At 39.5% G+C, this 576,716-nt stretch overlaps 7 protein-coding genes, 2 long non-coding RNA genes and 2 pseudogenes across 17 annotated transcripts; 3 read left to right on the plus strand and 8 right to left on the minus strand.

Annotated features, from left to right (window-relative positions):
- Window positions 1-1,279: 1,279 nt before the first annotated feature.
- Window positions 1,280-352,179, plus strand: TPK1 (thiamin pyrophosphokinase 1). 4 transcript variants are annotated; one of them, XM_033432268.2, is made up of 10 exons: window positions 1,280-1,396; window positions 1,783-1,841; window positions 57,899-57,970; window positions 127,220-127,289; window positions 170,283-170,355; window positions 187,925-188,020; window positions 207,335-207,481; window positions 250,759-250,870; window positions 269,427-269,525; window positions 351,012-352,179. In XM_033432268.2, the coding sequence occupies exons 2-10, from the start codon at window positions 1,799-1,801 to the stop codon at window positions 351,137-351,139; spliced, it is 840 nt and encodes a 279-aa protein (XP_033288159.1). In that variant the 5' UTR covers window positions 1,280-1,396; window positions 1,783-1,798; the 3' UTR covers window positions 351,140-352,179. The 4 variants fall into 4 exon arrangements, with proteins under 4 accessions (XP_033288159.1, XP_049570687.1, XP_049570689.1 ...); XM_049714730.1 differs by lacking the exon at window positions 1,280-1,396 and adding an exon at window positions 1,426-1,563; XM_049714732.1 differs by lacking the exons at window positions 1,280-1,396; window positions 269,427-269,525; window positions 351,012-352,179 and adding an exon at window positions 330,607-337,950 and having other exon boundaries at window positions 1,455-1,841.
- Window positions 352,180-390,303: 38,124 nt separating this feature from the next.
- Window positions 390,304-391,519, plus strand: LOC125965373 (uncharacterized). Of its 2 annotated transcripts, none has more exons than XR_007479155.1 (2): window positions 390,304-390,483; window positions 390,887-391,519. It is a non-coding gene; the product is annotated as an uncharacterized LOC125965373 (long non-coding RNA). The 2 variants fall into 2 exon arrangements; XR_007479156.1 differs by having other exon boundaries at window positions 390,304-390,479.
- A 23-nt stretch (window positions 391,520-391,542) lies between these two features.
- LOC125965370 (translation initiation factor IF-2-like) lies at window positions 391,543-394,980 on the minus strand. Its single transcript, XM_049714729.1, has 2 exons — window positions 393,771-394,980; window positions 391,543-393,457 (listed from the first exon to the last, which is right to left on the minus strand). Exon 1 carries the CDS (start codon window positions 394,707-394,709, stop codon window positions 393,855-393,857), a length of 855 nt encoding a protein of 284 aa, XP_049570686.1. The 5' UTR covers window positions 394,710-394,980; the 3' UTR covers window positions 391,543-393,457; window positions 393,771-393,854.
- Window positions 394,762-400,721, plus strand: NOBOX (NOBOX oogenesis homeobox). Its single transcript, XM_049714998.1, has 8 exons — window positions 394,762-394,766; window positions 395,314-395,963; window positions 396,385-396,491; window positions 396,815-396,994; window positions 397,050-397,281; window positions 397,464-397,695; window positions 398,237-398,541; window positions 399,236-400,721. The coding sequence occupies exons 1-8, from the start codon at window positions 394,762-394,764 to the stop codon at window positions 399,535-399,537; spliced, it is 2,013 nt and encodes a 670-aa protein (XP_049570955.1). The 3' UTR covers window positions 399,538-400,721.
- Window positions 400,722-413,616: 12,895 nt separating this feature from the next.
- Window positions 413,617-439,622, minus strand: ARHGEF5 (Rho guanine nucleotide exchange factor 5). Of its 5 annotated transcripts, none has more exons than XM_033432272.2 (16): window positions 439,452-439,622; window positions 431,604-432,444; window positions 429,339-431,201; window positions 428,697-428,748; window positions 428,219-428,283; window positions 427,754-428,007; window positions 422,798-422,958; window positions 422,119-422,271; window positions 421,688-421,817; window positions 421,300-421,374; window positions 420,792-420,881; window positions 419,488-419,645; window positions 418,715-418,876; window positions 416,957-417,027; window positions 415,060-415,164; window positions 413,617-414,343 (listed from the first exon to the last, which is right to left on the minus strand). In XM_033432272.2, exons 1-16 carry the CDS (start codon window positions 439,491-439,493, stop codon window positions 414,186-414,188), a joined length of 4,380 nt encoding a protein of 1,459 aa, XP_033288163.1. In that variant the 5' UTR covers window positions 439,494-439,622; the 3' UTR covers window positions 413,617-414,185. The 5 variants fall into 5 exon arrangements, 4 of the variants coding, with proteins under 4 accessions (XP_033288163.1, XP_033288160.1, XP_033288161.1 ...); XR_004484504.2 differs by adding an exon at window positions 414,497-414,656 and having other exon boundaries at window positions 414,207-414,343; window positions 429,339-432,444; window positions 439,452-439,621; XM_033432269.2 differs by having other exon boundaries at window positions 429,339-432,444; window positions 439,452-439,620.
- Window positions 439,623-455,925: 16,303 nt separating this feature from the next.
- Window positions 455,926-456,812, minus strand: LOC101282080 (olfactory receptor 2A1/2A42-like). Its single transcript, XM_004272237.2, is given in 2 exon segments — window positions 455,926-456,647; window positions 456,650-456,812. Coding segments are annotated over 2 exon segments (885 nt in total).
- A 5,405-nt stretch (window positions 456,813-462,217) lies between these two features.
- Window positions 462,218-463,140, minus strand: LOC101269798 (olfactory receptor 13). The gene is given in 2 exon segments (XM_012533907.1): window positions 462,218-462,975; window positions 462,978-463,140. Coding segments are annotated over 2 exon segments (921 nt in total).
- Window positions 463,141-474,240: 11,100 nt separating this feature from the next.
- LOC101282325 (olfactory receptor 2A2-like) lies at window positions 474,241-475,039 on the minus strand (annotated as a pseudogene).
- A 9,029-nt stretch (window positions 475,040-484,068) lies between these two features.
- Window positions 484,069-484,863, minus strand: LOC101282574 (olfactory receptor 2A2-like). Its single transcript, XM_033432556.1, is given in 3 exon segments — window positions 484,069-484,504; window positions 484,506-484,686; window positions 484,689-484,863. Coding segments are annotated over 3 exon segments (792 nt in total).
- A 27,554-nt stretch (window positions 484,864-512,417) lies between these two features.
- Window positions 512,418-513,364, minus strand: LOC101282822 (olfactory receptor 2A2-like; annotated as a pseudogene).
- A 33,180-nt stretch (window positions 513,365-546,544) lies between these two features.
- LOC125965375 (uncharacterized) lies at window positions 546,545-565,983 on the minus strand. The gene is made up of 3 exons (XR_007479165.1): window positions 564,201-565,983; window positions 555,343-555,502; window positions 546,545-546,682 (listed from the first exon to the last, which is right to left on the minus strand). It is a non-coding gene; the product is annotated as an uncharacterized LOC125965375 (long non-coding RNA).
- Window positions 565,984-576,716: the final 10,733 nt, after the last annotated feature.

Here is a 576,716-nt window from a genome sequence, read left to right on the forward strand (position 1 = left end):
GGTTGCATCACTCCTGGAACATTGTGTCCAGTGTCCAAGATAAACACAGACGGGTATTAGTTGAAGCGTTGAAAATAGGTTTTGTTTAGTAACTACTGACAGTCGAGAAAGAGCTGAGTTCTATTCCTATTTGTGGAGAGGCGACTGGAACGTTTTAAAGGGAGGATGAGAGACGGGCAAGAGTGGGAGCTCAATAGAGTTAGAGAAGTGAAAATTGCAAAGCGTCGGTCAGTATAAAGGCGACTAGACCAGCTTCGTTTGCTAACTGGCAGCTGCGGAAGTGAGGCGTCTATCCTCCCACAGAGACTGGGAGACAGAGGCCCTACCCTTCCTGAAGACTGCCTCTGCAGGGAATGGCTCTCGGGTCTTTGAGAGAGATGCTTCTGAATCTTAAGAAACATATTCACAATTTCAAGCCCTTTGGGAGGTCAGGGGCCTGCCATCAGCTGTTGGCTAGAACTTTCTCAGCTAGGCATTTTAATGGTTGTGTCCTAGGGATCCGCCTTATAGAAACCGTGATAGAGTTGGTCACGTCTCTTAGCGCAGGGGTTTGCACGAGTTGTCACGTGCTGACAGTTGCACGGTTCTCAACAGCTGTCAGAATCACAGTTTCTGAGCAACATTAAATACAGAGGATGGGAACCACGATGGTGGAGTCTAAAAATCAGGTCCTATAAGAACTTCGAAAGAACAAGAGTTTAGCCTGGAAAAGGTAAAGCCTAGGGAGTCTAAGTCTAGAGATCTGGTTTGCAGAGTCTTGGAAAAGGCTGCGTGGCCACAGAATGAACTCTTGAAGTTGGGAGTGTTGGAGCGAGCGGAGCTGCAAGTAAGCAGCGTAAAGTTCCTGCCAACGAAAACATTCTGTGATTGTTGCAACCAAGTGAAGACTTTAACGAAGGCGTGCTCCTTAAGTACACAAGCTGCAAGCGAGAGATCAAAAAGAATGAGGACCGAGAAAACGGGCTCTGGATAACTTGGGACGTTTGCTTGGCTCTGATGCCAAGCTGACGAAGGGTGACGGGGAAATTAACGCTTGGTTTGGAGCAAATAGCGGCCTCCGTGCCAAAGTTCAGTGACGAGCGCTCGGCAGAAACACCAGCGATGGCTTCAGGTACGAGCTAGCCTAGAAGAGAGCGCGGCACGGGAAGAAGGCAGCGGCCAGGTGAGCGGATAGTACGGCGCCCTCACCTGCGTGGACACGCGGTTCAGGCGGGGCAAGCGGCTTGCACGCGCCTCCGGCTCCCGGAAGGAGGCGGGGCCACCTCAAGCGCCGTTCACTTAAATCTGCGAGCGGGGATCGCGCGTCTCCCAGGTTCCTCAGCCGAGCGCCGAGCGGTCGATCGCCCTCGCTCCCGCACTCTGCGCTCCGCTCGCTGGTGGCTCCACCCGCCATTATGTAAGTGCGACAACACTCCAGCGCGCCGTCTTCGTTCCCGGCGTGCGGGCTACAGGCCGGGGCGGGGAGGAGGTGGCCGCCCCTCGCCGCTCTGGCTTTCTTGGCTCCCCCGGTCCCGGATGGTGACGGCGGCGCGGGGAGACGCTGGACGGGGCGGCCCTGTCGAGGCACGTGTGGCGCCCGCATGCTTTGCCCTGCGCGCCCTGGAACCCTTTGGGGCTCGAGTCTCCCGCGTCCCCGCGCGCCCTGCCTGCCGTGCCCGGGCCCGCACGCCAGGAGCGCGGCTCGCTCCGTGCTCCGCCCCGGAGACCAGATGTACTGACGTTTTCGCGCGCTGTTTAATTAGCTAGAAGTTCTAATGTGGCGTTTTTATGTTTTTAATGCAGAGACCAGTAATCCGTTATGGAGCATGCTATTACCCCGTTGGAACCCCTGCTTCCCACTGGTACTGTATTTCTTAACACGTTTTACACTGACATTGATGTGCGCACCCCCAGATCCCTGATGAGGTTAAGAGGGCTGGACTCCAGACCCAGAATGGTTTCCAATCTGCCTCAGATGTCCTCCATTTAGGCATATTACTCAACCTCTCTTGTGCCTCAGTTTCCTTATCTGAAAAAAACGAGGATAGTTTTTAGTCCTTGCGGTGTAGAGTTGTGAGGGCTAAAAGATGATGTATTTTATGCCCTTCACCTGGAGAAGACGACGCCCTACTTGTAATGTGAGCTCTTAGGCTCTTAACAGTCTGAACTTATCTCTAACAGTAGAACATTAGACGCCAAAGGGGTAAAGGTCAGTCTTTATTGCCTTTATTATTGCCTGCCGGTTTGTAATCCATGGAAAATGCCAGAGGTTACCCAATAAAAAATGCTTTAAAGATATAATACTCAAGAATTTTTATTATTTCTAAGTGTAAAGGCATTGTAATTCACCTGGAAATAGATGGAAGAATGAGTTCTTTGAAGCTAATTGTCGCATTCATTATCGAGTGTAGTAACTGACTTGTGTGCTAATTGCGTGATAAACATTTTTTATTTACCAGTTTTTATTGTGTTTCTGTTGTGTAGAACTTCTAGTTTATCAGTTCATCAATTTAAATAGAATGCATAGCTTTTTCATGTTTAAAGTTTTCTCTAAACCCATGAATTCACGAATATTTTTGGGAGGGGGTGGGATATTGAATTTGATCTGAACTCGTCAGCTTTCCCACATCCTGGGAGTATTTATGGTAAAACAATCAAAGGATAATAACAGTAGGGAACACTGACTCCTTCCTCTCCAGTCATTTGCTGTGCTAAGTTGTTTATATATACTTCATATTTTATTTTACACGTAAAGGAAACAGGTAGTAATGGAGCTAGAATCTGAACCCAGATAGGTTTACATTGACTTGGTTAAGAGGTTGGGTGTTTAATCATAACTAAACGGCTTCTCCTAAGTTAAGAAAATCACTGGCAAACATAAATGTTTTGCAAATGAAATTTCATAGTTCTGTTATCCAACAGCAGCGGCACTAATAGCATTTCCAAGAGAGAACATTGGATTCAGGTGGCCTGTTGACGTTAAGATTTGTTACTAAATCTAAGTGCTTTAGGTTTAGTTAGAAAGGAGGATTTCTAGTGTTTTCTAGGTTTAATGAGATATGTCATATAGATAGTGCTGCATAGTAAAGGTTGGAGTGAGGCAACAGGGTCTCTGGGTTTAAATCTTAGCTTTGCTGGTTGTATTTCAGTTTCTTCATCTATAAAATAGGAATCTTTCGCAGCGTTACTGTGAGTATAAATGAGTTGTAAAACACGTAAAGCGCTTGGCTTCAAGCTATTAGATTCAGCAGTAAGGCTAACATGGTTGGATCTCTGGGTCAGTGCTGAGATAGAAAAGATCTGGAGCAATAGAAAAGTAGGAAATAGTAGGAAACACAGGCAGTTCTGCTCCCTCTGTGTTCTATCAAAGGCTTAGGAAGGAGGCCTAGACTCGTCAAGTTAGACATGTGTAAGCTCCTCACTGGGACAGGGCATGTAGGGGAACTGTCAAGAGCCGTGATATCCTCTATGAAGCACAGATCTACCAGGCAGAATCCCGAGCTCCTTTGCGGAGATCTTTGGGATTTAGTGGTTCTCCTAGTTTCCTCCTGTTCCTAAGGGTAAAAGTTTATACAGATTCCTATCTCTTCTCAAACACTGGACTAGAAGCACGGGCTCCCTAGAAGTTTACTTCGACTCTAGATAAATGAGGGATGTTTAAAAACAGAAAAGTGTATGATGAGGGGCCCTTGCAACGCCTGGCCTCTTATAGTAATTCGGTAAGTATTCGAGGTTAACTTTACATTGAGAGGGATTCCCTTCATCAAACAGACACTTAATACTTTACAGCAGAGAGGTAGTTTTTGTATTGATAACTTCTGTGGATTTAATTTTTAGGCATGATGTACCTGTGATGTGTACCCAGGTTTAGTATAGCAGGCATCCTGACAAACTGATTCTCTTCAGATGAACTAATTGCTAGGTGGACCAAAATGCACATCTCTGGAATGGTCATTAGCTCAGGGAAATATATATTTTTAATCTTTGTTTTTTGTAACTGAAGTAAATGGTTATTATTTAAAGAAAAACGACTAACCTAGAATGTGAAATTTTCCTGTAATCCCTCTTCTGGAAATAACCATTATTAAGGTGGCATTTTTTTAAAATATATTTTAAAAATTTATTTGGCTGCATCGGATCTTTGTTGCGGCATGCGGGATCTTTCGTTGAGGCGTGGGGGGCTTCTCTCTAGTTGTGGCGGGCGGGCTGCAGAGCGCACGGGCTCAGTAGTTGTGGCACAGGGGCTGTAGAGCATGTGGGCTTAGTTGCCCCGCGGCATGTAGGATGGATCCCAGTTCCCCCACCAGGGATCAGACCTGCGTCCCTTGCACTGGAAGGCAGGTTCTTAACGACTGAACCACCAGGGAAGTCCCAAGGTGGAATGTTATGAATATTTATTTTTGTACATATAACCCAGTATATTATTATTCTTGTTTTAAATAAAATGGATTTATATTATAAATTGTTTTGTAAATTACTCTTGGAGCAGTGGGTGAAAACGTATCAATATTCTTCTATTACAAAGATTATTATAGATTCTGTGTGCTCTTTGTTCATTTTTCAAAAATAGAAGTATTTCTGTATGTTAAACAATGCAAGTGAGTAAATATTACAAATCTTATTCAATGATTATTTAACAATTCATGTATTGGGCAGTATCCAATGTAGCAGACAGAAAGGAGCTTGGAGGAGCTGTACAAAATGAAAGACTTTGTAGGCAGAAGGGGGCAGGAACAAGGAAGTTATACTAGCAAAAGGTAGATTGGTTCTAGCAAGGTCACTTTCCTTTAGGGGATGGTAAGGGTCTGTCAGGCAGATTCCTTCACTAGTGCTGATAGGGTGATTCCTGATTGGCTGGTTTAAGATTCCATTTTGGGGAGAGCTGAAGCTGTACATAATTGGGTTAAGTATTAAGTCTGGGTTTGGGGATGTGGCATACATGACTCCATTTTGGGCCCGTTGTCTTGTTTTTAGCACTGCAGGGAAAAATCTCCATAGCAGAGATTGTCATTTTAAATCTCTAAATTGTGTTTTTCTAAATTTGTGTGTGTGTGTGTGTGTGTGACCTGTTTTATGCCCTTTCCTGCAGCTTTGTTCACTTACTACTTTATGATGGTCCATATGTGTAGATATCCCAACTTTTTTTTTTTTTTAATGGGCAGTATAGACACAAAGGAGCTAGGCTTTCTTAATAGACATTTAGGTTATTTCTAGTTTTTCTTATTATAATCTAGAATGCATATCTTTGATTATATTATTTTTGCATATTTATGTGAGTTTATCAGTAGGATAAATTTCCAGAAATGGAATTACTGGATCTGAGGATATGTTTGCATTTCTGTTGTCTAGAGGAACTGACAAGTAGCTAGTGGATGTCCTTTGATACTAGGTGCTGTGGAGGATACAGAAGTGATCCCTTCTATCCAGGAGCTTATGGTCTTGTTGGAATCAAGAACAAAACAAGACAGATTCTAGTTAGATGTTAAATTATGTCTGATAGGACCCACATAGGAACCGTGGGGACTGGGGAGAAGATGAGGGCAGGCTGGAGTAGGCAGAGAAATGATGGGATGGACAGGTGTCAAGTGGACATCCAGAAAAGCACTGGATTTAAATTGTGAGAGGCCTGGGGGGAAGCACAGAGCACTGCAGGCACTAGGCCTTCCTTGAGTGAGAGCTCAGTGCTGCATCTGTGGCCATGAACTAATTCAGTTCATCTGGTGGCGAGTGAGGAAGAAATAAGGTTGGAGAGAACAGGTGGAGGTTTTGGAAGAATGGTTGAGCAGTGAGGGTATAACCACAGTGTGGAGGATAGATTTATTGCAAGGTAGGAGACAGAAAACTTTGGAAAGTTTGTGTCCTTCTGCCTTTGGAACATTTTATACAAAGCAGCCTTTTGTATACCTTAAAACTCAATTAAATTGTGTCATCCATGTCATGGTTCAGCATTGCTAATCATATACAGGTTAAAGTCCTTATCCTGACCTTAAAGGCCCTTCGTGATCAGACTCTTTTTTTTTCGGTACACCGGCCTCTCACCATTGTGGCCTCTCCCCTTGCGGAGCACAGGCTCCGGAAGCGCAGGCTCAGCAGCCATGGCTCACGGGCCCAGCCGCTCCACGGCATGTGGGATCTTCCCAGACCAGGGCACGAGCTCGTGTCCCCTGCATCGGCAGGCGGACTCTCAATCACTGCGCCACCAGGGAAGCCCGTGATCTGACTCTTAACCACTATTCCAGAATACTTTATCACCTCTCTGTGTCCAAGCCAAGCTGAACTCCCCACTGTTTACTTATGTGAACATTTATTGGAGCTTCAATACTTTCGCCTTAGCTCATGCTACGTTTATCACCTCGAATGTTCATTTTCAATCCTTAGTATTGTTATTCTAAAATTTTAGCCATTCCGGTGAGTGTAGAGGAATCTGTGGTTTTAATTTGCATTTCCCTTATGGCAGAATGCTGACCTTGTCACTTGTTTATTGGTTGTTTGTACATCTTTGGGAAATGTTTGTCTCTTGCCATTTTTCTTTTCTTTTTCTTTTTTTTAAGTATAGTTGATTTTTAATGTTTCAGGCATACAGAGTGATTCAGTTATACATATATCTGTAGCTATATCTATGTATCTATTCTTTTCCAGATTCTTTTCCAGTATAGGTTATTACAAGGTATTGAATATAGTTCCCTGTGCTATACAATAGGTCCTTGGTGTTTATCTGTTTTATGTATAGTAGTGTGTATCTATTAATCCCAAATCCCTAATTTATCCCTTCCCTCTATTTCCCCTTTGGGAACCATAAATTTGTTTTCTGTGTCTGTGGGTCTGTTTCTGTTTCGTAAATAAGTTCCTTTGTATCATTTTTTTAGATTCTGCATAAGTGATACCATATGATATTTGCGTTTGTCTGACTTCACTTAGTATGATAATCTCTAGGTCCATCCATGTTGTTGCAAATGGCATTATTCCATTTTTTTATGGCTGAGTAATATTCCGTTGTTAATATATGCCCCATCTTTTTTATCCATTCATCTATCAGTGGACATTAGGTTTCTAACGTGTCTTGGCTATTATAAGTAGTGCTGGTGTGAACGTTGGGGTGCACATATCTTTTTGAATTAGAGTTTTCATCTTTTCCAGATGTGTGGCCAGGAGTGGGATTGCTGGATCATATGGTAGCTCTATTTTTAGTTTTTTAAGGAACCTCCATACTGTACTCCATTGTGGCTGCACCAGTATACATTATCATTAACAGTGTAGGAGGGTTCCCTTTTCTCTACACCCTCTCCAGCATTTATTATTTATAGACTTTTTGATGATGGTTATTCTTGACATTTTTCTATTGGGTTGTCTGTGATTTTTTTAAAGAATTTAATTTGTAGGAGTTTCTTTTTCTTAATTGAGATATAATTGATATATAATGTTGTATTACTTCTGCTTTGATACATGTATATATTGCAAAATGATTACCAAGTAGGAGTTTCTTTATTTTTTCTGGATACATAGTTCTTTGTCTTGATTTTCTCATCAATAAAATAGAATGACAATTTCCAAGGAGAGTTATGAAGATTAAAGAGTATCTGTAAAGCATTTAACACTGATACATAGTAAGAATGCAGACATTTTAGTTATTTTGCTCGTTGACTTCTTAACGTTTTATCTAAAGGTTTTTTTAAATTGGTGAAGAGTAATGTTTAACTGGTAAGCACATACTATTGCTATTTTAAACTCTGTAAGTATAGATGCATTTTCAAAATATTCTTAAAAATCTGGATTTTCTTTTTGCTTTAGTGTCTGTGATCATTTCAGTTTTTATCATCAAGCTTTATATTTAGAACTCCATATGTTTGAAAGTAAAGTATTTTAAATACTTCATAGCTAAAATAAAAGTGAAGAGTAAAAGCATCCTTAGAACCATTATTTTACATGTGCTTATTTCACAAACCTATGATATAGAGCAAATAATTAGAGGTTTTAATTTCTGGCTTACTAAAAGTACTGATATTTAAACATTTTTGTAAACTTTCACAACATAGTACATATGCATTATAAAAATTTAGGAGATATGGACAAACAAAAATGAAATAAAAATGCTGTATTTCAGCCTCTCAGAGATTACCACTGTTATCTCCATGTTTGTGAACATTTAGTGTGTGTATATTCATATTTATATCCCTCCAGATACTTTCTGTGTATAAATACAGTTAGGTATTTTTAAAGCAAAATGAGAACATACTGTGAGTTGCTTTATTCTGTTCATAACTCTACTTTTCCATGTCAAATGTCAGTGTCTAATACCCAACCATATTTAAATTTTCTCATTTTCAAAACAACTTTTCCAGGTGCTTGTTCCAAACTAGGACTACCTGTGCATTTGGTTCAGTCTTTTTAAATCCAGCACAGTTGTCCCTCACATTTTTAAATCCCCCTTAACATTGAGTATTGACATCTATTTATTTTTATTTTTGGCTGCGTTGGGTCTTCGTTGCTGCGCACGGGGGTTACTCTTCGTTACAGTTTGCAGGCTTCTCATTGTGGTGGCTCCTCTTGTTGCGGAGCACGGGCTCTAGGCGCGTGGGCTTCAGTAGTTGTGGCTCGCGGGCTCAAGAGCACAGGCTCAGTAGTTGGCCCACGCGCTTAGTTGCTCCGCGGCATATGGAATCTTCCCAGACCAGGGCTCGAACCCGTGTCCCCTGCATTGGCAGGCGGATTCTTAACCACTGCACCACCAGGGAAGTCCCAAGTATTGGCATCTTAAATAAAGTGTTTATATCCCTCTTAAGCTGATATGATGGAATAAAAAAATACAGCAGTTTGTTATGAATCATCATTCACTTAGAAGTATATATAATAAACTGTAACCGAAAAGTTCCATTTTATTTTCCCCACGTAATTTCATCATAAATTTGTGCTAGAAAGCCTTTTATCTATCACTCTCCATTTCTTTGCAAAAAGATTATATACATTTAAATTTTGAAAGGATTCCTGTGACCATAATGCTCTTGGGAGTTATTTCTTCCAAACTGAATTACCATTGTTGAGGTTTATTATGAATCAAATTACCATTTGAAGTATTATGAGCACACACTTGATCAAGTCAGCATAATTATATTACACATTTTTGTAACAACTAACATTTACATGACACTGTGTGCTGGGCATAGTTTTAATGCTTCAACAGGGTAAAACCTATAGAAAAGTTCTGGACCTAGAAGTCCGGGTTTGAGTTTTAGGCATCCTCTTCGCTAGTTATGTGGCCTTGGGCATGACACTCAATTTCTTAGAGCCTTAGTTTCTTTATGGAAAGTAGGAATATATACAAACGTGAATTCCTTGGTCAAATTTAAACTAGTATAAAAAGCAAGTTTAAGTAGAGTCTATGCATATGTAAAATATTTTGTATTAGATCAACTTTATTATATTGATTATTACATTTTGAAATCCATTCATTTTTCTAATTCTCAAAGGAGATAGCTATTTATTTAGTAATGTGTTCACTTAGGGCTACCAAAACTATTTTTTCCTGGATTCTGTATTTTTCTTCCACGCTTGTTGAATTTATTATTTCTAGATGCACGAAATTATTTATAGTGGTCATAGTTTTTTGATGCCTCATGGTTAAGTGGAAATGAATCTGGGAATATCTCAGATTCATTCATATACTAGTATTCATATACTAGTATAGTATTACTGCCATCTCTTGTATTTCTGGAACTTAATTTCCATGGAAAATGCCTAAGTTTGTAAAAGGAGTATAAAACCTGAAGATGGATATTAGCGTTCCCCACTTTACTAGAAGCTAATTTGGGAATCCCTGGGTAACCTGTATCTAGAGTTTTGGCTCCTTTGTGATATAAATGTGTACTGGCTCCTTTGTGATATAAATGTGTACTGGCCACCTGCATCAGTAGTTCTGTGCATTTTGCAGCAACAGATCTCTCAAGAGCCCTTGGTGAGGACATTCATTGGTACCAAACATAGTCCTAAACTGTTAACTCCCTTCTGTAATCTCTATTTAGCAAATCCTTATAAGAATGACATAAGGGTAGATCTGAGTTATTTGCATTTGCCTTTATTTTTAAATTACAGATGAAAAATTCTTCAATATATAGTAGCAAGATGCCTCTTGGTCACATATCCCAACTAATTAAGCGTTCTTGTTAGACATTCTGGTTTGTTCTCTTCTTTAGATCTGGGCTATCTAATATCTGTGGCTGTTGAGCATTTGAAGTATGGCTAGTGTGACTGAAGCACTGAGTTTGTAATTTAAGTGTGAAAAGCAAAACCGCATCAGTTATTAGAAAAATTTTAACTGTTTGGAACAGTGTATTAGTTTACTGGGGCTGCCGTAACAAAGTGCCATTGATTGGCTGGATTAGACAAGTTTATCTTCTCACAATTCTCGGGCTGGAAGTCCAAGACTAAGGTGTTGGCAGGGTTGGTTTCTCCTGAGGCCTCTCCTTGGATTGCAGATGGCTGCCTTCTCTCTGTGTCCTCACATGTTGCCCCTTGGTCTGTGGGTCATCTGTGTTCTAATCTGTTTTTATAAGGGTACCAGTCCTATTGGATTAGTCCCACTCACAGGACTTCATTTTACCTTAATTACCCCTTTAAAGGCCCTATCTCCAAATACAGTCACTTTCTGAGGTGCAGGAGGTTAGGACTTCAGCACAGGAATTTATGCGGGACACAATTCAGCCCAAAAGAAATAGTGTACGTCAGTTTACTTTTTCAGCTGTAAACTTTTCAACTTTAAAAAAGATTGACTCGGTCCACATTTCAGAATTCTCATGATTACCAAGTAAAGGGAGGTTTTAATATCACTCCATTGAATATAGCTGGTGGATGAATTAAAAAGTCAATGTCAGGCTCTTACTTAGTTGCTGTTTTGTACTTCTATACAAAATTTTCTCTATTCATTCAACACTTCCTGAGTATCTAAATTTCATATGTACTTTAAAATTTTCTAGTGGCCTCTTTAAAAAGGTAAAACAGGTGAACTTTATCTTTAATGTCTAAAATGATATAATTTCAACATGTAATGAGAAATAAACGATTGTTAATGCCGTAGTTGACTTTTTTTGTACTAAATCTTCAAACTCCATGTTTAGTTTACACTTCTAGCACGTCTCAAATCAGATGCTAAATTTTCATTAGAGATACTTTAGTTTGATAATTTGTCAAATACTTTGTTTTTATTCTATCAGCAAGGGTGAGCTCACAGACTCATACTTTTGGGATAAACTTGATACACAGGGAATAAAATGTTTCTTTTCCACAGAAAGCCTTTGGAGACAGGTGTTGGAGCTAGGAGTGCAACCTGGGTTTTCTGACTGTTTTTCCTAGTATCAACATGGCTTTTTTGTTGTTTAAATTAAAGTGCTGTGCCTGCTTTGAAACTTGGAAAACTGGCAGGTGTTTTTGTTTGTTTGTTTTTAAAGAAATTTTCATCCCTTTGTGGATGGCACATAGCCCTCAGGCTAAAGCTTCTGCTTAAGGATTGTGATGTCTTTGCTCTCCAGGGATAGCTAAGAAATCGAAGAGGCAAACTAGTGGATTTTCCAGTTTCAAGGGTTAATCCTCTTTACTCATCTGCCCAATTAGAAATCTAGCCCAGGTAGTCTTCAAGTCTCTTGCGTGTTAAGGGGAAATTGGCTGCTTTGACTCTTAATGCTTTTCCTTGTGTATAACTCATAATTGTTGGACTCCTTTCTTTTTATTCTCTTCAATTTATTTCTCACTTACTAAGACTTTGCTGTCATAACTACACTTTGTGTGTTTGTAGTTTAACTTTTCCATGTATTTTACTTGATTTTCATACTTGCCTTAATTTTTGTTGTTCTTTTAATTTGTTTCATTATATTTGATGACAAAAATGTTTGGTTCATCCTCATTCTTAATGGCCAAATTGTTTCTTTTGCCGTAAGTACACTCTCATTAACTTTATAAGCCATCCTTTCCACGTGATCTAGAGAATCAGTTTCCTTTGTTTTGGTGGTATTAAGTCTCTGCAGCATCCTCCGAGCACACCTTTTCCATATTAGCGTTGTAATAGCTATATGCTTTCCGAAACAAAAGCTTCTAAAGTGAGTTTAAAAATCTTAATTTAAAAAAAAAAAGTCTTGTAAATTGGTCCTTTGTAGCATTATCAGAAATAATACTGTTCTTTCAGACAAAACAATTGAAAATATCAAGTGAGGAGCTGTGGAGGCAGCTGTAATATTCGCAGTGCTAGAATGTCATGGCTTGGTCACACCAAAAAGGAAAAAAATCTTCTGTGGTTTTTGATACATTAACACCAGATGTCTTTGGAGGTTCTCTAGGAAAATGAGGTGTGTTTGTGCATTAACTTCTCATTCAAATGAATTGTATTCTCTTTTTTTCTTGGTTAAATCCATCAGAAAGAGTTATTCTTTGTAGGTGGAAAACAGATGCTCAAACAAATGGATTTCATTCTGAGGGTATTTCTGTATCTTTATCACACCATTGCCTTTGAAGGTGTTCATTTATCACTGTGGAATAGTTTCTTTTGTTTTTATGACTTTACAGAATTGAAGCTTTTGATTTACTCTTAGGCCATGTGTAAATTGTATAAATTGGGCTTCTGGCCCAGTTGCCGCTGTTTACGTTGAGGCAACTTTATGTTTCTGTTTCAAAGTAGGAAAACTACTCTTGCAGTTTATTCTTAATGTGAGTAAAAGTGCTGTGAATACTGAATCCTGTGTGGAGAGACGACTTTAGAAATCCTTAGTGTTCTGGGGCAAGTGTGTCTTTGGTAGCGCCCCTCTGAGATGGCTCTCCGACTTTTTTGCTTGAACATGTTCAGGTAGTTCTGACTTTTTGAGAAATTACATACTGTTGTTGGTCAACTGATTGTTTAAAATGTGTACTTAAGCTGAAATTGACCTTTGGTTCTTTTATTTTTCAACTGAAATCATACAGAAGACTTTGACTTACTTTCTACTTAATTGCCTTCAAATACTGACAGACCTTAACCAGATTTTTCTTCCTTTTTTCTCTTTTTCCAGGCTAAATATTGTAGTCATGTATTCAGTAGTTATTGGAGTGATTGCCGTGTACCAGGAACCATTCTAGGCAGTGGAAGACATAGCAGCAATTTTCCTTACATTTCTTATTTCTCAGTTCCACTATCCCAGTATAGGCATCAGTAATCTACTCCTGAAAAATGAGATGTTCTTCTCAAGAACACTTACTGAGAGCCTGTTTTCCATTTTTTTTAAAAAAAGACTTTATTTTTTTAGGGTAGTTTCAGGTTTACAACAAAATTGAGAGGAAGGTGTATAGAGTTCTCATAGACCCCCTACACATGCATAGATAGCCTCCCCCATTGTCAACATCCTCCACCAGAGTGGTACATTTATTACAGATGATGAACCGACAGTGATAGATCAAAATCACCAAAGTCCATAGTTTACTGTAGGGTTCACTCTTGGTGTTGTACATTCGATGGGTTTGGACAAATGTATAATGAAATATATCTATCCTTATAGAATCATAACAGAGCATTTTCACTGCCCTAAAATCCTTTGTGCTCTGCATATTTATTCCCCCCCACATTGATTTTTTTTATTTTTTTCCATAATTTTGCCTTTTCCAGACTGTCGTGTAGTTAGAATCGTACAGTATGTAGTTTTTTCATGTTGGCTTCTTTTACCTATTAATATGCATTTAAGGTTCCTCCATGTCTTCTCATGGCTTGACAGCTCATTTCTCCTTAGCGCTGAATAATATTCCATGATCTGGATGTACCACAGTTTACCCATTCACCTACTGAAAGACTTCTTGGTTGCTTCTGAGTTTTGACAGTTATGAATAAAGTTGTGGTAAACATCCACGTGCAGTTTTTGTGAGGACATAAGTTTTCAACACCTTTGGATAAAAACCGAGGAAGGTGATTGCTGAATCATAGGGTAAGATAAAGTTGAGTTTTGTAAGAAACCACCCAACTATCTTCCAAAGGGGCTGTACGTTTTACTGTCCCACCAGCAATGAATGAGAGTTCCTGTTGCTCCACTTCCTCACCAGCATTTGGTGTTGTCAGTGTTCTAGGTTTTGGCCATTCTCATAGGTGTGTAGTTGTGTCTGTGATATTGTTTTAACATGTGTTTCCCTGATGACGATCCATGTGGAGCTTGTCTTCACGTGCTTATTTGGCACATGTATAACTTGTTTTGGTGAGGCCTTTGTTAAGGTCTTTGGCTCATTTTTTAATTGAGTTGTTTTCTTATTGTTGAGTTTTAAATGTTTCTTTGTATATTTTGAAGAAAAGTCCTTTATCAGATCTATCTTTTGAAAATATTTACTACCAGGCTGTGGCTTGTCTTCTCATTCTCTTGACATTGTCCCTTGCAGAGCAGAAGTTTTTTTTTTTGTTTTTTTTTTTTTTTTTTTTTTTGCGGTACACGGGCCTCTCACTGTTGCGGCCTCTCCCGTTGCGGAGCACAGGCTCCGGACGCGCAGGCTCAGCGGCCATGGCTCACGGGCCTAGCCGCTCCGCGGCATGTGGGATCTTCCCGGACCAGGGCACGAACCCGTGTCCCCTGCATGGGCAGGCGGACTCTCAACCACTGCGCCACCAGGGAAGCCCAAGAGTAGAAGTTTTTAATGTTAAGGAAGACCAGTTTATTAATTTTTTCTTTCATGGATTGTGCTTTTAGTTGTTGTACCTAAGAAGGCATCACCATATGCATAGTCATCTAGGTTTACTTCTTATGTCTTAGTAATTTTGAAGTTTTGTATTTTACATTTGGGTCTTTGATCCATTTTCATTTGATTTCTGTGAAGGCTGTAAGGTCTGTGTCTACATTCATATTTTTGTATGTGTATGTCCAGTTGTTCCAGAACCATTTGTTGAAGAGACTGTCTTTGCTCCATTGTATTGCCTTTATTCCTTTGATAAAGATCAGTTGTATTTATGAGGGTCTATTTCTGGGCTCTTTATTATTTTCCTTTGATATATTTGTCTGTTATTTATGATACCACACTGGGAAAGCTTTGAGTTTCTCACCATTAAGTGTGATGTTTGCTGTAGGTATTTTGGAGATAGTCTTTATTAAGTTGGGAACATTCCCCTCTATCCCTAGTTTACTGAGAGGTTTTATCATGAATGGGCGTTGGATTTTCCAGATGTTTTTTCTGTATGTAGTGAAATGATGTTATTTTTCATTTTTAGTCTGCTGATGTGATGGATTACATTAATTGATTTTTGAATCAGTCTTGCATACCTGAAATAAATTCCACTTGGTTGTGGTGTATAATTCTCTCCATACATTTTTTGGATTCAATTTGCTAATATATTCTTGAGGATTTTTGTGTGTATGATCACGAGAGATCTGTAGTTTTATTGTAATATCTTTGTCTGTTTTTAGCATTAGGGTAATGGGGGCCTCATAGAATGAGTTAGGAAGTATTCCTTCTGCTTCTATCCTATGAAAGAGATTGTATAGAATTTGTATGATTTTTCTCCTTAAATATATCGTAGAATTCACCAGTGAACCCATCTGGGTCTCATGTTTTCTGTTTTGCAAGGTTATTATTGATTCAATTTCTTTAATAGATGTAGACCTCTTCAGATCATTTATTTCTTCTTGTGTGAGTGTTGGCAGACTTTCAAGGAATACGTCCATTTCATCTAGATTATCAAAAATTTGTGGGCATAGAGTTCATTTTTAGTGCTTTCTTTTAATATCTTTTTAATTTCCCTGGGATCTGGAGGGATGACCTCTCTTCCATTTCTGCGTTTTCCATTATTTTAAACTGTAGCATTTGCAGAATATTGAGAATCCTGATCAGAAAGGTTTTGATAAATCATCAGAGGAGAGAATAGTGCTTTAGGATTCCAAGAAAACCCCAGGAGAATGGAGCTTTTCATACCCTTCTTTACATTTATGAATTTCCTTGTATGAGACCTTGCTACTTAGATTGAAGTCCCTATCCTAGCACTATTGGTATTACCTGGGACTTGTAAGAAATGCCAAATCTCAGGCCCCACTTTGGACTGACACAATAAGAATCTGCATTTTAACAAGACCCCTACATGAGTCTTATGCTCCTTAAAGTTTGAGAAGCACTGACCTGAGAAACATATCAGATTCCTTTTTAACATAATTAAAACAATCTCCATCACATTTAAGGATAATATTTATCGTTATTCAAACTTGCTTTAAGCTAATAGCATACGGTGGTTTTCTTCAGCGCTTTATTGTTGTCTGTGGAAATACCTCGTGTGATCATGCATTCAGGATGTGGCAGAGACTGGCTCCCCTTGGTGTGACGCTGCGATTTCTTTCTCTGCATCAGTAGTAACTGTGGTGCATGACCCCTCTGTTGGCAGTTTGTGCTTTTCAAAATATATGCAAATGATTCTGATGGTCTGTCAATGTAGTTGGGATATAACTTGAGGCTTTTCTCTGACATAATTTTGTTTTGATGTTGCTAATACTTGTAATTATTTTTTCATCTCCACAGAGGAAACATATACGTATTTCAGGCTGTATAATAATTTCATTGAGCCAACCTTTTAGTGCCTACTATACATGTGGCATCATGCTAAATCCATGCAACTGAAATACGTGATCCAGGCCTTTATGGAGATTATAGCCTAATAGGGCAAATAGATGAGAAAATCGGAAGTTAGAGTGCAGTGTGATAAGAGACATCATAGAGGAAATCCTGTGTATTAAGTGGATTGCAAAGAAAGGATTTGAGACAGGGTTTCTGGAAAGAATATTTAAGCTGGGAAATCTACTTAAGTTATTCCACATGTTTTACTTTTGTAATTAATGCTGTGAGATAGATTATATCGTGGTCCACATTATATGTTGAAGGAAAATTTCTGAGAGTGGAATTACGGAATCAAAGATCTGAGTCCCTACAGTTTCTAGTACATGTTACCAAATGGCTTTCCAGAAAAGTTGTACCATTATGTGTCCAATAGCCACATAACAGACTGTCCTGTGTAGTACGTCCTTGCTGGCAATGCATACTCTGCAATTCTTGATGAAAATACTCCTGGATTGTAGCTGCCCTTGCTCCCCTCTCATCTCCTATGATTTTTGCTTTACTTCTGTTACTACCTTCTGTAATCTGAGTTGGGAAAACTTGTTCAAGACTTGAAAAAGAGCAAAAGAGATTACCTGGTGTCTTTTCAGTGGAATACTGGGCTTGTCTTTGTGGACCCTCCAGTGACTATATTTGGGGTGTATACTTTTTACTCATTTTCTTTTGTCTGAGCTGTTAGGCAACTCCGTCGGGGTAGAAGTTGTGACTGATAGTTGTGCGAATGATTCTTATCCATCATAATGCATAGTTTTTATCCAGTAGTTACAGTTGATTTAAACTCTGAAAAAGAGAGAGCCCCTGTTATTTTATTCCCCTGTAGCAGAGATTTCTAAACTTTCTTTCTGTTCATGGCACTCTTAATGTATCAGTAATTTTTTCACGGTGCCACTAGGCCAAAGGAAATGCCTAATGGTTCCTTTTTGTTAAGCAGTTAAGTACAAAGAACTAAGTAATGTTTGTTCACTGTTTCTGTTCACTGAGGCACCCTGAGTGCTTTGGTGCTTATTTCTCGAATCCTTCTTATAATGGAGTCACCATTTTTGCATCTATTAGCGAATTCATTTTAGTAATGTTGTGTCTATTCAAAATTGAACTGTTACTGTCGTTAATGAGTTGCATAATATCTTTGGCATTGTTCATTTTATATTTGCATGAAAGTCATTTTTTTTTTTTTTTTTTTTTGCGGTACGCGGGCCTCTCACTGCTGTGGCCTCTCCCGTCGCAGAGCACAGGCTCCGGACGCGCAGGCTCAGGGGGCCGTGGCTCACAGGCCCAGCCGCTCCACGGCATGTGGGATCTTCCCGGACCGGGGCATGAACCCGTGTCCCCCGCATCGGCAGGCGAACTCTCAACCACTGAGCCACCAGGGAAGCCCCGAAAGTCATATTTTTAAACTTTGGAAAATTACACTCTAGCACCAGTTATGTTCTTATCTCGTCATTAATTTAAAAGGTGAATAAGTAGATAATTTTAAATTTCTTTGAACTCAGTTTCCTGATGTGTAAATGATGTATCACAGGCTGTGAGCTTTAAAAGTAAAAATGCATCTGGAAAACAGCATAGAGCCTGGCAGGAAAAGGGACAAAGTGGGCGGGACACACATGCCCCAGACTACACAACGCACAGTGCAGTGTAGTGGTTACCTAGTGTTTATTGGGGACAAATGTACAAGCAGAGAAATAGAGCACGTGTGATTCCCCAGGCTCCCATCCTGCAGAGAGGTGCTTAGGCTGGCACCTGTGGCCTGGGATGTGTCTTGGAGGTCGCTCCAGGAGAGGAACTTCACCCCATAATGTCCCACATCTTTGCTGGAACCTCTAGGTGACTCTCTCACAGTAGGAACTTCTGGTTGGTGCACGTGGGAGCCTTGGCTCCTTGGCAGCTCAGCTGAGCCTGTTCTTTGATTATGTCTGACCTGCTGAGCTTGCTCTTTGAAAAGATCCAGAAATGGGGGAAGGGAGGGAGGCAAATGAACCTCCAGGGCCATCCAGATTTGTATTTGTATAAGATGAAATAGATATAATGGTCAAAAACTTTACATTTAGGCAACAATTAAATAATTTTATGCATTTTAATTTCTTTATGCTTGATCTCCATGCGCTAAATATTACCTTTTAACTATAGAAGTGACTTTTTTTCTGAAGCAGTGTTGCACTCAATTCTGAAAATGTTTTGCCCCCAAGTTCAAAATTTTTTAATTTATAAATTTTATAAAACTTAAATTTTAATTCTGAAATTTGCAAGTAGGATAGGATGCATTTGGGATTGATGAGGTATGCAAGGAATGGTGGGTAAAGAAGCTGGTATGTTTGTGATAGACTTGAAAGGCTAGGAACGTTGACACAGGAATATCAGGAATAGAGCTAGCCTGGGGAGAAATGAGATGATGATGGGAATTTATAGGCGTCTAGTGCCAATGGCTTTTATAGTTTTCAAAACCAGATAAGTTTTGAAGCCTGGTGGAAACTTTATACAGTTTTTGTTCAAAACTATACAATAGTTTACCTCTTTAATCTCTGCTGTCTCTTTCTTGATTCAAATTACTATTATCATAGGAACAGTTGGTTTTTCAAAGTTCTCTATTGCCTATTATCAACTCACCTACCTGAATTAGTGTTGCCTGTTTCAGTGGATATGTTGCCATGTGCCTGCAGTAATTCTTGTTAATTAAAAAAAAAAAAAAAAAAATCTTGGGACTTCTCTGGTGGCGCAGTGGTTAAGAATCTGCCTGCCAATGCAGGGGACATGGGTTCAAGCCCTGGTCTGGGAAGATCCCACATGCTGCGGAGCAACTAAGCCCGTGCACCACAACTACTGAGCCTGCGCTCTAGAGCCCGCGAGCCACAACTGCTGAGCCCACACGCTGCAACTTCTGAAGCTGGCGCGCCTACAGCCCGTGCTCCACAACGAGAAGCCACTGCACTGAGAAGCCCGCGCACTGCAACGAAGAGTAGCACCTGCTCGCCGCAACTAGAGAAAGCCTGTGCGCAGCAGCAGAGACCCAATGCAGCCCCCCCTCCTCAAAAAGAAAAAGATCTAATGTTAAGGGACCCCTTCACATGTGCTGCTTCATGCTAATGCCATTCATAGAAACTAATGGTTCAGCTGAAGTGTGAATTGGTCTGTGATATTAGAAAACTGAAAGGATTATGCATACTGTAGTATGGTATACTTGAAATACATCATAAATTCACCCTCTCTATGACTGTTAGGAGCCGAGTTATTGTTTCCACTTCCCAGGTAAGAACAATACTTGAGATAAAGTCTGACATTACACTTTTGCCCTTCAACTGTTTGAAGTGTAAATGGCTTATGTTTAGTCAGTCTTCTTGTTAAGAAATCTAATCATTTTTATGGGCTCTGATGAGAGCTGGAGTTGCTGATGGCAGCTATTGACAGACACAGAAGAACTACTCAGGTGAGACAAGGACACTTTAAGGATGGTTGAGTTCTGTGAGGAATTTTCTGTTCGCTTGTGCCACACCATTTGGGCCATGTGTGAGCTGCGTCAACTATACTTACTCCTTTTTATCTCTTTGTGTCTGCATCAATCAGTCACTTAACCAAGCAGTCAGTCACTTAACCAAGTTCAGAGTCCAATATGTAAGGTCTTTTTTTTTTAACATCTTTTTTGGAGTATAATTGCTTTACAATGTAGTGTTAGTTTCTGCTGTACAACAAAATGAATCAGCTATACGTATACATATATCCCCATATCTCCTCCCTCTTGCGTCTCCCTCCCACCCTCCCATCCTACCCCTCTAGGTGGTCACAAAGCACCGAGCTGATCTCCCTGTGCTATGCGGCTGCTTCCCACTAGCTATCTGTTTTACACTTGGTAGTGTATATATGTCCATGCCACTCTCTCACTTCGTCCCAGCTTACCCTACCCCCTCCCCGTGTCCTCAGCGCCATTCTCTACATCTGCGTCTTTATTCCTGTCCTGGCCCTAAGTTCCTCAAAACCTTTTATTTTTTTTTTAGATTCCATATATATGTGTTAGCATACGGTATTTGTTTTTCTTTTGACTTACTTCACTCTGTATGACAGACTCTAGGTCCACCTTACTACAAATAACTCAGTTTCGTTTCCTTTTATGGCTGAGTAATATTCCATTGTATATACGTGCCACATCTTCTTTACCCATTCATCTGTCGATGGACACTTAGGTTGCTTCCATGTCCTGGCTATTGTAAATAGAGCTGTGATGAACATTGTGGTACATGACTCTTTTTGAATTATGGTTTTCTCAGGGTATATGCCCAGTAGTGGGATTGCTGGGTCATATGGTAGTTCTATTTTTAGATTTTTAAGGAACCTCCATACTGTTCTGCATAGTGGCTGTATCAATTTACATTCCCAGCAACAGTGCAAGAGGGTTCACTTTTCTCTGTACCCTCTCCAGCATTTATCGTTTGTAGATTTTTTGATGATAGCCGTTCTGACCGGTGTGAGTGGAATACCTCACTGTAGTTTTGATTTGCATTTCTCTAATCATTAGTGATGCTGAGCATCCTTTCATGTGATTGGGCTTTTGTTGTTGTCATTATTGAGTTGTATGAGTTGTCTGTATGTTTTAGAAATTAAGCCCTTGTCAATCGCAATGTTTGTAAATATTTTCTCCCAGTCCGTAGATTATCTTTTTGTTTATGGTTTCCTTGGCTGTGCAAAAGCTTATAAGTTTGATTAGGTCCCGCTGGTTTACAAAATGACTTATTACAGATTATTCTGTCCTTTTCTCCTTCCTCTTTTTGTGCTCTGAGCCTTGAATTTTTTTTTTTGTTAAACTTTCCCCCTCTTTTTTCTTTAAAACCACCTTCCAGTCTGCTCATTAAAAAAAAAAAATTATTTTAGTTTTGGCTGCATTGGGTCTTCATCGTTGCTTGCAGGCTTTTTTTAGTTGCGGCGAGCAGGGGCTACTCTTCGATGCAGTGCGTGGGCTTCTCATTACGGTGGCTTTTCTTGTTGCGGAGCACGGGTTCTAGGAGCACGGGCTTCAGCAGTTGTGGCTCTCGGGCCCTAGAGCATAGGCTCAGTAGTTGTGGCACATAGGCTTAGTTGCTCCGCGGCATGTGGTATCTTCCTGGACCAGGGCTCGAACCCGTGTCTCCAACATTGGCATGTGGATTCTTAACCACTGCGCCACCAGGGAAGCCCTTCCAGTCTGCTCTTGATCTTCAAAGGAGTTTGGGAAATAAAGGGAAGTAAAGGAGTCCTCAAAATAGATTTTTGAAGCAGACTGAAGATAAATACATATTACAGGTGCTCAAAGTCTCTTATGCTATAAATCGTCCCTTTGTCTAAACAACCATCTGCTCTACTTTAGCTCTGCCTCATCACAGAGTCTTCTATGGATAGACAGGTTTCTTTTTATATACAATTCTGTTAATAAATGACTTATTCCAATATGTTGACTCTATTTTTGACAAAACTTAGTATTTGAAAACATAGAAACCTAATCCAAAACTAATTCCTGCAAAACAATCAATACAGGCTTCCATGGTAGTTTTGTGCTAAATGGTTTATTCTGCCGTAGAATTACATAAGAGTGAGGGCTGTGGATCCTGAGCATGTTGTAAGTTATTGGATGTAGTGATTGTGAATTTTTAATCGGTTTTTGCCCTCTTGTGCTAGTCGAGAATAAGATACTTGGCTTGGTTCCATTAAAAAACTAAAGTTAATAGTGAAGGATCCTAGGAGAGTGTCAGATTTAACTTTGCAAAAGAAATATTGTGTTGATCGGCTCTAATAAACAATAACTTTCTATAGACAGCTGTACCCAAAGTATTTTTTTTTTGTACTTTTAAACTCAGAATATATTTTCTTATGGAAATGAAATTACAGTGTTGGTTAAGTTCTTAGACTAGCCCATAAAAGCCCATTTAATGCATAATGAAGTAGAATTACAGTACTTCTGGTAATGGGATATTGTTCCTAAGTTCCGAAATTCTGGCAGGAAGGATGAGATCAGGACTCCAGAAGTGGCAGTGGAAGCAGGTTTGATGGCACTGGAGGAGACAACCCTCAGCTGGGAAGTACGGCATTGGAAGTGGTGGTTTGTACATATGTGGGCCCTAAATCCTCTTGATGCGTCAATATTGCCTGTGTTGTGTTCCAACTCATTTTTCTTCTTTGGACCTCTTTTTTTAAATTTTTTATTATGATTTTTGCTTTAAAGTTCTACTTGCCCAGTAAGTCATAGGGTGCATTATAATATTTTAGTTTTATTCCCTTCACATAGTCATTGTGCATGAGCAATTGTAACTTTCAATTGTGAAAGCTCATTATATTGTGAAACTGAAATCTGAGTGTTCTTCAGGACGCTTGGAATATATTGACAGGTTTTTCTTTGAAAATTACTTTAATTTCTTTTATCTTTGTTCAGGATCTTAACTTAAGCTTTTAAGATAAGAACTAATTTCATGAAGAGCTGTTCTTCTTTCCCATAATGTGAGAATCCCACATAGTGATAGCAGGCTAAAATTCATTGATAGTTGAAAAGTAATTCTTCTCCATTTTTCATGGCAACACTGTCATACTAGTGGTAGAATGATGCAAATAATCATTGTGGGCTGTAACTATTAGTATCCTAGACGTGTAATTTCAGGTGTATTCAGTCTTTTTGCAAGCTTGAAATCTAGGCAGTTGATCCGATAGTTTGCACATGCCAAGGTTTTAAAGTTTATTATATTTTTATTGGAAGTTCCCATGTAAAGTTTCTAAGGGGTGACTGAATCAGCTGAGTTACTCCAAAATTAAAGGTGTCATGGTTTTCTGTCTCTGGCGGTTTTCTGCTCTCCAGAAGAAAGGTGGAATGGCATATCTTCTAAAGCTGTAAGCGTCAAATTCCCTTTTCCTTTTTTCCCTAAACTTTCCTCTGTTTAAGGGTAACTTGTTAAAGCTGTGGTTAACCCTTGAGTACAAGATTTCTTTGCTCTAAAGAGAAAAACTGATCTTGAGATAGGAATGCTATAAAGGAAGCTTTGGTTTAGTTTAATAGTGATCAGATGGCTACAGTTCTATTCTGGTTAACTCTGAACTGTAATTTTTGGTAGGCTCTGGAGGGTGTAACATTAGTTTCAGGGTGAAATGGTCCTCTAAATTTAGACTTGACCTTTCTTTTCTTTAGATTTTGCCGTGCAGATTTTTATCCTTGTAGGAGGAGCACTTCTCTGTTGGTGATCTCCACTTCTACAGTTCTCCTGATTCTTCATGAGCTGTTCAAGCATTGTTTTCATGGCCTCTTCTTGGGAGAAATTGTGTTGTACTGAATTGGTGGTTGGATTAGATGATGTTCCCTTTCACCCCAGGAGCACGTGGTCCTGGCCTGCCTTTTCAGAGTGCACTGCATTGTCTATGGTCACAGGTAGCTGTTGGGGATTCTGGAGAGCTTGATTGTGGGTGGTGAAGAAATCAGTTTTGTTTCCTCTCATGAGCACACAATGGGGATGAGAAATATGGTAAAGTATATTGTAGAGAATGGATGTTAACTAAGAAGTTCAGACTTGAATTCAGTAGGCTTCTGCTCTGACTGAATAGCAGGAAGTAGCTAACATGTTGAAGAAAGTATTTTTTAGTGGAAAAAAAAAGTAGTGGGCTTTCTATTTAATGTAATTACAGATACAGAAGACTATCTGGGCATTTATGACTGAGCCTTTGAATAAGCCTCAAAGAACAGTAAGAGAATATGAAAAGTGCCAACATCTTTGAAATACATTACTGAAAAAATGCCATCACAGTCTCTGAAATTGTATGCAGAGATAATGTCATTAAAGGAGAAGGCTTCATAGAAGTCGCATGTAGGGCAGGAGTTTTTCAGTAACTTCAGGATTCAAAATAAAGTCTTTTTTATAATGTGAAACTTGATGATAATATACAGGCAAGAGTAAGTACAGATCCTTTGCTACTGCAGGGTACATACAGAGGAATGAGTATAATTTGCTATGAAAATATTTTTATTTGGATCTCCAGTGATATTTACATATATTTGGGTGGCATCCATTTAAGTTTAGTTACGCAGTTAACTAAGGCACACAGAAATGAAACAAATTGCAGGAGGATAAATTATTTTAATAGCATGTCATAATCACAAGAGTAAACACTAGCTTACCGTTTCTCTTTTATAATCAGAGTTTTCATTACTATAAGATGTCACTTTAAAAAGAACCTTGCATAAATGTAATTGTTTATTAACAAACAAATCCAGAAGCATGAACTCACTCTACTTGTTGAGGAAATAGAATCTGTGTAGTTATCCATTTCTTGAATTTTATGATAATAAATTGTGATTAGTGACATTTAGTGTATACAGATGTATGTTTTGGGGATTACTTTGGACATATTTGCTTTATATTAAGTTAAAATGGAATAATCTTATTCTTTTAAAAAATTTGAAATCATTTCATTTTATTATTGAAAAATGAACTTTTTAAGTATTTTCCCTAAAATTTTATTAGAGATAATTGTGATTTTATGTTGCATTAAGTTATGTTAAAACTTGCATAATGCTGATTGGTACAGGTTGGAGGTAAAAATGTAAATTGAATTTTGCAATTGAAGGGCAGCAGAATACATGACCCCAAAATATGACACTTGGGCATGTAGATTATTTTGAGTTGAAGGCAGTCAAGACCCAGAAGACTCGAGAAAAAAACTTTACCTCTCCCTTAACTACCTAAAAGAATTTAGATGAGGATTGTGGCTCAGAGAGAGCTGTTACCAGAAATAACTGTATCTGCATGAACTATCTGTATAGCAGGGCAAACATCTAATTACCAAACATCTGTTCTTACTGTCCTATGAATTGCCTTCCTCCCCTTTGAAGCCCCCGGCCCTTATCCCATTCCTTAGCTCAGGATGGCATATTAAAGCCTCAGCTTCCCTACTTGCCCTTGGATCTCATACTCTTATGGGATCCCATACATATGTAATTAAATTTGTTTTTCTCAAGTTAATCTGTTCTACATCAGCTTAATTACTAAACCAGCCAAAAGAAGCTATAAGGGTAGAGGAAAAATTTTTCCTCCCAAGCACACAATCAGAAAGATTGGTATAGCTACGTGTTTTTCCCTCCTTTACTTAGACACACATGATGACCTGTAAAAATGTGGAAAACGAAAAATACATTTAAGAAAACTTGCAATTAAGGGAGAATAACTTTTTTGAGAATAACTTTTTTTTAACACTCGGTATTGTTTAGTACTTTTATAATAAATGTTGTGAAATTAACACATTTATCCCTCTATCTGTGAGAGAATGGTTACAGGACTGACTTCTCACGGATACCAAAATCAGTGGATGCTCCAGTCCCTTATATACAATGATGTAGTGTTTGCATATAACCTATACGCATCCACCTATATACTTCAGATCATCCCTACATTACTTATAATACTTAATACAATGTGAATTTTCTGTAAATAGTTCAAATTCAATATAAAGAGTCGTTGGTGTGTGGCAAATTCAAGTTTGTTTTTTGGAACTTTCTGGAATTTTTTTTCCAAATATTTTCAGTCTGCGGTTGGTGGAATCCACAAATGCAAATCCCACAGATATGGAGAGCCAACTATTCCAGCCAGGCGTATTTTAAAGAGGGAGGATATTTGTGGATGTGTCCAAAGCTGTGAGCAAGTAATTTGATACCATTCTTGGAAGATAAGAAGTGATGAAGTTAAGGCTACATAGTTGCAGGTAGCTTTAGTACTGGCAGCAGGAAATGAGCTGTTTCTGAAAACAGCATGCAATGTAATTCAAAGTAGCCATCTAATTGATCAGCAAGAACAAACTGCTCCTGTTGTAAAGTATATCAGTTACTCTAGGTACCCATTATGGCCTGCTCAACCTAGTGATGTTTGCTCAGAACTAGGGAAAGTTTGCCTATCTTTTTAAGACCTCTTACATTTCTTTTAAGTGTTCTTTAATTAATTTTGAATTTGTATCCACTTACTATTGAAAAAACCTTTTTACTGATGTATAATAACCAGAATAGTATTTAGCCTGATCTGTTTTCACATTTTGAATGCACCGTGTAGTCAGCACCTGAGTCACCTGGCTGTTTCTTTTAGAGTATGTTGACTCTGGAGACCTTACCTATGACAGCATTCATTGAAGATTAGACCCCTCAGAGACTTTTTAGTATTTCTACACTAGCTAATATATTTACCAAAATATTAAAAATTATTTAATTTTCTGAAGGTACTTGGTAAAAATCTTAGTGGAGCCTTAAAAGGAATCTTAGTGTAGGAATCTTAGTGTAGACTTAAAACAAAATGATAATGATTTTTTTTCTAGGGATACTGGAATGTTGATAAAATTATCTGTACCTGTTTCTGCTTCTTCCCATGCTCCGTGTAGTGTTCAGTTTGAACAAACACTTAAAAAAAAAAAACAACAAACCAGCTCTTAATTTGTGCCAGGTACTGTGCTAATCTGGAGGGTTACAATAATGAGCAGGCATCTAGGTCTTCCTGATCCAGGAGAGAGAAGTAAAGTAACAAATCAGCATGAAAATTGCTCTAATAGGTACTGGAGTATTTGCAGAAGGGTGGGATGGCAGTATGGCTGTCTGCCCCAAAGCAGAATTGGTGCCCTTATCAAGGTTATGAGTCGCGCTGGCGTAGAGTTGCAACCGTAAACGGAACAACGAAGTACGCTCGAAAACAGTTGTAAGATATTCAGACTTTGAGTCCTAGCTTGAATGTTTTTGAAAGATGGAGCTATTATTTGAAGGTCTGACTAATCTTTATAGAAAATTTTTATCTGACTGTCCTTTTGTCCTGTCTTTTTCTACCTGTAAGCCTCCATGTTTACTTTATTTCAACAACAGAGGAATAAGGGCTATTTTGAAGAGATAGTAAGATGAAGATGAGACATTATAACATGAACTATAGTGTATAGAGTCTCTGCCAGTATCAACCTTCACCATCCACTTCAGTCACAGGTAGATATGAAATTCAACAACTAGTTTCGAACACTGACAATGGGCCAGGTGCTATGCTGTGTACCAGATAATTTAGGTTAAGACATAGTCCCTGCTTTCAGAAGTGTATGGTCAAATTGGGCATCTGAAGTAGAATAACCATAGTACTACTGTCATAATGCAGTATGCAGCTGCTCTGATTCAAGTATGTAGCAGTTGGCATCAAGATACATAAACATAAAATGGCATGCCAATTAAATGGCTGGTATCTTGGATACAGTGATCATTAATACACATTTTTCATGTTGGGAGGACAGGTGCTGTATAACTTTATAGTGAAACTTCTTTCAACTAGTGGAGAGAGAACCCTGACCGACAATGTTGAGCTTACATTAAAGGGGGCAATCAGTTTGTTCCCGATAAGGAACTAATGGTGGGAACAAACATGTAATGAAAGTTTTTCTTTTTGGCCACCGTGTGTGTGTGTGTGTGTGTGTGTGCGCGCGCGTGTGTGTGTGTGTTTTAAGATTAATAACCAAGCTGTTTATAAGCAGCCAGCCTAAAATTGTGTCCTTGGCCTTGGTTTAAACAAATTGCCTGACTGGAGTTGCTAGGGTTCACTCAACAGTTGAGTACTGAATGCCTACTCTATACCAGACCTTGGCCCTACGTTGGTACTTGTGGAATCTCTGTTTAGCTGGAGGAAAAGAAACGGTTACAATACAGATATATAGTAATACATTTGAAGGTGGTAAATGTGATGGGAAACAGAGGGGTTAGAAGGGTTGGCAGTGTGAGTGGCAGGGGAGGCGGGGGTGGAGCAGAGTCAGGAGGGAGCGCAGTCCGCAAGGCCGCCCTCGTGTCTCACACCAGTTGTGAGTTCAGGGGTCCTCAAGACTGCACGCTGCTTCAGTAATCTGCTAGAAGGACAGATAGAACTCATGGAAGTTGTAATGCTCCTGGGTACGGTTTATTACAGGGAAAGGATACGGATGAAAAGAAAGCAGCCAGTGAAGTGGCGCATAGGGCAGCGCCAGGAAAGTTCCAAATGCAGAGTTGTTCTCTCCTTGTGGACTTGTAGACAGCCCTCAGCATCTTTGTGTGATGTTCTTGGCAGCCTCGTGTGGCAGTAGCATTGAGTATTGCCAACCAGGGAAGCTCACCCACACCTTGGTGTCCAGAGTTGGGACTCTTCACGTAGGCGTGGTTGACTGACCATGTGGCTGATGTCAGCCTCTTGCCCCTCCAGAGGTGAAGCTGACCCAAAGCCCCCACCCTAAATCAGCAAGGTCCCCAGGCAAACAGAGACCCTCTTCCCAGGCTCTATAATCCAAGGGTTTAGAGGTTATCTCCCGGAAGCTGAGGGCGAGGGCAGATTAAATCCCCTCGTACAGAGGTGGTTATGTTAGGCCAATGAGCAACTTGAAGGAGGTGAGGGGGTAAGTCATGAAGATGTTCATGTATAGGCAGAGCAGTAGCCAGTGATGAATGCCGGTGGTGGGAGTTACGCCTGCCCTTTTCAAGGAACAGCAGAGCAAGGGGCGGCTGGAGCAGAATGGGGAAGGAGGTGTGATAGTTGAAGTGATGAGTACGGGGGCTGGGTTGATTTTGGCTTTTCTCTGAGTGAAATGGGATTTGAGCAGAAGATTGACATGATCTGATTTAATCGTAAACCAGATCTGCTTTGTCCATAATGGATTTAGGAGGTTAAAGGCAGAGGAACAACTGAGGAGGATGTTGCAATAGTCTAGGGTGAAAGGTTACAGTGGGTAGAAACAGTGTAGTGGGGAGATGTGGTAGGATCCTGGGTGTTTTTTGAGAGCAGCGTTAAATAGATTTGCTGATGGATTGATTGGGGGTGGGAAAGGAAGAGAACAGGTCAGAGGTGACTCAGGTTTTTTGCCTGAGCAACTGGAAAGATGGAGTTGCCATTAAGCAGTACTTTTGGTGAGAAGATCAGGACTTTTGTACCTGTTAACTTTGAGATGTTCATTATATATACCTATGGATATACAGCTTTGGAGTTACGAGAGTTTAGGGCTGGAGACACACATTCGAAATGGGCAGCCGGTAATAAAAGTATGAGACTGGATGAGGTCATCAAAGGAGTGAATGCAGATAGAGGGGGCAAGCAGACCAAGGGCCGAGCCCGGGGCTACTCTGACTTCAGGAGACTGGGTAGAAGAGGACGAACCAGCAAAAGAGAATGTGAAGGGCTCGCAGTGAGGCAGGAGGAAAACTATGGGAACGTCATGTTTTGGATGCAGGTGAAGTGCTTCCTGGGAGGAAGGAGTGATCAACTGAATGAATTCCTGCTCACAGGTTATGGGGCTAAGGACTGAAAATGGACCATAGATTTAGCAAAGCAGAGTCATTGCTGACTGTGATGTGAGCATTTTCATTGGGTGGGATTGTGGTGGGTTTAAAGCGTGGGATGTTAGGGATTGAGAAAAAAAGGAGAATAGAGTTCTCAAGGTGTTTTTTTTTTCTTTTTTTGACATTTCTCTGACATTTCTTTAACATAGAACAGAGAAACGGGGAGGTAGGCTGAGGAAGAATTGGTGTGTGTGTGTGTGTGTGTGTGTGTGTGTGTGTGTGTGTGAGATAAAGCATGGAGAGTTAATAGCATTATGTATGCTGATACGAATGTTCCAGCAGAAAGGGAAATAATTATGTAGGAGAGAAGAGGGAAGAAACAGAAATGATGGGGTTGAGTGATGGAATCTAGTACAAGAGGGGATGGGATCTAGGGCACAGGCGGAGGGGGTTAGGTCTTAGGAGCATAAACAGTGATTTATGTACGAAGAAGAGTGGTGCATATGTCTAGAGATGCTAGAAGTGAGTGGATGTGTTCGTGTGAATTTGTGGAAGTTTTCTGCCTGACTCAGCGTTAACCACTGAAGTAGGGTGTAAAGTTACAAGGCGAGACTGAGAACGGGGAAGGAGGTTTGAGGGCAGAGAAGTGGAGTAGTCTAAAAGAGGGTGGGAGAATGTAGACCTTATGCGGACCTGTGTCCCACTTAATTAGCATTTGGCTGTCTCTCTGTCCCTGAGAAGCACATGAGTGACTTTTTAATTTTTTTTGTTTTATTTGGTTTGATGTTGGTTACTTCCGTCAGCCTCCAAATAATTTAATCTTCATGTATAATTCAAATATATTTAAAATGTCCCCGAGCTCTGTAGCTTTGCTGTTATAAAAACTGGAAAAAAGGTCTTTCAGTCAGTGTCCTCCCAAGTATTCAGTCCAGAAATGTACAGAATTTATATAGTGCTTTTCTGGAGAGTGGGGAACTCTGGGGACACCGCGAGTTCTGTGATTTTGGCCAATGGAACTAACTTTCTGAGTTTTTCATCTTAAAAACAGGGAATGGAAAGAGCACTAACCCATAGTGTCCTGTGTGTTTTAAACAAAACACTTAGAACAGTAAGGGCTCAGCTAATGCCAGTTATAAATAACCATTATCCACACCTGCCTTCTACCTACTGCAGCAGAATGAGCTGTTTAAAATTTCCCAGGTAGAATTAGGTAGACTTCTTTGGGTCTGATTTATTCCTGTAGGTCCCTTCCGTTTATCTGCAATATGTAAAAATGCAAAACTCAAATTGAAGTTGAGTTTTTTCTGTGTGATAAGGCTCGCCCACACGCAGCCTGCTGTGACAGTAACCAGCACTTTTCTTCTGATTCTGAGTTGACTGCTAGCCTCTTCCTAGCTGTGCTTGAGAGGGTCACGTGACAGAGACTTGGCTGCTTCTTCCTGGGTGTGCAATCCGTTGAGCTAAACACCAAGAACTGGCTGAACAAAGTAGAATTGAAGCATGAATATGATTCTCTGCATCATGATTAAAATACCTTGTGAAATGTCTCTTGTTTTTGAGATGAGGCCAAAAAAATCTTACAATCTCTATATATTACCTTAAACTGGAAACCTCTTCTAAACTGATTTATTAGTTTTTAAAAACTCACAGAATTTATAGGCATTCTGAGGAAATATGACATATTCAGAAGTACCAGAAGATTAAAATTACAGGGTGCACAAAATGCTCTGTTTTACTGAGAGTAGGAGAGATCTACTTGTTAAAATGAGACTTTTTTTTTTTTTTTTTTTTGTAAAATATTTGGTTGTAATTGAGTTTCAGTGAACCACGGGGCCATGACGTGGGAGCTAGTGGAAATCTTTTATGAAAGCAGTGGAGCCATGGGACATTGGGCCTGGTTCTTAGCTATTTTAGTTAAGAAGCATTTATTGATCGTATGCTGAATGCAGAGCTCTGTACTGGGAAGCTAGGAAGGAAACAAAGGCAAGGTTTCTTCTTTTCAGGTGTGGAGTAGAGATGGTATAAAATTTTAGATTAATTTAGTCTATCCTCCCCCTTTTTAAATCCATGATACCAGAACACTCAAATTTAGCTTCTCATTCTATGGTGATTATTAAATGATGCTATGAATTTTCAGTGGACAGGTAGGATTGGAGAAGAGACTTCGTACCTACATGGAACTGGTAATAGAATGACTTTCCGTGCTTTACCAGAGTTTAACCAATTGATCAGTTTCACAGTAGTTACCACATAATTACATTTTCTCAAGTAACAGAACCATTTAATCAATTTAGGAATTTTATTTTCTGAGGGAAGATGTAGCCAACTCAGGGAATTCCATTTACCACCAAGCAGGCCTCAATTTCTGAGCTTTTCTGAAACCAGTATTTATATACATGCCATGTTGGTTACATAGAATTTCTTGGACACTATTCTTAAAATAATATTTAGCCATCCTTTTTACAACTGCCTTTTAAAGACTATAATTCCATTCTCGACAAGAATCTAAAATTTTGTTTTGTATTTATTTGTAAGTGAATTTTATTGCTATAAGAAAATTGGTGAGTACTTGAATCAAGATAATGTATACTTGCAAAGTGAATATAATCTTCTGAAAAATTTGCTTTAAAGTGGTATCTTGAATATTGTCTCATCATTTTAATATGAAAAATGTTAAAAAATTTTAGGGGGTAGCATTTTAATACTTCATGGAAATTAATAATAAATGAATAAAATAAAATATCTGATTTAATGATTACTAGGAATATTGAGTCAAAGTTAAACTGGAGTAGAATAGCAGTGTTATAACGTGTAACTGCTTCTTGGATAGTCCTAGCTAACTAGAAAAAGTTAACTCTTAGAAAGGCAGTATCAAGTTTTAGGTAAGAATTTTGATTTCTATGTGAAGTTTTCTTTTTCTTTTTTTTTTTGAGTGTCAAATATATTCTCTTTTGTTTAAATGAGAAGAGAGTATTTTCTCTCTATTTGTACTTTTTTGAGGATAAAGGACATGCTAGTGTCTAACTTGTGCACTTTGAGCTCTGGTGGAGGCCTGGTGATGAGTATTTTAGCAAGCAGACCCACCACAGCCATTGCCTGGACGTTCAGATTATTTGGAAGTTCCCGAAGTACTTGCCATTCAATTGATCAGTTAATAGTATTTGAGTACTTACTGTTGGTCCTAAACCCTGGTAGACATTGTAAGGGTTACAGAAATGTCACCAGTATTGGCATGTATTTCTCTAATACTATTTTTCTTCAGGGATGGTGCCAAGTTGACAAAGGATATCCTGAAATGAGTAATGTTAACAAACTAGTTGTAAGGTCTGATAGCATTAGCCATCTTTTGGTTAATATTTTCCTTGTTAATATATTTTTCTAATTTTATACTTTCTGACTCTCTTGTCTGAAATCCTTAATATTTTAATATCTCTCTTGTAAGCAGCATATAGTTTAGCTGGGTTTTAATTTTATATCCAGTCTGACAATCCGTCTTTGAACTAGAAATTTCATTTTGTTTCTTGACTGTGATTACTGATTAAATTTGTAGTTTTTTTTTTAGAAGATGTTGGGGGTAGGAGTTTATTAATTAATTCATTTTTGCTGTGTTGGTTCTTCGTTTCTGTGCGAGGGCTTTCTCTCGTTGTGGCAAGCGGAGGCCACTCTTCGTCGCGGTGCGCGGGCCTCTCACTATCGCGGCCTCTCTTGTTGCGGAGCACAGGCTCCAGACGCGCAGGCTCAGTAGTTGTGGCTCACAGGCCTAGTTGCTCCGCAGCATGTGGGATTCTCCCAGAGCAGGGCTCGAACCCGTGTCCCCTGCATTAGCAGGCAGATTCTCAACCACTGCGCCACTAGGGAAGCCCCTGTAGTTTTTTTTTTTTAAGTATGAAAGTTTTTGTGTAGATGTGTGATTTTATAATTTTTAATTTTGTCATAAGTAGAGATTTACAGGATTTTGCTAGGAAGTATTCAGGGAGGTCCCATGTACTCCTCACCCATTTTGCCCTAATGGTAGCATCTGCATTAATATAGTACATGTTAAAACAATAACAAAACTAGGAAATTGACAGTACTCTTCATGGAGCTTATTCATATTTCACCAGTTTTACATGCATTTGTGTGTGTGTGTGTGCGCGCGCGCGCACGTGTGCGAGCATGTGTGTTTGTACAGTTTATCCCATGTGTACGCTTGTTTAACCACCACCAGATTCAAGCTGCAGCCTGTTCCATCACCACAGGCCCCCTCACACCACCCCTTCATAGCCTCACCTACTCCTCTCCCTCCCACTCCACCCCTAATTCCTGACATCTACTCGTTTGTTCTCTATCTCTATAATTTTATTTCAATAATTTTATATAAACTGAACCATCCAGTGTGAAACCTTTTGAGATTGTCTTTTTTCACTCAGCATAATTCCTTTGAGGTCCATTCAAGTTGCTGAATGTACTGATAGTTCATTCCTTTTCATTACAGAATACTGTTGCGTGGTAGAAATGTCCCATTTTTTGTTTAGCCATTTCTCCCGTGAAGGACATTTGGGTTGTTTCCAGTTTTTGGTTATTGCAATTAAAGCTGCTGTAAACTTCCGTGTACTGGCTTTTGTGAGAACATAAGGCTTCATTTCTCTAAGATAAGTGCCCAGGAGTGCAGTTGCTGGATTATATGGTAGTTGCATGTTTAGTTTTTTTAAAGAAACTGCCACACTCTTCCAGAGTATCTGGACTTACCAGCAATGTGGGGAGTGATCTATTTTCTCTGCACCCTCCCAGACGTTTGGTATTGTCACTTTTTAAATTCTAGATCTTCTGATAGGTGTGTGATGATAAGTCACGATGATTTTAATTTGCATCCCCAGTCGCTGATGGTGAATTCCTGTGCTTATTTGCTGGCCGTGTAGCCTCTGGTGAAATGTCCGTTCATGTTTTTTGCCCATTTTCTAATTGGATGATTTTTGTATTCAATTTTGAGAGTTCTTTCTGTATTTTAGATACAAGTCCTTTGTGAGGTATATGGGTTTCAAATATTTCTCCTCATTATAGCTTGTCTTCTTCTCTTAGCACAGGGTCATTTGCAGAGCAAAAGCTCTTAATTTTGACAAGGTCCAATTTACCAGTTTTTCCTGTTATGTATCATACTTTTGGTATCAAGGGTGACTTTCTTTTTTAAAAACCTCTTATTCTTTCTTCTTTAGGTATTTTATTGTAATTCTGCCTTCCTCTTTACTCTTTGATAAGCTGTATACCCTGTGTATATTCTTTTTGTCCTGATCTTAAAATTTCGAACATGTATGTTTGACTCAGAGTATAGTTAATAATTAGGACTTCCCTGGTGGCGCAGTGGTTGAGAGTCTGTGCCCCGGTCTGGGAAGATCCCACATGCCGCGGAGTGGCTGGGCCCGTGAGCCATGGCCACTGAGCCTGCGTGTCCAGAGCCTGTGCTCCGCAACAGGAGAGGCCACAACAGTGAGAGGCCCGTGTACTGCAAAAAAAAAAAAAAAAAAAAAAAAAGTTAATAATTATATTTACCTTCCTCCTAAGCAGATTCTAGGATCTAAGAATATTTTAACTATACTATCCCTTCTTTACTCTTAGGCTGCTGTTGGTTGCAATTTAGTTAACCTTTTTAAAGCTACAAATTCTACATAGTATAATTATTTTATAAACACTTGTGAGAGAGTTTGTATATTTGAAAACCTCTTTGATCACTGTTATGCACGACATTCGCTTTATTCATTTTGAGTGTTGAGGTATGCATACTTTACAGTATTCCACGGCCATCATTTGGCTTCCAGTGTTGCTGCTGAGAGGCAGTTGTCAGTCTGATTGTCACTCCTTACCACAGTGTCTTTCTTTTTTTTGCGGTACGCGGGCCTCTCACTGTTGTGGCCTCTCCCGTTGAGGAGCACAGGCTCTGGACGCGCAGGCTCAGCAGCCATGGCTCACGGGTCCAGCCACTCCGTGGCATGTGGGATCTTCCCGGACCGGGGCATGAACCCACATCCCCTGCATCGGCAGGGGGACTCTCAACCACTGCGCCACCAGGGAAGCCCTACAGTGTCTTTCTTTTTTGGAAAAAAATAAAATCTAACAAAAGTAGCAGGTAAGGAGAAAAAAAAAAAGTCTAATGTTTATCTTGCCATCCTCGGACAGACTAAGCATCAGGGTAAACAAATAAGTGATATGAGGAAGTTTCTCTTTACAGAAATATTCCAGGTAATAAAGAGTAATGGTAGAATTAGAATCTTAGCTCCTAATGAGCAGTGCTAGAATTCAAGAGCAGCAACAGAATTAGAGCTTCAACTCCTGACAAAATAATGGAGGTAGGCTGTGATCATAACAAAAGGAAAGATGTATTGGTCCATTCAGGCTGGTATAACAAAATACCACAGACTGGGTGGCTGACAAACAACAGAAATGTATTTCTCATGGTGCTGGAGGCTGAGAAGTCCAAGATCAAGGTGCCAGCACGATCACCTTCCTGGTTCATAGCTGGTGCCGTCTTGCTGTGTCCTCATGTTATGGAAGGGGCGAAGGAGCTCTGTGGGGTCTCTTTTATAAGGTCACAATTCCCACTCTATCCTCATGACCTGATTTCTTCCCAAAGGACCCACCCGTTAATACCCTCACTTTTAGGGGAGGCCATCTAAGGGGAAGTGAAATGGAAGGGAAATCTGGATTAAAAGGGATTTTAGACACATATGTGTGGACCGTGTTTGAATTTTCATTTGAATGAACCAAGTATAAAAAGATTTTCCTTTTTCGTACAAGAGGAAATTTGAACACATGGAGTAATTGATATCAAGCAATCATTTAAAAATTTTTTGGATGTGATGATATTGTGGTGGTGTCTTTTAAAAAAAGAACTTATCTTTTAGTTAAGTTAGTTAAGCATGTGGAATTATTTATGGGTGAAATGATACGATGTGTAAGATTTACTTTAACAATGTTGTTTTTGTTGCCTTTGTGTTAAATAGAATTCTCAAAGGATGTGAACCTCACTTTTTCTTGGAGTAGACATAGAGAATGGACGTGTGGACACGGGGAAGGGAAGGGTGCGATGAATTGGGAGATTAGGTTTGACATAAATACACTACCATGTGTAAAAGAGATAGCTAGTGGGAACCTGCTGTATAGCACAGGGAGCTCCGCTCTGTGCTATGTGATGGCCTAGCTGGGTGGGATGGTGGGGGACGGGGGGAGGGAGGGAGGTTCAAGAGGGAGGGTGTGTGTGTATGCATATGGCTGATTCACTTCGCTGTGGGGGCAGAAATTAACACAGCATTGTAAAGCAATTAGACTCCAATGAAAAAAATAGAAGTAAAAATAGGCAAAATGTCTGAACAGACTCCTCATCAAAGGAGATACACAGATGGCAAGTAAGCATATGAAGGCTGCTCTGCATCATATGTCATCGGGGAAATGTAAATTAGAACAACAATTAGATATCACTACACACCTATCAGAATGGCAAGAATCCAAAGCACAGACACCACCAAATGGTGGCAAGGATGTGGAACAACAGGAACTCATTCACTGCCGGTGGGAATGCAAAATGGTGCAGCCACTTTGGAAGATGATTTTGGCAGTTTCTTTCAAAACTAAACGTGCTCTTCCCGTATGATTCAGCAATTGCACTCCTGGGTATTTACCCAAAGGAGTTGAAAACTTATATCCACACAAAAATCTGCACAGGCATGTTAATAGCTTTATTCAAAATTGTGGGCTTCCCTGGTGGCGCAGTGGTTGAGAGTCCGCCTGCTGATGCAGGGGACACGGGTTCGTGCCCCGGTCCAGGAAGATCCCACATGCCGCGGAGCGGCTGGGCCCGTGAGCCATGGCCACTGAGCCTGCGCTCCGCAACGGGAGAGGCCACAACAGTGAGAGGCCCGCGTACCGCAAAAAAAAAAAAAAGAAAGCAAAATTGTCAAAACTAGGAAGGAACCAAGTTGCCCTTCAATAGGTGAATGGATAAAGTGTGGTACATGCAAACAATGGAATATTATTCAGCAATGAAAAGAAATAAACTTGCAAGCTACAAAAAACGTGGAGGAAATTTGAGTGCATACGGCTAAGTGAAAGAAGCCAATCAGAAAAGGCCACATCCTGTATGATTCCAACTACATGGCATTCTGGAAAAGGCGAAACTATGGAGACAATAAAAAGATCAGTGGTTGCCAAGAATTCAGGGGAATGGGGAGCGGGATGAATAGGTGGACACTTTCAGGACAATGAAACTATTCTGTATGACAAGGTAAAGGTGGTACAAGACATTATACATTTATCAAAACCCATAGAACTATAAAACAAAGGGTGAAGCCTAACAAATTATAGACTTTCATTATTAATAATGAATCAATATTGGTTCATCAGTTAAAACAAATGAACTATACTAATGCAAGACATCAGTAATAGGGGAAATTGTAAAGAGGGGTCAAGAAGAGGGCATATATGGAAACTCTTGGTACTTTCTACATTTTTTCTGTAAACCTAAAACTGCTCTAAAAAAATGAAGGTAGTCAAAAGCAACAAATTTCCAGTTATAAGATAAATAAGTACTAGGGATGTAATGTACAACATGATAAATATAATTAACAGCTGTATGTTACATATGAAAGTTGTTGAGAGTAAATCCTAAGAGTTCTCATCACAAGGAAGAACATTTTTTTTCTATTTCTTTAATTTTGTGTCTATATGAGATGAGGAATGTTTAGTAAACTTGTGGTAAGCATTTCATGACGTATATATGTCAGATCATTATGCTATACACCTTAAATGTATACAGTACTGTGTCAATTATATCTCAGTAAAGCTGGAAGAAAAAAATCTAAAAAAAAAAATTATTACTATCCAATAGCCACCTACGTCAGCTGTGTGCAGAAGTTATCGATCATGAACTATGATCTGTCTTTAAAGTAATATAATTTTGTTTCTTGTTCTTGGGTTTTGTTTATAATGAACTGTTAGAAATTTATGATGAAGATAACTGGCATTTACTGAGACATATTCCATGGCTACACTCATATGCACGTATTTTGACTTGGTAGTTTATGATGTGAACAAAAGTGTCTTGTGCTTTATGGGATAGTTAATATTGTCTTATGGAAGGAAACAAAATCAGCTATCATTTTCAGGAGTCTCGTTGGCATAGACGTATGTTTTCTACCCATAAGCCTGAATGTGTATTCTTCTGACATATTTACTGTTTCTATAAACCATGGTATTCTTAAACATTTCAGAAATGTGACTTCTATAATATTTATCCTCTGCTGATATATTATTTATAGCATAAACTAGAGTTGTAAGTTCTTAGAAACATTCAGATTGTAGTTGTTTAACTACAGATTCCCAAGAGACAGTATTTTAGATGCCAATCAGTGCTTTTATTAATTCCTAGAATTTTTTTTTTTTTTTTTTTTTTTGCGGTACACGGGCCTCTCACTGTTGTGGCCTCTCCCGTTGCGGAGCACAGGCTCCGGATGCGCAGGCTCAGCGGCCATGGCTCACGAACCCAGCCGCTTCGCGGCATGTGGGATCTTCCCGGACTGGGAAACGAACCTGCGTCCCCTGCATCGGCAGGCGGACTCTCAACCACTGTGCCACCAGGGAAGCCCCTTCCTAGAATTTTTTGAAATTAGTCTTTCGTAGTCTATTTTCTAGTGTTCTTCAGCCCTGTATGATTTTACTCTCATTCATTTCATAGCTAAAAGAAAAATATTGGAAATTTGTAAAGTTCAAATGGCATGATATAGGTAATAAAATTGAGCAGCTACAAGTATTGATGATGCTTGTGGGGGAAGGGCTGAGCAGAGGAGGGTAGGATACATTCTTAAGTTTATTAACACTTAACTTTTTAGAAGTTTTATAAATGGTTATATGCAACTGATTCTTGTGCCTACAGCAATGGTAATTTACTTTTTCTTTTTTTAAAATATTTATTGCTTTATTTATTTATTTGGTTGCCCTGGGTCTTAGTTGTGGCTCACTGGCTCCTTAGTTGCAGCAGGCAGGCTCCTTAGTTGCGGCACACATGTGGGATCTAGTTCTCTGACCAGGGATCGAACCCAGGGCCCTTGCATTGGGAGCTCCGAGTCTTATCCACTGCGTGCCACCAGGGAAGTCCCAGTAATTAACTTCTTTTGATGCCGTAAATATCAAAAACTGTGTACAACCTTAGACTTTACGGCACTTGCAAGCTAACAAGTCAGCAGCCACAGTTTGGTGTATACTGGTAAAAACCTGAGACTTTGGGTCAGAGATGAAGGACAATTTATTACTCACAGCAGTAGCCAGAGTGCCAGTTTCCTGGACCTCGTTGCCTAGTGGATGATGGGAAGAGGGTCAGATGACAGCTTTTATGCTGTGGGTTTTAATACAGGGAGGAACCCAGAGCTTATGAATATCCAATTTTTTTATAATGGGAAGTAAATGCTATGGAAGGAGATATTATCTTTATTTTGCCGGACAGTAAGGAAGCCTGTACTATGCTCTAGAGGAAACACTGTCTCTGTCTTCCAAACTGTCTTGAGAAGACAGTGTGGAGCAAAAATAGTCGATACATCCCTCGCAGGACATATAGAATCATGAGAGGCCCACAGAGAATGACCTTTTGGCAATATCTGTTCTTGATGAATTTGCACAAGAATACCTCACTCCGTTGGCCACTTGGGTTAATCAGAACGACAGACACTCTGACCAGATCTGTTCAATTTACCTCATACAAAATTTAACCAAGGGCATTACCAGTCATATTCCAAGGCAGCAGGATGAGGCCAACCTGAGCTAGACCACTCACTAGTAATAGTCCCAGGGTCAATAAAAATATAGTAAGGTTCATCAAGGCCATATTGGCCAGAGGGTGGCTTGAGTTTCGCCTACTGAACAGAGACACATGTCCATTTCAGCTTCTGCGTAGTTGGTGCTGAGACTGAACAGCTGCAGCAGTTCGGTGGATATGGGGATTTAGCTTAGCGGAGAGCTGCGTGAGCAGTGCCTTTGCTTCAGGTGGCAGAATGGGGGATAAAGTTTACCCTGGAGGAATAGCTGCCACTTTTCATGAAGAGCTGAGATGTACAGTTTCTAGCCGGTCCTTGAATGTTCAATTTCTATTCTTATAGGAGGGTACTGGGCCCTTCCTACCTTGATAGTCATTGGATCCGAGTTGATCCATCCCTCAGTGGAAATATCAGGCCAGAGAGTCACAAGGTCAGGCACTTAGTTTCAGCAAGACCCCAGTGGCAAGCTGAAAGCTGCTTTTTAGAAGGGAGGCAGTGGGTGACCATGGCACAGAGGTGATGAGTCTAAAACCCCAGGATAGGTCTCTGGTTGGAGGCTGCCGCCCTTTGCTTGATGCTCTAATTGATAGAATCATCAGTCACAGAGGTTATTAGGGTTGAGAGCATGCCACAGCTTGCTGGATGGTTTTCAACAGAGCCTTTTTGTTTGGGCTCAAAGGATACTGGTTTGTAGATTAGCTGATATTAAGCACCACATAGAATGCTCAAGTGTGGCACCTACAGTTTTCAGAACCCAAAGGGTCCAATAAGGTATTGGGCCCCCTTTTGGTGGTAGGGGACCGAAGATCTCCTTGACTGCCAGAGGGACTGATCGTGAATCTGCCTACGTAACGCCAAGAAATTTAACTGGTGAAGGCTCTCAGATATCGTGAGGGTTTACAGGCCGCCTTTGCAGGCAGAGGTATGATAACACCACAGTCAGGACTGGGAGAGTGAGGCTTCTGACTTGGTCACTAACGGGATCTCTTCTATAGTGAAAACTTTGGATGTCAGAGTAAATCCTAACCACCGCTCCCCGGTGGCAAATAGCCTGAGGAGTTGAGGTTCCCCAGGGTGTGCTTGGCGGCCTTGCATATGGGTGTGAGTTGGTCTAGGGGCACAGGGGCCTGTGGAATAGAAAAGAAGGTGCTGGTCTCAGTCCATGGAGAGCTCAGTTAGAGTCTCAGTGGCTGGAAGCATAGGGAGCAACACCTGGATTCAGGCTGCGGTGACCACTCTCGCCTCCAGCTCCGGTTTGCCTTTTCCACTGGCCACATGTGGCAGTTGGTTGTTGAGATCTTGCTTCTCTTCCTGCCCCGGCTGCCTTTGAGTCCTTAACGGAAGGCTGTGATTAGCCTTCTCCTGGGACTCTGTTGTTTCAGCTGGACCACGGCAGGGAGAATAGACAGAGAGCAATTTACATGTTTGACTAGCACTTCTTTACCTGTTGCTTTTTCTCATCTGGATGAATCACCTCCGGCACTTGTGGGACAGGGAAGTACAAGCATTTTGCACAAAATTCCTACTTTATGTTCAGATGTAGAAGCGACAGCAGTACACGGAAGAGCCCCCTGCAAGGTCTTAGCTTCAGAGGGAGACAGACATTCTGTCTTTCAAGTCTCTTGACTGTACAAGGATCCTTGAAAGGATCATCCAGAACAGAGGCAGTCAGTGCTTCGCTCACAAGATGGACAGAAATGCAAGCCCCTCCTGGAGAACTGTCTCCAGCAGTAAGTGGCACGGATGCCGCTCACTCTCTACTGTGCTTGTGGTTTGGAGTCGTTCTCTCCGTCCTGTTTTATTGTCAATATGATCGTGTCTATTTTATGTCTTCTCAAATTTGCCAGAGTTTTGATGGACTGATGTTATTCTTTAACTTTTTATGTATCAGGGTTGTTACTTCAAAGTGATCCTGAAAAAGGCCAGTTTCCTGAGCTTGTCTGACTGATACGCATTCAAATTTCCCTCCCCTTTGGCTTTCAGGAGCCCTGTCTTCTGGCTTCTTTTTCACTCACTGTGCCTTCTTGGTCTTCGCTAACTCCTTTCAACATCTCTCAGTGCAATTCTACAATATTCAGTAGAGGCTTTATGTCTATTCATTTGCAAAGAGGATTGAACATTTATTATATGGCAGTCACCTTCTAGGCCCTGAGGCTACAGCGACAAATAAAACGGGTAAGACTCCCTCCAGCCATGGATCTTCATACTCTGAGAGACACGTGCTGAGTATTGCATGTTATTTAATCCTCCCAACTGCTCCATCATCCCCCCTCCTCACTTGAGCTCTGACATCCCATGGTGGGTGGCCCTCTTCACCTTTGGCTCTGATGCCGCAACACCCTTTGCCCCCGAAAAGATACTCACATGTGCACACTTGCCAGGATCTGGCTCATCTGAATTATTCATGAAGAGGAAGAGAGTAATAAGTGTATATATTTTTAAAGAGTACCTTATCTCACTTCCTTAATTTGTTTGTCCACTTTGTATACTGTATGTAGCATTTTTTAAGGAACACCATCCACAGTGTTCCTTAGAAATCAGTGACTCAGTAACCTCTGGAGTCCACAACCAAGTAGACACTGTGAATGGAAGTTACAGCTAGGTAGTTGTTCTTAGTGTAAAGTATTTTATTCCCCCTCTATTAATTAAAACAACTACCATATTTAGTGAGATCTTTATATTTTCTTCAAGCCAAAGTGTGATCATCTTCTAGAAATTTTGCTTTGTGCTTGTGATTCTGGGGCATGCCACAATTATTGCAAGAGGTGACAAATCCACTTGAATACCAAACGTTGCCTGTAAACTGAATGGTTGTACATGCACGCCCTTGAGATAAAGTCATTTAAATGTACAGTGCTTGGCATTTTTTTGTTATATGACTACTCCCAGTGAAAAGATAGTAAAAATATACATTTTTTAATATTCAAAAGGAGTTCTAAGAAATGAGTAAAATTATTCACCCCAGAGAAGGGAACTGGTTGGTAGGGGACTGGAAAGAATGACTGTTTCACTGTATATCCTATTGTATCTCTTAATATTAATTCCTAGTGCATTAACTACCTACCCAAAAAATGAAATTGGAAAAAGTCCTTAGGATTTTGATGAATTGGAAACAGTTCTAGGTTACTTCCAAGAGCCTTTGCAACTCTTAGATCTATTGTTGATTATTCATGTCCAAAGGAAAGGAAAACACACACACTATTATTATAGAGAGTGGAACTTGTCATAGAATTCGGTATAATCATGCTAAGAAATTGACTACATTTCAAACCTTACACTGTTCTTGGAAGATCTTGAGTATATATTTACAGGATATGTTTAAATATCATGCTTTTAAAAATTTATTCCAGATTTTTGCAAGTCTGGTCCCACAAAACACATAGCAAACAGAAAATGTTTACTTAACAAACAAAAGAAAACGATCTTTTTATATGAACTAGTGAAAGAAACTGGCCCTAGATTCTTGAGTTTACAGATATTTTATGGATTCACATTGTAAATCTGTCTTCAAAGAACAAAATTAAATTCTCTTGGTTCTAATATCTTTACCAAAAATAATAATGAGCACTATAGGTGTTCAATATCGAATGCCAACTGCTTAATGAATTTTGGACAAAGAGGTGAGTGGAATGTAAAAGCAGATCAAGCCTCACAGTTGGCTGACTGTGAACAAAATAACTTAGATAATTGAGTATATATTTGCTTTCAAAAAAGATACTAGAAACCTGTTACCAGATTCTCAGGAAAAAACAAACAAACTGCATCTTCATTTCTGCTTAAGGAGTTTATTTTTTAAAATAATATCTTCCCCAAAGAGGAGAGATCTTGAGTTGTATTTTCTCTTAATTTTATTACATTAATTGTTAATATATTTCCTTATGCCTCTTTTCTCTCGTATTCCTACTTCTTTTTTTTTTATTAGTTATCTATTTTATACATATCAGTGTATATATGTAAATCCGATTTCCCAATTCATCCCACCCCTTCTTCCCCCCTTGGTGTCCATACGTTTGTTCTCTATCTCTCTTTCTGTTTCTGCCTTGCAAACCGGTTCATCTGTACCATTTTTCTAGATTCCACATATATGCGTTAATATATGATATTTGTTTTTCTGTTTCTGACTTAGTTCACTCTGTGTGACAGTCTCTAGGTCCATCCACATCTCTACAAATGACCCAATTTCATTCCTTTCTATGGCCGAGTAATATTCCATTGTATATATGTACCACATCTTCTTTATCCATTCATCTGTTGATGGGCATTTATGTTGCTTCCATGACCTGGCTGTTGTAAATAGTGCTGCAGTGAACATTGGGGTGCATGTGTCTTTTTGAATTATGGTTTTCTCTGGGTATATGCCCAGTAGTGGGATTGCTGGATCATGTGGTAATTCTATTTTTAGTTTTTTAAGGAACCTCCACACTGTTCTCCATAGTGGCTGTATCAATTTACATTCCCACCAACAGTGCAAGAGGGTTCCATTTTCTCCACACCCTCTCCAGCATTTGTTGTTTGTAGATTTTCTGATGATGCCCATTCTAACCTCTAGTGTGAGGTGATACCTCATTGTAGTTTTGATTTGCATTTCTCTAATAATTAGTGATGTTGAGCAGCTTTTCGTGTGCCTCTTGGCCATCTGTATGTCTTCTTTGGTCGTATTTCCTACTTCTTTGTCATTTTGCCTTTTACTTTAGGAGGTTTCCTTAATAAATCTGTTACATCTATAATGACATTTGCAAAGAATATTTTGTTGTTTATTGGTTGTATTGAATTTGTTTAACTTGTCTGTCTCCTCTCTCTTTCCTCATTACTTTTTTCCTTCCTCCCTTCCTTGCTTTGGTTATCCTCATAATATCCTCAAATCTCTGAGGGTGTATCTATTAGAGAAGCTCTCATTTTCATCCCTGCATATCATCTTGAGGTGGTTGTTCTGTAATTCATTGATTTTTTTTTCTTTAATATTCTTATCCTTAAGTATCTTTGAACTTTTAAAAAGATACATTTAGTAAAGAAAGACTTCCTGGGTTGGTTTAGGCTGGTGTAGATTTCCTTTGTGGTTATATGGGCTATTTTATCCATACAGATTCTTCCTTAAAGGACATCTTCTCAAAGGCAGGCCTCATGACTGGAAATGGATACATTGTAGAGGACAGGTGAATTTTTATTGCCAGTGGTGGAGTTTTTGAGATGGTCCCTATTAAATCTGAGCCCTGAGTGGGGCTCAAGGGTGTAAGAATTTACTCTCTTCTCTACTTCTTTCAAATAAATAGTTTTAAATTTAAATGAATCAATTTTATAATTAATTTTATTGAGATATAATTTTAAATTCAAGACAGTTGGTGGTAGTGATACGTTGAGAAATGGATGGATGTTATTTAACTCTTTAGATTAAGACTAATTTTGGTGAAAAATTTTAAGTTTAGGATAGATTTGGCCCTGAGGCCACACATGCCAGTCTTATTAGGCTTGTTCTTACCTTTTTATTTTACTTATTTCTCTCACTCAACCTTATGTTGATCATCTGTCTCCTGCTAGACTTTGAGATGTCTGAGGGCAGGTATAAGGTTTCTATCTCAGGTGCCTTTGTGCCAAGCTCATAAAAATGCCAAGCACAGTAAAAGACGTGTTGTATAAATAGATAGATGAGAAAACTGAGGCCCAGAAACTGATTTTTAGGAAGCTTACAGATACATGAAAGGCGTTTATTATTTGTTGAGAGCTGCAGATAAAGGTGTCTTCCAGACTTTATGGAGCCCAGGTTCATTAATTATGGCAGAAATGGAACCCAAGTCCAATATTTTATCTGTGGCTACTTCACCTTGCTCTACAAAGGAGAATTAATGAGAAAGTGTAGGAGGGTTGTAATAGGTCACTCTATTACATTTTGGGGTTAGACTCAGTTCTTTTGTCTCAGTGAGACTTTCCCATTTGGTAGTCAGAGATAAAGATTAGGTCTGTGATTTCTTTTATGTTGCTTCATGGTTCCTAATATACATGTTTATCAACTCCTATGTTTCCCTCCATCTCTCCCTGGTCTGCCCTTCTTTCCCTGGTCTGCCCCAAAAGAAATAATATATTTAACCTGGGGATGAGCCTACACACAGTTTTTCTTTCTGTTCCATAATCAATATGTCTGTTTTGCCATTAAGCCTAATTACTGCATCTTACTCTCTCTGCCATAGATATTACCCCCAATTTTTCAGACTTATTTGAGCTTCTGTTATATGTAGCTTTATCAAGATCTTTTATAGCTATTCTTCAATTTTTCAGTCATAATTACCTCATTAAAATTTCTGACCACAAACTTTTGTGTTTTCTCGTGCTTGATTCATTGTCTACTACTCTTTTTGCCTCTCTCTCTATAAAAATTATACAGAAAAAGGAGGAAGTCCTTGCATGTATAACCATGCCCACTATAAAAGTGTTTCATTTTCACTTTCTCCCTCTTATCTAATAGGTGTTAAAGAAAAAAAAATTCCAGCTATTAAAGAAAAATAATCATTCAGTAACACTTGTTAAAGCACAGTAAGGAAGGCTTGATTCAAGGGGGGAGGGATCGTGGTAGTAGGTGTAGGACCACTTCAGTGGGGTCCTGCAGTGGGAGAGAGATTGAACTCAATGGGCAAGTGGGAATTTACGGCCAAGGAGCAGGGTCAGTGGATGGAGAATTCTTAAGAGGAAACATCAGAGGATGAGGGGGGGGATTCTGGCCAAGCCAACCTGACAGGATTCTTGCAGAAGGCAGGCCAGGGTGACCAGACATTACCAGGGGGATGGTGGAGGAAGAGGAAACCCATCAGATATTGCGCAGGGCAGGTGGCAGTGGGCGGGCGGAGGGTACTTAGCAGGACTCATGCTAAAATTGGACAATGCCGAGATAGACAAAGAGTTAGCTGTAGTTGAAAAATAGTTCAGGATAGCCTCCGTAGAGTTTGGTCAACAAGATAATCTTTGTCTCAGGTGGTGTGCATTTGCATCTGGAGACCATTTTTATTTTCTTGCTTGTTTGGATAACTTCAAGTTCTTGTAGGTCTGTTTTGGTTCAAAGCAACATATATATATATATACACACACATATATATATATATGTGTATATATATGTGTGTGTGTATATATATATATATGTGTGTGTATATATATATGTGTATATATATACATATATATGTGTGTATATACACACACACACATATAAACACATGTATGTAACATATATAAACATACATAGTAGTTCTTTTGTATTTGAAGAAAATCAAGGTTGATCTTGAGCTTTATATTAGCTGATGTGTTCTGTTCATTGCTGATTTCAGATACAATGTGCCTTGAGATTAATTGGCCATGTAGTAGTATAGAATAGTATATAAATTAACTATAATATGAAAATCCACGGTAATCATAGTAACTACTGCTATCTACGGTGAGTGTCTACTCAAGTAGTCTATGAAAGTAAAATTATTTTTTTGTTTTCGTGGAAACCTTTCTGCATTTGTTGGGCCCCTATGCACTAAGTCATATCTATGTGTGAAGTAACTTGTATCTCCCATGCATTCTTTGCATTTTCTTTATTTAAAAAAATTTAAATATGCAGTCTCTCATGAAATATTATACCCAGAGGTTTAGGAATGACCCATTTTTCCAGTTTATTTGGTACTTTATTTTTTTAAAGTAATTTAATATTTATTTATTTAATTTTTGGCTGCGTTGGGTCTTTGCTGCTGCGTGCAGGCTTTCTCCAGTTGCAGCGAGCGGGGGCCACTCCTCGCTGCAGTACACGGACTTCTCATTGCGGTGGCTTCTTCTGTTGCAGAGCACGGGCTCTAGAGGTTGCGGCCTTCAGTAGTTGTGGCTCACGGGCTGTAGAGCGCAGGCTCAGTAGTTGTGGTGCACAGGCTTAGTTGTTCAGCGGCATGTGGGATCTTCCCGGACCAGGGCTCGAACTCGTGTCCCCTGCACTGGCAGGTGGCTTCTTAACCAGTGCGCCCAGGGAAGTCCCAGTACTTTATTTTTTTAAAAATGGTTTAAAACATCTCTTTTTGTTGAAAATTTTGTTTTAGATACTATTTTAGATTACTTTTTTTTAAAAAAGGAAGCCATCTACATACACAGAATTTCGAAGCAAACCAATAGTTATTCTGTGTATTTTTGGTTTATATTTATTGAGCTGGTACTTTGCACTCCATCTTGTCTAAGGCTCTTTGAAAGAAGCTTAAGACCCTCTGTTCTTGAGAAGCTTTCACTCTTGCACGCCCTCTAGCTTTTCTCTCTTTTTCCATGGGTTTTTAGAGACTGACTTTTCTGTCACATTATATAACCTTCCTTAAATTGGGATAACACTCACAATCACTGTCAGCCAGATGGCCATTCATGACTTAGGTGTATCATTCTTCGGGTCATTATGATAAAGTCTGGCTTAGATTAGATGAAATATCACTTAAAAAATCAAAATAGTATACTCATTTTATATAATTTGGGAAACAATTTTAAAAGGTTGATAGAAGGAAAAGTACTGACATAAAGAAGAAGCTTTGCTTATATTGGTAATCAGGAAAATTTAAGACCCTGAGACAACAGGACTTTTAAATGCCGAAGTCTCCACCAAAATTGCCCTTTTTCCTTGAGATTCCTTTAATTGTCCCATCTGTTTTCTGCTTCTTCGAAGGTTCATAAGGCAGCCTGTGATTCTGCTGGAAACTCCGTGGCCGTTGATAGGTTACTGAGAGTCTCCCACTTAGCCTTTTCTGAGTTTTTTCTAAATCAAACTCCTGGTCTCAAACTTCTTGGGTTTTGCAAGAAGTATAGTACAAGGCAGGAAATCTACAAAGGTATGGAAGGGGCAGCCTAGAGGCTAAGCCCAGAGGCTTGGGTGTGAGAGTCTGGCTTTGTTCTGCCATTTAGTCCGTCTCTTTGCTTCTCAAGCCTTAGTTTTCCAAATGGAAAAAGTAATATAGGATTTTTTGGCCATAATTTGTAGCTGTCTGGGAGGAAGAAATTTCCCTCTATCCTTCTAGGTTCTCCTGGCTGGTCTAAGAATTAAATTGACATGAGACAGAGTAACAAAAGTTTAATAGAGAAGAAAAATCAAACAAGTTTAATAACGTGTACATGGGAGAGATCTAGGAGAACTCACCAAAATGGCTGAAACTCTCATCTCAAATACCATCCTCAACTAAAGACAAAAAAAGGAAATTGTTGAGAGTGGAGAGTAGGTTGTGAGAGGTTATCAGGAAAAGCACAGTAAATACAGGGAATGTTGTTATTGTAGATTTAGGTCATTGCCGGCTCCATTTCCATCAGTTGGAGTTTTTTCTCTTCCTGGTGCCTCTAGGAAGACACCCTTACAAATGGAGATTTTTCCTTATAAATGTCAGTGTTTCTTCTGAAGGGTTAAGAACTACTTGGTTTTCAGAGGTTTTTCCCTGTGTGCTGTTCCTGAGAAAATGACCAGCTTAAAATAATTCGTATGCCAGAGACCTATGTTGGGATGGCAGACTATTTCCCTGCATAGGGGTTAAATGAAATAGTGCATATACGATACTTTGATTTGTAACTTGTGTGTTTTTTTATCCTTGTATTCAGTGACCATGTATGGAGCATCTGCTCTGTGCCAGGCACCAACAGTGAATAAGACAAAACTGAGTGTCCTCTTTGAGCTTTTTTCCTAGTGGGGGAGGATCTAAGTACTCAGTACATAATAAGCATTCGGCAACTGTTACCTCATTGTATAAGAAGTTACTGTATAACACAGTTTAACAGTAGAGCTTGCCGTATGATAAAATCATGGCACCTTATTATTCTCTTTGGGCTGACAGTACTTGGGGAAAGGAGAGTTCTAATTACCTCCTGACACATCCCTACAACGGCTCCTGCTTCATCAGGGCTCAAACGAAGGAACTGCCAAGAGTTTCAGATGACAGCTTGCTGTGCCGGCACTTATATTCAGATGCTAATGGAATAAATTCTTTGGCTTTTATACTTGGGAGCAGATTGTATCTGTCTTCTTTAGATTTCATTCATAATCTTATTCACAAGTTCCTTTTAGCTTGTTAGAGAGGTCTGTAATTTTAGGATCATGCGTTGATGAACAAAAATAATGTTAAGAACTATTTCATTTTAACTTCAGTGTGTCAAGTCTGTAGAAGACATTCACAGTCTTACAGCTATCTGGAACCCCTTGACATCGCTCTAAGCAATAACGCCGATAATAGCATATCATTAAAAAACCAACAACAACAATTATTTGAGTCTTCAGAATCTCCAGCTGAAATTATCGGGGAAGGGAAAATGGTGATCATTATAACTTAAAATGGCCTAAACTATATTTTACTTTGGGGCTGCCATTTCTCTCTCTCTAGGTTTTTCTCCTGCCATTATCCCTGTTAAAAGATAAACGGAGGCACATTAAAATTTGCAAGAGTTTATTTGAGCAGACATTTATTTGCATCAGGCAGCCCCTGATTAGTAGTTAGTGATTGGCTGTTCTTAAATTTCATTTTCTTGGGTGACGGTATATTTATAGTTGACTCTGGCTTAGGTTTGCATTTGCTTACACAGGCTAAGAAGGCATTAGAGCCATCCCAGTCTCATGACCTCCTTGTTTAACACCTCTTTTCCCCATTCACAGCGTTGGCTACTTTTTTGTGTGTTTGACCCCTTTTGGCATTTGGTATTTTCTCTGCCTGGAATGCCCTACCTCTTCTGCCCAGGGCATTCATACTCACCTTCATGACAGCTGGAGTGCATCTTCTGTGACACCCTTGTCCCCCTGGGGGATTTTTGTTTCCCTTCCTGTGGGATTTCACTGTTTTAGCACATTGGGTTTGGTTTGTTTAATCTGTTGTTCTTCGAACTATTTTGGGACTTATTGTCCTCATTGGCCACAAAACATGAGTAGCCTTCTTAATATCATCAGCTCTTTCATGGCATCACAGGGAAATAATGGCTTTTAAATATAAACATTCGTTTCTGTTAGAAACGCAGAGAACAGTATGATCATTCTCTGTTAATACCCTAGTGTCTTTTATCCTGGCGTCTTAATTCCATAAACTTCAACTGATTTATTTATAAACTTCATACAACTCACAAATATTCATGATGTTGGTGTAAAATAATAGGAAGGGTAGCTTAAATACAGGTTTTAATTGCAACCATGAATTGTAAGATGCACCATTTTTAAAGATGCCATTAAAAAGGGGGAAAAATGGCAAACTCTGACACAGTGCGAGGATACCACTGATTCTAAAATACATTTTGAATGCATCCTAAACTGCATTTTAGAAATGCTAAAATGTACAAAAATGTTCATTCTTAAATCGGTGAAATGCGGTCACGTTATAGCTTGTAAAAAGATTTAAGAACTCCATTGAGGAACAAAATGTAAAATTGGTTTCCATTTGGTTTCCTTTCCTTCATTTGCCTTTTGGTAGATGTGTGTATCTACCAAAATCGTTAATGAGCAGGGAAGTCATCAAATGCCAGATGGCTGGAAGATGGAGGACTGATTGTTCAGAGGATCTGGGCACCCATCAGATTACCTAATCTGCTTTCATAACATTAGACATAACCTACAAATAAACAAAGTAAGAGAATTGCGAGTAGAGAGTTGATTCGTCATGCATGTTCATAGAAGTTTTGAATAAGTTCTCATCATGTTTGAAAAACTTTGAATTACAAGACATTTTATGAGAAACACTGCAAGTTGCCCTGCAAAAGGATTTGGAGCTAAAACTAACATTGGATGCATATTGAGAAATGAGTTCTTTTGCTTCAGAATCTCACGTGATTGCTCGGTACAAAGGTTAGTTGTAAGAGCATGAAGATTAGTTGCATTTGACTTGATTCAGCGAATATGTCAGGATTCGTCATGTGCTGGGTGGAGATAAGGAAACCCTGGTAATGGTTTGGTTATTATCCAGGCTTCTGCCAGCTTTTTACATGCTGTACTTTGGCAACTTGTTGATTGTCTTGTATTAATATTGAAGTCATAGAAGACTATGGGTGTGGCACCAACTCTCCTCCTTTGAGCTAATGTGTAGTGGGATGGGCAGTGGACTCGATGAGAGGTCTAAGTCTAGCCTCACCTCAACTTCTGGCAACAATGAACTGTTTAAATCTTAACTATCTCACTGGGCCTTGTGTTCTTTGGATGTTGACTTCTTTTTGATGATGAGGTTAGAAATAATGGTATTCACCCTTTTTCCCTTCATGGTCTCGGTCTCTTACTTTTATAATGCCATCGAAATAGAATTCAGTTTGTAGCTGGTTTAGAACTGGACCATATACTCCATTAAGTGAGGGGCACGAATATTGAGCCTGCCCTGGTTGGTTCTTTACAGTAGGAAAAAAAAAAAAAAAAAGTTCCAAGTTTGTGTTTCTGTTCATACAGGGTATGGTGACATTAGAAGCAATTTTGTAAGACACAAAGTCTTACAGATTAATTGGGAAGAAATAGACTCACAGACAGAAAACAAACAGTGGTTACCAAAGGGGAAAGCTGGGTGGGAGAGGGATAAATTAAGCATTTGGGAACATACACACACTACTATGTATACAACAGGTAACCAATAAGGACCTACTATATAGCAGGGAACTATATTCTATAACTTGTTACAACCTATAATGGAAAAGAATCTCAGAAAGAAATATAGATAGATAGATACATAATCTGAAGCACTTTGCTGTACACCTGAAACTAACACAACATTTTAAATCAACTATACTTCAATAAAAATTTAAAAAATAAATTGATAAAAGGTTAATTGGGAAGAAATTTGGAACGCGGTAAAATTATGACGGTTAGGTTTGTGTACAAGTGTGTATGGTTAGTTGTAGGGTACCTATTTTAGTGATACAGGAAATGGCACAGTGAGTGGTTTTTAAAGTTTATGTTAGAAAGAGTTATGTCATGACTTCTTTGTGCCAAGACCTAGGTTAAATTTTGAAGAGAAAAGGGATGAGTAAATTATTTTTTCTACTTGCCTAAAGTGTATCTGCTGTTGTTGAGTAAGAAGCATATAACAATTATTAGCAGAAGCAATTAAATATTATGGTTTTTAGGTGAGAATGATTAATGGGGGGGAAAGGGAGAGAGGTTGGAAAAAAGAAAGTAAAATATTTTCTCTAAGTTGTGAAAGATAAAGTCCTTTCCAGGGGCAAAAAACTGTGTTTGTTGAGTATTTATTTACTTTGTGTCAGGCACCATACTCAGCTATGTGTTATATCTCCCTGAATCTTCCATACTTGGTGGGCTCAGAGTTGTTAAATCAGTTACTCAGATATCACAAACCACACAGCCAAATAAGTGGGCTTATTAGAATTCTCTAAAGCCCAGCCTACTAGGGATTAGTAATCATGAGGGTTTTGAATGTAAAATAAATGCCAAACTGACTTCACCTAGTTATAATTTCAGAGTAGTCTAGACTAAAAAAGGAAAGAGTATCAGATCCTAGTACCTAAATATCTCTATGTGTAGAAATAGATTAACATAAATGTTATGTATAGAGATTGATTATTGATAGCATCATTAGTAAATCATAAATGTGCTATAAATTTTCAAATGGCTTCATTCTTTGCAAATGTGCTTTCACAGATAATACCTTAATGAAAGTATGAGTTTAGAGGAGCAGTAAGTTGGATAATAATGCTTTACCCCTTCATCAGATTGTTCTTTGAGCCACAAAAATACTGAGTTCACATATCAAAGAATCAGTGACAGAGAGTAGTTTGCTTGTTCACTTACATACACATACAATACAGTCAAATGCCTCCTCTAGCACTGGAGATCTTGCCAAAGATTAAAGGACCATTGGTTTATCCAAATTATTAGCTCCTTGCCATTAACATTATATTGAGCACTTATCGTGTGCCAGGCTGTGAATCTCTTATCCCTGTTGAATGGATGAATGAGTTAAAGTCTTCCTGTGTTTTGATGCTTGCTTGCTCTTTGTCTTCTCCAGTTCCTCTCTAGATCATCTTTACCATAACCCAGCCTGGACCATGGTCATTGCGTTAATTAAAACTCAGTTTCTCTCTACAGAATAGTGAAACCCCAAATACTATTGGCTTAAATAAAATAAGAGTTTAGTTTTCTCTCATATAAAAGAAATCTGGAGCCAGGATTTGAAGTGCTGGGATGGAGGCTTCATGGAAGCATCAGGGACCCAGGGACCCAGGCTCTTTCAGGCTGTTGCCCTTGTTCTTGGGATCCCAAGTGACTGCTAGACTTTCATTCATTCATCAGTCTTGCTCCAGATGGCAGGATGGAGGAAGAAAAGCAGAAGGAAAGGCCCCCTCCACTTTATGGAGCCCCCATAGAAGTAACATATAAGGCTCTTCTGTGTATCTTCTTGGCCAGAACTTAGTCTTATGACTACATTTTGCTGCAAAGGAGTCTGAGAGTTGGTTTTTCACCATTTTGGTAAAAACCAAAACCAAAAAACCCCTCAGGTTTCTGTTGTTAAAGAATGAATATTGTGAGACAATCACTGGTCTCTGCCAGGGTCATTCACTCTAACGCTGCCTGAAGATGCCTCCTTGCTTCCCTTTACCTCTTGACAAGCGATTTTGCCACTTCTCAAACCAGCTGTCATCACCGTCTAACTTGTTTACACCGATTCCTACTTCTACTCCCAGAGGAGTCTAGATTAGAAAAGGAAAGAACGTCAGATCCTAGTACCTAAATATCTTTATATATATAATTTGTCATGCTGTAGTTGCCAACCCAGAGTATTAGAAGTTATATGACTGGTTTAAACCATCTCTGATTTAACACAATATTTATTGTGTCTTTAAAGGTTTCCTGTGTTATTGTTAAGCCAGAGATCTAAGGTTTAGATTCAATATGAATAAACTAGCAGGCCTGCCCTAAAAAAAAAACAAAAAAATAGAATTGGTGGGAAAAGTCCTGAATTATAGGCAGATCTGATGTCCTATGCCTGTTAGTTAACCCCAAATGAATTCCTGTTTTTAAACCTGTGGACTGTCAGTTCCTGTAGTCCGTTTCTTACAGCAGTCATTTTAAATGTTCCATTTGACTTCCAGATCTTCATTTTGTTTCTTGTTTACTTTCTTATAAATAAATTGACCGTACTCTGCCTCTACCTCAATTTGGTATGTCTCTGTGATAGGTCATCCTGTGCCTGAATCTCAACACCTGTTTTTATCAATAGTATGTAAGCCGTAGGGCAGGGGGGTGGGGGGAGGGAGTGTTAATTCCTGAACAAGACTACTCTGTGCTCTATAAATACCTGTTAGGGCTTCCCTGGTGGCGCACTGGTTGAGAGTCCGCCTGCCGATGCACGGGACACAGGTTCGTGCCCCGGTCCGGGAAGATCCCACATGCCGTGGAGCGGCTGGGCACGTGAGCCATGGCCGCTGAGCTTGCGCGTCCGGAGCCTGTGCTCCGCAGCGGGAGAGGCCACAGCAGTGAGAGGCCCGCGTACCACAAAAAAACAAAACAAAACAAAAAAACCTGTTAAATGAATAAATAGATCATTTCCCTTCTCTCTCTTACTTCCCTCCTCCTAATTCGAATATAATATTTTCTGTATTTAAAATACCTTCTCTGGGCTTTGCTGCCTTTTTCCCCCATTTCTCACAGTTCAGTTTTTATTTTTTAGGAAGAGGCATCTCTCAGTTTTCTAACTCCTTGTTCTCGTTACTATCTTGAGGCTGCCTCCGTGAATTTTTAGACTTTTCTTTGAGATTTTCCCACCCTCTTTGGCCTTTTCTCATTGTCTAGTCTCTGTGGCATCTCCTCGGCATGCTGTGTTATCGACGGCACATTCTTGGAATTACCTGCTTAGTTCTTTTACCTTTCTGGCTTTTTCTGCTGTATTTCCTTTGTTGACGTCCTTCTGTTCTGTAACGGTGAGCAAAACATGACAATTTTGTGTTCGTAATTTGTTCTTTTCTCTCTCTGCTCTTTCTTTGTAGTATCTCAGCTTGTGTCTGTGTTTGACCTTTAGCTATCACCTCTGTGTGGATGATCCCCCGATATACATAAATTGCCTTTACTACTCATTTCTCTATCACTCTAAATACTTCGTGGTGCCTCAATTGAAATTCCTCCGTCATCCTAAACAGCATGTCTAAAATCTGGGATGTTAGTATTCATGTCTTAGGTGCACGTCATTAGGGTGTTGCTTCCTAAACTTTCCATGGTAACAGTCCTACTGGAAAAGGATAGCAGCTTCCTGTGTGTTGTTTTCCTTGTCTGGAATGCCCTTTGCTTTATTCTGTCCAGCTACTTCTTTTTAAGATCAAGTTCAAAAATCTGCATATCACAAAGATTTCTAGGATGACACCAGACCTTACTGACTTTCTAGGCTTTGAACTTCTGCCACATTCATTTATCTGTTACCCAGCATTCCTCATATCCTTCCTTGTGTTGTACTGTATTGTGGAATAAATCGTCTTTATTATAAATGTCTTCTCTCACAGATACCCTGTAATCTATTCCTCTTTGCACTCCTGGTGACTGGTATATAATCGGCACTTAATGACGTTTGCTGTGGGTGATGCCACCCCCTTTTCATTTCCTTATCTTGTTCCATTTCTAACACTGAGATTGCTTTAAAAAAAAAGTTAATTTTTCTTATCACCAAACATTTCTTTCCATAAATGAAATGGAGTGCTTGGACTGAGCTGAATGACAGATTTTCAACAGCCTGATTGCGTTCTGCTTTGCACTATTTACAGTACATTATAAAAGGCTTGAAATGATTGTTGGAGAAGTAACTTTTTTCCATCTTTCTTAGTCTTTTGAGTGTCATCTAAAAACTTGGAATAAAAGAGTCATGAAAAGAACTAGTAGGATTTTGTGGAAACAAAGTTTTACATTGGAGAGTTCAAGATAACTCGGGGTGGAGGGAGAGAATGAAAGTGAAGGAGAGAATATGAATGAGGATGAAAATGCATGTGAAAGTACACACCCATTAGACCTACGCTACTTGGCAAACAACGTCAAGATGATAGCAGACCAGCCAGGTAGAAGGGTACTTGAATCAAAGTGTTACATATATCAAAAGGATAAGGATTCATATCAAGGGCATTTTTGCTGCACACCCTGTACAAAAAGAAGCGTACCCAATTGTCTTCATGATAAACTATTTTTATGATAAATTCCTCAGCAATATAGTAATGTGATGGACATATTGAATAAAGTAGATCCAATTAACCTATGGTATCTTTTAAAATTCAGGTGTAAGAAATTAGCTGTGATTAAAATTTAGCTCTGTGTAGACTGCAAATCTGGTCTCAGAGAGTATGATTCCAGACTCATATGAGGGGAATGAAAGACTTGGTTCACTTGTTTACGTTATTTTGCTTTTTTTCCCCATAGGGAGTTTGAAATACTGCCTTGTGATTCTGAATCAGCCTTTGGACAAATGTTTTCGTCATCTTTGGTGCAAAGGTAACCTTAATTAGCATTTATGTTTCTTTGCTTTCTTACTCTACTTGGGACTGATGTGACTGTTAGATATCCCAGAACCCAACTGGAATACCAAAAAGTGGAATTTAAAATAAGGTGATTTAATTATTGAATTATCAGAAGAATCCATTTTTGCTTCTCTGTTAACCTGTTTATACATGTGGTTTCCACAGCGTGGACCTCCAAGGACAGAATTACAATATAACATCACTCTATTGCAGTTCGTAACTACCGTATGTTTATCCTGAGTACTCAATAAGTATTTGTTCCAGTGTAAATATTTTTGGCACCAGTGACAGCAAAAAGCATCCACAAGCCTCCCTCATTCTGGCATTCAATAATTAGGTATCTGCAGGGTGACTGGATTTGCAACATTAAAACAGAAGACATGTTGCCAATATATTAGAATCTCTAGGGATTCTGAAAAATATAGTTAAAAATGGAATAGTTTCACAAAATTAAACTCCTGTGAGGTTTCATGTCAAAAATAGGTTCTATTGGGCTTCCCTGGTGGCGCAGTGGTTGAGAGTCTGCCTGCCGATGCAGGGGACGTGGGTTCGTGCCCCGGTCCGGCAGGATCCCACATGCCGCGGAGCGGCTGGGCCCGTGGAGCCATGGCCGCTGAGCCTGCACGTCCGGAGCCTGTGCTCCACAACGGGAAAGGCCACAACAGTGAGAGGCCCGCATACCGCAAAAAAAACCAAAAAAACAAAACAAAAAATAGGTTCTATTAACTCTTTTATATTATTCTTTGATTTTTATGGAATGAACTCAAAGTGATGTTAAATAGCATTTGCTGTTTTGAACCTCTGCTCTTCTTTAATGAAATCTTGAGATTTTTTTTCAAAGTGATCCTTCTGCTATGTTATCAATGTAAGTTTTGGGTCAGATGATAGGCAGAAGAACTTGATTTGTGATATACTGAAGCATATTCCTGATACTGTCTCATCAGCCCAGAATTCTTTAGTTATTCTCATCATTAAGGTTGTGTGTCTTAGAGTGCAAATGTATTATGTTAATAAGCTCACATCTGGACAAAGGTAGTTGTGATACTAGAGAGAATAAATCATTATACATGATTTTGTGAAAAGAATTTTTCTTATCCAGTAGGATCGTGATGAAAACTCTTGGTATTCTAAACTTAGCCATCTTTAAGTTAGGTAATGTAAACTTTGACATTATAGTTGTACTAACATTGCCCTCACAGACAATTGCTTAAGTATTATCTTTCATAGCACTTACTACTCATTTACTTGTAATTAGGTAGTTATTTGGGTACCATAGTCCAAAAGGTCTTTTTTGTCACTTTATCTCTATTACCTAGTGCTGTGTCTGGCGCATAATTGCTTAGTAATTACAAGGAATAAAAGAATTTAATATGGTTGATATTGCTATTAAATACCAGAGCAAACTGCTTAGGCACATCTTTTCTACCTGAACTTATTACATCAGGTTTTATAATCATTTTAGGAGAGTGTGTGAGCAACTGTGTTTTACTGCAAACATTAGAAATAGACAAAATATTCATTGATAGGAACTGTTGGAAACCTTGGATAATGAAAACCACATCTTAAGGCTTATATTTTGGGGAGTTAATGGTCCTATTTTGCACGTAGTGTGAAATGATGTAGATTTTTGAGCTGATTGAAGTTCTTCATCTCATTAGTTTTTCTGCAGTGAATTTGATCTGAAAAAGTCTCAGGCCTGACATTCACCCGCTAATCATTTGATTTGCATAAAAAAATGAACACTTGGTTAGTATGTATCAATATACATGAAGAGAAGTAAAGGTATCTAAAGTGTCTTGTGTACTGAAATGGTTAGATAATTCTCATTTCCCAAATAACTTTCCTTTAGGTTATTGAAATGTTAAATTCTTTCATATATGCCTCTAGGATAATTCTTGGCATTTTGGAGCCATGAACCATTTTAAAAATCAGATCTGTTAACAAAGACTAAGGAATAGGTTTTTTGTGAGTCTCATAACAGAGGCTGTGGGTTTATGTTTGTGCTGCTGCTCTTCCAAGTAAAGGCAATGAAACAGGGAAACTCTGAGCTTGAGTTGTTGCTTTTCACAACAGAGAGAGCCCCAGAAAAAAGCAGCAGCATGGGTTTGGGAGGGAAGTCAGCATTGTGGTTTGGGATTTCATTTCAGCAAGTAAGTCATGGCTGGGGGCTGCCGTGCTGTTGCTGTTGAGCTCATATGTACAACATTTTCTGTAACTTCTGTGGATGTGAAGATTTGGCAGGAGCAGAAATTAAGGGGTGGAAGCTGGACTGCTAGACTAAAACACAGAAAAATTTGAAGGCTGATACACAATATAAGTCTCTTATATAAAATCTATATTTTACCTTTAACCTATAGGCCAAGGGCTTCTGTTGAGTGGGTATTTCCTGAGATTCGTTTCAGGGGAAAGACTACTCTGAAGGTTTTAATTTCTTCCTGCAATGTTTAAGTGGCATGTTATAAAGTCTACTTAAAATGACTAAAGGAGGGATTCAAGGGAGATTAAGATTATAAAAGTTTTTGAGTGTGTTTTCCCTTTAGTGCATCGTGAAGTTTTAATGATTTTCTTGGTCACAAGCCTTGGAATAATAGCCCTACGTGTCTAGTGTTTTGTACTCTGGGTTTAATCTGGGGACATAAAGTAAGTATTTGGTAGGTAGGTAGATAAAACAACAGAAGTATAGTTAGTGAGTATAGATAAAATGACAGAAAAATAGATAGTATCTCACTAACTTTCTGTAGCGATCAGAGATTATTGGCCTTTGTGACTATTGGCCTCAGATTTCTTAACCTCTTTTTTTTGTGGAGGGGGGGAGGAAAGGGCACAGTCATGAACTGTCTATAAAAGACTGAAATGTACACCCTTTTTAGCAATATGCAGTGAGTCATAAAAGAAAGCGTATTTCTTTAAATTGTGTAATTCCACTTCTAGGAATTCATCCTGAGTGGAGGGTGGGGGGAAACAACCAAAGACGTAACCAAAGGTTTACAAGCAAGAAAGTCAACATTGTTAATGATGGGAGAAAACTGGAAATAACCTAAATATCCAGCAGAAAGGGTGTGACAAAATACAGCATGGAATATCCATCATAAGGAATCTTAACACAAACCTCCAAAACTGCATTTCTGAAATTGGTTGTGTTTTTTTATCAATTAATTAATTAATTAATTTTTAAAATTTAATTTTTTTTATACAGCAGGTTCTTATTAGTCATCCATTTTATACACATCAGTGTATATGTGTCAATCCCAATCTCCCAGTTCATCACACCACCACCCCCACACCCTCTGCTTTCCCCTCTTGGTGTCCATACTTTTGTTCTCTACATCTGTGTCTCAACTTCTGCCCCACAAACTGGTTCATCTGTACCATTTTTCTAGGTTCCACATATATGTGTTAATATACGATATTTGTTTTTCTCTTTCTGACTTACTTCACTCTGTATGACAGTCTCTAGATGCATCCATGTCTCTACAAATGACCCAATTTCATTCCTTTTTATGGCTGAGTAATATTCCATTGTATGCATGTACCACATCTTCTTTATCCATTCACCTGTCGATGGGCATTTAGGTTGCTTCCATGTCCTGGCTATTGTAAATAGTGCTGCAGTGAACATTGGGGTGCATGCGTGTTTTTGAATTATGGTTTTCTCTGGGTATATGCCCAGTAGTGGGAGGGCTGTGTCATATGGTAATTCTATTTTTAGTTTTCTAAGGAACCTCCATACTGTTCTCCATAGTGGCTGTATCAATTTAATTCCCACCAACAGTGTAAGAGGTTCCCCTTTTCTCCATACCCTCTCCAGCATTTGTTGTTTATAGATTTTCTGATGATACCCATTCTAACTGGTGTGAGGTGATACCTCATTGTAGTTTTGATTCGATTTCTCTAATAATTTGTGATGTTGAGCAGCTTTTCATGTGCTTCTTGGCCATCTGTATGTCTTCTTTGGAGAAATGTCTATTTAGACCTTCTGCCAGTTTTTGGATTAGGTTGTTTGTGTTTTTAATACTGAGCTGCAAGAGCTGTTTATATATTTTGGAGATTAATCCTTTGTCAGATGATTCGTGTGCAAATATTTTCTCCCATTCTGAGGATTGTCTTTTCGTCTTGTTTATGGTTTCCTTTACTGTGCAAAAGCTTTTAAGTTTCATTAGGTCCCATTTGTTTATTTTTGTTTTTATTTCCATTACTCTAGGAGGTGGATCAAAAAAGATCTTGCTGTGATTTATGTCAAAGAGTGTTCTTCCTATGTTTTTCTCTAAGAGTTGTATAGTGTCCGGTCTTACATTTAGGTCTCAAATCCATTTTGAGTTTATTTTTGTGTTAGGGAGTGTTCTAATTTCATTCTTTTACATGTAGCTGTCCAGTTTTCCCATCACCACTTATTGAAGAGACTGTCTTTTCTCCATTGTATATCCTTGCCTCCTTTGTTGTTGATCATAGGTGCGAGGGTTTATCTCTGGGCTTTTTATTTTATTCCGTTGCTCTATATTTCTGTTTTTGTGCCAGTACCATATTATCTTGATTACTGTAGCTTTGTAGTATAGTCTGAAGTCAGGGATCCTGATTCTTCCAGCTCGATTTCTTTTCCTCAAGACTGCTATGGCTGTTCGGGGTCTTTTGTGTTTCCATACAAATTGTGAAATTTTTTGTTCTAGTTCCATAAAAGATGCCATTGGTAATTTGATAAGGATTGCATTGAGTCTGTAGATTGCTTTGGGTAGTATAGTCATTTTCACAATATTGATTCTTCCAATCCAAGAACATGGTATATCTCTCCATCTGTTGGTATTATCTTTAATTTCTTTCATTAGTGTCTTATAGTTTTCTACATACAGGTCTTTTGTCTCCCTAGGTAGGTTTATTCCTAGGTATTTTATTCTTTTTGTTGCAATAGTAAATGGGAGTGTTTCCTTAATTGCTCTTTCAGATTTTTCATCCTTAGTGTATAGGAATGCAAGAGATTCTGTGCATTAATTTTGCATCCTGCAACTTTACCAAATTCATTGATTAGCTCTAGTAGTTTTCTGGTGGCATCTTTAGGATTCTCTATGTATAGTATCATGTCATCTGCAAACAGTGACAGTTTTACTTCTTCTTTTCCCATTTGTATTCCTTTTATTTCTTTTTCTTCTCTGATTGCTGTGGCTAAAACTTCCAAAACTATGTTGAATAATAGTGGTGAGAGTGGACATCCTTGTCTTGTTCCTGATCTTAGAGGAAATGCTTTCTGTTTTTCACCATTGAGAATGATGTTTGCTGTGGGTTGTCATATATTGCCTTTATTATGTTGAGGTAGGTTCCCTCTATGCCCACTTTCTGGAGAGTTTTTATCATAAATCGGTGTTGAATTTGTCAAAAGCTTTTTCTGCATCTATTGAGATGATCATATGGTTTTTATTCTTGAATTTGTTACTACGGGGTATCACATTGATTGATTTGTGTATATTGAAGAATCCTTGAATCACTGGGATAAATCCCACTTGACCATGGTGTATGATCCTGTTAATGTGTTGTTGGATTCTGTTTACTAGTATTTTGTTGAGGATTTTTGCATCTCTATTCATCACTGATATTGGTCTGTAATTTTCTTTTTTTTGTAGTATCTTTGTCTGGTTTTGGTATCAGGGTGATGGTGGCCTCATAGAATGAGTTTGGGAGTTTTCCTTCCTCTGCAGTTTTTTCGAGGAGTTTGAGAAGGATGGATGTTAACTGTTCTCTAAGTGTTTGATAGAATTTACCGGTGAAGCCACCTGGTCCTGGACTTTTGTTTGTTGGAAGATTTTTAACCACAGTTTCAATTTCATTACTTGTGATGGTCTGTTCATATTTTCTATTTCTTCCTGGTTCAGTCTTGGAAGGTTATACCTTTCTAAGAATTTGTCCATTTCTTCCAGGTTGTCCATTTTATTGGCATAGAGTTGCTAGTATTCTCTTAGGATGCTTTGTATTTCTGTGGTGTCTGTTGTAACTTCTCCTTTTTCATTTCTAATTTTATTGATTTGAGTCCTGTCCCTCTTTTTCTTGATGAGTCTGGCTAATGGTCTATCAATTTTGTTTATCTTCTCAAGGAACCAGCTTTTAGTTTTATTGATCTTTGCTGTTTTCTTCTTGGTTTCTATTTCATTTATTTCTCCTCTGATCTTTATGATTTCTTTCCTTCTGCTAACTTTGGGTTTTGTTTGTTCTTTTTTCTCTTGTTGCTTTAGGTGTAAGGTTAGATTGTTTATTTGAGATTTTTCTTGTTTCTTGAGGTAGGCTTGTATAGCTATAACCTTCCCTCTTAGTACTGCTTTTGCTGCATCCCATAGGTTTTGTTTTTGTTTTTTGTTTGTTTGTTTGTTTTGCGGTACACGGGCCTCTCACTGTTGTGGCCTCTCCCGTTTGCGGAGCACAGGCTCTGGGCGCGCAGGCTCAGCGGCCATGGGTCACGGGCCCAGCCGTTCCGCGGCATGTGGGATCTTCCCGGACTGGGGCACGAACCCATGTCCCCTGCATCGGCAGGCGGACTCTCAACCACTGCGCCACCAGGGAAGCCCCATCCCATAGGTTTTGGATCGTCATGTTTTCATTGTCATTTGTCTCTAGGTATTTTTTGATTTCCTCTTTGATTTCTTCAGTGATCTCTTGGTTATTTCGTAACGTAATGTTTAGCCTCCATGTGTTGGTGTTTTATGTTTTTTTCCCTGTAATTCATTTCTAATCTCTTAGTGTTGTGGTCAGAAAAGATGCTTGATTATGATTTCAGTTTTCTTAAATTTACTGAGGCTTGATTTGTGACCCATGATGTGATCTATCCTGGAGAATGTTCTGTGCGCACTTGAGAATAAAGCATAATGTGCTGTTTTTAGATGGAATGTCCTATAAATATCAATTAAATCTATCTGGTCTATTGTGTCGTTTAAAGCTTGTGTGTTGTTATTAATTTTCAGTTTGGATGATCTGTCCATTGGTGTAAGTGAGGTTTTAAAGTCCCCCACTATTGTTGTGTTACTGTCGATTTCCTCTTTTATAGCTGTTAGCAGTTGCCTTATGTATTGAGGTGCTCCTGTGTCGGGTGCATATATATTTATAGTTGTTATATCTTCTTCTTGGGTTGATTCGTTGATCATTATGTAGTGTCCTTCCTTGTCTCTTGTAACAATCTTTATTTTAATGTCTATTTTATCTATTTTATCTGATATGAGAATTGCTACTCCAGCTTTCTTTTGATTTCCATTTGTATGGAATATCTTTTTCCATCCCCTCACTTTCAGTCTGTATGTGTCTGAAGTGGGTCTCTTGTAGACAGCATATGTATGGGTCCTGTTGTTGTATCCATTCAGCAAGCCTGTGTCTTTTTTTTTTTTTTTTTTTTTTTTTTTTTTTTGCAGTACGGGGTCCTCTCACTGTTGTGGCCTCTCTCGATTATCAGATTATGTCAGTGTCAGGTGTTTATCTATGGTCTCACACCTTTTTCCCCTAATAAGGAATTACTTTCCTTCACTTGATTTCTTTCTTTTATTTCCCTGGTAACCAATCTTAAGACCATATCAAGGTATGGGCAACATACTCTGTTCATTTTGGATGAAGCTTAAGTCATGAAATATTTGACCAATCTGGTAGGTCTTACAGTTTAAAGGGAGGTACCTGTGGCATTTCATGAATTGAAATATAAGCAAGCTCTTTGATTTGATAATATCATTGTTTCCCTTTCTGTTCTGTTTGTGACTGATACCTGTTGTGGCCTTTCTGTGCCAGACATTGGGCTTGAAGCTGGAGACAGAACTGTGGGCTGTGGGTTGTGGTTGGAATGGAGAGCTTGCGGGGGGGGGGGGGGGGGGGGGGCGGTGTGTGGTGGTGGTGGGGGGTGGGTAGGGGGAGGGGGGGTGGGGGTGGGAGAGACACAGGTGCAACCTGTTCTTGAAGGCGGCATCTTCATCAAGAGCCACAAGGCCTCAGATGGAACATGATCTATCCCTGCTTCTCAACAGCTGTGAAATTATTGTAGCATTTGATTTAATTGCATCTACTTTGCTCAGTCTGTATGCTTTTCTGTCTTTAAACAAAAACACCTTAGCTGAGTAAAGCATTTGTTAACAAAATCGTGACTTACTCTGCTAATTATACTGATACTGTGCTAGTGATTAGTATTGCCATCAGATTTGTTTTAAGGTGAAGTGGAAATCTGCTATAAAGCACTTTGTTGTACTGACCCTTTCCTTCATAAATTATGCACCCCAGGACTCTGTATGCCTCTTTTCCCCTGATTATTTGAAGTTTAAGGTCAAACCAAAGTTAAGAAATTTATATTAAGTTTTCCTCTTCCTTTGCTCTTCTACTATACCATTTCTCTATTCTGTGGGACTTTCTTACCTCACTTCTGGTGTCCGTTTTGTTTATTCTCATTGAAATAAGAGAAATTGGATACTTGTCCTTTTTATGTATAGATTGGTTGAATTGGTTGGTAGCTTTAATAAACTTGGTATCAGTAGCTATTTTATTCCTATTGTATGTATTTGTATCCATTATCCCTGTTAGAGGAATTTCAAGGGAAACATACTTTTTGATAATCACCTTGAAATTTTCAAAATCATCATAAGGTTATTCCTAAAGCTGACTCTGAAAGGGCTAGTCCTAGTCTATCTTTTTTTTTTTAAGAGTGTGTTTCTAATATAGTTTTTATCTATGGCCTCATCTTCCATAACTACCCCATCCTATGTATTTAGTGATGGATATAATAGAACTGCCGCCTTATTTTGTGCCTGAAATAGATTTTTACTTATTCATCTTACAAACTTCAACTCATCCTTAAATGTCCAACTCAAATGCCACCTCTTACGTACAAAGCCTTCCTTAGCGTGCCCAGGTAGAGATTTTCTCCCTAGTATTTGTACTTTGTTTCTTTTACTTATATCACCTGATCGCTCCTTGAGAATGAGCTTCTTGGGCTTCCTTGGTGGCGCAGTGGTTGAGAGTCCGCCTGCCAGTGCAGGGGATACGGGTTCGTGCCCCAGTCCGGGAAGATCCCACATGCCGCGGAGCGGCTGGGCCCGTGAGCCATGGCCGCTGAGCCTGCGCGTCCGGAGCCTGTGCTCCGCAACAGGAGAGGCCACAGCGGTGAGAGGCCCGCATACCGCAAAAAAAAGAGAATAAGCTTCTTGAAGAAGGATAGAGAGTGTTTAGCTGATGGTGTTTTCCTCCTGGTTCCTGTGACACTAGCCTGGGGGCAGCTATTGTAGGTCATCCTAGCATTGCTGAAGGTCAGTGTCTGTCTTTGGTGTTTTCTAGATACTGGAAGTCCTCTTGCCCAGGTTTGAACCAGTTAGCGGGCAACAGATGGGTGCAGGTGCACGCTCTCCCTCCCCCTCCCCAGATTCCTCTTTGGTTTTCAGCCTAGGTTGGGTCCCTTTTCAACTTCATCTAAATTGGAGCTCTCTCAATCATTTTTTTCCCTCTGCTTTAAGACTCCCAGATGCTTACTTTGTATTTTCTAGTATAACCAATCAGAACTGCTATTTTCATTAATCTCATCTTCTTTCCTCATAGCTCATGTGCAAGAATGTATTCCTTTTTTGCCTTTTTGGTTTTATGTCTTTGACAGTTGAAGTGCTAACAAATGTGTCATTGGAATATATCCCCTTTGTCCATTAAGGTATTATGGTAAGGTATATCTTTTATTATAGAGAAGAATATTATGCAATTAAGCAATACCCTTATCTTCTGACATTAGTTTCTAAAGAGATTTATCATATATTTTTACTGTAATGCTTATAATGCTCCTTTCTTTAAAATAATTTCTTTGTAAGAACAGTAGGTTAACCTTATTTTTGAGAATATAAATGCTTCAGTTTTTCAATGGATTTTAATCTTTAATTATAGAATATGTGTGCATTGTAAAAATTTAAAACATCACTTTTTATAATGAAAAAGTGTCAGTCCCCATTAACTATTTAATATTCCCTTCACTATTTATTTTATGCTTGCAATTTTTTCTTTTTCATTATTGCCCATGAAATGATTTTTATATGTATTTTTAACCATCTATTAGGGTAACAGATGAAATGCTATGACTGCATAGGAAAATGACCCAAAACTAGTGATTGCCGGGCCATGTGACCCTGTGTCCTTTATGGCAGTTAGTGTAGACATTTGGACTGCTTGTTTTACTCTGTTTTTTTCCTGCTCTTTAGATCTGTGTCCTAACTGGTATGTCGGTTTTTAATGTAACTAGAAAATGGCTTCAAGTCAGTATGACTACTTACATTTATGCGTATATATATTTTTAACTCATTCATTTATTTACTTACATTTGCTCCACGTTTAATTTACACACACACACTTGCTGACGTTAAGCCCAATGAAGTGAGCCTGACGTGTGGTTAGTTAGAAGAGTATAAGCACATTATTAATAGTTATCCTTGCTAGGGAGGCTGAGTAGTACCTTTGTAGTGAGGTATCCTTACTGAAATAAAGTAAAAGTGAAAAAAAACAAAGAAAAGAAATAAGAACAAAACACAAACCCGAAGAATTCTATCTCTGCACGAAGCTGATAGTGGAATACTACACAAACCTAGATAAAAGTAAAGCATCACCTTTGGGTTAACTGTCCAGAAGGGAATTCAGCACTTTGCCTTTCGTAAAGTGATGGTGTTCAGCTCTTTAGAAGGTGTCCTGTCATTCTCCCAATCAAAGTATTCGGGTCTTAGGTGGCCTTCCCTGAAATGCAGATGTTGTCATGTTCAACAGTGATTCCCAGAAATTTGTTATGGAGACATAAAGGCGCTCCATGATGGCTTTTCTCCATTTTTGTTATATAGAGCTTATTCAGCTGGTTTGAAGGACTTCTGAGAGAGCAGGCTTTGAGAAGCAATCAGAGAAACATGCTGTGACTTACCTCCATTTCCCCCACGCTGTGTAGTGTATTTTACCCTTAAGAATCTGCAAACATTTATTTTTACCCCACCCTGCTTTAAAGTTTGATGTCTAAAGACCGTTATGTGTTAGATAAATATTAGTGTTCCTATGTGTGTTAATTTTTTGTCCCACCTTGCTTAGTGACTTCTCCTTTGTAATAGGTTGTTTGAAGGCAAGCTGCATCTGAAAGTTTATTTATTTTTAAGAACATGCTATTTAATTGAATATAGATGAGTTAAAGAACATTTCCACTGGTTAATATTTGTGTACGATTAAAAATAACTCGAAATTTTTTGTAGTGGTAGTCTTTGGGGGAAGCTGAGCCTCTCTGAGCCTTTAGTTTCACAGTAATAGCTGCTTGGAGTCTTTCGAAAGAAGTTGCCATTGGGAAGCAGAAAAGAGTAAGGGTGTGATATCCTCTTCACTACTTCACTGGGAGACAGACGTTTGGCTGAGAGAAACTCTGATCTACATTCTTTCTGTGTCTAGAGTTTACTGGCAATGTTTGGAACAAACTGAAAGGAATACCATAGGGGGAAACCATAGGGCAAAACACTTGTTTAAGCTAGTAGGAAAGGAACTGTAGGGGGAGGAAATATTCTAATTTTGAACGTATTCAATAGAACTGAACAGTGTGAACTGTTAGATACATATAATGGCAGAATCTCTATGAAAGTGAAATAGTGATACCTTCTAGTAAGGCTTCCTTGTTATCTAAATAGTTATCATGAATTTAGCTTTTAAGGATTTGCTGGTTATGACTACCTGGATAGGTAGAATATCATGTGCATTTTTGTCATTTAAATGCATCCAAGCAAAGATCCAGCTGATACTTTAGGTGGGAAAATGCTAGGCTTTAGGGTATCCAAATTTTAGTTAGGATGATCTGGGAGGCACCTGTTCTAGTGATGAGTAGATTAGTCATTAGACTTAAGAATCCTGTAACCTTGAGGCTTATCACAGTTTACTGAACTACCAAATTGACACTATTTATGTCATTTTCTGTTCTTAGTGTTTCACAGAACTTATGCTTTGAGCACATTTAAGTGAACATTAAGCCAAAGATCTGATGAGCAATTTGCATACTTGGTTCAGGTCCATTAAGCACAACAGTTATGTACAAGCTGTAGTCCCTGTAAATAAGGCTGGCAGAAAAGATCTATCCCATTCATACGAAAACATTTGGGAACTACCAAAAGTTATTTAAATAGATGACAGTTTCATGTATTAGTGGCACAGAACAAAGCACATTTTGTCTGATGCGAGGCTAGAGACATAATCTACTACTCTCATCCCCAAGATGATGGCCCATTTCTACTGAATTAAATCTTTCATCATTCTGGGTAGTATAATATAAATGTTATATTAAGGACCTCAGTGTTACTTTATTTCTTAGGATTCACTCTTAGACCATTGTGTTGGTGGTGTTTTGTTTCAGTAACTACAATATCACAGGGCATTTAGGGAATTGATACCAAAACTTCAAGTACTTTATATTTGAAATGCATTTTATAAATATCCTGCTATACATCCTAATTTCATGGTGCTTTGTATGAACTGTTGTACTTGATATTTAAAAAAGAAAAGTCATTATAAAATATCAAGTTTCACAGCATAGCACTTTCTAATATGTTTACTGAGAGGCAAAAAGATTCCATGATTTTCTTTTTTAATCCATATTTTTTCACATTGTCAATGTCAAGCAATGTACAAGGCCCATAATATCAGTGAGAAAGACACAAGCCCTGTTATTATTGTGCCTACAATCTAGTGTTTGATGTATCCAGTCTCACTGTATACATCATAATATTCTTGGCAAACTAAAATGTATTATCATTATGGACTGAACTGTCTCCACCCCTCCATCATATGTTGCAGCTCCAACCCCTAATGTGACAGTATTTGGAGATAATATCTTTAAAGAGGTAATTAAAGTTAAATGAGGTCTTTGGGTAGGGTCAATAGAGGACTAGTGTCCTTATAAGAAAAGGAAGAGTTACCAGGGCTGGAGCTCACAGAGAACGGGTCACATGAGGACGCAGTGAGAAGGGCACCATCTGTAAGCCAAGGAGAGGGCTCAGGAGAAACCAACCCTGCTGATACCTTGTTCTTGGACTTCTAGTCTACATAACTGTGGGAAAATAAATTTCTGTTAAGTCACCCTAACTGTGGTATATGCTTTGAAAGTCCTAGCACACTGATACAATTATATATAAGGCTTCTTGGCAAGTTGAGAATTGTTCAACTCTCTTCTCTTCAGAAGATGATTGATCTCAAACGTCCTTCTTCTTTACAAGTCTGGTGCCAGGTATTCTCTAGGCAGTCTTGCTCTTACCTTAGTATGTTGTAGCTCTAATCAATTGTTGGTAGTAGCATTGAACTTCCCTTGGTCCCCCTTTGTTTACAGAAGACATTTCACTGACTTCAGAGAAACAGTGGAAACACCCTACATACTAGATATTAACTTGATGAGCATAATCAGAATTTGAAAAATCAGTTTTGGACACCTTAAACAGATACAGGAAAAGGTATGACCAAATAGATTAAAGCGCAAATTTCAATAACTCAATTGTCTATGATTATCTTGGACACTGATTTATTGCCCTTTATACAGATGAGAAGAATTTGCTTTTCTTGTAAAACATCAATTAGAGAGATGCATTGCATTGCTTTGGGACCATTCTCAACTTCATTCCGGATGTTCTGTAGGTCATTTCACATAACAGGCAATCTTAAATGGAAATCTTCCCTCTTCCCTCATAGGATGTGTCCTGTTTGCAGCACCTTGGCCTGCTCTTGGCACTAGACTTGTTCACTCACCGGTAAATAACAAATCCCACCCCTGATTCTCAATGAAACTGTCCTTACTAGGTAAGATCACCTAGGGATTGGAGGCTCTTTTAGATGAGGGGGCAGTAGCTTTGAAACAAGATATAAATGTGTTTCTAAAGAAAGAAAGGTTGTTTTTGTGCATACTGTTTTGTTTGTTTTTACACTTTTGTGTTTCTAACTTGGCAACAGACATACAGTTCTTCAAAATATTTAAGATAAGTTCCTTTCTTTTGAATATCTACATCAGAAAAATACCTTACCTTTTTTTCCCCTCAACATCTGTCATGTTAATACAAATATATATATATGTGTAAACACTTCGGTGGTTTTTATGAAGTGAGTGGACTCATTGAATTAACTTTATTGGATAAAATATTCACCAGACTATCCAAGGGTGGGGAATGAAGTGGGTTAGTGAAATCAGCCAAGATAGACTCACAAAACCAAATATCTTTTAGAAGTTACCAGCCTCTCTCCCTCCCTCCCTCCCTCCCTCCCTCCCTCCCTCCCTCCCTCCCTCCCTCCCTTCCTCCCTTCCTCCCTTCCTTCCTTCCTTCCTTCCCAACTTAAATAGTGAAAAGGGGAAAAATACCAATGATGGTTGTTATTTCCTCCCCAATAAGTCATAAGTGAATGACTGTAAGAATTTAGCATTATGAGATATTTTATTTAAAATTCTTTCATCGTGTAGTTGGAATTTATCTTTCCTATATGTAAGTGGTCAATGTGTGAAACACATTCCAAAGTAATAGAAGTTAATGGAAAATAATATAATCTTCCAGAATATTTGTTTTTGAAATTATAATTCTGCCCTTAAGGTAAAATTGTTCTGTAATTTTATTTTGAAGATCAAAGTGCCAAAAAATGGAACCTCCCCTCCTGTGTTCCATTACTACCTTTAAGAACACTGTTATTTTGACTTTCTCAGTAACGTGATATGTCTTTGGGATTTTTTGGGCGTTCAAAAGAGGAGATGGTAGAGGATAGATAATGTGCAGTGCATTTTTTCAATTGTCAGCAAGTTTTGGTTATGTTAAAAATAGATTGGTAATGCTGTGTTTAGAATGTACTTATCATTACCAGACTGTATCATTCACTAGCTAAATATTTATTCAATGTATAATTTATCACTAGTTACAAATCCAAGCCAGTCCTTTTGTTTTATGCTTATTTTATACATCTTATTTATAGTGATGCATTTTATAATTTCAGTCCTTTTTCTGGGGTTTCACTGGCAGTTTAATCATGATTCACAGCATTGTGCATCCTTTATATTCAATAGCATATAGAACATTGCAGGAATAACAAAAGGGGCATTATCTTTGTACTGGCTGGAAATAGGCTGGGTTTTTCATCTTAGAGGAAAAAAGCTAAATATAAGCCGAAATTTGGAGGAGTACAGATGTAAATGTACATAGAAAGCAAGTTTAGGGATCTTGAGAAATATAAATATGCCAGCCTAAGCCACTATACATTTATTTAACACAGTAGACTTAATTGCATATGGCTTATCCATGTCCATATGCTTAAGTTCACCAGATTCTCTTTTGCTTTGATTATGTAGGCAGAACTATTAGTTTGCTTTTTCTTTACTTTTTCATTTTTTTAATCTCAATTATTACTGAATCAAAGATGTCCTTGAGAAAATATATTTTAATTCAGAACATTCAGTAGGCCTCTAAGGACTATCTTCCAAAACTCTTTCTGGCTGAATAAAATACCATCTCGCATTGTTGGAAATGAGATAGGGGTATCGTCATAGTTTTGCAAATAGAACAGTGTTTCTAGATTTTATGGGACATTTTTAGCAGAGGCCTCAGTAATAACTTCCGTTCCATTTGTGCCTTTTTATAACTTCTTACATAACAAAGCAAAAAATATGTTAATGTTAGCAATTAGTCTAACACGGGTATTTTTTTCTAATGATAATGGAATTGTAAGCGTGCTTTAATAAACTCTTAATATTTTCTTGGAGAGGTGAATTATTATTCTTCTCACAGTATAAACACAGATCGAGATAGGTCTCTTTCTGGCTTTTAAAGAAGCAGCAGTCCTCTCCACAGGAGAAAGATAAATAGAAAGCAAATGTAAACTTTTTTTTTCTTTTGTAAATAGAAAGTAATATTTCCATACTTAACAACATTAAAAGCTGTGTATGCATTACTCTACATATGTTTAGTTAAATGTGGTGTAGAAATGGTTTGGAGGTTTTACTTGTAGGAAATGATTTTTATATCCTGTCTGTGACATCAGTTAACTTTCCATAAGCATGCAACCATGAACTGTTGTAGCTAAGTAGAATCCTGAGGCCTTTCACATCTCTTTCGTTCATTCAGTTTAACCAAAAATTGAGGGTGAGATATGAACTTTTAAGTTTTATTCTTTATTACACACAATTGGCATTCAAGTTTCTGGAAGGAAGATTGAGCAATGCAGTCCCTTACTCCTTGTTTAAAAAAAAAACAAAACACTTGTAGGTATAGTGAGTTTTGATTAACTGTATATCTCAGCAAACTGGACAATTTTTCTGCTAGACTTACTTTTAGAAGTTACAAACCATAAATGTCAAACTTCCAATCAGTATGAAAACAACTTGGTAAAGATTCCATCCATCCTCTTATATTTATTCCATCTCTGCACTGTGAAACTAATGAGACTTCTTATTTTGAGTGCTGACCTTGGTACTTGGAGATCTTTTGCCATTGAAGTGGGTTTCAGTTGTATTTACTGTATGGTGCTCATTATGTCAGGAACATTCACTAATTATTTTATATGATGATTTTTAATCTTTGTTAAGCACTTGTTGGAACAAACTGGAAGTGGATATTTCTATTGCATTTCAACTTTAGAATCAATGTAGAATTTACTTTTGCCTACCAGTGAGCATTTTGTTTCCCTTTTTAACAATTTTATGTCATCATGCTATTGTTGGTGGTGTCTTTCTTATTTTTGAACACTGAACTGATAATAATTTCACCTGCCTTTTATGTTCAGTTTGGAATCAAAATTAAAAGACAATTTATTGTGGTACATGGATAGTGTCACTTCAGTAAATTTAAGTGGTGTCTTTTACTTCTAGTAAAAATTGTTAGTAGTTAATTGAACTTTTTCTTTCAGTTTTATGGATGATACCATCATAGTTCTGAAACTTATTTTAAGGCAAACTGTTAGTAAATATGTCAACAAAATAAACGAGGAAAAATTAGAGATAAATAACAAGTTATTTACAATCATGGAATGAAAAAATTGTAAAATTGAGTGAGCTTAGAAATATATGTAGAAGAATATTTATTTCTGAACTTTTTGTTATTACCTGTACTCTATTTTCTTTCTTGTGTGTATCCAGGGAGCCCTAAGATGACATCTGATTGATGTTTGGTTCATAAAACTAGGAGGTTATTATACTTGATTGATTAATTGGGTGCTGTCCTTATCTTTAGTTCATTTGACCTTTCCAAATAGCATATTTTCAGCTTTGGTATCATAAATAAAAGTGAGAGGAAACATTTCTCCAAAACAAGCTAATAGATATTTACCACTTACTTTCATCTTCTTATAATATGGTAGAGGTATGTTTTTGTTTTTCATTAACTTATGAAATTCTGATCCACTTCTTCAAATTTGCATGATTCTTATCCATTTTTATTTACTACCCTTGTTATTTGGAATGATTAAGATCATACTTTGGCACCTTGGATGATATAATAGAGGATGATGGCACTTTTAATTTTTTAAACTATTGGAAACTTTCTTAAAGTAATAACTGTTAATACTACTGAAGGAAGTTAAAGAGTTGGAAAATATATTTTTACCCATGAATATTTAGAAAATAAGTCTGTAGATAACCAGTATGGTGAAGGGAAAAATACAAGTATTTCTCAGTATGCCAAAACAACAACAAAAGCAAAAAATCCTACATCTGGATGGGTTAGAGAACATTTTCCAATGTCAAAAATTCTTTTATTTCTTCTTTTATTTTCTTAGGGAAATGGCATCTTTCCTGAACAGATTTTATAAGGCTGAATGAACTACTGTTCCTTTGAGGTTTGGGAGATAAGCATTATATAGTAGCAAATAAAGCGAGAGGACCTTTCATGGGATTTAAATTCATTAGCATAGCAGGGACAGCAATCATAAGAAAGAATTGGGTTTTCGTTTTTAAATGAATTAATTTTTAAAATTTAAGTATAGTTGATTTAAACTGTTTTGTTAGTTTCAGGTGTACAGCAAAGTGATTCAGTTATACATACTATATATCTATTTTTCAGATTCTTTTCCATTATAGGTTATTACAAAATATTGTATAGATTTCCCTGTGCTATACAGTAGGTCCTTGTTGGTTATTTAGTTTATACATAGTAGTGTATATACATTAATCAAGAATCAGGTTTTAAGTGGACACTTTCATGTCAGAGATGGAAACTGTTTCTTCCTTCAGTTTTTTTCTGCTTCACCTCCTTCCCTACCTATAGTCAGTGTATAAAGCAGGACTTTTTAGCTGTGTGTTACCTTCTCCCCATCCACTCCCCAAATTTGCTTTATAACTGCTTGCAGAACAGCTGTAGATGATTTTAATTAAGCAGCATGGACGTTTTTCATGGGGGACTACATTTAATAGAACTGTTTGAGCTGTTAACATTCAATAGTGGATCGTCTTTGGCTTCTACCTCTCTTGTCAGTGCTTGGTCGGCACCTTGCACTGTGTTGAATAGAATCTCTGTTACCCGCCCCTCTGCCTGTCTGCTTGCCTTCCTTTCTATCAGCCTGCCAGTCTGTGCCAATTTGTTTACCGTTACTTCATGCCCTACGTTTCCCATTTGAGGAAAATTAGTCTGATGTCAGCTGGCTGTTTCACCTGACCTCCCCATTTTTTGGTAGGCACATAAACCTACTCAGTTTTTAGTTTTTTAGACTTCCAAGATATCCACAGAACATTATTATGTTGCCTTCTGAGTCCTTGATAACATGAGAGTTCTGCATATTCTATGCCAAGGAAAATTATCCTTAGAGAGTACACAATATTTCAAAGAATTTAAAAAGTAGAAAGCACATGAAGTCTTCATTTTGTAATACTTTGTATTTCTGGTTACCTTCCATGCAATGAAAGTGGTTAAGTTAATATTATTTGTGTTGGTAAAGTTGTCACAGAACTGTTGCTTTTTACGTTGAAACAGCTTATTCCAAATACTATTTGGACAGTTCATATATGTTGCTTCCAGGTGGCAGTAGTATGTCATGTCTGTGTAGCATGAACAGTATCTTTCCTAATCTAGTAAAACTTCCACAGTATAAGTCATGTTTTCCATATGTTAATATCCAGCATCTTAGTAAAAATTACACTTAGCGTTAAAGAGTGAGTTCAAAGCTGATATTTTTCAGGAGATACTTAACAAAAATAGTAAAACATTTTGTTTTAAAGGACCCTACCAAGAACTGAAAAGACAGTCCACAGAATGGGAGGAAGTATTTGCCAATCATATATCTGATAAGAGACTTGTATATAGAATATATAAAGAACTCTTACAACTCAATAAGAAGATATATGACCCAATTAAAACATGTGCAAAGGATCTGAGTAGACACTTTTCCAATGAAGGTAGACAAATGGCCAACATGTACATGAAAAGATGCTTTACATCATTAACCATTAGGGAAATGCAAATCAAAATACAGTGAGGTACCACTTTATACTCACCAAGATGGCTGGAATCAAAAAGGTAAAGTGTTAACGAGGATGTGGAGAAATCAGAGCTCTCATATGCTGTTGGTGGGAATGTAAGATGGTGCGGTGACTTTAGAAGACAGTTGGTCGCTTCATTAAATGGTTAAATATGGAGTTACCATTTGACCCAACAGTTCCACTCGTAGGTATATTCCCAAGAGAAATGAAAACGTAATGTCCACACAAAACTTGTGTTATGAATGTTCATAGCACCGTTACACATAATAGCCAAAAGGTAGAAATGGTCCTGAAGTTCATTAACAGATGAATGGATAAACAAAGGGCTGTATGTCCATACAAGAGAAACTTGTTCAGGTCATAAAAAGGAATAAAATACGGAAACATTCTACAACATGGATGAACCTTAAAAACATCTGTCTAAATGAGAGAATCAAGACACAGAAGATCACATAGTTATATGGTTCCATTCATATCAGATGTCTGGAACAGGTAAATCTACAGAACTAGAATATATTAGTGGATGAGGGATGGGGAGTTAGGGGAGAATTACTAAAGATATGGGGTTTCTTTTTAGAGTGATGAAAATATTCTAAAATTGATTGTGGTCATGGCTGAACAATTCTCTGAATGTTCTAAAACCATTGAATTCTTTAAATGTGTTAATTTTATGGTATGGAAATTATCTCTGTAAGCTGTTACAAAAATAATAGACATTGGGCTTCCCTGGTGGCATGGTGGTTGAGAGTCCGCCTGCCGACGCAGGGGACACGGGTTTGTGCCCTGGTCCGGGAAGATCCCACATACCACAGAGCGGCTGGGCCCGTGAGCCATGGCTGCTGAGCCTGTGCGTCCGGAGCCTGTGCTCCGCAACGGGAGAGGCCGCAACAGTGAGAGGCCCGTGTACAGCAAAAAAAAAAATAGACATTAAGGTACATTTAGTGTCTTCTAATCTTTATTATCCTAATAAATTTTAATATTTGTCTTGATTAGTATGTTTACTTTCCTTATGAGCTTTCATTAATACCAAAATTTGCCTGATACTCTGTCCTAAACTTTACATATATTCATGTAGTTTAGGCCAGTGGTTCTCAAATTGAGCCTGTGCCAGAAGACCCGGAGGACCTCACCCTTAGCATTTTGGATTCAGCAGGTCTGGAGCAGGGCTCAAGAATTTGCCTTTCTAACAGTTTTTAACAAGAATGCCTCTGGTCTGGTTTGAGAATTAGTGCTTTAGGTCTTAAAACATCATGTTTTTTTAGCACATTTATTAGCTCCTGAGCTAATGGCCTTGGTAGATGTAAATTTTAGCTCTGCGTGATCTCCCAGTCTGCTCTTCTCATATCGCATCTCTCTTTTATCAGCGAGAACATAGCCTTTTAGTATTATATTTGGTTTCCTTTTGTGACCATGTCTCTCCTCTTTTCTGCATAATGGGCTGGATGTTTGAGTGAAAGATTGTTTTTACCATCCAACTTTTTTTTTTTTTAATTTTTTTAAACATCTTTATTGGAGCATAATTGCTTTACAATGGTATGTTAGTTTCAGCTTCACAACAAAATGAATCAGTTATATATATACATATGTTCCCATATCTCTTCCTGCTTGCGTCACCCTCCCTCCCACCCTCCCTATCCCACCCCTCCAGGCGGTCACAAAGCACCGAGCTGATCTCCCTGTGCTATGCGGCTGCTTCCCACTAGCTATCTACCTTACGTTTGGTAGTGTATACATGTCCATGCCTCTTTATTGCTTTGTCACCGTTTACCCTTCCCCCTCCCCATAGCCTCAAGTCCATTCTCTAGTAAGTCTGTGTCTTTATTCCTGTTTCACCCCTAGGTTTTTCATGACATTTTTTTTTCTTAAATTCCATATATATGTGTTAGCATACAGTATTTGTCTCTCTCTTTCTGACTTACTTCACTCTGTATGACAGACTCTAGGTCTATCCACCTCATTACAAATAACTCAATTTCGTCTCTTTTTATGGCTGAGTAATATTCCATTGTATATATGTGCCACATCTTCTTTATCCATTCATCTGATGATGGACACTTAGGTTGTTTCCATCTCTGGGCTATTGTAAATAGAGCTGCAATGAACATTTTGGTACATGACTCTTTTTGAATTACGGTTTTCTCAGGGTATATGCCCAGTAGTGGGATTGCTGGGTCATATGGTAGTTCTATTTGTAGCTTTTTAAGGAACCTCCATACTGTTCTCCACAGTGGCTGTATCAATTTACATTCCCACCAACAGTGTAAGAGGGTTCCCTTTTCTCCACACCCTCTCCAGCATTTATTGTTTCTAGATTTTTTGATGATGGCCATTCTGACTGGTGTGAGATGATATCTCATTGTAGTTTTGATTTGAATTTCTCTAATGATTAATGATGTTGAGCATTCTTTCATGTGTTTGTTGGCACTCTGTATATCTTCTTTGGAGAAATGTCTATTTAGGTCTTCTGGCCATTTTTGGATTGGGTTGTTTGTTCTTTTGTTATTAAGCTGCATGAGCTGCTTATAAATTTTGGAGATTAATCCTTTGTCAGTTGCTTCATTTGCAAATATTTTCTCCCATTCTGAGGGTTGTCTTTTGGTCTTCTTTATGGTTTCCTTTGCTGCGCAAAAGCTTTTAAGTTTCATTAGGTCCCATTTGTTTACTTTTGTTTTTATTTCCATTTCTCTAGGAGGTGGGTCAAAAAGGATCTTGCTGTGATTTATGTCATAGAGTGTTCTGCCTATGTTTTCCTCTAAGAGTTTGATAGTTTCTGGCCTTATATTTAGGTCTTTAATCCATTTTGAGCTTATTTTTGTGTATGGTGTTAGGGAGTGATCTAATCTCATACTTTTACATGTAGCTGTCCAGTTTTCCCAGCACCACTTATTGAATAGGCTGTCCTTTCTCCACTGTACATGTCTGCCTCCTTTGTCAAAGATAAGGTGACCATATGTGCATGGGTTTATCTCTGGGCTTTCTATCCTGTTCCATTGATCTATATTTCTGTTTTTGTGCCAGTACCATACTGTCTTGATTACTGTAGCTTTGTAGTATAGTCTGAAGTCAGGAAGCCTGATTCCTCCAGCTCCATTTTTCGTTCTCAAGATTGCTTTGGCTATTCGGGGTCTTTTGTGTTTCCATACAAATTGTGAGATTTTTTGTTCTAGTTCTGTGAAAAATGCCAGTGGTAGTTTCATAGGGATTGCATTGAATCTGTAGATTGCTTTGGGTAGTAGAGTCATTTTCACAATGTTGATTCTTCCAATCCAAGAACATGGTATATCTCTCCATCTATTTGTATCATTTTTAATTTCTTTCATCAGTGTCTTATAATTTTCTGCATACAGGTCTTTTGTCTCCTTAGGTAGGTTGATTCCTAGGTATTTTATTCTTTTTGTTGCAATGGTAAATGGGAGTGTTTTCTTGATTTCACTTTCAGATTTTTCATCCTTAGTGTATAGGAATGCCAGAGATTTCTGTGCATTAATTTTGTATCCTGCTACTTTACCAAATTCATTGATTAGCTCTAATAGTTTTCTGGTAGCATCTTTAGGATTCTGTATGTATAGTATCATGTCATCTGCAAACAGTGACAGCTTTACTTCTTCTTTTCCGATTTGGATTCCTTTTATTTCCTTTTCTTCTCTGATTGCTGTGGCTAAAACTTCCAAAACTATGTTGAATAAGAGTGGTGAGAGTGGGCAACCTTGTCTTGTTCCTGTTCTTAGTGGAAATGCTTTCAGTTTTTCACCATTGAGGACGATGTTGGCTGTGGGTTTGTCATATATGGCCTTTATTATGTTGAGGAAAGTTCCCTCTATGCCTACTTTCTGCAGGGTTTTTATCATAAATGGGTGTTGAATTTTGTCAAAAGCTTTCTCTGCATCTATTGAGATGATCATATGGTTTTTCTCCTTCAATTTGTTAATATGGTGTATCACGTTGATTGATTTGCGTATATTGAAGAATCCTTGCATTCCTGGAATAAACCCCACTTGATCATGGTGTATGATCCGTTTAATGTGCTGTTGGATTCTGTTTGCTAGTATTTTGTTGAGGATCTTTGCATCTATGTTCATCAGTGATATTGGCCTGTAGTTTTCTTTCTTTGTGACATCCTTGTCTGGTTTTGGTATCAGGGTGATGGTGGCCTCGTAGAATGAGTTGGGGAGTGTTCCTCCCTCTGCTATATTTTGGAAGAGTCTGAGAAGGATAGGTGATAGCTCTTCTCTAAATGTTTGATAGAATTCGCCTGTGAAGCCATCTGGTCCTCGGCTTTTGCTTGTTGGAAGATTTTTAATCACAGTTTCAATTTCAGTGCTTGTGGTTGGTCTGTTCATATTTTCTATTTCTTCCTGATTCAGTCTTGGCAAGTTGTGCCTTTCTAAGAATTTGTCCATTTCTTCCAGGTTGTCCATTTTATTGGCATAGAGTTGCTTGTAGTAATCTCTCATGATCTTTTGTATTTCTGCAGTGTCAGTTGTTACTTCTCCTTTTTCATTTCTAATTCTATTGATTTGAGTCTTCTCCCTTTTTTTCTTGATGAGTCTGGCTAATGGTTTATCAATTTTGTTTATCCTTTCAAAGAACCAGCTTTTAGTTTTATTGATCTTTGCTATTGTTTCCTTCATTTCTTTTTCATTTATTTCTGATCTGATTTTTATGATTTCTTTCCTCCTGCTAACTTTGGGGTTTTTTTGTTCTTCTTTCTCTAATTGCTTTAGGTGCAAGGTTAGGTTGTTTATTCGAGATGTTTCCTGTTTCTTAAGGTAAGATTGTATTGCTATAAACTTCCCTCTTAGAACTGCTTTTGCTGCATCCCATAGATTTTGAGTCGTCGTGTCTCCATTGTCATTTGTTTCTAGGTATTTTTTGATTTCCCCTTTGATTTCTTCAGTGATCACTTCGTTATTAAGTAGTGTATTGTTTAGCCTCCATGTGTTTGTATTTTTTACAGATCTTCTCCTGTGATTGATATCGAGTCTCATAGCGTTGTGGTCGGAAAAGATACTTGATACAATTTCAATTTTCTTAAATTTACCAAGGCTTGATTTGTGACCCAAGATATGATCTATCCTGGAGAATGTTCCATGAGCACTTGAGAAAAATGTGTATTCTGTTGTTTTTGGATGGAGTGTCCTATAAATATCAATTAACTCCATCTCATTTAATGTATCATTTAAAGCTTGTGTTTCCTTATTTATTTTCATTTTGGATGATCTGTCCATTGGTGAAAGTGGGGTGTTAAAGTCCCCTACTATGAATGTGTTACTGTCAATTTCCCCTTTTATGGTTGTCAGTATTTGCCTTATGTATTGAGGTGCACCTATGTTGGGTGCATAAATATTTACAATTGTTATATCTTCTTCTTGGATCGATCCCTTGATCATTATGTAGTGTCCTTCTTTGTCTCTTCTAATAGTCTTTGTTTTAAAGTCTATTTTGTCTGATATGAGAATTGCTACTCCAGCTTTCTTTTGGTTTCCATTTGCATGAAATACCTTTTTCCATCCCCTTACTTTCAGTCTGTATGTGTCTCTAGGTCTGAAGTGGGTCTCTTGTAGACAGCGAATATATGGGTCTTGTTTTTGTATCCATTCAGCCAATCTGTGTCTTTTGGTGGGAGCATTTAGTCCATTTACATTTAAGGTAATTATCGATATGTGTGTTCCCATTCCCATTTTCTTAATTGTTTTGGGTTTGTTATTGTAGGTCTTTTCCTTCTTTTGTGTTTCTTGCCTAGAGAAGTTCCTTTAGCAGTTGTTGTAGAGCTGGTTTGGTGGTGCTGAACTCTCTCAGCTTTTGCTTGTCTGTAAATGTTTTAATTTCTCCATCAAATCTGAATGAGATCCTTGCTGGGTAGAGTAATCTTGGTTGCAGGTTTTTCTCCTTCAACACTTTCAATATGTCCTGCCACTCCCTTCTGGCTTGCAGAGTTTCTGCTGAAAGATCAGCTGTTAACCTTATGGGGATTCCTTTGTGTGTTATTTGTTGTTTTTCCCTTGCTGCTTTTAATATGTTTTCTTTGTATTTAATTTTTGACAGTTTGATTAATATGTGTCTTGGCGTATTTCTCCTTGGATTTATCCTGTATGGGACTCTCTGTGCTTCCTGGACTTGATTAACTATTTCCTTTCCCATATTAGGGAAGTTTTCAACTATAATCTCTTCAAATATTTTCTCAGTCCCTTTCTTTTTCTCTTCTTCTTCTGGAACCCCTATAATTCGAATGTTGGTACGTTTAATGTTGTCCCAGAGGTCTCTGAGACTGTCCTCAGTTCTTTTCATTCTTTTTTCTTTATTCTGCTCTGCAGTAGTTATTTCCACTATTTTATCTTCCAGGTCACTTACCGTTCTTCTGCCTCAGTTATTCTGCTATTGATCCCATCTAGAGTACTTTTAATTTCATTTATTGTGTTGTTCATCGTTGCTTGTTTCATCTTTAGTTCTTCTAGGTCCTTGTTAACTGATTCTTGCATTTTGTCCATTCTATTGTCCATTCTATCTCCAAGATTTTGGATCAACCTTACTATCATTATTCTGAATTCTTTTTCAGGTAGACTGCCTATTTCCTCTTCATTTGTTAGGTCTGATGGGTTTTTATCTTGCTCCTTCATCTGCTGTGTGTTTTTCTGTCTTTTCATTTTGCTTATCTTACTGTGTTTGGGGTCTCCTTTTTTGCAGGCTGAAGGTTCGTAGTTCCTGTTGTTTTTTGTGTCTGTCCCCAGTGGCTAAGGTTGGTTCAGTGGGTTGTGTAGGCTTCCTGGTGGAGGGTACTAGTGCCTGTGTTCTGGTGGATGAGGCTAGATCTTGTCTTTCTGGTGGGCAGGTCCACGTCTGGTGGTGTGTTTTGGGGTGTCTGTAGACTTATTATGATTTTGGGCAGCCTCTCTGCTAATGGGTGGGGTTGTGTTCCTGTCTTGCTAGTTGTTTGGCATAGGATGTCCAGCACTGTAGCTTGCTGGTCGTTGAGTGAAGCTGGGTGCTGGCGTTGAGATGGAGATCTCTCGGAGATTTTTGCTGTTTGATATTATGTGCAGCTGGGAGGTCTCTTGTGGATCAGTGTCCTGAAGTTGGCTCTCCCACCTCAGAGGCACAGCACTGACTCCTGGCTGCAGCACCAAGCGCCTTTCATCCACAGGGCTCCTTAATTTGGGATGATTCGTTGTCTATTCAGGTATTCCACAGATGCAGGGTATATCAAGTTGATTGTGGAGCTTTAATCCGCTGCTCCTGAGGCTGCTGGGAGAGATTTCCCTTTCTCTTCTTTGTTCTCACAGTTCCCAGGGGCTCAGCTTTGGATTTAGCCCCACCTGTGCGTGTAGGTCGCCGGAGGGCGTCTGTTCTTTGCTCAGACAGGACGGGGTTAAAGGAGCCGCTGATTCGGAGGCTCTGGCTCACTCAGGCCCGGGGGTAGGGAGGGTCACGGAGTGTGGGGCGGGCCTGCAGCGGCAGATTGCAGCCTGAGGCGCGCCTGTGCGTTCTCCCGGGGGAGTTGTCCCTGGATCCCAGGACCCTGGCAGTGGCGGGCTGCACAGGCTCCCCGGAAGGGCGTGTGGCTAGTGACCTGTGTTCGCACACAGGCCTCCCAGTGGCGGCAGCAGCGGCCCTAGCGTCTCATGTCTGTCTCTGGGCTCCGCACTCTTAGCCGCGGCTCGCGCCCGTCCCTGGAGCTCTCTCAAGCAGCGTTCTTAATCCCCTCTCCTCGTGCACCAGGAAACAAAGAGGGACGTAAAAGTCTCTTGCCTCTTCGGCAGTTCCAGACTTCTCCCCGGACTCTCTCCCGGCCAGCCGCGGTGCACTAACGCCCTGCAGGCTGTGTTCACACCGCCAACCTCAGTCCTCTCCCGGCGCTCCGACAAAAGCCGGAGCCTCAGCTCCCAGTCCCGCCCGCCCCGGCGGGCGAGCAGACAAGCCTCTCGGCTGGCGAGTTCCGGTCGGCCCGATCCTCTGCGCTGGAATCTGTCCGCTTTGCCCTCCGCACCCCTGTTGCTGTGCTCTCCTCCGCGGCTCCCAAGCTCCCCCACTCCGCCTCCCGAAGTCTCCACCCGCGAAGGGGCTTCCTAGTGTGTGGACACTTTTCCTCCTTCACAGCTCTCTCCCGCTGGTGCAGGACCCGTCCCTGTCCTTTTGTCTCTGTTTAGTTTTTTCTTTTGCCCTACCCAGGTACGTGGGGGGTTTCTTGCCTTTTGGGAGGTCTGAGGTCTTCTGCCAGCGTTCAGTAGATGCTCTGTCCCATCCAACTTTTTGATCTTGGTTTTCTTTAACACTTGTAGCTACGATTTTCTTTGCACATGTACCTCAGAAAGTTCAGAAACTTTGTTAATGCTACACAAAACAAAATATTTTGAACAGAAAAAAAATAAAGCTGATTTCTTTATGAAGCGATATACTTAAGAAGCGAGACACAAATGTCAGTTATCATTTTTTGCTGTACTTCATTGTTCTGAGTACTTATTTTACTTCCCAAGGAGTGACTTTAATTTGTTTTAATTAGAACACTCTTGTCTGAAATATTTTTACTAGGTAAGCTTTAGGTGGAAGAGTGTGACAAGCATTCATTATTAGCATTAAAGTCTTAATGAAGGAAACTGCTTTCTGAGGATATTAATTTTCTTGATTTAAAGCAAGCAAACAAAACATTTTCTGAAAGGGAAATCTCCTCAGGATTCTGTCACCATAAAGTCCTTAAGCCTCTTGTCCCATGTTGGGAATTAGTGATGGTTCAACATTCTTATCAAACTAATAAGTGAGATGGGGGTCTGGCAGATGGCTGGGATTACAGAGACGACAGACAAGACCCTTTCCTGGAAGGGCTTTACAATCTGGTGTAGTATGTGTCGTCAATCAGTGAGGATTTACTTAGCATCTGAGATTTACCAGTATTGTGTACAGTGCCCGAAGGGGATCTGAGAGGCGTACAGGGAAGGCCCTGCCCTTGAGACGTTTTTATCCTGTATTGAGATGAGACCCCACACAAGAAGTAACCACCTTTGTGCACGTGGTGTATCATGCGGTGGTGGCTGTGCATGCCATCGGAATTCAGAAAGGGACTTTGGGATTGAGCTGGAGATCGCTGTGGATGCACACACACACCAGGAGTTCACTGAAAACTGCTGCAGGCAACAACGCCATCTCTGATAATAAATTGCGAGGAGATCAAAAGTGATGTTTCAAAAAAGAAAAAAGAAAACAGCTAGGACATAGAATTCTTTATTTTATGAGCTGATGTGGAAGGGAGCAGCTGTTGTCTGTCAAACTGAGGAGTCCTGATGAATGCTGGCCCGGTTAGTGCCCTTCTCTTGCCTCCTGTATTGTTAGAGAACATTTTATACCAGGCTTTGGCTGGCACCACAGTTTGGGGAACCTTCTGGAAGAGCAGAGAATCCTAGAAGCCGAAAAACAGGCAGCTGTTTAGAATGTTTTACAATGTTGGAATAGGTAATGCACGAGGGTTAAGAATTCCACCTTATGAACAAAGGTAGAAATAGAATGAAAAAATTATATATATAATATGCTGAAAATATAGTAATATAGAGAATATTAGAAGCAACTTAATACCTTGGGCTTATCTGCTACATCTCAGTGTTAGAATATTCTCAGGTTATAATGACCTCCGAAAACTCTGTTTCTAATATCTGTTCTGAGTCAAAGAATTGCATTGTCTCTCCTTTATATAATGGTAACAGTAACATGAGGAATGCTATGTACCACAGGTGGGCATTATCTGCTAAAACTCTTTGAATTTAACATAAAAATTCCTTTTGCATTATAGGTGTTCCATGTATGCATATTGAATTGAAGTTAATTTATTTTTGATTATTTTATTTCAGTGAAATTAATCTTGCTTGGGCCTTGTGACTTCTAATTCATGAAAACATGCTCCCTTGATTTAGCCAGATTTTTAAGTTGAGCCAATATGTTTGCTAAAGTGAATTAGTTAGGAATTTATAAATACGATGGATTTGTACATAATATATATTTGTATTTTTTTACCTTATTCCAAAAATGATTTAATAAGGAAACTTGAATCAACTTAAATTTAACCAACTTTCCAACTCTGCTGATGAAAGTGTGTAAAATGTTTTTCTTATTCATAAATGACTGTGTAATAATATTGGACTCTTAAATTGTGTGTGGAAATGTTTCCAAATGTATAAACGACTTAAATGTAAAAAATAAAAAACAATAAAAATCTTTAAAGACAATCAATTACAGTATATGTTAATGTAGAATTAAGGAAAGTCCATTTCAACTAGGATTGGAAACCCAGAGGTTTAAAAAGTAGGCATGTTTGATTATATAAAAAATCAGTAAATTTTCTGTAGCAGAAAATATTAAACAGTGTTAAAAGAAAAACAACAATGGATTTGGGAAAAAACAACAGATTAGGAATAATAAGTATAAACACATGATAGATAAAAGGTTTTATCTATAAGAAGTCTTATATATAGATAAAAAGAGCCAAATTAACCAAAAAAAAAATTTACTGAGAATGAAAATAGGCACTTTAGAGAAGAACTAATTCAAATAAACCTCAAACATATGAAAAGATGCCCAAATTGATGGTAGTTGGGAAAAGAATGTTAACATCATGAGATACCATTTTATACCTATTAGAGTAACAGCTACTGCTGTTGGAGACATAGGAAACGGGATATTGTTAGCAGAGATGGAACTATTTTATCTTTTTCTTGGAAAGTAACCTGGCAACTTCTATTGGCATAGAAAAATACGTGTCTCTTCAATTCTGCAATTCCAACTACTGTGACTATCCCATAGAAATATGAACTACATATGTGAAAAATATGTATATATACACGATGACACGTATTTATGGACATTTATTGCAGCATTCCTAATAGAGGCGGAAAACTGGAAAACAAAGTAAGTGCCTATCCATAGTTGAATAGTATATATTATGGTATACCTGTGTCATAGAATATTATGCCATTTGAAAAAAAGACCTAGAGCTTTGCTCATTGCCTTGGAAATTCAATGAGGTATTATTGAGGGAGAAGAAAAACAAGATGCAGAAAAGTTCCAATTATATTATCCTATTTTTATAAATCAAAGTAAAAAAAAAGTCCATATATGCATATTTGAGTGTGTATGTGAAACTTGATGTCTGTATATAAACATGGAGAAGCATGGTCCTAGTATGTTTCTTGGAGAGTGGTTAGGGGAAGGGTATCCAGTGATATTTATGAGCATAGAGAAAAGAGAAGGAGACAGCAAGCAAAAAATGAAAGTATAAAAGTAGCGTAAATAAAAGCATTTATGATATGAACAGATTTCTATGTGTAAGTTTTGAAACATTTATATAAATTGTATACATGTATTCAAAAATAAAATTTTTAAAAGTTGAGAACAATATGAAAAGGAGAGCTGATATGTGTGGAAAGGAATTGAACATAGACATCTCCTTGGGCTAGAAGTTGTGGGCAGAACCGCAGTGATGGATTGAAAAATACCTATTTGACAACTATAAAAAGCTTTTCTCAAGTATTTTTCCCCTTTTGATGAGTAAAATCCTTTTATATTGCAACTCTGTATCTCCAATTTATTTAGAAAAAAATAATGCATTCAAAGATGGTTAGTATAGAAATTATTCAATTATTAATTCAATGAAGAAATAGGTAATGATAATACCTGTGTGTGATATAAATTAGGTTCTGGAGATAATGGAACACTATATGAGCTAAGGTATGTTATTTGGCTGAGGGGGTCACAGAAGGCTTCCAGGAGGAAGCAGAGGATGTGTTCTAAACAGTACGGTAGCGAGAAAGGAAGTACAGATGTGAGAAGGAGTGTGGGTTTCTATGTTAAGTGCAATGGAGCAAAAGAATCAACTAAGCAATAGATTATAAATGAAAATTAATTGCCACCTTTTATTGGCTCTAAGACTCCATCGATTGTAAGATGCATTATTATTTTATGTATCACTAAGAAAGAAAGACATGCTTATTATACTGTTTATTGCACAAACATTTCTACCTCATGGTTTCTCTGGGTCAGGAATTCAAGAATAATTTAGCCTAGGTGGTTCTGGCTTAGGATTTCTTACGATTACCCTGAAGATACTGTCCAGTCATCTGAAGGCTTTTCTGGGGCTGGAGAACCCACTTTCAAGATGACCCACTCACATTGCTGTAGCAGAATCCTTCATGCTTCATGGAGATGCTTGAGTGTCTTAACAGCGTGGCAGTTACCTGTCCCCAGAGTGGGTGATCCATGAGAGCAGGTGAGGGGATTCTGTCATGATTTTATGACGTAGTTTCAGAAGTCACGTACTATTACTTATATAATGGTCCTTAGAAGTGAGTCACTAGATCAAGCCCACTTTCGAGGGGAGGGCAATTAGATTTTGTCTCTTGAAGCATCAAAGGAGGAGCATCAGGAAATTTGTGGGTATAACTGAAACCACATCTGTAAAGGGAGCTATAAGTGAAAAAATGGTTACAGTTATTTTGTAGAGCTTAACATTTATTTTCTTTTTCTTCTGAATCACTTTGCAGAGAGTTGTTGATGTTCACGTTTTTTTGACAAACACTGTCTTCTGTGCCATTAGGAACACTGCTGATGAAGCATTTTTTAAAAGAGTGACACACTAATGTCTCCCAGGTTTCTTTTAAGCTGCTGTCATCAGAAATGCAAGTTTTAATGCTAGTGTTTTCTTGATCATACCAGAATGTGTCAACAAAAAGTATTCTGTGAACTATCTGGATTCCTTTTTCTTCCTCACATGGTTTTCAAATGGCTTATTGATTGAGAGTCAAAGGACTCTCCTGTGGTCCGGATATGTCACCAGGGGTAACAAACCAAGTTTGTGCACCCGTAGATAGTGTCACGATTTTTACTGGGCCAAGTATTGATTTCACTGATTTTTAAACATACCCTAATATCAGAATGTTAAAATATTGAAAAGTGAGCTTGTTTTTACTGAGTGATGTGGAGAGCTGTTCTTTTGTTGGCTCAGCACTCCTTTTTTGCTACAGTTCTCTCTCTCTCTCTTTTTTTTGTTTTTTGGCAGTGAGACCTCACGTCTTTTGAGGAATCCCCTCACTCTAACCATTTAGTTCTAGGGGAAGCTGCCAGTCTTCATACTGAAGCCAAATCTGGTTTCCGTACCCCAATACCGATTTTAATCTCGGAGACAGAGTTTTGGGTGCAGTAGAAGAGCTTTATTGCTTTGCCAGGCAAAGGGGGCCACAGCAGGCTAATGCCCTCAAAACTGTGTGTCCTGATCTGGAGGGGTTTGTGAGGAGTTTTGTAGTGATGGTTCAAAGACGGCGTGCCTAGCTCGTGGACATTCTTCTGATCCGTTGGTGGTGAGGTAATTGGGAGTCAGCATCATCAACCTTCTGGTTCCAACTAGTCTACTTGTGGGCATCACACAGTTAACTCCTCCCATCTGGAGGGGGTTTCAGTATCTGCAAAACAGCTCAAAGATATTGTTCTGTTTAGCCCTGGAGGGGGAACCAGGACCCTGCCCCAAGGCCGCACTATTGTTTCTTGACTGTTCCTCCCTTGTCTCCACATCCCCTCCCTTCCCTAATTAGCAACTGCTTGAACCTGCCCATTGGAACACAGGGAAGGTCATGGGGGCTGAATGAAGCCTATTTTCTGTAATCAGGAAATAGGGACACAGAAAGGCTTTTGTGCCCAGGAGCCCCACAGTGTCCAGCTCCATTTCAGTATCCCAGCCATTGGCTGCAGCAAGCTGCATCCAGATGAACAGTCCATTGGCCACTGTGGTTGGATCAAGGATGGACCCATGACTTGGCGGGTCAGTGTAAGGTCGGATCTTAACAAACGGCACCACGAAACGGGAAAGCTTCAAGTGAGCTTTATTAGGGAGCGCTCCCGGGCGAGGTTCACTGGTCCGAGAGAAAGGGGGCCAGAGAAGTCGCACCCGGGAGAAGGTTGGGCAAGATTTTATAGGGGAAGAGGGGAAAGGGGTGTGGTGAATCTGGGAGGGCGCAGGGTATTCCTTATTTGGTGGTCTTTTCGGGTATCCTGGGGAACCATTAGTCCTGCCCCTCGAAAGGCGGGAAGGCTGGGCCGGGTTCAAAGTCCCCAGGTCAGTTCCTGGAACTGGGTGGTCTGGAATGTCTCCAGGGCAGTTTCTGGAACTGGGTGGTCTGGAGAATTTCGGTCTGATGCAACCTGTGAATCTGATTGCGTTCCCCTGCCTCGGGCCAGTTGGCCTCACAGTCAGTAGTTTTGTAGTGTATTTTCAAACTGGTGCTAGTCAGGCCAACTGCCTCACTGCCATTGTCCCCAGTTAGGAAAGATGGCAGAGATTTCAGTTTTCCTTCCAGCTATATGTTCTGACTTGGGATTTCAGGAGACAGGACCTGCAGCAGAAGCCACGAAACTAGTAATGGTTTTTGCAACTAAATCTGCCTGTTTTGCTTAAGGTAGTTCAAGTTGGGATTGGCCTGACCCATTAAAGATTTGTGAAATGTAATTTCGTTATCTGTGTTTAGTGTCCTGGCTTTATGGTAAAACATAGAAATCATGTCACCCATAAAGGCTGTTGTGATTTTTGTTTCTGACTTTGTAACCAATCCTGTTTTTTTTATTAGCTTTTGAGTTCTGTAACTTAAGATCCTTTTACTACTTAGGTTTTTAAGAATGTTACCTTTGTTGTTGGGGAAGAAATATCCTTTTATCAGTAATAGAGTGTTTAGATCCACCAGTTTTTAGATCTAGTTTTTGATGTATGGCTAATAAGAAGGGTAGAAAAACATAAAATTGTTAGATATCTGAAATTTACTTTCAAGACAATAGTTGAGACTTCAAGGATTGCTTACTGGTTGGTCACATGGTTTACATTTGATTTTGACCAAACTTATTTGACTGAGCAGAAGTATCATTTTGGAATAAGGAAAATTGAAGTTGTAGCAATCCCAGAAATGAGAAATGCTGAACACTGCAGTTCACAGCCAGGACATTTGGGACACCAGGCTTCAAGCCACTACTGATGACTGCCCAGGAGAGTAAATAGTCCTGTCAGATGTGAGTTTTGTTTTGTTTTGTTTTGTTTTTGCGGTACGCGGGCCTCTCACTGTTGTGGCCTCTCCCGTTGCGGAGCACAGGCTCCGGACGCGCAGGCTCAGCGGCCATGGATCACGGGCCCAGCCGCTCCGTGGCATGTGGGATCTTCCCGGACCGGGGCACGAACCCGTGTCCCCTGCATCGGCAGGCGGACTCTCAACCACTGCGCCACCAGGGAAGCCCTAGATATGAGTTTTAATAGTAATATTTATATACTGTTTATGCAGAATTTGTCTAACACTAAAAACTAGCCAGTACTAAGAAATTGCCTTTTATTTCTTCTTCTACGATTTCTTTCATCAGCATTTTTACTATACAGGATCCTTTACATGTATTTTTCAGTTTATATGTAAGTGTTTTGATGTCCTTGAAGTGATTGTAAGTTATGCTGTGTTTTAAATTTTGGTTTAATACTGACATTTCATTGTCAGTATATAGAAAGGTGATTGATTTTTGTGTGGGGATGAACACATCCTAATTTGAAAAGTGACACTATGTGTTCCCATAGGAAATAATGAAGCACACAAAAGACTTCTAATTTAGGCAAAATTTTCAAATATTTTTGATATTTTATTGATATTTTATATAATTGTCAACCACATCATAGGCATCATTTTAAATATAACTTTATTTTTGGAGGAAATATTAGAAAGAAAATATTTACCCAGAGAAATAATTTTCTAAGGAGATGAGTGATTCATGATATATGATTTTAGAATACATGGATAATATAATGTATGCAGAAGCAATAATTTAAGTTTAATTTTTCTGTTTGCTATTTTTTAGACTAAATTTGTTTTGATTGTATGCTTCCTTTGAAAAGTCAGCTTGATCATCCTTGCCTCTAAAATCACTCCTTCTAAATAGACACTTAGATTAAGCATAAAGATTTTAGACATCTTGTATGACATTTAAAATGAATTTCCACATGTTGATTTGCTCACTCATCTATTTAAAAATACAAATTAGTTAAATTCAGTACTCAGCACAGGCAGATTCTTGTCTGAAGCCTTGCAATGGATTTATGTGTTATTTTCTCAGGAACCCACATCTTGCTAGTAACTTTGTTACTCTCTGATAAGGCCTGCCTTTCTTAAGTTAATGTTGCCTTTGCTGCCTTCACACAATATTCACTACCTCTCTTTACTGGTTGCAGAGTTAGGACCACCATAAATACAGCAAGCATGAAGAGAAGGAAGAGACAGACAGGACAGACAATTTATTTTCATGCATTTTTGGTTACCATTTAAATCACAATTCTCAGAGGAAAGTGGAGTTTAATGGTCATCCTTAAGTTTAGGGGGAAAAATGTGCATTTTTACTCTTAACATGTTGTGTTTTACGGCTGTATCGCATTTGGTTCAAAATAATGGTGATTCAGTAATGACATTTTATTATTCAAGCTTGATGAATAGGATTGGGAAGGGGTTGTTAATTTTATCCTTCCGTTTCACTATAACGAACAGTTCGACAGAAGTGGGAGACACTGACGGATGATATGAAGAGTTTGTGTTTAATGTTTTTTAATGAAGTGCTCGACTTAAAATAGAAATACGTCTAGCCTAATTCAGACCCTGGCAGTGGGAAGGCTTGCTCCTGCTGGGGTGTTTGTTGGTTGCAGCTCTGTCCAATTTCATCTCAAATGCATGTTTTGAGGATTAGAATGCAAATACATAGGTTGATCTGTTACAATGTAGATAAATAAATAATGGGGATTTTTGCTAATCCCTCCTTTGCTATTCCTTAGGCTTATTTTTTCTGCTCATGGTGGGTAAGTCGATAACTACTTTTGGATTATAAAGACATTTTAATATGATGTATTTTAGCTAGTTTGGATGGAATAAATCCATGGCTGCCTTATTTTGTTTAATTCATGAACTGATATCACTGTAGGCAACACCACTATGTGGACAGGAAGGTAATTTTTAATATATATCCATTGGAAATGGAATCAATCCAAAATAAATAAACAAAAGTCCATTATGCTTACCATTTTGGTATTTGCTAAGCAGTTTTCTTATATCGCCTGTGTAAGAAGATAGAGGAAATAAGAAAAAAAGGTTCAAGATGAAGTGTTCTATAAATTTAGCATAACATAATTTGGATTTTCAGTTATGTGAGGTTTGAACCAGTGTTCTTCAGTTAAAGCTTTTGAGTAACTTTTTTGTAGATACAATTATGGTTCTGACCATTTGTCCTTTGACAGCTTGAATAAAACATTTGGCAGTTGGAATGGCATGCCAGTGGGGCTTGTCTTTTGGCCAAGATAGGACAGAATGAAACAGGCTTGGTTGCTTCAAGACTAAGGGTACAGTCTATGGGTAGTTTGGACAGGTGGTCCGTGGATTTGCATGTTAACAGTGAATGTTCTTAATGTATGATTTTTAATCATTTGAACAAAAATTTTATTCTGAAACCACGAAATTTTATGACATTCCTTTTAAGTGTTACAATAAAGAATATTTAGTTACCATTGCCTTACTCTAAGTGGGATTTCTAGACACAGCACTGGTGTGTAGCTTGGTATAAATTTGAGTTTATGACTGAAAAAAATATAATTAAGAAGCAGCAAAAAAAGTTAAAAAAGAAGTTGAATGAGTGACAGTTTTTATGAGATCTTTCAGGCATTTAGAGAATAGCATAACATCCTCACTGATAATCTAATGAGTGAATGAATGTGTGTGTGTGTGTGTGTGTGTGTGTGTGTTTCTCCCAGTTGTCTACAACTGAGTCCCTATATTTTCTTATTTTATAAATAGAAATAAAAACTACCTTATTGGATTACTGTGAGGATAAAATGAGATAATGTCTAAACCTGGAAGGTTGTAAATACTTGGTAAATGGAAGCCGTTGTTAGAACTGTTATTCTTAAGAACAGTGTAGAGTTTTTACTCGTCTAGCATCTTCGGAGTCTCATGAGTGTAGTGTATCTGTGATCCAAGTAATGATGTTTACCATGGCTTATCCTCCTTGTTCTGTTTAAGGACTATAATTAGGTTATTTCTTTAACTGGATTCATTACTCCCATTTGTTTTTCTTTAAGAACAAAACCAAAAAACCCCCACCAAAAACCGCAAATGAAAAACAAAAGGCAGCTCACCTTATCAGCCCTAATATTTCTATCAAGATTGCAGATGCAATTTAAGGATTTGGACAAAATAGAAAAAAAGAAAAAAGGGCACCTAGAGGAAAGGATAATGTAATAATAATGTCTGTAATTATATCATCCAAAAATATCCCCTGATAACTCCTTGGAGTATTTCTTGTTAATCGTGTGTGTGTGTGTGTGTGTGTGTGTGTGTGTGTGTGTGTGTGTGTGAGATTATATTTACTAAAATAGTGTTTATGCTGCAGATATAGTTGGGTTCCCTTTAAAAATATTTTGCAATTATTTTTTCATTTCACAACATACTCTTTGAAAATTGTTTTATTGATGTATCATAATTAGTTTAACCAGTCCTCTGTTGCTCTGTTCCACAGTATAAGTGGGAAGTAGTACTTTTTTTTTTTTGGTCTCTAAAAGAAGCACTGCTTTAAAAGAGTTGCTGACCAGCTTCTGCTTGTCTGTATTTTTCCCTTCGCACTGATTTTCTTTTTTCTGTTACTGTGCTAAACTAATCCATAAAAAAAATTTTTTTTTGAAAAGAAGGTTTAATAATAGCTTCTGGCTCTAAATGTAGTCTACAGATATTGAAAGGTGATAGATCCTAATCTCTTTAAGGACAAAAATGGGGCATTCTGATAAATTTTGAATCTCAAAGATATTTTTAATAATAGCTCCACGAATAGATAAGCAGCCCTAATCATTTAGTGTGCAGACCATCCCATAACACATGTGCCTTGAAAAACTTAGGCAATACACTTCAAAAAGTTTGAAGTTTAAATATTCATTTAAAAAATATTTAGCTCAATGTCTGCCGTGTACCAACCAATTATCCTTTTCTATTCTGGGGATACACTGGCAGATGAGACATGATTTCTGCTGTCATGTAGCCTACAGTTTGTTGGGGGTGGTGTGACAAAGACAAATTATGCAGAAGTAAACAAAAGAACTGAAGGAAAATATCTGGTAGTGGTCAAATCAAAGCAAATAAAAAGGTGAGGTGGTCAGAAAGTACCTCTTTGAAGAAATCACATTTGAGTTGCAATCTAATCATGTAAAACTCTGGTGGAAAAGTATTTCTGGCTGAGGGAACAGCAGGTGTAAAGGCCCTGAGGAGGGAGTAAGATTGGTGTGTGTGAGAAATACAAGGAAGCCTGTTTGTGGCTGGAGGATAGTGAGTGATGAGGATATGCAATTTTTCTTTAAAGTTACAAAAAAAGTATTCTTTGACAGTTATTTACTCACAAAAGCTTAAATAGGATTTTTTAAATTGAAGTATAATTAACATATAACATATTTTTTTTCAGGTGTGTAACACAATGATTCAATATTTGTATATATTGCAAAACGATCACCAGGAAAGTCCAGTTAACATTTGTTGCCATACATTGTTACAGATTTTTTTTTCTTGGGATGAGAACGTTCAAGGTCCACTGTCTTAGCTACTTAAAATATGTAATGCAGTATTATTAATTTTTTAACATCTTTATTGGAGTATAATTGCTTTATAATGGTGTGTTAGTTTCTGCTTTATAACAAAGTGAATCAGCTATACATATACATATATCCTAATAACTCCTCCCTCTTGCATCTCCCTCCCACCCTCCCTATCCCACCCCTCTAGGAGGACACAAAGCACCAAGCTGACCTCCCTGTGCAATGTGGCTGCTTCCCACTAGCTGTCTATTTTATATTTGGTAGTGTATATATGTCAGTGCCACTCTCTCACCTCGTCCCAGCTTACCCTTCCCCCTCCCCACGTCCTCAAGTCCATTCTCTAGTAGGTCTGCATCTTTATTCCCATCTTGCCCCTAGGTTCTTCTGACCATTTTTTTCTTTTTTTTAGATTCCATATATATGTGTTAGCATACGGTATTTGTTTTTCACTTTCTGACTTACTTCACTCTGTATTGCAGACTCTAGGTCCATCCACCTTACCACAAATAACTCAATTTCGTTTCTTTTTATGGCTGAGTAATATTTCATTGTATATATGTGCCACATATTCTTTATCCATTCATCTGTCGATGGACACTTAGGTTGCTTCCATGTCCTGGCTATTGTAAATAGAGCTGCAATGAACATTGTGGTACATGACTCTTTTTGAATTATGCTTTTCTCAGGGTATATGCCCAGTAGTGGGATTGCTGGGTCATATGGTAGTTCTATTTTTAGTTTTATAAGGAACCTCCATACTGTTCTCCATAGTGGCTGTATCAATTTACATTCCCACTAACAGTGCAAGAGGGTTCCCTTTTGTCCACACCCTCTCCAGCATTTACTGTTTGTAGATTTTTTGATGATGGCCATTCTGCCTGGTGTGAGATGATACCTCATTGCAGTTTTGATTTGCATTTCTCTAATGATTAATGATGTTGAGCATTCTTTCATGTGTTTTTGGCAATATGTATATCTTCTTTGGAGAAATGTCTATTTAGGTCTTCTGCCCATTTGTGGATTGGGTTGTTTGTTTTTTTGATATTGAGCTGCATGAGCTGCTTATAAATTTTGGAGATTAATCCTTTGTCAGTTGCTTCATTTGCAAATATTTTCTCCCATTCTGAGGGTTGTCTTTTTGTCTTGTTTATGGCTTCCTTTGCTGTGCAAAAGCTTTTAAGTTTCATTAGGTCCCATTTGTTTATTTTTGGTTTTATTTCCATTTTTCTAGGAGGTGGATCAAAAAGGATCTTGCTGTGATTTATGTCATGGAGTGCTCTGCCTGTGTTTTCCACTAAGAGTTTGATAGTGTCTGGCCTTACTTTTAGGTCTTTAATCCATGTTGAGTTTATTTTGTGTATGGTGTTAGGGAGTGTTCTCATTTCATTCTTTTACATGTAGCTGTCCAGTTTTCCCAGCACCACTTATTGAAGAGGCTGTCTTTTCTCCATTGTATATTCTTGCCTCCTTTATCAAAGATAAGGTGACCATATGTGCGTGGGTTTATCTCTGGGATTTCTATCCTGTTCCATTGATCTATATTTCTGTTTTTGTGCCAGTACCATACTGTCTTGATTACTGTAGCTTTGTAGTGTAGTTTGAAGTCTGGGAGCCTGATTCCTCCAGCTCCGTTTTTCTTTCTCAAGATTGCTTTGGATATTCAGGGTCTTTTGTGTTGCCATACAAATTGTGAAATTTTTTGTTCTAGTTCTGTGAAAAATGCCAGTGGTAGTTTGATAGGGATTGCACTGAATTTGTAGATTGCTTTGGGTAGTATAGGCATTTTCATAATGTTGATTCTTCCAATCCAGGAACATGGTCTATATCTCCATCTGTTTGTATCATCTTTAATTTCTTTCATCAGTGTCTTATAGTTTTCTGCATACAGGTCTTTTGTCTCCTTAGGTAGGTTTATTCCTCAGTATTTTATTCTTTTTGTTGCAATGGTGAATGGGAGTGTTTCCTTAATTTCTCTTTCAGCTTTTTCATCCTTAGTGTATAGGAATGCAAGAGATTTCTGTGCATTAATTTTGTATCCTGCTACTTTAGCAAATTCATTGATTAGCTCTAGTAGTTTTCTGGTAGCATCTTTAGGATTCTCTATGAATAGTATCATGTCATCTGCAAACAGTGACAGGTTTACTTCTTCTTTTCCAATTTGGATTCCTTTTATTTCTCTTTCTTCTCTGATTGCTGTGGCTAAAACTTCCAAAACTATGTTGAATAATAGTGGTGAGAGTGGGCAACCTTGTCTTGTTCCTGATCTTAGTGGAAATGGTTTCAGTTTTTCACTATTGAGGATGACGTTGGCTGCGGGTTTGTCAAATATGGCCTTTATTATGTTGAGAAAAGTTCCCTCTATGCCTACTTTCTGGAGGGTTTTTATCATAAATGGATGTTGAATTTTGTCAAAAGTTTTTTCTGCATCTATTGAGAGGATCATGTGGTTTTTATTCTTCAGTTTGTTAATATGCTGTATCACATTGATTGATTTGTGTATATTGAAGAATCCTTGCATTCCTGTGATAAACCCCACTTGATCATGGTGTATGTTCCTTTTAATGTGCTGTTGTATTCTGTTTGCTAGTATTTTGTTGAGGATTTTTGCATCTATGTTCATCAGTGATATTGGCCTGTAGTTTTCTTTCTTTGTGACATCTTTGTCTGGTTTTGGTATCAGGGTGATGGTGGCCTCGTAGAATGAGTTTGGGAGTGTTCGTCCCTCTGCTATATTTTGGAAGAGTTTGAGAAGGATGGGTGTTAGCTCTTCTCTAAATGTTTGATACAATTTGCCTGTGAAGACATCTGGTCCTGGGCTTTTGTTTGTTGGAAGATTTTTTTCACAGTTTCAGTTTCAGTGCTTGTGATTGGTCTGTTCATATCTTCTAGTTTTTCCTGGTTCAGTTGTGCTTTTCTAAGAATTTGTCTATTTCTTCCAGGTTGTCGATTTTATTGGCATACAGTTGCTTGTAGTAATCTCTCATGATCCTTTGTATTTCTGCAGTGTCAGTTGTTACTTCTCCTTTTTCATTTCTAATTCTATTGATTTGAGTCTTCTCCCTTTTTTTTTGATGAGTCTGGCTATTGGTTTATCAATTTTGTTTATTTTCTCAAAGAACGAGCTTTTCATTTTATTGATCTTTGCTATTGTTTCCTTCATTTCTTTTTCATTTATTTCTGATCTGATCTTTATTATTTCTTTTCTTCTGCTAACTTTGGGGATTTTTTGTTCTTTGTCTGATTGCTTTAGGTGTAAGGTTAAGTTGTTTATTTGAGATGTTTCTTGTTTCTTAAGGTAGGATTGTATTGCTATAAACTTCCCTCTTAGAACTGCTTTTGCTGTATCTCATAGGTTTTGGATTGTCGTGTTTTCATTGTCATTTGTTTCTAGGTATTTTTTGATTTCCTCTTTGATTTCTTCGGTGATCTCTTGGTTATTAAGTAGTGTATTGTTTAGTCTTCTTGTGTTTGTATTTTTTACAGATTTTTTCCTGTAATTGATGTCTAGTCTCAGCATTGTGGTCAGAAAAGATACTTGATGTAATGCACTATTATTAACTCTAGTCACCATGCTGTACATTGCATCCCATGACTTATTTTATTAGTTGAAATTTGTACCTTTTGACTCCTCTCACCCATTTCCTGTCCAAGCAGTCCTTTATATTCATGAGCTTAGCTTTTTGTTTGTGTTTTAGATTCCACATAATAAGTGAGATCACAGTGTATTTGTCTTTCTCTAACTTACTTCACTTAGTATTATGCCCTTGAGGTCCATCCTTGTTGTCACAAATGGCAAGATTTCGTTCTATTTTTTATGGCTGAGCCATATCCCGTTGTGTATATACACCACATTGTCCTTTTTCCAGTCACCCATCAGTGGATATGTAGGTTGTTAAATGGGATTTTTGGAATTTTCAGAGCAACTTTATGTGTACACAGTTACCTACTTTCATGATCAGAAACACTAAATCTGAGATGTGCTGACTTAAAAAAAAAAAAATTGCACCACTTGAGAGTTGCAAGTTGTTTTATTTGGAGCAAAATGAGGACTCTAGCCCAGGAGACAGCATTTCAGATAGCTCTGAGAAACTGCTCCAAAGAGGTGTGGGGGAAGGTCAGTATATATGATTTTGGCGAAGGGGGAGTACATGCAATCAAGCACATATTTTTTGCAGAAGGTCTTGTGAGGGTTACCGCTAGTCACGAGGAGCAGACGTCACCATGAAGGAATTCAGTGCTTTTCTAGATATGACGAGATGCAGGAATTGGGCTTGTAAAATCAGCTTCTGAAAATATCTGACTTATCTGAAGACCTGTTTTGCGTGTTTTTCCCTGAGCATGGAGTGCCTCGTTCTTGATCTCCAGCCTGAACTCCTTTCAGGGGGTGTTGAAGGTCAGCTGCAGTGGCACCTGATCTAATCCTTGTAGAGGGAGATGGCAAGTGCCCATGCAGTGGCAGTTTGTAGTTGACAGGTGTTACTCTTTTTAGAACCCATTTTAGCTTTGCTGCCTGACTGCTTTCACTGAGTAAGGCCAAGAAGGATTGTATATCCAAAATTCCAGACTTGCCATTACTTACCAAGAAAATAATTGGGAAGAACCCACATTTGCATTTGTGTGTATGAAGGCAGTAGCAATTCAAATGTTTCATGATGGGGACTTCCCTGATGGCACAGTGGTTAAGAATCCGCCTGTCCCAATGCAGGGGACACAGTTTCGAGCCCTGGTCCGGGAAGATCCCACATGCCATGGAGCAACTAAGCCTGTGTGCCACTACTACTGAGCCTGTGCGCCTAGAGCCCATGCTCTGCAACAAGAGAAGCTACCGCAATGAGATGCCTGCGCACCGCAACAAAGAGTAGCCCCTGCTCGCTGCAGCTAGAGAAAGCCGTGCACAGCAATGAAGACCCAATCAGCCAAAAATTAAATAAGCAAATAAATAAATTTATAAAAAAAAAAGTTTCATGATGATGATGGGGAGGCAGTGGTAGCAACTAACATGTTTTTTTAGTGTTTAAATGCCAGGCACTCTCTTGCAGTCTTTTCATAGATTGATTCATTTAACTCTCATCCTGGGAAGCAGATGGTCTTATTATCCCCATTTAACAGATGAGGAAATTGAGACACAAAGAGATTGAAAGATTTGCTCAAGGTCACGTAGCAAGTTACACTCAAGGTCACACACTAGTGGTAGAGCTGGGATTCAACCCCTGATTTATACATATCTTCTGCAAATAAAACATTTTAATAAGTCATTGATTAATTTCCTTGTGTCATATGAAAAGTTAATGATTAAAAAGTATGACAGAACCTAGTGGTTTAAATTTTTTTGGGAAAATATTCTCCTTCAATACTCTGAGTCCTTAAAACCTGTTGTAAGGTATTTTAAAAAGTTTACTGGGAAAAAAGTGAGCCTGTAAATGTTGGTGTAGTTATATTGTTCTTTTTAATGTGATACAACATTTTTCAGGCTTTAGAATCTTTGGATCTTATAATGTTTGTTTTCAGCAGGGGCTACATCTCTAAGAGCTTAAACATACCTGTTATGCATCCCCAAACAATTCTATGAAAGCAGATGCATTAGGGATCTGTTGCATTTCCGATTATCTCAAGGTCTCAATTAACCATTTACACTTTATTAAGAACAATTGGCTGAATCTGAACTACAGCTTAAGGTTGAGAATTAATACTTAGTACTCATGGACTCAATTACATGTTATATTTTTATCAGGTGCAATGACAAAAGATAAAATGTTTATATCAATTAATATTTAGAGGTATAGCTATAGTTACCCAACGTGTAAGCTTTCTTAAATGTATTTGACCCAAAGTACTATACAGTACGTCTAGTGCTTTGACGTAACACTAGTTCACAGTCTTAGTATGAACACAGTATGAACTTAGTATGAACGGCATGAATGCTAGTTCATACTGTGCATGACTCTTACTGATATTAATCTATGAATATTAAAAACTTAGCGTTTGAGTAACTTTCTGTTTTTAAACCTGATTTCAACTGAAGTACAGTTCTGTGTAGAAGGGCAGTGTAGACGAGGTGGGGTTTTTGTTTTTTTTAGGGTTTTTGTTTTTTTTAATATATATTATTTGCAGTTATGTTTAGTGATGGCTATAATGTGTTAGACTTGCCTTTTATTCAAAATTATTTACAAATTACATTGTCAGATTTTATGATTATTTCCTTTAGGAGGGAGCTCTCTGAATGATTAGATTCATGTGAATAGATAAGTGATGAGGCTTTGTTTTTAAGTGCATAGAATAGTTTAATGAGCCCCCATGTACACATCATCCATCTTCAACAGTTCTTAATTCACAGCCAGTGTTGCTTCATCTGTACTCTTCCCTGCCTGATTATTGTAAAGCAAAAGCCAGATCTCATGTCGTTTTCATCCATAAGAAAGGAAATTATTTAAAAAATCTATTTGTAGTCTGTTTTATGTGGTTGTACTTAATATCAGTATAATATACTTAGGCTCCTTCTATTGAAAAATGCTGGAGGGCCTCATTTGGCATGCATGAATTAAGCCAGATGCCTAGGAGAGATGTGAATTTTTATTTGTTAGATGTTGTGATCAAATGTGCCACCAATCTTTCATTCTGCTTTTCCTAGACAGAAACATTGAATCATCTCTGATGCTTCCTCTTCTTCCTTCTCCCCTTCCTGTTATGTCTTCACACTCTATTGATGTTTGTCATTCTTTAAGTGTCTTTTCAATTCACTTTTAACTGTGTGTCCACTACTGCCATCTAACTTCACTGATCATTACACGTCTCTTAGGCTATTTTCTCTGATTGCATTTTCTTTTCCATCGCAGTTCATCTTTCGGACTGCCCCTCCTAACTTTAACCATATTCCTTTGTAGTATCTATAGTGTTTATTCCTTCCCACTTAAATTCTTTTTTCTGATGTGTACTTTCTTCTGTAAGATGATCCTGTCATAAACTCACCTTTTTTAAATCTACAGACATAAACCTTTTAGGCTGCTCTCCTGAGTACCCTTCATGTGTGCTGGGCCGTGCTCATCCTTGCCATTCTGCTTTGATGTACATTCTTTACTCGGCTTATAAATCTGTCCTCTCTCTCCTTTGATCTATAATCTGCCTTTCCATCAAAGGTCAGCTTATTTAGTTGCTCTTGTGTCAAGTCCCTCTTGATGACTCCAGGCCTATACTGATCTTTCCCATTTCAAAAATTTACATGTGTGACTAGTTGGTCCTATGAAATGGGTCTTTGGTTGTACTTTTTTCTCTTATTATTCCAGTTTTCTTATGGATTTGTGTTTTTAAACTGGATAGATATCTTCCAGGGACAGGGAGTTTTCAAAACAATATTGGACACATAGTGTGTACTTCACATGTATCTGCTCATTAAAGCTCTTGAATATGACGTATACCTGGACTGTTTTAACTGACCATTTGGGTTTTATTATAATACACATTCCTTTGTCTCTTTTTTTCCCCTTTGTCTTTTTTGAGGACTGTTTTCCTTCTCCCTGTTTATTTGCTTCTAATCATTGAGCCAGTCGATAGACCTTTAGCTTATTAAAGCAGAACCAAGAGGGAGAGGCAGTTAGCATCCTCTTATCACCGTTGTCATGGTCTCCATGCCTGTTCCCCTGAAGGATGGGCCAGCATTCCTTGAGGGTTCTCAGTACTTAGTGGTATTCCTCACCCTCCATCTCCTACTTTTCCAGGAAGCAGGAAAGGAGAAGATTCTGAGATTAATTAAACTTCTTTAAAAATACTTTTTAAAGTAGCAGACTTTCTGAATGAGCAAAAAAGCTTTAGATTTTCTTCCACCAGAAAATGAGTCATTTGTAAGAGGAAGGGAAAGGAGAGGAAATGAAAAGTAAGGAAAGCTGTATAGAGAACTAGGTAAAAGAAAAACAGATATGTTATCCAGTTCCATCTCATGCCGCTTGCGGCACAACAGGTCACTATATCAGGAGATGAGCTGTTGGGTAAGGAGTAGTGACTTTATTCGGAATGTTTGAAGTTGGAAGGCAGTTGCTTACAATGTAGTTACTTAGGCATTGTACTATATCAAAAATTCCTTGTATTTGTGAAGAAGGTATTTATTCTTGGAAGAATTCATGGAACAATTCCGTGGTTTTTTTGCAAAGTCACATCCAGTTTGTTTTACTTTTCCTTTTAATTTAGGCATATGAGTGATTATGTTAAAATCTAGTTTAAAAGACCTTTTTAAATAAGTAAAACAGATTCTTAGTGAAAATAAAGCATTGTGTCATAGTTCAATTAGTAGAGGTTTTTTCGTTTTTGTTTTGTTTCTTTCCTGGTGGTGTTTATAACATTGCCGTTTCTTTCTGTTAATGGTATCTTGGGTCTAATTGAACTATATTGTGTATTGGAGCTTAGTGAAATTTAATTGACCCTGTGAAGGATATTAATACACGGGCGGCAAAGCATACTGGATATGGCACCAGATGACGTGGGATTTGAATCCCAGTTCGGCAATATCTTAACTGTGTTGCCTAGAGCAAAGTCAGTTTCGTGAGCCTTGAGCGTTTGCTGCTAAAAATGATTTTAGGTCTGATTTAGTAGTTCTTAAGTAGAAATGAACATTATACTCATTTGTTCATCACCACATCTTGTGATCCTTTTTATATTCATATTAGGTTATAAAGATTTTTTTGTCTTTCTCCAATAATCAGTTCATTTTACTCTAAGTGTGCCCTGCCCCATCATCCCTCCTTTTGATTTAAGGACTGAAAATTTTCCAGCTCTTAGGTTTTTGTTTTTTCTATTTTATAATAAATTAATATTTTTATTGGATTATGATCGTAGAGTGTTATTTGTCCTATTTTTCCTATTTGGAATTTTCATGGCATTTTCTTTGTGGCTTGGATATTTATTGTGATTTTTCTATGGACAGTGGAAAAGATCTATTTTCTGATTACAGTGTTTGATATACTTTACTTATTTGTACCTTAGTAATTATTTATTTTTCCATGCCCTTTATTTTCTTGGATTGAGAAAGGAGAATAGATTCTTCCACTATTGATACATAACCACCCCTGCTTTCTTTTTCTTTTCACTTACAAAGTATGCCTTTGCCCGTTTTCAATCTTTTAAAGTTACTTTGTTTCAGGTGTATTATTTACACCAGACAGTTGGGTAATTTATTAGAGATGGAGAAGGGAAACAGTATGATATATGGTGTCAGACAAGATTTTAAGGAAAATCTGATGCATTAGCTAAGGCTTGGTGGCAGGAAAGAAGAACCTTCGTGTGTGAGGTGGAAGAGAAGCAGGCAGGGAGGTGGCCCAGTGGGGAGTGGCTGGGGTGCTTCAGGCAGAAGGATCAGCAAAGGCTTTGATGTGACATGCAGCTGGTCATAGTGTTTCTGTGTATTTTCTGTAACCTGAGGTTTTTCCCAGAGTATTTATTTAGTTAGTTAGTTATTTTTTGGCTGCATTGGGTCTACATTGCTGCACGTGGGCTTTCTCTAGTTAAGGTGAGCGGGGGGCTACTCTTCGTTGCGGTGCGCTGGCTTCTCATTGCGGTGGCTTCTCTTGTTGCAGAGCACGGGCTCTAGGCACGCGGACTTCAGTAGTGGCACGTGGGCTCAGTAGTTGTGGCTTGCGGACTCTGGAGCACAGGCTCAGTAGTTGTGGTGCACGCGCTTAGTTGCTCCACAGCACATGGAATCTTCCCAGACCAGGGCTTTCCCCTGCATTGGCAGGTGGACTCTTAACCACTGCACCACCAGGGAAGTCCCTCCTAGAGTATTTTTTTCAAAAAGCTCTATGAGAATGAAATTTCATGGGTCTTAAAATGTTTAAAGGTAGATATTTGTTCAGGAGCTTGGGATGAACATGCACATACTATATGACAGATAACCAACAAGGACCTACTGTATAGCACAGGGAACTCTATCCAATACTCTGTGATAACCTATATGAGAAAAGAATCTCAAAAAGAATGAATATATGTATAACTGAATCACTTTGCTGTACACCTGAAACTAACACAACATTGAAAATCAACTATACTCCAGTAAAATTAAAATGTTTTTTTTAAAGAAGGGTAGTTGTTTCCTTTAAACTTAAACAGCAGTTTGACTGGATGTACTTCTATTTACTAGGGACCTTGTAGGGATCAAGTATATTGAATGTTTCTGTAGAGAAGTCTGAGGCTAGCTTGATTCCCACCCCCTTACCCCAAAAGAATACTTCTGGGCTTTTATCTTTAAGTACCAGAGATTTCCATTAGACTTGACTCAGTATCACCATCCTATATTGTTTTTCCCCGGCATGTATGTACCCTCTCAGTCTACAGGTTTGCATCTTCCTCTAGTTTGGAAAATTTGTCTTTAATGTGTCCTTTATACTTCTTGGGAAAGCAGTTACACATGTGAAATTAAAAAAACAAAAAAGCCCTTTCCATTTCTCTTTTTCTTTCAGTCTTTTCTAATTCATTGTTAATTTCTGTTTCTTTTTGCTCATGTCTCCATCTTATCTTGTACGTTCATTCTGCTTCAAACAACTTCCTACTTAGATTTAATTTTTGATGTTCTCTTCAGTCTTGTACTTTATCTTGTTCTGTGATCTTGTCATGTCTTCTAGAGCTCTGTATCACTTCTTTGAATGTTTTAACTTTTTCCTTAAGTTCTTTGAGTTATAGTGATGTTTCCCGTTATGATTTTCGTTTGCTTGGTGGCAACATTTTTCTGGTGACTTTGCCTCATCTGTCTTTCCAGTTACTTCCTATCCCTCTCTTCTTCCTTCCTTCCTTCCTCTCTTTCCCTCTGTCTCCTGTAACTTCTTGGTCTATTCTAGGTCCTGTGCTAGTTCCTTTTTATTAATCTTTGAATGAATCTAGCCCTCCCTCAGTTCCCAACCCCTGATTTGAAACTGGTTTATGTGGGGGCTGGGAGAGCAGGGGTAGCAGGAATTTTTTCTTGTTCACAGGAAAGTGCTTCATGATACAGGGTTGTATAGTGGAGAGTGTTTAACCTTTATGTGTTGCTGCCAGTACAGTAGAAGCTAGGAGACTGTTCACAGTTCAGTCTTGTCTACCTTCTCTACTTTGTCTCAGCAACAGAGTGTTTCCTTCGCTGACTTTGTATCTGAACCTCTGGCCACAGACCTCCTCTCAGCACCTTCCTAGACCCCTACTTGAGTTTCATTGCCTTTGGCAGCTTTTGCACGCATTGGGATTGGGTGATAGATTTTGTCTAGTCTTATCTGAGATGGAGTTTCCATTTCTTTTATTCTGTTATTTGGGGAGGGGAAAGGACAGAGACTTCTCCACTCTGCTGTCTTAAAACAAGGTCATAGTTTTTTCTTTAAATCTTCCAGTAAAGCTGTTCTAGCTGACAAGAGCCTTCTTCAGAGTAATAGTTAGGATTCGGCTGCTTGACTCTTTCCATTTGTCCTTTCGTTGCTCGGTGATTTTGCTTCTGATTGTTAGTTGTTTTCCTTGCGGACTGGATCTCACTGTCTGTGGCTGGGTTTCCCAGATGGGTTAGCTGTGAACAAGGGGGGCATCACTGTGCTGTGAGGGTTGTTTGTTTGGAGGGCACAGCATGGTGTATTTATTAAAAATATTATAGGGATCAATATTTCCATCTCAGTTCATTCCTCCCGGCTATATTGTACTTCTTTGTGCATTTATGAAGTTGCATATCTTATGAATTATTAAAACAAGCTTGAATACATCTTTTAAAAAGAATGGGGGTAACTTTTATTTGCCTGTCGTCCCATCCGGAAGCACTGGTTTCCTTTTATTATTGAACTCTTCTTAGTGTTGCTTTTCACGTTCCAAGGATCAAAGACGTAGGGGAGAAGAAAAGTTCATGGTTCTGTACTTTGATGGGGAAAGGGGATAGTTATTTTAGTTTCTGTCATCAAGTACCAACAGTTATTTTCGAATGCACTGCAGCCCAAGAAAAGGAAACAAAACAAAAGACTACCTGCCAATGGATGAAAAAATAACAGCACGCACTGCCATGCAGTGCTTATAATTGTTTCAAATTTACAAATACAACAATGAAACACATTTTGCATAATGAAATATTTATTTTTATCCTTCATGCTTGCAAGCTGCTCTTGATTCATCCTGTTTGCAAACTGCAGCAGCAACATTTCTTTAACATGAGCCAAATGCAGTTTCCAGCTGTTGACATTAATTCTTTCTTAGGTCCTGTTACAAACTGTCATCCAACAGCGAATCTCACTGTTTTTCTTGTTGCTCTTATATTTCCATTGACTTTTTTCTTGTTCTTATTTTCACTCATGAATAAAAGTGTTTTTCAGTGATCCTTGGTGTTTGAGATAGAGTAGAATTAATAAAAGGAATTCTTGTCTTGGTATAACTTACTGTATCGTTCACCAGGTAGTTGATCAAAATTCTAATTTTGCATCCCTTTCATTGCATAATTAAAAAAATTAAAAGTCACCTATAGGCTCCAGAATAAAGAAAAGCTATACTACTATATATTTTAAAAATTGCTGTAGGGCTCCCCTGGTGGCACAGTGGTTAAGAATCTGCCTGCCAATGCAGGGGACGCGGGTTCGAGCCCTGGTCCGGGAAGATCTCATATGCCGCAGAGCAACTAAGCCCATGCGCCACAACTACTGAGCCTGCGCTCTAGAGCCTGCGAGCCGCAACTACTGAAGCCCACGGGCCTAGAGCCCATGCTCTGCTACAAGAGAAGCCACTGCAGTGAGACACCCTTGCACCCCAATGAAGAGTAGACCCCGCTCGCCGCAACTAGAGAAAGCCTGTGCAGCAACGAAGACCCGACGCAGCCAAACATAAAATAAATAAATTTTAAAATTGCTGTACCATGAAAATCTTATTTCTCTCATGTAGATTTGAGTCAAGACCTGTGCAAAAGCAATTGTGCAAAACAAAACAAAACCCCCAAGGTTGTAAAATACTCTTCAGCTCCTTCCTTTGGGGATAACAGGTTCATACACGCAGCAGGTAAGGTAGATTTTGTTCTCGGTGCCATATTCCCTTATCATGGATGTTATTTACACAACTGCTTATTGTTGAGATTTGGTGATTCTTCTGATAGTATAAAAACAGGTAGTAGGCATCATGGGGTAAATAATTGGTTAAAAAAATTTTTTTGCTGTATGTTAGAAGTTTTGTTTCAGTTGTCTAAAATTGCTTCCTTTGGGAAGAAATAATCCAAAAAGTTGATTATTGTTTTTATTTTAGATCAAAAAGTCTGATTTTGTCTAGAGTTATAAGGAGGTAATGTGAGTAACCTAGTCTAGTTTCAGCTCATCTAGGTAGTTTTTTCTGCTCTCTCACCTCTGGGCTTCTGTCTGAAATGATTTCATACCCTTCCCCTTTTTCCACATAGAGGACTCATACTTTGTAAATAGTAATAAAACATTACTTTTTTTTAATTATTTGTGCTCTCATTTCCTGTGGTTTGCTCTCTTTTGTGCCCCAAGTGGAATTGGCCTTGTCCTCTCTGCCTGCTCCCATAGAGCTTTGCATTTACCCCAACTTAGGAATCGTTTCACTGTATTACTGTATTTACCTCTCATGCCTTATTGCCCAATGCTAGAAAATATAAATTAATGGGAGCCACAAATGTAAATTTAAATCTTCTTATAGGCACATTAAAGAAGTAAAAAGAAACAGGAAAAGTTCATCATAATACCGTCTTACTTAACCCAGTGTATTCAGAGTATTATCATTTCAACATATAACCAATGTAAAAATTGTTAATGATAAATTTTATATTCTTTTTTTACGAAGTCTTCAAAATTCAGTGTTTCTTATACTGACAGCACATCTCAGTTGAGACTAGCTGCATTTCAGATGCTCAGTTCCACAGGTGGCCAGTTGCTGCCATATTGTATAGTGTAGTTCTAGACTGTGGTGTCCTTGAGAGTTGGAACCATGTGTGATTTTTGCTGTATTTCTGGCTACCTTTGGTGCTCATTCAGTCTGTGCTTACGAATGAATGAATGAATGAATGAGTGAATAAAATATACTGGAGGGTTATTGTGTAGATTAATGTCGGAGCCCTAATAACATCAGTGCCTCCTGTCAAGAGAACTAAGGCACATTGACTAAAAAGAGGACCCAGAGTCTGGAAGGATCCTGCATTCCAGTCTATGGTAGGACAGCTGGGGGTGGGCTTTGAAGAGATAAGTTGCCAGGGATTTCTTGCAGGAGACAGTGAGAGAGGAAAATAAGACAGTGGCCAGTCTCCATCCGTGGTGTGCTTTGCAGCTGCTATTCCGTGATCCAGAGCACTTGACAGCACCTTTCAGTTCTACTCGTAGGCTAAGCTGCTCCTACCACAGTGTTGTAATCAAGTCCTGTGTGCAGCTTCAGTTTGCTGCTTAAACAGTAGATTGATATGTTGTATCAGTTGTATAAATTGATAGTGTGGCTAGCAATTCGTTACAATGTAGTGAATCACTAATGTCCATATTCTGTGACCCAGCGCTTATCCATTTAGGTATATACGGCTGAGAAATGTTTCATATGTGCGCAAGGAGGCATCTACATGATACTTGTGACATTTTAAAAAATTAAAACCATGCAAACCGCCTACCTGTCTAATCATAGGAGATCAAACAAATATTTTTGACACACTCATTAACTCTGTACAGGAATTAAATGAATCCAGTGAACTAGATTTGTATTTCCAAATGGAAAGCGGTCAGAAATATAATGTTGAGTGAGAAAAGCAAGTTTCGGAACGCCTATTGTTTCAAAATTAAAAATAACATATCACACAATATACACAATGTTATATATTTCTCATTGATGCATATGCATGCTATATAAGTTAAAAAAAAAAAAACCCAACCCCAAAAACTCTAAAGATAAATCCTATGTCCAGAATTGTGTGCCCCACTAGTAAGGGGCCTGGGTACAGGTTGGGTCTTCAGAGAGAAATCTAGGGAATATAAACTTCTATAGTTTTTTTTTTTTTTTTTGGTAACACAAAGTGCTGAATTATAACAATTGGCAATTCTAGATGTAGGTCACAGAGGTGTTATCTTATTCTTTGTTCTTTGATGTATTTTAAATTGTTCTCAATTTCTTTCTTATGCATTCAAGGGATCTCTGGTTCTATATTCAATTTTTTTGAAAGTAAAAATCTAGGATTAAATATGCCAGGGATATTTTTCTTTATTGCTACATACTTCATATGAATTATTTCAATCCTTTGCTGAAAAAAGGATGCACAGGTGGAGAAATATCCTTTTGATGTATACAAGTACAAAAAAGCATTTTATAACTTTGTTCTACATTTCAGGCTAGAATTTTAATCCAGATCCCTACAGGGAAATACCTAATAAACTCAGTGCCCCACTGGACCTTTTGTACCCTTGTGAGTTAAGATAAAAATGTATTTTTAAAATCTAGAATAGCCTAAGCCTTTCAAAGATGTGTCAGCTGTGGTGTATTTCCATTCAGGTCAACAATCACTTACGGAATTCCTGTTTGTGGCTTGAGGCTTGGGGGTAACTAGGAGATTGTGAGTAATACTTAAGGGGAAGGAGGAAATGACTGCTTTAGACTTTTCAGGATACGGAAGCAGCTGGGAAATGTCCAGTTGAATAAATAAACATTCACTGTCATAGGGAGAAAGAACAATCGATGTTTTTTAAATTAAGTTATTAATTTATTGACTCTCAGCTCCAAATCCGTGCTTTACCATCTGCTCTGTGATACTGAAGCTGAGCCTTTTAAGCATTTCTCCTTTGTAGTGAGTGTGATGTTAAGCTGTGTCAACAGAGGGCATGGGAGAGACATTTCTGGATGAAGGGGCTTCTCTTCCTCATTCCAGCATCTTCCCAGACCCTTGCAGGTGGCTTCATAGGGAATCCCAAGGCCAGCACCTCCCTGTGAATGGTGTCCCCTCCTCCACACTTCAGAAGGATTTCCCACCATCGAGGTCTTTCCAGTGTTGTCTGCTTCCTAGATCTGGTCTTGCTCTATTCTTTACCTCACCACCTCCACCCGCTGTTACTCCAACCCCTGTTATTAATTTTCTCACATTCAAATTACTTTCACATATTACTTTCTCTGTTTGAATTACTGCATGGTATCTCCTGATGGGAGCCTGATGGATACAGAAGGCAAACTGTGTTTCCTCCAGTATGCTAAGATCAATACAAATGACTTTGATATTTAAAAGATCTCTTAGGATCTCTTCAACCCTGTTCTTCATTTTCTTTTAGTAAGACATGAAGCTAGTTCTGTGAATGGGTCACTAGACGTGAACATCTCTGTGGCTCTTACCGGGTATTTTACTGCGTTGGAAAAGTGTGTGCATTATTGTTCCTGAGGAAGTTGATGTTTGAGGTTCTTACACTTTAAGCTCATGTTGTTTCATTGTTTATACGTCACTTTGCTTTATTGGGTCAACTCATATGCACAGTGGAGGATTTCTGGTGTAACAAAAATAATGTGCACTCTGTTACCAAGTGAATCCAGGTTCTAATTCTGACTTCACTGTTACAAAAATTCTAGTTCTAACTCCATAACACACAAGTGAAAAATCTTATTTTCTAAATTAAGGTTCACACTCTGAAGCCCACAAGAAAATTTATGTAACTTGGGGCAAATAACTATGTGACTTTGAGCTCATTTCCTTGTCTGTAAATAGGAAATAAAATGCAAGCCTTTGAGTTGTTGTAAGGTTAATTATGTGGTAGTAAAACACCAACAGCAGTGTGTAAATGATCCCATTTGTCTGCGTCCTTGCCAGTATTTGATATAAAATCACCATATTTTATTTCAGCCATTTTGATAAGGATGTAGTGTTATCTTGTGGTTTTGAGTTTCTCTGATAACTAATGATGTTTAATACTTTTTCTTGTGCTTATTTGTCATCTCTATAGCCTGTTTTCCTTTTAAAAACTTCCTGAAAATAACATTTCTTGTAATTTTCTTACAAGTTTCTGGGGGAAAACAAAAACAGGAAAAAAAAATGACCTGTTTCAGGTTTTTCTTTTGGTATTTGCCATAGCAGTTGCATCTGAGCTTTCAAATCTGGGTTTCTTTGCCAGAAGTTATTTCACATATTCAGAGTTACCCCAGGTCCTTTCTAATATTTTGGTTTCATGTTTCCTTTGATTTAGGAATAACCAAAACAAACAAACAAACAAGGAAACCCAAACTCAAGCCCAAACAATAAAGCTGCTCTGAACAACACTTACTAACATCACATCTATCCTATAAACTGTATTTCGTGTTTTAAGTTTTCATTAAACTTTTTTGATAATGCCTTTAATTTTTCTCTACCATTAGTATAAAATATTTCCACTATACAGAGACCCCTGGAGGCAAATCCAATGTGGAGAAAAGTGAGAGAAGAGCTATTGAATCTTTACGTGTCTCATTGTAAGGAGAATGGCAGGCCCATAGGGTTGTAATATAAATGGGACAGTAAAATGTGAAGGATGATAGAGGGCCAAGAATAGCAAGAAATATTTTATGGAATGTGGCCAAGCATTGGACAAAACTACAGTAGAGGGAATAGTAAACAGTTGTAAACAGTACCAGTGTTTGTCAGTTGCTCAAGACAGGAAACAGGGTCATCTCTGATTCCTTTTGCACCATCCTCCACATCCAAGTCTCTCAGCCGATCCAGTCACTTTCAACTCCCAATATATGTTGAAGTACATCCAAGTTTCTCTGCCTTAGGTGCTGCAACTCTAGGCTAAGCCACCTTCTCCCCTGGTCACTGCAGTTCTCCTAACTAATGTCATTAATTACACTCTTGTCTCCCTCTAATCTGTTCTCAATGTAAAAGGAAGAAAGTTTTTTAACACAGAGGTCAGAGTAGAACCCTCTGAAACTTAAAACCCGTCATGGCTTCATTTTATACTTGAGCTCGGTTCTGTACCATGGCCTGCTTAATATGGTTCTTGACTGCCTCTCAGTTTTATCTCTTAAAGCTATGCGCTTATCTAACTAAACTGCAAAGCAACTGGCTTTCTTTTAATTATTTTAAAAAAAAAAAGCTTTTTCATGCCCTGATAAGTCATGTTTTAAAGAGTAAGGTTAATTCACCTCTAAGAATGTCCCCAGATAAAACTTACAAACTAAGAAATGTGGTAGTAAGGCATTTATTCATCCCCTGGAAGCTCTTTAAGTGTGCTTTGTTCCACCTGGTTATAACTCTTGGCCTAAAGAAGCCCTAGTATGAATTGTTGGGTAATTATCTCTTGCTTTTAACAGGAATCTAGTGATTATTCTTCTTTTCATCTGTTTCTAGAAATATTATCTCTAATTCCTCTCCCCTTATTCTTACTAATAGCTGTCAAACAGTCCTCCCCCAAAACTATTTTTTTTCCTAACCAGGAAGAAGAATTAGCTTGACTCTGCTAAGTTAGAAAAGGAGTGTAGTTAATTATAAAATTATAATATGTGAAATTCTTACATTAGTTGGTAGTAAAAATATGTAATTTTTTCTGTTTCTAGTTTTTCTGTATTAAGCCCCAATTGCTGAAATTATCCTATCATTACTATTTAGATTTAATGATTATTGTTTAAAAGAATAGGTTTGTTTGCTAGAAACTCTCAGTAAATTGCGTTAAAATATTTTGTCAAAGGTACTTGGAAAGGTACAGATATGAGCCGATTAGGTATTTTTTTCTTCTATCTCTACAAAATAAGATAAATGTATCACTTGTGTAACAAATATCTGATTTAACACATTTTCACTATTGATAGATGCAAAAATAAATCTCTCTATTGAAATATGTCTTGCCTATAAGTTCTGAGATCTGATACCACTGATCCATAAAAAAAAAAAAAGGAGGGCTACCCTGGTGGCGCAGTGGTTGAGAGTCCGCCTGCCGATGCAGGGGACACGGGTTCGTGCCTCGGTCCGGGAAGATCCCACATGCCGCGGAGCGGCTGGGCCCGTAAGCCATGGCCGCTGAGCCTGCGCGTCCGGGGCCTGTGCTCCGCAACGGGAGAGGCCACAGCAGTGAGAGGCCCGCGGACTGCAAAAAAAAAAAAAAAAAAAAGGAGAGGTGAAGGAATTCTGGTGCTGAATGAGCAGGCAGAGGAGGTCAGTTGGTTCCATGGCTTCTGCCTTCCATTACGTAACACATTTGCATCAACAAAGTGAGTTTTGTTTAAAAGCTCTTACTTTTGCCAAGCGAACCAGCCACCGTCATTGCTCTTTTCTTCTATTCCAGCTCTTCTTGGTAGTTCTGGGCATTTAATTATTTTTGCTCATTCATAGACATCTGCCACATCTCATTTTGTCACTGCCGCTTTACCAGTGTTTTTACATTATGAAATGAATTGAGCTAATAATAGAAGTTGTCATTTTTCATGTTCCTTGTCTATGGTGGTATCTTTAATGCTGTTTTCTCATCTGTCCTGGGAGATGATGTGAGCTATCAGCACACAGTCGGAAAGACCTGACTTTGACTGTTGTCACTAGTGGCAATAATTTAGTTATAGGGTCTCAAAACGAGTAGGAGGCACAAATAGATAGGGTGTGGGATCATGCTGGAAGATTCCGTGGACTATCATAGATATTAATACATGTACAGATGGTAGGAGAGATCTTATTGAGAATTCAAAAAGTCTAAGAGGATAAGATGGTAGGTTTGCATCTGGGATAGATTGGAAGGCTATTTATTTATACACATTTGTTGGAGTATAATTGCTTCACAATGCTGTGTTAGGTTCTGTTGTACAACAGAATGAAGCAGCCATATGCATACATATGTCCCCATATCTCCTCCCTCTTGTGTCTCCCTGCCACCCTCCCTATCCCACCCCTCTAGGTGGTCACAAAGCACCGAGCTGATGTCCCTGTGCTCTGCAGCTGCTTCCCACAAGCTATCTATTTTACATTTGGTAGTGTATATATGTCAATACTCCTCTCACTTTGCCCTAGCGTGCCCTTCCCCCCGACCTCCGTGTCCTCAAGTCCATTCTCTATGCCTGCATCTTTATTCCTGCCCTACCACTAGGTTCGTCAATACCATTTTTTTTAGATTCCATATATATGTGTTAGCATACGGTATTTGGTTTTCTCTTTCTGACTTACTTCACTCTGTACAACAGACTCTAGGTCCATCCACCTCACTACAAATAACTCAATTTTGTTCCTTCTAAGGCTGAGTAATATTCCGTTGTATCTATGTATATAAGAGGACACATCTTCTTTAACCATTCATCTGTCAATGGACATTTAGGTTGCTTCCGTGTCCTGGCTATTGCAAATAGTGCTGCAGGTGAGCATTGTGGTACATGTCTCTTTTTGAATTACGGTTTTCTCCGGGTATATGCCCAGTAGTGGGATTGCTGGGTCATATGGTAGTTCTGTTTTTAGTTTTTTAAGGAACCTCCGTACTGTTCTCCATAGTGGCTGTATCAATTTACATTCCCACCAACAGTGCAGGAGGGTTCCCTTTTGTCCAGACCCTCTCCAGCATTTATTGTTTGTAGATTTTTTGATGGTGGCCATTCTGACCGGTGTGAGGTGATACCTCATTCCAGTTTTGATTTGCATTTCTGTAATGATTAGTGATGTTGAGCATCTTTTCACGCACCTCTTGGCCATCTGTATGTCCCCTTTGGTGAAATGTCGATTTAGGTCTTCCGCCCATTTTTTGATTGGGTTGTTTGTTTATTTTTTATATTGAGCTACATGAGCTGTTTGTATATTTTGGAGATTAATCCTTTGTCCGTTGATTTGTTTGCAAATATTTTCTCCCATACTGAGGGTTGTCTTTTCGTCTTATTTGATTTCCTTTGCTTTGCAAAATCTTTGAAGTTTAATTAGGTCCCATTTGTTTATTTTTGTTTTAATTTTCATTACTCTAGGAGGTGGGTCAAAATAGATCTTGCTGTGATTTATGTCAAAGAGTGTTTTTCCTATGTTTTCCTCTACGTTTTATAGTGTCTGGTCTTACATTTAGGTCTTTAATCCATTTGGAGTTTATTTTTGTGTATGCTGTTAGGTAGTGGTCTATGGAAGACAATTTAGCTGGGACATAAGTTGCTTTGTTAATTCACCTGACATTGGTAGCTAGGTGGAATGTAGTTTCTGGGTGATAATCTTGCTTTTAAATTGGAATTTTCGAGAATAGCGATGAGCAATCTGCCTTACAGCTGGATATGGTGGGACTCTGGGCAGCCTGCCGAGGTGTAAGTGGTCCTCTGGTTTGGGCATTGGGAGTGATTTTTGCTGAGTAGGGGATATTTGCCATTGTCTGTGGATATCTTTGGTTGTCACATCTCAGGTATGACTGGCATCTAGTGGGTAAGACCAAGGACACTGCTGAACATCCTACAGTGTACTGGATGACCCCTTACAGCAAAGGCCCAGATTGTGAATAGTAGCAAGGTTGAGCAACCCTGTATTTATAACCAACACCAACAAAGGTCTGTTATATGTTTCCTTATTCCCTGTGGATTGAGTAGGCATATTTGCCATCTTGTCCCTAAAGAATGGCCAGTCTTTAGTAGAAATTTAATGATTGAGAATGCACTCAGCCCTAATTATTCCTAACAACTCACATTAGGACAGACTTGCATATGCTATAGCTTAATTCACAAGACCCTGTTTTTCTGCGCTGCTTCCCTCTTGGCAGTTTTTACACATGATGAGCTTTACTCATCTTTAAGAAAATTTTCCCCGTGCCATTTTAGGATAGACAGGCAGTTTGATGTTTGGTTGTTTTTAAGATTTCTTAGTAATGAGGTATTTAGTGTCACTAAGTGTTAAGGTGGTACCTGATTGTAGACTTCATGAAGAGCATCAAAGATGACTAAATGTCACACTTTATCTCCATAGCACATAACTAGGAGAGGAGGAGGTGGAAGGTGGTAGAGAGAAGGGGTAATAGAATTTACACAGCAGCATATACCTAAAGGTAATAAAAATTTTTCGTTGCATGGCGTGAACTAGCCCATTGGGGCTAGCACGGCACTGTGCATGTAGATGCTCAATATAAATACCATTTGCTTTTTATTTGAAATGAGGATAATTCTGTGTTACTGACTTAACTAAAATTTAAAGAGTATTCCACTCACGGTTTGTGGGATGTTACAAATAATGTGAGCTCTCTTAATAATTGCACATAAGTATACTGTAAATTAAACCTTTCGTCTAAAACTCTGAAAGAGTTATCTAAACAGCAATTAATTATGCATCTTGGTACTCCTGTGAGCAAAGTAAATTGTTGCTCTCTCTTTCAGAGAGCACTTATTTCCACGAAAGGCTTTGAATGAAAGTTTTTCCCCATGAAATAACATCCCCATAGAGAAAGCATGCTAATCCGTCTGTTAACCATGTCCACGGACTGACTAATTTGGATCATAATCAAGGCTTTGCAGGTGAGAGTGTATACGCATAATAAGCCAACTACCTACAAAAATATATACCTCCTTTTAAGGCCTTGATGCAGTATAGACTTGAGACATAATAAGGTCGTATTCTCCAACCAAGAGGAAGATTCTGTGTCTCTGAAGTAGAAATTAATATTTGGATTAGTTAAGGCTCCTTCAGTTTCAAATGACAGAGAACCCAACTCAAACTGGCCTGAGCCAAAGAAGGGCACTTGTTAGCGCTTGTATAGGGTTGGCCAAAAAGTTCGTTCGGGTTTTTCATAACATCTTATGAAAAACCGGAACGAACTTTTTGGCCAACCCAATAATTAAAAAGGCTATTGCTAGGACTATGGGGACTCAAACAGTACTCTTGTCTCCTAGTTTTACCTTCCTGTATTGGCTCCATGCTCTGGGCTGTTACGATAGCCCATCATAGATCCAAGCTTACAGTCTCTCAGGTGGCAGGACAGCAGAAAAGGGAACCTGGGAAAGTCTCCCTAGGTTTCATTACCTTTGATTGGATCACATCTCTGTCTCTGAATCAGTGCCCTGAGGCAGGAGATGTAACAGCATGAACTGAGCCATGTGCCAAATCTGAATTTGGGTGTAGATTTAACGCCACTTATGGGCTGCGAGTGCAAGAGCGGTGTTCCCTTGAAGAAAATTAGTTACGCAAAAAATGAAGCTTTGTCCTAACCCTGTCCTCTTCGGCAGGAGTACCACTGTAACCATTTCTTGTGCTTAAAATTGTGTAAATGTAAAAATCAATATCTTTATTACTGTATATATAGTTAATAGTATCTTAGATGTATTTTTCCCTTGTTTTTATCGTTGACCAATATATTTAACACTCCCCACGCGTGAAGGTCTCCAAGGAAGATCCTGTAACTTCTCTTTTAAATCACAGAAATATCCTAAACAGACATTCTGTTTTTTATGAAGAATTTAAGAAATACTAAAAGTGAACACCTAAATGTGTTTAAGGATAATAGTTCATTAAAGGAAACCTTCCATGAGTCCTTATATAAAATATATTTCTTATTAGGCTTCATGATATGGTTGAAGTTTTAACATGGCAGAGAATACTTACAGGTCAATGTTTTTAAGCAAGGGATATTTCTGGAAGAATTAATTGATTTAGACCTTCTTGGCTGCCGTAAGTATAAAATATGAAGTACGGCTTTATATTAGCATTGTCCCTAGTGATGAAAATTGGTTAAAAACACTTATCTTCACTGAAAAATGGGTTAAAGACTTAAATGTAAGACCTGAAAGTGTAAAACTCCTAGAAGGAAACATAGGGGAAAAGCTTCTGGACACTGGTCTTGGCAATGATCGCATAGACCTGATGTCAAAAACTAAAAGCAAAATTAGATAAATAGGGCCATATCAAACTAAAAAGCTTCTGGACAGCAGAGGAAATGAGCAGGAGTGAAAAGGCAATCTACAGAATGGGGGAAAATATTTGCAAGCCTTATATATAATAGGGGATTAATTTCCCAAAATGTAAGTATCTCCGACAACTCAGTATCCAGAAAAAAAATCAAATAACCCAATTAAAAATTGGATAAGGAACTGAATAGACATTTCTTCAAAGAAGACCTGCAAATGGCCAACAGGTATATGAAAAGATGCTCAACGTTACTAATCATTAGGGAAATGCAAATCAAAACCATAATGAGATACCTCTTCAAACCTCTTAGTTTGGCTATTATCAAAAAAAAAAAAAAAGACAGCAGGTATTCGTGAGGAGGTGGAGAAACTCAAACCTTACTTTGCTGTTGGTAGGAATGCAAAACAGTGCAGCTGCTATGAGAAAGAGAATAAAAAGTTAAAATAGAGTTACCATATGACCCAGCAATCCCACTTCTGGCTGTTTATTCAAAAGAATTGAAGTTAGATGCTTAAAGATATAGCTGCACTTCCATGTTCACTGCAGCACTGTTCAAGATAACCAAGATCTGGAAATAACCTAAATGTCCATTGATGGATGAATGGAAACAGAGAATACATAGATAATGGAATATACAGATAATGGAATATTATTCAGTCTTAAAAAGGAAGGAAATCTAGCAATATGCAACAACATGTGAGAAACTGAAGGACATTATACAATATGAAAGAAGCCAGTCCCAGAAAAACAGATTACTTCATGATTCCCCTTATATGTGAAATTTAAAACAGTTAAACTCAGGGAAGCAGAGGATAGAACAGTGGTGGCCATGGGCTCGGGGCAGGGGCAGATGGGGAGTTACTGTTCAACAGAAGTCAAGTTTCAGTTACACAAGATGATTAAGTTCTAGAGATCTGCTGTACAATGTTGTGCCTGTAGTTAATGATACTGTATTATTCACTTAAATTTTAACAGGGTAGATCTCATGTTACGTGTTCTTACTGCAATAAAAATAAAACAAAAGACAAACCACTTAACCTCTGTAATGCCTGATAGTGAACTTTCTGATATCCGAGTAGTTGTGTCTGCCCTCACATGTTTAATAAGTGATTATCACTTCTTAATAAAGAATGTGATGTGTACTTGTTGGTAGACTATTTCTGAGGCTAGTCCAGAAGGTAACCCCCTGCCTTTTTTTTTCCAGCCATACTAGCTCATGTGGGTAGAAGAATAGAAGTTGGGAATTATGTGGTTTACTGTTGTTTCTAAAGCAGGGAGAGAATCCTGGCTTAAAGCAGTAATAGCGATAGACTAGATTGATTTGAGGTACACAAAGACTGATTATATCTTTGGAGTACTAGGGAAGAAGGACCTGTGTTAGGAGTAAACAGGATCTGGCTAACTGGAGGTGTTTAGCTGTCCAGGAATTCTGTAAGACATCTTCTACATAAGATTCTGGATCTTTGCTTTCCTCCAGATTAATGTAGGCACCTTCAACTCAATCCTGACCAAGTCTGTCAAAATATTTGATTTCTTCTCCTAATAATGGGATTGGATCTGAAATTATGCTTGTTACCTTATGTGTATTTTCCTTTTTAGGTATTATTACTGGTTTTAAAATTGTAATTGCAATATAATTCATATTTCTTGTAAAAATATTTTTAGCAGCACAGTGTTTAATGTAAGAGTGAAAAAGTATCTTCCATGATCCCATGCCTATTCCTTATGAATAATCAAGGTTAAAGAGTTCATTGTGTGCAACACAGAAGTGGTCTTGGATTAGCAAACTAAGAAGACATGATAGGCTTTACGCAACACTAAGTCTACTTAGCTTTAAGGAAGAGTTTCAAGACAGGTAATAAATAATGATTGTTAACAAAAATAGTGAACGCCTAGTTACTTCCCAGGAGTGACTTTCAAACATTCTGGTGACTCCTAGTTTGGTATGCTTCTGACCAGGAAGACATTGATTCTTGGCTCTCTTGAGCTGTTGTGCCTTGCTGTTTTTATGAGCTTCCTCAGGGTGTAGGTCTAGTGTCCTTTCTCCAGTGTGGGTGCATCTTATTAATGCTGATCACTGATTACTTGGATAAGCATTCTTGACATAGTAACCTTGGTACAATTCTTAGTTTTATTGAATTAGGCATATTTCTATATATTCTCTGAGTTGTTGTTGCAAGGAAGATTTGACCTAAAGTTTTAAGTAACATATCTTATAAGAGATAACATATAAATACATATAAGAGCTACTTTTTTTTTAATGGTTCCTTACAAGGGCCTTGATATATTTTACCAATATTTAAGTGATGACCATTCAAGTTTGCTAACAGCTTTTTCAGGATTACATATGATATCACAGTGACTATCCTTGTACATACGCCCTTGTGAATTTGGGCAAGTTTTATAGAGGCTACCTAGCATTTCTGGATCAAAGGACATACACATTGAAATTTTTATAAATCTGCCAAACTGTCTCTCAAAATTATAATTTTATCAACTGCATGTAAGAGAATATTCCCCATGCTACTTCCTTCTGATTTTATCTTTGTTGTCTCTCTCCAGTTCCTGAAAAATTTTGTGAGCTTGGTAAAATATATATGATACTCTATTTTGCATTGGAATCAGCACACTTGGGATTAGATCAGTCACAGTACTATAAGTGGCTGATCCAGACTGGAACCAAAATCCTTTATGTCTAGTGTTCTTTCAGTTGACTGACACTGAAAAATGTTTCTTTGATTTTACTTTATTTTTTCTTACATCTTAATACTTGGAACCAATATCATAGTCTACTTTTCAGAAAGTAGACTTTTCAACAGAAATCAATGAACTAACCAATTAACCTCTGATTGTGAGTGGAGCTCTTCATTATTTGTCAGTAACAGTAACTTATGCCAGGTTAAAAAAAATTAGTTTCAGATGTATTTAGTATGCTTATTGGTAGTACCAATATATAAAGTTGATGTAGAGATTTTAATGTATTTTAGTCTTCAGCTGTTTATCAGCCTGATGCATAGTAAATAACTATTCAAGCATTGAAACTGTAGTATTTGATAAATCAGCAAAAATTTTGCTGTATGAGCCAATGACATTTTTACATTAAAGATAACTCATGCAGTGACTTCTTTGCATTAAAGCGTGGGACAATTTAAATGATGATGGAGTGAACATATTTTTGAGGCTGATTCGTGATTTATCAAAAATATCTTATTTGAGAGTGTCCTCTACTACTGATTTTTTTAGTTGGTCACTTTCATTAATAGTCATTTGTTTACTCAGCTTTCAAATTGCTACCAATGAATTCATGCCAACATTATGTAATACATGCTTGAAATTTTGTTTTCCAAATGCAATTTTATTTAAGTACATGGAAAATATTTCATTAATAAGATTTAAAAGTGGTAGAGTATATCTTTTTTGTTCAGCTTTATTGACAACAAAACAAAATAGTTTTAGGGACAGACTGGAGCTTGTGTTTTCTTTCAGATGGATTGCACCACAATCCCAGCTTCTAGGTAATAAAAGAGTGGTCCACAGATTTCATCACGGTTATTTTAACTCTTTTATTCATTTAAAACGGGAATAGATGTGGACAAATTTACTTCCTAAAACTTAGGTATTTCTCTTTTATTAAAACTGCTCTAAAAATACCAGTTTAAGTCTGGGTGTGAGAAATAACAGGCAGGCGAAAACAATTTTGGATTATCAAAGTAACACTGATTTTAGCTGAACTAGAGTTAATAATACACAGTTTTACAGATTTGTCCACTGAAATTGTCTCCTGTCCCAGTCCTCCCATCATGTTTCATTGCTTCTGTCATAGCCCTCATCAATGTCTACAGTGCAACGTATATATGTGCTTCTCTTTCTCCTTTTTCCACAATAGTGTGAGTCTGGAGAACTAGTTCTTTCTGTTATTCATCTTTCTATTCTGTTTAGGGCCTGCCACGTGATAGGTATAAATGTTGAATTCAACTGATATTTGTAAAATAATATAGTGCGAAAACATGACAAGTCATTCTATTTGATAATCCTTTGCCACTACTTCTAGATTTTCATTTTACTTCAGTGAATCAATTTTACATAAAAAGATCTTACAGAAAAAGACACAACAGACTTGTTAATTTTGTTTACAGAGAAATGTATTATATACTCTGAGGGTAATTACAGTTTACCATCTGTTTCTTTTTTTTTTTTTTTTTTTTTGCGGTACACGGGCCTTTCACTGTTGTGGCCTCTCCCGTTGTGGAGCACAGGCTCTGGACACGCAGGCCCAGTGGCCGTGGCTCACGGGCCCAGCCGCTCCGCGGCATGTGGGATCTTCCCGGACCGGGGTGCGAACCCGTGTCCCCTGCATCGGCAGGTGGACTCTCAACCACTGCGCCACCAGGGAAGCCCCCATCTGTTTCTATTTATCAGTCTTTTCCATCTCCCTATTCATTTGTTCTACAGCATCTTTTGTATGTGAGATTATCTCTCCATTTAGCTTTTGATGTTTTTGAACTTTTAGTTTTTGGTATTAAGGAAATATGCAGAATATTTTGTGATCTTCTGCAGGTTATGTTTGTGGTATAATTTGAATTTGGGTCCCTTTCCTTAAAGGGAAATACATGTTGTCGGTAATGGGTAAAATGAGATGTCCCTCTTAGATATCTTGTAAAAACTCTTATTTTTGTTTTGCACTTTTTAAGGACCTTAGGCTTTTCTTTTCTAGAAAAACAATGCTTTTTAGACTTTATTTTCATTCTAACAGGAATGGAGAAAGAGGACTAATGAATGCCTTAGTCTGTTGAATGCTTACTATGTTCCAGTATTGTGATGAGCACTATTATAATTATTAAGTCATTAATTGCTTAATACCTCTGTCAAAGGTAATACTATTACCATTTACAGTTGAAGAAGCTGAAGCAAAAAAGGGATTTCTTTTTTTTTTTTTCCCACTTGGCCTCTGTTTTATTTCTGATATAATATAGGACAGAAAACTATTTCCCGTATATCATTGATTAGTGGAAAATTCTTTGGGACCTTTACTCATGCCAGTACGGTCAATTAACTATCTTTTCCAATATTCCACCTGTTATAAAACACCTAGAAATTTGGAGGTAGATTTTATAAACACTCTTTTAAATGTGTAGCTAAATTTGCAAAAAGGGAAGGTGATTTCATAAGTGCAATAAAATGAGGAAGTAGCTCAAAAAAAATACAGTTGTCTCTCGGTATCCGTGGGAGATTGGTTCCAGGAACCCCTGAGATACCAAAATCCGCAGATGCTCAAGTCACTAATATAAAACGGTGCAATACAGGAATTCAGCTCCTTCCACAGATTCAGCCGGGGACCAAATTTGAAACCTTTGGGTATGGAGGGCCGATTATAGTTTGTTTCTTCTGAAGCTGCTGGTGTCCAAGGTCTTTGCTGATTTTTATGACCTAATGATTGGTTTTAACAGCTATGTGGGGACAGAGGCAAGGCTTTGGTCTGTTCAGGGTGAGGAATTAGAATCTTAGACATCTCAGCATTCACTCTTATATTGCCCAGGATTAAAAAAAAAAAGTTTGATTAGAAACTATTAGATAAATGATATATTTTTTTAAATAAAGGGATGAATTGATGCTAAGATACTGACCATTTCTAGGAAAATTAGAAATTAGAGAAGTAACAATGACAAAAATAGTAGACAATGGACTAAGAAAATTTCAAGGAATGATTGACCAGCAGCATCAAATCCTAGGATGATACTAGGGGAAAAGCACGGTAAGCCAAGAGATAAAAAGGCCCAGTTAGAGAGGCAGCTGGGGCTCTTTTGCCTTATCTGATTATCTTAGTGCTTCCCAAGTTTCAGTCAATTTTGTACCAACTTCTCAATTTTTACAGTCATATATATCTAGATTATTAGTTACTTCATACTTTAAAATAAACTTATGATGTTATGCTTATTATTTATTTATTTATATATTTTTTTTGTGGTACGCGGGCCTCTCACTGTTGTGGCCTCTCCCGTTGCGGAGCACAGGCTCCGGGCGTGCAGGCTCAGCGGCCATGGCTCACGGGCCCAGCCGCTCCGCGGCATGTGGGATCTTCCTGGACAGGGGCACGAACCCGTGTCCCCTGCATTGGCAGGCGGACTCTCAACCACTGCGCCACCAGAGAAGCCCTATGATTTATTTTTAAAAGAAATCTTCCATATCACAGTAAAATATGGAAACCCTTAATACCTGCCATAAATAGAAAATTTCTATAAAAATTAATAAAATAAGGGAGCAAGGGACTTGCCTGGTGGTCTCGCTTGCGTGTGTGATGTGTAGGATCATTTTCAGTACCAGCAGTGTCACTGGCTGAATGTGAAATGATCCAAGGAGGGGAGCGTGAGTGTGTGTGTGTGCGTGTGTGTGTCTGAGTGCCTTTTAACGTTCAGCCTTTGAAAGATACTGCTCTAAGCTTCCTATATTGAAATATTCTTTGTTTTTTTTCTTTTTGAAGCTCTTTTAAGAGCCTGTGCTGATGGAGGTGCCAACCGCTTATATGACGTCACGGAAGGAGAGAGGGAAAGGTATGCTTTCTTTCAGCCAGTGTCTGTTACATCAGTTCTGCTCTTGAGCTTGCTTTTTCTCTTCTTAGTGAATGGTGACTGTTCATTTTCCTTCAGATGCTTTTTACAGAAAACCACCTCAGGGAGAGAGCTGCTTAACCATGTTGCATTATTTCTTTGCTTTGAATGGTATCTGCAAGTAGAAATAGGCCAATCTTATTCTTACTGAAAATAAAAAAACATTCTACGATTTCACAGTCTCATGAAGTAGCATTATCAGATATCGATATTTGTGAGGACTTTGAACATTGACTAAAATAATGGTAATTTGAGTTTTTATTCAAACAGTTTAAAGGAATACAAACTGATCTCATATAAAAGATATATACTGCTGTAGAAGGTTCAAGATTTTTATATTAGCATCGAGTAAAACTCAGTGTAATTTATCTTACTTCTGAGTTATGCATACATATATTTTAAAGAGATAAATAATTTATTTCTTAATGATTTGTTATCTGTGCTCTCTGGTTTTCCTGATCTTTGCATGGTGAGCTATTTTTAGATGTGAGAATACATTTGATGAAAGCACAGTTTAAATCTAGCTCATTGCCAGCATGTGTGTAGTTCATCCTCTTGGCAAACACAAGAATTTATAGTCTAGATATAAGTAGACTAGCTATGAAATTTAGTTCTACTTCTACCATATGTGTTATTCAATGTACTGAAATGTTTATAGTTTGAGAAATCACCTCCTTGCTGCAAAAAATAAAAATATTTGATGCAGCATACTGTAGCTGTGAGTTTAAATACATGTATTTTGAAATGATGTAAAATGCATCTTTATGGCATCAAAATTTTTACTTCACGTTTTTAATATTGGAGCTGTTATTTTGAGAGCAGCTGGTTGCCCGTAGGAGAAAGGCATGAGATTGGGCATGTCTGGATGCATTATCAAAGAATATAGCCACAGTGACAGCTAGGAAGACAATTTAAATTCTTAACATTTTGTGCGTCTTTATTTTATTTTATTTTATTGTTTTTAAATTCTTTTTTGCGGTACGCGGGCCTCTCACTGCTGCGGCCTCTCCCGCTGCGGAGCACAGGCTCCGGACACGCAGGCGCAGCGGCCATGGCTCACGGGCCCAGCCGCTCCGCGGCATGTGGGATCCTCCTGCACTGGGGCACGAACCCGTGTCCCCTGCATCGGCAGGCGGACTCTCAACCACTGCACCACCAGGGAAGCCCCTGTGCGTCTTTATTTTTAAACTTTATGGATTCCTCTGACTGTATTCTTGAAGACTTGACATGGACAGTGTGTGAAAAAATACTCAAGTATGTGTATAGAAGTGTCTGGGCCAGTTGCTTCAGAGAGGAGCATAATGGCCATGTGGGCAAGATATGAATTGGGGGCTGTTTGTTTCATGCCTATAGGCTGCTTAGTGGCCAGCAATCTGGTACTGAGTGCTTCTTCTCTTTGTGATGGGTGTAGCTCATGAACATAATTACATGAACCAGAGCTGTGAAAGGGTATTAACACAGTACTTCCCAGCTCTTCCTTGATCATAAGAACCATCTAGAATGCCTATGAAAAAATAGATTTCTGTACTGATTAATTTTATTGGATTGGGCTGGCCACTAGTGAGAAATACAACATCCAACATGTTTACTCGCATCTGAAAGTAGTGTACCTTGCCGGATCTGGGAATGGGTGCCATTATTTTTGGCCCAAGTTTCGAAATAATCATTTCTTATATTTCTGAACACATTTATGAGTAATGTTACGGAAATCTTCCAAGAAGATTTATATGATTTATCTAGCATCCATTTGTCCATATATGAAGATGTTTAAGAAGAAAGTGTATTTGTTGTTGATTTTCAAGTTGTAATAACATTGTTTGCCGTGATGCATAGTCTGATGCTTAGGGACGTGGCTGGCTGGGGTGAAGATAGAGTCCCTAATAGGGAGATGAGTGAAGCTAACTGCTTCATGTGGGAATTAAAGTCTTGGAATAAATCTCATTAAATCCAAACCCTACCCAGTTAAACTAATTGGACATAGGTAACTAAACATTGTTCCTATTAACTGTATTTTTAACAGAAAGGCTTTACAATGGAAATGGAAAAAATATTCATGAGTTTTGAAAAGCCAAGTTAGGGTTGTGGACCGCTGCTTCGCTTGTTCTTATTTTTTTATTTATTCAGTGTGCTAATCTACAATGTAATACCTTATAATTATGCAATAAAACATGAATATGTAGAGAATCATCTCCAGTTGAAGAGAAAGTGAGATCTTTACACATTAGGAATGGAAAGAAGGAAGGCTGATGTAGACAGTAACAGAGGAGCAGGGTTTGCCAAGGGATAGGGCTGAAGCAAAGTTCAGTGGTGACCTTACGTCTGATCATGTACGGAATGCATTCAGTCTTCTACATCTTTCACAAATGTTTGTCTTTTTGTTTGTTTGTTTTGTTTTTTTTTTTACAAATGTTTGTCTTTGTTTCTACTTTGAAAGTCACCTCTCTCCATTTACCAGGTGTTTTTTTTTTTTTTTTTATAAAGAAGCCCTTAATGTTTTTATTTATTGTGAAAACAGTTCATGGTGATCTGAGTATATGCTAGTGAGTCGGGAGAAACAAAAAGAAAAAAATAAAATTATCTGTTATTGGGACTTCTTTTGTGGTACAGTGGTTAAGAATCCGCCTGCCAATGTAGGGGACATGGGTTCAATCCCTGGTCCAGGAAGATCCCACATGTCATGGAGCAACTAAACCCGTGCGCCACAACTACTGAGGTTGTGTGCTGCAACTCCTGAAGCCCAAGCACCCTAGATCCCATGCTCTGCAACAAGAGAAGCCACCGCAATGAGAAGCCTGCACACTGAAATGAAGAGTAGCCCCTGCTTGCTGCAACTAGAGAAAGCCTGTGCATAGCAACAAAGACCCAGTGCAGCCAAAAAAAAAAAAAAATTGTGATTTTTTCCTAAGTAGCAAAGAGTTGCATTGAGTTCTGCCATTTGGAGTTCAGAAAATATGACTAATTTTTCTTGCTCAAGTGAATGTAAGCTCAATGAATGTAAAGTCCCTTGTGCCTAGAAAATTAGATTCTCAGAAAATATTTGTTAATAAGTATTTGATTACAGTTACTCTGTTCTCTCTCACCATGAGGTTTTGAGTGACTTTGATGACCTGTGTATTTTCAGTAACTAGATTACCTCTGCTCTGAGAGCTGATAGGTTCTGATTCGGGTGTGTGTTCAGTCTGTACATGAAACTGAGGCAGGGTGAAGACCCAGTCAAGGAGACATAGAATGGGCACCGCCAGTGATATTTGGATCCTAGCTGTGGTTGTGGACTTGAGATTAAAGAGGAAGACAGTTTATGAAGACTCTTTGTACTGTACTCCTGTACTCTTAACTGACTGTTTTCCTAACCCCAGATGTCTGTTTTTGGAAATGTGGGGTAGTAAGTTTGGGTGTCAGATGTGTGGGCTAATACCCCCAATTCTACAGCTCCAGCCTGATACAGACTCAAGTCTCATGTTTATATTCTGGTAGTGGTCTGTGATGAAAAAGTCCATTGGTGGGCTCACAACATCTGCCTCCTGTCTTCTCCCAAGTAGGTAAAACCCACCGTTGGTCAGAACCAGGATGGAGAAGCCTGGCCCCATGATCAAAATAATCACAGGATACAGAGATGAGGGTGAAAAAATAGAAGAGAAGCAAGGTAGGATTTGCTAGGAAGATTTTATGGAGCAGATTTTTTTCTTGCTCATCATTGATAGGCATTGGAGGTTTGTTTTGTTTTTCTAGCGATGATTTTATTGACACTATATTAGATCAGAAAAGTGTAAACTGTCCACAGCAAAGAATATTGTGCGATTGTTATTTGCTTGTACTAGGTAAATAAAAGTGATGATGGGGAGGGTTATGCACTCCCCGCCCTGCCCCCAACCACCATTGCTCTCCTCCCTCACCCAAGTTAGTCCTTTTTCTGCATCTTTAACAGATACTGTAAGAGAAGGACAGTTGTTGCTCTAGTCAGTTTTTAACCAGGGTCCGGAAGGTTGTCAACTCTGACAGTAATTACCAATGTTTTCCACCATAATGAATATTAAAACACAAACATAGAGAGAAGTGCACAAGTGATAACGATACAGCTCAATGAATTTTCTCAAAGGGGAGCACAGCAGTGTGAACAGTACTGAGATCAATAAGTAGAGTATCATCCCAGTGTTGCCGGAGCCTTCTCCTCCTCCCTGCCATCACCAGCCCCCCTCACAGGAAACTACTCTCTGACCTAATTAATGTTACTTTGGGGCTTCATAAAATAGAATCATAATATATTGAATTTGGAGTGGATGGACATTTTTTTGGATAAAGACTCCATAGCTGGGCTTCCCTGGTGGCGCAGTGGTTGAGAGTCCGCCTGCCGATGCAGGGGACACGGGTTCCTGCCCCGGTCTGGGAAGATCCCACATGCTGCGGAGCGGCTGGGCCTGTGAGCCATGGCCGCTGAGCCTGCGCGTCCGGAGCCTGTGCTCTGCAACGGGAGAGGCCACAACAGTGAGAGGACTGCATACCGCAAAAAAATAAAAAGACTCCATAGCTCTCTGAATCTGAAAAAAAGATTAAGAAACATTGCTGGAGGTTCTTACGGGAGAATTATAGTCACACTAATTATGGTTAAGAGATGAAGGAAGTAATGGAATCAAGTAGAAGAGAATAAGAATTGTACAGAAACAGTCACAAAATCGATCACACAACATAAGTAATCTGACAATATGGGAGAAATAATTTATACTGATCATTTAAGAAAATAATGCCTTTTAAGGTAGGTAAGCATTTTTAAACCCTGTTCTGTTAGACTCTAGTTAAGGTAAACTGAGTAAAAAAAAGAGAAAGCTTTGGAATGAGATATAGTCTCTCTAGAATAACCCAATGGCAGAAATAAGAATGTAGCATTTAACTTGTGATTCCTTCATTCATTCATTCATTCAAGCATCCATCGAATCCCTTTTACAGTTAGATATTTTGATGGTTACTGTGAATATATAAAGAAAAAATATAGTTCCTGCCCCCAAGAAACTTACAGTATAATAGAAGTAAAGAGGAAATTAGCATTCGGTGTGGTAGATTATAAAACACATAATGCAAAAGCTCTAGTTCTGTGTGATAGGTTCTGTGACAAAGGAAAGCATGGGTGTGGACCATTAAACTAGAATGGGGGTGTTAGAAAATATTCTGAGGATCCTAATGGAGTGTAAAAGGTTAGTTAGGGCCCCAGAGTGTGCTGTGTGTGTCTGTGTGTTTCTGTGTCTGTGTGTGTGTGTGTGTGTGTGTGTCTGTGTGAGAGAGAGGTTACTGTGGCGAGGTGGAGTGTTTCTCCTTTGTCTCCTGGATAAACTCTAAACTCCTTACGGTGAGAATCAGGGTGTGTGGCGTTTGCTGCTGTTGTCAGCCGTGCCTTGTCTTCTCCCAGGTCCTTTCTCCTCACTGCCTGTGCCCAGGGCCCTTTCTCAGGCTGATCTGCAGCTTGATCACATTGGTACCACCCATAATCCATTCTGATTGTCTGGCAGTCCATTCTGATTGGTCAGAGCTTCTAGATCCTTTGCTGTACTGATGTTCAGACGGTTTTAGTAGCATATGCTACTGTTCTTTTGTTTTGTTTTTTGTAGTAAAACTCTCCATGCAGCTGTGCTCAATAAAATGCTGTCTGTCCCATGAGGACACCCTCTCCTTCCAGCCCGATGGGACTTGGACGTCTCTTATATCTTGTAATACTTTTAAATTTACAATGTTATAGTCACATTTTACCTTGATTTAGAGCTGTAAAGACGTATATCTTTAAATAGGTTGTAAATTTCTAGTGATCTATTGTCCTTTAACTTTGCATAATACTTTGTAATTATTTACCTTCTCATTCTACCTTGTGATTTAGCTACGTGTAGATGTATCTTATCTCTCTCATTAGGTGGTGAACTCCTGGAAGGCAGTGATCATAATTAATCTTTATGTGCCTTATAATATCCAGTACACTAATGAGCATCTAAGAATTTATTGAATTAATGATTTTTCTTTGATATCTTGGCAGAAATGTCACAAAGACGAAGCTTTTTTTTTTTTTTTTTTTTTTTTTTTTTACAGCCAGGGGTTTCTAAGATACAGTATCAGGTACTAGAAGTATCTTGATGCTAGAGAAGAAACTTCAGGGATATATATAAATATATTTTAATAATATTAGCATGTATAAACCATAAATGTCTTGTATCTAAAAAGATTATCCATTTTTTGTCTGAAATCATGAGTAGTAATATGTCCCACTTATTTCCAGAATGTCTTACATTACATTGTATTCTTTTTTAATGTAACATTTTATTTTTTTAATTTTTTAAACATCTTTATTGAAGTATAATTGCTTTACATTGTTGTGTTAGTTTCTACTGTATAACAAAGTGAATCAGCTCTATGTGCACATATATCCCCATATCCCTTCCCTCTTGCGTCTCCCTCCCACCCTCCCTATCCCACCCCTCTAGGTGGTCACAAAGCACCAAGCTGATCTCCCTGTGCTATGCGGCTGCTTCCCACTAGCTATCTATTTTACGTTTGTACATTGTATTCTAATTCCTTCTTAAATGACTCTTTTATCATGAAACTAAGGTCCTTACCTTTGAATTTATTGGCATTTTGATGCTAAATGTGAGAGGTTTTCTTTTTAAATTGTGATTCTGTGGGACTTTGAGAATCTGAAACTCACAGCATAGTAGTCTGAGAAAGGGATATGAATTTTGGTGTCATTAGTGTGTAGGAGTTTGAAATGGGGGGACTGTTGTTTTTAGATTAGTTTTCTCAGAGTAATTGATGAATATAGCATCCTGACTGGGAAGTCCTAAAGATTATTTTTTATATAAACAATGTTCTAGTTGAGCTTAGTTAGTTAGGAGTTGGTCTTCTCTTTCATTTAAAAGATTAGCACCCAACAAAAATTCCCTGAATTCATACAAATGACCATTCAGTTAAACATGAATTAATAAGGGGTAGGATGAGGATGACCTGGGTGCTTAAATAGAAAAACAAGATTCATTCTTGATTTCTTATGCCTCTCCATTAATTTTCTCACAGTTAAGATTTCAGACTTTCTAGCTTTATATATTCTTGCAACTTTCTCATCACAGATTAGTACTGTTAAGACCCAAACCAAACTTGGGTCCACTTGCCTGCCATGCAGCAAAGCCAAACTGCTGACACGGGGTTGTGGTGAACAAAAGTACAGTGTTTATTGAGGGTGCCAAGCAAGGAGAATGGATAGCTCATGCTAAAAAGACTTGAACTCCCCGATGGCTTTCAGGGAAGGGTTTTTAAAGTCGACCCTTGGGATGAGGGCTACACAGGCATGACTTTCTTCTGATTGGTTGGTGGTGAGGTAATAGGATGATGTTTCAGGAATCTTAATCATCAACCTTCTGCTTCCAACCAACCTGGGGTCCATTGCTTGTGGTCAGCAAGTAGTCACCATCCTCCACCTGGGTTGGCAGAAGTCTTATTTCCTGTAGAACAACTCAAAGATTTGCATCAGGTTGTTATGGGTATGCCTTGAGGAGGAACTAGGACTCTTTTATAGCTACACTATTGTTTCTTGACTACTTTTCCTTTGTTTCTGCATTGCCTCACTTTGCTAATTAGTTACCACTTTGGAACTCAGGGAAAGCCTCGGAGACTACAGCCGAGTAGTCTACAAACAAGAAACAGGGCACACGGAGGGGCTTTAGTACCTGGGAGGGCCCTGCAGGGTCCTGCTCAATTTCAGTCCCCACTTTTCTTTGATACTCCTCAATCCTGAGGGGAACAGGGGTGGGACAAGAAAGGGAATCAAGTTTTGGATAGAGAGGTTAATCATAAACTGAGCAGAGAAACTGGGTTTTAGGGGAACCCGGTTTTAGTACCACTTTTCAGAGTGACCGAGTGGGAATAAAGGATGATTGTAACTCTGTCTCTAAAGCTAACTGTGCCCCAGCTAAACCACTTTCAAAGTATAATTTAAATAACTGAATCAAGTGGAAGCCTAGCTCTTCTTACAAATTAGCTTCTAAAGCCTTTATCAATATAATTAAACCAGGCATCTGGAAGCAAGTTATCTGATACACCCATGAAGGAATCAATGACTTGTCTGTCTACATATGAGTAACTTTAACAATTTGTGCTCTCAGTCCCTTTCTTTGCAGGCAGGTAGCCATGGTGTCTAGAATGGGAATTCTGTAGTGAGAGTGTGCATGGACTTATTAGTTAGGTCAGCATTCGGAATCCTGTGACTTCATTACTGTGAGATGTTTTGCAAGTAATTTCACCTCCTTGGGTTGTAGTTTATTGAAAAGTGACATTTTAGGGAGAGATCTATCTTCTGGATTATTCCGAGAACTCTTTTTTTTTTTTAGTTTTTGAATTTTCTTTTACTTTTTTTTTTTATACAGCAGGTTCTTATTAGTCATCAGTTTTATACACAGCAGTGTATACATGTCAATCCCAATCGCCCAATTCATCACACCACCGTCCCCCCCCCCCACCGTGGCTTTCCCCCATTGGTGTCCATACATTTGTTCTCTCCATCTGTGTCTCAACTTCAGCCCTGCAAACCGGTTCATCTGTACCATTTCTCTAGGTTCCACATACCTGCATTAATATACGATATTTGTTTTTCTCTTTCTGACTTACTTCACTCTGTATGACAGTCTCTAGATCCATCCATGTCTCAACAAATGACCCAATTTCGTTCCTTTTTATGGCTATTATTCCATTGTATATATTTACCACAACTTCTTTATCCATTCATCTGTCAATGGGCATTTAGGTTGCATCCATCACCTGGCTATTGTAAATAGTGCTGCAGTGAACATTGAGGTGCATGTGTGTTTTTGAATTATGGTTTTCTCTGGGTATATACCCAGTAGTGGGATTGCTGGATCATATGGTAATTTTATTTTTAGTTTTTTAAGGAACCTCCATACTGTTCTCCATAGTGGCTGTATCAATTTACATTCCCACCAACAGTGCAAGAGGGTTCCCTTTTGTCCACACCCTCTCCAGCATTTGTTGTTTGTAGATTTTCTGATGATGGCCATTCTAACTGGTGTGAGGTGATACCTCATTGTAGTTTTGATTTGCATTTCTCTAATAATTAGTGATGTTGAGCAGCTTTTTATGTGCTTCTTGGCCATCTGTATGTCTTCTTTGCAGAAATGTCTGTTTAGGTCTTCTGCCCATTTTTGGATTGGGTTGTTTGTTTCTTTAATATTGAGCTGCATGAGCTGTTTGTATATTTTGGAGATTAATCCATTGTCTGTTGATTTGTTTGCAAATATTTTCTTCCAATCTGAGGGTTGTCTTTTCATCTAGTTTGTAGTTTACTTTGCTGTGCAGAAGCTTTTAAGTTTCATTAGGTCCCATTTGTTTATTTTTGTTTTTATTTCCATTACTCTAGGAGGTGGATCAAAAAAGATCTTACTGTGATTTATGTCAAAGAGTGTTCTTCCTATGTTTTCCTCTAAGAGTTTTATAGTGCCCGGTCTTACATTTAGGTCTTTAATCCATTTTGAGTTTATTTTTGTGTATGGCATTAGGGAGTGTTCTAATTTCATTCTTTTACATGTAGCTCTCCAGTTTTCCCAGCACCACTTATTGAAGAGACTGTCTTTCCTCCGTTGTATATTCTTGTCTTCTTTGTCATAGATTAGTTGACCATAGGTGCATGGGTTTATCTCTGGGCTTTCTATCTTGTTCCATTGCTCTATGTTTCTGTTTTTGTACCAGTACCATGTTGTCTTGATTACTGTAGCTTTATAGTATAGTCTGAAGTCAGGGAGTCTGATTCCTCCAGCTCCGTTTTTTTCTCTCAAGACTGCTTTGGCTATTCGGGGTCTTTTATGTCTCCACACAGATTTTAAGATTTTTTGTTCTAGTTCTGTAAAAAATGCCATTGTTAATTTGATAAGGATTGCATTGAGTCTGTAGATTGCTTTGGGCAGTATAGTCTTTTTCACAGTGTTGATTCTTCCAATCCAAGAACATGGTATATCTCTCCATCTGTTGGTATCATCTTTAATTTCTTTCATCAGTGTCTTATAGTTTTCTGCATACAGGTCTTTTGTCTCCCTAGGTAGGTTTATTCCTAGGTATTTTATTCTTTTTGTTGCAATGGTAAATGGGAGTGTTTCCTTAATTTCACTTTCAGATTTTTCATCATGAGTGTGTAGGAATGCAAGACATTTCTGTGCATTAATTTTGTATCCTACAACTTTACCAAATTCATTGATTAGCTCTAGTAGTTTTCTGGTAGCATCTTTAGGATTCTCTATGTATAGTATCATGTCATCTGCTAACAGTGACAGTTTTACTTCTTCTTTTCCAATTTGTATTCCTTTTATTTCTTTTTCTTCTCTGATTGCTGTGGCTAGGACTTCCGAAACTATCTTGAATAAAAGTATTGAAAGAAGACATCCTTGTCTTCTTCCTGATCTTAGAGGAAATGCTTTCAGTTTTTCACCATTGAGAATGATGTTTGCTGTGGGTTTGTCATATATGGGCTTTATTATGTTGAGGTAGGTTCCCTCTATGCCCACTTTCTGGAGAGTTTTTATCATAAATGGGTGTTGAATTTTTTCAGAAGCTTTTTCTGCATCTATTGAGATGATCATATGGTTTTTATACTTCAATTTGTTAACATGGTGTATCACATTGATTGATTTGCATGTATTGAAGAATCCTTGCACCCCTGGGATAAATCCCACTTGATTATGGTGTATGATCCTTTTAATGTGTTGTTGGATTCTGTTTGCTAGTATTTTGTTGAGGATTTTTGCATCTCTGTTTGTTGGTGATATTGGTCTGTAATTTTCGATTTTTGTAGTATCTTTGTCTGGTTTTGGTATCAGGGTGATGGTGGCCTCATAGAATGAGTTTGGGAGTATTCCTTCCTCTGTAATGTTTGGAAGAGTTTGAGAAGGATGGGTGTTAGCTCTTCTCTAAATGTTTGATAGAATTCGCCTGTGAAGCCATCTGGTCCTGAACTTTTGTTTGTTGGAAAATTTTTAATCACAGTTTCAATTTCATTACTTGAGATTGGTCTGTTCATATTTTCTGTTTCTTCCTGGTTCAGTCTTGGAAGGTTATACCTTTCTAAGAATTTGTCCATTTCTTCCAGGTTGTCTATTTTATTGGCATAGTGTTGCTCGTAGTAGTCTCTTAGGATGCTTTGTATTTCTGCAGTGTCCGTTGTAACTTCTCCTTTTTCATTTCTAATTCTATTGATTTGAGTCCTGTCCCTCTTTTTCTTGATGAGTCTGGCTATTGGTTTATCAATTTTGTTTATCTTCTCAAAGAACCAGCTTTTAGTTTTATTGATCTTTGCTATTGTTTTCTTTGTTTATATTTCATTTATTTCTGCTCTGATCTTTATGATTTCTTTCCTTCTGCTAACTTTGGGTTTTGTTTGTTCTTCTTTCTCTAGTTCCTTTAGGTGTAAGGTTAGATTGTTTATTTGAGATTTTTCTTGTTTCTTGAGGTAGGTTTGTATAGCAATAAACTTCCCTCCTAGAACTGCTTTTGCTGCATCCCATAGGTTTTGGATCGTTGTGTTTTCATTGTCATTTGTCTCTAGGTATTTTTTGATTTCCTCTTTGATTTCTTCAGTGATCTCTTGGTTATTTAGTAATGTATTGTGTAGCCTCCATGTGTTTGTGTTTTTTACGTTTTTTTCCCTGTAATTGATTTCTAATCTTATAGTGTTTCGGTCAGAAAAGGTTCTTGATATGATTTCAATTTTCTTAAATTTACTGAGGCTTGATTTGTGACCCAAGATGTGATCTATCCTGTAGAATGTTCTTTGTGCACTTGAGAAGAAAGTGTAATCTGCTGTTTTTGGATGGAATGTCCTATAAATATCAATTAAATCTATCTGGTCTATTGTGCCATTTAAAGCTTGTGTTTCCTTATTTATTTTCATTTTAGATGATCTGTCCATTGTTGTAAGTGAGGTTTTAAAGGCTCCCACTTTTATTGTGTTACTGTTGATTTCCTCTGTTAACAGCTGTTAGCAGTTGCCTTATATATTGAGGTGCTCCTATATCTGGTGCATATATATTTATAATATTATATCTTCTTCTTGGATTGATCCCTTGATCGTTATGTAGTGTCCTTCCTTGTCTCTTGTAACATTCTTTAAAGTCTATTTTAGCTGATATGAGTATTGCTACTCCAGCTTTCTTTTGATTTCCATTTGCATGGAATATCTTTTTCCATACCCTCACTTTCAGTCTGTACTTGTCCCTAGATCTGATGTGGTTCTCTTGTAGACAGCATATATACGGGTCTTGTTTTTGGATCCATTCAGCCAGTCTGTGTCTTTTTGTTGAAGCATTTAATCCATTCACATTTAAGGTAATTATCAATATGTATGTTCCTATGACCATTTTCTTAATTGTTTTGGGTTTGTTTTTGTAGGTCCTTTTCTTCTGTTGTGTTTCCTACTTTGAGAAGTTCCTTTAGCATTTGTTGTAGAGGTGCTTTGTTGGTGCTGAATTCTCTTAGCTTTTGCTTGTCTGTAAAGCTTTTGATTTCTCCATCGAATCTGAATGAGATCCTTGCCGGGTAGAGTACTCTTGGTTGTAGGTTCTTCCCTTTCATCACTTTATATATATCATGCCACTCCCTTCTGGCTTGTAGAGTTTCTGCTGAGAAATCAGCTGTTAACCTTATGGGAGTTCCCTTGTATATTATTTGTCATTTTTCCCTTGCTGCTTTCAATAATTTTTCTTTGTCTTTAATTTTTATCAATTTGATTTCTATGTGTCTCGGTGTGTTTCTCCTTGGGTTTATCCTGTATAGGACTCGCTGCGCATCCTGGATTTGGGTGGCTATTTCCTTTCCCATGTTAAGGAAGTTTTTGACTATAATCTCTTCAAATATTTTCTCTGGTCCTTTCTTTCTCTCTTCTCCTTTCTGGGACCCCTATAATGCAAATGTTGTTGCCTTTAATGTTTTCCCAGAGGTCTCTTAGGCTGTCTTCATTTTTTTTCATTCTTTTTTCTTTATTCTGTTCTGCAGCAGTGAATTCCACCATTCTGTCTTCCAGGTCACTTATCTGTTCTTCTGCCTCGGTTATTCTGCTATTGATTCCTTGTAGTATAGTTTTCATTTCAGTTATTGTACTCATTTCTGTTTGTTTGTTCTTTAATTCTTCTACGACTTTGTTAAAGATTTCTTGCATCTTCTCGATCTTTGCCTCCATCGTTTTTCCAAGGTCCTAGATCATCTTCAGTATCATTATTCTGAATTCTTTTTCTGGAAGGTTGCCTGTCTCCACTTCATTTTGTTTTTTTTCTGGGGTTTTATCTTCTTCTTTCATGTGGTACATAGCCCTCTGCCTTTGCATCTTGTCTATCTTTCTGTGAATGCGGTTTTCGTTCACAGGCTGCAGGATTGTAGTTCTTCTTGCTTATGCTGTCTGCCCTCTATTCAGAGAACTCTTGATTATGAAATGTTATCACTTTTTGGGCTGGTTCATACTAGACTTGGATAAGCCAAGAGGATGGAGGGTGGTCCTTCAAAGCTGCAGTGTGTGATGAATTATAAAACAGTTGCAGAAGCATATGAGGTAGTTTTAAACAATAGCTATAAATTCTTTCATAGTTAATATTCTGTATGCAGTAATTGTATAACTACTTAGAAAACTTGTAAGAGCTTACCATATTGTGTTTGAAATCATGGAATGTAGTGTCTGGCTTCTCTGATTCTTTTCTGTTTTTAATCAGCTTTGTTCAGGAATAATTTTCACACAAAAAAATTCATTTTAGACAGTTGAATTAGTTTTGAAGTGGTTAACAGTTGTATTTACCACGGCAGGCAAGATGAAAACTTGTCCGTCATCCCCCAAATTTCCTTCCTGTTCCTTGGCAGTTGATCCCTTATAGTCTGGCTCCTGCAGCCTTCTAGAATATCAGACAAATGGAATTACAGGGTTTGTTTTCTTTTGTCTAACTTTTTAACCTATCCAATGGTTTTTTTTTTTAAGGAATTTTGCCTTTAAAAAAAAAAATTATTTATTTATTTAAGTATGGCTGTGTTGGCTCTTCATTTCTGTGCGAGGGCTTTCTCTAGTTGCAGCAAGTGGGGGCCACTCCTCATCGTGGTGCCTGGGCCTCACTATCACAACCTCTCTTGTTGTGGAACACAGGCTCCAGACGCGCAGGCTCAGTAATTGTGGCTCATGGGGCTAGTTGCTCTGCGGCATGTGGGATCTTCCCAGACCAGGGCTCGAACCTGTGTCCCCTGCATTGGCAGGCAGATTCTCAACCACTGCGCCACCAGGAAAGCCCTATCCAATGCTCTTGAGATTGATCACGTTGTGTACCTTTTCACTGTTGAGTAGGGTTCCATTATACGGGTATACCACGATTTTGTTTATTCATATAATGCAGTTGATTGACTTGATTCTTAAGAATTACCTTTTTAGTTGGAATTTGTTATCATTTCTTCACATTCTTTGGGAGGAATGTTAGTTCTTTTAGCTAGAACCAAACAAAAATTGCAAAGTTGTCACTTCAACCCCAGAGGTTATGTAAGTAGTAGTAGACACTCATCTATAAGGCTTCTGTTTTCTCTGTCGTAGTGAAAATTCTGCAAAAGCTTGCTCAGTATCATAGGTTTTTATGGAATAAGATATATAAATATAAAACTGTTGTGGAGTAAGTTGGTATCAAGTATCTGAACATACATTGTGATCTTAATAACCTCTAATATATGTGACAGTTGATTTCAGCCTACCTGTGACTCTAGTTTTCCCAGTGATTGGGATTTATTTTCTATCATTTCATGACATAGTTGAAAATGTACTTTCAGTATGCTTTAACATGCATGAAGAGGAAACATGTACTTTGCTTAAGAAAAACCAAAGATCTTTGGTTTTGCTTGATTCTTATAAGCCTAGCTGTAAGCAATATTTAGTCATTTGCTTTGGCAAGTTTTTATTAAAAAGTATTTATGCAGTCAAATTACTAAGCTCTGTAAGCATGCCAACATTATTGAGTCTTTGAATCAAAATGATGGAAGGTAAAAATGATTAGCACATTTAAAAGAAAATTTATAATAGGAGTCTTGGTATTAAAGAACCCTACACAACAAACTGTGAGGACATATTTATGTTGAAATATTGATTGGATTAGTTTAGTAATATATTTTAGTCTGTTGGTTATCAAATGCTATAAATCAGAGATCCCAAAGTTATCCATGCATGGCTCCTGAATCATTTCGGGGTGTTGGAAGAGGGGGAAAGTATGTATGTAAAGATGCTGTGTTTGTCAGATCATGCATGAAGTCAAAATAAATGTTCAGAGTGAGATCATTTTGAGCAGCTGCAGGAAGTCAGTTTTCAACTAAATTTAATCAGGGGCATTGTTCTTTATGGCTATTCTATTTCATAAAGTATGTTCCTGACAAATCGCTTTTCCTTTCTTGCACTGGGGGTGAGTCTTCAGAAATAAATTACCTTCAGATGATTTTTCAGAGAAACCTTGATCATCTGTCCAAAGTTTTGAGTAACACATGGCTCTATTAATTTTATTTTTTTAAAAAATGAATTTTTTTAGCACTTGTTAATACCATTGAAGAGCTCATGTATTTCATCACATTTTTTTGCTTATTTTCAATATATTATTAGATTGCTGAGTTAAATAATAATTGAGAGTAATCATATAATATCACATATATGTTGTATATTTATAATATATAAGCACATATATACCTCATGTATGTACTATATACTACACATTGTATATATAAAATATATAATCATATACCACATATATATAATTTCATGTGCATATATGTATATAATTTTTAAGAAAAATTATGGAATGGTCCCTGTCCGATTTTTCATATGCATTTACATACATGCGTGCTTACACACACACACCTAGCACACCTAGATACTTCCTGCATGATTTTTCATTATTAAAATTTTGGTTTTGTGAGATTGGACCAAGGGTCAGCAGAATAACTTCAACAGCTAGATGGCATATATGATTTGTAGACACATCATTATAGGACATGAAATTTGAGTTGATGATGAGATTGTACCCAAGCCAGCTGTGGCCTTCCTATTGTTAGGGGACAGAAAAGTGACAGCTGGAGTTCAACTAGCAAGGGCTAGTCAATGAACTTTGTGGGAAAATATCCAAATGGCAGTTACACCAACATGAGCACTGAGCTATCACTTGCAAACCTATGTTTTAAATCTGAGAGTTGTATTCCTTGAAAACTTCAGTTTTGCCTCTGTAGCCAGAGGGTTCAAGAATATGCTAAAGAATCTGAGAAAGGGCATCTAAAATACAACAAGAAAATATTTTACCACCATAAGAAAAAAATCACTGTGTGTATGTATGTGTACTTATATATATATATATATGTATATACACACATATACATTATTATATCATAGTTGTTTAACTCTTGGGTATTATTTGCCTTAGGAAGTAGAGGAGACCTAGAGAAAGGAAGGGAACCTAAATAATGAGCAAGAGGACATTAATCTGTAAATGCACAGGCTGAAAGGAGCTAGAATGAAAAATCATGATTATTAAAAACATTGACTTACTCTCTAAACTCTGTGATCTAGAATTGCATTTATTACTTTTTGTCAAGTGAGATGAGCAGTGCTTCTGCTTGGACTATGGGAAAGAAGGTATTGTCTCTCTCCATGGGGTTTAGACCAGTGAGCTCTTTATTTTTGACCTTGGATATCAGGGTCCATCCATTTCTGCTGAATACCTGTAGGGGTGCTTGACAGCGGGGGTGTGCAACTTAGGGCTAGAGGAGCCATGAAGGAGGAGGTTGTTTAAGCATTAACACTCTTTGTCAGTGATTATTTAAAATATTTGTGCCATATTGGTCTCCTACTCAGCATATTGTTTAAAACACCATTGGAATGCCCATTGAAATGTCAACATGTACCCCAGTGTTCATGGCAGCACTATTTATAATAATCTAAGACATGGAAGCAACTTACGTGTCCATTGACAAATGAATGGGTAAAGAAAATGTGGTCTGCATATACAATGGAATATTACTGGCCCATAAAAAATGAAATAATGCCATTTGCAGCAACATGGATGGACCTAGAGACCATCATATCATACTAAGTGAAGTAAGTCAGACAAAGACAGATATCTTATGATATTGCTTATACGTAGAATCTAAAAAATGATACAAATGAACTTATTTACAAAACAGAAACAGACTCACAGACATGGAAAACAAACTTATGGTTACCACAGGGGAAAGGAGGGGGAGGGATAAATTAGGAGTTTGGGATTAAAATATACACACTACTATATATAAGATAGATAACCAACAAGAACCTACTGTATAGCATAGGGAACCATACTCAATATGTCTTGATAATCTATAATGGAAAATAATTAAAAAAAAAAATATATATATATATAGCTGAATCACTTTGTTGTGCACCTGAAACTAACATAACATTGTAAGTCAACTATATTCAATAAGAATTTTTTTAAATGTCAAGGAATTAGTTTTAACATCAAATGAAGTTACTTTTTTTGTTTGTTTTAATTAATTAATTTATTTTTGGCTGCATTGGGTCTCCGTTGCTGTGTGCGGGCTTTCTCTAGTTGTGGAGCGCAGGGGCTACTCTTTGTTGCGGTGCATGGGCTTCGCATTCTGGTGGCTTCTCTTGTTGTGGAGCACAGGCTCTAGAGTGCAGGCTCCATAGTTGTGGTGCACGGGCTTAGTTGCTCCGCGGCATGTGGGATCTTCCCGGACCAGGGCTCGAACCCGTGTCCCCTGCATTGGCAGGCGGATTCTTAACTACTGTGCCACCAGGGAAGCCCAAATGAAGATACTTTTTAACAGAACACTATATCTGATTCATTTATGAAAACTATAAAAAAAAAACCCTTCTTTTAAAAATTCATTTACAAAAATCTTTCTTTTGCTTCCTTCTAAGTGTTGCAATCCTTAAAAACTTGGCTCATGTCTTGTTTCCTGGTAACTAGCAATTTCCATATCTAAGTCAGGCACAGATTCTCTAAGCAGCCCTTTACTGTCACTCCGCATTATGTTGAAAATTTCTATGAGTGTTTCTACTTCATTGTACAGAATTCCTTGTTCTCGTTTTATTCATCTTTGGAAATAACACTAGTACCCAGGATGAGGTTTGACAAATAATAGATGACAAATAAACATTTTTAATTGAGAAGGATTGCTCCTTTTAGATAGTTTTCTCTGAAAATAATAATACTTTTCCTACAGGTAAGTCAGTAAATGATAAATCCTGAATGAACTAAGGTTATTTGTTGACTAGATTTCTTACTTCACCAGGTTAGGTTCAGTTATTCCAAGTCTCTTTTACTCTGTTCGTCCTTCCTGGATGGTCTTTTATCCAGTGCTTCCCTTAACTTGTCATAGCATTTATCACAACACGCTGAAATCACCTGTTTGCGTGTCCCACCGGCCTGTAACCCCAGTGAAGGCTTATTGGCTTTTTCTCTTTCTCACCCCCAGTAACTAGTTCACTCTGTGCTTAATGGTTATTAAAGCATGATTAGGGGACTTCCCTGGTGGTGCAGTGGTTAAGAATCCGCCTGCCAATGAAGGGGACACAGGTTCAAGCCCTGGTCCAGGAAGATCCCACACACTGCTGAGCAACTAAGCCCATGCGCCACAACTACTGAGCCTGCACTCTACAGCCTGTAAGCCACAGCTCCTGAGCCTGTGCACCACAACTACTGAAGCCAGAGTGCCTAGAGCCCATGCTCTGCAACAAGAGAAGCCACCTCAATGAGACACCCGCGCACATCAAGGAAGAGTAGCCCCACTCGCCACAACTAGAGAAAGCCCGTGCGCAGCAACGAAGACCCAATGCAGCTAAATAAATAAATACATACATAAAATTGAAAAGAAAAAAAAAGAAAAGCATAGATTAAAAAAAACATGATTAGGCATGATCTTCCATAAAAATTTGATGTATTTTTCTATCATAGATTAAGTATGAAAGCATAATTCTGACCCAGTAAAGTCATTCTTAAATTTTTTTTTCAAGAGGAGAATTAGAGAATGACACTAACAGCTCTTCTGTTAATGTTGTTAGGAGCTTCCTTTTTTTTTTTTAACATCTTTATTGGAATATAATTGCTTTTCAATGGTGTGTTAGTTTCTGCTGTATAACAAAGTGAATCAACTATATATATACATATATCCCCATATCTCTTCCCTCTTGCGTCTCCCTCCCACCCTCCCTATCCCACCCCTCTAGGTGGTCACAAAGCACCAGAGCTGATCTCCCTGTGCTATGCGGCTGCTTCCCACTAGCTATCTATTTGACGTTTGGTAGTGTATATATGTCCATGCCACTCTCTCACTTCGTCACAACTTACCCTTCCCCCTCCCCATATCCTCAAGTCCATTCTCTAGTAGGTCTGCATCTTTATTCCCGTCTTGCCCCTTGTTTCTTCATGACTTTTTTTTTTTTTTTTTTTTTTAGATTCCATATATATATGTTAGCATACGATATTTGTTTTTCTCTTTCTGACTTACTTCACTCTGTATGACAGACTCTAGGTCCATCCACCTCACTACAAATAACTCAATTTCATTTCTTTCTATTTAAATTTTTTGTGTTCCTGGGTTCTTGGTTGTAAAGAACAGAAAAAAAATCTGACCAATTTACACAACAACAACAAAACTCTGCAAACGTATTGTAATTGACAGAATAAGTGAGAAGCTTGAGGGGGTTGGGTTTGGGAAGTAGGCAGGAACCTGGAAACCAGATCTACAGCTATGTTTGTGTTCTAAGAACCAGAAGAGGCTTGCAGTCAGCCTCTGTGAGCCCAGCACTGCGTGCTGCAGATGAATTCTCAACAGTCTCTCGTTCCTTGCGTAAGAGCACATGATTGACTGACCGAGTGGACGTGGTTAAGGGACTATCTGCCCCTGCCCTTGTTTCTCAAGGGGGTGGGAGTCCTGTCTGTTTCTGGAGTGGGCTGTGCCTAGCATCAAGACTCACAACATGTCAGTTTCTGTAAACGGGTAGGAAGGGCCAAATGCAAACACAGATAAACGAAACCAAACGCTTCCTACGGATACCCATCCACAGCATCTTTCTTTGGCTGCCATCATGCCCTAGGACAGTCTAGTGGTCTTTATCAATCTCCTTCATACTTTTCATTCCAATGTACCTCCAAACCTTAATATTTAGTGTCACGTAAAATACCCCTAGTTATGAGATTTTTTTTTATTCTTCCTGGTCTTAATGACAGTGAATTAAATGGTTACCTGTCATGCATATGAAAATACCTTTCATGCATTCAGAGAAATTTAATAATGTTCCTCCCAAGTTTTAAAAAAAAAGTGTACCATGTACACTTCCTTAATTTTATAAAAACTTGTAGTCAGAGGATTCTATTTTCCCTGACTTCATGTTATCATATATTTTTTTCTAAGTAAACTCTTTTAAATCCCACTCTTAGGATTAATGATTTTTCTGGGTGGGGTAATTTTTTAAAGATACGTTTTGCCTTTAAAAACAAGTTTCTCTTAGTGAACTATTACTAAGACAAACTACATTGCACAACATAGGTATTTCTTTACCTGATCTGGATCTTTGTGACAATTAAGTTTAAGAGAATACAATTTTTTTTTATTTGTAATATGTAAAAAGGTTTCATTATTTGAGAGTATACAAAAATTTAAAAATACAGTAATATAGTGTTTTGTTTTGTTTACAGAATTTCCTTGGTTTGTCTTTTTTAGATGATATTTTTTCAGATGTATTCCTTTATTAAAAAATATTGACAGGGCTTCCCTGGTGGCGCAGTGGTTGTGAGTCCGCCTGCTGATGCAGGGGACACGGGTTCGTGTCCCGGTCCGGGAAGATCCCACATGCCGGGGAGCGGCTGGGCCCATGAGCCATGGCCGCTGAGCCTGCGCGTCCGGAGCCTGTGCTCCGCAACGGGAAAGGCCACAACAGTGAGAGGCCCGTGTAACGCCAAAAAAAAATATATATATATATATAGACAAATTTATATACAGGAAAAAAATGTTTTCTGACTTGAAGCATAGTATTTAAAAAGGCAGCTGAAGCCGAGAAGCTTAGAGTGCAGTCTTCTTTGTACAACTATCATCATGTTTTTTTCCTTCATGCAAAATTCACTTATTTATCACTAGCGGCCTCTAGTGTGTATTTAATTTTTTTCCTGCTAGGCTGTAAATTAGTAGGTTATTAGTAGCTGGAGAGCAGTTCCATGTGTTAGGAACAAGAAAAACAACTATAGTTTCTGTCATCTTAGCATTACATCAGTCAGTGGGAAGGACATTTTCACATAGCTGTGTAGCCTTATGAGCCCTATTACCAGTAATAGGGTGTTCATAGTGACTTTGTGTGGCAGTTGTTCTCTGAAGTATACTTCTGATACACTGGGAGAAAGCAGTGATGGTCTTGCACTGCACTGATGCATTCTCATGCTTTTACTAGGATGGAATCATGGTAGGATACAGGTGGCAGAAGTTACCAAAACCAGAGATTTTAGCCAAACCATACAGCTGAAGTCTGAACCAAACTGTCCTTAGTTGTTCAATTTTAAACAAAACTGTATTCAGGTGCTTTTTAAAGTAGTCATAAATAATAACAATACACAAAAAAATTAGTTTAAATGAATCAAATCTGAATTATTTAGTATTTGCCTTTGGTTTTTTGTTTTTACCTTTATATATTCCTTTTTTTTTTTTAAAGGCACATTCTCCCCTACCCCAGTCCACCCTCCCACTTACAGAAGTAATTCAAGTTCATTACAGTGAACTTGGAGAATACAGGACGATACAAAGTGAAAAATAAAAATTACCTGAAATCACCTAGATTCTTACTGTTTATATTTTTACACACTTTTTTCAATTTTTTATTTTTCTAAGCTTGTTTCTCTTGTTGAGTGTATATATGTGTGCATATGTGATAAAATAGGAATTTTTATGCACATATTATTTTATATCATACCTGTTTTATCAGTATTGTATTGTGAACACATTATCATATCATTAAATATAAATTTTGTTATGTTCTTATTTATCAACCATTCTCCATATATCAGGAATGTTTATTGTTTGTAATTTTTTATAACTCTGATGTGTAAAACTTGTACAAAGTTTTACCTACAAAACTTATCTAAGTTCCTGGCTCTTAAAATAGATTCCTGGGAATTTAGATATGAGGTCAAAACTTATGAATTAAAAAATTTAAATTCAGGTTGATAGTTTGCTTTCCAGAAGATTTGTGCTTATCTGTGCTTTTATCAACAATGTAAGATCATATACATTTCTCTCCACTCTTGCCAGCTTTGTTAATTTATTGCTGTGTGATGCAGGAAATTGTGTTCAATTGTTACTTCAGCATGTTTTGTATTATACAGTCATTCCATATGGAAGACATTATTGTAGGAATTGGGGATGCAGCAGGGAACGGAATGCCTGATTTCCTTGACGTTTCATGGAGTCAGACAAGAAGTCAGATCAATAATGAGAATATAAAGTATATTACTAGCGATACGGAGAACAAAAGCAGGAGAAGGGGTAGCACATTTTGTGGTAGGGTGGTAGAAACTAAAGGGAAGAGACCTCACTGAGAAAGTGACTTCTGAGTTAAGACCTGTAGGAGGGGAAGCAGTGGGCCACTTGGGATCCACAGGAAGAGCAGGGTAGGCAGAGGGAGTGAGGGAATGCCTGTGTGGACAGTCTGACACCTGAGAATGGTGTCATTTAATAACAAACCACCACAAAATTTAGTGGCTTTAAACAACAACGATTTATTGTTGTTTCCAATCCTAGGGACAGCTAGGCAGATCTGGGCTCGCTCGTGTCAGACATGCGGGTTGGGTAGGCACTTCTGCCCATGACGTTAGCTTGGAGACAGGACTTGCTCACGTATTTGAAGGTTGGCTGCCTATAACCTGGGTCACCTGACTCTGCTGTCTTACCCTCCATCCTTCAGCCTCAGGCTTGCCCACAATTCTTCTCATGGCGACAGGGGAGGGTTCCGGGAGAGCAAAGGGAAGGCTGCAGCTCCATTGGAGGCCTTGGTCCGTACCTGCCAAGCCATCATCATTTCCACTGTATTTTGTCAATCACAGTAAGTCACCAGGTTAATACAAATTCAAGTGGGGGAGAAATAGGCTTGTGTTAGCACCTCTTGATGGGAGGATCTGGAAAGTCACCTTAAAAAGGAGTATAGATGGAGGGGGAAAATAATTATGGATAATTTTGCAAACTGTCTGCCACAGGTATGAGGGGGAAGCTTATTAGGGAGACAGCAGTTAGAAAGTTAACGGAGGGTAGATCTTGTAGGGCCTTTGTAGGTAATACTAATGATTTACTCTCAGTGAGATGGGAAGCCGTTGGACAGTATTGAGCAGAGGATTGGTCTACGTTGTCTTATCAGCATTCTAGCTTGGAAGATGGTAAGAAAGAGCAAGATTCAGAATACCTTCTGCAAGAAGAGTCTATAGAACTTGCTGACAAACCATTTAAGAAGAGGAAAAAAGAAGAATCAGGGATGAGTCTAAGGATTTTGGCCTGAACAACTAGAGAAGATTGATTTTTTGTTTAATGAGATTTGGAAGACTGTAAGGGGGACAGCGTTGGTGGGGAGAGGAGCAGAGATTCAGTGATAACATGTGTGGAGTTTGAGGTGTTTGTTATACATCTAATGTTGAGTAGAATGTTCAATACCTGAGTCTGGAGTTGAGGGAACATATAAGCTTCAGAGCCATCAGTATACAGAGGACATTTAAATTTAAGGCCAAACGACTTGGTAAGATAACCTAGTAGTAAGTGCAGACAGAAGAGGAAAGAGGTCCAGGGACTGAGCTGTGGGCACTCCAGTGTTAAATCCAAGTGAAGTGTAAGAACTATCATGTAGACAGAGCAGGAGTAACCAGTTTACAGGGAAAACCAGGAAACCATAGTTCTTTTTTTTTTTGCGGTACGCGGGCCTCACACTGTTGCGGCCCCTCCCGTTGCGGAGCACAGGCTCCGAAAGTGCAGGCTCAGCGGCCATGGCTCACGTGCCCAGCCGATCCGCGGCACGTGGGATCCTCCCGGACCGGGGCACGAACCCGTGTCCCCTGCACCGGCAGGCGGACTCTCAACCACTGCGCCACCAGGGAAGCCCGAAACCATAGTTCTTAAATCAAATGAAGAAAGGGGATCAAGGAATAGAGAGCAATCAGTTCTGTTATGTGCTTCTGATGGATAAAGTAACATGGGAGAATTGATCATTAAATTTAGCAATATAGCAGTATGGAAGCTTTGAAGATTAAAAATGTAAAAGCTATATATACACATACATACCTAAATAATGATGATAAATTATATATACACACACATTAACACAAATTCCTTCTCTTTGTATCATATCTTTTATTTATTTTTCCTATTTGATTTTATTTCTATTTGAATCAACTGTTGGTGTCAACTTTATTTGAACACGGATGGTCACCCTTTGTCTTTTATATTTCTTCTAAATGTTTTCCATAATATGCTTTTTACATTTGTTAATACTCCTCTTCTAATGATTCTACGATTTCATGGTGACCTATACCTAAGCCATTATCATCAGCTTATCAATTCTTTCCGATTCCTATAAGACAGAAATCATTACTAAGTGCTGTAGAGTACTTCCTGAGCTCTAGTCCCTGTCTTTTAGGGTAATGGTTCACACATTCATGTATAATGGATAGAAGCAGCAAGGTAAAAACAGAAATTTGCAAGGATACGAAACGCAGTATTTACCTTAGCAGGTCAGCATATGCCTTAAATTCTTTTGTCATTTTCTTAAATAAGGTTTAATTCCTATTATGAGGGAAGCTGTGGGGAAAAAGGAAGAATAAGAATTAAAAACACGATACTAGCAGAATGGTTAGCAAGGCAGCTTATTATGCTTGGCTTTGGAAGATGTGGGAGGACCAGACAACCTATTAGTGACCCTAGTGGCATCTATCACTAGCTGTATTTATTGAATTCTGTGTATTATGTCTCCACTGAATCACAGAGAGAAGCATAAAGCAAATAAATCACCCAAAGTAAGTCACTCTCAGTGAGCTAGCCTTTTATATTAAGGTGAAGAATTGGCATTAACCCATATATATGCTTTGGGGCTCTTTCATGTTTGTAAATAAGACAAGATGAAGCCTTCCACTCTGCATTATATCAAGCTTAGCATGATTCCCCTCAATATACATAGCATTTTCTGGCACTACCCTGCACCCCTACCACTACTGCCTTCTAGGAAAATAATCCCATAGTTTACTTTCTATTCAAATAACCGCTCTCATTCCTTTCCTCTCCTCACCAGTTTTGGAAAATAAGTAATTACAGAAAAGGGCAGGAGGGGAAAGTGACCTAATACTAAGAGCCAGAGGAAATATTTAATTGTGCAACCTTTATTGCATTTAGTGTGCAAAGCCCTGTTCTGAAGCTAAAAGAGGCACTAAGTCATTCTCCCATGTTTTAAAGATGGTGTCATCGCCAGCCGCATGTGAATGCAGGTGACTGAAAGACAAATCACCTGTCATCTAAGAAATGAGGAAGTGACCTCGTGGAGTATATACACATGCTTTTCCTTCGTTTCCTAACTTTTCTTTCACCTCTTCTGACTTTTTTTCTTTTCATTGCCTGAATGTGGGCATTATGTTTCTCTCTCATCCTCTTGTCATGATCTCACTCATTTATAACTTTTCATGCAGGACCACCTGTTATCAAGCTTTGGCTTCCCTTCCCCTAGTCTGGCAAGTCTGTGTTCTTCTGTTGCATTCTGTGCTTGACGGAGTGTCAGTGATCCTCTTCTATAATATCCATGCTTCGACTTTGAACTGTTTGGATCTGTAACTTTGGTATCTGCAGCGTGGCACACATTGTATATATTTAATAAATCTTTGATAAATTAAGTATCCCATGTATGGAAGGTTCACGAGTATATCATTTTACCTCTGACCTCTCCTCAGCGCTCTCTCTGCATTTACAACTTTCAGCTGAACTTGGGCACTGAAATATTCTGTAATCTTAAACTCCAACTGTCTAAAACTCTAGTTCTTATTATTTTGTCTTAACCAGTGGTATTAAGACGAAATCAAATTTCTGAGACTTAAATATTGATTTTAGTCTTTCAAAATTAAAATTGTTTCCTGTTTATGGAGAATGTTGAGAGAGAAGTTTCAAAAGATGGATTGAACCATTTTATAGATGGCTTAATGACTAGTCAGTCTCAGGAATAGATGTTCCTCAGATGTGGTGCCTTGTTAGAAGAGTTTCACACTAAATCATTGTACTCGCCATGAGCATTGTTGGGCAGCAGTTAGCATTGTATAAATCGTGACCCAGTCTCTCTATCTCTTATCCAAAAACCTCATTTCCATCCTAAAACTTGATAATGAGACTTTTAAGAATAGCATCTTGCAGGAATGATGAAAGTGAATAAAATGACAAGACGCTATGTGCTTGAGTGTAGTTTATATTATAAATTTTATTTTCTGGAAACCCACTGAATAAATATGATTTAGTAGAAAAACTATCTTTTCACAAAACCTCTTCTTTAGGTCTTGACACATCATTCACCTCAGAGGAAACTTGCTAGGTTATATGCAATATATAAATTTTTTTTAATGACTTGTTTATTGTCTTTGATGTGTATTATGTGATTCAGTATGTGCAGACTCTGGTCTCCATATTTTTAGTGTAAATATTGTATAAATTTTACTTCAGTCGTTCTCATTTCTTAGTGTTTTCATCTTTCTTCAACTCTTTGTGGAGCAAAGGAAACAGTACATTTCGGGCATAGAGTTGATATTAAATTTTAAAACTCCTTCTCTTCTGAAATCTTTTTACCTTAGATTTTGCTGTTGAATTCATTATTTTTTTTCTTCTTTATATCTCGTCCTTCTTTGGTGCCAACTAGACAGGTCATTAATTAAACATGTAAACTGGTTCTCTGGAATGGAAATAGTCTCACTCCCAAAACTACTGGTTGGTTATGTAGTGTTATCTGAGCTTTGAAAATCTAGCAAAGCCACAAGGGAGGACCCAGTTTATCCTTCTGTGTAGAGAAAATCCTTTCCCATGTGTCATGAAAGCCACCGACAGCACATTTCACCACCTGCATGTGTAACATTAAGCTGCCAGCATTGGGAGGCAGTAAAATGATTTCTGAAGTAGCATCTGATATATGCTTGGTACAATTGTAGTAACGTCTTACCAAATGTTATACTAAATATTAAGCTTTTTGATTAAATATGTGATTTATAAAATTGCTGTTAAATTATTACTTTAAAGGATAATGTTCACTGTAACACTTTGGGTCTTGATTCACAGTTGAAATGATACATTTGTCAATGAGAAAATTATTTTCTAAAATGTGTATTTTTCAAAATTTGAGGTGCACCTGAACTCTAAAATATTATAAAATTAAATTGGTTATATTTGCATTATGTATATATAAATAAATGTTAAATATAATACATAATTATATAATTTAGTGGGGCAATTAAGCTAGTGTGAATTATAAGTAGGATAAAATATATTTAGAAAAATTGAAATCCACAAGCTACTTTAATGACATATGATTGATTTTTAATTAACAACAATTTCATTCTGTATATAAATGGAGATTTTAAAGTCTCAAGCTTATTCTCTTAGTGATCATACTTCATCCCAGGAAGTACTGATTTAGAGTTGATGATTTTGAGCAAGTGAGAAAAGAAAGAATATTGTGTGTCATGGAACATACCTTGTATGATGTCAGTCCCATTAAATCTATTAAGTCTTATTTTTGGCCCATAGCAGGAGTTGGCAAAATGTAGCTTGCAGGTCAGCTGCCTAGAAGTAAAGTTTTATTGGAACACAGCAGTGCCCGTTGTTTTCCTACTTTCTGCAGCTGCTTTCTTGCTATCATGACAGAGTTAAGTAACTGAGACAGAGACATTATAGTCCATAGAAGCTAAAATACTGACTGTCTGGGTCCTTAAAAAAAAAATTTGTTGACCCCTGGCCTAGAATATGGTCTGTTTTGAAGAATATTCCACGTGCAGTTGAAAAAGAATGTACATACCTGCTGTTGTTGGCTGGAGTGTTCTATAAATACAGGCATACCTCAGAGATACTGTGAGTTTGGTTCCAGACCACTGCAATAAAGCAAATGTTGTAATAAAGCAAGTCACATGGATTTCTTAAGTTTCCCAGTGCATATAAAAATTACGTTTACACTATACTGTAGTCTATTAAGTGCACAATAGCCTTATGTCTTAAAATACAATGTATATATCTTAAATAAAAAAATTCCTTTTGCTAAAAAATGCTAGCCATCATCTAAGCCTTCAGTGACTCATAATCTTTTTGCTGTTGGGGGGGTCTTGCCTCAGTGGTGCTGGCTGCTGACCGAGGAGGGTGGTGGTTGCTGAACGTTCGCATGGCTGTGACCATTTCTTAAAATAAGACAGCCGTGAAGTTTGCCACATCGGTGGACTCTTCCTTTCATGAATGACTTCTCTGTAGCATGCAGTGCTGTTCGATAGCATTTTACCCACAGTAGAACGTCTTGCAAAATTAGAGTCAATCCTCTCAAACCCTGCCACTGCTTTATCAACTAAGTTTATGTACATTCTAAATCCTTTATTATCATTTCAACAGTCTTCATAGCATCCTCACCAGGAGTGAGGCTTTCTAGAGCTCTCTTTCTCTGTATGGTTCCATTTCCTGCATTTTCAAGCTCTTCACCTTTCCTTAAAATTAATCTTGGTCTCCTCACGTTAGGGAGGCCGCAGGTCTCTGAGTTTTCCCTCATTGTGCTCTGAGATAGAAATTGTCTTCAGAAAGAAAGCTGAGGAATAATAGGGGCTCATCTTATTTGTTTCCCTTTTTTTAACAGCAGCTGTCCTGAGCTGCCTGCTTTCCACTGTCTGAATACCATTGTTTAACATATTTTGTCTGATTTTCCAAGTTGTTACAGTTGAGAGGTAATTCCCATAGCATGGGCAGTAGTAGCTGTCTATATATTTTAACATTTTACTGATCCATAAAATTTGCATTGTTTATTTTGAGTCAGAGTGCTCGGTTACAGAGCTGAATTATTCATTTGTTTGTTTGTTTCCTGCCTAGAATGAAATATGCTTTCACGAAGCCTCATATGATTTCATAATTGTGCCTCTCTTTACCACTTCTCTATTCATTAAAATAAATCATAAACCTAGAAGCATAAGTAGAGCATACCTAGGGATTGATAGCTTATGGTATGGAGTAACTTGGTACTCACACTGCTGCTTGATTACCATGCAGCTCTGGTTGGATATACAAGTAGGGCAGATTTCAAATAAGGGCCAAGATTTTGTGAGAAGTTAAGTTGCATATTCTAATGGAAGTGTAGCAAGAAAACGTTCCTATGCCAGGCAAGGTAATCCTTCAACTCAGAGAACGCTTAACATTAGCCTACAGTTGGACAAAATCATCTGACAAAAAGTCTATTTTATAATAAAGTGTTGAATGTCTCATGTAATTTATTTATTGAGTACTGTACTGAAAATGAAAAGAGAATTATTGTGTGTCAGTTGTTTACCCTTGTGATCCTGTGGCTGCCCAGCATCTCCAAGAGAGTATGTCATATCACTAGCTTAGGAAGACATTAAAATTCAAAATTTGAGGTGTGATTTCTACTAAATGCTTATTGCTTTCACACCACTTAAAGTCAAAAAATCGAACCATTGTAAGTCAGGGACCGTCTGTATTTAAATACCTTTGATACCTTTATTGTATTCGGGACTCAGTAAAATAATCTGATTGTATCTATAAACACAGTCAAAAGTGGTGCCATTTTTACTTATTGTATTTTAGATCACCCTTGATTTTTTCCTGCCTATTAATTAAGTTATGCAGTTTTGCAGAGAATATTAGCTCAGACCTTTGAATGAGCAATTCCTGGTTCTTCACACTGGATACCATTACTTTTTTCTTGTATCTGGAGCCATAATCTTTCTCAACAATGTTCTCAAAATTTCTCCTCCTAACATATTCCTTTAATCAAGATCCTATCCTTCATTTAGCAATGAGCACAAATCCTTCTTTCCTTCTGCCTCAGTGGTACTTTTCTAATATATACGGGTTGACCAAATTAACACTGATGAATAAAATCAGGAGGGGAATAATGCAGTTATGTAGAGAACTTTCTCCACAAGAAACTCTTACTCCGTTTCGTAAATGCATGTATCTGGGAGGCTGTAGAGAGCTGTTAGAGAATAAAGACGGTGCTGCCTGGGTGTGAGATTTGGTCTAGCTCTTATTAGCCTTCTAACCTCGGACAAGTTACTTAGCTTCTCTAGTAATAACTTTTGTTTTAACTGAATGGCTTCAGTCCTGCTTGCTTCATGCGGGGCATTTTCTAAGTCCTTTACATATGTTAACTCTTAATCCTCACAACCACTCCACATTATATCCTCATTTTACATAAGACGAAATGAGGCTCAGAGAAGTGAAATAATTTGGACAAGCTAAGAATTAGGGAGCAGGCGTAGTAAGAAGTTCATATTGAAGGTTTCTTTCCTTGTTCTTTTCCACTTCCTTCTTCCCCTTCCTTCCCTCTCCTGGCCTTTTTCTTCCCTTTTTACCATTTTTTTCTACTTCCTCCTCTCCACTCTTTCCCTCCCCTCCCCTCACTCTGCTTCCTCTTTTTGTCCTCCCTTCCTTCCCCCGACCCTCTTCCTTTTTCTCCTTTTCCCTCCTACTCCCACTTCTCTTCCTTTCATCCCCTCATCCCTCCTGCTTCTCCTTCTCTGCCCTTTCACTTTATTACATTATTGTCACCATCTGTGTACTTGGTGCTTTGGGGAATACCAAGATCAATCAGAGATCTCCTGCTCCAAGAACTTAGTCTAGAAGAAGCTAAAAGACATTTATAAAATTGCTTAAAATGAAATGGAAAGTAAGAGATTCACTGCTATGGAAGTTGGAAGGCAGTGGTTGTATCTTCTTTGGGAGCAAAGAAGGCTCTGTGGTCAGAAAATGTCTTACGAAAGACAGTAGTTGTGTTGTAACACACTGTGGTTAAGTATGTCTTCTGTATGTGTCAGCCTTTCTCTCAGTTATTACATGTGATGGATCTCTAGCTCATGAATTAATCTCAACTCTTTTTGATCTCTTACGTTGTCATTAGTGAGTAGCAAGTGCAGTAATATTTAAAATATAAATATCAAGAGTCTATGCCATTTTTGTAGAGTTTGTAACACCTTTTAATACTAACGAGTCGGTGCTGGTAGACTGAGGATACTAAGAAGAGGTCCACTGGTGTGATGTACATCAACAGTAGGCAGAAATGTGATCACTGGTGACACAAATCCATTTACTCTTCATCAGTTGCTATGTGCAGTCAGTCTCCAAATAGTTTTGAAAATTATCTTCTGTGTACACTGTCTTTTATATCATAATATAGTTCCTCTACATCTGTGAAGTGTCATCCCCAACAAGTACCTCTTCAGAATGCCCAGGCGCCTTGGCAACAGGTGCCTCAGAAAATGTTAGGTGGGCTTTTAATTGCAACGTCCAAAAGCACATTTCAGGAAGATTCAGAAACTAGTGCATTATATCAGGAAATGTTATAATTATTTTAGTTATCTCAGCGTGTATACCAGGTATATTTTTGCTATGAGTCTTTTTAGAAATAAGCATCCTCATTCATTTCAAAAGCATCTATGTTATACTGGAGAAAATTATATTAAAAACTTACTGAAGTTGGTTATCTTTTATTTATATAATTTTGTTTCCCTGTTAATATTTTACATGAATATATAAGTGAATTTACGTGATTGCTTTCCTTCATTAATTGCAGAGTAAGAAAAATATCTAATGCTCTTTAAGATGATATATCCTAGGGGATAGATGTTCAGCTGACTACATTTATCAGCTTTTATTTTTCATTTTATTTATTGTCAAAAAGATGTAGTATTTGGAAACTGCCAAATTGATTCTTGATATTTGAGGCGCTAAAGTTTGTGGGGGAACATAGAGTAGGTCTTATTAGGAAGTCACATGATTTGGACTGCACAGAACCAGAGTCCTAAGTTAAAATGACTGCTTTACATGGTGAAGTACTGGCCAAACTCACTTGACACACAAAACTCACTTGACTTCGTAGATTTCAATTCCTTTAACAGGATAATGGAGGTATTGGAGGAATGATTCCTTTTATCCTTGCCAGCAACGTCTCAATCCCTTTAAGTTGCTATAACAGAATACCATAGACTGGATGGTTTATAAACAACAAACACTTACTTCTCCCAGTTCTGGAGGCTGGGAAGTTCTAGGTCAGAGTGCCAGCAGATTCACTGTATGGTGAGGTCTGTCCCCTAGACAGATAGATGGCTGTCTTCTTGCTGTGTCCTCATGTGATGGAAGGGGGGAGAGCTTTCTGGGGTTTCTCTTATAAGGGCACTCATCTATTCATGAGGGCTCCACCCTCTTGCCCTGATCACCTCCTAATTTAGGTGTTAGGGTTTCAACATATGAATATGAATTTTGTGGGGACATAAACATTCAGACCATAAGAAGCATGAATATTCTGTGATCCATATGCGTTTTAACTTGTGTATGGTTGAATGGTGGTAGGTGGAGGCATTTGAAAGAAACTTTGAAAATGAATTAATTTTTGCAACAGGAAGAAAAAAAGAGATGTGAACTAATAGTCTATCTTTAGTCCTAATTAAGATATAAGGGAGTTACCAAAATAGGTATAAAATGAAATTTTGAAATTCATAGATACTATGGTAGGGACGTTTTGAGGAGGAAAGTTTGTAAGAAGATGTTGAAACCAGGCAAGGTGATTTAGAAACCTATTTTACTTCCCAGTTTTGCCTTATTCTGAGAGAACTGTTGTTTTTTGCACATGGCTGATGTTCACTGAATGTTTCTGAAATCAATTGATTGAAAATTTTAATAAGTAACTATCATTGTTTAATGAAAAGACAAAACTGTGCAGTTTATATGGTACAGAACTCTGTGGTAGAATTTTCTCATAACCATTTAGTCCTAAGAAGATGTATAGATCAAAGAAGAGTTGGTCCAACATAGACTAGTTAACTGAGTTGACCTAAGAAGTCCTATTTCCAATTGGGTTAAGAACTTAAAAACATTGTACAAAAGAACAAGGTTAGTAATGGGTTTTTTTTTTTTTTTTAAACATCTTTATTGGGGTATAATTGCTTTACAATGGTGTGTTAGTTTCTGCTTTGTAACAAAGTGAATCAGTTATACATATACATATGTTCCCATATCTCTTCCCTCTTGAGTCTCCCTCCCTCCCACCCTCCCCATCCCACCCCTCCAGGCTGTCACAAAGCACCGAGCCAATATCCCTGTGCCTTGCGGCTGCTTCCCACTAGCTATCTATCTTACTACGTTTGTTAGTGTGTACATGTCCATGACTCTCCCTCGCCCCGTCACTGCTCACCCTTCCCCCTCCCCATAACCCCAAGTCCGTTCTCTAGGAGGTCTGCGTCTTTATTCCTGCCTTACCCCTAGGTTCTTCATGACATTTTTTTTTTCTTAAATTCCATATATATGTGTTAGCATACGGTATTTGTCTCTTTCTGACTTACTTCACTGTGTATGACAGACTCTAGGTCTATCCACCTCATTACAAATAGCTCAATTTCATTTCTTTTTATGGCTGAGTAATATTCCATTGTATATATGTGCCACATCTTCTTTATCCATTCATCCGATGATGGGCACTTAGGTTGTTTCCATCTCCGGGCTATTGTAAATAGAGCTGCAATGAACATTTTGGTACATGACTCTTTTTGAATTTTGGTTTTCTCAGGGTATATGCCCAGTAGTGGGATTGCTGGGTCATATGGTAGTTCTATTTGTAGTTTTTTAAGGAACCTCCATACTGTTCTCCATAGTGGCTGAACCAATTCACATTCCCACCAGCAGTGCAAGAGGGTTCCCTTTTCTCCACACCCTCTCCAGCATTTATTGTTTCTAGATTTTTTGATGATGGCCATTCTGACTGGTGTGAGATGATATCTCATTGTAGTTTTGATTTGCATTTCTCTAATGATTAATGATGTTGAGCATTCTTTCATGTGTTTGTTGGCAGTCTGTATATCTTCTTTGGAGAAATGTCTATTTAGGTCTTCTGCCCATTTTTGGATTGGGTTGTTTGTTTTTTTGTTATTGAGCTGCATGAGCTGCTTGTAAATTTTGGAGATTAATCCTTTGTCGGTTGCTTCATTTGCAAATATTTTCTCCCATTCTGAGGGTTGTCTTTTGGTCTTGTTTGTGGTTTCCTTTGCTGTGCAAAAGCTTTGAAGTTTCATTAGGTCCCATTTGTTTATTTTTGTTTTTATTTCCATTACTCTAGGAGGTGGGTCAGAAAGAATCTTGCTGTGATTTATGTCATAGAGTGTTCTGCCTATGTTTTCCTCTAAGAGTTTGATAGTTTCTGGCCTTATATTTAGGTCTTTAATCCATTTTGAGCTTATTTTTGTGTATGGTGTTAGGGAGTGATCTAATCTCATACTTTTACATGTACCTGTCCAGTTTTCCCAGCACCACTTATTGAAGAGGCTGTCCTTTCTCCACTGTACATTCCTGCCACCTTTATCAAAGATAAGGTGTCCATATGTGCATGGGTTTATCTCTGGGCTTTCTATCCTGTTCCATTGATCTATCTTTCTGTTTTTGTGCCAGTACCATACCGTCTTGATAACTGTAGCTTTGTAGTATAGTCTGAAGTCAGGGAACCTGATTCCTCCAGTTCCTTTTTTTGTTCTCAAGATTGCTTTGGCTATTCGAGGTCTTTTGTGTTTCCATACAAATTGCGAAATTTTTTCTTCTAGTTCTGTGAAAAATGCCAGTGGTAGTTTGATAGGGATTGCATTGAATCTATAGATTGTTTTGGGTAGTAGAGTCATTTGCACAATGTTGATTCTTCCAATCCAAGAACATGGTATATGTCTCCATCTATTTGTATCATCTTTAATTTCTTTCATCAGTGTCTTATAATTTTCTGCATACAGGTCTTTTGTCTCCTTAGGTAGGTTTATTCCTAGATATTTTATTCTTTTTGTTGCAGTGGTAAATGGGAGTGTTTTCTTGATTTCACTTTCAGATTTTTCATCATTAGTATATAGGAATGCCAGAGATTTCTGTGCATTAATTTTGTATCCTGCCACTTTACCAAATTCATTGATTAGCTCTAGTAGTTTTCTGGTAGCATCTTTAGGATTCTCTATGTATAGGATCATGTCATCTGCAAACAGTGACAGCTTTACTTCTTCTTTTCCGATTTGGATTCCTTTTATTTCCTTCTCTTCTCTGATTGCTGTGGCTAAAACTTCCAAAACTATGTTGAATAAGAGTGGTGAGAGTGGGCACCCTTGTCTTGTTCCTGATCTTAGTGGGAATGCTTTCAGTTTTTCACCATTGAGGATGATGTTTGCTGTGGGCTTGTCATATATGGCCTTTATTATGTTGAGGAAAGTTCCCTCTATGCCTACTTTCTGCAGGGTTTTTATCATAAATGGGTGTTGAATTTTGTCAAAAGCTTTCTCTGCATCTATTGAGATGATCATATGGTTTTTCTCCTTCAATTTGTTAATATGGTTTATCACATTGATAGATTTGCGTATATTGAAGAATCCTTGCATTCCTGGAATAAACCCCACTTGATCATGGTGTATGATCCTTTTAATGTGCTGTTGGATTCTGTTTGCTAGTATTTTGTTGAGGATTTTTGCATCTATGTTCATCAGTGATATTGGTCTGTAGTTTTCTTTCTTTGTGACATCCTTGCCTGGTTTTGGTGTCAAGGTGATGGTGGCCTCGTAGAAGGAGTTTGGGAGTGTTCCTCCCTCTGCTATATTTTGGAAGAGTTTCAGAAGGATAGGTGTTAGCTCTTCTCTAAATGTTTGATAGAATTCGCCTGTGAAGCCATCTGGTCCTGGGCTTTTCTTTGTTGGAAGATTTTTAATCACAGTTTCAATTTCAGTGCTTGTGATTGGTCTGTTCATATTTTCTCTTTCTTCCTGATTCAGTCTTGGCAGGTTGTGCATTTCTAAGAATTTGTCCATTTCTTCCAGATTGTCCATTTTATTGGCATAGAGTTGCTTGTAGTAATCTCTCATGATCTCTTTTATTTCTGCAGTGTCAGTTGTTATCTCTCCTTTTTCATTTCTAATTCTATTGATTTGAGTCTTCTCCCTTTTTTTCTTGATGAGTCTGGCTAGTGGTTTATCTATTTTGTTTATCTTCTCAAAGAACCAGCTTTTAGTTTTATTGATCTTTGCTATTGTTTCCTTCATTTCTTTTTCATTTATTTCTGATCTGATTTTTATGATTTCTTTCCTTCTGCTAGCTTTGGGGTTTTTTTGTTCTTCTTTCTCTAATTGCTTGAGGTGCAAGGTTAGGTTGTTTATTCGAGATGTTTCCTGCTTCTTAAGGTGGGCTTGTATTGCTATAAACTTCCCCCTTAGAACTGCTTTTCCTGCATCCCACAGGTTTTGGGTCGTTGTGTCTCCATTGTCATTTGTTTCTAGGTATTTTTTGATTTCCTCTTTGATTTCTTCAGTGATCACTTCATTATTAAGTAGTGTATTGTTTAGCCTCCATGTGTTTGTATTTTTTACAGATCTTTTCCTGTAATTGATATCTAGTCTCATGGCGTTGTGGTCAGAAAAGATACTTGATACAATTTCAATTTTCTTAAATTTACCAAGGCTTGATTTGTGACCCAAGATATGATCTATCCTGGAGAATGTTCCATGAGCACTTGAGAAAAATGTGTATTCTGTTGTTTTTGGATGGAGTGTCCTATAAATATCAATTAAGTCCATCTTGTTTAATGTATCATTTAAAGCTTGTGTTTCCTTATTTATTTTCATTTTGGATGATCTGTCCATGGGTGAAAGTGGGGTGTTTAAGTCCCCTACTATGAATGTGTTACTGTCGATTTCCCCTTTTATGGCTGTTAGTATTTGCCTTATGTATTGAGGTGCTCCTATGTTGGGTGCATAAATATTTACAATTGTTATATCTTCTTCTTGGATCGATCCCTTGATCATTATGTAGTGTCCTTCTTTGTCTCTTTTAATAGTCCTTATTTTAAAGTCTATTTTGTCTGATATGAGAATTGCTACTCCAGCTTTCTTTTGGTTTCCATTTGCATGGAATACCTTTTTCCATCCCCTTACTTTCAGTCTGTATGTGTCTCTAGGTCTGAAGTGGGTCTCTTGTAGACAGCATATATAAGGGTCTTGTTTTTGTATCCATTCAGCTAATCTGTGTCTTTTGGTGGGAGCATTTAGTCCATTTACATTTAAGGTAATTATCGATATGTATGTTCCTATTCCCATTTTCTAAATTGTTTTGGGTTCGTTATTATAGGTCTTTTCCTTCTCTTGTGTTTCTTGCCTAGAGAAGATCCTTTAGCATTTGTTGTAAAGCTGGTTTGGTGGTGCTGAACTCTCTCAGCTTTTGCTTGTCTGTAAAGGTTTTAATTTCTCCATCAAATCTGAATGAGATCCTTGCTGGGTAGAGTAGTCTTGGCTGCAGGTTTTTCTCCTTCATCACTTTCAGTATGTCCTGCCACTCCCTTCTGGCTTGTAGGGTTTCTGCTGAGAGATCAGCTGTTAACCTTATGGGGATTCCCTTATGTGTTATTTGTTGTTTTTCCCTTGCTGCTTTTAATATGCTTTCTTTGTATTTAATTTTTGACAGTTTGATTAATATGTGTCTTGGCGTATTTCTCCTTGGATTTATCCTGTATGGGACTCTCTGTGCTTCCTGGACTTGATTAACTATTTCCTTTCCCATATTAGGGAAGTTTTCAACTATAATCTCTTCAAATATCTTTTCAGTCCCTTTCTTTTTCTCTTCTTCTTCTGGAACCCCTATAATTCGAATGTTGGTGCGTTTAATGTTGTCCCAGAGGTCTCTGAGACTGTCCTCAGTTCTTTTCATTCTTTTTTCTTTATTCTGCTCTGCAGTAGTTATTTCCACTATTTTATCTTCCAGGTCACTTATCCGTTCTTCTGCCTCAGTTATTCTGCTATTGATCCCATCTAGAGTATTTTTAATTTCATTTATTGTGTTGTTCATCGTTGCTTGTTTCATCTTTAGTTCTTCTAGGTCCTTGTTAACTGATTCTTGCATTTTGTCCATTCTATTGTCCATTCTATCTCCAAGATTTCGGATCAACCTTACTATCATTATTCTGAATTCTTTTTCAGGTAGACTTCCTATTTCCTCTTCATTTGTTAGGTCTGGTGCATTTTTATCTTGTTCCTTTATCTGCTGTGTGTTTTTCTGTTTCTCATTTTGCTTATCTTACTGTGTTTGGGGTCTCCTTTTTGCAGGCTGCAGGTTCGTAGTTCCTCCTGTTTTTGATGTCTGTCTCCAGTGGCTAAGGTTGGTTCAGTGGGTTGTGTAGGCTTCCTGGTGGAGGGGACTAGTGCCTGTGTTGTGGTGGATGAGGCTGGATCTTGTCTCTCTAGTGGGCAGGTTCACGTCTGGTGGTGTGTTTTGGGGTGTCTGTGGCCTTATTATGATTTTAGGCAGCCTCTCTGCTAATGGGTGGGGTTGTGTTCCTGTTTTGCTAGTTGTTTGGCACAGGTTGTCCAGCACTGTGGCTTGCTGGTCGTTGAGTGAAGCTGGGTGCTGGTGTTAAGATGGAGGTCTCTGGGAGATTTTCGCCGTTTGATATTATGTGGAGCTGGGAGGTCTCTTGTGGACCAGTGTCCTGAAGTTGGCTCTCCTACCTCAGAGGCAGAGCCCTGACTCCTGGCTGGAGCACCAAGAGCCTTTCATCCACACGGCTCAGAATGAAAGGGAGAAAAAGTAGAGGGAATTAGTGGAAGTATGAGGAAAGAAAGAAAGAAAGGAGGGAAGGAAGGAGGGAAGGAAGGAAGGAAGGAAGAAAGAAAAAAAGAAGCAAAGAAGGAAAGAAGGCAAGAAGGAACGAAAGGAGGGAGGAAGGGAGGGAGGAAGGAAGGAAGGAGGGAAAGAAGGAAAAGCAGAAAGAAAGAAGATACAGTAAAAATAAAATAAAGTATAATAAAGTTATTGAATTAAAAAATTCTTATTTAGAAAAAAAAAAGAAAAAAAAAAAAAGGGACGGATAGAACCTTAGGACAAATGTTGGAAGCAAAGCTATACAGACAAAATCTTACACAGAAGCGTACACATACACCCTCACTAAAAGAGGTAAAGGGGGAAAAATCATAAATCTTGCTGTCAGAGACCACCTCCTCAATTTGGGATGATTCGTTGTCTAAAGGAGGGAAGGAAGGAAAGAAAGAAAGAAAGAAAGAAAGGACGAAGGTAAAGTATAATGTTCTTAAAATTAAAATTGATTATTAAGAAAAAAATTTTAAGAAAAAACCATGGACGGATAGAACCCTAGGACAAATGGTGGAAGCAAGACTATACAGACAAGATCTCACACAGAAGCATACACATACACCTTCACACAAAGAGGAATAGGGAAAAAAATCATAGATCTTGCTCCCAAAGTCCACCTCCTTAATTTGGGATGATTGGCTGTCTATTCATGTATTCCACAGATGCAGGGTACATCAAGTTGATTGTGGAGCTTTAATCCGCTGCTTCTGAGGCTGCTGGAGAGATTTCCCTTTCTCTTCTTTGTTCCCACAGCTCCCGGGGCTCAGCTTTGGATTTGGCCCTGCCTCTGCGTGTAGGTCGCTGGAGGGCGTCTGTTTTTTGCTCAGACAGGACGGGGTTAAAGGAGCCGCTGATTCGGGGGTTCTGGCGTACTGAGGCCGGCGGGGAGGGAGGGGCACGGAATGCGGGGCGGGCCTGCGGCGGCAAAGTCCGCCGTGACCCTGCACCAGCCTGAGTCCCGCCGTGCGCTCTCCCGGGGAAGTCGTCCCCGGATCCCGGGAACCTGGCAGTGGCGGGCTGCACAGGCTCCGCGGAAGAGGGGCGTGGAGAACGACCTGCGCTCGCACACAGGCCCCTTGGTGGCGGCAGCAGCAGCCCTAACGTCTCCCGCCCGTCTCTGGAGTCCACGCCCTCAGCCGCGGTTCGCGCCCGTCTCTGGATTCCGCGCTTTCAGCCGCGGCTCGCGCCCGTCTCTGGGGTTTGCGCTTTTAGCCGCGGCTCGCGCCCGTCTCTGGAGCTCCTTTAAGTGGCGCTCTGAATCCCCTCTCCTCGCGCACCAGGAAACAAAGAGGGAAGAAAAAGTCTCTTGCCTCTTCGGCAGGTGCAGGCTTTTCCCCGGACTCCCTCCCTGCTAGCTGTGGTGCACTAACCCCTTCAGGCTATGTTCAAGCCGCCAACCCCAGTCCTCTCCCTGCGCTCCGTCCGAAACCGAAACCCGAGCCTCAGAGCCTCAGCGCCTCAGCTCCCAGCCCCGCCCGCCCCGGCGGGTGAGCAGACAAGCCTCTCGGGCTGGTGAGTGCCGGTCGGCACCGATCCTCTGTGCGGGAATCTCCCCTCTTTGCCCTCCGCACCCGTTGCTGTGCTCTCCTCCGCGGCGCCGAAGCTTTCCCCCTCCGCCTCCCGCAGTCTCCGCCCGCGAAGGGGCTTCCTAGTGTGTGGAAACCTTTCCTCCTTCACAGCTCCCTCCCACTGGTGCAGGTGCCGTCCCTATCCTTTTGTCTCTGTTTATTCTTTTTTTTTCTTTTGCCCTACCCAGGTACGTGGGGAGTTTCTTGCCTTTTGGGAGGTCTGAGGTCTTCTGCCAGCGTTCAGTAGGTGTTCTGTAGGAGTTGTTCCACGTGTAGATGTATTTCTGGTGTATCTGTGGGGAGGAAGGTGATCTCTGCGTCTTACTCTTCCGCCATCTTCCTGCTCCTCCCTCAGTAATGGGTTTTTAAATACTCTTCCTTATTAATTTTATCCTGAATGTGTACACAAGAAGCTCTGAGTCAGAGTTCTTATTACCTCTAATAAAAGTTAGATGAAACAAGTATTAAATATTTAACTTTCATGGAATCCCATCAACCTCCTCTTGGATATGAAGGCCTTCCTTGCCTTTTGCACCACTTCCAGTTATATTTTGATATTGCATCAATTCCTATGCTCTAGTTTTTATCCCTTGGCTCATGCAATGATAGGTCAATGGTCCTGTGCTAATAGCTGCATACTCCATATGTGAAAGACAAGGAAATATGATATTTTCCCTTAACTTATTAAGTGGGAGGTGGCAGCTGTGCTTCTCCCCTCTTGAAAGAGTCTCTGGTGGAAATTTTATGGGCCTGAATCTTAACCCCAACCGATTTAACAATTTATATCAGTAAAATCTCTCCAGGAGCCACACAGCTCCGTGTGTCTTAGCTTTTATGACCTAGAGATGTCTCTAGGTTCTGGGGCTTTATCTCTTTTGACATATAATGCCCAGCAGTAATATTCAGTCTCCCTTTAACTAGGAACCTGGTTCCTTATGTAACAATTTGGCCATCTTGAGAAGACATATAGAAGTTATATTATGATTCTGAATCAGGACAATTAGGTAAAAAGCTAGATCTAATTTTTATGGTATATGAAGAGCAGAATATTTCTGGAAGACATGAAAGCAACTATTCTCTTCTTTATATCATAGGTACTTAGGAAGCTCAGAAGGCAAGAGCGTTTGGCCAGAGTACTGGAAGTCCAGGGAAGTGTTATTTCTCCACAGTTAGGTGTTTTAAGTGGGAAGAAATTCTACCAGGTCATGTCAGTGTTTTACGTAAAAAATAGTAAAGGATGGCTTATGTAGATACAGTAAGGTAGGTTTTCCAAAATGAGTTCTGAAAAAATATAAATGGTAGGGAAGAGAAATAAGGTAACAGTGATATAATTAGAAACATCCATTTGGGGAAATTCTCTTTCTTTAGTAACCGTGACCTTTGTGGTATTGCAGAACTATCTAGAAGATTCCTATTTCTAGAAATATGTCAGTAGGATTTTTTTTTTTTTTTTTTTTTTTTTGCGGTACGCGAGCCTCTCACCGTTGTGGCCTCTCCCGTTGCGGAGCACAGGCTCCGGACGCGCAGGCTCAGCGGCCATGGCTCACGGACCCAGCTGCTCCGCGGCATGTTGGATCCTCTCAGACCGCGGCACGAACCCGTGTCCCCTGCATCGGCAGGCTGACTCTCAACCACTGCGCCACCAGGGAAGCCCTGTCAATAGGATATTTAGAAAATGGTTTTGAACTGACTCCTGCTCTACAAAGAATGCCTAATCCTCATCATCATTTGTTCAGTTCAAATCTGCTGGAAGTTTTGAACTGGTATCAGGGTAAAATACTGTCAAAGTTCGTATATATTTGTAGAAGGGACTATGCAGAGACTATGAGTCTTTGTGTTAGGGTTTTGAACTGAGAGCTTTTTTAAAACCAATAATCTTCTTTAATCTTTACATATATATTTTTTGAATAAATTTATTTATTTATTTATCTTTGGCTGCGTTGGGTCTTCGTTGCTGAGCACGGGCTCTCTCTAGCTGCGGCGAGCGGGGCCACTCTTCTTTGCGGAGCGCGGACTTCTCATTGCGGTGGCTTCTCTTGTGGAGCACGGGCTCTAGAGCGCAGGCTCAGTAGTTGTGGCGCATGGGCTTAGTTGCCCCGTGGCATGTGGGATCTTCCCCGACCAGGGCTCGAACCCACGTCCCCTGCATTGGCAGGCGGATTCTTAACCACTGCGACACCAGGGAAGCCCCTTTATATGTTTTTTTAAGCAAGATAAATATTGACTGATAGACTAAGTTGACACATTAGTTGGATATGTGGAGTTGCCCTCAATCATACTGTATGGAAACTAAGCATATAAGATGTAACATCCCATTCACTCCGAAAACAGGCTCTGTTGCTTTTTCCTTTTGAGTACATTAGCTCTCTCTCTCTGGTCCTTAATAATCATAGTTTTAAAGGTTAGCAACTAAGTAGCCTTAAATAGTTGACTTACTTGGAACTCTTTCTTTCAGCTTTCTGCCTGAATTCATCAGTGGAGACTTTGATTCTATTAGGCCTGAAGTTAGAGAATACTACGCCATTAAGGTAAACCATTAACACTTCTATATTTAAGGTCTTTCTCATGTGATTGCTTTTCCTATGTTTTTTTCCCTGGTTTTCTTGGTGTATGTGTAGGGATTGAGAAACTCATTGTTTGGTTACTTTGTTACTTAAGAAGTTTTTTTCTAGCAATTGTCATACACATTCAAATGGAAATTTAGAAAATGACAAGTGGAAACACAATTTTAGAATTTCTATGACCATCAGTTAAACATTAATGCTTAGTCTTTTAAGCATGTATATTTTAAATGAGTTTATAGTTTTTATGCCTCATTAAAAATATACTGTATTGTCTACATCCTCATTAATTATGTATTTTTCACACATTTTAAATTTCATTTAATGAATGTATTGTATTTTACTTAACCAGTTCCCAATTGATGTACATTTAAATGTTGTCCATTTTATTGTAAATGAAAAACATCTTTGTAAATGAATTTTTATAAAAATCCCTAATTGTGAGTACCTAGAATTTTAGAACCAGTTATTTTTTTTAATATTAGTTTTCTTGAAACTATTACTAAAATAATAGTGTTATTCAGAACAGAACTACTCTGTTCTGAATAACACTATTCATTACAACTTGAAATTAATAATAATGTGCAGCTTATTAAGGTGTTCATTTTGTCACTATTGTGCACATCTTCCAAAGATCCTTGCCACTTAAGAACATACAAATGATCTAATTGCGAATGATAAAAGACACAGAGGAGTGTCTTATACTAATTAATCACTCAAGTTTTCACTGGCTTTAGAGGACGATGCAGGGTTTTTAAAATGATAATTATAGCCTCAGCAGTTCTTCTAGCCACAGCACCATCATCTGTGTTATTGTGAACTGGCATTAGTAAATCGTGCATTTTGTAAAGAAACAGCAGTTATTGAAAGAAACTTTAAATTCTGTATAAGGCTCTGGGATGGATGAGATTAATTCATAAAGAAGAAAGAGGAAAACTTTTGTAGGAAGGAAGGAGGGAGGGGGAGGCAGGGGAGGATAGAAGGAAAGAAGGGAAAAGGAAAAAGAAAAGAAAGAGAAAAAAGGGAAACATGAATCTAGGTGAGGAAACAAGGTACCAAGGTTATAAAGTGTAGGCTGTTGTGATGGAAATTCTGGGACCAGCGGTGAATGCAGATCTGTGCACACCCCATCTACCCACCAGCTGATCAGCCTTTCCATCAGCAAATGAAGACTGCTCCCAAGTCAGTGTTTGATATTCATGCTCAATTACTTTAACAATGGCATGTTTCTATTCATTCCCCACAGTCTCACTTCTCATTAACTCCATACCTCAACCTCCTTGGGATGGAAAGCCCTCAGCCTTGCTTACAATGCAGAGTTTTGCAAATTCATAGACATTAATCATATTTTCGGGAGCAGAAGAAACAGCAGGAGAGGCAGGGACAAGCAGACCCAGAAACCAGTTGAAGATCTGGCCAGATGTGACTGTTCTCTCCCTCTCTTGAATGCTGTCAGCTTGCCAAGACTGCAAGTGTCAATCTGACAGGATGAGGAAATAGCAGGAAAGAATGGGAAGCCCGCTTTTTTTGTTTCTGAATGGCTCGGGGGTGAAGGAAAATTTTGAGTTAATACCTTTAGATGAATTCCCCTTATATTTCCTGCTTCGCTCTTGATTTGAACCTCCAAAGCTAACTTCTATTTGTTAGGGTTTTGTTTGAAAAATAAGATTAACCGAATCTTCTAATTCCTACATTGCGTGCTTCTAAGCTGATGTAGTACAATCTAGGTTGGTTTTTTTTTCATGTATCGATGAGAACTCACTGCTTTTGAGCTCTTTGGATCTGTTCTTAGAGGGCATCAGTGATGTCTTGTATAAGCTAATGTGCTCTGTAGAGCACATGGCGAATGTTTGGCTGCAGTTTTAATAACGATGGTAATGACAACAAGTTAATGCAGCATTACACACAATTCATATAAGCCATTATCTCCACCTTAAGCAATCTTTAAGCTGCTCTGTTACAAATGAAAGGAGGTTATTTCCACTGAAAGTGGAAAATACACTTTTTTTCCGACCTGGTTTGGATCATCAATGAAGCTGAAACTGAGGCTCTATTGAAGAAAGTAAAATAAGGAAGAAATTTAAAATGCTAAAGTTTTGTTAAGATCATAAAGTCGATTCGTAGCCAACATAAGTTCATACGACTTTTTTCCCCCGATAGATACATCATTGACTTACGTGTTTCTGGGACGAGACAAGATGGGGAGGGGTCTGGACAAATTTGAATTTATTTCACTTTCTTACCATCACTCACTGTTTAACCCTTTTGAATTTGGCTTCTTCCAACACTACTCAAGGTACCTCTTACTCTTATTATAGGAGAAATCCAGGTCTATACGCGACTTTTACTTGGTTTGCCTGCTTAATTTCTGAAAATGCTGAAATACCAAGTAGTTAGTTTGTCAGCTTTTAAACAGAATATACCCTAGTTCTTGCCATCTGTATTCGTTAGTTATTACTGTGTAACAAATTGCCCTAAAATTTAGCAGCTTAAAACAGCAAACAGTTCTTCTCTTGCACAGGGACTCCGGGTAAAAAATACGGGAGTCACTTAATAGGGCGGTAGTGGCTCAAGGTTTCTCATGAGGTTATAATGTAGCCTGGTTTTTCCGTCATCTCAAGGCACCCCTGGGGCTACAGAAATTTCTTCCAAGATTATTACTGTGGTTCTTGGTTGGTTTTACTGGCTGTTACTTCTTACTGGCTCTTGGTTGGAGACATCAGTTCCTGGCCATTGGGCTGCTCACAGCATGGCAGGCTGCTTTCCGGGGAAAGAGGGAGGGAAAAGAAAACATGTATGCGAGAGAGCCAGCCCAAGACAGAAATAGTGGTCCTTTTTTTTTTTTGTGGTACGTGGGCCTCTCACTGTCATGGCCTCTCCCGTTGCGGAGCACAGGCTCCAGACGCACAGGCTCAAGGGCCATGGCTCATGGGCCCAGCCGCTCCGTGGCATGTGGGATCCTGCCAGACCGGGGCACGAACCCGTGTCCCCTGCATCGGCAGGCGGACTCTCAACCACTGCGCCACCAGGGAAGCCCAAAAACTGCATATTTTAGAGAGCAATGATGTACCATTGGATTCATGCCAAAGACATAATTTGAAATTTCAGTTGAAGGACAGTGTGACTTGTAACTATCAATGTATTTTTCCATGCTGATAGCTGCATGTAACCTGTTTTAATATTAAACATATAGATACAATAAACACTGATTATATGTAGTTATAGTCCAACTACTTGTGATCCACTTCCTTGATGTATGTGGTATATGCCATTCTTTCTTTTTAACAAGAAATAGTTTATTTTATGACTTTCATACATTGACTTAATTTTTAAAATATTTAATATTTTCAATGTTATTTATTCTTCTTAACTTATAAGAAGTGTACATTTTTTAATTTTTAGTTTTTTAACATCTTTATTGGAGTATAATTGCTTTACAATGGAATATTAATTTCTACTTTATAACAGAGTGAATCAGCTATACATATACATATATCCCCATATCTCCTCCCTCTTGCGTCTCCCTCCCACCCTCCCTATCCCACCCCTCTAGGTGGTCACAAAGTGCTGAGCTGATCTCCCTGTGCTATGTGGCTGCTTCCCACTAGCTGTTTTACACTTGGTAGTGTATATATGTCCTTGCCACTCTCTCACTTCATCCCAGCTTACCCTTCCCCCTCCCCATGTCCTCAAGTCCATTCTCTATGTCTGCGTCTTTATTCCTGTCCTGCCCCTAGGTCCTTCAGAACCTCTTTTTTTTTTTAGATTCCATATATATGTGTTAGCATACGATATTTGTATTTCTCTTTCTGACTTCACTCTGTATGACAGACTCTAGGTCCATCCACCTCACTACAAATAACTCAATTTCGTTTCTTTTTATGGCTGGGTAATATTCTATTGTTATATATATGCCACATCTTCTTTATCCATTCATCTGTCGATGGACACTTAGGTTGTTTCCATGTCCTGGCTATTGTAAATAGAGCTGCAATGAACATTTTGGTACATGACTCTTTTTGAATTATGGTTTTCTCAGGGTATATGCCCAGTATATGCTGGGTCGTATGGTAGTTCTATTTTTAGTTTTTTAAGGAACCTCCATAATGTTCTCCATAGTGGCTGTATCACTTTACATTCCCACCAACAGTGCAAGAGGGTTCCCTTTTCTCCACACCCTCTCCAGCATTTACTGTTTGTAGATTTTTTGATGATGGCCATGCTGACCAGTGTGAGGTGATACCTCGTTGTAGTTTTGATTTGCATTTCTCTAATGATTAGTGATGTTGAGCATCCTTTCACATGTTTGTTGGCAATCTGTGTATCTTCTTTGGAGAAATGTCTATTTAGGTCTTTGGCCCACTTTTGGATTGGATTGTTTGTTTTTTTGATATTGAGCTGCCTGAGCTGCTTGTAAACTTTGGAGATTAATCCTTTGTCCTTTTGGGCATTAATCTCCTTTTAACCTTTTGGAGATGAATCATTTGCAAATATTTTCTCCCATCCTGAGGGTTGTGTTTTCGTCTTGTTTATGGTTTCCTTTGCTGTGCAAAAGCTTTTAAGTTTCATAGGTCCCACTTGTTTATTTTTGTTTTTATTTCCATTTATCTAGGAGGTGGGTCAAAAAGGATCTTGCTGTGATTTATGACATAGAGTGTTCTGCCTGTGTTTTCCTCTAAGAGTTGTATAGTGTGTGGCCTTACATTAAGGTCTTTAATCCATGTTGAGTTTATTTTTGTGTATGGTGTTAGGGAGTGTTCTCATTTCATTCTTTTACATGTAGCTGTCCAGTTTTCCCAGCACCACTTATTGAAGAGGCTGGCTTTTCTTCATTGTATATTCTGCCTCTTTTATCAAAAATAAGGTGACCATATGTGCATGGGTTTATCTCTGGGCTTTCTATCCTGTTCCATTGATCTATCTTTCTGTTTTTGTGCCAGTACCATACTGTCTTGATTACTGTAGCTTTGTAGTACAGTCTGAAGTCTGGGAGCCTGATTCCTCCAACTCTGTTTTTCTTTCTCAAGATTTCTTTGGCTATTCGGGGTCTTTTGTGTTTCCATACAGATAGTGAAATTTTTTGTTCTAGTTGTGTGAAAAATGCCAGTGGTAGTTTGATAGGAATTGCATTGAATCTGTAGATTGCTTTGGGTAGTATAGTCATTTACACAATGTTGATTCTTCCAATCCAAGAACATGGTATATCTCTCCATCTGCTTGTATCATCTTTAATTTCTTTCATCAGTGTCTTATAGTTTTCTGCATACAGGTCTTTTGTCTCCTTAGGTAGGTTTATTCCTAGGTATTTCGTTCTTTTTGTTGCATTGGTAAATGGGAGTGTTTCCTTAATTTCTCTTTCATATTTTTCATTATTAGTGTATAGTAATGCAAGAGATTTTTGTGCATTAATTTTGTATCCTGCAACTTTAGCAAATTCATTGATTACCTCTAGCAGATTTCTGGTAGCATCTTTAGGATTCTATATGTATAGTATCATGTCATCTGCAAACAATGACAGCTTTACTTCTGCTTTTCCAGTTTGGATTCCTTTTATGTCTTTTTCTTCTCTCATTGCTGTGGCTAAAACTTCCAAAACTATGTTGAATAATAGTGGTGAGAGTGGGCAACCTTGTCTTGTTCCTGATCTTAGTGGAAATGGTTTCAGTTTTTCACCATTGAGAATGATGTTGGCTGTGGGTTTGTCATATATGGCCTTTATTTTATTGAGGTAAGTTCCCTCTATGCCTACTTTCTGGAGGGTTTCTATCATAAATGGGTGTTGAATTTGTTGAAAGCTTTTTCTGCATCTATTGAGATGATCATATGTTTTTTTTCCTTCAATTTGTTACTGTGGTGTGTCACATTGATTGATTTGCATATATTGAAGAATCCTTGCATTCCTGGGATAAACCCCACTTGATCATGGTGTATGATCCTTTTAATGTGCTGTTGGATTCTGTTTGCTAGTATTTTGTTGAGGATTTTTGCATCTATGTTCACCAGTGATATTGGCCTGTAGTTTTCTTTCTTTGTGACATCTTTGTCTGGTTTTGGTATCAGGGTGATGGTGGCCTTGTAGAATGAGTTTGGGAGTGTTCCTCCCTCTGCTGTATTTTGGAAGATTTTGAGAAGGATAGGTGTTAGCTCTTCTCTAAATGTTTGATAGAATTCGCCTGTGAAGCCATCTGATCCTGGGCTTTTGTTTGTTGGAAGATTTTTAATCCCAGTCTCAGTTTCAGTGCTTGTGATTGGTCTGTTTATATTTTCTGTTTCTTCCTGTTTCAGTCTCAGAAGGTTGTGCTTTTCTAAGAATTTGTCCATTTCTTCCAGGTTGTCCATTTTATTGGTGGTATGCCATTCCTAATTTATTCTGTAAAGCCTCCTTTTCAGATAGCTGTGACATCTTTGTGTTTCCCCTTTTGCCCATTTGTCTTAGTTCGTCTCTGCCTGGTTCACTAATATTAACTCATAATGAGGCATGTCTTTACAGATTTTCTCCTTGATATTTTATTTTCCTTTATATTTTTCACTTTCTGAGTCAGTCAGTGCTTCTTTGATTCAAGGTTAAAATCACCTATTTCAGTCTTTTTAGTTATTCTGTCAGTCATGCCCACATGTGTTTCAGTTTCCTGAGACCTTTGAAGAAACTGTAATATCTCATGTAACTTCTGATATTCTGTTACTGTTGCATGTAGTCTTTGGGGTTTCTACTGGACATAGGAAGCGGGTTTTAAAGCATGCTTCCTTATGTTTAGGAGGTTAAGGAATTAGTTGCAGTATTTAATTAATGCCTTAGAAAGTCACCGAAAAACAGGTTTTTCCATAATTATAATTGTGTAGGATATAAGATAGCAGTATGTTGTAAATATACTGTTAAAAATGTAAAATAATTTAAAATATTATAAAAATAAAACAGTGTTATTAAGCCCAGTTTTATGATGTGGAAACTGAAGCTCATAAAGCTTAAATGACTTAAGGAAAATGGTAGAACTAGCTAGAGACAGCTCTCGTATCAGTGTTCATGTTTTCCATAAAAATTTTTTATTAAAACTGGGACTCAGTTACTACTACTGCTCTTAAACAGATTACATCTTTGGTCTGTTGGACAGGACAGTTGTTTTTTGCACAAGGTATTTAGCATCCCTGGGAATGAATGCCAGTATCACCAGCAATGTGATAATGGTCAGTGTGAGAACCAAACACTCTCCCTTCACATTTCCATCATGTCACTCCCTTTCACCCACATTTCTGGGGTAGCAAGAGTAGAACTGCAATAGTTGGGCCAGACCAAGAATGACCAAACAAACTGGTAAATTATTACATTATATAAAATCTATTTATAGGACATGGAATTGAGCCAAGATAGGACATTGAAGAACCAAGGTGATTTGGTAACAGAAAGATAGCAAGGGCAGGGGTAGGCTGTAAGTATAAGAACGTCGTCTTTGTTCTATGACAAAAGTGAGTCTTTTGGCATTCTGAAAACTGTTGCCATGAACACAAGGCCATGTTCTCGACAGGGTGGTGAAAACTACCCTCGTCATAAGTCAGGAATAGGCCCCTAGATCTTAGTTCTGATATTATCTTCTCAGTTAATTCTTCCAGATCCTGGAAGAACACGGTATGGTATCCTAACCATACCGTGGTCAAGAGTATTGGAACATGGTGTGGGCCCAAGACCCTGTTAGCCCTGCAGTTACAAAGATAAGACTTGGTTGAAGAGATACAGTGAACCCCAGTGTAAATGATGAGTGAGACTTGCAGTAATGTTGAGTTGATGCTAGGCCACTAATTTTCTATTAGAGACATAACAAGATTATTCTAGGCCAGCTGGTAATTCTACAGCACTGTAAACTGCAGGACTGGAGACAGAGATCCAGGCAGACTATTGTCTCCTTGTTCTTTCATTGTATCTTTTTCAGAATTGGGAAAGATAAGATTTTTTTTATTTTTCGGAAATAACATGAATTATTAAAGAATATCTTTTATTAAATCAGTGTTTCTTGATGATAGTTTCCTATTGTCATCTAACAGTGGCATGACCATACCCACATTTCTGCAGACTCAGTCACTAGGCAAGGGTAGTCTGTCTAAACTTTTTTTTAAATTTATTTTATTTATTTTTGGCTGTGTTGGGTCTTTGTTGTTGCACATGGGTTTTCTCTAGTTGCAGAGAGCAGGGGCTACTCTTCATTGCTGTGCACGGGCTTCTCATTGTGGTAGCTTCTCTTGGTGTGGAGCACGGGCTCTAGATTTGTGGACTTCAGTAGCTGTGGCACGCGGGCTTTGTTGCTCCATGACATGTGGGATCTTCCCAGAGCAGGGCTCGAACTCGTGTCTCCTGAATTGGCAGGCAGATTCTTAACCACTGCACCACCGGGGAAGCCCTGTCTAAACTTTTTTAACCTGTGCTCCTTTTGTTAAATATAAGATGCCATAAATGTTATATCTAATAGCAGAAAATTTCTCATCATTTTACATCTCATCATAATGTCTGTTGCTTCTATAAATGTGTTTCAGTTGCATTTTAGGAGACTGAGTATTTGGGTTTGAATATATTTTTTCCCAGTCAAAATAATGGGAAACGGGCTTTTGGTTGACATTTGAATAGGATGTCTGATTTTTCTTAAATGGACTACTGATGTTAAGCAGGAAGTGCTTGTGTTTTAATTCCAATATAAAGACAGAGACACTGATTCTCAAATAGTGTGTGTGGGAGGTATAGATAGTTATATTACTTAGGCAGAGATGTCAAATAACTTAATACTTAGTCTTGGCTATCAGTAGTGTGCCTTTTAGTTTTTAAGTTTTTATAAATGAAGCGATAATGTTTTCATGAACTAACTATGCAGATTATTTTTTGAGTTGTTAGTTTGCATATATGGATGTCTTACCAAGGCATACAAATTAAATTATGTTATATAGCCCTGGCTTTTTCATATATTTGTAATAATGGTCACATAATGTTGTACATGTGAGAGACCTCTCGAAGTGCTAAAAGAACTATTTTAATGTAAAGTGTTAGTATTTTGTTTTACTCTGTAAAGTTGTTAACTGAAAAGCTTTTTAATAACTATCCTCAGTAACATTGCTTTTAAAATGATTTCTAATCATTTTATTTCCATAAGTGTACAATTTATGAACCTAGATTTGATTCGTAATCAGAATTAATTATAGTATCCTTGTGAGTTTGACAGCGCCTTGGGTTCAATTCTATTTACATTTAACAGTCTCCACAGATGTTTTTAATCTTCAGTTAAAAACATCTGCGTGGCTCTGCCTAATCTCATGTATCTTGTTATTTTCTCCTTTTAGCTGTGTCTCTTTCCCAGTTCCACCCAGCCACATGCCAACAACTTTTAGACATGGTAAAATTAATTAATTTAGAGAAAATGGCAAACAGGACTGTGAGAAATTGTAAAACATTAGCAAGTGTGACTCTTATGCCAAACAGAGGAAATTATATGAATATATAAAGCTCAGCTCCATTTATTGGTATACTTTTTTAAGTGAAACACACACACACACACACACACACACACACCACACACACACACACACACACACACACACCACACACACACACACACACACACACACCCCGAGCATAATAAATTCGTAGGCTTAAGCATCAAGACTAATTAACATCTGCTGAGCTCTAAAGGCTTTGTGAAGGGAATTATAGACAGGCAGTTTCCACTGACAGCTGAGTGACAGGTTCTTCACTTTGGTAGGCTTACCCTTCTAGCGTCTCAGCAAGGCAATGATGAGACAGGCAGGGGACATTATGTGAAACTGTCTCTTGAATACACCTTCATTCTTAGGCTTGCCTCAATCATAGTCCTTTCAAATCGTCTATATTTTGCAAAGCCTGTCTTGTTTGAATTTGTGTAACATACTTAAGGCATTTAAAAAGGGGGAGCCTATGCCCTTTAAATTGTTAAGCCCTCCCAAGTGCCTCACATGTGACTCCTGGGCCAGCCCAGCCTGTCTCTTCTCTAACTCTGTGATCTCTGGGGCCTCTGTGACTGTTTCTCTTCCCTCATTCCTCTGGATCGTGGAACCCCCTACTCATCAGTCTTCCCCCACAGTTCCCCACCTGTAGCTATTGGGTATTCCTTCCTTTGTTCTTTCCTCGCAGAGCTTGATCGAAACAATTTTATCATAATTTTCCTCCTTATCCCTATTAATATGTAATATGTGATCTCCTGCAACCTGAAGTCTTGGTCATTCCTTCTGGGATCCCTAGGAATTAGTAGGTTCTCACGAAAGTTTATATGACTCAGGTGTCTAATCCTTCTTTTAGATACTTGGTATAAAAAAGATTTATACCAAGTGCCACATGTTAACTTGGTATAAAAAAGATTTCTGTGATCAAATGAGTTTGTGAAATTTGACATTCTCTATGTCCCTCTTGGAAATTCACCATGCACAGTATCATTCTAAGTAAGTCTGCCAAAATTTTAATTTTGTTTACCTTAGTGTTACACTTCTCAAGTGAGTTTCACCATTGAAAGACTACCCTTTACCCACTAACAGTTAAAGCAGTATATTGGTTTCCAACAGGCTAAAATGTATTTGTACTATTTCAGATTTTCTCTACTTTTAAAAGTTGATGAGAGAAATAATCAATATAACCTTGAAAAGAGTAATGGCTGACAATGACTTTAACATGCTCACAATATGACAGACACTTTTATAGGTACTTTCATTTATAAATTCATTTCATCCTTGCATCAAATTTTATTAGGTTGGAACTGTCACCTACATTTTACAGATGAGTATGGAAGCACAAAGAGGTTGAGTAACTTGCCCAAGCTTACACAACTAGGAAATGGTTTAAGTAGGCTCCAAACAGGCGTTCTGGCCCCAGAATCCGTGCTCTTTTCTAGCTGTTATCCCATAATCCTCTAGTTGAGAGGAGGGAGTTTTCTCAAAGTAAAGTGAGGATCAGTTTCAATGCCGAGGAAATCCTGTGGCCGCCTTTGCTTTGTGAGCATTCAGTTTTCCTTTTCAGGTTCTGCTTAGTTCTGGGTAACTGAACAATAACCTCCACCACGGTTACCTTCAGCACTCCCACTCCTGCCCCACCACACCCTTGCTTTTCTGGGGAGGGTTGGCAGAGAGCGCTGATGGAGGCCGAGTCCATCCTTGGCATACTTGTAGTGGGTGTGAAGGAATGGCACCTGGACAAGACCAGATCTCTGCGTCTAGATACTTACAGGAATATTATAAAATAGAAGCTTATACAAGCATCCTCGTAGAGGAAGAATCTCTGTAGCTCTTTGTTTTGAGGGTTCCCAAGACCACTTCCATGTTCTGTAATTCACTAGAGGACTCACGGCACTGGTCATATAGTCAGCCTCTCACTGTAATAAATCACAGCTGTGAGTATAGGCAGCAGAATCAGCAAAGGGAAAAGGCACTTGGGGGAAAATTCTGGAGGAAATGAGTCACCAGTTGCAAGAGTCCTTTCCCAGTGGAGTCAGTAGGATGTGTGTGCTTAATCAAATTGTAACAAGTGTGATGTGTTGTCACCAGGGAAGCTCATTCAAGAGCCAATGCCCAAAATTTTACTGGGGGCAAAAAGAAAGCAGGTGCTTAGCATAAAGCACATTGTTTGTACAAATAATTTAGGCACAGGGAGCCACCACTGGGGAAAAGTGTTTATCAGTGTAGGGAACTGTTTACCATTCAGGTCCTCCAGGCATTAGTCCAAAGGCCAACCATGCAAGCAGGCTTTATAAAAGCATTCTTGAGCCTGCTATGTTAAGTCTTTTGGACACCCTGTTCCACTGGGAACTCTGGCTCTGCTTTTAGGAAGGAAGCCATCATTTTGAGACCCTGTGCTCTTTTAAAATAACTTTTGACCTCTGTTAATAGATGTGGTGGCTTTCTTGTTTCAAATGCTTAAAGTTTTCGTTCAATGCCGTGTTGAAAGGAAAGGTTATTTTACAACACCCAGGGCAGTGAAGATTATAGCAGATTAGAATGTCTCTTTATGTTTGGGATTGAATGGAGAATTGCTACAAGGTAAATTACTTTTGTTCTCTTCTTTTATACACTGTCTAGAAAAACGGAAAGAGAACACTGGATTATATTAGGCAACTTGTTACTTAGAATTTTTAAGAGTTTAATCATGTGACATTCTTGCTGAAGAAATTGTTACTCGTCAGCTGTCATTTGATAATTTAAAGAAAACTTTTTAGTTTGAAAAGTAGAAATGTTTTTAGAAGTCTGGTAAATAAAACGATAGTAGTAATCTACCATAGTATGCTTTATACAATAAAGAGGAAAGTGGGAAATGGTTACTTTGTGATAACATCTCTACAGAGTAAAAAGACAATTTTCATACCTGTGTCAAGGAACATAGATCATTTAGATTTCAATCGGCTTTATGCAACTATTCCCCTTCTTAGCAAATCTGAGAACAAGTTTGGGCTAATTTTAGATCTCTATCTTTGATTATTCAGAGTATAAGTCATTTTGCTTTATCCCTGCTGTGCTCTTAATCTGGCAGGCAGTTTCTTATTACAGAGTTCTGGTCAATTCAGTTTAATAAAAGATTATGGAACCTCATTATTAAAAGTGTAATGTATTCAATTTTTTTAAGACTCTTGAGTGTATCTCCCTAAATATTTTTAAATGTATGCTAACATACAGGAAGAAAGGCTACTTCAGCAATGGATAGGGGAAAATAAAGTGTGTGGGAGCTAGAATTTTAAGACCCCATAAAGCTCTTATTATCATTGCTTATTTAAAAAAAGTACCAATATTCTAATGTGATGGGATAATAAATTGTACTTCATCTTTTCAGAGCCAACTTGAAAGGTGGTCTTTGACATCTTCTTGCCTCCTTTTCTTTACCCTTGATTGACACCTGTTTCCCCTCCCAGAAGTGTCCCTTTCTTTCATACTGTCCTTTAGCTCCTTAGTCCTCAGTTGGGTGAACCACTTCCAGTCTCAACCCTGCTTCACACTCCAAAATTGTCTTAACTTTTTTTCCCTTCCTCTCCAGTGAAAGCCATCTTTTCCTTAATGAAATAGATCTGTTTGTGATTAAGAAGGAAGTACGGCAAGTAAATTAATTCACAGTAAGAAATTCATGATGAATTAACTTTCCTACTGTTACTTATATTTTAAAAGAAGAAAATTTTTTTTCACCCTCATACACCAGTAGGAATATTCATATTTACAGCCTGCCTGGAAAGGCAGGAAACTCTGGCAACATCTACCAGGGGTTATAAAAAAATGTTCTTATAATTTCCCCAGTAATTTCATTTTAAGAATTCAATTCTAAGAAAATAACCAGAAATAAACACTTCTATACAGAGATATTGATCAGAATGATATGTTTAATAGCCAAAAAAAGTGAATTATGTCATGAATATAAATGATAAATATAGTGACAGTATAATGAGTTGGGGAAGCAGAGAAAAGGGATGAGAAGGATAGCTAAGCACTCACTGCCCACTTCAGATGTCTGTGGGTGCTCTGAGGGTCCCAAGCTTTCGGCTACAATGGAATCAGGATGGAGTCAGGCAGGGGTCATGTCTGTCTAAAAGCTAAAGGATTTTCAGGTATTTAAAACGGGAGAAAAGCAACTAAATAAAGGTTCAGTATAAATTATAAAGGTGTTTTTCTGCTTAAACCTTCCAAAATACCCAAAGTTTAATTAAGCAGGGTTGAGTACAAAGCATTGGTAGGTTACGGGTCTGGGCTTCAGATGACATACTATGTCCTAAATCAGCTGTGTGACTTTGGGCAGGTTATTTAATCTCTCTAAACTTCAGTTTACACATCTTAAAATGTGATAATTACATTAACCTTATAAGGTTGTCTTAGAGATTCAAGAACATAATTCATATAAAGTGACTCATATCTCATATAACAAGATGTGTACTCAATTGTTACTTTTTATTATCGTTATTGATTTAGTGAGGAAGATAGTTAATTATCAACAGATCACAATTTTAAGATTCTAATTTTAAGATACTTTTGAGGTTATCTGATTTTTCAGAGAATTAAGTTATATGTTGTTAGGAAAATAATCTGTTTGTTGAAAAGCATTTTAGATTTTGTAGCTACAGACATATTTAATTCTGTTAGGTGAGAAGCTATATGCAAGTCACTCCAAATTAATGTTCAGAATTGGTGTGCATGGTACCTACAAGGAAATAACACTTCTAAACTTTTAACCTTATAAACACAGTCCATAAAGTTACAGTAGAAGTCTCAGAGCCCCATAAAATTTTGCAGGATAATTTTCACAAGTCCTTTCACTAAATGACTTATCCTAAAATGGCACTAAATGACTTATCCTAAAATGAATAAGCTAATAGCGAGTTTGGGAATGCTTTCACTGGACTTGCCTCTTGTTTTAAGGAGGCCAAGTCTCTCTCTGGATAGAGTGCATGAACTAACAATTGATATGTTGTTATAATTTTTTTTCCAAAGGATTTGTTTCCTTTCTAATTAAGGAGTTTTAAAGGAGTCAGCATAATATAACCTGATAGGTTTTACGTGTGTTAAATATAAAAACTCATTAACCTATTTTAGTTGAATTATTGGCAAACAGTAAAATTAATTGAGAATGACAGTCTAACGGCTTTTGCATTGATCTTTTGAAATTAGGTTGATTAATGACACTCATTGTCTTGTAATAATTTCTTAGAAGTTGTCAGTGAATTCAAAAATAGTTTTATAAGCCTCCACACAAGGTTCTATGGGGAATATTAGCAATATTTCGCTTACTCTAGTGACCTTTGATGCGAGGTGGTGTGACTGTAGCATCGACGTTTCTAGAGATTGTTCGGAAGTGCCGAGGTGAGAATTTGCTTTGTGTTCGTCTCTGTGCCCGGTGCATTCTGGGCATTATACAGGGCATCTCAACGGCACTGTTAGTTTGCCTGCTAGGTCCGTTACAGATAAGGAAAAGGGAGTTCGCAGAGATTTTTTTAAAGGCCTGAAACTTTTCCCTCATATTAAATTCCTCAAACATGTACAGAGTTTGGTGATGAAAATCAGAAAAACTATTTGTGGGCTTGGAACGGGGATTGGTTGATAAACTACAGCCCATAGGCCAAATCTCGTCCGCTGTCTGCTTTTGTATAGCTGGCAACCTAAGAATGGTTTTTACCGTATTAAATGGTTGGAAAAAATCAAAAGAATAATAATATTTCATAATGTGAAAATTACGTGAAATTCACATTTCAGTTTTTTTGGAACACAGCCATTCCTACTCATTTTTTTTTGTCTGTAGATGTTTCCATGATACAAAGGGAGAGCTGAGTAGTTGGGACAGAGGCCCTTTGGCCTGCAAAGCCTAAAAGAATTACTATCTGGCCCTTTACAGAAAAACTTTGCTGATGCCTGGTCTAGAGTGGTAATTTATCTCAGGCTTTTATAAATGACTTTATTCATTATTGAATGCTTACTACTTGCCGTGTCCTGTGTTGGGTTCTTGTATGCAGATGCAATAATGAACAAAGGGACATAGTGGGTACCTTCATGGAGCTTACAGCTTAAAGCTAATATTTTGATTAATATTTTAATAGTCATAAGGTAGATGTAATAATACAGTTATTTGGTCATTAATAAAATATTGTAATATTTGTAAGGTAGACTATTAATAATTTAACTAATAATAAAATTATTTGGTTAACTAAGCTAATAATAAAATTATTTGGTTAATCTGAGTATTTACCATAACCCTTACTTGAACCTTTTTTCTTTTTAGAATATGCCACACTGAACATACACCTTTGCTCTTTAGATGACTTGTGATCTTACTGAGATTAGGATCATATATTATGAGAATATATTTTTGTGTTTGTTATAGCTATAGATGCCGGTACTATTGGAAATTAATTTGAACTATTACCATTCCAGGACATGTTCTGAAAACTGTTTATTGCTAAATTTTACTAAGTTCCTGATATCAGTTTGTTTCCTTGTCTTTTTTCTTTCTATTGAGAAATAATGACTCATTAAAAAAATACTGTGAATTATTTATGTGGTACTTTATACTGCTATATTTGTTAAGCCTCAATGTGAAATTTGTATTTCACTTTACCTGATTGGATGTTCACTTTGTTAACATTAATGAATTGTTGAATTTTAGTTTATATAGTTGCATATGAAGCACTAATATTTGTCACCATTTTAAGAATCTGTATTAATCATACTTTAAAATAAGTGTTACATAGTTTCCTAATGGCAGCAGGTAGCATAATGCCTGAAAAAATAATGTCATTGTTGCTTTTCTGAGTTAGACTCATAGTCTGATTTATCCACATTAATATTTCAGAGAAACGTAGCATTAGTCCCATGAGGAGAGAAATGGTTTTAATCCACCCATCATTTATCTATCCATCAAATTTCTGTAGACTGCTTGGTATGTGCTGGTATTGTCTTAGCAACTGAAACGCAGTGGTCAGTTTCCCTGTACTCAAGGAGCAGTGAGTCTTCTCTTGCCGAAGATCCTGTGGTCCCAAAGCTATAGGCAAGGATTTGCCAGACGTGAATTTTTGCCTGTGTGTGTGTGTGTGTGTGTGCGCGTGTGCGTGTGCGTGCGTGCACGCGCAATTTGTTCCACTTTGGTTAATTTGCTCCGTTAGTTAATTTGGTTAATTTGCTTTCTCTCATCCTTGAAAACTCTTCGAATGGCAACTTTATATACTGGATTATATTTAACTTTCACTTACTCAGCTGTCAGAGACCTTGCATTGTTTTATTCCTGAGTTAAGAAGTCGGAAGTCCCCTCGTGCTCTGGTTTTACATACCTTTGCTTCTGTAAGACATTGGAGAGAAAGGTGTCATTTCAAAAATATCGTTTCTTGCACCACCTCAGTTCACTAGTGCCAACAAGCTGGCACTTTTGTGGCACTCTATTTATAAATATTTTTCAGTGTTTTTCACTAGTTATCTGTTGTAGAAAAGGCAAAGAACTTATAAACTCACTTCATTATGTCCAAAAGGTAATCCAAGAGACATGTTTACACAGGCATCTCTCTTCCTGCTTCTTTTTACATGAGGAAAAAAGGGTGCTGTAAAGGAATTTTATAGGACATCTAACTTGATTTTACTTAAAATGTAGTTTATCATTAGCTCAGTATTAGTCTTTCTGTCGTGTGGGTAAACTTAGGAAGTCTGCTCGAAGAAACTCAAAGTTTTTTAGAAATAGTTTAATTTCAGGTAATTTCACTGTGAATATATTTTATAATACTTGTACCTGAGTCCTTACGCTAATCTTGAATGTCATCACAGCAGTGATTTTTAAAGACCATTAATGTAGTATAATCTGTACTTTTTTGGGTAAAATGATTGTCGTAATCAGATCGTTATTGTGATAGTGTAACATCATTGCTGAGATATCCTGTTATGTGAAATAATAAAGATAATGAGAATGATTCTAATGATCAAGGTATAATACAGGCATGACAGGATATGTCTGATACTTTACTTTTATAGCTCTTGATCTTGTTCCGAGGCTGACATCATTACTTATTCCTACCTTTTATCTTATTTAACACAGGGATGTGAAATTATTTCAACTCCTGATCAGTGCCATACTGACTTTACCAAATGCCTTGAAGTGCTCCAAAATAAGATAGAAGAAAAAGACCTACAGGTAAGATAGGCGCCTATTTGGTGAAGAGTCTTATACCAAGGATGTGAACAATCCTGTTTTCACTTATCTGAAATCATTATTTGCTTTTGTGCTGCTTATCTGGGTTCCCTTGTCAGGTTTTTCCAGTATATGAATAAATCTGCACTTAGTTGTCAAAACATTAACGTGTGCACTTGAATCAGAGGTCACAGATTCCAGAACCTTACTGTGATGAGGTCCCCAAATGGGTGAAGTGGACCTTGTACAAAGCAAACAAAACTGGCAGCTCATTCTCAGCCTAAAGGGAGTAGCTAGTAGCTGCTTTCTATCTCAGGTTTGTTGTTGCTCTGAAGAGCTGTGTGTGTTTATATATTACGTAGGCAAGACAAGCAAACAAATATGGCCTAGATTTGGCCAACATTGCAAACTCTTATATAAACAAATAAAATATTACTGACTTTTTTTTTAAATGAGAAAAGAGTCTGCTGCTTTGCACATGTGGACTCTTTAAGGTGTTCAATAGTGAATTTCACCCAGCACCCAAGTGTATAATCACGTCCATTAGCTAACGCACACATTTGTATGTTTTTATATTTTGCAATTTTTTTTGATACTTGTTGAAATGATATGCAAACTTTTTAAAGCCTGTATTCCATGAAGATCCACGAAATTAAACCTGAAGCAGTGACTGACAATTGACCATTATGTTCCTGGGAAGGGCAGGAAGGTGAGCTGAGATGCATGATCCAATGTGTCATTTTTAAACTTAGGAAAACACCTTTGTACATTAGGATGGTTTCCACAGTACAAGTAACAGGAGACGTGTTTCAGCCTTTCCTCAGTAATCGAACAGGGTAGGGCCGATTTCAGACACAGCGCGGTCAGATCTCATGTCTGCTTCTTCCATTGTCTTGGCCCTGCTGTGTAAGCTTTCTCTTCAGTCTGGTTTCCCTGACTGTCTGCAGTGGCTGCTTGTAGCAATTTTTTTTACATCGTTACATCTAGAGGGATTGAGGGGCAGGGTCATCACTTCCCACCGTCATGAGACCTAAGTCCTGAAATCTCTCCATTAACCACCACTTGGTTTTGGCGAAGGATGATGAGAATAACCTGATTGTCTTGGACTGGAGCCGGGAGTGGGGGGTCGATCCACATGTCTCATACAGTCCAACTACATGCCTAATACATGTGTGGCGGGATGGCATAGGCAGTGGAGACGCACCCCTAATAAGAACTTACTCCTTTGCAGAAGTTATGAAAGATTTATTCTAATGTATATTTATTAAGTTGAGACAGTAGATCGTTTTCTCCCTTTGAAGGAAAGCCTTGTTAACTATTATAATTGACAAGCAGCTCACTCTGCAAACTCAATAAATGTAATTGAACGAACATTTCTCATCTCCGTTGTAGCTTGAGCTGTACCTAATGTGCTGCTTCCAGCAATCAGTTGCGGTAATAATATATTTGTTTAAGGAAAACAGAAGACAACCTATTGAGAGTTATCTGCTTCATCCCGACATAGCTGATGTTGAGTTTCTTAGAAAAAAATTGTAAATCTTCACAACTGTTTCAATTTTCCTAGTACTTCCACTGAGTGTATTGAAAGCTGGGAATGAAATTATGTGAGTGTCATTTGTTGTGTCAAACTGATAGTATCTCTAATACAGTATTTAGTCATTGAATCTCAAAACAAACCATCGTATCTCAAACTCAACAAGGCCAAAATCCAGAGAGAGCGTCAAACTGGGGGAAGAGGATAATCAGGTGTATATAATCTGTGAAACAAATTGGACAAAGTCTTGGCCGAGCCAGTGGAGGCCTGGAGCGAGAGGACCTATTAGAGGACTCCTGCATTGGGCAGAAAGGGCTGCACACTCCTGCTCCCACCGTGCTTAGTCATAGGCTGGAGGCTGCCAGGGATGTGCATGGCCCTGGTGGCAGGCTGTGCTGTGTCATGAAGGGGTTGCCGCTGGGCCGGGATAGCCAGCTGCCCTCCCCTCAGCCCAGTAGCGAGGTCTTTGTGGAGAGAATGGGAGCTGCGCACCTCCATGGTTGGCACGTTTTGGGTCCAGTGCATTCTCCAGCCTCATCTTGAGCCCCCTTTCTCCTTGTTCCCAAAATATGCCAGATTCCCTCCTCTCCTTTGCCTTAAGGTGTTTTTTGTATATATGTTGCCCCCTCTCTCTAGAATGTTGTGAATATATTTTGATTTTTGTATTTTTCCTTGTCTTTGCCAAGGCCCTGATGGCAGAGTATGCCTGGCGTCCTCAAGGAGGTCTTTCCTCCGCCATAGCTCTGGGTTAGGCTCTACGGCTCTACATTTCTATGCCTCCCTCTCTTCTCCTTTACGATACTCTGAACACTGCTAATAATTGTGTTAATTGTGTATATCTAATTGTTTGCTTAAGGCCTTTCTTCCCAGCTTGACTGTGTAGCCCATTAGGCTGGGATCAGGTCTGTCTTGTTCACGATTGTACGGTAGCACTGTGCGTATAAGAGATGCTCGGGGAACTCACAGGAGAGCAGGAGATGATGCAGTTAGGGGAGAGGTTTTTTAGAGAAGGCTGAGACATGAGAAACAAATAGAAGTTAGATGGCAAAGGGGAGAAGATGGTGGCCAAGTATGGCAGTCCACAGGGAAGATGGCTAACACTTCAGTGAACCAACAGCAGATGGTTTGAAGAGCTTTGCGACAGAGAACAGTGTGGTTACTTGGTGTTTGAAGAAGCATGGTTAGGTCAACTGAATTCATTACTCACAAAACCATCCAAATTAGCTCTTGTTCAGACTGCAAAAGATGGTTATGTTAAATCTGAGACTATCTGTGAGCTTCCACCTGACTTTATGTTTAACCTGGGAGCACAACATTGTCTTTGGTTTAACATAATAGCAGGAGAAAAGCAAGATTAGAAAGATTGGAAAGGAAAATCACAAAAGATTCCCCTCCGCACATTCTCCTACCCTCAAGTGAGATCATCATGAGGGCTTTTACAAATTTCTTCCTAAAATACACATAAACTGTGTCAGAAAATCCTTTATACTTCTCCACCTAATAAATCTTACAAAATTATCATACATTTCTTGTTTTCCCCTTATTAAATTATAAATATGAATTTGTATTCAAAGTGTCTATATTTTGTAGTAAGAGCTTATCTTTTTAGCATATACTTTAAAATATTAACTCTAGTATAAATGAATTGAATTAAAGTACTATTTACTATGTTAAGGAACCATACTGTGTAACATATTAGAACTTTATAGAATTTGGATTAGGGTCTGTCATTATCCTAAAGGAGTTAACTGTCTAGAACAGGAGGTTAATTATAAAAGAAAAGATTTCCCTAAATTACCTTATTTATTATTTATCTGTTTTAAACCTGCTCCTCCTCTACTTTTATTCCTCTGCAAAAAGGTTCTCTGATACATGTGACTTTTTAATGCTTTTCTTTTATGTTGCCACATTGTTTATCTGTGACTGAGTCATGAATAATAAATTTATCAGGATGCCATCCGATATGACTGAATCTTCAAAGAGCACATATATATTCTGATGCTGTAATACATGTTTGAGATCTAAACCCTGGAATTCAGTGGAAAACATTAAAAGCTATTGCTCCAAGTTTCAAAAAATGTAAGATGTACATTGTTTAGGATGAAGCAGGAGGAAATCTAGATTTTAAGGCCCTAAGAATAATAGGTCTCCTAAAATACAGATTAGGGTATTTCCTAGAATTATATGGCAATAGAATCAGTTACTTCAGTTTCTGATGTTTTAAACAGACTTTATGTTGGACAAAATTTGGGCAGAAAAGTTGATGTTAATTTCAAACTGTATATTGTATAGATTTAAATTCATACTAGTTTTATTTGCTAAAACCTCAATACATTTTAGCCCATTTATACTGTTATTTTTTTGTAAACAGTTTTTTAATCAAATGCTGCAGGATGCTGAGTATTATATAAATAAGAGCAAATGTGTAAGTTTTGTACACACAGACAAATATTAATGACTACAAATTAAATATCACATAAAGACTGTAGAATTGATCAATTAACCCAAGAGGACAGAGTAGAAAGACCTTGAGTTCACCTCCTCTCAGGGGCACACCAAAATTACAACTATTTACAGAACAACTATCAGAGAAATAGATTGAAACCTACCAGAAAAGATCTTGTACAATAAAGCCATAAAGAAGGAACCATAACAAGATGGGTAGGAGGGGCGGAGTCACGGTATAGTCAATACTCTTACCCCCAGGTTGGCGACCCACAAATGGGAGAATAATTACAACTACAGAGGTTCTCCCCAAGGAGCAAGGGGTCTGAGCCCCACATCGGGCTCTCTATCCCGGGGATCCTGTGCCCAGAAGATGAGCCCTCAGGATTTTTGGCTTCAACAGCCAGTGGGGCTTACTTTCAGGAGACCAAAAGGACCAAGTGGGGAGATAGAGACTCCATTCTTAAAGGCACCCAGGGGAGAAGTAGTAATTTGAAAGGTGTCTGGGTCAGACCTACCTGCTGATCTTGGAGAGTTTTAGACTATTTATATCTACTGATTATCAGTATTGGACATGATTGGTTTGTAATGGACTAATGACTTTATGTTCATACTAAATATCTGTTGCTGCTCATCAAATTTAAGACTGACTGTATCTGATTGGACTAATTACTTTATCAATATAATAAGATATCCCTAGGGTTGCTGGATGAACTATGATAGTACTGTGAGAAGTATTTTCCAAGGTAGTCTGAGGTCTTCAGTAAAGTCCGCTCTGATGAGCTAGTATCTTTGGCAAGATTCCAATCTTATCTAAAGCAAAATGTAATATATCTGTTGTGTGTGTACACATGTGCTCTGGAAAGGAATAAATACTATCTTTACATTAGAGAAACCTAGCAGATACCACCTTAATCAAGGAATCATAATTAACATCATCAGTGATAATTCATGTTAGTAGTACACGCCCCTCTCTCTAGGTATAGGGTGAGAAGGGCACTTGGCGGTGTACTTCCCTAAAACCCGTAATCTCAGTTTAATCTTTGAAAAAAATCAGAGAAACCCAAATTGAAGATCATTCTACAAAATACCTGACCGCTATTTTCAAGGTCATGAAAGACAAGGAAAGACTTGAGAAACGGTCACAGAGCAGAGGAGATGAGAGAGACATGAAAACTAAATGCAGTGGGGTGAAATGTGAATAAAGCCCAGAGTTTCATTAATAGTTGTGCCCCAGTGTCAATCTTAGTTGTGACAAATGTGCCATGTTTATATAAGATGTTAACATCACTGGGAGCTGGGTGAAGTGTGTACTCCCTGAAGTATCTTCATGACTTTTTACTAAATCTCAAGTTATTTCAAAATAAAACATTTATTTGAAAAAGTATGTTCAGCGTTGCAAATATGCTCTAACAGTGGAATGGTGTCATCTTTGTGTGCCATGACTTATGGTAATATAGAATAAGAAGCAAGTACTACAATCAATAACTTTTTGTGGACTCTCTCAATTTTAAAATGTTTCCTCAAAAAGTTTCAAACTGTAAGACTGCTGCATGTTTCAGCAACTATTGTACATGAAAACTATGCCTGCTTGAAAATCTTCACTAGAAATTTGGTGGTGTTTAAACCACATGACAGGCCAGATCCTCTCAACTTTCACAGCTTCCCTAGAGATCAGAGTATGGTCGGACTCAGTCAAGGATCTGATTTTACCAGGACTGGGTCTAGAAGAAGTAACCCTGTCTATTCCTGCATTCCCTCCTGACCTGTCACAGCCCTGTGGTCTCCATCCCTACCTCCATTTTCTCCCTGGCTCTTCTTATATTGATATTCTGTCATACCTGCCTTTTACTTTTATCTTGTTTCCCCGGGCTTCAGTTATCATTCTGTGCCATTAACTCTATATCTTATATCTCTAATCCTGAACTCCAAAGCCCTATTTCTAACCACTAACTGGAAGGCCAGAGGAACTTCATTTCAGTGTAAACCAAAATTCATCATCTTTCTCACAAAATCTCATTTTCTTTCTTTTCTGTCTCATTCAGTGGCACTACCATCCGTCCACCTGGCAGAAACCTGAGAGTAACCTTATATTTTACTATCCCTGTACCATCCCTCAATGGCTGGTCACAGTTGCTTTAATTCTACAAGCATCTCCTGGGCCCACTTTGTTCTTTCCAATCTTACTGGTACTATCTTAGTTCAGACCTTTAACATTTCTTACCCGGGTTATTTTACTAACCTTCTGTTTGCCCCCTTCACTCCATTCCCTTACTAAAATTTATATCCTCTATCTTAAATGGACATCTGCTTTAAGTCTTTTCTTTTCTCCCAGTTACTTATTCAATAAATACCTGTTCAATGAATAAATTTATTTCCAATAACATCAAGGCAGATTCCAAAGGATATCCTGGCAAACCTTAGCTGGCATGTATCCTCTGTGAAAGAATCTTCTTAGCATTTCCTACTAATTCTCCCACGACACGTGTGTCATGTGTCCACATTCCTTACATTGCTTGCTGTCTGTACCAATTGTAGGAATGAATATGCTTATTATGAAAAGAATTATTCTCCAACACACTGTAATTAGAGGTTAGGTGCTCAGATGCTTGGGGTATGCTGGCATTCTTTCAGCTGCATGACTACAGAAAGCTCTTTAGCTTCTTTAAGACTCATCTTTCTCATCTGGAAAGTCAGAATAATAATCTACACATACCAGCGAGTTGTGAGGCAAAGCATTTACTGCAGTGCCTGCCACATATAAAGTCCTTCATAAAAATATAATAGTAGCAGTGGTGGTATTAATAGTCATATATTTTTGTGCACCTTAGCTCTTGTGATCTCATAACATTTTATATAATTTCCTTTGCATAATATATTTATATATTTACAGAAAATAAATATAAATTTTATATAAATAAAATATAAAATACTGCATTTTATAGATATATTTTATAAAATATATTTATATATTCTATTTAATTTTATAAAATATATTTTATATGTAATATAGTTATATATGATATTTATTTTATAAAGCATATACCTTAATATATTTTATAAAAATTATAAATATAAATAAGATCTTTTATAAAATATATATAGTGATCTTTTGCTTTTATAATAAATTTCATGGACCAATATGATATTCGAATTAGATAATGTTTTTAGGAATCAGACTAATTAAAGTTTATAGCCCAGTTTCATGGACTCATCATTTCCTTTTATTTTTAAGTGAAAATAATTTTTTTAATTGAGGTATAATTGACGTACAATATTATATTACTTTCAGGTGTACAGCATAATGATTCAATATTTGTCTAAATTGTGAAATCATCACCCCAGTAAGTCTAGTTAACATTCTAGCATTGTTTCTTTTGGACATATTCTAATTTTACAAGATTTCTTTTAATATCAGACGCTTGAATTAAACAGAGGGCTCCTCCCATGTTGCAGTGTTTCCTAGGGGAGGTCTTCAATGTCCCCTTTTCCCAGGGAACCAGTGAGAATGGGATCTGTATGTTTAGTGATGGGATCCCTCAGCAGGGCGAGTGGCACAGCCCCGCTGACCACTGTGTGCCTCGTGCCTGGATGGAGAGAGAAGAGGACAGGTGCACTCCAGCTTCCCCCATGCTACGGGGGACCTTGCGTGCCTTGTGCTCACTGAGGGATGTGTTACCCAAGGAAAGTCAGAAGTTCACTTCAGCGTTCCAAAGGCAGACTTTCTCCCCTTAAGTACACTGTGGAAGCTACTGGGGATCATCTTCCGGTCAGCTTAACAAACTTTTGTGTAGTATGTGTCTGTTAAGACATTATGCTAGGATTTGGTGACCAAATGCATGGCCTCAAATAGACTCCAGTCTAATAGAGGAAACAGATAAATGAGTAACCAGAGAATAATTCAGACTATCATAGATGCTGTGACTTGCCTTTTCAGGATAGATTCAACTTCTTAAAAAACGGATTGTTTAGGGGCTTCCCTGGTGGCGCAGTGGTTGAGAGTCCGCCTGCCGATGCAGGGGACGCGGGTTCGTGCCCCGGTCCAGGAAGATCCCACATGCCGCGGAGCGGCTGGGCCCGTGAGCCATGGCCGCTGAGCCTGCGCGTCCGGAGCCTGTGCTTCGCAACGGGAGAGGCCACAACAGTGAGAGGCCCGCGTACCGCAAAAAAAAAAAACAAGAACAAGAAAAACAGTCCAGTGCATATTCAGAAACCATAGTGTTAATGACCAAATGTGAAATTTGCAATCAAAATGTCTCTATTCTCCCAGAAGTTGGAAAGGGGATAATTAACATAAACTATTTATATTGTAGCAGATTGCAAAATCTAAGAATTGCACTACAGTAAGCCTGATAGCCACCTGTTATAAACTGGTCAGTAAAAACTGAAGAGAGTTTTATACCACTAAACTTTGGGAAAATAATGTGCCCGAAGTACTACAAATAGCCAAATCCAGTCCATCCAGACATGGAAGCCAAGAGTTTCCTTTATCATTTTAGACAAGAATATGCAGCTAAGACTTATTTTATGGCTGAAGCAAAAGCAAGAAATATTGTTTGGAGAAAACAAATCATGATGATGCAAGATAGGGTAATAGCTATTAAAAAATGATCACAAGTACAGAAGTACTCATATTCTGGGAACAAAGCGTCTCTTACCAAAAGTCAGTCAGTTGGCAGAGGTTTTGAAAATTGTCTATTTTCAACTTGCTCAGTGGTGGGAATGAAAGAGGATGAATGAGGGATGAAAGAGGACGTGGGTTTCAGGTTCTGGTACCTCATAAGCCATTTTTCACAGAATAGGAGGAATGAGTGCTTAGTGCTCTTCCAAATATTTAACTTTAGAAGGGCATCATGTATGTTACAGAAATTTTAGTCAGAGTGAAAAATATCTGGTGCTTTTTGAATAGGATGATCAGGAATGCAGATTTGAATTTTTTTCATTCATCTACCAAGCAATCATTGAGCTTTGAATGGACGACATTTACACAAACTGTAATAATATCCTTTCAAACTCTACCTCCAAATAGCTAATGGTTTCTGAATGTGATATAGGTCATATTTTGAGTTTTAATTTTGCACTAAATACCAGCTGTGTTGACGATGCTGTGCTAGGTATTTTGGGATTTCTAAACCACAAATAATACATCTTTCCATTTCTTAAGACCCCCAGTGGTATGAGAGGTTTGGAGACCATAATTACCTCCAGTAGATCTATAATACCCATGCTATTTATACAGACCATGATTTTATGTAACTTTTACTTACTCTTAAATATATTCCTGACTCTTCAAAGAATTTAATTTTCAGCAGAGATAATAGAATAAAATCATGTTAAAAAAAAACACAAGTATGTGTTTTATTCTATTCAACTCTCCTTGGCACTCACTTTCTGATATAGAGAAATGTAAATACATGCAAATTTGCTCTTGCCATCACTTTGTGTATTTACATGGAAGGAAAAATAACACATTTCCATATATATATAATATATTTATATATATATATATATATATCACATTCTGCTTTTTGTTTATATGGGAAAAATGTCCCATATCCAGGGGTCTCATTGATATGGTTTCAGAACGAATAGGGCAGTTAATCATGGTAATATTAGTACTCAGGACAGACCTGTGCGGAAAGACAACACTGTTATTACAACCAGGCTTGAAATATTTAACTAAAAAATGCAAAGCCTAGGGTGAATCAAAAAAGCATTTCATCATTCTGGGAATGAACTCAGTCATTGTCCTGTACTCTGTCATGACCAGGGCATCTGAAATTAAAGTGTTTTCGGGGATTCCAGACAGCAATATGAAAAAGCAAAGAAAAACTCACTGTGTGCGGTAAGATTTCTAAGGAGTAGAACTGGTCACAGCAGTCATCAGTGCTAGAAAGATTGTTGGGGTCACATAGGAAGGATCTTTAATCTCTAGGTAAAGAATTTGAATTTTGATTTACAGGTGATGTTAATCTGTTAGAGAATTTTGAATGAAAAGTCATAATTTAGGAAATTAGTGTAATGGTGTGTGCAAGCTGAATTGAAGGATGGAAATTCTAATGATAGTAAAAAAAAAAACCAATTACAGGCTTCTTGAAGGATAACTCTTTTTTTTAAATAATATTTATTTATTTATTTGGTTGCACCAGGTTTTAGTTGCGGCAGGTGGGCTCCTTAGTGTGGCTCCAGGGCTCCTCAGTTGTGGCATGTGAACTCTTAGTTGCAGCATGCATTTGCGATCTAGTTCCCCGACCAGGGATCAAACCCAGGTCCCCTGCGTTGGGATTATGGAGTCTCACCCACTGCGCCACCAGGGAAGTCCCTTGAAGGCTAACTCTTTAGTCATCTTTTAAGGACCTTAGAAAATAGACTTAAACTGTGTGCCTGGTGGTGATGGGTCTTGTTTGCCAGAGTTAAAGCATGGAAACCGTTCCCATTCAGCTAACAAATGTCTGTTACATATTTACCAGCCACTCTGCTACATATTGTATCAATAGGTTGAAAGGTGCAAACTGAATGAGACAGGGTATCTGACTCTTAGAATTCATGGCCTTGGAAGTGAATGCCCTTGTAAGCAGGATAGGACAGGTGAGAAGCCCCTTGGAAATGGACCTTCTCCAGTCTGAACTCTCCTTGTGCAGGTGGTAACTCAGCTGCAACTGGAAGATAAAGAACTAACCAGAATCAGGGGAGTGTTTTGTTCTGAGTATTCAAGGTCAAAGGTAAATCAGGTTTGGGATGTCAAAGGGTAGGCAATACCGAAAGTCCTAATCACCCATGAACACTTGCACTGTTTACCTTTGTTTCCCTTAACAAGCTAACAGAATGCACTAGTAGGGAGGGGCCTACCTTTTGGGGTAGGCCTGTCTCTCCTGGCCTCCTCTGCTGCTGACTTGCTGCCAGTGTGTCAAGGACCTCTGGCAGCAAGAGTTTCTTCCAGTCTGTACAAGCTGAGCTCTCCAGAGAGGTGCAGGGACATTATAAGCTCCTAATGGGCAGTGAGGGTGTGAGCTGCCTGAGCTTTTATGCTACAACTTTTACTGGGGGATTATGGTTTCCGTCAGCTGTCTGAGCATAGATCCTTTTCATCACCTTCACAGTTTTCTGTCAAATGCAAACAAGCTTGTATACATTGCTCACTTTTCAGGTATAAATATGCCCCTTCCTCTGCTTTTTTACTTTTTAAGCTTTTCTCTCAATAACACGTTGAAAAACAAGTTTTGTGGTAAACATGTTTATGACGTTTCTTAATAACATATTTGCAATTTGACAAAGTTGGATGAAAATGCTCTGTCCAAACAAGTTTGTTTGTTTTTTCTTCGGAGGTGGAGGTAGGCATCTTTGGAAATACTTTACAAGGGAGGGTGGGGAAAGGGGATAGTTCAGACACTGAGGTTTGAAATCTTGTGATGTGTTCTGAGAACTAAAGTATTTCTAGAACATAAAGGGGGTGGGAGTGGCAGATGTAACTTAGGAGTCAGTATAGGAGGAGATTGGACTTTATTTATCTTGTAGGTTCTGGAAAGCCAGTACTGAAACAGAACATTGGCATGATCAGATTTGAGATGTAGAAAGCTTTCTCTCATAATCAGGTAGAAAACTACCTGGTTATAGAAGGCCAGGCAGGAGGCCGGTGGAGTTATCCAGGTGAGAAGGATGATGCCTGAATAAGGCTGCAGCAGGGAAGATGGAGAACAAATTATTTGAGAAAAATCCGGAGCCTCATTATCTTGCCATTGCAAGAGGCATTATTTCTTTCTCACCCAAACAGGTTTGCATTAAACTGTGACTCATTAGGCCTTGTTGAAATTTAAATGGGATCCCTGTAGTATTGTTTCCACAGGCTGCCAAGATCCAGCCACGTATATTCTGTGTTTGTCAGTACAGTATATTCTGATACCATAAAACCTGAGGTCTTTAATTTCTCTGGTGTTTCATTGTACTTCATATCAATCACTGGAATTATTTTATAGGCTTATTAAAACATATTTTGATATTGCTGGGTTGTTGTCAGTAATAAACTGTTTTTCCTCTATCTTGATCCCATGATTTCCTTCATAACCTGCATTGGGTCTTCCTTTTTTTTTTTTTTTTTTTTTTTTTTTTTTTGCGGTACGCGGGCCTCTCACTGTTGTGGCCTCTCCCATCGCGGAGCACGGGCTCCTCCGGAGGCGCAGGCTCAGCGGCCATGGCTCACGGGCGCAGCCGCTCCGCGGCATGTGGGATCTTCCCGGACCGGGGCACGAACCCGTGTCCCCTGCATTGGCAGGCGGACTCTCAACCACTGCGCCACCAGGGAAGCCCGGGTCTTCCATCTTTAAATTAGAGCATCAAACAATTGGACCAGAGAATTTCACCTTCTGTTTAAGCCTAACTGTTGTACAGTAAAGATCTTTGAAGGTTAAGGGAAGCTTAAGAATAATGTCTAAATTTTTTGAGACCCTAGAGTTTAATTTTGTGAAGTTGGCTCTGTTAATGTTACTTGTAATTCTCAAAGAGTAGCGTAAACGTGTGTCTCGATTTATGCGTGTATTTATGCGTGTATTCTTGGTGTCATTATTTATAATGTCCCCCTTTTACTTTCAAGAGTGTCTCAGCTTGTACATTAAATTGTATGGTCACCCTATCAGGGAGAGCCACAAAGAAATTGTCCATTTATGCATCTCCAGAATTCAGTTTATGGAAAGTCAATGCAATTAAAATATTCTGACAGCCACTGTCCCTGCCGTAGACTTTGTGCATGCCGTATCTAAGTCTTCTCGAGGACAAACAGAGAAAAACATGGCATTTGTTTATCAAAAGGTTTTTCCTGCTATAACAGAAAAATGAAATTGCTTCTCCTTTTGGTGTTATATACCCTTCAGCCAGTCTTGTCATGATTCTATTAAGGCAAATAACGCAAAGCCAACTTTTTCATTTATTCTCTAAACAAAACAGACACAATTATTATTTAACCTGTTAGAGTGGAAACCAGAGAACCTCACATGGACTGTTAGAAGTGAAAGGGATCTTGAAAAATAGGTTAGGGAATTTAGTCCATCCCTTACCTTTATGCATGAGCCGCCTAAGTCACAAGGAAGTCATGTATGTGGTTCCATGGCTCTTAAGGGAATATACCGTACTATAGTCAGGTCTTTAATGTATGAATCCGGGGTTTCAGGGTTCTTTTTTGCTACACATGATTGCAGATGAAGAGCCAAAAGCAGTCTCTGTTCCACCACTTCCCTTTGCTAACAAAAAGGGTCCATGTAAAATACCCTGACTTGAATGTAGGACATGTATGAAAATCAATTAGAAATTGATTTTTAACATTTTTATATTACAGAATATGGTGTAATAGGTATGTTCTTGTGTTATGTGTACACAAATATATTATTTAAAATATTTTATCTGCAGAGCTAACAGGATTGTAATAACGCTTTTTAGAGTTACAAACACTGCATCTTTGATGGGTCACAACCGATAGGAAATGTGTGAGTCTCTGAGAGTAGCTTACCTTCTTTAGAGATGGTAGCTGTGTTCTAAAATAAATAGACTTGCCCTAGAATACGTATGCTCTGTGTCTCAGTGCCCTCTGACACTCGTGGTCCGTCCTTGTGAAAAATCCCCTGTATTCACAATGTCTTTACATCTAATTCCAACAAACTGGGCTTTTTTCTAAGGACAGCAATTCTCTGCAGCCATAGTAGTGCTGTTGTTTTGTTCTGTCATTTCTCCTGCTGCTGTTTCTAGAATGGTCCCCAGAATTAGGGGTGGGTGTCTTCACTACTATTCGCCATTTCTAGACCTGTGTGGTCCAAAACTCTAGCCACTGGCCACCTGAGCCCTTGAAGTGTAGCTACCCTAAATTGAGATGCGCCATTACTGTAAAGTACATTGAGGATTTTGAAGACCAAGTGGGAAAAATATCTCAATATTTTTTCCAGCTTTAATGAGTTAATTGATATATAACACTGTGTAAGTTTAAGGTGTACAACGTGATGATTTAATACACATATATAATGCAGAATGATTACAATAATAAAGTTAGTTAACAAGTCCATCAGCTCACATGATTACCTTTGTTTGTTGTTGTGGTGATAAGAACATTTAAGATCTACTCTTAGCAACTTTCAAATATACAGTACAGTATTAAGTATAGTCACCATGCTGTCCATTAGATCTTTGGAACTTACTCATCTTTCAACTGGAAGCTTGTACCCTTTGACCAGTATCACCTTACTTTCCCCACCCCACAACTGCTAACAACTGACATTATCCTCTCTTGACGTTCAGCTTTTGTAGATTTCACACGCAAGGGAGATCATACAGTGTTTGTCTTTCTCTGTCGGACTTATCTCACTTAGCATCTCACATCCTCCAGGTCCATCCATGTTGTCACAAATGGCAGGATTTCCTTCTTTCTCATGTCTGAAGACTATTCCACTGTGTGTATGTATATTTATGTGTGTGAGTATGTTACATATATATGCATATACATATATATGAATATATCTCACATATTTTTTAATCTTCTTTACCCATTCATCTGTTGACAGACACTTTGGTTGTGTGGTTGTTTCCATATCTTGGCTATTGTGAATAACGCTGCAATGAACATGGGAGGATGTTCGTGAACATGGGAAGACGATCGTGACTTCTTGTGTGTGTGTGTGTGTGTGTGTGTGTGTGTGTATGTGTACACACTGTTTCTTCTGGGTATATATATACCCAGAAGAAACAGAAGAGAGTTTGATTGCTGGGTCATATAGAAGTTGTATTTTTAATATTTTGAGGGACCTCCATACTATTTTCTTAGTGGCTGCACCAATTTCCATTCTCAGCAACAGTGTACAAGAGTTCCCTTTTCTGTATATCCTTATCAACACCTGTTATCTCTTGTGTTTTTTAAAAATTTTATTTTATTGAAGTGTAGTTGATTTACAATGCTGTGGTCATATCTACTGTACAACCAAGTGACTCAGTTATACATATATATATATACATTCTTTTTTATATTTTTTCTGTTACAGTTTATCACAGGACATTGAATATAGTTCCCTGTGCTATACAGTAGGATCTTGTCTTGTTGATAATGGCCATTCTAACTAGCATGAGGTGATATCTCATTGTGGTTTGATTTACATTTCTCTAACGGTTAGTGATGTCGAACATCTTTGCATGTACCTGTTGGCCATTTGTATGTCTTCTCTGAAAAAATGTCTATTCACATCCTCTGCCCATTTTTTAATTGGATTGTTTGGTTCTTTTGCTACTGTATGAGTTCCTTTTATATTTTGGATATTAACTTCTTATCAGAGAGATGGTTGCAGATATTTTCTCCCATTCCATAGGTTGCCTTTTCATTTTGTTAATTGTTTCTTTTGCTTTGCAGAAGGTTTTTAGATCTGTGCAGTCCCACTTATTTATTTTTGCTTTTTTTTTTAACTTGTGTTTTTGGTGTCATATCTAAAAAATTGTTGCTAAGACCAACGTCAAGGACCTTTTTTCCCTATGTTTTTTTCTAAGAGTTTTATGGTTTCAGGTTTTATGTTTAAGTCTTTAATCCATTCCAAATTAATTTTTGTGGGTGGTATGAGGTAGGGCTTCAGATCTGTTCTTCTGTATATAATTATCTAGTTTTCCTCACACCTCAATATTTTTAATACAGGTTACATGTTAAAATGATATTTTAGATATAGTACATTAAACAATATACATTTTAAAAATTTTACCTCTTTTTACTTTTTTAAATGTAGCCACTAGAAAATTCTACATTGGATGTGTGTCTCCTATTGTATTCCCGTTGCACACTGCTGTTCTACTTGATTCTTCGTTCCTTCTTTTCCCCTAAAAACTCAAGCTCTGAATCTCATGCCATCAGATTCTGTCATCCTGATTGCTCATTGCTGTAGTCTTCATTTGTTATAATCCTGGTCATTCTCCTGCTTGTCTTGATGAAGTTAACATCTAGGTCACCAATACTTTTTTTCAACAATACTGTTTTAATTCATGGTAAATTCCATACACACTTGAAGGAACCTTCCAGTACACTGATCTCTTGTTTCCTTAAACTTATCCCCTCTAGTTATATTGTTTGCCTCTTTACCTCAGTTAATTGTATGAATATACCTAGACCTTGTCTATACCAAGATCTGTAAACCCTCCATAATCTCTGTTTTATCCATTTACTCACCGGCTTGGCCCCGACTTCAGCAGTTCTTCGACTCCACCGGTACTCTGATCCATTGACCATGCTCTTTTACTATCCTTCAACCCTTGTTTTATTTCTCCATTTATGCAACAAATATTTGAGACACCAACAGGTACATAATAATGTGCCATGCTGCATTCTAAACACTAGAGACAGAAAAGTCTCTGCCATCATTTAATTTTAGTCTAATTAGAGTGACACATAATAAGACAAGCTAAAGAAAGAAACTATTTAGCATGGGGTTAGATAATTTGAGGTACTAAGGAGAAAATTTAAATCAGGGAATGGGGATATGATCTGTTGGCATGGAAGAGGGGAAAATTTTTTTTTTTTTTTTTGCGGTACGCAGGCCTCTCACTGTTGTGGCCTCTCCCGTTGCGGACTCCGGACACGTAGGCTCAGCAGCCATGGCTCACAGGCCCAGCTGCTCCGCGGCATGTGGGATCCTCCCGGACCGGGGCACGAACCCGTGTCCCCTGCATCAGCAGGCGGACTCCCTACCACTGCGCCACCAGGGAAGCCCCAGATGTCCTACTTCTAACCAGAACTAAAGAACTACAGAAATAGCCCTGGGCTGGCTCCTGCGCCCGCTGCAGCTTGCACTGATCCTCTAATGTTTTTAATCAGTCTGGATATAAACACTTCCTGTAGGGAAAATGAGTAGTGATGAGAAGTAATCTCGCTGCTTCTTTATTCTGAAAAATTCAATGACTGGTTTACAGATATTGCTGATTCATCATGATATCCCGGTGTGGAAGATGTGGATTAAGTTTCAGCCTTAAAGGTTATGGGATCCCCCAAGGCTTGGAGTATAGTAATGAAAAATTGAGAACCTACAAAAAGGATTCCAGAATCTGCATAGTGAATCAACTATTTTATCATCAGGCCTTGGTTCTGATATGAATTTAGGATATGTAGATAGGACCGTGCCATGTGCTTTTTACCAGAGCCTTAGAACTTTCTCTACTTTATATTTCATATATAACTTCTTTTAGTGTCTTTCTCTTCAGTGTAAAGCAAATTCTCTTTAGTTCTTCTGAGGTCCTATATAATGTCTGGGCCTTTTCCCCTCCAGTCTGGAGTGGCTTTACTAATAAGGTTTCCTAAACACGACCAGGAGCGATTACCAGACTTGATAATCCCAAACAAAGGTTTGTAAGTTTCCTCTGCAGACTAAGGTGTCCCAGTCCTCACCTGTGTATTAGGAGTAATACATGCTTCCTAGAGTGCATGGCCTTTCTCTGCCTCAAATCTAATGCTCGGAGTTCTAGAAAGATCGCCAAAGAAAATTTTAGATGCTCTAGATGTGTGGTATACTTGTCTTAAAATATTCTAGCTTTGACCTGAAGCATCTTATTCAAAATAAAAATTCCTATACTCTGAAAAGGTCAAAAATAGGAAACTCATTCCAAATTTCTTAATTTTTCTGTGTAGTTTACTTTTTTATGTTTTTATGGAACCCGTTCTGATTTACATATTCCTGTAGTATGGCGATTAATCTCTTTCTTCCTTAGGCTGACTAGTTCTTTCTTGCAGTGTCTTCACTTATTCATTCATCAAACATTTGAGGTCTTGTACATGTTAGGCACTATGCAGAGGACCAGGGCCACAGCCTGTGGACCAGAGAAGCACAGCCTTTGGCTTTATGGAGCTTAAGCCACTTACTGTTCCTCTAGAGACTGAACAGGTTATACCGGCGCTTGGGTGATATGTTACTCTTCTAAAATCATGCCTTCTTCAGACTAAATGTTATCTGAGCTTTTAAAATGTACTGTTTTAAAACTAAAAGCCAGGGGCTTCCCTAGTGGCGCAGTGGTTGAGAGTCCGCCTGCCGATGCAGGGGACACGGGTTCGTGCCCCGGTCCGGGAAGATCCCACGTGCCGCGGAGCGGCTGGGCCCGTGAGCCATGGCTGCTGAGCCTGCACGTCCGGAGCCTGTGCTCCGCGGTGGGAGAGGCCACAACAGTGAGAGGCCTGTGTACCGCAAAAAAAAAAAAAACTAAAACTAAAAGCCAAATGCTTCCTATCTGTAAATAATTTCTATTTTATTCCAGGTAGAGTGAGTATAACTGTCACTTTTTATTGTATGTAAGGTTTTCTTATAATAATTTAATTAAGCTCTTCTGTCTTTCCTTTTTCATGATCAGTATACCAGCTTTGACTCTGCTGGTGCATCACAAGACCAGGCTGACCAGCAGAAGGAAAGAGACCAGGCAGTGCCTCTTTTTCATTCTCCTTAAGACCTTCGGCCACCTGCCTTATGCAGGAGGAGACTGTTACTCCGCCCCCTTCCACTGCCCTGCAGCCGTTCTTTAACCACTGTCTCATATGTTAGGAAAGCATCACAGTAATTTTATATACAAATAGCATGGAAACGTATTTTCAGCAACAGGGGAACATTTAAATAAACTATACTGTAGTCATAGGAAATGCTTTGCTTAAGGTGTTAAATGAAAAGAAAGAACATACCAAACGACATGTAACAATAATAAAAATAGTAATATAAATGTAATATACTGAAAATAATACAATAGATGAGTAGCTAACACTTTTTAAACAATCACTGTGTTGTGAACATGTTTTAAATGCTTTGCACTTATTGACCCATTTAGTTACCTCATTTAATCCGCCCACAACCCTCTCAATTGGTAATTATTATCCAGTTTTTACATGTAAACATAAAAATGAGGTACAGAGAGTTTAGGCAACTTACTAGGTTTGGTGAAAAGCCAGTATAGGTCCTTAAGGTACCTAGGTTCTAGTGGGGGCTCACTCACTGTTGGGTGATCGAAGTGCCCACAGGGATGCCGTGAGGAGTGGATGGCAGAGGCACCAATTGTGAAATCAGGAAGACTTCCACATGGAAGGAACATGGAACAGAGTTTTAAAGGACGAGTTGGCTAGTTTTCCAGGTGAATAGGCAGATGGGAAAACCTATTGAAACCTGACTGCCACTCACCAATCTTGTGACTTAATTCCTTCATCTGAACAACACAAATGATGTCTGCCATTTCTTCATGGCTTATCTAATAAAATAGGGTACTAAAAGCTCTATGGAAGTGTTTGATGTTATTTAATTATTTTATTTATTTATTTTTTAAAAGTCCTTAAATATGTGACTGCTGGTTTTCCTTTGCTTTCTTAGGTAGATATGATTGTGACCCTGGGAGGACTTGCTGGACGTTTTGACCAGATTATGGCGTCAGTGAGCACTTTGTTCCAAGCAACTCGAATCACTCCTTTGCCAATTATAATAATCCAAGAGGAGTCTCTCATCTACCTGCTCCAGCCGGTAAGTGAGGATTAAATACAGTGTCAGCGCTTTGCTTCCACAAAACCTGTAACATTTTCGTACACAAGGAGAAAACATGTGCCCCATTTATGTATTTGAACTATGAGTGAAGTTGAGGTGTTTGATTACTTGTGGCTAAATGGGAAACAGGTGGAGGAGAAGCCGCATTGTACTCAGAAAAACAAAACAAAACAAAAAAAAGTTTTTAAATTAAATTGACACTAAGAATTAAATTTAGCATTTTTGCATTTTGAGCAGCTGAATGTGAGTGCCACTTGAGATTAATCTCAGCAGAGAAAGCACAAAGCTTGGCAAACATTACAAATGGAATTCTGGTATATTTCCAGTGTTGTCGTTATAATTGGAAACTGTATTTGATTTTGTTAAGCACTTAGTCTTGAGCTTTTCCTGTTCATAAGTTGCTTGGTTGTTAATTTCACTCTCATGATGATGTCATTCATTTCCAGTGATAAACATCAAGGAAATTTTCTATCAGTGTAGTGCTTAGAACAGAATTCTTATTATATAAACATGTTTTATGAGGTTGATGAGTGTATTTCAGTTTGAAAAATGATTGTTCGGCAACATTTTTTTTTTTCTTTGCGGTACACGGGCCTCTCACTGTTGTGGCCTCTCCCGTTGTGGAGCACAGGCTCCGGACGCGCGGGCTCAGCGGTCATGGCTCACGGGCCCAGCTGCTCCGCGGCATGTGGGATCTTCCCAGACCGGGGCACGAACCCGTGTCCCCTGCATCGGCAGGCAGACTCTCAACCACCGTGCCACCAGGGAAGCCCATGTTTGGCAACATTTTTTAAAGACAGTGGACAGTTTTTTGTTTTTTTCTTTTTTGCCTGTCACTGTAATGTGCTGCTTACCGCTTTGCTCTCAGTCCCTCTGCTGTCCATCGTCTGTAGCTTGTCATTACCTGAGAACCGTTGTTTGGTTAACATGGCATGCGTGCTCACCGTCGTTCAGCCAGTTGTGCCTTTTTTTCTGGCTCTTTGCATTGCGTGGCTTTGTTGCTTTCTGGAATACTTCCTGTGAGGTGCGAAAACGAAGCTGAAGAATTCGGTTTTCAGACTCCATAGTGTCCATTTATTTGGTCAACAAAGAGTTACGGAGTGCCTGCTACCTACCTGTTGCACTGCTGGGCAATTGAAGATTAAACAGAAATAGTAACATGTGTTCTTTACTCTCTAGTATGTGTCTAGTGAAGAAGACATTTATAAAACACAGAATAAAGCAAGGTCAAAAGGTTAGTACATAAAGATGATGAAAGATTATATAATCTGGTCATGGGTGTGTAAGGAAATGCTTCACAGAGGCGCTCACATTTTATTTACTTAATTAATTCAACAAATTTTTTTTTTTTTTTTTTTTTTTTTTTTTGGCTGCTCTACGGCTTGTGGGATCCTAGTTCCCTGAGCAGAGATTGAACCCCGGCCCTCGGCAGTGAAAGCCTGGAGTCCTAACTACTGGACCACCAGGGAATTCCCAACAAATATTTCTTGAGTACCTGCTATATGTCAGGTACTTTTCTAGGGATACAGCAGCAAGCAACAATGACAACAACAACAAAAAAAACCCTTCCTTTCATGGAACATAGATTGTGTTGAGCTTACATTTCAGCAGAATCTCGAAGGATGAGTGGATGTCTGCTATTGAAGATGATGGGAAAGTCATTCCAGTTAGAAGGAGCCACTAAAGAAAGATAGAGCTGAAGGGCATGTTATGGCATCTACAGGTAATTCTGAGCAGCCATATGGAAACTATTGAAAGATCAGACTCAGAAGACTACTTTGGATCCTACCTCTAAAGAACCTTGAACTCTACATACTACAGTGTGAACTTGTTTGCCATAAGCTATGGGAAGTCATTAGAAGATTTCAGTTAGCAGTCTGACATGCACAGATATGCTTCTTAGATTTCTCATTAGATGTTTATTAAATACCTGTACTTTCCCAATAGGTTCTGAAGCGTGAAACTCTCTACCGTTGTGAAGCGTTGAGCTTTATTGTCTTATAATGATTTTATGATGCTGCGAATGCTAAAATAGTCAACTGCAACTTGTCTCTATGTAAATACTCTGGCTAAGGGATAACTAGACGGGGTACAATGGTTTTTGCAAAGTAAGATTGGAAGATTAACTGATAGCAAAAACCACATCTAAAAATGACTTCTGCTCTTAAGATCTTTTCATTATCTGTGGTATTCTGTATCTTCTTTGAATAATTGTAGACTTCCTAAAATGTATTCAGCTTGGGATTTCTTGGAATTCCTCCATCTATAGATTGCTGTCTGTCCTCAGTTTGGAAAACTCTCAACCATTATGTTTTCAAATATTGTCTCATCCCCCATTTTCTTTCTCCCTTCTTCTGCAACTCCAATTAAGCATATATGTGATCCTCTAATTGTATCATATATATCTCAGAACTTGTCTCTTGTATTTTCTGTCTCAATCTCTCTGGGCTACATTCTGAAGTTCCTCATTGCCTCTGCAATCCGCTTCACTCTTCTGCTTTAGCTGTTCTATTTTGCTACTAAACTCATCCTTTCAGTAGCAAAGGCTATTCCTGCCATGATTCATCTCTCTTACAAGCTTTCCCTTTACTCACATTTTAAAAACTCTTAAAACATAATTGTCCTACTTCCTCTATAGTCTAGAAAAATTCTGATATCTGCAGTCTTTATATAGGTCATCTATCTTTTATGTTCTCTTTTGCTTTTCTATTTTGTAACCTTGATTCATTCCGTATTTTGTGATTTTTAGCTATGACCTCATATTTCTGGGAACTTTACCTGTGGGAATTACTTATAGAAGGAGTTAAAAGTGAGTCCAAGGAGAATTTAGACTGGACTTCCAACCCAGTTATTTATAGGCACTAATAACTTAGGACCTTTTGTTTGAGACTTTTTTGGACCATCTCGGTGGTATGTATTTTGAAGCTAATTCTGCTGGGAGTTTGACTTCCAATTACGGATGCCCAAGGAAGACTTGTTCCTCTTCTTAACCAAGGTTTGGCTGGACAGTTTTCCTAGCATTCACGTGGGGGTATCCTTTGTATTCGTCTTTTCTCTGAGAATCTCCGCTGAAGTGGTGCAGTCTCCTTTTACGCTCCTACGTTGCTCAGGCTTGCTCTCCTAATGACCTTCCATACTTGGAGGCCTAAGCAACTGAAACTCAAGTTCATCTGATTTGGTAAAAATCAAATGCCTGTAAGGTGAAAGGTAGATTGGTGTTCTTTTTCAATCAAAACTTAGTTTTTGGCTTTTGAATATTCTTTGAAAAAAAGAAAAAGATGTTTGATGCATTTTGAAAGATTCCCTTTAATTTTTTTCTAGCTTTTTTTTTTTATTGTTGTCGGTTGGCCAGGGTACTAATCTACCCTGTGTATGTTGCAGTGATAATTAACCCCCAAATCTCAGAGGCTTAACTGAGATTAAGCTTAATTTTTTTTCTCATTCATGGAAAATCTGGTGTGGTTTGGGCAGTATCCTCCATTTTATATCCAAGCCAATTGGGAACATGTTGAGTCAGCAGCGGAAAAAAGGTTACTGTAAAAAGTGGCACTGCATGTTTTTAAAGGCCAGGCCTGGCTGTGGCTTGTGTCACCTTTGGTGAACACAGGTACACTGCCCCAGCTCAGTATGAGGTGGTCGAAGAGAGGAAGGCTGTGGGCCGGAAAGATGACTGAGCACAGACCATCGTCTCTGTCAAAGACAGAGATTATGTTCTGTAACATAATCATCTTTTTTTTTTTTCATTTATGATATGTCAGACTTTAATCATTGAAGGAGAATCCCCAGTTCCCCAAACATAGTAATCATGGTAAGTGTGCCTGTATACACCATGTCCTCTAGAATCTCTCTCTGGTCATTTTGATTTTGTCTTATTGAAACAACTAGAAAATTACCTTACCCTATCAAGTAAGTATTACATAGCGTGAGGCAGAAAGTTCACACAAGACCATACCCTCTCCATTGCATGAGAGGAGTAAGAATGTTTAGCACAGACTTTCCTCTGGGGGCTCAGTAGGGTTGGCTCTGCTCATCTTTCCCAGGGGTCACATCCCAGTTCTCTGCTTCTCAGTCACTTTTAGTGAGAGAGTAGTTAGACAGCACCCAGAGCAACTGCAAAAGCCAAAAGGAGTATGTTTGAGGGCTTAAGATACGAACCAGTCTTACACACTCTACCATATTTTTAAGCAGTTCTAACTATACACTTACGAAATGTGATCAATTAAAAGCTGATTATTGCACAGAAGCAGCCTATATCCTAGAAATGGAACATGCAACGTTGGAGCTGAAATGACTCTGTAAGATGTATTTTCATTTATCTCTGTGTTATATGTGGCGTATGTAGTAAAGTACGCATCTGTAGTAGGTAGTGTGCGTATTCAGGACGATGTCTACAGGATACTGTTCCTTGTTAATAGGGCTTATTGTAGTCACGATCAGGATGGACATACCATAAACGTAAATTGAAACCATTTTCAAATATTTTGGTGCTGGACTAAGGAAATCAATCTGGTTTGCTTCAGTGACAGATAAAGAATGCTTTCAAAATGTTTTAAATGTACTTCTTAATTGAAAGTCATCAAATAGCTATTCTTGAGAAAGGAGGTAATTGGGGGACTTGTACAAGAAGCATATCATTTGAGCTTCATAACAGTCCTGGGAGGCAAGCAGGACAGATCATAAGAATCACACAGCAGTATTTTGACTCGGCAGTTTTTCCACTGCACTACCTTTCCTTCTTCATGGGATTAATGGGCTGAGATGGAAATGACAAACTCTTAAAACAAGTCACAGTCTGCAGGCTGGTCATTATCCATAGTGTATGCATATGTGTACACACACACACACACACACACGCACGCACGCACACACACGCACGCACATAAATTCTCTACAATATTCTTTTCAAATAAGCTTGATCTTGGATGCCCCTTAAGGGTATATCCTACCTTGTGGCTTTACCCTGAAATTAAACAAAAATAACACTCTGCATTTTCCTCAACTATAAAAAAATCTACCTACAATAAGAATCTTCGTTATTTAAACAGATTAAATGAGATTGCCATCAAACTTTGCTAAAATATATCAAAAGTGGTAGAATTCAATATAAATGTTAATTATTATGAGTATTGCTTTTGAGGACAGCGTCTTCTAGAATTGGTTCTATAATTCCAGGTTGTGTGAAGTTGAAGATAATAGCAGGAGGTGTGAGATGTCTTATGGGACCTGTGTGTTTGGCTGATAAATGTTTTAGTGCTTGTATTTGCTCTGTGACGGTGAAGTGGCTGGGATAGCACTGGACCATGGAAGTAAAATGTGCTTCTCCTGATTTTTCTAAAAAAAGCCTCCCAACCCTCAACTCACCTTAATGTTTCTGTAATGTTCTGTGTTTCTTTCTCTACATACGAGACTCTTGGGAGACCGTGTTGTGTAAATAAACCCTCATCCTTCATTCATTAAGGGTACGTCAGTCATTTGGGACAGGCCTGTGTGTGGAGAGCCATTCAGTTAAAGTTGTGTAGATTGTTGCAGACTAAAATCTTTCATCTAATTCTCTTTTCAGTCCACTTCCTATGACTCATTTTTGTTAATTACAAATAGCCGATTCAGTTTGTTATCCAGCAGAAACTAACATGACACTGTAAAGCAATTATACTCCAATAAAGATGTTAAAAGAAAAGGCAATAGTGTACTTCCAGGTCTATATAAATTTTGGAAGACTGGAAGTTTCTAGCTGGTTGACTTTTTAGAAGATAATGTCTTTTCGATTGTATTTTGGCATATTTCACTTGCTGCGGGTCAGATGTCATTATGAGTGAAAACCTCAGTAGGTAGCGTTTACTTTGAAGGGATGTCCAAACTGCCATTTTAAAATAGCAAATTAAAAAAATAGAATGCCTAATAGCCCCTCCCCAAAGAGTCATCATCCCTCTTTTACCCCACAAAAATGTGTTCTTAATAAGACATCATGCCCTTTTAAGAGCAGGAGATTTTATGAAAATGGTGAGAGACATTTTAGCCACGAAACCCCACTGATGTCAATGACGGGTTAGGCTGTGTTCCCCATGAAGACAGCCAGGTGCTCAGAGCGTGTTTGTCGCATTTACTATGCAGGGTGTGAATGGCTCCAGATTTCACATACATACTTTCTCATTTTCTGGTCCTGTGCTTCTCAGGAGTCCAGAAACATTAGCTTCTGTACACTGAGCATAAATTATCCTTTATCTCCAAGTTTTATGGCAGTTGGTAATACAAGTTAATAGGATTTATGACCAAAAAATGAGCTGTCCGAGAGTTAATAAGGCATGTCTTTTGCGTTATCCCAAACCTCGTTCAGTGATTCCTGTTCAGGATTATAGCGTCTGATGTATAAGAGAATGCTGTTACAGAGCGACGCTGTCGGTTTTTATCTCAGTTGAACGAACTTCTACATACATTGTAAATATTTCTTCCTCATGATCTTAGCCATGTTTCCTACTGCTTGTTTTTTTCCTCTCACTAGATCAGTCATTTACTGTATAAAGTCCTGACATTTTCTCCATTATACATTTGAAATGCTGGTAATGAATATGATAGAAAGCTGTTAATAGTCTGATAGAAAGAAGCTGAATATCCGTGATGTAAATTTGGTGTGCATGATGGTTTCTGCAGAGAACCAGGGGTTTGGATCTGTCTGTCCACACGTGCAGCACCATCTCATCAGTGATAACACCGGAGAAGTGATTCTCAGAGTGATTTAGAGTGCGGGGACTCTATAAGCAACACCGATAATCTTCTCACTATTTATTATCCAATTATATAATTCCTTTCTTTGGATTATTATTTCATTCTCTCTCTGTATCTTCTCAATTTTTGTTGTTGCTTGGCATCTTAGAATCTTTTTTATAAATTATAAGTAGCATACAACCATTCAATATTGGTGTAAATAGTATAAAGTCTGAGAGATCATTTTATAGATGAGCAATTGCAGACACTTAAAGGTAAAGTGATTTTCCCAAGGTTATGCGCAGCATTTCCTTGAAAGAAAATTTATGCTGAAAATGAAGTAGATTTCATGCAGCGATGCCTAAAAGAGGACCGCTAGGCATTTCATGTCTGTAAATGGCCTGCCACTCAGAGCCTGCTCAACCTCTCTTTCCTCTTCCACAGGGCAAATTGCTATCCCCCCTTCCTTCCTTCCTCTGTCGTACACCCACCGAAGCTTCCTTCTCTAGGAAAGTCCTGCCACCCAATGTCTAACCTAAACACTCTTCGAAGTGGCTCCTTGCTTTGTTTACTCTTTTTCTTCGGCTTGTCTACTCTGTATGCCAGGGCAGCAGATTCTTCTCGACGAGCACTGCACACAGACACACATCTGCCCTAAGTACCCTCTTCCTTCCCTCGCTCCAGACCTTGCCCAGCTTTCTAGGAAAATGTTTCTATGCCCCTTCTCTCCTCTTCTGTCCCCTTCCGGGTGCTTTTCCTCCTCCTCCACTACATGGCATTTAAAAAATATAAAACAAAACCCTATCCTGTTGTAGAACAATGTATTTGCTTTTCTTAGTAGTCAGACGTTAAATTTTAATGTGCAATACTACCACAAATTCCAGAGCTCTACAACTCTCATTTTGTAAGCACCCCAGTGTCCCCTTTAGATCTCCATAGGAACTTTCCCTCTGTGGTTTTATCCATGTTTAATAAAACTAACTTTCTTTAACTAAGAAGTGAAATCACACATTCATGAAGGGTTTATTTTGTAGGTTTGTTTTCTGTTCTGCTGATTCCGTTTTTGTTGTTGTATAGCGTAGAATACTTCAGCAAAAAGCATTCTTTACGCACCAATTATGTGATAGACACAGTGGTGGGCAGTGCATGTGAAGAAGTAAAAGGCACTGCTTCTGTTCTACTACTTAGAGTTTAGTGGAAAAGATGGAAGAATAAATAGCAAAATTTACACTCCTTATAAGGGAACACTGGGCGCTATAAGGATGGTGTGGAAAAAACATTTAACCCAGATTGGGCACAGGGTTGGTGGTGAGAATGGGGACAGTCTCCGAGGGAGATCCTAGCTGATGGGCAGTTAGGCAAAGAAAGGAATAAAGACATTTAATATGAAAAGGCAAGGGGGGCTTAGAGAACTTGCCACCTTTGGGGGAATCTCCAAATTGCTGAATCCTGGGGAGCCTCGGAGATGCAGCTAGAAGTAAGAAGGTTCTAGATCACGAGGGGCTTGTTTGCATTCTCAGGAAGATGGTCTTTATATTGAAGGCCAAGTTCAGGTATTAAGTGTTTTTATCAGGGAATGACGTTAGATTAACATTTTAGATAGTTTGGTAGCAATGTGAAGGATAAATTGATGAGGGAAGAGATGGAAGCCATTCAACTACTTCAGAAATCCAAGAAGGGAATGGTGAGTAAGTAAACTTAAGTAAAGATGGGCATGAAGAAGAGATGATACAGTTCATTGGGATGTGCATTCAAAAGTCTTTGCAGGAACACAGAGGGAGGAATCAGTGCAATGCCTAGGATTCGGCATTAGGCAACTGGGTGTTGTCTTTCTTTGAAATAAAGAATGTGAGAAGAACAGAACAAAATGGGAAGATAATCAGCTGAATTTGGGACATAAAGAGATTGGTCTGTTTTGGGAACTGAGTAGAATTGCCTAAAAGGGTTAAATATTCTGCCTAACCTGGCGGTGTACCTTGAGATTCATCAATATATACATGGTAATTAGAAACTTGGGACTGGACTCATCACCCTGGAAGGACGGTGTATAGTGTAAAGAACCACGGCAGATGGTAGAACTCGAGGGAATACCTTAACGGAGAAGAAACAGAACTAAAAGAGAGTGACGCTGAAACGAAGGTGGTTTAGAGTTTCAAGAGGCAAGGGAGTGATCAACAAGGGTATCAAGAATTTAAAAAAAAATGATATCATGAGTTTGGAAGCTAGGAAGGCTTGATAAGGTACAGTTTTCATGGTAAAATATAGGTAGGAACCAGATTATTCTGAGTTGAGTATTAAATGGGAAAGGAGGTAGATATATATTTCTCTTTATTGTTGTTTGCCCTTTTTCATTGTTCCCTCATAAGCAGTTGAATTTTTTTTCTTTTTTGGACTAACCTGGGAACTAATGACAGCTTACAAAATTATTTTGGTGAGACCATTTTCCAAGTTAAAAACGAAACCAGAAGAGGAATGTTTGGGACTATGCCTTTATTTCTTTTCCAGGATGACCAGAAGCGTAGCTGCCATGCTGCACCTTTTTAAGGTGGATGCCACATTTATGGACACTAATTATATCACTAAATACTGGTGAAATATGTTGCAATGTGTTTTAAATCCATATTGTCTCCGAAAACAAGCAGAAGGACCACCCCCAGCTCTACAATCCTGACAGGCCCTTCTCTCCTTTCCGTGGGCACCCTGGGTCTGGGCATCAGCACGAAGCTTTGAGTCAGAGCTTTTCATCTGCCTCTTTCTGGTCTGTCATCTTTTCAGTGTTACATGACCTAGGGAAACTGACCTATCTCCTGTTTTCCAAGCTGACCACAATCACTCCTTTCTCTGCCAAAAATATTTTTTTGTTGAAGTCACCCTCTTCTTTTAAAGCCCTACTCAAATTCTCTGTCTCCAGAATTTCCAAATAAACCTCTCTGAACTTCCCTCATCTGGATTATTTTCATCATTTTTTAAAATCCTTTTTCTCCTATGGGCCTCAAGCAGTTTATCCATAAAAGAAAATTCGTTAGGGTATAACTTCTCTCATTTTCTAAACCTTAAAAACATAAGTCGCCTATTTTTAATCAAAGGTGAAATAATAACGATCATACTTCATCCAGTGCTAGTTCATCCAGTGGGAGCCAAATCCAGATAAATAGGAAGTTTTAGATGATCTCAATGTACTGTTCCCATTATCAAGAGTGTTCATTGGTGCCTCCCCTTGTAGAATACAGGGTGCCTGGGCATCCCAGGTTGGGAGTCAGGGGCTCTGACTTCGTCTACTTATTTCCTCCTTAGCACGTGCTTTTTTCCTAGTTTGTTGGAAGCTCACGTGGGGAGGGGCGATAGCTTCTGTTAGTGGCTGCTGGTGTGCTAGTTCTCTTGAGCAGATACATGAGGAGGATGGTGGCAGGGTGGTAGGTTTTAGAGCAGCCTGGATACAATGAAGCTTCAAGGGTAAAGGCCGGAAATGATAACCCCGGTACCCGCCACTCACCCATGCAACATACAAGTTCTTCGACCTTAAAGAAGCCTTTCACTCAGGGAGATTTATAGAAAGGTGCCCATCAGCAAAAACCTATGGTGACCCCTCCGTGATTCCAAAGCAGCGAGGGAGGAAATATCAAATTCAGTCTCAATGGAAGCTGTTTAAAAACTTATTTGGACGTTGGCCTTTTCGTTTTCAACCATGAGTGACGGAGAATCGGGTTAGGAGTCTTGATGCAGTCCAAAAGAATGCTGTGCGCAGGTGAAACGATAGAAGCGATGGCATCAGCGTTTGTCACAGCCCTGTCATCGTAATTTTTCATAATCCAATTCTGGGTAAAGTCATGGAATATGGGATGCTGAGTGTCATCTTTCCCTTTATCGCCCCCCACAGTCCTCTGTGGCAAGGGCACAAGTACACCGTGTCACGTATACTTTGTTCAATTGAGCATTGCTTCAGCATCTTCCTTTGATTGAAAACAAAGGGTTGCCAGTGCGGTATCAATGAACTGTGAAGTGATTTGAGCATTACCAGCAGGGAAATGAAATGAGCTTCTGGGAAGAAGATTGGCGCCGGTGAAAGCCTCTATATAAAGAGCTTCATACAGCCCCAGCTGGGTTGTATGACTCCTCATCCGATTAAGATTTCTTTTTTTCCCTGAATTGGGGAGCATTTTGATCTTATTTGTTCCAATGCTATCAAAAGTGAAAGTGAAGAAAAAGTGGAATACTTATCCAAATAAAGTTAAGCTAGGAGGACTGGGGTTCGAGGGTACTTCTTCAAACTATACACTCACGCTGGATATTTTGAAGCTCTTCCAAGGAATGGCGTGAGGTACCTCACCCTCATACATACACACACATATATACAACACATGTAATATACATGTGCATACACCTCCCCCCACCCCAAGAATCTTACCTCTTCCAAGCCCAATCTCACCGAGAGGGAGGATTTTTTTTCTGAAAACCTCTATCCTATATAGCTGTCTTTTAAAAGCTACCCTTAGTCCTTCATAACTTTGTCATGATCAGAATTAGGATATTTGACTTAGATGGGTATGAAATAGTTTAACAGTAACATTTATAAAAATACATCAGAGTCAGGGACCAGGTTAGCAAAGCAGAGTATAACCAAGATGATCAATAGACGGAGAGAGAGAGCGAAAGAGAGAGTTAAACTTTGACGGAGAATAGAACACTAACGCTGCCCCAGTTTCCTGTTGCCTTCTGAAGTGGACTGAGACACTGCTGATAGATGTCAAGTAGATAGGATGTTCTAAATGTCGAAGACATACTGAGTATTAATCTACCATTGAAGTCTCTTGAGAGCCATGCATGAGTTGTAAAAAAAAAAAAAAAAAAAAAAAAAAAAACCTTTGTACCGGAAAGCCTGGAAAATTACCAGAAATATTTTTGGAGTGATACAGCACTTTGAGAGTTTGTGAAATACGTTCATCATTGTCTCACTTGATTTTCAGCAGCCCTGTTAAGCCTGCAGACAGGTACATTGTTCCTGTTTTTCAGATGAGGAAACTATGCGTAGAACAATGTTGTGAGTGTGTGGAAAATCCATGAACAGTCTAGGGATTTTTCTGAAACCTACCCTTTGCTTTGTACCCTTTGCTTTGTAGCTGCTGTCTGTCTGTTAGAATCCCCGCTTCCCTCTCTGAATGGCGTCGCACCTTATGGAGACTCCAGAAGCAGGAAGGAGAAGCAACCAGTTTCAATTATCTTCCATGCCCTGAGGGTGGTGCATTTAGGAGCCGGCACTGAAATCATCTGCGTAGCATTTTTTTCTCCCCAGTCAACTTTCTCATTAAGAAAATTGTCATATATACAGAGAATTTGAAAGAATAGTATAATGAGCAACACATTCCACCCATTTCTAATTTTTTAAAGCATTTGATCATGTATGCTCCCTCTATGAACAGATGTATTTGGGGGGAAGGTGACCCTTTGAAATTAAATTGCGGATGTCTCATCACATCTGAAATACTTCGACATGGGGAATGATATTTAGAAACTGAGATCGAGATAATAGATACGCTTACTGCTACCATGGTGGCGTTGCTTCTAGACATTTTTCAATGAACAGAACTTAGAAACAAACAAAAAGTTGTGTGTATGCATAAATTACAAGTTTGTATTGATATTTTGAATTCTGTTTTTCTATATTTAACCTATTTTTATTTTATATTTTTTATTTCTTTTGACCTCCCTCAAAATTCCTGGTTTGAAATAACATACTTGTTTTAGACTATAGTGTATAGTAACTGGTTTCAAAATTATAATATTTAAATTACCACTGATAGTAAACTACTGAAGGAAATTTAAAATTTCTTTGCAGGTCTTTCCATACGTCTTTAAATCATAGCCCAGTCGGAGTATTGTGTCTAAAATTTGTCACTTGAAATGATAAATTTTGTTCTTTCTGTGGTTATGCTGCAAATTTAACTCTTAGGTTCATTTGTCACAGTTTATTTGTAGTTACAAGACTTTATTTTTTAATTACTATATTAAAATATTTTAAAGTAATTACATTGTTCAAAAGCAAAGCTTCATAAAAAGGTATTGTCAGGAGAGGTCTTGCTTTCATTTCTATCCTCTTCACCACCACCACCCTCTTTCAGAATCTTCCAGATTCTGAAAGAGAAAAAAAATAAAGTAATAATATATTTTGGAGACTGCTCTGTAGTCAGTAATAGAGATCATCTTCTTTTATTATGGCTGTTCAGAACACTAATTGTGTGTATGTATCTCAGTGTACCATAATTTATCCATGTGTAGCTTTTTGAAAGGACATGTTGGAAATTCTGACAAGGTAGTTCTTTGAGTTGTGGCTTACGGTGTGTTTTGAAAATGTTCCTCAGGTGATTCCATGCACTTTCTGATGAGAGAACTGCTTAGCTCTCATAACACCTTAGGAGGTGGAGACAGTAGGACCCAATTTTAAGGACAAACAAACTGGGTCTTAAAAATATGCAGCGACTTGTCAGGAGTTACTCTTCCATTTAATGATAAAGCCACGTTCCAAATCCATGTCTAACGACCTTTAGGTCTCTCCCTTCCATAATTCTCTTTCCCATTACATGATTCATGAGCTTAGTGTGATGTCATCCAGTGCAGAAGAAGCAATTTTAAGAGGTAAACTCATTAAGCAAGCATAACATGTACAGACCACATAATTCTTCTCTAACAGAGGATCAGGCTTCACTGCCACCTTTGTAGAGTGTAGATAAGTTTTTAAATAGAAAGAAATGAATGGACATTATCAGTTTCCTTTATCAAGGAAGAAGAATATTCTATTATAGCTGAGATAGTAATGATAATGAACCAGAGTCTTTCTTTTTTGGAAAAAGTCGTGTTGATAGAGGAGCCTCAGAATTGATTAATTGCATACACATTGGCCTTTCCAATTGTCTGATGATAGGAAGCCAGTTTCACTCCTACCAGAAGCCCTCAAGGTAAAAGGCACAGAATATGGAACATTGGTCTTATTTTATCACTCAAGTTTAATGTTCAAAAATGCTGCTCAAGGGATAGTGGGAAAGGATTTATTTTCTCCTGGGTGAAGCTAGCCTATTAAGAAGTGGGCACTCTTTGAAATTTTGATAATAGTAATTGAAAAGCTATGAATAGAGCTTAATATTTTTTTCTGAGCATATTTCACATATAAAATATTTCCAGGAACAGAGCAAGCATTAAGAAAGATAAAGGGACTTGGACAGTTTTTTTCATGTATTCATTCAACCAACATATTAACAAGGGCTTATTTGTATCAGGTATATTGCTAGATTGAAGATGAATAAGTTATTCTCAGAAAAGCTCTGCTAAATCTATTTGGATCATTATTTCAATAAGATAAAAGAAGCACAATATTACAAATACATACAGACTATTATGGAAGCGTAGAGAAGCAGCACGTAACGTACCACAGACAGGTGTGGGAAGAAAAAGGTCATGTCTAAGCTGGGTCTCAAAAGTAGACAGATGAGTAAGGGTCACTAAAAGTTGAAGAGGTTAGAAGACAGAGAACGGAGGACGTGAGCAAAGCTGTACAGTAAAGAAACCGAGCTGTTTATTTGGGAGAACAGTAGAAAGCCTGATGTTTCTGGGATGGAAAAGGAGGACATGGTGATGGATGAGAGGAAAGAAGCTAGGTTGGAGAGGCAATTGAAGATCACTTCCTCTGCCATGTTAGGGGATTCGGATTTTAATCCTTCACTGTTAGACAAAGGGTTTGTAACTCTTGGAGGTTATGAGCCTATATGAGAATATGAGGAAAAGTATGACCCTTCTCCAGAAAAATGTACATTTCTACATACACTGAAATTTTTAAATATAATTTTAAGAGTTTATAGAAGTCCTGAGCCTATCCATAGAGTTCCATTTGGAAACCGACTCTTTCAGACAAATACTGGTATACCTTGTTATCTTACCAGTTAGTATGGACAGGGCCTGGCTGTATTCTTAGATAGGACTTCCACATTGAGTTATTAACAGAAATTATCAAATGAGTGGTAGCCAAGTTCTTCAGTAATGGTGAAAATTATGATAGTGGCTAATACGGAATCTCAACATGTGCCAGGATGAAGAAATTATTTTTCTCCCTATTTCTCAGATGAAGTTCAAGGTGTTGCTTGCAGCCAGTAGGATGCAGAGATGGGATGTACCCAGGCACTCTGGCTGCACGTGTACTGCTCCGTACTCCTAGTTAACTGCATTATAATGCTCCCTGAGAAAGACAAATTGAGGCCTTTTTCAATGCTAGAAGCCTAGGCTTATTGGCCATAGATACAGGTCAGTATGCAGATCTTATGTTCTGTTCATTGAACTTACCTCTTAGATAGAAAGATTTCTGCCCTTGCAGCCACATTCATTACACAATTGTGAATAGCATTAAATATAGACACAAGATTATTAGCAGCAACACTTAATACTGTGTATCATCCAGTAGGCTGCAGTAAAGAATTTCATTTCTAAAGCCAAATAGTACGTAATTCTCTAAAATCACCTTCTCCTGAACACATACTTCATTTAAAACAATTTTACGAACCAAATTCTTACTTAGCATAAAAATGTTGATGTGCAACATTAAAAAATAAATTAATGCTACAAATCTCATCCTCTATTCCTTTTATCTGTGATGCTTTCTTTTCCTGAAAAATTGCATTTATATCCAAAATAGAAGTTTATTACAACAAGGCTCTTTTGGAGAGGAGTTATACTCAAAGAAAGGAAGGCATTCAGAACCATTAAAAAGGGAACTAGAAGGAGACCGTATATCATAGTTCATCATAGAATAGTTAACTGAATGTATGAAGAAGCAAGGTGATGTCTATAACCCTATGGCTTATTAGGTCTGAAAAGTGTCAGTTATTCAGTGCAGATTTAGGTGTTGTCGAGGGGCTTCTGGTTCTGACTGGGAGGTTTGGGTCTTGACTCTAGTTTGTACAGACTGGCTCCTTGGGACGCTCTGAGTCCCAGTTTCTTCATCTGTAACTTGGGAATGATACTGCACAGGATATTCACAAAAATTAAAACATATAAGGTCTTGTATATGAAGTTGCTTCTTGTTTTATTTTGTTTGCTTTCGTTTGGTTTCTTTCCTTTGGGATTCAAGTGGAAAGGGTGGAGTTCATCATACGCCTTATTCCTGGCACATTATCTTCGTTGGTCAGTTTGTTTCTTGTTGATTTGGGTTTGTTGGTTCAAATCCCATTTTCGCCTGCGACTCCCTATTCATCATATGAGAAACCATCCAAATATATTATAATTTACCTTTTTGTTTGTGCTTTACAAAAATGTGTATTGTTTTATGACCATTAAAAAATATTTTATATGTGTCTCTAAACGAAAGCAATTCCTAAAAATCATACCTAAAGTGACTAAAGTTAAAAATAATTACTTAATATGATAAAATACAATTTTTACATATGCTTTGTTATTTTAAGTTATTTTATGGTTATATGATTAGGGATCCAAACAACATCCGTGCATTGCAATTGGTTAATATTTTTGTTGTCTCTTTTCATCAGTAAGTCTCCTTCTCTATTTTTCTTTTTCTTCTCCTTCTTCCTGTTATTCTACCCCTCACCCCTCAACATTTTTGTTGAGGAAACTATCATTTGTTCCATGGAATTTTCCACAGTCTGGGTTCATGGCATGGCAAGTTATCATTAAATACTTTCTCTTTTCCTTTGTGTTTTTGTAATTTGTAGTTAATTCTAGAGCTGTGATCAGAACAATTAAAAAATTGGGGGGATGCTTCTGAAATAGGTGACATTGCATCATAACATTTGGTTGTCTCTTTATTATGATGTCCTAGCCATTGATAATCATCATTCACCTCCATAGTGGTTGCTCAATGGTAATACTAAGCTATTCTACAGTTACTACTTTATTTATTGCCTGAAACACCTCCTTAAAGAGCAGCTTCCGTCAGATCAGCTACTAGGTTATCTTGTAGAACAGTTTTTAAAGGAAGGCAGGATACGCACTTAATTCTTTTTTCTTTTATTTACTATTTTTCAGAATAAAGAGTTGCTTCCCTAGCATTCTTCAATATTAATCAGTATTTTTCCTTAAGTTCATGATTATAATCATATTTGATAGGTATAATCAGTCCATTATAGTTATTACCTTTATTGCTACTCAAAGTGTCCTGTCTTTGGACAGTGGGAGCATATTCAGTTTGGCTCCTGAATCTGCTTGACATAAATCCAGTAGTCTTTGATAACTTGCTTTCTGTTTCTGTAGCATGTTCCTGGATTCATCTTGTACACTTCCTGGCTGAGTCTTAGAATTTCTACAGTGGGCTCTTTAGTAAGAAATAATATAGAGACTATAATCTAATATAGAGACCATAATATAGAGACCACTAAGGGGAGTGCTTGTAGCTACTAAGTTGATTCAATAGACAAAGCTAGGATTTTTTTTTAAGATACCGTGAGTTCATACTTATGCTTTCCATTCAAACTCAGTACCACAGGGAAACAATGTCTTTTGATGAGCAGAGCTTTAAAATGTTGATGAAGCCTCGTCTATTCATCTCTTCTGTTATGGATCATGCTGTGGTGTTTTATCTAAGAAATTTTTATCTAACCTAAGGTTACAAAGATTTCCTTTTATGTTTCCTCTTAGAAGCTGTATATTGATAGTTGTAGGTTTTACATTTAGATCTGTGATCCATTTTGCTTTCATTGTTGTACACCACGTGGGGTATGGATTGGCGTTCGTTTATTTGCATATGAATATCCAGTTGTTTCAGCACCATTTGTCATAAAGGCTATTCTTGCCCCACTGTATTGCCTTTGCAGCTTTGTCAAAAATAGCTATCCATGTACATGTGGATCTATTTCTAGCCTTTCTCATATACTCCATTGATGTTTTCGTTTTCTTTAAGCCAGTACTACAGTGATGTGATTGAATAATCTTTTGTATGTATCTCTTTGTATGTTGCCAGTGTATCTTTTGGATAGATCCCTGGAAGTGTGATTACTGGGTCAAAGTTTCTTCTAAATGCTCCCCCATAAGAGTGTAAAATGCAATTGTAAGAGTACCTATTTCCCCTCAGCCTACTCATCTGAATAGGTGAGAAGTAATAACCCAGAGTAGTTTAAATTTGCATTTCTCTTATTAAAAATGAGATTGAGCATATTTTTATATCTTTAAAAGCTCTTCACATTTCTTTTCTCTGGACTGCCCATATTTTCTAAAAAGTTATTGGCCTTTTTTTTTTCTTTCTATATTGTTAAAAGCTCTTTACATATTGTCTGTAATATGAGTTGCGTATACTTTTCTCTTTCTCTTTATTATCATTTTAGGAAGGGTGTATGTATGCACTTATGCTTTGCATAAATGATATTGTTTTTACCTTTTTCTTATTTTTTATATAACTTATTTTTTAAATAGGCTTATATCTTAGAGGTTTTAGACTTACAGATTAGATTGAACAAATAGTACAGAAAGTTCCGATATATACCCCCGTCCACTGAACATGGTTCTCCCATTATTAACCTACTAATAATGTACATTTGTTACAATTAATGAACCAAAAATTGATTCATTATTGTTAACTAAAGTCTATAGTCTATTTATATGTCATTACTTTTTAACCCAATATCCTTTTTCTGTCCTCGGATCCCATGTTATATTTAGATGTTGTATTTCCTCATGCTTTTCTTGGAGGTTTTCTTGTTTTTTCTCCGACTTTCCTTGTTTTTGTTGACCTTGACAGTTTTGAGGAATCTTAGTCAGACATATTGCAGCATGGCTCTCTGTTGGAATTTGTCTGATGTTTTTCTCATGAATAGACCAGATTGTGTGTTTTAGAGAGGAAGAGCACAGAGTTAAAGTGCCATTTTTATCACATTATACCAAGGATGCCTACTGTTAACGTGATTTATGACTGTTTTTGTTAACCTTGATCACCTGGCTAAAATACTGTGTGTCTGTTTTTTCCTACCATAAGGTTAATGTACGCCCCCCTTCCATCTGTATTCTGAAGGAAGTCACAGTGTGCAACCCACATGAAGAAGTGGGGAGTTAGACTGTCCCTCCATTAGGGTGGAGTAGTTACACAATTTATTTGGAATTCTTTGTGGGAGATTTCTCTCTTTTTCCCTATTTAAAAATTTATTCGGTAATTTTTTTTATCAGATTGGGCTCATGAATATTTATCTTATACTCTGATTTGTATTCTAATTCTGCTTTATTTGGTTGTTCAGATTGTTTCAATGTTGGCCATTGGAAACTCCTTCACTTGGTGCCTGTGCTCCTTTGACAGAGCCCCTAAGAGTGTGTGTGTACGTACACGTCTGCACACACATGCTTCCTTTCTTTCTACTAGAAGGCATTCCAAGCTCATCTTGTATATTTCCTGCCCTAGTCTTAGAATCACCTATTTTTCTACAGAGTTCTGTTTCTCTTTTTTCTGCAGAATGGCTTTAGAAACCAAGATCTGGATGCTAGGTGTGCTTACTGCTACTGGGGTGTCATTTTTTAGACCCTCTTAGCAAAGAAGTATAGATGTGTATTTTAACCTGTGTATATATACCCATATTTATACATACTTCTGTATGTAACCATCTGCATATATATTAAATTAAACATGAGTTCTTACTGATATTTCCAACTGTAATCCATCATCACATGGATCATTTTAGCTTATTTCTCCTGCTTGTCTGTAACCTCTCACTTCAGCAGTGACAGACCTGGATCTCACCATCTACCATCCACTTAGTTAATTATTTAATTCCAGTATACATGAATAGCAGTGTTAGAGTTAATTACTTGTACCCCTGTAGGAAACAATTTTATCGGCTAGAGGACAGTACTTCTATGTAGTTCCTTTTGCCTTTAGTTTTACAGACTCTATTCATTTCCAAAGTACTTAGGTCAGCACCCTTTTCCTACTCCCTCCATTGAGGCTATTCCATATGTTTGTAATGTAGTTAGGTTCTATTGTCACATTCTGCATTTTGTCCCAGAATCCCCGATCCTCCTAAATGATTTTTTCAATTTGTGTATGATAAAGTTCATTCTTAGTGTTGTGAAGTTCTACAGGTCTTGACAAACCCATACTGTCATGTACCCACCTTTACAATACCATGCATGCAGTACAGTACAGTACACCTTTGCCACCCTAACAATCCCCTGAGCTTCACCTATTCATCACACTCCCCACCTTCTCCTGGACCTCAGGAACCAGTCATCTTTGTACTGTCTCTATAGTTTTCCCTCTTCCTGGGTGGCATATAATTGGAATCATACAATATGTAATCTATTTAGACTGGCTTGTTTTGCTTAGCAATGTGCTTTTAAGCTTCCTCCACCTTTTTTCTTACCTTTTTTACTCAGCATTATGTTTTTAAGATCTATCTGTGTTGCTGTGTATACATCGATTCTTTTCCTTTGCATAGCACGAAGTGTTGTATATCTAGTATATTTGCCAATCCACTCTGAGTGCTGGACACCAAATTGCTTCTAAACCCTGCATCTCCCTGCACCCCTACCAAGCTACATCACCACAAATAATTTTGCAATGCACAGCCTCACATATATTCCCTTACAGAACTGTGTGAGCTTTTCTTTGACATGTATATATATAGAGAGAGCTTGGAAAAGAATTACAAGATCATAGCATATTTGTTTATCCTATTTAACTATTGCCTGATTGCTCTCTAGAACAGTTTTATCAAACCAGCAGTGTGTGGGGGGGAGTTGTGTGTGTGTGTGTGTTTGTGTGTGTGCTTTAAAAATCATCCCCATATCCCCACCAATATTTCACATTATCCAAATCTGGATATAAAGTATATAGGAATCAAGTGATATCTCATCGTGTTCATTTGTATTTCTATAATTACTAACAAGTCTGATCATCTCTTCATATACTTGCTTGCTTTACTCATTTTTCTGTTGGGGATACTGTCAAATTTTTATTGTTGATTTGCAAGTATTCCTTCTATATTTTTAAAGGTAAATCCCCTGTCAGCTTTGAACATTACAATACATCTTTTCTCATTACATCATGTGTCTACTAGCTTTGTTCATGATGTCCTTTATTGAATAGAATAATCAGTTTAGTTTTTGGCTTGGTCGATAGTGGTACCAATTACTGACATGCTGGAAACAGGGAGAGGAATAGGATAGACTGAAAACTAGGGGTAGGAATAGGAGTTAGCCTTGGTTGCCTTAAGTTAGAGATGCTCATTGAACCTTCAAGTAGAAATCTTGAATAGGCAGTTGGATATTTGAGTCTGGAATAAACATGAGATTTTGTTAATCTTAATATTCTAAATTGTTTTTATTGTTCCTTGAAGATATTCTTTTCTTTTTTCATTTACATTTTAAAACTTAGAGCTCTGTTGTTTAAAGTTACTAAGAAAATTTTTATTTAAGAAATTGGAAAATTGGAATTGAAGGTACTTTAAATTGTATCATAGTGGGGGTTTTTTGGCTACATATGTAACTTTGATCATAATTTCATTTTTTTCTTATCCAACATACTGAATCTTTGCAGAGTCATGGTTACCCAAGGAAATGTGCAGTTCTAACTTGTTTCAAGGACTCTGAACATATTTCATAGAACATTTACTATACACCTTATAAATGATAATATTTCTCCATTTCACATTTAGATTCTAAAAAATAACTCAGGGTTGACTCATGTTTAAATTGGATGTGAAAATAGATAGTTTTGATGTAAATCTATATGTTCATGGGATTCAGTTATCAAGTATTGAATATTATAGTTTCAGGACCATCTTCCTTAAGAAGGAAATACCCATGGGTGCGCAAATGGGAATCTTTTATTTTTTTAACATCTTTATTAGAGTATAATTGCTTTACAATGTTGTGTTAGTTTCTGCTGTATAACTGTGAATCAGCTATATACATATATCCCCATATCCCCTCCCTCTTGTGTCTCCCTCCCACTCTCCCTATCCCACCCCTCTAGGTTGTCACAGAACACCAAGCAGATATCCTCATGTGATGCAGCTGCGTCCCACTAGCTACATATTTTACATTTGGTAGTGTATATATGTCAAGCTACTCTCTCACTTCATACCAGCTTACCCTTCCCCCTCGCCTTCTCCTCAAGTCCATTCTCTATGTCTGTGTCTTTATTCCTGTCCTGCACCCAGGTTCTTCAGAACCATTTTTTCTGTTTTTTTAAGATTCCATATATATGTGTTAGCATACGGTATTTGTTTTTCTCTTTCTCTTTTTTTTTTCTTTTTCAATTTTTAAAACATTTTTATTGAAGTATAGTTGATTTACAGTGTTGTGTACAGCAAAGTGATTTTGTTACATACATATATTTTTTTCAAATTCTTTACCCTTATAGGTTATTACAAAATATTGAGTATAGTTCCCTATGCTATACAGTAGGTCCTTGTTGTTTATCTATTGTATATATAGCAGTGTGTATATATTAATACCAAACTCCCAATTTATCCCTACCCCCCTTTCCCCTTTGGTAACCATAGTTTGTTTACTATGTCTGTGGGTCTCTTTCTGTTTTTTATATAGGTTCATTTGTACTATTGTTTTTTAGATTCCACATATAGATGATATCATATGGTATTTGTCTTTCTCTGTCTGACTTACTTCACTTAGTATGATAATCTCTAGGTCCATCCATGTTGCTGCAAATGGCATTATTTCATTCTTCTTATGGCTGAGTAATATTCCATTGTATAAATATACCACATCTTCTTTATCCATTCATCTGTCGATGGACATTTAGGTTGCTTCCATGTCCTGGCTATTGTAAATAGTGCTGCAGTGAACACTGGGGTGCATGGATCTTTTCGAATTATGGTTTTCTCCAGATACATGTTCAGGAGTGGGCTTGTAGGATCATATGGTAGCTCTAGTTTTAGGGTTTTTTTTAACATCTTTATTGGGGTATAATTGCTTTACAATGGTGTGTTAGTTTCTGCTTTATAACAAAGTGAATCAGTCATACATAAACATATGTTCCCATATGTCTTCCCTCTTGCGTCTCCCTCCCTCCCACCCTCCCTATCCCACCCCTCCAGGCTGTCACAAAGCACCGAGCCAATATCCCTGTGCCATGCGGCTGCTTCCCACTAGCTATCTACCTTACTACGTTTGTTAGTGTGTATATGCCCATGACTCTCTCTCGCCCTGTCACAGCTCACCCTTCCCCCTCCCCATAACCTCAAGTCCGTTCTCTAGGAGGTCTGCGTCTTTATTCCTGCTTTACCCCTAGGTTCTTCGTGACATTTTTTTTCTTAAATTCCATATATATGTGTTAGCATACGGTATTTGTCTTTTTCTTTCTGACTTACTTCACTCTGTATGACAGACTCTATTTCTGACTTACTTCACTCTGTATGACAGACTCTAGGTCCATCCACCTCACTACAAATAACTCAATTTCATTTCTTTTTATGGCTGAGTAATATTCCATTGTATATATGTGCCACATCTTTTTTATCCATTCATCTGTCGATGGACACTTAGGTTGCTTCCATGTCCTGGCTGTTGTAAGTAGTGCTGCAGTGAACATTGTGGTTCATGACTCTTTTTTTTTTTTTTTTTTTTTTGGTGGTACGTGGGACTCTCACTGTTGTGGCCTATCCTGTTGCGGAGCACAGGCTCCAGACACGTAGGCTCAGCGGCCATGGCTCACAGGCCCAGCCGCTCCGCAGCATGTGGGATCTTCCCAGACTGGGGCACGAACCCGTGTCCCCTGCATCGGCAGGCGGACTCTCAACCACTGCACCACCAGGGAAGCCCCATGACTCTTTCTGAATTATGGTTTTCTCAGGGTATATGCCCAGTAGTGGGATTGCTGGGTCGTATGGTAGTTCTATTTTTAGTTTTTTAAGGAACCTTCATACTGTTCTCCATAGTGGCTGTATCAATTTACATTCCCACCAACAGTGCAATAGGGTTCACTTTTCTCCACACCCTCTCCAGCATGTATTGTTTGTAGGTTTTTTGATGATGGTCTTTCTGACTGGTGTGAGGTGATACCTCATTGTAGTTTTGATTTGCATTTCTCTGATGATTAGTGATGTTGAGCATCCTTTCATGTGTTTGTTGCCAATCTGTTTATCTTCTTTGGAGAAATGTCTACTTAGGTCTTCTGCCCATTTTTGGATAGGGGTGTTTGTTTTTTTGATATTGAGCTGCATGAGCTGCTTGTATATTTTGGAGATTAATCCTTTGTCAGTTGCTTCATTTGCAAATATTTTCTCCCATTCTGAGGGCTGTCTTTCTGTCTTGTTTATGGTTTCCTTTGCTGTGCAAAAGCTTTTAAGTTTCATTAGGTCCCATTTGTTTATTTTTGTTTTTATTTCCATTTCTCTAGGAGGTGGGTCAAAAAGGATCTTACTGTGATTTATGTCAGAGTGTTCTTCCTGTGTTTTCCTCTGAGGGTTTTATAGTGTCTGGCCTTACATTTTGGTCTTTAATCCATTTTGAGTTTATTTTTCTGTATGGTGTTAGGAATTGTTCTAATTTCATACTTTTACATGTAACTGTCCAGTTTTCCCAGCACCACTTATTGAAGAGGCTGTCTTTTCTCCATTGTATATTCTTGCTTCCTTTATCAAAAATAAGGTGACCATAGGTGTGTGGGTTTATCTCTGGGCTTTCTATCCTGTTCCATTTATCTATATTTCTGTTTTTTGTGCCAGTACCATATTCTCTTGATTACTGTAGCTTTGTAGTATAGTCTGAAGTCAGGGAGCCTGATTCCTCCAGCTCCATTTTCCATTCTCAAGATTGCTTTGGCTATTTGGGGTCTCTTGGGTTTCCATACAAATTGTGAAAGTTTTTGTTCTAGTTCTGTGAAAAATGCCATTGGTAGTTTGATAGGGATTGCATTGAATCTGTAGATTGCATTGGGTAGTATAGGCATTTTCATGATGTTGATTCTGCCAATCCAAGAACATGGTCTATCTCTCCATCTGTTTGTATCATTTTTAATTTCTTTCATCAGTGTCTTATAGTTTTCTGCATACAGGTCTTTTGTCTCCTAAGGTAGGTTTATTCCTTGGTATTTTATTCTTTTTGTTGCAGTGGTGAATGGGAGCGTTTCCTTAATTTCACTTTCAGATTTTTCATCATTAGTGTATAGGAATACAAGAGATTTCTGTGCATTAATTTTGTATCCTGCTACTTTACCAAATTCATTGATTAGCTCTAGTAGTTTTCTGGTAGCATCTTTAGGATTCTCCTTGTATATTATCATGTCATCTGCAAACAGTGTCAGCTTTACTTATTCTTTCCCGATTTGGATTCCTTTTATTTCTTTTTCTTCTCTGATTGCTGTGGCTAAAACTTCCAAAACAATGTTGAATAATAGTGGTGAGAGTGGGAAACCTTATCTTGTTCCTGATCTTAGTGGAAATGGCTTCAGTTTTTCAACATTGAGGACGATGTTGGTTGTGTGTTTGTCATATATGGCCTTTATTATATTGAGGTAAGTTCCCTCTATGCCTACTTTCTGGAGGGTTTTTATTATAAATCGGTGTTGAATTTTGTCAAAAGCTTTTTCTGCATCTATTGAGATGATCATATGGTTTTTCTCCTTCAATTTGTTAATATGGTGTATCACATTGATTTGCATATATTGAAGAATCCTTGCATTCCTGGGATAAACCCCACTTGATCATGGTGTATGATCCTTTTAATGTGCTGTTGGATTCTTTTTGGTAGTATTTTGTTGAGGATTTTTGCATCTGTGTTCATCAGCGATATTGGCCTGTAGTTTTCTTTCTTTGTGACATCTTTGTTTGGTTTTGGTATCAGGGTGATGGTGGCCTCATAGAATGAGTTTGGGAGTGTTCCTCCCTCTGCTATATTTTGGAAGAGTTTGAGAAGGATCAGATCCATGTTTTTATATCTTAAAATATATTCATAGTTGGCTTTTATAATTTAGGAAGAAAGGATAGTATCTTAGCTATTTAAGTTTATAGAGGTGATATTTCTTCCAACAAGGGATGTGACCATCCTTATGAAGACAAAATAAAGAAAATCTTTCTTTAAGTACAGAAAAAAAAGTTCCTATATTGCCGTGCTGGGCACTCATAAAAATGACTGGTGGTACTTTCAAGCATCATTCATCAGGCTTACATTTTAGAGGGAAAAAAAAAACTCACTATCCACTCCATATTCATTTAAGTTTTAAGTGCTTAGAAGACTTACCATAACCTCGACTTTAGCCCTGAAGTGGTAAATCTTTTTTTTAAGTTTCTTTTAAATTTTATTTATTTGTTTGTTTGTTTGTTTATTTATTTATCTATGGCTGTGTTGGGTCTTCTTTGCTGTGCGCAGGCTTTCTTTAGTTTCGGCGAGCGGGCTTTTCATTGTGGTGGCTTCAGTAGTTGTGGCACGTGTGCTCAGTAGTTGTGGCTCGAGGGCTCTAGAGCACAGGCTCAGTAGTTGTGGCACATGGGCTTAGTTGCTCCACGGCATGTGGGATCTTCCCGGACCAGGGCTCGAACCCCTGAACCCCTGCATAGGCAGGTGGATTCTTAACCAGTGCACCACCTGGGAAGCCCAGAAGTGTTAAATCTTGACATGTATCAATTTTAGCAGTTTGTCCCGGCACTGCTAGAACTCTGAGCACCCAGATGTCCAGAGCTTTACGTTCTGTTTTGCCATAGTTCTTTCACATTTTTCACCCATCACTACTAACTTTGTAGTGTTGTTAGCTTTTACATCACCCCTTATTTTAAAACTGGACTAATCCAAAAGTGTCCTATTCGGTGAGAAACACCAGACAGTGTATCAGACATGGTGTGCTTTCTTAACGCATCTAATCACAAAGGGCAGGTGAGGAGACCTTCATCATATTCAAGTGGGCCTGCAGAATGAGATTTCTCTGAGGTCATAAGTATTGTATTTACCTTAATTTTGTGCTCTCTACACTGCCTTCTGTGATATCATGCGGGCTTCTCATACAGCAGAATTATCCTGATTATTAAAAATTTATTCTATTTGAGTATATAAGTAGGTTAGGAGAGAAAGGACTGGGAAGTGTTTGTTTTTTGCGGCACGCGGGCCTCTCACTGTTGTGGCGTCTCCCGTTGCGGAGCACAGGCTCCGGACACGCAGGCTCAGCGGCCATGGCTCACGGGCCCAGCCACTCCGCGGCATGTGGGATCTTCCCGGACCAGGGCACGAACCCATGTCCCCTGCATCGGCAGGTGGACTCTCAACCACTGCGCCACCAGGGAAGCCCTGGGAAGTTTTTTAAAAAATATTTATTCTTCAGTATCTAAGAAGTAGCAGGTATAAAAGTGTTATTTATGTTAGTAATATTTAAAAATTCATTGAGAATTAAAAATTGCCATAAGATGACATTTTTCCAGTAGCTTCTTATACCAGATTCGGTGCTCAAATTAGAGTCAGAAGATAAGGGTTCAGATTTTGACTGCTGCTAGGATAACCTGTCCAAACAGAGCATCGCTGTGAATTTATAGCAGTGCTAGGATGTAAAAGAAGACAGTAAAATTATGGCATTTTTTAAGACATGTAATGATTGGGTTTTTGGGCTTTTCTTTCATGCAGTAGGCTCTCTACCCACTTATTTGGTTTGTGTTTTCACAGCAGCCTTGAGATATGGGGAAAGTGACATAAGACTGCTGTGTAGACTGGCCTTAGCATGGGGATTGGGGCTGAACAGGGGTAGTGTAGACAGTGGCGAAGTTAGATGAATGTATTTCATAGAAAAGCACTGTGTGGTTGTTGTCACCTGTCTTCTGTCTTTTGTTTTCTCCATTAGCTTATCTGACAAAATCAGAGAATAATTAAAGATGAACAGCAGAACCCCTTTCGTCACACAAATGCAAAATTCACACGTTAAACCTACCTCGGTCATTTTTTCATTCGCCATGATAAAGTAATGAGAATGGAATAGGTAAGATTTATTAAAAGCTATGTGCCATGCACTCAGATCTGAGCATTTTATGTGTGCCACTTAATTTCACCTTGGCAACAACTCTCTGATGTCAGATAATATCATTACCTCAGTTTTGCAAATGAGGAAATTGAGATGTAGAGAGATTAATAAAATTGTCCAAAGTCACAGGGCCAGTAAGTGGCAGGACAGCTATCGATTCCAGGTAGTCAGACCCCAGAGTCCCTGCTGATTCTCACCACAGTAGAATCTCTGTGAGTTGCCAACTCCCTTAGCACTGTTGTTGCCAACACAATGCTAAGTACAAGCTAAAATAGAGCGACTGGGATTGAATGCCAGTCTTCTCTTACAAAACAGTCATCTGGGGCTTCCCTGGTGGCGCAGTGGTTGAGATTCCGCCTGCCGCTGCAGGGGACACAGGTTCATGCCCCAGTCCAGGAAGATCCCACATGCCGCAGAGCGGCTGGGCCCGTGAGCCATGGCCGCTGAGCCTGTGCATCCGGAGCCTGTGCTCCGCAACGGGAGAGGCCACAACAGTGAGAGGCCCACGTACCGCAAAAAAAAAAAAAATCAATAAAGAAGACAGTCATCTGAATGGCCCTTAATTGGATCATATTAATTTTTATTAACATAAACTACTAAATGGAAAGGCAACAATTATTTTCATTGATACGTAGAAAGAGATAACTCTTCGATTGAAAACCATGCCTGCTGATTGAAGATCCTGCGTTTTCAACTATTTTTCACATGGCATGGTGTTTTTTTTTTTTTTGGACCCTTCACCAGGTATATCAATATATCGTAGAAGAAATGGACAGCTACCATGACTGAGATGTTAAATGCCAAATATTTTAAAAATGTTACTAATTAGTAGAATAAAGGCCTCCCACAGCCTGGTTCCTAAGGTTCCCTGCAACAAAAAATTACTGACATCCTATAGAAAAAAATTCAAAATATTTTGTCCTGCCTGTTTTTGTTGTTATATATCTACCTTTAATTTTACTCATTTTTCTAAGTAGCTAGTTGCATGTGTGTGTATGTGTGTGTGTGTGTGTGTGTGTGGGTATATATATATATACCCACACACACACACATATACATATATATATACACACACTTATTTCACTTGTCATTGGCCTCTATTATAGTATGCCAAAATCACACATTTTGCACATTTTAAGTACAGAATGAGAAAGTCATGACAGGATTAATCATGATAGACAGTCACTAAGTCCATGATAGTATTGAATTTGGATTTGGAGAATGAAAGAGGAGAGGATATAAAAATGACAGTGGACATTCAAGAGCAGGACCTTTATTTTTTATAATACCAAACAAAGACTGTTTTCGTACAGATGACTTCAGAAATTAAACCCTAAACACATCCTTGGTGCACTGTTTTTCCTAAGTGTCCACGTTCTACAATGAAAATGCAGTGCTTTTCTTGTCCGAGTCTAGAGGAAAAAAAGTGCTATCAGTTATTTAGGATCTGATTTATGCCTTAAGAGATTGGCTGCCACTCTGCGATTTCAGGGAAGCTGGGTATCAAGGAGCAATTTTCAAAGAATTGAAAGCTGGTACAGGGTTATGAATAAATTCTCAGAAGCTTTGACCTTCCCTGTCAAATGACAGGACCATAAATATGTTGGTAATTCTGCTTTGTTGTGAGTACCTGTTCTTTTCCATCATTGTGGAGTTCCTAGGATACCATAAATTGGTGTCAGCAGAACTAAAACGAAATTTTTTATTGTATAAAAAAAAATTAGAAGAGGAGAAGATATAAGGTAGAGAACACAGGGAGCAGCTCTTGGTTGTCGCTCCTGAAATACGTCTAGAATTAGAGGGTCCAGTTTTGGAAACTTTATAGTATCCAAGTTAAAAATAACTATTTGGTCACATTTTATCATTTATTTACATGAAATTAAATAAGTGACTTTTGGATAGGAATTGAGGTAGTTAATGCACAATATTTTTAACGGTTTCCCTCCCCTTATGCCAAAATCATCATGAAATATGGCTCATTCTTGCTTTAATATAGTCTTTTAAAATAACTGCATACAGTATATAATTACATACAGAATTTAGATATGTGTAGCGTGGTTAAGCATAAGATGCTGTGTTTTCATGACTTTGTTATGTATCTTAATTCCATTAAGATGCAATTTATTGATTGTCGTAGAATCTTTTTCCTCTAACTTCACCCTTACCTTTCCCAAGCTGACAATTCAGGAAAGAACAGAGATAAGGGAAAAATTGGTCCAGATAACCCACAGAGAAGGGGGCAAAGAAAAGCTGGTTGTTTTCCTTTAGAAACAAAGAAAAACCTTTTCATACTTCCACTTTTTAAGAGGGTTCCATGTATTCTTTTGAACAAAAGTGAATATATACATACATATATATATATATATAGTACATATATATGTATGCACACACAAACATACACACCTGTTGTCTGTTTTAGGGACACTTAAAGAAGCAGAAAGGGCACAAGAAATGAGGAAGAAAAGCAGTGGGGATAGAAAGGTACAGCAATGCAGACAAAGGCATCTAGAAAGAGACGGAGATGTTAGTCACCTATGGCTGTGTAACAAGTCACCACAAAACGTGGTGTCATAAAACAACAGTAAACATTTATTATGTCTCAGAATTTCTCTGCAGATCCAGAATTTGGACTTTTCTGGATGCTTCAAGCTTGGGGTGTCATGAAGTTCAGTTGTCCCAGCATCCGTCATATGGCTCATGGGTGGTGACGGCGGCCCTGGTGGGGGGCAGGGAGCAGCTCCATTCCTCTCCGTAAGGGCTGACTGGCACACATAGGTTAGTCCTATTCAGTGTGGGGAGTCACTAGGCAAGGACCTAAGTTCCAGGAGGCAAGGTTCATTGGGCGCCATCTCGGAGCCTGACCACCACAGAGAAATACGGTAAAAGAGCATTAGACTCACATGAGCACATATACTTGTAGGAAGATGAGAGGGTGAAAGACTAGGTGGTTCAGTGGTGAGGTGAACGTGACCATGATCATCCTGCAACACACTTGATTTGTGACAAACATAGACGGCTGTCGTATCAGTTGTTACTCCAAACCCAATGCGTCACATCTAGTTGCTTAATTGTGGCTCCATGATAATAGTCTCCTTTACAGCACAGAGCTGTGAAGCTAAGCTGCATTAAAGCATGGTCTTTCTCTCAAAAGTCTTACCATAATTTTACCTCAAGACATCAAAAACTACCCCTCCCCAAATCAGTACTTTTACTTTTCTGATGTTAAAGACTCTTAACTTCATATGTAAGAGGTACCAATATAAGACTACTGTGGCCATTAAGACTGTGATCTGTATAACTTGAAAGGTGTATTTATTTCAACGTAGTGCCAATACATAATACATAGCATATTATGGGGTACTTTTCAGATTGCTTTCAGAAGACAAAATTATCCTAACGTTCTTGACATGAAAAATGAGAGACAGGTAAATTGTCTAAAATTAAAAGTAATGCATTGCATGAAAATAAGCCAGCTTGAAGTTCAGAGAATAAAGAAAAGCTTGCAAAAAAAAAAAAAAAAAAAGTAAGGCATTGTTTTGTTGCCCATTGAAGTCCTTTTGTATGATAAAAATAATAGGGAATGTTTAGAGCATTTATTCTGTGGCGGGCACTACTCTAAGTACCTCACATATCAAGTCATTTAATCCTCACAACAGTCCTTTCATTCTGGTTTGATAGATGAGGAAAGCGAAACACAAACATGGTGAAAAGATTCAAATCCAGAAGTCTTTCTTTAGCCCTTGTGCCTTTAACCACAGCACGGTACGTAGAACAGACTACCCCAGGCTGGCTCAGAACTAGGATTCGTTAATAATGACAGCATTTCTCTCAGACTCACTCCATGGACAGAATCTAAAGCCTAGCCAGAGTCCCCAGGGGCCAGAAGGGGGAAATGGAAAGCTTTCAGAAAGCTAGGAGTATTCTCTTGAGAGGGTACAGTCAGTATGGAGATGGGTAGGTCTGACTTAACTTTTTTTTTTTTTTAATTAGGGTATTTTAGGTTGTTTTACAATGTTGTGTTAGTTTCTACTGTACAGGGAAGTGAAGCAGAGTTCCCTGTGCTTATACAGCAGGTTCTCATTAGTTATCTATTTATACATATTAGTTAGTGTCTATATGTCAATCCCAATCTCCCAATTCACCCTCCGCTTTCTCCCCTTGGTGTCCATACATTTGTTCTCTACGTCTGTGTCTCTATTTCTGCTTTGCAGACCGGTTCATCTGTACCATTTTTCCAGATCCCACATATATGTGTTAATATACGATATTTGTTTTTCTCTTTCTGACCTACTTCACGGTATGACAGTCTCTTTGGCAGCTGAGTTGACTCTGGTGAGACAAGGGGAGATCTTGTCATGGTGACTTGGATAAGGTAGTAGTGAAAGAAATTGTGAGAATTGATAGGGATCTGGATATATTTAGAAGATAGAGTAAATGGGATTTCCTCAGGGGTATGAAAAAAGAAAAAAAAAAAACTTTCCACCTGAGTAGCTGGAAGGATGTAGTAGATATCCACTCAGATCAAAAGCTGTGTATGGGGCGGGTTTGAGATAAAAGATGAGGATGTATCAAATAGGCAGTTGTATGTTCAGGACCGGAGTTAGAGAGGGAAGTCTAGACTAGAGATACAAATTTGGATTTGCCAAGATCTACATGACTGAGCTCACAAAGGACATAAATATGGGTCGATTAGAGAGGAGGATCTAGCCGAGACCAAGGGACTGAGCCCTGAGGCAGTTCAGGTTTAGGATTTGGAGTGAAGAGGGGGAGCCAGCAAAGGAAATTGTGGGTGAAGAGGAAAACCAGGAGATTGTGGTGTTCTGGAAGCAAAGCAAAGACAGTATATCAAGGAGGTGTGAGTAATAACCCATTGCAAATTCTACTGATAGGTCAAGCCAGATGAGGACTAATAATTGACCACTGGGTTTAGCAGTTTGGAGGTCATGGGTTGTCTTGGTGAAAGCTGATTTGGAAAAGAGGTTAATTAAGCAAAGGCTTAATTGGAATGAATGTAAGAGAATTGGAACAGTGAATTTAGACAACCCTTTCTAGGAGTTTTAACGTAAAGAGGAACAAATAAATGGTTAGTAAGGTGGTAGTTGGCACATGAATTGGAGGTTGAAAGTGGTTACATGAAAACAGCTAAGCTTAGTGCCCCCCTTTCGATAAATATTTGTTGTATTCCAACTGTGTGTCCAAGATGGTTCAGTGTTTTATAGATACAAAAAGTAATGAGCTGTAGTTTTTCTCCTTGAGGGTATGCAAGTAGCCCGGGCTGTGTGTTCATGGAGGGCTTTGGAGAAGAAGTGCTTTCATCAAAGAGGTGATACTGCTTCTAATTCATATTTTATAGGATCTGGGAGAGAAGCAAAACTGTCCTATCTGTTCCTGACTAAAAATACTCAAATCTTTAAAAAAAAAAAAAAAAAACTTTTTTGTGTTAATTTTCTTTATCTTAGTCCACTCATTGATTTTGCTTTAACCATTCTTTGTGAACTTCTTGAAGACCCAATAAGTGCATTTTGGAAAAAAAAAAAGTGTGTTTTGAAAACAGGAATGAGTGTCGCACGCATCCTCGTCAGCACCCTCCTTATAGACAGTCATTAGCAGAGGACAATTAAAGCAATGAGGACATGTAAGTAGACTGAGAAACGTTGAAGAGAGGTAGCTGAGGTCAAGAACATAGTTGTTCATTTACTTAATTCACTTACTGCACAAGTATTAATTATTTAGGATAAACTTCGGACAAGATCATGCCAAAGCTTAACTTGCTGATTGAGTATAGGGAACAGAAAGCAAGAATGGGAATAAAAGCAAAGGAATGAAATGGTCTGAGTGGCCTTTGAATATAGAAGCCTGGAAAAACATGATGATATAGTAAAATGAAGTAGATGTTAAAATCACAGCATGCTTGGGTTTAGATCCCACCTCTGCTAGTTACTAGTTGAGTGGTCTTGAGCAACTTAATGACTGTACTGAGTCCACAGTCTCTATTTCAGTAGTAACTCTACCACTCCAGGTTGTTATGAGAATTATGGCGCCCAGAAGAATATTAGGTCAGAGCAGATACTCAAAAATTGTTACCTTACTTCTCTCTCTTTTTCTTTAACTGGAACTTTTTCAATTATTTCTTCCAGAATATAAAGTTTGATAGTTGAGCTGGGGTTTGAAATAATTAAATGCATGCAGAGTTGTCTTTTTCTTTCCCCGTCTTCAGGAGCACTAACAATATCCCATGAGCATTCTGAACATAAGTGGAAAACAAAACAAAACAGAAGTAGACACATAGCTCATTTAAACATGCTGAACATCGGCCATACTGCATCTCCGCAAGCAGACATGCTTCCTGGAGTGTGTTTGAATAGGATAATGAATAGGATCACCCAGTACGTCTACCCACTGTCATACCACCTCACAATTACCCTTCACTCCCCTACCAGTCTTAATGACTTGCAGCCTCTGCTATAGCAGAAGGAAGTATGGGGGCGGGGAGGGGTGATGAATCTGACAAAAGGGAGGGGTCCAGTGGAGGAGAACGTACAATACTTGGAGTAATTGTGGGAAGCTGTCTGTCTGTCGTAGGAGACCCTGCATAAAGCTCTTTTATAGAAGGAGAGTCGAAGTAGCTAAGGATACAAGGAGGACAGTTGAAATACATCTTGCAGTGCCGGCATTCCCATCAACTCTTTACCAACTATGAGAACATTTGAGAAACAAGTTCAGTGGCTTTAGAGTCTGAACTGAATTTTATTTAAACTATTTGCTTGCATTGAAGAGAATCTTGGGTTACCTTAGTACTAGGCTCAGTTCAAATCGAGAATTCCAGAAATTAACTTGAAGCATTACATTTTGGTTATGGTGAGCAGATATGAGACCTTAGAAGGAGTTCTTTGGAGTTTTCTAAAATTGGTGAACAGAGTTGGGGAGGTGTGCTCCTATAAAGAAGGACTATTTCAGAATAGGGAAGCATTTTAAAAAAGTAGTTTATTGAAAACTAGAGCTGCTGTATAGCAAATGGAGATATGATTCTTGTCTTTAAAATATCTTAATGTCTTATGAAGGTTAAACATAAAAATGTTTACATAAATTTTTTTCTCTTTCTCCCTTCCCGCTATATTTCATATTAGTCTTATGAGGTCTAATCACTTTTTTTTTCTTTAAAAATTACTGGGCCAAAGTGACTAGGGTTTTATAAAATAAAGAGCAGAGAAGAGTGGAAAGAAAACTTGTGTTCAAGTTAAACTTGGAAGACTTGATAGAGGGAGAGGGGTAAGTAAATCAACGTTTATAATAGGAATGTTTGAAGCCCTGTTCGTGGCACCTTATACATGTTCTCATTTAGTCCTCAGAATAACCCAGTGAGGTAGTACTGTCATGCCCATTTTACATATAAACATAAAATGTGCACTCTGTATACACCTTGAAGTATATTTTGAATACTGTTGACAGGGTATTCATAATTGCTGGTTGTGTGTGGTTTATCGTAGTGTCCAATTAAGCAGACCTTATCCACACAGAGAATTCTGTCTTGGTGTCTATATGGAGACCTTTCAGTTCAACTGGGCCCTCTCTCATCTATTTTAATTTTGACAAAGATTTTTCTAAGCATATTGACACCTTTTTATTGATACTTTTTCCTTTTGTTCTAAACCATTAGTCAGATATTTGTTAGACACTTAGTACGTTCTTCCCCCTGTGCTATAAATCCGACAGAAGTGAAAGGCCAGGGTTTTGCCTTCAAAGAAATTTTATTCTTTTTAAGGATATAACATGCACCCATTTGAGAGGTACAGGACAGTAACAAAATGCTCTATTTTGTGGTGTAAATAAAGACTGTAGCTGTTAGAAGCAAGTGTGATCTATGTTAACTGGAATAACAGAGGGAGCTTTGAAAAGAAGGTAGTTTGACCTTTGCTTTGAAGCTGCTCTTGGTTAAGGATGGAGAAATAGCCTAAGAATAGACAGGGATTGTGGGCCTCCTGATCACACCGTACATTAAGTAGAGTAACATTTATCTGAAGTTATTTGAAAACTCTGTGATCACTCTTTGACTCAAAATCTATCTTTCGTGTAACCTGTCCCGTCTCCACTGTTAGAAATGCTTTGCTTCTGGGATAAGTATTGTCTTTAGAAGGCATCGTTTAAAATGTCCATATGTTTTGGAGGAGCAAAGAGTAGGTTTCTGACTATTTAGTGTGAGGGCACTCACCAGATGATTTTCCCTGACTGGAATAAAAGGAAGGCTTAGATATAGGATAGGATACATTGTAAGAAAATCATCAATACCGAGGTGCTAGGGTAGAAAGGATAAACATCGATTGCATCTGTTTCAATTTGAAACAGTTTAGTGTTGGGAGTTAAGGAGGAAATTAGCCAATCATACTATTTTACTGTCTCTAATAATAGTGGGTATTTCTTAAATATCTTTGACTTTTAAATAAACTAGCTTAACAGGCATTCAGAAGGTTTTCTTTTGGATATACATGCACCCAGTATTGTCATTAACCGTTTAATCGAAAAATAAGCCTACCTTTTGTCAATATACACATGATTTCAACCTCAGGTGACTAATTTCCAAAACAAAAATAAGATGGAGGTTATTAATTTCAAAACATATCACTGAAATGTTCTGGCTGTGGAAATATTCAACCAAAAATCATAGTTTCAGCTGCTGTGTGCAGAATGTCTATTCCAAATCAGTATTTTCCTAGGTGGATTTCATGAAATGCAAATTCCACAGGTAATTGTGAGGTGTTATTTTAAGGGGCAGGAGGAGGACCTGTAGTTAAGTAAGTTTGGGAAACACTCGCTCAGGTAAACAGAGTTTTTTGCTTCAAGACTACCTAGAGGGACTTCCTTGGTGGCGCAGTGGTTAAGAATCCGCCTGCCAATGCAGGGGACATGAGTTTGATTCCCTGGTCCGGGAAGATCCCACATGCCACAGAGCAACTAAGACCATGCGCCACAACTACTGAGCCTGCGCTCTAGAGCCCACGAGCCACAACTACTGAGCCTGTGTGTCTAGAGCCCGTGTTCTGCAACAAGAGAAGCCACCGCGATGAAAAGACTGCACATCGCAACGAAGAGTAGCCCCCGGTCGATGCAACTAGAGAAAGCCTGCACGCAGCAACGAAGACCCAATTTAACCCAAAATCAATAAGTAAATTAAAAAAAAAAAAAGACTACCTAGAACACCTAGGATGCTGGTGTGTGTTGTGACTTCCAAGGGGGGAATCCAAGAAGCTATTGTTCTAATCTTAACCAGACCCCACGAGTAGTGTTCTGTGGGATACACTTTGGAAAATGTGGTTCTGACATGATTGGAAACTCTAAAAGCTCTCTATAGATAAGGAATTAATGCTTTTTCAAAAGGAAATGCAATCAATCAATCAATGATAAAGAAATATATATTAAACCAACACGCTTGAGTTCTGAATTCTACGTTTGTGGAGCAGAATAAAAGTCAATATACGCATCCTCTAGCTCTGAGATTTGACAACTATAAATTCACTGAAAAGACCATTTCTCTTGTTACTACTTTCAGTCATGTGGGTAGTCGCAGTATGAAATGTACCAGCACAAAAGTCTATCTTTGTGTGGGAGAGGTACCCTCTTCTCCTAGTAAATATAAGCTAGATCCTTCCGTTGACTTCTTCCACTGTTCTTTCCAGGGGGCTATTTAAATTCCCGTGGTGTTAGCTGATGACTTTTTAAAGTACCTGGACAAACTAACAAAAGATTAGGTAGCATAGGTTAGCCTTGTATTTAATCAGTGTACAGCAGTATTCCACTCATACTGGGTCTAACCGTTTGCCAGAAATTTTAGCTGCAATTAGCCATGGGGTGTAAGTGCAGCATTAACAGCAATCTGATGAATAGTTTTCCGCTTTATAGACGAGTATCGGTATCTGCTCCTTGAATCTTCTGCACTAAGTAGAAAGGACATTTGTGGTCTTCCTGTGTTCAGTTGCTTTGTGAATTATCTTGTGAAATTTCTCCGTATTTTGTGAACGCCACACTAAGGTAACTTAGCCTAAAACTTAGCATCGTTATTGGATTAAAAGATTTAGAGATGTAAACAGGGTTCAGATGCCTCAGTGCTTGGAATTTTTGCAGAAGCAAAATCTAGGGTGAGCTTTATCCTTTCTCTCGGTCGTGTCCTTGTCATTTTCAAAGAGGAGGTAAAATACAATCAAAGGGACAGTGATTTCTTAGCCCTTCATTAGGTGTCCACTTGTGTATGGTTTGCTCTAGCTTGGCATTACAGCCTAGGGACAGTGACTGTGATGCTGCCTGTCCTTTACATGCTCATAAGTATGACTTCCAGCATAGGTGCCAAGCGCCATCTTTGTTGCCTTTCACTGAATTACAATTTCATCCCTTATTGAGGTTGTTAATATGTTAAAAATAACCATGATTGGAAAACCAAACTGTCTGTGATTTATTTTTGTTCCATCTCTACCATATAGAACTGCCTTTGACTTCGAAGAGTCATCTTAGCTCAGAACAGGTGACAGAATAGGAAGCTGTGCAGTGATTCATGAGAGTGGATGGAAGTCAATGATTAGTTCACGTGCCTATGGTCTCCAGTCATGGCATAAATCTTTAGGGAAGTTCTTTACTGTCAGGCTGCATGCCTGCCTGTGTCAAATCCCATATAGGCTAGCGTATATTATGAATTGAGAAATCTGAGGGATGAACAAAAATTCCTTTTGTTGTCCACTGTAAACATGTCACATAGACTTGAGGGTACAGGAGAAAAGCATAGTATTGCTCTCTGTTAACCATACAAAGCTAAATTTTGTATATTTATGAACACAAAGACCATTCACTTGTGGCTAAACACCTTTTTGGAATGAGAGGAAAAACTGTTCATTGTTTGATTGTAGGCAAATACCTATCTGGGACTTTTTAGGTCCCAGAATGAAAATTTTCAAAGTCTGTCGAATCTTAAAATAATGAGGAAGGCAATGAATACATAGCAAGGCTAGAAGAGAAAGCTTACCATTGTGTCATTTAAACCAGTGGGGGTTTTTTGGGGTTTTTTTTGTTCTTTTTTTTTTGCGGTACGCAGGCCTCTCACTGTTGTGGCCTCTCCCGTTGCGGAGCACAGGCTCCAGACGCGCAGGCTCAGCGGCCATGGCTCACGGGCCCAGCCGCTCCGCGGCATGTGGGATCTTCCCGGACTGGGGCACGAACCCGTGTCCCCTGCATCGGCAGGCGGACTCTCAACCACTGCACCACCAGGGAAGCCCCCCCAGTGGGGTTTTTAACAGCACCCTCCCACCCCGGGATCATAAAGCTTAACGTGTTTGTGCTGTTGCCTTGGCATTATATGATACAAGTTGAAGAATCTTCCTAGGGAGTTAATATGCACGAGTTGAGAAATCATTCCTTATTTCCTTTATCATTCTTTACTGCAGTTAGCCAGAGCACCAAACATGGTAATGTGTTCAGCTGACCACTACCAAACCATTAACAGGCCACAAACAGGGAGGAAAGTCTTCAATTAGAAGATAGGAATTAACTGTAACAGATTGAAAATAAGACAACCCAAGGACACATGAGTCCCCTTTGATGAGAAATGAAGAAGTCACAGGTCTCACTGTCAGAGACAGAGGCGGAGCCATCTGGTCCAGGAGTGCATCCCTGCCCTTCTTGGTCCCAGAGCCCAGAGGACTACGGGTCACCTGCAACTCCTCTGACACGCTGTGCTTTCTGATGGGGACCCTGGCGGTACAGCCCCCATCAGGCTGGGATCCGCCACTGTGAAAAATCACCATCATTCCTATCCCTTCACTGCTGAAGCCAAAGCGATTGTAAGGAAATCAGAATGTCTGCAATACCCTCTCTCATGAGCTCCTTTGATGAGAAAAGAGGCTTGGTTACTGCTTTCCAGAGTTGTTAAAGTGTTACGTTTGGCATCTCTGCATGATAATTTGTATTGTATTTAGCATCTGTATCTTCAGAGAGAATTATTTCTATAACGGAAGGTAGTAGGGAGAAATAAAACTCAGAATTCATGTGGCAAGCTATCAATGTAAATCAACTTAGGGAAAAGATTCTAAAGAAAGAAAGAAAGGTGGCTCATACCTTAAAAAGAAAACCTTATTTCTTTTAGGGGGAAAAAAGCAGAACAAGGGGCTTCCCTGGTGGCGCAGTGGTTGAGAGTCCGCCTGCCGATGCAGGGGACACGGCTTTGTGCCCCGGTCCGGGAGGATCCCACATGCCATGGAGCGGTTGGGCCCGTGAGCCATGGCTGCTGAGCCTGTGCGTCCGGAGCCTGCGCTCCGGAACGGGAGAGGCCACAACAGTGAGAGGCCCGCGTACCGCAAAAAAAAAAAAAAAGAGCGGAACAATGTTGTAAAGGCTGCTCAGAAATGGCTGCATGCTTCTCCAGGTATGGTACCTCTCATCTGCTGGCCTAGGTTTTAAACCCACCAGCACATTGCTGTTAGTCCCACTGAAGGGATGAGAAAGTGAAAGGTCATTGAGAGACTTTTAAAAAATAACAATACTCTATGCTTAGAGCAGTTTTACATTTACTGAAAATTTAGCAGATGACATGGAGGGTTCCCATATACCCCCTCTCCTGCTGGCAGTTTCCCCTATTATCTTGCATTAGTGTGGTACCTTTGTTACAAATAGTGAACCAATATTGATACATTATTAAGGAAAGTCCCTAATTTACAGAGTTCACTCCTGGTGTGTGGTACATCTGTGGTTTTGACAGATGCATCATGTCACGTATTCACCACCACGGTGTCACATAGAATAGCTCTCCTGCCCTAAAAATCTCCCGTGCTCCACCCATCTCTCCACCCCACCCCGATGCCTCAGGTGATCCTCCTTGTGGCTTCTGCGGTGCGCCCTCGGCCTGCGAGCCTCTTTGCCCTCCCGTCATGAGTTGGCGCTTGTTCATCCTTCGGTTCCCACACAAGCATCATTGCTCAGGGCGCCCCTTGCTTGCATGCTGCCCTCCACTCCCCACACCAGATCGGATCTCTGATCTGTCATCTTTCCTCCTTCCCTGTGCTTTGCCTTCCATGCAGTGGTCACAGGTTTCATGTATACAGTTGGGTGAATAACTTGTCTGTGACACTGGCTTGGAGGTTCCTGAATGAGTAATCGGGCAGGATGAAGAACAGAGCTATTTCAGATCCCATTCCTCAGTCCCGCTGCCTGTGCTTAAACATGTTACCCGCGTTACCAATAACTCAGGACAGGAGCAATTTTTAAATCCCCCTTAAAAAAAAATCTGCAACTTTAGGCTCTATTTCCTGATTCCCGTATGATGTAAAATGATGAGAAAATAAAGACCACTGCACTTTCTTCTACTCTTTTCCTTACTTGTGCCTTCTGACAATTGTAGCATTACTTTTACACTGAAATATGTAGAAATTTTCTGTAATTATAATATGCTTTATATGCCTTTGCTCTAAATTACACTAAAAGAAAAACACCAAAGATCATTATTCAAGAATGAGATAAGTTTTTATTTCGCTCCTGAGTTTTTCCCATGGCTGTCTCCCAATTATTCCTCTTTCTTGAATTACTGTTTTTAGTAATTACTCATAATTACTGAATTATTAGAATATTTTCTCTATTTTTTTCCTTCAGAAGAGTCTAAGAATTTCTAAATCTTGTATCACTTCATATCTAAAGTATGTATTTGTTATTTTATTTTTATGAGATTTCAATGTTGGGTCAGTAGTACTCGTTAGTTCATAGCACATTACCATCTCTGGTCCAGGCAAGAATCCTCATTGGTTGATTGATCCATTGCTTCCCTTTTGTCCCTATATCGTTTCCCATTACGCAAACATGTTAGTGTGTGTGTATATATGAATATACATTTTTAATTTTGTTAGTAGAAAAAGTGCCTTATTGTGTTTGCATTTATTTTAATTTACATAGATAGGTTCTGTCATTTATCACGATTCTGTTTCCTACTATGTGTACTGTGTTTTCTATCCATCCACATTTCTCTGTGTGCATCTAATCCATTGCTTGGTGTATATCTACAAGTGTTGCTTACCTTTCTTCCAATGATGGACACCAAGTTCAAATGTATTTTAAATTTTCTTTAAAAATCTTCCTTGTGGGCTTCCCTGGTGGCACAGTGGTTGAGAGTCCGCCTGCCGATGCAGGGGACACGGGTTCGTGCCCCAGTCCGGGAAGACCCCACATGCCGCGGAGCGGCCGGGCCCGTGAGCCATGGCCGCTGAGCCTGCGCGTCCGGAGCCTGTGCTCCGCAACGGGAGAGGCCACAACAGTGAGAGACCCGTGTACCGCAAAAAAAAAAAAAAAAAAAAAAATCTTCCTTGTGTTTGAATGTATTTAAGCCCTTCTAATTGAATTTGTGCCCTCTGATTGAATGTTCAAATGGAAATATATGTATATGAATTGTACAGGCAGTAAATGTCTGAATGAACTTGTGTTAAACACAAGGATTCCTATGTATAATAATCTAGAGAATTGTTTTCCTAATAAAAGCAATCTTTTGACAAAAGACAAATCCTACTTGCATGTTGAGACCTGGATACAGTAGAATAAGTTCTCAGAAATTTACAATATACAGCACAAAAGGCATAGTTGCAATAAAAGTAAAATGACTGTACAAGGAGACCTAGATACCTTAGTTTGGTAATATGTCATATATTAAATACACTTTAAAGCAATATTTTATTAAAATGAAGAATATCTTTTGGAGCTTATTCCTTCAGAGTTATTTGAATTATGAAAAATACATTTTTTACTCTATTATTGAATGCATGCATGTCTTGACATTTTCCCATAAGAACTTGAGGTATCTTTCTACAAAGACTGTATACCCTGAGGATAATGAATAGGGTAGGAATGGAAAAGCATTACTTTGTAGGAGAGGCATTTCCAAGTATTTTATTTAAAAGCAAAGCTTGTGGCCTTGATTGAGCATTACATTTAACTTTAACCTTCTTGTAAACTGAAAAATTGAAAACATGGTAGATTATATCAGTTTTCATAATCAGAATAGAAGAAGCATACTCATTTCTCAGGGCAGATACTCTATTTCCTGGTAGAGGTACGCCCCACTGAGCATCTCCTAGAGCAGCTGTGGGTATAGGAAAGAGGCTAACCATTAGTAGGGTTTACACTGAATTTTCAACGTTAGAAGCCCAGTTCTCAGATAAAAAGCAGAGATTTTACTGAGGAAGCAATGTTGTATTTACACTCAAGCAAGTGTTTGATTAAGAGCCTAGAATTCTGTATCACTTAGTGGTATATCTTTAGCACGTGGAATCTTGGAAGTGGCAGGTATAGGTAGGAATTCTGATTCTGCCCCTTGCTACCTGTGTGGTCCTGGACACATTTAATCTCTGCAAACTTCAATTTTCTGATATATAAAGGTAATAATTAACAATAAACTACCTTGTAAAACTGTTGCTAGGATTAAGTCAGGTGAAAGTTCCTAGGATAATTCAGTACGTACTACATAAGTGTGTTGTTAGGATTAAGTGTGATAAACCACGTGAAGTTCCTAGGATGGTACCTGGTACGTATGGCCAGGTCTTCAGTGAGCATTAATGGGCCTTCCTTGCCCTTCCCCATCTTAACGAGCCTTCCTTCTCTACCTCAGGGAAAGCACAAATTGCACGTCGATACCGGAATGGAAGGTGATTGGTGTGGCCTCATTCCTGTTGGACAGCCATGCAATCAGGTTACGACAACAGGCCTAAAGTGGAACGTCAGTAAGTAAAACCCTTGCACAAAGGGAGGTTTTCTTTCTTTCTTTTTTTAAAAATTTCTCTTGATAAATAATTAGAAGTGGAATTGCTAGGTCATATGGGAACTCTATGTTTAACCTTTCAAGAAACTGTCAGGCTATTTTCCAAAGCAGCTGTACCAATTTTATATTCCTACCAGTGATGTATGAAGGTTCCAGTTTCTCCATATCCTCACCAACACTTGTTGTTGTTATTATTATTATTCCCATCCTAGTGAGTATGAAGTGTTATCTCATTGTGGTTTTTATCTGCTTTTTCCTGATGACTAATGATGTTGAATGTATTCATGTGCTTGTGGGCCATTCGTATATTTTCTTTGGAGTAATGTCTATTTAGATCTTTTGCATATATTTTAATTGGGTTATCTCTTTTTTTTATGTTGAGTTGTAAGATTCCCTTATGTATTCTGGATAAAAGTCCTTTATCAGATATATGATTTGAAAATATTTTCTCAGAGTCTTTGGCATATCTTTTTATTTTCTGAAATTTAATTAACTAAGTGTATTAAGTTAATCTAATTTAAATTTGATGAAGTCTAATTTTTTCTTTTATGGATCATACTTCCGGTGTCGTATTTAAGCACTCTTTGCCCAGCCTTCTTCACGATTCCGTACGCCTGAAACCTACTTTGCTTTTCCAGAGAAGTAGCTATTCTTACTAAAATAGTTATTTTTATAATCAAACACCTGAGATTTTATAAGATTAACTGTTCTTACTAAATTTTAAAGTGTTCTTCAGTACTTATGAACTGTATTCAGTACTGTACCTCGGTACTAGTCATACTAAAACTGTCTGGTTTGAAAAGAACAAAAAATGAGGTGGATCTGTTCATGAAATAAATTCCAAAAGAAACTATCAGGCATTATGAAATGAATCATCCCTAGTCTCTAAGAATAACCGTAGTTTAATCAAAGGGCTTTGACTGAATGTCAAAGGGATTATTTCATGATTGACCAATACCTCTAAGGTTGTAAAAAGTAAAATACGGAACCATGTCATTCTTCTATAACATGTAAAACTTTGAGGTTCCTACAAGGAAATAAATATTTCAAGAAATAAATACATTGAAGATTAAAAGATATTTTAAAAGGCCTTTCTATGAGCCATTGCTGAAACAATTAGGAAAAGAACTAGAGATATTTTGAAGCAAATGTCTGGCAATCTCATCAGAATTTGAAAGGACGGTGAGAACAGATCTCCTCCAGTGCATAGAAATCTGTGTGACAGGCTTTGAAGCGGTTAGCTGAAACTGACATGAGCTCCCATCAGAAGCTTTATTTGAAAACATTTCCAGCCTAAAACAGTTGTTTTACTGTCTGGAGCTCCCATTCTTTCCAAGGACCCAGTCTAGACAATGGTGAGTTTCCTCCTGGATCTGGTAGTGACCTCACTTTCCAGGGCCAACGCCAAGACACGCTGGGCACTGTGCAAAGTGAACAGGAGGGTTGACCGTATAGCTGCCTTTATCTTACAGGAACAGGCAAGAGTTGGAGGATACAAGAGATTCTTCTGTGCTCGTTAGAACATCCTCAGAACCTCTGCATTCCACACCAAAATGCACATCCTAATTCTTTTTTTTTTCTAATTGAAACTTATAAAAATGTTTTATACAATTTTTAAAGGTTATATCCATTTACAGTTATTACAGAACATTAGCTATATTCCCCGTGTTGTGCAGTACATCCCGATCGTACACCCAGTAGTTTGCACCTCCCACTCCCCTCCCCCTATATTGCCCACCCTCCACCCGTAACCACTAGTTTGCTCTCTATATCTGTGAATCTGCTTCTTCTTTGTTATATTGACTAGTTGGTTGTATTTTTTAATTCTACATATAAGTGATATCATACAGTATCTGAATAATAACATTTAGTCCAGGAAGGGGCCTTGGGCATGACGGAGCTTTTAATCTTCTTGTCTGTGATAATGTTTCAGTCCTGCCGAAATGCTCTACACTATTACTTACCTATATATTTACAGATTGCTTCAACTTTTGAAATAGATACTTTTTTCTCTACAACTCTGTGAAAATAAGAAATAGGAACTTCACAGGATATGAAAAGCAACAGAGTTGAGACACAAGTGTTTCATCAATGGTATGTGGTAAAAGTGCTAATGAATGGGGTCTTCTGATAGGTAATATTGCCTCATTAAAAAGCCATAAAAATAACTGAAATGACACCATGTTGGCTTGGAGAGACGTGGATAGATCTTTTTCACAGAGAGGGTCCTGCTTTACTCAGTGTCATTATGAAAGCAGAGCTCGATGTCAGTTTGTCTGTCACCCCTACAAAGTGGCAGGACAGGACTGGACCCAGAGGAGGAGAAAGGAGCTATAGTAACTTAGGAGTTGCTCACGTCCTGGGTCAAGGAGCATAAGCAAGTCCTCATAAGGAAATGCAGCAGTCTTCCTCAGGTGGTCTGGAGGCTGGCATTCTCCCTGTCTGCGCCCACACTAAAAGATGAGGCCACTTTCCGATACGAATCACCTGTTTCAATCTGTGCTATCTCCCATCACGGTCTGTGTTTAAAACAAGTGCCTGTGGTGGTACCACCATCCAGAAGTGTATCTTTACTAATTTTGTTGAAACTACCTCTATTATAATACTTTAATTCATAGCAATATACTGTGAACAGTCTGTGGTGTGTGTCTGGCACTAGAGTTTCTCTAGGCTGTGTACACATGGGACTAAAACAGCTGCATCATAGGCAATGGCATCCTCGTCTTTACTAGACCTGCCATATAGCTCTGAGAGTGGAAATGCCAGTGTCCACTTGTCTCAGGAGTACGCAGGCGTTCCCGTGCTTCATGTCCTTACCCTGTTCTCGGTATTGTCAGATTTAATCGTTTTTGCCAGTCTGCTGAGTGTCAATGATATTTCACTGTGGTCTCTGATTGCTGGTGAGGGAGAGCATCTTTTTGTAGTTAGTAGCCATGTGGATTTCCTCTTCTGTGAATTGCTACTTTCTTCTGCCCTTTTAGCCCTTGGACTGTTTGTTTCTTTCTTACTAATTCTTAGAAGCTCTTCTGACCCTAATGATCTTCCTCCTGGCTATACATTGCCTTTGCCATTTGTTTATGCCATTTTTGTACACAGAGAGGTTATTAAGTTAAAGGTAGTCAAATTTATCAGTCTTTTTCTTTCAGATTTGTAATTTCTGTGTCATAAATCATCTTTCTATTCCCTGTGGTTGTAAAGATGTTCTCACAGTTTAGTTTTGAGGGGATTTTTTTTAGGTTTCTCCTTTCACCTGAAATTGGTTTTTGTGTATGATATGAGTTAGGGATCTAATTTTTTTTCCTTACTGATAACCAGCTGCCCTAGCATCATTTGTCATCCTTTTTCCAGTGATTTGTGATATACCATAAGTTTTCATATTCATGGGTATGTTTCTTTGATCTCTAGTCTCTTCCTTTGACTTACATTCTTCTTCCTGTACTGATACCACACTGCCTTAATTAACATAGCTTTATAATAAATATTGAAATGTGTTGAGTCTACCAACCTTGTTCTTCGAAATTTTCATGGCTATTCCTGGCTTTTTTCTCTTCTTTGTAAACTTTAGCATTAGCGTGACAAGTGTCACGCATACAATTCCATCGTAATTTTTATTGGGATTACATTTAATTTACAGATTATTTTGGGGAGACCAGAACAATTGGGGAAGAGAATTCCTGCATGAAACTGAGTCTTCCCATCCATAAACATAATGTATCTCTCCATTTAATTAGAACTTTTTAATTGCTTTTGATAATTAAAAAAATTTGTCTAAAAGATTCTGTACTTCTTACATAAGATTTGTCTGTAGAAACCTTGTATTTTGTGCTGCCGTTGTAACTACACCTTTAAAAATTACAGGACTTCCCTGCTGGTCCAGTGGTTAAGACTCTGTGCTTCCAATGCAGGGGGTGTGGGTTCAATCCCTGGTCGGGGAACTAATAACATTCTGCGTGGTGCGGCCAAAAAATAAATAAAAATGATATTTTCTGAGTTCATTGGTGCTATATACACATACAAATGACTTCAGTATATTATATTAATATATTTCTGAATACTTTCATTGTTTCTAAAAAAGTGACTTGGGTTTTCTATAGAGCCACATTTTTGTTAGTAATCGAGTTTTCTTTCTTCTTCATCTGTAACAAATAGGATTGTGTTCAGTTATGAGTAACTGCCCCCCTTTCCCCCTTCATGTAACAAAGTATAGAGTTAAGTAGTTACAGGGCAAGGTTTCTATGGTTTCCTCAGCCTTTGCCTCAAAACATAAGATGTCTCTGTTGCAACTCCAGCCACTATGTTCCCCGTTCGGCATCAGGTGGGAAAAAACGGAAGAGAGGAAGTAGGGCAGCACATATTGCAGGAAAACAAGGCATCAGGGATTCCCAACATTTCCAGAAATCCTTCCTGCATCTAATCTTTTGCCTCAGTGGCTAGAACTATCAAATACCACCCTAGCAGCAAAGGAGTCTGGGACATGAAATTTTTTAATCTAAGGACATAGTCACCCCAAATAAAACCGAGGTCCTGTCAGTGAGGAAAGAAAGAATGAGTAGGAGTCTGCTCTTCTTTCAAAAAAATGCCTTTTCTTTGTCTGCCATCTTGATGAACACTTTAGCCACATATATAATAAAAACTCTTTTAACTTTCTTCCAGCCATACTCTTCTGGATTTCTGTTGTTGCTGTCGATGAATCCACAATCAGACTAATTCTTATTTGTTTATAATCTGTCTTTAACTCTATCAACTCTTTAGACCTTATGTTTTTCTTTGATGTTCTACAGATTTACTACAGTATGTTTAAGTGTAACTTCTCTCTTGTTCTAGTTGGTTTTCCTTAGCTCTGATAATTGGTGTTCATTGATTCTGAAAATTTCTCAGATATCCCCATTTTTCAGACAAGGGCATGGTAGTTCAAAGCCCTAGTTAGTGATTTGCCCAAATTCATATCATTAAGGGATTGATACACTCAAAATTTGAATTCAGGTCTTCAATGCTGTTTTTCCTGTTTCTAACTAGTAAATGAAAGACCTTCCATATAAAATAAGTTGATGTTTTAAAAAAATCACTAAAATGAATTTGGGATAAAGAGAAAAATACAAGAGGAAGTTAACTGTAAACAGGGGAAAGAAAGTAAAGGAGATAGGAAAGAGGACAATAATGGTAGGAAATTAAAAGTAATTTGGAAGAAAAATAAAAATCCTGAGGGACAGAACTTTTAACTTCTCTACACTTTTGCCTAAGAAAAATATTAAATGGTGTTGCCCTCCATTTGCCCAGGCCTCTGCTTTATAACACTCAAATTGAGTTTGAAATTATGCATTCATTGTTCTTCATTGTTCCTTTTTTTGTGTTTTTTCAAAGAAGTATAGATATAAATGACAGAGTAAAATAATTTTGTAGCATTGACTGAAAGAGACTCAAATCTAGGCCAAGTGAAAGAGTTCTGAAAGAAAAAAAATTCTGAGAAAACAGTTTGAAAAGATTTTTCATCTCTATGGAAATGCTTTGTAATAGTGTGTACAGGTACCAAGATTTTCTGCAGGAGTTCTCTGTGAGTTTCTTTTTTCCTATCTATCTATCTATCTATCTATCTATCTATCTATTTATTTATACATCTTTATTGGAGTGTAATTGGTTTACAATGGTGTGTTAGTTTCTGCTGTATAACAAAGTGAATCAGCTATACATATACATATATTCCCATATCTCCTCCCTCTTGCGTCTCCCTCCCACCCTCCCTATCCCACCCCTCTAGGTGGTCACAAAGCACCGAGCTGCTCTCCCTGTGCTATGTGGCTGCTTCCCACTAGCTATCTGTTTTACGTTTGGTAGTGTATATATGTATATGTCCATGCCACTCTCTCACTTCGTCCCAGCTTACCCTTCCCCCTCCCCGTGTCCTCAAGTCCATTCTCTAGTAGGGGTGCGTCTTTATTCCCGTCCTGCCCCTAGGTTCTTCATAACCATTTTTTGTTTGTTTTTTTAGATTCCATATATATGTGTTAGCATATGGTATTTGTTTTTCTCTTTCTGACTTACTTCACTCTGTATGACAGGCTGTAGGTCCATCCACCACTGTGAGGATTTTTAAGTGCCAGCCTAACAAGGGAACAGTTCAAGCATCTATTAAAAAACAACAACTACAGTTGTTATTAATGCAGTTTCAGTGAGAAACTCTTAATTCTTACTCCGTTATGCCTCACAAGGTGATTCTAGTCAGTTGTCATGGTTCAGCAATAGCTATACACACTTAGGGTATAACCTTTGTGAGCTCATGCCACTAATGTGTGAGATGTTTCATGTTTCTAAATGTCTTTATTATTATTTTAATTATTGCTTTTCTAGTCCAGCCCTTGAAAAAAAGCATTCTGAAACTGTGATGTCAACATTTCCTCTTTGATTTGAGGACAATATCTTTTGTGTCTTCATTCTTTTGATAATCAGTGACCCTCTTTGAGTTGAAGGGATTGTTACAATTTTTACATAAAACACATGCTTCAAGGATCAAAGTTGATGATAATGAGGGCTTTTAAAAAATTAATTTTTTTTTTTGCCCCAAGGAAGATGTTAGCTAAAGTTTCCCTCCCCAAGACCATTTTCTCAAGTTTACAATTTGGTGAAATGACTGTATTCCATCATAGCCAAGATGTCATCAGTTGTAAGATGCATTATTATTTTGTGTACACTGAGAAATAAATGCTACTAATTATAATTGCAGAGATGTGGGGAAATATATGTTAAAACTGATAAAATATGGTAGATAAAATAGAATAGAAATTTACGAATCAAACTATGTGCACAGACATACCACTCTTAAACCTGTTGTGAAAAATTGCCTCTGAAATGGGCAAAAAGATACCTGTGTGTCTTTCAGTGGATTGTTTGGCCTGGTCTAGAGGCCCTTGAAGGGTTATATGATTCTATAGGATACCTAGCTTTTCATCGTCTTTGATTATTTTGCAGTGTTGTGGAATTAGAAGTTAACTGATAAAGGGCAGATCATTACTGTATATGATTCCTGTTCATATAAGTCAGTTGAACTTTTGTTCTGTGAAAACTCCATGGATTATCACCCTATATAAATGGCCAATTTTCCATCCATTAGCAAATCCACTTCAGCACTCCTTGTTGTCTAAATAGGTCTGTCCTTTGCAGTCTCCTTTGAACCAGTGTTTTACATCATAATAGTTTTCTCATTAATTAATGACTTAATTGAAATCTTTGATGTGTTCATTTTATATTTGTTTGAGTCATTATTTTACACTTTAAAAATTAAAAAAATTTGTAATCACCTATGGTATTTAAAGGATCACAAGCTGTTGCAGTCTTTAAAAAAAAAAAGTGTAAAGTGTTATTGCAAAATACCACTTCCGGTTGTATGCGGTAGGTCAGAGGGAGCTCTGGGACAAAGGTCTAATGATGTCACTTCCATATTTGTATCCCGGAAAAGGTCTCACAAAGGGCTGTACTTGAACTGTGCACTCTGTATCTATAAAGGATCATGGCCATGACTGAACCTTTTAAGCAAAAGAAATCAGACCAGTATGCTCTTCTAGAAGGCAAAAGTTGATTCCAGTACTAGTAAACTAAGCTGGAAGGAAATGACTTTTTTTTTTTAATTATTATTATTTTTTTGCGGTACGCGGGCCTCTCACTGTTGGGGCCTCTCCCATTGCGGAGCACAGGCTCTGGACGTGCAGGCTCAGCGGCCACGTCTCACGGGCCCAGCCGCTGCGCGGCATGTGGGATCCTCCCGGACCGGGGCACGAACCCGCGTCCCCTGCATCGACAGGCGGACTCTAAACCACTGCACCACCAGGGAAGCCTGGGGAAATGACATTTTTTAAGCAGTGTTATTGAAATATAATTCACGTATTATAAAATTGTTCTGTTCTTGATCACAGAAAGAAAGCACCCAGTGTTTTTACCATGAACTATGATGTTAGCTGTTGGTTTTTCACAGATGTCCTTGATCAGATTGAGGAAATTCTATTCTATTCCTAGTTTGTTGAGTGGTTTTACCATGGAAGGGTTTTGGACTTTGCTTTTTTTGTTTTGGTCTATTGAGATGATCATGTGATTTTTTTAAAAAAAATCCTGTTGATATAATAATATATTACATTAACTGAATTTCCGATATTAAATCAAACTTAAATCCCTCGGATAAGTTCCACTTGGTCATGATGTATAATCCTTTCTCTGTGTTTCTGGATTCAGTTTCCCAGTATATTTTTGAGGATTTTTGCGTCCACATTCCTAAGATACATTGTTTTGCAGAGTTTTTTTCTTGTGATGTCTTTGACTGGTTTTCTAATCAGGGTGGTACTGACATCTGCTCTTAAAGTCCAGGCATTCAGGAGGGACCCTCCAGGGAAGTCAACCAAGGCAGCAAGAGTGAAACACCAGTGAAGTAGGTCTAGCAGACAGGATGCAGATTTGGGGAGGACATAGCATAGAGGAAACTCTGGTTGCGGGAGACACCTGAAGTGTGTTCTGACCCAAAGATAGGTGGCGCCTTGTGCGTTTTGCCCTCCTTTAGTTGTGTGCTTGCTGCTAGAGACAGGAGGGAGGAGAGAATGAGACCTGTAGGGCCAGCTTGTATCTAATGAATACATAACAGGGGCTGGCTGGCCCTTCTAAGGAGGAAGTTTAGGTCACTGAACATTTAAACAAGCCCAACCTGCTGGGGAAGCAGTTTCATTTACAGGAAATTCTATTGAATAATCTCTAAGTGTTCCTTTAAAAAGCAATTATCTCCTTCTCTTGGATAAAGACAAGGAGCAGCCTTTCCCCCTTCTGTGTTTAATTAACCATCAATGGCTTTGCATCTTCACTGCTTTATATTATTAATTCAGAAAAGTCATTAATGTTTCCATAGGTCATTTTTATTTATAAATAGAAAGTGCTAGCTATAAATTCCAATATTGATTTTTCTCCAATAATAACTTTTTACTAAGGATCTTTCAAACCTGAGGAATAATAAGTTCCCTCACAAATTTATGTAAATTTAAATGTGTGAAAGATTTATTTTTCGTAATAGCTGTACCTAGAATATTACATTTATTTATATATGTCTAAATAAATTAGGATGATAATTACAGATAAATATTTTCACAAAGGTTTCTCAAGGAAGCCTTACATTTCTATTTGTAGGGCCCTGAATATTTTCAAATATTTGGTAAGATTTAAAGTGTAACAGTGCATACTGAGTTCATTGCTCTAGGCTGTATTAAGTGTTTTTTTTTTTTAATTGGAGTATAGTTGATTTATAATGTTGTGTTAGTTTCTGCTGTACAGCAAAGTGAGTCAGTTATACATATACATATATCCACTCTTTTTTAGATTCTGTTTCCGTACAGGTCATTACAGAGTATTGAATAGAGTTCCCTGTGCTATACAGTAGGTTCTTATTAGTTATCTATTTTATATATAGTAGTGTATATATGTCAGTCCCAATCTCCCAATTTATCCCTCCCCCCACTTCCCCCTCAGTAACCATAAGTTTGTTTTCTACACCTGTGACTCAATTTCTGTTTTGTAAATAGGTTCATTTGTACCATTTTTTAGATTCCACGTATAAGTGATAGCATATGATATTTGTCTTTGTCTGACTTCACTTGGTATGACAATCTCTAGGTCCATCCATGTCGCAGAAAATGGTATTATTTAGTTCTTTTTTATGGCTGAGTAATATTCCATTATATATATGTAACGCATCTTCTTTATCCATTCCTCCGTCGATGGACATTTAGGTTGCTTCCATGTCCTGGCTATTGTAAATAGTGCTGCAATGAACATTAGGGTGCACGTATCCTTTCGAATTATGATTTTCTTCAGATATATGCCCAGGAGTGGGATTGCTGGATCATGTGGTAGTTCTATTTTTAGTGATTTCTTATATTTTCGACTATGTTATGGAAATAACAGAGCATTACATTCTTGATTAATGGAATATATTAAAAAAGAAACCTTTATTGTTGATACCACATCTTGATTTTTTAATGTATCCTTGATAATACGTGCCAGCAAATGACAATTTCTATGATGTATAGTCCAGACTCTATGACTGTTATCTCCTTGACTTAGAATCTAGGATAATTATATTGATAGTATCAGAATGTTGAAAGGCACATCATCGTTTGTCTTGACCTGTGATTTTCAAGTGAAATAATGAAGATCTAAAAGTGACTTCCACAAATCACGTGGTGTTGTAGGGCCAGAGCTGGCCTGGAACACAGATGTCTCTATCCCAACACAGGGCTTTTTCCTCCTAGGCTCCTTCACTACTAGCAGTGTAGAAAACTTTGATATTTGATAATAGATTCAAATATATATAAAGATAGGTAAATGTAAAATGTGTGATGTTTGATAGGTAGATTGAAAAAATATAACCATATTTGTTAAAATTTTCATGATATAAGTTTTCAGCTTGTATCAGTTCCAAATTGCTGCTATAACAAATTACCACAAACTAGAGGCCTAAAACAAGCTCATCATGTACAGTTCTGGACGTTGAAGTCCCAAATGGGTCTTATGAGACTGAAATCCAGGTATTGACAGAGCTGCAGTCCTCCTGGAGGCTAGGGTGGAGAATCCTTTTCTTACCATTTCAGCCTCCAGAGGCTGCCCACATTTCTTGACTCATTCCTTCCTTCATTGTCAAGGCCATCAGTGTAGCATGATCAGTTCTCTCTTTCTCTGACCTCTGCTTCTATTGTCACCTCTCTTTCTCTGACTCAGACTCTGAGCCACCCTCTTTTAAGGACGTTGTGACTACCCTGGGTAATCCAGGATAATCCTAGCTCATGCTTTTTAATTTAATCACATCTGAAAAATCCCTCCTGCCATGCAAGTAACTTATTTACAGGTTCTGAGGATTATAATGTGGACATTTTGGGGGTGCCATTATTGAGGCTGTCATTTAAGTCTGTGATCAATAAGTTCAGTAATTTCCTGGAATAATACGTATTGCATACGGTTATTACATCACTGAATCTTTACAGTTACTCTGAAAAGTAATGTATGAAGACTGTTTACATGTCCTTGAGAAACTGGATCTCAGTGTTATTCATCGTGGCCTCAGATAACATGTGGTAAAGACTCAAGACAAAATAGACACAAAATATTGTGTGAGCATGATTTATTTGGTGTCCACTAAGAGGGATGAGAGAGACAATTTCCATTCACTCTTGTTTCTGTTCTCCAAGGATTGTGGTCAAGTTTAGTCCAGTGTATATTCTGATCCCTGGGAGCCATGAAGGAAGTCAGAAGGTTTGCATCTGGTCAGCCGTGAGTTTGTAATCGGGCTTTTATTAGACATATTCCTTCTTTCTATCCTTTTTTGATTGCTTCTCTTTTTTAGCCTTTGAGGCTGCATTTTAATGAGAAACTGATAGTTTCTACCAATAACAGGCAGCAATCTGATGTGTGATTAAGATGGTGAAAAACAAAAGGCAGAAAATTTGACTCTTGTATTGCTTTCTTAGTTACATATTATTTGAGTCTCAGGACTCTGCGGGTCCTTAACAGTCGATCAGATATGTATCATTAATTTGCTGAGCACGCATACACCAGCAAACTACTGACTGGCTACTTATCTGCTCTCACTTTTATTCCTGCCCCTTCCACACACACAAACACCAATGCCGCACACATATACTTGCACTACAATATGGTACAAGTTTGGGTTTTCTTAATATATACATAGATTTGATCGGTCTGGGGTCATAGAACACAGAACTGCTGCTTTTGATAAGTTCTGAATATTAACACTGAGGAATAATCGCACAAAATGACAATCATGAGGAACTTGAGGACCCAACTTTTATGAAAAAGGCAAAGTTGGGTAAGGGGGAGCTTGATAAGCAGTAGATATTGCTTCTCTGGGGAGAAAAATACAAAGAGGAACAAGATTTTTTTTTAGACCATGTTATTCTGCAGGATTTTCAGAAATTATACTGGTAAGCAAATATTACATTTGCCAGACATATAAGACTAATGACATACAGCCTACAACAAATTTGTATTAAATACTGTATATTTTGTGAACTCAGCTCCAATTCTATTTTCTATGTTATAGGATTTGAAGCAGATATGAATGGTTTTTCTTAAGCCCTTACCCTTTTGTGATTCTGCTAGAGCACAAGAAACCAACAGTAATTTACTGTATGCCATAATCATCCTGTTTTGTTTTTAGAAAACTCCCAACAACCTGACAACACACATTTGTTATGGTTGAGTCTAGGCATTTAAATATCAAAACAGTTAACATGCATTTGTAGGGAGTATGACAAATGGGAATGTGTGAGCAGACCAATTTTTCATTGACCTGCATTCAAGAACACTATTATAACTCAGGCATGCCTCCCAAGTTGTTTAAATGAGTTGATTTCCTAGTATTTATGTGGGCAGGTTGACTGATGAGAATGACTTTGGTATAAGCTCAAGAGTCCCTTTCTATTTCCCCTCCTCCAGGCTTCACTTTTGTGCTGATTCAGATGTGAGCTCTGTGCATTCAACCATCCAGCTAATATACTGAGACAAGAAAGCAATAACTTTTGCTCATTACATGAATTGTAGAGAAGGAATCAAGGGGTTCCGATGAATAAACTTTTACTATGGGAACAGCTCACTGGGCATAATTTTCTTCTGGGTCCCAATAATCATATTGTGTGTTTTGAATATACTTTCTTCTACCTGTCTTTTCTCTACACTCATTCTTATTCAGGTATAACATCAACTCTTTTATGAATGCAGAGTATTATTATCCTCATTTTATAGATGAGGAAACTGAGACCCAGAATGTTCAATGAATTGTCCAAGTTCATGTCTCCTAACTCAGTCCTCCATGCACAGAAAGTGGACCCATCACTGGTTATTTACATATCTATTTTTAAAAGCTTTCGACTTGGTGAAGTAACCTATCTCAACATCCTTTTTCTAAATGAAAATAGAATTTTCCCGGACATTGGGCAGGTTCTAAGACAAAGGAGACAGAGAATTAACACCTTGGCAATTAAACTCATGATATGAGCCCTACCTAAGACATTCCTTTCCACTCTGTGAGCCACAAATCAGAACCCATGCAGATTTGAAGAGTGTGTAAATTAAGTGTAACTTATGCTCACCGTGATGTGTGATGTCTGGGGTGATTATAAACCAAATGTCATTCATCGCGGTTCTCAAGTATTTGTGGTAAGGACTCAAGGGAAAAAAAATGTTTACATTCACAAAGGGGGATAAATGGTTAAAGCAGGATTTTTGACGAAAAGGAAGGAGCAGTGATAAAAGGGCAAGATGGTTTGGCTGCCGGAGGTTTAGATGGCAGGCAGGTTTCTCAGCTGTGAGCTGCTCCTGTGTCCTGTAGATTGCTTGGAGGCCAGATTGTGAAAAAGCTGAAAATATTTAGAGAACACTAGGCTTAAATTAAAAGAAGGGCAGATCACACTGGGGAAATGCCCCAAATGCAGACTAAATTAGAAGCATCTGCATAAAGGCGCTTTGAAATATGTCTGTGGACCCCAAATAAAGTTTGTAGTGAAGAAATATTTGCATAATGTGTTTTTGTTACAGTGCAAGGGAAACTCAACGTACGGATTACATAGAGAGAAAGTTCTCAAGCTTAAGAGGTGTATTTGGGAACTAGCAAGAGAGGGTAGAGGTCTTCTTCTGGTTTTGAGATTATAAAACAGCCAAAAAAGGAAACAAATCAATGCTTTAAACCGTTTGACAAAGTAACTCTCTGGAGATTATTGTATAACATGTAACTTACCTTCTTCTCTCTGTGTAATTTGTACCTTGAGTTTCCCTTGAAACGTAGCAAAAAACATTTATACAGCTATTTACTTCAGTTAATAATGTGGGGGAAAGATGACAGTAGCGTTCAAGCCCTGACTGAAACGAATGAATTATATGGCCCCAGGACGTCATACGGATCCTTCATCTATACCAAGAGGGTTGCTAGATGATGTCAGAGGTTTTCTTCAGCGTGGAACTGTGGCTTCTGAAGCCTCAGAGAAATAAGCGGGTCCAGATCATAAATGCCAGGAGCTTAATGTTCAAGGAGACACCTCTCTCCCCCTTAATTCCCTGTGTGATGGCAATTAAAGTCCCCGTGGGAAGCAGCAAGAGGACCAGACTCAGGAGACTTCTGTCTGGGGTTGCTGTGCAGCCCCTCTTCGCATAGATGTCGTGCGATGTGGTTCACTGTATGGAAGTGGCTTTGAATGTTGCAAAGGAGGACGTCCTGTGTCATCGTTACAGTTTATCATCTCTTGCTGAAGGTTCTCACTCTTCAGAAGTTCACAGTGAGGCTAGAAATGGGAGATGGTCATGATTATTCCTCATTTACTCTGAGAAAGAATGGACGCTCTGGCTGCAGGAATACAACATTTTCTGATAATGATTTATTAGTAGTGTTGTGATCTCCTGCTTGCCCCAGTGCCATGTCATACTTTGGCCGCCTCTCAATTTATTTGCAAGGTTTCACTTTGGAGAAATCATATCGGCCTTTTTCACTCATCTGTTTTCTAGACCACATTTAATTGCAAATTAACAACTCGTCTCTCAACTGTTCCTAAGTCTGGCTTTTCTTGTGTGTGTGTGTGTGTGTGTGTGTGTGTGTGTGTGTGTGTGTGTGTGTGTCTTAAGAACGTGCTTAGAAAACATTATCAAAGCAAGAAGGCTTTCTGATTTTACCAGCTACAATTGATAACCAATTTTTAGTTTTAACCATCGAAAAAAATTATTTATTTGCAGTATGTCAGCGTTAAGTCTGCCAGGAGAGAGAAACAGGTTCTGGGCAATTTAAATCTGACATATAATTAAGAAAAATACATGTTCAAACCTGAGGTGTTTTCAGTTGACCTGAATCCCACCAAAGGCTGATATTCTACAGATAAAGTAGATAAAGTTTTATTTCCTATACCTTGCATGGCACATTACTAACTAACAGGCAAATTAAATAAAGAAGGCTCCCCCGTTCTAGAGGGATACATTACCGAGGGCGGTGGGTATCTGGCTTGTGCTTGTTGGACAAAGTGAAGAAAGGCAGAGGTGCCGGCCTCCCTCTCATCCCGACCCACTGCTGCTGCAATTTTGATGTAATTATGAGCGCTGCTCTCACCTGCCATGAGGTTTCATTCTCTTTCCTTTAAAATGTGTGACTTTGAACTAAATGATCTCAATCTTTTTCATTAAGTCTTTCTTCTTTATTCTCAATAGCAGAATTAGACTATTTTGTTCTCTCCTCGTGAATACCTGTGAAAAGCACTTGAGATCCAACATACATGCCATTTCCCCCTTAAAACATGTCCCCAACCCCTAGTATTCTCAGAATATGTTCTCCCTTGAATATCTTCCTCTCCCTTACCCCCCACTAAAATCTTCACTCATCTTCAAGAGCCATTTCAAATCACATCCTTCACGAAGCTTTCCTAATTAAATGTGATTTTTCTTTCTTAACTTTGAATTCCTAAAGTGTGCTGTGCACCTCTCTTCAGTATGTTTACCTATTAGTGTCATTCTCTGTGCAGATTTTTTATTCCTTTTATTAGAATGCATTCGCCTCAAGGATTTGGTGCTGTCATCTGTGTTTCCTCCTCGTCCTCTGGGATAGAGCCTTGCATGTTTTGTGTAATTAGCAACCTTTTTAAAATGAGCAAGTGCATTTTACCCCCATGAATTCTGTAATGGGACACAGAGTCAATTGCATTATGGTAAGAGATGGCGAAGCAAGAGTTCTATACTGTAAACCTTTAAAACAATTAGAATAATGAGGGCTAAGTTCAATTTTAAGGGTGAAAATAGTTGTAAACCCTGCCAAAAGTTGATACGGTTTAAAGTGATGCCATTTAGAATATGAATGTTAGTTACCAGAGATGGCTTTTTAGTATGAGTGTGTGTGTGTGTGTGTGTGTGAGAGAGAGAGAGAGAGAGAGAGAGAGAGAGAGAGATGCCTATCTAGGGAGTGGGCAGTGCAGGAGTGAATATGTAGAAATCTCACCATGTTGAGGATTTGGAGTGTTCAGTGAATTCATTGCTCCCCTAGATGCTTTTCTCTGACCCATTTGTTTACTGCTCTTAATAAGAGGCAAGGTCTAAAGCATTTCATTTTTAGATTCCCCTCCTACAGATGTTGAAGATGGTGGAAAACTATAATGTGAGGGCAAGTATCATTATAAAAAGAAAAGAAAATGGAATTGGTTCTCTTACTGTGTCTTAATTCATGAAACTTCTAATATTTGCTGTGCAAAAAGAAGAAAAACAGGAAAGTCCTAGTTTGGTTTATTCTACTGTGTCCTAGAGGGCACTCTTACAGTATTATATAAATGTAAAAATTGGGTTTGTTTGTTCCAGTCATTTTGTATCTTTATCCAATTAACTAGATTATTAATTTCTCTCGTTTATGAGCCCTTTAAGTTTTCCTTCCCATTATTTAGAGTTTTGTAGTTGAAACTTAATTGTGTTTTCTGTTTAACTTTACCCATGAATACAATTTTAATAAAGAAGGTAGGAATAGAAGAAGAAAATGAGAGTAGTACATCAATAACCTTATTGCACTTGCCCCTAAATAGTCTAAGAATTCAGTGGGCAGTGGTGGGGAGGTTACTTTGCTATGTCTGTCAATAAAGCCAGACAAATTGATGACAAATTGTTACCCAGACGTGAATAGATTTATTTTGCTCTCTTCATTTCTCATTAAGAAAATGCTTGTCCTTTGCTTGGTCTGGTCCTGAGTTCCTTCTCTCTATAAACTGTCCCTAAATGATCTTATCACAGCCTATAACTTTAAATACATCTACATGCCATTGCTTCTCTCATGTATAGCTCCACCCCTTACCTCTCTGATTTTCTTCACTTGCCCTGGAACATAAGCTGCTCTAGAGCATAGAAACTTCATGTCTTTTGTTTAGAAGTTGTCCCTCCTGCAGAGAAGAGTGTCTGGTGCAGAGGTGTTGTTGAGTAAACCTTTGTTGAATGGATGTCTAAGAACCTTATGTAAGATAACATGACCACGGCACAATGTTTGGGTTTTGCTCCACCTGTTCTTTCTGTTTTCCCCATGTCAGTAAACCAGCACAGACACAGTTGCACAAGCCAAGAACCTTAGATGACTTCTTCCTTCTCCATGTCTACTCTTCCATGATCGAAGTCCAGGCCGTCTTCTTTTTTTTTAACATCTTTATTGGAATATAATTGCTTTACAATGGTATGTTAGTTTCTGCTTTATAACAAAGTGAATCAGCTGTACATATATATATACACACACACACACATACATACATATATATATATATATATATATATATATATATATCTCCCCATATCTCCTCCCTCTTGCATCTCCCTATTCCCACCCCTCTAGGTGGACACAAAACACCAAGCTGATCTCCCTGTGCTATGTGGCTGCGTCCCACTAGTTATCTGTTTTACATTTGGTAGTGTATATATGTCCATGCCACTCTCTCACTTCGTCCCAGCTTACCCTTCCCCCTCCCCACGTCCTCAAGTCCATTCTCTACGCATGCATCTTTATTCCTGTCCTGCCCCTAGGTTCTTCATCACCATTTCTTTTTTTAGATTCCATATATATGTGTTAGCATACGGTATTTGTTTTTCTCTTTCTGACTTACTTCACTCTGTATGACAGACTCTAGGTCCATCCACCTCACTACAAATAACTCAGTTTCATTTCTTTTTATGGCTGAGTAATATTCCATTGTATATATGTGCCACATCTTCTTTATCCATTCATCTGTCGATGGACACTTAAGTTGCTTCCATGTCCTGGCTATTGTAAATAGAGCTGCAATGAACATTGTGGTACATGACTCTTTTTGAATTACGGTTTTCTCAGGGTATATGCCCAGTAGTGGGATTGCTGGGTCATATGGTAGTTCTATTTTTAGTTTTTTAAGGAACCTCCATACTGTTCTCCATAGTGGCTGTATCACTTTACAATCCCACTAACAGTGCAAGAGGGTTCCCTTTTCTCCACACCCTCTCCAGCATTTATTGTTTGTAGATTTTTTGATGATGGTCTTTCTGACTGGTGTGAGGTGATACCTCATTGTAGTTTTGATTTGCATTTCTCTGATGATTAATGATGTTGAGCATCCTTTCATGTGTTTGTTGGCAATCTGTATATCTTCTTTGGAGAAGTGTCTGTTTAGGTCTCCGGCCCATGTTTGGCAGGCCATCTTCTTATCTCTCCTGGAATCTGCAGTGGGCTTCTACTCCATCACCTCATTAAATCATCCTTCACAAAGTGACCAGAGCAATCGTCTTAAAGCCAAAATAAAACTGCGTCTCCCAGCATTTGGAACCCTTTAATGACTTTCCTTCATATTTCAAATAAAAGCCCCATTCCTGTCTGTGCCGAGGTCCTGCTCTAGGCTCTGGCCTCCTCCTGCCTCTCCAGCCACTGGTACCACTCTCCCCTCACTCCCTGGCTGTAGTCACGCTGCCCTTTTGGTTCCTGCCTTCGGCTCTTTGTACTTGTTTTTCTCTCTGCGCAGAATACTATTCTTCATGTCTTCCTATCTTCCGATGGATCTCCCACATTGTATCATTTGAGTCTCAGCTAAGATGTTACTTCTTCATGGAGACTGTTTCTCGTAAGCAGATCTGAAATAGTACCCACGCCCTCTCCTCCCAACAAAGCACGTTGCCCTGTTTTACCTTCTTCATTGCAGTCATTACTGTTCGACTCTTATTAAATTATTGATCGCTCTCTTCCCCTCAGTAAAAGTTAAGCTTTATGAGAGCAAGGACATTGCCTGTCTAGTTCCTTGCTTTATCTTGAGTCCTTAGAATGGTTCCTGCACAGAGTGAGCAACTAGTTGCTGAATGTAAACTCTCTACAGGATGGCGTCACGTGGTAGGTGCCAGGCTTGAATCGGGAAAGAAGGATTAGCCTCATTAAGCCTCTGAACCTCGCATTCCATCTGCTTCATTAAGAGTGGCTACAGTTACTTCTCTTAGAAAGAATTAGGGACAGCGGCCGCTAAAGCAGAGCAGGAGGTTGGGGTGGAGATGGGTACACTGCCCTGCCTGGTCCCAGACTGTTTGGGACCAAAGCATAGAGGATGTAGAAGAGGCAGCACTAGGATGGAACCAGAGACAGTATTTGAGATGAATCAGAAATGGTAATATTTGCCAAGGGAGATCTTCTTTCTGTTTAACAGTCCGTCTAGCTAAGGTGTTTGAGAGAGCCCATAAAACAGAAGTCTTAAAGGAACCCTGTTTATCACCGTGATCCAATTCTGCTGTGTCCAGAATCTGTGGAGTCCAGCGCTGGACGGTAGGCTCTCAATCCACAGGAAAACCAAATCCTTCATGTTCTTCAGCTCATTATTGTCAGTCACTCATAGTTCACGGCCGGTGCCCTAGCATGGGCCATTTATTGATGCTCTGAAATCCACAGCTTCCATTTTCTGAATCCCTCCTTATTTTCTAGGCTCCTTTAAAGCAGCTGTTGCCTTTTGAAGATGTATACCTCCAGCCAGATGCTATCTTTCATTTCTCTGAATCTTCAAAGCATTTGGGAGTGTCTCTTCAAGGCATTCCAGCCTTGGATTGTAAGATCTGTATAATTGCCTTAGGTTCCTTCCCCTACCTAGATCAGAAATAGAGGCAGAAACTGGGTGCTAATCATTCCTATACCCTCTAAAACACAACCCCATGCCTTAGACATTCGTGAATCAGTGTGAAACTTGAAAGAAATTCTGCTGTTTACTAGGTCTGTGACCTTGTGATTTACTTCTCTAAGCCAACACTTTCTCATCTCTAAAACTGAGTTAATGATAGAGAAAATAAAAACCACACCATAGGACTGTCAAAAGAATTAAGCAAGATAGCATATACAGTGCTTGGCACAGAGTGTAGTAAGTAGTGGTTTTATTATGGTGATGGATTTTATGGGTTCCCCAAATGTCAACCCCAAGAGAACCCAAGAATGGCCTATCTTAAGTGACTATCTTTGATTCTAATATTAATGACCTTCTAAAATATTGACTGTCACAGGGCCAATAATAAATATAGTACCAAAAATTCAACTGTGGATATAGGCCTATATCCTTAAGAAAAAAGTTAACAGTGGAGAATCACTTCTGAGTCTTATAAATAGGAAACTGGATTTCCTAATTTAAAATACTTTGGGAGCATAAATACACCTGGAGCACTCAAGCTGTAAGCTGGTGACTCAGAGAACAAGGGCACTGAATTCTGAAATAAGCAACGGCAGATGCGGCCACTTAAGGTCTCAGAGCAAATTGCAGAAAATAAATTAATTCATTTAAACATGCATGAATCTCCTAAGTGGGGGAATAACCTGAAATGGTGCTGAATGATTTCCTTAGTTATGTGTGTTCTGAAGTATTAGTAATGCCTTGTTTTGTGCCTTTTACCTTTGATGAGAACAGATCCCAGAATCTTTTGCCTTATTAAGTTGTTTTCAAAGTAATTTAGATTATAAAACAGCAAATTCCAGTCAAAGTTCAGATAGGTTTCATTGATTTGGAAAAGTGGATAGCAAGTTTATCAAAGGATACATGGATCCTGGAGGGAATGAGAAGTGATTATGATTAAATCGTTAGAAAAGAGCTTTGGAGAGGCTGACATAATTTTGCAGAAACTTCTTAAAAGTTTGAAACTTGCCTACCTTTCTGCTAAAATATGTGCAGAGATTTTATCAGCTTGTCTGATACTGTGTGGCATGGCAGTTTAAGTTCTAAGAATCAGTGTACTCATTTGTAGACTACAGGGTAGATTTAGTATATTTATCAGCATTATTACTCAGTTATTTCCAGATCTCATCAGATGTTTTAATTTTCATTCTGGGAACCGCACACACGAAAATCCCAGCATTTTATGTCCTTGCATACTTAAACTTTACGGTTGTATAACTGAATAAATAAAGGAAAAGGGGCCAGAAAGAGGAGGAGAGATGTCAGAAGCGGAAGCAAACTGTCAGCTAAAGGCCTGTAATGTTGGATGACGTGTTCCATCTGATCTTTTAAAGGAGAAGGATTTAAGGAAATGACTACGTGCCCTGCACACGCTGGTTGTCAGGGTAGCTTTCCTTTATGGCAGCGGCTCCTGTTTGATGCCAAGGCAGTGAGGGAGAGCTTGGCAGCAGAGCAGGCGCTCGAACTGAGGACACCTGGCTGTGGAATGGATGAAGCTTAGCCACGGATTTGGCAGCCCTGCCTGAGAACAAAAATAATCAGAAGAATTGCCGAGCACCGTAAAACCAGGAGAGTAGGGATATGAGATACATCAACCTGATTTTTTGAACATGGAAAAATATTAAACCTGTTCTAAGTCTGCTAGGATGCCCATGTATTTCTGTGAGTTTCTGTTACTATAGTAATTTCTATTTTGCCCTGGGACTATGAATAGGATAAAGTCAGATACTTTGTTATTGTTTATTTTTTAAGTTTGGAAAAACACATACTTCTTAACCCCAGGGTTTAAATAATTTGTAACTTATGAATAAGTGCATATATCCCTGTAGTTGAATATTTCCTTTGATGCCAAAGCCTCATTATTTGTATGCTAATCTGTTCTCTTGGGAAGCTCTGATATGTTACAATTGCAAATAATCTTTGAAATCTTTTGGCGCAACTATAAAAAAAAACAGTACATTCCAGGATGATGGTACAGCATTTGCAAGGCTTTGTCATGATAGGTCAGGAGGTATTTTATGTAGCTGGAGTGTGCATAGAGGTGGTGGAAAGATGAGAGATGATGTTGGAAATTTAGGTGGCATCAGATCGTGTACTAGGAGAGGAAGTCTGGATTTATTCTGTAGGCAGTAGGGGAAGATTTTATTTTATTAAAAAAATTTTTTATTGGAGTATAGTTGATTTACAATGTTGTGTTAGTTAGATTCACAGCAATCAGCTATACATACATATATACATATACATAGATATACATATATATACACATATATATATATATATATGTGTGTGTATATCTCCTCTCTTTTTTAGATTCTTTTCCCATATAGGTCATTACAGAGTATTGAGTAGAGTTCCCTGTGCTATACAGTAGGTCCTTATTAGTTATCTATTTTATATATAGTAGTGTGTATATGTCAACCCCAATCTCCCAATTTATCCCTTCCCCCCCACCTTTCCCCCTTGGCAACCGTAAGTTTGTTTTCTACATCTATGACTCTATTTGTGTTTTGTAAATAAGTGGGAAAGAATTTAAACAGAGGAGGAAAATGATCACTTTTGTGTTTAACAACAATTCATGGAATTGTATGGACTGGATTACAGAAAGATACAGTAAATAACTTAAAAAAAAATCAGACCATGTATGAAACTAGAACCTTATGTTAATTATTTGAATAAACACTCAAAAGAAGCATTTGTCACTCATTCTAAAGGGATAAGATCTTTTGAGTGACTCTTTAGAAAAGAAGATGCCTATATTAAATATATTACAATTGACCCTTGAACAACGCAGGTTTGAACTGCCCAGATCCACTTATATACACGTATTTTTCAGTAGTGAACGCCACAGTACTATACACTCTGTGGTCGCTTGAATCCAAGGATGAGCAAGAACCACTGATGCAGAGGACCGACTATAAATCATAGGTGGATTAACCCCCAGGTTGTTCAAGGGTCAGCTGTACTCTCTTTTTCAATAGGTACCCTTGACCTTTAAAATTCCAAATTCAACTTCATGTCTGCTTATGAAAGAGGAAATTCTCTTCTTCAGTGACAGAGTTTGTGGGATCACTTGGTTCTTTACAACAAACACAAAATTCGAAGTGTCTCTTCTCCTTGTGAAATGTGACACATGTCTGTTTCTATAATTTATTCTGCCCTGTTGTTCTGACTCAACCAGGTAACCTGCTATTCATTTGTTTAAAACAAAGCGATGCAGCTTAAAGGGCCACATGTACTGCAAATGAAGTTCTTGAGACATTAGAAAATCATCACAATTACATATCCACAACCCCACACCCACTGTACCGTGTTTCACACCACGCGCTGCTGTTGATAGATGGATTATACTTGTAGGTAGAAATCAAATAATCAAAAATCAAATCAAATATATAATGAATATATGTGGATATGTATTTATGTATAGGTACTAACTGTCCATTGATGCCTCTTTAAGAGCATATGTCTTATAATAAATTGAAAGGCAGAATCTTCAAGAACTTTCAAGTATGAAATACTGTTCTATCACTACTGTGTTTCTGGTGATTAGCTGGCTTTTTTAGTAGCTCTGTGAGATGTTTTTCTAATCAGTGCACATGAGCCATCATCATAACTAGAATTCCTAATTCTGAGCCCAAACAGTTGGAGTCCAACCAAATCAGGACCTTTAATAAGCATTGTAAGGAAAAAGCCATCAATCATTTACTCCCTCTCCCTAGCTCTGCGTACATTATTGAAAAATTTTATCAAAGTTTTGGTACTAAAAAGCCTTTAAGAAATGTGAACGATGTACCTGTAAGCAGATAGTATTATCTAATCAAAAGTTGATTTATGAGGGTGTCAGGTAACATTCATAACTTTAATCATGTTAACAACTCTGAAATGGGCTGATAATTATTTTAGAGTTAGAGGCTCTAATTTGTACATTGTTAACGTGTTTCCAATGACTGGCCAATGTAATAACAATAACAAATTATACTCTGTCTTCTTTGAGATCCTAATGGGCAGCTGAAATGGGATATTTCCACCAGAACTGAATATCAGTTTTTTCCTGAACATCCAAAACTTGTGAAGTTTCTGAAGATGCAAGGTCAGGTTTAGCATTGTGCTAGTAGAGTCCTATCATGTTCTCAGTGGTTTTGATTCAGTTAAAGTCTGTGACCAACAACAGTCTTAGCAGTGTCATTCTCACTATCAGCAAAGTATCCTAAGTACAGTACCAAGCAAAATGCTTTGTAAGCCACTGGAATGCCAATATCTTAGCCATATATCTTTATCCTTATTTATAGTAGGAATCCATCAAATCAACATACTAATCAGAGAGCCCTCAGGTGAGAAAATTCCACTGCCCCTAAATATTTCTAATGATGTGTTTTAAGTCTATGCAATAAGGATAAATTATGTTAACACAGGATTTTAAATATTTTCTTAAACTGTAGAACCCTTTGCTCAACCAAAATTTTGCCTAGAACCTTAAACCATAAAGCTAGATAAACAACTGTTTTTATTTATGTATAATACAAATGCTATCACATATAGTGATTTGCCACATACAATTTTTTTTAAGTTACTAAAAATATATTCATAACACTGTGTATATATTTCTAACTTTACTGTGGACTCTGCTTTATTTTTTCTACAAGAAATAATAGCTAATAATGCCAAGTGAATACTGAGTGCTCCTTTATATGTCAGAAGCTCTTTTGAGTGCTTTCTTTGAATTGTCTCACGTAATCCAAGTGTCAAGTACCATTTTACAGGTGGGGAAGCTGAGGTATAGAGATAGCAACTTTGCTGCCCGGGATCACAAAGTGTTTGAGCATTAGAGCTGGGGGTGTTCTCTGGATGACTGACTCCAGAACCCAGGTACTGACCACTCATGTATCACCTCCTACCCTCCTACCTAAAATAAAAATAATCTTGCACCAGGATCTCTGAATGCACAGGCTGCTATAGAGAGATTTTGGTCAGACATACTTGAGGAGAATTTTGCAGAGAATTAGTTGCCTTATGGCTTTCTGAAAAATTAGCCCACAGGCCAGGGGTTTGGTTTTATTATTGCCTCTTTGCTGCCTCTTGAACTCTTTGAAGCAAATGCTGGTGTCAACCTTGGCTGCACACTGGAATAACCTTGTGGGGGGACGGGGACGGGTGGTATGAAATGTACTAGTGCTAGTGCCTGTACTTTAGTCCCACACTTGGAGGGCCTGATTTAATTGATCTCATGTGTGGCCTGGATACCCTTTTTTTTTTTTTTTTCCCCCAAGCTTCCCAGATGTTTTCTGTGCGGTCAAGGTTAAGAAGGGCTGTATTTAAAGCTAAGCTGCCTTTCTGCTGTGTTCATACCATTGCTCACATAGGGTATACATGAGATGGGTATAACAGAGTGGGATGGGTGGCTAAAATCAAGTCACTCTAAGTTAATAGGACCACTTATTAATACCGAGTCATTCATTCATTCTTTTTTTTTTTTTTTTCCCAAGGACAGTCAAGTGCTCAGAAGAAAAGTCCAGCAGGGGCAGGAGACAGAGAATGACAGGGGGCTACTTAAGCCAGGAGATGGGAGGAGGCCTCTGAGGAGGTGACATTTGAGCTGAGACCTGGATCACATAAGGATCACATCTCCTCAGGGAGATGGCTAGGGGCAGGGAGGTGTTCCAGGCAGAGGGAGCCCAGGGCAGAAGCCTGGAGTCAGTTCTGCCTGGTCCACTGCAGGTTCTCATCCCCTACTTTGCAGTGCAGTTGTGAGCATCAGACACAAGGTCAAGTGAATAAAGCAGCTAGCCCAGAGTCATAACCGCCATGGGTACCATTACCAAGAGCAGCCCCCTTTTCCAGATGAGCAAACTGAGGCCCAGAGACAATAAAATGTCTCCCTGCAAACCAGAAGCTGGGGAGTAGGATTCATATGAGGCCACAGTGTTCCACCTACAGCCGTGCATGCCTGGGGGCTGGAGTCTGGGGTCCAGCAAGGAGCCCCCCACCTCAGGGCAGAGATGGAGGCACAGCTCACAGAGATGCCAGACAGGAGGGTCCAGAGGGTGAGGCCAGGGCTTGGGATGGAGGGAGCTTGAGGATGTGGGGTCTGGGATAGCTACATTGACCAGGAGACCTCAGGAGCTTAAAAACAGGGGATGCCTCGGACTTCCCTGGAAGTCCAGTGGTTAAGACTCCCCGCTTCCACTGCAGGGGCGTGGGTTTGATCCCTGGATGGGGAAGCTCTGCATGCCATACTGGGAGTCCCTGCTGGGAGTCTTTAAACGATTGTTCTTTATATTATTCTACAAAACACACACACACACACACACACACACACACACACACACCACACACACCACACACACACACACACACCACACACACACACACCACACACACCACACACACACACACACACACACACAGAGTAATTCCCTAAGAATTCTCAATGGGTCATTGAAAACCAGTCTAGGTGGTCCTGTCCATTGTACATAAGTTTTCTAATGCCTAGCTTTTCACCTTGTGATTTGAAAAGCAACAAAACCTCAAGCTTGGAAAAGCATTATTTTGGATAGTATTTACAACACAGGACTGAAAATGGGAAGATTCTGTAGAAAGGGAACGTCTGTTTATGATAATTAGTAGTAGTGGTTAAAAACCTATTCCTCATGTGGAGCACCTACTGTTTCTTCAGTAGCCCAGACAACTGCTTTTAGCTAGAGGGCCTGTCATATGTAACGCCTTCCTTATAGCCATAACAGAACAAAATGATTAGTGTCTGGGGAGGGACTCACAGCCCTAGAACACATGCATACATACATATACATGTGTACATACATAGAGGTGGGGGGAAAGAAAGAAGAAAGGGAGGGAGTAGGAAAGAAAGGGAAAGGGAGAAAAAAAGGACAGAAAGAGGAAGGAAGGAAAAGGAAAAGATTGATTTACATGCCTATCACTGAATTATTATTCGGGCAAGTAGACTAGTTCTTCTCTGTGATTGCATGTGCGGGCAATTATGCTTCCATCTAGAGTAATTAAACACGTTCACTTGTTTTCTTGGAAACGACTAAAAGTAGATTATGTGCCATCAGGTGATTCTCGTTTCAAAAAACAAATCACTTGTTTAGTGGTAAAACTCCACCTCCAAAAATGTCCATACATTCCTTTATCCCCTGCCATCAATTTTGGTGTGTTGTGACTTTTAAAATCATGAATATTTAGTTCCAGTAAGTTCACTATGCTGTCATATTAAGGACGTTCCTTTTTAAATTAGAGTCTATACGGTGATTTACTTTACTTTTTTCCCTTTTCTCATTCAGATTATAGTTTTTTCCACATAACGTTATATATCCTATAGTTAAGTTTTTTTTTTTTTTCTGAGAATTTTGTCACAGTTTGGATCAACAGAATCCTTTAAAGCATGAAGATAAATACTTGCCGAGGAAAGACAGGGATGGAGGAAAAAATAGCTGATGTGTTTGAGGTCTAAGTTGATTTAGATCAGTAGCCCGCAGTGCTCTTTTTAGCTGGAGGGCAGAAGGACAGAATTCTCTCTTGGACAGCTCCCCGCACTGTAACTGCTAGCTGTGAATGCACAGAATAATAGGTGTTGAATCAAGGAATCACTAAAAAGTTGTACTTTAAAATTTTTGTCAATGAAAATATGTCATGTGTGATATTAGAGTAATTGAAATTATTATGTCAAATGATACACTGGCCTTATAGCAAAATTGGGGAATTCTTTAAAAGAAACCTCTTGGCTGTTCAGTAAAGCCTAGGATATAGGGAAGAAGAGGAATGTCATTGCTTTGCCAGGTTATTTGTTGGTTTTCTGATCCAGGCTGTTGCCCCGCCAGGATTCTGAGAGCCCTGGGGTCCTTGTTGGATTCCTTTCAATACCTCAACTCCTAGATAATTGAAAAATAAAATCATTGCGGTCCGCGTGAGGAATTGTGGATCTGGGCTGATAGATTACATCCTCTCTCTCTGTGGCCAGATTGTCATTGTGCTTTCTCATCATTCTAGCGCCCTCACTGCTTCTGGACCTGAAACATCTGTCTCTGTATTATTCCTCACTCTTTATTTCTGTCACTAAGGTTCAGTTGACCCCATGAACAGGAAGGGTGAGTGACTGCTTGAAGCAACAAGCACCTCATGTCTGCCCTGTCAGCTCCGTAAAGTAACTGGCTCAGACAGAGGGCAAGGGAGATCGCCTAACTTCGATGGTGACCTAGCACTCGGCAACCAGGAGAGCTCAGCCAGGTATCTCCTCTAGTACGGAGCACAGCCAGCCAAGAGGCTAGGGACCAGAGGGGAGCTGTGTCTTTTTAGCAGTCTAATTGAAGACAGTCTCCTCCATCGAAACTGTGTCTTGACACTTGAACGGCCATGATGATTAACCGCCAAACTTGCCATCCTCCCACGTTTTAGGATATACCTGTAAAGAAAGGCCAGTCTAATGAAACATGCTTGCTGGACATCTGATCAACTGTGACTTGTTCTCTAGCCTAGTACTTGAGCCAGAAAAACCAAGTGTAATTCAAGCGCACAGGAAAAGATAGTAGTCTGATCCTACGGCGTAGTCTCAACTATTTTGCCCCTCCCTCTACATTTCTATCACTTTAGCCATTAGTGACCCTGGCTAAAAGTTTACTCAGTCAGTCAGTCAGTATGAAACAAAATAAAAGTCTTGAGTTTCAGGACCAGAAGCCTTGACCTTTCTACTTCTCAAATACTTGAACTGACTCACAGCAGCAGTTCCTTGCTTCAGCTCAAGAGGACAGACTCGCCCTCCTGGACAGCATGGTCTGACTGCTGTATGACGCTTCTCTCTGTGTCTCTGTCTTTAACCGTCGTCCTTTACCTTCAGCGGACATTAATTCTACCTCCCTGCAGAAAATTACTTAACTTCCTGGGTTAGGAAGTGAAATTCAAATGCCAAAGTAAGCATTATTTGGGTTGAGTCACAGGAATGATTTATTATGTGTCGGCTTATCAGTGAATCATTTGTCCACTTCAGGAATAGACTTTTTTAGTTTGTTGCCATTATATCTGGCAATAACCTAAAAAAGATACAGCAGCATAAACGGAATTATTTCAGCAGTTCATCCTCTGTGGGACCTATTACTTTATAAGGAAAGTTTTAATGATATTACAAATTAGAGTTGTGTCCTGCCATTGCAAAGTGAGTTCTGCTTTTAGAGTGAATGTGGCTTTCATAGCACCCAAGGTGATACTTAGTTGTGCCTGACAGTGACAGCAAGGCGATGAGCAAAGGGTCATTGTTGGGCCTGCAGTGCCATCTACAGGATATATGGAATAATAGAGATTGTGCTGCAAGTAATGTAGCCACAGGGGAATTAAGATGTGCTATGTGTTTCAAGTTCACTGTGTACACACAATAAGACTTTGTTGCTACATTAAAAAAAAAATAGTTGTATGTTTGCAAAATGCTGTTATAGTACTTAAGTTTCTATTAGTTAGACTCCTAAGGTAATGGAGTGTTGTGTTTTGTTTTTATTGAATTAATTGGAAAGCCCATTCATTTGTTTCAAAAATCCATCTGATAATCTTTGTAAGATATAGTATTAAAGTTTCTGGTTACTTTGAATAGACTGTATTGCACTTAATATTAGATCATGATTTACTTATTTATCATGTCTACGGCTTATATCTGTCTCTCCCTGCCAGAACATAATCACCAGGAGGGAGACATTTTTATTTTATGTACTGATTTTTCCTAAGGACCTAGAACAGTGCATGCACAAAAGTAGGTGCTCACATATTTGTATGTGATGAGTAAATATCACTATGTTTTGCTAGTAAGAGGAACAAATATGGAAAGTCAGTTACTCTCCTGGAAGCTTAGGGTCTTGCTTTTAATAAGAGGGTGCCAATACCTTCTTCCTATCTTTCTGTTGTTGTGAAAATTAAATGAGATAGTGGATGGTGAAGTACTGTGAACTATGAGGCACTATAAAATTAAGGCATTTTTCCCAAATACCATTTTTTAGTTTTGGTAGAACTCAAGAAATGTAGGAAACGTAAGACCCTCTTTTTCGCCCCCCTCCCATAATTTCCTGAGGTACTTTTTTTTTTTTAAATAAAGTGTGGCATGTTCTTTTTAAATTAATTTATTTTAATTTTGGCTGCGTTGGGTCTTCGTTGCTGCACGCGGGCTTTCTCTAGTTGCGGCGAGAGGGGGCTACTCTTCGTTGCGGTGCGCAGGTTTCTCATTGTGGTGGCTTCTCTTGTTGCGGAGCACAGGCTCTAGGCACACAAGCTTCAGTAGTTGTGGCTCACGGGCTTAGTTGCTCCACGGCATGTGGGATCTTCCCGGACCAGGGCTCGAACCCGCGTCCCCTGCACTGGAAGGCGGATTCTTGACCACTGTGCCACCAGGGAAGTCCAATCCTGAGGTACTTTTAAAAGACCATAGAGGTTGGGGTCTGGAAATCTTTATTTTATAAAAAAAAAATTAGAGGATCCTGAAGCACACTGAAATTTCAGAACTTCTGGCATCAAGAAGAGGCTGCAATTGAATTGACCCCCAAAGGAAAAGTTACTCTTTTACTATTGCCCCTGTCAGTTATTTCCTGATGTAAAGTTGTTTCTGATAGGATGTATTCTTTGTCATAAGGAAAATACAGAAAATTTTAGTTGATTTATTATTATTTAGCTTATGGTTTAGAGCACTACCTAACTTTTACAAAAATTTAGACCAGAAGGGTCTAGACATATGTAAATAAAGATTCCCTGAATACATGAATGTTACTTAATTTTAGAGAATTTTACATATATTTCACAAAGTAGCATATAAATGTTACATAAAACATTAGAAAATCAAGACATACGGGGTTCATCAAGGTCATATCATTTGATCAGGTGGGAGATGTGAGTAGAACCAGGTCCTCTAATTCCAGCTCCATTCTGCTCTATCATGCTGACCCTCCCAACTCCTATTTCCTTCCTTCTCCTGCCCAAACACCAGGAACCAGCAGAGAACACAGTGCTAAGTGTGCAGTAAGGCCCCAGTACGCCTCATTTCGTAAATCAGCTTCTCAGCATTCTAAATTTGAAATGATTTTTCATCAGTTCATGTTTGTCTTCTTGACAGCCTCACTTCAGCTAGAATCTTTGGCGTAGGACTAAAGTTCAAAAGAATGGGCCAAATACATAGGATTAAGTTCTTTGGATTCAGAAAGGAAAAAGAGAAAGTCTTACGTACTGTTTATGAAACTTGTGATGTACAGTTTGCATGTTAGAAGCCTTTTTTTTCCCTATTTATGCTTCTGTTTTTTCCACCCTAAGACAGATAGACAGATAGATAGATGGATAGATAGATGATATCGCTCATGTCTTTGCTTCAGGAAGTCAAATATACTCAATAAATATGCTCTCTGGCCTCCCCAACACACACACACACACACATACACACACACACACACACACACACACACACACACACACACACACACACACCTGCCTTTGGAATGCTGCCAAGAATTACCATTTTACTTGAATAGCATTAGGTAATTTATTTAATCTGTTCCAAACTTTAGGAAATGCAGTACCACTAAAATATTCTTTTCTAATGTAAGCCAGCGATTCTTAAGGCTACATATCCAGAGCTATAGGCTGCACATCCTCCCCCCGGGCTGTCTGGCTTTCTAGTACCAGGCATTTTTAACTGAGAAATCAGCAATGCAGTACTTGCTGTATTTTCCAGAATCCCACGCTGGGATCCTACACTCTTCTCTGGCCCTCTTATTAGCAATGATCTGACACAAAGAATTATGAAACCTGGGAAAGACAGAGGCCAGAAAAAACTGCCCCATCTTCCCAGGATGTGCCATGTCCCCCCACTACCACCCCAGAGCCTCCAAGAAAAGAAACTTGAGCCTCCATTTGAGACTAATCATCGTCCTCTGGTTACAGTTACATTTCTGGGAGGCCAGAGGCTGCTTCCCAGGGTGCAGAATGATACATGCAGAATGCTATCATCAATCATTCATCAGTTCCAATTGCTATTTGCATCCAGTTATCTAATCACAGAGTACAGCAACCACCACCCATGAACAGTTCAAAATCAGATTAACAAAGAAACACTGAGGGTGATTATAACATAATCACCCACAAAGTCTCTAACACTGTCAAAAATATCTGCCTGCCCCTGTTCCTATTTCCTTAAAATGCACAATAAATGTTCTCTCTCCCCCATATCACGTGTTTAAGGAGGGGTGGGAGAGTGTAGAATACTGTAACGCAGAGAGCATACGGGGGCAATCACATGCCACATTCCTTCAGATCAGCAAAGAAACATACCCTCTGGGCTGCAGATCCTGGGATTGTGGCTCTAAGCATATTCTCTCTTTATTTCTGTAGCCACACAAGATGCACACTTAGGCGAAGCTGCTCTGCACCTCCATTCATGTCCCTCCTGCCCACACCCCTCCCCAGTCACCTTCCTTTACTCTGCTCATGGTTTTATTCATGTTTGTTTTCGGTGCCAGGCTTCATCTTTGTGGTTTCTACATCAGGTTCTTTTCACGATTGCAATTAGACTTGAAGCAGCTACGTATTCACTTTACCCAGGACATCTTTTTAGAATCATCATAAACACTAAAAGCACTGAAGATGGTCAGTGACAGGAAGTGAATGACCTTTCTTTCTTCCTCTGTTTGAAAATCTCTCATGACTCTCCTTTCACAATCGTGTGCGTGCGTGTGCGTGTGTGTGCGTTGACTCAGAATCGTACCTCCCTGGACAAATACTGAAGTGACTTCTGCTCGCTTCTTGTCACGTCATTAAAGTGCTTATATACTTTCTACTGTACATAACATAGTTTAAGGACCTTAAGCTCTTAAACTTCTCCTGTTACACTATTTTAGTTTGAAAAGAAATATTCAAATAACGTAACACCTAGGTGATAGCAAAATGGCTTCGTTACTAAAGGATAAAATTCGAGCGAGGCTTACATTGCATACTTCAGTGTAACCAGGAATAAAGACCAGGGGAAGCAAGCAAAGTACCTCTCATCAAAGGAAGCCTAGGTCGCCTATTGGCAGCCTGGCTGTTGGACTGTGTTAACTGACCCATAAAAACTTTGTGGGCGTTACATTGATATTGAGCCCTTGCAATTTTATAATTTTAACTAAACCCACTAAATTGAGGAATGAGGTCTGCGTGCAGGGTGAGAGGGGGCGCAAAATGTACTGTCAAGCCATTCTGAATGGATTCAACTGAAATTTCTTTTGTTCTTCAGCTAAAAGGATTAGCTGTTCTTTGCATCCTCAAGTAGCTTGAAAACTTGGTCAAGGCTGAAAAGTGCTATTTTCAGGTCAATATCTCCTCCCCTTGCCCAGTCCCACACTCAGATCAGTGCCTACCTACCAAGGAGGCTGGAATCTCCACTCCTCAGTACTTTTATATATGAGGTAGCATAAAAATTGCCTTCATTGGTGTCTATGACAGGCCTATCTTTAGCCTGAATAATATGATAGTTAGGTTTCAGAATATTTTAAGCGAAGGAGAAGGTGGGTTGCTCCGTTGCCAGCAAGCTCATTCTAGCTTTTACATATATTTATATATTCTTCCTCCTGCCAGGAATGCTCATTTTCTCTCTTTCTTACCTCCCTCTTTCTTTCCCTTTTTTACCTTTTCTTCTTACCCAACTTTTTAAGGATCAGCTCAACTCAACCTGAGTTGTGAGGCCTTCCCAGAGGAGGACAGTGATTTCTCCTATATGTACTTCTTCTTGCATATTTTCTGGAATACATAACATAGAATCTTACTACATACTGCATTCGTCATGTATGTACAAGATCATGTCTCTTCCAAGTGACTGTGGTGTCTAGAGATCAGTCATACATCATCACTTGTCTAGTTAGGCTTATAGAAATGAACGATATTTAAATTAATGTTTCTTAGAACTTGGATTTTTTTAAAATTACTTATTTGGGAGGGAAAGACAATCTCTTCTGTCTTAAGTGCTTATAAATTGGATATTTTTAGATTTCTGGAAAACTAAGTACTGAAACAGGTAATGACAAAGCTATTAGGATAGCTCTCCAATGTCCATTGTCTTATATATAAGGTCCAATTTGAATGGATTTTACTGTTGTACATTTCTAAGATAATTTCCATAAAAATCATGTTTTCAAACTTTAAAATGCTTTGAACATAGATATGCCATGATATTAGAATCCACTTAAACATAATTTAAGTAATAAAAAAATGGGTTTAGACATTCATCCGCAGTTAGGCAAGATTACTGAAAAAAGTAATAAGATTTATGTGTACATCAAATCTATAAAGGTAGCTAACTAGGTATCTGTCATCTCTTAGAGGTAACATACCAAGTGAGGTGCACAGAAGAACTTGAAAAATACCCTTTGTTCACATATTTTGAGATGTGACATTAGAGCGATTATTCATGAGGATTTCATAATGCATTAGTAAGTGTGCTGCAGGATATTTTGGAAAAGTAATGAAGGCTTAGTAATGCAAAATTTTTCTCCAGCCTTCTGTTCCTAGAGATAAATGAGGTGAGACTTTCTTTTCAGTTCGAGACTTCAGCTCTTCCTATCCATAATCTCATTTATCACTTCATCCTACACATTTGTATAGTTGCTTATTCTCTTATAAATCTGCCCCATCTCCTCTACTAGATTCCAAGTCTCCTGGAGACAGATCCAGGATTTCTTCGTCTGTTTCCAAGGCCTACCAGCAGAGTGTCCAGTGCAGAGTGTGTGCACATGATAGAAGGGACAAGAGTTTGCTACCAGACAGGGGGGAAAGTGGGAGGGGAAGGAGAACGCATACATATGAATGATGGCCTGGTTAGCTTCACCGTCTGCTAAAGGTGGTGCCCTATTGCTGGCTCAGCTCTTGATCAACACTATCCCACTCGTTCACGCAGCCGTCTTCACCCAGAATCTCCATCCAGCATTACTGCAAGCCTCCTGGCTGCTAGGCATCGTCCTCTGAGTATCTTCAGGGAAATTCATCAACAGATAAGGGCATTAAACAGAAACATGGTCCGGTGAATTCTGGATTGTGGTGGTGCTGGTAAAAGCACAGGGAAAAAGGATTTTTAAAAACAGATTTTTTAATGAGGTGGCCTGAAAAAGGAGGCCATTCTGGCAGATCGACACCCAGGAATACAGACACGGAGGTGGGAACAGGAAGGGGGGAGGTGCAGGGATCTAATGGCGGTTTGCTGTCACTAAAACAAAAAAGTGCAGGACACAACATAGTGAGGAATGGGTGTTAAACCCATCGAGGCCATGCCATCAAGGACCCTGATAAGCTGGTTAATGGGCTTGGACTTCATCTCACATGATGGGTATCCATCAGACATTTAAGGAGAGTAACAGGCTAGTTTGGGTAGTTCAGTCTGGCAGTTTTGTAAAGGATGTATTTGAAGGCATAGAACTGATAAGTAGATGGAATGAGGTGAGAGACTCAACGGGCAAGAGTATTAAAATTGGAGATGAGGGAATATTCAGGAAGGATTTTGGAGGTACAGTCACACCTCTGTCTCAGTACTCTTTTTTGAGTGTAAATCATATATCACTCCCTGTTTAAACCTTTAGATGGTTCCCCATTGCTCTGAGAACAGAACACGCTCATCTACCAAGCCCTACAAGGCTTCCCTCCTGCTTCCCTCTGAGCTCAGACCCACACGCAGTTCAACCTCTGTCCTCAGCCAGGCCTGAGCTTACTTACTTTCTCTGTATTCACCTGTTGGTCTCTCTGGTTCAGGGGCAGCACTTTGCCCTCTGATCTCACTTCTCTTGGGGATCGAAGAAGAGTTGTTGCATTTTCAGTTGCTCAGAAAGAGTTGCATTAGAGGGTTTTAAGCAAAGGAACATACTTCACAAGAAATACTCTGGCTGCCATATTGTAAAACGACTACAAGTCATCAAGTACCAATGTGGGAGGCCTCTGCTGCATTCAGACTTGTTGAATTATTGAAAAAAAATCATTATATTTTTTACAAACCATAGCTTACTCTTTTGAGATGCAAGGGACTAGTGGGAGACTAGGCAGCCTCTTGCTATGAGGCTAGTCAGGACATCTGACATAGGGTTCCGGGGAATCTTGGGAAGGTTCTAACTGACTGAGAACACAAGTATCCCCAGGTGGATATATTGGTGGGGGGCATTAATAAGACGCAGAAAAATGCTGAGTTTCATTCTAAATCTCACCCTTTTTAAGATGCACATCATCCAGCAGTTGAAGAGTTGGGTTGCAAACTTTTCATTTTTCAATATCATTGGTAATAAAAAGAAATCTTAGGTTGATTTGGGGTAGAAAATTAATTCTTGACTCTCAATACAGGATCTGCTGGTTACATTTCACATAGTTGTCCCAGACACTGGCGTCCTGCACCTTGCCAGTCCACTGTCCCTGGGTGGGGCTTTCATTCTCCTGGTCACAGGGGGCAGCTAGAGCTCTACCCTGTTAGTGTTCCAGGTAGCTGCACAGAAATCAAGGAACAAAAGCATCAGCTGTCTTTTTAAGGAAAATTCCCTTAGGTTGCTATAACCTCAGCAAGTATCTTTTTAGCCAGACCTTTGCCTCATGGACATACTTAGCTGCAAGGGAGCCTAAGAAATGTTATCTCAATTCTCAGGAGCCATGTACCCAGGTAAAAATCAGTGGTTCTGTTATTCTAGATGAAGGAAAAAATGGGTATCAGGGGATAATAAGCAGTTTCTGTCCAGACTGCAACTGACATGGAGAATAGATGGTACTGTTTTTGTTTTGTTTTGTTTTAACATCAAAACCCCCAGGATTTACGGACTTGGGTCCCAAATGTGGAAGACTGTTGAGTAGTTGTTCAATTGAACCTACAAATTTGTTCAGCACATTTTCCTACCAGTCACAATTTTCATTATGCCACTTGAGCCATTTATTTCTAAATCCATCCCCTAATTTAAACTCTGATGGCATTCACACAGCATATATAACTCACCACCAGACAGCTGTTTTTGATCAGATCTATAACCCTGGGATTTGTATTCTGTTCCAGGTCTTACACCACAGAATGAAAGGAAGTTTGTTTAGGAACATTGGTAATTAAGGCGGGGTGGGGCATTCCATGCAGGGTTACTGTGTATGTAGGTAGGACTAAAGTATAAAAGTGATGAGTCTCCAAGCCATGAAAGCCAGGTGTAAAGCCCTACGGACTTAAATTAGATTCATGGCTTTCAGTATGTTTTATACAAGTAAAGGGAAGAAGGAGGAAATTGAGCCGATTGACATGAACAGCCTAATAATCTGAGTGGATATTTTAAATCACCCACTTATTACTCAAAGACGTGAATCTTTGTCAGATGTCTACTCATGCTTTTTTTAAGCTTATTTGCTTTTTTTCCCCTTTAACTTGAAGTATGAAGAAAAGACTGGGGGTACGTTTCTCTTATCTCTTGAATCAGAATGTCAGTTCCGTCAGAATGTGACAACTTTGACAAATGAGACTGTAGCTTCATCAGCAGTTGCAATATAGGTGCAGGGGTTCTCGGGTACCGAGGCTCTCCTCACCCGTCCGTCATCTACAGTGAATGACCTGACAGTTACTTTGCAAAGTTTGGAAATTTAACTTGGGAAGAATGATAAAGAATATAGAAACCCAAAGTATACAAATAAATTGGAAACCAAATGCTATTTTGTTTTGACACTGACTAAGAAAAAATGGTCATTTATCTCGGTTTGAATTTCTTTCGTTTCCATCCCATATATATGTATATCATCCTGGAGTTCCATTTTGCTCTATTTCTTTTCAATCTTTGTTTCATAGCTATTGAGCAAACTTCATACCCTAACTAGGTTATAGAAATAAAGGACATTTTCTATCTTCTTCTCAACTTGTTGCTAGTAAAACCACTCAAAACATGGAGTGAAGAATACCTCTGCATATCTCTATTTTTTCAGACACCTGATACATCTTTCCCCTGCCACTACCATTCTTTTAATTTTTGTTTTAGCTTATTACCTTCATAAAAGAGCATGCAAACCTTGATTGATTTGATATCTATTTCAGAAAACAATGTCATTTAATCTGTTGTGAAGAAATTACCCATAAGAATCTTGAAAACTAGTTAAGATGGTGACCAGTGGTCATGGAGACCACAGTTAATGCCCTTTCAAAGTCAGTCCTCCTCAATAGCAAAGGAAGCAGAGAGGAGGGGAATTTCCCTTCCCTAGGCCAGTGGGCTCTCTTCCTGAAATTTGCAAAAATATTCCCGAATACCAAGGACCACGAATTTTCATTCTTGTAGCTCTATTATGGTTACCTATTCAGTGTTCATTCAGCACAGATTGTCCCTGTCTTAGCATTTGGGTTTGTATCTAGCTGTTTTTCCTGCTTGTATCTAGAACCATAATATATTACTTAATAAAATAGCTTCTAAGCATACATGTCTTTTTAAAAATATAATTATTTTCCTACAAAACAAACGTACTCGCATTTCCCCCCACGTCTCCATCCCCTTCAGGATCCTCGTGATGCTTTTTACTGTGAGTGGAACAGGTGAGCCAACAGACCCTTGGGTCACTTTAAAAAGTGTTTTCAAGTCTCTACTCGAGCCTAGTTTAGGAATAACAGTCCAATGACTGCAATCCCATTCTTTCAAAGTCTGCTTTAAAGACTTCAGAAATATGTCTCTCCAAGGATGTTTAGGAAGACCAACTTAAAATTTAAAGTAAACGAAGAATGGCTGTGGGAGGGATGCAGAGATAACAGGAGGCTTAAATGGAACAAGAAAAGGAAGGAATGCAGTTACTCTGATGCAGTTCTTTTCCAGGCCTAAGCAATGTCTGTGATCCTTTGAATTTTAAACTTGTCTGAATTATCCTTTTATTGCTGTTTGCAGCTATCACATTGATCTAGGGGAAGCAAGTGGGGCAGTTAAAAATCTCATTCCAACTTGGAACCGCCTCTAGATTGATTGGTAGTAATGGCAAAGTGGCTGAAGAGGAAGGGACTGTGTGCTTTATTTCTTATTGACCAAAGGTGTGTCTGTCTGATTAGTCTCTGCCAGCTACAGAAATAGCAGGTACATGCTGTTGAGGGATGTAGCGATGGAGGTGTTGTGCTTTGAGGGAGGCCAGCAAGACACCTGTCCCAAAGTTATCACCACTGGATTGTCCATTTCTTTCCAAACTCTACCACTGGAGATTCACTCATTCGGACATTTCAGTTCAAGTCAGTTAACAAATATACCTTGGGTCCAATCCTTATACACAGCTCTGGGACTTGTAAAGGATTCAGAAGTTAATAAATGTGGACTGTCCAGGGGTTTTCAATCTAGAGGCTGGACAGACATTTCTGTGTGTAAGAATGTATGTTGTATGATTTCTAACTTCAAGCCAAAAATAAGAACGGAAACCAAACACATGAGTAAGCAAAACTAATTTAAAAAAAAAAAAAAAGATTGAGTTAAAAAAAATCTACATGCCAAATAACTACAAGAGATCCATTTAAAGCAAAGTGACCCAGAAAAGTTAAATGTAAACAAAGTTAAAAGTACTAACAACGGGGCTTCCCTGGTGGTGCAGTGGTTGAGAGTCTGCCTGCCGATGCAGGGGACGTGGGTTCGTGCCCCGGTCCGGGAAGATCCCACATGCCGCGGAGCGGATGGGCCCATGAGCCATGGCCTCTGAGCCTGCGCTTCCGGAGCCTGTGCTCCGCAATTGGAGAGGCCACAACAGTGAGAGGCCCGTGTACCGCATAAATAAATAAATAAAATTAAAAAAAAAAAAAGTACTAACAAGCATAAATCTGCTATTGAGATTTTTTTTTTTTTTTTTTTGGCGGTACGCGGGCCTCTCACTGCTGTGGCCTCTCCCGCTGCGGAGCACAGGCTCTGGACGCGCAGGCTCAGTGACCATGGCTCACAGGCCCAGCCGCTCCACGGCATGTGGGATCTTCCCGGACCGGGGCACGAACCCGTGTCCCCTGTATCGGCAGGCGGACTCTCAACCACTGCGCCACCAGGGAAGCCCTGCTATTGAGATTTTTATTAGACAAAGCTGGATTCAAGGTAAACTATGTCAACAGAGATATGAATGAGGAATTTATAATATTAAAGGGAACAATGAGGCTATTAAGTATATACCCAAACACTATTGCACCAAAATCCATAAAGCATAAATTACAGGAAAATGAAAGAAGGAACTGACAGAAACACAATAGTGATTATAGCCTTTAATTAACCTTGATCAGCCCATGACAGATCGAGAAAACAAACAAAAAGAGGTGAAATATCTGAAAGCATTTGCATACATAAATATATGTATTTATGTGGTGTATATATGAAATACACTACAAATATATGCACATGAATAAAATTATATAACAGAACAATTTTCAAATCACCTTAGAAATATACAAAATTTACTGTTAAGTGACCAAAAAAATTAAATTTCTACTGTAAAATAAAAATTCCACATTCTGACCCAGTGCAGTAAAACTAAAAATTATAATAATTCACAGATTGATAAGAACACATTCTGGAAAGTAAAATTTTACTCTTAAGCAACTCCTGAATCAAAAAGAATTCATAATGCATTTTAAGAATTAAAAAAATCCCTGTATATCCTAGAATAAAGTTTGCTCAGGAAAATATGTAGCTTTTAATACTTGCATTCTAAAAAAGAAAAAAGAAATGAATCTGGTTTTAACTCAAGAAGCTACAAATGGAACAATAGAGTATGCCTAAGGAAGTCAAATGAAGAAAATAAAAATGATCAAAGGAGAAATTAAAAAATCACAAAATTGTTAAGCAGTCCAAAAAACCGGTTCTTAAAAATAGAAAGCAAGAAACCACTAGACAGTGGACCATGAAAAACAAAAAGGAGAAAGCACAGGAAAAGTAAAATTAGAATTGTAAAAGGGCAAATCACTGCAGTTACAGTAAAGATGAAATGAATGATAAAAGTAACATGCAAGTGTCTACCAAATATATTTGAGGCTATAAGCATTCCAGCAGGAATACGGCACCATGGAGTAGACTCAGAGTCACGTAATGAGAGCAGAATAGGGAAGGAAAGGGAGAAGATCTACCCCTCTGCTGAGATTCCAGAATATCCTCAAAAGAATAGAAAACTGCATTTATAACCCCCTGATTAGATTCTAAAAATTTTCTTTCCCATCCCTCTTGAAACGGCTACTTTTCGCCTGATGAAGAAAGTTGCTATTGAGAAACAGTTTTCCATTTGGAAAATAAATCTAAAGACTGAATATAAAAATGCATATGCTATGACTGAACCGTGCAAAACAAAATAATCACATACATACATAAACACAAAGTGAGGACATATATTTAATTAGAGTAATAAGATTATGGGTAATTTTTCTTATTTTCCAGCCTTTCCAAAATACTGTTTGCATAATAGAAATGCAGACCAAATAAGGTGTCTCCTGTGTATGAGTCCAAATTTTTTTTAACAGTTCTGCAGACTTTCTCCCACTCAAAGGACAAAGTACACTCTTCCTGTCATTATAAAATTGTAGATGGTGTTAAATTATTCCTTCAAAGGCCACCTAAAATGAACCATGTCCTTAGTTGAATGCATACTCTTCCTGAGTTGTTACCTCTTAAATACCAACTATGACAACGGTCTTTATCCTCATAGGAAGGCAGTCATATAAGATCTGCAGTATAAACTCAGTTTGTATATTTTGTGGGAAGTACAGTGCATTTCTTAGTAAATTAACAGATCCTAATTAGTGGAATAATTCCCATATCCTTTATTGAATTAACCGTAAGTAGAATGGACCAAAAGACCACTAGAGATGACAGACATCAGGGATGATTCTGATCTTGGACTTAGCAACTGTTTTAGTTGAGATTACAGATACTTCAATCTCTCAAGACACAGAAAGGCGACAAACCTTCTACTATGTATCGAAGACTGACTAAGCCTTTGCATGGATAAAATGATTTATTTCAGAGCTGGTAACTACACTGTCTTGGGAATTTGTTGAGGTTGGCAGTGGTACTTTTCTTATCAAAAGATGTCAGAAAATTCTTGCTGCCTATATTGTTTTTGAGAGCAAAAGTTATCTATTTTGTGACAGAAAAGGGGGGAATATTGCCCTCAGTTTTGGTTATATTTAGTGTGTCATTATAACTTTTGGTCTTATTAATACTTAGGCAACTTTGGATAGATACTTACAGAATTTTTTCACATCATTAAAAATTATATATCATGTCAAGGACTAGATGAATTGATGACAACTTGGATGAAATATGACCTACTTTGCGTATATATAAATATTTCAAATACTGTATTCAGGTAGAAAGGTATAGAATTTTTAAGAATTTCCTTACAGTTACTTATACTTAGGAAGGCAGTCTGGAACTTAAGGCAACACTGCTTTTATTTCCACTATTAGTAATTATCACAAATTATCTGCATCTGGAATAAAATATAGCACAACTACTCTATTACTTTCTTCCTCCTTTTAAATAAAATCTTCAGAAATTTGATTCAGGTTCCCCTTGCCACTTACAGTCCATATCTTTGATTATGAGCTCCTACAAAAATAAAATTTAAAATCAACATTAAAAAACATTATTCTTTGCAAAAATTGTTTTGCCCAAGTAATGAAACAGTGCACACCTATGAAACATAAGAAATAGAAGTCCCATCACAATCTAGCTGCCATAGGTAACTGCTTTCAAAAGTTTGATATTTATTTTCCTAGAATCTTATGCCTTTTTACTCTATGTATATTTTTAACAAAAGAAAGTTAATAAGCATACTCTTCTATGTTTGCTTTTTTCACTTAAAAACACATTTTATGTATTAGTAAATATACTGCCTTACTTTATAAATACAGATCCAAATAATTTGGTTAATGCATTTGTAGCATCACGTTGTATAGAGCTACCATGACTTATTAAATCAGTTCCAATTTTATGTATATGAGGATTATATCTGTTTTTTTAAATTACAGTGTTGCAGCCAAAACCCTTGTACATGTACATGTGTGAATAGTCAAGAGGACCCAGTGTCCAGAAGTGAGATGGTTGTATCATGGGCTATATATATTTACACATTTGCCAAAATGACTATTCCTGCCAGTCTAATGGGGAAATTTGTCATTTTAATTATTAGGGAAATTATTACTTAATTATTAGGGAAATAGAGCATTTTTTCTTACAATTACAGGAATTGTAAGGTTTTTTTTTTGAATTGTCTACTCGTCTTTTCTGTTGGATTGTTCATCTAGGTTGTGTGAACACATTTTTTTCTATTAGAGCTATTGGACTTACATGTATAGTGCATTTATTTGTAGTTTGTCTTCTGCCATTATACATAAAAGTGCTTATTTACTTCACTTCAAAACATTTTGAATTATTTTGAAAAATTTTTTGAAATGCATAATATAGAAAAATATAATTCTTACATTTCTACCATCCAGAATTAGCATTTTTTTGTTTTTGTTTCCAAGCCTTTTTTTTAAACTAAAGAAATAAAACATTTAATGTGTTAAAAGAAAAGCCAGCCTTCCAGACCAACACTTCAGACCTCGTTTATCTTCCTGAGTGACAAAGTTTGTTTTATAGTCTTCTAAAACTTTTGTGTAGTTTTGAATGCCTGCATATGTTTCTATAAACAATATGTTTTATTACTCTCTGTATTTTAAATTCCTTTTGTTAATAAGAGCAAATTTTATAGTGTAATATTTGGACTTCCTTTTACTAATGAGCATTTTGTTTTTGAAATTTATACACGTAGGTATGTATAAATCCAGCTAACAGTGTTTAATTTTTAGGCACTCAGATTTAATAGTTTTTTATGTCTTCACTTTCCTCCTGTCAAAACTATAAAATTGTCCAATTATTTTATTCTCTTTTTCTTTTTTTTTTTTTTGTTCACATTTAAAATTTTGACGTGGATCATTTGACATTTATTGGAGGATAACCACCAACCATCTGGTTGTACAACATCAAGAATGTACGGTACTCAGAGTCACTGATTTATATACTTTAACATGGGGGGGAGAAAAAGGGGATAATGTAAGTAGGGAATCAACCTAGTTTTCTCCCCCAAATTGCTGGATGGTTTGCTTATAGTTCATTCATCAGTTCATTATGTGCTTATTGATTGAAAACACTGCCTTTGTCAAACATGCAATATCCAGATACATATGATCAATTTCTGTGGTTTTTCTGTGCATTTTTATCCCTATACTGTTTGTAACCAGTATAGCTTAAGTTTATATTATTATTCTCCCCACATATTTTCCTTGGTATTCTGTTTATGCATTCAATGTGATTCAGAATTCTTTTATCATGTTCCTAAAAGAAAATCTTATTTTTATTGCAATTTCACTGAATTTATAACTTAGAGGAATTTTTTATAGTTTCGATTTGTTCTTCAGACACATATGCATTTATTCACATCTTCTTTCATGCCCCGTCAGTAAAATCTTACAGCTTCCTTCATACAAGTTTAGTAAACTTGTTCTTAAACTCATATCTACAATATTTTTGTTGCAGTTAGCGTAAAATCTTTCATTGTATTTTCATATTTTCTGTCTTGTTCATATTTGTGTAGTATGTAACTTTATCAAACACTCCAATTGTTTTCAGTAGTTTTTAGTTGGTATTCATAGACTATATAGGTTTATTTGTCATCATGTGTCTTCTTTGGTAAAGTGTTATTCAAATCAATGGTTCTCATCTGGGGCAGTTTGGCTTCCCATGGGATCATTAGCAATGTCTTGAGACATTGTTGGTTGTCATTAATATGGATCCTGTTGGCATCCGTTGGGTAGAGACTGGGAGGCTGCTAAATATCTTTCAGTGCCCAAGAGAGTCTCTTGATATTCGTGAGTTATATGAATTCTTTATATATTCTAGATACAAGTCTTTTTTTGGACATATGTTTTGCAAATATTTTTCCCAGTGTGCAGCTACTTTTTGATTTCTTAAGTCTCTTTTTTTTTTTTTTTTTTTTTGCCGGTACGTGGGCCTCTCACTGCTGTGGCCTCTCCCTTTGCGGAGCACAGGCTGCAGACGCCCAGGCCCAGCGGCCATGGCTCACGGGCCCAGCCACTCCGCGGCACGTGGGATCTTCCCGGACCGGGGCACGAACCTGCGTCCCCTGCATCGGCAGGTGGACTCTCAACCACTGCGCCACCAGGGAAGCCCTCTTAAGTCTCTTTTGAAGAGCAAAAGTTTTTATGAAATCCAATTTATTGATCTTTTAAAATTTTTATAATTCATGCTTTTTGTGCTTTATTTAAGAAATCTTTCTAACCCAAGGTCACTAAAATATTTTCTTGTGTTTTCTTCCGTAAGTTTCTTAGTGTTTGCTCTTACGTTTAAATCCACGATCCATCTAAAATTAATTTTGGTAAATGATGAGTTAAGGCTTGATGTTTATATTTTTCCAAATGGCTATCCTATGGTTCCAACACCAGTTGTAGGAGATGTTTTCCTTTCCCCAGTGAATCGCCTTGAAATCTTTGTTGAAATCAATTATTCATATGCGTGGATCTCTTTCCGGTCTTTACATCCTGTTCCACTGATCTATCTATAATCTACCACCACAATGTTTAGGCTACTGAAGCTTTATAATAAGTCTCAGCATCAGATGGTATAAATCCTCTAACTTCGATCTTTTTAACAATATTGAATCTTCTGGTCTAAGAACACAGGGTATCTCTCCATTTCTTTAGGCCTTATTTAATTTTTCTCAGCAATGTCGTCTAGTTTTTAGTTTAAAAACTAAATTTTTTGTCAGATTTATCACTAATTGTTTCATATTTCTTAAAGTTATCTTAGGGCTTCCCTGGTGGCGCAGTGGTTGAGAGTCCGCCTGCCGATGCAGGGGACACGGGTTCGTGCCTCGGTCCGGGAAGATCCCACATGCCGCAGAGCGGCTGGGCCCGTGAGCCATGGCCGCTGAGCCTGCGCGTCTGGAGCCTGTGCTCTGCGATGGGAGAGGCCACAACAGTGAGAGGCCCACGTACCGCAAATAATAATAATAATTAAGAAGGATTTTTTTTTCGTTTTTTTTTTTTTTTGAAGATTTGGAGGAATTAATAAATGGAGTCTTTGGCCTCAAAATGCTTTCCTCCTTACTTCTCAGTCAAATGCTACCCATTCACTTGAGACTGTGGGAAAGATTATTCCTCTACCCTCTTAGGTAGACTATGTATTTATAGTCACTATTTCTTGAATCTAATTTAACTTCCTATGAATTTATGCTTGTCTCCCCTTCTACATTTCATATATCTTGAGGTTTTTCTTTATATCACTGAGCATGATGCATTATCCACCTTATACAGAGGGCAAGGAACTCAGCCACTAGTGCTTGAGTGTTCAAAGGTAGGTTTCCATAAGAAAGCTTAAAATAGAATTATTGCTCTGAAGTAGAGAAATTGATTTTTTAGGAGGGATATTGCTTATAATGCTTCTGGCTAGTTTAAAGATGATCTGACAATTCTTGATGATTAATTACTGCATCACTATTTCTCTAAAATACATGTCTGACAGTTATTTCCTTTGGAGAAATGTTAGAAGGAAATAACATCAAAATAAAAAAATCGGAGCAAGACTAAATGTAAAGGCTCCTGGAATTTATTAAAGCCTTAGAAAAGGCGTGTACCAGGTGTGATGAAACATAAAAGCTGTGCATTTTATTCACTTCACAGAGAGATATACGTACTCTAAAAATTGACTCGTGAAGTTAAAGTGTTGGTGTATTTTATACTGGAATGAATGTTGCTGCTAGTAGGATGATACACCAGGACCCTACTGAAGAACAGTGGAAAGGGAAAAACTGACTTAGACCTGGCAAAACTATCTTTACAAAGAAATCCTATCTGCTTTTAACACTCAGATGATAGAAAAGTATAATGGATCGTCTCCATAAGCGCGTCAGGCCTTCTTAGCACTCGCTGATGACCCCAGCTCCTTTCTGGACTCCCTTGCAGGGAACAAGCAGAGGGGGTCCTCAGGGGGCCTGAAATGTGGTACTTGGTGCCTGGGGATAACTGTGGCCTCTAGTGTAAAGATGCTGGTCAAGGTAGCATTTTTACCAAAAGACTAGAAGGACACTATAGAAGTCTGTTGCCCAGAGGAGGAGAAACTAGGCCTGAGAACTTTAAGTCATTGATACTAATAATAAAAAAGTAGTTGTATAGTATTCATATCTGAAAATAATTGATTTATCAGAACTCTGAAAGTCTTTAGATAACAAATTATATTACTAGAGATGGTCCTTTATCCCAGCAAAAAGGTTTGACATACCTTTAATTCTTATTCAAATTTTCTCTACTTTCTGTCCATGATGTTATGTATTACATTCTAAAGAATGCCCTAAATAATGATTTTTTTAAATAAAATGATTTTAAAATTATGCTGGTGACATTACAGTAATGATCTCTAGATTAAGACTTTGGTTTTCTTCTCTAAAATGCATAAGCTTTGTGGTGCTTTGCTGATGAGTAATTACTGCCAGCCTGATGGCTGTCACCTGAAGTGAAAGGAAGGCATGAGGAAAGCTCGACAACCACTCTCAACTCCTTGATAATAAGCTCTCATGTCGGGCTTCCCTGGTGGTGCAGTGGTTGAGAGTCCGCCTGCCGATGCAGGGGACACGGGTTCGTGCCCCGGTCCGGGAAGATCCCACATGCCGCAGAGCGGCTGGGCCCGTGAGCCATGGCCGCTGAGCCTGCGTGTCCGGAGCCTGCGCTCTGCAACAGAAGAGGCCAAAACAGTGAGAGGCCTGCGTACCGCAAAAAAAAGCTCTTATGTCAAAGCAGGATGAGTTGCAAGTGGATGACATAACAGTAGAACACTGCCTTTTGTGGATTATTAGTGCCTTTCTAGAGGATTATCAATACTGCTGGCTTTTGGAGAAGAGTCTCAGATCATAATTTTAAAAGTCACTGTTTCGGCATCACCAAACAGATATTCTAAGCCCATCTTCTTATAAGTGGTTTAGGTTATTTTTCTTTAAGGGCATTTGTGTGTCAACATTTTATTTTAGTTGCCATTTGGGGGTGCTATTTTCACATACTTGTAAAATCTTTTTTTAATTTATTCTCATCCACTTAGAAATTTGCTTAGTATTAACTGTCAAGTTGCAGCTCTTTTCCAGAGCTATAAAGTTATGGGCCTGTTTTTCAGATCTTTTGTAAAATAAACACTGACCCTCGAGAATCAGCTGTTTATATTTTTTTGTTGAGAGATTTGATCGCTTCTCTCTTCCTATCGAAGGCCCAAGCCAGTTTCCTTTTCAAGACCAAAATCTTCCTCCCAGCCACTCTCTACCTTGACCCCCAACTCCCACCCCATTCCATGATGAAGCAAAACTCCTTGACCAACCAAAAGATAACAAAAATACTTCTTTGTAGAACCTTAACAGTGGCCTGGATAATCAGTGCTCTCTCCCCCATCACATAACACACACACACATATATACACATGTGGGTTTAACTGATTCTCTCCTTATATATCCTTCTCAATCCCTCAAAGAACTCAAGGATTTTATCAGGTATTTCTGTTTTGAGTCTGATTTATGAACTCTTCTTTGTGCCAGGTGCCGGCCATACTCCACAATTCATAATCTGTCACCAGGTGTAATGGTCCATTTCCAAAGGTGAAGTGTGACCGTTCTTTCTGTACGCATCAGGTAAACAGATCGTGTGGCTGCTCGGGTATCTATATGAAGTGGGTGATCTATCTGGAGAGCACGTTAGCCTTTCAGCACACGCCAGTTTCACTTGGTTCTCTTCTTTTATGCTCTTCATTTTTCTCCATCAAAGACTTACCTGATGAATAACATCCAGTCACTAGTGAGCAGTTGCTCGAAATCCCTAGAAGGGGAGTGGGTTGTGGTACCCGGTGAATTTCAGAGCATCTCAACCTTTAAACCTTGTCGAATGAAATGCCGTTCAGAGGGTACAGCATTTCAGTTATACAAGATGAATAAGTAGAGATATGCTCTACAAACCTGTGTTGTGCACTTACAAATTTCTTAAGAGGGTAGATCTCATGTTAAGTGTTTCACCACAATAAAAAAAAGGAAGAATAAAGGAAAGAGAGTCATTGGGATTAAGAGGAGAATTTGGTTTGGTTTCGTTGGTTCTTCAACAGTGTCAGCTTTTTTTAACACTTGATGGTGACAAATCCCACGGCTTCCACTGACAGCTTTGTTTTTTTCTTCACGTCTATCACAAAATTACAGATAAACCTCTGCATTCAAGGATTCAGGAAACTGAAAGTTTCAGGAACCAAATCTTAGAATAGATAAACTTGAATTACTGGGCCTCATTTGTTTTCATTTTCATGAGTTCTTTGTGTACATTAATGGGTTATTTCTCTAGAGATGTAAAATTTCTGTTGTTCAGGGTTGGGACGTTGCCGCAGGAGGTATTCGGTAAATTCGGCCCATCCATCCAGCTAATACGCAGGAGCATAGACCTGCAGATCTGCGGTCCTCAACCTTTTTGGCACCAGGGACTGGTTTCATGGAAGACAGTTGTTCTGCGGATGCGGGGGGGGCGGGGGCACGGGGGCTCGCCGCTCACCTCCTGCTGTGCGGCCCAGTGCCTAACAGGCCAAGGCTGTAGAGGCTCTTGAGTAGACGCAGGATAAGAGCAGGCACACGAACATCATCAGACACCAAATGCTGCTAAGATCATTCGTTTTCCAGTCTGTGTAGTGTGAACTAAAAAAAATGCACCACGTGAGAGTGGTGAGTTAAAGTTTTATGTGGGGCAGAATGAGGTCTATAGCCCGGGAGACAGCACCTCAGATAGCTCTGAGAAACTGCTCCAAAGAGGTGGGGGGGTCAGTATAGATGTGATTTTGGTGGAGGGGGAGTACGTGCCGTCAAGCACACATTTTTGCAGAAAGTTGCTGCTAGTCACAAGGAGCAGTCGTCACCGTGAAGGATTTTAGTGCGTCTCTAGATATGAGGAGATGCAAGAATTGGGCTCATAAAATCTTTTCCTGAAAATATCTAAATATCGGAAAGCCTATTCTTCTAGTTTTTCCCAGAGTACAGAGCGCCTCATTTCTGATCTCCACCTTGAACTCCTTTTAGGGTGTGTTGAAGGTCAGTGGTCACAGCAGCTTGTGATTTAATCCTTGTAGAGGCAGATGGCAAGTGCCAATTTGTAGTTGGCAAAAGGAAAAATGCATGTTTTAAAAGTGGACCTAAGCTTACTAAAGTTAACCGTCCACATTTTTTTTAGTGCTTTGTATGAACTACACAGGAGTGAAAGTCAAGTTTCAGAGTTTTAAGAAGGAAATAAGAAAATTAAAAGTAAAGGGAGCAGGGGCATAGAATTCATTCCAGGAATGTGGTAACCAAAGAAACCCAATTAGAAGAGTCTGATAGGTAGAGGAGGAATCAGTCACTGAGGGCATGGAGAGAAATGTGGTTCTATTTTTGTTTTCGTTTTTCTTTTTAATGATGAACCCTGGGTTGTTTCAAGAAGGAAGGAAAGGAAACGGTGAAGGAAGAGAGACTAATGGCATGTGAAATGGATGGGTTAATTTTTAAAAGAACGACCTAAAAAATCAGTACTTCTCACATTTTAATGTGTTTTGTTAAATTAAGATTCTGATTTTTTTTTAAATAAATTTTTATTTTTGGCTGCGTTGGGCCTTTGATGCTGCGCGCGGGCTTTTCTCTAGTTGCAGCGAGCCGGGGCTACTCTTCATTGCGGTGCACGGGCTTCTCATTGGATGGCTTCTCTTGTTGCAGAGCACGGGCTCTAGGCACCCAGGCTTCAGTAGTTGTGGCACGCAGGCTCAGTCGTTGTGGCTCACGGGCTCTAGAGCGCAGGCTCAGTAGTTGTGGCTCACGGGCTTAGTTGCTCCGCGGCATGTGGGATCTTCCCGGACCAGGGCTCGAACCCATGTCCCCTGCATTGGTACGTGGGTTCTTAACCACTGCACCACCAGGGAAGCCCCAGATTCTCATTCTTTAGGTCTGGGGTGAGGCCTGGGATTCTGCTTTTCTAACAGGATCCCAGGTGACGCTGATGCTGCCTCCAAGGCACTTAGAATCCTGCTGGGAGACCAAGTCAACACATCTGAAACTAGTCATGATTGTTCTAGCACCTTCCATATATAAGACAGCACAGTAAATGCAAGTAGGTGCTGAATAGCACAGTTCTTTCCAATAAATGCAGTTAAAAACTCTCAAACCTTTAGACCGCCATGTATCCTGAGTGATAAGGAGATAACTCCATATCAGGGAGGAAAAATGGTGTTGGTCATTGAGTTCATGACAATAACACATTTACAAGTCAAAAAAAAAAGACTATTAGTTCTCAAGTAATTAGGAAAATATCATTGAACAGCAGAGAAAATGTAAGTCAGAACCATCAAGGGTTATTATTATAGTTTCAATTTTGAAAACTGCTCCTGTTTGTATTTCTAACATTTTTATATACACATGCTCCCAAATATGCTGATATATGCAGGAAAGAAAATGAGGTCTTTTTCATTATCTGCACATCCTTGCATCTCTTTAAAAAAATCAGAATGTGCATTCATGTATTCTCGCTTAGCGTTCTGATCTTTGCATTTCTGGGGGAAGGAAAGAAGGCGTGTGGTTTTGTACTCAGCTAGTTCTTTTCCTCTGTATTCTACTGCACATGTGTGACTTTTCTTTGGTTAAGAGGTAGAGACTAGCTCTTACGTTTTAAAGATAACTTGACAATGACCTGATGAGAAGGTTTTATGTCTCTTTATGAAGTAGAAACATGAATCCTCTTTGATTGGAAGAAGCATAAAAAGATGATAAATATATTAGCCAGGTTTTTCTCCATAGACCCTTGGACTTACTAGCACAATGTAATAAAATGCTATATGCTTATTACAACCTGTGTTGTTTGACCTTAAAAAATTTTTTTTGACAGCAAAGCAGAGGGCTGTCCTCTCTACATTACTTTTAATATAGACAAAATTAAAATAAACTATTATATTTTTATCACTATAGATTGGGTATTATGTAGATATTACTAGTAGAATTATCTGTGCATGGAAATTCTCTGTACATTTCTTTACAACCTCCTGTACATCTATAATTACTTCACAATAAAAGTTTTTAAAAATTGAAGGTAAAACATACAAGATTAAAATACACAACAGCCATAATATATATGCATATTAAGTTGGGATGGTTAAATGGAATTGCAGTATCCTGAGATTCTTGTTTTGTCTGGAATGAGGGTAAAAGTATTGAGGAATATTAGGCTTTGTGTTAGGATAAGCATGCTGAAATTTCTAAAGTAATCGCTAAAGGACTAGAAACAGCGTCTAACTTCTAAACTGGTAGAGAGATACTCGTGTAGATACTTAAGGTTGAATCTGTTGAGGGAATCTGAAATTGATAAAGCATAAGGGGCAGAATAGGATTAAGGGAGCCTCTTGTCAATGAGATGACGATGTAAGAACAAGAGAAAACTCAAGTACACAAACTGTGACTTCCAAAAACTGAGAAAGTGCTTCAGAATGGCAGATTTCGATAGAAGGAATTAAAAATGGTGAGACAGTGTTTTTATTCTTATTAGAGTTGGGTTCATAATAAGATCAAGGGCTGCACCGGGGAGTCTTGAAGTGCACAGAAAAACCAAGATTAAGTCAAATAGCAAGTGACATCATTTCAACTTAGTAATGTGATGAGGTCATGGTCATGACCTAGATATTTAGGACTAAGCTCTAGATGTGTGTTAGGGGGATGGGTTCTATTCTTTTTCTTTTTTTAAATTGAGATACAATTTATATAACATAAAATGTACCACATTAAAGTATATAATTCAGTGGTTTTTAGTATAGTCACTGTGTTGTACAACCATTACTATCACTTGTTTCCAGAACATTTGCATCACTCCAAAAAGAAACTTTGTATCGATTGCCATCAGTTCCAATTCCTCACTCTCTTTTTCTGTGGCAGCCACTAATCTACTTTATGTTTCTATAGATTTGCCTGTTCTGGACATTTCATATACATGGAGTCATACCATATGTAGCCTTTTGTGTCTGGCTTCTTTTACTTAGCATAAAAGGTCCAATCACATGGTAGTGTGTAACAGTACCCTATTCTTTTTTGTGGCTAAATAACATTCTATCACATGGATATACCACATTTTGTTTATCCATTTATCAGTGCATGGACATTCAGGTTGTTTTTACTTTTTTGCATGTCATGAATAATGCTGCTATGAACATCCATGTACAAGTTTTTGTGTGAGCATATATCTTTGTTTTTTTTAAGATCAATCTCAATTACTTTTTAAAAATTTTATAAAATTATTTTTAAACTTATTTTTATTTTTTGCTGTGTTAGGTCTTCATTGCTATGCGCCGGCTTTCTCTAGTTGTGGTGAGCAGGGGCTACTCTTTGTTGCAGTACGCGGGCTTCTCACTGTGGTGGCTTTTCTTGTTGAGGAGCGCAGACTTCAGTAGTTGTGGCACGTGGGCTCAGTAGTTGTGGCTCATGGGCTCTAGAGTGCAGGCTCAGTAGTTGTGGCTCCATGGCATGTGGGATCTTCCCGGACCAGGGATCAAACCTGTGTCCCCTGCAATGGCAGGCGGATTCTTAACCACTGCGCCACCAGGGAAGTCCGTGAGCATGTACCTTGAGTCCTCTTGACTCAAAACATATACCTAGGAGTGGAGTTTGCTAGGTCATGTGGTAATTCTCTGTTTAACTTTTTGAGGAACTGCCAAACTATCTTCCTCAGTGGCTGTACTATTTTACATTCCTATCAGCAATGTATAAGGGTTCCATTTTTTCAATATCCTCACCAATATTTGTTATTTTCTTTTTTAAAAAAATAGCCATCATAATGAGTGTGAATTGGTATCACGTGGGTTTTTTAATTGAAGTATAGTTGATTTACAATGTTGTGTTAATTTCTGCTGTACAGCAATGTGATTCAGTTATACGTATATATACATTATTTTTTATATTCTTTTCCATTATGGTTTATCACAGGATATTGAATCTAACTCCCTGTGCTATACAGTAGGACCTTGTTGTTTATCCATTCTATATATAATAGTTCGCATCTGCTAATCCCAAACTCCCAATCCATCCTTCCCCCGCCCCATCCTCTCCCTTGCCAACCCCCAAGTCTGTTCTCTATGTCTGTGATGGTATCTGGTGGTTTTGATTTGCATTTCCCCAATGATTAATGATGGTGAGCATCTTTTCATATGCTTATAAGGCAGTTGTATATCTTCTTTGGAGAAATGCCTATTCAAATTCTTTGCCCTTTTAACAATTATGTTATTTATCTTTTTTATTGTTGAGCTGTAAGAATTCTTTCTATATTCTGGATACTAGACCCTTATCAGATACGTGATTTGGAAATATATATGATATATTGATATTTTCTTTTTCTCGGGGTTGTCTTTTCATGTTCTTGATACTGCCCTTTGATGCATAAAAGTTTATAATTTTGATGAAGTCCAGTTTATCTATTTTTTCTTTGGTTTCTGTTCTTTTATAAAGCTATTTTTACTGAAATAAGATGCTATTTTACATTTTAAATTCTTGTTGTCTCTCAGTTATGCATAATTTAGATAGATAGCTTTTAGAGAGTCATAATTTAGGTAGTAACCTGCCTCACTAATGAGATGAATTATTAGTTCCCTTTAGCTGCTGTAACAAAATTGCCACCAACTTGGTGGTTTAAAACAACACAAATTTATCATTGTACAGTTCTGTAGTTCAGCAGAGTGAAGTGGGTCTCACCGGGCTAGAATCCAGGTGTTAGCTGACCAGTGTTTCCTCCTGGAGGCTCTAGGGGAGACTCTGTGGCCCTTCCAGCTTCTCATTCCTCAGCTTTGGGCTCCCTTCCTCCATCTTTGAAGCCAGCAGTGTTGGACCAAGTCTTCCACACATTTCATCACTCTGACCTCCAACTCTACCTCCCTTTTCCACTTTTACGGGGCCCTTCTGATTACATTGGGCTCACCGGGATAATCCAGGGTGCACTCCCTATTTTAAAGTGAGCTAATTGGAAAACTTAATTCCAGCCACAGCCTTAAAACCTCAATCTCCAGGTAATGTGTAGTCACAGGTTCTAGGAATTAGGAGGTGGATATCTCTGGGCAGCTATCATTCCTGTACTACAGGTGACCTTATTGCTGGCCTGCTCTACTAAAGCTGGGGACTGCAGGACATCTATTGACAGCTCATGCAATTGCAAGTACTCTGAAATAAACTGACTGTAAATACCATTGGTCTTGTCTCTACAAGCCTATCTGGGTCGTGGCAGAAAGAGCAGTAGATATGTAAATTCCTTATTCTTCATGAGCCTCTGTTACAATCCCTAAACCAGAAGTTTCTATTCTTGCAATCCAGGAAGAAACCAGCTCAGAAGTTTGGCATTATGGATAGCAATCTTCAAACTGGCTTTCTAGAAGTGGGTTACACAGGCAGGTACTTTTTTAGGGGCAGCATGGTCCAGCGAGAGAGCTTGGGCTTTTGACTTAAGTGGATCTGGAACTAGGTGTCAGCCCACCCACTTCATTTGAAAAGTCCACCAGAATTCAACTACATCCACAAACCTAGATTTTGATGAATGTGCATGAAACTTTGCATTTGTGTGGTAGCATATCTCAAATATCTCTAAAAAGCAAAATGATACTTTGTTTAAAATGAGAAAAATTAGTGCTTAAAGTATCTAAAGGAGCTTAAAGACACTTAGCCATACTGTTTACTGAATGATAATGCCTTTAGGAAAACATGTTAAGTGTATGCGCTTTAAAATCAATTTGTTAGTGTGATGCGAGAGATAAAAGGGTTCTCCTTACCTAATGCTGTCGGAAGACACCAAAAAGAGGCTGACAGTGAATTCTGTCATGTCTTTTTCTTTGATTAAAAGGAAAATGAGACAGAGGACAGGCTCACGTGTTTACTGCTAAGCATCCTCTCCTGCCCACATTTTCTTGCCCAAATAATCTCTCACCACATTTAGACAGAAGGGGGAAAAGATGAATAGCGTAGCATGTGGGTGCTCCCAGGGATATACAGAAAGTCTGAATCTTTCCATCTTTGTATGCATCGAGGTATCTTTTATTATGGGATACATGGATTGTGAAAACTCAGATTATTATTAAATAGGGCAGTGGGCAATTTAGGAAGTGCCCTATCTCCCTATGACAAAGGCTTTGCAGCTAAGTGTGGTAATTTATGTTGATAAATTGCAGCTGTCAGAGTGTCCAGAGCACTTCGTGGGATCCGTTTCTAACTTTGCATTTTTCATTCATGCATTCTGATGTATAAACTTCTATGACAAGAAAAAAGAAAAGCACAGCGAGTTCTAGAGCTAGTCCCTAAATTGTCATAACCCGGTTTGGGTAGCATTAAACAAAAGTAAGAATGAGGATAACATTATTATTATTAAGGTCTCCTTTGCCCTCCAAAGTCAACAGGTTGAAAGAAACGTTAGAGAAAGAGACCATTATTTAAATGAGTTTAGGTGTCCAACAAAAGAAAAAAATGCCCTGAAGATGGAAAGATTGATTCCAAAATATAGGAAAATACATACATACTAAAAAAAGTATGAAAGGCAATGGGTTAAGTTCTATATGTAAGTGTCATGACTAGTATAACAGGGGGAAAAAAATGATACATAAAATTTACATTAAAATAAAAAGCCTTGCAAGTTCTAATAATCCGTTTTTGCCACTGTATCCATGAGCTGTGTTTCATACTCAAAACTCAGTGGTTTAAAACTATAGCCACATACCTTGCTCATGCAGTTGCAGTTCAGGTAGGATTTGGCTTATCTAAAACGGCTCGTTTCATAACACCTGGTGTGTCACTGCTCTGCCTCTTAAAATTGATTCGTGCGGCACCTGGATGGCCATGCTCCTTACGTCTCTCTGGATTTAGAGCTAGCATATTCTTCTCAGCACAGTGCCAGACACTCAAGACAGCAAGCAGAGACCTGTGTTCCGACCTGGTGCACTGTCCTCTCTGTTCACATATCATTGGCCTGAAGAGTCACATGGCCACGCCCATGTCAAGGGACAGACTGCTCTAGATGAAAATTCCTGCAAAATTGTACCAAGTTTCGTACCCAAGAAAGCCTCTGCTATAGGTAGTAAGATAATCTACGTAAATTTATAAAGTCTTAAAGTGAAATTGTTTAAGCAACTCATGCATCAAAAGTCTTAACCTAAGGAACAGATACAGTAGGTGTAGCCGTCACATCTCCAAGACTAACTAGGCTTGTCAAGATAATCTAAACCAGCTTGTGCACATGGCCACACACTATCAAACTTGTTTAGCTAGAATATTTCTGAGAGTGATACCACGTGATACCAAGATGAGAGAGCCTTGCTTCACTTCGCATAGAATTCACCTCTCCACCTCCCATTACAGCTCTTCTGGCTGCAGATCTTAAAAAATGGAAAAATAAGAGAGATGAAATGTGGCTTGGAAAGTGATATAGGACTGTTTGCTTGGTTGTGGGTTTGCATTATTTTGTGATTATTTTTAATGCCCTTCCAGATAAGCCTACAACTTAAACAGGGTAATTCAAGGCTAGAGATGGCCATTGCTAACGTCTGGGTCTCTTTTATGACCAGAAATAGAAATACAATCTCTTACCGATACTGATTCCCGAGGCCCCAGGGAATATACTTTGTCTGGGGAGTCTTGGCCCAGAAATGCCCCGTAACTGTAGAAGATAAACAGCCAGTTCCCTTCTAGATTTGTCCAGAAATGATGACCTTAAAAGGCTATTTTCTTGCACTGTCTTGTGGCAAGTGCACCACCTAAGCAGGTGAACTTTGTTTATCTTCTCTGTTTTATTGCTTTAGTGCCTCTTGTAATTGATTGAGAGGTGAAATCCTCCTGTGCAGGAGGATTTACACTCAGAGGTGACATTCCTCCATCAGGACCAAGAGGGTAACGTCAGATAAATAACCGAGCACATGCACGGAAAGAAAAGTTAATGCTCTGAGAGAATGTCTTTTCCTCAGTACCAGTAAGAAAAAAGACGAGACTTCCAGAACTGGCATCTGGCCTCAAGTTTAAGTCATAGGGTTAAACGTTGTTTTTCCAATTTATTTTGAGTCAAGTACTTTTTCTTAGAGACAGTATATCAAAGTAGGATGAAGTAAGAGTAGCCGTGTGGATAAAATTCTATACTTTGCCCTTGTTCAGTTATACAGCGTTGGTTAAACTTGGTGTTCTTACCATCAGACTCTGTAGAATGCTAATAAAATCTCATTTCTGCAGTCAAGGTGTCTACAGTTTAGGGGGAGAAAAAATATGCATGTTATTATGCATAAAAATATAAGAAAATAATACAAAGTGGGATATACAATTTTTTAAGAGGATCAGTATTTTAGCATACTCAGTGTCAGTCTGTCTGGGCTGCTATAACAAAATATCACAGACTGGATGGCTTATAAACAACAAACATTTACTTCTCACAGTTCTGGAGGCTGGGAAGTCCAAATCAAGGTGCCAGCAGGTTCTGTGTCTGGTTCATAGACTTCCTTCTTCTCTCTGTGTCCTCACATGGCAGAAGGGGCCAGGGAGCTCTCTGGGGCCTCTTTTATAAGGGCACTCATCCCATTCATGAGGCCTCCACCCTCATGACCTCATCACTTGCCAAAGACCTCACCTCCTAATACTGTCACCTTGGGGGTTAGGATCTCAACTTATGGATTTCGGGGCAACACAAGCATTCAGACCATAATCATCAGTGTCATTCAGACAACCCTGGTGGGGGCATGGACAGCAGGGATGTTTTTTTCCCATTCTGCAAAAGCAGAACACAAGAAAAATAGACAAAAATATGAAATAAGATCATCACAACTTCCCCATAATCTACTAATCCTGAGAAAACCATGGTGAACGTTTTGGGGTTTATTTCAGTCTTTTTTCTATGTTAGATTTCTTAATTAGAAAAGAAACTCCACATTTAAGCTTTTGTAACTTAAAGTTGCATTAGGTTTTTGGCTCTTTTTGTTGTTGTTGTGTTGTTTTTAAGCAGCATATTTATTTAACAAGTATTTACTATGCGTCTACTCTGTGCACACATTACGTTAGGTGCTGAGGATTTAAGGGTAAGTCTGGTGCTCAGGAAGCTAAGACTCCAGTAGACCATGCTGTTGGCTAATAATTGAGCTCATAGTCTGTTCAAACCAAAAGACTATCACCAATTAAGCTTTTCCTATCCAGAACGTATGATTTTTAAACTCAAATATGAGGCTTTACATTTTCTAGTGAAATATCCTGCAGTTGCTTTCCTTTGTTCATTTGTTTACATAACAGCTTTTGTAAGACTCAATTCGCATACTGTAAAATTTACCCTTTTAAAATACATAGTTCTCCCATTGCTTTTGGTTCATAACTTTAACTTTTCAGGATCGTTGTGAATCTTGTTTCTTTCCTTAGTTTATCTCTCCCGGTATTCTGTCACCCACAGATCAGTTTAACCTTACAGATTTTATTCCAAGAGGATGATAGAAACTTGAATGGGGACAGTTCCAGGGACAGAATCTTGCATTATTGAAGGCCTTTCCAGAGAGCCGCTCATCAGTCCTCTTTGGGGAAGGTACTTACCATCTCTCAATTCATCTGTCTGTATAATCCTTTAGCCCATATTTCACCATGTCATTCTTGACAATATGCAAAAGTAAAAGGATAGTCTCTGAAAAGTAAGCCATTACTCAAGCGTGATTGAACGATCCTTTTCAACGATCTGAGTCCAGCAAACAGAACCTTAACATCATCCCACGCCCTGAGCTCAGTTTCCTTTGTACAACACACAAGACTGTCTTCCCTGATGGAGAATATGAAAGCCCAAGAAAAGCTGAGTCATTGATGCTACATCATCTTCTCAAAGCAGAGATCAACTCCTTTTTTCCTTTGCTCCAAATATAGCTTTGAAGCCCCTTTTTGTTAATGAATTTAGCACTTTTTGATTTTATGATCTTTCATATCTTTTCTGAAATAGCTTTTCTATGTCCCCATCTTTTAAAGTATTTGCTCGAATAAAGAAAACCCTTCCATTTATATTTTCCAGTGGTGACTCCATCCTCAGAGTTATGATTATAAAGTAGTAATATTTAGTCTGTTATGATAAAATGTAGAATCCTTTTGTTTGGGATGGGTTTTGTTTGTTTGTTTGCTATTAGTGTACAGCATGTAAGCCATCAGGCGTGCTCCTAGCTAGCTTTCCTGACAATTTCAGAATAACCTCAGGACCTCAGTATGGCTCCAAAAGATATCACATCCAGCCACGTTTCCTGCTTTGGGCAGTTTATCTCGTGATGTTTTCCCCTTTCCCGTCCACATTTAACTCCTCTTCTCTAAATAATTTATACATTTCTTCCCAATTTTTTACCTGTATTGCATTTTGAGCCAGAAACCCATCCTTTGTTTAATGTCGCCAGCTAGTGAACTGTTTGTTTCCTCCTGTCTCCTTTTCTTTTTCTTGGTATAATTTTCTTTCCGTAAGGGCAGCATCATTAAAAGTTGCACAGTGTCTATAACAGCATGGATCCTGTCATATGTCCTTGCTCTTAAACTAAGGAAAAAACATCTCACAGTTGGCAAGCAGTTCCTCCTGGGACCTCTTGGCAAACTGGTAACTATCTTCTGGGGACTTTTCCTAAGCATTTAACAATATTTAGGCAGAAAGGCAAGTAAACACTAATGCTTTTATTTGAGTAGAGATTTTTGAGGAGCTCAGACAGTTATGTGAGTACTGTTACGGTGCAGTATCAAAACAGTTTCCCACTCTAATTTTCTCCCTTGGCTCAGTTCCTCAAATTTGAGGGGAGTGCCTTTCCTTGTAATTTGTGTTAACAGCCCCCTTGTTCCTCCCGCTGTCTTTATCTTTTCTCTCCACTGTAAATTGATTCCAGTGGGAGGGAAGGCAAGATGGTAAATCAGTAAATCGATACTCTCATTTCCACTTTTGTTTTGTTCAACTCTAATTACACTTAATCTTGCTATAGTAGCATATTTTCAAAGTTAAGTCTTATGAATTTCAGTATTTATACATGTACATAAAAGGGAAAAAAAGTCTCTCCCCTTCAATTCACACCTACAAACTAATATTTGCCATAATGAGATAAAGGTAAATCCTTTTCTCAGAAAGATGACTGTGATTACCAAATAACACCATTCATAAATTTGCCTTTTTAGAAATGAGTAAGTGCGTATTGTAGAGAAAGGAAAAATGAAAACATTTTTTTTTCCTATTCTTTGGTAAGATCAGTGTGACCAGGTAAAGGCCTCTGGAGGCCTCCTGGTCCAAGAAGAATGCCTTCCTTGCCTTTAAAGGCCCCACGGGCCACAGCTCTCAGCAAAAATAATTATTTAAGCATCACTGTTCTGACCTCTCTGGGCACATTCAGTTAGTCAGAATTTATGGAGTATATTCCATGTGTATGGCATGGGTTTAGGTGCTAGAGAAAGAATAATACTGAACATCTATTGAGCTGTTATTCAGGAAATGAGCAGGATTCCGGGTGTTTCAGGGTATTTTTCCTGTCGATTCCTGTTGTTATTTCAGAGGGAAGAGGCAAGGATGGATCCTGGGGTAGATCAGATGTGTGTGAGATTTAACCTCTGTGAGCCCTAACTCCAAAGCAGGAATAATAGTAACACCACCTACTTCACCCGGTTGTAATGGGGATTTGTATAAGTTAATTCAGGTAAAGCTGTAGCCAATTCACAGTGCAACTATGTAGAACTATTTTTAAAGTTAAGAAATCAAGAAAGAGGAGTTTCTTCCACATGTCAGTCACAATTCTAGGCACTGAGAATACACATGGTTTTTGGAAAAAAGGTCATTGGTGATCTTGGTACAGTTTCAGTGAAATAACAGAGGTGGAACCTCCATTGCAGCTGGGTGTGGAATGAATGGAAATTGAAGAGTAGATAAGGAATCCTAATGTCTGTGCTCTAACGTGGGTAAGAGAGTCAGATTGAGAGCTGAAAGGGGCTTGGAGTCAGGGAGGGAATGAGAGAGTTTAAAATGATAGAGCCTTGAGTACATCTCAGTGCTCACAGACAGACAGAAAGAGATGGGAAGAGTCTGAAGAAACAGGGGAGTACTGAGTAATCGGTAGGTCAAAGCTGTGAGTAAGCTGGAGACAGTAGGATCCAGAGCATCGGAAAGAAGAGATGTTTCCTTTTCTATCGTAACCAGAGGAAGGGAGAATTGAGTGGGTGAAACTATAGCTGTTGGGAGTGAATGCTGAGAAGATGCTGAGGCAGTTCTTCTTGGGCTTGTTTTCCCCGAGAAGTTGGGGTAGAGTCATATGCTCAGAGTGGATACGTATAAGGTAAGAAAAAGTGTAGGAGGTTTTAGATATGTGGAAGTTTTTGAATAGTAGCTATCAAGAACTTCAAAATAATTGACCAAGAAAACAAAGAACGATTGCTTCAGCAGAAGACCTAGTTGAAGCTGAGTGCTTTCTCTGTGTCCATTTTTAGTCTCATTCTGGAAACAAATGAATGCCAACAAATGAGAACAAGAAAGACTATTTATAGTCACTTACAGAGCGACTGTAAGTCACAGGCCAGGGAGTTGGAAAACTTTATAGTACAAAGTGGAAGACTTGAGGTTACGCTGACTGGAGTCTGTTGGTCTGGAGAAGCTGTAGGCAGGCTAACTAGCAGTGGATCCTCCTATGTAATTGGTTAGAGGATATTTGGTGTATGACTGTTAGCACAACTGATGCCATCTTGGGCCCAGAGAGTTCCTCCTGTCCTTCCACTGACCCTCCCTAAGACCGTACTTCGCAGTAAATCATGTCTCTGTTTGTCAAGGGCTTTGTAGTTAATAGGTATTGGGTTTTTTTAAACATTTATTGAATATGTTGCTACCAACTTTTTTTTTTAATATTTATTTATTTATTCAGGCTATGCCAGGTCTTAGTTGTGGCACACGGGATCTTTTTTAGTTGCAGCATGCGGGCTTCTTCATTGCGGTATGCAGGATCTAGTTCCTCAACCAGGGATCAAACCCAGGCCCCCTGCATCGGGAGCACGGAGTCTTACCCACTGGACCATGAGGGAAGTCCCTGTAGTTAATAGATATTGTTTAATGATGATTAAGTCCAGGTGGCCTCTATGCTCTGTTAGCCTCCCAACAATGATGAAGACCTTCGCTGACTTATTCCTGGCGCCCACAAAACTAGTGACCCATTCATAAATCTTGACTTAGAAATGCACTTCCTCTTTCCAAGATCATACCGCCATCCCCTAGGTTAACTATAAAAGTGTCCCAATGGCCCCTTGGTGGTGAGAGTGCAGCTCTGTGTGCTTCTGGATTGCCGTCTGCCTGATCCCACCCTGTCAGTCACCTTATAGTAAACTGACCTATCAGTTACATGGAGCTGCCTGCCTCATTTTTTGGTTCAAGATACCTTCTCAGTTTGCTAGGCGTTTTTCATTCCCTCTGTCCTCCAACATTTGGATTTCTTTGGCTGGTCTTAAAGTAGGAAACAGGGGCAAAAATTAGGGAATCTGTCAGTTATTAGTCAAGTCCCAGCCACTTAGGGTCAATTGTTATGAAGTTACTGTTTGGCTTCCTGGATTGTTAATAGATATAGCCGTCTGACTTCCTACAAGTCTGCCTTATAGCAGGCTGGCTTCCTGGGCTGGCTATTGTATATAAGAGTTTAGTTTCCTGGGCAGGTTTCTGCAGGTTGTGCGTCAGAGATTCTATTTTACATGTGGTCTGGCCATTGTCTGTCTGTATATTCAGTCTCTCACCAGTTTATCATTATGAAATTTAAAATGGCCTTTTGCTTAGAATCTATTATTCCTTCAGTTAAGAGAATATAGAACTCGGGAGACAGAAGAGACCCAGGAAATAGTCAATGATGGAATGGGCATAAGGACATTTGTAGGAATACATTTCAGGAACTAAAATGGAAATTCAAGCTGCACTGTAAAGGAGAAGTTTTTTTTAAAATTGCTTCATTGTTTTGCACCTTGCATAAGGTAACCCCAAGCTGTGGAAGAGGAGCAGCAGGCCAGATGTCTCAGAACATACAGACTTAACACATCACCTAGCAAGACTGGAACTGGGATCCCAGGCAGGGTGAGGGCTGTCTCAGCTACCCGAGACTTGGTTTCCAATCCAGTGTCCTCACTTTCATTGATCTAAGAACTGCCCATCCTCAAGCATGTTGCACATTTGTCTTTCAAATCTAGAATCAGAGAGTTCAAATAATGCAGGATGTTAACCCAAACCTTCCATGAATTACTCCACAGAGCTGTATAAAACCATAATAAACCTATTGTGAACATCTATTATTCATACTGGCTATTCAGGCTTAAGAGAGTTTAAGGAGAGCTTAAACTTATAACTGTATAACCATAAGGCATGCTAAATGTTATGATTAATGTTATATCAGAACACTCATACTTTTAGGGTTATTGTTACTATTCCAGAAATTCCCTTGTTCCCATAAGGTACGCAGGGAGCAGTTTCCCTGATTAGAGAAGCAAGGGTGTATTACCATTGACTGATTATATAGTAAACCTTTACCTTGCCTCTCTTCACATAATGAATCTCTCTTCTCCTTCCTGCCTGACGGAAAAATTTAATGGGATGTTTCCCTCCAGTAGTAAAACCACTGAGCCATAGAGAAAGTGCTTTTTGCATCTAATGAAGGAAACACCTTGATACCAGCCAGGAAGAGTCATGACTTCTACATAAATGTTGTGCTGAAGTGAAAAGCTTAACAGAACACTTAGTTTATCAGAAACACAACATTTCTCAAAGTTCTGTCCATGGATGTGTGGTATTTTATGGATCAAAGGTAATCTGAAGTTGCTAATGATCTCAAAGGATGAAAAGGGATAAAATGGGAACAGGGTTCTGGCCACTGAGGCAAGTTCTTCTTTCCTTCCCCCTGGTGCTTCTGGACTCACCTGTCAGGTGACCTGGAAGCAATATTAAATAAGTTCTGGAACATCTGGGGTTACTATGCTTCCATTGTAATAACCATGTAAGGAAATTCTGAGTTCTAGGAAGAGAAGTCAGTAAAAGATCCTTGATTTGAGAGCTCAGGGAGAATAAATATCAAAGCGTAGTGTGGGGTGGTCCGTGTCTTGGCTTTCTGGATGAATTACCTGACACCTAGACCCACAGCCTGGGTGGATGTTGGTAGGGCAGACACCCAGTTCCAGGTCAGATACTTATTGTCATGGGTACCAAAGTCATTGTTAAGTCTTTATGTTGGTTGTTTTATTCAGATATTCATTTATTCATTCAATAAATATTTATAGGAAGTCCACTCTAGACCCAGTACTCTGCTAAGTGTACAGTACGATGGAGAGCAAAACAAACCTGGTCTCTCCCGGGCTTACATGATTCTGAGTAGTGAGTGAACTTTAGAAATAATATTTTTAATATTAGTACTTTTGTATAATGTAAACAGTTAGGGATTCCTTGTTTTTACTGGAGTTTGTTGAACGGGCAGACTATCTTCTACAAATTGAGAACAGTGCTTAAGCATAATTATAGCTTTCCTCACCTCATTTTCATCAAGTTCTTTTTTCATAGCACCAAGGCTCTCCATTTGCACATATACTGAACCCTTTTTTCCAGCTAGGACCCCTGTCAGGATGTGTTATAATGTCAGAGTCTTCAACTATAGAACACAGTAAGTCCATTACCACAACAAATCATGGATTGGGGTAGCCCCTTTCAACATTCTTATTGAATGCCTGCTTATTCCGGTGTTTCTTAGCTTTTTAAAATTCATGACTCATTTTAATAAACATTAAAATATCACCCTTAATGTCTGAATTTTCACAATAAATTTTGCACTTAAAAAGAGATTAAGGGGACTTCCCTGGTGGGGAAGACTCCAGGCTTAAGACTCCAGGCTTCCATTGCAGGAGGCACGGGTTCAATCCCTGGTTGGGGAACTAAGATCCCACATACCACACTGTGTGCCAAAAAAAACCAAAGGAATTAAAAAAAGTAAATAAATAACACCCTGCAATTTTAAGAATATTTTTTTCAAACTATACATACAACTTCCCACCCTACCCCTAAGAATTAGTCTTATAAAGCATATGAATGTAGATTACAGTAACTGCCCTTTTTCATATTTTTTTAAAATGTTAAAAAAAAGTCATGCGGGGCTTCCCTGGTGGCGCAGTGGTTGAGAGTCCAGCTGCCGATTCAGGGGACGCAGGTTCGTGCCCCGGTCCGGGAAGATCCCACATGCCGCGGAGCGGCTGGGCCCGTGAGCCATGGCCGCTGAGCCTGCGTGTCCGGAGCCTTTGCTCTGCAACGGGAGAGGCCACAACAGTGAGAGGCCCGCGTACCACAAAAAAAAAAAAAAAAAAAAAATCATGGGTACACAAAGAGACAGAGATTTCAGGTATCCTAAAATAGCAAGTCAACCCAATAGAAATTTACTATACTCTTTTTTATAAAAAGGCCTTTAAGGTGCATTTTTTTTTTCTTTCCCATTGTGATTATCTCTTTAACTCCAAATGTCATGAATTAGCCATATGGGAGAAACTTAGACCAGAAGATGGTCTGCTATTTTTGTATTTCCTACAATGGCCTCTTAACTGTTTTTGAGGCTGTGTAAATCCTTTCGCACACTGGGTTTTGGCTAAATCAAAACAGGAAGTAGATCTTTTATCTTAGCATTTCAGAAACCAGTAACATATATCACATACCAGGAGCATGTCTTTTGCAATTTTTCACAAGCGTCATGTTTGAAGGTTGAACTACATGCAGTCAATTGCACTGTTAAAAATTTAATGTCTCTGCCTGCAGACATTATATTATACCAGTATATAATTGTACCAGTATATTAATTTCATGGTGCATTAAACCTCTGCATTTGAGGGTCATGAACTTAAAGTTCAATATGATTAATATGTGAGCCTTTTATTTTAAAGATAACTTTTTTACTTTGATTTTACAGGCTTTTTTCCATGATGTATAAAATCATTTACGTAAGCTACGTTAATGCTAAAACACACCACCATTCTTGCACTGCACATTATAAGAGCCATATAGGACTAACTACTGTTTAAAAAAGCACTTGGTATTTGTGGCAAAATTTTTAAAAATCTATTCCTTTTTGATTTAAAAATTTTAAATATTAGGGCAGCATAGGGAGAAAAAGAACTACCAAATAGCAGTTATAGTCAACAAAGTAGCATTTATTTAGAATGTTGAAGCACATTTAAATCCTGAATCAAGAAGAGATCAATCACTGTCTCAGGCAAAATGTCTAGGAGGGCGCCTGGAAGGAGTTCACCAGGGTGCCCGTCAGAGGCGGATGTGTGTCCAGATGCCTACAGTCACGCCCAGATCTAGAGGATGCTCATCCCTCGGCCCAAGATGTTTAGAAGGAAAAACAATCTGCCAAGATGGTTTCTTCATCCCTTGACTGGGAAACGGGGACTGAGATAGGTTGTTAGTATCTCTGGGCTTATTTGGAAGGATAAGACTTCTATGGAATAAGGGCCAGAATAGAGAGGTTTTATCAGATTCATGCCCACCATGACTTGGCCCCACCCCACAGTCCTGCAGTGCATACTGTAGGAAATGCCCCTTTGATTCTGAAGAAAGGAAACAGACATCAATCACTGCCATGTCCATCAGTACATAGAAAATGGGACACTGTAGCACTAGTAGAATGTAACTGACACAGGAGGCTTCCTGGCCACTGCTCAGAAGTGAACCCGCCCCAAGGCCAGGATCAGAGACAGATGTTATTCCAGATCCATCGGGTGGCTGCAAGTGCCCAAGGAGAAGCCGATCTGTAGTCACTCCCTGGCAAAGCTCTGCTACTAAGTGTAGAGAAGAGAGACATCACAACTGTGTCCGTCATCTCTGCAGCAAGGGATCTGCCAGTAATCAGAGGACACCACAGGCATTGTAGTGAGCATTCATGAGTGAGGTCCAAAGGAGCCCAGATCAAATACATTTTTTTTCCAGATGACTGAGATGAAGAATATGGAAAGAGATATTAACTGCCCCAGATTGTTTCTTGAAAAAATGTCTTTGATTAAGAGTAGAAAAGTGAGAAGTCACAGTTGTAACCATCAAGAGGGTGGTTTGGCATGCTTCATCCACTCCTGATGGGACCAAAATGTGTAGCTTAGACCCTGCTCACCAGCAAGGCACAATGAGGGCCAGAATCAGAGGTGCCTCCCCGTGAACCCTCTCACCGACTAGATGCCACGTGTCGTCGGAGGAACGGGGAAAGCCATGGATCTGCACTCTGTCAGCCTAGATGCTTGCGGGGACCGTATGGGATTGTTTACTTCTTAATCGCTAATACAGAAAAGACATTCTCAAGCTACTTCTGTATGTATATACTTGTGATTTAAGAGTTTTTAAAAATAAGTTCAATTTTAGTAATGACTGTTTTTACCAAATAGATTAGAAAGCTGTAAATCTGCCCATATCATGCCACATAAGTATCACTTCTTAACCTGCAGCTTTGATGTAACTTTAGCTTGTAAGAACTGTATATCTCAGTTTTTAAGGAATGATTTTTTTTTCAACATAACAAAAAATTTGCCATTCTCCATCCCTCCCTCCAAATATTTTTTTATAAAAATGTTATAATCATCTGATTTGGGTAAAATTGATGTCAGATATTTTGAAACATTAATTTTCATTCTGAAAGTTGCAAATATAGCCATTCATTTCAAATGATTTTTTTTCATGTTCTCTAATGATAGAGATCAATTTCCTTAGAATTACAAATAAAGGCTCTGTCATTTAAGTCTTTCTTCTATACCATGAAATAATCTTTCCATATTAAAAGTGAATGTAGATTCACTGAATTTCACTTTAATTTTTATCTAATGCGTTTTCTATAGATATAGCAAAATGTTTTTACTAAAAAGCCCAGTATTGAACCATGTCCGAGCAGCTAAGCCTGTTGGCTCAAGTTCTTTCTCCTTTGTCTAGACTGTTAGTACTACTTTATTAAACAGTGGCTAACACTGACAATAAGAGAAACACTCTTATAGACAGTGTTTTATGAAGGAATTAGTGCATCATCTAAATAAGAAAATGCAGTAAAAAGTTCTTAGGTTAAGCCCTTTATGCTCTGCTTCCATGCTCTGTGGCTTCTTTGAAGATAAAGGGTGAGAAACTGCTGACTCAGTTTTGCTGCTGGCCTGACACCTACAACATTGGTCAGTCTACAAGAATCACTTTTTTCTCTTTTGTGACTGAGCTTTAGAAACATTTAGGTAACATCGCTACATTTCAGGCAACTTAAATATTCACTATGTAGCTCAAAATCGTTTAACTTTGATCAGCCAATCTGAAAATGGTCCTGGAGAGCCCATCAATGTGTTGGTCCCAGAGTTTGACTGTGTGAAAGCAGAAAGCACACTGAGCTGGAAGTCAGTAGACTTGGATTCTGGTGCTGGGCGTACCTTAGGTCAACAAGGTATCTTGAATTGGCTTCCCAGTCTTGACTTGAAGGGATTGGATATTAGACCAGCGGTTCTCGGACTACATTCTCTGAAGCTCTGACTCCTAGCAGTTTCTGTAAGGCCACCTTAGTTTGGGAGTGGGGGTAAAGCCAAGTGGACAGAGTTCTGAGCCTGGTATCCTAACTGGTCAAAGTAGGAGCAGCTCCATTTTTTATCTTTGTCAAAGCACTGAGCTAGATCATAGGTAAGGTCCCTTCCAGATTAGAAATTCTATGGTAAAAGAAGTTAGAGCAAGTCATATACCTGATGGGGAGAAAAAGACATTTGCATATTTAATGTGTGAGGTAGAAAGTACATGCCACCACTCCAGTAATATAGTAAATGCTAAATAGAAAGTTTTATATGTGAGCTTGGTATAATATAGTATGCAACTTTGTATGCAAATAGTTAATGCCGAGAAGGTCTGTCAAGAAAAGAGAAAAGTAAAAGCTGTCAGCAGGAAAGGATCCATGGTATGAATATTGAAAAATGGATTGATTATTATAACTAAAGTAGGAGGGAATATATTAATTGTGAATTAAAGTAGCTTGCTTTTAAGAATGGCTAATATTTTCAGACTCATTAGAATAGTGATATGGTAAGATGCCTGCTGTTTCTAATATGAAATATTATCACTGTATATCAGTGAGGGGAAATTAAAAATGGAAATAGGTCATGATGAAATATATTAGGAGCAAGCATATATATTTATACATTTATGGACAGAGTCTTAAAACAGTGTTTTATTACCTTTGCTCTAACAAATCATTTCTGTTAATAATAAAGCATTTGAGTTAAATGCTGTTTTCCTAAAAGACAGTGGTCAGACTTTCACTAAATGAAATTCTGTTCTAAAAATAGCCCCATAATTGAATGAACTTTGTTTTGATGGTAAACACTCATCTGCTATTTCTGTTTTGTAAATATTTTTCAACAAGGCAGTGAAAAGCCACTGTGACCACTGGGGTTTCATTTTCAAGAGTCTCACATAGGTTCAGGCTGACATGTGTCAGAAGTCCAGTTGTATTGATGTCCCTGGTAGGTAAAAGCATGGGACAGGGGGGGAGGGGAGGTCTGGAGAAACTGGAGTTGACATCTAATCCAGAGGGGAGCAGCTGGTAGAGCCAAAGAGGAAAGCAGGTTACCAGGCAAGGCCCCGGGCAGCAGGGAAGATGCCTTCGAGAGCGAAGCGGGTATTTCATCAGCAAGGTGTCCCCTCAGGGGAGCAGTTGGTCTGACTAAAGCTATTTGTAGTGAGGTGGATGGACCTAGAGTCTGTCGTACAGAGTGAAGTCAGTCAGAAAGAGAAAGACAAATACCGTATGCTAACACATATATATGGAATTTAAGAAAAAAAAATGTCATGAAGAACCTAGGGGTAAGACAGGAATAAAGACGCAGACCTACTAGAGAATGGACTTGAGGATATGGGGAGGGGGAAGGGTGAGCTGTGACAAAGCGAGAGGCGTGGACATACCAAACGTAAGGTAGCTAGCTAGTGGGAAGCAGCCGCATAGCACAGGGAGATCAGCTCGGTGCTCTGTAACCACCTAGAGGGGTGGGATAGGGAGGGTGGGAGGGAGACGCAAGAGGGAAGAGATATGGGAACATATGTATATGTATAACTGATTCACTTTGTTATAAAGCAGAAACTAACACACCATTGTAAAGCAATTATACTCCAATAAAAAAAAAAAAAGGTTGAGCCAGAATCTTGGAGGGATTTACATGGCATATCTTTCAGAACTTCAGGAGCTTTTGTAAACTCAAAGACTCAGAGTCCTTGGATTAATTTAACTAGGTCTTCGCCAGCCACATATAGAGAAGCAACTTCTAATAGCAGCTCCTCTTCATTCCTGAGATTTGTCAGTATATGCGGGGATGTTTCTAAGCTGCCTAGGTGGTGGAAATAGTTTTTTTCACATATTGGTGTGGGTGTTGGAGTGAGGGTATGTGTAAATATATGTGATACTACAGGTATTTTCAAAAATACCCTCACTGTAACATAATAGAGGCACCATGTGTTCAGAATTTGTAAACCGTTCTCCACAGTGGTTCTGTTCGTCCCCCTAAGGGGGCATTCCCTCTTCACATGGGTTATATGAAAATCCATGCCATTCTTTTTTTTTCCCATTTATTATTTTTTAAAATGTAACAAGAAAATTTAAATTTACATGCATGCACATATTTTCCCAGTTGTGATCAATGTACATAGTTTGAAATGCGACTTTTTCTCTTACATGTCTGTTAGGAAATTTTTCTATATTGCTGCAGAGTCTTCATTTTTAATGACTATCATATTTATCAAACTTAAGTAACATACACTATTAGCTTGGCATTAAAACATTGTAAGAAACTTACTTTTCACTAAACCAGAAAGCATTTTTGTCTGACGAGGCATCCCAGAGCAGTAACGTGGATTGTAAAGCAGACTTACCAGGCCTTCAACCCCTTTAGAGCCGCCTGGCTTTGTTTGCGTGGATGCCTCGGAACTTGTCCTCTCTGATGTCACAAGCCAAAATGTGTCTTTGCCTTTATGATTTCCACACTTTCGCCACTTCCATCTATACCCAAGGTGACAGCTTTAATCCACATCCTACGCATAACATACTATAGCTAGTTGAAATCTATATGGTTATTGATAAGGTTAATAGATGTCTTCACCAATTATAACAACATATATCCTAGTTGTTACAGATGTCAGATCAGCTTATACATGAGGTATAAAATAGGCTGGCTCATAGACTGGCTTAATCAAATCTTATTCAAGTGAGTTATGTCCTTCAAAGCAGTTTTGGGGGGTGCCGCCGTCTTTTTCCAACCCAACACATTTCAATCTTCTAATCTCGTCCCTCTTTCTCAAGTCATAGGAAGAGGGGCAGCATCCTGTAACAGTTCTCCCAATATGTTTATGCCTTTTTCTGAGCATAATGTTTGTATGGCTTTTTTTACTTGTCAGTCTGTTGGGGGTTATCTGGTTTGACTGGTAAATTCTAAAAGAACATGGATTGTGTGGATATCACCTGCAGGTTTGAGACTGATGTTAAGTAATTATAATTTGCTACCTCACATATTTTCTTTCTTCACTTTCTGCGCCATTTCCATTTGTTTGATGTACTTATAATAATCTCTGTTGACATTTGAAGGATAGAAGCAAATGCCACTTTAAAGCTTCCTCCGTGCAGATGAAATGATGATAATAATACAACAGATTTTCAGTACTTGCATGGAGAAGTCAAAGCCCTTCACAGACGTTAACTCATTCACCTTTACAACAGCTGCGTTAGAGATAACTGTGGACAGGTATTATTGGCACTTTGCTCATAGATGCTGAGGTCACCTAAGGAACTTTCAGCAAAAGCCATAGCATATTATAATGGAAAATTCAACCCTGTTTTCAGGGTTGGCACTGAGGCCAGCGGCACAAGATGACTTGCCCAGTGTTCTACAGCCAGTCAGCAACAGATTGGGATGGTTTTTGCCATATATAGCCATCATTCTCCCACTTGTGTGAATGTTTTGGGGGCGTGCCAGTGTCCACAGGTGGCAGGGCAGGGCCCCAGGAGGTGAAGGAAACAGAGCAAAGTAAATCAACTCAGAGCAGCCTTTGGACAGATTAGCATCCCCCTCTTTGCATGTACATTTAAATCTGATACAGACTTTTCACACTGAAAACTTTTGGCCAGTTCTACACAGATCATTCATTTTGCCACTAATAATGAATGTAAATAGGTCACATTTTTTGGATTCGGACTGCCCTTTTTATTTCATAAACCCAGTAAGTTTTTTTGTGTTTTTGGTTTTTTTTGGATTTTCCCTAAAAACAACTCTGATGGACTCTTTAACTGCAACATGGGACCTGGGAGTAGAATTCAGTGCTAACGATATAACACATTTTCTTTCTAACAAAGAAAAATAATAACAAATTTTGTTTGCTTTGGAGAAGCCTAATGCTGGGAGATGTTTTCTAGCTGGCCAAATTAGCTTTGATTCCTCCAAGCACCAGCGTTTTCTTGGTCTGATTGTTTTTTGGACAGCAGGCTGAGTCATAGCACAGGAAATGTGAAGATGGAAGAATAATTGAACATCAGAAGCCTTCTAATGACTGCCGGCCCTGATCCAAGGGCAAGGAGAATGTGTGACTTGTGAGAGATGAAGATAAATGCAGCCACTCTCAAACAGAATTATAAGAGCCCTTCCTTAGACACTTGAGTCCAAGAAAGGATTAGTTGTCAAGATAGAGAGGTGACGAGTGAGTGCTCACCTTGGGAGGAGTCTTTGGCAGATCAGGATTTTGAGAGATAATGTCCTAAAAGAAAGCAAAGCTGAGGACTTGTTATCAGAGCCTGCATAACAATGAATAAGTCTCCTCTTCTCATTTTCCCTGGCACTAAGACGTTCTGGTACATAATTTGGGTTAATTTTCAGGTCCCCCTGCATCAATAAGTGTAAGCAGAGGTTATCCTTGGTGAGCTTCAATAAGTTGACAAAGGAAGGACTCTCTCCCACATACCAGGCTGAGCGCTCTGCATCTCTCTTAGGCTCTTCCAAGAAGCTGTGATGCAGATATCACTGGCTAGGTGACTTCTCCTAAATTTGGCATGCATTTTTTTCAATTAGGATTTATTTTAATGCACTTCAAATCAGTGAGCATTTCTTGCTTTCCTTTTTTTTTTAATTGGCATATAATTGCTTTACAGTGTTGTGTTAGTTTCTGCTGTACAGTGACGTGAATCAGCGCTATGTATACCTGTATCCCCTCCCACTTAGACCTCCCTTCCACCCCCTCCCCCCATCTTACCCCTCTAGGTCGTCACAGAGCACCGAGCTGGGCTTCCTGTGCTTTACAGCATGTTCCCACTAGCTAGCTACTTTACGCATGATAACGGCATCACTTCAGTTTGGGGGGAATCGAGGTGAACAAGACAAAAACACTTTCCGTCCACAAGTTCTTAGCCTGTTTCCCAAATTTTTGTCCAAATTTTAATATTGAATTTTAATGCTGAAACATTTCAAACCTACAGAAGATTTTAACAATACAGCAAAATCTATACTCTTTTCACCCAGATTTATTAGCTGTTAACATTCTTCTATATTTCCTTTTCTCTGCGTGTGTATTTAGCTTTCTGAACCAGTTGAGACTATGCCGAATACATGATATTTAACCCCTGAAATTCTTCAGTTTGTACCTCCTAAAAGAAAAGATATTTTTCCTACAAAACTACAGTGCTATTATCTATTCCAAAAAAATAACACTGATAGAAGAGTGTTATGCAGTCTATATTCATATTCCTTAGTTTTACCTGTAATGCTCTTTATAACTTTTTAAAAATCTACTAAAAAAACCATGCATTGCTTTTAGTTGTCTGTTTAGTCTCTTTTAATCCAGAAAATCTCTTTTCAGTCTTCCTTGACACTGACACTTTTGAATAGCTCAGGCCTGCTAACTTGTCAAGAGCTTCACATTCTGCATTGGTCTGATAGTTTCCCCATGATTATATTCAGCTTAAGCCTTTTTGGCAAAAATTATTACAATAAATGATGTATTCATCCCTTCATCATATCAGAAGGCACATAAGGTCAGTTTGTCCTTTTACTGGTGATGCTAAGCTTGATCATTTGGTTAAGATGATATTATTATTTTAATTAAAAGTACTACATGGAGTTTAGTTGGAGACTGTAAATACCTTGCTCCCCAACATTTGACCCTGTGGCTTTAGCATCCACTGACGTTCCGTGCCTGAACCAGTTATCACACTGGAAGCTGCAAAATGGTGCCTTGCTGATATTCTTCTTCTGTTGCTCATTCCTTTAGTAGTTGGCAGTCTTCTGTAAAGAAGAGATTTTCCTCTCTCCACGTGCCTTTGGGGATTCTATTTATTACTGAATGTGTTATTTGCATCACTCTCAGTATTCTTCTCTATCTCAAAGTGCCCTAAATTTTTCTGAGCACTCTTGTTTTCTGGAACAAGGTGTTTCAGACTCACCCTGTACTTTGCCTGCCATAGAAGAGGCGTCTAAATGGCCAACTTTTAATACAAAGTATATTCTAAGGAAGCAACCAAGCCACTTATAAATGGAAAAGAATTATTAATTCAGCCTATAGTGGGATATAGAATCAAAGAGAGATGCACAGACTAGAAGATGATATTTGACTTTAGCCTTGAAGGACACAACAAGCATAGAAAAGACTGGGTAAGTTCCAAAAGGAGGGGAGACAGCAAATCTTTTCACGGGGATAGGAAGTTCCTGATATTTTTTTTTTTTTAGTTGAAAAAGTATTTTAATAGTCTCTTCAGATAATTTTACATTGGGATATAGTTGATTTACAATATTATATTAGTTTCAGATGTACAGCAAAGTGATTCAGTTATGCATATATCCATTCTTTTTCAGATTCTTTTCCCATATAGGTTATTACAGAGTATTGTGGCGAGTTCCCTGTGCTATATAGTAGGTCCTTGTTGATTATCTATTTTATATACAGTAGTGTGTATATGTTAATCCCAAACTCCTAATTTATCCCTCCCCCAACCTTTCCCTTTGGTAACCATAAGTTTGTTTTCAGAGTCTGTGAGTCTGTTTCTGTTTTGTAGATAAGTTCATCTGTATCATCTTTTTAGATTCTATGTATAAGTGATGTCATATGATATCTGTCTTTGTTTGACTTCACTTAGTATGATAATCTCTATGTCCATCCGTGTCCCTGCAAATGACATTATTTTGTTCTTTTTTATGGCTGGGTAATACTCCATTGTATTTATGTACCACATCTTTTTTATCCATTCCTCTGTCGATGGACATTTAGGTTGCTTCCATGTCTTGGCTATTGTAAATAGTGCTGCTATGAACATTAGGGTGCATGTATCTTTTCAAATTATGGTTACCTCCAGATATATGCCCAGGAGTGGGATTGCTGGATCATATTGTAGTTCTATTTTTAGTTTTTTAAGGAACCTCCTTACTGTTCTCCATAGTGGTAACAGTGTAGGAGGGTTCCCTTTTCTCCACATCCTCTCCAGCATTTATTGTTTGTAGACTTTTTGATGATGGCCATTCTGACTGGTGTGAGGTGATGCCTCATTATAATTTTGATTTGCATTTCTCTAATAATTAGTGTCGTGGAGCATCTTTTCATGTGCTTTTTGGCTATCTGTATGTCTTCTTTGGAGAAATGTCTATTTAGATTTTCTGCCCATTTTTTGATTGGGTTGTTTGTTTGTTTTGATATTGAGCTGTGTGAGCTGTTTCTATATTTTGGAGATTAACCCCTTGTCAGTCACTTCGTTTGCAAATATTTATTTTCTGCCATTCTGTGGGTTGTCTTTTCGTCCTGTTTACAGTTTCCTTTGCTGTGCAAAAGCTTTTAAGTTTAATTAGGTCCCATAAATATAATTGTTTATTTTTGTTTTTATTTTCATTATTCTAGGAGGTGTATCCAAAAAGATATTGCTGTGATTTCTGTCAAGAGTGTTCTGCCTATGTTTTCCTCTAAGAGTTTTGTAGTATCTGGTCTTACATTTAGGTTTATTAAGGGAATAGCAAGTAGCATGGGGTGGCTGGCAAGTAGGTTATAGGGGAGGAACTAGATGATGAAGGGCCTTAATGTCAGGCCATGATGTTTAGGGTGGGGGGCAGGGAGGTTATAGGCAACTGGAGTCCATGAGTAATTCTTTCACATGAGAGAGACATGATCAGACAAGACATTTAGACGAGTGGGAAGGAGAGGTGACGATTTGGGGTAAGGAGTACAATTAAAGGACTATCTGCTACATGTCCAGGAAGGAGTCATTATATTCATTACAGGATGTATTGATAATATATACCCTATTTGTAATTTTATGTTAGGTTTGTTTAAATTTTGCAGTTTCAGGGTTTTTTTCTACAGTTTTGCTACATATTTTTAAACTTTCAACTTGAAGGGCAGAGGACTCAGTCTCTCTCACTGCTGAGCACATGTTAAGTATCTGAGTGTTTCTTGATCCATTCCTATAATAAGGGGAAATCATTTCAAATGGATTTGATATGCTTACTTTAAATGTAATAGTACCTTTATAACATGAGACTCTATCACTCCATATCTGCAGGTGAAATGAAAATCAGTATCTGTATAATTAAATAATGTTCCTCTGGAGAAACAGATAATTGAATCTTAAATATAGTTCCCACCTCAGTAACCTAGAATCTGTACTGTCTAATCAATACAGTAACCATTAGCTACTTATTGCTCTTCAACACTTAAAATGTGACTTGTCCAAATTAAGATATGCTGCAAGTATATATACATACCAGATTTCAAAGACTTAGTATGAAAAAGTGAAACATCTCGATAAGACATGTTAAAATGATAATATTTTAGGTATATTGGATTAAATTAATATAAAATGGCTCACTCTCAGCACTTTTATTCAACATAGTGTTGGAAGTCCTAGCCAGAACAATTAATTAAGCAAGAAAAAAAAAGGCATCCAAGTTGGAAAGGAAAAAGTAAAACTGTTACTATTTGCAGATGACATGATTATTACGTGGAGAAAACCCTAAGACTTCACCAAAAAAGTGTTAGAACTAATAAATGAATTCAGTAAAGTTGTAGGATACAAAAATCAATATAAAAAATTTGTTCTGCTTCCATGTACTAATAATGAATTATCAGAACGAGGAATTAAGAAAATCTCATTTACAGTTTCATAAAACATTAAATACCTAGAAATAAATTTAACCAAGGAGGTGAAAGATCTCTACACTGAAGACTATAAGACATTGTTAAAAGAAATTGAAGACTAAAATAAATCAAAAGATATTCCACACTCATGGATTGGAAGAATATTGTTAAAATGTTCATACTACTCAGGGAGTGCAATGAATTTTCTATCAAAATTCCAGTGGCATTTTTCACAAACAATCATAAAATTTGTATGGAACCACAAAAGAAAGACCTTGAATTGCCAAAGCAATCTTAGGAACAAAGCTGGGGGAGGACCTTCAAGATGGCAGAGCAGTAAGACACGGAGATCACCTTCCTCCCCACAAATACATCAGAAATGCGTCTATATGTGGAACAACTCCTACAGAACACCTACTGAATGCTGGCAGAGGACCTCAGGCTTCCCAAAAGGCAAAAAACTCCCCACGTACCTTGGTAGTGCAAAAGAAAAAAGGAAAAACAAACAGAGACAAAAGAATAGGGATGGGACCTGCACCTCTAGGAGGGAGCTGTGAAGGGGGAAAGTTTCCACACACTAGGAAGCCCCTTCGCGGGCAGAGACTGCAGGTGGTGGAGGGGGAAGCTTCGGAGCCACGGAGGAGAGCACAGCAACAGGGGTGCAGAGGGCAAAGCAGAGAGATTCTTGCACAGAAGATTGGAGCCAACCAGCACTCACCAGCCTGAGAGGCTTGTTTGCTTACCCACTGGGGCAGATGGGGGCTGGGAGCTGAGGCTCCGGCTTTGGACGTCAGACCCCAGGGAGAGGACTGGCTGCATGAACACAGCCTGAAGGGGGCCAGTGCTCCACAGCTAGCCAGGAAGAAGTCTGGAACTGCCAAAGAGGCAAGAGACCATTGTTTCAGGGTGCACAAGGAGAGGGAATTCAGAGCACCGCCTAAACGAGCTCCAGAGATGGATGTGAGCCGTGGCTATCAGTGCAGATACCAGAGATGGGCATGAAACACTAACACTGCTGCTGCAGCCACCAAGAATCCTGTGTGCAAGCACAGGTCACTATCCACACCTCTCTTCCCAGGAGCCTGTGCAGCCCGCCACTGCCAGGGTCCCGTGATCCAGGGACAACTTCCCCAGGAAAACACACAGCATGCCTCAGACTGCTGCAACATCACGCTGGCCTCTGCTGTGGCAGGCTCGCCCTGCATTCCGTACCCCTCCCTCCCCCAGGCCTGAGTGAGCCAGAGCACCCTAATCAGCTGCTCCTTTAACCCCGTCCTGTCTGGGTGAAAAACAATCGCCCTCCGGCGACCTACACGCAGAGGCGGGGCCAAATCCAAAGCTGAACCCCAGGAGCTGTGCGAACAAAGAAGAGAAAGGGAAATCTCTCCCAGCAGCCTCAGGAGCACCGGATTAAATCTCCACAGTCAACTTGATGTACCTATATCTGTGGAATACCTGAATAGACAACGAATCATCCCAAAACTGAGGCAGTGAACTTTGGGAGCAGCTGTAAACTTGGGGTTTGCTTTGTGTATAATTTGTTTCTAGTTTTATGTTTATCTTAGTTTAGTATTTAGAGCTTATTATCATTGGTAGATTTGTTTATTGCTTTGGTTGCTCTCTTTTATTTTTTTATATCTCTATATATTATTAACTTTTTCTCTTTTTGTGAGTGTGTATGTGTATGCTTCTTTGTGTGATTTTGTCTGTATAGGTTCACTTTTATCATCTGTCCTACGGTTCTGTCTGTCTGATATTTTTTAGTATACTTTTTAGTGCTTGTTATCATTGGTGGATTTGTGTATTGGTTTGGTTGCTCTATTCTTTTTATTTTTAATTTTTTATTTTAATAACTTTATTTTTTACTTCTTTCTTTTTTTCTTTTCTCCCTTTTCTTCTGAGCTGTGTGGCTGACAGGGTCTTGCTGCTCCGCCGGGGTGTCAGACATGAGCCTCTGACGTGGGAGAGCCAAGTTCAGGACATTGCTCCACCATAGACCTCCCAGCCCCTCATAATATCAATCGGCAAGAATTCTCCCAGAGATCTCCATCTCCATGCCAAGACCCAGCTCCACTTCAATGACCAGCAAGCTCCAGTGCTAGACGCCCCATGCCAAACAACTAGCAGGGCAGGAACACAGCCCCACCCATTAGCAGAGAGGCGGCCTAAAATCATAATAAGGTCACAGACACCCCAAACACACTACCGGACGCAGTCCTGCCCACCAGAAAGACAAGATCCAGCCTCATCCACCAGAACACAGGCACCAGTCCCCTCCACCAGGAAGCCAACAAAACCCACTGAACCAACCTTACCCACTGGGGGCAGACACCAAAAACAACAGGAACTACAAACCTGCAGCCTGTGAAAATGAGACCCCAGACACAGTAAGGCAGGCAAAATGAGAAGACAGAGAAACACACAGCAGATGAAGGAGCAAGGTAAAAACCCACCAGACCAAACAAATGAGGAGGAAATAGGCACTCTACCTGAAAAAGTATTCATAGTAATGATAGTAAGAGGATCCAAAATCTTGGAAATAGAATGGTGAAAATACAAGAAACGTTTAAAAAGGACCTAAAAGAACTAAAGAGCAAACAAACAATGATGACCAACACAATAAGTGAAATTAAACATACTCTAAAAGGAATCAATAGCAGAATAACTGAGGCAGAAGAACAGATAAGTGACCTGCAAGATAAAATAGTGTAAATAATTATTGCAGAGCAGAATAAAGAAAAAAGAATGAAAAGAATTGAGGACAGTCTCAGAGACCTCTGGGACAACATTAAATGCACCAACATTCAAATTACAGGGGTCCCAGAAGAAGAAGAGAAGAAGAAAGGGACTGAGAAAATACTTGAAGAGATTATACTTGAAAACTTCCCTAGTACGGGAAAGAAAATAGTCACCCAAGTCCAGGAAGCACAGAGAGTTCCATACAGGATAAATCCAAGGAGAAACATGCCAAGACACATATTAATCAAACTATCAAAAATTAAATACAAAGAAAAATATTAAAAGCAGCAAGGGAAAAGCAACAAATAACATACAAGGGAATCCCCATAAGGTTAACAGCTGATCTTTCAGCAGAAACTCTGCAAGCCAGAAGGGAGTGGCAGGACATATTTAAAGTGATGAAAGGGGAAAACCTACAACCAAGATTACTCTACCCAGCAAGGATCTCATTCAAATTCGATGGAGAAATTAAAACCTTTACAGACAGGCAAATGCTAAGAGAATTCAGTACCACCAAACCTGCTTTACAACAAATGCTAAAGGAACTTTTCTAGGCAGGAAACACAAGAGAAGGAAAAGACCTACAAATACAAACACAAAACAATTAGGGAAATGGTAATAGGAGCATACATATCGATAATTACCTTAAATGTAAATGGATTAAATGCTCCCACCAAAAGACATAGACTGGCTGAATGGATCCCAAAACATGACCTGTGCCTATGCTGTCTACAAGAGACCCATTTCAAACCTACGGACACATACAGACTGAAAGTGAGGGGGTGGAAAAAGATATTCCATGCAAATGTAAATCAGAAGAAAGCTGGAGTGGCAATTCTCTTATCAGACAAAATAGACTTTAAAATAAAGACTATTACAAGAGACAGAGAAGGACACTACATGATGATCAAGGGATCGATCCAAGAAGAAGATACAACAATTGTAAATATTTATGCTCCCAACATAGGAGCACCTTAATACATAAGGCAAATGATAACAGCCATAAAGGGGAAATCGACAGTAACATGATCATAGTAGAGGACTTTACCACCCCACTTTCACCAGTGGACAGATCGATCATCCAAAATGAAAATAAATAAGGAAACACAAGCTTTAAATGACACATTAACCAAAATGGACTTAGTTGATACTTATAGGACATTCCATCCAAAAACAGCAAAATACATTTTCTTCTCAAGTACTCATGGAGCATTCTCCAGGATAGACCATATCTTAGGTCACAAATCAAGCCTTGGTAAATTTTAGAAACTTGAAATCATATCAAGTATCTTTTCTGACCACAACACTGTAAGACTAGATATCAGTTACAGGAAAAAAAACTGTAAAAAATACAAACACATGGAGGCTAAATAACACACTAGTAAATAACCAAGAGACCACTGAAGAAATCAAAGAAGAAATCAAAAAATACCTAGAAACAAATGACAATGAAAACACAATGACCCAAAACCTACGGGATGCAGCAAAAGCAGTTCTAAGAGGGAAGTTTATAGCAATACAATCCTACCTCAAGAAATAAGAAACATCTCAAACAACCTAACCTTACACCTAAAGCAATTAGAGAAAGAAGAACAAAAAACCACACAGTTAGCAGGAGGAAAGAAACCATAATGATCAGATCAGAAATAAATGAAAAAGAACTGAAGGACACAATAGCAAAGATCAATAAAACTAAAAGCTGGTTATTTGAGAAGATAAACAAAATTGATAAGCCATTAGCCAGACTGATCAGGAAAAAATGGGGGAAGACTCAAATCAACAGAATTAGAAATGAAAAAGGAGAAGTAACAACTGACACTGCAGAAATACAAAGGATCATGAGAGATTACTACAAGTAACTGTATGCCAATAAAATGGACAACCTGGAAGAAATGGACAAATACTTAGAAAAGCACAGCCTTCTGAGACTGAACCAGGAAGAAACAAAATATAAAAAGACCAATCACAAGCACTGAAATTGAAACTGTGATTAAAAATCTTCCAACAAAGAACAGCCCAGGACCAGATGTCTTCACAGGCAAAATCTATAAAACATTTAGAGAAGAGCTAACACCTATACTTCTCAAACTCTTCAAAACATGGCAGAGGGAGGAACACTCCCAAACACATTCTACGAGGCCACCATCACCCTGATACCAAAACCAGACAAAGACGTCACAAAGAAAGAGAACTACAGGCCAATATCACTGATGAACATAGATGCAAAAATCCTCAACAAAATATTAGCAAACAGAATCTAGCAGCACATTAGAAGGATCATACACCATGATCAAGTGGGGTTTATCCCAGGAATGCAAGGATTCTTCAATGTATGCAAATCATCAATGTGATACCCCATAGTAACAAATTGAATAAAAACCACATGATCATCTCAATAGATGCAGAAAAAGCTTTCAACAAAATTCAACAAACATTAATGATAAAAACTCTCCAGAAAGTAGGCATAGAGGGTACTTAACATAATAAAGGCCATATATGACAAACCCACAGCCAACATCATTCTCAATGGTGAAAAACTGAAACCATTTCCACTAAGATCAGGAACAAGACAAGGTTTCCCATTCTCACCACTATTATTCAACATAGTTTTGGAAGTTTTAGCCACAGCAATCAGACGAAAAAGAAAGAAAAAGAATCCAAATCAGAAAAGAAGTAAAGCTTTCACTGTTTGCCGATAACATGATACTATACATACAGAATCCTAAAGATGCCACCAGAAAACTACTAGAGCTAATCAATGAATTCGGTAAAGTAGCAGGATGCAAAATTAATGCACAGAAATGTCTTGCATTCCTATACACTAATGATGAAAAATCTGAAAGAGAAATTAAGGAAACACTCCCATTTACCATTGCAACAAAAAGAATAAAATACCTAGGAATAAATCTACCTAAGGAGACAAAAGACCTGTATGCAGAAAACTATAAGACACTGATGAAAGAAATTAAAGATGATACCGACAGATGGAGAGATATACCATGTTCTTGGATTGGAAGAATCAACATTGTGAAAATGCCTATAGTACTGAAAGCAATCAGCAGATTCAATGTAATCCCTATCAAACTACCAATGGCATTTTTCACAGAACTAGAACAAAAAAATTTCCCAATTTGTATGGGAACACAAAAGACCCCAAATAGCCAAAGCAATCTTGAGAAAGACAAATGGAGCTAGAGGAATCAGGCTCCCGGACTTCAGACAATACTACGAAGCTACAGTAATCAAGACAGTATGGTACTGGCACAGAAACAGAAAGATAGATCAATGGAACAGGATAGAAAGCCCAGAGATAAACCCATGCACATATGGTCACCTTATCTTTGATAAAGGAGGCAAGAATATACAATGGAGAAAAGCCAGCCTCTTCAAGTGGTGCTGGGAAAACTGGACAGCTACATGTAAAAGAATGAAATTAGAACACTCCCTAACAGCATACACTAAAGTAAGCTCAAAATGGATTAAAGACTTAAATGTAAGGCCAGACACTATAAAACCCTTAGAGGAAAACAGGCAGAATGCTCTATGAAATCACAGCAGGATCCTTTTTGACCCACCTCCTAGAGAAATGGAAACAAAAATAAACAAATGGGACCTAATGAAACTTAAAAGTTTTGCACAGCAAAGGAAACCATAAAGAAGACAGAAAGACAATCCTCAGAATGGGAGAAAATATTTGCAAATGAAGCAACTGACAAAGGATTAATCTCCAAAATATACAAGCAGCTCATGCAGCTTAGTATCAAAAAAACAAACAACCCAATCCAAAAATGGACAGAAGACCTAAATAGACATTTCTTCAAAGAAGATATACAGATTGCCAACAAACACATGAAAGGATGCTCAACATCAGTAATCATGAGAGAAATGCAAATCAAATCAAAACTACAATGAGGTATCACCTCACAGTGGTCAGAGTGGCCATCATCAAAAAATCTACAAACAATAAATGCTGGAGAGGGTGTGGAGAAAAGGGAACCCTCTTGCTCTGTTGGTGGGAATGTAAGTTGATACAGCCACTATGGAGAACAATAGGGAGGTTCCTTAAAAAACTAAAAATAGAATTACCATATGACCCAGCAATCCCACTACTGGGCATATACTCTTAGAAAACCATAATTCAAAGAGTCATGCACCACAACGTTCTTTGCAGCACTATTTACAATAGCCAGGGCATGGAAGCAACCTAAGTGTCTATCGACAGATGAATGAATAAAGAAGATGTGGCACATATATACAATGAAATATTACTCAGCCATAAAAAGAAACAAAATTGAGTTATTTGTGGTGAGGTGGATGGACCTAGTGTCTGTCATACAGAGTGAAGTAAGTTAGAAAGAGAAAAACAAATACCGTATGCTAACACATGTATATGGAATCTGAAAAAAAAAGTTTCTGAAGAACCTAGGGGCAGGACAGGAATAAAGACGCAGACATAAAGAATGTACTTGAGGACACGGGGAGGGGGAAGGGTAAGCTGAGACGAAGTGAGAGAGTGGCATGGACATCTATACACTACCAAATGTAAAACAGAGAGCTAGTGGGAAGCTGCCGCATAGCACAGGGAGATCAGCTCGGTGCTTTGTGACCACCTAGAGGGGTGGGATAGGGAGGGTGGGAGGGAGACGCAAGGGGGAGGGGATATGGGGATATATGTTTATGTATAGCTGATTCACTTTGTTATAAAGCAGCAACTAACAGAGCAATATAAAGCAATTTTACTCCAATAAAAGTGCTTAAGAAAAAAAGAACAAAGCTGGAGGAATCATGCTTCCCGACTGTAAACTATATTTCAAATAAAAGAAGACACATAGGTCAAGTGGAACCAAACAGCCCAGAAATAAACCCATGCATATATGATCAATTAATTTTCAACAAAAAAGACAAAAATATACAATGGAGAAAGGGCAATCTCTTCAACAAATCGTGTTGGGAAAACTAGATGTCCACATGCAAAAAGAAGGAAACTAGACCTCTATCTTATACCATACACAAAACTGAACTGAAAATGGATTAAAGATTTTAACGTAAGACCTGAACCATAAAACTCCTAGAAGAAAACATACAGAAAAAGCTCCTTGCCATCCACTCTGCAGTGATTTGTTTTGATTTGACCCCAAAAGGAAAGGCAACAAAAGCAAAAAAGTAGTAAGTGGGACTACATTGAACTAAAAGGCCTCTATGCAGGAAAGGAAGCCATCTTCTGCAAAGGAAACCATCAACAAAATTGAAAATCAACCTACTAAAAGGGAGAAAATGTTTGCCAATATATCAGATAAGGAATTAATATTCAAAATATATAAAGCACTCATACAATAGCAAAAAAATTTTAAAAATGGGCAGATGATCTGAATAGACTTTTTTTCCATATGAGACACATACAGATGGACAACTGGTACATGAAAATGTGCTCAACCTCACTAATCATCAGGGAAATGCAAATCAAAACCATAGTGAGTTATACTCACCTCACACCTGTTAGCATGGCTATTATCAAAAAGACAAGATAACAAGTGTTGTGAAGGCTGTAGAGAGAAGGGAACCCTCGTGCACTGTGCACTGTTGGTGGGAATGTAAACTGGTGCAGCCATGGTGGAGAACAGTAGGGAGGGTCCTCAAAAAATTGAAAACAGAACTTCTATCTAACCCAGAAATCCCCCTTCTGGATATTTATCCAAAGGAAACGAAAATGCTAACTTGAAAGGATATCTGTGCCCCCATGTTCACTGCAGTATTATTTACAATAGCCAAGACATGGAAACAACTTTAAGATCTTTAAGTGTCCATCAGTGGCTGAATGGATAAAGAAAATGTGAGATTTTATAAATATGCACACCCACACAGGAATATTACTTGGCCATAAAAAAGAAGGAAACCTTGCCATCTGCAGCAACATGGACGGACTCTGAGAGCATTATGCTAAGTGAAGCAAGTCAGAGAAAGACAAACACAGGATGATCTGATATATATGTGGAATGTAAAAAATACACTAAAAACCAGTCTCATAGATACAAAGAACATACTGGTGATTGCCAGAAGTGGGGGGTGAGAGGGTGGAAGAAATGAGTAAAGGTGATCACAAGGTACAAACTTCCAGTTATAAAATAAATAAGTCATGGGGATGTGATATACAGCATGATGACTATAGTTAATAATACTGAATTGAATATTTGAAACTTGCTAAGAGAGTAGATGCTGCATGTACTCTACACCTCTAAACTAGAAATAGTTTGACCTTCTGCCTTTAAGAAAATGAAAATGTAATACAGCAATTTAATTTTTGAAAAGTTTCAAGAACCACTGTAAGTCTAAATGCTGTTTTATAGGATACAATTTTAACAGTAATAATCCTGCCAGGAGTTCCTGTTTTAAAGTGTAAATTAGCAGTTTTTAAATAGAAAGTTTGTCTCACGTATATACATACAAAGACATTTTTAAGATCTCTAGTTCAAAAAGTTAAAATTGTAAAGACCAGTCACAGTGAACCGATTTTAGAGGTAGTATGGTTTGCTTTAATGCTAACGAAATCTGAGTCACATTTTCCTAATGTATAGCCATTACTCCAATGAGGCTAAGCATCTTCAGAGAATAATTGATGGATGTAGAGCATACAGTGGTTCCAGTAGTTAATGATGTCCAGTAAGTCTAATTAACTCCTAGAACTTAACCTAATATTCCAGGATGGTAGGGAACCTTGGGATTCATCATAATAGGTTTATTAACCATGTATCTGTGTGGTAGAAACAGTACTACCTTAAGTCTTAGAGTGGTTTTATCGGTCTCACTAAGTCATCCACTTACCCTACTCTGTCAGGCTGTTGACAGTTCTATACTTCAGGGAAACAGACCAGCATCAATTCTCGTTTTAGAGCTCTTCAAAGTAGTGCTTTAACCTCCCATAGTAACATGTGTCTAACAACTTTTATGATCATCATAGCCTGTGGATTTAACCTCTCTGAGCTTCATTTTCCTCATCTGTAAACTACAGATAAAAGCCTGCTGTGCCTTGAACACTGTAAGTGCTCAGATAATGTCTTGAATGAATGAGAATTACTCCATCCCAAATACCACCTCTTTGAGTAGCATCTCCCAGACAAAGTTTGTTCACTCCCTTCTCTTTTACTCTCTCAGTTTTGCTGATTTTTAGATACATTTGCATTACCTTTTAAATAATTTATTTTTATCAGATAACCAGTGTCAATCCACAGATTCTTGGGAAGCCAGGCCTCTGGGGGATTCCTCCCCATTCCACTAGAATATACAGCCATTCCGGCTCCATCCTCATTAGCTCCTGCCTCCTGCTTCCATCCTGTCCACTGAATTGGACTGTATATACGTCTTCACCTTTACTAAAATGTGAAGTCCTTGAAAGCAGACACACTCATGTTTGTATCCTTAATGCCAGCACAGGGTATAACCTTCATAAATATCTGTCAGACAAATGAGTTTGTACATGTATGCAGATGACACCTGAAATGATTTTAAGCATCACACATAACCTAGCCTGGCAAAGTTCATCTCATTCTGTCTCTCAGCTGGCTATAAACTAGTCACTTGAATTAAGGCATTTGCTTATTGTTCAAATCATGACATCTCTCTTTTTTCATTTTAAAAGACTCTTAAGGTAGGAGAGGAAAATCTGATCTACTTTATTGACAAAATAACAGAAGAAAGCAAAAGGGATGGAAATTCCTTGAATACTTACTGTGTGTTAGAATTTTGACTATATAATCCATACAACTTCTCTGTGAAGCAGACATTATTATCCACATTTTGCATATGAGGAAACTGAAGTCAGAAGGTTAAATAACTGAGTTCATATAGAGCTAGACAGTGGTAAAGCCAAGGTTTGAACCTAGGTCTGACTTATTAACCTCATCATGACAGGGTTCATAGTTTTTGACAGCAAGATGCCTCCTCTGTAAAAAACACTTGGGCAGAGCAATCACACAGGTGCAGAGGGAACAAATGCTTCCTGCTCTTGCTTTCCAATGCTTGAGAGCATCAGAAGGTTCCAAAGTACTCCTTTACACTCTGTCAACCAGTTCAAAAGAGCACAGCCCACTAAACCAGCTTGCAGAGGTAAGGTAGGAAGCCAGGACAAATGGCCCTACCCCCCTCCAACGGACAGGAAAAGAGCTGAATACTTGAATTCTACCAATTTGCCAGCCTCTGCTTTGCAGTCTTCAGTCTTTCCAGCTTTGGAGAAAAGCTATAGGATATCACTGAAAACAACAGAATATTAAGTGCCTAATTCTCAACCTTTCCTTTGGGAAAGAAAATACTTTGAAATAATGGATGAAAATTATAAAACCAGTTTTCATATTTTTCATATTTTTAAGTTCTGTTTCTCTAAAATATGAAAAGCTCAGAGTCTGAAATAATGGATGAAAATTATAAAACCAGTTTTCATGTTTTTCATATTTTTAAGTTCTGTTTCTCTAAAATATGAAAAGCTCAGAGTCAGACTATGCCTCTGTGTTCCCTAATGTAATTCACGTTAAATTTCATTGGAAGAGGAACTTAACCCATCCTCACCAGCCAATATTCTATCATTAGACTACAACTGTCCTTAAAACAACTGATGATCATGTCTTTGAACAAATAGATAAGACACAACTTTTATATTCAAACAGAGCAAGCAATTTCAGGTTATGTTTATCACAGATTGCTTATAGTTTTACACATGGCTATCACTTTATGTTTGTCTATAGTTAAAAACAGGCCTTGATCTGAGTGACTGGTTGTCTCAGAACAACTATGTTTAGCTCTGCTGTACTCTCTGCAAATAAAAATGGAAAAATTCTGAATCTAGATAGGTTCTAAATGTTGAATTGAAAGTAAATGTTCAGCTAGCCAAAGTTTTGGATGAGTCCTCTGGAGTAGAAATGAAGGAGTGACATCATCAAGATGGAAACATAGGTCATTCCCAACCTCAGTCCCCTTCACAAGAAGACCAACTATAACTATCTATAGACAAGACACCACTGTGAAAATCCTAGAATACAAGGGTGAGGCTGAAGGCACCCCCTGTATCACAGAGAATGAGGTAGGACCACATTAGAAAAGTTAAGAGGAGCAGCTGCACCTGACCACATCACTCCTCCCCCAGGCTGGCTCCCCAGGCCTGCAGTTCCTCCGGGGGAAAAGAAAGTCCAGGTGGACACCCGCCTCCTCCAGCATCGTGGGTCATTTCTCAGGATGCCTTCTCAGGTCTTGCCTTATGGGCATCTAAGGGGACTTGGGGACATGACTGTGACAGAGAAGGGGGAAGGGATTTATAGCAACGAGTGCTCGGACTGTGGCCCTGTTCCTCCTCCCAGTGGTGCCCAAGTAGAAGTCCCAACCAGCAGCTCTACTCATCTGCAGGGCCAAGATCGTGGTCCGTTCTGACCAGGGAACTTGGCAGGGCGCAGATCTGCCTGATTCAGGACTCCAGACCGTGAGCCCTTGCCAGCCATGGAGCCTGTTCTGCCACTCCATCTGGACAGGAAAGCTAATTCATAGCCCCACCCACTGCTGCATACCGCCTCCAGCCCTACCGAGCAGGAGCCTAACCAGAGCTCCTGGGAGTCTGTGTAGCTCATCCTGCAACCACAGTTACAGCAGCACTTGAACGGAGAGCCTGGCCAGCGGCCCTGCCCATATGCAGAGCCAGGATGGTGGCCTGTCAGGCCAGGGAACTTGGTGCATGATTCTGCCTAATTTGGCCCCCAAATAAGAGACGTGTCAGCCTTAGAGCCTGTCTGGTGGCTCCACCCAGGCAGGGAAACTAATTCATAGCCCTACCCACTGTTAAATACAGCTTTCAGCATGCCCAACCAGGAAACCTAACCAGGCACATGGGAAACTGTGTAGCCCAGGGGTCCCCAGCCCCTGGGCCGCAGACCAGTATCGGTCTGCGGCCTATTAGGAACTGGGCCGCACAGCAAGTGGTGAGCAGCAGGCTAGCGAGTAAAGCTTCATCTGCTGCTCCCCTTCGCTCCCCCTTGCATTACCGCCTGAACCATCCCCCCACCTCCCGCCCCGGTCCATGGAAAAATTGTCTTCCACAAAACCGGTCCCCAGTGCCAAAAAGGTTGGGGACCGCTGGCATAGCCCATCCTACAGCCCCACTTACAGTGATACCTGAGCAGAGAGCACAACCAGTGGTTCTCACCATCTGCACTGCAAAACCAGCAACTCTGCGTGGCCAGAGAATTTGGCACACAATCCTGCCTGATCTGGGTCCTTAAACCATGGGCTGTGCTGGCCATGGGGTCCATTCTGCTGCCCTGGTCAAGCAGGGAAGCTACATCATAGCCCCAACTACTGCTAAATACAGTACCGAGTCTGACCATCCAGGAAACCTGACCAGAGAACCCAGGCAACTACAGAGCCCCATCCAACAGCCTCACTTGGGCAAAGAACCAAGCCAGCAGTCCTATCCAACTGTTTTCAGCCACAACACATACCCCACAACCTCAGAGCTCAGGCAGTGGCCTTGCCCACAAAGAAGACCCTAATAGCAGGCTCCCCCTGCCCAAGGAGTCTGTCAGCTCACATGTCCAGAACCCCAAGCTGAGCTGACTGGTGAAGGACTGTCTCTGCCAAGGCATACCTGTAAAGTCTAGAAGAAGAGACTGTTTACTCAGATGTGCAGATACCAATGTAAGAAATCAAGGATCAGGAAAAATCAGGTAAACAACACCACCAATGGAAACTAATAAAATGCCAATAATTGACACTAAAGAAATGGAAATCTATGAACTTCAATGAATTCAGGATAATCTTCTTAAAAGAAGTTTAGTGAACTACAAGACAGATAACAAAATTCGGGGGAAAAAATTGCATGAACAAAACGAGATGAAGAAAAAAAAATAGAAACCATCAAAAATAAACCAAACAGAAGTCCTAGAGCTAAAGAATACAATGACTGAACTGTAAAGTTCAATAGAGAGCTTCAAAATCAGAACTGACCATGCAGAAGACAGAATCAGTGACAGAGAAAGAATCAGGGACAGGGTATTTGAATTTATCCAGTCAGAGGAACAAAAGAAAAAAAAGAATGAAAAAGAGTGAAGAAAGCCTATGGAACTTATAGGACGCCATCAGAAGAAACAGCATCTGCATTATGGGTACCCCAGAAGGAGAAAGAGAAGGGGACAGAAAGTGTATATAAAGCAAATAACGGCTGAAAATGAGAAAAGAAATGGACATACAAATCCATGAGGCCCAAAGGACCCCAAACAGATTAAACCCAATAGTTCCAAAAGTCAAAGACAGAGAATTTCAGGCCAGGAGAGAATGGGTAATATATTCAAAATATTGAAAGAAAAAAATCTGTCTGGCTTCCCTGGTGGCGCAGTGGTTGAGAGTCCGCCTGCCAATGCAGGGGACATGGGTTCATGCCCCGGTCCAGGAAGATCCCACATGCCGTGGAGCGGCTGGGCCCGTGAGCCATGGCCGCTGAGCCTGCGCGTCCGGAGCCTGTGCTCCGCAACGGGAGGGGCCGCGGCAGTGAGAGGCCCACGTACCGCAAAAAAAAAAAAAAAAAAACTGTCAACAATAATACTATACCTGGCAAACCTGTCCTTCAGAAATGAAGGGGAGATAAATAAGTGCCTGAACAAATGAAAGCTGATTGAGTTTATCACCACTAGGCCTGCCTTACAAGAAATGCTAAACGGAGTTCTTCAAGCGAAATAAAGTGATGCTAATTTACATGATAAAATCAGATGAACACAGGTATAAGACTTCCTGGTATTGGTAAATAATCAAAGTTATTTAATATGGTAATAGTGGTGCATAATTCTCTTACAACTCTAGTTTAAAAGTTTTAAAATGTATTAAGAAAAACCCATAACTTCAATAGTCTGTTACTGTATACATAATATAAAAAATATGTAAATTGTAACGTGATGGGGGAGAAGTAAATTGTAATTTTAGAGATGCTATTGAAGTTAAGTTGTCGTCAGCTTAAAATAGGATATTATAAATATAAGATAGTTTATATAAGGCTCATGGTAACCACAGAGGAAAAACCTATTACAGAAAAGATCAGGATCAAGTGAAAGTATACCAATACAAAAAAAGTCATCAACACAAAAGAAGACAGCAGAATAAGAAGCAAGGAACAACAGAGCTACAAAACAGTCAGCAAAACAAGTAAGAAAATGGCAATAGTAAATCCTTATCCATCAATAATTACTTTAAGCATAATGGATAAAATTCTCCAATCAAAGATACAAAATTGGACGAATGACTTAAAAACAATATCAAACAATACACTGCCTACAGGAGACTCACTTTAGCTTCAAAGACACAGACTGAGACTGAAAGGATGGAGAAAGATATTTCAAGCAAATGATAACGAAGAAGAAACAAAGGTAGCTATACTCATATCAGACAAAATAGACATTAAGCTAAAAATGACAGAAAGAGAAAGAACATCACTATATAACAATAAAGGGGTCAATCCATCAAAAAGATACACCAATTGTAAATATTTATGCACCCACCCAACATCAGAGCACCTAACTATATAAAGCAAACATTAACAGAATTATAAGGAGAAATAAACAAATAAACAACAACAAATAGTTGGGGACTTTAATACCCCACATTCAATAACCAATAGATCATTCAGACAAAATCAATAAGGAAACAATGGATTTGAACAACACAGCTGACTAAGTTGTAACAGACATATACAGAATACTTTGTCTGACAACAGCAGGATACACATTCTTCTCAAATGCACACAGAACATTTTCTAGCATAGATCATGCATTAGGCCACAAAACAAGTCTTAGCAAATTAACCAAGACTAAAATCATACCTGGATAACTCATGAATACATGGAAATTAAACAGTACTATCCTGAACAACCAGTAGATCGATCTAAGATGAAATTAAATGAGAAATTTAAAAGTATCTTGAGACAAATGAAAATGGGAACAAAACATACAAACTTATGGGATGCAGCAAAAGCAGGTCTCAGAGGGAAGTTCATATCTATAAATGCATACCTCAAGAAATAGAAAGATCTCAAATAAACAACCAAACTTTTACACCTCAAGGATCTAGAAGATGAAGAACAAACTAAGCCCAAAGTTGGCCAAAAAAGGAAATAAAGTTTAGAGCATAAATAAATAGAGACCAGGAAAGAAATAGAGAAAACTGAATAAAACTAAGGGCTGGCTCTTTGAAAAGGTAAACAAAACAGACAAATCTTTATTGAGACTAACCAAGGGGAAGAGAGAGATCCCAAATTAACAAAATTTTAAATGAAAGAGGGGACATTACAACTGATAATACAGAAATACAAAGGTTCATAAGAGTCTTCAGTGACCAACTATACACCAACACATAGAAAAAGTGGATAAATTACTAGAAACCTAGAACCTATCATGACTGAATTAGGAAGAACTAGAAAATCTGAACAGACCAATTACTAGTAGGGTATTGAATTGTTAATCAAAAATCTCCCAAAAAAAGTCCAGGACCAGATGTCTTCACTGGTAAATTTTACCAAACATTTAATGAAGAATTAACAGCAGTCCTTCTCAAAATATCCAGAAATACTGAAGAGGAGAGAACACTTCCAAACTCATTTTACAAGGCTAATATTACCCTGATATCAAAGCCAAATAGGACATTACAAGAAAAGAAAACCACAGGCCAATATCCCTGATGAATATAGATGCAAAAATTCTCAACAAAACAGCAAACCTAATTCAGCAGCACATTAAAAGGATCACACACCATGACCAAGTAGGATTCATCCCTGGGATGCAAGGATGGTTCAATATATGCAAATCAATAAATGTGATATATTACATTAATAGAATGAAAGATAAAAATCATATGATCATCTCAATAGATGCAGAAAAAGCATATGACATAATTTAACATCTATTCATGATAAAAACTCTCAACAAACTAGCTATAGAAAAGGAATGCACCTCAATACAGTAAAGTAAGGCCATATATATCAAGCCCACAGCTAACATCATACTCAATGGTGAAAGACTGAAGACTTTTCCAACAGGACAAGGATGTCCACTCTCACCACTTGTATTCAACATGGCACTGGAAGTCCAAGCCAGAGAAAGCAGGCAACAAAAAAAAAGAAAAGCCTTCCAAATTGAAAAGGAAGACCCAAAATTATCTCTGTTTGTAGATGACATGATTTTATGTATAGAAAAGCCTAAACACTAAACCAAAAAAAAAAAAAAAAACTGTTAGATCAATGAATTCAGTAAAGTTGCAAGATACAGAATTCAACATACAAAAATCAAAAGTATTTCTATACACTAAGAATGAGTTATCTGAAAAATAATCTCATTTACAATATCATCGAGAACAATAAAATACTTAGGAATAAATTTAACCAAGGAGATGAAAGATCTCTACACTGAAAACTATAATACATTGATGAAAGAAATTGAAGATTAAAATAAATGGAAAGATAGTCCATGCTCATGGATTGGAAGAATTAATATTGTTAAAATATCTATACCACCCAAAGCCACCTATAGATTCATTGCAATCCCCATCAAGATTCCAATGGCACTTTTTACAGAAGAAAGAGAAATCCTAAAATTCATATGAAACTACAAAAGACCCTGAACAGCCAAAGCAATCCTGAGAAAGAACAACAAAGCTGGAGGCATCACACTTCCTGAATTCAAACTATATTATAAAGATATAATAATAAAAGCATTACGGTACTGGCATAAAAACAGACACATAAACCAATACGACAGAATTGAGAACCCAGAAATTGAGAACCAACACATACAGTGAGCTAACATGAAAAGAGAGCCAAGAATACTTGATGGAGAAAAGACAGTCCTTTTAATAAATGGTGCTGGGAAATTGGATAGTCACATGTAAAAGAGTAAAACTAGATCCCTATTTTACATCACTCCCAAAAATTAACTCAAAATGGATTAAGAAATTAAACATAAGACCTGAAACCATAAAACTGGAAGAAAACACAGGAATAAAGCTTCTTGACATGGGTCTTGGCAAAAGACCAAAGCACAAAAGACTAAAGCACAAGCAACAAAATAAAAAATAAACAAGTAGGACTACACCAAACTAAAAAGCTTCTGCACAGCAAAAGAAACGATAGCAAAATGAAAAGACAACCTAAGCAATGGGATAAGATATTTGCAAATCATATCTGAGAAGGGGTTAATATTCAAAATATATAAAGAACTCACACAACTCAAAAGAAAAAAAAATAAGTTAAAAATGGCCAAAGGATCTGAATAGACATTTTTCCAAGAAGACATACAGATGGCCAATAGGTACATGAAAAGGGTAGATAACAACACTAGTCAGGGAAATCAAATCAAAACCACAATAAGTTATGACCTCATACCTATTAGATTGGCTGTCATCAAAAAGACAAGAGAACAAGTTCTGGAGAGGATATGGAGAGAAGGGAACCTTTGTGCACTGTTGGTGGGAATGTAAATTGGTACAGCCACTATGGAAAACAGTATGGAGGTTTCTCAAAAAAATTAAACATAAAACTACCATATTACCAGCAATCCTACTTCTGGGTATATATCCAAAGGAAACAAAATCACTATGTCAAAAAGATAACTGCACTCCCATGTTCCTGTTCACTACAGCATTACTTACAATAGCCAAGACATGGAAACAACCTAAGTTTCCACTGACAGATGAATAGATAAAGATGTGGTGTATATACAGTGGAATACTGTTCAGCCATAAACAGGAAACCCTGCTATTTGCAACAATATGAATGGACCTTCAGGGCATTATGCTAAATGAAATGTCACACAGAGAAAGACACGTACTGTACCATCTCACTTATATGTGGTAGCTAAAAAACTCAAATTTATAGCAAAAAGGATCAGATTTGTGGTTACCAGAGGCAGAGGGTGGAGAGAATGAGGTGAAGGGGGTCAAAAGATATCGACTTCCAGTTTTAAGATAAATTTAAGTACTGGCTGTGTAATGTTCAACATGGCAAGTATTGCCAAGGCTGTATTGTATATTTGAAAGTTGGTAAGAGAGTAGACACCAAAGTTCTCACAAGGAAAAAAAAATGTAATTATATAAGGTGATGGATGTTAACTAAACTTATTTTGGTAATCATTTCACAATATATACATATGTCAAGTCATTTTGCTATACACCTTAAGTTTATACAGTGTTATTATATGTCAATTATCTCTCAATAAAACTGGAAGAAAAAATAATAAAAGGAAGTAATTGTTGTATGGCTATCTGCAGGAAGTTATCTCTCAGTCTTATGTATTTTATTTCATGATTGACCCTCAAACATCTGGGGAGAGGGGAGTTCAGTATTAATTCCAAATATTTTCTTTAAAAAAAAAAAAAGATTTTCTTCTAAGGAAGACTTTTGAAAGTTTTGTCCAAAAGCATGATTCTTTGGAGAAAACATACTCCAAAATAATTGTAGTGACATAGTCAATAGAATTTCATGATTTTGTGTTTCAGTTTATTCATTTTTTTTCTATCATTTTTATTCTACTTTCCATAAAGTTGGAGCTAATCAAATCAATTTCACTGTAACCTTTAATTAATTGTAACTATTGTTATGGACTGAGTATTTGAGTCCCCCCAAATTCACATATTGAAGCCATAACCCCCAATGTGATGGTATTTGGAGGTGGGGCCTTTGGGAGATAATTAGGGTTGGATTAGGTCATGAGGGTGGGACCCTCATGATGGATTAGTGCCCTTATAAAAAGAGGAAGAGGCAGGAGATCTCTCCACCATATGAGGATACAGCAAGAAGGCAGCTGTCTGAAAACCAGCCAAGAAGACAGTTCTTACCAGAACTCAACCATGTTGGCACCGTGATCTAGGACTTCCCAAGCTCCTGAACTGTGAGCAATAATGTCTGCTATTTAAGCAACCCAGCCTATGGCATTTTGTTACAGCAGCCCAAAGCCAACTAAGAAATGTTTAATAACTGGTTCTTTTAACATTACAAAATACAAAGAAAACATGATTTATAAGCCTGGATAATAATGGCCTTATATATTTCATGCAAAGTAAAAACTGTACCTTCTCATACCCTAATAAAGCTATTTCACTTCTTTTCCCATTTAAGAATTAATTAGGATGCAACAATGTCTTAGAAAAGCCAATATATATAATATAGTTGTCTACCTAGGATAATCCAAAATCCATAGTCTACCTTCAGAAAATCAGAAAGGAATTTACATGCAACTACAAACTAGAGAAATAATTTTGCACTCATGTCCTTTGAGCCCAGGTAAAAAACAGGATTTTAACTTAATTAGTTGCCAGAATCTTAAACGCATTGTTTCACGTTCAGGTGGGCTGTGTGCACCTGGTGCTTCCCTGGGGGGTTTCCACTGTAAAGCTGGTCCACTGAAGCACCCTAAATTGCCCTTCTGAATAAATGGTATGAAATGTGTAAACTGTTCCCCAGCCCTTCCTCAGAGGGCTGTTGGGAACCCTGGGCCTGGGATGGATGTCAGTAGGGATCTGGTGCACCCGGATTCCAGGCACGGTCACCCTTCAGGAGAGCAGCAAGGCTTCTTTCCTTGAGAGACTCACTATCTATGTAATAGTGTCTGGATTTGTAAATTTATGTGCTTATCATAAATATCATTCAGAAACATCATCTCAGAAAAGCTCCAGATTACTGAGAGGCAAGAGCTGCTTGCACTGAGTTACCTGTTAGGGCAACAGTCACACGAGGTTCACTCTTGTATTCCTGTAGTTTTACTTTATAACTTCATGTTTGCATTAGTAAACGTGTTGACAGTTTACTAATCACGTTAGTAATTAGTAAAGAAATAGTTTGAGTTTTAATAAGTAAACTGTGTGAATTACTGATGTTATATTATCCTATAATACTACTTCTGAATTTTTAAATTGCCTTTTCAAGATTTCCTCAGAAAGATAACAGGCTCCCTCTAGCGGGAAGTGACCATTATAATTGAATTATTTACTCCAAAGCTGTGTAACTTCATAGTTGAACTTTGTTTGAAGGAAAAGGGGCCTTTTCTGACTCTGACATTTGTTTATTTCTCTCCATAACATTTGTTTACTTTTCTCTTTCTAATTTCTTAGCGAAGAAATCGGTACTGATTATCAAGGAATGTTTGTAGGACAGTCATGGTTTCAAGTCATGTTGATACCGTGAACTGCTCTTTTATAAGTAAAGGGAAGTGAGGTTATCAATGGATGCCCAGGCATTAACTTCAACGAACTTGATAGGAAATATATATATATATATAAACATAATTTATATGTAATTATGTAATTTATAAATTTGTAATTTATAAATATATAAATTCTAATAATATACCTTAACTCCAAAGCCTTTATTTTCATAATTAAGTAATTTAAAGGATTATCTCATCTTGTGCCCTCATTGTATGCTGAGTTTAAGTGGCTTGCTCAAGATTACACATTTGGAAGTCTGCTTTTTGACCTCCCAGTTCTGATTAATTTTACAGAAAGCAAGCCTTGTTCACTTTGGCTTTTCTTTATGAGAAAAAATGACCAAAATCCCATGCTTTTTTTTTTTTTAAGTAATTAGCTTTCTGCCCCATATCATTTATAATTAAAACTAAAACTGTATTTTTATAGAGCTTAGTCAAATATAAAAATGTTAATTCTGGGGCTTCCCTGGTGGCGCAGTGGTTGAGAGTCCGCCTGCCGATGCAGGGGACACGGGTTCGTGCCCCGATCCGGGAGGATCCCACATGCCGCAGAGCGGCTGGGCCCGTGAGCCATGGCCGCTGAGCCTGTGTGTCTGAAGCCTGTGCTCCACTACGGGAGAGGCCACAACAGTGAGAGGCCCGCGTACCGCAAAAAAAAAAAAAAAAAAGGTAATTCGGAATCATCAAGAAAAATTAAAATTGCACCCAGGCAAGGAAGTAACCTATTACAGAAATGGGTTTTGGTTTTACAACTGGTAAAGAAAAAAAAAAAAAATTAATGAAATTTAGTATTGAGAGTGACATATATCCCAAACTGGTAAATAACCAATAACCAACTCCAGGAAGACTGGTTATAACAAGCTATAGAAACTTTCAGGTTTAGAATCTCATATCATACATTTCACCTATCCCACATTTTTAAAAAAATTTTTTATTATGGTAAAAGTCACATAATATAAAACATACTGTTTTAACCATATTTAACTACAGTTCAGTGGCTCTAAGTACATTCATACTGTTGTGCAACTCTCACCCTCATCCATCTACTGAATTTTTCTCCTAAACTGAAACACTGCCCCCATTAAACACTAACTCCCCATTCCCCGCCAGAGATTGGGATTGACATACGTACACTCCTCGGTATGAAGCAGATGGCTGGTGGGGGCCTAACTGTATAAGCACAGGAGAAAAAAAAGGTACAGTCTGTTTGCAGGGCAGGTATTAAGTTAACCTATCCCGCATTTTACAGATCATCTATCAAAGTGTGTGCTTAATTGCTTTTTGGTAACTCTTGACAAAGCCATTCTCCACTGGAGGGAGCTTGGCTCTCACCAAACTTGTTTTCTTATTTTCTTACAGCAAATCATAGGATTAGTTTCGGAACACTGGTCAGCACTTCCAATACCTACGATGGATCTGGTGTTGTGACTGTGGAAACAGACCATCCCCTCCTCTGGACCATGGCCATCAAAAACACCCATGACTGACCTCCACAGCTGTGCCTCTGACCTCATTTGCCAACAACTTCATGCTCCACAAGAACAGTTCACCTTGGTTGGCAGGAATCTAAACCTGTCCCTGAGAAGCCTGCTAGTTTTAAATATGTTAATGTTTAGATCATCCAGGTAACATTATGAATGACAGATCTCAATTGTACAGTGACGGGGGGAAATCATTATTTCTTAAGAAAGTAAATTACACTCAGTTGGAAAACTAATGTGGATTATTCCACTCTAAAATTCAGGACTGATCATTCTTATGTTATTAATCATTCCATGTATCCTAGAAAATTGTTGGCTTTTATTTTTGCGGTACGCGGGCCTCTCACTGTTGTGGCCTCTCCCGTTGCGGAGCACAGGCTCCGGAAGCGCAGGCTCAGCGGCCATGGCTCACGGGCCCAGCCACTCCGCGGCATGTGGGATCCTCCCGGACCGGGGCACGAACCCGCGTCCCCTGCATCGGCAGGCGGACTCTCAACCACTGCGTCACCAGGGAAGCCCTAGAAAACTGTTTTTAGGTTTGAACCTGAGAAGGCTCTGTTGAGTCTCCGTGCTGTCCAGCACATAACCCTCCTCCTGTTCATCCTTAATTGCTTAACACCAAAGGCTACTTCTGTCTAATAATATTAGCTCTTTCTGTATTATATGTATTCCCTTTCACTGAAAAAATAATTCCTTCTAGCTTGGGATGCTAGAACTGCATTTTATTCTGGCCTTAATGGTTTCTGGTATTATCTTTTCATAATAAATTTAAAAATGATTGGCCTGATTATTAAAATTTAAAACAGGTAGAACCTGCCCAGCAGCTTTACATAGCGCAAAGCAGGTGTTGCCCTAAGGAAAGGGACCAGCAGCTCTCTTCTTTCTGGTGCTACAACAGTGACGGTTGCGTTGTAAGTGGAGAGTGAAAGTGGGATCAGGTGAACTAGCATGCAGTTGTGCATAGTCAATCATTAGAGATAATTATTCATAATTTATGCAAATATATGTGAAATTGAATCCAGATGTCAAATAAAAATATTTAGTTATCCATGTGCCTGTGGTCAGTTTTTAAGAAAACAATCCATTTTCTCACCTGTAGTTTATAATGACCAGTCTTTCCTAATCAGTGTTTCTGTACAAAAGAAAAATTTGCTCAAAAGATGATTAATAGGTATAGTTGTTCACGCCTCTGATTTTGGGGAGGCAACCCAGTGTTGTTGTCAACACTTTCTCTAACCTCCATGGAAGTTACTTTCTAGAGCACACGTGCCACATGTTTACACTTAATCTCTCTGGACCCATTGCCCCATCTATAAAATAGGGATTATAGGTAGCACCTGTTTACCTTGTGGGACTTAGAAAGGAAGGACAGGTAGATTGCTTTCAAAGATTGTTACATGCTGGAGAAAAAAGAGCCAACAGAGGGAAGGCGCTTCCGTGGTAGAGAAAGTGAAGAAAACTGGTGGAGGAAGAACCCTGGGGAAGAGTAAGAGAAGGGCTCAGAGCACAGGTGAGAGTCGCACATCGTACAGTCAGTACTACAGTGGAAGGCCCGGTTCTAGGCCCTTCTGCCTCTTAGCACAGATGCAGAGCCCAGAGCTTCTGTCCCCCTACTGTCTGCTCCCACCCACAGCAGAGACAACTGTAAAGAAGGCAGGAGCTAGAGACAAACTTATGTTACCAAAGGGGAAGGGGTGGGGGAGAGATAAATTGGGAATTTGGGGTTAACAGATGCACACTACCACATATAAAATAGGTAAACAAGGACCCACTGTATAGCACAGGGAACTATAGTCAATATCTTGTAATAACCTATAATGGAAAAGAATCTGGAAAAGAATAGATACAGATATATAAAATTGGATCACTTTGCTGTACACCTGAAACATTGTAAATAAACTATACTTCAATTTAAATAAAATAAATTTAAAAAAATAGCTAGAAGAAAGCTCAGTCAAGCACTAGCTCCTAAGCTGGCCCATTTAACTCAGAACCTCCAACGGGAAAATACAACATAAGACCTCCAAGCCACTGCCTCAGCCAGCGCCTGCGCCAGAAGAAGCTAGAAAGAGGAAGGACACTGGGAAAGGGCCCTCCCAGTACCTGATACTGAGTGCTGGTTCACTTACAGTTTCAGGCTCAGCTGTCACCTGTTCATTACTAAAAATGTATTCACAACATACGGAATCTGAAAATATGTCCACTGTTTTAAGATTTTACTGCAAAAGAGTCATGCCCTATGTACCCTGAAAATTTTACCAGTGTTAATAAGCAGATACTTGACAAGAAGAATATAGTTTGCTGAAGGTGAGGGGGGAACAAAAGCACTGAGATTCATCCCAGACCACCCACTGGAGGCCCGTGGAAGCCCTTCCCCTCAAGTATAGGGCTCCTCTCCCAATCCTGCCAGGCTACTGAAGAACTAGGTATTTGACCCCTTTCTAGCCCTTAAAACTACCTAAGTGCAATTTTCCTCTTTTTTTTTTTTTTTTCTTTTTTGCGGTACGCGGGCCTCTCATTGTTGTGGCCTCTCCCGTTGCGGAGCACAGGCTCCGGACGCGCAGGCTCAGCGGCCATGGCTCACGGGCCCAGCCGCTCCGCGGCATGTGGGATCCTCCCGGACCGGGGCACGAACCCGTGTCCCCTGCATCGGCAGGCGGACGCTCAACCACTGCGCCACCAGGGAATCCTCTTTTTGTGTTTCCTCACCACATCATTCAAACAAGGAACCATTTACTTTTATACTAACACAAGGAGTCTGACGATGGACCTCAGGGGCCCCCAGTGAACCTTCTGGGCCTCCCCAGGCAGCCCCTCTTGCCGCCCCCATGTTCAGTCTGGATCCTGACCTCCCACTTGCAGCCAGAAGAGAAACTGGAAGCTGGGCTCTGCCGGGAAAGTGGCCTGTGCTCCTTGGCCCTTTTGACCGCGGTCTGTCTCTCCTCTTCATGCGTCGGATTTATAGCTTTTATGAATCTAGTGATGGTCACCCCAAAATGGCATCTGGCTGCCTAAGTCACTGAGTAGTGAAGATAAGCTGTGATCACTCTTCAGGCAGCTGGGAAATGGCTGCAGCTATGGAAACCCTGGTCAGAGTCACAAGTGACTATGAAATGTAGTAAGTTTCGTGTGCTGTCCGAGGAATTGGAGGTGGACCACGCTGCCAGACACAGGTCGGGCAGAATAATACATCTTCGTTCCTTAATTTTTGCTAAGCAGACATAGAGCAGTTTTCACTTGGGATGGGACCTAGGGCCGTTTCACTAGTTCAGGGGTCGGTCAGAGCATGGAGAAGGGGGCCATGACAGCCTGGGCCTTCATAAAGGTAACTGCTCAGGGTTTCGTGTTGTGCTTCTGTATGTGTGGAAAGCATTTTAAGCGGACCTTGCTTACTACTCCTGCCCCAAATTCATGCCTCCAAAGCTTTACTTGAACAACCAAAGTAAAGCAGCACGTGGATTTGGTGTGATTGAGACTGATGGCTATACGCACAGTCCACAAGCGGCAAGAAACTATTCTCTCCCCTAAGGCTCTGGGATTATAAAAGGAGTATGGTCTGAATTGTGACTTTCAAACTACATTGACCATGACCCACAAGAAATACAATTTGTCTTGTAATCTATTCTACACACACACACACACACACACACACACACACACACACAGTGTACTCTGATAATTTTACTCTAAATTGAAAAACACCCAGGAGTCTATTCTAGATTGAAAAAAAATACAGAAAAGGGTAAAGTAAAATGCATAAAGGGATTTTTTAAACTGTGCGTGTGTGTGAGTGTGTGTGTGTGTGTAAGGGTTCTGCATTAGGCATACATGTCTTTCCTAAGTTTAGGACAGTATGAGTATAGTTTACCACTGTATCTTCACCACTTAATAATAGTTTTTATTCTCAGATGTGGGCTAAGAGGAATAGCCCACCAATGACAGCAGGCTGAATGAGATCCTATTGGGGAATAAGAAAATCAATTTAACTTCATTAGGAATGGGGAGGAGAGCTAGATTATCTAAATTGTGTCTAAAGCATTCTACTCAAAATAGAATAAATGATCCCCATACCTGGGGAAGATTAAACCTGAAGCCACAAGGTCAAGCCATTCCCAGGGTGTCAATATATATGGAATGGAAAATTCCTGGCTCATACAGTACACGTTCACCCTTCCTTGCCCACAGCAGATTCCACTTATCAATCATAGTTTTCTTTTCTGATGAGCCCCGGTCTGAGTGTCATTTCAGAACAATTCTGCACGCAGCCACGATCAGTTATTCTGCATTGCCCTGGCACCCCCGGGGGCTCAGAGCTAATCTGCGATCTCAGCACTGTGCACACGACAGCTACAGTTACAACCTGGGAGAGAGGTCATGGCAACACCATTCTTCGTCACAGGTAATGGATAAGTAAACAGATTCAAGGACTTGTTCCCTATGTACTTAATTCTACCACTGAAAGCAAGGGCTTTGTACAGTACATAGCAAACAAAAAAGAAAACCTAAGGCCATCTCTGCAAACAACTTGAAAAACATCAGCAAGGAGCTGAGATTATCCATTGCTAAGAAATAAGAAATTTTTCCTAATAGACCTATAGCTAGTCCCTGAGAACCAAGAAATCTCACATTATAATCCAGTGTTCGTCCAAAGGTTGAAAAGGGTTTTTAACTCACTGTAAAAGGAATGGATAAGACTAAGATTATAAATCATAGCTTAATTATTTATTTCTTTTAAACATACCTTTAAGCCCTAAAGACTAGTGAATATTTAATAGCCAGTTATGTTTCTGAACAATAAACATGGGAAGTTAGGAGTATACAATTCTGCAGGAACTGAGCAGACGCCCACCTGAATGGCATAATTAAGTCTGTGCTTCGTTGCTTAACACTGTGGATCCTCTGCTGGAATATAAAGTCCTTGAGAGTTTGCGTTTGGACTTTGTGTTCCTTGTTATCTGCTATATCTTCTGTCTTAGAATAGGGCCTTGCCTGCAGCAGGGGTGCAAAACATATTTGTGTGTTGCCTTAACTAACCTCCCCACTTGGACCCAGGCCCCAGGAACATACTGCATGACTTCCCTAGCCCCTAAAAACTGTCATTCTTTTCCTTCCTTGATCCCTAACTATCCAAAATTTAATTAGATGCTAAAGTTTCTCTTGAACGGTTTCCTCAGTCCTAAAGATAAGTGCCTAACTCTAGACTGGGCAGACCTGGTTATAAACTTGCTCTCTCACATATCTGAAGAAGGAAATAATGTTCACAGTGCCAAAGCTGGGCTTACAGACATCATCCAAGACAAAATACAGCCAGTAACACAAAGGAAATCAAAAGATCAAGGAATTTGAAGTTGCTTGATATGGACAGAGAAGGGAAAATGAGAGCCATGGGCAAATTATGATGAAGGTTTGGGAAACTGGTTAAAATAATCAAGATCAGGGACTTCCCTGGTGGGGCAGTGGTTAAGAATCTGCCTGCCAATGCAGGGGACACGGGTTCTATCCCTGGTCTGGGAAGATCCCACATGCCGCAGAGCAACTAAACCCACATGCCACAACTACTGAGCCCACGTGCCACAATTACTGAAGCCTGCACACTCTAGGGCCAGCGTGCCACAACTAATGAGCCCACATGCTGCAACTACTGAAGCCTGCGTGCCTAGAGCCTGTGCTCCGCAACAAGAGAAGCCACTGCAATGAGAAGCCCGCACACCACAACGAAGAGTAGCCCCCGCTCACCACAACTAGAGAAAGCCCACATGCAGCAACAAAGACCCAACTCAGCCATAAATAAATAAATAAATAAATTTATTTATTTTTTTAAAAAAAGAATCAAGGTCAAAATAAATGTGAAGAGCACTTGCAATTGGCCTGAACTGCCAGGAAAAAAAAGGAAAAACAAGAGGTAACAAAGAAATTTTTCAGAGCTGGGAATCGTGTAGCTGCAGCTATTTCTAACTTCAGTGGTTCAAGGAATGCCCTTGGCTGTCATTTGTTGAAATAGACTACAGATAAGAATATATGTTATTTTCAAATACTTCGAGACCATGGCATGCAATTCTGCTATTTCCTTTGCTTGTGTCTACATCTACTTGTTCCACAAATTAAACCTTTAACATGGATGTGAAACTAGCCTGGGGAGTCTAAAACCATAAAAAAAATAAAAGGTATGTTATCTCTAACAGCATTACCCACACAAAATCTCGTTATTTGTGACTTTGATTCAGCGTTCTCTATTAATAAATAGCACTGTTGATTGGGGAGCTTCAAGATGGCAGAAGAGTAAGACGCGGAGATCGCCTTCCTCCCCACAGATACATCAGAAATGCATCTACACGTGGAACAACTCCTACAGAACACCTACTGAAGGCTGGCAGAAGACCTCAGACCTCCCAAAAGGCAAGAAACTCCCCACGTACCTGGGTAGGGCAAAAGAGAAAAGAATAAACAGTGACAAAAGGATAGGGACGGGACCTGCACCAGTGGGAGGGAGCTGTGAAGGAGGAAAGGTTTCCACACACTAGAAGCCCCTTCGCGGGCAGAGACTGTGGGTGGTGGAGTGGGGAGCTACGGGGCCGCGGAGGGGAGCACAGCAACAGGGGTGCGGGGGGCAAAGCGGGGAGATTCCCGCACAGAGGATCGGTGCCGACCAGCACTCACCAGCCCGAGAGGCTTGTCTGCTCCCCCGCCGGGGCGGGCGGGGCTGGGAGCTGAGGCTCGGGCATCGGTCGGATCGCAGGGAGAGGACTGGGGTTGGCTGCGTGAACACAGCCTGAAGTGGGCTAGTGCGCCACGGCTGGCTGGGAGGGAGTCCGGAAAAATGTCTGGAGCTGCCGAAGAGGCAAGAGACGTTTCCTTCTCTCTTTGTTTCCTGGTGGGCGAGGAGAGTGGATTAAGAGTGCTGATTAAAGGAGCTCCAGCGACGGGCACGAGCCGCGGCTAACAGCGCGGACCCCAGAGACGGGCATGAGACGCTAAGGCTGCTGCTGCTGCCACCAAGAAGCCTGTGTGCGAGCACAGGTCACTATCCACACCTCCCCTCCCGGGAGCCTGTGCAGCCCGCCACTGCCAGGGTCCCGGGATCCAGAGACAACTTCCCCGGGAGAACGCACGGCGCACCTCAGGCTGGTGCAATGTCATGCTGGCCTCTGCCGCCGCAGGCTCACCCCGCACTCCATGCCTCTCCCTTCCCCCAGCCTGAGTGAACCAGAGCCCACGAATCAGCTGCTCCTTTAACCCCGTCCTGTCTGGGCGAAGAACAGACGCCCTCAGACGACCTACACGCAGAGGCGGGGCCAAATCCAAAGCTGAACCCCGGGAACTGAGCGAACAAAGAAGAGAAAGGGAAATCTCTCCCAGCAGCCTCAGGAGCAGCGGATTAAATCTCCACAATCAACTTGACGTACCCTGCATCTGTGGAATACCTGAATAGACAACGAATCATCCCAAATTGAGGAGGTGGACTTTTGGAGCAAAGATATATGCATATTTTTTCCCTTTTTCTCTTTTTGTGAGTGTGTATGTGTATGCTTCTGTGTGTGATTTTGTCTGTATAGCTTTGCTCTTACAATTTGTCCTAGGGTTCTGTCCGTCCGTTTTGGTTTGTTTTTTTTTTTTACTTTAAAAAATTTTTTTCTTCATAATTATTTTTTATTTTAATAACTTTATTTTACTTTATTTTATTTTATTTATTTCTATTTTTTCTCCCTTTTATTCTGAGCCATGTAGATGAAAGGCTCTTGGTGCTCCAGCCAGGCGTCCGGGCTGTGCCTCTGATGTGGGAGAGCCAACTTCAGGACACTGGTCCACAAGAGACCTCCCAGATCCATGTAATATCAAATGGCGAAAATCTCCCAGAGATCTCCATCTCAATGCCAAGACCCAGCTTCACTCAATGACCAGCAAGCTACAGTGCTGGACACCCTATGCCAAACAACTAGCAAGACAGGAACACAACCCCATCCATTAGCAGAGAGGCGGCCTAAAATCAATATAAGGTCACAGACACCCCAAAACACACCACCAGACGTGGACCTGCCCACCAGAAAGACAAGATCCAGCCTCATCCACCAGAACACAGGCACTAGTCCCCTACACCAGGAAGCCTACACAACCCACTGAACCAACCTTAGCCACTGGGGGCAGACACCAAAAACAACGGGAACTACGAACGTGTAGCCTGAGAAAAGGAGACCCCAAACACAGTAAGTTAAGCAAAATGAGAAGACAGAAAAACACACAGCAGATGAAGGAGCAAGGTAAAAACCCACCAGGCCTAACAAATGAGGAGGAAATTGGCAGTCTACCTGAAAAAGAATTCAGAATAATGATAGTAAAGATGATCCAAAATCTTGGAAATAGAATAGAGAAAATACAAGAAACACTTAACAAGGACCTAGAAGAACTAAAGAGCCAACAAACAACGATGAACAACACAATAAATGAAATTAAAAATACTTTAGATGGGATCAATAGCAGAATAACTGAGGCAGAAGAGTGGATAAGTGACCTGGAAGATAAAATAGTGGAAATAACTACTGCAGAGCAGAATAAAGAAAAAAGAATGAAAAGAACTGAGGACAGTCTCAGAGACCTCTGGGACAACATTAAACGCACCAACGTTCGAATTATAGGGGTCCCAGAAGAAGAAGAGAAAAAGAAAGGGACTGAGAAAATATTTGAAGAGATTATAGTTGAAAACTTCCCTAATATGGGAAAGGAAATAGTTAATCAAGTCCAGGAAGCACAGAGAGTCCCATACAAGATAAATCCAAGGAGAAACATGCCAAGACACATATTAATCAAACTATCAAAAATTAAATACAAAGAAAAAATATTAAAAGCAGCAAGGGAAAAACAACAAATAACACACAAGGGAATCCCCATAAGGTTAACAGCTGATCTTTCAGTAGAAACTCTGCAAGCCAGAAGGGACTGGCAGGACATATTTAAAGTGATGAAGGAGAAAAACCTACAACCATGATTACTCTACCCAGCAAAGATCTTATTCAGATTTGATGGGGAAATTAAAACCTTTACAGACAAGCAAAAGCTAAGACAATTCAGCACCACCAAACCAGCTTTACAACAAATGCTAAAGGAACTTCTCTAGACAAGAAACAAAAGAGAAGGAAAAGACCTACAATAACATACCCTAAACAATTAAGAAAATGGGAATAGGAACATACATATTGATAATTACCTTAAATGTAAATGGATTAAATGCTCCAACCAAAAGACATAGACTGGCTGAATGGGTCCAAAAACAAGACCCGTATATATGCTGTCTACAAGAGACCCACTTCACACGTAGGGACACATACAGACTGAAAGTGAGGGGATGGAAAAAGATATTCCATGCAAATGGAAATCAAAAGAAATCTGGAGTAGCAATTCTCATATCAGACAAAATATAGACTTTAAAATAAAGACTATTACAAGAGACAAAGAAGGACACTACATAATGATCAAGGAATCGATCCAAGAAGAAGATATAACAATTGTAAATATTTATGCACCCAACATAGGAGCACCTCGATACATAAGGCAAATACTAACAGCCATAAAAGGGGAAATCGATGGTAGTAACACAATCATAGTAGGGGACTTTAACACCCCACTTTCACTAATGGACAGATATCCAAAATGAAAATAAATAAGGAAACGCAAGCTTTAAATGATACATTAAACAAGATGGACTTAATTGATATTTATGACATTCCATCCAAAAACAACAGAATACACTTTCTTCTCAAGTGCTCATGGAACATTCTGCAGGATAGATCATATCTTGGGTCACAAATCAAGCCTTGGTAAATTTAAGAAAATTGAAATTGTATTAAGTATCTTTTCCAACCACAACGCTATGAGACTAGATATCAATTACAGGAAAAAATCTGTAAAAAATACAAGCATATGGAGGCTAAACAATACACTACTTAATAACCAAGAGATCACTGAATAAATCAAAGAGGAAATCAGAAAATACCTAGAAACAAATGACAATGAAAACATGACGACCCAAAACCTTTGGGATGCAGCAAAAGCAGTTCTAAGAGAAAAGTTTATAGCAATACAATCCTACCTTAAGAAACAAGAAACATCTCAAATGAACAACCTAACCTTACACCTAAAGCAATTAGAGAAAGAAGAACCAAAAAACCCCGAAGTTAGCAGAAGGAAAGAAATCATAAAGATCAGATCAGAAATAAATGAAAAAGAAATGAAGGAAACGATAGCAAAGATCAATAAAACTAAAAGCTGGTTCTTTGAGAAGATAAACAAAATTGATAAACCATTAGCCAGACTCATCAAGAAAAAAAGGGAGAAGACTCAAATCAATAGAATTAGAAATGAAAAAGGAGAAGTAACAACTGACACTGCAGAAATACAAAGGATGATGAGAGATTACTACAAGCAACTCTATGCCAATAAAATGGACAACCTGGAGAAAAATGGACAAATTCTTAAAATGCACGACCTTCCGAGGCTGAACCAGGAACAAATAGAAAATATAAACAGACCAATCACAAGCACTAAAATTGAAACTGGGATTAAAAATCTTCCAACAAACAAAAGCCCAGGACCAGATGGCTTCACAGGCTAATTCTATCAAACATTTAGAGAAGAGCTAACACCCATCCTTCTCAAACTCATCCAAAATATAGCAGGGTGAGGAACACTCCCAAACTCATTCTACGAGGCCACCATCGCCCTGACACCAAAACCAGACAAAGATGTCACAAAGAAAGAAAACTATAGGCCAATATCACTGATGAACATAGATGCAAAAATCCTCAACCAAATACTAGCAAACAGAATCCAACAGCACATTAAAAGGATCATACACCATGATCAATTGGGGTTTATTTCAGGAATGCAAGGATTCTTCAATATTTGCAAATCAATCAATGTGATACACCATATTAACAAATTGAAGGAGAAAAACCATATGATCATCTCAATCGATGCAGAGAAAGCTTTTGACAAAATTCAACATCCATTTATGATAATAACCCTGCAGAAAGTAAGCACAGAGGGAACTTTCCTTAACATAATAAAGGCCATATATGACAAACCCACAGCCACATCGTTCTCAATGGTGAAAAACTGAAACCATTTCCACTAAGATCAGGAACAAGACAAGGTTTCCCATTCTCACCACTATTATTCAACATAGTTTTGGAAGTTTTAGCCACAGCAATCAGAGAAGAAAGAGAAATAAAAGGAATCCAAATTGGAAAAGAAGAAGTAAACCTGTCACTGTTTGCAGATGACATGATACTATACATAGAGAATCCTAAAGATGCTACCAGAAAACTACTAGAGCTAATCAATGAATTTGGTAAAGTAGCAGGATACAAAATTAATGCACAGAAATGTCTAGCATTCCTATACACTAATGATGAACAATCTGAAAGTGAAATTAAGAAAACACTCCCATTTACCATTGCAACATAAAGAATAAAATATCTAGGAATAAACCTACCTAAGGAGATAAAAGACCTGTATGCAGAAAATTATAAGATACTGATGAAAGAAACTGAAGATGATACAAATAGATGGAGAGATATGCCATGTTCTTGGATTGGACAAATCAACATTGTGAAAATGACTATACTACCCAAAGCAATCTACAGATTCAATGCAGTCCCTATCAAACTACCACTGGTATTTTTCACAGAACTAGAACAAAAATTTCACAATTTGTATGGAAACACAAAAGACCCTGAATAGCCAAAGCAATCTTGAGAAAGAAAAACGAAGCTGGAGGAATCAGGCTCCCAGACTTCAAACTACACTACAAAGCTACAGTAATCAAGACAGTATGGTACTGGCACAAAAACATAAATATAGATCAATGGAACTGGATAGAAAGCCCAGAGATAAACCCATGTACATATGGTCACCTTATCTTTAATAAAGGAGGCAAGAATATACAGTGGAGAAAAGACAGCCTCTTCAATAAGTGGTGCTGGGAAAACTGGACAGCTACATGTAAAAGTATGAAATTAGAACACTCCCTGACACCATACAGAAAAATAAACTCAAAATGGATTAAAGACCTAAATGTAAGGCCAGACACTATCAAACTCTTAGAGGAAAACATAGGCAGAACACTCTATGACATAAATCACAGCAAGTTCCTTTTTGACCCACCTCCTAGAGAAATGGAAATAAAAACAAAAATAAACAAATGGGACCTAATAAAACTTAAGAGCTTTTGCACAGCAAAGGAAACCATAAACAAGACCAAAAGACAACCCTTAGAATGGGAGAAAATATTTGCAAATGAAGCAACTGACAAAGGATTAATCTCCAAAATTTACAAGCAGCTCATGCAGCTTAGTATCAAAAAAACAAACAACCCAATCCAAAAATGGGCAGAAGACGTAAACAGACATTTCTCCAAAGAAGATATACAGATTGCCAACAAACACATGAAAGAATGCTCAACATCAATCATTAGAGAAATGCAAATCCAAACTACAATGAGGTATCATCTCACATCAGTCAGAATCGCCATCATCAAAAAATCAACAAACAATAAATGCTGGAGAGGGTGTGGAGAAAAGGGAACCGTCTTGCACTGTTCGTGGGAATGTAAATTGATACAAACACTATGGAGAACAGTATGGTGGTTCCTTAAAAAACTAAAAATAGAACTTCCATATGACCCAGTGATCCAACTACTGGGCATATACCCTGAGAAAACCATAATTCAAAACGAGTCATGTACCAAAATGTTCATTGCAGCTCTATTTACAATAGCCAGGACATGGAAGCACCCTAAGTGTCCATAAACAGATGAATGGATAAAGAAGATGTGGCACATATATACAATGGAATATTAGCCATAAAAAGAAATGAAACTGAGTTATTTGCAGTGAGGTTGATGGACCTAGAGTCTGTCATACAGAGTGAAGGAAGTCAGAAAGAGAAAAACAAATACCATATTCTAACACATATATATGGAATCTAGGGGGGAAAAAAGTTCATGAAAAACCTAGGGACAAGACGGAATAAAGACGCAGACCTACTAGAGAATGGACTTGAGGATATGGGGAGGGGGAAGGGTAAGCTGGGACAAAGTGAGAGAGTGGCATGGACATATATACACTACCAAACGTAAAATGGATAGCTAGTGGGAAGCAGCCACATAGCACAGGCAGATCAGCTCAGTGCTTTGTGACCACCTAGAGGGGTGGGATAGGGAGGGTGGGAGGGAGGGATACGCAAGAGGGAAGAGATATGGCAACATATGTAGATGTATAACTGATTCACTTTGTTATAAAGCAGAAACTAACACACCATTGTAAAGCAATTATACTCCAATAATGATGTTAAAATAAATAAATAGCACTGTTAACTAACTTGTAAAAAATTATTAATGCCACAAAAGAATTAGCTTTTTATCAAAAAAACCCTATCTTATCAAAACAACTTGCCTTTATGTTCCTTTTATTAACACAAGTGGTAACTCAGAAAATATTTGTAGAATGCACGAACAAGCATTCTATGTAATATTAAGACATTCTGCTCACCTGGCCCTTTTAGAAATCCCCATGCTTTGTCCCAACACTCCCTGCTGGGTAACCCCAATAATTTTAGTATCGATTATAAAATCGGTTATTAAAAATAATCATCTCAAAAATAGGCTTTCAATACTATGGCCATGGGACCAAATATATGAACGCCATAGAATAAGAGATTTTTTACAATAGAGAGGTTTTACCTTTTTGTCCTATCAGAAATGTTAATTGTCCATCAATTCTCTCTTGACTATATCAACTTCATTAAGAAGAATACTTTTCAATCTATGTTTCATTCTCTATTCATGAAAAAAAATTTCTAGGCCCCAACAGTCTGTCTACACATTCTTCTCTTTTATTTGCACTCCTTTAAATTCAGGGAAGCCTACATGAATAATGAGATGGGGAGAAACGGTGCAGAAAGTTGTTGGGATAGCTTTTACTCAGTGAATCTATTATGCATAGTTTAAAGTTGACCTTTTAATCCAAGTTTTTATTCAATTCCATTGCAAGGAATTGAGCAACATGGTCAGTTTGAATATCTGTATGCCAGTGGCACCAACAATGAGTTTCATGAGAAAAAGTCACATATTAAATCGTGAGGAAGTCAATATATTCTTTTCAAGGCCAAATGGAAGCAGGATAGAGATTTTTTAGGAAGACAGTAAGTTTTCCACAAAAAGAAAAATTTACTCTAAATTATAAGACACGGCTATGCAAATCATTTTCATAATTTCTTCTCTAGATTGCTAGTAATTGTGTATCCATATAAATATATAAATGGTGTTAGTCACATAGATGCTATGGTGATTTATTCCTATATTCAGGAACAAATAGCTTTGCACAAGTTGCCCTAAGACTTTTTCACCTCTCTCTTGGGTAGATGTATAATTTATAGGAGCTGAAGCTCCACAGCACAAAAATCAGATTCAAGAAGATAGGATGAATGGATTGACTACAAAGAATTAGGAGTTACAGGAGCCCCGAGTTACTTAAGTTTCCACTTACTCGTATTCTTGCCTACTCAACGCATTCCACATACAGGACCCTCTGTAGATTTCAAGGAGGCACATTTCATCTTAACGTAAAAAGGAATCCCCTAACAATTCTGCCCTCCAGAAGTCAGAGCATGGACTCACTCCCTCGTGATGCCACAAGCTCCCTGGTGGACAATGCAAGGCCGGACTAACAGTTGTGGGATCTGGCCTCTAAATTAATTTCCAAGATTCTATGTTGAATAACTCCCCAGGAATCCAAGATTTTATACCTCTATGAAAATTGAGGGCAAGAATATGCTGCTTTCTACATGTGTGCTGCTTAGCTAAAAGCATCATAAGCAATTTTAACTTTGTATTTTTTACAAATGTATTTTTTTTAATTAATTTATTTTTGGCTGCATTGGGTCTTCATTGCTGCATGTGGGCTTTCTCTAGTTGCGGCGAGCAGGGGCTACTCTTTGTTGCGATGCATGGGCTTCTCATTGCGGTGGCTTCTTTTGTTGTGGAGCATGGGCTCTAGGCATACAGGCTTCAGTAGTTGTGGCATGTGGGCTCAGTAGTTGTGGCTTGCAGACTCTAGACTGCAGGCTTAGTAGTTGTGGCTCATGGGCTTAGTTGCTCTGTGGCATGTGGGATCTTTGCGGACCAGGGCTCGAACCCATGTTCCCTGCATTGGCAGGCAGATTCTTAACCACTGCGCCAATAGGGAAGTCCTACAAATGTATTCTTATGGCCTCATTGAAAATTTACTGCTATTGCATCTGCTAGTCAGGTTTCTAGGTTGGAAATTTATGGCTGGTGAAGGGTTTGACCTCTGTAAGAATGCAGATGAAAGAATGTAGATAAAAATGAGTTTCCCTGGTTCAACGAGAGTTCCAAAGTCCCAGGCAGGAGACTAACCCTTTGCCATTTCATTATAACAATGAGTTAACTTTCAATAAAGCCGAAAATCCAGTTAAATGGGATATTCCAAATTGACACATTGCTGTCCTTAAACACAAATTTGAGTGCCTACTGCATGGCACACACGAGTACAATGATGCCATCACAGGCATACATTATCATGAAATGAATGGGATGAGAGAGAGAGGAACAGGAGAAAGAGAAATGGGGAAGAGAGAGAAGGAAAAAAGGAAAGATTCATGGGGATGGAGACAAAGAAAGACTGAAAAAATACAGGAAAAATGGGACATTCCCCCTTGGATGAAGGAGATGGGGAAAAAAGAAGAGAGGAAAAAGAGGAACGTTTGCTTCCCTTTCTAATCCATTTGTAATGCTAGTGAGCATTACCTTCAAGTATTAACACAACAGTTAACATAGCAGTAAAAGATGGATGTTTATGTATCCAGTTAAAAAAAAAAAGACATTTGTGCGAATTTTTGAGTAATAGGTTAATGTCAAGAGCAAAAAGGACACAATGTGTATAAACGTTTTGATCACAATTTATGTAAATATTAGACAATACTGGAAGAGAAATATTTAAATTTTTACCATGGTTAGCTTTGAATAATGAAACTGTAGGTAACTTTTTCTTCTCTCTACTTCTTTTTCCATATTTCTTAAGAAAATAAGTAGCATGGTAACCACAAACCAAAAATCTATAATAGATACACACACGAAAGAGAAAGGAATCTAAACATAATACTAAAAACAGTCATATCACAAAAGAGCTAAAGAAGAAAAAAGGAATAAAACAGAGCCACAAAAACAACACCAAAACAATTAACAAAATGGCAAGTACATACCTATCAATAATTACTTTAAGTAAACTAAATGCTCCAATCAAAAGATACAGAGGCCTGAATGGATACAAAAATAAGACCCATATATATGCTATCTACAAGAGATTCATTTCAGATCTAAAGACACACAGAGACTGAAAGTAAGAGGTTGGAAAAAGATATTCCATGAATATAGACATGAAAAGAAAGCTGGAATAGCAATACTTATATCAGACAAAATAGACTTTAAACCAAAGACTGTAACAAGAGACAAAGAAGGATTTTTGAAAATGATAAAGAGATCAATCCAAGAAGATATAACAATTTTAAATATATATGCACCCAATATATGAGCACCTAAATACATAAAGCAAATATTAAGTTATAAAGGGAGAAATTGACAGTAGCACAATATTAACACCCCACCTACATCAATGGACAGATCACCCAGAAAATCAATAAGGAAACACTGGCATTATATGACACATTAGAGGAGATGGACAATAGATATGGGACATTCCACCCAAAAGCACCAGAATGCACATTCTTTTCAAGTGCACACAAACTGTTCTCCAGGATAGATCACATGCTAGGCCACAAAATAAGTCTCAGTACATTCAAGAAGACTGAAATCATATCAAGCATGTTTTCTGACCACAATGCTATCAGACTAGAAATCAACTACAAGAAAAAAAAACAGCAAAAACCACAAACAAGTGGAAGATAAACAACATGCTACTAAGCAACAGATGGGTCACTGAAGAAATCAAAGAGGAAATAAAAAATTCCTGGTGACAAATGAGAACAAAAACACAACAATCCAAAATCTATGGACTGTAGCAAAAGCAGTTCTAAGAGGAAAACTTTTGGTGATACAAGCTTACCTCAGGAAACAAGAAAAATATCAAATAAAAACCTAACCTTACACTTAAAGGAACTAGAAGAACAAACAAGACCCAAAGTTAGAGAAGAAAAGAAATAATAAAGTCAGAACAGAAATAAATGAAATAGAGACTTAAAATAATAGAAAGCAATAAAACTAAAAACCAATTCTTTGAAAATATAAACAATATTGATAAACCTTTAACCAGACTCATCAGGGGAAAAAAAGAGAGGGGCCAAATCAATAAAATCAGAAATAAAAAAGGAGAAGTTACGACCAGCACCACAGGAATACACAGGATCAAAGACATTACTCCCTATTTGCTTTTCCACCATGTCTGCTCACTCTTAGTGATCTCATCTAGTACTTATGACTTCAGACAACATCTGCATGGAAACTCACATATCGAATTGTCTACCCAACATCCCCACTCCAATATCTAAAAGACTTTTCACACTCAACACATCCACCACTGAACCTGTGCTGTTCTCTCAAAAGCCTGCTCCACATACTACCTTCCCATCTCTGACAGCAACCCCATCCTTCCAGTTGTTCAAGCCCAGATCCTTGAGTCATTTTGTCTCCTCATTCTCTCACAATTTCTAGCTCTTTCAAAATGCATTTAGAATCTGGCCACTTCTCACCCTCCTTTGCCACTATTACCCTGGTCCAAGCCACTATTATCTCTCATCTGAATCACTGCAATCACCCCCCAATGGTCCCTATTTCTACTTTCTCTCTCCCCCTCCCCAACTAGTCTCAGCACAGCTGCCATGTCTAATCATGGCATTTCTCTACTCAAAACCCTGCTGTGGCTTAGGAAAACCTTATAAGCCCCCTGCTCATTCTGTTCAAGCTTCATGAGCCTCCTTGCTATTCCTGAAATACACCCACTCCTACTCCTTCCTTAGGGTGTTTGCTCTAGCTGTTCTGTTTGGAACGCTTCTCCCCAGAATCCGCTAGGCTACTGCCCTTGCCATTTTCAAATCATTTCTCAAATCTCATCTGCTCAACAAGGTCTACCTGGAGCATGCTTTTTAATAAAGAAACAGGCCCGACTACCCAACTCCACATCACCCCAACTCTGGTACTTTCAATTCCCTTACTTTGCTTTAACTTTTCTCCAAAGAATTTATCACTTTCTAGCATGCCACATAATTTACTTATTTATTATGTTATCTCTTCTTCCCGCTAGAATGCAATCTCCAAAAGGGCAGAGATCTTTGCTTTATTTACTGATATATCCCAAGCCCCTAGAGCAACACCTGGCCCATAGCGGATTCCTATATTTAACAAGTGCTTATTGAGAATCTGCTGCATGCCATGCACTGGAAATTGAGCACGGAATAAGACAAGCATGGTGCCTGTCCCCTCGAAGCTTACATTCTAATTCTGCAGATTTTCTGGAGACAACTACTCCATATAATCTTCAAAAGAAAGTGGAAAAGCATCAAGAAGAATTGCACCAGCCACTCTCACGGCATGTTAAATGCTCTAACGAAACCATCAGACTCTGATGACTGAAATAGACATGACAACCATGTGCTTTCAGGCTTCAGTGCCGTCCCAGACAATCAAGAGACTAGGAAACAGAACCCCAAGGTTCCTCAGTCCAGTATGTAAAAGAGAGTTTGCCCTGATGACACTAGATGTAATTAATGATGAACAAAATAAGCCACATAAGACACTATATGTCATTTTAGTCTTTCGATAGATAACTCCTCTAAATAAAAAGACATGCTCCAAATAAAATTATCGCCATTTTAAAAATTCCCCTGACGTGGTTATCAAGTCTTATGCTTTATTCAGTAATTAGCTGGACTGAAACCCTTCCATGCCCTTTTTTTTTTTTTTGCAGTTCTGGCAGCAAATTGATAACCTTGGGTAATGTTTAATTAGCACCCTTAAAAATGGTTTGCTAAATTAGTCAACTATGAAATAACCTCACCCAAATGATTAAGTTCAAATTGCATTTCAAATCCATCACCTGTTTTTACTGTAGGAACACAGCATCACTACAGGACTGTTAATGGCAGTGTTCACTGGCCTGTGTTTTACTTCATGCCCTGCACAGTGTGCAGCAAATATGAGCTGGTACATCTCTACGTTGATGTTTCAAGTGGTCTGCCAGCCATTTGGTTTTGACATGTCTATTACCAGAAATAGCTCTGCTTCCATCCTTAACCCAGTGGAGATCATATTTAAAGATGAGCCTCCACAGGTCCAGGGAAGTCACCTGTGTTACTCAACATGAGGAAAGCGGGGGCTTCCACTGGGAAGGATGTTGTAGTGACCGTGCTTAACTGGCAGGACAGCTGGGCTAGTCATGGGAGGTCACTCCTTCTTCATACCTCACACCCAAATTGGACTTCTGAAGTATCTATTATTTAGCAAGTATGCTCACGTGACCTTATTTCATTTCAGGGTAAGACTAGGAATCAGGTAGTTGGAACTCCAGCACACAGATGAGAACATGAAGCATCAGGAGGCTGAAATTACTCACCCAGAGCTATAGAGGCAGAGCCAGAAGCAGATCTCTGGTCACCTGCCTGCAGGTCATCTGCCACCACCTGGTGCCACTGTCAGCGCCAGCCTCTGTTCCACCAAACACCTCCTCACTTGTCTCTCTTTCCCAAGTTCTGTCTTCCTCCAGTCATATCTCTACACTGCAGCCAGAGTGATCTTCTTAAAAGGCAACCCTGCTGGTGTAACTCTTCTACGCATGGCTTACCGCTGCCCTCAGGCGATGGTCCCAGGTCATCCTGCCAGGCCCTGTGTCGTCTGTCCTCTGCTTTCCTCTGCTGTCTGCTCGCCGCGCCCCAGCCACCCTGCCACCTTCCAGTTCTCTGAACTCTCTCTGCTGTCTCAAGGCTTTTGCACAAGCTATGTCCTACGGCCCAGTCCCTACCCCTAGCACTTCCACTAGATCTGTCACCGGGCTTTCCGGGCAGCTACCAGGGAAGCTGGATCCCAGGTACTTCACTGAAGTCTGCCTCGGCCTCTCCCAGGATGAGGGCCGCATTGGTGCCCATGCCTGACTTGACGAGACCCATAGAACTCAGCCTTCACCTTGGGGGAGAACGAGGTGGACAGTGGTGTTAGCGAGGGGACAGTGGTTCTCATGAACCAAGCAGCCAGCGACCTGGGAAAATGAAGCCAAAGAAATTTGGGAAGGGGTATAAATTTGATGCGATATATTCTTACATTCATCATTCCACAATGTCAAGATGTTTCTTATGTCCTTGATGGTTCCAGAGCCCAAAGGCAGATGGATTATTCTCCCTTGGCTGTGTGCTCCTTTCAGACACTGGAAGAAGTCGACTTAAGGAACATCTATCAGGTACCTGGCATCGTTAAAACTGACCTCGCCTGACTTTCTGTTTTACCTTTACATACATGTTCTTTGCCTACAGGGCTATCGTCTGATAGAGGGAAATGGGGATTCTTTCCTGGTCGGATGTGCTCCTTGTGATCTGTTCTACAAGCGGGTGGTTTCTAGGAGTTTTCACACCTGGGCTGGACTTGTTAGGATTCTACTCCAGCTCCATCTGGCAGCAAGGACCCTAATAATTCTGGCCTCCTGGTGGCACAGGGGTTGAGAGTCTTCCTGCCGATGCAGGGGACACGGGTTCGTGCCCCGGTCCGGGAGGATCCCACATGCCGCGGAGTGGCTGGGCCCGTGAGCCATGGCCGCTGAGCCTGCGCGTCCGGAGCCTGTGCTCCGCAACGGGAGAGGCCACACCAGCAAGAGGCCCGCGTACCACAAAAAAAAAAAAAAAAAAAATTGTTCTGCAGAGCTAGGTATACACTCGCACAAGCTCAGAGCTGGAAAGAACCCTAGAGGACATTGACTCTGGTGCTAGAGGCTTATTTGATTAACGAGTAATCCTATTTGCAGAGAGACGGGACTCTACGTACATGCCACAGACACAGTTATTATATTCATGTAGTTCTATTAAGTTAATTCCCCTAAGGCCACCGAACTATTTCAGAATACTTTCCCAGGCATCCAAACGTACCATTGACTAACGGCACGTGCATCTTACTTACCTGTTCAATTCTGAAATGTACCTACTGGAGAATTTCCTTTAGTTTCCAGTAACTAAAACGTGTGTCAATATAACTGCCCTGGATCAACAAAAAGTAAGTAGCATGGCATATGGACATGCTTGTGTCTGTTCACTTGGGCTGGGCCCCATGGAAATGGCCTTCTCTGCAAGATGTTCAATATCAACAATGTAAATGACATGGTTTCTGACGGTTCCTTCCAAAGTCAGGTATGACATTTTCCCACTGACAAAGCAAGGCTGCAGGAAGAGGATTTTACAGTGGCCTCTCCACTGGGGATGCTCTAGTCATAGCGCAAGACAGCCTGTTCTCTTGGCCCTCGTCCAGAAGGACCTGATCATCAACTCTGCCACTTAAAAGCGTTAACCCTTAAAAGCTACACGGTGCTCAAGACCAGCTTTCCTTCTGGGAACACTGAGGCTGGCTGCTTCCAAGCAGGGCTGTGACTAAGCCCTGCCTCCCTTCAGTCATTTTCTCACATTCTGTGCAGGCAGTCCACTTCCCCCCAAGCTGTAAATCCTTCCTGGGCAGAGACTACATTAGTCATTTGCGTTTCCTCTCTCCTTCTCCAGTGCTTGGCCCCTCCTTGTTTCTTCAATCTCCTCTTACCATTGATTCTTACCACGCACTTATCTGCCTAACTGCACATCATTTCTTTCTTTCTTTTCTTGGGGTGGGGAGCTTTCCTGATGCCTCCAGACCCTTTTTGCTTAAATTGGCAAGAATGGGTTTTGGCTGGCTGCACCACAGAACCCTGCCTGATGTTGGCAAGTACAACAACACGCCTTCAGTGCTCAGCAGAGCATCTCAGAAAGAGCCAGAGCCAGAGCCAGTTCGTGAGAAGAAGGAAGGGTACTGAACGCTACACATAGTAGGAACTAACAGATTGCTGGTGCGCGCAGAGGAGACTTCTAATCCCAGACTTCCCTCTATATTTTTCTGCTACACTAGAAGGATGGGACGCAAAATTTCCCCTCACTTTCTGAGCCTCTGTCCTCCCTGTTCTCAAGGAAAGGAAAAGTAAAATTTTGGTTGCTAACAGTTCAGTTTAAGAACAAGTTTTGGGGCTTCCCTGGTGGCGCAGTGGTTGAGAATCTGCCTGCCAATGCAGGGGACACGGGTTCGAGCCCTGGTCTGGGAAGATCCCAGATGCCTCAGAGCAACTGGGCCCGTGAGCCACAGCTACTGAGCCTGCGCATCTGGAGCCTGTGCTCCGCAACGAGAGGCCACGATAGTGAGGCCCGCGCACCGCGATGAAGAGTGGCCCCCGCTCGCCACAACCAGAGAAAGCCCTCGCACAGAAACGAAGACCCAACACAGCCAAAAATTAATTAATTAATTAATTAATTAATGAAAGCTGAGCTGATGTCCTTCTAAAAAAGAAAAGAACAAGTTTTGAGGGAGTTCCCTGGCCGTCCAGTGGTTAGGACTGAGCGCTTTCACTGCCGTGTCCCAGGTTCAATCCCTGGTCAGGGAACTAAGATCCCGCAAGCCCTGGTGTGGCCAAAACAAACAAACAAAAAACAAGGTTTGAGGTGGGCAGTGGAGTGTGTTGGAGAAGCAGACAAGAGGAAGACGCTTCATCTGTGACAGAAAGGGCTGTCCCTGGGCTGAGTGGTGGGCCATGGGGGGAGGAAGAAGGGAGGCCTCAGAGAGGACAGTATGCTGCCTCTACAGAGACAGGAGCCCTGACCCACTCTGCCAGATTCCCTACCGCCCGCGGGGAGCGCTCGGGCCTGAGGGGATGTTGTAGACAAGGACAAGAGATGCCCCACCGATGGCCTAGAGGGACGGATGACACAAAGCCAGGCGGTGCCCACTGTATCAGGCCCAGAACCCGGGAGGAGCCTGCGGAATGACAGGTTGAACTTCTTGGCAGCCTAGAGAGACAGATGTTTAGCATCAAAAGGAGAATGACTGAGAGAACGTAAGAAGTGCGCTATGTCTTACACACCAGAATGTGTGAAGCTCCATCCGTATGCCCGCCGCGATCATGAAGTAAACTGGAAACACTCAAGGTAGGTTTCGGTATTTACTCAGCCTGCGCACTCAGCTCTTGGCTGCACGACTAGTCTCCCGATTGGATCAGGAGGCGTGGTGTTTTGTTTTATTATTTTTTTTGCGGTACGCAGGCCTCTCACTGCTGTGGCCTCTCCCGTTGCGGAGCACAGGCTCCGGATGCACAGGCTCAGCGGCCATGGCTCACGGGCCCAGCCGCTCCGCGGCACGTGGGATCTTCCCGGACTGGGGCACGAACCCGCGTCCCCTGCATCGGCAGGCGGACTCTCTGGAGGCGTGGTGTTCTCGTAACGTACAGAAACAAGGGAGAGTGTGCCGTGCGGGTTCTCACCGGCTGCACAGGAAGATGCTCGTTCCTTACTCCCGGTCAGGAACGGAGACCACGATGCTTCTCCCCTAGTGTTTAGCATTATTCTAAGTCTAAGGTCAAATGCACGATGTAGCGTGCGCCCAGAATAAATGGTACTTTCTCACCTCTTTGCCTCTAATGATTTACTACAACCATCCTCCGGCTCAGAGGTCAAAGAAACAAAGAAAGGAGACCTCCCTCTTCAACTTTTAAGTGAAAATCTACCAAAAATATGTCAAGGTGAGAAAAGACATAAAACCACATCAATATATAAAGTACAAGATAAACGAACATTGTTGAATGCTCTTAATAAAAAACTGTCCATGCAGGGGGAGGCAGCCTCCTTATTCTAACCCCTTACGGACCGGAAAGAGAGGAAGTAAAGCAGTACTATTGGTGGCAGGGCAGGGCAAACCAGAAAAATTCTCACAATTATTTCCTATGAATAGCGTCATGGAACAAAACAAAGCTTTGAATACAGTGTGAAGTTTGAAAAGGAGGATGTCTCAAGGAACTCATAAGGCCCTGACCTAATGTCCCCACACAAGGGAGTAATGTTCACTGCAGGTCACGTTCAGCACGCAGTTTGTAGAACATCTCCCTAGCGGGAGTCAGAAGGTCACCTTGACAACTCATCTGACTCAGGGCATGACTGTGCGGGTGGGCCTTGGTGAAAGCCTGTGGGGTTGCTGAGTAGCTACTACTGTATCACCCAGAGCAACCACACACAACCCCATTTCTGGAAGTACAGCCGAATCTCCAGGGGCAGTGGAAGACAGAAGACAGTTTCCCTCTACCTGCCTGATGTGACCACCGCAGAGATGCCTACGAGAAGTTCTGCACAAGCGATGGTGAGACACATGGATAACAAAGCCAATAAGGTAAAAAAGTGGCCTTGAAAATACTGTTCACAAGAGCGAAGGCATATCGCTTTGAGGAAAAGAAAGATTTGAGAGAGATGGCAGAGAAAAACGTTGGCCAGAGTTTGTAACTGATGAGAACCCTGTTTCTCAAAGAGAAGAGCCATTACAAGGAGCAAAATCACCTGGGCCACCTGCTAAAACCGGAAGACTCCTTGGCCCAGAAGCACAAAATCAGAATTGTGGGGGAGGGGAAGTGAATCAAGGAAATCTGCATTTTTAACTGGTTTCCCAAGTGATTCTTGAAGGAATACATAGTATGGGAAGGGGAGAACGATGGTGTGGTCAGTCTTTATAAGTTTGGAGGACCACGGAGCACCCAAAAGGAAGGCTCTGAATGCAACCATAAAGACAGGATTCAAAAGGAGGAAAAGGTCAGGGCTAGAGTTACAGATCTAGGATGAATCTGAATTTCCTAATAAAATACAGGCAGATAATAACACTCAGAGGGCAAGTTTCTTTATATAGTCAATGTCCAGATACCTTCCTCTTTTGGAAGAACGCTTACTGTGTGGATTTTGGTGGAAGGAGGGCTCTACTTCTCACTATCAGAACCTAGAAACCAGCTATTCCTGCCTCTACCCGTCAGTGGCTGGAGTGTGAGGATGTAGCAAGACCACGTCATTAAGGTGCTTCTACAGAGGACTTTGAGTCTTAAAGGAGAGTCTCAAAGATGCAAGAAAGATTGAATAAATAATTCACAGCACTGACCTCCCTAGTGTCAAGGTGCCCATGGTGATACCCATTCCAGACTCTTCTTTGGGTGGGAACTTGACTTCTGCTGAGTCATTTTTCCACGTATGACATTTCAGCCTCACCCCAGCCCTGAAGCTATGAACTACTCATATCTTTTTCAATAAATTCCTTTTCTGCCTAAGTTTATAAGATTTGGAGAACACTACAGGACAAAAATAGAACCTATGCTAACTTCCTCCGGACACTGGAGAGAAAGAAATACAAAGATATGAGACAGAGAAAGCATGCTCAGAGAGCAAAGGGTCAAAGGATTGCTTAAGATAAGGATTGAGGAATGAGCAATACCACAGAAATTAAGACAGAGTTTACTGAAGAGAGGGTTTGCGAGGACTGACTCCAATTTTGCAAGAAGTTCTACCGTGGGTAAAATGCTATCGAACAGTATTGCATACTACAGAGATATCGTTCACGAAAGGAAGAGTCAGTCGCTGTGGCAAACTTCATGGCTGTCTTACTTTAAGAAATGGCCACAGCCACCCAAGTTTCAGCAACCACCACCCTGATCAGCCAGCAGCCATGAACATCGAGCAAGACCCTCCACCAGCAAAAAGTTACGACTCACTGAAGGCTCAGATGATGGCTAGCATTTTTTTTAACCAATAGTTTTTAAATTAAGGTATGTACATTTTAAAAATACATAATGCTACTGCACACTTAATATACTACAGTATAGTGTAAACAAAACTTTTATTTTTTTAGCAGGAATCTATGTATTTTTTAAAAATTTATTTTTTTCATTTTTTAAAATTTTTGGCTGCATTGGGTCTTCATTGCTGCGCATGGGATTTCTCTAGTTGCGGCGAGCGAGCGGGGGCTACTCTTCGTTGCAGTGCATGGGCTTCTCATTGCAGTGGCTTCTCTTGCTGCGGAGCACAGGCTCTAGGCACACAGGCTTCAGTAGTTGCAGCATGCGGGCTCATTAGTTGCGGCACGCTGGCCCTAGAGTGTGCAGGCTTCAGTAATTGTGGCACGTGGGCTCAGTAGTTGTGGCACGCGGGCTTAGTTGCTCTGCGGCATGTGGGATCTTCCCAGACCAGGGATCAAACCCGTGTCCCCTGCATTGGCAGGCAGATTCTTAACCACTGCACCACCAGGGAAGTCCCAACATAACTTTTAGATGCACTGGGAAACCAAAAAATTCATGCGACTCACTTTATTGTGATATTCACTTTACTGCAAGGGTCTGGAATCGAGCCTGCAATACCTCCAAGGCATGCCTGTGCAAATTCGTATCTCAAAAAGTTATCTTGCACTCTCTCTCTCCCACCTACTTCCATGAGATCATGAGCACCACTGAGCATCAAGAGTCTTCTTCATCTGTTACTCTACAACCTGAGCATCCTGCTTTGCACACAGAATGTGCTTCACACACATAGAAATAAAATTCATTCAAGTAGAAGGGAAGAAATCAATTGGGGGTAGTGGGGAGACTTAACAATACAAATAGGTGGGTAGAAGTTCCTAGAGAAACTGGAAGAATTGGACTAATTATGTAGTGAGAGAGCCTATATTTAGAAATGTCAGACCCCTCTCAGATACCAGGGAAAGTCCAGAAAGTGGAAGAAAAGGCCCTTCTTATTGGTGAGAGGAGGCCATAGAGAAGAGTGACTATACAGAACCCCCATTCATGACCTTATAGAAGGGGAGTGTTTATTGCAGTTAACCTGTTCTTGTTCTACCTTCACGTACTAGTTTGTGGGCAGCAGGTAACCTGTCTTCTTACCTCTTGTATCTCCAGACTGAGAAATGGAATATTTCCTGCCATAAAAGGATGTCACAGTCATCAGCTATCGCAGCCACTACCTGACGGTGAGCTGGTGAGCCCTGAGGGAACTCAGGAAGGAAAGAATACCTGTCATCTAGCAGCCATCGGACTGCAGTCACTCCCCACAGTGAGCCCTGAGGAAGTTCAGGATATGAAAACACAGGATACTGACCCTAGATAGCTGAGGTACACATCAAAGAAATGATTTCAGTGAGCCCAGAGTCTTGCATCTTCCCATACACAGAAAAGCGCTAAATGCCTTAACTTGGGATATCTGGTTTTCTTTCATTAACAATAATCTTTTGTCGTTCAGACTACCCGCCCTTCATTGCAAAACTTCTATATATCCTGGCTCCCCCCTCACCTCCTTGGAGCAGTTCTCTCAGGATTGCTTGAGATGCTGCCTCCTGGGCTTGAAGTCCTAAAAATTCCTGCCAAATAAAACATAATTCTCAACTTTTAGGTTGTGAATTTTTTTTTTTTAGTTGACAAGACCAAGAGGGGCCATGACCTAACCTGATGCAGTGACTGGTGAACAGCGCTCAGGGATCCTGGAATTGGGGCCAGATGCATTGATCAAATAGAACTTTTAGATTGTCTCTAGAAACTGGGAGGAAGGAAGCAAATAGATATTTGGTGACGAGAAGAACAGTCTAAGACACAGACAATCATGCTCCCCCCAGTATTCCAGCTTCTCACACATTTCCCAGTGCCCTTGCAATTAATCAGGGCCATACGACTGGTTCCGGGCAACAAAATATAAGCAGAAGGGATGGGAGTCAATTCCAAGATGAGGCAGTAGAAAGGCCCTCACTTCCCCTGCGGGCAGTTCTGAGAAACAGGATGTGGTTTCCAGACAATGGGTCAATACAATGGTCAGCTTGGGTCCCTGAGTATATAGAGCAGATGCCCCACTGACTAATGCTGGACATGTAATCTGAGTAACAAATAAGTCTTGTTGTTTCAAATCACTGGAATTTCAGGGTCGTTTTTAAAATACTGCAGCATAATTGATCCTATCCTAATCTGTCACATCTACCTTGCAGTCTTCTTTCTCCCCTTTGATAAGATTGAAGCAGAGCAGGACCCTGTGGGTCCCCTGGGCACAAAAGCCTTTCTGTGTCTGTGTCCCCCATTTCTTGATTATAGGAAATAGGCTTCATTCAACCTCCATGAGCTTCCCTGAGCTCCGACGAGCAGGTTCAAACAGTTGCTAATCAGGGAAGGGAGGGGATGTGGAGACAAGGGAGGAACAGTCAAGAAACAATAGTACAGCCTTAGGGCAGGGTCCTGGTTCCCCCTTAAGGGATACACAGTATCTTTGAGCTGTTTTGCAGATACTGAAACCTGACCAGGTGGGAGAAGTTAACAGCATGCTGCCCACAAGCACACAGACCCCAGACTAGTTGGAACCAGAAGGTTGATGATGCTGACTCCCAATTACCTCCCCACGAACCCGATCAGAAGAATGTCCACGAGCTGATCACGCCCTCTTTGAACCATCACTAGAAAACTCCTCACGACCCCCTCCAGGTTGGGACACACAGTTTTGAGGGCATTGGCCTGCTGTGCCCCCTTTGCCTGGCAAAGCAATAAAGCTCTTCTTTTCTATTCCACCCAAAACTCTGTCTCCGAGATTTAATTCAGTATCGGGGTACAGAGGCCAGATTTGGCTTCAAGATTCACACTGTCCACATCTTTCACGGATGGCCCTTTACCTACAATCAACATTAGAGTCTCAAACTTGCCTAAAAAAGCTGCAAAATAACACAGTGGTCATTCTAAGTCACTACCTACCGTGCACTTGTGTCACCCCTCTAGAAAAGTTCTTCCAATAACAAAGAGAAAGCTTCAAACTCGGTATGGTAGGACAATGGCAGAGAAAGTTGAGAGCTCCTCTCAGGTTTTAGGGCCAGTAATCCAGGAGTCTCCTAAATTTTCAAACACATATAATTTCTTTTGATATAACAAGGTACCCAGTTCTCTACCTTTTTCTATAGGAACTTGGGCGTCTGTTAGTTTATAATCCCACTAATTCCTCTGTCTCCTAGAATCCCCACACCTTGCCCATTTTCTCCTGTGATCACAAAGAATGACAGATCACCAAGCCTCACTCAATGACTGTCAAATATTTCAGGGTGTTCTAGCCTAGTCACAGAAGGTCTTTGCCGCTTGAGGAAAATTAGGATTATGCTATAGGCTATATAGGGCTCTGTATTTGGGATGAGGGATAAAGGGAGACATACCTACTGGTTCTGGGCATCTAAGATACTGGTTCTCTGGCGTTCCCAAATCTAAAATTCCTTTGTAGTTGCATTTGACTATTTGCCTTCCCCAAAGCAGCTCCATTTCCAACACTAAGCCTTGAGAATCTTATAACAAAGAAGAATTCTGTACTGAAGTTATGTCTAACTTATTAATGAAGGGTATGGATAAAGGTCAGCTTTTGGACCTGAAAGGCGAAGGGAGAAATAAAAGGGGATAAACATGGAAAAGGGGAAGGGGGCAAACATGGGAAGGGCATGCTCAGAAGGAGACCGGGAGTCCAGGGTGGATGGAGGGACAGTTGAGTTTCCATATATGAGGGTGCATGTGGGTGAGAGTTTGCAGGGCAGGAAAGCCATCAGCTATTTGCTGCTTATCACGTAAAGAGCAGGTAGGCGACTGTGGGACTTGGTTTACATTCATCATCTCACTTAATCTTCCCATTAACTGATATGAGACTGATACCGTTACCTCTGCTTTACATGACAAAACTGAGACGTAGGTGAATTTATCAAGCTAAGCAAAACCAACCCTTCCCTTCTCCAAAGTCTTTGCTTCAGCATTTGATAAAGTTTATTTGTTAGAAGTCCTAGGTGTGTAACATCGTTAATCTTCTCCTACCAATACAAAGCCCACGCTGTACCCTTCTCTAAGCTAAATCAGGTGTGTTCTTCCAAACTTCTTCATGGGAAAAATCACATTATCACACCTACAAAAGAAAATCTTCCACTTACAGCTACACGTGCCTAGCAGAGATCGAAACTGAAAGCTGGGATTCACCAAAACTGTTTCCAACCAGGTGATATCATTAAACCACCACAAACTTTCAGCAAATCATTATCCAAACCGAGCTGATAAAGGACTTAGAATTTTGAGTCATGTGGTATGGCAGCCCCTCATGGGATCAAGCCACAGACACTTTTCTGACAAATGGACTTGTTTTAGTCAATCATGTATAGACTGATGGAGTCATTCTGTGCCATTCAGAGAGGAAGCAGTTTTCAGTCATTGCTCAGCATAACCACCATGAAGCCCTCATTCTAGCAGATAAAGCCCCTTGATCCCTGCTCCCACCACCCGCCAAGTTAATTATTTAGTGAATTTTTTCAGTGCTGTGTCTTCTCTTGTCTGGCAAGCAAGTAAATAAACTTAGGAGGTTTTTTTTCCTTTATCGTTCTGGTGGACTTTGTTTTATTTGGTGACACACCTGATTACCCTTCCCCATCTTGATTATGGAGACAGGCTTCCAAAAGGCTTGCTGTTTTCTAAATTGTCAGCTTTCAAGAACAGTCAAGAATCTTGAATTTCCAATATGCATTATCCTGACTGCACATGTCCAGGGCAATTCAGGGGCTATCTCAGTCAGAAGTCTCTAAGATCCTGGCCTTCAGTCAGCCCAGAAGTATCCTGATTCCAATCATCTCTGAGAGTTGAAGCTGATGCTTTGACAATGATTACGTTAACTCCAAGAACTCCCAAGGACTAACTTTTCCTGCACTTACTTCTTACAGAGATCAGCCACAGAACTGCACCATCTGTTAAGAAGAGAGAAAAAACTCTTGGCTATGAACTGCTTTAATGGTGGGATGATATCCTGGAAGGGAACAGCACCTGCCCAGCACCCTCACTGATAAGCACAGTGTGGAACACCTGGTAGAGGATGGCAGGTATTCTAGTGCAAGTTTTATTCTGGTTTTCTTATTGATAATTTCCAAGTTCTTCAAGTGGGCAAGTCAATACTACCTGCAGAAAGCAAGAGTATACACTGTGACAGGACATTCATTCATTATGCAAACATTTACCAAGGATCTACTACAAGATGGGTCCTGGGCTAGGCTGAGGGATGAAAATGTAAATAAAACGTAGAGGTTATTACCCTTAAGAAGATTAGGAGACCTCAGTCAGGTGTAGAAGCCTAACTAAGGATCTCCACAGAAGAGTCTTAAGTACACGACAGAGGTATAGCCTGAGTGCTGTGGGAACACAGCAGTAGCAACAAACACTGAGGTATGGAAACATTTAACAGAGGAATTCATAATTGAGTTGGGTCCTAAAGAACAAGTAGAGTTTGGCTAGATGGGGGATGCACGGGAAGAAGGTCTTGCTAGGTGGAGAGAAGAGCATGTGCAATGCTCTTGAGGATCAAAAAGTTTGGACACGATCAAGATTTGGCAAATTGTTCTGATTTACTGAAAGTGGGTGGGCTGGGGATTGGGGTTGTCATGGGGTCAGCTTATAAAGGACTGAGAATGCTAAACTAAGGGGTTTGAACTCTATCATGTAGGCAGGGGAGAGCTAACTGAAATTCATCAAGTAGTCTGTGGGCACTTCCAGCCAATATGAAGTAACAAACACCATCACATTTACCCTACCATCTTAAACAAGTAAAAACTATACAAAATCTAGGAAACAGTTATTTTCAGACATTGGACAACAGCCAATGCACAACAGTCATTCCTGAGAAAACAGAAACAAATGAGCTGAGCCCTACAATAACCCCAGCATACTGTCTGGAGGAAATTCCCAGGTTGCAGGGCAGGGTTGAGGATACAGAGCTGAGAATTCAGGGAGACTAAGGTGGCTGGCAGTCACAGGATGGAGTGCTGGAAAGGAAGCACTACACAGAGAGAAGAGAGCTGCATTGAGAGGAGAACACTGCAGAAGAGACTTCAGGGGGTTCCCCTCAAATCTTCAGCTGAGTACTGGTTGCTGCATGTGTGTGGAGAAACTACCCTAGTTGGGAAAAGAACCAATGAAAAGGCAAAATCATCACTGAAGTTCACACAGTGCCAGGGATAGTCTGTATTTCTATAGCCAGAGTGGAAGAACCTTGCAATACATGATGCACTGAGTAGAGTACTCAGAAGGATATTGCCTCAGGAATAGGGAGACTTAGCACCAGAATGAAGGCTTCTCTGGTTCTAGGTAACACAACTTAGAAGTCAGTCTTTAAAGGATTAACGTGTTTCCAAGTAACAGAACACAGAGCAAGGCTCAACAATATATATATACACACACACATATCCATATATACATGCATACATACACACCTTGTTGTATATATAGGAGATATAGATATATCTATCTATATGCACATCACCTACATATACACAACAAGGTAAAATGTCTGACACTGAATAACAACATTTCAGGACATGCAAAGAAGCAGGAAAATATGACTCATAATTAGGACGAAAGCATCTTGATAGAAACAGACCCAAAAATAGTAGACAAGAACATTCAAACAGTGATGTAAATATATTCCATATATTCAAGAAGGTAAAGAAAAATATGTGCGTGATAAGTAAAGACATGGAGGATATAAATGAGACCCAAGTGAAATTACAGTACTATAAATGAAAAAAAATCAATGTCTTAGATGACAAATAAACTGAATGGAATTAACTACAGACACTGAAGAAGACTAGAAAACTTTAAGACACAGCAATAGAAACTCTCCTAAATGACACACAGAGAAGAAAAAGCCTGTTGAAAAAGAAAAGCAGCCTAATAAAGCATCAGTGAACCATAAGACAGTTTCAAAAGGCTAAGTATAATTTGAGTCCCCAAAGAAGGGAAGAGAAAAAAGGGGAGATGGAAAAAGTATTTGAATAATGGATGAAAAATCTCCCAATTTGATGGAAGCTATGAACACACAAATCCAAGGAGCTATATGAACCCCAAGCACAAAACACATTAAAATAACTACACTAAGGTACATGATAGTCAATCTGCTTAAAACCAGCGATCAAGAGAAAAATCTTAAAATCAACTAAAGATACAGGTGCAGAGAAACAAAGTTAAGAATGATAGCAGGCTTCTCTTCAGGAACAATGAAGGACAAAAGATAGTGGACCCACATCTTTAAAGCACCAAAAGGAAGAAAAACTGTCAGCCTAAAAGTCTATATATCCAGCTTTCAAAAATAAAAGGAAAATAATGACTACTCAGACATATAAATGCTGAAAACTCTATTACCAGATTTTTACCGCAAGAAATGTAAAAGGAATTCCTTTAACATGGAAAATGATACCAGAAGGAAATCTCTTATTTCCAAAGGAATGAATGCTTACTAATGGTGAATATGTAAGTAAATATAAAATACTATTTTTTTATTTTAAATATTTTTTCAAGAAATAACTGTTGAAAGCAAAAATAATAACAATGTATCATGGGTTTTATAACATGTAGAAGGGTACAAAGAATGGGAAGGAAAACCGAAATAAACTGTTGTAAGATTCTTATATTTTTGTGAAATGGTATGATGTCACTTGAAGGTAAATTGTGATACATTAGACATGTATCCCAAAAGTCCTAAAGCAATCACTAAAAAAGTCAATAAACGTTATAAATCAATGTTATTGTTCATAAGCCAACAAATGAGATAAAACTGAATCATAAAAATACCCGATTACTCAAAAATAAGGCATAAAAAGAGGAAAAGAGGAACCAAGAACATAGGTGATGAATAGAAAACAGTGGCAAGAGGACAGATTGAAACCCAACCATATCAATAATCATGATATATTATGTGTGAGTGGTCTGAACACTTAAACAATTTAAGGCAGAGACTCATATTGGATTAAAAAATCCAAGATCCACCTATATGCTGTCTACAAGAAACCCGCTCTAAATATAAGGTTGTTTGTGCTCATCTCTGAAGACTGCACCAGCCCTAAAAAGCTGCAGCTCTGCAAAGTCACGCTTTTCCTCTGAAAAGTCATGGCCTCTGGTGAATATGGACTTTACCAAAGAGGCATGCCAAGTTTCACTGTGTTCTTTACAGCAAGCACTAAAATGCCACATTTTATCCCTGGCTTCTGGCTTCCTCGGTTCTCAAAACGGTCAACACTGGGACTTCCCTGGTGGCGCAGTGGTTAAGAATCCGCCTGCTAATGCAGGGGACACGGGTTCGAGCCCTGGTCTGGGAAGATCCCACATGCCGCGGAGCAACTAAGCCCGTGAGCCACAACTACTGAGCCTGTGCTCTAGAGCCCACGAGCCACAACTACTGAAGCCTGTGCGCCTAGAGCCCGTGCTCTGCACCAAGAGAAGCCACCGCAGTGAGAAGCCCGCACACAGCAACAAAGACACAGCACAGCCAAAAAATAATAAATACATTTAAACAAACAAACAAACAAAACAAAAAGAGGGTGTGATACTATATTACCCCTTTATTAAAAAAAAAAAAACGGTCAACACTTTCAGGAAGCATTCCAACTTAACGGCCTTATCAAATCCTGTTAGACATCAGGTTATGAATTACCAGAAACCGTAATTTGTGCCATGAATCTGATAATCCTTTTCTTCCCCCTTCCAACTAAAACATCCATATTTTTATTCATTCATTCATCAGCCAAATAGTTAACATGTATAAGGCAGCCACTTTGCCAGATCTGTAGACACAGGTATATATTGGTGAAACAAACCACTGTAGTTTCAGTACCCATGGAGCTTAACATATAGTAGAGGAGACAGTCTGTAAATGAAAATATAAGTACATGTTGTGTTAAGAGTAGTAATAAAAACAAAGAGAAAATATTAGGAGGCGGGTGTTAAGTAGAAAATGTGGCCAGAGGACTCCTCCTTGAGAAATAACACTTAAACCAAGAGCTGGGTAGGAGCTAGCCATAAGAACCACCGAGAGAGAGAGGTTCCGGGCACAGGAATAGCATATGTAAAGACCCTGAGGCAGAAGAACGGAATATGTTTAAGATGCTTGAAGGACAAGAACAGTCACCTGAGATGAAGCAGAAATGGTGGAACCAGATAATGCAGGGCTACGGTAAGATGTTTTCATTTTCCTCTAAGTACAATGGACAGTCATTAAAGCATGTTAATAGCAGGGTGACACACATGACAATTTCCATTTTAAAACTGTCTCCCTAGCCAGCCTGTGGAGAACCGATTATAATGGGACAGGAGTGGAAACAGGGCGAGAAGTTTAGGAAGCGGTCACTAAAGAACAGGCAGGAGAGGAGAGGGGCTTGGGCCAGAGTGGTGATGACCGAGGGAAGTTAAAGGATTGGAGATGTGTTTCGGAGGTTGAACTGGCTGGAATATTCTGGCACCTTATATGTAAGCTGTGAGGGAGAGTGCAGAGTCAAGGGTGATTCCACCTGGGTGGCTGAAACAAAAAGAGGGAGGCCTGGGGGTGTTACAAGTTTTGGGGTGGGAATCAGAAGTTCAGTTTGAGAATGAGGTTAAGTTTAAACACTCTAAAAGCCATCAGTGCTTGCCCTTGCTCATGAGCCCAAACCATCTGGGCATTGGGGAAGCATCTCTGAGAGTTCAGATCAGAAATTATATCTCCCAACTAAAGAACATGGATCTAATATTGCCTGGTGCATCTCTAATTCCAAATATGGCTTTCCCCACCTCTGTTGCTTTTTTTCCTCCCTCTCCTTGGGACTGCTCTGAATGACAGCCTGACTGAATTCAGGTGGCCCAGGCAAGGCCCACACTTCCTTGGGTCAATTTAATAACGCACACAGCACCCCAGTTATAAGATAGAGACAATCAAAAGCCTTTTGCAGGGCTTCCCTGGTGGCGCAGTGGTTGAGAGTCTGCCTGCCGATGCAGGGGACGCAGGTTCGTGCCCCGGTCTGGGAGGATCCCACGTGCTGCGGAGCGGCTGGGCCCGTGAGCCATGGTCGCTGAGCCTGTGCCCCGCAGCGGGAGAGGCCACTGCAGTGAGAGGTCCGCGTACCGCAAAAAAAAAATACAAAAAAAAATCTTTTGCAAGCTGAAGGCTGGGTCTAGCAGCCCATACGGTTGCTCCTTTGTCTTTCCAGCAAGCTGCATGACAGGTTTTACCAGCCTAATTATTTCTTGGTTAATCAATCTGTCTATCATTCCATCTCTCTGCCCCATTTAAACGCATGGCTTATATTTCACCATCCCCTCCTGCATGCAGAGGAAGCTGCTGCTAGCTTCTTCCCTGTACTACTGATCTTGCCCTTGACTGATATCAGGAGAAAGGAGACATTTCGAGACAAGGGCAGCCCATCTTCAATTCCAAAGAGCTGGAACTGTCACTCTAATGTGGGTGGACTTTAAAGTTTGGTGCCCCAAAGCACAGAGGAGCCTGCCGACCAGGACACAGCCCCACCTTTCACACTATTCACTGGACCTGGAGGGGATGGTACCTGGGTCACAGGGTACCAGACGCACAGGCTCAAAGGCTTCAAAGCCCACGAGGACATGAGTCCATGGCCTAAAAGCACCAATAGAACGGTCAGGACCACACCCTGGCCAGAAAGCAGAGCTCTCTTCCTGCACCATGAGGGCTCCTGGCAGAGCACTTTCTCCTGGGAGCCACGACCCTACACCTGAACACCAGAAAAGTCAGTCAAGCCACTGGCAGAGGTGTAGACCTGAGCCAGCAAAGGAGGAAAAACACCTTGTTCTGGGGATCTTCTAACTCTCACTAGACCTGCCCGGTTGGCCCGTCTAGCTTAGGCCCCTCCTTGATGAAGCACTTTCATTGTACACTTGCCAGCCTGGCTGCCTATTTCTGTACAATGAACAACTTTGTGGCTCCTCATGGGTTTGGGACTATAAAAAACCATAGGTCAGATCAGTCACCAAGAGATTTTTTTTTAAAGTCTGTAAGAGGAAAAAAAAAAGAATTAGAAGCTTTATTTCAAGTTTGCTTTTTAATTTAAAAAAAATGTAGACCTTCAAATTAAAAGTTTTTGCCAACAGGTGGAGAATAATTAAATTACAGTATGGTCACGCAATAAGTTCCTAAGATGGAAAAAAAATAAAGGACTCTGCTTTTCACAGTACGTTTTGCAGGGAGGAATGCTCAAAATTATATATATATATAATTAATTACAATCATGTAGAACATATATGAAACACGGTAATGGCAGAAATACTGTAAGGAAGGGTACCAAACTGTCTACAACTGATACTGTTTGATGGAAAATTGTACTGTTTTCTTTTCTAATCATTTCTACTATTTACCAATATTTTCCTGATAAATTTGCATTCCTATTAAGAGAGACAGAGTTATTTTACTTTTAAAACAAATTAGACATAAATTCTTCTGCTTGCCTGTCAACAGCCCGCTTAAAGAAATAGATATAATTTAAATCTAAATGTTTTAAAATCACGGTCAACAAAAGGTTAAGAGTGCTACGCTACATGAAATCTTATTTCTGTCAATTACACTTAACTGAATCCAGGAAAACTAAACTTGTGGTCAAAACACTGGGATTAATATATATATATATATATATATATATATATATACACGTCTATGTATATATGTACGTGTATGTATGTACACATGTATTTTTTACTTTTAATTTTGAGATAATTGTAGTTTCACGTGAAGTGTTAAGAAATCATACAGAGAGATCTCGTATCTGCCTCCCCCAGTGGAAACATCTTGTATCACACCAGGAAACTGATATTGGCACAATCCCCAGACCTTATTCAGATTTCACCAGTTTCACACACACTCATTTGTGTGTGTACACGTATATACACTTGACCCTTGAACAACGCAGAGGTCGGGGCGCCAGCCCTCTGCACAGTCGAAAATCCATGTATAACTCACAGTTGGCCTCTGTATCCGTGGCTCTTCCCTACCTGAGATTTCACCTCTGCGGATTCAACCAACTACGGATCATGCGGTTCTATGGTATTTACTATTTTTAAACATCTGCACATATGTGGACCTGTGCGGTTCAAACCCGTGTTGTTCAAGGGTCAACTCTGTTTAGTCCTATGCAGTTTTATCTTACGTGTAGACTCATGCGATCACCCCCACGGTCAAGGCTCAGAACGGCTCCATCACTGTTGCTCCCTCGTACAGCCATAGCCACCTACTCCCCACGCTGCCCTCTAATTCCCGGCAATGGTGATCAACTTCTGGTCAATGAACAATCATTGATCCCCATGTGCAAACCACCATGCCAAGCCCTGGAGGATCTTTTTTTTTTTTTTTTTTTTACTTTTTAAAACTACTTTGTTGAGTTCTGACTGACATTTGAAACATCATACGTATGGGATGTATACAACTCTATGTGTTTGGGGATAAATACATGACCATGAAACCATCACTATCATCAAGGCCGTTAACATTTCCATCACCTCCCAAAGTTCCCTCGCACCCCTTTATCATTATTATTGTGTGTGGGATAAGAACAATTAATATAAGATCTACCCTGTAGCCAATTTTATATATACAATAATACATACTGTTAGCTCCAGGCACCATGCTGTACATTAGATCTCCAGAACTTATCCTGTATAACTGAAACTTTGTACCTTTTTTTCACACACACACACACACACACACACACACAATGTATTTTATTTTTACAAGAGATAAATAGACTGACACCAAGCACTGTAAATGGATGACCACAACAAAAGCAACGATTGCAATTACCACACACGAAACACACTCACACTATGTCATAATATTGACATTCAGTTCCCTGGAGGATCTTGATGCAAATATAAATGACATAAACAGGAAAGCCTAGTGGTTAGGAGTATGGCCGGGAACCAGACCAACCGGGTTCAGATCTTGGGTGTGCCACCTAGCAGCTGTGTGATCTGTGGCAAAGCACTTAAGCTCCCTGTGTCACAGCTCCTTCTTCGATAAAATGGGGCTAACCATAGAACCTTAGAGGGCTGTCGTGAGCATTCAATGACTTGATATCTGTAAAGCAAGTAGAAAGCGCCTGGCATGAACAGATGTATGTTAACACACGTAAGAGCTCACCATCCGGTGGAGAACATACAGAGCTCTCATCAGGTCAGCCTGTGTTAGGTGATGTAATATCAAGGTAAGCACGGCACAGTGGGAGGATACAGGAAGGAGCAGTTCCTCCTGGCGGTGGAAAGCTAAGATAGGCTTCACAGGAAAGAGATTATTTGGGTTGGGCTTTCAAGTATGAGTAAGACTTTAACAGAAATAAAAGGGAAGGGACGATGTTCCAGGCCTATAAAACGATGTGCTCTGTGGTCCCGAGGCATGAGAAGGCGGGGGCCATTCTGAGAGAGGCCCACAAGATTGGAACGAGAGGACACCATGAGGAGACTAGACGAGGGTCTGTGAGTGGGGTGAGAGGAGAAGGGAAGGACAGCAGCCACAGATGCAGAATGAGGGAAGGCCGGGGCTGGGTTTGGAGCGGGTCTTGAATGCCAGGCTATAGTTAGCATTACAGCTTTGCAATCCTGGAGAAGGCCAGAACAGAGCAGAAAGAAGACAGTCTGTCTCCAGAACATGGGTACATCAGGAGGGGATTAGAATGCAAGGGAAAGTACTTTGTAAATTACAAAACACACAAGCAATAGTGATTTATTAGGAGGACGGCCTGATTAAAAACTAGCAGCAGCCACGTTGCTTAGACACAGTCACTATTCTTGTTAGATGCATAAAAACTTGGGAGTCTGGGGCACAGGGATTACAAGTGCTCAGGCTCACTCATGCCAGAACCTGTTTTCTCCCCGCCAGGGCAGTTTCTGCTCTAGCCAGGTGTTCTCAATGCCCGTCACCTCCAACCAGCCTTTCCCGGGGTTTCCAAAGGAAGCAGCTCTGCAGAGACTTCGGCAACTCCCAGTGTCTCCCCCGTCACTGGCACCCTCAGCTCTGTCATGGTGAGCCCACGGCGTTTATCTGATCATCCGGCCAAGGACCTCCTTCGGGCTCAGGACGTCCTGGTCCCCGAACCTGTGATGAGCTCCGGTTTCCCTTTGCCCTCCCCTGCCTTGGATGGAGCTTCGCCTCCTGGTTGTTTCCTGCGGCCTTTACCTCCCGTGTTTGCTGGGACTGTGATCTCCCGACCCAGGGCCCGTTCAGATTTCTGCCTTTTCACAACTGTATTCTTGCCTCTGGTCCCAGGATTTCCAACGACCTGTTGCTGCCTACTCCCAGGAGTGGCATGTAGGACAAGAATGCATTACCCTGTGTCTCTGCTTTGAAACATTTTCTCAGTCAACCACCTTCTACTGGTTATTTTTCTCATTATAGAGAGGGAGGGAGGAAGGACAAAGAATCTATTTCACTTGCTTAAACTCATTGTACGGTTGGTTAACTCTACATAGAATGTGAAAAACAAAAGATTAATTATACCCTTTAGTAGCATCAGACCTGTTCCTCTTTGTTGTCATTCTATCCATGAGAAGAAAAAGATGTTGGAATAACTGGCGCTTGCTAAGAGGGTGGAAGTGGTGGTTTATAGTTTGGCTCTGAAAACTAAGGAGAACCTCCTCCCCTCCACGCACTGCCCCCCCAAAATAATCCTTCCCTCTAAACAAGGTTGGTCTATGAACATGCCTTAAGATCACGAAGATGCCATGGACCAAGTCATAGAAATAAATATTTCCAAGTACCCCTAAAACAGTATCTTTTTGTCCTCCCAATAAAGAGCAGTCCCTCTTCCCTATCTGAAAGATAGCACTCTCCACAGCATATATCATAAGTACAATCCCTTTTCAACCAAACACGTCAAGACGCTATCCCAAGCCTTCTTAGACCAAATTCACTTGCAGCCGCTAAATCAAATTTTCATGTAAATAAAGAAAACGATATCATTTGTAAAAAAAAAAACACACACACACAAAACGACAAGGCAAGAATATCAAGACTGAGGAAGGGAGGAAAGAAAGAGAGAAACAAAGAGGAGGAAAGCTTCGATTTCTCTCATGTCAGAGCCCAGGCCCAACAAATTCAATTATTTATGTGTTTAGAAAATGCCAACATCTTCAATTCCTCAAGTCTCAGAGCAAACCCTTTTATACAGTCAGACTCTGTATCTTTCAAAGTTTTATGTAAGGGTGGTGTCCAGCCTATGGGTGATTTGAGCCTTTGCCTTTCTGACCTTCACCCAGGCAGAGGGCAAAGAGACGGCGAGAGGAAATACAACGTAAGTGATGGCAGGGAAGGATGATTTATTCTTAATTTAATGAGATAGGATAACCTATTAAGAAATTAATTGTGACCCGCTTTCACTGCGGCAGACACCTCAGTAAAGGACAACAGGTCATCTCCTTCCCCGACAAAGCCCCCACCATCCACTTGCCCTATCTCCATCCCCGGGGATGGTTTTAGTTGACTTTGTTTCTGCACAAACCCGTGTCCCCTGCATCGGCAGGCAGACTCCCAACCACTGCGCCACCAGGGAAGCCCAGCAAGCCACATTTTAAACAAATTCCCTAGGAAATTCTGACCCAGGGTGTCAACACTCCTTGAAAAACACTAGGTCAAAAGAGACATTAAAACTGGAATACTTGGGTGTGGGAAGCAGGCGAGCTGAGGCTTCAGAGGAAAGAACCAGACCTCAGAAGCCTCCTCTCCTGGTTAGGGAGGTTGGTTTTTGTCACACAGGCAGGCAAGGGCCACTTCAGGGTTTAAGCAGGGCTGTGACATGGTAAGAATGCCTCTCCCTTAAACTTCAGCTCAAAGCTCATGTGTCACCCTCTCCAAGAAGGCCTTTCCTGCCCCACCCCCAATCCGAGTCCAGCAGAGCTTCCTGCTCCTCTATGCATCCTTCTAACTCACCACCGACCTCCTCGTATGGACACTGTCCATTTACTTGCGTCACTGTTCTAACCCCCTCTCTGCCAGTAAGCTTGTGCAGGCAGGAAGTGACCTGCGCACAGTGCCCAGCACATGGTAGGTGTCCTGTAAATGTTTAAGCAAGCAGACGATTGCATTCCATTTACCGCCACGTCACCACCAAATGATGATGTTCCACAAAGAAAGCGACTTCACTGCCCCCATTCCTTGCTCACATGGCCTGGAATGCTTCCTTTCTAGCTGAAACTGGGCCCTATTTTTAAACCCCTCATTTATTAGAGGATATTAGTCTTATGGGAGTCAGAATGAAACACCAGATGCCTGGAATTTTGGTCATGTTGTCACGGAGTTAACTCGTTTACAATTTTTGTATTTCAGAAAGAACTCGTAATATCTTCAAAGTTCATGTGTGTAGGCCAAGCCCCTGAAAGGCATTTAAGGCACAGGGAAACTTACCAATAGGTGATTACAGCAGGAAAGCACGTGGCGTCCAGAGTCTTTTAAAGCCTAAAAGCAAAACACCTGATTTCTATTCTGACCACCCCACCCCCCACCCCCAAACAGCACCAAGCACCTGTTTCAATCTGGCCAGCGCCTCCCACTCAAGGGCAGATGGAAGGAAGAGGCCATGAGGATTTTAAATCCTGAAATTATGTTATAAAGCAGACAAGAAACATTCCAGGAACTGGGAGTCGTAAAGATCACACCTGTGAGATCTCCCTTATGCGACGCTCCTTCATTCTCGGCCAGAAAAACTGATATCAAGTGGGTGGAAACATGAGACAAAACTTTGACGAGCTAGTGCTTTCTCCCGGCTTACCTGCGGCCTCCCGTGCGCGTACAATTGCGTCCCATTCAAGAGGTGTCCACTTCACCCTGCAGCCTGGGTTCTTCCAGCTCGCTTTCATCCTCGAGGACAGCTCCGTGCTCTACGGACCTTCCAATCAGCCTGGGATCTTGGGGGCTCATTAATCCTGAGGCTTGGGGAAACCTCATTGATGCAGCTGGGAGACAGGGAACCCTTGTTAAGGGTTTGGAGCTCCCTTGATAAGTGGCTCCCCAAGTCGCCTTCCACAGGAAGGACTCTGTCTCCAAGGCCAAAGGCGCCACCAAGTCCGGCCCAGGGAGCCGGCCTCCCTCCCCCAGCCGAACGCCCTGGCCCTCTAAGGCGAGCCTCCCGACCGCGACCCAGTAGGCGGGCTCTCGCCCACGCCCCGCGTGCAACCTCCACCCACCGGGGAGGGGCCGCAGCGGAGCCGCACCTGCCCCCGCTTGGGCCTCGGCGGGGGCGGGAAGCGGCGTGGCCCCCGGGCCTCGGCAGCCCGCAGCTGCCCCAGGCACCGCCCTCCCGAGTGGGCCTCGCAGGCGGCGGGGTGAGGGCGCGGGCCCCCCACGCTCGCAGCTCCGCACACCTGCCCGAGCGCGAGGCTTCATTAGGCGGCGCGCAAAAGCAGTCCGACGGCCGCGTGCTGGAGTCCAGGCAATGGAGCTCAGCTCGGAGCGCGGCCCGGAGCCGCGAGGTGAGTGCGCGGGGGCCTGAGGGGCTGGGGCCCAGCGGCAGGCCGAGGGTAGGGGTTGGAGGGGAGTTGAGAGGGGCTGGACGGGGCGGGGGCCAGGGAGCCCACCACGCCGCGCCCCCATCCTTGGCGTTCGGATCTCTGAGGTTGAAGGGAAGAAAAGCAGGGCCGTGATTCTTCTGCTCTAGGTTCCCACACCCATCACCTTTCTTACCGGGGCCTATCACCCGGATATGTCGCATTTATTGAGCACCTACTGTGTACCGGGTTTGCTAGGCTACGAGCGCCCCTAAAATGCTGTAAAACCGGTGTGTCCCTCCTTCCCCATTTCACCATCCAGCCTCCCCGCTTCATGCCACCATAAAGGCCTGCAAACCCCCTTCACCAGCTTGTACCCTAGGAAACAATCTGACAAAGCAAGCGCCTTAGCCCATGACCTACAGCTTTCTTACACATTGTTAGAAAGTCATTCCTTAAGACAGCCTATCTCATGCAACTTTCATTAAAAAAAAAAAAAACAGCAGTCTCGATCGATTCCTCTCTCTCTTCCCAGAGTCCACGCCAACATGTGTCCCCTAGAAACCCCTGAATAGATGCCTGTCCCTCAAACTCACATTCCAGGTCTCGGGGAGAAAACAGGGAACTCACAGAGAGTAAGTTCCCCGCAAATTAGGACTGCACGCCTACTGTCTAGGTACGCGAGCTCAGGCTCCTCGTGGCTGCATCCATTTGCTTTTGCGTTTCCAAGCTGTGGGATAATCTAAGTTGACCCTCACAGTAGCAGAGTTAGGAAGGTACGCCTGGAATGATTACCCCATTTGATAAGTGGACAGATTAAAGCTTCAGATCGAACAGAACACCCGTCGCAGACCAGGAAGCAGCACGCCCTCCTGGTCCAGGCTGTTCCTTCTCCCGAGCTAAGGTCAGCGGGTGCTGGCTCTCCACAGGTCAGGAGGGCGGAGACAAGCCCCCGGCTGCCAGGCTAGAGGAGGAGGAACCCCTGCAGAGTTCAGCCCCCCACACTCGGGAAGCCCCAAGTGAGGACGTGCCCCTCTCCTGTGCTGCTCCCGGGGAGAAGCAGCCATCAAAGGCCCCTGGAGAAGTAGCTGGGGCCGGTGCTGGGAGAGCCTGCCAGCGCCAGGGCTCAGGGGCTCTCCGCAAAGACAGAGCCCTGGGCCCGCCTAGACCCCAGCCTCAGGGGGAAGGGCATCCTCTCCCGGTGCGAGAGGGGAAGCTGGGGAAGAGGCCCTACTCTCCAGTCCCCGGTAAGCAGAAAAAGCCTAACGCTGTGGGTCTGGACTCCACGGCATCTCCCAGTGTCGCTAACCCAGCCCGGGCCACGTACAACCCAGTGCCTTGTGGGTCAGGCCGGGGCTCCTGCCATCTGGCCAACCTCCTCAGCACGTTGGCCCAGAACAGCCAAAACACAGACCAGAAGAAGTCCCCGGATGTGACCTGCCAAGGCCGGAAAAAGACGCGGACTCTATACCGCTCGGGTAAGTCCCTGAAGGCGAGCGGAAACCTAGGGGACCTGGCCTCATCTCTGGGAAAGCTGGGCTCAACAGAGCATGCAGCAGCCCCAGGAGAGAGGAGTGTGGTTGGTTTGTACATCACCTTGGCCGGGTCCTCCCTTGACCTGTGCAGGCCATGACCTCTGACCTCAGAGGGAAAGGTTGGGTTTTCTCATCAGAATATGAAATTGGGCCCAGGGTAGAAGGGGCAGGAAAGTAAACACCACACAGTTCCCTGCCACAAAGCCTGAGAGACAGGAGGCCCCAGCCCAATGGGGAGCTTAGTCGCAGGGCTGTGGGGAGGCCCTCGGGTTGGGGACAGCGGTCCCCTCTGGAGGTATCTGTTTTTCTCCTCTGCTTCCGCATCACTGGTGTTCATGCTCAAGCCAGTGTTTTCTTCTTCCAGACCAGCTGGAGGAGCTAGAAAAGCTCTTCCAAGAAGACCACTATCCGGACAGCGATAAGCGCCGGGAGATTGCCCAGACGGTGGGAGTCACCCCCCAGCGCATCATGGTAAGGGTACTTGCCCTCAGTCTCGGGGTGGAGGAGAACCCACGCGCCGGCACTCTGGGAGAGCCAAACAAGTACTCAGCAGCTCCCGGACAGGGGCTGGGGTGAGGCCTCAGATGGGGCTGTGTTCTTGCCTGTTTCCACGCTGCCACAGCCTTAGAATATGGGAAGAGCACAGTGCCTCAGAGGCCATCTCGATGAACCTTTCCCTGCCAGCCTGAGCGCTGCAGTGACCTCCTACAGTCACGGAGACATCATGGGACAGCGGGACCGAGCCTCAGGCTCTACCCTGTTTCTCAAGCTCCTCGGGTGTCTCTCCCCTACAGGTGTGGTTCCAGAACCGCCGGGCAAAGTGGCGAAAAGTGGAGAAAATGACCGGGAAGGAGAGTACGGACGCTGCTGCTGGCCCTGCCCTCAGCCCCACCAGCAACCAGTGCAGGCAAGCCTTTCTCCTCTTCCGGGCCCATCCCCGTGGGCAGGAATTGGGGGCTAAGCTGGGATCCTGGGCTCTAGGGGGAGAAGGGACTGGAAGGCTGGGCGTAGGGAGTTGTTGGCTAATAGAGGGATTTTGACTGCATGAGGTTGGGAAGTTGCCCAGTGCCTTGTAGGAGGCGCAGTTTGGAAATCTGGGTCCCTTTCCCTACACTGAAGCCCCAGTCTGAATCCAGGGACTGCCCGAGCTACAGTCTTCGCTCGTCTCCCTCTAGCTCTGCAGCCGGACCGCCACCTGCTGTGCCCGTGGACCGGGAGCCTGGGACCTTCGCTCAGGAGTCCCCGCTGGATCCCCTTCCAGGTGAGCTGACCACCTTCCAAGGGTTGTCTGGGAAATACAGCGGCGCGGAAGACAGCAGAGTCAAAGGGCTGTTTCTTGAAAGACCTGGGAGTGGCCGGAGCTCCCCACGGTTTCGTTCAGGGGGACCCGGGCTTTGTGCACTTGGACCACTCTTACAACCCCCCTTTGACCTCTGTTCCTAGAGCCCCCCATGCTGCTGACATCTGACCAGACTCTGGCCCCGACCCAACAGAGTGAGGGTGCCCAGAGGGTGGACGTGACCCCACCACTCTTCAGCCCTCCACCTGTCCGAAGAGCCAACCTTCCTTTCCCCCTCGGCGCCGTGCACACCTCCCAGCTGATGTCTTTGCTGCTGGATACCCCAGGCAACGAGAGCAGCCGCAAGGATGGCCCTTGTGGGTCGTGGGGGACAAGGTACGCCACCTAATGGCGGTGGTACTTGACTTGAGATACGGGAGGAGGAAAGATAGATGGAGCTTGGGAGGGGGGAGGGTGACTGAGAGAAGCAAGGAGTAGTAAATGTGGTGAGGATTAAAAGGGTAAGTGGATTGGGGTGCGAAGGATCTAGGACATCACAGCAGTAGCGCAGTAACGAGGATGAGAAGCTAGAGCAGGAGAAAGAACAGGAGGTGGCAGGTCTGGGGTCGTGGGGATGGGGGAGGGGAGCCTCGCTGCGCGGTAGGAATGGGGCCGCCCCCCGAGCCGCACAAAATACTCCTCTGGGGGCTTCCCTGGTGGCGCAGTGGTTGGGAGTCCGCCTGCTGATGCAGGGGACACGGGTTCCTGCCCCGGTCCGGGAGGATCCCACATGTCGCGGAGCGGCTGGGCCCATGAGCCATGGCCGCTGAGCCTGCGCGTCTGGAGCCTGTGCTCCGCAATGGGAGAGGCCACGGCAGTGAGAGGCCCGCGTACCGCAAAAAAAAAAAAAAAAAAAATACTCCTCTGTCTCTCTCAGCGTCACGCCACCCCCCGCCTGCTCGTACTTGGAGGAGCTGGAACCCCAGGAATATCAACCCAGCAGCCAGCCAGGACCGTTCCAGTTCTCCCAGGCTCCACAGAGCCAGCTTTTCCAACACCCCCAGCCCCAGTTTCCATACCTGCACCCCTTCCCCTTCCACATGCCCAGCTCCCTGACCCCTCCACTGCTGGAAGACTCCCTGTCTGCATTGTCCTATGGCCCCAGCGGGGGCACATCCCAGGGCTACTTCCCGGGCCCTCCATCAGGGCAGATCCTGCTGCAGCCACCCGCTGGGAACATGGGTGAGTCGGGGCTGGAACAGAAAGGGGCCATAGGTGACAGAGGACGGTGAGAAGGGAGAGAGCCTCGTGAGCTGGAGGGAAGGCGTGGGGTGAGTGAATCACTGTTACTTACAGAAAGCCCGCTTGTCCTTATGGAGCTCTCCTTCCTCCAGTTTCTCGGAGGTTTCAGAGCAGAGTAAGACTCAGCAAGAGAGCTTTGGAGTGAGGAAACGCAAAGTTTAAAGTCCAGCTCAGCTCTGGGCTCTCCTGAGGTTCCTGGATTCTGAAACGGGGATAATATTCCCGTATCTTAGAGGGCTTGCTGAAGATTAGGAACCACAGGTGTGGAATACTTGGCACGGGATAGGTGGGAGCTGATGTGAGTATCCGATGGGCCACCTGGACCCTGAAATCCTGGAAGTGACCATCTTAGGAGGACTCAGTTCCAGCAGAAGGGGAAGAAAGATGCTGGTTCCCAGTCTCCTGCCTGCGCGAGAGGGCACTCACTCGGCCTGACCCACGGTCCACTTTGTGTCACTGTTACCCAGACGTAGGACCTCGAGACAGGAGCCTGCCTGCTGCTGAGGGGAGACTCGCTCCAGGGTCCTAACCCGTGTTTCTGTGGAGCAGGGAGGGGACTCTGTCACAGAACACGTTGAACGTGGTTGGTACCCATCATCCTACTTACTCTTTGTTTTGCTCTTTGATCCCACAGGTACAGTCCCCTGGAATGACCCCTGCTTGCCAGACCTGCCCTTCCCCAGTTCCTTCTGTCCACCAGCTCTGGGGGGCCCCCCGGGAGGGGACGGCTACTTCCTGGATCTGTTTGCAGCCCCTTGTGCTCAGGCTTCGAGCAGGCAGTCTTCTCCAGGCCTCACCCGGCTTCCTGAAGGGACCAGGCCCGGTGCGGAGCCCCTACTCAGCAAGGCCCAAGAGGAGCTGCCCACCGCCGCTGTGGAGCTGCCCTCAGCCCCCGAGGAGGGCCGAGAGGAAGACCAGACCGGCCATGGCCCCTAGTGCTGGGGCCGTGGAGTGAAGAGGCCCCCCCTGCTGGGGAGGGTTGGGACGCCCCAGAGTAGACGGCGGGTGAAGTGTTAGGAAAGACTGGAGTCTATGGATGGGGGTGGAAGTAGGGCATTTCCCCCTTTGTGGACTCATCTTTCCGGACACTGATTTGGGAAGGAAGAGGCCTGGCCCTGCCCTTTTCCCCACACCTCTGGATGGTGGCCCTGAAGAAAGGGTGGCCTGTGTCACCTCCGAAGTTTGTATCCGTTTGTTTTCTTGCCTCGCTACGCAGATGAGCCACAGTGTCCACTGTAAGCAGTAAACTCGTCTACCCTTGGGTTTCTCTCTGTAATGACGCGTCTCCCCGCTCACGCCAGTGAAGAGCGCTGTGCCCGTCACTGCTTTCCACTCAGCTGACCAGCTGTGTCCCGGGCGGCCCGCGTGAGGTCCCCCCCATGGGGCAGGATCCCGTGGAGGCTGGCATCCTCCCGTCTCCTGCTGGGGGAGGAATTGGGCCTCTTGGACGGCGTCTTTGCTCCTGCCATGAAACCACGTTCTAGCCCCAAACCCAGAACTGAGCCTGAGCACACCTGCGCCCCGGCCCTTCTCTGGAATTAGGGCCCTGCAGGGATAGGATTACCGAGAGAAGCCCCAGGCTATTTAGGTTAAGCCTCTAGAATTGTGAACCATGACTGATATTTCCAGTGGTCTTTTTTTCCTGGAGTGGGGGGGGCGGGGGAGGGAATGAGGGGCCATGGCTGGTCTGGTCTTCCTCTCGGACCACCTCACCGTGCATTTGACGAGTGTACATCGGGTGCCATCCTGGACCTCCAATCCTACGATCATTGGAAAATACACACTTTTTTTTTTAAAACATGTATTACAAGCAATTATTAACTTAAATCCATCGTACTAGTTCTAGCGTCATGGCTCATGAGAACTGAAAAGGAAAAGTATTTAGAAATGGAGAGGAAGTGTCTTAGCTACACAAACGCCTGTCCGGGTATCTGTGTAGGGTTTTAAAGACCAGCAGTATTTAGTAGCTTTGCACTAGTGTTCTACAGACACACACGGATCCTAGTAGCCTTAATTTAGGGATTGCAACATGTACGCTGAAATAGTGTCTTATATTGTGATGTAGCTAGGTCTTTTAAGATATACGTCTCTTTTTTGTTTTCACATTTTGTCTCATGACGCCCATGAAATGAGCAGCCTAAAAACAGACGTAAGGGGAAAAGATTCTTCTATGTAAGGGGTAAAAACAAGTGTTCAGTTCCGTGCTGTTCCTCCTCTCTTGCCATCAGTCACCACGGCGTACTGCTGCTTTCAAAGCCCTACAAGGAGGCTGGATATTTTCTCCAGATCTTAACTGATTTAGGTTCCTGCCACTCCGATAAGTAACGCCTGGTATGGATAGCAAAACAGTAGATATCTAAAGCCAAGAATTTAAGGGTGAAGGGCTTTAAGATCTGTGCTTATATGCAACAATTAGATTTAAAGTGTTAGGCAATCTAATAGTATACTGAAAACAAAATAAGTTCATTGAGAATGAATGATAGACCAAGCAAACAGAAAATGGTGAAAACTTCTTAGAAGCGTAGACTCCTAAGCTGACAAGTCCAACCACCTGGCAAATGCAGGAATGATCTCTGTACCACCACTGACGGAGGATCACTCAGTCTTGATTTTCTAGGGGGGGGCTGCAAAGGAGGGGGCGGCTAGCTCCTTTACACAAGAGCCTACAGAATGTTTGAGAGCTTTAATTATTACGAAGTTCTCTCTTCTACTAGGAGGAAGTCAATATTGTTTAACTGATATGAGTTTTGCTTTCCACGTGCTACAAAGAATAAACCTAATATCACGAAATCTGAGCACTGTGTGTCGTTCCTCAGAGCCCTGGCCTCACGTGGCCCAGTCTCACTCTTTACCACCTTAAATTCCTCTCTTCAGATGAATATGAGTTTGTGGATGTTCCTTTTAAGAGTGGTGCCAATGGGACAGGATCGAAAACTCAGAGATAAACTCATGCACCTATAGTCAATTAACCTATGACAAAGGAGGCAAGAATATACAATGGAGAAAAGACAGTCTCTTCAATACGTGGTTCTGGGAAAACTGGACAGCTACGTGTAAAAGAATGAAATTTGAACACTCCCTAACACCATACACAAAAATAAACTCAAAATGGGGACTTCCCTGGTGGTCCAGTGGTTAAGAATCTAACTTCCAATGCAGGGGACGTGGGTTTGATTCCTGGTCAGGGAACTAAGATCCCACATGCCGTGGGGCAACTAAGCCCACGTGCTCTAGAGCCTGTGCACCACAACTAGAGGGCCCGAGTGCCACAACTACTGAGCCCCTGTGCTCTGGAGCCCACGTGCCACAACTAGAGAGAAGCTCGTGCTGTGCAAAAAAGATCCTGCATGCCGCAGCAAAGACCCAATGCAGCCAAATAAATAAATTTTAAAAAATAAACTCAAAATGGATTTAAGACCTAAATGTAAGACTGAATACTGTAAAACTCTTAGAGGAAAACAGGCAGAACACTGACATAAAAAGCAATATCTTTTTGAATCCACCTCCTAGAGTGATGAAAATAAAAACAAAAATAAAACGGAACCTAATTAAACTCAAAAGCTTTTGCACAGCAAAGGAAACCATAAACAAAACGAAAAGGCAACACACAGAATGGGAGAAAATATTTGCAAACAAAGCAACTGACAAGGGGCTAATCTCTAAAACATACAAACAGCTCATGCAGCTCTATATCAAAAAAACAAACAACCCAATCAGAAAATGGGCAGTGGGAATATAAATTGATACAGCCACTATGGAGAACAGTACGGAGGTTCCTTAAAAAACTAAAAATAGAGCTACCATATGACCCAGCAATTCCACTACTGGGCATATGTCCTGAGAAAACCATAATTCAAAAAGAGTCAGGTACCACAATGTTCACTGCAGCTCTATTTACAATAGCCAGGACATGGAAGCAACCTAAGTGTCCATCGACAGATGAATGGATAAAGAAGATGTGGCACATATATACAATGGAATATTACTCAGCCATAAAAAGAAACGAAACTGAGTTATTTGTAGCGAGATGGATAAACCTAGAGTCTGTCATAGAGAGTGAAGTCAGAAAGAGAAAAACAAATACCGTATGCTAACAGATATATATGAAATCTAAAAAAAAAAAAATGTCAGGAAGAACTTAGGGGCAGGACGGGAATAAAGATGCAGACCTACTAGAGAATGGACTTGAGGACACGGGGAGGGGGAAGGGTAAGCTGGGACAAAGTGAGAGAGTGGCATGGACATATATACACTACCAAATGTAAAATAGATAGCTAGTGGGAAGCAGCCACATAACACAGTGAGATCATCTCAGTGCTTTGTGACCAGCTAGAGGGGTGGGAGGGTGGGAGATGCAAGAGGGAAGAGATATGGGGATATATGTATATGTATAGCGGGTTCACTTTGTTATAAAGCAGAAACTAACACACTATTGTAAAGCAATTATACTCCAATAAAGATGTTAAAAAAAAAAAAAGGGCAGAGGATCTAAATAGACATTTCTCCAAAGAAGACTTACAGGTGGCCAAAAAGTACGTGAAAAGATGCTCAACATCACTAATTATTAGAGAAATGCAAATCAAAACTACAATGAGGTATCACCTTACACCAGTCAGAATGGCCATCATTAAAAAGTCTACAAACAACAAATGCTGGAGAGGGTGTGGAGAAAAGGGAACCCTCTTGCACTGTTGGTGGGAATGTGATTGATACAGCCACTATGGAGAACAGTATGGAGGTTCTAGCAATCCCACTCCTGGGCATATATCTGGAGAAAACCATAACGCGAAAAGATACATGCACCCCAGCGTTCACTGCAGCACTATTTACAATAGCCAAGACATGGAAGCAACCTAAATGTCCATCAACAGAGGAATGGATAAAGATGTGGTACCTATATACAATGGAGTATTACTCAGCCATAAAAAAGAATGAAACAATGCCATTTGCAGCAACATGGATGGACCGAGAGATTGTCATACAAAGTAAGTCAGACAGAGAAAGACAAATATATGATATCACTTACAGGTGGGATCTAAAAAAAAATGATACAAATGAACTCATTTACAAAACAGACTCACAGACTTTAAAAACAAACATGGGAAAGATGGGGGGAGTGATAAATTAGGAGTTTGGGATTAACGTATGCACATTACTATATAAAAAATAGGTAATCAACAAGGACCTACTGTATAGCACAGGGAACTCTACTCAGTATTCTGTAATAACCTATATGGGAAATGAATATGAAAAAGAATGGATATGTGTATAACTGAGTCATGTAGCTGTACACCTAAAACTAACACAACATTGTAAATCAACCGTACTCCAATATGATTAAAAAACAAAAGAATGGAGCCAGAACTGAACCTTACTTGGAGTTCTCGTCAATTGCACTGTGCAGTATGACTGTTTACCTCCATCACATAGGACTTTCTCTTCAATTAATGTTGTCTGGAGAGAAATGGGCCTTTATTTTTTTAGCCAGTTCATATTCTTGATCCAAGACAAACTTTTTGTCAACTATGACCCCCTAGGTCATTTTAATAGAAGCTGTTTTAAAGCCGTTCTCTCTCATTTTGTATTTGTAGAATTGACATTTTGAATCTAAATGTACAAAATTTATGTTGCTTGTTTAGTTTCATTTGGTTAATTTTAACCCATTATTGACACTGTTAAGATGGTTTGGAGTCCTTATATAGATTAGCCATATTTTTGCAATTTTTTTCTCCCTGTAAGTTTGTTCAGTATGTTTTAGGAATTTTATGACCAAGTCATTCAAAATTAGTAAACAGGATACAAACAAGTACAGAACATTTTGACGTAACTCCTTGAAAATATTAATGAGCACTTTTTTGAGTAGCGAGTTAAACTAGCTAAAATCCTCCTTCACTATATTATCATCCAGGGCCATCCTTTGCCGTTTACAGGATTTTAGAAAAGGATTTTGAGAAAAAAAAAAAAAAAAAACTTTGCTGTATGACTCACTAAAATCAAAACATATTCTCTTTATAGCACTCTAATAATTTAATGTTCTTGGAAACCTAACAACATAATAAATAAGACTAGTTTGGCATGGCTCATTCATAAGGAACACCTATTGTCTTTTATGATTATTTTAATCTAAATGTTCAGAAACCATCTTTCAATACTCTCTTCCAGTAATTTATGAGAATTTTACATTAAATTTATTCTCCTTTAGTTTCTACAAATCATCTCTTTGAAAATTAGGACAATTGCCTCTTTTAAATCTTAGAGAAAATCTTTTAAATCTTAGAGATCCTCTCCTGTTCTGCTCTGGAAGAAATATAGAATTAAATATAATCTATAATTAAATATAAATCAGCTATAAGACTCTTGTTTGGGTTTTGAGACCATCCTGTGTTTTTTCGCCCAACGCTTTTAATTTCTAGAATGTTGTCCTTTCTGGAGAAGACAGACTAAAATAAGAGTCATATGTTCTCGGTATTATATGTTGATGTTATAATGTGCTCCTTGAGAAGTACATTTATCTTTTCCCTGCTCTTCCTGTTCCAAGTTTGGTTTTATTATTGTCATTGCTAGTCTTACTGTTAGTATTGGTCTTTAGCATGTTTTGCAGCACTGAGTTTCTGGGCTCCACACCTTGAGATATTACCCTTGAAATTCCAGGATGTGCCTCCTTTTAACTTGTACATCTTTTCAGGCCTTTTAAAATCTGAGCTTGTAGCCACAGTGTTACCTTTTGGATGACTTCTTCCATTGCTCATAATAATCACCTGGGATTAGACCCGCAGAATGTCATAGTTCCACATGCCTCTGAGCCAACCCCATTTGGAAGGATCTTGAGCTAGAGTTAGCTATAGCTTTTGTTTTGGATTTGGTGGGAGTGAGGGAGCAGACACTGCATGCTGGAGGGCCATGGTCAGGCGACTTCTCTCCTTAAATCACAGGGCACGCACATTTCAGCACTCCTCCTACAACACCCTCCCCCCGTGCCCCCTCCCCACAGTCCCCATCCTCTTGATGTGATCACCCTCCCACAGTGCAACAGTGTGCAGTTGGCGGGAGTAGAATCCTTCCTTGCAGACTCCAGAAAAAACCCCTTCTACGCCTCCAACTTAAGCTTGCACTCTCACAATTTTTCCACTAGATGGCGGTCCACTACCACTTTAACTGTGGCCTTAAAGTATTCTGGTTGTTTATGATAAGAAAGCCCATAATAATTCTTTCTCTCAAACGCCCTAGAGCCACTGAGATCAGGTTCAAAGATATTAAAGTCCCTTGGGTTGCTGCTTAGTTTGCCAGATAAAATATAGAGCGTTCAGTTAAATTTGAACTGCAGATAAACAACAAATAATGTCTTTAGTATAAGTATGCTTCCTGCAGTATGGGGGTGCCCTGTATTTTAATTTGCTAACTTTGGTAGCCCTAGTTGCAGCACTTTGCTGGGGACAGCTACATCCACCATAGCTTCGCACTTCAAATAGATTGTCCAGGAGCCAGGAATTGGGCTCTGCATCTCTACTCAACTTTCTTGCATTTCAGGCTCTGAACAGTCCTGTTCACTTAGTATTTTCCTCCCTCCTGCCATTATTCAGGCTCCACACTTGTCTAAAAAAACGCTCTAAAATCTGTTGGAATCCTATTATATTTTCTGTTCCTGTTAGCCACATTATTAATTAGTTACTTATATATTTCTGAGATAGTCCATTAGAATGTATTTTGAAATGCATATTTTAACGTCATTTGCGCTGACAGAACACAGAAAAACAGGCTGCAAAAGACAATTTGGCTTTTGTTGATTCCACTCCAAGTCTTAAATGGTCTTGATTAAGAATAAGTCTGATTTCCGGGAAGTGAAGAATCTCCTTCATTCACCCAGAAGCGGTGTCATTTTAGGGCCCAGGGAAAGTCTGGGTTATTTAGGGTTCTTATATTTGTAGTTTAGTTTATAATGTTCTTTCAAAAATACCCTCTCATTCGAGTTTTGTAACAAAGTCCTGAGAAATGAAAGCAGACACTCCTTCCATCATTCAGTGGCAGCAATAGCACTGGGTGAACACAAAGATAAATAAAATGTCCTTCCAGGCTTCAGGGAACTCACAGTCTTGCTGGGAAGTCAGACAACACAAATGACCAGTTACACTGCAGGAGGGTGATGGTGTGCAGGACCAGCCATGAGAACAAGGTGTGACATACGTCTAAAAGTTGCGGCAGCCATGTCTGCTGGCGCTAAGAAAGCTTCAGAGTCCAGGGCATTACTCATAAAGGAGAGTAGAATTTGGATAAGCAGAGAAGGGAGGAAAGGGTATTTCAGGCAAAAGGCATAGTGAGTGGAAAGCCATTGAGACTGGAAAGACGATTAGGGAGAAGGTCGGAGTGGCTGGATTTGTACGTAGAGAGGCCAATGGAGGGACTGTCGTCACTGAGGCCAGTAAGGGACAGAGGGAAAGGCCCCATATCCCATACTAAGATGCTCGAGCTGTACTCTTTGGGTGATTAGAGAGGCACTGGCATTTTTCACTCAAGCATATGACTTGCCAAAATTCAGGTTTCAGAAAGACAAATGGAGCACAAGATGGGAGGGCTTAGAGAGGAGATGCAGGGAGACCAGACAGGGCTATTGAGTTAGTCTAAGTGAGAGGTGACGAGAGGCTAGAGAAAAGTACAGAATGAAGAGGGACAGATCTGAGAAATATTTAAGAATCAGAATCACTATGAGAAAAAACTAGCTGAAAGGAATCAAAGAGTAAGGGAAGTAGACAAAGATGTCAGTAATTTAAAAATGCTGTTAATTGAGAAAGGAAATAATGGGGACGCAGCAAACATGGGGAAAGGGAGGCCGTTTAGTTTGTGTGTGTTGAGGCTTTAGTTCCTGTGTTCATCTGGGTGGACATGTCTAGGGAGACAAATATGGAGCTAGGGTCTGTGAGAGAGGTTAGGACTAGAGGTTACTCCTGGGCTTCTTCAGCATAGAAAATACGAGTTGAGGTCAAGAGACCATACAAAATGGCTCAGACAGAGAGCATGTAGAACAAAGGAAGTGGTCTTAGGATGGACTCAGGGAAACACCAACAAAGGAAAGAAGTGTGAGGCAAAAGAAAAGGCGGCATTGAGATTGGTAAGGGATGGCTGAGCAGAGGTGGAAAGAGCTGGAAGAGGTGCTGGATGGGGAAAGATCAAAAGTCCAGTTGGGTCAGTAGGCCTGGAGAGGAGCTTGGACAAATAATTGTGCACATGAGTTCTCATGATCTGAATTTATGAGGTTTCAATGATTTCCTAAGGATGCCGTAACCGAGAGGTCTTTTGAGTTTATTTTCCACTTCACCAAATACAGATAGAGGCGTCTTGCTTCCTGGATGTCCATATATCACGTAAAAAGCTGAAAGATCCTTAATAGGTAAGAGGCTATCAGTGATAGCCAGTTTTGTGTATGTTTTATGAGACCACAGGAGGCACTGAAATAGCTTACTTACTTTACTCAGAAATTAGTCCTTAGACAAAATATTAATGATGGTGATAACCACTTACTTAGCATTTATTGTGTATCTAGCTCTTTAATAGGGAATTTCATTTCACAACAACCCTATAAGGTATTATTCATTTGACAGGTGGAAATCTGAGACGCAAGAGAGGTTTACGAATTTGCCCGAAGTCGCAAAATAAATAAATTTTGGACAGGATGTCAAGTATGTCAGGAGGTGCCAATTTCAAGAAGCAAAGTGTTTTGCTTTAGAGGAGATAAGAAAGAAGGTCAGAAGGAGGGGGTCAGTGTGTGATCTCGATTAGATCTAGAATAAAATCCCTCCAGAGACCCTTAGTCTGTGCTTAAATAACTTCAACACTCAGTACTGTTTGATTTAAAAAAGGAGGGACATCGTTGTGAGACGTAAGAGGGAGAAGAGAACACTGGTAAGAGGGAAGCGGAAGCTGCATCTTCCAAAGATGGAAAGGGAATCGGAATGCATGAAAGGAACAGGCCTGGACGGGAGGAAAGTGTCTACAAGGGGCCACGTGAGAAGAGGGAGGTGAGGCTGGATGGCTAGGGTGGGTCCAGGCTTATTACCTGGTAGCTAATGAGAGGGGTAAAGAGAATACAGTCAAATCTGAGATCGTTATAATGCACTCTTCCAAAAAGATGCAGGTGAAAAGACTGGGAGTACAGAGACCCGTGGGGACATCATGCCAGTGTCCCCGAATGAGGTGTTGAGACTAAAATGGTGGTAGGGGAACAAGAGTGATGCTAGGAGGAAAACAACAGAATGTGACTGTCTGGGTAGGAAGGAGAGAATGGCAAACTGACCTCAGGTTATAGAGCCCAGGCATCTAGGAGAATGATTTATTAAATACGGAGCTGGCTTCTGCCTCAGCCTTATAGCTTCTGCATCTTCATGTGTAGCTTTCACATGTTGTCTCTTAGTCTCATTACTCTGGTCAAGTTGCCTCAGGTACATTCATCCATGCACAGTTTTGTTGTCTGAGAATGGAATTTCCAGCCACACAGATTCCACGGTCCTTTCTGGCGTACTTTCGCCCCACGGCTGCTGTGTCATCCTTTCCGTCTAATTCTATCCAGGGTACCCTTCTCTCCAGCTTGGCACCCTTGCCCCAATCCATATTCCTGTAGCCACCAGGGGTGCAATCTGTTATTCAGAGCCCCCCTCCGAGCCACAGCAAGCATGAATCTTCCCAAGTGTCCCAATTTGCCCACTTCTTTACCTTCCTGCCCATTATTCATTTTGGTTCGACTTTTCTGCCACTTACTATAACTCTTTGTTATTTGGATCAGTGAAATCAGGTACATTTTCATACCCAGTGAACTAAAATGTCTCCCCAGAATCAATTCAAAGGACTTAACTGTCAAATGTTTGAAAAATATCTTATACATCATTTTCTTTGATTTCCAACTGGAAACTCCTTCATCTTTTTTTCCCCTTTTATTTGTTAATGCCAGTATCATTTGATTTCAAGGAGGAAGCCCAGTCTCTCTGCATAGATTCCAACTTCTATTAGAGATTCTCTTGTCCTTTCCTCCCCTAAGGCTGAACACACAGATACACGCACGCACGCACGCACGCACGCACGCACTCCTGAGACTCTCCAGTTCTTAGGGCCCTGCTGTGTAAGGATGACGAATGGCCGCAAAAACCACTCCTTATCTTTCTTTCCAGTCTGTTGCCTGGCCAGGCTCAATCCAATCACTAAAACCTGCCTCTTAATCATTCCACAAGTCTGACCACCAGCTCCTCTCACTTTCTCAGAAATCATCTGCCTGCACATGTTCTGTTTACTCAATCTCTGCATTTTATGGCAAGTCACCCTCAGCCCTTTCTGAGCAGCACACACTCAGCAGATCACGTGCTTACATCCTAAAGGGCAGGCAGTTCTGATTTGCAGTTTACAACTCACGGGCCGCGTGGCCTTCTGCAAATCATGTCCCCTCACCAGGCTCCACTGTGACAGTGAAGGGGGTTAGACACAAAGATCTTTAGCGCTCTTTCCACTCCAACAGTGGACGACTGTCTCAGCCCCAAGGGGTTGACCTCAATAAGGAAATGCTCTAGAACTGGCTGGAAGAGCCTCACCCACGGATCCCTCTTTTCCTTCTGCGTTTGCCTTTTCTCCCGGAAACGGCTTCTGTGATGGCTGAAGTCTCTTGCCGGATTCGTGACTCTCGTGGACTCTCCCATGGTCTCCCACGGTCAGTCGCCCTCAGGCACTTTTCCCAGCAGAGTCCGAACTTTCTCCCTGGAGCCCTGTGGCCTGTGAACAGATTCAGAACTTCCATCTCACTCGGTGCAAACTGACTGACGCAGCTCCTGCTCTACTCCTGGCTTTCCATTTGCATTGTTCACAGACAACTGCCTCTCTGAATCGCTCAGATAAACTGCCAGGAGAATATCTGTCTGCCCATTGGCGCTCCTGGGGAACTCTGTGGGCCGGGCTCAGGCCCCTCCCTGCAGCAGGCTCTAGCCCTCAGGGCCAGTGACTCATGCACCAGGCAGCCGGGATCTGTAGTCACTCCCTCAGGAGCTCCCTCACCAGCTTGGAAAAAGCCAACAGCTCACACCGACACAGCTCCTTTCCTTCACAAGCTCCCACTCACCTGTACTCCCTGAGTCCTCTTTGTGCCGTAGCCTCGCTTAGGGGACCTTCCCTGAGAATTCTGCAGACTGAAGGCATGCTTTGCTTCTTCCTCTTCCAAGGAAGAGGAGAGTGAAATTTCCACTCCGTAATTGTCATTGAAAATGGGTGGGTTGGAAGAAATCCGTCAAAAGCCATTAAGTATACAGAATGTTCTCAGTCTATTTGAATCAAGACTAAGTCTGGCACCTGTTTCCCTTTAGCTCATTTGCTTGTAACCTTTGGCCCCCTGGCACACCTGACTGCAGAGTTAGAAGATTCCATTGAACAACAGGCTTTGAGCTGCTGCAATCATGCAGCTCCTGAGTCATGTTAACAGCAAATGCGGCTCTAAGGTAACTGAACTGTGAGTGATAGGGCAGTCACCACCACCAAAAGGTATTTACGCAGAGGTTTGGAAAACCATGTACAAACACGCACAAGTCTCAGTGATGTGTCTCGGGGTAGGTGGGTGAGGAACGATCGTGTCTATAAAGGGCTCCCATACCAAAATATTGCATTTCTAATTTGACCTCATCAACGAGAAGAGGTTATGATAAGGGCACTAAATACCTTAAAGCACGCAGACAATTATGGGTAGAGCAACATGGGGTCCAAAAGGATACTGGGTTTATTTCAGGGGGATAAATATGTGTGTAAAAGAAGGAGAGCCAGTGAATGTAATTTCGTTACATTTTCAAAGACTTTTAAACAACTTCTATCCCAAAGGCTAATTAAAAAAAAAAAAAAAATCAGTCATCCTAGGACCAAGATCCTCGTGTCGTGGATATAGAAGTTGTTTAAGAGAAAACAAAATTAGGGAGAATAAACACATCTCAAACTGTGAGCCTTCCGGATACTAACGTGCAAGCTGATCTCATTAAAGTCATTATAAATGACTGACAGAGCAACTACTGCACAATAAAAATCTTAAGATCACAGTTAACTCTAAGTGAAAAGTTGATGGTGAAAATAAACTTTACAAAGTAGTACTCTAAGTTGTGAGTAGGTAGAAGTGACAGAAGGAAATTCAATGTGGTCAAGGGCCCGAAGGAAGTGATTCAGCATAGATCTATAGGATTGTAAGCTCCAAGCTTGTTACAATTCAGCAAAGGAGCAATGAAAAGGACTGTGGTTTATGTCTCCTGAAGACATTATTCCTACCTGGTTTAGCTCAAAAAATCCCGACAAAATACTGTATATTCATATATGCCTCAAATACAGTCTGTCCAAAAAGTGTTAGTTAATGGTGGTTTTCAGAATTTCTCATAAGAAATTGCTAAGTTTCTAACACACTGATGCCAAGCAGGATTAAAGAAAAAATTGAGTTAAGTTCTGGAAATCTGAAGAAGGAAGGGACAATAAGTAGAACTGTGCCCAACTTTCTGAAACCTAAAGTATAAAAAAATTAGTAATTCAATTCAGGAAAGATTACTCATACCTAAGCTGTCGTTGTTTGTTTTTAAAACCAAGGATCTAAAGACAAGTTGAAGCCAATTGTCTCTTAATTTCCCAGATTAGGTGAGAATAACCTGATTAAACAAATATATATTAAATTCCTAAAGACAGTTTCGGTCTTAGAGAAGTCAGCTCTGAAGGAGCTCAGAAAGTCTTAGCAACTTCAAGCAAGGAAGCAGTCATTCAACTAAAAACATTTTTTTACATGTGTATCATTCAGACGTTGATATGTTACCTCTCTGGGAAAATAAGGGAGAGTTTGCCTGGAAAATATAAGGTTGGATATGGCTCTGTTTGAGCCATATGGCCAGCGTTCAAATACTGGTGTGAACAAAAAATTTGGATTATAATTACTGTTATTGCTATTAAGAAGAATCCGTTGTTAGTTTACTTAGAATACATACATATATCACATATTAATAATAAAAAGCTAGCTTTATGAAAAGAGTGAAAAATCTCCAGCGACCTTCTCCGAAGTCATCCCTATTTTCGATTTTTTTAGCAGTGTCAGCCTGTTTAGGATAAATTAATATTAACCCAAACTCAATTACTATAGTGATAACTTTTCTAAGGATTAAGCAAGCTAACTTACATTTGAGGATGGATTAAAAACAAAATGTCTTATCAGAAGTGGTACTACTGTGTCATATCATCATTAATTGGGTACAGGACAAAGTTTACCATATGATTCTTACCTTTGTACCAAGCTGCAATGCCATGCTACTTTCAAGGCCCCCTAAAGATAAACCAGAGTCGTGGAATGTCCAGGGAAGAACCACAGTGAGCCCACTTAAAAGATGATGCTACCACTGCTGTATGAGGGCTCAATATGAGAAAAAAAGGTAAAGGGTGATGTTCTTCAACTGAGAAAGGCAACCTGAGGGGAGACACAGAATCATACGTCATAGAGTTGGATGGGAGTCTGGAGGCTAATGGGTTCGATCTTGAATTTTACATTGAAGGAAACTGAGACGTGGACAAGCTGCATCGTGGCCGGGCGGTGACTGGAGTTTAGGTCTCGTGACTTGGATTCTCAGACTCTTTCCTAGAATCTAGGATTCTAGGATTCTACCCCATGCTGCTTCTCACAAAGAGGATGAAACAGAGGTAATGATACCTTCACAATAACTCAAGTCAAAATATAAACTCATGAATGGTCAGAGTAGGATTTCCAAATCCACCTAAACTAGCTTAGACCTTAACTTGTGGGTTCAGTAAAAAAGAAGGTTTGAATGGGGTATTCATCACCCATCAACTCATTTTAATTCCTTATACAACCTCTGAGGCCATAACAAGCAGAAAAAGTGCCCAAACTCTGAGGCGTCAAAGAGAGTCGACTACTACCATAACCCAGGTACCACCGTGGTCCTTCATGACACCTAAATCAAATAGCCTGGAATCCTCATAGGATTCCACGTTCTGAACCTTGTTCCAGGGTCTGGGGAGAAAACACTCGGAGAAGTGCCAAGTTTATTAGAGTGAGAGAGGATCGCCCTCACACAGCCACCGATGGATCCCAGAGACGCAGGCACTGACCTCGCCCTGACAATTATGGGATGTCTCTAGGGTTGGAAGATATCTTAAAAGGTCACCAGGTTAACCCTCCCAACTGATGTGTTCATCCCCCTTAAACAGCTCCCTCCAGTGGGCTGAGGTCAGATTCTCTTTAACACACGGCCGTGATGGAAACTCTGGTCACTGGAATTGGTACTCTGGAAGCAGAGAACGTTTAAGGACTGCAGGGTAGTAGAAGTAAAGTTCCTTGGCTTAGGCCCCATTGGTCCCTTTTCCTATGAGAAAAGGTTCCCAGAGTCTAGTGCAAAGTCCCTGAAAATCCCCCCACCAAGCACAAAGCACAAAAAATGGAGGCCTGGGACTAGCGACTGGCAGCTCGGTGTCGTCCTTGGGTTTCAGAAGGTCTAGTTCCTGGTGCACAGAAGGCCTCTGTGGCCAGATTCTGGGGCCAGCCCTGTGCAGGAACATCTTGTCCTTAAGCTCAGGGGATTCCTCCCAGAAAACAGCTAGGTCTGCTGTTCCACCAGCTGTAGTTTGGCAGTCTTGACTCGGTGGGCTTCCTTCAGGTTCCGTGCACGGACCTCTGGGTTGGAAATGAACTCCACTTGCTGTACAGGGAACCAGCCTTGCTCCCCATCGGAGAGTCTCACGCCCTCCAGCCAGCCTATGGGCACAGGGTGGGTGGGAAGAAGAATTACCTGGAAAAGACCCACAGTAATTTCCCCCAGACCTCCTTCCCAGAAATTCTTCTGAACTGTAAGGCTGATAGGACTGGAGAGGCCGCAGCCTGGGAAATCCAGCCGCCCCGTGCACTCACCCTGGCTGCTGTAGGTCTGGCACAGTCCACAGCTGCCTGTTCCTGAGCCTTCTCCACTCTTACCCGTTGCATTGTATTCTCCCCAAATACATGCTGAAGTTCTAAGCCCAAGTAACTCAGAATGTGGTCTTATTTGGGAATAAGGTTGTTGCAGATGTAACTGGTAAAGTTAAGATGAGGTCATACTTGAGTAAAGTGTGCCATTAATCCAATATATTTGGTATCTTTATGAAAAGAAGGAAATTTGGACACATACACACACACACACAGAAGGAAGAGAGAGAGCTCGGAGTGATGCTGCCACAAGCCAGGGAAGCTGGGGCCACCAGAAGCTGGAAGAAGCAAGGAAGGACCTTCCCCTAGGGTCTTCAGAGGGAGCGTGGCCCTGCCAACACTTTGATTTTGGACGTCTAGTCTCCAGAACTATGAGAGAATACATTTCTATTGTTTTAAGCCACCCAACTTGTGCTACTTTGTTAGAGCAGCCTTAGGAAATGAAGACATCCACCCATAGTGTCCCACCTTCAATGCCCAGTCTGCTCCTCATGGATTCTCCCTCTTACCATCACTGCTTTGCTGAGTCACCATCACCACGTCTGCCTTCTCTAGTGCCAACTCATCATTCTCTCGGGGTTTGTAGGCTCGAAGGCACTGTACTTGTGGGGACTCTTTGGAAGAGAAGAGTGTGACAGAGGTTAGGAAAGGTAGGCAACTAGAACATGAGAAAGGACTTACAGGGGGAGCTTGGGAGGACTTGGGAGAGAGAAAGTTTGGGCTGTTGAAAGTTACACACAAGAGAGACAATTGGAAAAGTCTTCATCTTCTACCAGGGAACAAAATGGTTGATAAGGAAATAGAAATGCCGGACTTGAAATGAATCAAAAATTCTATTTCTCCAGCAAAGATGGAGAAATAGGTTGTGACCACCTTTTAGTGACTCATTATTACAAATAACTGATATTCTGCTAAAGACCCATCTTCCCACTGAAACCTTCCCTGATTGTCCTCAATGGATTCTAAACTCCTTTAAAACTGACTGTCGGGCTTCCCTGGTGGCGCAGTGGTTGAGAGTTCGCCTGCCGATGCAGGGGACGCGGGTTCGTGACCCGGTCCGGGAGGATCCCATGTGCCGCGGAGCGGCTGGGCCCGTGAGCCGTGGCTGCTGAGCCTGCGCATCCGGAGCCTGTGCTCCTCAACGGGAGAGGCCACAGCCATGAGAGGCCCGCATACCGCAAAAACAAAAACAAAAACCAAAAAAAAACTGTCTATGGCAATCCATTTATCTTTCACCTAATTGTTTCATGTTTGTGTTCTGTCTCTCCAACTAATTTGCAAATTCTGAGTCTGTGACTCATTCTTCATTCTCTTCATGGTACAAGATGTGGGACTAGAAGAGACTTATCCAGTGGGGTTCGAGGTATGATCTAAGCAAGGCACTGAACACCCTTCCTCATCTATAAATGACTGAGTTGATCAAGGAAATTCTGGATTTTTTGTATGTCTATATCTTCGTGAGCGAGGAGAAATTTCCACAGTTTTGAAGCTCCAAATAAAATGCCCCAGAGTACGCCTGACCCACAGCCTTCTATCGTACATGGGTTTATGGCTTTCTGCTCTACCACACGGCACTGGCTCTCTTAGAAAATAAACAGAACACTGCACTGTTATCTGTACTTGTATTTCCAGAGCTTATCCATATATGCCATTCACAAGATCACAGTAAAGGAGGAAGAATTATCTTGCCTTCCTTACCTACTGGGGAACTGAAGCCCAGCAGACGGATTGAACACTGAGCAGAACTCCGTTTACAGCCTGGTTCTCCTACTTCCTTTTACAAAGTTCCTTGTATTTGTTTGTTCTTTTGAGTCACTAAAGGCTCAGTGTTCCTTTGAATTCAGTTCCTCTTGGATATGAATTAGAGAATCCTTGCTGGATGACAACTGTGGGGCTTACATGAGACTGAGAAGTCCATTCTTAGCATGAATGCAGACACTTCCTAATGTGTGTGCCTGTGGTTGCCCATGAGTACCTGGAAGCCTGGGGTGAGGGCAGTGTCTCAGGTCATCCTGTACAGGAGGGGTTGTGGTCGGGACAAATCTACTGTGTTGCTATCCTCCCCAACCCCTACTCCAGATGGACTCTCTCCCCCTATTTCCCCAAGAACTTCAAGTCAGTAAAATCTAAATATCTATCTAATCTACAGATATTTTAAAAGAGCAAACTATTGCCCAAGGCAAGGAATGTATGGTGCTGGGGAGGAGGCACTGCCATGGTGATGAGAACTTTAAGCAAATGCATCCCAGGTGTTTAAGTTCCAGTGACCAGCCCTCCACTCTGAAATTCTGGACAAAAGTAATAAACAGAAGCCTCCCTGAGTTACTACCCAGCGTCCTAAACTCCTGCATCTAAAGGAGACTTCTGATCCCACCATTTTTCTCTCCCTCTTAGACCTTCACTCACCATAACACTCCAGAAGGTCCAACTCCTCTCTTGGCATGGCCAGGGCTGAGATCCAGCGAAGCTTTTCACTTCTAGAAAACAAAGCAGGGTCATTGCTTCAACTGCAGCTCTGGTGGGCGGGGGGGGGGGGGGGGGGGGCGGGTATAGGACAGGGGCCAATGATAGGGAAGGGAAGGGACCATGGGAAAGACTTGTCTAGTTCAAAAAGTTGTCTAGTTCAGTGATATCCAGGACAAAAGTCAATGGGACTCCCCTTGGATGGAAATTTGACAGGATCATGAACTATATGTTCATGTGTCTTATCATCCTTTATCTTTCCCCCTCTCTTTCCAAGCTTATCTTCTTAATGGCATCCCGTATCTTTCAAGTAGGGGCATAAAGTCAACTGTCAATTATGCACATGTAGATTTTCCATTTTGGGAAGTGTACTAAGCAAAATGTTCATCTCAGTTGAGATTCCCGCTATCACTTTGCATACTTTTTGACACTCTTCTGCCTACCTTCCTTCAATCAAATATCTCAGAGATGAAAATTATTCTGTAATCATGATTAGATCAGGGAGATATATCTACTATTGTTTTGGTCATGTAATATAATCCAAGCCTAATTTTGTAATTATCTGAAGGTTTTTGTATTACCTTCACCTCTGCTTCCAAACATCCTGGAGTAATTGAGAGCTGACACTATTACCGTTCCAGGAAGATGCTGCCCAAAGTGCTACACAAAGAACATGAGTCTGTATCTGATTACTTGACTTAGGTGACGTTTTGCACCTGTACCAGCCCCTCTGTTCCATAAGTGAGGGCAGATGTTTTTTTAGTTTTTTGTTTTTTGTGCATGTGGTATGCGGGCCTCTCACTGCTGTGGCCTCTCCCGTTGCGAAGCACAGGCTCCGGACGCGCAGGCTCAGCGGCCATGGCTCACGGGCCCAGCCGCTCCGCGGCATGTGGGATCTTCCCAGACCGGGGCACGAACCCGCGTCCCCTGCATCGGCAGGCGGACTCTCAACCACTGCGCCACCAGGGAAGCCCGAGGGCAGGTATTATTGATCCTACCCTGACGTGTCTTCTAAGGGACAAAAATGCAAAGTGTCTACAACATAAGGATGTTCATACCACTAAGTATCTTGTCAAACTTTTTAAAGAAGAGATTTCTTATATCTTTTGTAACAGCAATAATAGCTACAATTGTTCATTAAGGTAGATACTGTGTACCAGATTTTATAGGTATTATTTTTAATACTCTTCACAGTGTTTATATGTGTGAATGTATTTTATTATTATTAATATTAAAAAGATGAGCAAATCAAAATTCTCAACGCTATGGATTTCTGCTCAGCAGAGGACTGGGTTGGAAGGTGGGAGCAAAGAAAGCTGAAGGCCCCCGAGTGCTTACCTTTTTCATGCCTTATTCACATCTATGTCCCACCAGCCTTGGGCACTGAGGAATGTCTGGCTTATACACATTCAACTGTGGACGTCAGTAATCCAATTACACAGACTTTGCCCTTCTTAGCATAATAGACGCTAAGCCTTGGTAGTGACAGCGACTTTACACCCTCTCCCACCCAGTCTCCTGTAAGTCATTTATTAGCTCTAGAAGTTTGGGTTCAGGACGCTCTATAGATGCTCCCCAGTCCAGAATGGACTAAGAGGTACTGTGGCTGTTTTCTGGACACATTTTCTGCCTTGGTCCCACTTCCTTGCCAGGCTGTCCTCCCTCCCTTCCCCCCAGCTCCCCTGCCCAGCCCCATCTCACTGAGTCTCGGTGCGGAAGAGGAACTCAGCCTGGGAGCCCTGTGCGTTGTCCCGCAGGAAGAGTCGGAAGAGGTTTTTGTGAGGTCCATGCAGCTTCATTTCACACTTTTCCCCTCGGACGGAGGAGAAGGGAGCGTGGTCAAATACCAGGAAGCGGCTACCCCTGCAAAGTACAAGGCTTTTCAGCCCAACTCTAGGGTTATCATGCTTCCTCCACCCTCATATCTTTTGCCAATTCAAAATCCCTGGCCTTAGCATCTGTAGCCTGCCTGCAAATTCTCATAAAAACCATAAGACGGTGTCAACTTGCTCCCAGGAGAGATCTGTCAATGGCTTGGCAAAGCACATATCCGGTGCAATGGATGCTTTATCGCTTCAAAGAGATGAAGAAACGGAGCCAATATAAAGTTTCTAAGGCCCTCAGGACAAGAGAAGTGGCTAAGTATCGATGCTAGGCTAGTAGGCTGAGCCCAGCCCAAAGAAAGCACAAACGGACTGATCTGAAAATGGGATAAGCTAATTTGCTGCCTTTTGCTCTGTGTCTATAACATGGTCCAGGTCCTGCCAGGCGATCTCGGGATATAATTCGGTGGGATCCCCTTTTTCGCTTTGGACCATTTTCCTCCTCTCTGGGTCATGACCTGGCCTCCACGGGATGAGCCACTGAGAAGCGTTCCTCTATAGACACATGACACTTCCCTGTCCCTTTAGTGCTTCCCTCCCGCCTCCTCCCATTTCCCCCTTGTGCTCTGGCCTCCCATTCCAGTCACTGACTCTCGGGGCCGAGACAGCAGCAGACAGTCATTGAAGAGGTGCAGGTGGACTGGGCGTGCGCTCAGCTTCCTCCGCAGCCCTGGGGAGACACTGAACTCCAGGGCCGTCAGCTCCCCGCTCTTCACCAGCCAGCGTGACTGTGAAATGAGCGGGAATATCTACAGAGCAGGGAAGAGAAAGAAGACGGTGTCACAGACGGGACAAGCACGAGGCTTTCTCCCAGGCCTGCCCCCCTCACCATGCCTCTTCCTCATAAGTCCCGCCCCTGACAATCATCTCTTTCACATCTTCCTCCTTGCTCATGACCCATCCACTTAAACTCTGTTTCTCTCGGAACCGTCTAACTACCACTGTCTACTGCGGCGTGGCTCCCACGTCCCCAGCTCAGGCAAACGGAAGGTGCCTATGGTCCATCCCAGGAGAGTGACTACACGAGAAAGCTCAGCCCTGGAAGCTGGAACTGAAGAAGAGATGGGAGAACCCAACTGGGGCATGTGAACAAACAAAGCAGAGAACAGTATGATATGTCTCTTCGACGTTAAAAGTTGAGGGTGGTTCTGACATCCGTTCTTTCTACGATGATAACCAGAGACAGGAGAGAAGCAGTCAGAATCAGATGTGGGGATGAGAATAAAGAGAACCGGTGGGGTCTGCCTAGAGCTGGAGTTTGGGTAGTGATAAGGGTATTGAACAATAATTAATATGTAGATAAGGGATTTTCCCTCTCTTCTTGGGAGGTAAGGATGGTATCTGTTCTGAGTTGAAATTTGAATGTGGAGTGTCTATTTTAAATTTGTATTTGGATGAGAGATTTTGGCTCTATATTTGGATTCAATTTTATACTGCTTTGGTTAGACTAGACGGAGACGTAATAAAATATTGAATAATTCAAGTACCAAAAATGTATCTTTATAAAGGCTTACATTGATAAGTTCTCTCTCATCTGCCCAGTTCCCAAAGGCACCCTCTCCCCCTCAGGTAACCACTGTCCTTTATATCTTATGTACCTTTCCAGAGTTTCTTTCCGTATACACAAGCAAATGCACATACAGATTTTTATCCTACTTTTTCACCAAAGGTAAGATACTATATAACACACATAGGACTGCATTTCCCCTTTCGCACTTAACAATATATCGTGGAGACTGAAGTAGGCATTTGGGTATCCCAGAAACAGGGCAGAACAGAAGGTGTGCAGAGATCAGGTTAGAGGCTGGGATGCCGTGAGCAAGATGGTTCTGCGATAGAAGGTGACCTGTGGGATCTGCTTCCCGGCAGGGTGGGGACCCAAGGGACTAACTTACTCTGCACTCAAACTCGATCTTCTGGCTCAGGTAGATCAGCTCCTCCGTCCGTCGCATCCGCTGGACGTTATTATTGCAGTCTCGGATCAGCTGCGTGTTCAGCAGGGTGAAGAGAGAGGAAGAGATCCCTGTTAGCGGCCTTGGCTTTGTGTCCCCTGCAAGAAATCTGGAAACTGGCAGTGATTGGCTTTAGTCTTTGCACCAGCCTGGAAGGGAGCCAATACAGCAAGACGCTGAAGCTCTAGGACTACGGTATACTTTGTAGAGACCTGACAGGACATTCCTGGGCCGCGTGAAAGTAAGATTTAATCTGGGGATTGTGGCAGGAGAGCATAGTCCCTTGGCATGGAGTGTCCTTGAGGCTGTGGGGTGTGAATGCTTGGAGGTTTGGCGGGTGCAGTGAGGTAGATGAGGGGCCTGTACTTTCTGGAGTCATGGGTCGGGGCAGGGGAAGAGTTCTCTGTGAAGGACAATCCCGGGGTCCGAGTAGGGGTTGGTAGCTGCCTACCTCCTCCAGGGCGTGGTGTGCCTTCGTGGCCTCTGCTTCCTCCGAGGAGCCAGGCTGTGTTCTCTTCAGAATGTTCTACAGAACAAACCGTAGGCGGGAGCCAGATGGAAAGAAGGGATGGGCAAACAGGAAGAGGCGATTGAGGGTAGGTGAATGGAGAAGTTCAGGAACAAAAGTTTAGCAGCAAATATTTCTGAGAAAGGAGAGTGGGGGTGGTGATACGGGAGACCACTCACACTGTCCACAGCGGGTGGGAGAGTGGCAGGAGAAAGGACCGTCCTTTGGATTAAGGGGGGCCGCTCACACTGTCCACAGCGGGTGGGAGAGTGGCAGGAGAAAGGATCGCCCTTTGGATTAAGGGGGTGGGCTGAGGTGGGATCTGCTCTACCTGGAGCAGTAGCTTGAGACGGGTGATGCGCTGGAAGGGCAGAATGAGAAAGGACTTGAGGGAAAGGCGTTGGCAGATGGGGTCACTCTCCAGCTTCTCCAGGACCTCTCGGAAACTGCTGTTGCTACTCCTGTGTGGGCAGGGAGCCTTGGGTGAGGAGGGGTTGGCGAGTATTGGGGGACACAGTGAAGGCGTGGGGAGTGGGGCTCGGTGGAACGCCTGTAGGTTGGGAAAGAATGGTGGGGTCCAATGTACAGGAGCCCCAGATGTGATGGCTGAGGGCGTCTGATCTGGAAGCGGGGTGGGCTTGAGATCACAGAGCAGGCACAAGAACATGTGCTCTCGGGGTAGCCCTCTGGGCTGGGTATTGGGGGTCTGGTGCAAGGTCACTGCAGGGCCCACGTGGGGACGGGATGGGGATCAGGTCTCACAGCAGGCTTTGGAAGGTGCGTTCCTGGTAGGTCTGGTTGGTGACATAAGGCAGGTAGACCCGGCGGAAGTTGGGGGCATGGCTCAGGACCACATCACACACTTGGAAGGTGAAGATGTTGCCCTCAAAGTTCTCTTCCAGGTCTGAAAGGAACCTGTACAGGATTAAAACAAGTCTCATCAGACTTGTGGGTCTCAAGTGAGGAGTTGGCTGACCGCTGCTATAGCTTGAGCTTGTTACTTCTTCCCTCCATTAGTCAATAACTTCTATTGACTGTCCTTAGCTCTGTGTTGCTTGCCATGCACTAGAGTTCTCTCCAAGGCTGCCGCTCATTTGCCCCTGATCTAACTCTCTGGTCCTAATATCCCATTTCTTGTTCTTCTTTTCATCCTGTTCTGGTTTTCTGATCTTCAGATGTTTCCCACGTCATCTCCAATGCTCTGCATGCCCACAGCACATGCAAAACCTCAACCCAGGAAGCATTTCTCATTCGTTTACCCATTACTCTTCCCAACCACCCACTCACATTCTCCTCTCTTTGCTCTCTCTATCCCTGTAGCCGCTGGGAATCATGGAGGGAGCAATGAGAGGGTTCTGAAAAAGGAAAAAGCCAATGAGAGGTTTACAGACTAAAGAGAGTGAGGCTGAGTGAGTGGTATTTGGGAGAAGGGGAAGCTCACATGGTGCTGACGTCACGCACATCCTGTAAACGAGAGAAGAGCCATTGATGATCCTGGTTGGAAAGGGTGGCCCGGAGCTGCTCTGAATGTTGGAAATGATCCACTGCTATATGTAGACTGCGCAGGTAGGAGGCCTCGGACACAATCAGCTCAAATTTGGCCTAGGAGATTAGGGAGGAGGAAGACTAATTAAAAACATTTATTGAATCCCTGGCGTTGTTAGCCACTGTGTAATATTTCAGGGGTAGAGCGGTTAACAAGACAGATCCTTTTAGAGCTCACAGTCAACATCAGAGTCCAACCTGATATCAGGGAGGAGAGAGAAAGAACCTTTGAAGCTGAGGGAAAAACATGTGCAAACCCTCAAAGGTGGAAGAGAAAAAGACGCTTTCAAGAAACTCAAATAAACTGAGTATCCTTGGAACCAAGGCTACCAAAGTAGTGGCCGGAGATGAAGCTGGAGAGACAGAGAGGAGGTCTGGAGGATTATGTAAAGAAGGTAAAATAGCTTAGACTTAAGACAGTGGGGAAATGAAAAGAGGCTTTATGTATGGGACTAACTTGATCTAATTTGTTTCCTATTGTATAAAGATATTTCTGAGCACAGTATGAAGAGAAGATTAGAGGGGGGCAAGAGAGCCGTGTTAGGGAAGCGTCATAGTAATTCCAGAGGAGAGATGAAAGTCTAAATAGCCATGGGGATGGGGAGAGGTAAGCCAATTTCATAATTATATAGGAGAGAGATTTGGAAGGGCTTGTTTATTTGCTAGAAACAGGGGCTGAAAGAACAGGAAGAGTCAAAGCTAATGCCTCAGTTTTTGAGTTTAACTGGGTGAATGACAGAGTTCCTTACTGAACTAGAGAACTCTGGAAGAGGAACAGATTTAGGGGATGAAGGTAATTTGAGGTTTGAGGAGCAATGGAAGGAAGCAGGATGTTTGAGAAGGAGATGGCGCAATTGTGGTTTAATGGAAACAGCCCAGTTATTGGGAAGTTCCAGCAGGAGACACAATGACTCACAGCCCTATTCTCTATTCTTCATTCAAGTATGCAGCTTCAAGACAGATGCAGCTTCAAGACAGATGCATGGACAGGAAAGAGAAAGAACACACACAGACACACCGTGGTGGTGACTTGGATTACTAATGACATGGCTGGAGGCCGCTCACACACGACAACACTGGACTAGGACACTGAAGGTTCGTTTGCGTCCTGGCTCTAACATTCGCTGAGTGTATCAATTTGGGTGGCTCAGGTACCCTCTCTGAACCTCAGTTTTCTTATCTGTATAGATATAGTGACCCTCTCCTCACAAAGATGTTGTGACAGTCAAAAGAAATGGAGTCAGTGAAAGCACTTTTTCCCAGAAGTGCTAATTCAGGAAAGGAACATATGTGTATAAGTATAGAGGCTTTTCTTCTCAGAAATGTGAGACCAGGGCTGGCCTAGGAGCCCTGGTGGACTTCCTTGAATTCTGGAGTTGGTGAAAGAGAGCTAGGGTTCAAATCATCTGCTCACTGTTTGGTCCATAAATATGAGCAGACCAGTGATTTTCTAAATATCTTCCATATGCTTTAAACGTTGAGGTCAGCACAAGGCCCCCAGGTGTGAGCTTCAAAAAACCTAAAACTGTATACCTGTTTGGCTTGGTAAAAGCACTGTTTATCCACAAGTCCTTACAGCCAAAATTTTACTCCTTCCCACTTCTGAAAGGGGGAGGATATGGCACTAATGTGTGTATCAAACTATATACCAGATACCATGCTAAAAGCTAAATAGGTGTTGTTTCATTTAAACCACAGAGCAACCCTGAAAAGTAGTCATTATTATCCTTGATTTTTAGATGAGTAAACTGAGATTTAGTGAAGTTATAGACCTTGCTTAATGTTACACAGCTAGTAAATGGTGATCCAGGATTTAAACCCAGGTCAGCCTGATTTGAAATTAAAGTAGCAAATGTTTTGTACACAGTGTTAGGAAATGTTCTAATCTCATTATTTTACAAGTAGCTGTCCAGTTTTCCCACACTTATGAAGAGACTATCTTTTCTCCATTGTATATGCTTTCCTCCTGTGTCATAGATTAATGGACCATAAGTTTGTGCGTTTATTTCTGGGCTCTCTACTCTGTTACATTGATCTATGTGTCTGTTTTTGTGCCAATACCATACCATTTTGATTAGTGTAACTTTGTAGTATAGTCTGAAATCAGGGCGCATGATACCTCCAGCTTTGTTTTTTTTTCTCAAGATTCCTTTGCAATTTGGGGTCTTTTGTGGTTCTGTATAAATGTTAGGGTTATTCTAGTTCTATGAAAAATATAATGGGTATTTTGATAGGGATTGCATTAAATATCAACTCAAAATGACTTAAAGGCCTAAATGTAAGACCAGAAACCATAAAACTCCTAGAAAACATAGGCAGAACACTCTTTGACATAAATTGTAGCAGTATTTTTTTGATCTGTCTCCTAAGGCAAAATAAATAAAGGCAAAACTTTTAAAAATGGGACTTAATTAAACTTAAAAGCTTTTGCATAGCAAAAGAAACCACTGACAAAAAGACAACCTATTGCAAATGATATGACTGATAACGGTTTAATACCTAAAGTATATAAACAGCTCATAAAACTCAGTATCAAAAAAGCAAACAACCTGATTAAAAAATGGACAGAAGAACTGAATAGACGTTTTTCCAAAGAAGATATACAGATAGCAAACAGGCACATGAAAAAATGCTCAACATTGCTAATCATCAGAGATATGGAAATCAAAACTATAATAAGATATCACCTCACACCTGGCAAAATGGCTATCATCAAAGGTCTACAAATAACAAATACTGGCAAGGATGTGGAGAAAGAAAAGGGAACCCTAGTACACCACTGGTGGGATTATAAATTAGTGTAGCCACCATGGAAAACAGTATGGCAGTTCCTCAAAAAAATAAAAATAGAACTACCATATGATTCAGGAATTCCACCCCTGGGTATATATCAAAGAAAATGAAAACACTAATTCAAAAAGACTCATGCACCCCAACGTTCATACCAGCATTATTTACGAGAGCCAAGATATTGAAGCATTATTTACAAGAGCCAAGATATTGAAGCAACCTAAGCGTCCATCAACAGAGGAATGGATAAAGAAGATGTGGTATATATATATACACACACCGGAATACTACTTGGCCACAAAAATAATGAAATTATGCCATTTTCAACAACATGGATGGACCTAGAGAGTATTATGCTTAGTGAATAAGTCAGAAAGAGAAAGACAAATATTCTATGTTATCACTTGTATGTGGAATCTAAAAATAAAACAAACAAATGTATATAACAAAACAGAAACAGACTCGCAGAGATAAGAACAAACTAGGGTCACCAGTGGGGACAGAGAAGAGGGGAGGGGCAAGATAGGGGTATGGGATTAAGAGGTACAAACTACTATGTATAAAATAAATAAGTAACCAGGATATACTGTACAGTACAAGGAAATATAGCCATTATTTTATAATAACTTTAAATAAAAAATCCAAAAATATTGAACCACTATGTTGCACATCTGAAACTAATATAATATTGTAAATCAACTATACTTCAGTAAAAAAAAAATAAAGTGGTAGACATTTTTTGATTGATTACTATGTACTAGGAATTTATGTTTTTTAAAATATTTTTTTAATTGAAGTGTAGTTGATTTACAGCATTTCAAGTGTACAGCAGTGATTCAGTCGTACATATATATATATACATGCACATACAGGTATATACACATATATACGCATACACACACATATATATATATATTCTTTTACAGATTCTTTTCCATTATAGGTTATTACAAGATATTGAATATAGTTCCCTGTACTATACAGTAGGTCCTTGTTGTTTATCTATTTTATATATAGTAGTGTGCATCTGTTAATCACGAGCTCCTAATTTATCCTCTCTCCCACCCCAGGTAACCATAAATTTGTTTTCTATGTCGGCGAGTCTATCTGGATGCATATACCACATCTTCTTTAGCCATTCATCTGTTGATGGACAGTTAGGTTGCTTCCATGTCTTGGCTTTTATAAATAGTACTGCTGTGAACAGGAACTTACCTTTTTTTGGATTCTCCCAGTAGCTCTTTGCAACCCAGTTTTACAAATGAGGAAACAGAAACTTAGAAAGATCAAGTAATTTGGCCAAAGTTAAATAGCTAGCAAATATTAAAGTGGGCTTCACATCCAGGTTATTTAAGCCAGAACCTAAAATAAATACTTAAACATTGTTCCATAATGCCTTTCCATCGTGCCATACTGTCTTCCCAGGAAGAAAGGTTTTAACCCATATTTTACATTGATTATTAAGATAAGCTCTCCATGTAAAACATACTAATGGTAGTAACTTAACATCAGACCAACAGCCTTTCCTATGGTCTTGCTATTGGAAGTAAGGACCAAGCAGAGACTGATGGTCATTCAAAAGCCTCTAGAAGACCAAAATCACAGGACAGCTGCAAGGGCCACTCTTCAAGGGACCCAACAAAAAGCCCCTGCATGCTCCTTGGTTGAAGAGGAAAACTTTAGTGTAGACTGAAACCCTGGTTGAAGAAGGAAATTTTAGTCTAGCCTGAAGCTAGACTAACTAGATTAACTCCACACTCCTCCCAACAAATTCAGGGGCATGGTCACTTTGTACGAGCTCAAACCAATAACAGGGAGGAGTTAATGAACAATGGCATGAGGAGGTAGAGAGGAGGGAGAGCGGTGACATTCAGAAAGCAATTCAGTGGGGATGACTCACTGTCACGGGGTGCACGTGTGTGTGGTGAATACGTGTGTGTGGTGAGTATGTGGTAGGGACAGCCCGCTCATGGTGGCGGAGGGGAGTAGGAGATAAGGACGAGAGCACTTTGCTTCCCCTCCTGTAGCCTCTTCCCCTGCCCCACCTTGCCCTGCTAGGTACCTCCTGGAGTTTTTGGTCTTCGTGGGTCATGGAGAGCAGCACCGTGCTATTGCGCACCACGGGGATTTCCTGCCAGAGGGAGCCACTGGAGGCCATGGAGAGGCGTTTCAGGTAGGACTCCGAGGACACCAAGGCCTTTCGGGGCTGCCGGGGGGAAGCGGGCCCCGGTGCCTCCGTCAGGCTGTCCAGCCGCTGCTGGCTCTGGATCTCCTTGTTCAGAAACACATCGCTGTACTCCTGGTAAAGCAGCTGAGCTACAGGGGTGAAGAAGCAGGGGAGAGGGAGAGAATTAGGGAGCTGTGGAGTTGAGGCGCACAAACAGAAGCCACCGAGCTGCTTCTGGCTCTCCTGGCATCTCTCTCTCTGCCTACAGATATCCCCGCCCCGCGGCTGATGGCCAGGAACCCCTCTCCAGTCTTGGGCAGAACACTCGTGTGGGTCCGCAGTTCTGTTTCAATTACTCACAGGAATTGATGAGCTTGGAGCAACGTCTTGAAAAGCCTCCCATCACCTCCTTTGGCTTCTTCTCCCTGTGGAGTCAAGAAGGGCTCCGTGGTGCTTGCTGGCCTTCAGACATGGAGAAGCCCCAGGTGACTACAGATAAGACAGTCTCTAACCACTGAATGTCAGGGCCAAACCCCCTGGAGAGGCAAGTTGTAGCCTGACCCACTTTTGGGTAGTTTGAAGCTTCTTTGGATGTCAAGCTTTTTTTACGGGGGTGGGGTTCAGTTCATGGGGCCAAGTGGCCTATATAGGGATGGGAGATTTGGACGGAAGCAGATAGATAAAAAGTCTCCCTACACCCTGGAAACCTGGGGTCTGTCTCTTCCCCTCCTTAACCCTGGAAAAGACAGGGTCCCAGAACCTTTGTCAACTAATGAAAATCTCAGTAGCCTAAGAAAAAAGAGTAAAACTGTATCCATTAGGACAGAGGGTGACTCACCGAAAAACAATGGCATCTGAAAGGCTAGGGGATTTTTCCACGGCTGGACCTCCTGTGTCGGAAAATGGAAATGGGTAAAGTAACTGGGACTTCAGAAGGGGCATTCAGAGAGAGCCAAAGAACATAAGATCTAGAGTGGGAGATGCAGGCATCGGTGTGGGGAGTGGGGGGTGGTAGGTGGGTAAAAGGGCTCAACTGGGAACCTGTGAGAGAGGACAGTGCCGAAGTCGAAAGCATTTGAGGACAATAGTACCAGGTCTGTCCCCGTCCCTCGTGTCAGAACATGAACTGGACAAGTAGAAGATGCCTTCTCTTCTACTGGAAGGACATCAAGCAGGTCTTTGTAACTGGAAAGTAGAGGCGGAGTGGGGCGGGGGGAGGTTCAGAACAATCTTGGAGAAAAGAGATACACGATAAAAGCACCCCATGGTTGGGTGATGGATGGAGACAGAGGGGAAGGAGAAGAAAGGGCAGCACCGTGAGCTCAGAGAGGGTCTCAAGGACTTTCCTCTGCATTGGGGCTGTGTAGGTGGGTGAGCGAAGCCAGCAGGAGGCTGGGGGACAGGAGGCGGATGCGGAAGGAAGGGCTGGAGAGAGCTCGGCCTGACACGAATGTCACCACGGTCCTTGCCCCTCACTCACCTTTAGGGCCCTCGGGTAGGATGGAGGGTCTGCGCAGGCCCTGCCGGTGCCAGTCCTTGTGCTTACTCGACCCCTCACTAGGGACCCCCACCTGTCCACTGCTGCCCTCCGCTGGTCTCCCTGAGTCCCGTCTGTGAGGCCAGCTGGACGCCTTCTCCAGATGGGGATGGCTGGGCTTCTCTGGCTGCCTTGTTCGGCCTAGATCCGACTTCCTCAGGCCATTGGCTCCTTCCTGGGGGAAGATCCTTCTGAAAGATCTTCTGGCAGGGACGTCAGGCTCTTCCGAGGTGGGTCCCTGGACCTCCAGAGTCCAGGGGGCGGTCAGGAAAGGGGGACTTACAAGAGCTGTCATGTTACTGAAAGCCATGCCAGGGGTCACTTCACTCTTACTCCTACTGGCGGGAGACGAAGAGTCTGTCGATCTGCCCGTGGCCGGAGGCCAGGAGACACGTCCCGCAGAATGGGGAGTGGAGATGGTCCGCTCTTGACAAACTGGCCTGGTCCTGGCCTGACCCCCTGAATCTCCGAGTCCCCCCTGGGCGAGCCTGCTCCTCTCCCTGGACTTTGGGGGTAACGGTGGTGGTTCAGTAGGAGGGTTCGCAACAGGGAGAGGAGCGGGGAGAGGGGGGAGAGGCCTGTAGATCCTGGAGCTCCTCAAAGAAGAAACAGGAGAAGGGTGTGGCTGAGACAAATCGGGAGTTGGGGGTAATGGCCTGTTGTATCTTTGCCTGGGAGAGAAAGAGGTCTGAGTATGGTCGGGGGTGTCCGGGGTAGAGGGCAGGGGTCGGTGCTGCCTTGCCACAAGGGGGTCACGAACTCGGGGCAGTGGGCCTTTGGGGTGGCCGTGCAGCCCTAAACCTAGGGCCAGCGGAGGATGGCTATACCGTCTCTGCGTGGGGACCACGGCAGAGTGAGGGCTGTCTCCCTCCACCGTAGAGCGGACGCGCCTCTTCTCTGGGGCAGGAGGGGGTGGAGGCTCACGGGTCCCCTCATCTACGGAGACAGTGGGTGGGGAAGGGCCATGGGCAGGAGATCCTGGGGCAAACGCCGAGGGGTGTGTGGAGGCCCATGGCTGGCTGCTTTGGGGGCTGCCAGGCCTTGCTGGGTTTGAGGTCAATCCTTGAGAGTCCTGCCCTGGAGCGGGTAGCGAACTCGAGGATCCCGGAATGATGGTACAGTCCCTTCCGCCTTTCCTGGCCCTTCTTGGGATCACGGAGCCATAGATGGCAGCTTTGGGGGGTCTCTGGGGCAACTCTGAGTGGGAGAAGGAGAGTGATACTCCCGCCAGGTCCAGAGTCGGTTCTGTCCCGTGAGAGCCCGGGAAGGAGTGGCCTCTCCGGTGCTGGGCCGCCCCGGTGCGGTTGCCTGGGGGACCCTGAAGGCTGGCCTGGCCTGCTGAGGGGAGGCCGTGGAGGGCAGCTGCAGGGCTGTCAGAAGCCCCACAGGGAGATGGGCTGTCGGTGGGTCGAGAGGCTCCGGAGGTTTCTGGAGAACATGCAGCAACCCAGGGCTCCCTCCTGGGGAAGGCGACTTGGGGGCCCGCAGAGGATGAGGCAGTCATGCCGGGGGAGACTTCAGGAGGGCTGGGAGGGGCTGACGCTGCTGTCCTTGGAGGGGTCACAGAGACCCCCTCCTCTCCCCGGCTGGATGCTGTCCCCTTCCCCAGCTCAGAGCCCACTCGCAGGTTGTACTGAGCTGTTTCTTGGTCAGGCGACTCCGCGGCAGGAAAGGAATGAGGTAAAGAAATGAGCTGCTGGGACCGTCCTACTAGCTCCAGGGTAGGAGTCAGAGGTGCAGGGGACGGTTCCTCAGCCCTAGGCTCTGTCTGAGTCCCGGGGATCCTGGCTGTGGGACAACAGGCATCTGGAAACAAGTCATGGGGAGAAGAGACCTCAGGGGCTACCAGCGCCAGTGTGGCAGGAACATCACGCTCTCCTCCTTCCTCTGTAGGCCTCTCTTCTCCCCCTGCCCCCAGGGTGTCCCCACGCCCACTGCCCACGTCCTCGCTTGACCCTGCCTTCTCCTCCTGCCCCTCTACTGGCATCGTTTTCCCCTGTAGACCCTGATCTTCTTGCTTTCCAGCGACTTTCACTGATTTCCCCACTAAGCTTTCATTCTCCTCATACTGGGCATCCACGTTACTCTCCTCTGGCCCCGTCAACTCCCCGCTCTCCTGTTCCCCTTGTTCTAGATCCCTGTGGCCGTGAGCCCTCCAGTCCCGCCCACCAGAGCTCAGACCTCCCAGGTCCCCACTATGGTCCTTGCCTTCTCCTTGCTCTGCAAGCATCACATCGTCTTGAATCTGCTGCTGTTTTTGTCTCTGTTCTTCCTCTGTTCTGCTAACCTGCTCTCCCATCAGCTCCCCCGAAAGCCCATCAGAGCAAACATCCTCCCGCAGAGTTCCCTCCCCCTGAAGTCCCCGTCCCTCCAGCTCCTCGGCCGTCTGGAGACACATGGCCCCTTCTCTCTCTGGACTTTCCCGCCTGGTAGGTCCACTTTCCGAGTCCTGCGGCTGGTTGGTCTCCGCAGGGTGCTCTTCACAGCAAGGCCCACATCTGGTCTGGGCAGAGGTGTCTGGGGAAGTTCCCTCCTCTCCTTCGGCTTGTCCGGTTTCCAATATCAAAGAAGTGAGCTCTGGTTTAAATTCCACCTCCACGCTGCTACCCAGTTCACCGGCTATTGAGGCCGTGTCTAGATATTCACCCTGGCTGGGGCAGGCCCAGAGCTCCGGGGGAGCTGGCGGCCTTGCCTGTCTATCCGCTGGGCACTGGGACCCTGCCTCCTGATGCTCTGGGGTGTCACAGGCCCCAGCCATCAGGCTTTCCTGGTCGGTCTCCACATCTGCAGAGGCTTCGACGGGAAAAGAGGTCATGCTCTCAGTCGCACAGTCATTCACATCCCTTGCATGTCTCTGCTGGGTCTCCAAGAGTCCGTGTCTCTCCGCCCACTGATAGGGTGGGTCCGCGCCCTCTTCAGCTTCAGGCCTCAAGGCAGGGGTCTGCCTGCTTCTCATGGGAGCTGCCAGGATAGTACTGAACTCCACTCTGGCAGGAATGGGGGTCGCCGCTCCGTGTTGGGGCCCCTCAGCTTCCATCAGGGCTGAATCCTAGAGAGGAATAAGAGACAAACTTTTTATCCCCTCTTCTGCTTTTATTTATCAGAGGGACAGACCATAGAGAACAAGTGTGTGATGATTTCTTTGGTGCCATTTACTGTCATTCTTTGAGACAAAAAGTACTTCACAAAATAAGCAATAGCCTCTATAAAACTTGTCACTGATTTATTCCTTTAATAAATATTTACCAAGTGACCCTCTCAGTAGTGAACAAGGCAAAGACTGTATCCTCATGGAGCCTGCAGTCTTGCGGGAGAGACAGATGATAAACAATTACATTAGGGCACAAGACCGTTGTCAAAGGGTACCAAGCATTCCCAGTGGTCATTACCCTCTAGATTGTATTATGTCGTAGTGTCTCCCTGTCTACTCTCTGGGCACCAAGAGTGACTCAGTTCCATGTAACTCCCAGACACTGTGAGTGACACACCCTAGATCTAAGAGTCCAGAGAGGCAGTGTCTGGAGGGTATCCTCCACCTAAGCTGCAGAGGGGATTAAAACAGGTCTGGCCATTACGGCCAGCATCTGAGGTACTACGGCATCATGTAATCTCCTTTACAGAGGGTCTGGATTTCACTCATCTTATTTTCCACAGTGTCTGGCAGAACCTGTAACTAATTAACAAAAAAATTGTTTTTCAATTATAGAGGCAGCTGTTGGAAAGTGGAACGATAACTAGACTTACTAGATGAGAACCAGAGCAGATACAATGGGTACCCACTTCAGTGAGGGCCATCAAACTGTGTACCCCTCACTATCTTACTCTCCCCTTCTCTCCACCAACCGTGTGAACTCTTCTCATTACTGCCCACGTTATTGACCTTCCACCTCTCTTTCTCACCTTGCAAAGAATTTACAAACCAGCGGAGAGGAATGCTTCAGTTTCTTGCAATTCAGAGAGACCCACACTTCACTGTGTCCACTCTCCCCCTCTGACAATGCAAGAGCATCCCTCCTCTCTAAGTGCCACCTTCTTTAGCCTGCCTTTTCAGGACCTGATGCCATGGATTATCTCATTCTTTCATACCTTCACCTTCTTTGTTGGAAGCATCCCACCAGAATTAAAGCATGTTCATGTCTTTCTCGTCTTTCCACTGTGTAAGTGGAATTCTTCACATCTGCGGTCTTCATATCCTCACATCTCATCTACCTCTAGCTGGGCTTCAGTAGCCCCACTCTGCCCATCTCTCCTACAACCTTAACTTGTTAACTCCAAACAAGACTCTAGGGATGCTTATTTTGGTGGTTCTTGCCAGCATGACACTACATTGGACACAAAATTGACATTAGAAGTACTCTTTCTTGTTATTCGTGAGACGTTTTCCTGATGTAACCCCTTAAGTGTTCCCCAATCCTCTACCTGGGTTACTGTGCTCCTCTTTGTAGCACGTACCAACCAGAGTTCACTTTACTTCTCCTCTGTAGCATTTATACAATTATAATTATATAGTTACGTGCGTATTTTGATTTACCATCTATCTCAGACAAGAAGCGGTAAGCTTCACGAGATCAAGAACAATATCTGTCTTGCTCAACTGTCTACACCTAATACACAATACCTGGCCCATACTAAGCACTCAATAAATATTTTTCCATCACAGAATAAAATCCTTATTTCCCTCCTGGCCCGCATTCCCCATATCTAATCAGCCACCAAGTCCTATGGACCCCGCCTCCTGAGTATCCCTCGAGTCTGTCCACTTCTCTCCATCTCCGCTGCTACAGCCTGGTCCACCCTGCTGCCCTTTCGTACCCAGGCCACTGCACATGGGGCACAGCTGGCCGCTGGCCTCCACACGGCTTCTCTTCCCCTATTTCCCAGGCATTCTCGCCCCAGCTCCTGAGTGATCCTTAAAAGCTCCACTTCTAGTTTAAATTCTTCAGTAGCTTCCTGCTGCCATTGGGATGAAACCCAAATATCCATTGTGGGTTACATGCCCTCCACAACCTGGCTTCCGCCTTCCTCTCCAGCAGACTCATCACCTGTCAACACCTGTCGGTTTTCAGTCCCCTCGGCGCACCTCCCTCTCACCTGTAGGCCTTCACATGTGCTGCTTCTCTACTTGGAATCCTACTCTCCTGCTCAGAGAACCCTTTACTTCTTCTCACACTCACTGCACTTGTAGTTACAAATTTAGTGTCTCTTTTCTAGGTTAAACCATGAACTTCACGAGAACACAGACACTGCCATATTTAACTGCTCAATCCCCTCTGCCTGGGGCTTACCTGTCCCTCAACGAAGATTCACTGCATGGATAAATGAAGAAAGGAAGAACACAGAGTTAAAAGAGTGTTGTGCAACTTTTAGTTCTACTTTTCCCTTGCATCCTGATAATTTTCACACAGTTGTAGAAATCATGTAATGTACTTGAACATTCATTTTCTTACCTTTAGAAAGGGGATAATACACTCACTTTCCAAGGACTTCTAATGAAGATTAAACACGACAACGTAAAAAATTTAAAAGTGCATTGATAACACTGATGGTAATAGAAATGTCAGGGATTGTAAGTATTGTTGGAGAGAGAGAAAGAGAGAAAGTGTAGGAGAGAAATACAGGATTTCTGAGCTGGAAGGACTTTTAGAGACACATAGAAAACTTCGCCTAATTTACAGATGAGGAAACTGAACTCAGATAACCTACACACTTGCTCAAGTTTCCTAAGCAAATGTACAGGTGAACTCAAACCAGGGCCTTCTCACTTCAGTCTACCATAAGCAACCAGAAGTCCAGCTGTTAGAAAGCTGGCCGGTCACTAGTGCAGAGAAGACCCTGGTGGCTTATAGAACTCACAGCTGCACCTGGACTCACACCTTTCCTGTCTGGTCTAGGCTTAAAGCGGAAACCCACTGCCCCAAAGGCCTGCTGTCCTGTGATAATGCACGTGCATACACACTTGCATAAACATACATACATACACACGCACACTAAACCACCCTTGCAGGGACTTCCCTGGTGGTGCAGTAGTTGGGAGTCCACCTGCCAGTACAGGGGACATGGGTTTGAGCCCTGGTCCAGGAGGATCCCACATGCTGCGGAGCAACGAAGCCCATGTGCTGCAACTGCTGAGCCTGGGCTCCACAGCCCAGGAGCCACAACTACTGAGCTCACATGCCACAACTACTGAAGCCCACATGCCGCAACTACTGAAGCCTACACACCTAGAGCCCGTGCTCCACAACAAGAGTAGCCCCTGCAATGAGAAGCCTGTGCACCGCAGCGAAGAGTGGCCCCTGCTCACCGCAACTGGAGAAAGCCTGTGCGCAGCAGCGAAGACCCAACGCAGCCAAAATCAATAAAAATAAATAAATAAAATAAAAATAAACCACTCTTGCAGGTTCTACGCAGGAGAGCATGACATCACCACATGGGTACTTCCCTAGCCACCCTGCAGCTGTAGTACGTGACAAGCTCCTGGTCACCTCATAGACACAGATACCCATCTCTATGGGGTAAAGGGCCGTGTCTAACACAAGCATCCTTTTCCAGTTAATTGACACAGTGTGTGATGTGGCCCCTACATCCAGCCCTAAGTACAAAACACTATAATCACTACAGATGATACTGCTGTGACGTGACCCTGTTTTCCCAACCACGTGTTAAATAATATACTTGCTCACCGTAAACACTTTCTGAAACTTGGCTCCCACCTGCCTAAGGAGACCTTGTGATTAAACCCGTAGCCTCCCCTCCCTGGCACGTGTACCGTCCCGGCCCTATACTCATAGACACTCTCATGTCCTCAAGACGAGCAGCCTCTAAACACACCAGCGTATTTCTGCTATATTCAGGTTACATCCACAGACAGCACGTGCTACACGAACGTCTTCAGTTCCACTCTAGTGACACCATGTGTGTCTGTCTCCTGCAACCCCACTGACACTATTTCTAACATTACCTTTACCCTTTTGGAAATACTGGTGGTCACCGGCTCGGCCCCCATGTCCCTACACGTGGTCCTGTCCTATAATCCTATGACAGTCAAGCATTACGAGTCTAGAACGTGACAAAGCTAAAGGAAATCTGGAAAACATGGTTTTGCTCACGTAAGGGCATCAGGAGAGAGGTTTGTTTTGCACTTCCCACTTTGTAAGAGTCACTTCCTCATCGCCTTCTGCACGGGGGGTGAATAATCATTTTTACCTGAGCACAGGCAAAGACAGAGCGTGGTACCACGGTGATCCGGCCTCCCTCCAGACCAGGGTCATTTTTGCATCTGCTGCCCCTGTTCACATGCGACTTCTTTCAAGGCAAAGCTCTAAGTCACCCCATTGACACAGCGTGTGACAGAATTCAATAGTCCCCTTAGAGCCCCCAGTACCTTAGCTCTTGTCCATTTCCAGTCACCAGACATCAGTTTGTATTTCCAAGATATCCCTCCTCCTTGTCTCCCACCCCCATTACACTGCTTCTTCTTCAATCCAGCGTCAAGTGTCATGGTCCACATTTGAGGACCATGTTTCCTGGATTGTCTAGCAGTGTCAGTTTCAAATATTCTCACTTACACCACAAATCACTGAGATACTCCTGAGGTTACAATACTTCTGCACTTACACTGTATCGCCTATATGCTATTTTAGGAAAATACCCACCAAATCAAAAGAAATGTTCTCATTTTGATTTCAAACATAAGATCACCACAGAGATGGATGCCACCATTCACTGTTTCACAGTATTGCCCTCAGTGCTACAAAGACATCAAAATAAGAGTAGCTTTCTGGACCGCTAACTGCTAAGACCTGTGTTCTACCCATTTCCGGAAAGCCCCATCATCCGAGTGAAAAGTGTAATAAACACCTCTATCTACCCCTAATGTCTGAAAATATCACATCATCCACTGCCTTGTAGCCCTGATGGGCTCACACAGACCATCATTAGTGGCAATGCTGAAATATACCCCACAAGCCCACCTGTGGCCCTGGTGCCACCCACACAGATGTGAGTGTGAGTGACCGGTTTGTGTCCTTAACATAGGCCCTGACGGTCACCTTGTCCTGGTCCACCTTGTAGACACTACACGTGACCAGCTCCTGTTTACTCCACAGACATGGTGAGTGACTCACCCCTGTCTACACCAGATTCTGTAAATCATCTGTTTGGGCTGACACCACTTGAGTGACACTTGAGTAACACTGATCCTGTTCTTGTCCTACCACATAGTGACTGACCACACCAGACACCATGAATGACATGTTCCTGTCTATCCCACACACAGCGCGCTTAATGCAGCGACTGGCAACCCCGGAGAGACCACGTTGTGGACAGCCATACGCTCTAGGGACCCCTAATCTATAAAGACTCTTGACTATATTTAGAACCACTGTATCCTTTTGATAAGAGGGATTCCTTCCCCCACCTCCTGACTTCTCTCTCTTTCCCACCAAGACAATGACAGACCTTCCTACTGCTGGACAGTCTCACTCAGAATTGACAACCCACATCCTTTCCCCTCCCCAGCCCCCCAAGAATCCCCTCGACGGACATGGCTCCAGTTTCAGGCCCACAGATTGGTTAACGAATGACCCCCATTTTGCCGGGGCCCAGGTGTAGATAAACCAGGAAGTCTGAACAAAGGGCCACATTAGGAGCTGTTTAGCCAGGAGCTGAGATTTCTGGGGTAGCCAAGGATGCAAGACCCAGGACTGCAGTGCGGGAGCAAATGGGGGAAGAAGCTACAAAAGAAAGTCACTCTCCCTCCCTTGTCTGTCAAGAGTCCCAGCCAGAGTTCACTCCTCACTCCCTGGGAGACAGGAGGGCAAATCTGTCTTTGGAATCTCAGATCCAGGAAGGAGAGCAGGGGCCGAGATCTGAGAATCCAGGAGCACCCACCGGGATGGGCTCTCCTAGGACAGTCTTGCTGGAGGGAGGTTATGAATAATGCTCAATACTAGACCTCAGCAGGGTGTTCTAGCACCCCAACTCTGAAGAGCTCTCTTCCCACTTCCCCGAGTTCTGAATGCAATGTTGTGATCAACGTGAACCTTTGGAAGCACTCCCCATATGTGGGGAAACCGGGTGGAGGACAGGGCAGGAGCGGTTGTTTACAGGTTAAAGCACCTCAGCTAACAGGCAACAGCTATGTACTCAGACATACACCGTATGCGAACTCATAGGAAAATAAGGGAAGGAAGGCCCAGGCCTGGTTAAGAAAACAGGAGGCAACAAAACATCTCCAGGCAGGGAGTACGTCCACAAAGGGAATCTCAGTCATTCCTTATTATAGGGGTTAGCTTTCCCCAGGGCCTAGACTTAGAAGAGCGAGCCCTCATTACCGGCCCGCGGGACACCTAGGGGCAGGGTGCCCGTTTGCAAGGCGGAGACCAGGCCGGAAGCAAATTTTTCCAGGCAAGAACCTTTCGTCCAGCTTCCCTCCTCTTCCAGACCAAGGTACTCGGTCCTACACCCCGAGCTCTGCCTATCTGCCCAGCCCCCCGTTTCCGGAGCCTGCGTCGTCCCCGGACCCAGCCGGGGCTGGCCCCAAGGTGAAGGCCTAGATTCCGGCGCTTCCCGCCACTCCCTGACCTCCGCCGGGGCTCGACAGCCGCCCGCCCGGAGACGGGAGCTGCGGGGAAGGAGGACACCCACCTGGGAAGTGTCACATGCTGTCCTGGCCCAAGAGTCCCCTCGGGTCCCCGGCGCCGGCCGGCAGTCCCCAGCGCAGGCCCCGGCTGCCCAGCCGCCCCGCCCGGCCGGGAGGGAGGGATCTGGTTCTCTTCGGAAGTTTCAGGTGAGGAAACGAGGGACACACCTTCCTGGAGGAGGGCCGGGGCCCCTCCGCGCCGCAGCCTCATTGGTGTGAAGGGAGCGCCCGCGTCAGAGCTGGGAAGTGCTGGCCGGGCCGGGAGGGGAGCCCGGGGCTGGCGGGACAGCGGCCGGCGGGGGCCACCCGAGGGCGTGGGACTAGGAGAGCGGAGAGCGGGGCCTCTCCTGGGCCCGGCTAGGTCTCTCACACCTGCCTGGGTGTTTCTTCTCCCCAGTATTTCTTCAGGTCTTTACCTGAGCCGGACCCATGCCGATCTTTCCCCTGTTGATGTTCATCTCTTGGCCAGTCTGTGTCTCTGAACTTCTGAGTTTCTGTGTCCGTCTGTATTTGCATGTGTATCATCAGGCCTCCATGTTAATTTCTCTGCCTTGACGGCTACCTGTCTCTCCCTTTATGAGGAAGGGTGTATCCTGCTCCCTCTCTGCCTTTCTCCCTGCGCCGGCCCCTCCCTCTTCTCCTTCCTGCCTCTGACTCCCTAAGAGGGCGTCTCTTAGGGCCTGGGAACGTGCATCTCTAAAACAGCGTGTCCAGGTTTTTCCTCCATGCATTATCTGAGTTCATGTCTCCCAAGGTGTGTGTTCCTCCTGCATTCTCCCCAGGACTTGTGTGTGTTTGTACGTAAGTATCTAAGCCTATGTCTCAGGCCTGTGTGTTTTCTCACGCCTATATATATTTTTTCTGATATTTTCAGGGAAACCTTGTGTTCTCCTGGTCTCTGAGTCCAAGGCTGAGTGGGTCAATCTTTTTTTTTTTCCCTGAGTGGGTCAATCTTTATGCCTCTCTGTAGACTTCAAAGAATGCCAAAATATTCTACGCTGCAGACACACACACACGCACAGAGTAAGAATCCCTCATGTAGGGGACAGAGATTTTTGGTATGTTCATTTCACTTAGATCAGCCCCCAACCTCACTCGTTACTCCAGTCAAGTAGATTCTTAACGGGCTTTCTGGCTGTTTTGCTCTTAGGACTGCCATGATCTATAAGCCCAAACAGCTATTCGGTGAGACCATTTCCAGATTACTGTGCCCATTGGCTGCTGCGCTGATCCCAGCTGCGTAGGCCTAAGAGTACTTGGAAGGGGGCTTTAGCGTAGAATGTCATTAAGGCAGAATGGTTTCCTTTCCAATAGGGTCCCAAAGCAACTCTATATTCAAAGAATGCACTGCTTTGGCTATAGCACTCCAAGGAGTTAAGCCCTCAATAGTCCAGCAGCCTTTAGCCTACTCTGAGCTGCTACGTAAGGCGTGGGAAGCCATGGGGAAAACCAGAAGTAGGAGTTCAGGTACGTAAGGACAGGCCTCACACATTCCATTAGCTCAGCAAGAGGATAAGGGTGGGGAGTGCAGAAAGTCAAAACTTTAAGCTAGAACTGTCTATTTCTCAGTTGCCAGAGAGAATTCAGTCCAGGGTGTGAGAGAGCCCTTGACTTCTAATGGCTGAGCAAAGTAAGCAAACTCCTGATCTTTGGGCAGAAGTGACCGATCTCTGCTGTTTCATACTGCCTCCTGGGAGTGGGTACTGTGGTCACAGGTGCCGGAACTGCCTTCTAAACCACCCTAGCTATCCTTTCTGCTCCACTGTGGCTTCCCTTGGTTCTCCCTCCAGCCCTTTGTTTTCTCTGAATGTGAAGTCTCATAGACTTGAGCTCCTCTCATTCTGCCAGCTCTGACCTATCAGCATTTTTGTTTTCTTAAGTCACCGCCCCTGATTCAATGATCTTGGGGTCATTGAGAGTTAGGCATACAAGGCTCGACCTGACTTTTCAACTAGTAGTGACATGTAGGAGAGTTAAAACTTACCACTTAGGGAGTTGATCCTTCCCACGGAGCGCCCCTGTCTGCAGGGTGTTTGCATGTGCAAACCGTCTAGCGCCCCAGCCTTCTCTTGCCTTCGCTTTGCACACTGGCGTTCTCTTCTTTCTTCTTTTCCATTTCTTGATGTTTGCTCTTGATGAGTGGGCTTCTGAATCAGGCCTGTCATCCTATACCAAGATCTTGATATCTTATTTGGGCCATTTCCTCTATAAAGACCAGAGAGGAGAGAGAATGATACAGTAGAAAGAGGATGGGATTTAGATTCACATGGGGTGCTTTGGGCCAATTTGAATCCCACCCTCGCCACTTGCTTAATGCAAAAAATTGGCATATTATCTTCCTGTGCTTCATCTTCATCTTTCCAGGCCTCATTATCCTGCTGTCTTAAGTGGGGATAATATCTAATAATCCCTGCCTCACTGGGTTGTTGTGGTGAGTCAGCAAGGTAATGTATAGCATCACCTTAGTGCAAGTGTAGAAGGTGATTGGTAATGGTTTCCTTTCGTAACAGTGCCTGATAGTTCTGTATGTTGAATGAATAAATGTACAATATCAAGGTGATAAGAGACGGGAAAAGTAAACCAATTCAAAGTAAAGTTATTTGAAAATGAGAGCTGTATTCAGTGGGGGAAAAAAGTAAAAGGTTCTCGTTTGGGGGGACATGTTAATTGCAGACAGTGCCCTTGAGATCCAGCCATGGTGCAGGAAGGACAGAGAACTGTCCTCTATAGTTCTAGGTATTGGGAGCAAAGGGATTACAGTGACCTTCTTTGAAGCAGGGACTCATCAGAGTTCTCCCTGGGGCTGTCACTGCCCTGACCCGACGCCACCATCCCATGTTATTGGCTGTGTGGCCTCCCACTTGGTTAACTGACCCTCAGCGGATCCAGCACTAGTTCTTTGAATAGTACTCTGGCCTTTCTGATTCTGCTTTTTACCTGATCCCGTGACCCACCTTTGAACCTTTCTGAAGTGATTTTGAACTCAGTTCTTTTCTTAACTTGGCCATCCATGGTCTGTCTATCTTTCTCCTTTAAATCCACCCTGACTTGGCCAGTGTGGTTCTTAACTATCCTGTTCTACTCTGATGAACATGTTTTTCTTTCTCATCCTTGGTTTCCCTTTATGTCTTTCCTCGGTTTCCCTTTATTTCTTTTCTCAACCTTTGTACATTGGTACCAGCCTAAATGTAATGTAATTGCCTCGTTCTTTTTTTCATTCGTTGACTTAATAGTCATTTCTAGAAGTCAATATACAAAAACCAACTCTCTGCCCCCAAAGAGCTCTCAATCCAATGGAGGAGAGAAACAAGTAGCAAATAATGATAGCAGAGTGTGATGAGTATTATGCTGATATCTACACAAAGTGTGACACATAAAAGAGAGAGCACTGCTTGGGGAGCAAGAGAAGCCTTCAAGGATAAGGTGATGTTTGAGTTGACTTGCCTTTAAAAAGTACACTGTTACATGGTGGAGAGGAGGCTAGAGTTAAGGCATACCAACAGTGGGAATGGAATATGCAAAAAGAGAAGCACAAGCACATTCTGTTCAGGGAAGAACAGATAGTGGGCTTAACATGAAATATGGTAAAGAAATGGCAGAGACAAAAAAAGAAGTGGTAACTATGTAAGGTGATGGATGTTAATTAGCTTGATTGTGGTGATCATTTCATAGTGTATATGTATATTGAAACATCAAGTTGTACACCTTAAACATATACAATTTTTATTTGTCAATTATCCTCAATAAAACTGAACAAAATCCTTTAGAGGAGACGCATCTCTGGAAGCATAAGGTCCAAACTCTCAGTAGCTTGTATGGCCTTCAAGATGTTTCATGGCCTGACTTCTCACTCTCCCCAGGTCTCTGGAGGCTCATAGCTCTTGAAATTTCTCCTATAGGTATATTTTTAACTTGGGCACATATATCATAGGAAAAATATATATGCCTCTGCATCTTATTCAATTAAACCTCTTCAAAACGTCTGGGAAACAGTGTCTGAGAGTGACCACATCTCTCCACAGAATGGTTACAGCCTTGGAGAGTGCCAACAGTTATCAGGTGACAGCAGGATCCTATCCCGTATTGCAGTAAGCAGTCCCTGGAAGTGCTATTATTCGTATTGTCTTACTTTTTTTGAGTGTTTCATTTGGGGTTGTTTCAGAAGTTCTCCCATCCCCAAATCTTGGAAGATAAGGATGGAGATAAAGATGGTGATGATCTCTGTTGGCAAAGAGACTAAAACCAATGAAGCCCATTTAGTGGAGTTCTGGCTCTATCGCAGTGGTTCCCAAACCTGGCAAATCAGCAAAATATTTAGGGAAGATTTTTTTTTCTTTGTTATTATTCGTTGGTTTGTTTTTAAGTGTCCCACGTGATTATGATGAGAAGCCAGATTTGGGACTCTTGATATAAAAGCAATGGTTCTTCACCAGAGGCTTTTATCATAATCACCTGATAAGTTTTATGAATTGACTGTTGCCCCAAATCTATGGAGTTTCAATGGCACAGGTTCAAGCGGAACTATTGGAAAACGGCTCCTCGCTGGTTTGGACGCGTAACGATAATGGGGACTCTCTGATCTACAGCAATGGTTTTAAAACAGTTTTTATCTGACTTTCTATCAATCAAACTATTTCAACAAGTATCCCCAATAGGTGTTTTATTCATTTGTAAACAATATACATGTACTTCTTTATATTAATGTGAAACAGACATTTTCAATAATGAGATGAAAACAAATATAATGAAAAGTTCTAATATTTTCATCCCATTCTCCCAATGGATCCACTGAGCATCCTGTTGTGTGGACCCCTGATAGAAAGAACGGGATCAGTGCTTCCTTAACTGGACCTCAACTCTTATTTAGATTTTATGATCTCCTGTAGCTGTCTAGAAGCAGAATCACCCCTGCTCAACCCAAGTAAGGCACTCTCACTCAATTATTTCATTCATTCAGTCATCCAACATATATTTCTTGTGTTCCCATTATGTGAAAGGCATTGAATGAGAGGCTGGGGATATCGTGGTCCACGTGGTCCTTATAATGTCAGCTTATATTACGACAACACGTAAACACTAGACAAGTGATTACTTAATAATTACGTTATTATAATCTTAATGGGTACAAAAGGTATATATGTTTAACCTAAGAGAATAACTTTATCTGGAGAGTTGGAGAAATCAATAGTTTGGAAGTAATATTTCAGCTGAACTCTGAAGGATGAATACAAATGAACTAGGAAAAGAGGATGGGAAATAGGGTTTCAGGAGGAGGTAAAGATTTGAAAACCCTGAGGCGGGAAGGTCATGGGCTCATTTCAGGAACTGAAGGAAAGCTAGAGTGTTTCAGATCTAGGGGTCAGGGTGGAGGGAGGGACATAGGCACAAAATGAAACTGATGCTGTGAGTGGAGACCAGAAATTATGGGGGCCTCGGGGACCACATTAAAGATTTCAGTCTTTATCCTGAGGGCAAGGGAAGCCATTGAAGGATCTAAAGCAGGGAGGTGACAGGGCTAAAAGTGCATCTCAAAATGATCACTTAAGAATATAATAAATGATCTGTAATCTTTCCCTTCTTATCTTTTGACTGTATTTAGGAACCTCTGCTTTTCCATTGCCCTTAGCTTACACTTTCCCTGTTCCTACTTTCTGCAAACTTTTACACAGCCTTCAACATCCAACAGTGAGGTTACTTCCTTGGTGAAGCCGTCCCGCTTCTCTAGTCCAGACTTCCTCACCATTTGGAGCTGATCTCCATGATACCACTTCCTAGGTTTTATTATAATTTACCTGCTTAATTGTTACTTGGGGAGGGCAGGTGCAGGAAGTTGGATTGATTACAATCTTCATGGCGCACTGTGGTCTCTGGTTCCTTTGGTTTGTTCAAGTTTCCTCCTTTGTTTTGCTCATTTACTCCTTTTGTACTATTAAAAAAAAAACCTCTGTATTGTTTGCGTGGGCATATTTTTAACTTAATTTACATAAATGCTGCTGTGCTATCAATCTTATGATTTTCACTTTTTCCGATCAGAATAAATTTGGAAGGTCTAGTCATTTTTTTGTGTGAACTTTATCCCTTCTATTTTTATTTTCCTTTTGCCCTATTTTCTTCTTCTATCCTCCTTTAATTTTATCCTATATATGCATATGCATGTGCAAATATATATTTATGAGCCATGTTATATTCTTTTTGGTATGAGAAGTACACACACAGAGATACATACTGATATATACATAAATGTTTATACCAGCTCTTACATTAGCAGGAAGAGGGAGTTAGGGTCCCAAGAATTCCTCTGATGGGGGCTTAAAGTCGAATATTTCTTCTATCATTTATATAAATATGTATTTTATTTTTTTCTCTTATTTAGAAGCTGGAAAAGTGCATTATGTCTTTTGTGTGCGTGCATTTTGTCTTTTTTAGACTAAAATCTCATCATATTATTGAAAGAAAAAGTTGGGTCTTTGTGTATTGCCTCTCCTGATGGCCGTGATAAAAGGCAAAAACTGATAACCACGTGCTGGTTATTTTGAACACAGAGATGATCTTATTAGTTAAACACTGTCTTTCCCTTTTGCTAATAGAAAGTCATTGGCCTTATTCCTAATCTCAAGCCCTTGATGTCTAATTCTGGAAGTATCTTCATCCTCCTCTCAAAGTCCCCAGGAATTGTCCTTAGGTACAAGTGTACCTCTTCCACCCTAATCCATATTGTCCCATTCTTCTCCCAAATGCAGCCACAACCCCCACAGCTGCACAGCAGGTTTTCCATCCTACTCCTAAGAGCAGGCCCATAGTACCCTGGTGTCACCGTGCCCCGAGAGGTCGTGGCAGCAAAGGGAGAGGGGGTGACCAGTCATGTATTGCCGTGTCACAGTTTTGATTGCCAAGGCACAGAATAGGAGACAGAAAAACGGAGACAAGAATAAAGATGAACAGAGAGAGAGAGAGAGATGCCATTCACTTCAGCAGAAACATCGTCCTAGTTCCTTATGATACAAATATTCCTGCTTCCGTGGCTCCCTCAAGACAGGGCTACTGGAGCCATTAAAGAGATAGAAGCAAAATATTTAAAAGAGTTTGGAGGACAGTTCAATCCTGTCCCTTTTTGATGTTCCAAGAGCTCCAGAGAGGTTGTGATCTAAGAGATCAGACCCCTAGCTCCCAGGTAGTGGCCACGTGGGCTTAGCATCCTCTCAATAGCTCAGGCTACCAAGGTTACTGAGCACTTACTTTAGATCGTCTGTGTTCGTGATATCATGACTGCATAAATTCAAGGGAGGGTGCTCATTGTTGTGGGACATAAAATGGCAATGATGACATGGACTCTGTCCCTGAAGAATTTGGAAAATGTAGATGCCAATGATAACGTTCTAAAGCAGGCTCTGATAAGGAGGTAAACATCGATGCCACGGAAAGTTAAAGGAAAGTGTGATTAAAGTGGTAAGGAAAGGCTCCCCTGAAGAGGTGAGCTGCCCCTGGGTAGAAAGTGTGGGCGGGTGCGGGAGATACATTCCCATGATGGCTGAAACTCTGCGCCGCTCCTGAATACCCAGCTTCCATTCCTGACACGTGCCTGACAGTGGTAAAAGCAACATTTTGGAGAAGGACTGGGCAGCAGGGTGAGCGTGAAGCCTTGAGACATCAACTCGGGTATGTGTGGAGGTGGTGGAACCATTATCACCTGAAATAACCTTCACCCTCGTGGCCCACATCAACCTCCCCCAGCACGTTTTTGCACAAAGTGCTTCTTTGAAAGAATCTTCCACTAATTTGGTCCCCAGTCAAAACGCATTTTGGATTTCTCGTTTCTGAAGGAAATGTGAGTTTTCTGCTTGGCAGAAGCTATAGCGCCATCTTGTGGAAATAAACGCTTTAGGTCACAAGCCTTTTTCTTCTGGAAAGAGTAGTCGTCTTTGCAAAAATCAATCTTGAAATGTGTTCTTGGCTCTAAATCATGCTTGGAACACACAATCTATGAATTCTCATAGATTCTAAATCTTGATGGCAGAGTCAGCAGCTCTCAATCAGTGGCAACTTTCTTATTTTCAGAATAATGCCGTACACTTAGGATCCAATATTCTCTCACTTTAGGATTATTTCTTTTAGGCTCTGTGTCCTCAGGTTTGGGTTTTAACCATGTCCCAAGGGATCCCGTCTTCTTTGAAGTAGCAAAGCAACTCTAAATCCCCAATGAAAATAAAGGAAGAAACACTGGCTGTCATGGCTCTTTTCAGAGGAGTTGAGAAAACGAGGTCCTTTATATTTAAGGAGCTAAAACACTGTAATGGGGAGCTCAGGGAGAAATTCATACCTTCCAGGAACTTACAGAATCATGTTCTAGAAATGTTATTGGGTCCACTAAAACAAAATCCCTGGGAATATAGATTGTTTTATTAGATTTTGTTAAATTAGATTTTTAGTAGTTAAAAATGGCTCAAACGTCTAACATTCAAACGTTTTCATTCACATTCTCTTTCCCCTGCTTGTCCCAAGAGGTAGATTTACCACAATGTTGGTGAAGCTTAAGCTTCAGAGCCCCTACCAAGGGCCACTTCCAAGGCCAGAACTACTTTTATAGTCATGAATTCACATTCTTTTTCTTAAAGAAGCTGCCCAAAGTTTTATAAGCTTCAGCCTAGTTATGCTGTTGCTTGTCATCATCATCCCAGTTTCCAGCTTCTCTCTTTGGTTTCTTATGTATCCCTCCAGAATTATTTTATGTACATATGAGCACATACAGATATAGATTATCCACACCTCCTTCCATTATACTTGCTTTTCTCAGTGTAACTCAGAAACTTTCTATGTAAGATATAGAAGAACATCCATATTGGGTTTTGTTTTTTTTTTTGCGGTACGCGAGCCTCTCACTGCTGTGGCCTCTCCCACCGTGGAGCACAGGCTCCGGACAGGCAGGCCCAGCGGCCATGGCTCACGGGCCCAGTCGCTCCGCGGCATGCGGGATCTTCCCGGACCGGGGCACGAACCCGTGTCCCCTGCATTGGCAGGCGGACTGTCAACCACTGCGCCACCAGGGAAGCCCCATATTGTTTTTTGTTTGTTTGTTGCTAACTTCATGACATTCTATTGCACAGAGGTACTGCTCTTTACTCAGTCAGCCCCCACTGGTGGAACTTAATGTGTATTTTTCTTACTTGGTATTGTTTTTGCCATTTTCTTGTCTCCTGGAGGGTTTCAGAGACTTAGATGGTAGCTAAAAATCTTCGGTGGCCACTGGTTTCAGAAGAGGTAAGGATTAAAATAGGTGAAATTGTCATGGGGAGTGCCAGCCTTGTTAGGTATCTAGGACTGTAACTCTTATCAAAACAGGTCCCCTAGTACCTACTATTCACAACCTAGCATGAATATGTGCATCTGCATGCTTATTTATGATTGTGAAACAAAAGATGGTTTTGCTAAAGAAATTCTGAGTATCTGAAGACAAGAGGAAGAGATCATTGTAAGCCTAGGTGCCTCTGAAGTCACACTGGGTAGGCGTTGACTTCACAAAAGGACAAATAGCCCATGAGGTCAGTAATACTCTATCAGTAACATTGCTGCAGCCCACAGAAAGATTCCCATTGCACACACAATAACAATTTGTTCTGCTAGATCTGATGGAGAAGGGTCGAATAACCCAGGCATGGAGCGCTGGATGTCTGCTGCACACCGGAAGATTCAATCACTTACTATCTTGACTCTTGACCGACATCAGCCACTACTTCCTTTCTGCTCTTCCAGTTCAATACAAACAACATGGGAATATCATTTTGGATAACTGGAAATCCAGCCTTTTTACCCTCTGGTGGAGGTAAAAGTTAAAGTATCAGCTGTCCAATCTCCCATTACATCCTACTTTCTGGGAAGAAACGATCACATCCCTGTCTAACAGGTTACCCCAAATCTAACCCTTTGCCCAGTTATAACTTTTGTTCAGACAATCTTCTTTGGCTCTTCCCTAATATCTGTCTTCCTTAGAACTGAATTGTAGTGGGTTTTAGTTAAAGAGAGCACATTTCAAATCCTCTATCTGTTTTATAAGGAGTCAGGTAAAATATACATAGAGAGAGTAGGGGAGGAGTAAAGAAAGAAGGTGAGAGAAGAGAAATGATGAATCTCTATGCTGTAGTACTAAAAATAATGTTCAGTACATTTCAGCTTAAAAATTGTTGACATGTATATTACCATTTTGAAACTCCCAGCACCCCTTTGGAACAGATAGGGTGGGTGGCATCTTATCATCATTTTATAGATGGGGAAGCAAAACAAAGCAAAAAGACTGACTAGGACATACCTGAACTCAGGTCCCTGGGATCCCCTCCTATCTAGAGATTTGATGATCAGGGCTGACACTGGCTGGGTCCCTCAGGAAGTGATCTGGGGAGTGTTAGCCGTTCAGAATAGCTCTGCTGTAGTGGGGCCTAGAGGATTTGTCTTGAAGCTTTATTTGGATGGTAGTTCACATAAAATTGAACACAAATCCATCGTATGTATCAGTGGGAGTGCTGCTGCTGAGGGTCTGGGAGGGGGCTCAAGTCTCTATTCCACCCCTTAGTACCACCAGTTCTCTCGAGTTTCACTGTTGTCCTGAAGAGCCAGAGAGCTAGGGAACTCAGAGCCTCTGATTACTTGTGGCAGAGACTGCTAGATGTTTAACACAACTGTTTCCTATTATTCCTGGGAAATAACATATATAGGCCACATATCCCAGATTTCCTTGTGGTTTTGTATGACCATGTGACCAAGTTTTAGCCAATGAGATGTGAGCAGAAGTGCCAATCACTTTTAGGCCAGGCCCACTAAAGCCTCCATGCTTTTCCTCCTTCCAACACACATGACAACCTTGGGAACCACATGGACATGGTGACAGATCCACAAGGTGTGAGGACCCTGTGTCTCTGAATCACCAGTTGATGGCTAATTGCTTACTGGTTGGGAACTCCTTCCCTGAACAAGAAAAAAAAAATTGTATTATGTTGGAAAAAATACCTTGGTACAATTTAAAACAGTCTAACAAAATCCTCAATGATATTAATCTTTGCTTAATTTGTCCTGGGTTCAACTGTTGTGTGTGAGCAAATGTGTGCTGATATGTATTTAAGAGCCAGAAAGTCAAGAGGAGATCAGAATAAGGTAAAACCTAAATGAACTTTTTCTCTTCCTTTTTTAAATGGCAATACTGACCCTTTACTTTAAAATTTTCTAAAAATGCAGTATTATTTTTTGTAGTACTCTTTCCATTTTGAGAGTCATCTTTTTAAGCCTTTAATGTTTATCATTTTGAAGATTTTCCTGTACCTTAATATATGTCTGCACACACATACAAACACATGCACACACACACATAGGCTTTTCTCTATAGCAATGAGAAAGTACTATATCAATATGACTTTTTTTCCTCACTTACTAGAATCTTCCAAACATTACATAGATAAAACTTGTTTATTATAATAGTTGCATAATATTCCAGAATACAGATTTATAATGTTTTATTTAACAACCCCACTATTGAAGGATGTTAGGTTATTTGTGACATTTTGCTATTGCAAATGTTTCAATTTAAAATAAATTTACACATACATATTTTTTACATATATATGTGAATATTTCTATAGGATGTGTTCCCAGAATTGGAATTGCTGCATCAAAGGTATGCACATTTTAATTTCGGAGGAGATATTCCCAAATAACCATGAAATCAATTTATATTTCCACCAAGACTGTGAGGAAATTCCTATTTGCCCACATGCTCAGCCATGCTAGAAAGTATCAATCTTTTTATTTTTGTCCACTTGAGGGGCAAAAAATGGTATCTCATGCTTTAAAATTAATTTCTCTAATTATTAGAGAGTCTATACATCTCTCATCATGTTCATTTGTGGCTTTTACTTGTTCTACTGTGTGGGGTTCATTTGTCTCTACTGTATCTAGGAATTTTTGCTCCGTTAAAAAACTGGTTTTTGTATTACTATTTTTTTCATTACACATCAGTCGAAACTCTGTTAGCTCTATTTTTATCTTTTTCTTAAAATGGATTTTCAGAATATTCAGACTGATTTTTTTTAGTCTTCCTTAACTATAGGCAGAAAAAGATTCCAAAAGTCCTGGCTACAGAGAGGAAGTATGCTTAGTGATTATGGGTGTGGTCTTTGGTGTCAGGCTGACCTGGATTAGAACCTAGGTTGTGTCATACACTTTCCGGTAACCACAGGAAAGTTCTTATCATCTCTATGCCTCCATTTCTTCTTTTTAAAAATGACTTCAGTAAAGGTACTAGACTCATAGAATTGTTACGAAGCTTAGACAAGACAATAATGCATGTATCTCACCACAATGCCTGAAACTTACGTGCTCAATAAATATTAGATAGTAAATTATTATTTACAATGTGGGCAACAGAGATACAGAATTGGACGTTTAAGTTTTATTCCAGGTCCTAGAACCTATCCCAGTGAAGTTACTCTTAACAAGCTCCAAGAAGGCTAATAAAACTTAACTTTTCTTAGAGTGGGCATTTCACCTTATGTTTCAGCCAGCCTTATGGAATTCCTATCTCCTGGAGCACTAAAATATTCAATTCATTTATTAATTCAGCCGTTACTCTTGTGTTCCTACCATGTTTAAAGACCAAGATATTCAATTATTTTAAGAATCCATTTCGTTTTCTCTGCCTGGAACTTATTCTATATTCCTTTGGGAAAAGTGAGAATCCAAATTCCAGTGAAATGTGAGGAAACCAGCAGACAGAAAATTAAGAAAGAACCTTAAAGATTGTCTAGTTCGACTTCTCATTTTATAGATGAGGAAACTGTAGACCAGAGGAATAAAACAACTTTTCTAAGTCATATAGTGATTTAGTGGGGGAATTGGGACAGGAACCCAGATATCCCGAATCTAAGCCAGCACTCTGTTGACTGAATCGCTGTGCTCAAGGATGCATCTCTCCTTTTGGCCCAACATGATTTCAAAAATTAGAAACGAACAAAGAGAAGCACAGGTTAAAAAAAGATCAAAATGAGTCAAAGCTCTTCAAAGTTTGTCAAGAAAGCAGGAAGTATAAGACACTTCCCCACTGGTTGGGAAAACATAGCTACATTTTCACCCAGTGGGACAGCATTCCAATTCTCCTTTCATTTGTTTTTGCCCCCTCGCAACAACCCATATTTAACAACGATACTCTACATTCACAGTAAATGGTAAACAACAGTCCTTCAGGTCTGTGGTTGGCAATCCCTTGTCCACATGCCAAAGATGCTACAAGTGCCAATATCAGGCAGCAAGTGAACCTGCTGCCACACATGGATTCCCGTTCCTATCACTTCTGGGAGCTTCTACGCATAACTGTCTCCACCCTCTTGCCAGGTTTTTAGTTTTTTGTTTTTTATAAATTTCTTTATTTATTTTTGGCTGTGTTTGGTCTTCGTTGCTGCACACGGGCTTTCTCTAGTTGTGGCGAGCAGGGGCTACTCTTCATTGCGGTGCGCAGGCTTCTCTTGTTGTGGAGCACGGGCTCTAGGCATGCGGGCTTCAGTAGTTGTAGCACATGGGCTCAGTAGTTGTGGTGCATGAGCTTAGTTTCTTGCATTGTTTTCAGTTTCACTCTCCTGCTAGTTGAGAGGCTCTTCCTCCATCCCTGACCCTTGGAGTCACAGTCCTTTCTTGCTACCTCCCTCTCATTTTCACGCCAGTATAAAGTGAAACTGCTTTCTTCAGCAAATTTAAGTACTATTTCTATATGGAGCTCAAGGCCTATCTTTGGCTGGACATTGAAAGTTTTTTCTTCTCTCCTCTTCCTTCTCCTGAAACATCACAATCTTTTTGATTTTTATATATTGGTTGTGTCTTGGTAATTAGATTGCCTTTGTTTGATCTCGGACTAGGTACTTATTACCTGTGAGACTTTGGTTAAGTTACTTAATCTCTTTGTGCTTCTGTTTTCTCATAGGGCTGTTACAAAGATTTGAAATGCTAATACTTATAAGATGCTTAGAAGAGTGCCCCACCATAGTGAGTACTCAGTAAATATGTGTGCACACGTGCACATGCATGTGTATGAACACGTGAGTGATATATGTGAAAACAGAGATGTCCTAGTTCTGGGTCTTAACACCATGCTCAGGTCTAAACCAAACCTCTAATTTCAATGAGAACAGCCTCCGTTCCCAACCTCTCTGTGCTGCTCCAAAACTCTGAACATCTTTAGCGACCATGCCCACCGGACTCACTGACCAGGACCAGAAGCCTTCAGTAAGTAATATCTGACTCTCCCAGCCTCATTGTGGCACATATTAGACTGAGAAGGAACCCACACTCTCCTAACATATCTTATGTTGCGATAGGTTAGCCTTATTCTTAATTTAATAACATTGATAGTGATGTACTACATTGTCCTGTTAAGTAGGAAAGGCTTGGGAGTCAGATTGTTGGGGTATGAGTCTCACATTTGCCATCTGCTTAATATTTGCATCTATACAATGGGATGATAATGAGAAATGGATTTGTTATGATGATGAAATGTGGTGATCTCTGTAAACTAGCTGTCAATGTGCAATGGGTGGCACAGAGTAATTAATAGTACTATTAACTATTATTATTATTAACACCCCTTTTTCCATTCAGCTGCCTCTGCTTAGGGCTTTCCATTCATACCCAGCGACTGAAAGTCGGGCTGTAGCACTTGCTAGCTCCTCCTAAGTGAAGAGTGTAGAGAATCATAGATATTTTTCTTGAGAAGATGAAAAGAGTTTGGAAACAAGTGGCCATCAAAAGCCCAGGGCAGACTGGACAGTGGACTTTGTTGGGTAATTCCCTGGGATGCCATCTGAACGTGTGTGGACTGACTCTCTGATCTCAGAAATTGTAAGACAGATGATAGGATTTAATCAACAAAATCAATTTCCCCTAAGCCTAAGTAGGCATTTAGGTACATTTACTATTTGTAAGAGGATTTACAATTGAGAGGCAACATCCGAATGTGGGGGGTAAAAATGGACAAAGTTATTAATGGATTCTGGGTCTCTACCTGTAGCTACAGTACCGTAAAGAATTGTTATTGATGTGGCTCCATCAGTAATGCCTGCCATTCCGCTATCACTGCACACACCTGATGAAGTCAGAGGTAGAGTGTCTGTTCTAACCTTCTTGGCCCCTCAGTAGTGGATGGAATAAATTTTTACCTCTAGATAGTCTTAATGCACCAAGCAGTTAAATGAAAAAATAAATATGTTTGATAGAATTAAATATAACGAATGCAGCAAAACTTAAATACTTTATGGGGAGGAAAAGAGAATGCTTTACAGAGTGTCTTGGATCACTTAGTCTCAGACATAAAGAAAGTGATGAGCTTAGGTGGTATTCAGTACCCAAGGCTCCAAGTAGACGACTGAGGGCGGTGATTCAAATGTCACTCCAGGCAGGAATGTTCAGTGGAGAAAGGACAGCCTCTTCAATAAGTGGCGCTGGGAAAACTGGACAGGTACATGTAAAAGTATGAGATTAGATCACTCCCTAACACCATACACAAAAATAAGCTCAAAATGGATTAAAGACCTAAAGTGAGGCCAGAAACTATCAAACTCTTAGAGGAAAACATAGGCAGAACACTCTATGACATAAATCACAGCAAGATCCTTTTTGACCCACCTCCTAGAGAAATGGAAATAAAAACAAAAATAAACAAATGGGGCCTAATGAAACTTCAAAGCTTTTGCACAGAAAAGGAAACCGTAAACAAGACCAAAAGACAACCCTCAGAATGGGAGAAAATATTTGCAAATGAAGCAACTGACAAAGGATTAATCTCCAGAACGTACAAGCAACTCATGCAGCTCAATATCAAAGAAAACAAACAACCCAATCCAAAAATGGGCAGAAGACCTAAATAGACATTTCTCCAAAGAAGATATACAGATTGCCAACAAACACATGAAAGGATGCTCAACTTCATTAATCATTAGAGAAATGCAAATCAAAACTACAATGAGATATCATCTCACACCAGTCAGAATGGCCATCATCAAAAAATCTAGAAACAATAAATGCCGGAGAGGGTGTGGAGAAAAGGGAACCCTCTTGCACTGTTGGTGAGAATGTAAATTGATACAGCCACTGTGGAGAACAGTATGGAGGTTCCTTAAAAAACTACAAATAAAACTACCATATGACCCAACAATCCCACTACTGGACATATACCCTGAGAAAACCATAATTCAAAAAGAGTCATGTACCAAAATGTTCATGGCAGCTCTATTTACAATAGCCCAGAGATGGAAACAACCTAAGTGTCCATCATCGGATGAATGGATAAAGAAGATGTGGCACATATATACAATGGAATATTACTCAGCCATAAAAAGAAATGAAATTGAGCTATTTGTAATGAGGTGGATAGACCTAGAGTCTGTCATACAGAGTGAAGTAAGTCAGAAAGAAAAAGACAAATACTGTATGCTAACACATATATATGGAATTTAAGAAAAAAAATGTCATGAAGAACCTAGGGGTAAGACAGGAATAAAGACACAGACCTACTAGAGAATGGACTTGAGGATATGGGGAGGGGGAAGGGTAAGCTGTGACAAAGCAAGAGAGAGGCATGGACATATATACACTACCAAACGTAAGGTAGATAGCTAGTGGGAAGCAGCTGCATAGCACAGGGAAATCAGCTCGGTGCTTTGTGACCACCTAGAGGGGTGGGCTAGGGAGAGTGGGAGGGAGGGAGATGCAAGAGGCAAGAGATATGGGAACATATGTATAACTGATTCACTTTGTTATAAAGCAGAAACTAACACAGCATTGTAAAGCAATTATACTCCAATAAAGATGTAAAAAAAAAAAAAAATGTCACTCCAACTGGAAATGACTTTCCTTGAACAGTGCTCTCTACAGGGCACCCTTGACCTCTGTGTTCCTCAGGCTATAGATCAGTGGGTTCAGCATAGGTTGAAAAAACTGTAAAATAGGAAAAGGATCTTCTGCCGGGTGGCTGGATTTGGGGGCCGTGTGCATGACGATGGCACTGCCAAAGAAGAGCCCGACCACGCAGAGGTGGGAGCAGCAGGTGGAGAAGGCCTTTCTGCGGCCCTCACCCGACTGCACCCTCAGGATGGCAACCAGGATGCGTGTGGAGGAGACCAGCACCAAGCAGAGGGGCCCAACTAAGACAAACACAGAAGCAACAAAGATGACAACTTGGTTGAGCCAGGTATCAGCACATGCCAGTTTGAGGACAGACAGGATTTCTCAGAAGAAGTGGTTGATTTCATGAAGCCCACAGAAGAGCAGTCTCAGGACGAGGTCCACGTGGACCAGGGCCAGGAGGGAGCCACCTGCCCAGGAAATCACCACCAGGGTGATGCAGATGCTCCAGCTTACAATGACAGAATATTGGAGGGGGTGGCAGATGGCCACATACTGCTCATAGGACAATACTGCCAGGAGAAGACACTCGGCGTAAGCAAAAGTCAAAAAGAGAAAGGTCTGTGTCATGCAGCCAGCAAAGGAGATGGGCTTGGCTGGACTCAGGAGGTCTCCCAGCACCTGGGGCACCATGTTGCAGGCGTACGCTATGTCAATGATGGCCAGGTGTGAGAGGAAGAAGTACAGTGCAGTCTGGAGTCCAGTGAGATGAGCCCCAGGATGACCCTGTTTTCCAGCAGGGTGAAGGTGTAAGACAGGGAGAAGAGCCCAAAGAGAAGTATCTGAATCCTTGGGCCAAGACAAAATCCCAGGAGAATGAATTCTGTAACCACTGTCTGATTTCCCCCCATTTCACTATGAAAAGGATAAAATGGGATTGCTCAGGACAGAGTTATCAAAAATATCTAGACATTATTTCATAAAAATAGTCATTTTTAAAGGACAAAATTTTAGGGTGATGACTAGTTTTTCATTAAGTTAATCACTTAATCTATCATCCAGTTTTATAGGAAGGGGATTGTGTCACCAATGATAGGTTACCTAGAGTCACTGACACTTGTGATGGGGAGAAAGACTGTCAAATCAAAAGAGGAAATAAAATAACCATGAAATAGGGATGATCTTGGAGCTGCATGTGTCAACATCACAAAGAGGATTTCTGGGATGCAGAAGTAATCAGTAATGGAAGAACTCCAAATATGGGAATTAGAGTAGTCCTAGAAAAGAGATTAATTCCAGTTTCTCAAGAGAAATATCAACTGCGTCACTTTCAGCAGCTGAAATCAACCTTTGCTCTCTAAAGCAGCTTACCTGATAACAGGAGGAAGAAAAAGATAAAATGAAACTTTTATGACAATGTGATTGTTTAAGTTGCTAAGAAGGAATCAGTGGATCTGCTCCATGTGAGCTCTCATGAGTGATGAAATCAAACCAACCACTGGGCATTTGGCTATTAATGTACTGATGGGTTCACACTTACTGATTTACCAAATAACTTTATTGAAAAACAATCCTTACAATTTGTAGGAATTGGATTTGCGGGGCTGCCCAGTGTTCATGTATTATGAATCTAGACTTGTGCGCAGGGGTGTGAGTCTGAAGTCAGGCATTCACACATCGTTTTGAAGGCTGTGGCGAGTGTGGATGCACACTTCAAGACATAGTTCCCTATGTGCTTGCACTTCAAGACATAGTTCCCCATGTGCTACTTGTAACCCTACTACTCTACTCCTATCAAAAGAGAAAGTATAGGTCATAATCTAACTGGGAAAGGCCATACCTGGAACAACAGTGTGTTGCAGGCCTCGCCATCTGTGTGACGGCTTAACGTTTGCATCATGTTTCATTTGTGAAATTCAGAAAGACAAGAAATGACAATTCATTAAAAAATCAACTCTGCCCTACTTCAGCAACACAAGAATTGATATCTGCTTTACAGATAGCTAATTTCTTTTTGGTAAAGAGAAAATTTAGTGAATTTGTCATTTTACAGATTTACATAGCATTAAATTGGTGGCCCAGTATTTGATGCTTCTGTGAATTGGTGATGTACCAAACAATAGTTGGCTTGTCCTTAAGTCCTGGATAACAGCTGCCTCAAAATACCATGTAGAACTCTAGCATCTTTGCTGGTGCAAACATTTAGTTGCACCTTTGCTGGGCAAAAATAACCTGGGGCTGAGCTACTGAATTTGTGCTTGCTTGCCGCTAAAGAAAAGACTTCTCCAGGGTTAATGTATGGAAGGGTGCTTTTGTTGATAAGATCCTGGTCCAGTTGTCGTTATACCAATGGAGACATTAATGAGATGCTCCCTGAGGACCTTGGAAATAAGAGAAACAATACTGATTTTTGAGAAGCAAAACTTGTAAAATCCACTCATAATGGATGGGAAGAACTGGAGGAGGAAAACAAGAAAACCTGTGTAGACATATAACTGGAAAGTTCTGAGTGCATCCAAAAACTCCACTCAAGGAGCTCTGATGCTATCTCACGGAAGAGGCGGAAGAGGATCTGATCGTGACTCAGGAATCCAAATGTGACAATTGTGTGAGATACTTGTCCTCAGTAAGACTGAGGAATAAAGAAGAGGGTTACCCATGGGGCCAGTGGTTATCAGCACGTCTTCAGCACTGTCCAGGGGAGTCGGCCTGATGGTATGAGAGTGCTGTCCTCCTGGCAGGTCTATGTCTACAGCTCAGATGGCTTGAGTGATCACGGATCAATAACCCTCACTGAGAAAATCTCCAGTTAACGCCCCCTGCCCCGATTCCATGCTCACCAATCAACTGGGAGGTGTTAATTTACCTTCTTATGCAGATATTTTGACAAAGAGGGAATGTGCTGGTAAGCAAAGTTCTTGCCAATTTTTTTATAATAAATAATTCCATTCAGGGTTATTCACGGTTCGTTTTTTGAGTTTGAGTAGTACGATACAGATGAGAAATGAATAAAATTTCCGAAGTTGGATCTACAAAGTGAGGGCCAGGCCCTAGACAGAGATAATCACATAGAAATACAACCCAAGGAAAGCTTTTCTGAGAAGCTAATTGAAATCCTGAAGGACATCCCCACTAGATCCCTCTCTAGAAGCAAAAAATGACTGTTTTTTAAATAAGTATTATCAATAAATTATTATATTACCAAGACACAATAGAATCTACCATACTATGAACTCCTAACATGCGACTAAGGCTAATTTTTTTTCAGGAGTATATAAAAAACTACTGTGCTAGGACAACCTTTTAAATTTATTTGGAAAACGTATTAAAATATTTAGTTGTGAAAATGAGTTTGAATCTGCATCTTATAGAATGCTTAATCTCTTTATTCAGTCCTCCTTTATTTCCTTCTGTAACTTCCAAAATGATTAGATAAAGGAAATAGAAACACTACTTACAAAGTATGAATCTCTTGGAAACCTAAAGGGAGAAAAAAGAGAAAGAAGGTCCTAACAAGTACATTAAGAGTCTTTACAAAGACAGTTGACATATTGACAGCTGGATTGTAACCCACTCCTTGTGAACAAGGAACAGGTGTATCTAGTTTTGTAATTTTGGCACTTAGCAAATGTTTACTGAGCGAACAAATGAATAAATGAATACACATAAATGAGTGAATGCCTAAATGTTGAAAGTTTGGACCATTCTTGGACTGGGTCTGTAATTTCTGACTTGCTTAAATTTTGACCATAGTCATACCCAATTAAGGACATTCATCCCAAAGCCAAAAAGAACACTGACTGAAGTTTGATAATAACAACTGTAGAATCTCAAAATATTTAAGCCCTGAACACTTGAAAGACACTTCTATTTTCTTTCTTTTTTCCCTCGTATTTTATTTCATTCTACATGTTAGTAAAAGCATCTTACCTGAACTCAAATGGATTGAATTTGCTAAAGGACTAGCAGAAGTGAAAGGAGAGACTAAGAAATGAATTAAATATACTGTGGTTCCGAATGCAACATTCAAGCATTGTTTGATGCTATAAATGATACATCTTATATGTATGTACAAGTTAGCATTTTAAAAATTGGCAAATTGTTTTATGACTAATATGTTATCCATGATCTCTGTGGTTTCAAAGTAAATATCTAAGATTGAAATCATTTCTTTATACACGAACAAACATGTCAGCACTAGATGTGGCCTACGTTTCAAAAAGTAAAATGTAAGACCTGATGAACTGACAAACTCTTTTCTAATGTTGTGGGCATGAGTCACATAGCATTCCTAAAAATGAAAGCTATTTTTAAATCCTCAATTCAACTTAAGTACTGCATGTTTTACTTTCCAGTTATAGGAAATATTTGTTACAATTAATGTACTCAATAGAACCCTTCTCTGATTCTTTCCTAGATCAAAATATTTTAACATTTCTCTTGAGTTGTTTTCCTTGACCCATGTGTTAGTTAGAAGGATGTTGTTTAATCTCCAAATATTTGGGGGATTCTCCAGCTCTCTCTCTGTTATTGACTTCTACTTTAATTCCATTATGATCTAAGAACAGACATCGTATGATTTCTATTCTTTTACATTTGTTCAGGTGTGTTTTATGGCCCCAAATGTGCTGTATCTTGGTGAATGTCGCATGTGAGCTTGAGAAGAATGTGTATGTTGCTGTTGGATGAAGTGGTCTATAGGTGTCCGTTATATCCAGTTGATGGATGGTGGTGTTTAGCTATATCCTTATTGATTTTCCTCCTGCTGGATTGTTCGTGTATGACAGTATATGGCACTACAGAGTAGTAATTAAAGAGCAGAAGCTTAAGGACCAGACACACATTTACTACTTGGATGACTGGGTATAGTTCTTCACCCCTTAGCCCTAGTATTAACGTTTTTGAAAGGAGAAAAGTGATAGTACCTATTTCATGAGGTTGTTGTGAAGACTGAGATGGTGCGTGTTAAATAGTTAAAAGATTTAACTGAGACAAAAACTGAGTGTATTCCTGCCACACAGGCATTGTAAGTATTACAATGTAAGTCAACAATGTGATTTTGTGGATAATATACAGTTGAAGGATCAGGAAAGCAGGTTTTGGCTTCTGACTTTTCAATGGTTTTATTGGGAAAGTGCATGATTAGTTGAAGAGATATTAGGGATTAAAAAGAGCACAAAACTGTGACGATTCTATTAAAAACTACAGAGATTATCCTTTAAGTAGCAACTCCTTGCCTTTTCTTCACTTCCCTCAACCATACACACGCACGCACACACACACACACATATACACACACACACACATACATTCATGTACATTCCAGGTTTGGGAAAGTCTAACATTTAAAGTATTTTCTGTGTGTCTGACACTGTTCTCCAAGTTATGGATAATGGATAAGATGTGTATGGGCTTCCTAGATTATATATTGTGGTTTTGTTGACGAGACATAAACACAAGGACTGAAGTAATGTCATTCTCCCCTGAAATGAAAGATCACTCCATAATACATCCCAGTATAATCTTCCTTGGTTTGCGAAAACGATTCCATATATTTAACTTAAATCCATCACACAGGCTTTTCTTATTTTTCTATCTAGCGTCAATGTTCACAAGGTTATTGCTTTCATGCAGCTACTTAACCACTGTGTAGAACAAAGTTAACCAAATTCTACACATACGTACACTATTTGTGAGGAATATGTTCAAAAAGTTAGCATTAACTTTTCCTCAAACTGTCCCCATAGCAGAATAACCATCGGTTCACATTTACAGAGGACTGAATTTCCTTACCTATGCTTAAGAATAGCACTATAAAAGTGAGAGTTAGGGGTTTGGGAGTAACGTATACACACTACTATATATAAAATAGATAATGAACAAGGACCTAATGTACAGCACAGGGAACTCAATATTTTGTAAAAAATTATTTATTTATTTATGGCTGTGTTGGGTCTTCGTTTCTGTGCAAGGGCTTTCTCTAGTTGTGGCAAGCGGGGGCCACTCTTCATCACGGTGCGCGGGCCTCTCACTGCCGCGGCCTCTCTTGTTGCAGAGCACAGGCTCCAGACGCGCAGGCTCAGTAGTTGTGGCTCACGGGCCTAGTTGCTCCGCAGCATGTGGGATCCTCCCAGACCAGGGCCCGAACCCACGTCCCCTGCATTTGCAGGCAGACTCTCAACCACTGCACCACCAGTGAAGCCCCAACAGTTCTATTTTTAATAAGAGTCTTAGATAATCTTATGCTGAGTTGGGTTTGGGACCTCTTAAGATAATATCCTCCTAGGTCACTGTCAACCCCGATACCACCATCTTTTCATAAAGCCCTCTCTATTCCCAGCACTCTCTTCAAGGCATTCTTTACTTCTGAATTCCTAAGAGTATAGATAAGGGGGTTGAGCATGGGATTGAAAAGTCTGTGAAACAGAAGAAGATATTTCTTCTGTTCCTTGGGGTTCCCATATCTGGGTCCAACATACATGATAATGGCTATGCCATGAAAGAGTCCAACCACACAGAGGTGAGATGAGCAGATGGACAAGGCTTTTCTTTGACGTTCCCCAGGCTGGATCCTGAAGATGGCACAGAGGACACACATATATGAGCTTACAATTGAGAAGTGTCCCACTAGCACAGAAATCATTCCAGCCAGTACCACAGTTTCATGGATGTGTGTATCTGTACAAGCAAGTTTGAGAACAGCCATGATTTCACAGAAAAAGTGATTGATTTTCTGGGATATACAGAAGGGTAAGGGTAAAAGTAACACTAGATGAATCAAAGGCAGAAGGACTCCAATGGTCCAGGAAATCACCACCAGCATGATGCAGACTCCCCAGATCATGATGGCAGAGTATCAGAGGGGCTGGCAGATGGCTACATGGTGATCATAGGACATCACCACCAGGAGAAGACATTCTGTGACAGCAAATGTCAAAAAGACAAAGCTTTGTGTCATGCAGCCAGCAGAGGAGACAGGCTTGTCAGGACTCAGGAGGTTTACCAGCATCTAGGGCATGGTGTTGCAGGCATAGGCTATGTCAGTGATGGCCAGGTGTGAGAGGAAGAAGTACAGTGCAGTCTGGAGTCCAGTGAGATGAGCCCCAGGATGACCCCGTTCCCCAGCAGGGTGAAGACATAGAACAGAGAGAAGAGCCCAAAGAGAAGCATCTGAATCGTTGCATCAAGGGGAAATCCCAGTAGGGTGAACTCTGTGATACATGTCATATTGTCTCCCATATCCCTATGACACAGGAAATTCAGTTAACGTCCATGGTTAAAGAGAAGTCTTTGAAAATAGATTTATGTCAACTATACCTTTCTGTGGTATAAAAAAGTGTTCAGAAACACTTTCAGTGAATTTTTGTGTTTTTAAATGAATGCTTAAAGAATTTATTTGGGGCTTCCCTGGTGGTGCAGTGGTTAAGAATCTGCCTGCCAATGCAGGGGACACAGGTTCGAGACCTCGTGCATGAAGATCCCACATGCCGTGGAGCAGCTAAGCCCGCAAGCCACAACTACTGAGCCTGCGTGCCTAGAGCCCGTGCTCCGCAACAAGAGAAGCCACCACAATAAGAAGCCTCTGCACCACAATGAAGACTAGCCCCTGCTCGCCTCGCCGCAACTAGAGAAAGCCTGCAGGTAGTAATGAAGACCCAACACAGCTAAAAATAAATAAACAAAACAAATAAAATTTTTTAAAAAAGAATTTATTTGGTAACCTTAAAATATATACATACATACACATAAACACATATATACATATATTTCCTTTCTTGTTGCTAAGTTTTTAGTAGAGGCTAAGTTTTCAAAATATTGGTTTGGCCAAAAAGTTCGTTTGGGTTTTTCTGTAAGATGTTAAGATGGTACGAAAAACCCGAACAGAGTTTTGGGCCAACCCAATGACTATGTTGCCACATGTTAATAGAATACATAGTTTTTGTTTCTTTCACTGAGATACCTCATATCCTTCAAATAAATTCTGCTTTTCTTTGCTCATATTAGAGTTACTTCTGTTGTTTTTTTTTTTTTTTCCAAAAACTATGACCCTTAACTGATACACATGCTAAAGTCCTTAAGCTGCAGTACGTCTAATCTCAACTTGGAAGGGCTCATCAAGGGCAGGGTATACTAAAGGTAGATGTACCACTTCACAGATACACCATTAGCCTCTCACCTACCTATCGAAACACACTTTCTTTTTTTTTTTTTTTTTTTTTTTTACTGTACGCGGGCCTCTCACTGTTGTGGCCTCTCCCGTTGCGCAGTACAGGCTCCGGACGCGCAGGCTCAGCGGCCATGGCTCACGGGCCCAGCCGCTCCGCGGCATGTGGGATCTTCCCGGACCGGGGCATGAACCCGCGTCCCCTGCATCGGCAGGCGGACTCTCAATCATTGCGCCACCAGGGAAGCCCGAAACACACTTTCTACTCCTGCATCTGTTGTCACCTCCACAACTAATATTGCACAAAATCTCTTCTTGTTCAAATATAATGACTTATTTTCAGCCTAAAGTCTATTTTTTCATATTTAGCTTTTCAAAATACTTAGATGAACATTTATATGAATGACTGAATAGATTTGTACTGTGTTGTTTATCTAAACACAAAAACAGATTCAGTAACTTTGTTAGATTTTGACTCAATACTGATGAACACTCTAGAAATACCCAGTTTTGGATACTGTCTCTGCACGTGATTGGCAATAGCTAGAGGACTTCTGTGAGGGATGCTGCAAAGGGGTCTTTAAATTCCTTGAGACATTGAACTAAATCATCTTTCTTATTCTATGATTCCACAATTAGAATGTACGTAGAAACGTGATATTGCCCTTCTTGCTTAAATTTTATTCCTTTTTTTTTTTGCGTTACACAGGCCTCTCACTGTTGTGGCCTCTCCCGTTGCGGAGCACAGGCTCTGGACGCACAGGCCCAGCGGCCATGGCTCACGTGCCCAGCCGCTCCACGGCACGCGGGATCCTCCCGGACCGGAGCACGAACCCGTGTCCCCTGCATCGGCAGGCGGACTCTCAACCACTGCGCCACCAGGGAAGCCCTATTCCCATTTTTTAATGTAAAATCATCTTGTCTTGAACAGAGCAAGAGTGAGAAGTAATTCTCCATTTAAATGGCTATAAAATTATCAACCCATTTAAAAATCATCCCATTTGCCTTCTTACTCCCCTATTGCTATTCCAATGATAAGTGTCAGGTCCAGAAGTTTGAAAATAAAATAATTTGGTATTTATTGATTTCCTATTACATACCTACCATTGTTCTGAGGGTGGAGCTATCAATGATAGGAACTCTGTACACATACTAACTGCTTAGACTCTGGTCTCATAATACTGTACATAAATACATAACTATTTGTACACTTATCCAATAACTGAATATTTGTCCTAATATATTTAGATATTTGACTTCCCCCTATACGTGGTTTTAGATACTGTCTCTGCAGTGGTTCTTTAAGCCTAGTGGTACTTTAAGCCTAGTTTTTAAAATTAAAAGGTACTGGACTTTTTTGATTAATATTAAACATTTACCAGAAAGTCGTACACACTTATCTCGTTACCTTAAAAATAGCTACCAGTAAAAAATAACCATTCATATATTGATTATATTAACATATTGATATATTGCTTAATAGTATCTTTTACTCAGCCTACTATTTTTACTATCAATGAGAAAAATTTGAGCATTAATAAAAATATACTTTTGCATGATATTGAAGAGTGACAGTGAAAGCTAACAGGCAATGAAAATGATGTTAAAATATGTTTGACCAGAACTCACAAAAGTAATTAAGAAACTTGTGTATCTAGGGATGATTTTTGTGTAAGGACCTCACAAAATCTTCATGCAGAAAAAGCAAACATACCTGGTGTGGCTAAATTTCCTGATGGTGCTGGAAGGCTTGTTCCTCCTCTGAGAACTGCCAAGGAAGGATATTGGCTTTTCATGTTGCCTAAAAGAAGAGAAGGCTTTATTCATTTATTATCTCCACAGGGCACCTTCTCAATTGTCATGAGGGCTTTGTGTAGGGCATGAGACAGTAGGTCTCACTTACACCAGCGTGCTCCCTATAGAGACATAAAGAAGCCAACCACTGTTCCCCTTCTGAGACTGAAGAGGGCTGGCAGTCTCTGTCTCTGAGGAAGCCAGAGAAATAGCGAGATCTTTAGAGGTTAAGATAAGAACAGGAAATACCTTCATAATTAAAAGGATACACACATATTAAGTTATACTCTGGTGACCCCATGAATATTACAGGTACCCAAATATAGGAATTTATTATAGTTTCATGAATTTTTATGTTGTTCCAGCGCCCAAACATTTAAGAGGCACTCAGGAGATGCAGAGATTCATCCCTGGTTATTGTCTGACAGTGAAATAGAAACTTGACCTTAACTCCCAAAGCCATATTTCTTTTAGTGTACATAGTCCTGTTTCCCAGCTGCCGTGAACCTTATAGGAGAATAAACTTGTATTCAAAGGTGATAACCATGAAATCATTTTAGATAGCGACTCAGAAGCTGCATCCTTGAGCACAGATCCGGAAATGTGTGGGCGCCCCTGTTAGGGTTTCACGTTGGACATGCCCTGCAGCTCGGTGATCTGCCTGGAGGGTGAATGAATAAGGCACAAGGGCTGAGTGAAGCTTACTTTTGAAAAACTTCCCTTTTTGATAATTTCCGGACCTGCCCTTATGGGAAAGATAGAGCTCTGTAAAAGCAGAGGGCCAACTCCTGTCCTCTTTACCCTTAGGGTGGGGCTGGTTATAGGTATTCTACCTATCAGAGTAGGCAAATACTACTATCCCAGTCTATACTGGAGGAATACAGTATTCCAATTCTTCAGGGTGTTATCAACAGTCCACTGCCTTAAATCTGTGTGTCAGGTTACAATTTCTATCAGGTCTACAAGTTCTGAGCAATGCAATATGTGTTGGAACCAGTGAATCCCTTGGTCATTTGCCCTTTGTCACTTCCTTTGCTGTGAAATGGGCCTATTGGACTGAGGTGATGCTATGTGGGAAACCGTATCAGAAATCAGATAATCTAATGGCCCTCCAAGAGGTACTAATCAAGATACCGCACACAAGAAAGGGAAAGTCACACCTGTGATGTGTATCATCTGTACTCACAGTGAATCATTGCCCTTTGTAGGGTAGAAGGAATCGGCATGCCACCAACTGACTTATTGGTCTCCTTAAGAGGAAGGTACCATATTGAGAACAGATACTCAGCACAGTAAAGCAGCCTTGGTGAGGTGCAGACTGTGCTGGTGCAAAGCCCCCACCTCTGCTACCATGCCTAATGCATCTGTGTGCTCACTGTGTAATCACTGGAGTGGCTGAAAGCAGAGGCTGCCTGACACTTACTGGCTATACCTGGTTATTTAATGCCTCTTCTGCAATGATGTCTCTGATTGGCACGAATATGGGATGTACAGATTCATACACTTTGTGTACCATCCCACATCTTTTTCCCATACCTCCATTCACCCAATATTCCAACTGTCCTCCTTCCAGATCCATTATCAGTCAATCAACACATTTGCCATTTTTCAGGAGTCCATGAATATCTTATCTCAGGAAACTTTTCTCTCCACAAGGTAGAGGAATAGTTGAATGGCTAGCTATGGGCAATGACAAGTTTACCCTCATTAATTACCTTTAAGGCCCCCCACCTGAGTGTTACATATATTGCACCAATATATCTAGCCAAATCATCCTTGTATCAGGCCTTTCTTCCTAAATTGTCAGCTGGCTGTAGGAAATCTCTTGGAGATAATACACACGTGTGCACACACACATACACAAAAATACATACATACATTAGAGAGAAGCATCAGTGATATAGGTGATATGGGGATCTGGGCCAACTGTCCATCCAACTTACTTTGTCTTCTGCACCTGCTCTTGTCCTACGTTATACCACATTCAGTATATGATGCGTGATTGCTGTGATGACTCTCTCCTATGATTTGGTGAGTCTGATAGCATCTCAGTTCAAGACAGGCAACTCTGGATTTATAGCAACTTGATACTCTATGATGAGTCTCTCCCAAGTCTCAGCAATATGTGAGGAATGGTGTTGAGAAAGGTGTATTGTCTTCTGCTGGAGATGGAAAGCCTTGATGCGGAGTCCCTGTGGCCTGTCCCAGGATTCACCCATTGGGGCTTACCAGAGACATCTTTATCTACCAGAGATACCTTCAGATCCACGTAGTCTGCCAGTCAAAAGTTCCAAGTCCTAGAGCTATAAATGTTAAATGTATAGTTCAATGAATTTTCATGTATCAATACACGTGTGTAAGCACCATCCAGACAAAAGTACAGAGCATCTCCATCACAAGAGAAAATTCCTGTGACCACCTCATCGCCAGAAATCACTTTCCTACTCCGAGGTAACCACTATTCTGACTTCCATCACATAGATTAGTTTTGCCTGTTTTTGAATCTCATATAAATAAATTACACACTATGGATGCTTTTGTCTCTGGCTTCTTTGACCCAATATAATGTTTCTGAGATTCACCCACGTTGTTTGGGTATCAGAAGTTCATTCTTTTTTATGCTGCGTAATATTCAATATGAACATTCCAAAATTCATTCACCTATTCTACTGTTCATGGACATTTGGGTTATTTCTAGTTTTTGGCTATTGTAACTTAAGTTTCTATGAATATTCTTATACGTGTTTTCACTGGGTATATACCAAGGAATAGCATTACCAAACCATAGGATAGGCACCGATTTTTAGTAGGTATTGCCAAACAGTTTTCCAGTGTGGATTTATAATTTTACATTCCTACCAGCACTTGATATTAATTTTGTAATTTTAACCACTGTGGTATTTCTCTGTGATTTTATTTATATTTTATTGATGAGTAATTGTATTGAGCACATTATCATATGCTCATTGACCTTTTAGATACCCTTTTGTATGAAGTGCCTGTTCAAATCTTCTGCCCAATTTTTGAGGGTTTTTTTTTCCCTCTTGCTAATTTGTAAGCATTCTTTAAAGAGTCTGGACGTGAGCATGTTGTTGAATATAGGTACTGAGGATATCTTTTTCCAGAATGTGTGTTCCCCACTGGTAACATCTCTCAAAACTATGATACAATATCATAATCACTATATTGTCAAGGTGCATAATAACATTTTCATCAGCACAAGAATCTCTCATGTTGCCTTTTTCTAGCCACATCGACTTCCCACCCACACCCACTCTGTCCTTAACCACAAATCTGTTCTATATAATTTTGATATTTCAAAATTATTACATAAATGTAATCATACAGTGTGATTAGTATATAATCTTTTGTGCTTGGCTTCCCCCCGCCCCCCCCCCGCTTAGCATAATCCTCTGGAGATTCAACCAGGTTGATACATGTATCAGTGGTCTGCTCCTTTGTATTACTGAGCCGTATTCTGTGTATCCCAGTTTAACTATTCACCTGTTGTTTCAGTTTTGAGCTATTACAAAAAAAGCTGCTATAAACATACACGTACAGGGTCTTTTTGGGGGGGCAGGGTGTGTTTGTGTAAACATAAGTCTTCGCTTTCCTAAATTTGATTTTTGGTATTTTTAAATTATTAATTAACTTTTCTTAATTCATATTATATGGTTATAGTGCTATGAAAATTGTCTATTCATATTGGGTGAGTTGTGATTGTTTTTTGTGAGGAAGTGTTCCATTTTGTCTAAGTGGTCAAATTTATATGTGTTGAGTTGTTTATGATTTCCTTTATTATCCTTTGATGTCTGCAGTGATGCCCTGTTTCATTCTGATATTTTTAGGTTGTGTCTTTCCCTTATAAATCCTGCTAGAGGTTTCTAAATTTTATTGATTTGTTAAAAGAAACAGCTCTTTGCTTCACTGATTTACTGATAAAATTTCTAAATTTTATTGATTTGTTAAAAGAAACAGCTCTTTGCTTTACTGATTTTTTTGCTTTAAATTTCAGTGTTTTCTGTTCTAATCTTCATTAATTCCCACCCTCTGCTTGCTTTGAATTTATTTTGCTCTTCTTTTTCTAGGTTCTTGAGGTAAGGACATCTATTACTCATCTGAAACTTTTCCTCTTTCCTAATGTACACATTTATTGGTATGTTTCCCTCTCTGAACTTTGAAATGTTGTGTTTTTATTTTCATTCAGTTCAATATATTTTCTTTATTTCTCTTGAGACTTCTTCTTTGACTTATAAGTTTTTTAAAAGTGTATTTTAAAATTTCCAAGTGTTGGAGATTTTTCTGTCTTTCTTATATTGATTTCTAGTTTGATTCCATTGTGGTTGAAGAATTTACTCCATATGATTATTTCTTTTAAATTTGGTGAGATGTTTTTACAGGCTAGAATAGATCTAACTCTTCTGTCAGCCCTTGAAAAGAATGTGCATTCTGCTGTTGTTCTATAAATTTTATGGAATGTTCTATAAATGACTATTAGATTCTTTTCGTTGATGGAGCTGTTGAGTTCTTCCGTATTCTTGCTGATTTTCTCTCTAGTTGTTCTATCAGTTTTTGAAATGGCAGTGCTGAAGTCTCTAACCATGTGTGGATTTGTCTACATTTTTGTATCATATATTTTGCAACTCTTTTGTTTGGTGGTACACATTTAGGATCGCTATGTCTACTTGGTGGATTAAACTTTTTATTACGTAAAGTTCCTCTTTGTTTCTGAAAATTTTCTTTGCTTTATCTCATATTAATATAGCTACTCATGCTTTCCTTCCATTAATGTTTACATGATATATCTTTTTCCATTCTTTAAGTCCACCCACCTATGTTGTTAAACTTGAAGTGAGTTTCTCATAGACGGCATTCAAGAAACAGACAGAAGTAAGGGTCATGCTTTTTAATACACTGTCATTCTCTGTCTTTAAATTGATGCATCTAGACCATTTATATCAAATCTAATTATTGATACTTTAGGGCTTAAGTCTTGTTTTGTTTTCAGTCTCAACTCTCTATTTTTTATTTTTTCTGTGGGTTACTTGAATATTGTTTTAGAATTCCATTTTGATTTATCTATAGTGTTTTTAGTATATTTCTTTGTATAGCTTTTTGGTTGCTTTTTATAGTTTAGTGCTTGGTCTAGATATTATATTATATATGTGTGTGTATATATATATAACAATTAATTGATGTCACTTTTTACCAGCTTGAATGAAGTATAGAAATATTATCTCCTTTTGCATCTCTTTACTCTCTCCAATTTATAATTTTCTTCAATATTTCCTCTCCATAAATTTAGAAAAGTACCAAAAAAAGATATAATTTTGGCTTGAACCATCAAACATAATTGAGAAACTCAAGAGGATAAGGAAAGCCTATGGAATTTACTCATAATTTTTCTTACCAGGTTCTTTCTTCCTAATATTCCAAGTTTCCTTTTTTTCTGTTTAGAGAATTCATTTTTAAAGATCAGCTTTGTTGTGTATAGAATTCTATGTTGACCGTTTTTAATTTCAGTAATTTAAGATGGTATTCCATTTTATTTTGTCTTCCATGATGTTTGTTAAGAAGTCAGCTATAATCTTATTGTTGTTCCCTTGAAAGTAATGGATTTTTTTTTTCCTGGCCAGTTGTAATGTTTTTTCTTTACCTTTCATTTTCAGCAATTTGACTAATATATTTCTCAGTGAGGTTTTACTTATTTTTTTCCTGTTTGAGTTCTCCCAAGCTTCTTAAATCAGTGTGTTGATATTGCCTATCAGATTTTAGAACTTCTTGTCATTATTTTTTTTCAAGTAATTCACCTGTCCCATTTTTTCCTCTTTTCTCCTTATGGGACTCCAATTACATGTATGTTAGACCTTTTGACTCTTTCTTACAACTTCATTTTGCCCTCTTGAGTTCTTTATTTTTTTCTCTCTTTAGCCTTGGCAATATATATTGAACTGTATTTTTTTGTTTTTTTTTTTTTGGCGGTACGCGGGCCTCTCACTGTTGTGGCCTCTCCCGTCGTGGAGCACAGGCTCCAGACGCGCAGGCTCAGCAGCCATGGCTCACGGGCCCAGCCACTCTGCGGCATGTGGGATCTTCCCGGACCGGGGCACGAACCTGCGTCCCCTGCATCGGCAGGCAAACTCTCAACCACTGCACCACCAGCGAAGCCCTATTGAACTGTTTTTAACTTCATTAATCTTGACATCAGCTGTAGCCTGTCTTCTGTAAAATACATCTAATGAGTTATTTGTCAGATTTCTTTTATGGAAAGATTTAGAATGGTAACTGGACTTTTAAAATCAGATTCTTATTTTCAATCGAAATACTACATGTTGTCATCTATTCTCTCCTTTATTTCTTTTATATCAATTATAGATATTTTAATATCCTTTTCTATTAACTCCAATATCTGAATGCTCTGTTTTTTCCTAATAACTTATTATCTCTTACCAATCATTTTTTGCACGCTTAGGGATTTTTTTAAATGCTGAAGTTATGGATAATATGCTATAGAAACTCTCAAGAGTTTTGAGATTTTTTTTTTCTGGAGAGTAGTTAGACTACTTGAAGATCACCTTGCTCCTCTTAAGGTTCAGTTTTAAGCTGTGTTATGGTAAGTAACATAGCCCCTAGTCCCAGGACATAGGAATTCTCCCAAGACATGGAATTTCTAGAGCCCCATCTGAGTTTCTAAGTTTTGTTTTGTTCTGTCTGCTTTTGACCAATCTCTTCCCATTCTGGCTGGATCTGAACTCTAACATCTCCCCAGGAATTTGTGAGGTTCTTTTCTTCTTTCAGTCTTCCAGCTGCTGCTGCTGCTTTCTGCTAGGCCTCTCCTTAGCCCATTTTCACATAGCTAGGGAGTTAACTCAGGAAACAAATGACATTTTAACATGAATATTTCTAGGATTCTCTCTCTATTGCTCTCCTCATATTGGATGTTGACCTCCAATTCCTAACTGATCTAGCAGCCTTGAACTCTAATCATTGCTTCCTCTTGTCACCAAGACCACTGATCCCTCCTTGGGTTCCATATTCCTGTACAAAGTCCAGGAAAATGCCTTCCTGGGAGAGTTTGGGCCAATGTATTCACCTCATATGCATCCCCTCCATTTCTTCAACAATTGACAAAAGTTGTTTTCTGTATGTTGTTGAGATTGTATAGCTGTATATGGTGGGAGGGTAAATCTAATACCAGCTATTTTGGTATAGTCAAGACACATACTAATTTATTTTTCATGTGAATCTAGAAAATCTTTTCCCTGCACTTAAAATTTTAATTAAAATATAGTAGTTACAAGATTACTGAAAAAAAGGGGTTTTAATAATTTGGTTTCATGAGGGAAAATCTCATCCAGGAGTGGAAAGTTTGTTTTAGAAGTAATGGTCATTTTGCATGACATTTTCTGGAAGTCCCACTCCATGCATAATCATTAGTGTGGTTTATCTTTGCCCATTAAGAAGTCAAGTCTCTAATATGTTACTATATTCCACTATATATTTGTTTACTATTTAAATTTTTATTTTTTTAATGGTTGAGAGACATAATAAAGTGAAATATTATTGCCTGAAAATACTCTGCTAGTCTTGAAAATAAAAAGGCAGAAGCTTCAGAGGAAACCTTGTTAAGAGATATAAAAATAGTAGGGAAGTGAGGTAATTAGAGAATAAATCTGCATTTAATTATGCATGTTGTAAAACATAAATGGGAGACTAAAAGAGAATGTAGGTGAGAGGTAAAAATCAAAGCGGAAGTAAAGGAGGGATGGAAACATTTCTATAATGGGTTAAGAGACAGTGTTATCTTTTTTTGGTCAATACTAAGTATTTTTCAACTCTTGTCAGACGACTTGGAAATTATTCGCTATCCAACAGTGAATCCCAGTCCTGTCTTCACTTGACTCATAACTGGTATTGTAGAGACATTTAGTTCTGCAATGATTGTATGTATTGAGCAACATTCTGCAGCCAGGAATTTTCCTTCTGGGTGTTCATTTCCCTGAAAACTAACACTTGTTACCAGGCGATGTGAATGCTTATGATTGAATTGGTTACTTAGTGTAATGACATTGTTTCAATAATTAAACAACAAGAATTTAAGAAATAAGCTATTAATCCATTTCTTGAAAAAATTGTGTTCTTTAGATTTTTATGGCTTTAAGCATATTGATAATCCAGATGTCTCATCTCTGGACAAAAATGCTTAACACCAGAGATGAAACCTGCACATCAAAATTCTTCCTATTTTCAGGTAGTGCCTTGGACAATTCAGATTCTCTTATCAAATTTTGCTGTTAGGTAATTTTTCTGACCTTGAAGTCATCCTCCGACCACATTCCAAAGGAAGAAGGCTCTACTTAGCCAAAAGTTCTATCCACCCCTCACATGGACCTCTTCTGCCGTTCCCTCCATGGAGCACCTTTCACCTTAGCATTCCTGAGACTGTAGATGAGGGGGTCCAGCATTGGACTGAAGACACTGTGAAACAATAACAGCTTTTTCTCTTATTTCCTCTTTGACTAGAGTACGGGGACCATATCAGTGCCATGTCAGTGCCACAGAAAAGCCCAACCACACCATGGTGGGAGGAGCAGGTGAAGAAAGAAGGCTTTTCTTCAGCCCTCTCCTGACTGGATCCTCAGGATGGTCCAGAGGCTGCTAGAATAGGAGACCAGCACCAAGCAAAGGGACCTAAGACAAATACACAGGCAGCAAAGATGACAGGTTCACTGATCCATGGGTCAGCACAGGCCAGTGTGAGGACAGGTAGGATTTCATAGAAGACAGGGTCCACTTCCTAGGACTCACAGAAGGACAACCTTAGAAGGAGAACTGCATGTACCAGAGCCAGGATCAATCCACATGTCCAGGAAGTGATGGCCAGGACCGTGCACGCTCTCCAGTTCATGACAGTGTACTGGAGGGGACGACAAAGCGCCGCAAACCTATCATAGAACATCACCACGAACGTCAGGCACTCGATGTGAGCAAAAGTCAAATACAAAAATGTCTGCATTATGCATGGAACAAAGGAGAGGGTTCTATTCAGATCTGCTAAGTTTACCAACATCTCAGGGACACTGTTGGAAGCATAGGACATGTCAATGACGACAGGTAAGAGAGGAAGAATTACACTAGGCTGTGCAGTCTGGGATGCAGACAGATGAGTCCAGAGATCATGCCATTCCCCAGCAGGCTGAAGGCAGAAAATAGAACATTCAGAAGAGGATCACTGCCATCTCTGCACTGAGTGGAAATCCTACCAAGATGTGACCCACGTCACATCTAAAGATAGTCTGCCAAGGACAGAAGGATGACAGAAAGATTAGTCTAAAGAATTAATAAAACGAAGTTATTTAATTCAAAAGAATTCAGAGTAAACACATACTAATTTCTGTTCTGTTTCAATTATTTTCAGTCTTAATGTAGCAAATATTTCAGAACCACATTTATAAAGGAAGGACAAAGTATTTACCATAGTGTAAAAATAATATTGTGGGGTAATAGAGTCAGTAATTTTATTCTTGATCCTCTACTTCAGCTTTTCTGTTTCCTTATAAAGAAACTAATTATTTCAGTACTTTAACAATATTTACATGAACTGATGATTTATTTTTAGCTTAAAAAATCTTACAATTCTAGGGCTTCCCCAGTGGCGCAGTGGTTGAGAGTCCGCCTGCCGATGCAGGGGACACGGGTTCGTGCCCTGGTCTGGGAAGATCCCACATGCCGCGGAGCGGCTGGGCCCGTGAGCCATGGCCGCTGAGCCTGCGCGTCCGGAGCCTGTGCTCCGCAACGGGAGAGGCCACAACAGTGAGAGGCCCGCGTACCGCAAAAAATTAAAAAAAAAATCTTACAATTCTAGAATTTTATTTTAGTTATTCACTTAGTACCTTTACTTATTTTTCTTTCTGTATGAAAAATTTGCTGACTCCTCACGATTTTAGGTCACAGGTCACAGTTTCAAAAGACTGAGTCATAGTGAAAATAAGAAGATCCATGTCATATCTGATGATACTATATTCAATTTTCTACTTTCTAGAAACAGAAAAATAAAATGTCATATAAATGACTAAGAAATCTATGATGTAAAGGTAAGCATTTTAATTATTTTGATATGTGAGTATCTAGTCTTTGTAATACATATATATCTACCGGCTATATATTAGAAATTTTAAAGTGATAAGAAACAAATATTATACCTATCCTTTGTTTTTCCTTTGGCAATAACATTTATGAACACTTTCTCATGTGAAAAATCTTCTATGACATTCATTTAACAGTGAAGCAGCTTTTTTTTCATTCATACATACAATGTAACTTAGTGAATCTCATTTTTTGACAATTAAGTTTTGGACTATGTCCATTTTATTCGCCATGATGTGTTATGGGGCAAAAAATGTACATGCATGTGTGTATGTGTGCAATATATGTGTGTATATATACAAAATGTGTATGTATGTATGTCTATCTATCTACCTATCTACCTATCTATCTATCTATCCTTTAACTTAAAAGCTTAGCATATATTCCTAGGAATGGAATGGTGAGGCAAAGGATGCTTTAGTTGCTTGTTAAGAAACAAGTAAAAGCAAGCCAAGCAGTTAGATAATCTAAAGCTTCACCTGGGCAAGAAACCCTCAGTGGGAAATGACAGCAGTTTGTAAAGCTTAATTCATCCTTCCCTGGTAGTTGCCCTACCTGAAGGGCATTTCTATCATGCTGACTCCTAAGAGGCATTCTCTTTAAACCTCTGGCTCAAACGGGGAATAACCTGCTACTTTGGGGGTTTTCTTACAATTACTTGATAAGTGGTAAATAAGAAAACAACAACAACAAAAAAAGAAAAATAGAGACTCCTTGAACTTGAATTCAACCTGGGTGGTGGAGAAGGAGAGCCGTGACCTCAAGAGAGGACTGCTTTGCCCCGGGTGCCAGTAGGTGGCCTCCAGCAATCAGCTCCCTCAGGGCTACCTAGGCTGCAGAGAGGCCTCATCCCATCACAGACTGTGCACGTGCTTCTGGTACTGCCCACAACCCATGGCTGATGGCAGTGGGGATTTAATGGCCCCACCGTCTGGGCCAACGTGGGAAAAATGTGTTTCACAGTTGGCTGTGGGGTTGAATGAGCCTCTGTTGCACTGACATTGCAGGTTTCCTGCCTCCCCTTCATTCTCCAATGTTACTCCCTAATAAATATCCTGCATGCCAAACTCCACCGTGGTGTCTGCTTCTGCAGGATCCCACAGGGGACAATCTGACTAACAATATGCAGACCTTGATCCTCCCATAATCACCAACCTTGAGACCTTGTCTCATTCTGCCCTCTGCCTTGAGCCTTGATTTAACTGTCCTCAAATCCCAAATCGTTGACACATCCCGTTTTCATATCTTACTTTCTAGGTTTTTGAAGTTTTCCAAACGGCGACTCCTTCATATACACTGCATTTTAATCCTCCTACACGATACCCAGCTGCCACACACAACAGATACTCCTTGAGTCGTCAATGTCTTGTATAGCAATATGTATTTTACACTCAAACAACTTCAGATGTGGGCAAGGCAGCCCGCTGTGATCTTGCAGCTGTGCCCTGTGGAACATAATGGATCACAGTCGGGAAACAGATGAAGATGCATATCTGCTCCTAACACCTTTAGCTTGGAAATGACTGATGTTACTTTTGCTCACTTTTTAGGCCAGAAACAGTCACATGTAGTCATTCTAATTTTAAAGAGAGCTAGTAAATATGGGGAATTACTGGGACATCGGATGACCTCTGTAGCTCCAACATTTGACGGAACTGTTTTTTGCTGGCTGACTAGCACTGATGGTTCTTTTGCCTTTCCCACTCTGTGCACAGTGATGACACACTGATTGCTTGAAATTGTAAGGCTCCCTCCTCCCCCTTTAGAAAGTTTGTTATGAAACATTTACCATTGCTCATACATAAAACTATTTTAAAACTCTATCCAATGTAGTGATTTTCCTCTCAATTTTAGGGTCTAATCTAAGAATTTTTCCTTATGTAACTGACATCAAAAGTAAGACTATTCTTAGCCAGCGTGAAGCAGCCGCATAGCACAGGGAGATTGGCTTTGTGCTTTGCCACGACCTAGAGGGGTGGGAGAGGGGGGGTGGGAGAGGGAGGGTGGGAGGGAGGCTCAAGAGGGAGTTCTATTAATTAAAACTACTACTACTAATGCTACATATGATGGTGTTAGTTCTGGCTGTTACCTTAAGATTCAACCTTAACCTACAGACCGTCCCACAGAAAGTAGACTGTTCCTCTTTATAGTAGTCTCCATAGTGAGAAATTCCAGAGTTGAAAATATTTACTTCACTTTCTGATGATGATGGAGAATAATAAAGCTGTATTCTCTCCACTTTTAGGAGCAAAGTTTGGGGTTTTTTCTTTTTCTTTTTTTAAAAAATTGAAGCATAGTTGATTTACAGTGTTGCGCCAGTCTCTGCTGTACAATGAAGTGACTCAGTTATACACATATATACCTTCTTTTTTTAAAACAGTATTTTCCATTATGGTTTATCCTAGGAGATTGGATATAGTTCCCTGTGCTATACAGTAGGACCTTATTGTTTATTCATTCTAAATGTAATAGTTTGCCTCTGCCAAAGGTTGTATTTTATAATTGGTTCAATACAAACAATTCTCATAACTCTCTTGAGAACTTAGATGTTCCAAGGAGGCCCCATTAGTCATGACACCTATAAACATCTTTCCTGAGGGAAAAAAGTTTTGATGAACATTCTCCCTGGAGGAAAACAAAGATCACTTGTGTTTGATTGTTTGTGCAGGAAATATTCTGGGAAAAGTCAGGAGCAGATATGTTATCATAGAATGGAAATATATTTTCAAACATCTCAAAGGCCATAACCTGAGGCAGATATCACAATGTAGAGGACATAACACTTGGCCACACAATAGCTTTGCTAATTCAAACTTCTTACCCCCCTGGTAGTTTATTAAGATCTGTATCTCCCTAATATCCAATAAACAGGTGACTAGAGCCTGTGTTGCCACTTCTAAGGGGACTACGTCCCCTCAAGTAGATGCATATTTTCATCTACTGAAGAATGAGATTGGGATGCAAAGCGATGAGATTATCATAATGACACATGTTGATTAGTGTTTACTGTGTTTCAGAACCTCAGGTATATACACCATACATGGTATTTTATTTAATCTTGTGAATTGATTAATATGTTGTCACCACGTTATAGGTGTGCCTTATGAAATTAGAGAAATATATTGTCCACTCTATCAACTACCAGGGCCAAGAATGAATTACATGCGCAGATAACAAATCCTCTGCTCTAACTCCTGAACGTACGCCCATTTTCAAAAGCTCTTAAAATGACCTCTCAGGAAACTTCACCTGTTCTCCTCAATCCTTACCAACTCTCACCAATCTCAGAAGCCTCCAGAATTCCTACATATATTTCCCTGGGTATGACTCATAACCTCAGAAGAGAATAAACTCTCTTTCTGTTTCTTGTTGTAAGCTTATATAAATTTAACCTCAAAGTCTCTCCCTTCCACTTATTAACACCTCCCTCATGGGCAGCAAAGAAAAGGATGCTAATTTTCCTCACTTCTCTGGCAGGAGGAGATTTCCAGCATGTAGTGTAAGAAGATGGTCCTCAGCAGAGGAAGAAATTAAAGCTAGTGAAGGACAAATCACACACCCCACCTCCAGCTTCATCATTTTTCAAAGGAGGCAACAGAATTAGAGGGCTCTTATACCCTGTTCAGTTTTATATCATGACTCAGGGACATCAATTTTCACCAGTTGCTTCCCGTAAGTGTGACTGGGGAGGGGCTCTGATTAAGAGGAATAAGAAAACTATGTTTAGACAGCATGGGATTCAGATGTTACTCGGAGACCCCAGGAACAGTGCAAGAAAGGGGTCTCACGAAGGTGCCTTTTTCTTCTTTCTAAACCTGATGACTTCTGCCAGCCTTCTATCTTGCTCCTCTGTAAACCATTAACTGGTATAAAAATAATGATTTCTTCAAAGAGGGAGTGGGTACTACTTCTAGTATTTTTCTCAAAATGAGCTTGAATGTACAGGAAAACTCACAAAGATGGGGAATGGTTGGAGCTGAGGCACCTGCTTCCTGAAGCGAGTGCAGTGTGTGATGAGCCCCAGATACCTCTTCTACCCTGATGGAGAGGAGAGGACACAGGGAGGATAAGGAACTTATATATATATATATATATATATATATATATATATATATATATATATATATATATATATATATATATATATATATATATAGGCTTTATAGTCTGATCAACTAAAACCTACCCATTCCCCAGAGACATTCCTGTGGAGTCCAGGGAACGAAATACAAATCATATTCCCACCATTCTAGGTCTTTCCTACAAAGCAGTGCAAAACCTCCCCTTCCCCTCTTGGCTCTCCTGCTTTGTTATCTTTGATAGTGTACAGGTGTGTAAGTGTGTGTGTGTGTGTGTGTGTGCATAGATGTGTGCACCTGCTCATGCAGAGAAGTTAGAACTCATGAAGAATGGCAAAGATGTCTGTGCTCGAGGATCTTGGTATAAAAATTTAACAGATAAGTCATACGTTACTGATTATCTCCCATAGTAAAATCCCCAAGGATACGAATATGTTACGTACTTGATCTTGAAATTGTTCCTGTCTCCATATCTTACTTTGGGAAAGATTCATGATGTAATAAATGTGACCCCCATGGAGCTTATTAAGGTAGTGCCTCAAAGGACTATATCTTTCTCAGGGAGTGAACAATCTCTGTCTGCTGAAAAGTGTGAATGTGCAATAATTATCAAAATTTTCCATTGCAAATATTAATCATTACTTGGAAACTCATGTAGGTTGAATCCAATTGCCTGAATGCTTTCCTGCTCTAAGCTACACCTTAAGTATTTCCCCAATTTCAAAAATATTTGCCCCCTAAATGTATATACTATATCTGGAGAGGCCATTATCCCCTCTCTGTTGTAAGCACAGTGTTGTAAGCATTGGATTTAGATGATGGATGGCTTTTCCTGAACCTATAGAAACACAGGACAACAAACAAACATGATGACTCAGATCCCTTAAATTCATGAGTATTTACATTGATTGGCCCTTGATGCTCCCAGAAATCATAGTGTATTTCCTAGTCTCTTCTCTCAGGGTTTTTTTTTTTAAATTATTTTCTCTTTCTTTAAACTTCCCATAAATCCTTCCACCCACAGTCTTAGCTACTGAATGAGAGTAATTGAGACCATAAAAAGCAATCAGATGACAGTTTGTGCAATCCTAACTAACACACTGACTGAGTTGCTGAATTTGTGCATTTATCTCAACTTCTCTGCCCTTCCTGTGGAGTTACTAGTTTTTCCCCAGAGAAGGCCAGCCTACAAATTATACTATAAATTCCATCCCTCTTTCCTACTCGAGAACTTCTCTCCAGCAATTTCTGTCTCAAATGTCTCTGCTCCTATTTTGTCTTGAACATATCTGGTCAGAATGGGAAACTCGAGAGAGAGATTGGGGCAGCCTTCAGGGGCACCAGCTACTGCCTTCTCTGCAGCTTGGTAGCCAGGGGTGGAGGGAAGCCACAGCTGAAACCCCAAGTCGGACCTCTCTGCCCTGTCCCACTGTCTCATTTCTCCCTGTTCAAGGCTGAGAAGTCCCCAGATCTGCAGTCATTAAGCTGGAGATCCAGGAAAATAGTGCTGTAGTTTCAGTATGAATCCAAAGGCTGAGGAGCTAGGGTAGCTGATAGTGTAAGTTTCAGTCTGAGGGCAGGGAAAGACCAATGTCCAAGTTTAAAACATCAGAAAAATTTGTGGACCATAAGAGACTACTACAAGCAGCTGTATGCCAATAAAATGGACAACCTAGAAGAAATGGACAAATTCTTAGAAAGGTACAATCTCCTAAGACTGAACAGGAAGAAATAAAAAAAATGAACAGACTAATTACAAGTACTGTAATGGAATGTGTGATCAAAAAACTCACAACAAACAAAAGTCCAGGACCAGTTGTCTTCACAGGTAAATTCTATCAAACATTTAGAGAAGAGTTAACAAGTATGCTTCTGAAACTATTCCAAAAAATTGCAGAGAAAGGAACACTTCTAAACTCATTCTGTAAGGCCACCATCATGCTGATACCAAAACCAGACAAAGATACCACAAAAAAAGAAAATTACAAGGCAATGTCACTGATGAACATAGAGGCAAAAGTCCTCAACAAAATACTTGCAAACCAAATCCCACAATATATTAAAAAGATCATACACCATGATCTAGTGGGATTTATCTCAGGGATACAAGGATTTTTCACTATCTGCAAATCAATCAGTGATTGTTAACCACATTAACAAATTGAAGAATAAAAACTATATAACCATCTCAATAGATGCAGAAAAATCTCTGACAAAATTCAGCATCCATTTCTGATAAAAACTCTCCAGAAAATGAGCATAGAGGGAATCTACCTCAACATAATAAAGGCCATATATGACAAATCCACAGCCAACATCATTCTCAATGGTGAAAAACTGAAACCATTTCATCTAAGATGAGGAAAAAGACAAGGATGTCCATTCTCACCACTGTTATTCAACACAGTTTTGGAAGTCCTAGCCACGGCAATCAGAGAAGAAAAAGAAATTAAAGGAATACAAACTGGAAAAGAAGAGGTAAAACTGTCACTGTTTGCAGAGGACATGACACCATACATATAGAATCCTAAAGATGCCGCCAGAAAACTGCTAATCAATGAATTTGGTAAAGTTGCAGGATACAAAATTAATGCACAGAAATCTCTTGCATTCCTATATACTAACAATGAAAGATCAGAAAGAGAAATAAAGGAAACAATCCCATTCACCACTGCAACAAAAAGAATAAAACACCTAGGAATAAACTTACCTAAGGAAGTAAAAGGCCTGTACTCAGAAAACTATAAGACACTGATGAAAGAAATCAAAGATGATACAAACAGGTGGAGAAATATACCATGTTGTTGGATTGGAAGAATCCATACTGTGAAAATGACTATACTACCCAAAGCAATCTGCAGATTCAATGCAATCCCTATCAAATAACCAACGGGATTTTTTACATAACTAGGACAACAAAATCTTAAAATTTGTATGGAGACACAAAAGACCCCACATAGCCAAAGCAATCTGGAGGGAAAAAAAAATAACGGAGCTGGAGAAACCAGATTCCCTGACTTCAGACCATACTACAAAGCTGCAGTAATCAAGACAATATGGTTCTGGCACAAAAACAGAAACATAGATCAATGGAACAGGATAGAAAGCCCAGAGATAAAATCATGCACATACGGTCAACTAATCTCTGACAAAGGAGGCAAGGATATACAATGGAGAAAAGACAGTCTCTTCAATAAGTGGTGCTGGGAAAACTGGACAGCTGCATGTAAAAGAATGAAATTAGAACACTCCCTAACACCATACAGGAAAATAAACTCAAAATGGATTAAAGACCTAAATGTAAGACCGGACACTATAAAACTCTTAGAGGAAAACATAGGAATAACACTCTTTTACATTAATCACAGCAAGATCTTTTTTGACCCACCTCCTAGAGTAATGGAAATAAAAACAAATATAAACAAATGGGACCTAATGAAACTTAAAAGCTTTTGCACAGCAAAGGAAACTATAAACAAGATGAAAAGACAATCCTCAGAATGGTAGAAAATATTTGCAAATGAATAAATGGACAAAGGATTAATCTCCAAAATACATAAACAGTTCATGCACCTCATATTAAAAAAACAAACAACCCAATCCAAAAATGGGCAGAAGACCTAAATAGACAGTTCTCCAAAGAAGACATACAGATGGCCAAGAAGCACATGAAAAGCTGCTCAACATCACTGATTATTAGAGAAATGCAAATCAAAACTACAGTGAGGTATCACCTCACACCAGTTAGAATAGGTATCATCAGAAAATCTACAAACAACAAATGCTGGAGAGGGTGTGGAGAAGAGGGAACCCTCTTGCACTGTTGGTGGGAATGTAAACTGATACAGCCACTATGGAGAACAGTATGGAGGTTCCTTAAAAGACTAAAAATAGAATTACCATATGATCCAGCAATTTAGTTTTTTGCAACAGCAATCATATCTCTTAAGGAGAAAAATCCACCGAACCAAGCTGTACCCTGCTTCACATTGTCCGCTTTTTCTGCAATACTCTGCGGAAGGCAGCCTTCACTTGAGCATTCCTTAAACTGTAGACAAGGGGGTTCAGCAATGGGTTGAAGACAGTGTAAAACAGGAAAAGGATCTTCAGCTGCTCCTCTCATTGACTATTGTCGGCGACCATATAAACCATCATGGCGATGCCAAAGTAGAACCCAACCACACAGAGGTGGGAGGAGCAGGTGGAAAAGGCTTTCTTGTGGCCCTCCTTTGACTGGATCTTCAGGATGGCCCAGAGGATGCGCACGTAGGAGACCAGCAGCAGGGAAAGGGGTGCAGTTAAGATAAACACACCATCAGCAAAGAGGAATATTTCGTTGATCCAGGTTTCACCACAGGCCAATTTGAGGACAAAGCGAATTTCATAGAAGTGGTTCAACTCCTGGGGCCCACAGAAGAGGTAAGAGAATTACTTGTACTAGAGCCAGGGAAAATCCACATGCCCAGGAAGTGATGGCTAGGACCATGCACAATCTCCAGTTCATGATGACAGTGTACTGGAGGGGGTGGCAGACTGCCACGGACTTGTCATAGGACATCACCACCAAAATCAGGCACTCTATGGAACCAAACTCAAAATGAGAAGCGTCTGCATAGTGCATGAGAAACAGGAGATAGTATTTTTGTGTTTCAGTAGGTTTTCCAGCAAACTGGGCAAATTGCTGGAAGCATAGGATATGTCAATGATGGCCAGATGAGAAAGGAAGTAGTACATGGGGGAGTGCAGTCTGGGGTCTAGGGAAATGAGTCCCAAGATCATGCCATTTGCCAGCAGGTTGAAGGCATATAACAGGGAGAAGATACCAAAGAGGAGCAATTCCATCTCTTCACTGAGCTGGAATCCTACCAGCATGAATTCTGTATTAGTTGCCCTCCATTCCTAATGACAGTCTGAAAAGGACTGAAGTGTGATGGAAAGGTCAGAGCTGGATAGCAATGAAAACCAGAGTTACCTACCTGAAGTGAATTCAGAGGAAGCTTGTGTACTTGTCCCTACTTCACTTAGTTTTTTTCTCCAAAGTTTCTTTACCTTTTGCTTTCTTACTTGTTATTGTGAAGCAATTCAAGTTTTCATATAAGTATCAGGAATTATAAATAATACTAGTATATAGTTTACCAAATTGTTTTTTTTCATGTTTGCCTTATCATATATTTTCTCTGTATGCACATAGTATCAATTTTCTATAGACCACATAAGATTATATTGAAACCATATTCACATACTGACAATTTATTCCTAAACTCTTTTGATTTATTTCTCAATAACAAGTAAATTCACTGATCTGTTCTCAGTATAATTACCAGAATCTGGAGACATGACATTAACATAATTCACTATTCTAAATACAGCATTTTCTGCCCATGTAGTCTAAAGTTCAAATCCAGTATCACTTATCATACTCTCTAATTTTAAATAGTTAGCTTTTCTTGCCTTGACTCTGATATTTGTGAAGAGTATGAGCTCTTGTGGTTTTTTTGTTTGTTTGTTTTGTTTTTTTTTGCGGTACGCGGGCCTCTCACTGCTGTGGCCTCTCCCTCTGCGGAGCACAGGCTCCGGACGCGCAGGCTCAGCGGCCATGGCTCACGGGCCCAGTCGCTCCGCGGCACGTGGGATCCTCCCGGACCGGGGCACGAACCCGCGTCCCCTACATCGACAGGGGGACTCTCAACCACTGCGCCACCAGAGAAGCCCCTGAGCTCTTCTCTTGTTTTGTATAATATCTCTCAATTGCGGTTTTCCATTGATTGTCCGTATTTTAGTCCAGATTAAAAACTTTTGGCAGAAAAATAAAAGTATCTTTCTTAATGCCTTCAGTTAATACACAGATAATGTTAATTTGGCCCAGTATTGGTGATGTTCATGTGGATTACTTGGTTAAGGTGGTGTCTCCAAGTTATTTCCATTATAAAGTTATTAATCCATAATTTTTAAGTACTTTCTTCCTTCTGGCTTAACAAACTATCCTCTACTCATCTTACGATTTCCTACTTCAGATTGGAATCAGTTATTTCATTAAAAATTGTCTCCTTTTTTTAAAAGAATCATATTTTCAAAGCAATATCTGCTTTTATTGGATGTTAAATAATTAATTTTTATCACGATTGTTGCCAAAAGTTGATATCCTCATTTAATAGGGAAATATATAATTTGGGACAGTATATAAATTGTTAAGGGGATAATGTATTCTTAATTTTATTTGTTTAATCCTGATACATCTTTACTGACTTCTTTTGGAGAAGCAAATATATTTCACTAAATTAACAAGACTGTTAAAATGATCTCAATATTATCAACATTATTATTAAAAGATGATGACATTGTACTGGAGGCGATGGCAGATTGCCACATACCTGTCGTAGGACATCACCACCAAAGTAAGGAACTTTATAGAAGCAAAAGTCTATACATTTATCTTTACCTTTTTTGTTTTTCTTTGTATTCAGAAAATTACAGACTCTTGGACATTTTATACTTAGAGCTTAAAGTTTCAATAATCTGGTTCACTGTGTGAATAAACTCATATCTACCTATGTGACATGAGATTTTGACATCAAGTTTTCTAAATCTCTTAGAAAAGATGAAATTTGATAAAATGCTAAAGAAATAATACATATATGAAACAGATAGCTAAAGGTTATCATTGTTAATAATTTATATATACCACTTTCCATTATTCACTGTACATTTTTCATATATATAATTAAAATTATATGAACAGTATTATCTATTTCTTTCATTTAGAACATCATATATATTTTCCATGTCAAATATTTCTCTGCAACATAGTCTAAACATTCACACACTATTTTGTCACACATGAACATTTTATTTAATGTATTACCTTGTTGTGTGCAATATAATGCTACAGTTTCTAAATTTCATACATTTTTGGGGTATATTTTAGTGTTTTTTTATACTAAATTCCAGGACATGGAAGTTCTAGGTCAAATCTATTCCTTCCTTCCTTCCTTCTTCCTTCCCTTTCCTTCCTTCCTTTCTTCCCTTCCTTCCTCCCTCCCTCCCTTTTTTCTTTCCATGTTCCCTTCCATGTTTCCTTTCATTCTTCCTTTCTACTCACCTACCTATCTTTCTGTCTACCCCTCTATTATAAAACAGCCTAAGTAAAATTTCTCATTTCCAATAGAAAATTTCTTCTTTACATTAAAATAATAGCAGCTCAGGAAACAAAGGTGTGAATGATCAGTACATGCTATTCTCCACTGGGGTAGTCCGGCAACTGAGCTTGGGAACTTTAAGCTATTCCTCCAACTCTAGTCAGTGTAATTGACACTCATTTTATCCTAGTTTGTGGTAGGACAAATATTTCTATCAAAACAGAAATCCTAACCCTAATAATTATCCATATTAGATGGTAGCCTAGGAAAGTCTCAGTAAGATATAACTATATTGCAAAACTCTTACACTGTTTCAGCAAAGAAAAGAGTTTACTATAACTGTTACCAGAATTCTGTTTTCCAATATAAGAGGTTACTCTATCAATATATTTATCTATTAGGTAATATACGGTTGTTTTGTTCTTTTGGCCACGTCAGAGCTTTATCCAGAAGAAATGTCTGCATATTAAGACTCCAGCCAAATTATTCTCAAACAATAGAGTTGGGCTAATATGAATGACCATCACTCAATCCCACTGGGGAAGTGATGTCGAGAAAGCTGCTGAGGAATAGGATACCCCTGTCACATCTCAGCAGGCAGAAGCTCCAGGAGCAGGGGTGGGGGTAGTCATTACTGTAATACATTTAGCAATATAATTACAATAATATACAGTTATTAAATACATATATACACATATATAATGTATGCAATTTTTATACACACAAGAACTAATAAAATATGCCCTATTAGATATTCCGAAAAAATACTTCTCAGTCAATTGTAAATTACAGATATGTACATCATTTAACACCCATTTATGATAAAAACCCTGCAGAAAGTAGCCATAGAGGGAACTTTCCTCAGCATTATAAAGGCCATATATGAAAAACCCACAGCCAACATCATCCTCAATGGTGAAAAACTGAAACCATTTCCACTAAGATCAAGAAGAAGACAAGGTAGTCCACTCTCACCACTATTATTCTACATAGTTTTGGAAGTTTTAGCCACAACAATCAGAGAAGAAAAAGAAATAAAAGGAATCCAAATTGGAAAAGAAGAAGTAAAGCTGTCACTGTTTGCAGATGGCATGATACTATACATAGAGAATCCTAAAGATGCTACCAGAAAACTACTAGAGCTAATCAATGAATTTGGTAAAGTAGCAGGATACAAAATTAATGCACAGAAATCCCTTGCATTCCTATACAGTAATGATGAAAAATCTGAAAGTGAAATTAGGAAAACACTCCCATTTACCATTGCAACAAAAAGAATAAAACATCTTGGAATAAACCTAGTGAGGGAGAGAAAAGACCCGAATGCAGAAAATTATATAACACTGATGAAAGAAATTAAAGATACCATTTTCTTAGATTGGAAGAATCAACACTGTGAAAATGACTATACTACCCAAAGCAATATACAGATTCAATGCAACCCCTATAAAACTGCCAATGGCATTTTTCACAGAACTGGAACCAAAAATTTCACAATTTGTATGGAAACACAAAAGACCCTGAATAGCCAAAGCAATCTTGAGAAAGAAAAACGGAGCTGGAGGAATCAGGCTCCTGTACTACAGACTATACTACAAAGCTACAGTAATCAAGACAGTATGGTACTGGCACAAAAACAGAAATATACATCAATGGAACAGGATAGAAAGCCCAGAGATAAACCCACGCACATATGGTCACCTTATCTTTGATAGAGGAGGCAAAAGTATACAGTGGAGAAAAGACAGCCTCTTCAATAAGTGGTGCTGGGAAAACTGGACAGCTACATGTAAAAGAATGAAATTATAACACTCCCTAACACCATACACAAAAATAAACTCAAAATGGATTAAAGACCTAAATGTAAGGCCAGACACTATCAAACTCTTAGAGGAAAACATAGGCAGAACACTCTATGACATAAATCACAGCAAGATCCTTTTTGACCCACCTCCTAGAAAAATGGAAATAAAAACAAAAATTAAAAAAATGGGACCTAATGAAACTTAAAAGCTTTTGCACAGCAAAGGAAAATATAAACAAGACGAAAAGACAACCCTCAGAATGGGACAAAGTATTTGCAAATGAAGCAACTGACAAAGGATTAACCTCCAGAACATACAAGCAACTCATACAGCTCAATATCAAAAAAAACAAACAACTAAATCCAAAAATGGGCAGAAGACCTAAATAGACATTTCTCCAAAAAAGATATACTGATTGCCAACAAACACGTGAAAGGATGCTCAACATCATTAATCATTAGAGAAATGCAAATTAAAAGTACAATGAGATATCATCTCACACTGGTCAGAATGGTCATCATCAAAAAAGTCTACAAACAATAAGTGCTGGAGAGGGTGTGGAGAAAAGGGAACCCTCTCGCACTGTTGGTGGGAATGTAAATTGATACAGTCACTATGGGGAACAGTATGGAGGTTCCTCAAAAAACTAAAATTAGAACTACCATATGACCCAGCAATCTCACTACTGGGCATATGTCCTGAGAAAACCATAATTCAAAAAGAGTCATGTACCACAATGTTCATTGCAGCTCTATTTACAATAGCCAGGACATGGAATTAACCTAAGTGTCCATCAACAGATGAAGGCATAAAGAAGATGTGGCACATATATACAATGCAGTATTCCTCAGTCATAAAAAGAAACGAAATTGAGTTATTTGTAGTGAGGTGGATGGACCTAGAGTCTGTCATACAGAGTGAAGTAAGTTAGAAAGAGAAAAACAAATACCGTATGCTAACACATATATATGGGATCTAAAAAACAAAACAAAAAAAGGTCATGAAGAACCTAGGGGCAAGATGGGAATAAAGATGAAGACCTAGTAGAGAATGGACTTGAGGATATGGGGAGGGGGAAGGGTAAGCTGGCACAAAGTGAGAGAGTGGCATGGACTTATACACACTACCAAATGTAAAATAGCTAGCTAGTGGGAAGCAGCCACATAGCACAGGGAGATCAACTCGGTGCTTTCTGACCACCTAGAGGGGTGGGATAGGGAGGGTGGGAGGGAGGGAGACTCAAGCGGGAAGAGATATCGGGATATATGTATATGTATAACTTATTCAGTTTGTTATGAAGCAGAAACTAACACACCATTGTAAAGCAATTATACTCCAATAAAGATGTTAAAAAAAAGGGAGACGATGCAGTGAAAGATTATATTTAAGAATATACCTAGATCCCAACATATATAGACAAGGGATAAATTCTTTTTTTAGATGTTTTGTTATAATTTATTCTATCCATTTTTCATCCAGTTGTACTGAGTTATAATTGGCATATAACATTTTATATGTTTAAGGTATACAGCATAATAATTTGACTTGCATACATCGTGAAATGATTACTACAGTAAGTTTACTGAGCATCCATAATTTCATATAGATACAGAATAAAAGAAAAAAATTATTTTTCCTTGTGAGAACTTCGGGATTTCTCTCTTAACTTTCAGATATAACATACAGCAGTGTAAATTATATTCATCATGTTGTACATTACATCCTTAGATTTATTTATCTTATAACTGAAAGTTTATATCTCTGGACTAGCTTCATCCAATTCCTCCTCCCTCGCCTCTGCCTCTAGTCCTACAAATCGGATCTCTTTTTCTATGTGTTTGGTGTTTTGTTTGTTTTTTAATTGAAGTATAATCGACTTGCAACACTATGTTAGTTCTAGGTACTCAATAGAGGGAGAAATTCTTAAAATTTTCGTTTACAAGCAAGAATGATAGATTGAGATGTTAAATATAAACATGATAAAATTTCCATAGAAAGATAATCAAGGATAGTATAGAGTTAGTATTAGAAGAGGTTTCACCAGAAATGTTCCAGAACTGAAGAAAGACTGAACTTAGTCTCCAACTGATAAAATGTATTATGCAAGAGTACAATAAAGATAATGCATCCATGCGACTTCCCTGGTGGTCCAGTGGTTAAGAATCTGCTTTCCAATACAGGAGACACGGGTTCAATCCCTGGTCAGGGAACTAAGATCCCACATGCCACGGGGCAACTAAGCCTGCATGCCACAACTACTGAGTCCGTGAGCTTTGGAGCCTGCGTGCCACAACTAGAGAGAAGCCTGTGCACTGCAATGAAGAGCCTGCTCACCACAACAAACATCCCACCTGTCGCAACTAAGACCTGACACAGTCAAAGAAAGAAAAAAAAAGATAATGCATCCATAAGAACTTCTGATAACTGAAGATAAAATGAATCTTTAGATCAAAAATTTGAGATTATGATAGATAAAAAATAAATTCTCAATAAATATAAATTAACAATTAAATGTTTGGCTGTTGTTTTCCTCTTTACAAAAAACAGTTTCCTAGGGCTGCCATAACAAATTACAGTCTTAATTTTTGTTTCATAAATTTTGTAATATTTAATAAAAGCTATAATTTCATTTGCCCCTTTAAATGTTTTGTTGCATTATTTTATATTAATTGTTTCAAGATCAAAAATAAATTTAAAAAGTCACCAAAGGTAAAAGAAAAGTATCTATATAGGAACAACCATTTCACTGACAGACTTCTGATAAGCAGCACAAGATCTGAAGACAATGAGGTACTACCTTTAATGTAACAAGAGGCAGAGAAGCTCTCAGTCAAGGATTTTATAATTGTAAGATTTCTCTTGCATAAATTAGAACAAAGTAAGAGATTTTCATATGTAAATTATAAGAGTTTAGAGCCTATAGCTCTTTAGTATACTAATAAAGATTATTCCCCAATAAGGACAGAAGTGAATTCAGAATTAATCAAATACCTACAAAAACTATTGAACAGGGCTTCCCTGGTGGCGCAACGATTGAGAGTCCACCTGCCGATGCAGGGGACGCGGGTTCGTGTCCCGGTCCGGGAAGATCCCACATGCCGCGGAGTGGCTGGGCCGGTGAGCCATGGCCACTGAGCCTGCACGTCCGGAGCCTGTGCTCCGCAGAGGGAGAGGTCACAACAGTGAGAGGCCCGCATACCACAAACAACAAACAAACAAAAAACTATTGAACAATGTAATTAAATATCTTATATTTAATAACCTGAGGGCTATAAAATAATCATTATGACATTTAAAAAGGATAAAAGCAAAATTTGATAAAAATAAATGAAGTAAGAGGTATTTGGAAGAGTGCAAAATTCTTGAAGAGGCTTAAATACTGAATGATTTCAAATTTATTACAATATATTATTCATTTTGATATTAGCATTTGAAGAATAGCATCAATCAAAAAATGACATAGAATCTATGGTTTCCAAAATTACAGTGCAAATGAAACATTAAAGCATTATCAATCAGAAAAAAGAAGGTAGATGGCAAAAAACAGAAAAAGGGGAACAAAAAAAATGGACTGATATTCAGAAAACACAAAATGTCTATTTATATCCATTACTGTATTAAATGTAAATGAATTATATTTATCTATCAAAAGATAGAGAGGATCATATCATATTAAAAACAGAAAATCCATTTATGAACACTTTGCAACAGTCACACCTAAACATAAATGCACGCAGACATACACATACACACCCAAAACCAGAAAGATTGATGATAAAATAATGAAAAAGCAAGTTTCATGTCCACAGTGACTGGTAGTAGCAATATTGATATCAGACTGAAGCACAGGTGGACATACATAAGATACCACAAAGTCATAATAAAATGAACAACCTGCTGAAAGATGAAAATTCACTGTCTATTCCCTACAAAACAATTTAGCAAATTTTATATAGAAAGAAACTTTTATTAAAATCTAAACAATCAAAAACATTATTATTAATAGTAAAATATACAAAGCTTTCCCTCTGAGTTATGAAATGATTTCAACATGCTCCATTAAAAGCACTTCCCTTAATGTTGACTCAAGAACTAGCTGGCAATAAGATAAAAAGAAGAAATAGAAGTGCTAAAATTTAAAACAGAAAATAAAATAGAATTATTGACAACACACATGTGTATGTGGAAAATAAAATCTTTATAGATGACCTATTATTACAAATAAGCAAATATCCAAAAATCAGGGTTCAAGGATGATGTACAAAATGGGGGGACTTACATAACTTGTTTATGGAATGAGCATCTTGTAAAGATGGCAAATCTCTCCAAATTGTTCTATTGGTTCAATAAAATCAAAATCAGAATCCAAGGTTTTTTCATGTGTAGAAATTGAGAATCTTATTACAAATTTCATGTGAAATTACAAAAGATCAAGAAGAGTGAAGGCAATTTTGAAGAATGAAGTAAAAGGACTTACTCTATGGCATATTGAGACCTACAAGGTTACAGTGCCTTTATACAGTCAATGTTGTATTGGGACAAGGATAAATAAACAGACCCATGAAATAGCACGGTTAACTCAGAAATTCAGAAATGTGTACACATTAACATGCGCGCGCACACACACACACACATACTTGAACCAAGACAAAGGCACTGGTGTTTTTAATGAATAATGCTAGATCAATTGGCTATCTATGTGGATAAAAACTAAAACATGACTTCTGCCACCATACCACAAAAAACAGGTAAGTTTTAGACCTATTTATAAAAGATAAAAACAAGTTTTGTAGAACATTAATTAATGGCTAATAATGAAAACCTCAGAGGGAGCAAAAATTTTTGAACAGAATTAAAACAGTATTAAAGAAAAGATTCATAAAATTAAGAATCAAACTCCTGTTTATCTAGAAGCATCATTAAGAGAGTAAGAATGTAATCCACAGAATGGAAGGAAATATTTAAAACACGTATAACCAATACAGCACTCATATTCAGAATATTTAAAGAATTCCTGCAAATTGTTAATGAAAAGAGAGATAATCCAAATTAAAGTGGGAAAAATACTTGAACAAACATTTCATGTGAAAGGTCATCCAAATGACCCGTGAGCACACTAAAAGTTTAAGAGGTACTAAACTCTCTAGGTCACCAAAGAGATGGAGATTAAAATACAAAACAGTGATAGTAAAAATTCAAAAGTTTGAAACTACAAGGACTTGGCAAGGCAATGGAGTAGGGATACATCACTGTTGACAATGTAATTTAGTGTACCCATTTGGGACACTCTGGAAAAATTGACTGTTTTTAACATAGGCATAACAATGACTCATGGATTCTACTTTCAGATATGCCCCAAATAAGTGCCTATATATATATGTTACACACATATATAAATTTATATGACGATTGTATGTGTGTGTGTGTGTGTGTATATATATATATATATATATATATATAGTTTGTATGTGAATATTCATAAGATAATTGTAACTTTTTTTCTAACTTCCAAGGGAAAATCCTATCATAGCTTATTAAAGAAGATTGAAATAAGGACTGATCTCTTTGCTCCACCTTACAGTCCATATGACCACACAAATATTTATTGCAGGGGCTCCTATAATTAGTTTTAGAAGTGTCTGATTTAATTGATTTATTCCTAGAAAAATTAATGGCTTTGGAAAACTACTTGACAAGAATAATCTGGCCTATTTCTCTATATAAAATTTTTCTCTAGAAATAAAAAAATGAGAGTCATAGGCACATTCCCAAAACTATGTGATCAACACTGAAATCCATAAAAAGTTCTCTGATTTCAAAATCTATGAATATATATTAACTGTTTAGTTTGTGCTTGTAATTTGAATGAAATGGTTAAATGAGAAATTTGAAAATTTACAACAAAGTATTTTTGGTGGTAGAATAACCAGCCTTCTACAAATATCTTTAATATTTTTAAATGTACAAATTATCATGTCAAGATTCTTCCCATGCATAAATTGCCTATGTTTCTGAGTATCTTTTCCCATCATAAATTAAATAAATATAAATATTGGTTCAAGTTTAAGGTATATCTTGATTAGGGTTCCTCCAAAAGCCAACCCTGGTACAATTATTCAACTACAAGCAGTTTTTAGGAAGTAATCACTGGAAATACAAGTAGAGGAGTGGAAAAGGGGGACAACCAAGAAAAGACAGCCACTGAGGTCTGGATGATCAAGTAGTACAAAACTGTAGTAACTGAAGTTAGATCCTAATGGAAAAATCTTGGAGCCAGTGTAGAATATGTACCTCAGTGTTAACCCACCTGGAATGGAAGGGACCTGGAGTGTCTATATACCAACTAGTATCCATTATTGGGTGACGGCCATGAGGCGGGTGAACCAAGTATTAGGGCTCTTTTTCCCTGTGTGATGGGCTCCTAAAGTGCCTCTTGTGGCCAGGGAACCTGCCCAGACAAAGAAATGCAGGTGGTGACATATGGAAGTCAGGCCAGTGTGCACTGAAGTGGGAAGGCAAGGTGTTAGGATGGAACACTCACAGCATCAGCTACAGAATCCCTGTCTGCACATCACCTCTGAAATCCAAAATCTGATTGGACCTAATCAGGCAGAGGAATAGGTGTGGTTTTCTGGTTCTAAATTGAAGAGGATAATTGCCAAAAATTTTAATAAATATTTTCTAATGATTTTTAAAAGTACAGTAGCATAGATATTTATCCACAGTTAAGTAAAAAGAAAGTTTAATTTTTTTTTTTTTTTTTTTTTTTTTTTTGCCATACGCGGGCCTCTCACTTCCGTGGCCTCTTCCGTTGCGGAGCACAGGCTCCCAGCCGCTCCGCGGCACGTGGGATCTTCCCGGACCGGGGCACGAACCCGTGTCCCCTGCATCGGCAGGCGGACTCTCAACCACTGCGCCACCAGGGAAGCCCCAGAAAGTTTAATTTTTAAATTTCAGAAGTTGGCTTTACTCATACTCAACGTGCAGTCCTCCTTCATATTATCTATCTCGTACCTGAAGGAATTTTATAAAACTTCTCTATTTTGATACAATACAATCTAAGGGAAACTAACTAATATTAACTCTGTTACTCACCACAAATAATATGAGAAATACATTTAAGTGCACCAGTATATGTTGAGAATGCTATGCTGTGGCAAATTTACGTAAATGAATTAAAGTTTCTGGTGTGTTTATCACATGAAATGTGTTTAGCAGATTTTCAACAATCGAAAGGCACATTTAGGATGGAACATTGATTATATATTGTGTAGAAAGTCCACTTTCAGGGGCACTCACCAAGGAAAACAATCACCGTTCAAAGCCTGAAAACTGCAGAAAAGTCTAATTTTTAATCATTGCCATTGGGGTAGAACAATAGATAATCAGATACTGATTTCAACTATGAGCTCTAACTTTAAAAAAACAAATGAGCAAATACAGCATATTGCAGATACTGATTTACTAACTTCTTAGAGTGACATATCTCTGTGTTGTGTGCCAAGGAGAATAGACCAGAGGTTTTACTATTTAATGATGGTTTCTGAGGCTCTCAAGCAGATTGAGTCAGCCAGCTTAGTAAAATGATTGTAAGGCCCTCATCCTATCTCGGTGCATGTCTCTAACATACAAGTTTTAGATATTAATGTTACAGTTAATGTTAGCATAAACATCAAATGTTATTAGCATTAGAAGTCTCCGTGGTGGCTGCTGGTTTAATTGCCAGTTCTGGTCTGTCCTCCTGTCCTGAGTTGTCTGCTTAGGGACTTAGCAACTAAGTTTAATGTAGAATTGGCCTTCTATACAATTCAAAAGTTGACAGTTAAATCAAGTCTCCTGTAGCTTTTTCCCTTTCACCAATAGTACCCAGACAACATTGCCCAATTCTTTGGCTTCCAGACTTGTGCTCTCAAATGCCTATCTTTCTTCATTGTGTCTCCACAGAGCTCCCAGTTATCTGATATTAGCATCTATTCTAGCTCTCAAAAGATTCTATCTTTCTAACCTTTATTCTATAATTCAAGCATGTTAATATTATATGTTAAAAGAGTTCATTCATCACATTGTAGATTATATAAGAATATGCCTTACAGGAGATTCAATTAATATATTTAAATTTCTACTTAATTTTAATATATACTTAGAAATGTTTATTTAGTAAGAAAAGGATAAGCAGCATTAATAAACATTACATGACGATTATCATAGGGCTGTATGATAATCATTTGTCTTAGAACTTTTCCCATCTTACCTGGTGTCTACAGAGACTAATCACTGCTTTCCCTGACTTGCTGCAGAAGTGAAGCCCTTTGGTCCAACACCTCATACTAGCTCAATGGACTCTGACAGCTTACAAGCTCAGGTCAGGGGTACCTAGAATGCTTTTCCAGTAATTTGCTGTTAGCAAACCATCAATTTTATACAGCAGAAGTCAGATTACTATGAACATGAAAACTCTGTTAGCCTCATAAGTAGTAACTTGAATCTTAAGTATTATAATGCAGAAATATGGATGAAAGTAAGTAAATGATTGCAGTTTAGAGGAAGGTAGTAGGAATCCTGTGCCTCACCGTAACATTACAAACACTGACAGGGTTCTCTTGATTTTATTTTTGCATTTGGTAAAATTTAATTTAATTTTACTCCTTTAAATTTAACTCCTTCCACCCATTGTCTCAGCTAGTGAGTGAGAGTAACTGTGAACATGGAAGCAATCCGATGACAATTTGTACAATCCTAATTAACACACTGAATGAGTTACTGAAGTTGTGCATTTAGCTCTTTAATTTCTGCATTTGGTAAAATTTGGTAAATTAAAAAATTTCTCCCCACTGGGCAGCAAAGAAAGGAACTCCAGTGTTCTCACTTCCCTGGCAGGAGGACATTTCCAGGATGTAGTAGGAACAGATGGCCTCAGCAGAGGAAGAAATGAAAGATAGTGAAGGACAAATCACATGACATCTCCAGCTTCATCATTTGTAAGGAGAGGCAACAGCATGGCTTTTATGCCCCTTTTAGATTGAGTTTCACCAGCCCCTTCCTGTAAGTGTGACTGGGGAGGGGCCCTGACAAAGAGGAATAAGAAACCTATGTTTAGACAGCATGGGTATCAGATGTTACTCTGAGACCCCAGGCACAGTGCAAGAAAGGGGTCTCACAAAGGTGCCTTTTTCTTCTTCCTAAACCTGATGACTTCTGCCATCCTTCTGTCCTGCATTTCTGTAAATAATTAACCATTGTAAAAATAATAATAATTTGTACAAAGGGGGTTGTCCTATTTCTGGTATTTTTCTCCAATTGGGCTTGAACGTACAGAAAAACTCACAGAGATGGGGAATGGTTGGAGCTGAGTCACCTGCTTCCTGAAGCTAGTACAGTGGATTATGAATCCCAGATACCTTTTCTGCCTGATGGGGAGGACAGGACTCAGGGGGTTCTCAGGAGGTTGTAGATGTGAGGGCTTTATAGTCTGATCACCTAAAACCAACCCATTCCCCAGAGACATACCTGTGGAGACCAGGGAACAAATTACTAAGTGTCTTCTCATCATTCTCCATCTTTCCTACAAAGTAATGCAAAACCGCAAAACCTTCCCCTCCCCTCTTGGATCTCCAGCTGTTATCCCTGAGTGTGTGTGTATCTGTGTGTGTGTGTGTGTGTGTGCATGCACACACGCATATGCACCTACTTATGGACAGAAGGAAGAACACAGGAAGAATGGCAAAGATGTCTGTATTCAAGAGGATCCTAGTATAAAAACTTTAGAGATAAGTCATTCTTTATTATGTCCCATAGTACAACTCCCAAGGATATGAAAGTATTATGTCCTTGATCTTGAAATTGTTCCTGTATCTATATCCTACTTTTGGAAAGCTTCATGATGTAATAAATACAATGCCCATGGAGCTAATTAAGGCAGCCCCTCAAAGGACTATATCTTTTTCAGGAAGTGAACAATCTGTCGAAAAGTGCAATAATTATCAAAATTTTCCATTGCAAATATTAATCATCACTTGGAAACGCATGTAGACTGAATCCTATTGCCTAAATGCTTTCCTGCTTTAAGCTGCTCCTTCAGTATTTGTCCATTTCAAAAATATATTTTCCCTAAATATATATCCCATATTTAGAGAGGCCACTGTGATCTCTGTGTTGTAAGCATAGTATTGTAAGCATTGAAATTAGTCGGTGGACGGCTTTGCCTGCATACAGAGAGCCACAGGACAACACACAGACGTGACGATTCAGATAACTCACATTCAGGAGTTTACACGTCACTTTAGGCCTTGATGCTCCCAGAAATCATACTATATTTCCCTAGTCTTCTCCCAAGTGATTTTTTTCTTATTTTCTCTTTCTTTAAACCTCCCATAACTCCCTCCACCCATTGTCTCAGCTAGTGAGTAACTGAGAACATGGAAGCAATCAGATGACAATTTGTACAATCCTAATTAACACACTGAATGAGTTACTGAATTTGTGCATTTATCTCAACTTCTCTGCTCTTACTATTGAGTTATGAGGTTTTTCCCCCAGCCAATGCCAACCTACAACTCATGCTATGAATCCCACCCCTCTTGCCTACTCAAGAGTTTCTCTCCAGCAGTTTCTGTCTCTAAAGTTTCTGCTCCTATTTTGACTTGAACACATTCAGTCAGAATCCGAAACTCTTTATTTTAAAGACACCAATCATCTATTTGCTAGATCCAATGATCAGTTCTGTTGTCATCTGACTTGACCTGCCGGCGGCATTTGACACAATTGCTCTCTCTCTTTGCAACATTTCTTCACTTCACTGTCATGATACTGTGCCCCCCCCCCCCACCGCCAGTGGTCTTTCTACCTTTATGGTTGGTCCTTCTCAGACTCCATTGCTGGATCTTCATGTCCCTCTTCGGATCTAGAAACACTGGTATTGGTCAGGGTTTATTCTTTGTTTCTGTTCACTTTCTACAGGACCTCATGAATCCCAGGGATTTCAACACATTTCATATGTCGATAACACAAAAATTAATGTTGAAGCCAGGCCTCTTCCCAAAATGCAGTGGTCCAGAATAAATGTTTATCTACTGCACATCAGCGTGAATCAGCAGGTCCTTTGACTTCCTGTCTCCTAGAGTAATTCCAATGCCCTAAAGCCACCTACAAGGAGCCAATTACAAAACCATGGGGAAATAAATACCATTTATTTATTTCTTTCTTTCTCTTGCATTACTTTCTCTTGTTGTTAAGAGACTGCCTGGTTTATAATAGATATGATTATAAAGTATATATATATTTTTAAATGCACTTTTATATACTTAAACGTCTCTCTTTTTTTCTTATCCTAGCTGTCTTTGGTGATTTTTGTCTGTTTACATATATTTTTATACTGTTAATTACACCTAAAAATATTAGTTGTATTGTCAGATGTTGATTACAAAATTTAGTCATGACTCCACAATTTGTGTTAGAGTTTAAGAGTGTAGGATCTATGGTCTATGTTCTAATCTTAACATCAAAATTTATACTGCAACTGCCATTTCCTTTCGATATGTCATAGGTTTATTTGGTCCTCCAACCCTGGCTACAGCTTCCAGAGGCTGTAAGGATGTTGGTTTTCACTGTGATTGCAGGGCTGTTTTGTTTTCTAGGGAACCACAGAGCTGGGGTGTGGAAGATGAGAACAGAGAAAGTTAAAACCCTGCAGACCTCACTGTTCTTAACTAGGTCAGCAGTTCTTGGATGAACACTCATCAGATTTTTGCAAGCCTTTCATTTCCTGGGTTTTGAAAAAGATGATTTTGACAAATTTTGTCAGTGTGCTTTTGCTTCTGCAGAGAATTTTGGAGGGCTTTACTCATTTATTCCCACTGACTAGTGCTTTTTTTTTTTGAAGGAAACATATATTTTTTGTCTATGCAGTGATAACATAAACTATTCTTTACACTATATAAACTTAGATTAATTTGAAGAACCTTTTCTAGACTTTCACATTACATACTCCTGCCTGAGAGCTAGGTTCTGTAGTCCTAATGACTTCTTTCATTTCAGGCCAAAATGTATTGCACTGTTCCACTGTCAATGTTTATGACACAAATTTGGGAAAGATTTAGCATACAGATGTCTTTTGCTCTTTTAAATCAATCTAATCATTAGCTTGGTTTGTGGTTTGAAGAATACATACATATACATACACACACACACACACACACTCTTTGTCCACAAAATGGCATTTATTTCCCCATGGTTTTAATTAATTTTAAGGTAAAATTTGATTATGTGCTCCTTTTAATGGATCTCAAAGAACTGTAGGCTTGGGAAACTTAATAAGGAATTCTGATGTGACTGTGAGAGTTAAACTGTAAATATTTTTGTGCTTTTATTCAAAGGATGACCTTATTTTCTGGAAGATCTCATTATTAAGACTTACAATTAAGAGAAAGAAATTTGTTCTCAAACTTGAAAAAAATTTTCATGGTGGAGACTTTTCTAATAGCTTTTTAAATAATCTATTTGATAACTGATTTCCATATGGCATTACTTGGCACTCTTTTAACTGACATTTATTGATTATTTCTCATAACTCTGAACTAAAGTGTTAATTTTCTTGGGGATCCATATCAAAATACCTCAGACTCCATGCTTTCAATAAGAGGAATAGGGCTTCCCTGGTGGCGCAGTGGTTGAGAGTCCGCCTGCCGATGCAGGGAACGTTGGTTCGTGCCCTGGTCCGGGAGGATCCCACATGCCGCGGAGCGGCTGGGCCCGTGAGCCATGGCCGCTGGGCCTGCACGTCCAGAGCCTGTGCTCCGCAACGGGAGAGGCCACAACAGTGAGAGGCCCGCGTACCGCAAAAAAAATAAAAATAAAAAAAATAAGAGAAATATATTTTTTTATTGTCCTAGTGGCTAGATGTCCAAGATCAAGGATTCAATGGGGTTGGTTTCTTCTGAAGACTCTCTTTGGCTTGCAGATGGTAATCTTTTCACTGTGACTTTACATGGTTTTGCTTCTGTGTATGTCTGCATCCTAGTCACCTCTTCTAAAAGGATACCAGTCATATCACATTGATGCCCCTGCTAAAGACCTCATTTTAACTTAATGACCTTTTAAATATGCAGTCTTAAGTACAGTCACATTGTGAAGTACTGTGAAGTACTGATGGTTGAAACTTCAACATTTACATTTTCAGGGGACAGAATTTTCCCACAACACCTAATGATTTGTTGAGAATCAAGTTGTTAATGCAATCAGAAGTGAGTTTAGGCTTTGAATGAGCGTGTTTTACAAGTAGATGGGCAGGACAAGGCTGCAATACTTGTTTAAAAGGAAGTACAAATAAGCCTCACATTCACATAGACTTTCTTTCAGGAGGTATTTTTCAAACAGTGCTCAAGAAAATGGATGCCAAGCAGAGAGCTGAAATCTCCAACAGAGACTGGAGTTATGGGTCAATAAGAAAGCTGGGATTTTAAGGGATGAAATTATAGAGAGAAGATTATGTAGAAAAGGATTCCCCAAAATATGTGCCAGACGTTTTCTTAGGCATTGCTCAAGTCCTAACTTGCAAATATGTAACTGAAATACATTTGTCTTAACAAATCTAAAACCAAGCTCTAAAAGGAGTAAGGTAATCTTCAACAAATTTAATTGCCTTTAAGGATAAAAAACAAAGTCTCATTAATCTTTATATGATAATAACATAGTCTATAGCCTTTGTAATTTACCATTCCAAATATAAAAAAGCAGGAAAAATTTATCAATTACCAAGAGATAAAAGAGCCAACAAAAGAGGTCTCAGATATACCAGACATTGAAGCTATAAGACTTCAAAATAACTGTCATTTATATCAGAGAAAATGGGAACAAAGATACACAACATTTAAAAAATAATATTTCAGTGAAGAATTAGAATCTACAGAAATAATCAGATATTCATTCTTAAGGAGTAAATAATAATCTGTGAAATTAAGAAAACAATGTGTGGATTTAATAACAGACTAGACAGAGTCATGAGCAGGATCAATGAATTCAAATGGAGATAACAAAAAACATTCAAATCAAAGCATTAAAAGAAAAGTAATGAAAAAATGGAGCAGAGTCTGAAAAATATACGGGGATGTGGGTAAAAAAAGCTAACCATACTCAAGAGAAAAGCCAAATAAAATGGTAAAGGAGTGGTCAAGATGGTGGAGGAAGACCCAGAGCTCACCACCTCCCATGCCACACCAAAGTTGTAAGTATTTACAGAGCAACTGTTGATGAGAAAGATCAGAAGACCAGCAGCAAAGATCTTCTACAACAAAAGCTATAAACAAGGAACCACAATGAGATAAGTAGGAGGGGCTGGGACAAGGTAGAGTCAAGATTTAGACCACTGGGTGGGTGACCCACAAGTGGGAGGATAATTACAATTGCAGAATTTCTCCCTAAGAAGCAAGGGGTCTGAGCCCTACATCAAGCTGCTCTCCAGCCTGGGTTCCTGCACCAGGAAGACAAGCCTGGAATATTTGGCTTTGAAAGCCAGCAGGGCTAAATTTTGGGAGAGCTGGAGGTTTGTAGGAAATAGAGACTTGACTCTTAATGGGAACACGCAAAACCTCACAAGCTCTGTGACTCAGGGCAAAAGCAGTAATTTGAAAGGATCCTGGGTCAGACTCACATGCTAATCTTGGAGCAATTCCTGAAAAGGCAGGAGGCAAATGGAGCTGACCCTGGGGACACAGACACTAGCAGCAGCCATTTTGGGGAGCTTATTCTTTCACGAGGACACTGGTGCTGGCAAGCACCATGTTGGAATCCTCTCTCTAGCTTATTAGTTTTGGCACTGGCCCTGCCTACCTGCCTGTGCACACCATCCTTAGATGCTTCAGGGCCAAGCAGCAGGCCAGGCAGGGACACCGGGCCACTCATGAGCAGGCTGACTGCCTTACGACTCTCTGAGCCCACTGCCACCCTGGGACTCAGCCCTGTCCACCAGAGGGCCCAGGACCTGGTCCCACACCCCAACAACCTGGCATTAGCCCTAGAAACAGCCCCACCCACCAGTGTGCAGGCAGCCCAGGACCCCAGCCCCATCCACCAGCAGACCAATGACAGCTCTGAGACACGTTTAACCCCACAGCCAATCATGTTGGAGCTGGCCCTACTGATAAGCATGCTGACACTATATACAGGACTGTGGCTCCACAACCACCCACACTGGAACCTGTTTCTACCCACCAGTGGGCCAGCACCAGCTTAAGGATCCCTTGGTGCTTGGCAGCTAGCCACCTCCTGACCAGTCCTGCCTACCAGCAGTTGGTAGCCTCTGCACAAAGCAGGGTCTAGCTCCCAACCTACTGGGGGTCAGCCATGCCTACCAGATGACTTACAGTAGTCAGCCGGCCACAACAGAAGGACCCATGCAACCTACACAGGGGGCATCCCTAGAGCACATAGCTCTGATGATCAGAGGGGAGTGGGCTGCTGGGACATATAGGACATCTTCTAGAAAAGCCACATCTCCAATGTTGGAAACATAACTATCTACCAAATACACAGAAATAAAAACAGCAAATTAGGCAAAATGAGGTGACAGAGAAATATATCCCAAAGGTACAGGATAAAATGCCAGAAGAACTAAGTGAAGTGGAGGTAAGCAATCTACTCAATAAAAAGTTTAAGGTGATGATCATAAAGATATTCAAAGAACTTGATAAAAGATTAGATGAACAGAGTTAGAAGTTAAAAGCTCTCAACAAAAAGTTAAATATATAAAGAAAAAACAGAGAGATGAAGAAACAATACCTGAAATAAAAATATACTAGAAGGAAACAATAGTAGAGTACATGACACAGAGGAATGGATCAGCAAGCTGGAAGATAGAGCAGTGGAAATTACTGAAGCTGAACAGAAAAAAGAAAAAGAATGAAAAGAACTGGGGACAGATTAAGAGACCTCTGGGACAACACCAAGTGTACTAACATTTACCTTATACAGGTCCCAGAAGGAGAAGGGAGAAAGGGCAGAGAACATATTTGAAGATGTAATAGCTGAAAAACATCCCTAACCTGGGAAAGGAAATAGACATTCAGATCCAGGAAGCACAGAGGGTACCACACAGGATCAACCCAAAGAGGACCACATCAAAACTTGAAAAATGTAAGACACTGATGAGAGAAAGTGAAGATGACACAAACAGAGGGAAAGATATACCGTTTTTATGAATTGGAAGAATATTAATAAAATGTCCACACTAGACAAGACAATCTACAGATTTAATGCAATTCCTATCAAAATATCAATGGATGTTTTCACAGACTAGGATAAATATTCCTAAAATTTGTATGGGAACACAAAACACCCCAAATAAATGAAACAATCTTAAAAAAGATGAACAAAGCTGGAGTTATCACACTCTCTGGCTTCAAACTATACTACAAAGCTACAATAATCAAAAGAGCATAGTACTGGCATAGAAAGAGACACATACATCAATGGAACAGAATAGAGAGCCCAGAAATAAACTCACACTTTATGGGAAATTAATCTACAACAGAGGATGCAAGAATATACAATGGGAAAAAGACCCTTTCTTCAGTAAATGGTGTTGGGAAAACTGAAGAGCTACATGCAAAAAATCAAACTAGACTACTCTCTCACATCATGTACAAAAATAATCATTTAAAATGGCTTACATAATTAAATGCAAGACCTGAAAACATAAAACTCCTAGAAGAGTACATGGGCAGAATACACTCTGACATAAATCACAGCAATAATTTTTTGGATCTATCTCCTAATACAAAGGAAATAAAAGCAAAATTAAACAAATGGACCTAATTAAACTTAAAAGCTTTTGCACAACAAAGGAAACCATGGACAAAATGAAAAAACAACCTACAGAATGGGAGAAAATATTTGCATATGCCATGACTGATATAGGTTAATATCCAAAATATATAAACAATTCATACAAGTCAACATGAATAAAACAAACAACCCCGGGCTTCCCTGGTGGCGCAGTGGTTGAGAGTCCACCTGCTGATGCAGGGTACATGGGTTCGTGTCCCGGTCCAGGAAGATCCCACATGCCGCAGAGCGGCTGGGCCCATGAGCCATGGCCGCTGAGCCTGCGCGTCCGGAGCCTGTGCTCTGCAACGGGAGAGGCCACAACAGTGAGAGGCCCGCGTACCGCCAAAAAACAAAAACCCAATCAAGAAATGGGGAGAAGGCTTGAATAGACATCTTTTTCAAAGAACACATACAGATGGCTAACAGGCTCATGAAAAGATGCTCGGCATTGCTAATTATTAGAGAAATGCAAATATAAACCAAAATGAGGTACTTCCTCACACCAGTCAGAATGGCCATTATCAAAACGTCTACAAATAACAAATGATGGAGAGGATGTGGAGAAAAGGGAACATTTGTACACTGTTGGTAGGAATGTAAATTGGTACAGCCACCATAGAAAACTGTATGGAGTTTCCTCAGAAAACTAAAAACAAAGCTACCATGTGATCCAGCATTTCCAATCCTGGGTATATATCTGGGAAAAATGAAAACACTAATTCAAAAAGAAACATGTACCCCAATAGCAGCATTGTTTACAATAGCCAAAATATAGAAGCAACACAAGTGCCCAATGACAGACAAATGAAGAGAAGTTATGGTATATATACACACACACACACACACACACACACACACACACACACAAAATGGAATATTACTCAGCCATAAAAAAGAATGAAATTCTGCCATTTGCAGTGTCATGAATAGACCTAGAGAATATTATGCTTAGTTAAATAAGTTAGACAGAGAAAGACAAATACCATATGGTATCACTTACGTGGAATCTAAAAAACAATACAAACGAATGTATGTGCATAGCCAAAACAGACTCACTGATATAGAACACAAACTAGTGGTTATCAAGGAGGAGAGGAAAGAGGATGGGGGCAAATTATGAATAGGGGATCAAGAGATACAGACTACTATATATAAAATAGATAGGCAACAAGGATATACTGCATGGCACAGGTAATCAGACCCATTTTCTTGTAATAACTTTTAATGGAATCTGTAAACATATTCAGTCACTAAGCTCTACACCTGAAATTAATATTGCATTATAAATCAACTATACTTCAGTTAAAAAAAAACACTTCTAGAAGAAAACATACACAGGACTCTCTTTAACGATGGTCTTAGTGATTTTTTTGGATGTGCCCCCTCAGTCAAAGGAAGCAAAGGCAGAACTAAACAAATGGGAATGCGCCAGGCTAACGGTCATTTGCGCAGCGAAGGAAACGATCAACAAAATGAGAAGGCAATGTACTAAATGGGAGAAAATAGTTCCAAATGATAGACCCAATGATGGGTTAATATTCAAAATATACAAAAAACTCGTGCAACGGAACATCAAAAAATCACACAACCTGACTAAAAAGTAGGCAGAGGATCTGAATAGACTTTTTTCCAAAGGAGACCTACAGACAGCCAACAGGCACATGAAAAGGTGCTCAACATCACTAACCATCAGAGAAAGGCAAATCAAAACCACAATGAGAGATCATCTCAAATGTGTTAGCACGGCTATTATCAAAATGACAAGAAATAACAAGTGTTGGTGAGGATGTGGAGAAAAGGGAACGCTTGTGCGCTGTTGGTGGGAACGTAAATTTGTATATCCATTCTGGAAAATAATGGGGAGACTTCTCAAAAAATTGAAAATAGAACTACCAACCATAAACAAGACGAAAAGACAACCCTCAGAATGGGAGAAAATATTTGCAGATGAAGCAGCTGACAAAGGATTCATCTCCAAAATTTATAAGTGGCTCATGCAGCTCAATACCCAAAAAACAAACAACCCAATCCAAAAATGGGCAGAAGATCTAAATAGACATTTCTCCAAAGAAGATATACAGATGGCCAACAAACCCATGAAAGGATGCTCAACATCACTGATCATTAGAGAAATGCAAATCAAAACTACAATGAGGTATCACCTCACACCAGTCAGAATGCCATCATCAAAACTCTACAAATAATAAATGCTGGAGAGGGTGTGGAGAAAAGGGAACACTCTTGTAGACTGATACAGCCACTATGGAGAACAGTATGGAGGTTCCTCAAAAAACTAAAAATAGAACTACCATACGACCCAGCAATCCCACTACTGGGCACAAACCCTGAGAAACCCATAATTCAAAAGGAGTCATGTACCACAATGTTCATTGCAGCTCTATTTACAATAGCCAGGACATGGAAGCAACCTAAGTGTCCATCAACAGATGAATGGATAAAGAAGATGTGGCACATATATACAATGGAATATTACTCAGCCATAAAAAGAAATGAAATTGAGTTATTTGTAGTGAGGTGGATGGACCTAGAGACTGTCATACAGAGTGAAGTCAGAGAAAAATAAATACCGTATGCTAACACATATATATGGAATCTAAAAAAAAAAAAAGTTCTGAAGAACCTAGGGGCAGGAATAAAGACGCAGACATAGAGAATGGACTTGAGGACATGGGTAGGGGGGAGGGTAAGCTGGGATGAAGTGTGAGAGTGGCATGGACATATATACACTACCAAATGTAAAATAGATAGCTAGTGCGAAGCAGCCACATAGCACAGGGGGATCAGCTCGGTGCTTTGTGACCACCTAGAGGGGTGGGATAGGGAGGGTGGGAGGGAGACGCAAGAGGGAGGAGATATGGGGATATATGTATATGTATAGCTGACTCACTTTGTTATAAAGCAGAAACTAACACACCATTGTAAAGCAATTATACTCCAATAAAGATGTTAAAAAAAAATCGAACTACCAAATGATCCAGCAATTCCACCTCTGGATGTTTATCCAAAGAAAAGAAAAACACTGATTTGAAAAGACATGCACACCAACGTTCATAGCATCATTATTTACAAGAGCCAAGATATGGAAGAAACCTGAGTGCCTATCAAGAGATGAATGGATAGAGGTGATATAGTATATATACACAATGGATATTACTCAGCCATAAGAAAGAATGAAACCTTGCCTTTTTTGACAACATGGATGGAACTAGAGCTATTATGCTGAGTGAAATAAGTCAGAGAGGGAAGGACAAATATTGCATGTTCTCATTTGTATGTGGAATTTTAAAAACAAAACGAATGAATAAACATAAAACAGAGACAGAGATATAGATACAGAGAAAAAACGGGCGGTTGCCAGAGGGGAAGGAGGGAGGGAAGAGGAAAGAAATAAGTGATGGAGGGGATTAAGAGGTACAAACTTCCAGTTGCAAAATAAATGGTTCATGATACGAAATGTACAGTGTGGGGATATAGTCAATAACAATATAATGTATTTGTATAGTGATAAATTATAACTAGACTTAGGCTGGTGAACATGTTGAAATGTATAGAAATATCAAGTCTCTATGTTGTGTAGCAGGAACCAACATAGTGTCATAGGTCAATTATACTTCAAAAACAACCAACCAACCAAACTCACAGAAAAAGAGATCAGGTTTGTCGTTACCGTATATGGGCTGGTGGGGACTGGGGGAATTGGGTGAAGGCAGTCAGAAGTTACAAACTTCCGGTTCTAGGACAAATAAGTACTAAGGATGTAATGTACAATACAATAAATATAATTAACACTGCTCTATAGTATATATGAAAGTTGTTTAGAGAGTAAATTCTAAGAGTTCCCATCACAAGGAAAAATTTTTTTTCTGTTTCTTCGATTTTTTATCTCTATGAGATGATGGATGTTTACTAAACTTATTGTGATAAAAAAATTCACTTTGTATGTAAGTCAAATCGTTATGCTCTATATCACAGAGCTGTATGTCAATTATATCTCAATAAAACTAAAATTAAAAAACTATAATGGCACAAATGCAAACTTTTGAGGGAATTATTTTGGAGTATTTCCCAGCATGATAAAAGTTATGATCCCATGAATGCAGACAACTCAGCAAATCAGAGGCAGGATAAGTGTAACCAAAACATCGCTTGGGGATATTATAGTCACACTTCTGAAAACCAAAGAGAAGGTATTCTCAAATCTCAGAGAAAATAATTATGCCCATTACCATCAGGGAGCGTTTCTTTCAGGTGGGAAAAATATTTTGTTTAGTGTTTCTTGCAGAGCACCTACTGGCAATAAACACTTAATTTTGTTTGGTTCTTTTTTTTTCTCCTACTGGATAATTGGGATATAGTCCTTATCTGTTCTCATTTGGACTTATTTCCCAGTAAATATAGGCAAATTCAGGCTCTCAGAAATTTCCTTTAATTGGCCATTTATTCACCCTTTCTCTGTTCCCAGCTGTAGATTCAACTACTAATTTCGTGTAAGTTAATAAGGGATGCAAAAGCATCATTCAGTCTACCGAGCTCCTGTGCTTTAGAGTAGGAGGGTTATTTGTAAGCCTTACTCATATGATTACTGCTTTCAATATTCACTGCTAAGTCTTGCCTCAGGGTGAAACATAAGAGATTTAGAACAAGTATCCACTCTTCCTCCCTCCAAAATACAAAATGACAACCCTGAACTGAAAATCAACAACTCTAAAAATGAAGTTGATAAATTGTATTTAATTAAATTTAAAAACTGTTGCTCTGTGAAAGGCACTGGTAAGAATATAAAAAGTCAATACACATACTGGAGACAATCTTTCCTCATATAGGAAAAATGACTTGATTCCAAAATATACAAAGAACACTTAAAGCCAAAACCCTAACAGACATCTATTCAAAGGAGACAGACAGATGGCAAATAAGCATATGAAAAGATGCCACATATCTTTGTCATCAGGGAAATGCAAATTAAAACAACAATGAAATATCACTACATGCCTAGTAGAATGGCTAAATTCAGAATATTTACAACAGCACACACTGATATGGATGTGAATCAACAGGAACTTTCATATACTGCTGGGGGGAATTCAGTTTCATTCATTGCAAAATGGTACAGCCACCTTGAAAGGCAGTTTGACAACTTCTTAAAAAAATAAACATACTCTAATCTATGATATACCAATTGCACTACTAGGTATTTATCCAAAAGATCTGAAAACGTAAGTTTACATAAAAACCTGTACAGAGATGTTTAAAGCAGTTAAATTCATAATTGCCTAAATTTGAAAGCACTCAAGTGGTCCGTCAGTTGGCAAATGGATAAACTGTGGTGCATCAAGACGACAGAATCTTATTTTGCACTAAAAAGAAATGAACTATCAAGCATATAAAAAAAGACATAGAAGAAACTTAAATCCATACGACTGAGTGAAGGGAGTCAATGTGAAAAAACTACACACTTTATAATTCTAACTATATGACATTCTGAAAAACCAAAACTATGGAGGCAATTAAGAGATCAGTGGTTGCCAGGGATTAGTAATGAGGGAGGAAGAAGAGGTGATTTTTTAGGGCAGTGATACTACTCTTTATGATAGTATAATGGTGGATGCACATAATTATACACTCGTGCAAACATAGAGAATATACAACACCATGAGTGAAAACTTATGTAAGGTGTGGACTTCGGGTGATGATGTGTCAATGCAGGTGGATGAATGATAATGAAGGTGCCACTCTGTGGGGAGATGGTGATAATGGGGGAGGTTTTGCATGTGTGGAGGCAGGGGGTATATTGGTTATCTCTGTACTTGCCACTTAATTTTGCTGTGAATCTAAAATTACTCTAAAAAATAAAGTTTATTACATAAAAATGGGCAAAAATGTAGAGATACCTCACCAAAAAAGATATACAGGTGGCAAGGAAGCACTTGTAAACACACTCAACATCACATGTCATCAGGGAATTTTCTATTAAAACAAGAATGAGATACCACTGCACATCTATTAGAATTGTAAAAATTCAAAAATCTCTGTATTACTGTAAAAAGTTGGGTGCTTGCTATGTTCCTCAGTGGTCGAAACATGGAGTCCAAACTGCCATTGCCATTCCCATCAGGGCTCAGAGTCAGGCGTGACAGAAGTCATGCTCGCAGGCTCCACCACCACCCGAAAAGCTAGAATGTAGTAGGCATGGTCCACTCTTCTCTTTCCCTCTTGACAAAGAGCTGGGAGTTGGGAATTTTCTCCAGATCCTAACACAGTGGGTCAGGGAGCCGAGGTGGATATGGTAATAAAATGCCATAACTTTGCCTAAAAGCTTCACTCTATCTCTTCTTGGCTTTGGGCTAGTCTGGGGTGCTGCAAACTCCTATGTGGTTTCTGGTGTTCTCAGAAAGGCAATTTGATCTATATTATGTCATCTTCATGGAGGAAGGGGGGGCTTGGGGATTCCTATTCTCCCATCTTTGTGATGTTACTCTTAGATAATTCTCATCCTTAAGTCATGTATTTTGTTGGAAAATTTTCTTGAGCTCTAGGGGAAAAATTCACTAAACTATAATTGTGCCTTGTGCCATATTGTTCTACTTTTCTGCAATACTCTGTGGAAAGCAGCCTTCACTTGAGCATCCCTTACACTGTAGATGAGGGGGTTGAGCAATGGGTTGAAGACAGTGTAAAACAGGAAAAGGATCTTCAGCTGCTCCTCTCATTGACTACTGTCGGCGACCATATAAACCATCATGGCGATGCCAAAGTAGAACCCAACCACACCGAGGTGGGAGGAGCAGGTGGAAAAGGCTTTCTTGCGGCCCTCCTTTGACTGGATCTTCAGGATGGCCCACAGGATGCGCACGTAGGAGACCAGCATCAGGGAAAGGGGCTCAGTTAAGATAAACACACCGTCAGCAAAGAGGAAAATTTCATTGATCCAGGTTTCACCACAGGTCACTTTGAGGACAGATCAGATTTCACAGAAGTAGTTCACCTTCTGGGGCCCACAGAAGGGCAGCCTTAGAAAGAGACTTTCTTGTACTAGGGCCAGGGAAAATCCACATGGCCAGCAAATGATGGCCAGGAACGTGCACGCTCTCCAGTTCATGATGACAGTGTACTGGAGGGAATGGCAGATCGCCACATACCTGTCACTGGACATCACCACCAAAGTCAGGTGCTCTACGGAAGCAAAAGCCAATAGAAAACCATCTGCTTGGTGCATGAGAAATAGGAGACAGTTTTTTTGTGTTTCACTAAGTTTTCCAGCATATTGGGTAAATTGCTGGAAGCATAAGATACGTCAGTGATGGCCAGATGAGAAAGGAAGGAGTACATGGGGGAGTGCAGTCTGGGGTCTAGGCAAATGAGTCCCAAGATCATGCCATTTGCCAGCAGGTTGAAGATATAAAATAGGAAGAAGATAACGAAGAGGAAAAGTTCTATGTCTTCACTGAGCTGGAATCCCACCAGGATGAACTCTGTGACCCATGATTGGTTCCCCTCCATTCTGTTTTTTTATATATAAATTTATTTATTTATGGCTGTGTTGGGTCTTCGTTGCTGCGCGCGGGCTTTTCTCTCGTTGCGGTGAGCAGGGGCTACTCATCATTGCGGTGCACAGGCTTCTCATTGTGGTGGCTTCTGTTGTTGCAGAGCACGGGCTCTAGGTGCACAGGCTTCAGGCTCTACAGTGCAGGCTCAGTAGTTGTGGCACACAGGCTTAGTTGCTCCGCGGCATGTGGGATCTTCCCGGACCAGGGCTCAAACCCGTGTCCCCTGCATTGGCAGACACATTCTCAACCACTGCGCCACCAGGGAAGCCCCCCCGCCTCCATTCTTAATGACAGTCTGTAAAGGACTAAAGTGTGGTGGAAAGGTCAGAGCTGGATAACAATGAAAACTGGAGTTATTTATCTGAAGTGAATTCGGAGTAGGCTTCTATGCTTGTCCCTACTTCACTGAGTTTTTTCTTCAATATTTCTCTGCCTTTTTGTTTTTCTTACTTTTTATTCTAAAGTAATTCAAAATTTCAGATAAGTATCAGGAATTATAAACAATACTAGTATATACACTTTACCAATTTTTTTCATGTTTGCTTTATCATTTCTTTTTCTCTGTATATATTTTGTTAATTTTCTCTGGACCACGTAAGAGTTAAGTGCAACCATAAGGCCAGCTTATCCCTAAACTGTTTATTATTTCCAAGAACAAGGATATTCACTACTTTATTTTCAGTATAATTACCAAAATCAGGAGATATTAACATGATTCACTATTCTAGGCATAGCATTTTCAGCCCCTCTGGTCCAAGATTGAAATCCAATAAAATATCTTACCTCCTCTAATCTGAAATCGTTATTCAGTCTTTCTTTCCTTGACACTGATATTTTTGACGGGGATTAGTTCTTGTTTTGTATAATGTCTCTCAATTGGGGTTTTCCATTGATTGTCCATGTTTTAAGTTCAGATTATAAATTTTTGGTAGCAAAAAATATATCCTTCTTAATCTTAAAGCCTCTCATGAATACAGAGGTACTGTTAATTACTCTCAATATAGGTGATGCTAATGTGGATTACTTGGTTAAGGTGGTGTCTCCAAGTTCTCTCCATTATAGAGTTATTAATTCATAATTTTAAGTACTTTCTTCCTGCTGGCTTAACAAATTATCCATACCCATCTTGTAGATTTCTCACTTCAGCTTGGAATCAGTTATTTCACCAAAAATATTTGGTTCCTTACTGAAGAATCATATTTTCAAAGCAGTATCTGGATTTATTGGACGTAAAGTAATATTTTTATCAGGATTGTTGCCAAATTGCTAATATCTTCATTTAATAGAGAGCGTATATAATTTGAGAGAGTACCTAAGTTGTTCAGGGGTTAATGGATTCTCAACTTCACTTGCCTAATCCTAATACACCCTTACTGACTTCTTTTGGAAAACACCACTAATATAACATTACCGTTAAAGAAAATGATATCAATATTATATGGTAGTTTTTTTAGGCAAAAGTACATTTAGAATTCAAAATTATCTTGTTTATACTTTTTGTTTTTCTTTGTATTTAGCTAATTATAGGCTCTTAGAAATTTTACACTTAATAAAGTTTCAGTAGTCTGGTTCATTGTGTGAACAAAGTGGCATCTACCTCATGAGATTTTGACATCAAGTTTTCCTAAGTCTTAGAGAAACACAACATTCAATAAAAGGCTTAAGAGATAATATATATGTGAAATCTATGGCCAACAGTGATCATTGCTAATAACTTGTACATATAGTTTTCCACTATTCACTCTACTTATATTTTCATATACTTAAAATTATATAAACATTATTCTTTCATTTAAATATTATGTACATCTTCTATGTCAAAATATTTCCATACAATATACTTTAAACATTTGCATACTATTTTATTGCATACAAATATTTAAACTGATTTAATACATTACCTTCTAACTAGGTTGTATGTACTGTAATGCCATTGATTAAATTTTATACATATATTTTTGTGTATCTTTTATTATTTTCTTGTCGTATACTCCTAGACACGGAAGTTCTCAGTCAAATCTCCCTCTCTTTCTCCACCTATCATCTTTTTATCTATATCCACCACCGTCTATAAAAAGCAAACAAGCCCAAAAAAATCAAAAAACATCATCACTGCAAGAAACCATTAAATGGTAAAAGATTTCTAATTTAACAATCATGACTCTAATCTCAAGTTCAGCTTTCCGATGAAGCTGTCCCACTTCAACCTTTCTACTTTTATCATGTTGACTCTTTTTTTTTTTTTTTTGCGGTACGCGGGCCTCTCACTGTTGTGGCCTCTCACGTTGCAGAGCACAGGCTCCTGACGTGCAGGCTCAGCGGCCATGGCTCACGGGCCCAGCCGCTCCGCGGCATGTGGGATCTTCCCGGACCGGGGCACGAACCCGTGTCCCCTGCATCGGCAGGTGGACTCTCAACCACTGTGCCACCAGGGAAGCCCTATCATGTTGACTCTTACACTTTAATACAATTTAGTCAAACCTGGTATAAAATGCAGTTCCTTAGGTTCATCCTCATCTCAGCTTCATAGTAAATCCCAAGGAAGAACAAGAATAGTTCATGGAAAGTGCAACTTCATGAAGTCTAAGTATCATCTGACTACAAAAGATGTAGCTTCTTGTTTACTGGGTTAAATCTGTCCTCTTAGTCTACACATAACCTTGAGCTATCTACTCTGATTACAAATTTATGATTAAAATCGTATTTGTCTGTGTTTCTTACTGCCCAGGATCCAAATGGTTCCATGTGGAAGTAACTATCTCAACACCCACTATTTAGCGTTTCCCCCCTAGACATCTTTTTACATAATTTGATTTAATTAACCCTACCCTACAAATTTCTCACATTGCTTCTAACCTATTGTTTCTTCTTAATTTCACTTTGGGGCTTGAAGAGACACTCCTGTTTCCTAGATGAATGACAAGAAGGAATGACTTGACATTTAAGACCTACACCATACACCACACAGAGATGTCTTTACCAATATAGTCATCACAAGTTAAATAATATTTTAATATAATTAACACCATGGCTTTTAAATACAAAATATTGCAAACTGTGATGTGACTTTGATCACTCATGGCCAAAGCATGGTTTCTACAAAACTAACGTATTCTCAGATGATATGACATAAATCTCTTAAGATAGATGATACATATAGTTTTAATTCATACTTTTGGACTTATGGAAGTATACTTTGGAAGTAATTAGTAATTAAAATATTCTGGAAATTATATATCCCTGTAAAGAATATCAGGTTTAGGCAAATGTAAATTTTGAAGCAGGCATATATTGAGCTGGAAAATGCATATGGGTCATTCAAAAGTACTAGTATGGCTACACACTATGCTTATTCACTAATCTCATTACATAAGCGTGAAGGGGTGTCCTAGAGAGCAGTGAAGACATAAGGCTCCTCATTCGAGGGATTTTCTTGTATGCCCGTAATCAATTAGTGTACAAAGAAAGACGGCAGTCTTGCTTATTCCTCTCATCACTAAATGTCTATGTGACAAGAAGTCTATGTCATTTATTTTAAGTGAGATGACTTAAATGGTTGTAACAGCCTCACGAGTGGGTACTATGTCATGTACATGCTTTATGTCTCATATAATAACCTGTACAATTCTAGATGAAACAGGCACTCAACAAGTGTGAGCTAGTACGGGAGAAGAATTACGAGAAGGAATAATAAGAAAACTAATCTCCACATTTTGAAGTGGGAAGTCAAAATAAAGGGTTGAAAATTGAAGTATATGGTTTACAAACATTAAAGACTGAAATTTCATTTTCTGTGCCAATTAAGGTGTAACCAATACACCCTTCTAGCCACATGTAAACTTTAAGACCATTCTAAATAAAGGATGGGTTAGGAAAGGGGGGAGGGGCAAGATAGGGGTAGGAAATTAGTAAGTGCAAACTACTATGTGTAGAATAAGCAAGCTACAAGGATATATTGTACAGAACAGGGAATACAGCCAATATTTTATAACTTTAAATGATGTATAATCTACAAAAATATTGAATCACTGTGTTGTACACCTGAAACTAATATAACATTGTGAATCAACTATACTTCAATAAAATAATTCAAAAAATAAATTTCAGTTTTTACTGACAACACACTTATGTATGTTGAAAATATTAAAATCTCTGTAGATAATCTATTTTACCAAATAAGCAAATTTCTAAAAATCTGGAACATGCATAACGTTTTATGGAATGAATGTTTTGTAAAGATTATAGATCTCTCCAAATTAATCTATAGGTTCAATGAAATCTAAATCAGAAATTAAGGAAGGTTTTTTAATGTGCGGAAATTGAATAATCTTATTTATAAGTTTCATGAGAAATTACGAAATATCAAGAAGAGTCAAGTCAATGTTGAAGAAAAATGAAGGAAAAGGACATACTCTATGAAATACTGAGAACTATAAAGTTACAGTGACTTTATACAGTCAATGTTGTAATGGGACAAAGATAAATAAATAGACTTGTGAAATAGCATGGTTAAACCAGAAATACAGACATGCACATGCCATCACCCCACAAGCACACTGGAAAGGCAGTGGTGTTTTCAATAATAATGCTGGATCAATTGGCTATCTGCGTGAAGAAACTAAAGCAAAACAGGTAGGTAATAGATCTAAGTATGAAAGATAAAAACAAGCTTTGTAGAGTATTGAACAATGGCATATAGTTATGACCTGGGAGTTAGTGGAACTGAAACAGCATAAAAGATTTATAAAACTAAGAAATAAACTGCTATTTATCTAGAGGCATAAATAAGAGAGTGAAAACACAATCCACAGAATAGAAGGAAATATATATAACATGTATAATAAATTCAGGGCTCATATTCAGAATATAAAAGAATTTCTGCAACTCATTAATGAAAAGATAGATAATCTAATTTCAACTGGGCAAAATACTTGAACTTACATTTCACATGAAAAATTATCTAACCCACAGCACATTAAGATATTAAGAGATACTAAATTTCCTAGGTCACCAAAGAAATAAAAATAAAACTCACAAGGAATGGCTAAAATTCACAAGTTTGAAACTACAAGGCCTTAGCAAGTGTACTGATGAGAATGTAATTTAATGCAACCATTTTGGAAAACTCTGGAAGTATATACTGTTTTTAAACATATGCATAACAATGACCTATGGATTCTACTTCCAGATACATCCAAATAAATGTGTGTATACACATACCTAAGTTATATACATATATAGATTTATACAAAGATTGTATATATATATATAAAGTTTGTATATGAATACTCTTAAGATGATTATAACAACTTTTTTCTATCTTCCAAGGGAAAAATTTATCTTAGCTTATAAAACAAGATTGAAACATGGACTTATCTCTTTCCTTGAACTTACAATCCATGTGAGCAAATAAATATTTCTTGCAGGGGTTCCTATAATTAGTTTTAGATATGTATGATTTAATTTATTTATTCCTAGAAAAATTAAGTTTGGGGAAACCACTTGATGAGAATAATCTGGACAGTATCTCTTTACAAAGTCACTTTGTAGAAATAAAAAATGAGAGTCATAGGCACATTCCCAAAATTGTGTGATCAAAACTGAATTCCGTACAGTTCCCGGATTTCAAAATCTATGAGCATCGAGAGGAGCTTCAAGACGGCGGAAGAGTAAGACGCAGAGATCACCTTCCTCCCCACAAATACATCAGAAATACATCTTACATGTGGAACAACTCCTACAGAACACCTACTGAACGCTGGCAGAAGACCTCAGACCTCCCAAAAGGCAAGAAACTCCCCACGTACCTGGGTAGGGCAGAATAAACAGAGACAAAAGAATAGGGACAGGACCTGCACCAGTGGGAGGGAGCTGTGAAGGAGGATAAGTTTCCACACACTAGAAGCCCCTTCGCGGGCGGAGACTGCGGGTGGCGGAGGGGGGAAGCTTCGGAACCACAGAGGAGAGCGCAGCCACAGGGGTCGAAGGGCAAAGTGGAGAGATTCCCGCACAGAGGATCGGTGCCGACCAGCACTCAGCAGCCTGAGAGGCTTGTCTTCTCAGCCGCCGGGGCGGGCGGGGCTGGGAGCTGTGGCTCAGGCTTCGGTCGGAGCGCAGGGAGAGGACTGGGGTTGGCGGCGTGAACACAGCCTGAAGAGTCTAGTGCGCCACGGCTAGCCGGGAGGGAGTCCAGGAAAAAGTCTGGACCGGCCGAAGAGGCAAGAGGCTTTTTCTTGTCTCTGTTTCCTGGTGCACAAGGAAAGGGGATTAAGAGCGCTGCTTAAAGGAGCTCCAGAGACGGGCACGAACCACGGCTAACAGCGTGGACCCCAGGGACGGGCATGAGACTCTAAGGCTGCTGCTGCCGCCACCAAGAAGCCTGTGTGCGAGCACAGGTCACTATCCACACCTCCCCTTCCAGGGAGCCTGTGCAGCCCGCCACTACCAGGGTCCCAGGATCCAGGGACAACCTCCCCAGGAGAACGCACGGCGCGCCTCAGGCTGGTGCAACGTCACACCGGCCTCTGCCACCGCAGGCCTGCCCGCACTCCTTGCCCCTCCCTTCCCCCCAGCCTGAGTGAGCCAGAGCCCCCGAATCAGGGGCTCCTTTAACCCCGTCCTGTCTGAGCAAAGAACATACGCCCTCAGATGACCTACACGCAGAGGCGGGTCCAAATCCAAAGCTGAACCCTGGGAGCTGTGCGAACACAGAAGAGAAAGGGAAATCTCTCCCAGCAGCCTCAGGAGCAGCGGATTAAATCTCCACAATCAACGTGATATACCCTGCATCTGTGGAATACCTGAACAGACAAGGAATCATCCCAAATTGGAGAGCTGGACTTTGGGAGCAACGAGATATATATATATATATATATATTTATATTTATATATATATATATATTTTCATTTTAATAACTTTATTTTATTTTATCTTCTTCTTTCTTTCTCTCTTTTATTTTTCGCCCTTTTATTCTGAGCCATGTGGAGGATGGGCTCTTGGTGCTCCAGCCAGGCGTCAGGGCTGTGCCACTGAGGTGGGAGAGCCAAGTTCAGGACACTGGTCCACCACAGACCTCCAGCTCCACATAATATCAGATGGCGAAAATCTCCCAGAGATCTCCATCTCAACGCCAAGACCCAGCTCCACTCAATGACTAGCAAGCTACAGTGCTGGACATCCCATGCCAAACAAGACAGGAACACAACCCCATCCATTAGCAGAGAGGCGGCCTAAAATCAATATAAGGCCACAGACACCCCCAAACACACCACCAGACGTGGATCTGCCCTCCAGAAAAACAAGATCCAGCCTCATCCACCAGAACACAGGCACTAGTCCCCTCCACCAGGAAGCCTACACAACCCACTGAACCAACCTTAGTCACCGGGGACAGACACCAAAAACAAAGGAAACTATGCAACGGCAACCTGCGAAAAGGAGACTCCAAACACAGAAAGTTAAGCAAAATGAGAAGACAGAGAAACACAAGCAGATGAAGGAGCAAGGTAAAAACCCACCAGACCTAACAAATGAAGAGGAAATAGGCAGTCTACCTGAAAAAGAATTCAGAATAATGACAGTAAAGAGGATCCAAAATCTTGGAAATAGAATGGAGAAAATAAAGAAACATTTAAAAAGGACCTAGAAGAACTAAAGAGCAAACAATGATGAACAACACAATAAATGAAATTAAAAATTCTCTAGAAGGAAATCAATAGCAGAATAAGTAAGGCAGAAGAACAGATAAGTGACCTAGAAGATAAGATAGTGGAAATAACTACAGAAGAGCAGAGTAAAGAAAAAAGAATGTAAAGAACTGAGGAAAGTCTCAGAGACTTCTGTGATAACATTAAACACACCAACATTCGAATTATAGGGGTCCCAGAAGAAGAAGAGAAAAAGAAAGGGACTGAGAAAATATTTGAAGAGATTATAGTTGAAAACTTTCCTAACATGGGAAAGCAAACAGTCAATTAAGTCCAGGAAGCACAGAGAGTCCCATACAGGATAAATCCAAGGAGAAACATGCCAAGACACATATTAATCAAACTATAAAAATTAAATACAAAGAAAAAATATTAAAATCAACAAGGGAAAAGCAACAAATAACATACAAGGGAATCCCCATAAGTTTAACAGCTGATCTTTCAGCAGAAACTCTGCAAGCCAGAAGGGAGTGGCAGGACATATTTAAAGTGATGAAAGAGAAAAACCTGCAACCAAGATTACTCTACCCAGCAAGGATCTCATTCAGATTCGACAGAGAAATTAAAACCTTTACAGACAAGCAAAAGTTAAGAGAATTCAGCACCACCAAACCAGCTTTACAACAAATGCTAAAGGAACTTCTCTAGGCAGGAAACACAAGAGAAGGAAAAGACCTACAATAATAAATCCAAAACAATTAAGAAAATGGTAATAGGAACATACATATCGATAATTACCTTAAATGTAAATGGATTAAATGCTCCAACCAAAAGACATAGACTGGCTGAAGAGATACAAAACAAGATCCATATGTATGCTGTCTACAAGAGACCCACTTCAGACCTAGGGACACGTACAGACTGAAAGTGAGGGGATGGAAAAAGATATTCCATGCAAATGGAAATCAAAAGAAAGCTGGAGGCTTCCCTGGTGGCAGAGTGGTTGAGAGTCTGCCTGCCGATGCAGGGGATGCAGGTTCGTGCCCCGGTCTGGGAGGGTCCCACATGCCGCGGAGTGGCTGGGCCCGTGAGCCATGGCCACTGAGCCTGTGCGTCTGGAGCCTGTGCTCCGCAACAGAAGAGGCCACAACAGTGAGAGGCCCACATACCACAATAAAAAAAAAAAAAAAAACCTGGAGTAGCAATTCTCATATCAGACAAAATAGACTTTAAAACAAATACTATTTCAAGAGACAAAGAAGGATAGTACCTAATGATCCAGGGATCAATCCAAGAAGAAGATACAACAATTGTAAATATTTATGCACCCAACATAGGAGCACCTCAATACATAAGGCAAATACTACCAGCCATAAAAGGGGAAATCGACAGTAACACAATCATAGTAGGGAACTTTAACACCCCACTTTCACCAATGGACACATCATCCAAAATGAAAATAAATAAGGAAACACAAGCTTTAAATGATACATTAAACAAGATGGACTTAATTGATATTTATAGGACATTCCATCCAAAAACAACAGAATACACATTCTTCTCAAGTGCTCATGGAACATTCTCCAAGATAGATCATATCTTGGGTCACAAATCAAGCCTTGGTAAATTTAAGAAAATTTAAATCGTATCAAGTATCTTTTCTGATCACACGCTATAGGACTAGATATCAATTATAGGAAAAAATCTGTAAGAAATACAAACACATGGAGGCTACACAGTACACTAAATAACAAAGAGATGACTGAAGAAATCAAAGAGGAAATCAAAAAAATACCTAGAAACAAATGACAATGAAAACATGACGACCCAAAACCTATGGGATGCAGCAATAGCAGTTCTAAGAGGGAAGTTTATAACAATACAATCCTACCTTAGAAACAAGAAACATCTCAAATAAACAACCTATCCTTACACCTAAAGCAATTAGAGAAAGAAGAACAAAAAAAACCCAAAGTTAGCAGAAGGAAAGAAATCATAAAGATCAGATCAGAAATAAATGAAAAAGAAATGAAGGAAACGATAGCAAAGAGCAATAAAACTAAAGCTGGTTCTTTGAGAAGATATACAAAATTGATAAACCATTAGCCAGACTTATCAAGAAAAAAAGGGAGAAGACCCTAATCAATAGAATTATAAATGAAAAAGGAGAAGTAACAACTGACACTGCAGAAATACAAAGGATCATGAGAGATTGCTACAAGCAACTACATGCCAATATAATGGACAACCTGGAAGAAATGGACAAATTCTTAGAAATGCACAACCTTCTGAGACGGAACCAGGAAGAAATAGAAAACATGAACAGACCAATCACAAGCACTGAACTTGAAACTGTGATTAAAAATCTTCCAACAAACAAAAGCCCAGGACCAGATGGCTTCACAGGCGAATCAAACATTTAGAGAAGAGGTTAACACCTATCCTTCTCAAACTCTTCCAAGTTTGGGAGGAACACTCCCAAACTCATTCTATGAGACCACCATCACCCTGATACCAAAGCCAGAGAAGGATGTCACAAAGAAAGAAAACTACAGGCCAATATCACTGATGAACATAGATGTAAAAATCCTCAACAAAATACTATCAAACAGGATCCAACAGCACATTAAAAGGATCATACATTATGATCAAGTGGGGTTTATCCCAGGAATGCAAGGATTCTTCAATATATGCCAATCAATCAACGTGATGCACCATATTAACAAACTGAAGGAGAAAAACCATATGATCAACTCAATCGATGCAGAGAAAGCTTTTGACAAAATTCAGCACCCATTTATGATAAAAACCCTCCAGAAAGTAGGCATAGAGGGAACTTTCCCCAACATAATTAAGGCCATATATGCCAAACCCATGAATGAAATTAGAACACTCCCTAACACCATACACAAAAATAAACTGAAAATGGATTAAAGACCTAAATGTAAGGCCAGACACCATCAAACTCTTAGAGGAAAACATGGCAGAACACTCTATGACATAAATCACAGCAAGATCCTTTTTGACACACCTCCTAGAGAAATGGAAATAAAAACAAACAAATGGGACCAATGAAACTTAAAAGCTTTTGCACAGCAAAGGAAACCTTAAAGAAGACTAAAAGACAACAACCCTCAGAATGGGAGAAAATATTTGCAAATGAAGCAACTGACAAAGGATTAATCTCCAAAATTTACAAGCAGATCATGCAGCTCAATATCAAAAAAAGAAACAACCCAATCCAAAAATGGGCAGAAGACCTAAATAGACATTTCTCCAAAGAAGATATACAGGTTGCCAACAAACAGATGAAAGAATGCTCAACATCATTAATCATTAGAGAAATGCAAATCAAAACTACAATGAGATATCATCTCACACAGGTCAGAATGGCCATCATCAAAAAAATCTACAAACAATAAGTGCTGGAGAGGGTGTAGAGAAAAGGGAACCCTCTTGCACTGTTGGTGGGAACGTAAATTGATACAGCCACTATGGAGAACAGTATGGAGGTTCCTTAAAAAACTAAAAATAGAGCTACCATATGACCCAGCAATCCCACTACTGGGCATATGTCCTGAGAAAACCATAATTCAAAAAGAGTCATGTACCAAAATGTTCATTGCAGCTCTATTTACAATAGCCAGGACATGGAAGCAACCTAATTGTCCATCAACAGATGAATGGATAAAGAAGATGTGGCACATATAAACAATGGAATCTTACTCAGCCATAAAAAGGAATGAAACAGTTATTTGTAGTGAGGTGGATGGACCTAGAGACTGTCATACAGAGTGAAGTAAGTCAGAAAGAGAAAAACAATGACCACCTAGAGGGGTGGGATAGGGAGGGTCGGAGGGAGGGAGATGCAAGAGGGAAGAGATATGGGGACACATATATACGTATAGCTGATTCAATTTGTTATAAAGCAGAAACTAACACACCACTGTAAAGCAATTATACTCCAATAAAGGTGTTAAAAAAATCTATGATCAATTTACATTACTTAATTTGTCTCTATCATATGAACCTAATGGTATCAATGAGAATTTTTTAAACTGTAATGTAATATATTCTGTTAACCTAATATTTTGGTGCTGGAATACCCAGACTTCTACAAATATCTTTAATATTTGTGAACATAAAAATCACCATGTCAAGTTCCTATCCATGTTCGAAATTGCGTGGGTTTGTGAATATCTTTTCCCATCATGAATTAAGTAAGTCTAAATATTGCCTCCAGTTAAAAGATATATCTTGGTTTGGGTTCCCTCAGAAGCCAACCCTGGGACAGTTATTCAACTACAAGTAGTTTTGGGGAAGCAATCTCGGGAACTATAAGTAGACAGATGAATGGAAAAGGGGCACAACGAAGAAAAGACAGCCACTGAAGGTTGGATGATCAAAGGAGAAAATTGTAGTAATTGAAGTTAGACCCTAATGGAAAAATCTTGGAGCCAGCGTAGCATATGTATCACCAACTAGTATCTGTTATTGGATGAGCGCCTTGAGGTGGATGGACCAAGTAACAGGGCTCCATTTCCCAGAGTAATAGGCTAGTAAAGTGGCTCTGGTTTCCAGAGAACCTGCCCAGGCAAAGAAATGCAGACGGTGGCATTTGGAAGTCAGGCTAGTGTGCACTGAAGTGGGAAGGCAAGGTGTTATGTACAGGGCACCCACAGTATCAGCTACAGAATCCCTGTCTGTACATCACCTCTGTAATCCAAAATTTGATTGGACATAATCAGGCAGAGGAATAGGTGTGGTTTCCTGGCTCTAAATTGAAGAGGATAATTACAAAAATTTAATAAATATATTTTTTCTAATGATTTTTTAAATTACAGTAGCATAATTATCCACAGTTAAGTTGAAACAAAGTTTAGTTTTTTAATGTCAAAAGTTGGCTTTAATTATACTCAACATACTAGCCTCCTTTATGTTATGTATCTTGGCCCTGAAGGAATTTTATAAAATCTATTTGGACAAAATGTAATCTAAAGGATACTATCTAATATTAGCTCTGTTACTCACTATAAATGAGAAAAGCTATTTAAGTGCATCAGTAACGTGTTGAGAATGATGTGGTAAATCTATGTAAATGAATTAAAGTTTCTGGTCTATTTATCACATGAAAAGTGCTCAGCAGATTTTTCCGCAAGAAGGCACATTTAGGATGGGATACAGATAATGTGTACAAAGTCCTATTTCAGGGGCATTCACCAAGGAAGACAGTCATCCTTCAAAGCCTGAAACTGCAGAAAAGTCTAATTTTTAATCATTACCATTGGGGTAAAATAATGAAACACTGATTTCAAACATGAGCCCTAAAAAAAAATCAAATGGGCAAATACAGCATATTGTAGGCACTGATTTATTAATTTTTTTATAATGACAAATCTCTGTATTTTGTGCCAGGCAGAATCGATCAGCGGTTTTTCCTTTCTTTTTTCTTTTTAAATTGAAGTATAGTTGATTTACAATATTATATTAGTTTTAGTTGTACAGCATAGTGATTCAATATTTTTATAGAATCATTCATTTACTTCATTTAAAGTTACTATAAAACGATGGCTGTACTTCCCTGTGCTGTACAATAAATCCTTGTTGCTTATCTTTTTTATACATAGTAGTTTGTATCTCATAATCCCACACCCTAGAGATTTTTCTATTTAATGATAATTTAAGAGTTTCTCAAGCAGGTTGAGTCCGTCAGGTAGTAAAATGATCCTAAGGCCCTCACCCTATTTCATTGCATGTCCCTGATATCCAAGATTTAGGTACTAATGTCACAGTTAATGGCAGCATAAACATCAAATGTTATCAATGTCAGCACGAGCATTAAAAGCCTCCATGGTGGCTGCTGGTTTAACTGCTAGTTCTGGTGTGCCCTCCTGTCCTGTGTTGTCTGCTTAAGGACTTTAGCAACTTAGTTTAATGCGGCATCTGACTTCTATACAAATTCATATATTTACAGATAAATCAAAACTCCAGTAGTTTTTTTCCTCTACAAGCAGTAGTACCCTGAAACACTGCCTGATTCTTTGGCTCTCAGACTTGCGCTCTCAAATGCCTCTTTCTTCATCTTGTCTCCTTGGAGCTCCCAGTTACCTGATATTAGCTTCTAAGTCCAGCTCCCAATAGATTCAATATCTCTAAACTTTTTCTATATTCCTGGCATGTTGTTTTTATAGACTAAAGGAAGATATTTGTCATATTGTACATTATATAAGAATATACCTTATGGGCGATTCAGCTAATACATTTAAATTTCCACATAATTTTAATACATGCTTAAAATGTGTATTTAATTAAAAAATAGCATTAATAAACACTGTAAGTTGATTGTAAGAGGGCTTTTTCAATATTTATTATTCCTGGAACTTCTCCCATCCTACCTCACGTCTACAGAGAATAATCACTGCTTTTCCTGACTTACTGCAGAAGTGAAACCCTTTTTTTTCACACCTAGTACAACCACAGAGGACTCTGACTTACAAGCTCTAGGGGCTACCTTTCCAGTAATTTCCTGTTAGCAGATCATTAATTCTTACCTTTTACACAGCAAAAAGTTAGGTTAATATGAATATGAAACCCTTGTTAGCCTCATAAATAGTATCTTGAATCTTATTAGAATGCTAAAATATGGACGAAAAAACCAAATTATTGCAGTTTAGAGGAAGGTATTAGAAATCCTATGCCTCATTAAACATTACCAACACTAACAAGATTCTCCTGATTTTCTTTTGCATGATGTTAAACATTTAAGAACACTATATTTTCATTTGTCCCATAATTCTTTTAATTAAATTTTTTTAATTTCATTTATTTGAATTTTATTTTTTTATACAGCAGCTTATTAGTTACCTATCTTATACATATTAGTGTATATATGTCAATCCCAATCTCCCAATTCATCACACCACCACCAACACCCCCGCCACTTGCCCCCCTTGTTGCCCATATGTTTGTTCTCTACATCTGTGTCTCTATTTCTGCCCTGCAAACCGGTTCATCTGTACCATTTTTCTAGATTCCACATATATGCATTAATATACGATATTTGTTTTTCTCTTTCTGACTTACTTCAGTCTGTATGACAGTCTCTAGATCTATCCATGTCTCTACAAATGAACCATTTTGTTCCTTTTTATGGCTAATATTCCATCGTATATATGGACCACAATTTTTTTTTCAGTTTTTTTAATATCTTTATTGGAATATAATTGCTTTACAATGGTGTGTTAGTTTCTGCTTTATAACAAAGTGAATCAGCTATACAGACACATATATCCCAATATCTCCTCCCTCTTGCATCTCCCTCCCACTGTCCCTATCCCACCCCTCTAGGTGGTCACAAAGCACCGAGCTGATCTCCCTGTGCAATGTGGCTGCTTCCCACTAGCTATCTATTTTACATTTGGTAGTGTATATATGTCCATGCCACTCTCTCACTTCATCTCAGCTTACTCTTCCCCTCCCCGTGTCCTCAAGTCCATTCTCTACATCTCTACATTTCCTATCTACTAGTCCTTTTCCTCATTTATAAGCATATTCTATGGGTATTCCTTCATTCAGTCAGTCATTTTTTCATACATGCATTCATTCAAAAATATTTACTTCACTACAGTACTATTCAAACACTAAGGGTAAAGATCAATTGATTACTAGAATGGACAGAAATATTGTTTTCTTAGGCTATTTAAAAAGTTTCTTTTAACATTATTTACACGAGTGTTTGAAATATTGAAGTTTCTCCTAATAATGTCAAAGTGATATTAAAAATTCTATACTGTGACTAAATATTGTATATGTAAAATAACATGGTAATCTGGTTGGCTTTGTTCCCACTGCCCTGGGAGATGAGTATGAACATGCTCAAAAACATTGATTGACAAGACGTTGCGTGTTTATGCTTAGTTCAGTTTTAGGTATATGGAGATTTTAAAAGAAAAAGGAAGTAGAGAAGAAGGGAGGGAGAGGGAGAGAGTTGACGGAGAGAAAACACAGGGAGGAAAAGAGAGAAGATACAGCACCTCTCCCTTCACTTCCTCACTATTACTTTACAATTCCTGCAGGGGGAGTCGGGGGGTGAGGCTGTTGGGGAGGGGGGCGTGGGGCATATAACACAGGAAAGGGGAAACTGAGCGCTGGAGAGCCACAGAGAGGTTAAAACCAAAACTGCTTCCGAAAAGTTGATAGGATTCAGATGGTTGGTGTCAAAGACGGAACTAAGTCTGGGGCACAATTTTAAAAGGCTGTTTATTTGTAGAAGTTAGGCTCAAACTCATCTGCTGTTGCTTTTATGTCAGCAGGGGTACAAAATTGTTAGCAAGGACAGTAAGTTCTTTACAGTAAAAAAAGGAAACACTGAGACAAGTCTCTGATTGGCAAACATTCTACTATGGTGGGAATTTTTTTTTTTTTTAATAAGAGGGAGAGTCTTTCTAATTGGGTTTTAAGGACATTTGGTAGCTCTTGGTTGGCTGCAAGGAGGTAAGGGAGCAGTTTAGGGACACTCAAAGGCAGAAGGGTTGTCCAATGTTAGAGAGAAGTATTTTCTGTGTTCCATTTCTTGAAACAAGTGGTTGGTTGAGGTGTTTCTGGGGGGTCAAACTGCCACAATGGTCCTCACAGGGCTGGTGGCAGGCAGCCCTGTGCCATGGCAGGCAGTTGTCATTAGGAAAGAGGTGGAGACCACTCCAGCATGGAAGACAACAGGAATGAAGACATGAAGTGATAATCAACAAACAAGGGGTCTCGCTATTTAAACAGTGAGAAGACCACCCTAATGAGAGGTCATGAGAAATGAGACCTGTGCCACCAGAAGATGAAATTTGAATGCCTATGACTAGACCTTTGGATAGTCATAGGACTAGACCTTTGGATATCATTTACAGGGTTTTGAAAACAAGTGTGAATAAAAAAACAAAAATTTAAAGAAGGTTATAAGAGAGACATTAATAAAGAGAGACCAAGTGACTTATAAGGGAATCACTACTAAGCACAGAGATGTTACTTTGAAAATAATTCTGGCCTTAATGATCCACATGTTCTTTGTGGGAAAGAAAAAAAAATGCTTAGCATTTAAGCCTTGGAGAAAAATACACACACACACACAATTTCTGAATACCAGAGACTGAGGGAAAATTCTGCCCATCCTAACTAGTGGAAAATACAAAGCTAACTCGAGGAATGAAGAGTTTGTACAGATTAAGAAAAACACTTAAGTGTTACATGCTAACCATAGGAGCCCATTTTTAAGAAATTTTCTCAGGACTCTTTGAGTCAACTAGTTAAAAACAGCTATACAAGAGAAAGCCTTCAGAAAAGAAATAGCTTTTTCTACAGCTAAGAAAGTAGGGTTTCTTCACAATGTGTGTTAGTGAATTTTATTTTTTAAGTTCATGAATAAACAGAGACTTTAACCAAATGTTTCAGATTTGTGTTCTATTCACCATGTAAATGGCACAAGTTACCAACGTTATTATCAATGCATCCATTTCCCTCCAGGAGAGATTCAAACCATTCATTAACAAAGTTAAAAAAACAACAACCTCATCGTGCATGAAATAACCACTGTCCCCTTTTGTGGACATCCTCCGAGCACTGATACCTTTAAGCGCCCAAGAGCAGTCTCCCAGTTATAAAGAAGCCATATTAGGGTCGCCCTTTGAATAACACAAACTACACCCTAAAATAAAGGAAGATTTTGGAGGTGAAAGAAGTTGCAGGCACTTACCTTCAGTCTTTCCCTCACCCCACTGCAGATTCAGAGCTGGAACGGAAACTCGGCTACCTTGGGAAAGCTGAGGTTTTCGGTTGCTGTACTTCTCAAAGACCATAATTGACTGAGATCATTGGTGACTTTGGGCAGCAAGCTTAGCAAAATACTGGATGTTTCTACCGAAGTTCCATGGTCTTTTATGACGACTCCTTTTTAGAAGAGCTCTCCCACCTACAGTCTTCCTTCTTTTTCCGTAAGCACAGCACCCTCGGGCTGCTTTCCCGCTGCCTAAATCGGCCCGTGGTTGAAGCGTTTCCTCACTACCCAGATTAAAAGACAGGCAGCTCCCACAGAGCTGTAACTGGCTATTTGATTAAAACTGGGATTTTTTTTACCCTTATTGGGAACATCAGAATCACCTGATGCCAAATCACAGCACCTGATTCTGATGTCGGTGTGGTGCCGAGTCCTGGCCTGTCATGCTCCGCGTGTGCTGCTAAGGACAGTGCTGAGGCTGGGAACATCGGTCAAAACAACTTCAAGGATGTTACTAGGTGTTGTGGGGAATGGGGGTGGGGGAGGAGTGATGTTTGTAAAAGTTAAACCTATTCCCCAAATAACCTCTTACTAGGAGAACCTTCAGGAGGATCGTTTTGATCAAGAGAACCTGCCCCTTCTTAGATCTAGACCACCTGCAGGAATTTTAAAATGGGGAGAAGGAATCAACCTTACAGTCAAATTGCATTTGTTTTCCCCACCCCTTCGTTCTATCAAACACGGCATTTAGGGATGGGGGGATGGGACTCGATTTTAGGAGCCAACAAAGACACTTCTGGGTCAAGCCTGGATCTGTCTCCCTACCCCTTACCCTGGAGAAATTTGCTGAAGCTCAAGTAGGGGAGAGTGTCTTGACCTTTTCCTAAGGGAGTTTTGAAATATGTTCAACCAGTTCTTTTTCCAGTTTACATTGATACAATCCAATCCTTACAAAAGGTGCCAGATGACAGAGAATCAGAAGTGGCTTCTCTGGGTGAGAACCTACTTACCACAGGGTACTTCCCACCAAGACCCTCCAGGAACCTTCCAGACACCCTCCCCCACCACAGCCTTTAACCCTCTGTCCACTCGGCACTTTCCCCTCCAGTCTGATAGTCTCCTAGCAACATGCATTTGGATTACACCCCTCTCTTAGTACACCCCCTCTCCTGGGAGAGGGAAAGCTTTGGTGTTTGGGGGCAGAAGAGAAGACGTGTGTCTGTCCTGAAGGTGATGGTCAAGAAGGGATTTTCCTTTGAGGTAGCTTACCTCATGGGTTATTCCTTGCCTGGCACCGTCTGCATCAGCCAGAAACTTGTTGGAAATGCAAAACCTCACAGAAACTCCAGAGTGGAGCCCAGCAATCAGAATTTTAACAAACCCTCCAGGTAATCCTGGTGCAAACTCAGGTGTGAGAACCACTGGTGTGTCGTGTCTTCTGTGTTCTTCTCCTTTCCAAGTGCAAGAGAGAGAGAGAACAAAGAGGACTTACTACTACTTTTACTTTTGTCTGGAGCCTGTAAGGAAAAGGGAGAGACAATAAACAAATAAATAATAGATAAACCCACTGAACATAGAAAGGGACACACTTGCCCATAGAAAGGATAAATAATGGCTTATTCAAGACACATTCGGTTAAAGTTCTCTTTGAGTCTCCGTAGCTGCAGCTGAGAAGATGCTTTTGTTTTCAATTAAGAAAGTTGGCCTAGTTGATCCCTAATCTCTCTTCCAAAGCCAATTCAATGGATCTAGGAGTTTTTAGGATTAATAAAAAGTAGCAGGGAGTAAGAATCATTAAGAATATAGGAAGGAATGCTGTATTCAGTTGGGAAATATGTATATATTTAAAGACAACTTCTCAGACAAAATAGTTTTGTGCCCACATCACAGTTTTGTTTCAAACATGGTGGTAAATGAGAGGTTGCTGGTAAGCCGCGCTCCAGGTTGCCCCCTGCTAGTAAAAACATTTTGTAGGAAAAAAGAGAGGCAATAACACTAAAGAAATGTATGATTGAAGATTATCAGGCCACTCACAAAATAGATTAAAATGCAGGCAAGTTTCAAAACTGATAGTCAGCTGAGTGGGTGATCCCGAAAGGATCTTGAGAGATCACGCAAGTCCCTTAGAACTGTTGGAGTTTTATCAGGACTGTAATTGCTTTCAGCAGGGGCTGTGAATTGCCTCTTCCCCAAAGGCCTGTCTCACTACAGGTTTAAGAAAACTCTTTCCTCAGTTTCTAGTTTCTCTCTTCTCACGGAGTTTCTTTTTCCTTTTTTCATTTTTGGTAAGTAATTTAATCTTCCCGAATCTTCCTGACTGCTTCGTCTATAAAGTGGGGAAAATAATTTCTTCCCCAAATGAAAGAATAAGGCTAGAAAAAAACAACTCTCTTTAGAGTCTTCCAAGGTCTATCACTGACTAATCAAAAGTATACATTAAAGGGGAAAGTTAATACGATGTAATTTTCTATCCTTGGATTCTGATCTAACCATAATGCCAAGCCTGTGGTAGATTGATTTATTCTACGTCATGTGTCAATTAAACACTTACATAGTTTCTGCTATGTGTTTGCATGCCCTATGCATTTACAAAAGTTAACTCAATCTACATGATTACCCTACGAGGCAGGTGCAGTTTTATTCTCCCCATTTTACAGATGACAGAATTGAGAAAATGAGAGGTTAAATAACCAGCCCAGGCACAGTATCTGCTAAGTAGCAGAACCTGGATTTGAACTCAGGAAGCTGGATCCAAAGACTGTGTTCACCAAACTGTTTACTAATTGATATCCTGTCCCTCTGCTTGATTCTCCACCAGTCAGGCTGTGCCTTGTCAGGGATCAAATGATGACAGATCTTAAATAAGTTGAACTTTAAAGGGCCCCAGTAGGAGGGAATGAAATACCTAGTGCAGGTAGTTAAAGCCTAGGTCATTTCCTTGTATTGAATTGTATCGCCCACTGCCCGGTCTGATGCTTGTGCATTTATATTTGTCATCTGTCCCTGGATTGAACCTTCTACACCATAGGCACTAGGATCAGCCCTTATTGAGAAGATGGTAGAGAAAGTGTCCCAGAAGCACCTGTTTTGACAAATGAGGTTCCCTACCTGTGTACAGTTAACCCCAAATAAGGTTCCCTACCTGTGTACAGTTAACCCTTGAACAGCACAGGGTTGAACTGCAGGGACCCACTTATATGCAATTTTTTTTCAAGAGTAAATATTATAATACTACACAATCTGTGGTTGGTTGAATCCACGGATACAGAAGAACTACCTGTAAGGAGAGCCAACTATAAGTTACACACGGATTTTCAAAAGCCCATGTTGTTGAAGGGTCAACTGTAAATGCTGCTGGTCACCTAGCAGGTTCTCTACACTATTCTTAAGAAAAAAAATGTACCATCTCAGGACAGAAGATATTACTGCATTGGTGTTTTTAGAGCCCCTGCCATTTTCTCGAGGCTTTAAAAATACCACTTTCTCAGGTAGTACAAGAATGAAAGGATCCTTGCTGGGGATAAGAAACCAGAGATCTCTGAAGACTCTGAAGGCTAAAAAACCAATAATAATCAGGTGTAATAGTGATAACTAGTAAGTATACGGCTGCTACCAACACAACTGCTTCTTCAGGTGTGAGAGGCCCCAGAGTGGGCCCCCTGCTCTTGGATGCAGACCTCAAGTGGAAAGAGCCTTACTTCCAGGCAGCTGGACACACATGTTCATATTCTGTTCATATTGTGTCCACAACTGGGGACAATCCTCAGGCTTCAGGCTTGACCAGTGGTCTCTGGAGAGTATATACTTGAGAGTGTCATTTTCTCAGTGTATGCGTCAAGCACTGTGCTGATGCAGGATCTTATAGGCAGGTCTTAATCTTCTATGACATAAGGTTATTCCTATTTGACGGATGAGGGTCCTGTATTTTAAGTACTCGCTCCACCCATACAGTAAGTAGGGAAAACGGGGGTCATTCACCCATTTCTCTGGCTCCAACCTAGCAGTCGGTGTCTGTTCTTATAACTTCATGTATCTCTGTATTCTTGACCTCTGATATCTGAGGTATTGCACTGCTCTCATATAATGCCAGTGTTGTGTCCAGGTGTGTGTGTGTGTGTGTGTGTGTGTGTGTGTGTGTGTGTGTGTGTGTGTGTGTGTGTGTGTGTGTGTGTGTGTGTGTGTGTGTGTGTGTGTGTGCATTTGTCTCCACTGTGACTTAGTAGAAACTTCCTAGCTTTGGGAAGACCCTCCAATCACCAGAAGGCCACTACTGCTGGTCTTTTCCTGTAATGCAAGGTTCTATAAGCTTTACTATAACGCAGCTTACAATACAGTATTCCCAACTACATCAGAACAACAAAAACATAGCTCTAATATCTTGGAAGTATTACAGAAATGTAAAGGAAAGATGTGTGAAAGTGAAATTTTACTCTAGAAATTATTCTCTCAAAATAATGATTTTGAACCAGATGATAGTTTAGAAATGCAGTTTTTATTCCCTTATTTTAAGAATATTAACTTTTTTCTTTGATTTTTCCATTCATTCTCTCTGTAAAACAAGTTAATGGAGAAATGCTTTATATTTTTACCTAAAAATGAGCCATGTTTAATATTATAACCATATGATTTTTCCTATTTTTGATTATATAGAGAAGATAAACATTTGATTCACTGGAATAACTTTATAGTTTACAAGACTTGCTGATATTGCTGCATATACTTAAGCTTATTCAAAATATACAGCCTCACATTTTAGAATCTGAGGTACTGACTTTGGGCAACAGTTAAGCCAGTTTTTAAATTCGCACTGGAAGCACTGAGACCGTCTCCAGAAATATTTTCTTTGAAGAGTTTCTAACTCTAAAACTGGTGGCAATTTATATTTCAAGGAAATATGATTATCTTGCTCAGAAAGGGGAAGAAACATAGAATTGCCTTTATTTTAAAATTATAATGACAATCATACATTGGCAGCACATGTGAACAATTTAGACAAAATTATGATGGAAAAAACCTGCAACAAAGAAGTTTGTGGATAATGATCCTCTACCAAGTAAAGTGAATTCTGTTTATTTCTATGTTTATTTAGATATTGTAAGTGTCTACAGCAGCAATCTGGACTTCCCCTTTTTTAATACCTATATTTGTTTACCGTGTTGAATATTATATATTTTAAGCTTTGGGCACTGTATATTTTTTAAATGAAAGTTAATTATGTTTAATTTTGTAATTAATGTAGAATTTTATAACTCGAGGTAAATAAAATTTTTATGACTTGTCAGAAAATAGAGAATAATCAATATCGTTATGATACATTTTAAAATAAAAACTAAAAATCTTCTGCAAAAAAAGGAAACCATTAACAAAATGAAAAGGCAACCTACCAAATGGGAGAAAATATTTGGAAATCATATATCTGATAAGGGGTTAATATTTAGAATATATAAAGAACTCATACAACAATAGCAAAAAAAAAAAAAGAAGAGAGACAAGCCAGTTTCAAATGGGCAGAGGATCTGAACAGACTTTTTTCTGAAAAGGACGTACAGATGGCCAACAGGTAATATGAAAAGGTTCTCAACATCACTAATCATTAAGGAAATGCAAATAAATCACAGTAAGATACTACCTTACACCTATTAGAATAGCTATTATCAAAAAGACAAGAAATAATAACTGTTGGCAAGAATGTGAAAAGAACCTTTGTGCACTGTTGGTGGGAATGTAAATTGGTGCAGCCACTATGGAAAACAGTATGGAGGGTTCTCAAAAAACTAGAAAAAGAACCACCATATGATCCAGCAATTCCACTTCTATTTATCCAAAAGAACAAAAACATTAACTCAAAAAGATATGTGCACTCCCATGGTCACTGCAGCACTATTTACAATAGCCAAGACATGGAAGCAACCTAAGTGTCCATCAAAGATTAAATGGATAAAGAAAATTATATATATATATATATATATATATATATATATATATATATACACACACATACACTTACACATACATATACATAATGGATGACAGAAATTTTGCCATTGGCAACAACATGCATGGACCTTGAAGGCATAGGATAAGTAAAATAAGTCAGACAGAAAGACAAATACCATATGATCTCACTAATATGTGTAATCTAAGATAAAAGAAGACAAAAATAAAAACAAAAACCGAGCTTGTCGTTACAGAGAACAGATTGGTGTTTGCCAGAGGCAGGGGGCAAGGGGTGAAGGGTGGGCAAAATGGGTGGAGGTCAAAAGTGATCAACTTTCAGTTATAAAATAAATAAATCAAGGGGATGTATTACAGCATGGTGACTATGGTTAATAATACTATACTGCATATTTGAAAGTTGCTAAGACAGTAGATCTTAAAAGTTCTCTTCACAAGAGAAAAAAATTTTGTAACCATGTATGGTGATGAATGTTAACTAGACATTGCAGTGATCTTTTTGCAATATATACAAATAGCTAATCATAAAAATCACCATTAGCATCACGAAGACAGTTGTTCAATCTGTTTTCATAAATCCAGAGGAACTTTTGCCACCATGAAAGAGAAGTAATGTTGGCTATAACATAGCTGTCTCATGCTGCTTGGTGCTACCCTAAAGCATCTTCAGAGAAGTTGTTTCAAAATTACAAAAATACTGGTGAGAAAAATTTCAAGAGCTTCAACAGCTGATTACTTTGCCTTATTAGAAATAATTCCACAATAAATGTAAAGTTTGAGCAATGCTCAAAACCCATACCTCCAGTACAATTTAACCATTACTAATGAATTTCCTTCATTTGACCAACCCCCTTGGGGTTACAGTGTAGACACGATGCCCGCTTACCCGAAATTCCTCATTTTTTCACTAAGAGCAAAGATATTTACTAACCTAACCACAATACAATGATCAAAATCAGACAGTTTAATATTGACATGATTCTTCAATTTATAGTTAATTATATATAATTGGCCTCTAGCCCAACCACTCCCCGTGTAGGACCCAATCCAAGGTTACATATTATATTTAATGTCATCTGTCTTTAGTTTCCTTTCATTTGGAGTAGTTACTAAACCTGTCTTTGCCTTCCATGACGCTGATATTTTTTAAGAGTATAGAGCAGTTCTTTAGTAGAGTGCTCCTGCTCCTCAAGTTGAAATTGTATGAAATTCCTCATTTTCGATTCAGATTATTCACTCTCTTCAGGAAAAACAGGTATCCTCCTCGGTGTATCCATGAGTGGGTGTATGATGTTAATTTGTCCCATTGTTGGTCATGCTAACTTGGATCACTTTGTGAAGATGGTGCCTCCCAACTATCTCCATTATAAAATCGTTCCTTCTTTCCCTAATGTAATTTCTGGAGCATCCATTAAAATTAATATGTAAATATTCTGTTCCTCATAAAGCTTTCAGCCACTAATTTGAGCATCTATTGATTACCTGACTCACTCAATTATTGGTAATGATTTTTGCAAAATGCGGCCTTCCAACTCCTTCATTGCTTTTGTATTTAGTATTGGCTGTCAATTTTAGTATACGGAAAAGTTCTCTCTCTCTCTCTCTCTATCCATCTATCTATCTCTATGCATCTGTATCTATCTCTTATCTCTCTTGCTCTCTCTCTTCCTCTCTTTCATCTATCTGTCAGTATGGGCTCATGAATTTTTTTATCAAGGGATTACAATTATTTATTATCATTACATGCTTAAATGTTCTAGATATGAACCCTGAAAGCTTACTCCTTTGTCATTTCAACATGTTCCCATAATTTCTGAGTACTTCCTTACTTCTGATAAGACATTTCAAGCTTTTTTTGTACATTCCCCACTTCAGCCATGGACACAGCCATTTCTTCAAAAAGATCTGATTACTTTCAGTAAATAATCATATAAAGCAATATCTGAATTTTAATAATTTATATTTTTATTATGATTTTTACCAATTTTTTGATGTCCTCATTGAAAAGAGCTAGCATTTAATTTGGGAATGTATACAAATTGTTACAGGGGATAACAGATTCTTTGAATTACTTCTGAAAACATACCCTAACTGTCTTCCTTTATGGACTCAAATCAATTTCACTAAATTGAGTAATAGCTTTGAAGAAAATGGTCTTGATATTATTCAGTAGTTTATTTTTAGGTAAAATATATATTGTAACCAGCATCCTATTACTGATCCAGTTTATATTATTTTCTTGCTTTTATTTCTATTTATAAAATTACAGGCTTTTGAACAGTTTAATTTAGAGAGTAAAATTTTAAGAGTTTGGTTCCTTGTGTGAATAATGTGGTACCTACCTTGTATGAGCTTCTGACATCATTTCAAAAGTTTCTTTCAAAAACATTATGAAACTCTGTTTAAAAGACTAAAGAGGTAATACCCCAAAACATACAATCACAGATGATCATTGTTAATGCTTTGTATATACAGTTATACCTTTTTACTCTATAATCCACACACATATATATATATATATAAAATGAATTTTACCTATTTCTTTCATTTACAAACATATCAGGAATGATTTTCCATGTCAAAATATTTCTCTGCATCATACTTTGAACAGCTGCATACTATTTCCTTGAATAAAAGTATCTTACTTTATTTAATATTTTATCTCCTCATTAAGTACATACAGTATAATATTTCAGTGATTACATTTTATACATATATATGTTTTATTTTTTTCATGAATTCCTGTAATAAATTCTGAGACTGGAATGTGCTCAGTCAAATCAATCACTGTGTATGTATGCATGTATCTCTGGTTGTCCAAAAATTAAACAAGCAAAAGTCCCTCGTGTACAAAGACATCTCTCCAGTGGGAAAGGATGTCTAAGTTGACAGTCATGACTCTACGATCCTAAATCTACCTTTTCCATGTGGTTGTCCCACTCTTATGGCTTCTCCTATCATGCTGGCTCCCAAAGGGCCATTGATCCTCTTTAAACACTTTGGTGAAAGTCTGCTTAACACCAACTTCCTTTGGCTCATTCTTATCTCAGCTTGATATTAGATACTGAGCAGGAAGAAAAATATTAAATGGAAATTAATATTCCACAAAGCTTAAGTACAGCCTGACTTATAATGTGTACAGCTATTTGGTTAACAGGCTGAAATTCTCTCTTACTCTTATTCTTTCTCCACCTGCTACCTGAGCTATCTACCCTTTGAGAGAGTTGACACAATTTGTCTGTGTTTCTTCCTCCCTAGGTTCCATGTGGTTCCACGTGAAAGAAACCACTCTAACACCACTATTCAGATTTCCTTTCTGGACAGCTTTATAACTATATTATTAAGAATAAGAGATACCGATTTCTCAAGTGGTATCTAATCTAGTGTTTTCTTCTCAATTCGAGTTTTTGGCTTGAGAAGAACTCCTGTTTCTCCTAGGTGATAACATCTGTAATTATTAGACTCTGTGTGTCAAAAAGAGGGAAAGGTTTTTACCTATACAAGTTAAATAATTACAAGTTAACAATATTTTAATATAATACCATATCACTTTAAAATGTTGCATAAATATAATGCCATTTTATCACACATGGCTTACAGTAAAGTTTCAATAGAACAATGTATTCCCTCCCAGATAATTATGAGTTAATTCTCTTAAGATGATGGATATTATTTTAGTTCACACATTTTTTAATGTTTACGAGTATAGGATGAATTCAGCCATTTAAAATGCTGAGAATTATTGTATATCTTTTTGGGGGCTATCTGGTGTCAGTAAATGCAAATTCTCAGGCTGGTATATACTGAGTTGGAAAATGCATAGGAGTCATGCAAAAAGACCAGTGCAATTGCAAAGTGTTCTTATTACTCCTCTCACTGCATAATCCTGAAAGGGTGTTGCAGTTGGGTCATGGCCATCCTCTTTTGAACCATTTTATTGCAGTTTACCACCAGTTACCATAAAGAGAAAAGTGGCAGCCTGCTTGGTCTTCTCTAGGCGCCATTATAAGGCTAATGACCTATAAAAGGGGTCTTTTCTACTCTTGGAATTAGAGTAGATTCATATGGTGAGGCTCTTCAGGCACCTATTAAATGTGTAGGCTTGGTCAAATATGAAAGTTAAAAGAGATATTTCCTCACTATGAGATACGGATAATCCTCAAGATAAAAATCAAAAGGTACTTATACCAAATGTCATTTATTTGAACTGAGATACCCTTTCACCAAATAAGAAGTCTTACGGGTTAAGTCTTATATATCTTTATGTCTCATAATAACTAGTATAATTCTAGATGAAAAAAGCACTCAGGAAGTGTTTGTTAAATGGATGACTGTCATTTTTAGTTCAAAATATGCATACACTAACTATCTTCTATTTGCCACTTTCAGTTAACCAAGACATGCCTTCTATTTTAGTAGAAAAGTTCACAGTTAGGATCTGATCACTGGGAAATGAAACAGAGACAAAAATCATAGATCCCTTCACTTCCATAAATATGACTGCATTTGGGAGGGTTCTATATAAATGGGCATTAAGTTTGTAACATTGATTTTTGCTACAGTTAAAGAATATTTCTATATTACATAAAGTGGGAGATAGCAACATCTGTACTGCAAAATTCTTAGACACACTTGAACACAAAAAGCAATGTCTAACACATTTAGTCTCTGAACAGAAAGGACAATAATATTGTTGAAGGTACTTCAGTCTATTAGTATTCAGTAGGAATATGTGTTTGTCAGCTTTTTGGTCTAGGTATTTTTGTGCCTGAATTAATAAATCTTTTAACTTTCCTTTTTCATCACCATTATTACCATTTTGTGGTTAAAAAATCATCAGCATGAAAATAAAATTGAAGATAGCTCAAACTCTTAAGCAGATAGAGTACCGGAACAGAGAAGAAAAGATCACAAAAATGATGCCAAAAACGTCACTTTCCCAATAGAGTAAATAAAAGAGTAACAGCTCAGATAACAAAAGGTTTACATGGTCAGTATGAGCAATTCTGTCTACCTGGGCAGTCCTGTGGCTCAGAATGTTTCTTGATCTACGCAGGTTATTTATTTCTCCACCTCTTGTCAGGAGTGTTGGCACTCATTCTATCCTATTTGTGATAGGAAAGATATTTATATAAAATATTGTGATTTCAAATCTGATAATCATCACGACAGGGTGATAACCTAGGATGGTTCCAAAAAAATTAGATATATGGCAAACTTACCTCTTACATTGTCTCAGCAAAGATTTACTGTAACTGTTACTAGAATTTTATTTTCCATCAAGGAAGGCTTCCCTGGACATCAATATCTTTATTTAGGCTAGCTAATATATAAAGTCATTTTATTAATTTGGCTATTTCAGAGCCTTATTCAGAGACAACGCCTAGATACAGAGCCTTTCATTCTCTGAGCCCCTTTTCTTTGAGACAGTGGTGCTAGCCCAGACCGGCAGCACTCAGTTACACTGGGAGGTGATGGTGAGAGAGATGCTGAGGGAGTGCAAGAGCCCTCCACCCACAGCAGGGAAGGCAGAAGTTCCCTAAAGTCGGGGAGGGAGACATCGGTGTCTATTATTCTGCCTACAATGTACAGTATGAATTGGAGGAAAGCTCACCCAGGGATGTCGTTCTTGTCCACAGAGCCACGGTGGTGTCTGCTGCTGTCCTGTCCTATCTCACCTACCTGTACTGAAAACTACCTCCCAGGGTAAATTAATCTCTTCTGCACAAGGAGATATTAGCTCAGGATCTTCTCATGAGAATCTTCTCTGACCTAGAATAAACCCCACAGAGGTGAGAAATGTACCTCTAAAATGAGTACAGTACCCTGCTCCCCCAGCAGCTTTCAGAGGATTAAATTCCAGATAAAAGAGGAGTTGCTCATTGGAACCCCAGGAGCATAGGTTTTATTTTAGAATCAAATTTAAAACATTCTTGAGTTTCTATTGAAAATTCAAATTCCCAGAAAGATCATAAGATATAATACATTTTTGTCTTCTCTCTAAAGAGGAGGTGGAGGGAAACTCCTGAATTTTCTCTCTGGAAGAGAGCTAAGATTATGTTGAATTGTCCTTGGAGGAAAAATTCTAGGGAACAGTCAGAGCAGACACTAGCATCATTCTGTTTCTACACAGATTTTCAAGTATCTCTAGGGTTATAAACCAGAGACAGATATCACACATTACGGTACCCACGCCCTTAAAACGATTAGTTTTATGAACTCATGCTCCTCTACAACCCCCGTGAAGTATACATTTAGATGGTTGAGAGGTGGGTTTCCACGGAGACTGTTATGGCAACCCTGAGAGAGAACAGATCCCCCAAGCCAAGGTATATTTCTATCTGCACTAAGGGTGGATAGATACAAATGAGGAAGGATTCTAATAGCCAAAAGCAAAAAATTATTAAGCCCTTCTTTGTTTCAGGATATGTGCCAGATGCTTTATACTGACTACATAGTTTAATATCATCATTATCTTCATTTTACAGATGTGGAGATTGAAGTTACATTAAATATAAATTTAAAATAAATTATAATGTATAAATTATTAATATAATTACATATATTAATATATAACAAACATAGTATACATACTTATATAAATAAATTATTTAAAAGATAAAGTTTTTGATTCTTTAAGTGGGAATCTCTGAGAATATTTCCAAGGGTCCATGGGATCAAAACTATTCTCACAATAATATTTAGACACTTTTTGCCTTTCTCACTCTCACTCTCTTGGTGGAATTTTCCAGAAGCATCATGGCATGTGATATCGTCACACACAGAATGCAGAAGAAGATATAAAATCCATCTGTCTTCTCTGTTAAGGCAAACATTTAAAAATTTTTCAAAAATGTAAAACATAGCTACTGTTTTCACTGTTTTTTGTTTTGTAAAAGATAGTTATTTTTCATAAAAATACACTATTTATATTATATAATGGAAATATTTCTAAATGAATTAAAAGTAAATATTTAATAAATTCTCAGTTTTAATTTCTAACATGACACATATCAACAAAGATAACCACGTACATAAAATATGTTTGTATCCTCAGTAATTTTTAAGAGTTCAAAGGGGTCCTGACCAAAAAGTTAGATACCATTGAAGTAAATGATAGATTACCAATCTGGCAAGGGCCAGAGCTGGAAACAAATGAATTTTATCTGACACCAAAGAGTTTTAGTTTTCTATTGCTGCTGCAGCAAATTAACACAAATTTAACAGCTTAAAATAAAGCATCTATCACCTCACAATTTCCACTGGTCAGCAGTCCTGGTCCCAGTCAGCTGGATTCTCTGCACGCGTCTCACAGACTGAAGTCGAGGGTTTGGCTGGATTTGCGATCCTTATCTGAGGTCCTCGCATGAGCCCAGCTTCATCTCACAGCAGATATCTCCTGACTTCCCCCACTGATAATAGATGGAAGAAGGCTCCATCTGCTGTTAGAAGGCTTACCTGATTGGGTCAAGCCCCAAGATAACCTCCATATTTAACATCAACTGATTTGCAAAATCCCTTCACATAAGTACCCAGATTAGTGCTTGATTAAATAGTGGGGGTAGGGGGCAGATATCTTAGGAGACCATCTTTAGAATTCTGCCTGCACAAAGCCTTTTTTCATAACTGCTGAGCAGCGCTTTCATTTTTTGGATCCTACATTTTTCCTCAGAAAGATGCATCTTGTCATGGCTATCTATTATCAGCCGCCTATGTCTCCACAATTCCCACCCAAAATAATCATGACCCTCAACCCTAACTCAGAATGAAAAAATGTCTATTTCTGTCTTACTCTAAGTGATAAGATTAAAACATTTAAATTTCTTTTAATTCCCAAATTATAGGAATTTAATTGAGTTAACTCTTTTTACAGAGTCCACCCACCTGGACCATGGCCTAGTCTAGCTTGCAGCAAAATGATCATATTTTTCTAAGCAGTTACATTTAGAAGAGCATTTATGTAACAGCTACAGGAATAGTTTATTTAATACAATAGATACAGCAATAACATGAGTATACCTAACATTTGGAGGAGTGAGTGTAGGGTAGGGATAGCCTTGAAGAAACATGTATATCCTATAAAGCCATGATATACATTTTCATATTTTTGTACTAATTTGATTACTTGTTCCCCTTTGAGTTTGTAATAAGCTTGTGCAGAACTATTTAGTGTAGAAGTGAGCTGAATAAAGGTTAGCTAAATAAAGTTCTTCCTCAGGCCAGCCATCTTCCATTGGTATTAGATTCTGAGGCAGCTTTAACCCATCTCCCCATACATTTGATCATCAGTATCAGTATTATTATCATGTGACTTATTTAAATAAGGTAGTTGAATCTTAGCAACAAGCCAATATTACACCGTATTACAGTACAGGCATGGTACAATTCAGTTTCATTACAGAACCAATCAGTAAGAATTAGAGGTCTCTGCTATGCGTTTCCAACAGATCTGGCCCTTGTCCATATACCAGATTATTATTGTGGACAGGTGTCACTACAATTATCCATGATTCACTTATTTCTGGGTTTCAAGTTAGTTGGGGACAAACCCAGTTACCCTACCTCAGTTTAAAGACTCGTACTAAAACTAGTTTCTATTGTGGGCTGTTATATAGTGGGGACCACTTCTGTGCCTGCCCCACTGTGACAAGAAGGACATGGCGTTATTCAGACGAGTTTCTTTTCCTCCTAACCGTACTACAGATTATGTCTTCTTCTGATCTGTTCTTCATAGACAAGAGGGCAATCACGATGCATCAATGAAAATTGCAAATGCCTCCAGAGAAGAAGAATAAGTTCCAAGGTCAATAAGATCCCCATAAGTGTACCCCTTTGGCTTCAGCAGCTAGAATGGAGGGGCTCTGCCCCATAGTTACTTTGGTCTCCATCTGGATCAAAACAGTCAAGAGGTCTTGGGTCCTAGCAGTAACCAGCTTTATTTGTTGAATCTGTCTGACCCATTTCACTGAAATCTCATCATGTTTTCAGGCTGACTCCTATCCCTTGCTTTTTTCCTAGAAAGAATTCCCTCTAATCTGTTCATTCGAGTTAAGAAAATCTTTTTTCTACTGGCTGTCATGCCTCATTAAAAATGAATTCAGCTTGTTCAGTGATGTCTAGATGGCCACCTATCTCTTTTAAAGCCACTTTTTTGTTTTGTGGGACAATCCACCATCCTTGTTGTTGCCATTGTGTACTAATAGCATGAGTGCAGTTACGTATATGTTTTGCTACCTCACAATATTGGGTCCCACATATAGGTCTTTTTTTTTTTTTTTTTTTTTTTTTTTTTGTGGTACGCGGGCCTCTCACTGTTGTGGCCTCTCCCGTTGCGGAGCACAGGCTCCACAAGCGCAGGCTCAGCGGCCATGGCTCACGGGCCCAGCCGCTCCGCGGCATGTGGGATCTTCCCGGACCGGGGCACGAACCCGTGTCCCCCGCATCAGCAGGTGAACTCTCAACCACTGCGCCACCAGGGAAGCCCCCGCATATAGGTCTTGATAAGTAGCCTACCTAGATGTAATTTAGTATGAGTATGCCATAAGTCCTCTTAGAATCTTCCTCCTGTCAGGGTAGGGTCATTTCCCATGAAATTCATACCCACTGTGTGAAGTCTATGCTTTATTCCTGTCAGAAACCCACTGTCTTCTCCTATTCTGTTTAACAGCTTTCCATCCACAAAAACGGAGGTGATGTGTATCTGTCCGTAGCACACTGTGGACTGCTAGGAATGAAGCTGATATATTTTGTCCATTATAACCAAAGACCTTTCTAAGCATGTGATCATCAAGATTTATACTTACACAGTGATCCATCAGCCGAGAACTGTACAACACATGGTCCGATGGCCACAGGGAGAATGGCTCCCAGAAATTTCTTCCTAATGAGATCCTTTGCAGTAGAAGCAACCTGAAAAATAAACGTCAAAAGTTACAGCTAAGTAACTACAGCTCCATTCAGTCACCAACAATGGCGCCAACTTATCATAAGACCAACGTGGTCCCAGGTGCACTGGCACTCAGGGGTGCCTGCTTCCATTCCAGGTTCCAAAAGCAGCGTTGGTTTCGGCAAACATATGACTTCACAATTTTGTGCATGTGGCATAATCGTGTTAAGAGACAACATCATTCTCTAGCTGTGAGCTTTTCTTGAGGCATCAATATTAGACTTCCTTTACTGTTGTCAAATTTTTAAGAACGCACAACCTAGAAGGTGCCATTTATGTTTAATTGTGGGACATTACTGAGGACGATAGCCTCAGGGAGACAGCCTGTCAGCTCTGAGAATGTCGTCATCAAGCCGTCAGCACTGCAGCTGGTCGCGCACCCTGAGGGGAATTCAGGATGGAGGAAACCAGGATACTGGCCCTAGATAGTGAGGGTGCATATCAAAGGAATGATTTCAATGAGCCCAGACCCATGTATCTTCTTATACATAGAAAAGCACTGAAGTCATTAACTTAAGATATCTAGATTTTTTTGGTAAAATTTATTTATTTTTATTTTGCTTTTATAGAGCAGGGATTCATCATTTCATGAGCTTGAAGTTTACAGTTGGAAACTGTTCTTTCTTCTTCAAATTACTTCATATATTTCTTTTTTAATACGTGTTTTGAGTAAGACGGATAGAAGACAGAAATGTCCAAATCTTTTTGTGAAAGGATAGCAAAAAGATATTTCAAATCAAATTGCAGAGCAATTTGTCAGTGGAATATTTTAATGCCAGGGAATTGGTAGAAACAGAGAAAAATTACTCACAGTTGAGTTGTATGCAATTCAGAAATTGGCATGTTGATTTCAAATGAGGAGAACCAAGAAAGCAAGAAGAAAACAATAGAGCATAATGACAGAATGGAATCTGGCACTTTGGGGACACATCAATTACTATGTTAATAAGTCCATGAATCAATCTGAATACGAAGGCTCAGGGAGCTCTTAATCTAGAGGCATGGATATTTTGTAAAACTTTTAGGCTCTTTTTGAGTAAGTACATTCTGTCATCAAGGAAAGCAAGGAACAAAAGTAATGAGAGAAAATTAGATAATGACTTCAGAAAAAGTCTCATATGCATATGTTTAGAGCTAAAAAAGACACAGGAAGCTGGAAAGACTAAATTTCTTTCCAAGGAGAATGTTGGGAGTCGTGGGAGACCTCCAGGAGGGGAAGTATGGGTAAGAAACTGAAGAACGACAAGCAGGCTGAGTCAGGACCTGGGCCAGGGAAGCCTGTGTGGGCCTGAGATGCATCCTGGGAGAACAACAAGGGAAAAGCCCAGTGGGCTCAGCTGTGAAGTGAGCATCTGTGTTCCTACTGCATCCAGACCAGGGACCTAGGATAGCAGGCACAGGGATGCTTCACTGTCAAATATGCAAGTTCTTTTGTTTGTTTTTGTTGGAGATTTCTACAGCGCTTTATCATAAATGGACAAATCTATCAGGGAGAAAATCAGTACAGACATAGCTGAATTCAACACCATCGACCAAATGGATATAATAAACATCTACAGACTGCTTCATCAACAGCAGAATACACATTGTCTCAAGCTCACGTGAAGTATACACAAAGACAAACCACATTCTGGGCCATAAAACACACTCTAACAAATTCAAAATGTCAGAAATCATATAAAGTCTGTTCTCAGACTGCAGCGAAGTCAAACTGGAAGTCAATAACAAAAACATAGCCGGAAAATTCCAAAATACTTGAAGATTAAGCGCTTCAATTCTTTTTTTGGATGTAGTTTTAAAATTTTTATTTATTTTTCCCTTTTTTCTCTTATTTTTATTTTTTCACACACACACACACACACACACACACACTGTATTTTATTTTTACAAGAGATAAATAGACTGACACCAAGCACTGTAAATGGATGACCACAACAAAAGCAACAATGATTGCAATTACCACACACGAAACACACTCACACTATGTCATAACATTGACATTCAGTCCAGGAATCCTCCACTGTAACAGCTCCGTTACTTTGCGGTGAAAATTGATTTGTATATTTTTTGCCTCTGAGTCCTTGTGGGATTTTTTTTTTAATTCAAACAGAAAGTCACAAAAATTATAATCATCCTCATCAGTTCACTCAGTCCCATGTAATTAATTTTTTTTCATCTTGATCTTTTGTTAGCACTTTTATGAATTCATCAGTTTTCCATTAGAGTTCTGAAAATGCTTATTCATTCAGTTCAGCAGTATAGTCAGTTACCAGAAACCTGTACTTGTCAGAGTCTTCTCCATGAATTCCTTGAAGATGAAACCCTTTTATAGGAACATTTTTGCAAAAGCATCAGAGTACACCCAGAACTGTCTGTAAATGACAAAAGACTTAAAAATGACCACGGTTAAAGATTTGATGAAAGTTCATAATAATGCAACTGACAAGGAAATTTAGTTATTTCTGAGATATACATTTTAAAGTAACAACTAGAATTATGACTTATAACATTATACCAGAATGTATAAGATTTTTAGAAATTTCATGTAATGTCTGAAACATTTATATTAACATATTTCCATACAAATAACCCAAAGAAAGTTTAGTATTAGCTTTTTGTTTTAATTTTTGAATTTTATTTGTTTTTTTATACAGCAGGTTCTTATTAGTCATCAATTTTACACACATCAGTGTATACATGTCAAGCCCAATCGCCCAATTCATCACACCACCACCCCACCACCCCGCACCTTTCCCCCCTTGGTGTCCATACGTTTGTTCTCTACATATGTGTCTCTATTTCTGCCCTGCAAACTGGATCATCTGTACCATTTTTCTAGGTTCCACATATATGCATTAATATAGATTTGTTTTTCTCTTTCTGACTTACTTCACTCTGTATGACAGTCTCTAGATCCATCCACGTCTCTACAACTGACCCAATTTTGTTCCTTTTTTGGCTGAGTAATGTTCCATTGTATATATGTACCACATCTTCTTTAACCATTCGTCTGTCGACGGGCATTTAGGTTTCTTCCATGACCTGGCTATTGTAAACAGTGCTGCAGTGAACATTGGGGTGCAAGTGTCTTTTTGAATTATGGTTTTTCTCAGGGTATATGGCCAGTAGTGGGATAGCTGGGTCATATGGTACTTCAATTTTAATTTTTAAGGGAACCTCCATGCTGTTCTCCATAGTGGCTGAATCAATTTACATTCCCACCAACAGTGCAAGAGGGTTCCCTTTTCTCCACACCCTCTCCAGCATTTGTTGTTTGTAGATTTTCTGATGATGCCCATTCTAACTGGTATGAGGTGATATCTCATTGTAGTTTTGATTTGCATTTCTCTAATAATTAGTGATGTTGAGCAGCTTTTCATGTGCTTCTTGGCCACCTGTATGTCTTCTTTGGAGGAATGTGTATTTAGGTCTTCTGCCCATTTTTGGATTGGGTTGTTTGTTTCTTTAGTATTGAGCTGCATGAGCTGTTTATATATTTTGGAGATTAATCCTTTGTCCGTTGATTCATTTGCAAATATTTTCTCCCATTCTGAGGGTTGTCTTTACATCTTATCTATGGTTTCCTTTGCTGTGCAAAAGCTTTGAAGCTTCATTAGGTCCCATTTGTTTATGTTTGGTTTTATTTCCATTACTCTAGGAGGTGGATCGAAAAAGATCTTGCTGTAATTTATTTTAAAGAGTGTTCTTCCTATGTTTTCCTCTAAGAGTTTTACAGTGTCCGGTCTTATATTTAGGTTTCAAATCCACTTTGAATCCACTTTATTTTTGTGTATGGTGTTAGGGAGTGTTCTAATTTTATTCTTTTACATGTAGCTGTCCAGTTTTCCCAGCACCACTTATTGAAGAGACTGTCTTTTCTCCATTGTATATCCTTGCCTCCTCTGTCATATATTGGTATACCATAGGTGCGTGGGTTTATCTTTGGACTTTTATCTTGTTTCATTGCTCTATGTTTCTGTTTTTGTGCCAGTATCATATTGCCTTGATTACTGTAGATTTGTAGTATAGTCTGAAGTCATGGAGTCTGATTTCTCCTGCTGCGTTTTTTTCCCTCAAGACTGCTTTGGCTACTCAGGGTCTTCTGTGTCTCCATATAAATTTTAAGATTTTTTGTTCTAGTTCCATAAAAAACGCCATTTGTAATTTGATAGGGATTGCATTGAATCTGTATATTGCTTTGGGTAGTATAGTCATTTTCACATTATTGATTCTTCCAGTCCGAGAACATGGTATCTCTCTCCATCTGTTGGTACCATCCTTAATTTCTTTCATCAGTGTCTTATAGTTTTCTGCATACAGGTCTTTTGTCTCCCTAGGTAGGTTTATTCCTAGGTATTTTATTCTTTTTGTTGCAGTGGTAAATGGGAGTGTTTCCTTAATTTCTCTTTCAGATTTTTCATCATTAGTGTATAGGAATGCAAGACATTTCTGTGTATTAATTTTGTATCCTACAACTTTACCAAATTTATTGATTAGCTCTAGTAGTTTTCTGGTGGCACCTGTAGGATTCTCTATGTATAGTATCATGTCATCTGCAAACAGTGACAGTTTTACTTCTTCTTTTCCAATTTGTATTCCTTATATTTCTTTTTCTTCTCTGATTGCTGTGGCTAGGACTTCCAAAACTATGTTGAATAATAGTGGTGAGAGTGGACATCCTTGTCTCCTTCCTGATCTTAGAGGAAATGCTTTCCATTTTTCACCATTGAGAATGTTGTTTGCTATGGGTTTGTCATATATGGCCTTTATTACGTTGAGGTAGGTTCCATCTGTGCCCACTTTCTGGAGAGTTTTTATCATAAATGGGTGCTGAATTTTGTCAAAAGCTTTTTCTGCATCTATTAAGATGATCATACGGTTTTTATTCTTCAATTTGTTAATATGGTTTATCACATTGATTAATTTACATATATTGAAGAATCCTTGCACCCCTGGGAGAAACCCCACTTGATCGTGGTGTGTGATCCTTTTAATGAGCTGTTGGATTCTGTTTGCTGGTATTTGGTTGAGGATTTTTGCATCTATATTCATCAGTGATATTGGTCTGTAATTTTCTTTTTTTTTAGTATCTTTGTCTCGTTTTGCTATCAGGGTGATGGTGGCCTCATAGAATGAGTTTGGATGTGTTCCTTCCTCTGCAATTTTTTAGAAGAGTTTGAGAAGGATAGGTGTTAGCTCTTCCCTAAATGTTTGATAAAATTCACCTGTGAAGCCATCTGGTCCTGGACTTTTGTTTGTTGGAAGATTTTTAATCACAGGTTCAATTTCAGTGCTTGTGATTGGTCTGCTTATTTGCTATTTCTTCCTGGTTCAGTCTCAGAAGGTTGTGCTTTTCTAAGAATTTGTCCATTTCTTCCTGGTTGTCCATTTTATTGGCATATAGTGTTTGCAGTAATCTCTCATGATCCTTTGTATTTCTGCAAGGTCAGTTGTTACTTCTCCTTTTTCATTTCTAATTCTATTGATTTGAGTCTTTTCCTTTTTTTTTCTTGATGAGTGGCTGTTTATCAATTGTGTTTATCTTCTCAAAGAACCAGCTTTTAGTTTTTGATCTTTGCTATCATTTCCTTCATTTCTTTTTCATTTATTTCAGATCTGATCTTTATGATTTCTTTCCTTCTGCTAACTTCGGGGTGTTTTTGTTCTTTCTCTAATTGCTTTAGGTGTAAGGTTAGGTTGTTTATTTGAGATGTTTCTTGAGGTAGGATTGAATTGTTATAAACTTCGCTCTTAGAACTGCTTTTGTTGCATCCCATAGGTTTCAGGTCGTTGTGTTTTCATTGTCATTTGTTTGGTATTTTTTGATTTCCTCTTTTATTTCTTCAGTGATCTCTTGGTTATTTAGTAGTGTATTGTTTAGCCTCCATGTGTTTGTATTTTTTACATTTTTCCTTTAATTGATGTCTAGTCTCGTAGCGCTGTGGTCGGAAAAGATACTTGATATGATTTCAATTTTCTTAAATTTACCAAGGCTTGATTTGTGACCCAAGATATGATCTATCCTGGAGAATGTTCCATGAGCACTTGAGAAGAAAGTGTATTCTGTTGTTTTTGGATGGGATGGCCTATAAATATCACTTAAGTCCCTCTTATTTAATGTGTCATTTAAACCTTGTGTTTCCTCATTTATTTTCATTTTGGATGATCTGTCCATTGGTGAGAGCAGGGTGTTAAAGTCCCCTACTATTACTGTGTTACTGTCGATTTCCCCTTTTATGGTTGTCAGCATTTGCCTTATGTATTGAGGTGCTCCTATGCTGGGTGCAAAATATTTTAAATTGTTTTATCTTCTTCTTGGATTGATCCCTTGATCATTATGTAGTGTCCTTCTTTGTCTCTTGTAATAGTTTTTATTTTAAAGTCTATTTTGTCTGATATGAGAATTGCTACTCCAGATTTCTTTTTGATTTCCATTTGCATGGAATATCTTTTTCCAACCCCTCACTTTTAGTCTGTATGTGTCCGTAGGTTTGAAATGGGTCTCTTGTAGACAGCATAGACACAGGTCGTGTTTTGGGATCCATTCAGCCAGTCTATGTCTTTTGGTTGGAGCATTTAATCCATTTACATTTAAGACAATTATCGATATGTATGCTCCTATTACCATTTTCTTAATTGTTTTGGGTTTGTTATTGTAGGTCTTTTCCTTTTCTTTTGTTTCCTGCCTAGAGAAGTTCCTTTAGCATTTGTTGTAAAGCTGGTTTGGTGGTGCTGAATTCTCTTAACTTTTGCTTGTCTGTAAAGGTTTTAATTTCTCTGTCGAATCTGAATGAGATCCTTGCTGGGTAGAGTAATCTTGGTTGCAGGTTTTTCTCTTTCATCGCTTTAAATATGTCCTGCCACTCCCTTCTGGCTTGCAGAGTTTCTGCTGAAAGATCAGCTGTTAAACTTATGGAGATTCCCTTCAATGTTTTTTGTTGCTTTTCCATTGCTGCTTTTAATATTTTTTCTTTGTATTTAATTTTTGATAGCTTGATTAATATGTGTCTTGACGTGCTTCTTCTTGGATTTATCCTGTATGGGACTCTCTGTGATTCCTGGACTTGATTGACTATTTCCTTTCCCATATTGGGGAAGTGTTCAACTATAATCTCTTCAAATATTTTCTCAGTCCCTTTCTTTTTCTCTTCCTCTACTGGGACCCCTATAATTCGAATGTTGGTGTGTTTAATGTTATCACAGAAGTCTCTGAGACTTTCCTCAGTTCTTTACATTCTTTTTTCTTTACTCTGCTCTTCTGTAGTTATTTCCACTATCTTATCTTCTAGGTCACTTATCTGTTCTTCTGCCTTACTTATTCTGCTATTGATTTCCTTCTAGAGAATTTTTAATTTCATTTTTTGTGTTGTTCATCATTGTTTGTTTGCTCTCTAGTTCTTCTAGGTCCTTGTTAAACGTTTCCTGCATTGTCTCCATTCTATTTCCAAGATTTCGGATCCTCTTTACTATCATTATTCTGAATTCTTTTTCAGGTAAACTGCCTACTTCCTCTTCATTTGTTTGGTCTGGTGGGTTTTTACCTTGCTCCTTCATCTGCTGTGTATTTCTCTGTGTTCTCATTTTGCTTAATTTACTGTGTCTGGGGTCTCCTTTCTGCAGGCTGCAGGTTCATCGTTTCCATTGTTTTTGGTGTCTGCCCCCAGTGGGTAAGTTTGGTTCAGTGGGTAGTGTAGGCTTCCTGGTGGAGGGAACTGGTGCCTGTTTTCTGGTGGATGAGAATGGATCTTGTCTTTCTGGTGGGCAGGACCAGGTCTGGTGGTGTGTTTTAGGGTGTCTTTGACCTTATCATGATTTTAGGCAGCCTTTCAGCTAATGGGTGGGTTTATGCTTCTGTCTTGCTAGTTGTTTGGCATAGCGGGTCAAGCACTGTAGCTTGCTGGTCGTTGATGTGGAGCTGGGTCTTAGCGTTGAGATGGAGATCTCTGTGAGACCTTTCGCCATTTGATATTGCATTGGTCTGGGAGGTCTCTGGTGGACAAATGTCCTGAATTCGGCTCTCCCACCTAAGCGGTTCAGGCCTGACACCTGGCCAGAGCACCAAGGCCCTGTCAACCATTGCTAGTGTTGGGACGGTCTCCTGCAGAGGCGGGGGGTAACTTTGGCTCACCGCGGGGACAAGGACACTGGCAACAGAAGTTCTGGGAAGTACTTCTTGGCGTGAACCCTCCCAGAGTCCGCCATTATCCCCACCAAAGAGCCCTTGTTGGGTGTTTTTAAGGAAACCATCAAATTCTCCTGTTACCTCTTAACTGCTGAACATTTGGCAGAGCGCTTAGTTGACAGAGAAGTATTTCTCAAAGCATGGTCCAAGGACCTCCAACATGAGAAGAGTACTTCACTCGTTATACGGAAGCTAAAAGCACTTTGCAAACTCTGAAGCTGAAAGTAAAGGTAAGACACTATTTTTAAAATAAAATATTTTATGCATGCAAAGAACTTTAGAGACCATAGTGTCCAAAGGTGTCATTTTAAAGATGAGAATACTGAAGCTGTAAAAGGTATGATTTCTTGAAGACTAAAGGCAGATTTAAGATAATAATCCAGGCATCTCGAATCTAGTGTATTCAAAATGTAATGATTAGTTTTCTTCTCCTTGTCTTACCTATCACAGTAAGTTGTATCACTGCATCCTCAAGTTACTCAAGTGAGAAAGGAATCACTCTTCATTCTTCTTCCTCTTCAAAATGTGTCTTAATTCTGTTCACTTCTCTCCACCATCAGTGCCACCACCATAGTCCACAGTCTATTAGGGGGGTTCGTTCCTGGATAAGAAAAGAGGAGAGGTTTGAGCCTCATAGTTATAATGGCCTTAAATGCATATATTTAGCATTACTTCCAAATTGAATAGTGTAAACAGATATAAATTCATTACATCAACTTATATTTATTGTATAACCTTCAATTCTCATCCCATTACTGGACCATGCTGCCTATAAAGTACTATAAATAATATTTTATTATCCTATAATTACCTTATCTCTAACAAAGACAGATTTTGTTATTTTTGTGTATTAAAAACATTAATTAGTTATATGAAAACACTTTATCTGTGCCTTTCTTAACCTCTGTGAGGCTTTATTCTAGTCAGGGCCAACCAAACCCACGAAACTAATGTAAAGTCACTTAACTTGGCCTCTGGCTTCCATTCCTGCCTCAACACAAGACTTTCTCTACATAGTAAAAATTATCCTTTGAAAATGCAAAACATATTGCATATGTCTCCTACTTAAAAATCTATAACATCCTCCCTTTGCACATCATAAAACCAAATTCCTTGCAAAAGTTTTGCAAGAGATAAATGGTCTGGCCCTTCCTCCTTCTTAAACCACATCTCTTTTTATCTTTCTCTTTGATTAGTGAGTTAAACCCACACTGGGCCTAGAACAAGTTCTAGACGATATCAACCTCTTTCCAGCCTTGGGGTTTTTTCACTCACTGATCCCTATGCCAGAAGTATGCTCTCAGTTTAATTATCACTTGTCCCCTTCTACCCCAACCACACTTCTATTTCTACTCAAGAGCACAGGTCACAAACTACAATTCTTATGCCTTTCCATTGTTTGCATATATCTAATTGTTAGCGACAGTGCTGTGCTCTTCGCAGTACATCAGAGCATACCTGACACTGACCCATCTCACCAGTGGCAGTGTTTTAATCTTGATCATCTGATTATGTTGATATCATCCAGTTTCTCCACCACAGACTCCTGATTTTCCCTTTGTAGTTACAGAGTCTTGTAGGAGATATTCTGACATTGTACCAACATTTTGATCTTTATGAGAACTTTATCCACCAGGTTCAGCCTCAATTGATGACTTCTGTCTAAATCAATCAGCATTATAATGGTCACCAAATGACAAGTTTCTATTTCTATCATTTATCCTACATTTATGAATTATCATTCTACTAAATAAGAGCTTTCACATCGTTCATTATTTTATTGGTAATTTGTCTATATCAGTATGGACTCATGGATCCATATTTTACTCAGTGGACTGTAATCTGTTACCTTCATTTTTTGTATTTATTTGGCCAATAAGAGCTCCTTCAAGGTGACATTCCCACTGTTTTTTGAGTATTTTCTTATTTCCGGTATAAAAGATGTTACAGACTGATGAATGGATAAAGAAGATGTAATACACATACATATACACAGTGGACTATTACTCAGCCATAAAAAAGAACGACATCTTGCAATTTGCAGTGACATGGGTGGACCTAGAGAGTACTAGGCTAAGTGAAGCAAGTCAAACAGAGAAAGGCAAATATCATATGGTTTCATTTATATGTGGAATCTAAAAAATAAAACAAATGAACAAGAGAGAAACAGTTAAAGACACAGAGAACAAACAGGTGGTTGCCAGAAAAGAGGGGGAGAGATATGAGTGAAATAGGTGAGGGAAAGTAAGAGGTCCAAGCAGGGGGATGTAATGTATAACGTGGGGAATATAGTCAATAATAAGGTAGCATTTTTGTATGGTGATGAAGGTGGTCAAAATGTACAAACTTCCAGTTACAAGATAAATAAGTACTAGACATGTAATGTATCTATCACATGATAAATATAATTAATACTGCTGTAGGTTATACACAAAAGTTGTTAAGAGAGTAAATCCTAAGAGTTCTCACTACAAGGGAAAAAAAAGTTTTTTTCTATTTCTTTAATGTATCTGTATAACATGATGGATGTTCACTAAACTTATTGTGATCATCATTTCATCATGTATGTCAGTCAAAGCATTATGCGATACACCTTAAACTTAAACAGTGCTGTATGTCAATTATATCCCAATAAAACTGGAAGGGAAAAGAAGACATTAAAGGCTCTTCTTGTACTTTTTTTTGAATCTTACCCTAGAAATAGCCATTTCTTCAGGAATCCCTGTAACTTTCAGTGGAGATGAGTATTTAAAAACCAAGATCTGAGCTCTCAGTGTGTTCACTGCCAGTTGTGTGTCAGTATTTCTAAGCCCTCTAGGCCAGCAAACAGGGGTAGGAAATAAATGTATTTACATACTTACATACACACACTTACATATAAACATACATCTATAACTACTTCTGTATTAATATATTTCAAAGCATGGTTTTACATAAAATGATCACTTGTACTTCATCAAAATTAAAAACATCTGTTCTTTGAAAGACACCATTAGGAACATGAAAAGGCAAACCAGAGAGCTGAATAAAATGTTTAGAATACGTATCTGACAAAGGACTTCTATCTAGAACATATAAAGACCTCTAAAATTTAATAAGAATACAAACGACCCAAGTAACAAATGGGCAAATGGCTTGAACAGATACTCCAAGGAAGATAATATAAAAAGGGTCAATAAGCACATTAAAAGATGTTCAACATCGCCAGTCATCAGAATACATATTAAAACAAGGAGATACCACAATATACACATTATAATGGTTAAAAATTAAAACCCAACTGTAATGAAAATGTTGAGCAACTGAAATTTTCATATATTGTTGGTGGGAACGACTATTTTTCATGCCAAATAAAGTAAAATATACTTTTACATGGTGATGTAAACACTGCTAGACATTTTCCAAAGAGAATGAAGTCACACAAAGACATGTACACAAATGTTCAGTGCTGCTTTGAAAAACAATAGCAAAAACTAAAAACAATCCAAATATTAACCAACAGTTGAATGGATTTTAAAAATTTTGATATATCCATACAATGGAATATCATTCAATAAAAATAAATGAACTGCTAATACATGCATTAACATGGATGAATCAAAAACATAAGTAAAAGAAGATTAAAAAGAGAATATTCTGTGATGGCATTGATATGAAATTGTATAACAGGCAAAACTAATCTACAGTGGCAGAAATCTATAGTGGCATATCAGAGGATAGGGCAGAGGACAACAGGGCATAAATCCACTGAAAAGGGATACCAGGAGAGTTCTCTGAGTGATGGAAATGATCTAAATTTTGATTGTGTTGATTTGTCATGACTCATTGGACTGTACTCTTAAAAGAAATACACTTAATTGTGTGTAAGTTATTCCTCAATGAAGTTGACTAAAAAACAAAATAAGTTCATACTGATTGCTCCATTTCAATCCTACTCTCTCTGGGTGCTTTCTACCCTATTACCATTTTACAGCTGTGAGTACCTTTTCCAGTTGCAAGTCCTCAAATTATTTCCTTACTTGCTCAATCAATTGCTTATTTGCTCAATGCATCCAATCTCCAAACCATGCTACTTCTACAATCCAGTACATGTACACAGATTCCTGACACATCAGCCCACCCACATCCATACAACTGGCCAATTGCTGATTTCTTCTTATAGGAAGAGAAGGTGGGAAAGATAGAAATATTTAATTATTGCATTTTATAGTTTTATTCTCTTTTCTTCATTATATCTGTTTCCACTGATTTCTTCCTTTCTTTTTGCATTTGTCTCTCATTGGAAAAATCCATATATGGAGTTTTTACATAGGGTTACAGATGGCCCAACTAGGCATTTTGTTGAGATTTTCTCAAATATAAATGTCTCCTGGGCTCTTTGGTTTATCCAACGAATTCTCTAACATCTTGTCTAATTGTGAGCAGGAGGTGTAGAATGCACCTGAGTGTGAGAGAATGAGGTGCAGGGAGAGTAACTAGGCTCACCTTCTCATCCTTCAGTACTCAGACTTTCACTTAATTCCTCTGTTTGCAGACCGAAGCTTCACTGGCTCCTGCTTTGTCTGGGACACCAGAATTTAAGGCTTCTAACCTTCAGGTTTTCCATAGAATGAAATCTTTTACATTGAATGGGCTCATTTAAATTAAATGTGCTCTTGCCCAGGGTGAGATGTTACCTAGCTGTGTAGGGATGGTGCAGAAGTCAGAAGATCCCACCACTGTAATAACAGACTTTCATTTTATCTCCATTTCACCTTTTGGGTACCCCGACCCTCCACTGTTGCTAGTGTCCTCAAGTCTCTAGCTCCTAAAGGGCTCTGAGAGGTAATTCATCTTACTTCTTAATGGTTTCCCCTTCTGCGTGCTTGTTATTTGGTTGCTTCCTCTCTGATATGTTCGTTATCATCCCTCCACGTACTTTTCATATATTTTTTAATGCTACAATTGCTCTTGTTTGCTATGTCTCCTCTGCCATTCTATTTGTTCTTGTGGATTATACCTCTTGCTCTATTGCTATATCAGTGGTATCTTAGAAGGAAGAAGAGATACACATCTATGATCAATCTTCCTCGCTCTAAAAGAACACTTATCACTTAAAATTTTTTATTTCTATCAAGTAATTCTTCACCCTAAGAATTCTCTCTCTCTAAAGTAAATTGCATTTAATTCAACTAAATTTTTACACAAGAAAATAATCCTAGCATATTCAGGAAGATCTTTTGACTACTAGTAGTTTGCTGGCTTATTTTTTTCGAGAGGTATTTGAGAAATGGGGAAATTATTTACGTTTACATAATGGTCTAACTCCTCTTTATTAAATTCCATCAGAGATATCATGTCAGTGTCTCTCCTGCCTGGACTGTCTGTAATGAATTGAACTCATCCCAGGTTCTTCTTCCATTTACCTTAATCCCAACCCTGTTCCACTGGTATGTTTGATAGGTGGTTAAGTATGAAAATCAATGTAAATGCAAGGTCGAAGAACTCCGAAGAACTGGTCACATCAGCAAGAAATTTCAGTCCTTTCCATTACCTGCTTCATGCCCCCACACTTACTTCTACACATGAGATTAAATTAAATGGCCTTCAGCATGAATTGCCCGATTGGTTCAATTACATGTCCAATCTGCTTTGTGCACGTATAAGCATATATGTGTTTTTTTTTTCTTTGTTGATTTCTTGGGCATGAGGGGATCACCTGACATACCCACCAGGTTAATTAAAGCCCTGAGGTAGCCTGAGTCTGGGGACAGAGTTGGTGAGTGTGTGCTTATGCTCCGCACTGTAGATCTGGTGAGCGCTGTAGGTCCCCAGTTGCCAGCCAACAGGACAGAGGCCCAACGTCTGTACTCAAATATGAAACTAATTGGAAGAGTCTCACTTATCAGTGACTTATTAAAGACTTCCAAAGTACTCTCCCCCGCTTCCTCCCTCCCTCAGTGACTGCAAATGAATTTGGAGAGATTCTAAGTTAAAAGGTGTGTGCCCCTCTGAGCCTGCCCAGGGAAATCACCGTTAGGGTTTCTTGGAGGTTTTCATGCCCTTACTCCCCCAAAGCTCCTGCAACTTTAGTTAGTTCTCTACAGAACCTAAAGGCTCAGGAGCCTTTTAGAGAACTCATTAAAAAGACACAGCTGGAAAGCTGCCTCAGGCATCTTGGCAGAGATGGAAAAAAAAACTTTTTAATTGATCTGGAAGGAACAGAAACTATTTCAGGATCTAAAACTAGGTGTCAGAAAAAATGTCCTTGTGGAGTTCATTAAAACTTTGCCACTATTAATTACAGCAGCAGAGCTCTCCTCAGGCAGTTGCTCAAGAAAAAGTCCTCTGCTCAGCAGTGGGGCCCCAGAGTTAAGGTTTAAGTGGAGTGTGGGGATACCCTCCTTGGAGATTGGGGCTCCAAGTGTCTTATCAATGGATTGAGCTCTAACTGCAAAATATTCCAGGTACACTGTTAAGGGCTTTATATGAATTATTGTGAATTATCCAAATGATATTTTAAAGTAGATGTTTATGACCTTCCTGTTTATAAAAGCAAGTTCCATCAGTTAAATAACTCATCCGAGGCCATATAAATGGCAGCCCCCAAATTTAAAGATGATCCTGAAGCCTTTTCCATTTTTCTAATAGACTCTAGTATGAACTCAAGCACAGTCTCTAGACCATCTCATAGTCTCTAGTTCAGCTACTCAAACGGCTGCCCTGTATATTTTTTGTTAGCAACAGCAAGGAAGACAAAACAAAGCAACATTAATGGAAGATATGATGATAACCCCAGGTCTAACTCAACCATCTCCTTGCCATATATTCCATTTATACACATTTGCTGATATGCTACAATAGAACTGTCTCAATAGATTGATACCAAATCAATGGTAAATTATTCAGCCCTCTTAGTTCTTCTGTAAGCCTTAACTAAGGCTCAAGGCATGCGGGAATGCTTGAGGTTAATGAGCTACAGTGTTTGTCTGGGTCCTCTAAGAAGCAGGTGCCAAGACAAGATTAGATGCGCAAGGGATTTACTGGGAAAACGCCATGAGGGAAAATGAGGGATCCAGTGAAAGCCTGGGGAGCCATCTGATGCTCATCTGATTCCTGTGGTGGAGAGAAAGAAGGAAGGGATCAAGGCATGTGTATCACCTAGGGCCACAGTTGGAAACAGATGGCACACTCAAATGTGATAATTTGAGGAAAGTTTGATAAAGGGACTCTTTACAAAGGTATGTGCAGGGTGTGGGGAAACCACAAGGGAAAGTGCAAGATCCCATGCTAGTGCAAGAACCTGGGCTATTGATAAAGCTTTTTACAACCCCTAGGTCTAAAGGAGAAGAGACTGATGTTACTAGAACCTGGAGACAAGGAGGGCTGTGCAGAAAGAGCAGCCTGATAGAAACTGGAATCTTAAGGCAAATGGACCAGTCCACACTGATGTTGCAGAAAGTAATAAATACTTAGCCTCACTCTCCTCCCTCTCTTTGGTCTTTTGCCTTTGTTTCTAATGAGCCAAACCCAACAAGACGCCAGAGGGCAGTGAAGCCCCATGACGTAGTACATGCAGATCAGTCTTCCCAGGCACAGAGCAGGGGAGAGAAAGGTAAAGTGTGGATGTGGAGAGGCAAATGGAAGATGCCCACACAGCATCTGATTTGTATGTTCATCGTAACTGGCCATGGTTTTAGACTCCATCAGATCAGAAACCTCAAAGAAATTACACACATGTTATTTATAAATATTTCCTTATATGAATAAATAACATTTTGGATAGTAATAAAAGTACATTAATTAACAGTGATAGAAGAGGGAAAGTTCTTCTTTAGCAAAGAATGTTAACTAACAATTGTAAAAGGACAGAATTAGAAAATCACTATTTTGTGGCCAACTTAATAATCGATTCAGGCACTCAATGGATGCTAAAATAATTGGCTGAAAATAGTTTTAGGAGACATAATCCTCACATAATTTCCAAGATTCGTGCTGCAGAATACTAATTGATTTCAAAGGAAGAAAAAGTTCCTTTACAATGGAGAAATCTAATAGAAACCAGTCTACCAAATTACCAAACCTAACATTACCAATATTGGGACAGACTGACATCATGGGCCCCCTAATACGATGCGCTAGGAAGAACACAACATCATCTATGTAGAATTCCTTCCAAAAAAGTTTTATCTGGCTCTAAATATGATGAATCCAAATTTCAGGACATACTACAAAGCAACTAGCCTGCATTCTTAGAAATGTCAATGATGTGAAAGACAAAGTCTGAGATTAAATGAAACTAAAGAGATAAGAAACTAAATGCAATGCATGAACTTTGATTGGATTCTGAACTGGAAAAAAAAAATCCAAAGAACCATTTGTAGATAATAATATTGTATCAGTGTTAAATTTTGTGAGTGTAATAATGGTATTGTCTTTAATATTTGTTCTTAGGAGATACATGTTATTCATTGGTGAGAAGGTTGTATGTACATATATTCTATTAAAGTTTACTCAAAATGTCTAATGTACTTAAAAGTGATTCAGCAATATATATATATGTAAATTATATACATTTATTTTGAATATACATTATATACTGTATCACATAATATATATTATGTTAACACACACACATATATATATATGTTATTTCCCTCTTTAACCTCAGCATCATTTGACATTTAGACTACATGATTCTTTGTTGTGGAGTGTTGTTTGATACATTGTAAAATGGTTAGAAGCACCCGTGGTCTCCACCCAGTAGATGACTATAGCATCCCTCTCCAATTTTAACAATCAAAAATATCTCCAGACTTTGTAATATATCCCTTGGGGAAGGGGTACAAAATTGCTATGGATATATGTATATGAATAGCTATACATCTATATAGAGCTAGGTAGTTATCAAGAGAAAGCAAGATAGGTAAATAGATAGTTGATAGGCAACAGATAAAATATATCAAAATACTAATACTTAGCAATTAGTAAATATAGGAGGAGATATAGGTGTTCACTACATTATTCTTTCCAAAATTCTGTGAATTTTAAAATCTTACAATAAAACATCCATTAAAAAGAAAAATTGAATCAAATAAAACATCAACTAGACTGGCCAAAAGATGTGATCCAAAAATAAGAAGACAAAGTAAGAGCATGAGATGCAAAACAGTCTGTATCTGTCAGTCTGACTCTGACCCACTTTCCTTCGCTCACCATTTACTCTGATTTACTTTTGATAGCCAAAGATCACAAAAAAATCTGTTCATATATTTTTTCTATTTCTTATACTTTTAAATTATCCAACACAGAGCAGTTACCTGGCACAGAGGTGGCCACCAAACACAAGCTGTCGTTGCCACTGTGAAACATTTAGGGCCAGCCTCATCCCTACTCATGCTCTGCTTTGGGTTTTAGAAGATGGTGTTCTATTTATGAAAAAACAACTACTGTACAAATAAAATGACCCTACCCTGCAGAATCCGTCTAATTAGTGAGTACACATTTCCAAGTCAGCCTGCTTGGGCCCCCTTACTCCAACCTTCTCTCTTTTTCTTCCCCTGTTTTCCAGTCTCTCTTCTCATGCTAAAACGCTGAGTTTAATAAAAAATAAAAATAAACATAAACATTCAAGCTGTTCTTTCCACACTTAAGGCTCTGGTAAGGTTATTTAGCTTCAGCTACTTTTAATTCCATCATTTAAGCTAAAGATTAATAATTTTACCAAGCTGCTTTTTAAAGAATCAGATTAATGTGATTAAAAGAAGAAAAAACGGTACAATATGTTCAGCTGAATTGCCTATATTTCTCTCCTCTGCTCACTCTCTGACCACTGAGCCCTGTGGCCACCTATAATCTCTCAAGCACAAAATCCACTCATTAGCTTTCCCATGCATTGGAATTCACTTATCTTGGTTCTCTGACTTCCTGAGACCCTCTAGTCTTTCCATTTTTCCTCCCTTTCTTCTATTACTCTCAGCTGTTCTCACTTTTTTCCTCAACCTACTTATACTTCATGTTCCATCTCTTTAACAATGTTTTCAATAAATAATCTAAATCCCATTGTCCTTTCTCTGAAATTGCCTGGGAAAGACACTGCTCTTGGATCCATTCCACTCTTTTACTGTCTTTCCCTTCAGACTCAGGCTGAGCACTGCTGAAAAAATATGATCTTAGATATTTTTATCTAAAAATCTCAAAACAGGGGGGCTTCCAGCTTTAGTAATGGGATGTGTCTTAGTCTCTTTGGGCTGCTGTAACAAAATACCATCGACTGAGTGGCTCATCAACAACAAATATGTATTTCTCACAGTTCTGACGGCTGGGAAGTCCAAGATGATGGTGCCAGTAGTTTTGGTGTCTTGTGGGGCCCTGATTTATGTGTCATAGACAAGCGCCTTCTCACTGTGTCCTCACATGGTGGAAGGGACTAGGGCATTCTGTGACGTCTTATATGGCCACTAATCCTAATCAGGAGGTCTCAGCCCCCATGACCTAATCACCTCCCAGGCCCCCACCTCCTAATACCATCACCTTGGGGATTAGGATTTCAACATATGAATTTTGAGGGGACACAAATATTCAAACCATAGAAACATCTGACATTTCCACCTTCTCTTCCTTGAAGTTCTCCATAAACCTCAAAGACAATAAAAAACAAAAATTACAAACTCTATTTTGGAAAAACTAAGGTCATCCTTTTGTTATTTTATAACTTTACTGAAGTATTATTGAAGAACAATAAACTGCACATATTTAAAGAGTGCAGCTTAATGAGTTTTGACATATGCATGCACCCATAAATAGCACCACAATCAACATCATCCTCAAAAGCTTCCTTTGAAATCCATCCTTCCTCGCACCTCATTCACAGTTAATCTCAACTCTGTTTTCTGTTACTATAGATTAATTTATATTTTATAGAGTTTTATTTGAAAAGAGTCATACAGTATATATTCTTCTTGATAAAACTTTCTTCATTCAGCATAATTATTTTGAAATTTGTAGGTGTGGTTGCTTGTATCAATAGTTTATCTCTTTGTATCGATACACAGTATTCTGTGGTATGGATGTACTATAATTTGTTTATCCATTCACTTACTGATGGACATTTGTTGATGGGCAATTTTGGCTACAAATAAAGATTCTATGAACATTTGTATGCAAATATTTGTAAGGATCAATGCTTTCGCCTCTCTTGGACAACGACTGGGCTGTATGGTAGGTATATGTTTAAATTTTAAAGAAACTATCAAACTGTTTTCCAAAGTGGTTGTGCTGTTTTACATTTCCACTACCACATGATGAGAGGTCCAGCTTCATCAACACTTTGTATGGTCAATTTTTTAATTTTTGTTGTTCTAATAGTTGTATATTACTATCTCATTGTGGTTTTAATTATCATTTTCCTAATAATTAATAGTATGCAGTAATTTCCTTTGTGCTTATTTCCTACATGTATATATTTCTGTGAAGTGTATATTCAAATCTTTTGCTTACTTTGTTGGGTCATTTGTCTTATTATTGAACTGAGGAAATTCTATACCTAACACAGATGTACATTTTTGGCAAATATTTTCTCCCAGCTTATAAGCTGCTTTTTCATTTTCTTTATACTGCATTTTGAAGACTAAAATGTTTCAATTTGTATAAAGTCCAACTATCAATATTTCCTTTTATAATTTGTTTTTTGGATGTTATTTTAGAAATCTTTGCTAACCCAATATCACTAAATTTTCTCATATTTTCTTCTAAAGTTTTAATAACTTTACCTGTTACATTTAGAGCTATAATACATTTTGGATTAATTTCTATATGGGATGAGAGATAAGGGTGGTTGAGTTTTGCTATTTTTTGTTTATTTACATATGGCTATGCAATTGTTCTAGCACAATTTATTGAAAAAATTGTTTCCCCATCGACTTCTCTTAGCACCTTTGTCAAAAATCAATTGGCATTTTAATAATAGTGAATATTCTTTTACTTGAGCATGATATATCTCCATTTCTAAGGTTTCCTTTAAATTGCCTCAAAATACTTTGTAGTTCTCAGAGTATAGCTCTCACAACTTTTGCCTCATGTTTCATAATTGTGTTGCTATTATAAATGGGTTTTGTTTTCCAAATTCAATTTTTATTTGTTTTTAGTACTTAGAAATATAATTGATTTTGTATATTGGCTTTATGTCCTGCAATCTTGCTGAAATAACAAGTAGTAGTTTTTTGCAGTACCGCTCTCTGTGTACATGTACATACACACACACACATTATCTGAGGATAAAGATATTTTTCTTTTTCATTTCCAACCTATATACGTTTTATTTCTTTTTACTGCCTCAATGAACTTTCTGGATACTTCGGTACAATACTGAATAAAGGTGGTAAGAGATAAGCCACAGACTGGGAGAGAATATTTGCAAAAGACAGTTCTGATAAAGAACGGTTATCCAAAACAAACAAAGAGCTCTTAAAAGTCAATAACTGGAAAACAAACAACTCAATTAGAAAAATGGCCAAAGACCTCAATGGACACCTCACCAAAAAAGACATCAGATGGCAAACAAGCATATAAAACGATGCTCCATAGCATATGTCATCGGGAAAATGCAGATTCCAACAATAAGATACCATTACATACCTACTAGAATGGCCAAAATCCAGAACAATTACAATATCAAATGCTGGTGAGAATGTGGAGCAACAGGAACTCTCATTCATTTCTGAAAGGAACGCAAAATGGTACGTACACTTTGGAAGACAGTTTGGTGGCTTCTTACAAAACAAACATGCTCTTATCATATGATCAAACAACTGTACTCCTTGGTATTTACCAAAAATAGTTGAAAATGCACGTCCAACAAGAAAAGTTGTACATGGATATTTATAGCACCCTTATTCATAACTGCGAAAACCTGGAAGCAACCAAGATGTCCTTCAGGAGGTGGATGGATAAATAAACTGTGGTATATCCAAACAGTGGGATATTATTTAGCACTAAATCAGAATGAACTATCAAGCCATAAAAAGACAGGAAAGAAACTTAAATGCATAATTCTTTGTGAAAGAAGCCAATCTTAAAATACTACCTACGGTATGGGTCCAACGGCATGCCCTTCTGTAAAAAGCAAAACTATAGAGACAATAAAATTATCAGTAGTTACCAGAGGCTGAGGGCGGAGGGATGAATAGGTGAAGAAAAGAGAATTTTTAGGGCAGTGAAAATATTCTGTATCATCAATTATAACAAATGTGCCACTCCGGTGGAGGATGTTGATAATGGGGGGTGGGGGGGCTATGCCCATGTTGTGGGGCAGGGAGTATATGGGAAATCTCTGTAGCTTCTGTCCAATTTTGCTGTAAACCTAAAATTGCTCTACATATAAAGCATTAAAATAAAAAAAACAAGTCTAAAAAAGAAATCTAACCCTGTATTTCCTCCAGAAGTGCTAGTTCTATATTTGTTAATTCAGTGTTCACAGCGACTTTATAGAACATAACCACCACAAATAACTAAAAATCAACTGCATTATTCTGGTTCATAAGGAAATTTCCTGTTGGTTTTGGCGCTTTCTTTACTTGTCCAGGAAAAATTTATCTGCTTCAGATAGTCCATGGGAAACAGACCAATACAGCCGATTCTCATTATTTGCAGTAGTTGTGTTCTATAAAGTCACTGTGAACACTGAATTACCAAATACCGAACTAGTGCTCTCAGGTAAAATACAGCATTAGGTTCCTGCAAACCTCTAGTCACAACATGTTTATCAACCAAAATGCCATTTGCGTTATATAGGTTCCCTTACCAAAACAAGCCCATCTCATCAGCATTGAAAACTTCCTCTTCCACGTAACTTTTTTTCTTGTATAACACTTAGCAAGTATTCTAAAAATTCTTTCACGGTCCCCATATCTGCAGAGAATACCTTGCCTGAGCGTTTAACATTTTTCACGCTGCACTGCCTTTTGAAAACTGTGAGCCAGACAGCACTAGCTGAGAAGGGCTAACATTTTTCTGACTCTGGGTAACACGATCACAATATTTTTGGCTTTAAGCCTCACAACAATGCTGCCCATTACACCTTTTATCAGTTTTCATCTCATGAATGCACATTTTAGCCACGTTTCCATCTCTTCCATAGCTTCATCATGCACTATAGCTGTTACATTAGCATTTTAAGAGAATTCTTATGTACACATCAGCAAATTTCCTCTTTGTTTTTCTGGATATACTGTATTGTTGATTCATTAACATTGGATTCAAGGCCAAGAGCACTATAAATCATGCCTGAAGAAGGTTATCTAACCTTCATCAACCAAATTTATGGTTATTTTTTCCATAAAGTGCATCACAATCTTCTTCTGCTTAGGAACACTAGACAGTACTTCAGTGTTACATTTGGGAACCATTTTAAACAGTGAAATTACCAACAAAAGGCACCAAAATGTGAAAAATGTGGCATTAATTAGACCACAAAAGGGACACGAGTTTACAACACGAGAGCTGAAACAAGAAGGCAGAGTATCAGCTTGTTCACCTTAGCTGGAAACATGCACATTGAGAAACTAAAATGTTCAGCCACTCTGCTCATGTCCATGAATGACCATGAAGGTATCCCACGTGTTTATTTGGGGTTACACATACGTTTTAGCAAGTAGACAAATTCACAATTACAGAATATTCAAATAATGAGGATTGGCTGTATCTATGAAAATACTCTGCACGAAAAAAGGAAAGAAACTAGAAAACTTAATAGGTGATAAAGAGTACTCAGGAGAGAAATTTTCTCACATAATAGATAAAAATGGTAACCAAACATTTCTCCATAAAATTTTATGAAGCTCTTTTCTCTGTAAAACAAAACTTTACAGAGACTCACAACTTTGTAGAGAATCAAGAATTTAGGAAAAGACAAATGGATAAAGAAGATGTGGTATATATATACAATGGAGTATTACTCAGCCATAAAAAGGAATGAAATTGGGTCATTTGTAGAGATGTGGATGGACTTAGAGACTGTCATACAGAGTGAAGTAAGTCAGAAAGAGAAAAACAAATGTCGTATATTAACGCATATATGTGGAACCTAGAAAAATGGTACAAAAGAACCGGTTTGCAGGGCAGAAAGTGAGACACAGATGTATAGAACAAACGTATGGACTCCAAGGGGGGAAAGCGGCAGCGGGGTGGGGGTCGTGGGATGAATTGGGAGATTGGGATTCACATGTATACACTAATGTGTATAAAATAGATAACTAATAAGAACCTGCTGTAAGGTTTCCCTAGTGGCACAGCGGTTAAGAATCTGCCTGCCAATGCAGGGGACATGGGTTCGAGCCCTGGTCCAGGAAGATCCCACATGCCACAGAGCAACTAAGCCCACGAGCCACAACTACTGAGCCCACGTGACACAACTACTGCAGCCTGCGTGCCTAGAGCCCGTGCTCCACAACAAGATAAGCCACCACAATGAGAAGCCCGCACACCGCAACAAAGAGTAGCCCCCGCTTGCCACAACTAGAGAAAGCCCACGCGCAGCAACGAAGACCCAGTGCAGCCAAAAATAAATAAAATAAAATTAAGTAATTAAAAAAAGAACCTGCTGTATAAAAAATAAAATTCAAAAAATAAAAGAATGTGTGTATGTGTGTAACCGAGTCACTTTGCTGTACAGCAGAGATTGGCACAACATTGTAAATCAACTACATTTCAGTTAAAAAAAAGGTAATAATAAAATATGGAAACAAAATGCAGTGCTAAAACTGGCCTGAACTCTTACAAAAAGTAATCAGACAAAAAGGCTGAGTATGGGGCAGAGAATACTCTTCTATATTAAAAGAGACTAAAAAGACCTAACAACCAAACATGTGAACCTTGCCTCCTGAACTGAAATAAAAAATTCTGTAAAGACACTCTTGAGACCAGTAGGGATGACACGACTGAATGGCTGTTTACTTCCTTGGATGTGATGTGGTGCTCTAATGGTGTACGTAGAGTGGTATCTCTCAGTCTCAACACTCTGGAGACAGATAATTCTCTCTTCTGGAACTTTAGCAGCATTTCTGGCCCCTGCCCACTAGGTGTCAGGAGCACCACACCTGTTCAGGTGCAATAAGCTGAAAAGTCAGTGCCGGTTTAGAATTAGGAATGAAGGTTGCATCACGTCATGAATTTACTAAAGAAACACCTTAAAATGGTTAAATGGTGAATTTTATGTTACGTGAATTTTTTCTCAATAAAAAATGTAAAAAAAAAAGAATTTCGGAAAAACACAGTGATGCAGCAAAAGGAGATGAAATATGGAAATATAAAGCTTAAAACAGAAACGAAAAACTATGGAAAAAACTCCAGAAATGAAGTTGAAATTGGAATGGGGAAAAGAGAATAGAGACACTGCTGGAAACACACTAAGGAAATTGAGCATAAAAATAATAAAAGCAGCATAACCAAATTGAAATAGAGAGTTAAATTGAATTAGGAAAATAAAAGATATGAAAGTTAGGCATAGGAGACAATGCTTTCATTTTCTAAAATATCTAAATCATAAAATACAGATATTTAAAAATACAATTCAAGAAAATTTTTGTGAACTAAGAAAATAAATGAATCTAGAGACTGAAAAGACAAACTTTGCCCCTGGTAAATTGACACAGAATGGCCATATAAGAATATATCTTAGTAATGTTAGTAGATTAAAAACATAAAGAATCATGTGGTTAGAGAGCAGAAAAAACTACTTATAAAGCAAAAAAAAAAAATTCCATCTGGACTTAACACATTTCTACAGCAATATTCAATGCTAAAGTTTGTGAAGCAACACCTACACAATCCTTCAGGAAAGAAGGAATCAACCAAGTTATATACCCAGCCAAATGGTTATACAAACACAAAAGCACAGTGTAGAACATGCAGAAAATCCAAAGAACATCAGTCCTAGAAAATCTATGGCAAAAGAATTGGCAGTGAGAATTGAAGCGTTTTAATTGTAGACTATGATGAACACAATTATGAGGATTAAGGTGACAGAGCAAAATTCAAATGCTTAAAACATGCCCTGACAATGCAGAAACAAATATAAGCAACAAAAGTTGACAGGAAAGAAGGAGAGGAGTTCTGTAATGCTGACTTTCTCATCTTTGGTATCTAGGAACAAAAATATTTCACTTAAATAAGAAAACCAGGTGATTTATAAGTACATTTAGTTGATGACAGTAATTACCAAGAATGATAAGATCAACTAAATGTAGGTGGAAGAAAAGAGAGAAAGAAAGAAGGATAAAGAGTAAGTACCCAGAAAAATTTCATTATTGCCCACAGTAGGTAATTATTACCTGTGGCAGATAATCAAATTCAATGTAAAAACATAGAAAATTAAGGATGTTATACAAAGTTATAGATATAAAACATAACCTCTAGAATGAAACCACAGTTTTCCTAATTATTAATAGACATGTGCATGACAAAAATAAAATATACAACACAGTTTTTCAAGGCTATAAACCCATCAAGTTTAACATAAAATTAGACGTAGAATCCATACCAAACATTGTAGTCACAACAATAAATGTAAATAGACTTAAACTCACTTACCAGAAAAATCTTAGAGACTAGGTAAGAAAATCAAAGTTCAAGTCTATGCTGTTCACAAGAAACACAGGCAAAGCAGAGATTCAGAATATTCAGAAAGAAAAGTGTGGACAATGGCAAATGGGGCAAATAAAGCAAGTAAGCAAGTAAACAAGTAAAGCATGAGTTGTAATCTCAGTATCAGAGAAGGCTTAATACAGACAAAAAAAGCATAAATCATATAAGGGCACTCATAACACCAAGCAATGTAACTAACACAGAAGATACAATAGTTATAACGATGTAACTTCAAATGAAATAAGGTCAACCTTCACAAAGCAAAAACTACAAGTGATTTAAGGAGAAATAGAAAAACAGAAGCGGAAGGAGACATTAGTTCACGTTTCCCAGTCCCTATCAGATCACTGAAAAAATTAAGATATGGAGGATTAAAAATAGCATAATCAATAAAGTCCATCATATTAATATTGCACAGACTCTATTCTGAAAAAACATGAGTCTTCTTTCCAAATGCCAACAGAACACTCACATACACACAAAGGTCACATATCAAGACTTAAAGAAAACTAATTTCAAAAATTAGAACTAATACAGACATTATTTCCTAAACACAATCCAAAAAAATATAGAATACTAGTAAGAAAACTAAACATCCACGGTCTCTTAAAACTTAACACAACATGTAAACACTATGTCAAAGAAACTTTAAAGAATTGCTTAGTGATGCAAAAACCTGATCAAATGGAAAAACTTTTATGTTATTGAATAGGAAGTCTGAGCATTATAAATATGTCAATTCCCCTAAGCAATTCAATAAATATAATGCAATTCCAAAGTAGCAACAGGATTTTTAAATTAGATAGGACGTGCTAAAATCATATGGAAAACTAAAAAGCATGAACAACTGGCAAAATTTTGTAAAAGAAGAGTCATAAGGAAGACTAAACTTTTTCTATTTTCAAACTTCGTAAGATTACAGTAATCAAACAGTGTGTTACTGGTGCATGAGTAGAGAGATACATCATTGGATCAGAATAAAAAGACCATAAATAGACAAGTGTATATTGGAATTTTATGATGAAAATGGCATCTCAAATCAGTGATGCAAAGTACAATAAATGCACTAAAACCTCATCAAAACACAACACAAATTCAACCTCTTCTAGAAACTACTTTTTATTCACTTCACTCTTAGCACAGTTTTCTTATTCTTCTGAATTCTTACAGAAACTTTTGTCCAGATATTTCATTAAGTATTTTAACTCATACTGAATAATCTAAATATTTCATTGTCATCTTTGACATATTAATGTCTATTTCCTGTGCTGGCAGTAAATTATGTGAGGTCATGAACAACGCTTTATAATTCTTCATATCCCGTCTAACAGTTCATTTCACATAATAAGTGCTCAGCTTTTTGCAGACCATGAGAAACTTCTTAAACTTTCAAAATCTCAGTTTAGTAATTTGTATAATGAATTATACAGATTATATAGACCAGATGATCTTCAAGGCCTGTCTCAGTACTAACTCTCCAATGCCAATTTAATCATTGAGTATTACTCACATTTGCCACTAGATGGTACTGACACCAAATAAACACTGCTTGAGAAAATTGACTTTTTTTTATTAAGTGAGTTGTAAAAGTAAATTATCAGAACAGGTAGCCTATTATGTATACCAGTTATAATTTGTGAAAAATCAATTACAGAGAATCATAGAATTTTTTCTACTTTTTTAAATGGACAGTTATTTGCTAATAAACAACAAGTATCCTCAAAACCCACATTTTTTGCAGTAATGTTTGTGAAATCAACCGAAAATAACTTGTTAAACAAATGCTTACTGAGTTCCTACTCTGAACACAAAAATATGATGGTTGTTTGAGACTACACAAAGGTAAATCATGCGTGGATGCTCTTATAAAGAAAATGAAATACACACAATTTTAAAAAACAAAATACAAATTGAAAATGAGTTTATTCAGAGGCTGCAGATATTACTTTCAGGTCAGAAATCAGCACTCGTCTTCATGGGGAATGGGGCATTTTATTTGGGGATTATGGGCTCAATTTGTTGTGTCACATAAAAAACAAAAGCTTGGGGCTTCCCTGGTGGCACGGTGGTTGAGAGTCCGCCTGCTGATGCAGGGGACATGGGTTCGTGCCCCAGTTGGGGAAGATCCCACATGCTGCAGAGCGGCTAGGCCCGTGAGCCATGGCCACTGACCCTGCGCGTCCAGAGCCTGTGCTCCACAACGGGAGAGGCCACAACAGTGAGAGGCCCGCGTACCGCAAAAAAAAAAAAAAAAAAAAAAAAAAGCTTGTTAAAGCAGATAGTAGAGGATATTGAATATAAAACAAAGGTCTTTGGACTTTATTCAGACAATGAGATAAAACTGAAGACTTTTCCACACAGAGTTTCATGATCAGAGATATGTTTAAAAGTTATGACTTTCTGACTGAAAGTGAGGGGATGAAAAAGGTATTTCATTCAAGAGAACAGGGGTAGCAATACTCACATCAGACAAAACAGACATTAAAACAAAGACTGTAACAAAAGACAAAAAAGGGCATCATATAATGATAAAGGGACCACTACAGGAGGATATTACACTTGTTAACATATGTGCACCCAATACAGGGGCAGCTAAATATCTAAAGCAAATATTAACAGATATAAAGGGAGAAATTGACAAAAATATAATAATAGTAGGAGACTTTAACAGCCCACCAACATCAATAGACAGATCATCCAGACAGAAAATCAAAGAGGAAATAGTGGTCTTAAATGATACAATAGACCAATTGGACTTAATAGATATCTACAGGCCATTCCACTCAAAAACGGCAGAATACACATTGTTTTCAGGTGCACATAGAACTTTCTCCAAGATAGATCACATGCTAGGCCACAAAATACATCTCAACAAATTTAAGAAAACAGATTATACTCTAAAGCTATAGTAACCAAAACATCATGGTACTGGTACATAAATCAATGAAACAGAATAGAGAGTCCAGAAATAAACCCACACAGTAATGGTCAATTAATCTACAAAAAAGGAGGCAAGAATATATGGAGAAAAGACAGTCTTCAATAAGTGGTACTGGGAAAACTGGATAGCTACATGTAAAAGAATAAGATTTGAATATTTCCTCATTCCACATACAAAAATAAACTCAAATGGGATTAAAGTTCTAAATGTAAGACCTGAAACCATAAAACTCCTAGAAGAGAACATAGGCAGAACACTCTTTGACATAAATCACAGCAATATTTTTTGTAGATCTGCTTCCTAATCCAAAAGAAATAAAAGCAAAAATAAGGAAATGAGACCTCATTAAATTTAAAAGCTTTTGCACAGCCATGGGAACCACTGACAAAATAAATATGCATCTACTGATGGGAGAAAATATTTGCAAATGATATGACCAATAATGGGTTAATATCCAAAATATAAGAACAGCTCACATAACTTGGTATCAAAAAAACCAAACAACCCAATTAAAAATCGGGCAGAAGCCTGAACAGACGTTTTTCCAAAGAAGATATAAAGATGGCCAACAGGCACATGAAAAGATACTCAACATTGCTAATCATCAGAGAAATGCAAATCAAAACAACAGATATCACCTCATACCTGTCAAAATGGCCATGATCAAATAGAAAACAAATAACAAGTGCTGGCAAATATGTGGAGAAAAAGGAATCCTTGTTGTATTCCATTGGTGGGATTGTAAATTGGTGCAGCCACTATGCAAAACAGTATGCAGCTTCCTCAGAAAACTAAAAATAGAACAACCATATGACCAGAAGAAAATGAAAACTAATTCAAAAAGATACATGCACCCAAATGATCATAGCAGCATTATTTACAATAGCCAAGATACGGAAGCAATGTCAGTGTCCATCAAAAGATGAATGGATAAAGAAGATGTGGTACATATATACAATGGAATACAACTCAACCACACACAGAAAGAATGAAATTCTGCCATTTGCAACAACGTGGATAAACCTACAGAGTATTATGCTTAGTGAAATAAGTCAGACAGAGAGAGACAAATACACTGTGTTGTCACTTATATGCAGAATCTAAAAAATAAAACAAATGAATGTGTATAACAAAATTAAGACAGATTCACAAATATAGAGAACAAAGTGGTTACCACTGTGGAGAGGGAAGGTGGGGAGGGGCAAGATAGGGGAATGGGATTAAGAGATACAAACTACTATGTATAAAATAAATA

The sequence above is a fragment of the Orcinus orca genome, chromosome 9 (assembly GCF_937001465.1).
Source record: "Orcinus orca chromosome 9, mOrcOrc1.1, whole genome shotgun sequence".
In the NCBI taxonomy this organism is placed as follows: Eukaryota; Metazoa; Chordata; class Mammalia; order Artiodactyla; family Delphinidae; genus Orcinus; species Orcinus orca.

Bases quoted from the DNA above. Each gene is read 5' to 3' on its own strand.
- NOBOX (XM_049714998.1), top strand. The intron at 395,964-396,384 runs GTAAGTCCCTGA...TTCTTCTTCCAG, and splicing joins GCGGACTCTATACCGCTCGG to ACCAGCTGGAGGAGCTAGAA. The intron at 396,492-396,814 runs GTAAGGGTACTT...TCTCCCCTACAG, and splicing joins TCACCCCCCAGCGCATCATG to GTGTGGTTCCAGAACCGCCG.
- ARHGEF5 (XM_033432269.2), bottom strand. From the start codon at position 439,493: ATGAACATCAACAGGGGAAAGATCGGCATGGGTCCGGCTCAG. The intron at 420,882-421,299 runs GTAGGCAGCTAC...CTGAACACGCAG, and splicing joins CACACCACGCCCTGGAGGAG to CTGATCCGAGACTGCAATAA. The intron at 417,028-418,714 runs GTGAGATGGGGC...TTTGTTTTCTAG, and splicing joins CTCTTCCGCACCGAGACTCA to AAGTGAAAAGCTTCGCTGGA.
- TPK1 (XM_033432268.2), top strand. From the start codon at position 1,799: ATGGAGCATGCTATTACCCCGTTGGAACCCCTGCTTCCCACTG. The intron at 57,971-127,219 runs GTAACCTTAATT...TTCTTTTTGAAG, and splicing joins TCGTCATCTTTGGTGCAAAG to CTCTTTTAAGAGCCTGTGCT. The intron at 127,290-170,282 runs GTATGCTTTCTT...TCTTTCTTTCAG, and splicing joins ACGGAAGGAGAGAGGGAAAG to CTTTCTGCCTGAATTCATCA.
- LOC125965370 (XM_049714729.1), bottom strand. From the start codon at position 394,709: ATGCGACATATCCGGGTGATAGGCCCCGGTAAGAAAGGTGATGGGTGT.